The sequence below is a fragment of the Tursiops truncatus genome, chromosome 1 (genome assembly GCF_011762595.2).
Source record: "Tursiops truncatus isolate mTurTru1 chromosome 1, mTurTru1.mat.Y, whole genome shotgun sequence".
NCBI classification, from domain to species: domain Eukaryota; kingdom Metazoa; phylum Chordata; class Mammalia; order Artiodactyla; family Delphinidae; genus Tursiops; species Tursiops truncatus.
The window spans coordinates 988049-1542198 of NC_047034.1; the positions used below are offsets into that span (position 1 = coordinate 988049).

The 554150-nt window shown below is 57.5% G+C and overlaps 13 protein-coding genes, 5 long non-coding RNA genes and 1 other non-coding gene across 48 annotated transcripts; 10 read left to right on the plus strand and 9 right to left on the minus strand.

Moving 5' to 3' along the window:
* Window positions 1-4399: 4399 nt before the first annotated feature.
* ELF3 (E74 like ETS transcription factor 3) lies at window positions 4400-8963 on the minus strand. Its single transcript, XM_033844213.2, has 9 exons — window positions 8832-8963; window positions 8306-8476; window positions 7804-8025; window positions 7562-7657; window positions 7336-7455; window positions 7123-7212; window positions 6850-6966; window positions 5753-5948; window positions 4400-5164 (listed from the first exon to the last, which is right to left on the minus strand). The coding sequence occupies exons 2-9, from the start codon at window positions 8466-8468 to the stop codon at window positions 5050-5052; spliced, it is 1119 nt and encodes a 372-aa protein (XP_033700104.1). The 5' UTR covers window positions 8469-8476; window positions 8832-8963; the 3' UTR covers window positions 4400-5049.
* Window positions 8964-11446: 2483 nt separating this feature from the next.
* RNPEP (arginyl aminopeptidase) lies at window positions 11447-27505 on the minus strand. Of its 2 annotated transcripts, none has more exons than XM_033844064.2 (11): window positions 26850-27505; window positions 22923-23063; window positions 22462-22610; window positions 18444-18560; window positions 17691-17926; window positions 15737-15850; window positions 14933-15045; window positions 14738-14846; window positions 13765-13989; window positions 12918-13060; window positions 11447-11976 (listed from the first exon to the last, which is right to left on the minus strand). In XM_033844064.2, exons 1-11 carry the CDS (start codon window positions 27288-27290, stop codon window positions 11818-11820), a joined length of 1947 nt encoding a protein of 648 aa, XP_033699955.1. In that variant the 5' UTR covers window positions 27291-27505; the 3' UTR covers window positions 11447-11817. The 2 variants fall into 2 exon arrangements, with proteins under 2 accessions (XP_033699955.1, XP_019792891.1); XM_019937332.3 differs by lacking the exon at window positions 26850-27505 and adding an exon at window positions 24475-24757.
* A 3704-nt stretch (window positions 27506-31209) lies between these two features.
* TIMM17A (translocase of inner mitochondrial membrane 17A) lies at window positions 31210-45968 on the minus strand. Of its 4 annotated transcripts, none has more exons than XM_004311788.4 (6): window positions 45870-45968; window positions 42474-42573; window positions 42277-42340; window positions 38082-38210; window positions 37235-37345; window positions 31210-35128 (listed from the first exon to the last, which is right to left on the minus strand). In XM_004311788.4, the coding sequence occupies exons 1-6, from the start codon at window positions 45893-45895 to the stop codon at window positions 35043-35045; spliced, it is 516 nt and encodes a 171-aa protein (XP_004311836.1). In that variant the 5' UTR covers window positions 45896-45968; the 3' UTR covers window positions 31210-35042. The 4 variants fall into 4 exon arrangements, with proteins under 4 accessions (XP_004311836.1, XP_019792893.1, XP_033700278.1 ...); XM_019937334.3 differs by having other exon boundaries at window positions 37235-37372; XM_033844387.2 differs by having other exon boundaries at window positions 35085-36961.
* TRNAW-CCA (transfer RNA tryptophan (anticodon CCA)) lies at window positions 39249-39321 on the plus strand. The gene has a single exon. It is a non-coding gene; the product is annotated as a tRNA-Trp (tRNA).
* Window positions 45969-52643: 6675 nt separating the features above from the next.
* Window positions 52644-82363, plus strand: LMOD1 (leiomodin 1). The gene is made up of 3 exons (XM_033844570.2): window positions 52644-53101; window positions 79566-81029; window positions 81626-82363. Exons 1-3 carry the CDS (start codon window positions 52841-52843, stop codon window positions 81650-81652), a joined length of 1752 nt encoding a protein of 583 aa, XP_033700461.1. The 5' UTR covers window positions 52644-52840; the 3' UTR covers window positions 81653-82363.
* A 3714-nt stretch (window positions 82364-86077) lies between these two features.
* On the minus strand, window positions 86078-89042 carry SHISA4 (shisa family member 4). Of its 2 annotated transcripts, none has more exons than XM_033844669.2 (5): window positions 88883-89042; window positions 88446-88617; window positions 87589-87722; window positions 86732-86899; window positions 86078-86236 (listed from the first exon to the last, which is right to left on the minus strand). In XM_033844669.2, exons 1-5 carry the CDS (start codon window positions 88953-88955, stop codon window positions 86088-86090), a joined length of 696 nt encoding a protein of 231 aa, XP_033700560.1. In that variant the 5' UTR covers window positions 88956-89042; the 3' UTR covers window positions 86078-86087. The 2 variants fall into 2 exon arrangements, with proteins under 2 accessions (XP_033700560.1, XP_033700642.1); XM_033844751.2 differs by having other exon boundaries at window positions 86078-86558.
* A 10926-nt stretch (window positions 89043-99968) lies between these two features.
* IPO9 (importin 9) lies at window positions 99969-145938 on the minus strand. Of its 3 annotated transcripts, XM_033844962.2 has the most exons (25): window positions 145748-145888; window positions 142035-142143; window positions 129084-129145; window positions 128768-128864; window positions 127841-128042; window positions 124956-125044; window positions 124165-124251; window positions 123538-123657; window positions 123327-123427; window positions 123085-123143; window positions 122340-122491; window positions 121570-121668; window positions 120588-120694; window positions 120082-120221; window positions 117682-117841; window positions 107447-107673; window positions 105393-105541; window positions 104808-104936; window positions 103930-104205; window positions 103654-103820; window positions 102986-103119; window positions 101910-102032; window positions 101480-101584; window positions 101245-101321; window positions 99969-100913 (listed from the first exon to the last, which is right to left on the minus strand). In XM_033844962.2, exons 5-25 carry the CDS (start codon window positions 127899-127901, stop codon window positions 100803-100805), a joined length of 2673 nt encoding a protein of 890 aa, XP_033700853.1. In that variant the 5' UTR covers window positions 127902-128042; window positions 128768-128864; window positions 129084-129145; window positions 142035-142143; window positions 145748-145888; the 3' UTR covers window positions 99969-100802. The 3 variants fall into 3 exon arrangements, with proteins under 3 accessions (XP_033700853.1, XP_033700801.1, XP_073655669.1); XM_033844910.2 differs by lacking the exon at window positions 142035-142143 and having other exon boundaries at window positions 128778-128864; window positions 145748-145937; XM_073799568.1 differs by lacking the exons at window positions 101910-102032; window positions 142035-142143 and having other exon boundaries at window positions 128778-128864; window positions 145748-145938.
* Window positions 145939-146070: 132 nt separating this feature from the next.
* On the plus strand, window positions 146071-148477 carry LOC109550320 (uncharacterized). Its single transcript, XR_002176829.3, has 3 exons — window positions 146071-146212; window positions 146343-146488; window positions 148278-148477. It is a non-coding gene; the product is annotated as an uncharacterized lncRNA (long non-coding RNA).
* Window positions 148478-150924: 2447 nt separating this feature from the next.
* Window positions 150925-361737, minus strand: NAV1 (neuron navigator 1). 5 transcript variants are annotated; one of them, XM_033845116.2, is made up of 32 exons: window positions 361504-361727; window positions 299042-299779; window positions 294631-294734; window positions 277918-278703; window positions 234655-234757; window positions 229905-230270; window positions 184316-184454; window positions 183550-183847; window positions 182123-182816; window positions 181200-181643; window positions 180520-180561; window positions 179761-179909; window positions 178024-178194; window positions 176988-177040; window positions 176291-176314; window positions 176105-176182; window positions 173412-173495; window positions 173112-173223; window positions 165731-165852; window positions 162375-162571; window positions 162081-162273; window positions 161719-161887; window positions 161018-161115; window positions 160759-160854; window positions 160387-160546; window positions 159813-160048; window positions 159014-159168; window positions 158786-158857; window positions 158155-158351; window positions 157580-157698; window positions 155985-156182; window positions 150925-154131 (listed from the first exon to the last, which is right to left on the minus strand). In XM_033845116.2, exons 2-32 carry the CDS (start codon window positions 299746-299748, stop codon window positions 154036-154038), a joined length of 6462 nt encoding a protein of 2153 aa, XP_033701007.1. In that variant the 5' UTR covers window positions 299749-299779; window positions 361504-361727; the 3' UTR covers window positions 150925-154035. The 5 variants fall into 5 exon arrangements, with proteins under 5 accessions (XP_033701007.1, XP_073655513.1, XP_073655555.1 ...); XM_073799412.1 differs by lacking the exon at window positions 176291-176314; XM_073799454.1 differs by lacking the exon at window positions 277918-278703 and having other exon boundaries at window positions 361504-361721.
* Window positions 361738-362011: 274 nt separating this feature from the next.
* LOC117309491 (uncharacterized) lies at window positions 362012-367618 on the plus strand. Its single transcript, XR_004523839.2, has 3 exons — window positions 362012-362213; window positions 363168-363337; window positions 367367-367618. It is a non-coding gene; the product is annotated as an uncharacterized lncRNA (long non-coding RNA).
* A 6910-nt stretch (window positions 367619-374528) lies between these two features.
* LOC141277723 (uncharacterized) lies at window positions 374529-376481 on the plus strand. Its single transcript, XR_012329486.1, has 2 exons — window positions 374529-374813; window positions 376096-376481. It is a non-coding gene; the product is annotated as an uncharacterized lncRNA (long non-coding RNA).
* A 3290-nt stretch (window positions 376482-379771) lies between these two features.
* On the plus strand, window positions 379772-399724 carry CSRP1 (cysteine and glycine rich protein 1). Of its 2 annotated transcripts, none has more exons than XM_033845494.2 (6): window positions 379772-380026; window positions 389815-389927; window positions 395166-395334; window positions 396138-396267; window positions 398164-398257; window positions 398701-399724. In XM_033845494.2, exons 2-6 carry the CDS (start codon window positions 389816-389818, stop codon window positions 398775-398777), a joined length of 582 nt encoding a protein of 193 aa, XP_033701385.1. In that variant the 5' UTR covers window positions 379772-380026; window position 389815; the 3' UTR covers window positions 398778-399724. The 2 variants fall into 2 exon arrangements, with proteins under 2 accessions (XP_033701385.1, XP_073655888.1); XM_073799787.1 differs by lacking the exon at window positions 379772-380026 and adding an exon at window positions 381588-381611.
* Window positions 399725-412614: 12890 nt separating this feature from the next.
* PHLDA3 (pleckstrin homology like domain family A member 3) lies at window positions 412615-422121 on the plus strand. Of its 3 annotated transcripts, none has more exons than XM_033845669.2 (2): window positions 412615-413256; window positions 421999-422121. In XM_033845669.2, the coding sequence occupies exon 1, from the start codon at window positions 412825-412827 to the stop codon at window positions 413194-413196; it is 372 nt and encodes a 123-aa protein (XP_033701560.1). In that variant the 5' UTR covers window positions 412615-412824; the 3' UTR covers window positions 413197-413256; window positions 421999-422121. The 3 variants fall into 3 exon arrangements, with proteins under 3 accessions (XP_033701560.1, XP_073655995.1, XP_033701493.1); XM_073799894.1 differs by lacking the exon at window positions 421999-422121 and adding an exon at window positions 419695-419828; XM_033845602.2 differs by lacking the exon at window positions 421999-422121 and adding an exon at window positions 414586-415886 and having other exon boundaries at window positions 412620-413256.
* Window positions 422122-429503: 7382 nt separating this feature from the next.
* TNNI1 (troponin I1, slow skeletal type) lies at window positions 429504-453972 on the plus strand. 3 transcript variants are annotated; one of them, XM_073799860.1, is made up of 10 exons: window positions 429504-429590; window positions 441725-442067; window positions 442195-442245; window positions 445683-445712; window positions 448098-448139; window positions 449105-449236; window positions 450767-450856; window positions 452305-452481; window positions 452689-452798; window positions 453644-453972. In XM_073799860.1, exons 1-9 carry the CDS (start codon window positions 429562-429564, stop codon window positions 452794-452796), a joined length of 1002 nt encoding a protein of 333 aa, XP_073655961.1. In that variant the 5' UTR covers window positions 429504-429561; the 3' UTR covers window positions 452797-452798; window positions 453644-453972. The 3 variants fall into 3 exon arrangements, with proteins under 3 accessions (XP_073655961.1, XP_073655963.1, XP_073655966.1); XM_073799862.1 differs by lacking the exon at window positions 429504-429590 and adding an exon at window positions 438629-438875 and having other exon boundaries at window positions 441964-442067; XM_073799865.1 differs by lacking the exons at window positions 429504-429590; window positions 441725-442067; window positions 442195-442245; window positions 445683-445712 and adding an exon at window positions 447049-447069.
* Window positions 447575-462805, minus strand: LOC141277804 (uncharacterized). 9 transcript variants are annotated; one of them, XR_012329660.1, is made up of 6 exons: window positions 461670-462805; window positions 457108-459004; window positions 452977-453276; window positions 452335-452455; window positions 451519-451598; window positions 447575-449786 (listed from the first exon to the last, which is right to left on the minus strand). It is a non-coding gene; the product is annotated as an uncharacterized lncRNA (long non-coding RNA). The 9 variants fall into 9 exon arrangements; XR_012329659.1 differs by having other exon boundaries at window positions 461113-462805; XR_012329658.1 differs by having other exon boundaries at window positions 461103-462805.
* On the plus strand, window positions 462792-475975 carry LAD1 (ladinin 1). 4 transcript variants are annotated; one of them, XM_033845913.2, is made up of 10 exons: window positions 462792-462924; window positions 469730-469867; window positions 470978-471782; window positions 472246-472350; window positions 473125-473168; window positions 474248-474320; window positions 474408-474545; window positions 474801-474887; window positions 475125-475196; window positions 475484-475975. In XM_033845913.2, exons 1-10 carry the CDS (start codon window positions 462887-462889, stop codon window positions 475487-475489), a joined length of 1506 nt encoding a protein of 501 aa, XP_033701804.1. In that variant the 5' UTR covers window positions 462792-462886; the 3' UTR covers window positions 475490-475975. The 4 variants fall into 4 exon arrangements, with proteins under 4 accessions (XP_033701804.1, XP_033701854.1, XP_033701736.1 ...); XM_033845845.2 differs by lacking the exon at window positions 462792-462924 and adding an exon at window positions 464425-464827 and having other exon boundaries at window positions 475128-475196; XM_033845759.2 differs by lacking the exon at window positions 462792-462924 and adding an exon at window positions 464426-464827.
* A 130-nt stretch (window positions 475976-476105) lies between these two features.
* TNNT2 (troponin T2, cardiac type) lies at window positions 476106-492611 on the plus strand. 3 transcript variants are annotated; one of them, XM_033846215.2, is made up of 15 exons: window positions 476106-479083; window positions 482525-482570; window positions 483353-483363; window positions 486242-486307; window positions 486658-486690; window positions 487501-487534; window positions 488647-488707; window positions 488901-489017; window positions 489409-489486; window positions 489943-490053; window positions 490804-490809; window positions 491060-491169; window positions 491562-491652; window positions 492036-492076; window positions 492350-492611. In XM_033846215.2, the coding sequence occupies exons 1-15, from the start codon at window positions 478840-478842 to the stop codon at window positions 492393-492395; spliced, it is 1095 nt and encodes a 364-aa protein (XP_033702106.2). In that variant the 5' UTR covers window positions 476106-478839; the 3' UTR covers window positions 492396-492611. The 3 variants fall into 3 exon arrangements, with proteins under 3 accessions (XP_033702106.2, XP_033702033.2, XP_033701954.2); XM_033846142.2 differs by lacking the exons at window positions 476106-479083; window positions 482525-482570; window positions 483353-483363; window positions 490804-490809 and adding an exon at window positions 483368-483476 and having other exon boundaries at window positions 486661-486690; window positions 492350-492609; XM_033846063.2 differs by lacking the exons at window positions 476106-479083; window positions 482525-482570; window positions 483353-483363; window positions 490804-490809 and having other exon boundaries at window positions 486251-486307; window positions 492350-492609.
* LOC117309268 (uncharacterized) lies at window positions 486023-488907 on the minus strand. The gene is made up of 3 exons (XR_004523565.2): window positions 488339-488907; window positions 487242-487777; window positions 486023-487157 (listed from the first exon to the last, which is right to left on the minus strand). It is a non-coding gene; the product is annotated as an uncharacterized lncRNA (long non-coding RNA).
* Window positions 492612-506928: 14317 nt separating the features above from the next.
* Window positions 506929-550398, minus strand: PKP1 (plakophilin 1). Its single transcript, XM_033846374.2, has 14 exons — window positions 549994-550398; window positions 541078-541184; window positions 523773-524167; window positions 521096-521240; window positions 519706-519913; window positions 518791-518968; window positions 517649-517763; window positions 516473-516628; window positions 515583-515759; window positions 514344-514497; window positions 513894-514080; window positions 513313-513397; window positions 510685-510791; window positions 506929-509441 (listed from the first exon to the last, which is right to left on the minus strand). Exons 1-13 carry the CDS (start codon window positions 550193-550195, stop codon window positions 510717-510719), a joined length of 2184 nt encoding a protein of 727 aa, XP_033702265.1. The 5' UTR covers window positions 550196-550398; the 3' UTR covers window positions 506929-509441; window positions 510685-510716.
* Between the last annotated feature and the right edge of the window lie 3752 nt (window positions 550399-554150).

The following is a 554150-nucleotide window of genomic DNA, read 5'->3' on the forward strand; positions in this document are numbered from 1 at the left end:
GAGGGGAGAGGGGGAGGGGAGTAGGTGGGGGAGGGGGAAGAGAGGGGGAGGAGAAGGAGGAGGGGAGGAGGGGGAGGGGAGGAGGGAAGAGGAGTAGATGGGGGAGGGAGTAGGTGGGGGAGGGGGAAGAGAGGGGGAGGAGAAGGAGGAGGGGAGGAGGGGAGGCAGGAGGGAGGGGGAGGGGAGGAGGGAAGAGGAGGAGGGGGAGGGGAGGAGGGGGAGGGGAGGAGGGATGGGAGGGGGAGGGGGAGATGGGGAGGGGAAGGGGAGGGGAAGGCGGGGGGAGGAGGGGAGGCAAGCTGGGGGAAGGAGCGGAGGAGGGGGACGGGAGTCGGGACAAGAATGAGGAGGCTACTGTGAGTGTCTCAAAAACTGGCACCTCGTTCTCCATCCTCCCACAGGGTCACTGGGAAGCATCCTGAAACCTACTCTGATGGAGCCCCCACCCCGGGCGCTTCTCAAACTGTGCATCTGGCGGTGGGGTTTCAGGCGGAGTCCGGAGTCCGTGGTGGGGCTGAGGAAAGAGGCGCAGGAAGCCAGGCTCCAGATCCTGGTCTCAGGCCCTTATAGGCTGTTTCTTCACCCTGCACAGCCTCGGTTTCCCCGCCTAGGAGAGGGGGGTCCATCCTGCCTCACAGGTCTGCTGGGAGGCTGACGGGGGTTTGTTCTTTGAGATCTCATGGGCTCCGCAGTCCTGGGTGACCCTTCCCTCCCGGGCCCCCCGCACGCAGCCCGGTGGCAAGGCAGATGCTCAGTGAGAGGAGGGATGAGTGACCCCTCACCCAGTAGGTGCTGCTTAGGGGGCAGCTGTCGACACTGAGCTCACGTTCTCACCGCACGCTGTGTGCCTTTGAGCAAGTCGCCTGCCTCCTCTGAGCCTCAGTTTCCCCATCTATGAAATAGGGCTTGTTCACCTGGGTCTAGTGTCCTGTCCCTCAGTCATTGGGATTTGGTCACGATGCAGGACTCACCGGCTCACCTAGGGACAGTTTTTCCTGAAAAGAGGTCAGTTTCGGGAAGACTCTGTGAAGAGGTGTTGCACAGATGAATCCCTCCACAGGGAGAGGGGCCGGGCCGGGACAAGGCTGCCGGGCAAGGGCGGCTCTTCAGCACCCTGGGTTAATCAGCTATGCCCAGCACAGAGGGCACCCATATTCCAGGGTGTATGGGTGTCCTTGATATGTTGTACACCAACTGGGCTAAAAGAGGTCTTGAGGTGAGAAAATTTGATGCTTCCAAGTGCATATCAGGGGGCTCTGGTCCCAGGCCCTCATGGTGGAGGCGGCTGGCAGGAACCCACATCCAGGTATGACCCCCCCCATCACCTGTTTATTGATTGACAGCCTCAAGGAGCCATCGTTTTGCAGGTAGAGGGGCTGCAGGACAAGCTCCTAGTCTGGAAGCAGTAGGTGGGGTCAGGCACTTTCACCCCAGCTGAGGACTTCCAGCTTACGGGCCACAGGGCCCTGCGTGGCAGTGACGATGGTGGCTGCGGGGACCCACGGTCTGCCTCCACAGACTGTGGTCCAGTGGGGAGCTGGCTCAGCACAGCCAGATCTTTTGGTTAAAGAGAAGCCACCATCCCGTTATTGTGTGAAAATTGTTCTGATTTTAAATTTATTTACTTATTTTTGGCTGCATTACGTCTTCGTTGCTGCACAGGCTTTCTCTAGTTGCGGCGAGTGGGGGCCACTCTCCTTTGGGGTGCGTGGGCTTCTCGTTGCGGTGGCTTCTGTTGTTGTGGAGCATGGGCTGTAGGCGCGGGCTTCAGTAGTTGTGGCACATGGGCGTCAGTAGTTGTGGCACGCGGGCTCAGTAGTTGTGGCTCGCGGGCTCTAGAGCGCAGGCTCAGTAATTGTGGCACACGGGCTTCAGTAGTTGTGGCTCACGGGCTTAGTTGCTCCACGGCATGTGGGATCTTCCCGGACCAGGGCTCGAACCCATGTCCCCTGCGTTGGCAGGCGGATTCCCAACCACTGCACCACCAGGGAAGCCCAACCGTTCTGATTTTAAAGAGTTGGCCACGTATTCCTGGTTTTCTGCTGCTGCAGATGCACCTGTAGCAGGAGGCATGGTGGGCGGCTCAGCGGCTCTGACGGGCAGGGATGCTGCCCTCAGGGGTCGCTCAGGGCCCCATGAATGCCCAGCTCTGCTGTCGCCACTTGGGAGTGGTTCATAATTTTTAACAACGGGGCTGAGTTTTCATTTTGCATTGGGCCCGACTTGGGGGCAGGCTGGAGCCCACCTGGCGGGGAGAAGGGAAGCAGAACCGCTTCAGAGAGGCGGGGGGAGGTGAGCTGATAACTCAGGGGCTGGGGGTTTCGTCCACTGCAGGGGGCGCGCTGAGGCTGTGTGTGTGTGTGTGTGTGTGTGCGCGCGAGTGTGAGGCTGGGGGGCCTGAGTGCGTGTGTGCCCAGGGGGAGGGGGCGGCCGGGCAGGGAGAGGCAGGGAGAGGCACAGGGCAGCCAAGCAAATATTTATCGACCGCCTTCTCTGTGCCAGGCGCTGCGGAGGCACCGAGATGAGTAAGCCCGGCCTTGCCCGGAGGCCCCACAGCTCCTGAGGGTGAAAGGGTGTAAACAGAGCGAAAGGAATCGAAGACAGGGAAAGCTCGGCTCCCCCGCGTGCGGGAGGGGAGCTGAAGGGGCGGAGCCGCCCCTCCCCCGCAGGCACGCCCCGAGGGGCTCCCTCACCTGCCCAGCAGCCCCCCGACCCCACGGGGGCAGTAAGAGGTGGGCCACGCCCCTGAGTCCAGCCGGCGGAGAGATGGGGACGGGCAGGGCTGCCAGGGCTGCCGGGCCCTGCAGTGTCCTGGGGAGGGGGACGGGGGGCGGGGTTGCAGTGTTGGGACGGAGACACTGAGGACCACGCCCCCTAGGAGGGAGCGAGGCCCCGCCCCCTGTCGCCCCCAAGCGCCGGCAGGAGTCCAGGCTCCGCCGACCTTGGACCAGCCTCCTGCCCCAGCCGGGACACGGGGACGCCCAGTCCCCTCCGAGGGCTGTGGTGCGGAAGGAATGAGATAAAGGATGAGGAAAGCACCTCATAAACTGAAAACGGCAGGACAAAGGTCGGCGCGCCGTGCGGGCACTGCTGCCTCGGGCCCTTTGGCACGGGATGAAGGGCTGGGCCGCGGGCAGCTCTCCTCCCCAGCAGACCCTCCGGGCCGCGTCTCACCGCCAGTGCCTCCTTCGGGGCTGAAGAAGCTGATGGAGGCGGAGGGTCCTGGGCGGGCTTGGGGTCCCGGAGGTGTGCTGTGGTCCCGGGGCTCCTGCCCACTCTCAGAAGGGACTCAGGCAACGTGGGTGACCCTCTGGGAGCGCGAGGACCCCAGATAACACGGGCGGAGAGGTGAGCACAGCGCCCGCACTTGGTCATTTTCAAGAAATGAGGCGACTATTAGGCCAGGACCCCCGATAAAGCAGCCGCGGGGAAGTGAGGACTGCTCCTAGCCCCCAGGCCCTGTCCTCCTGAGTGAGCCCCACGCACACACGTGCACACGCACACACCAGCACACACCTGTTTTTCTCAGATCCCTTTCTTACCCGCATCCCTTTGGTGAATAATCTGATATTTCTAAGACAGCTAAACAGCCTTGCAAACACACAAAATGGCTTTTTAAAGTGCTCCCCGGAACTCGAGGCCTCAGACTGAAGGAACTCCGCTCTGGGAGATGTTCTGCACGAGGACCCCCCCACCCACAGCCCCACCTGAACCCAGATGTGTCATTCTGTGCAGACAGAGCAGCACCTTCTGGAGTCTGCCGAGGACACCGTCAGAGGACCCCCAACCCTGGAGAAGCCTCTGGGGAGACGGCAGGGAGCACGGCTGAGTCCCCGGGGAGCCGAGCCTCCCTCTGCGCCTGTGACCCGGGCTGTCGGTCTCCGTCGTGGGGAGGGGGCCGCACGGCGGCAGCGGTGCCCGCGGTGCCACACAGACCAGGCCAGGCGTTCCTCCTCCCCCGAGTCCTCAAGCACTCATCTCGCTTTGTTTGCTTTTCCCTCCGCAAGATCATAACTCCGATTCCACGTTCGACAACGAAAGCTTGGATTCATCTCACAGATACTCAGCTTGCAGCCAGCTTGGCTGGAATGCACATCTACTCCACAAGGCCAGACACGCAATTCCAGACTCCTTAGTGGATGCCAGGGCACGGCGGCCTGACAGCGGGGCAGCGGGCTGCAGAGGCCTGGCTCGGCCCAGGTCGCCCCGCTGGTGCCTCGTGGCGGCAGGACAGCCCAAGCTCCAGGGAAGGATCACCCGTCCCCTCACTCTCCCCCAACCTCAGCCTCCACCTTCACCTGCAGCCGGCAGATCCCTGCCCTGGTCCCCTTTCCCAGCCCCATTGCCCACATCCGGGCCAGAGCTCTAGACTTTAGTATACAGGTAGCTAAGACAAAGGTTAGAAAAAGCCCAGAAGGCACTTTATTGGAGGTCTCTGCCCCCATTCACAGGAGGAGGGAGCCAGGAGCCCCGTCCCAAGGGTCCCGGCACTGCCCTGCTCCTCACTGGTCCACAGAGGGCCTAGAACAGTCAGTGTGGCCACCAGCACCTGGTGAGGGAGGGGCGGGACGGGAATGTCTTAGAAAAAATAGATCTCTATGTACATATCTGTATTTATAGCACATAAATTACGGAGTGCTCTGACCCCCGCCCGCGGAGTCCAAGCACTGAGTGGGGAGTGGGAAGCCAGTCCAGAAAGAGGGGGCCCTTCTCCGGGCCCAGGGCCCCCAGCCTCCTCAGCCCGCTCCGGCCTCTGTAGGAGGGAGGTGTCCGCCACTGGGGTCTGATTTGGTCTGACGCAGCCCAGACAGAAGGAGCCGCGAGCGCAGCTACAGCCAGCACACAAGTGGCCTCAAACACCAGGCTTGTAATTCCAAGAGGAGAACAGAGGGCAGAGGCCACCTGCCCCAGATGCCAGGACGATGGCCGACAGGAGCCAGAGCCTCAGCTTCTCTCCACGGCGCAGGGCGCATGCCCAGGCGTCCTGGTGGTCCCCTCCGGGGGCTGCAGCCTCAGGTCCGAGCTTTGGTCGCAGGGCCGGTCCGACCCTCAGTTCCTATGCCCGGCCACCTCCTCCTCCTTCCAGCCGCTGGAGTTTTTGCCGAACTTGTAGACAAGCCGCCGGCCGTCCACCCGCTCCAGGATCTCCCGTTTGTAGTAGTACCTGAGGGGAGAAGGGTGGTCAGAGGTGCCCAGGCAGGGGCCCGCCTGCCAGGAATCCTCGGGTGACCTGCCCCGCTGGGCTGCAGCCCGGCCGACCTGGGCCCGAGCCACTTCCTGCACCGAGCAGCCTCTGCTCCTTCGCCCTGCTCTGTCCCGCGCACCGGGCCATGCCCTGGCTTCTGTGTGGCTTTCGCCTCTGTCCTGGGCCCATCACGAAGCCACGTGATTTTAGGGTTGAGGAAACCTTAGCGATGGTCTGCGAGGAAACCAAGGTCCAGAGACAGGCAACTTAATGGCTTCAATGGTGTGGGCCTCGGCTACTGCCCTTTTTACCACCAAGAGCCTTTCTTAGGACGGGCCTTGCAGGCGACACAAAGAAATGCGGTCAGACCGAATTCAGCGTGTGCTGCGGGCCAGCCAGGCTCCCACAGAGTCCACGAGGTGGCCAGACCCCGTGGTTCCTCGCTGCCCGGGACTCACAGCCGCCGGAAGGGGGAGGTTCTGATGGTGCCGGCGCCGCGCTGCACGGGACTCACAGCCGCCGGAAGGGGGAGGTTCCGACGGCGCCGGCGCCGCGCCGCCCGCTCACCTCATGGCCCGGCTCAGCTTCTCGTAGGTCATGCTGCTGTTCTTCTTCTTCTGGCCCCAGAGCTGGGCCACGGCCTCCGAGCGCAGGAACTTGAAGACGCCCTCTTGCCGGTTCTCCCACTTCATGAGGCCCTCGTTGAGCTCCGGGTGGATGAGGATGTCGCGGATGAACTCCCACAGGTGGGTGCCTCTGGGGGCTGCAAGGCCAGGCTCCATCAGTCAGCGGCCCAGGCGACCCCTGGCCCCCACGACTGCTGCCCATCCCGGCGCACAGCCTACTGGCGGCTGCCTCCCTCCTGGCCTCCCCCACGGGACAGCTGGGGAAGCTCCAGGAAGACCACGTCTCGCACGGCACAGAGGTTTAACTCGCTCAGGTACTCATCAAATGTCTGGCTGGGATACAAGAGCGGTTGAGACATGGGACCGCATTGAGGGGCTCACAGTTTCGAGGGGTCACGGTAAAAAAGCAGATACAGCAAAAGGTGGTGAGAGCTCAGCAGGGGCAGGACCACAGAGCTGGCCCCGGCCTGGGGGACAAGGGGACGGCTTCCCGGGAAGAATGACCCCAAGACGCAAACAGGCCCAGTGCGTGTGGGAGGGGCTGCACGTACAGATGAGAAGGAGCTGCGGGGGCCCACGCAAGGGCCAAGGCCAGGGGGCAGGGACTTGGTGGGTGGAAGGGCCACCCCTGCGTGGCCCTCGGTGGACGGGCCGTCCAGCGGCCGAGCCACTGTCCCTGCCTGCGCCTGCCCAGCACCCGCCAGCAAGTGTGTCCCTCAGGCAGGACGAGGGGTGGGCAGGAAGCCTGGACCCCAGCGCCACCCTTCCTGCAGCCCCCGTGGCTCCACCGCCACATGCACCATGAAGGACCAGCCAGGCCCTGCCACCGGGCAGGGGCCACGCGCACCCTGGCCCCGTGCACAGCAACATGCAGAGGGCCCAGCTCAGGAGAGAGGCCCCCCGGCCCCACCACGGCCCCCCGCCGTGCAGGGCCCCCCCCCCGCCGTGCAGGGTCCCCCTCGCCGTGCAGGGCCCCCCCGCCGTGCAGGGTCCCCCTCACAGTGCAGGGCCCCCCAGCCGTGCAGGGCCCCCTCTCACCCTGCTTGCTCTTCTTGCCCTCAAGACACTCCCGGGAGTCTTTACTCAGCTTTCGGGGCCGGCCCCGTTTCCGCTTCCCATGCTTAAGATCCCCCTTCTTGTAGTCGGGAAAGCCGTCTGTGGGGAGAGGTGGAAGGTCAGGAGAGGGAGGGATGGGGGCTGCTGGGGGACAACCCCCCTCCAGGAAAACCCTGAGGGGGTGGGGGCAGGGGGCCAGCCCCTGAGCACTGCCAGAGGAACACCCACGGGGACCAGGAGGTTCCCTCCGCTCACCCCCAGAGAAGAGCTTGCTGTCCAGGGCGTCCACGTCCACGTCGCTTCCACCGGAGTCTGAGGCCTGGGGGCTCTGAGACGCGCCAGTCCCTGGAGGGGCGGGCCAGAGTGAGCCCCTTCCGGTCCTCCCAGAAAGCCCGGGGTCTAGTGCGGGGCGCCAGTGCTCAGGGCATCTGGGGAGGGGAGGCTGTGGGCAGACGCCCGAGGGCTCACCTGCGGTGGAGACGTCAGAGCTGCCCGGGGAGGGGACCCCCGTGCCGAAGCTGCCCGGGTAGAAGGGGCTGGCCTGTCTGCAGTCCTCAAGCATCTCCGGGGCAAAGGGGCTTCCCTGGTCTGGGGGGAGGTGAGAGTTCAGAGGGGGCCCTGACTCTCCCAGCTGGGGGTGTGGGGCAGAGAGGGGACAGGACAGGCTGGGGGGGTTGAGAGAAGGGACTCTCACCCAAGGGGCCCTGGTCCCCCAGGGGTTCCAGAAGCGCCATGCTGTCCTTCTCCAGAAGCTCCATGATCCAGCTGAGCTCGTCGGGGAAGCTGGAAGCTGATGAGAAGGGGGTCAGAGCCCAGGGGTCTCCCCTCCCCTCCCTGGGGCTCTCTCCCTGGTGGTGCCCTCGGGCCAGTCCCCAGACCAGCCTCCCTAACTGAGGAGGGGGCGGGGCAGGAGGCGGGCTCCCCTCCAGGACTCACTGAGGTCCCACAGCTGGGAGTAGAGCTGGTCCCCCAGGGGCCCGAAGACCAGGCGCAGCTCCTCAGGGGCGCAGCGGCAGAGCGCAGCCCCGTCCATGTCACAGCGCGAGAGGTCAATGGTGCTGGCGTCATACTTGTGCTTCTCCACTTGGTAGCTGATCCAGTCCAGGACCTGGGCCTTGGACCAGAGCTGGGGCTGCTCTCCCAACCAGCTGGCCTTCTCTGCAAGGGGCCGGCACAGCGACGGGTCAGCCCCCTTCTGGGGCCAGCTGGGGATTCCGGGGGTCCCGCCTGGACTCTCAGAGCACCCAGCCAGGAGCAGGGCGGGCGGCGGTGCTCACAGCACCCCGGCCAGCACCCCCGCCAGCACAGCCCCCAAATCCTAACACCCCAGCTTCTTACAGCTCACCCCAGCCCTCCCCCTGCCCGATCCCCCACTTGTCCCAGGCTCTTAGGCGGACGTCTCCCCCTCCCCAAACGCCCAGCCCCTCCTGAGACCCACCTGTGCCCTCCAGGGGCACCTGCGGGCTGCTGAGCGCCAGCACCAGGTCATCGGCCCCGAAGGCGGCGGCAGGGGGAACACAGGCCAGATTGGGGTCATCCGAGCTGTACATCGTACTGAAGTAGGTGCTAAAAACGTTGCTAATCTCACAGGTTGCAGCCATGAGGCTCCCTGGGAAGGGAGGGCAAGGCCGGTGAGAGCCAGGGACCCAAGGGCGTGAAGGTCAACATCTCGTAGGACACCCTCTCCTCAAGACGGGCTCCAGGGTCTCAGAGCCCGGGGGACGGAGGGTGTGCTGGTGGGGGGCACAAGGCCTCCCGCTGGGCTCCCTCCTCTGCCCTCCTGGGCCCACGAGTGGGACCTGCAGTCGTGGCCACTCTGTCCTTTGCAGGGACAGGCTCTCGGGCCCTCAGGACACCGCCCAGCCCTGCAACTCCTGCTTGGGCAGGCTCAGAACCAAGCTCCACCGGCCCCTCCCCAATCCCCCCGGGGCCAGGCGGGGGAATGTGACAGGCAGGGGTCCTACCTTGGCGGCCGAGGGTGTGGCAGGCGGGTTTAGGGGCAGCAGGCGGAGGAAATCCAGGGAGAAAGCCCCGCCAGGTAGCGCTGACACGCAGGCCGCGCTCCCACCGCTGCGCTAAGTAGAAGCTGCGAGCTCCGCCCGCGCCCGGGCCTTTATAGGCACCCGCGGTAACCTGAGCTGGTGGCTCATTGGTCGAGGGGATTTCCTGGCCTTTAGACTGGGCTCCTGGCCCCAGGTGATTTGCATATTTTGTGCCACTTGGCCAGGATCCAGGCCGGCGGTGCTGGGAAATCAGGCCCGGCTGGTTTAATGATTGTCAGGGTCTGTCATCCCGCACCCTCTGGGGTTGGGCACAGGGCAGTGGCCTGGGCGGGTGGCAGGTGGACGCTGGGTGGGCATCTGCACTTTCGGCCACCCTTTGGCTCAGGAAATTCCTCTGGGGGGGGCCAAGCCAAGGATGGGCTGAAGCGGGGAGGGGCGGGGAATCTGGGTCAGAACTGGGTCAGGAAGGCTCCTGGGCCCCCAACGTCTGCGGGTCTGAGGACAAGGGGGCCTAGCAGGGAGGGAAGATATGGAGGTTTGGGGATCTTTCCCATGACGCCCGGGATTCGGGCTGGAAGGCTCTCCATACACCAGGCAACGTTCACGGCCTGCCAGCCTTGCCCAGGGCCCCAGCGTCCCCAGCAGCCACAGGGCCGCCACTGGCACCCACTTAGTTGGCAACGTCTCGGCATCCTTTGCCTGCCGGACGCCATCCAAGCATCAGGGTCGCTGCAGCCCCCTCTGGAGGACCTGGCTCTGCTCCAAAGAACTTACCCGGCCCCTGGCAGAGCCCACTGCTTGGGGCTGCCGAGGGAGGGGCCGGACCCACGTGGACGTGTTTACCCCTCTATCTGGCCTCCATCTAATCGCCACACACACGGCTCAGCGGCACCTACCTGCTGCCCTCTAGCGTCAGAGGCCCGGCTACCTGGGCTGGCTCAGCGCTCATCAGGGGCCAGGCCACGTTAGCAGGGCTCCGTCTAACCCTTGTGAGAATCCTCAGGATGTGTGGTGATCCCCATTTTAGACGAGCAGGTGGCAGCTCGAGGGTTGAAGACGTGCCCAGGCCACGCGGAGCTAGTTAAGTGGGGCTGAGGTTTAAATCCCCCAACTGGCGCTCCTTCCAGAGGCCCTCACCCTCCCTGTGGGCAAGGCAACCCCTCCTACCCGGGTCTCCTCCACGATCTCAGCCCTACCCACAAGGGCCGTGTCCCGCAGACCACAGAGGCCTGCGTAAGGACGGCACAGGCTGGCGAGGGGGCACAGACGGGTCCTGGGGCCTCTTCCGTTTCCCATCCATGAAGACAAGGCCCTTTGGACTTACTGATCCCTCAGATCTTTATGCATCAAAGATGCAGCATCTGAGCATCTCTTTCCCCTCCTCCTTGGTTAATGCCAAGGTCCTGGGAGGCCCGGCCTCAAGGGAAAGGCCACGCCCCAGCCCCCCTTCCTTTAACCCTCTGTAGGACTAAGAGGTTTGTCTCAGGAATCTGCCTCTCGTCCGGGGTCTGACACTGCTGGGTGCCCCGCAGAGCGGAGGGCGTTAAGGTCCAGGGTCCCTCCCACGGGCCACGGTGGGGAGCCGAGCTCTGGGGCAGCAGCTCCCAGCCCTTCAGGGGCCTCCCCCACAGCCCGAGGCACGCCCTCTACCCTGTCCCTCGCCCTGGAATGTGGGAGAACCAGCTCCAGCTCCAGACGGCTCACGTGCTCCCCGCCAGCCCTCCGAGAGCACCTGGCTGGGAGAGGGCTGTGGAGGGGGCAGGAGAGGCGCTGTCGCAGGCCCACCTGGCGGGACAGCGGGGGACACAGCTCAGGACGCCTGGCTGTGAAGCTGACTCAGGCTCCGGCTGCGGAAGAGGTCCCGCGGGGCCCCTCGGCGCCCCAGGGTCTGCACGGAACCAGGAAGGACACCGCTGGGCGCAGAGCTGAGCGGCTGGGCACCGAGCAGGGCGCGGGAGGCGTCTGGCCGGCCCCCGGTTGTCCCCGCCTGTAACAGCGGCCAGGAGCAGCCAGGAGCCAGTGCCCGCGTCCTCGCTCCCACGGTGCAGGGCGTGCTGGGAGGTCTGCGCCGCCCGCCCGCCCGGCAGCCAGCCACCAGGGAGACCCTGGATCTAGGAAAACAAAGATCCTGAAATACTTCTGTGCGACCTCCCCTCGCCCCACACCCCACCCCAAGTCGCTAACTGCCTAGATCCCCACGTGGAAATCAGAGCTTAGTGCCAGGTTCTGAACAGACTCTACTACAGACCACACGGAGCCCGTCACCCAGGACCGGGGAGGGCAAGGCCCCGCGAGGCCCACGGATGGCGAGAGGCTGCAGAAAGAGCACTCCAGTGCGCGCTTATTAGCAGCAATGGTAAAGAGGAAGGGGCGGGCAGGACGCTGCACGGAGGGATGCGGCTCAAAGAGGCGGCCTCCGTGCCCTCTGTTTTGCACATGCTCCTGTGGGAACCCCACCTCCTCCAGCCCAGGGGCCTTAAGAACAGGGAGCCAGCGTCCTGCTCTGGGTCTCCCCCTAACCTGCTCAGAACAGAGAGCGGGACCTGGGAGAAGGGATTTCACAGTCACCAAGATACTTTTCACTTTAAAATATTTATTAAAATAATGATTAAACCTGAAAAAGGAATCACCAGAAATTAGCCCTTTGCACAGTACTTCAAGAATCAGCAAAAGAAAAAAAAAAGAAAGAAAAGAAAGAGAGTAAAGAAAATCCTTCCTGCTTTTCCCAAGACCCAGGCGGGGAGGGCGAAGCCTGCCGCCCACCCAGCCCAGAGAGTATGGAGGTTCCTGGTCGCACAACGGGTCCAGAGCCGTCCAGTCAGAGCAGAAGCCCAGAGTCCCAAACACCAAGCCCAGAGAACAGGTTACCCCACGGGGACGTGAACTTGGGAAGCTGATGAGAACTGGAATTGGCAGTCTGCAGACACAGAGGCCACAGTGGGAGCCTCTAGCTGCCCAGGGGCGCCACGATCTGCTGGACGTAGTGGACCACGTTGCTGTGGAGGTGGGAGGCCGTGGCCGCGAAGGTCTCCTTGGCGAGGGTCTGGGCGGCCTCACTGCCCCCCATCATGGCGTGGTAGAGTGGGAGGGTGTACTTCTGCTTCCCCTGCAAGAGACGTGCGTGCTCGAGGCCCATCAGCCTGCACGGTGGTCTGCAGCCCCCAGCCCCTGCCCTGGGCCCATCTGACAGCCTCGTGATCAGGGCCAAAAGGGATACAGGTATCATTGCTGGAGTGAGAGGCTTCCCAGACACGAGGGCTTGTGTTCCAGAATCTTCTTGGCAGCCAAAGCTCCACGCGGCTAGGGGTCGGTATTCACCCTCCTGGAGATGTCTACACTCAACAAAACCGAGTAGGGGGTTGGCACATGGGAGACTCCAAACTTTCAGAGCTCTAAGTGGTCAGGCACCGAGGCAACAGCTCACGGCAAAGGCTGCAGAGCCCAAGCCTAAACCAGGGCCCCAGAAGGGCCGCCTGCAGCCGAGCAGAAGGAAACCCGCACCTTCACGTCAGCGCGAGACGGCCACACCTGACACCCAGAGGCTGGGAAGCCTTCAGGGGCTCGAGAACCTGCCAGCAGGTACCTGCCAACAGGTGAGGGAGTCTGCGCATGGCTTGTCCACAGCCCGGCTCTGGAATCTTGTGGAATGGTTCATCCTGAGGGCCGTGGGCCCCTCCCCGGCAGGGCAGCGCTCCCGGTGACCTGGGTCCAGCAGGCCTCTGGACCCTCGCAGGCTACCGGCTGCCCCCAGAGGAGGAGCCTACAATCTCACCTTCACTCACCTCTCCTGGTCTCCGGCCTCTCCCGGAGACCAGCCCCGCTGTCGCATGACCGTCCCTGCCTCAGGTCAGTGCCGTCTGGCTCTCGCCCCACAGGCCTCCCCGGCTGACCTGCAGGAGCTCCCGGGCCGGGGCTTCTCCCCCAGGGCGGCACCACAGCCTGCTCACAGGACCCCGCCAGGCCCTTCAGCCCTGCTCCCGAGAGGGCGGTCCGAGAGGCCCTGCCTGCCATGTGTGGAAGGGGCACAGGCAGGTGGCGGTCACCCACCTGGCTGTGCAGGAAGTCCCTCACTTTCCAGAAGTCCTCCTGGTGGTCGTTCTTGAGCACAATCTGGCCCCATCGCAGCCGTAGCTCCGCGTTCTGGGCATTCGAGATCTTCGGGTACGTCTCTCCAAGCTTTTTCACATTCCCTGGAGAAAAGAAACGGGTCATTAGTGACTTCGCCAGCACACCATGAGCTAAGGCGGCCATGTGTCCGAGGGCACCCGGAGGAACTTCAGGGAGGCTGCCGACCACCCTCTTCCTGCTTCTTCAGGCCCGAGGGGGTCACGCCTCGTCTTGACTTTGCTGTAATTCCCACGGCTCTTCCTCCAACCTTCCCTTAATACAGACTTCCTGTGGTCACCCCACTAAAGCCTGCACACCTGCCTCAAATATCCCACCGCCAACCTGCTACACGTCAGCTTGCTCTGTTTTTCTGAGTTAACACCCCTTGGTGAATACTACTTCTGGCTGAGAAGCAACAAAGCATGTGTGCCGAAGAGCTGCGGCCCAGCAGGCCCAGACCCCAGCCCCACGTCTACTGGCTGTGGGATCTGTTTGTGCCCCGGGTTCGCTCCCCAGTCCCTGGGGTCACAGAGCAGCGACGAGGATAAGATGGCGTCAGAGCCGGGGGAGCTTGGAAGAATGACCTGCACGAGGTGAGGACTCCACGAGCACCAGGCTTTACGATTTCCGCCCCCCGGCACTCGCGCGGGCACCTGCATCCCTCTGCCGACGCGCTCCTTGCCCCGGGCTTCCGTCCACCCGCCTTCCCATGCCCCGCAGCCACCTGGGAAGAGCGTCACAAGTCTGTCTCCCTCCAACCTTGAAGAAACAACCCACTTTTTCTCACCGGGAGGGAGAGGGGATTTCTGGAGGATCTTATCCAGGAAATAAACCAGCTGGTAGGTCTTCCAGGCAGAGGTGGACACGGCCTCAATGGCCCTCACGTCCAGCTCCTCGGCCGCCCACAGCTGAGCCAGCTCCTCAGCTGGCCTCATGAGGGAGTCCCCGGGGGAGAGGTCAGGGAGGTAGGGGGGCCAGCCCGGGGTGTTCAGCCAGCGATCAAATTCAAATCCTGTTTGGCAGAAGTAGAGAAGATTCCGTCAGAATTCCCCAGCAGCATCACGGTCCGCCTGCCCGGGCAGCGCCCGAGACCTCGAGCCTCCGTCCATCCCAAGCTCTCCCCCGACGACGGCACCACTGCCCCGCACGGTCATCCGCTCCACAGGGCCCCAGCCAGCGTGATGCCTAGACGCCGTCTCATGGACCTGGCCGCCCCTTTCCACGTGAGCGTGTTCTGTGCTGCAAATCAGCCGTAGAGCCACGTGCACAGACGCGGCCCAGCCCCCACGACCAGAACGGCCGTGCTGATGCCCCTGGGCTCCGGAGCCAGCTGCCCGGGGTCCTGCCCGGCCCCACCCCTCACTAGCTGGCAGGACGGCGCCCAGCATGGAGCAGGAAGTGGGGACACATCTAACGAGCTGCCTGGCCCGCGACGGGCCGTGCTCGCCCTCTTAGGAAGCAGGCCTCTCACGCGCTCCCCAGGCAGGAGCCCCTCGGGGCGGGTGCAGGCCTGGGCAGAGCTAAGGGTCTGACTACGTGTGTCCAGGGATGGGGAGACCAGAGGACAGAGAGGGGCAGAAGAGCAGAGTGGGGAAAGGGGGCCAGGGGGTGAGCGAGCTCCTCCTGTGGGACAGAGCCTGGGCCCCTGGGCCTGCCCCAAAACGCCGCCCCCAGGGGGCGTACCTCAGCCCCCCCAAGGCGTGGACCAGACCCCACCCTCCACGACCACCTGGAAGCGGTGGGCCGGCTCCTCTGCTCACCCGGGATGGAATCCACCCTCCTTCTCTTCAGCTCAGGGAAATAGTCCAAGAAGAATTCCAGAAAGTCATCAGCTAGGACACTTTGGAACTTAAACTCATCCACGTAGGCCTGTGAGGAGGGAGGCACGGTCGGTCACCCAGAGCCCCCGGCAGCGGGGCCCCCGCTCGTCTCCCCTCACCTCAGAGCTGATGTACCTTGAGGAAATCGTCAAACTGGTCCTGGTCACCCACCAGGTGGGCCAGGTAGGAGACAAAGCAGAAGCCTTTCTCGTAGGGGGTCTCGTTGTAAGTATCGTCTGGGTCGACACCTGCAGAGAAAGCTCTGGATTCAAAGAGTAGCCACGGAAGAGACCGGAATTCAGCTTCCCAGGAACAGCAAGGCCACGAACGTTCCGGGTCCATCCTGGCCTCTCTCGAGGGACTTGAAGATGGACCCAGTGGGAGAACAAAGAAAGCAGGCTCGGGGGATCGCGGCTGCCCCCTGCCCGGGGCGCTGTGCTTGGGGGGCCCTTCCACCCAACGCCTTCCCAGCCCCACGGGTCACCCACAGGCGCTGCGCCTGCCCAGACCGGGGCAGGGTGGGTTCTGTGCACGTTCTGGAGTAAACAGAACTGACTGCCCAACTACAGGAAGTTCATGGTCAGAGTCAGAGGCATCAGGGAACACGTGCTTCAACTGCACAGAAAGGTTTAAGTTAGTCACACGTGGAACTGAAGAAAAATCTTAGGAAACAAAAACCCATGACCTCAGAGCAGTCACGAGTTTTCTGGTGCTGGGTCACGCCCTCGGTGAGGGGAGGGCGACCTCGCTCTAGAAACGCTGCGGGGCTGAGCTGACCGTGGACCAGGGGCGGCAAAGGGATGAGTAAGTGACAGGGACCCAGACGCACAGAGCATCTCGGAGTCGCTCAGGAGCGGCCTGGGGGCTCCTCCCTCCCGAGGGGGGATCCAGGTGTGCCCAGCCCGACGGGGGCTGGGCGGCGGCCAGAGCAGCCCCCACCTGGCTCGATCTTCACGCGCAGCTTGTTCAGCGGGTGCTCCTCGCCCGTGACGTCCATGTGCTGCCGAAGCAGAGCCCGCCCGGTGGCGGCTTCCAAGCAGGTGTAGGCGGGTCCTGCGCGACAGGAAAGCGGCTGGCACCCCCCGCGGTGCCCACGAGGCCCCGAAAAGAGGACGGAGGCCCCAAGCCCGGGGGTGGCACTCCCCAGGCACGGCGGGCGGCGGGGGCTGTGGACGGCTGACTCCTCGGCCTGCCCCGCCCACACCACCCCTCTGACAGTGAGTGACCTTTCCCTTCAGCATGTTGTTATCTGTGGAGACGGTAATTTGATCTCCCACGAAAATAGAATCTCTTCAACTGACTGTTCTGTCAGACAAGAGAAACTGTCACCCAAGATTTTTCTAGCATCTGAGTCTCCTTCTGGCTCTAAAGACGACTGAGGGAGGGAATCCCCCGGCGGGTGGTGCAGTGGTTAGGACTGCGCGCTTTCACTGCGGAGGGCGCCCGGGTTCAATCCTGGGTCGGGGAACGAAGATCCCACATGCCGTGGGAAAGAAAGAACAACAACTGAGGGGACAGGGTTGGGGAGGGCCCGGGTGTGTACCAGCCACCGCCGCCACTCGCGAGATGCTCTGATCTGGGCCAGTGACCACCCCCCCCCCCGCCCCTGCCAGCCTCAGCGCCCTCAGGCGCACGCACGGTGCACACGAACAGCTGCGTGCGGGAGTCCGAGCGGCCGGTACACTACTGCTTTACGTACTCTGGATGAAAGTGTAAACTTGGGAAGCAGGAGACAATGTATGCCAAACAAAACAAAAAGCCTTGAAAATGTTCAGGTCCTGAAATGATGTTTCTAGAAATTTGTCTTTACTGAAATCATCTGAGACGCACGTGAACCTATGTAAAGATGTCTGTCAGAATATTATCTCGTTTGAAAATTGAAAACAACCTAACAACTGGAGGTTGACTGAATAAATTATGAAGCCTCCATACTCTGGAGCTGTAGAAAAAATTTAATGACTCGGGAAAATGTTTAACTTTATTATATTAAAAAAAAAGGCAGTTCTAAAACCATGTACAGTCTGATGACACGCACACACACACACGTAGAAAAATGTTTGAAAGGATAACCATCGATTACCTCTGAGCAGTGAGATTACAAATAAGTATTTTTGTGTGTGCTTTTCCACTGGTGCCAAAATAGATTTTGATCAGAGAAATAATAAACATAACAAAAGCACCTGATACACCATGGCTTTTCAACATCGAGATTGTGTTGATAATGTATTATATTTTATTTTTTGGCTGTGCTACGTGGCTTACGGGATCTTAGTTCCCTGACCAGGGATCGAACCCATGGCCTCGGCAGTGAAAGCGCGGAGTCCTAACCACTGGACCGCCAGGGAGTTCCCGAGAATGTATTTGAAAAGCACAGCTGGGCTCCATTTGAGGGTCTGCCCTCACCTGCTAAGTGGCTGAGGGACATTTCCTATCCTCTCTGAGTCGCAGTGAACTCACACGTAAAATGGGAATAACAGTATCTCCACGCAGCCGCCGGGAAGGTGGTACGTGACAGAGCTGGTACAAAATAGGTGTTCAATCCAAGGTGATGGGGACAGTGATCTGACGACTCGCTCATTAAGCGAACTGGTACCTGGGCGACCAGCCCGGGCCGCTCTCCCCCAGGCGAAGCACAGGGAAGCTTCAGCCCCAGCGGGAGGCGCGTCCACCGCTAGTTCATCCCGCCGTGTGTCGCTTTCGAGACTCCCTCTGCCCCCAGCCCCTGCTGATGTGTGACATGCAGTGAGGTGGACACAGTTACTTCCGTGTAACTCTGTCTCGAGTTGCCCTCCCTGGCTGTCACGGGCTCACTGCACTACCCCCTTCTCCCTTCACTCCCCAGAAGGAGCCTTGCAGGCCCAGGACCGGAGGCAGGTCCTCAGGGGCGGCTCACCAAACAGGACGGTGGAAATCCTCCTCTGGGCGTACATGGTGAAGCCTTCGTTCAGCCAGAACTCCCCCCAGTTGGCGTTGGTGACCAGGTTCCCAAACCAGCTGTGGGCGATCTCGTGGATGATGACGTCGGCCAAGGAGCGGTCCCCCGCCAGCAGGCAGGGGGTGACGAAGGTCAGGCAGGGGTTCTCCATCCCTCCAAATGGGAAGGACGGGGGCATGAAGAGCACGTCGTACCTGCCAGAGGCAGGCTGCCGTGAGGGGCCCAGCTGCATCCGGGCTACTGACGGGGGTGGCGGCACGGCACAGCGAGCCGGTCCTCAGCCCTGCCCCCGCCCCCGGCCCACTGGGCCTCCCTCCCAGGCCCCTCACAGTGGGCACGCGCTTGACTCCATCACACCCAGCTCCCCAGAGGCCCACGTGGGTCACACAGACCTAATGGAGCCTCTTATCTAGGGGACCTCAAGTCTGAAGATGACAAAGAGAAAACGGGTACGGAGCTGCTTCCAGCAACAGGAAAGACAAGTCAGCCACGTCCCCGACAGCGCATCCCCATCTCCACCCCGGCAACTGCTGGCACGGGCACGCCTCTGTCCCCGCAATGCCTGCCCTCCCAGGCCCCTCCTTGGCCACAGCGGATGAGGCCTGGCTTATCTCCTCCCCCCTCCCCTACGCCCCCCGGATCAGGGCCGGGGAGGGGGGAGGGCCGGCTCACTGTAACAACAGAGACATGAGAGTCCACGTGATACCACACCTTCCCCAAACGTAGGGTCCGAAAAGCTTCTCTCCCGTTGCCAAGAACTCTTCTATGACCCCGTCATACTCCTCCTTAGCAGCTGCGATGAGGCAGGGCTCGGCCCACACCCAGCTCCTGGAGACAAGGGCGCAGAGAAGGCAGCACTGTGCTCAGAGGCCACAGCGGGACCCGTCCTGAAAGCACGTGCACCAATTGGGGGGGGCTGGGGGCTCCTGCAGGCGACAGGCTCTCCCCCCACCGAGCCTCAGTCCCCATCTGCAAGGTGCGCGGTAAGGAGACAAGATGGGTGTGAAGACCCTTCATACGGTGGCTCAGGTAGGAAATGCTGGTGTACCTCCGGAGAGATTAGAAAGGATTCTCACAACCGAATCTTTAAAATTGAAAGACACTTTAGAAATAAACCAATTCACATTAACAGAAAAGTGGTAACTGTCTTCACTTTTCGGACAGGCAGGCGGACCTACTTGCTTTCAAATGGTCTAGTAAAAACCCCACAGATCCACACGGAAGCAAACCTAGTACAGCAACACGGATGGGCAGACAGCTGCTCAATGCATCATTCCTTCAATGTCCTGCAGGAATTTCCAATTATGAAATTTTCACAGTAAAAAGATGAGGAAACAGAGGTAAGGGGGGGAAAAATCAAGAAGATCCAGTGCGAAGGAAGCCAAGGCTGAAAGGGGATGGGAGAGACCGAGACCATTCTTGGGGTTCAAGGACGAGCTGACCCCAGGTTCAGGGGCCCTGCAGCCGAAGGCTGTGTCAAGGCCCCTCGATGCTCCACAGAGCGTTCCCTACACGGACATCCTCAGTCGGGGGACAGACGGCCAAGTGGGTGGGTGCGAGGCCAGGACGAAGAGAGCTTCCTTTCGGCAGAACTTCGGGGACTGTTCTAGCAGGAGGGGGAGCGGGGCGACCCGCGTCGGGGGTCCCAGCAGCAAAAGCAGGAGCCTCGTAGCGGGAAGGAAGCCGCACGTGCAGGCGAGGAACCACCGGGGTCTGGGGTGACCAGAGTCCAAGGTCTGATGGGGGTAGGTTGGGAGTGGGAGAGGCCCCAAGCTCGGGGCACAAAGGGCTTCAGATGCCACGTGACACAGCTGCCCCTGCAGAGCGCAGGGGGCGACACCATCAGACTGTGTCTAGGGAGCTGTGGACACAGGAAACATGCTCAATACGAGGGGGCGTGAGCTTTCCCAGGCACAGCCAGGGGCGAGGACCGAACCTGGGGCACCTGCGCCCAGGGCAGCCAGACCCCCGAGGAGCCCAGCGAGGACCGGCCAGGAGGGCCCGGGATCGGGAAGCGGAGGCCAAGGGCACATCCTCGAGTCCCTGCACCTTCCACGCTGAGCAACGGCCTCTTACCTCAGGAGCTTCAGTGAGTTTAGGGGACTGGACTCCAGGGGTGGAGAGGAAAGAGCCAGCCGGCCAGTTGTGGGTGGGGGCCGCAGGTCTGAAGACGGGACTAGACGACGAAGCAAAGCCCAGAGGACGGGGGTGGGGGTGAGTCAACGGGTCAGGTGAAGACTGGCTTTAACAAAGAAAGGACCTGTCGTCGGGGTCCAGACGGACGAATGGGGGGATGAAAGCAGACGGAGGGACCTTGGACGTGCAGGACACAATCGTACCCGACAGACCAAACATCTCCACAAAGCAGAGCCGAGACCCTGTGCTTGGAGGGAGGGGCCGGCGTCTGAAAGGAAAACTGGAAAGACGGTTTAAGGGGCGCGGGGCGCGAGACGCAAAGGTGAGTGAAAGACGGCTGAGCGCACGGAAACCTCTCAAACGCCTGCATCACCTTTTCTCTCGTTCCAGCTTCTCACCAAGAAACCAGAAATGTGAACGGGTACCACGCACAGCTTCATTATTTTCTCCATCTCTCAAAAGAGAGACGCTGAGAGGAGAAAGGTGCTGAGTGGAGAAAGGGGATGGCAGGAGCCCGGGGCAGATGGGCGGCAGCAGGACACGCCGGAGGGCCTGGGGTGTGGGCGAGAGATGACCAGTCACCACCCAGGCAGGAGAGAAGTCGCGGGAGAGGTTGCCACCCGCCTATGAGCAAGCACCGCCCTGAAGGGCGAGGCGCAGGCACAGCGGGACGTGGTAGGAGTGAGGCCCCCAGAGGGCGAAGGTCAGCAGGAGGGGCAGAGAATGAAGGCCTACATGCAGCTGGAGGTTTCTGATCCCGCCCGGTTCACAGCGATACCCAAGTCCAGGCCTGGGATGCAGGGTGCGGCCGTGAGTGGGAATGGGGGTCGGAGGCGGGGGTGGTGTGGGGAGAAGGCAGAGGAGGTAGAGAAGCCCTCAGGCCACCCTCAACCCAGGAGAAACCCACATGGAGAAAAAGGGCACTGGGCTGAGAATAAGACCCCAGCACAGAGTCCAAGTCCCCAGGCACTACTCTGAGCTGCTCCATCCCCAGCCAGGGCACCACAACTAACAAAGGCCTTCAGCCCTGTCCTCAGCGACAACGGGCTAGGCCGCAGACACCCACGACATTTCCGCCAGCACACAGATTTCTGTCAAAGAAACCAGGATGCTCTCAGTCAAGCTGGAATCTCATCACCAGGATTCTAGGGGCAAAAAGCACGGGATCTGCAACAGAAACCCTTGCCTCTGAATTCCAGTTCTACCAACCACGTGACTGCACAAGGCTCTTTACCAAAGCCACAGTTTCTCAACTGCAAACTGGAGACAGCAATACGTCCCTCAGTGTTGCCTGTAAGGGTTAGAAGGGACCGTACATAAAGGGGCCCCTGGGGATGTCCGCCAGTCTCTCCTGCCCAGGGTCTTCCCCCTGAGGTAACAGGGACTAGATGGAAGATCCTCCTACGCGGCAGACTCCCTCAAGACCCTCCGACGTGACCCAGGAGGCAAGGACTGTCCACCTGACGGGGGACTGGAGTAAGTCATCAGCACCAGTAAAACGGGTTCTGTCACCTGGATTAACGTACTGTGTCGTCACTTCAGTACAGAGGGTTGAGAAAACCTCCGTGATCCAGTGTATTTAGAATAGACTGTTCTCTCATTTCCCCTTAGTAGCTCCTACTCCTACTAACAGAACCTCAGCAAGAGTAAACACCCTAAAAGACGTTCCTCCCCTTGTCTGTTTTCCATGCTCGCAGGTCACCTACTGCCCTGTCCACCAGGAAGGGACCCCTCGTCTCTCAGGGCTGGTGGTCCCCTGAGCGCATGGCTGGAAGCAGATGCCAACGGGGCCCCACCTATCTCTCCCTCTGATCTCACGGCCCTGGCACCACTGCTGAGCCCAGTTGTGAAGCCCGAGGCGTGTAGCCAACCCAGCACCTCCAGGGGCTGAGGGCCCGGCAGAGAGAAGGACCGCAACGGGGCCAGGAAGAGCCGCGGCTTCACATCCAAACCGACCCTCTCACTTTTCAGGACTATGCTACGCTGGTGGGTAAGATGACAGCCAGGAAAAACCTGTGCTCCTGGTCAAATTTCTTTTTCAGGAAACCGTACAAAATCCTTATTTGTCTCCACTAAACCCATCTCACTTCACGGAGGCCCCTCTGCCAACACAGGTCCAGGCCTCTGTGTCTGGAGCAGACAGACAGGCGGCTTCCCCGGGCCTCTCCAGAGGGAGACAGAGAGATCAAGGCCGTACATTTCCAGGACTCAAGCGCCAGAGAAAATGGGGAGATTTGCTACAAAGATAAAAAAGCAACTATAGTAGCAAGAAGGTAATTTAGATCTTAAAGATGCTAATAAAGATCATCTAAAACTGCTGCTGGAGCTCCCACCTCCCTCTGAAGGTGGCCCAGGACCGCAGCCACTGCAGGACCGACGGTCTCAGCGCAGACACGGGAGGAAGGCAGGAGGGAGGGGGAGGAAAGGACACATCCTCTGGCCATTCAGGCCGCGCCCTGTCCCGCAGAAAGGTCCCGGGCTCGGGAGGCTCCGACGTGACCCCAAGGGCCACCACAGGAGGTCCGCTCGCTGGTCAGAGGCCTCCGTGCTCAGAGGTCGGTTCACTCTTGCCTGCGGGGTCTCGGTCTCCTACCTGGGTCCGACTTCAGCCGAAACCAGATCTCCGATGGCCAAAGCTATCAGATAGGACGGGATGGGCTGACACATCCGGAAGAAGAACTTATTTGGCCCTCTCTTCTCCCAGGTGTTGGCACTCATCACAGCTGTGAAGCCATCTGGGACCTGACAAGAGAGAAGGCTCAGGAGATTTCGCCTGGACAGAGTCTGCCCTTGATCAGCTAGAAGGGCGGCATGGCCAGCAACCCGCGTGGTGACGGCAGCGGCCTGGGGTCCACCTTGGGAAGCACAGAGGCTTCAACAAACTGAACTTGTGCCAAACGGATGGGATTTAGCACAGATCAAATTTCTGCAGGTGGAGGAGTTTTTCAGAGGTACCCCCCAATGGAGGTAATAATCTACCACCTGAAACATGACCTGATAGAAGTGAACTTTTCAGTCCCAAGGGCAGGTACATTTGCTCTCAGCCTGCTTCACCTCAATAAGAGCGGAGTACGTGCACTTCACCGCGGGAGTGTCGAAGCAGGGGAAGAAGGACCGGTTCAGGACAGCCTGGCCCTGCGTGTAGACGAACGGCTTCCTCTTTCCTGCTGTCTGCTCCGGAGCCAACCAGCAAACCTAAGAGGAGGCAAGACCCTTTGGGAACGGACATCCTGCACAAGCACAGCGCGGCCGGGCGGAGCTGGCCGGAGGGGAGGCTTGAGGTGACCCTCGGGATCCTCCGCCCGCCAGTCCAGCTCAGACTGCGACGCTCTGGAGTCCAGGCCGAGGTCTGACGTCCACTTCCCAGGGTGGACAGCACCAAAGGGCCACCCCTCAGTGTGTCCCATGGGCCGTCTCAAGCATTCCTGGGGTGGCCTCCGACCCCCTGGTCCTGCCTCCCTCCTCTGTCCCCCCCGCTGTAGTAACTTCTCACCAAAAAACAAATACTGAAGAAGCTGTTCTTGAACTTGTGATAAAGACACAGAAAAGCAGAAGCTAACAGCAAGGGGTCTGATTAATGCGCGTTCTCCGTCCCTCCAATCTGCCCTTTCAGAATAAACGTGTTTTACATTACAGACATTGGCTATGATTCTTGTCTTCTGTCAGCCCTTAATCAAGAGCACATTGGAACGATTTTTACAAACCCAAATCCTGCCCACAGCGAAGAGAAGTTCACCTGTAACACAGATGCCACCGCGGGGGGTGAGGAGGCTGTGTGTCAGCACCGCACACCACGGAGAGGTTAGAACAGGGTCAGGTGACTCCAGGAGGGTTTCATAGGGGAAGCAAAACTCCCTGGCTGGACCTTCGAAAGTGGGCAGGATTTAGACGGCAGGAGGGAAGGGAGGAGAGTCCCTCCAGGAGGTGGGCAGCAGCATGAGGACGGCGCGGGGGAGTGCAGCTTCCGGCAGAGGTGGGCACCCACCCGGCAGCTGTGATGAAGGGCTTTGAGCACAGAGGCACTTGAGACCAATTTTCTCCCCCCTGGGAACTACACTCAAGGACGAGAACATTCCCTGAGGTGTCTCTTGTTCTTTTTAAAATTAATTATGAATTAATTTGGCTGCGTGGGGTCTTAGTTGTGGCACGCGGGCTTCCCTCTAGTTGTGGTGCATGGGCTTAGTTGCCCCGCGGCATGTGGGATCTCAGTTCCCCGACCAGGGATGGAACCCACGTCCCCTGCACTGGAAGGCAGATTCGTAACTACCGGACCACCAGGGAAGTCCTGAGACCAATTTTTAAGAGGCACAAGGGAGACACAATGGGATGCTGGGGTTTTCTTTGCTTGAGAGAGAGAGAGAGAGAGAGAGAGAGAGAGAGAGAGAGAGAGAGAGAGTGTGTGTGTGTGTGTGTGTGTGTGTGTGTGTGTGATGAGTCTCGTTCCAGAGTCCAGTACAGACGGAAGCAGGGGAGAGAGAGGAACGTCCTGGTGCAGAAACCCAACAAGCTCTGCCTCAGCCCGGAGACCGGAGGTACATTTGCACAGCAAATAAATGTACCAGAGGTATATTTGCACAGCAGCCATAAATCCCGTCAATACTGTTACCCTCAATGCGACGTTACAAAAATGACACCTTATCTCTGTGAACTTCTGCTCAGTTTTGCTGCGAAACCGGAACTGTTCTAAAAAATAGTCTATGAAAAACAAACAAACCCCCATAACCCCAGTCTAATCATGAGAAAAACAACAGACAAATTCCAATAGAGGGGATCACACTCCTCCAAGCTATCACGGTCACCACAACAGGAACGTCTGAGAAACTGTCACAGCCAAGAGGAGCCAAAGGAGACGTGACAGCGGAACACACAGTGGATTTCTGGATGGGACCCTGGAGCAGAAAAAGACACATTAAAAACTAAGGTTGTGGACTTCCCTGGCGGTCCGGTTGTTATAACTCCGTGCGTCCACTGCAGGGGGCAAGGGTTCCATCCCTGGTTGGGGACCTATGCTCCCACATGGCAGGCCATGCGGCCAAAAAAATAAAATGAAATAAATTTAAAAAAAACAAAAAACTAAGGTTGCTGTACACCTGAAACTTACACAACATTGTAAATCAACTATACTCCAATATAAAATAAAAATTTAAAAAACACTAATAATACCTTGTACATGAAAGTCGCTCAACAAATATCTGTTATTATTTAAAAAAAAAACTAAGGAAATCTGGAAAAACTGTGGATCCCAGTTTATAATAAAGTACCAATACTGCCTCATTAACTGGAACAAATGTATCCCACTTGTAAAACACCAGTAAAGGGTAAACAGTGTGTGTGTGGAAGCGGCTTGTGGAGACTCTACTATCTGCTCAGTTTTCCTGGTAATCTAGACACCTATCTATCTATTTAGGCTGCGCCAGGTCTTAGTTGCGGCACGCAGGATCCTCATTGTGGCATGCGGGATCTTTAGTTGCGGCATGCAGGTGGGATCTAGTTCCCTGACCAGGGATCGAACCCGGGCCGCCTGCATTGGCAGCAAGGAGTCTTAGCCACTGGACCACCAGGGAAGTCCTCTACACAGCTTTTTAAAAAATAAATCCTATTAATGAAAACAACTGTAATGAGTTGGCAGTGAGAGGTACCAGGCACCGTACTAGAACTTTACATAAAGACAACTCATGTAGCTATTGTCAGGCTTAGCTCAATAAACACTGACTATCATCCCCTCAACCACAATTCCTTCTCGCCATCTTTGCTTGAGTTTTCTTTGGTTCTCGGTTTTGTTTTATTGACATGAAGAGAAGCAAATGAAGGAGGCTGGCAGGACACACACTGGTGTGTGTGTGAGTCCAAGTCAGGGAGATGCTGCGACCCACAGTGTCCAAGGTGAGAGCCCTCCCTGGGACGGTGGCAATGAGAGGAAGGAACAGGCACAGTGCCACCAGTGCAGCCTTCACAGGGCAAAGGACAGTTCTTCATCAAGCGTGTATCTCTGCCACCACGTCTTAAATGAAAGCTGTTTAGTTCCGATATTTAATTTGGGGTGCCACTTTTGTTAGGCACACCCAGGAGGGCCTAATTTTTCCACTCCTCCTATTTAATTTCTGCCCCAAACCAGGAACCAAAATATACTAGAGCAACCAAACACATTTCCAGATGGCACGTTATCCCTAGAGGTCCCTGGGTTTCTCCTCTGCCTTAGAGGTCAGTCTACATTGCTTTGGACTTTAATTTTTTAAACAAGTTCTATCATAAGGTTCATTTACTTCCCGAATGGTGAAAGATGGAAACAACTGCCCTTGGAGCGAGCTGCAACAGCAAAAGGGGAAGTGCAACCGAATAAGCAAGCTTCCATGGTAGGCAGGCAGCCAGCTGAGACCTGTAGCACACCCATCCAAGAAAGGACTGGCAGCCACGCCCGGACATTCACAGATGTGGACACATGACCTTCCCCCTTCTGATCGCCAACATTTGCCGCCCCCCGCCCCCCAGTTAAGATTTGAGTCAACCAACAGTGAGAAAGCCAAGTTATTACAAAGCCTGGTACACCCTAATTCTGGTTCTCACTTTTACTCAGATTTTTTTGTTCATCAAATCCAGGACTTCGCAGGAGGAAACACTACTAACTGCCCAGTTTCGAGCTGTTCCAGCCCGAGGCATTAGGAGGGCACCTGGAACAAAGGACTGAGTCAACAGCGGGTAACCAGCCAGCACTGTCAGGCCGCCCTAGAGGACAGAGGAGCAGCTCATCACCGGGGCCCAGCCTAGGCCGAGCGCAGCGACAACCCTAAGTTCTGTTCGTGAACCGTCTGCTGCCCAGCCTGGAGGAGGTGACCTCCTCGGTGCCGTGGGAGGCAAGGGTGGGGGGAGCATCTGGATGAGGATGGGGCGGAGGGATGGGAGGGGAGGTGGGAGGGGATGAGGGGGGCGCATCTGCACGAGGAGGGGCGGGAGGAGGGGCCGGCGCGGGGCTGGGGCACTCACCCCGGGTCCTTCGCCGACGCGGTAGGTGAGCTGCACTCGCAGGCGCTCGCCGGCGATGCAGGGCTGCGGGAAGCGCACGCACAGGGCCTGGCCGTAGTGCGAGAAGGGCCGCGTGCACACCGGCACCGGCTTCGGCTCCGGCTCCGGCTGCCCCGCGTCCGGCCGCTCCCGCCGCAGAGCCGCCGCCGTCACCTCCACGCACGGGTGCGAGTCCAGCCGCAGCTCCGCGGCGCCGCCGGGCTCCAGGCAGCGCAAGTCCAGCACCGCCGAGCCGCTCAGCCCGCGGCAGCCCGGGCCCGGCCCCGGAGGCCCGAACTCGGCCCGCAGGTCCAAGTGCAGGTGCAGCAGCTCGAAGGCGCGGAAGTTGGAGGCCGACGCCACGTCCTCGGCCTGCGCTGAGTGCAGCACCCGCCCGCCAGCCCCACGCCCGCTGCCCGCCATGGCCCCGCGCCGCCGCTGGACCGGGCCGCCGCAGGCCCCGCCCCGCCGCGCAGGCCCCGCCCCGCCGCTTGTCGTGGTCCCCGGAGCTTCTGCAGCGCACCCGAGTGGGCCCCAACAGGCAGTGCTGGGCTCGCCCGGGCACTCAGCATGGCCACGCCCCAAAGCTCAGACTACGCCCCGCCGTTCGCCACGGCCCCCGTGCACTGGTGCAGGCCCCGCTCCTCAGACCACGCCCGGAACCGGCATGACCAAGCCACAAAGCTCAGACCACGCCCCGCCGATTGCCAAGGCCCCGGGACAGCCGCACCCGGACCCTGCCGCCGGCCCCGCCCCACCGTGCAGACCCCGCCCCGGAACGCGGCCGGGCCACGCCCCTCTTCTTGACTTTCCCCCACTCCCAGCTCTGCACCGGCGTCTCAGGACTTCCGACAGGCGTGCGGGTGGGGGTGGGGGGGTACAATTTGATCCACCTTGGCCCGAATTCATCCCACTGGGATGTTCCCCAGTCCCTTCTCTACTGAGGTTTCCCGTGTCCTACTCCTCCAGGCAGGCCGCACTGAGCACGATTGCAAGGGTCCGGGTTGGAGGTCGCAAGCTCGACGCTCGCCCAATTATTAGGGCCGTGTCATCCTGGGCCGTGTCAAACCTCCCCCAAGAAAGGGGACTCTGTCCGAGTCTCCTTGTGTACCTGTAAAACAGAAGGAATTATAGCATCTCTCGAGCTAGCTGTGAGAGCTCAATCGGAAACAGCACGGGATACCACGCCGATGGGGGTCCTCCCGGGACTCCGGGCGCGCGAGTCCTCTGTCCATCCGCCAAGGGATGGGGAGAGGCACTGCACCTTTAAGGCTGGGCGTCTGCTGTGCCGCTTGCCCCCCCTCCTGAGTGGGACAGCTCTTTGAGCCAGGCACACCCTTCCTGCTGTCTCTCTCCTGTGCCAGCGGTCGCAGTGGCCCTTCTGTGACTAGGAGCCACTCGACGGCGAGATTTTTATGGATCAGCTAGGAAATGAAAGTTTAAGAGAATGTAGGGAGTTTTTCATAAAAGGAAATAGTATCCTAGTATGTTCTTCCTAGTTTTACACTGTTAAAATACATTTTATTTCATGAAATGCTTATAGTAGATATTTTTAAATTCCATATAAGGTCAATGTTAGTTTTTTTTTTTTTAACTTACTGGCTAGTGAAATCCAACAACTTTGGAAAACCACTTTTCCGTGGCACTGAGCACAGTACTTGGTACTTACTAGTCATTCAATATATCTACCCTCAAATTATTCATTCCCTTATGCAATGCGGTTTTGTTGAGCATCTGCATACACCAGCCACTGGGCTGGGTGCTGAGGATACAACTGAAGCAAGCCTGGCACCGCCCCTGTCCTGGTGGTGCTCACGGGCCAGCTCACAACTTAACCTAGAGACAAGGACAAAGGTCACGATAACTCCATGTGCTGTGCTGTGACCTGGGAAGAACAGGATGCTACGGGAAGCAAGGAGAGACACCGGGCCTGATGTTTCCAGGTAAGTGTTGCTGGAGGAGGAGGGCCTTTTATCCTTTTTTTTTTTTTCATAAATTTATTTATTTATTTTTGGCTGTGTGGGGTCTCCACTGCTGCATGCGGGCTTTCTCTAGTTGCGGCGAGCAGGGGCTACTCTTTGTTGCCATGCGTGGGCTTCTCATTGCGGTGGCTTCTCTTGTTGCGGAGCACGGGCTCTAGGCGCGGGCTTCAGTAGTTGTGGCACACGGAGCTTAGTTGCTCCACGGCATGTGGGATCTTCCCGGACCAGGGCTCGAACCCGTGTCTCCTGCATTGGCAGGCACATTCTCAACCACTGCACCACCAAGGAAGTCCTGAGGGCCTTTTATCCTTGGCTGTAGAGTCAAACATTTGTGGAACTATGCTGTTTCTCCTTTCAGCATTAACTTCTCCCTGGGGATAAGAGCAGTCTCATCCCATCCATTCTCCTTCCTTCCTTCCTTTTCTCCTTCCCTCACTTTTGAATGCTTAGAATGCAACGTATCTTGGACATTTTGAAATAATGGCTGAAAATCTTCTAGAATTGATTAAAGTGTGATTCTAAGGATTTAAAAGTTACAACAAATTGCAAGGAAAAATATAAAAATAAACCTACACCTAGACATGTTTTAGTTAAACTGAGGAAGACCAAGACATAAAGGTCTTAAGAAGACCCAAAGAAAAAAAGACAGGTTACTTATAAAAAAACGACAAATGGAAATTGGACCAAGGGCAGACCTCTCATTAGCAACGAGAGGCCAGAAGGCATTATCTTCAAAACACTGAGAAAAACCCTGTCAACTTAGAACTGTACCCGACTATCATCCAAGAAGGAAGGCAAGTAAATTTTCTGATGACAAAAATTCAGTGCTCACCATCAATAGAGTCCTGCTAAAGAACTTCTAAAGGAATTACTTCAAGAAGGAAAATGAGATGAAACAAGGAATGGTGAGCAAAACAAGTGGGAGAACTTAAACACTGTATAAAGCAACAATAAATATATATTAATCATGTTTGCATGAGGGAATCAGAATAAAATGAAAATATTAGACTAAATGTATATAAGAAGAGGGGGTGATTGAAGTTGAAGCATTCTAAACTCCCTGAATTATCAAGAGGAGAGGGAGAGGGATAAATGTGAGATTTTTTTCTTAGATATGTTGTTTTTTAAGATTTTAAAGAAAATCACTTAAGGACTATAAAATGAAGATAACTCACAAGCCAACAAATGGGAAAATATGTAGTATGATTTTTAAAAATCAAGGAAAAAAAGGAAATGAGCTGGACAGGATAGTACTTACCCCAGGCTGGAGGAAGCAGAGCTCATAAATACCCAGATGTAAACTACTCGTCAGTGTTCTAGCTCACATATTGGGGATGTACCTAACAATACAGCCTCAAACTACAGGAAGTAGAAGGTAACAGAATTACAAGGGAAATGGGCAAATCCGCCAACAGAGAGGTTTACGTACGTCTCCCAGTAATTAACAGATCACACAGACAAAAGTCATACAGACATAAAAGATCTGTACAAAAACGTCACAATCTTGACCTAATCAGCACACACCAAACTTTGCACCTAACAATCAGAGAAAACACACAAAACCATAGATAGGCCATGAAAAACTCCCAACAAATAAAAGAATCGATGGCACACAGAACAACATTCCTTTAACCACAATGCAATTAAGTTAAAGCCAACGTTGGGAGCCAATTCTCCACGGATCACGTGCACTTCTGCACATCTTGCAAAAATGAGCCGCTGAGTGTCCTTTGTTCTGGACCATCTGGTCGAGGATGCTTGTATAGAGAGCCACTCTGAAAGACAGATGGTGACTTCCTCTGGAGCAAAGGGTGAATCTGCTTATCATAATGGTTCTCAACCAGGGCCGGTTTTGCCCACTAGGAGCTATTTGACAACATCTAGAGACACACTTGGTGGTTACAACTGGGAGAGGAGGTGCTGCTGGCATCCAGTGGGCAGAGGCCAGAGATCCTACATCCTACATTGCACAGGACAGGTCCCCACAACTGATTATCCAGCCCTAAACGTCCACAGTGGTAAGGCTGGTAAACTGGCTTACACCCTTCCAAGACAGAGACAGGGTCTTGCTTTGGAGCAAAGGGAAGTCACGCTCACTATCTAGTATAATAAAGGTAATGTCTCCCTCAGAGGCAAAAGCAGGAATGCTACTGCCCACTATAAAAGCTCAGGGCGTAAAGAGCTTTTTATAAAAGCTCCTCTCCTGTAATGCCACCCACTACATCCCTAGGCATTCATCTGGATCCACCCATATAATCCTACCCTATAAGAAATGTTAGAGGACGCTCTAGAGACAGGACTGTGATACCAGAGAGGAACTTGGGTCCACACAAAGAAAAGAAGGAGTGCTAGAAATGGAATCAGTTTAGATAAAATAAATCTTTTTATTTTTAATTGCTCTAAAACAGAGGTCAGCAATTTTTTTTCTCTAAAGGGCAAACATCTCAGGAGTTGTGTGCCCCGAGGTCTCTGACGCGGCCGCTTAACTCTGCTGTGTCGTATGAGGGCAGTCGCTCATGAAACGTGAAGACCTGGTGTGGCTGTGCACCAACAGAACTGTATTTATGGACGCCGGAATCTTCATTTCGTGTCATTTCCATGTGCCATGAAACATTTTTCTTCTTTTGATTTTTTTTCAACCATTAGAAAAATTTTAAATCCATTCTTCAGTCACAGGCCTTACAAAAAGAGGCAGCCGGGTAAATGTGGCCCTTGAGCCTTAGGTGGTTGACTTTTGCTCTAAAAGATAGCGTACTGTACAAAGCAAAACCAGCAGCAAAAGTACTGTGTTCTGAAACTAATGCACCACCGGGTGGAGCTGTGACCACGCCGTCACAATCTGCAGACATTTCATATAAGAAAACAGACGGGCTTTCAACAGATGCAGCTGTAACCCACGCGTTCCAACCCTGACTCAGAAATTCACTATTTCAGGCCAATTTCACACAAAGTGTCAGATACTAAGGAAAAAAGGGAGAAGCAGATGGGATCTTTCTGATGAGCATTTCAACCTTGAAACTGAGGAAACCACTCCATTATTCCAGAAAAAGACCTAGGGAAAAATTCCTTCCTGTCTGCTTGTTTCTGCATTTATCTTGGTAATTAAAACAATTTTCGTGATTTCACCTTTTATTCTGGGTTCTTGTACACCAAAATTAGTTATAGAATATGTATTAAACATCTCAAAATAGGTATTTTAAGATATTTATTAGAATCTAAACTACCTGGTTTCTATTATTTGCTAAACTTAAAAAAAAAATCAATGTATAACTGATTCATTTTACTGCACACCTGAAACTAACACATTGTAAATCAACTTTACTCCAATAAAAAGTTTTTTTAATCACATCTTATAAAGCTTATCAATGGATTTCATAAATTTCAATTTTATTAGGAAACGGGTGATAGGTGAACAGGTACACAATGGTAAAGTAATGTAAAGTTAATCATAGAATCTAGGTGATGGGTATATGTATGTTCACTGTGAACCTCAACTTTACAGTTTTGATATTTTCATTGAAAAAATGTTGGGGGAAAAGGTGGGGGAGAGAAAACAAAACAAAACAAAACAAACCGCTCAGCACCTCCTCCTGCTGTGCAGTGACAACAGAACACGGAGAGGGGACGGGAGGCTGCAGGGGCACTCGAGCTGGTCCCCAGACCACCAGGAACCAGCCCGCTGGACAAACAGGGACAGGCAGAGGACACAGCACACGAGGACGTTCTTGGGCGGTTATGAAACATCTGTGACTGGAAACGCAGATGGCACGAGGCTTCCAGTAGAAAATCAGAGGCATGAAGTTTGCTTTCCCCTTTCCCTCTCCTCACCAGCCCCCCATCTCCACGCTAGACACATCACGGAGACGGAGCCACTCCGCTCAGGCCAAGCCCCAGCAGGTAGGTGGGCAGCCAGGGTTTCCCCGGGAGCAGCAGCTCTCCTAAGTGCGGGACGGAGGAAGGGGGCATCCACCAAGGAGGAGAGGGCCAAGAAGCAGGGAAACAACCGGAAAGGTTTTCGGGGTTTCTACCTGCCGTCCCACATATTGTGGAACTAAATGTCAAGTTCTTCAAAAAGAACTGGCTTTCCATCTTTTTCAAGCTTCTTCTCTTCCCCCCCCCCACCCCTCGTTCCAGAAAATTCATCTGTAACCAAGGATTGCTTCAGATATGCTGAGTTAACCAATAAAATGGCAAAAACACGCCAGCATCACATACACACACCCGCCACAGACTCCGAATTCCCAAGAAAGGAACTTACTTTCCAAACCAATAAGCCATTTAAGAGGAAGTTTAGGAGACCTTAAGAAATGTAAAGCATTTTATCTGCGATTCAACATGCCCTCAGCTTTGAACTGTTCTGATAACATCTCCTTACATTTACTCCTGGAAGGCAAAAGAGCTACAGACTGAAAGACAAATCCCAAATACTCACAAATGGCCAATAAGCGCAGTACTTCGGCACCAGGAGAACGCAAATCAGAACCACAGTGAGATAGTCACACATGCTAGAATGGCTATAATGTTTTTACTTAAAGGAAAATAGAAGTGTCGGCAAGGATGTGGAAAAATGGGAACCTTCGTGCACTGCTGGTGGAAACGTCAAATGGTGCAGCGCTGTGGAAAAGTTTGGTGCTTCTTCCAAAGGTTAAACATAGAACTACCACATGCCCCAGCAACGCCACTCCTAGGTCTACACCCAAAGGAACTGAAAGCAGCGACTCAAACAGGTATTTGTATGCCCATGTTATTCACAAGAGTCACACGGTGTGAACAGCCCAAGTGTCCATCAATGGAGGAATGGAGAAATAAAATGGGATCTCTGCATACCATGCAATATTACTCAGCCATCGCACGAAGCGTTGGTTTATGCTACACCACTGACGGACCTTGAAACACGATGCTCCACGAAATAAAAGCGACACAGAAGGACGAATATCGTACGGTTCCACTTATACGAGGTACCCAGAACAGGCAAACTCAGAGACAGCAAGTAGAACTGCGGTTACCAGGAGCTGGGGGAAGGTGGGATGGGGAGTTTCTGTTGGTGACGAGGAGGAAGTTTTGGGATACACGATGGTGACTGTTACACTGTATGTAAATTCCACTAACTGTACACTTACAGATGGTTAAAATGATAAATACGATTTCCCGTATATTTTACCACACGAAGGAAGATCAAACCAGCATTAGTAAATTAAATGCTTACTATGTACGTGGCATTGGGCCAAAACATGCATGTGCTCACCACACCCACACGGATTTGCTCTCCGTTTCACAGAGGCAGGTAAACGGGGCGTAACAGCCTGCCTCCCGTAAGGCCGCATGGCGTCTCAGCACAGCCAGTAAAATGGCCTATTCCGAAATGCTAACCCATTTTCCAGACCCGGCCATACCCCAAAACACACCCTCGACGAAGATCAGCTTCAGGGGACTTGCAACACAGGAACGGCAGCATGTACTGTACTTGCCAGCACACCATAAACGCCAGACTTTTCCAGGGCTATTACACCCTCCAGGAACCTTCTCATACGGAACTGGGTATACCGGAAGGAAGCTTTTCTGATGATGAAGAATCAAGACACAGTAGCCTCAGAGGTGAAGAGGGTTTTGTATCCGACACCCTCGAAACCAAGACGTGGAGTGTTTTTTACTCACAAGGAGAAGGCTAAGCACTTTCCTGCAGCCCTCCAGCCCAGAAGTGTTTGCTGTGGACCAACCCCTGGAGACTGTACCACGTGCAACTTTCAACTGACTCTGCATTATTTGAATTCAAGGATGAAAAGTAGAACTCTGCAACTTATCTTAATAGAAAGAGCAATCTCCTGGCGTTTTTTATTGTTTGACTAACAGAACAAAACCAGGCAGAGAGGTCCCCGAGGAAATGATGGTCATGCTTCACTGCCGTTTGCCACTGGTCCTTCAAGCACTTACTGCTTTTCCTTCTAAAGATTTCAGACATTTATTTTGATCACAAACGCAATCCAAGTGTGAATAAATAAATGTATTATCTTTTAAGACCCTCCCCCGCCCCCCCCCCGTTCCTTTAAATAGAAAAATGTGCTAAATGTCTCTTCACAGCCTATTTGGCCATAGTTGTCCCACCTACAGTTTTCAAAACAGACTGAATTTGATCTTCTGAAATCCTCCCTTGAACCGCAGCTCACTCTGTTACAGAAGTCCTGGGAGAGAGGCCCTACTGGTATTGCTGGTAGTCCCCGAAAGGTGAGGATGGTAGCTGGGCTGAAGGCAACTGGGAGGGGTCTTCAGCAAGCGGAGGACCTGCAATTAAGAGGGAATTTAAACACCACCTGAATATTATGTAATTTAAAGGGACAAGTCTCTGTAAAGAGCAAATCAGTCAACTCGGAAAACAAAGTGCTACATCAGAGCTGTAACCTGAATTTCTTTATCGAGCTGCCCGATTCTCACGAGAGCGCGTGCTAACGTCCGGCGGCCTGGCGGCCCTCCTCCAGAACGAGCAGCTCTCAAACGCTACGCCAGCGAAGTCACATGGAGTAGTTACAGCAAGAAACAACACGCCAGTTTTAATGCAACTGCTGAACAAGCTGCCGTATCAGGACTGGACGAATCTCTCACACCTCCTGATGTATTTGTCAGTAGCTATTTAAAATTATTTTCACAAAGTTTAAGTACCTTAGTCACGTTTCAAGAGAACTCAGTAATACAATTTATACAACTAGGTAAGGAATGGGTCTTGAAATGGGAAGACACCGCCATCCCCTAGCTTGCGCAGAACTAAGTGTTGTAGTATTTGCTTTCAAAGGATGGGACGGCCTGTGACCTAAGAAAAAATGTGACTCTTTAAAAAAAAGACTTTAATGGGAATAATCACTCCTCTTTTCTTCAGGGAAACTGAGGCAGACTAAAAAATATCTGGAAGGAAGAGAGAAAGAGGACAGTGGTAAAGAGGGCTTTCTTTCAGTACTTTACTCCAGTGATTTTTTTTTTATATTCTAAAAATATCTGTTCATTACAGAAAGCTGGAGAAGACACTGGGTGAAAAAGATAAACCAAAAATAACCACTGTTACCATTTCGATACAGTTTTATCTCATCTTTCTGTTTAAAGAACTCTTTCATGTAAGTTAACTGGAAAAATATGATTAGCTTTTCAAAGATTTTTGCCCCCACGTAGCCTTTCGGAAACACTCCTCCTGTCTAAAATAAAAAGCACTTCTTTTTAGAGAACTCCTTCCGAGGAAAGAAGCCGAAACCCCAGCAAACAAGGCTAAATCCTACAAGACAGTGTGACCGAGTTATTGTTCTATCCATTTCTGAATTTCTGCAAACATGGAACTTTTCTCACGTCTTATGTGAAGTCTTTCACACTAAAGTGCTAAACTAAAAAGCAAAATAAGAAAGTGGCCACCACAACAGAGCATTCAGTGAGAAATAATGAGTGAAAGCAGAGGCAAGGACCGAGGGCCCGGGAGCCACCCGGGTCACCCACTGGCCACAGGGAGCAGGCCTCAGAACCGCGCCTGGTGCCTCAGGGAATCAAATCGAACCAGGAGCTGTCACCTGACCTGTCCCTCACTCTATGTCGAATCCTTTCCAAGCTCCAAAACTAACTTCCAACCAGTCACACCGTTCTGCGTATTTCCTTCCCCAAACGCCGGGTCGGCTCTTCCCCATGACGACCCTCGGTGTCTTTCTGCTCCCTTCCAATGCCAAGGAACAGTCCCATTTAGACAGCTCAAGTTTTCTAAGTTACAAGCATCTGCACACGCTGGCCGCAGAGCAGACATTCCCTGGCCACGTCGTGACCACCTGTGGACCACTAACCGCCCAGCATCTCACCTTCCCTGCACCAGGCAGGAGCAACAGGAGCAACGCATTACATCACCAACGTCTCAGAAGAACCCTCCTTCCGGCCCTAAGTGAGCCCCAACCACGGGTCACCTTCTCCTGCTACTTCACTTTCTTCAAGGAAGCAGCGCAACCAGATGACCTCATTTATCTGTGAGCGTGTCAGCCTGACGCTCCCACTGCCCCCGGCAGCTACAGCAGTGCCCCACACACAGGCGGTGAAAAGCTGGCGACTGACGGCCATCGTTGTTCCACGTCTGCAGGGACCCTTCTTCCCGCACCGCTGAAATGATCGGCAATTTCTTAGAATGAGCAAGTGAGCACTGATAAAACCTAAGAACTCTAAGGAAAGATCGACAGCAAGTCATCAGCCAAAGCATTCTGTTACTGAGATGAAACACAACTAACTGCACCCACACCCGTGCGGAGCCAGAACCCTCACGAAGCACGGCGTATTCACGTGTGATGCAGAGATGTCAAACTGCCACATGTGAGCAGACATCGGGGAACCATTTCAAACGTCTGAGCTGTGGTGTCAGGCAGAAACACGACTCACCGTTGGGAAACTGGGCAGAGGCAAATCTTGTCAACAAGATACCAGCTCCTTCGATGAGAGCTAGCAGAATGCCACCCATCGCGGCTGACCCAACCATGGCCACTGGTCCGTCTGAGCACGTTGAGAACAGAGAGATTACTTTAACAGAAATCCAGGTTAATGTAAGACACCATAAAGCAAAGACCTGTCCATAGGGCTCCATGCTACTCCCCGTTCCCAAACCCCAAACCCCCTTTCTCGCTGACCAAGACCAGGGTCAGCAAACTATGGCCCGCAGGTCAAATCCAGCCCACGGCCTGCTGGTGGAAATACAGTTGTATTGGGACAGCATGCGCGTTCATTCACGTATTGTCTAGGCTGCGCTCATGACATCAGAGCTGAGTACATGTGATGGAAGCCCTCACAACCCACGAAGCCCACACATTTACTACCTGGCCCTTCACAGGAGAGGGTGCTGACTCCTGGGCTCACCCGCTACGCCCAAAGGAATCCTAGGTTGCTCTGTCCCAAAGACCCAGAAGATGGATCTAAGCTCTTCACTCATAACAATGCTGGGTGACAGGTACAATAATTAATTCCAGAGGCTGAGGAGAGAAACTGCCCAGTCACACAGCTAGTAAGTGGCAGGAGCAGAACCTGAACTGCTCTTAACCATGGTGATTACTGGTTAGAGCTCCAGGCTCTCTCGTCCTCAACATTCCAAGTTAAGAGATCCTTTTACTCTTCCCCCCAAATCACCATATACACTCACACTACACCAAGTTACACAGTGCTCCGTCTGTCTATTACAGATGTCCCTAAGTGCAGGCAGGGGCTGGCTTCAATGTGTGTGTCTAGGCCTGCTTACTTCTTGCTGCCAGGATGGCTCCTGTTAAGGCACCACTCGTGATGGAGTTCCAGGGGTCTTCTTTCCCTCTGACTTGAACCATACTGCAGTCAATCATGGAAAACAGGCCGCCCCAAACGGCAAAGCTGCCTGTTTTATTTAAAAACAAAACAAATAAATTTCATTTTTTATATTTTAGCCTTTAAATGTAGTAGTCAGAAACAAGCTTAAATAACAACACTCACTATATTCTTGAAACTCTCACACACACATGCAAGCAAGTTTGAATAAGCACCGAACAGGAGTCAGAATACTTATCTTTTTAATAAAGCTTGGTTTGTATTACATCAGCAGGGAAATCAGCAACGGCCCAAAGCCTAAAAGAAATAAGCCAGGCCTAAAAGAGTTGGGCTAAACCCATTCAAACCCCCTTTCAGAAGAGTGTGTATCTGTTTAAGAAGTGTCCTCCTTCCTTCTTTTCATCACCTTACCTCTATTTTTCTTTTCTTCAGTCAGTGCCACTGAGCACCTGCTCTACGAAAATCACCGATGTGAACACAAAAGAAACCGGGCTATTCTGGGATGTACTACAGGCATAAGCCAATACACATAAAGGGCAAAAGGGTGATACAAACAGTTTGAATTATGGAACCTCGAGGGAATGGGAATTACCTTTCCTCTCTCATTTCTATCCTTCAGTCCTCAAGCATGAAACTAAAAGCAACCGTAAATCAGATTACTTTGCACTTTAAACTCTTCCTAAACACAGTGACTATTCTGTGAAATAAAAAACAAACACCCACACGTACACGTGTATAAGTACACACAAAACACAGAAAGGCAACACCAAGATTTTAATTGTCGGCATCTCTGGGTGACAGATGATAACAAGACGATTTCACTGCTTTGTGCTTTTATTTTCCAAATCTTCTAAAATGAATACACATGACTTACACTCTATGAAGAGTTCTTTTATTAAGATTAAAGAAAGAAGAACTGCACTGAGGAGCCCTTGTCAGGTTATCCTTCACCCTCCGAAACCTCACAGAAGCAGGGGTGTGTCAATAAGGACAATAAACTGGGTTCCGCCAACTGCCTGAACCGGACCATCACCAGCACCCTTCCCCAGAGCTCACCCTGTGAGTTAAATCCAGCAGATACAACCAGTTAAAGTATGCACGAAGGACTTCCCTGGTGGTCCAGTGGTTAAGACTCCATGCTCCCAATGCAGGGGGCCCAGGTTCGATCCCTGGTCAGGGAACTAGATCCCACACACATGCCGCAACTCAAGATCCCACATAACGGCAACAAAGATCCCGTGTGCCGCAACAAAAAAAAAGATCCCACATGCCGCAACTAAAAAGATCCCGCGTGCCACAACTAAAGATCCCGCATGCCACAACTAAAGATCCCGCATGCCACAACTAAAGATCCCACATGTAGCAACTAAAAGAGCCCACATGACACAACTAAAGATCCAGCACGTGGCAACAAAGATCCCGCGTGCCGCAGCTAAGAAAAAGATCCCGCATGCCGCAACTAAAAAGATCCTGCATGCCATAACGAACATCCCACGTACCGCAACTGAGACTCGGAGGAGCCAAATAAGTATGTTTTAAAATAAATAATAAACTATGCATGCGCCTCCGCGTTTTTGGTCCAACACTAAATACCACATGCTACATACAGATGAAATAGTCTGTCCTAACTCAGTGGCTCTGTGCCCTGGGAGAGAGATATGTCCAGTATATTAGAATTATCTCACCAAATTCCTCAAACAAGGCTCTCCCACTCCCTCACAAGGATCTGATATCTGCCCACCCCACGAATGACTGCCAGAGTAAGCTATGGTGGCTGATGAGAGTGGAGACTGAGTCCACACAAAAGGCTGGCCCCGTGTGGGCAGCCACAGCCGGAGCAGGGCGAGGAGGCGTCCGCAGGAAGGACACTCCCAAGCATGGAGATCAGTGTGCCCATGTGGAAGGGTGGCCTGTTACGAGGTGCCCTAGCCCAAGTACTCATATGAAAAGAGAAAGAAGAATGAACCTGTGGGGCTGGACTGGACTGAGAGGTATCAGTGTAAACCCATGATTCCTAATACGTATAGATATATAGAAACACAGATATAAACTTGTGTATGTACGTGTATGTGGTGTGTGTTCATAGATATACAGTACATTCCTAAGAAGGCCTGGGAACAGCAATGCCCCACAGCAATGATACACTTAGTGCCCAGACTTTGGCTTCTAAGTACCATTCTCAACTAGAAGGAAGCAGGGCTCCTTGGGGACGGATGACTCTACACTCAGGCAGGGAAAGTACAAGATGAGCCTGGAACATCTTGTTCCAAAATGCAAGGAAGGGCTGGAAGCATAATGGGGACACGTCAAAAGCATGTCTTATTTCTGCTATGAAAATACAAGACCTTTCAGGACACAACTATGACTTTCCCACACTGCCTTTTCCCAGGAGCTTAACTGGAAGAGCTCAGTAAACGCCCACTCAATTAAACTGCAAGTGCCATCCCAGTGCTTTTTGTTTGTTTTTTGTGGTATGCGGGCCTCCCACTGCCATGGCCTCTCCCGTCGCGGAGCACAGGCTCCGGATGCGCAGGCCCAGCGGCCATGGCTCACGGGCCCAGCCGCTCCGCGGCATGTGGGATCTTCCCGGACCGGGGCACGAACCCGCGTCCCCCGCACCGGCAGGCGGACTCCCAACCACTGCGCCACCAGGGAAGCCCATCCCAGTACTTTTAAAATTCAAGACTCCATGAAGATTCCTCAGTAGTTTCCTTAAAAAGCCTGATTCCAGTTCACTCACACCACAACATACTCTTCCTCTATTTCACCCTGATTGTTTTTTAACCAAACCTTTATTCTCAGACTAGTTTCAGAGTCACAGCAAAGCTGTGAAGACGGTACAGTTCCCACATGCCCCACATCCAGTCTCCCCAGCATCTAACAGCAGCACCGTGCATTTGTCACAGAACCCAATATTGACACATTATTAACTGACGTCCACACTTAGTTCCGATTTCCTTAGTTTTTATGTCCTTGTTCTGTTCCAGGACACCTCATAACATTTAGTAGTCTTATCTCCTTAGGCTCTTCTTGACTGTGACAGTTACCTGATTGGTTTTTTTATTCACTGAAAATGCATGTGACAGAAGCAGCCTCTCAAGAAACCTGGTAAACCTGCATGACTTCTGCATTTATCGAAGGTTCAGGGTTTGGTGTGTACTTTTTTTTTTTTTTTTAACTACTTATCACTCTTAAACAACACGGTAACCATTAAAACAAAGGAAAATTAGTCACCGTTTACTTTCCAGGGTGTACAATTATTACAGGGAGAAAAACAGGAAACAGATACACCATCACTTCAACCCTCGGAGCCTCAATTTCCTCATCTGGAAAATGGAGATAATAGTACTCACCTCCTATGTTGCTGGGAGGACTAAATAAAATAATCCTGTGAAACACCTGGAGTGCCTGGCACATGGCAGGCACTGAATAAACAACAGACATTGGCTACTATCTTCTAAAGAAAACAAATACTATAAAAACAAAGAGAAGATTATTTCTTCTGATGCACAAAATCACTAAGAACGACTGAAAGTGCTAAGTCCATTTCACGTGTTGTATGTGGTCTCTTCAGCCTGACTGTATCTTTGCAAGCAAATATAAGCTCCCAGATTTCTTATTCTCTCTTCTCCCAGCTTCTGAATTAATTACCAAGCTTAAAGAGTGTGATGGACATAATCGTTCTCCACCTCTGCACTGACCTCGGCACAATGTCCAAAGCTAAACCTGGAGGGAGCCCCGTGAGTTCCATCAGTCCCTCTTGCACACCCTAACCCTTCTGTTCACATCCTCTTCAGTTTCATGCTAACCCAGAAGCTATCACTCCTGACCCTCACAAACCTGAGCTGTGGACACACTGTCTGGAGAACGGGAGAAAATCAAATGAAACCCAGCAGAAGCAAAACCACACTGAGCTTCTGAAGGACAGTTTCAGATGGATGCAACAATTCAAGTTAACTTTCCAAATAAATCATAAATCAAGAATTCGCATAGATACTAACTTGTGACAAGCTGTTATTCAGACCAAACTAAAATCACTGCTATAATCTAAAAAAGAAGAAAAAAAAACCAGAATTTCATCTTCAAAAAAATAGGAAAAAAATCATCTGAAGTACAAATGGAAACATTCTGCTTACCTCCCAACTGTGGAGCCCTGGTTCTAACAGCTGTCAGACTCCCTCGTAGTCTGTGGTTTACTCCCTATAAGGAAACAAAAGGAAGCAACCAAAAATACATTAGGAGTATAACACATTTCCAACCCACTGATGGGGCCCAAGTGACATTAGCAAACGGGTCTCAAGTAATGATGATATGAGACCATTCACCCACTTACCACCGGAGAATTGCGAAAACCTTTGATTGCTTGAAAGATCCCACCACCTATGGTTCCCATCGTAAAGGCCCCACCACAGTCGTCCACAATGCGCCAGGGGCTAAGAACAGGAAAGAGAGAAAAAAAGAAAAAAGATGAGCGTATTTCTCATTTATAAACCATAAAACCCTCTTTGTTAATAAGGGATATACAACAGATTCCAGGGCAGGGCTCACTGCAACCAGTAACATCTGGCCCATAAAATACAGACAAAGATTAAGGATTCTAAACAGATCCACATCTATTCAGCCCAAGTCTTCTAAGCTACAGGGAATGAACTCGTAGTTGAATGGCTTCAACTCCCTACTGTTCACAGCACTTTATTCATTTGCTCAACTACTAGTGCATCTATTCTAAGGCACCGTGAAAACAATGCGTGAAAAAACACGCATTAGGAAATTACACTATAGTCAACAGTGACCCAGTCGCCTGGGGGACCAAGGAAAGCTCTCCAGCTGCAGCAAAATTTAAAGCTGAGACCCAAAGAATAAAATTTCAACAGGCGCAGAAGAAGACACATTATTTAAATTTTAAAACTTCTTTTTGGGTTTACTGAGTCCAAATTAGCATTTGGAACTTAAGTTTGTATCAGATCCACTTAACACATTAGTAACCTCTAATATCTGATAATCAGAGGTTAAATGTGTAAACCCGGCTTCCAAATGCAGCACCCTAACTCACGCAGCACGACATGAGTAATCTGATCAGTAGAACAGAACCACTCTTCTAGGAATCTGGCTTCTTAAAAAGTCTGCGAATGGGAATTCCCTGGCAGTCCAGCGGTTAGGACTCAGCACTTTCACTTGTGGTGGCCCGGGTTCGATCCTTGGTTGGGATCCCGCAAGCCTCGCGGCATGGCCAAAAGAAGGAGAAAAAAAAACAAGTCTGTGAATAATTCAATTCATAAATGTCTTTTCCAGTCTCAAGGGTAAAATGCTGTAACGACCCTATGCGCAATCCAACTGCTCAAGTAACCGTGTGAGTTCAGCGCATCGTTGCTGCTGAAGAATCTGAATAATAAGTAATTTCTCATTTTGCCAGATAGAAATACGAAACACCTTGTCCTTTCCAAGTCTAACACAAATCAGGAGTTTGTACAGAATGAGGATCTCATGAGGCAGATGTTCCAACTGTCAGCCTGAGGCTTCGGGGCTGGGAACTCGTTACAAATGCAGGCTCTGGGGAGGCCCCACTCAGGACCTACTAAATCAGAGTCCACAGCTTAGCACAATCCACGGGTGACCTGATTTCACTTTAAAAGTTTGAGAAGCAGTGCTCTGAGAGACTAAAAAGGATTAGGAAAATTTCTTCAAAATGGTAGAAACATTAATAGAAGTAAAGAGACAGGGAATTCCCTGGTGGTCCAGTGGTTAAGACTCGGTGCTTTCACTGCCGGGGCCCAGGTTCAATCCATGGTTGGGGAACTAAGATCCCACAAGCTGCGTGCTGCGACCAAAAAAAAAAAGTAAAAAGGAAGGACAAAGGAGAGTCACTAACTCTAAACGATCGATCCTGAATGATCCTATAATCAGTTAGAATGAAAATGAGTATTTAAAAAATCAGTAAAGAACAGCAGGATTCAGATCAGAGAGCAGCCGCAGGATTGCAAGAGAGGACGTCCAAAACAACGGCAAGATGCAAACAGTCTCTGAACTAAGTCTGGCTAAATCAAGGTTCCTGCAGGGAAGTGACGGATACACAAAAGGAAGGTTGAAGCCAGACTCTAATGTAAATGCCAGACAGATACAGGGCAACAGGGAACCAATAACTAACCACAAGATTAAAGTTATCTTTTACTAAGTATCAACTATGTTTTAGGTGCCTTATAGTGCAAATAACCTGATTTTCAAGAAAGCTAGCTTATTTTCTTATAGACTCCCTAATCTTTTAACTTTGCAGAAGAGTATCCCTGTCTCCTCTCCATTTTATACCTGAACAGAAGCTCAGATTAAGTACCTTGCCCAAGGTCATATAGGTAATAACTGGTAGAACCAATTTAAATACAAAATCTAGTACGCCAAAGGCCCCAAATTCTTTCCACTATATCCTATAGACTAGGGCTTCTGAAAACAAAACATATGATTAAAAAGTATTTAGGACGATTAAGTACCTATGATGTACTAAAAAGGACTGAAGAGAAGGAAAGCAATTAGGAAACTACTGTAAAAGGCATTAAGGATGCCAGGTAAGATCCTGACAACAGGAAATGAAAGGTGGAAGGTTTGAAAGAATTCAGGCTGCCTATGGTGTTGGGGCAGGTGCAGAGGGAGGAGAAAGACGCTTATAGTTGGAGCTCGGATGACTTCACGAAAACAGGGTAGTCCAGAAAATCAAAGCAGTTTTGAGTATAAAACCAACCAGACAACTGACTGTACTGCTTCAGGACATATGTACTGAGAAAGCAAAGGGGCCACCTAATTTAGTAGTAGATGAAAATTTATGATTCCCATAACATCTTTAACCCAAGAAAGTCAAGTATTTTCCCCTCATGCCAACCTGTTTCACGATATCATACCCAAGAGCAGGTGACAACAGCAGTGTACAGCACGCTGAGTCCTGCACACCTGAGCACAACCCAGGAAGGGGGACCACTACCTTTGGAGAAGATAAATTTAAAGAGCTGGGAGGCGCTGAAACATACTCTATCTTATTTCAGGGAGGAAAAAATGCACAAAGCAGGCAACATGGCTAATGCTGGAAGGTCAGAATGTAAAGCCCTGGGCCCTTACACACAGCTGGAGAACACCTCGGTTCTTGCTCTTACAAAAAACACAGGTGGTTAACCCAAAAAACAAGATGTGATTTTTCACTCATGACCTCCGAAGCCTTCAACTGTGTGCGTGCCTGACTCCTCTATGCTTTCATTCCTGGGACCGACCGAGCGCGGGGCACAGACCACCCCCACCCCCGCTAAATGCCGAATGAACGGACCCCCGTCGCCGGCTTTTCACACACGCTACTCTCCCCGTTTTCCCGACCGCGCCGCTCCTCCCCCACGGGGAAACCCCAGCCCGGACCGCGGCCGCCGCGCCCACGCGGACCCTTCCCGGGCACCGCCCCCTCCCCACGCAGGCCGAGCCGCCCGAGCGCAAGGACGAGCCCAAGGTCGCCGGTGGGCAGAGGGGCTGCTCCCGACCCGCGGGCCGGGCAGGGGCCGGGGCCACACAGCCCAGCCGGGGCGCCCTCGAATTGCCGCAAGGTCACCCGGCGCGGCCCCGCGGCCCCCGCTGACTAGCCGGCTGCTCACGCCCGGGTGCCCACGGGCCCCGGCGCCGCCAATCCCGCGGCTGAGAGCGGCCTCGCTCCGGGGGCCGGGCAGTGGCAGAGGGGCAGGCGGCGGGCAGCGGGCTGGCTCACCAAGGTTCGCGCGCATACTCCTCCATCTTGATTCCGCCGCTCCGCGATGCCGGCCGAGCGGGGCGGGGCCTGGCCCGGCGGCGGAAGTGATCCCAGGCGGAGGGCGTTAAAGTGTGCGGGGATTGGCTCGCCGCCTCCTTCCGCAGCCAATGGGAGCAGGGAATAGGGCTGCGGGGCGGAAGGCGGGGCTCCGGGCGGAAGGCAAGGCTCCGGGCGGGGGCGGGGGCGGGGCGCCCGGGGCGGGGGCGGGGGCGGGGGCGGGGCGCCAGGGGCGCCCAGGTGCGGAGAGGTACCCGTCACGGAAGCCGCGGGGCGTGGCCGAAGACAAACCTGGTGTTGCTCCGCTAGGGTTCCCAGAACTCCCGAACACGTTTCTTTGTTCTAGTACCTGGCTGTCAAGTGTGGATTAAATGCTGCCTACTTCGTCAGAGTTGGTGAAGCCCCACCGACTACCCGGAGCTTCTTTAGGGCGGGCAGTGCCCGAGTCCTTTAGAGTCTCGGGGCCGGACTGTAGTGGATGTTCCATAAATGTTTGAACATCTGGAGCTTCGTGTCCCGTGGGGGTCCTCGACGTGAGGGACAGCGACAACGAAGCCTCTTTCAGACCGCACTCCAAATGATCACCGGGAGACGTGAGGGGTGTTTAGCTCAGAGAAGAGGTAGCAAAAGACTGGGGACCCCGGGCCCTTTGAGCTTGCAGCCGGCAAAACCTGTCATGTGCCAGATGCTACGGGACCTCTTCCCCACCCTGCACTTTTGAGGTTGACTTTAAAACTTGTATATATTTTTTTCCTGGGAAAGTGAGTGTAATAAATAATAGGAAACTGCAAGGAAGAGTGACGTTCCCTCCAAAATCTTGGAAATAAGGTGAGCAAATAAACTGAACCCTCCGTAGAACCAAATGAAGACTGTCAGTAAAATGTGTCTCATACTGAAAAGAACAGTTCAAACCAGTCCTGTGATTCGGATGCCTAAGTCCAAGAGGGCTTATTTGGAATGTGACTGTGATTAAGAACGCTTCAGTCTAATTAATTGACAGCCTGAAGAGAATGTGGGAGATGGGCAACCAGGGACCTGGAAAGAGTCACCAGGCAGCAAGGGTCCTAGCGGGCAGAAGTATTTCAGTAACTAGAGATTTGCGTTCTCATGAGGTTCTGGTCTCACCAGGACCCAGAGGAAATATCCCTTAGCTCCTGTTCCATATTCATTATGCAGTCTTCTGATTGTTATTTGGTTTCTGAATGGATTTTCCTTTAAGAGAGAATGCTCATAACTGTTCCTGTCCACTCGACGTTTATATTGGTTTATGCACTCACCTCTTGTGAGGTTGGTTCCCTTGAATCAAAGCAGTCACCAGGAACGGTGATCATACCAAGCTGCTGAGTTTGCAAAGCTGAGTCAGGGCCAGACTCTAGGCTCTGGTTACCCGGCTCACTTCATCCCAACAGTCCCTCTCCTGGAGCAGCCTTGCATTTTGGAGGGCACTGCTCACGTGGCCAGCAAGCATTCTTGGACTTCTCACCTTCTGTTTTCTGTAACTGCAGCAGATAACAGGGTGGAGCGGACAGTTGGGTCTGGGCAAGGCCTAGGACTTGGCTTGGCCTTTGGCTAGAGAAGGAAGCTGCCCCCGTGCCCCCCACACCCCCGGAAAATATCCCTATCCATCTTGGAAGAAAAGAGTGTAGTGAGTCTTCAAGACGTCTGCAGAGCTGAACGGTCAGTGACATGAAGGAATGACGTCAAGACCAGCAGAGGAAAGAAGTGGGGTCCTTGAGAGGGACCTGGCCTGAAGGGGAGGGGAGTCTGAGATGGTGACCCAACACCCCTGGGCACGTTTGGTGAAAGTCGGTGTGCTGGGCCCAGTGTGAGGCTATGCTGGAACCCTGCAACCCAGGTCCTCCGGGTGTTGCTTTGGGGAAAGCAGCTCCCTGTGTGAACTGAAAGAGCTGTGACCCGGGGCCCGTTTTGCTATGAGATTCCCCCAACCCAACAAAGTGAAGGAAGGAAGATCCTCCCTCAGAAACCACGTGGAGGGATGTGAGGTGGCGGGTCCAGCAGTGATTCTGATGCCTCTTGCCCACCCCGTCCGTCCCTCACCCCACAATGAGCTTTCCTTCGTCTTCTGCTCTTGTCTTTTTTCTTTGGGAAGGACCACTTTCAGAGGCTAGGGTTGGGGACAGGGCCATCTGATAGATATTAAGGGTACAAAGGTTGTGCTGAACCGAGAAAGTAACAGGGATTGGTAATCCCAAATCAACGGTAAGCCCCTTCCCCTGTGCTCAGAGTTGCCTTAGTGTAAGGACTGGGGTGCAGAGAATACTAAAAGTATCCATGTGGTTCCTCCCCTCGGGGTCTTCAAAAGTACTTGGAGAGAAAGAATAAGCCCTTGAGAAATAGCTGTCGGGTCAAAACTATAAGATGCCAGCATGTGACGGAGAATGTGCTACATGCTAGAGGCATCCGGACAGGAGAGAGCCCTGGCGGCTGGCGTGTGCTTGCAAAAGGGTCCTGGGGGAAGAGCAGTCAAGCCGGAGCCTGAAGACTGGGAGGACTCTGCTGGGTGAGGGGGGTCGGAGGGAGAGGGGATGCCAGCGACGAGGCGCAGGAGCACGAAGGACTCAGCGTTGTCACCAGGTGGGCTGCTGGTCCCACTGGGAGGGTAGGAAACTCGAGAAGCGGGAGAAGGAGGCTTTCTCAGAGGATCAAGTTCCCGGCCGTGGAGGTGGTGTGAGCCAGAGGGAGGGTCTGCTGTGTGTTGGGAGACAGTCCTCCACAGACCCCTCCCGTTTCTACACATCTGAGCATCAGAAGCTCCCCTCTGTCCGAGAGCGTTGCTGTAAGCAGGTCGCCTGGGACAGCTCCAGACATGACTTCCTCTGGAGCAGGTGTATTTATGCTAAAGGATAGCGAAGGGACAGCTCCCTCCCTCCCCTCCCTGGAGCAGACTGTCTACCTTCCAGGTAATAATGATGTATTAAAGTTTTCTCTTCAAGTAGCTGAGAGAGTTCCTTCCAGAAGGATGCTGTCTTTTCGGTAGACGGTGAGCTCACCGAGTGAAGAACAGGCTGGAAGCAGCTTGGGTGAGGGGCGCGAGGGAGGAACCCTTCTCTCCACCCAGACCGCACCCTCGGAGAGGGGTGGACGTTTTCAGAACGCGCCTGCCACTTAGGGGGTCCTGGCCCCCAGTGGGCTGGGCTCCATTGAGCCAGAGGTTTGGGGACCTCAAGAGCTCCACACAGCAGGAGGTCACAGGCCATGTACGTGGCCCCAGACCCCCAGCCCCGCCTGGCCCGTCAGATTGCCGTGGACAAGTGAGGCTGGTACCACAGCCAGCTCTGGGTCTGGGCTTCCAGTGTGTGACTGGGGCCTGTTTGGGGTTTTAGCCGGGCTGGGGCGCCGTGGGTGGAGAGAGGAGGCAGTCTCTTGTCTCTCTTCTGCCCTGTTTCCTCCCCCTGCCCTCCTTGCAGGAAGACGTGTCCGGCCTGTGGTCTGTCTCCGAGCTCTCCTCTGGCCACTTCTGCCCATCCCAGGCGCGGGGCCAGGCCGGCGGCTTGCTTCAGAGACAAAGTCTGCTACTCCAGAGAGACCTCCAGGCTCCCTGAAAAGGAGAAAGCCGGTGTGGTCGTATACTGAGCACGAACACTGAGTGCTTACAGCGTCTGACGCTGTGCCGCGCGCTCTGTGCATGTCACCTTGTATGATATATTTAATACCTTCATAACCCTGTGCAGCATGTTTTTGTCTCAAGGTACTTTTAAGATTCTCGTTTTCCATTTCCTGCAGCTCAGAGAGGTTAAATAGCTGACACAAAGTCACACATCTCAGATTTGAGCCCACGTCATTCGACTCCTGAGCCCGTGGCCTTATCTGCTACACCATGCTGCCACCCTGTATTCCTCAAAATGTGACTTTCCTGGGGCCACTCGGCCAGCCGAGAGCCACCCTAAGCATTAGTTAATTGCTTCTGGTCCCCGTCCCCCGACACGTACACAGGTTTTGGCCAGAGTTTGGGGTCCCTTTCCCTTCCGTCTGGCACAGCGATGCTGGGTTTTCTCTGGGGACGAGGCCATCCCATAATCCCGATACTCAAGATGAATTTGTTTTGGGTGGAAGTGGATTCTGAGCTGGGATGACCATTGCCCCTGGAGAGTGCGTGGGGCGGTGGTCCCTCGCCGCAGGGGCCCAAGTCCTCCGGCCCCACAGGTGATGCCTTTGGGCTTTCAGGGTCTGCGGGCCACGCCCGGAGCCTGGGTTCTAGGAGCAAAAGGCCTTGGACGAGTCACACCAGGAGAGCCAGCTGTTTGGCATCGTGGGACCTAAGCAGAGAACATGCTGGGCTTCTGGGCAGAAACCTTTGGTTGGGAGGCCGGGAGTCCTGCCTGGAAGTGTGGAAGCTCTGGCTTTGTTTTCTGAGTTTAGAACCAGGGGGAGGAGACTAGCTGCTGAAACCAGGTGGCCCGGGGCTGAGTGACTCGGCTTTGGGAGGAGAAGGGAGAGTCGCCGGGGGCTGGAAAGAGCTGCTTTCAGCTGGCGGGGTCAAGAGGTTGGCTGGGGTGGCCCCAGAGATCAGGCCTCTTCTGGGCGGAAGTGAGAGCAGAGGCCGACAGACGTGAGGGCCTGGGGGGAGACAGTTCTGTCCACGCGCCCTGGAGCCCCAGGCCAGCCCAAGGCCTCGGCGTGCCCACTGGGGGCCACCTGACCCTCCCCACGAGGTTAACGTGTCTCCCTCGGGCTCTAGGCCGTTGCTTCTTGCTCTCCTGGTTCACCTTGCCTTCTAGTACGTGAAGTTTTCTACCTCAATAGAGGACACATTTAAAAGAGAATGACCACGTTGTAATTATTCTTGCGTCTCTCCCCCTATAGCGCCTGGCCAGGTGAGATATAAACATAGCGCCCTTGAATGAATGAATGAGTGAATGATGAGAACGAGGTGAGGAGATGAGTGTGCATACACACGCGTGTGCTGTATGCGTGCATGTGTGTTGAAGGTGGTTTCTGCTGAAGGACGGAAAGACAAAGGTGAGCGAGGAGGTGGGGCGTGGAGAACAGAACCTGGGCCGGGAGAAGAAGTGAGTGATGATGACGCCTACAGACAGTGACTGTGTGCCCACTGCCCGTCAGGCGTGTCAACCGCGTGGCTCACGTGTAACGCTCACAACCATTCTCCGCGCCTGGCACCAGCGCTGTCCTTGTTTTATAGGTGATGAAGCTGGCTCTCAGAGAAGGAGGTGGCTGGGTCAGAACCCCACGTGGGCTGAGCAGGGAGCCCAGGACCCAAGCAGGTCGGCCGCCCGGGGAGCCCGCGCTTGAGCCGTGAAACCAGCCTCCCTGTCGTGCTCCCCGCGGCCCCTGCACTGCTCTTTTGAGGCATTTTGTAAACTCTTCTTTTTCTTTTCATAAACTGTTCGAAGTTACTTGTTTATTAACTGTCTTCACTGGGAGACTGTAAGCTCCAGGAAGGCGGGGACCACATGGATTTTCTATCCTTTAGCTTCATCCCTTGCTCTTGGACCGGTGCCTGCCACATGGTCCGCACTCATCAGTACATGCTCACGACTCGCCCACGGACGCCCCGCCTCTGAAAAGAAACAACCCCAGGAGCCCCCAAGCCCCTCCTCCCACTTCCCCTCGGCCCGCCTGCTCGCCTCTGCCCTCCAGTCCCACCAGCCAGCCCCAGCTCCTCCTGAAGCGGGACCAGCCGGCGGTCAACGCCAGGGCCAAGTTTTTCTCCCAGACCATCCCTGGCGTCAGCAGGGATGCCGATGGGTGACTGCCTCTCTCTGGCTTAGGGTGGACCGACGCCAGGAAAGATCGGAGGCGCTACGCAGTGGGTTACAGCAGGGCTTCTAGAGGGACTTTGTGGCAGGAGATTGAATGTCCCTGCGCCTTGTGCAGGGCAGCAGGAGGGATGAGCAGTGAAAGCCCTTTCACGAAACCTGCCAGACCCATTGCAATAGGGTCTCTCCCAACAGCCCAGTTATATTTCCCCGGATTTACACATGGTAGGGTCCTGCTGCCCCTCCTGCTGCCCCCACGGGAGGTGCCCCTGCAGAGGAAGGAGCCGACGGGACGGAGGGAGGTGGGAAGCCTCTTCCCAAGAGCTCGTGGAGGCTGACAGCCCTGTCAGAGTTCCCTGACCTACTGCACCTCACATTTTCTTGCCCAAACAGCCTGCCAGTTTTCAGTCTAGGAACACAGTGAGGATTTATTTATCTCTCTCTCTCTCTCACTTTCTCTCAAGAAGTGGCCACGGCAGGCGGGGGCCTCTGATGCTGGGCCCTCCTCGGCAGGAGAGAACGGCCGGGTGGCTCGGGGCTCCTGGAATCGAGCTCCTTCCTGGGGCTGTAGACACTGGGGAGTCCCCAGCACACTACCAAATACAGTAGAAAGGAGTCAGTGGAGCACGTGCTGACCACAGCGCCGTCCACCCCGGGTGGAGGCGTCACGTGTGCACTTGAACAGGGCAGGCCTGGGGCTGGCCGCTCGTGAAGCCCGCGTCCTGTCTGCTTGCATTTCTGGCTCTCCGTGGCTCTCGCCTGCTTCTGCCAGCCTCTGCATTTTTGTATTATATCTTTTTCTCATTGCGTGGCCCCCTTGTCTTTAAAAGGCTAAATGCTCTGTGCTAAATTTGGTCACACAGCGCTCCAAGATTCCCTGGAATGTCCTCAAGTTTCAAACAGCTCTGACAGCGAGGCAGGCCCGCCCCCGCCCGGGGATTGGCCTTTCCTTTCAGGGCCGGGCCGTCATGGGGCCTTATTGGCTGCTGGCTGGACCAGCCCGGGTCCACTAGCCCTGGGACTGGGGAGGCTGCTGCCCCCCGTTCACACTTGGGCACCTGCAGCAGGCAGGGCAGGGGAGCCGAGGTCCTCGACCAGCTGGGGGTCTGCTCTGTCCAGATCGGCTCGCACCCCGTCCCGGCCCACCAGGACCTCCCCGCAGCCCTCACGAGAGCAGCAGCCCACTTTGCCAAGATGTCCAAGGTAGCCAAGTATCGCCGGCAGGTGAGCGAGGACCCCGACATCGACAGCCTGCTGTCCACCCTGTCTCCTGAGGAGATGGCGGAGCTGGAGAAGGAGCTGGACGTGGTGGACCCAGACGGGAGCGTCCCCGTGGGGCTGCGCCAGAGGAACCAGACGGAGAAGTCGTCCACGGGCGTGTACAACCGGGAAGCCATGCTCAACTTCTGCGAGAAGGAGACCAAGAAGCTTATCCAGAGGGAGATGTCCATAGATGTGAGTGGGGCGGGGGGCGGGGGAGGGGGAAGGGAGAAGAGGGGGAGGGGAGGGAGGGGGAGGGGGGAGACCCCGACGCGCGATGAGGATGCTCTTTCCTTAGAAGAAGAGTTCTCGCTGGCAAAGGATTCAATGTTTCAGAACCGATTGTCATCCCCTGAACTGGCCGTGTGAGCCCCTTACCCCTATTTGCCGTCTCATGAAGCAGAGGTCGGATGTGTCGGGGGGACCTGCACCCACGTATCACGCGGGGCTGCTAGCAACTTGGGAGCTGGAGGGGACGCCCTTGGGGTGGTCACTGTCGGGTTGACTCCACCCGGACGCCCACACCTGGCTTTTTTCCTTCCCATTCATCCCACCCTCCTGGCAGGAAGGGAGACTGGGCTTGCAGTCCAGTCCTTGTGGAGAACAGCTCGCTTTCAGGGCCTCTGGGCATCTCGTGGCATGTGGACCGTGTGAGGCAGCTGGTCAGATGGGCTTCCCAGGGCAGTGGAGACAGACCAAGGTCTGCACCTTCACCCACAGCTCCCGTCCGTCTCATTCCCGGGGGAGGTGGGGTCTGCACCTTCACCCACAGCTCCCGTCCGTCTCATTCCCGGGGGAGGTGGGGTCTCCACTTTCTGGAGGAGCCTCTTGAGGGAGCAGGCCCCCTTTTGGGGGTAAGGCCCCTTGGCTGGGGGATGAAGCTCTTTCCCAGCCACCAGGTGTTTTGCCACCAGGAGGGGACAGAGGAGGGGCAGGGGTGACCGCTGGGGAAGCGTCTGCGCACATCTAGGATGGGCTTAAGCAAAGCGGCTTTCTGGGTTTTCCCGGGTTTCTGCCGTGCGCTCATATGTGGGTTTTCTTGGGGCAAAGGAGCCTGGCCTCGGCCGGAGGACGACTCCGCAGACACCCTTCCTCCAGGTCAGGAGTGTCTGCTGGGGAGACTGCTCTGCTGTGTGCCGCCTCCCCACCCCCCCGCCTGGACCTCGCCAGCCACCTCCCTGTGCGCCATCACCTGAAACTCCTGCGAGGCGTCCGGCGGGGACACTAACCGCAGCGCCCGCCGGTGGGCACGCGTGGCCCCTCGAGGTTGGGAAGCAACAGCAGAGGGGCAGAGGCTGGGGCAAGTGGGGGGCTGGCGCCCGGCCTGCCCCTGCCACCCCGGCCTGCGTTTAAAGCTTTGCCAAAACCCTGGTAGGGTAGGGGTCGTTTCGTAACACACAGAACTATCAAATCACTCTGCTGTGCACCGGGAACTAACATAGCGGTAGCATTTTTGGTCAGTTACCGTTTATTATCCTGTGGGCAAGGTCCAGGTGCAGCTCCGACGCGCTGGGTAGATACTACCGCCTCGGTGGGAAATGAGAGGATGCGGGGACTTGCTGCTGGGACGCACGGAAGGAAGCAAGGCGCTCCCGGGGGGGTGGCACCTCTGTCAACGCCCCACTGGACCCCTGGCACCCAGTCCCCAGGCTCTGAGCCCACAGCTGCGAAGGTCCCCGGAGGTGAAACACAAGCAGGAAACACTCCTGATCCCAAAGCAAGGCGTTCAGGCCGCAGAGCATGTGAGGGGCTCACCCTCACAGGCCTCGCTCCCGGCCGGCCGGTTAACACCAGGTGGACACTTGTCTCGCAGGCAGAGTCCGAGTCAGGGGACACATGACGCCTGTGGGGAAGGCACCCCTAGGCCTTTTCCCTTGGAGGGAGGCTGTCGGTCCTCCACACCCCACACCGCTTCCTCCCCCAGGCCGGGGGCCCATGCAGCTCGGTGGCTCCCGGGCCGTGGGCAGAGTCACCTGTGTCACCTGGGGAGGGGGCACAAACCCGGGGACGCAGCTTCGTCAGCACCCTTAGCAGAACTCGAGCCTGGTACAAGCTCTGCTTTGGAACACGTGGTCTGAGGACCAGAGTCCCGCACTGTGACCTGCCTTGGTTGCCTCATCCCCACAGAGAGGCTGGAACATCCACCTCATCGACTCCATCGACTCCATCGGGCTGGTTCGAAGGCAAAACTGCAGCTCCAGCGTGTCGGCTGTCTGGGTCAAGAAGCCCAGGAGCCAAGGGGCTGGGAGGGCGGTGCCGGAGCTGCCTCTAAGCAGAGAGTAAGGAGCCGGCGTCGCCTGACTTGATGACGGTGTTGTGGGCGCACTTTTGTCTTTTTTTGTATTTATTTAATTAATTAATTTATTTTGGCTGCGTTGGGTCTTCGTTGCTGCGCGCGGGCTTTCTCTAGTTGCGGCGAGTGGGGGCTACTGTTCGTTGCGATCCTTGGGCTTCTCATTGTTGTGGCTTCTCTTGTTGCGGAGCACAGGCTCTAGGCGTGCGGGCTTCAGTAGTTGCGGCACGTGGGCTCAGTAGTTGTGGCTCGAGGGCTCTAGAGCGCAGGCTCAGTTGTTGTGGCCCACGGGCTTAGTTGCTGCACAGCATGTGGGCTCTTCCCGGACCAGGGCTTGAACCCGTGTCCCCTGTATTGGCAAGCAGATTCTTAACCACTGCGCCACCAGGGAAGCTCGTGGGCATACTTGTTAAAGGATCCTTATCTTTTAGATGCGGACACTAAAACACTTATGGGAAAAACCCTGCTAGGATTAGGGAATTTGCTTTAAAGTACTGCGGCCGGGGGGAGTGGGCAGGGTATAGATGACATGAGACTGTCCGCTGGTAGACAGTTGCTGATGTGTTGAAGCTGGTGGTGAGTCCGCACTGTGCTATTATGCTCATCTCTCTACTTCTGTGTATATGTTTCAGATCTTCCATAGTAAAATGCTGTTTGTTTTTGTATTTAATACGTAGAGACAAGAGTGGAAGGCGGGCCCAGTGTGGGTGCTACACTCTGGCTCTTCCTGGGGCGGGGTCCCCAAGGTTCATATGCAGACTGGGTGGGTCTCGCTGTGGAAGGGACCTCGCTTTGCTTCTTCCCCACCCCCTGCTTCCTCCAGGTCAGCTCCTATCTGTCCTTGGGTCTCAGGTACCACTTCCTCCGGGGAGTCTTCCCTGCCTTTCCCTGCCCCTGGCAGTGTCAGGCACCTTGCCTGGTCTGAGGCCTCCAACACCACTTGTGCCAGCCCCACCCCGGCCCATCCTGTCCTCCCGTCACATTGTTGCCGAGTCTGCTTTCTTGTGCAGCTGGTGTGGTTCTGGGGATCACGTGCTAGCTCGGCCTGGTGAGCAGGGGGTCAGGGTGGGCTTGACAGAGCTGATCCCTGGCTCCCCTCCCTCCCTGTAAAGAGGCAGAGCCCTCGGCCAGTGTGTGTCATCCCGGTCCTCCCGCCCAGGTGGAAGACGGCCCTGGCAGGTGTGTGGCCAAGGGTTCAGTGAAACCGTCGTCGTGGCTCAGGTTTCAGGAACCGGATCCCAGCGGGTCAGCCGTGTGTTCTCTTTCCTTCCCAAGTGGGAAAGAAGGCCTCCCGCCTGCCTCTCCGTCCTCCTCCCTGGCCTGCCGGGGGCTGGGATTAGCACCTGCGCCCAGGCAGGAGCAAGGGCAGCTCAGCCAGGGTGGAGGACGCCCTTCTGGGTTCTCCCTCGGGGAAAACTCGAGAACCTCCATGAGCCAGTAGCTGCTGGGCCCAAAAAGCCTCTGAGCTCCCTGTGGCCCCTGCCCCCGCAGCCTCAGCTCCCAGCCCAGCATCTGTGGTCTCCCCGCAGCGACGGGAAAGCGGAAGAGCCCAGCAGCAGCAGGTCCCATTGCCCTTTGCCGTGTGCACTGGGCGGCATGGCTCCTTGCTTAAGGAGATTAACCGCAATGGGTACACAACCAGAATAGCCCCGGAGGCCGGGCGGAGGGGCAGGAGACGTGATGGGGAGGCACCAGCGGGCACCGGCGATGGCCCGGCCAGCTCAGAATCCCACCCTGGATCTGAAAGCTGCCTCTGTCCAACCGGAGTGTGAAAAAGCACACTTTTTTTTTTTTTTTTTTTGTGGTACGCGGGCCTGTCACTGTTGTGGCCTCTCCCGTTGCGGAGCACAGGCTCCAGACGCGCAGGCCCAGCGGCCATGGCTCACGGGCCCAGCCGCTCCGCGGCATGTGGGATCTTCCCGGACCGGGGCACGAGCCCGTGTCCCCTGCATCGGCAGGCGGACTCTCAACCACTGCGCCACCAGGGAAGCCCAAGCGCACTTCTTAAACTAGGTGGTGGGATCCACGTGTGTTTGTCTTAGTTGCTGCTCTTAATCACGTATTATATAGGTTCTTCTGTATGCATAGAATGTTCAGTTTGATGAATTTTCAGCAAGTGAAGCTCCTGCTGCCACCCTTGGGCTGCCCCTGGGCGCTTGCCTTCTCCTCAGCGAGGCAGCAGGGTGGATGGATGGGCCGGGCGGACAGGGAGGCAGGACCATGGAGACCCGAACACGCAGAAAGTGCAGCAGTGCTGGGGGATGCAGGTGGGCGGGGCTGGGATGAGCATCCCACTGACCAAGGGGAGGTTGCTACCAGATCGGGTAGGCTGGGGGCTCGGGGTCCCCAGGCTGAGGCAGGAAGGGGCCAGGGTGGGGCCAGAGCCCGCACCCACCATCTGCTCCCATCAGCCTCTCCCTCCACCCAAGAGACGAGCATCTGTGTCAGACATCTGGGGTGGGGGGGTAGTTGATATTCGATGCCTGCCAAGTCGGATAAACAGGAATAGCCTTTCCAGACCAGCCTGAGCTTGTTTACCAGGCCTCTCCTGGCATAACGGGAGAAGGAAGACGGGTCTGTCCCCCCACAGTTTGCTGGCCCAGGACACAGGGGTGGGGGGAGCCCCCGGTGTCTGGAGCCCGAGGTGTCCAGGTGTGACCCAGCTCCTGTCCCTTACGAGCTCGAGAACTCAGTGAGTCCCCTCAGGAAGGAAGCACACTCACGGTGCTGAGGACCATCTGGGCCAAAGGCCTCATTAACGTGGCTTCCTGAGTCGACCACGCTACCTGTCAGGTGACCTTGGAGGGTTACTGTGAGGTTGAATTGGACCAGGTGCTGAAAGTGGCACAGGGACCTTGCCCTCCTCTCCCTGAATCCTGCAGACTTCATGCCTGGGTATTCGCCAAATCTTCTTAATCTCTCATGAGGTTAAAAACTACTGCCGGTGGGAGTGAGGACTGGATGGACGCGCGGAGAGTGGCCGGGAGCTCAGTAAAGAGGGAGGCAGGGGGAGTTTAATTACTTCCTGCCCCACCCCCATCCCGTGGCCTGGTTTCTTCTAGCCTCTGCCTAATTATTTTACCCCCAGGCTCAAGGGCTGAGGCTCGGGGCTGGACGCTGCTGGGGGAAGGGAGATGGGGGAGGTTTCGGGCCTGTGAACCCTCCTGGTCTCTGGGGTCCCCGGCAGAGAAGACCAGCTGGTCGTCCGGAGGCCGTTTACAAACAGCTAGGAATAGAACGGCCTCCTGCCCCGCGCCCTCTCCCTCCCACCCGCCTCTTGCCTCCCCCAGGAGGGTCCACAGCCCCTTCAGGCTGTCGCATCAGTGCCAGCGGGACCCCGTCCTGACCTGAAAAGTAGAACATCCCTGGCGCAGAAGGTAGCGAGTCTGGAGGTCAGAACAGGGTCTCCAGAGGCAGCTGGACCTGGATTCAGACCCCGTCCCTTTGCCTTTCGGAGCCCGAGATGCCCATCCACAAGATGGAAGCAAAGCCCACCATAGGGCAGTTGTGAGGTTTAGGCAAGCGCACGGAAGGCCTGTGGCGGGGAGATTTCCCTGACCCTGAAGGTCCGGCAGTTAAGACTCCGAGCTTCCACTGCTCGGGGCACAGGTTCAATCCTTGGTCAGGGAACTAGGATCCTGCATGCCCTGCCCTGCGGCGAGGCCAAAAGAGAGAAGGCACTTGGCAGGCTGGGGGCTGGGGGCCTGGAGGTGGGGCCTTGAGCCCTGTCCCGCCTTCACTCTTTTTAGGCAGGGTTCACGGATCATGTTTGTGTTTCTAAGTAGGGAGGCGGATTCCACTAAATCATTGATTCTCCAGCTATTTTGTCAGTTCCCAACAGGCAATTTCTAAACGCTAGGAGACAGTAGTAAGACAGAGAGGCCCTTGGCCCTGAGCTCACATTCTAGTGGGTGAGACAGATAATACTCGTAGAGACCATATACACACATCACAGGTAACATCTGTTTGTTACAAAGAAGAATAACCTAGTTTCAGGAAAGAGTATATAACCAATAGTCTTGGTGGGGGGAGATTCCTACCAGGGGTCAGGGAAGACACTGCCCAGAGGCGACGTGGGAGCAGGTCTGGGATGGACTGAGGGATCGGCCACGGGACGCTCTAGAAGGAACAGCAAACACAAGGCCTGTGGTGCTAGCAGGTGTAGCCTGTCAGAGGGCGAGCCAGGCCCTGTAACTGGAGCAGTCGAGCGGGGATGAGGCCAGGAATAGGCTGGGTTCAGGTGAAGCAGGGTGGGTTCAGGTGAGGCGGGGCGGGTTCAGCTGATACGGAGCGGGGGTTCAGGTGATACGGGGGCGGGTTCAGGTGATACGGGGCGGGGTTCAGGTGATATGGGGCGGGTTCAGGTGATGCGGGGCGGGTTCAGGTGATATGGGGAGGGTTCAGGTGATGTGGGGCGGGGTTCAGGTGATGCAGGGCGGGTTCAGGTGATACGGGGCGGGTTCAAGTTATACGGGGCGGGGTTCAGGTGATGTGGGGCGGGGTTCAGGTGATACGGGGCGGGTTCAGGTGATGCGGGGTGGTTTTCAGGTTATACGGGGCGGGGTTCAGGTGATGCGGGGCGGGTTCAGTTTATATGGGGCGGGGTTCAGGTGATGCGAGGCGGGTTCAGGTGATATGGGGTGGTTTTCAGGTGATGCAGGGCAGGTTCAGGTGATGCAGGGTGGGTTCAGGTTATACGGGGCGGGTTCAGGTGAGGCGGGGCAGGTTCAGGTGAGGCGGGGCCTTACAGGGCAGCAGTGGGAGCTTGGAGTTTTATTCCAAGCAGGGTGGGATGGCATTGGAGGGTTTTGAGCAGGGGAGAGATGTGGTCTGACCTCCGTTTTCAAAAGGAAATGTACACACTGCTATATTTAAAATAAAATGCCTTTCCATGAAAAATAAAATAGAATGCGCGGACCCATTGCTCTGCCAGCGGTGGGACGCACAGAGGCAGGAGGGCAGGATCGAGAAGTGGTCAGATTCGGGAGATACTTCACAGCAGCACAGCCAGGCCTGGCTGACGTTTTGGGGGAAAGAGAGGAGTGAGGTGACCCGTCCTGCCTGAGCTGCGGGTATATCTGGCGCCGCTCGCTGACGTGAGCCGGGGATTTGAGCAGATGCAGAATGCTCGTGGAGCTTAGCAGCCCCACGGGGAGCGCTGGGTCGCAGGTGCGAGTCTGGAGCTCAGCGACGAGAGCCGTTTGGGAGCCCGAAGTGTGGAGGTGATGCTGAAAACCCTGGAAGAGGCACTTGGGGAGCGAGTGTGGGTGAAGAGCCAGGGCCGAGGACCAGTCTCCGTCCCTCCCACGCTTCAGGCGCTGGAGAAGGGGGAAGAGCCCTGAAGGAGGCTGGGGAGGAGGGCGGAGGCTCGGATCCGTTTCTTAGAAGTAGGTGAAAGGGGCTCATGGTGGGGGGGCCGCCACGTCTGTTCCTGCTGAGAGATTCTGGAAGGTTAAGACTCGAGGAGGATGGCGGGGCCGGCAGATGGAGCACACGGACACGGCTCTCTGTTTTTTCTGCATTTTGTTCTAGTGGGGAGCAGCCGGAGGTAAACACGGATCACGAGAGGAGTTTTAAAAGATGGGCTGTGACAGCGTGTTCGGTGCTGCTGGGGAGGGTCCGTAGAGAGGGAGACCTTGATGGCGGGACGCACTACGGTGGGGCCTCACCTCCCACACTGGGGGGGGGGCGCGGAGGGGGGCACGATGCGACAGGAAGGCGAGTCAGGGGAGGGGGAGGGGAGCTTGGCCTCTCACATGGGGCCAGGTACCCGGGCTGCTCTGGGAAGACACGCCCCGCCAAGCGGGGGTGGATTGAAGGGGAGAAGCTGGGAGGCTGGGGTCAGAGGTCAGAGGTTATGCCTCAGGTCCCGAGAGAAATGCTCAGTGCTTCCTGGTGAGGTAGGGACACACGAGACGCCCCAGACATGAAACCCGGCCTTGAACATCAGCTTCAACAGCTGCCAGAGCTGTTCCAAGACCCAGTAGACTGTCACTCCGGGGCACCGATCCTCTGTCCCCAAGGCCATCGTGCCCAGCGGGAGGTGGGGGGCTCCGGGCCTCTCGGCATGGCTGGCGGTGGGACGAGCCCTGGGCCGCAGGCCAAGCAGGGGCCCCGGGCTCCTTTCCCGGCCAGAGGGTTCAGCAGCCGCGCAGCCTCAGATGAGCTCCGAACGTTCTCCAGGTTTACCGTCTTTCATCTTATTCTTCAGTGTCTTACCTGTGCCTCATCGACAAGAGAGGATGCTTTCTCTAGCGCACGTCTTTATTGAAATATAAAACACATGCAGAAAAGTGTACAAAGCACAGATACAGACTTTCCCAAATTCCCACAAAGTGAACAAGAACCAGCGCGTTGACGGCATCGCCCCAGGCGTCCGTCCCCACGGGAGCCCCACCCTGGCGTCTAACCCCAGGCTTAGCTCGCCCGTTTGAAATCATGTATTTAGAGTCACACAGCGTGTGTCCTGTCCCGCGTCTTTATGTTTGTGAGATACATCCATGTCGTCCGTAGCTTTGTTTGTTGTTTACTCTCACCGCTACACGTAGTAACCCCTTGTATAAATATAATTTATTTATCGTTTCACTGTTTAGACATATGGGTTGTTTCCAGTTTGGGGGATATTACAACCCATGCTGTTAGGAACGCTTTTGTCCGTTTTTGGGTGCACTTACGATTTCATTTCTGTTGGGGATGTGCCTGTGAGCGGCATTGCTGCCACCCAGAAAACGCAGAATGGAGTTCCCATTTCTTTGCCTGTGAATAGAGGTGGTCCTATCTAATTTGGAGTGTCTGTGAGGGTGGGGCACACAAGTTTGCAGAATGTCTAACATAGCAATTTGCAAACAGTAGGCATTTAAGTAAGTGATAGCCACCGTGGTCATTTCTCCTGGGGCCCATCCTTGAGGGCAACCGCCTGCCTTCACGTCCTGGGACACATCCTGCCCTCCCACACGCCCACCAGTCACTCTGTTCAGACCTGGATGCCGCAGTGAGGCCCGGGTCGGGTCTCTCCACCCCCAGACTATAACTTTCCCAGAAACGGTGGCCCCTTCCATCCTTGGCCCCAGTGTGGACAGACTTCTCATCAGTGTTTGGAGGCTTTTCGACTTTGCTTATCTTCCCCTTTAGCTTCTATCTTACTCGGTCATTCTCAGCATTACCCTCGGTTCTCATGCTTCGGCCCCCACCTTCGTCACTGGGCTGGCAGGAGACTAACCCCCTGGCATATGTGCCCCGCCCCACAGCTGCTCCCCAGACCTGGAGAGAATGACGTGGTGGGTACGTCGTCGTTGCCGCGGCCAGGCCTCCGGCTGCCCAGAAAACCTCCGCACATCCCCCTCTTCTTCCAGAAGCCAGTCTTCCTCTAGGAACCCTCTTGTCCCAGCTCTCTTCTCACCCTCAGCGGATGACCTGGCGCCAGGTTTCACTGAGAACCTTGAAGGCTTCGGGTGGGAATACCTTCAAATTCCTCTTCTGCTACCTGAAAACGTGTAGGCGTCCATGTATGTAATCTTCCCCCTTCCCTCCCATCTCAGCACGGAAAAGACGGCCCTCCTCTGGACCAGGCACTGTTCGGATCCTGTTCTCTCCTGTGTCCTCTGCAACCTTTGCTCCCTTAAACACCGGTTTTCTCTCAGTCAGTCTCTCTCTGTCTCTGTCTCTCTCTGTCTCTCTGTGTCTCTGTCCCTCCCTCTGTTTCCCTCTGTCTCTGTCTCTCTGTCTCTGTCCCTCCCTCTGTGTCTCTCTCTCTCTGTCTCTGTCTGTCTCTGTCCCTCTCTCTGTGTCTGTCTGTCTGTGTCTGTGTCCTTTCCTCTGTGTCTCTCTGTCTCTGTCTCTGTCCCACCCTCTGTGTCTCTCTGTCTCTGTCCCTCCCTCTGTGTCTCTCTGTCTCTCTGTGTCTGTCTGTCTGTGTCTGTGTCCCTTCCTCTGTGTCTCTCTGTCTCTGTCCCTCCCGCTGTGTCTCTCTGTCTCTCTGTGTCTCTCTATGTCTGTCTGTCCGTGTCTGTCTCTGCCCGTCTCTCCTCAGCCTGCCTCCCTGCTCTCTCTCCGGCCCCCATCTCTCCTCCTTCACAACAAACCTGCAGGAAGCAGCCCCACAGTCACCATCTCACCGCAGCTCCCTGGCCCCTGCACCGACAGCCTTGGGGGCTGGCTTTTTAGTCCTCGTCCCGTGTGCCTCCTCTGCGCCCTCCGACGCCACCTCAGTCCCTGGCATCCTGACCAACGCGCTGGTTTCCTTCCCTCCGCAGCTGCTCCCTCCCCATCTTCCCCTGGTGTCCAGACACCGCTGTGGCCAGGGCTCTGGCCGCAGCCCCTGTGCCCGCCCACTCCCTCTGGCCTAGATCTCCATTCTGAGTCTAGAGCATTCACTTGCCTCTTGTGCTCCTCGAGTGTCTCAAGTTCAACTAGTCCAAAAATAAATGAACCATCGCCCCAGCCCGGGCCCGCCTCTCCTCCTCCTCTATAGTTTGGTGAGCAGGGGGGCCGCCTAGCCCCCTGCCCGTGTCCCGGCTTCTCTTGGCGACAGAACCCCGGTGCGCTGTCCTCCCCTCCGGTCCACCTCCCCAGTCGCTCAGATCGCGCGTCATGACCTCGCCGCCCACCCCCTCCTCTGCCCGTGGAATCCATCCTCCCCGAGCTGCCAGCGTCTTATCATTGAATGCAATCTCGACCCCAACACTGTCCTGCGTGAGACCCCCTTGCTCCGCACGGCTTCCACCACCAACCCACGCTCCTTGGCGGCCCAGGGCGCCCTGGGCAAGCCAGCACCTCCCTGACTCCCGGCTACTAATGCTCGTCCCCTTGACTTTCACCCTTTGCCACGTCTACGCCTGACGGTGGCCCACAAAGGGGCTTCCTCTCCTTCCTCTGTGCCTGTGCTGACCTGCCAGCCCGGATAATCCTCCTCCCTGGAGGCTCGGCTCCGGTGACAGCCGTGACACGGCTGTCCACACGCACACGTGGAACGCGGTGTTCCCGCATCGCCTGTGCCCGTGTTTCCCCGCACGTCTAGAGGGCGAGGCCTGACCCTCACCCAGCCCCGCTCCCCAGCAGTGAGTGCAGGGCCCGGCTCAGAACACATCTGAACGTTGAATGAACAGAGGATGAATAGTTTGCAAATGCCGTTCTCGTCCTGCTTGACTGGACCTGCAGAAGTTATTTATTCATCTGTGCTCTTCGGAGACTACTGGAAAATATGATTTTGTGTCCAGATCCCCAAATGGAGAGAGACTTGGCGGTGATTCTTTTTTTCCAGTTTCTGTAAACAGCCACTGAAATCGGTCCACAAGTTTGCACCCTACGGCCCCAGTGCTGGGAGAGGTCACTGCCGTATTTCCCCCTCAGTTTGTTCTGCACAGAACGAGACTCAAGGACTCATTTTTAACTTGTTCCATTTTTCTTCCTTCTCTGGATCCTCTCTTAAATGGCTCTCCAGGGACCTGAGATCACAGGCTGACATTTTTAGCCTGACCAGTCCAGTTCGCCTGTGTCTCGGGGGCCACTGATACACCCTAAAGAGCATATCAATGATTAGCTCCAGACCCAGCCAGCTGGGGCTGTCAGCGCCCACCATCTGGTTTCTCCCCTAAAATGTCTGGAGAAGTTTGCGGCTTTGCCTCTAGATCCAGAGAAGGTGACGTGGCTCCTGCAGAGAACTGGCTCCAGGCAGGTCTCCCCTTGGAGCGGGAGCAAAGCCCCGGTCACAGTGTCGCAGGCCCACCTGTGGGGCGGCTGGGGGTCTGAACGTGGGGGTGTGATAACTGGGAAGGTTGTGGATGGGCCAGTCCTGACCCAGGCAGATGCACACCGGCCCTCCTGAAGCCAGGATTGTGAGGCCGGAGCAGAGCCGGGAGCAGGTCCTTGTAGATAAACGGTCAGCTTTTCTCACCAGGGCTCTGCAGGGAACCAAGCCCTGCAGAAAACTGAGTGACTGTGTCCTCAGTTCTCCCAAAGATGCTAGGTAGCTGGTCCCATTCTAAATACAGAGGAGAAAGAAATTCAGTACATACAGTGGACGCCTTAGGGCAGCTCCTGGAACCTCCTTTGACAAGGGCTGACTTCAAGCCATTTTCCTCGTACCAAGTGTCCTCCGATGGGTCACCTCTCCTACTCCAACGGCAGAGTCTTCTGCGTGCCTATCCCTGTATATTATTTAGAAAGAATGTATTTCCAAATCACCAGGAAAGTGTCTACTGATGACCCAGATGCTGAAGACGCCAGTGTCCCAATGGTCAGGGTTCCTTCAGGTCGGGGGTCAGAGAGACTTTCTGTTTTGCTCTCCGTCCCCGTAATCCTTGCCTTAAAGGCAGGAGGAGACAGGGGTACACAGAGCACGGAGGTGCTGTTTCTTCAAACAACAATTTATAATTGTAATGTCATAAGGCTCATTATAGACAATATCAAAACAGGGGAAATAGAGAAAATAACCGATAATTCTTTGTCTTATTAACTAAAGGTGTCAGCCGTGGTCACATTTCCTGAGTGCAGGCGTGCGTACACACTTTTCCTTTTGTAGCTGAGACACCTTTATGCACAAACACACATATTCACATACATTCTGATTCCTGCTCGTTATTATTGTTTGCTTATCATATTACAGTAGTCATTTTCCCATGTCACTAAAAATTCTTCCTGAACATCGTTTTCAGAGGGTATTATGGCCCATCGTATGGCTGGGTTAAGCCATTTGCCTATATTTGGACACTTACATGGTTTCCAATAAATATACTTTCCAAGTCCCCAAGTGGATCCGCAGACGCAGGCTCCTTCCCCTGGCCTTTGGCGCCTGTCCCCAGAGAGATTAAGCCAAACCCCATGATAAACAGAGCCACTGACACACTTCCCAGCTGAGACTCTCGCCAGATGGGCGAGACCAACTAGGGAAGGGGAGAAAAGACTCCCCGATGGCTAATCCCGGGACAGGGACACGCGAGGCCACCCGTGCTCCTTCCTGAGGCTCAAATTCCTGATGTTGGTACGTCTGCCAAGCAGGGCAGCCCTCCGCCCCCCCAGGACCAGTCACCTGCGTGCACCGTGGCAGAACTGGCGTGCCCGGCCTTCCTCGGACTTGGGAGGAAAGAGTTGTTCCTACTGACAGAGAGAATCAAGTCTCCAGCCTGGGAAATTTCAGGTGTGGGCAGGATGTCAAGGAGGGGAGGGCACTGGTCCATCCTCCTGCTTCCGAGGCCCCGCCCCGTCTCAAGTGCAGGTCTCTGTCCTGAGCCGTCGGTCTTAACTAAAGCCAGGTCCTTGGGCATTTAACCGTCATCCCGGCCCAAACCGCCGTCACCCCACTTCCCACCCGCCTTCCCTCCACCCTCCTCGCCATGGTTTTAAAGCATCACCATCTCTCCTGTCAACCGAGCTGAAGTCCCGGGGGCTTTCCCCACTTAACCAAATCTTATGAACTGTCCCCCAGAAACGAGCATAGAATTCACCTCAAGGCGGGCGCTGTCAGCCTCGGTCTGGGGTCCCATCACGTCCTGCCAGAGCTGTCTCTCCAAATACAACCTGACCGTCCGTCACTTTCCTGCCTAAAAGTGTGTGTTTCCGTTGCCCATCATGTGAGGCCCATGCGTGAACTCTGGCGTCTGGAGTGATCTGGCCCCAGGGCAAGGTTCTGGTCTCAGCCCCTCCACCCCGTGCCCAACAAGTCCCGTGCTTTGCCCGTTTTGACCCTCACCCTGAGAGAGTCCTTGCGTGTCTCCTGTCCCAGTTGAGCCCTCTGAAGGAGGCCCCCTGGGATGACGCTTCAGTCCCATGTCCTCCTGGCCCGGCCTCCACTGCATAGACACAGGGTCCTGTACTGGGGGGGGGCGGCTTGGCCTCCCTGATGTAAGGGTTTGACATCCTCTTCGCTGCCTCCCCCCACTAGACTTTTTTCTTTTTAATATTTATTTATTTATTTGGTTGCACCGGGTCTTAGTTGCAGCAGGCGGGCTCCTTAGCTGCGGCCCGCCACCTCCTTAGTTGCAGCGCACGGGCACCTTAGTTGTGGCATGTGAACTCTTAGTTGCAGCATGTCGGATCTAGTTCCCTGACCGGGGATCGAACCTGGGCCCCCTGCACTGGGAGCGCGGAGTCTTACCCACTGCGCCACCAGGGAAGTCCCCCCGCCCCCGCAGCTAGATCTCGACTTCTCTCCCTGCAGTGGAAGGACTAGACCCACCTCCCAGCTGTCCTGGGGCTTAAAGGCTCAGCTCAGTGCTCAGGCTGGTCCCCGGCTCTGACCCTCCCCCACCAGTGTGTTTCAAACGGGAAGACCCAGCCTTTTCACTCTACTACAAGGGGGTCCCAGCTCCCTTGCAGCTCCCTGACCTCGACTGCGGGAAGGGAGCTGCCTCTGGGAGTTGTGACGACCCCGCAGCATGAAAGAGGGAACTTTCCAGAACAACCTGCAGGTGCCCAAGGCCTGGGGGATGGAGGCTCGGGTGTGGCATTTTCCTGGGGTACAATCTGCAGGAAGAGTCAGCAGCGGGGGAGGTGGCACTGGAGCCAGCAGTCCCTCATCCCCGTGGTCCCGTCCGTCCAGAGGCATCGGGAGACCCCTCACGGTGGCACAGGGGGCCTGGAACGTGGGGTGTCCCCGAGGCCAGCAGGGCTGTCGTCCGTTCTGCCCTGTCCTGCGGGCGTGGGGGTCTGGGAGGCACATCCACCAGACCTGTGGATTACCTGAGGCCCAGAGGGAGTGCGAACTTGGAAACAGCGGAACCAGGATCCACAAAGTTCTGGTCAGACTGGGATGACGGGCTCAGTGTGACAGGTGGAGGGGACCTTGTTCCGTGGGACCCTGGGGGTGGAGCCAGAGGACTTCCTGCCATAGAGTCAGCTTCAAAAAAAAAAAAAAAAAGGCTTGGCTTCCTCAGGAGGAACTGAGCTCTCAGTCCCTGGAACCTAAGTGGTAGGGACATCATAGGTAGGGTTGAAATATTTCATTCCATCCCAGCAAACATTTGTTACATGCAAAGCACTGGGCCAGGCCAGATGCCGGGGACAGAAATAAAGGGCCGGTCCTGCCCTTAAGCCGCTCACCATCTAGTCCCAGGACAGCGCAGAGAGGGCTACAGGGCAGCCACCCGGGAGGGGCTCCCGGCCCAGGGCCTGGGCTGCATGTTGATGGTCCATTCCGAGGAATTAACTATTATTAACCTTTTAGGTAAGAGAACAGTGTCGTAGCTCTCTTTCTCAAAAGTTGCCATCTTTTAGAGATACACACTGATTTGTTTGTGCATGAAGCGATATACCTGGGATTTGCCCTGAAATAATGTGAGGGTGAGAGAAACACAGGTGGGCAGACAGTGATGACTGAGCTGCCAGGAGGTCATTATGCTCTAGTTTTATGAACCGTTGAAGTTTCCCCAAATACAAAGTTAAAAAGAAGGAGGAGGGGACTTCCCTGGCGGTCCAGTGGTTAAGAATCCACCTTCCAATGCAGGGGACGCGGGTTCCATCCCTGGTCAGGGAACTGAGATCCCACGTGCCGCAACTACTGAGCCCGCGTGCCGCAACCAAAGAGGCCGTGTGCCGCAACAAAGATCCCGAGTGTCGCCACTGAGACCTGATGCAGCCAAGTAAATAAAAATAAATATTAAAAAAATTTTTTTAATTAAAAAAAAGAAGAATGAGGCAGAGGAGGAGAAGTTGGGGGGAGGAGGACAGTCAGGCAGGCGGGGGGGGGGACAGAACACTGGGCAGCATGAACAGCACCTCGAAGGCAGCCAGGCCGTGTGTCCTGCACGGTGACCGGAGTGCGGGCAGGAGGGGGCGGGGCACAGCCGCGGGCAGCGGCCACGTCACGAGGACCTGTGGGCCTGCTCAGGGGTCTGGGGCTCATCCCAAAAGCCCGGCCCCACTGACCAGGTGACATTTCTGAGAGATGGCCCCGGCTGCAGGTGCAGGTGGCTTGGAGAGGGCAGTGAGGCGGGCAGGGGACCAGCTTGGCCCCAGCACAGTGGTGCCGAGGGTGCTGAGGTGTCAGGAAGGCAGGTGAGGGAGCAGGGAGGTGGGGCTGCCATCCCAGGTCCGCTCCGGGGACATGGCGCCTGCTGCTGCCTCCTCCCTCCTCTTTCCCTATTCGGCCCCACACTGGCTCCAGATTCCTCAGGACCCAGAGCAGAACTGAAGTGTGAGGCCCCTCGTCCAGGAATTAAGCCTTTCAAGATGGTGACTCGAAGCCTGGAGCCGAGCTCGGGGCCTGGGGCAGAGCAGAATCCAGGCCTCCGTCCAGAACAGGCGGGAGGAGCTGTGGGAGAGCCAGGCCCCCTCTCACAGCTGGGCAAGAGGACGGCGTGTCCCTCCTGCCACCCCGGGACCTCAGTGGGACCCAGGGACGTTACAATTACCTTTCAAAATACTATGTAAAATTGAGTTGCCACAGAAAGGTGGAATATGAACCCTAGATAACTGGGACAAAGCAATGTCAAAATTGAAGGAAACGATCGCTTATAATAATTATAAGCACTACAATTGAGACAAGCTACTTAAAAATTATTAAACTGCTCAGCTCACTCCCTGGGTCCCACTGAGGTCCCAGGGGTGGCAGGAGGGACAGGAGGCAAACGCTCACATCTAAGCGGCCCTTTACAGCCTTCTCCAGACTCACTGGCTTGCGTCTGCCTGGGACGAATTGCAGGCGCTCAGGGCAGCCGAGCCCGGCGGACAGCAGAGGGCCAAAGCGACTTGTTTGTTTCTGCCGTGTGCTTTCCCAGTTTCTCCAAAAATGGGGTTTGCTACAAGCTTCCTACCCTGAGTCACCAGACCCAGCGGCCAGAGACAGGTCCCTGAGGCCCACAGAGACACTGCCGCTGAGCCTTCGGGGCAGAGGAGATCCACCAGACACCCTTCCTTCTGCCCTGGAGGTGTTTCCTTCCAGCCTCACACCGCCCGCGGGGGTCTGGCCAGGGCAGGCCCAGTGCAGCCGCGACCCACCCCTGACCTGGCGCCCCCTTCCCCGCAGGGAAATGCCGGTGACCGCAGACAGACCCCTCCCTTCTTTGGGTGGCTTTTGGAGCTCGTAGGAGGGGGCAAGGGCCCCAGAGTCTCCCCTGTCCCCGCCGGCAGGTGTCCTTCCCCTGGTCAGCACTTCACGTCTCTTTCACACGAAGTCTTTGCCCTCGAGGACCTCAGGCTGCCAAGGGGCAGAGTTTGGTGAGGTGTTCGGTGCAGGGGCTGGACCACCGAGTCTCCACATCACCTGCTTCCCAGAAGACGCTGGCCTCCTTCCCTCCACGCACAGGGCAAAGCGGACACAGAGGCGGCCTGGCCTCACGCTGGACGCCAGCAGAAAGTGCCCCGTGTCCCTGGTTCACAAAGCACCCCCATCCCAGGAGGTAAAGATGAACTGTTTACACTGGGTGGGAGGCAGCGCCTGAGCCCCCCTGCCCTCTGAGCAGCCCTCATATTTATCACTGCGCTGACCTCATAGTTGCTGGAACGAGGCCGGGCAAGGGTCAGGCTCCGTGGTGGGTCCTGGCACAGCGCCGCTGGGCTGCGTGATGGGGAATCAACGCCCATCTCTGTCCCTATCCGTCCCTCCTAGCTGCTGCTGACCTGAGGGGCTTTGGTTTTTTGTTTTGTTTTTCTTTTTCCTTTTTTTTGCTATGAAACTGAAATATCTAAAGACAATTTTCTTTCCTTTTCTTTTTCTGCAACAACTTTTTTTTTTCTTATCATAAAAGTAATCCAGACATTAGATAACTCAGACATTAGTTTGGGGGAAAAGTTAGATTGCTACCTCCTAACATACTCCAAAATAAATCCCAGCTGATTTAAAGATCTAAGCTAAGATCCCTCAAAGTTCAAAATTAGGGTAAGAATTTACCAGGAAAAAGGAGGAAAAGCTTTCCAAGCAGTGAGAACATCATCGCAAAAGCCCGCAGTCTGGGTCCCTCGAAGGCGAAGGCAAAGGTGGGGCTGGTGGGAAGGAATGCAAGTTGGGGTGAGGTCTTGGGAGTCAAGGCTTACCCTGGGGGACTGGGGAGCCACCAGAAGGTTTCAGGGAAGGGAGTGAGTTGGCAGATCTGTACTCCAGAAAGGTCCCGATGCTGCGGTGGGAAGTGTCCCGGCAGAGAGCAGGCCAGTGAGAAGGTCTGCAGTGACCCAGGTGAGAGGTGACAGGGCCTGGGCCAGAGGAGCACTGGTGAGGATGGAGAAGGTAGTGTGGAGGATGAATCTCTTGGGAAGGGGAGCAGGGATGAGTGAGGCAGAGGGGTCCACGCCGCCCCCCACATGCTACACCACCCCTTCTCATCAGGATGGATTTGGGGACCCACCCACCAAGATGGAGCAGGTGTGGTGGCGGGGAGAGAAGTGGAGTTTTGGGGGTGCATTGGGGCTCGTAAGCTGAGATGTTCATTAGACAGTTGGTTACTAGGGTCCGAACCTCCGTAGGGGGTTCTGGCCCGGAAGTACAGCTTCAAGAGACACCAGGACATAGAACCCAACTGATGCCATCAGAGTGGACGAGGTGACCCAGGGAGAGTCTAAAAGAGCAAATGAAGGAGGCTTCAAGGAAAACCTTGAAAAGACCCACGTTTAAGGGGCAGGCAGAGGAGGATGGCCTGGGGACTGAGAAGGAGCTGCCAGAGGGCCAGGAGGTGGCTCGAGGGGGGAGGGGAGGGCTGGTCCACAGTGTCACATGTTTTCCAAGCAACTAAGCAAGATAAGGAATAAAAGACCTAAATCCAATTTAGCAACAAGGTCAGTGATGATCTGGGTGAGACATTTCCATGGAATGTTGGGGGTTGAGGCGAAACTGTGTTGGATCCAGAGATGAACAGGGATTTAAAAAGAACTCTTTGGGGGAGCCTGGGGTAAAAAGGATAGAGACAGAGGGCACCTGGGCGGGGCGGTGGGCTTGAGGCAGGGTCTGGTCGTCCCGGTGCTGGGAGAGGTGTGAGCACTTTTACAAGGCGATGGGAGGGGGCCAGGGAAAGGGAAGAGGTTAGGGTTCTGGGAGGCGGAGGTGCAGGGCGTGGGGCTGGGAGCCAGAGCCCCAGGCAGGGGAGCCCTGGACAGGAGGAGGGAGGATTCCCGCAGTTGGTTTCTGTTTATTCCAGGGACGTTAGTGGAGGAGGCGGTCTGCTGAGACTGGGGGTGGGGCGGCCCAGGGGCAAGGAGAGCAGGAGGGGCTGTAGACTGGCACATGCGCTCAATGAGGACGCCTGAATTTGCCGGGAGCTCCTGTGCGCTGGGCACTGTTAGAGCTCCATGCAACTTTGTTGAAGCCACTGGACAGCCCGGGAAGGACTGTGGTCCCCAAGTTCACGGGAAAGCAAAGGCTGGACCCGGGCATTCTGCCGTCAGAGCTGGGGCTCAGGAGGCGGTGTGTCTAGCAGCCTTGGTGCGGAGCAGCACAGACACGCAGTGGGCGAGAGTCAGGCCGGGGCTTGCATGGTGGCTGTGACCACGGTTGAGGATTTTGTAAGGATGTGATTGACACACTCGGTACAAGGAGGGTTGGGTGGTGAAGCAGTCCAGGCAGCTGGTGTAGAGAAGCCAGAACCTGGGTTTCACTCCAGGGATGCTGTTTCTGGGTACAGACCCAAAAGGATTGAAAGCAAGGGGACTTCCCTGGCGGTCCAGTGCTTAAGGCTGTGCCTTCCCATGCAGGGGACGCAGGTTCGATCCCTGGTCGGGTAACTAAGATCCCAGATGCCGCGGGGCAGCTAAGCCCACACCCTGCAACTAATGAGCCCGCGCTCTAGAACCCGTAGGTCACAATTAGAAGTCTGTGCGCCACAACACGCGACGCAACCAAAAATCCCGCGTGCCGCAACTAAGACCCGACACAGCCAAATAAATAAATAAGTAAATGATTAATTTAAAAGAAAAAGAAAAAAAATGCACAACCTAAAAGTTGAGGACTATTTTTTAAAATAAATAAATAATGAAGTATGTGAAAAGGATTTTTTAAAAAAAGGATTGAAAGCGGGAACTCAAGACACACCCCTGCCCAGCCGTGCTTAGCAGCTGATTCACGCAGCCAAAAGGCGGAAGCAACCCAAGGGTCCATCCGAGGATGAGTGCACAGACGAGATGTGGTCTGCACATATAATGGGATGTTAGCCTTAAAAGGAAGAAATTCTGAATTCGAGCTTTTCGAGGGTCCCCGTCCGGCAGGTGACCGCTCCATTTAGCAGGACCTCGTCTCACTCTCACCCACGCACCTTCCCCAGCAACAAGAGGGTCCGCGGTGATCGGGGTGAGAACTGAGTAGTCAGTGGGGGGCTCCAGCCTTGTCCTGAAGGACCACGTTCCAGGTGGTGGCCCAGAGGGAAGCCACTGGAAAGCAGCCGGAAACTAGCCCATGGGTGCCAGTCTTGGGGGTCAGGTCTCGGCCTGAAGGTAACCGGTCTCTGGTTTGGAGAAGCAAACGCAGCCTCTGCCCAGCTGCTCCGTCCTTTGGGATAAAGCGGTAGAGGTGGAGGGTAAAGCCATAAAAGTGGAATCAAGTGGCTGTCAGGGGCCCCCGCCCCGAGCCTCCCACCTAGGTCCCCAGGGCCGCCTCCCTGTTTACCGCCTTCCTTCAAGGGCCATCCTGGGGGGCAGGCCCTGGTGCTGGCCGGCTGGTCTTGCTGCCTCTCAGCTCCCACCTCCCTCCCCAGCTCTGGGCATCCTCGAGGCTGGGAGCCTAAGCAGACTCCCCGAGGGCCTCTGGGCCCCGGCTGGGGCTTGGCCTCCTCAGGAGAGGCTGTGGGGAACGTAGAAGTGGCCCCCGCTGGCCCTGCTGGAAGGCAGAGCCTGCGCCGTCTTTCCAGGGGACGCGGGGTCACCTGCATCCTCCCCCAGCCCGGTGCAGAGCTGTCCCTCTGTGTGTGCCAGCGACCGGGCACCCAGGGGACGAACGTCAGGTGTGCCCCACGTGCCTTGCCAGGAGCTCCTGGCGGCGGTGGCACCCACTCCTCGGACGGCAGGAAGGGCAGTGAAGAGCCCAGGAGATCTGAGCTTGGCCTCCAGCCTCTCACTTCCCCCGATACGCCGTCCGCAGAGCCAGGAAAACGTTAGCACTGGCCGCCGGCCCACGTGCTCCCCTTCCACACACTGTCCAACGGCGGTGGGTTTTCCGTGTTTGTTTCCAAGATACTCTGACGATGTGATAAAGGCGTGTAGGGACAGCGAAAGGCAGCCCGTGAGACACCAGGGAAGGTCATCGCGGGTGAGGCCCTCACCCCCACGTCCCCAAGCTTCCTCCTGCTAAGCCCGGAGCTCAGCTCCCTCTGCCTGCTTGGATGGATGGATGGATGGACAGTCAGGAGTAACGGGAGGGCCGGCTCAAGGCAAGCCCTCAGCACAGCGTTTCAGTGAAACCCAGGACAGTGGGCTGTGGAGAAAACGGTTCAGACCCCAGAACTGGAGGCCCAGCCTCCTCGGGGGTAGCTGTGCGGCCTTGGGTTTCAGTTTCTTCCTGTGTGAAATGGGGACGATGACAGCCCTGCAGAGCATCGCACTGGGGCTGAGCGTTCCGGGAGGGGCGGGGGCCGCGGTGCCCACTCCAGACGCGGCCAAAGCTGGGAAATGACCGGTTTCCTCACTGGGCAGGACAGTGGGTGCCTCGCCGTCCCTGGTGTGCGGTCCCCAGGATGGCTGGAGCCTGGGTGTCAGGGGTGGCTCCTCGTAACCTCTTGACCTTGGCCCCTGGGCTCAGGGCCCACCAGGCACACACATCCCCGGGCGTCCTGAGCAGGCAGGAGGCTTTCTTTTGGGGGTCGAGGGGCACAGCCTCCAGCACAGCTTGTTGTGTTCGCGGGTGCAGACTGGCGCTAACCCTATCCACCCATGGGGCTCCAGACTGGGAGCACGGAGGGCCCTGAGCGTGTCCTCGCCTGGCATGGCCGTCGTCCCGACAGGCACTGCCCACTTGCAGGCCTTGTGTTGGGAGCTGCAGAGCTGGGAGCAGCGTCCTGGGCCTCAGAGAGTGCGAGAAGCCACGGTGCTGCCCTCACAGTGAGGGGCCCAGACCCCAGCCCAGCAATGGGAATTCCACTCCCAGCCCCCGTTCTCAGGGGACTAACCAGACACCAGTTATGGGCAGGAGCTTAGTGTCTGTATGAGCCCTGAACACCCCAAAAAGTATGTTTCCGGGAATGTTAACCAAGGGGTGTCAAAGTCCTATGCCCCCTCCTTCTGTGCCCCCTCCCCCTCCCCCAGCTCCAAGCCGCCCTCTGGGTCTCAGTTTCCTGCAAGCTGCCTGCAAAGCCAATGAACGCCCATGCAACTATAGGCAGAATTTTCCCGACAGCCCTGGAGGGAACCGGTAGCCTTCTAGGGGATGATCAGTTGTTACAGACCTGCAGCTCAGTCCAGTGAGCTGGCCTAAGCCTCAGTAGAGGCTCCTGCCCGCGAACCACCAAGGGAAACGGGCACCGCCGTCCCTCCCAGGACTGCCAGCCCCAGGAATACTGCTTCCCCCCAAAGGCAATGGACTCTGCTGAAACTTCTTGTTGGGAGAATCTAGACTCTTTCTTCTTGGTGGAAAACAGTGAGAGAGCTGGGCCTCCGTGCAGCAGGAGGCTGGAGGGAGTGAGCTCTCCGGGCCCCCGTGAACCCTGGCCCTGCCCCGGTGCTGCCCTCACGCCCGCCAGCCCTGTAAGGGAGCTGCCCTCCCAGGGGAACTTCGGGCGCCCCCAGCCCATGGCCGTCTCCTCCCTGCCCTCCCTTGTAGACAGACGGCCCTGACAGCTGCTGTGCCTGACATCAGAGGTCACCAGGTGCCTGGAGAGAGTGGGGGCCAGGGCCCCAGCCCTCGGCCAGCCGGCTTCAGGGGAGAAGCAGGGGGGTGCGAGCTGGGCTGTGAGACACGGAGGGGCTGGTGGGGAGTGCAGGTGCAGGACAGGAAGGAGAGGTGTTTGCGGGGGGCGCTCTGAGCACGGGAGCAGGACACGCCCCCTGATGCTTTCCCGGGAAATGGAACCTTGACCAGGGAGGAAAAAGAAGCAGCCCCAGCCAGGGGACATGCTGTCTTCTAAGGGGCTCCGCTCCACACCCTTGAGGCTGTCAGCGCCCCCAGAACTGCAGTGAAGTCTGGGGAGAGAGTTCTGGCAGCGCGTTCCTGCCCGCAGCCCGGATGCACCGGACACAGACCTTCAGGGGCTTCGCCACGCAGCCCTGGGGACACAGAACCATCTGGATGGGCATCACCCTGCTCTTGCCCTGGGGAAGGAGCAAATGCACCTAAACTCCAGGCGGTGGCCACACCCCTGCCCCTTGGCTCCGCCCCTAGGCTCCGCCCCCTCCCAGGCTAGCGGGTCTGCTCTGCACTCCCTCCCCTTCTGAGGCGTTTCCCAGGCTCCACCTGCCCTCTGGGGGCCTGCGACCCCTCCTTGCAGATGCCTTGGGCCAGGATTACTCTTCCTCAGATGATGGGTCACAGGAAGGACAGAGAGGACCTGGTGGCAGTCAGCGTGAGCTCGCAGGGCACCGCTGGGCCGGGGGCTCAGTGCAGCACACCAGGCGGGGAGGGGGTCCTCATTTTCAGGGACTTCCTGACAGGCACGCACTTCCTTTCCTCTCCTGCTTCGGCACTGGAAGTGGGAAATGCTCTCCCCTGTCCAATCAGACGAGACTTCCCCGGGAAGTGGTGCAAGGCCCAAGGTGGGGAAAGACACTGCATCCTGCCGTCCACACCCGCCAAAGACGCGTCACCTGGGTCCTGACCACGTGAAGGTACAGAGCAAAGTCATGAGGCCAAAAGGGCTGGAGGAGCTGGGGGCCAGGAGCTGCTTCCTCCCCTGACCCTGACCCTGACCCTGGACTCACGGCAGGTCCCTGCCACTGTCACAGGTCCTTAGAGATTTTCCGAGGTCACCCTTTCCACTCCCCTGCGTCCACGAGGAAGTCCCTAACCACGCCTGTGGCCGCCCCTGACCCGAAAGCTTTTCCCAAAGGAAGAGGGTAACTCTGCTTAGTGTCATCCAGAGGCCTCAGACCTTTGCTCCATGGAGGTCCCTAGTTCAACTCGACCTAAACCCTCTTCGTCGAGGGGCCTAGAGACAGGAACACAGAGTCACCCCCAGAGGTCACCAGGATGCAGCCCCAGTTCCAGCAGCAGAAGTCGGCCTGGCGGCCGCATCACGCAAACAAGGAGGCAGCGTGCTCTGTGCCGAGAAGCTCGGCTCCGCGGAAGCCCGGCCCTGGGACGACGCTGGGCTGCTTCTCCTTTTAAGGCAACGTCTGAGCTCTCGGCCCCAGCCCCACTCATTCCTGGCTATTTGGAGGCAACGATGATTACTCAGCGCCACCCCGCACCCCCCCACCCCCGGCCTGTTTTTCATTAGGTTCTTTTTAAAGGGATGGCGCCCCCCCTGTAGAGCAGACACGTGGCCCATCCCAGCCCGCTAGGAGCCGGTGCGGGGAGCGCGTGAGGTCGGGGGAGAATCCCGGTGAAGACAGCGCGGGGGCAGAGAGAGGGCTAGGATGTTGGAAAACAGTCCTGAGAGGCTGGGTGCGGGCCGTGCAGGTTCTGCGGGCAGCAGGGGGTGGTGCCTTTGCCCATCCCCCCCCCCCCCCCCGCCCCACGGGGGCGCCAGTGAGACAGGTCTGAAGTCGGGTTCTCGCGAACGCTGGCTGAAGCTGGCTAAGCTATCATCCCTCTGGAGCCCCAGTTTCCCTCCAAGCCAGGCCTGCGAGCGGCATGGGAGCTCTGCAGAGGGCAGCGGGACCGTGTGCCGTGGGCACGGCCGGGCGCCTGACCTCCGTCTGGGGGATGGGCCACGGCCCCAGCTCCCCCGCAGCTCCTCGAGGGGACGGCATCTGTGATGGAACCACTCTGAACCCGGGGGGAGGGGGGCTCCCTGGCCAGACGGTGGGTGGGTTCTTACAAACGTCCTAAAAGGGCTGAGCCACCGGGCCCCTCACTGGCCTCGTATCTGCAAGTTCCTCTCTCCCTTTCGAATCAAGGCACGGTCGCCACCCCTCCTGGCCCAGCCCTGGAAGGTGCTCTGAAGGGTCACCCCGGTTCTGGGAGCTGGAGTGACTGGGAGAGGGCTCTGTGCCCCACGAGCCCCGAGCTGGGCCTGCGAGGCAGGAGGGGGAAGTGGTGCCTTGCAAGGCCCTGGCTCAGCAGGCCCCGCGCCCCGCGGCTGCCTGATGGCATTCTGGCAGCGGAGCTAAATGAGCCCTGGGGCTGGTCCCCGAGGGCGTGTTTGTGGTCCAGGTGCACGCTGTTTCCATAGGGCCAACCGGCACCCCACTCCCTCCGGGACGCATGTGAGGAAGGGCCACGTGGGCCGAGTGGGCTTCTGTCCCCACAGCCACCTGGCTCCTGAGAGACAGAACACCTCCCACCGCTCGGGCCACAGCCTCCTCCTTTTAAGAGCCTTCAGAAGGACATCGGGGCGTCCCTGGGGGCCCGGCTGCCCTGGGGTCTGTCACAGTTGGACAGGGTTCAATCTAATATCTCATCTTAGGCGATTCAGCTGCTCCCGTGGCTCTCAGAATAAGGTGCGGGATTCACGCTCCAGCCTCTAGCTCCACGCAGCAGCCTCGCCACGGCCCCCGCCGCTGCAGCATCGGTCCCGCTCTCCCGAGGTCAGCTGACCTGGCGGGTCCCGGGCTCCTCACAGAGAGGGCTGGGCCTTAGCAAAGTGCTTACTAAAAAATAAGGGAAGTAATGTGGACTTTTCAAAAAGCCACATATATTTGATGCGAAGGTATGTCCTTTATTCTGTTCCGTCTACCTTCCTTCGTTATTGTTGACTCCTTCTTATTTCAACGAGATGAGGATGGTGGGCAGAATTTACAAATACTCCTAACTGATGACATAAAACATAAGCAGTCCTTTGTGGGTCCCTCCAACCTTTGTTTTCCTCTGAAAAGGTCTCGGCTGTAAAAACCCCAGGATCTGAGAATCACTGACCTACTGCTGGGAGCCAGGGCAAGGCCCTGAGGCTCCCGCCCGGAGCACAGGAGGCAAGGGGAGCCCAGCAGCCCGGAGATCAAGACAACTAATGTTGTAACGAATACTGTAAAAAATCAAATTTAACACGAAGAACGCAATACGGACAAAAATCTAAAATTTTAAACAAAGACACGACCAGTTCTAGGGAATGTTCCAGCGAGGCTCAGCAGGGTCCACCTTCCCAGTCACCCATGACAGAGGGGGGCGCTTCAGGGTCTGAGAGCCTCTGGGGAGGAAGGGCCACAGCCCTCCAGGAATTCCCTTTGGGGCCTCACGACCCTGACGTTCTGTGAGTCCGATGTCAGCTCGGTCTCTGCGCGTGACCCCAGGGCCCCGCACGGCGGCCTCAACGGAGGCTGTCCGGGGGCTCCAGGCGGCTCCATACGTGACCCCACGCTGTCCCCAGGCTCATTCCTCTGCCTCCGTAGCCAGCTCTTCATGTTTATTTTTCTTTCCTGAATTCTTAGGAGGACAAGCAAGTGGAGACAAAGAGAGATGCCAAGAAGGGAGAGGAAAGGGGCAGAGATGCCAGCAAAAAGCCCCTGGGCCCCAGACGGGACTCAGACCTGGGGAAGGAGCCAAAGAGGGGCGGTTTGAAGAAAAGCTTCTCAAGAGACAAGGACGAAGCTGAAAGCAAAGGCTCAGAGAGGCCCAAGGAGGAGAAGCTCATCAGGGGCCTCGAGAAGGGCCGGGTCAGGGCTGCGGTGGACAAGAAGGAGGCCGGGAAGGAGGGGCGGGCGCAGGAGGGGACGGCAGCCCCCAGGAAGGACGAGGAGAAGCAGGGCAGTGCGAGCGGAGACAAGGGGAAGAAGGGAGAGGGGAAGAAGGTAGAGGAGAAGAAGGAAGCAAGCCAGAGAGAGGGGGCCGAGAAGGTGAAGGGGCAGAGAAAGGACACGGACGCCCGGAAGGAGGGCCAGGAGGTGGAGAGAGGGAGCAGGGACAGGGGTGCCAGGCCGGAGGACGAGAAGGCCAGAAAAGAGGAGCCCCGCCGCGCAGAGGCCCCCCGCGAAGAGACCAAGAGCCCGGCGCCAGAGAGATCAGCCCCTGGAGACCCCACCGAGCCCGCCGAAGGGCCCGCCCAAGCTGAGGAGGAGGCGGCCCCCAGCGTCTTTGATGAGCCCCTGGAGCGGGTGAAGAGCAACGACCCGGAGGTCACCGAGCTCAACGTGAACAACTCGGACTGCATCACCACTGAGATCCTGGTGCGCTTCGCCGAGGCGCTGGAGTTCAACACGGCCGTCAAGGTCTTCGCCTTGGCCAACACGCGGGCGGACGACCACGTGGCGTTCGCCATCGCCATCATGCTGAAGGCCAACAAGACCATCACCAGCCTGAACCTGGACTCCAACCGCATCACCGGCAAGGGCATCCTGGCCATCTTCCGGGCCCTCCTGCAGAACAGCTCGCTGACCGAGCTCCGCTTCCACAATCAGCGCCACATCTGCGGCGGCAAGACCGAGATGGAGATGGCCAAGCTGCTCAAGGAGAACACCACGCTGCTCAAGCTGGGCTACCACTTCGAGCTGGCCGGGCCCCGCATGACCGTCACCAGCCTGCTCAGCCGCAACATGGACCGGCAGCGGCAGAAGCGGCTGCAGGAGCGCCGGCAGGAGCGGGAGGCCCGCGGGGCCGAGGCGCTGCTGGAGGTGCCCCGCGCCGGGGCCCCCGCCCGGGGCTCCCCCAGACCCTCCCCGCAGTCGTCCCCCAGGGCCGCTCCCAGGACCTCCCCGGGGAAAGGGGGCGCCCCGGCCGCGCCCCCGCCCCCGCCGCCGCCCCTGGCCCCGCCGCTCCTCATGGAGAACCTGAAGAACTCGCTCTCGCCGGCCACCCAGCGGAAGATGGGCGACAAGGTCCTCCCAGCCCAGGAGAAGAACTCCCGGGACCAGCTGCTGGCCGCCATCCGCTCTAGCAACCTGAAGCAGCTCAAGAAGGTGAGTGGGTGCGCTCAGCCGCAGCGCCGCGCAGCGCGGGGCCGGGAGGGGGCTGGCTCATCCCACCGCCCTCTGCCCCAGGCTGGCCGCCTCGCCTTGCCCGCGAGGGAGTCTGGCCTTCCTCTCGGGGGGGCCCCCTTTAGCCCCTCACCCAGCAGTGAAACCCGTTTCTCCCAGAAATGGAGAAGCTTCAGACCCTTCCTCCCTCCCCCCATTCCCCAAACCCAAATGGTCTTTGTTTTCCTAATTCCCTCTCAGGACCAGCCAAGTCCTACAGGTCAGTTTATCCCAAAGGTCTTTGGGAAGCACTCCGTCCCTGGAGACCCTGCTTCTCAAGGCTCGGCCTTCCTGGGTGGTAGCGTCTCGGTCCTCTGCCCGGCTGACCCCACCCCTACACGGTCACTCCTGAGACACTGCACAACCTCGACTGTAACTCCAGGGTCATTCGATGACATCCGGTTTTCACAGAAAAGGGGAAGGGCTCCCTCTGTCCACACTTTATCTCTTTGTGAGCCCAGCAGGAAAGGAAGTGAGAGGGATTCCAGAGGCCCCCGCTGGGTTCCCTCCTCTAAACCGAGTCTGCTCTGCCCGGACAGGTGGAGGTGCCCAAGCTGCTGCAGTAGGACCGGGCTGCAGGCGCCATCCGCGACGCCACGCCTGCCCAGGCCCCGCTTCCCAGGGCCACACAGACCCCGCCCGCCACGCCGGCTGACCTGCCCTGGACGTCCCTGCCCTGCCGTGGGAGAGCTGGAGGCCTGGGCCAGCTCCGGGAAGGATGCCTTCTCTCCTTGCTTTCCTTTTCTTGTCTCTGAGGCTCTCCACAAATGTCTCATACCTGGAGCTGAGGTTTCTGGACAAGAAGAGTCCTTTCAGCACGTGACCGAGAAGACAGCACGCCTGGGGCCCATGCGGCTGGCAAGCTGCCAAAGTCCTAGGATCCAGGAATGATGTCTCCCAGGGACCACGTGACCCGCCCGGCCCCACTGCCCCGCTAGGGCCAGGATTCAGGCCTCTGAGGAGCCCTTGGGGCAAGGCCTCTGGGCTGCTGGCTCTCTGTGTGGGGCAAGCCTGGAAGACTGGAGGGCCAAGGGCCCAGAGAAGAGGGAGGAGGGGCTGAGGACACCCCCAAGCCCCTCCCAGTAATCAGAGGACATGGCAGGGGCCGCGAGCCTGGGGGGAGTGGGCTCCAGACATGAGGAGAGGACAGACAGCAGCTGGACCTGAAGGTTTGATGCCAAAGCAGACATTTCCTCACTCCCACCTGCTGCTGTATAAATAGCTGTGTATCTGTTTTTCCATAAGATTTTGATAATATATACGAGCCTTTAGCTGTGCTTGGCTGTGCTCACCTCTGTGCTGTCCCGAGGGTCCCGATACTCACCTGGGCTCCCTGGAGGGCTCCAGAAACTCAGGTTCCCTGCCATGCCTCCCCAGGTTGCCACACACAAGCTCCCATCCGCAGAAAGCAGAGCATGAGGGAAAGACTCAGACGGGGGGGGGGGGGGGGCTCCCGCTGACCCGCTGTCCAGGCCCTGGGGTCACTGGGCAGAGCCGCCGTCGGGGTGGCAGGCAGAGGGCAGCGCAGGGCGCTGGGATGACTATGTTAGGCGCGTTCTGGATGCTCCTTCGCGACTCTTCCTAACCGCGGGCTCCAGCCATCTCCTCCCAGCAGCCCCAGGCTACTGGGGAGCAGTGCCCGCACCGTGGGTGCCCCCACGCCCTCCATCCCCGATATAGCAAAGGCATCTCTCTGGTTTGATCGGCTAAAGGAGCTGCACCCCTGTCGCTGTGGAACTGCCACCTGGGTGTGGGTCAGATGTAGGCTTTCTTGCAGCTTGCCGTCTGCAGGGCGGAGGTGGGGCGTCCCTGCGCCGAAGCGGGACCCCTGAGCTAGGTCTGGCCAGAAACAGAGCGCAGCCTGGTCCCGGAAGCAGAGAGCTCAGATCCCAGGGCGCACCCTGCCCCCTCCCCCCACCCACGCGCCTGTCCCCCAGAAACCCAACCAAGGCCGGGCCGGAGGGGGACACACTGCCGCCCCCAAGCTAAGCGCAGCAAGTCTGCGGGCCGAGGCTGCGGCTCTGTGAGCCGGACCAACGTCACCTCCGCGTCGCAGACAAAGCCTGGCCCAGAGAGTGTGACACGGGCCGCGACCACTCAGCTCATCAGGATCCCGAGCTCCGCCCCGAGCTGCTCCTGGTGACGCCCCCTCCCGGCACCGACAAGGGCAGGTGAAGGGGCTCAGGTGGCCTAAGCGACCCCGCCCGCCAGGGTCCAGATCTTAGAGCTCCAGCTGGACCCGTCGCTTTAGGGCGTGACACACTTAACTCAAGATTAGCCGACAGAAAATCAGCTTCTGCTGTTCCTGGGCCGCCAGGGGCACCGCCCTCCCCCTCCCCCCTCTCCGCTCCGCTGTGGCCTCCGCAGGCCGATGACGTCATCCCCTCCGAGCCTGGGGTGGGGGCGCAGCGCCACCTGGCGGACAGCGCAGCCCCGGGCCTTCTGCCGCGCAGCGTTCCGAGCCCGGAGGGTGGACAGCTGGACCTGGCGAGGCCCAACTGCTGGGAGGCCTGGGGTCGGGGTGGGGGGGGGCGATCGGGAGAGTCCTCGGGGTGCGGGTGCTCTGGGATCAGCTGAATTGAGGGGAGGGGTTGCAAGGCGGGGCAAACGACCTGACAGCTGATGGATCCGGATTCAAACCCAGGTTTCCTGCCAACTTGAGCCAGGAGGCTCCCCCAGGGCCCTCCGGCCGCCGCACTCTCTCCCCCACCCCGTCCAGGGGTCCATCTGAGACTCTGGCCCCAGGCCCTGCCCGCAGGAAAAGTGCCCCCCGCCCCTATCCCCTCCCCGTCCCCTCGCCGGGCCTGGGGGCTGTGTGTACAAGCTGGGGCCCAGGCCCTGGAGGCACCGGGCCTGCAGGGCTATTCGGCCCACTTCCTGTCGTAGGAGGCCCAGGCCGGGCGTCAAGACCAAGGCCACTCAGGTGGCTTCTGTAAGGAGCATAAGATCCGAACGCGGGTCACCCACCAAGATCACCCAGCCTGGCTAGGCGTGTGCCAGCTGCCTGCTGGGGAGGGTGGGGGAGGGGGACAGGCTGCTGGCCTGGGGAGGGTCCCCCTCAGCAGCCTTGCCCGTGCTCTACCTGCCCTACCTGGCCACGCACCTTCCCCCCACCCCTCGGCCCCCTTCTGCAGCCCTCACCCCCTCCTTTATCCCACCCGCCCTCCAGCTTTCCCCTTGCCCCACCAGCGCTCCCCTTTCCTGCTGACCTCTGGCTCCTGGCCTGACTGTATTCCAAGTACCTGGGCCCTAGCCCTCTCCCTGTCTGCCTGCGCTGGGCTTTGCCCAGCATCACAGCATTCCCCACTGCGCCCACAGCGCAGGCTGGCGGGCTTCGTGTAAGATGCCACCCTTCCCCATCTCGGCTTCCCAGACCTCCCCTCAGGGTCCCCGCCGGTCCCTCCCAGGCTAGCAGGACCGCACTTTCGCTCGATCCCTGAGGATCACGGCTCCTCCCACCCCCACCCCCCACGTTGTAGGGTGTCTGCCGGTTTTCCGGGGTGCTGCTGCAGGGGCAGCCGTGCCCCGTCCCCGGGTGAGGAGCTGGGCCACAGAGGACGTGGCACTTTTGGAGACAGTGTGCTGTCTTGTTTTAAAAACTAGAGAACGTGAGGGGGCCCTCCTCTCTGCTCCCCACTTGTGGAAGCTGCACTCTGGTCACGGTCGCCCCTTCTCTGAGAATTCTCTGTAGAGTTAATTGACTGGAAGTGTTGGGGGCAGCGTCCCAGGAGGCAGCTCTGACTGGGATAAACTTGACTCCCCTCCCAGACTACAGAGCAATTTTTAATTGGCCCCAGGCTGTTGACATAAGGATAATTAGTTCTGACCAGCAAGGCCTTGCTTCATTTGCACTTCATTTCTTAGGGAAACTCAGAAATCTTATCCTGCAAACCTCCTCCACCTCCCAGCTTCAGGAGAGGAGGACGGTCCAAACCTTGGAGTGACCTGGTGACTGCCTCTCCCAGCGTATGATGGCAGAACCTGCGACCGGAAGCCAGGACACTCGCGGCCCCTCCCGCCTCTCTGCCCCATCCTCAAGGAAAAGGTGGACTTGCAGTTGTGGTCCCAGCTCTGGCCCCAGCAGCCCTAGCTTCCCCTCCATCTGGGTCAGGTCCAGGGACAGAGGTCTGACCCTGGCCCCAAAGCGGCTGGCCCAGGAGCTCCCCGCCTGGGCTGTGTGATGAGAGCCTCCAGTGGGCCCCGGGCATGGTTAGCACAATGGCCATCCAGACGAGGCTGCCGGGGCCCAGAGGCCTGAGGAAACCGAAGGGCAAGCAGGTTGCAGTGGGGCTGGAGGACCGCGGAGGGAGGGGAGGGGGCTGAGCCGAGGGGCTTGGTAAGGGGGAGATGGCGGATTGGGTGGCTTCCCAAGCTGAGTTGGCACTTTTCCCACTTGAATTGAAAACTGGCCTACGTCTTCAAGAGGGGAGGTCAGGGGAGGCAGGGGAGGGGACCTGCCTGGCCCAGTAGAGACACAGAATTGGGCCTGGGGGCCTTGTGCCTTGGGCTCCCCTGGTGCTCCAAGGCAGCTGACGGCACCTGCCCGGCCTGCCTCCTCTGATGGAGAAGGGCAGACCTGACCAAGCTTCCTGTACGTGGTTCACCCTCAGGACAGCCCCGAGGCAGCATCTGCATTCTACAGATAAGGAAGCTGAGACCTGGCAACCTCGGGAGACACAGACACACCCAGGTTTGACGGGGGCAGGGCCCGAGTGTGAGTCCAAGTGTACCGAATGGGGGCAGGGGCCCTTGTGCGGCGGTGGTGCCTCACTCGCCGGCCCCTCGTGGGGAATCTGTAACCAACCAACGAGCACCCTCTTCCCCGCAGTGGCAAGATTCGCCTCCCCGGCTCTGGGAACCAGCCCGAGGAGCCCTCAGCCTGGGGGCTTCTGCCTGTGCTCCAGCCCTGGCACCCGCCCTCCCCTGCTTCGGGGCTGTGGGGCTGCCGGCAGAGCCAGGAAGTTGTGCGTGGCCCAATGACACAACCCACATGACATGTCATTACAGCTTTAATCCAGCAGCCGGGGCACGGCCCGTGGGGGCGCCAGCAGGAGGGCTTCTGCCCACGGCCGGTGGAGCCCCCCTCAGCCCACGGCGGGCAAACAGGAGCGGCCCAGCCTTCCCGGCTGGCGTCCTGGGAGGAGAAGGGACTAAAAGAAAGCAGGGGCTGTGACCCAGGCTTTCCTGTCCTTCCCCCGCCCCGGATAAAAATAGTCCACGCATCCCAGGCCCTCCCCACCCACCCCTCATTCACGGCCAAGTTCCAGCTCAGCTCCTGTTGCTCTCCCTGGGGCTCTGCTCCCAGAAGGTCTCAGGGCGTGGCTTGGTCTGGGGCCTGGCAAGCAGAGGACCCTGCCCACCCCCGGGCCGCATGAAGGTTCAGGAGGGGGCATCCCTGAGGGACGGCAGAGACGCAGCTGGTTGCTCAGGCTCCCGGGTAGGAGGGCTGGGGTGGCATATATGGGGGAGGAGCTGCAAGCCAAGGAGACAGGGTGAGGGTCACGGCGGCACGGGAGGGCGCAAGGGAGCCCCTGACCGCAGGGCCACACAGGACCCACGGGGCCGAGGCAGCCTGCAGGTCTGGGAGAAGGACTTGGGTTGTGAGGGGGCGGGGGCGGGCAGGTGGGAGCAAAGGGCTCACTTACCTGCAGGGTTGTAGACAGGGGGCCCCGCCGGGTAGAGTGGATACTGGGGTGCAGGACCACTAGGTGGGTACATGAAGCCAGGCTGTGGGGCTGCAGGGCCAGCTTTGGGGTCCTGGGGGTACGGGTACACCGGCTGCACTGGGATGCCTGTCATTGGGATCTCCTGGCCTAGTTGGGGGCCAAGGACCAGTATTCAGAGCCCTGCCTCCATGGGAAGCCACCTCCTCCGGCCCGGGAGGCCCTGCCGCCTCTGCTCCCAGACCCTGCTCGGCCGAGTCCAGCAGGGAGCCTGCGGGTGGTCCCCGCTGGTCAGTCTGGGTTCAGCAGTTTGCTCCCTCAGGGGGTTTCAGAGACCTCCTGGGCCAGAGAGCACGGCCTGGGGAACGTCTTACCTGGGCAAGGAGATGGCCGCTGTGGGGCTGGACTCTTGCAGCCTAACAGAGCTGCCCCCAACGGGGGTCCCCCCACACTGATTCCCCCCCCCCCCGGGCGGGAGTCACCGTTCCCACGCCCACCAGTCACACGCCAAGTCAGGCACACGTCCTCGAGCACGCACGGAGCGCACCGATGATGTTCACGCTCCAGGCCCCACCCCAAGTGCTTCCTATGAGCCAAGAGCACGCACAAACCCAGGGCACACACGCGCATGCCGGCAAGCGGTGCAGGCGCATTCGTGCATACCAGTCCAGCGTTCACACAGGCCCCTGAACGCTCCTGTTTCCGGGGTTACATGCTGGCAAGTGTGTGTCTGGAAGCACACGCTGCTGCACAACCTCACCCCCTTGACCTCTGGTGCCCACCGTGGGTCTCAGCCTGGCCCGGCTCAGGCTCCCCTGGCCCGTCCCACATGGACGCACCTTCAAATGGGCTCTGCAGCTGCTGGCGCCGGCGGTACAGGTAGCAGCAGGAACAGAGGAAGCAGCAGATGGTGGTGGCAACCACGGCCACGAAGAGGATCACGGCGGAGGCGATGCCCGCTATGGTCTTGGGACTTAGACAAAGAACAGGTCCCCTCACCTTCCAACCTCAAGGGCGGGATCCTCACCACGCCGACAGTAACACTGGGCTCGGACTCCTGGCCAGCAGGGGGCCACCACAAACCGAGATGTGGGTCTCCTGGTGGGGCTGTGCCCGACTGGTGTGGGTAGATCTTAGGGGACCACACTTCCCGGAAGGCCAGGCAGCCTGCCGGTCAGAAAGTGGCCGGCGGAGTTGTGGAGTGTGTGCCCCGTCCATGACTTAACTGGTTAGACTCCAGCACGGGAGCCCTGAAAGTCCCCTGGGAAGTGATCCAGAGCTGTGTTCTCAGATCCCTCTTTAATCACAGTCCCCCTACACCTGTTCTATATGTCAGCGTCCCCTCCAATAAGAAGTTTGAAAACCACTCATTGTGTCCCCCCCGCCTTTTCATGGAGAGTAAACAGTGACCCACCCGGGACGTCCTCCCCAAGATCATGCAGCTGGTGAGCAGAAGACCTGGGAATCAGACCCCGTCTCCCACCTCCCGGCCAGAGCTCCACTGCGCCCGGGTGCGCAGGCCCGGAGCGAGGGGAGGGCTCGGCCCAGCCGGCGGTGACCACATGACGGTAACTAGCCGGCCCCTCCTGGAACTCCCCAGCCCCGGCGCTACAGCCCCGCTTCGTGCCCAAGCCAGAGCCCTGGGTGTGGGCGAAGAATGTGGAGGCGGACAAGGAGGGAAGGGGCCGGAGCCCACCTGAAGGCCAGGCAGTGCTTCTGCTGCCTCTCGGTGATAAGCAAGGTCAGGTCCCGGCAGCAGTACCGATGGTAGCAGGTCCCGCAGCAGAAGGTGAAGAACTCGCAGTTGAAGCCCGGATGCCAGGAGCCATTCCGGTCCAGGTACCACAGGCAGTCCTCGCCGGCCAGCGCTGCGGGCACGGACGGGGGTACCCAGTGGCCGCCCAGCCCCACTCCCACTCCCCGGAGCTCCACCCTGGTCCCTGCGCCCAGAGGCCTCTGCCCGGAGCGGCCCCTGGGGTCGGCCCCACGCCCGGCACCCGCCGCCCTCCCCTCCCGCGGACCCCGCAACGCCGGGGCGCGGACTCCCCCAGGGTCTCCGGGGCGCGGGCTCTCCCAGGGTCTCCGGGACCGCGCGCAGAGACCTCTCCCGCGCCCCCGGCCCCCGGCCCTTACCCAGGGGCGCCCCCAGCACCAGGAGCGCGATCGCGGCGAGCGGCGCGGCCCCGCGGAGCCCGGCGGGCGGCATGGCGGGGCGCGGGGAGCGGCGCGGGGCGCGCAGGACGACGCCGGCCGCCCAGCTCCGCGGGGCCTGCGCGCCCGCCGGCTCCTCTCCGCCTACTCTGGGCGGGGCTCGGCCGGTCTGCGCTGACCCTGCCCCCGCGCCCCGCCCGTCCGGGCTCCGCCCAGGACACGCCCAGGACACGCCCCGAGCGGGCTCCTCCTTCCAAGTCCCCCCCGGGACCAGTGGCTGCTGGGCGCTGCGGCCGGCCGGGCCCGCCCCCTGCCTCGGCCCAATCGGCATCCCGGCCCCCAGAAGCCCGGATCCTGGTGCCACCTCCGAGTGCTCAGGCGCAGCGGCCAACCCTGACCTTCCCCGTGCGGGACCTCCTCTGCCCCAGTCCAGCCCGGGACATCCTGCGGCGGCGAGAGGAGAGCGAGGAGGCGGGGGTCACCCCGCCCCCACCAGAACACAGGCGCCCATTGAGAGGCAGCTCAGAGCAGCTTTGTCCCCGCCGGGCCCACAGGCCTGGACCCTGCCAGCTGCGCTGGCTCCCTGAGTGGCCCCTTCCCCCTCCGAGTGGACAGCCCTGGCATGCGCCAGCCTATGGCCTCACCAGTCCGGATGGCAGGCAGCTGGGGCCACCTGGGGACCATGCAGTCCGACACCCTTGACAGTGAAAACCCCTTTCGTCACAAAGCAGCCCCGCAGAGATACTGCAGTAGCCAGAGAGCATAGGGAGGCCCTGCCCCCCACTCCCATAGGGAGTCGTCAGTCTCCTTGCAAATTTGTACTGAGTATTGCTAGCTGTGCCCCTGCTCCAGGGGCTCCCTGACCAGGAACATGCAGGGGACCAAGCTGTGGAAAAAATTCAAAGCTTCTCTTAGCTCCTCTGTGTGCATCCTTCAGGGTACTCAGACAGGCCCCTCATTTGGGGCTCCCCGGAATCCCACGAGCGAAACTAAGCTCACTGGTGGTATCAGTTCGTTTTACAGACAGAGATTTCTAGGATTCAAGGGTGTTAAAGGGTTTGTTCAAGGTAATAGAGCCAGTAAGTGGCAGAGGCATTCTAAATCCAGCTTGCTTTGCCTACTGAGTGGGAGAAGGTATTTGCAAATGATATATCTGATAAGGGTCAAAATACAAAATATACAAACAGCTCATACAACTCAACATAAAAAAAATAGATTAAAAAAATGGGCAGAGGACCTGAATAGACATTTTTCCAAAGAAGACATACAGATGGCCAATAGGTACATGAAAAGATGCTCAACATCATTAATCATCAGAGAAATACAATTCAAAACCACAGTGAGATGTCACCTCATACCTGTCAGAATGACTGTCATCAAAAATACAACAAATAACAAATTTGTTGGTGAGGGTGTGGAGAAAAGGGAACACTTGTACACTGTTGGTAGGAATGAAAATTGGTGCGGCCACTGTCGAAAACAGTATGGAGATTCCAAAAAGTAAAAAATAGAACTACCATACGATTCAGCAATTCCATTCCTGGGTATTTACCTGAAGAAAGTGAAAACACTAATTTGAAAAGATTTCTGCATCCTTATGTTCATTGCAGCATTATTCACAACAGCCAAGATATGGAAGCAACCTAAGTGTCCATCGACAGATGAACGGATATAGAAGATGTGGTGTACTCCTACAATGGACTACTACTCAGCCATAAAAAAGAATGGAATTTTGCCATTTACAACAACATGGCTGGACCTGGAGGGTATTATCCTAAGTTAAATAAGTCAGAGAAAGACAAATACTGTATGATATCCCATATGTGGAATCTAAAAAAACAAAACAAATGAACAAACATAAAACAAAAACAGAGTTATAGATGCAGAGGACAAACAGGTGGTTGCCAGAGGGGAGGGGGCTTGGGGAGAGGAAAGAAATAGGTGAGGGAGATTAGGAGGCACAAACTTCAAGTTACAAAGTAGAGTCACAGGGATGAGGAATATGGTGTGAGAAATAGAGTCAATAGCTCTGTAATATCTTTGTATGGTAACAGATGTAACTAGACTTATCATGGTGATCATCTTGGAACGTATAGAGATATTGAATCAGGACTTCCCTGGTGGCGCAGTGGTTAAGAATCCACCTGCCAATGTAGGGGACGCGGGTTCGAGCCCTGGTCCGGGAAGATCCCACATGCCGTGGAGCAACTAAGCCCATGAGCCACAACTACTGAAGCCTGCGTGCTGCAGCTACTGAAGCCCACGCGCCTAGAGCCCGTGTTCTGCAACGAGAGGCCACCTCAATGAGAAGTCCGCACACGGCAACGAAGAGTAGCCCCCGCTCACCACAACAAGAGAAAGCCCGTGCCCAGCAACGAAGACCCAACGCAGCCAAAAATAAATTAAGTTAAAAAAATATATAATAAAATAATGCTTTAAAAAAAAGAAATATTCAATCACTATGTTGTGAACAGGAACTAACAGTGTTGTAGGTCAATTACAGACAACCAAACAAACTCATAGAAAAAAGAGATCAGATTTGTGGCCACCAGAGGAGGGGGGAGTTGGATGAAAAGAGTCAAAGGGTACAAACTCCCAGTTGTAAGATACTAAGCACTAGGGCTGCAATGTACAGCATGATCAATATAACGAATACGGCTGTAAGTTATACGAGAAAGCTGTCGAGAGGCTAAAGTCTGAGTTCTCATCACAAGGGTCCATCAGTCCAGCAATCCAGGTGGCTCCCATGCCCAACAGCAGACAGCCAGTCTCTCCAGTGTCCTGGGCGTGGAAGACCCAACAGAATCTAAACAGGTTAGGGAAGGGCAGCCAAAGAAGGTGCTGCCCCGTCCTGGGCCCCTGTGGGCGCTGGCACCCCACCAGGAGAGTGGAAGTGAGGAGAGGGTCGGCTCCTGCCCCGGGAAGCGGCTGGTAGTCTGATGGGGGCGGGGCGGGGGGCAGCGTACATCTGTCCTGACGCAGAAGCCGTGAAAAATGCCACAGAGGGCTTCCCTGGTGGCGCAGTGGTTGAGAATCCACCTGCCGATGCAGGGGACACGGGTTCGTGTCCCGGTCCGGGAAGATCCCACATGCCGCGGAGCGGCTGGGCCCGTGAGCCATGGCCGCTGAGCCTGCGCATCCGGAGCCTGTGCTCCGCAACGGGAGAGGCCACAACAGTGAGAGGCCCGCGTAACGCAAAAAAAAAAAAAAAAAAAAAAAGCCACAGAGACGGATGTATGGAGAGAGTTCCCAGGTCCTCACGCCTGACGGTGTGTCCATTCCCAGACCACAGGCTCTGTGAGTGTGGGGACCATAGGGCCCTGTGCTCCCTGTGACCCCCCTAGCCCTCACTGCGGGGGCTGCCCCGTGGTTGCTGAGTGACTCTCAGATGAAGGGCTGTCTCTTTCCTGCCCCAGCTGCGCGCCGACGTGCTCTCAGAGCCCATTTGTTGGAGCTCCTCTTCAGCATCCCTTCTTTCCGTGTCTTTATTTCTTCCTTCTTTAGGAAGCAAGATCTTAAATCTCTCCTATTAAAACGAAATAAAGCAAAGCAAAACAAAACCTCATGTTTCCCAAAACTCATCCCTTTCTAGCTATTTTCCTGCTTTTCTCCAAGCAGTTCTCCTCAAAGTTTACACCCCTGGTTCCTGCTCATCAGGACACCCAGCTCTCAGCTACGTCAGTGATTTTTGTTTTTTTTCAATTTTTACTTTTTGGCTGCGTTGGGTGTTCGTTGCTGCGCGCGGGCTTCTCACTGCGGTGGCTTCTCTTGTTGTGGAGCGTGGGCTCTAGGTGCGCAGGCTCAGTAACTGTGGCGCACGGATTTAGTTGCTCCGCGGCACACAGGATCTTCCCGGACCAGGGCTCAAACCCGTGTCCCCTGCATTGGCAGGCGGATTCTTAACCACTGTGCCACCAGGGAAGTCCGACATCAGTGATTGTCTAATTGCAAAATTCTAGGAAAACTTTTCAGTGCAGGGGATGGGAGGTGACTGGACAAGGGCAGAGGGTGAGGAAGGGGCCGCGGGCAGGCCAGAGGCGAGAACAGCTAGCCATGGGAGGGCTGGCGCTTCTCAGCAGGGGATGCTGGAGCCTGAAGGCGGGGAGCTAAGGCCCCAGAGCTAAGGCCAGCCCTGTGGCCGTGACCGACCTGGACCTACGTGCTGAGCCAGGCCTCCGGGCTGGGAGGGAGTGAGGAAGAGGCTTGGGTGGGAAAGCTGGGGGCCCTGGAAGGTGGTTGTACAGATAGATATTTAGGCCTGGAAGGGCTTCCCCAGACCTTCTGCAGGCAAGAGCACGTGGGAGCATGGTCCCCTCAACAAGCTGGCCTCCCGGCCCCCAGTGAGCGGGACAGACACTTTCCTGGACCTGAGGAGGCAGAGTGCGTTGAGTGTGATGATAATGGCAATGCTAACAGCTAACTCTGCAAGTGAGTTTGAAACCATGCACCTCAGATTGGGACTTGAACCCACATGCTGGGACTCAAACCCGGCCAAAACCCACAGTCTTCCAACTGAGATCACACACCTGGTTTTAGAACTTAATGAAGCTCAGGTTCTTGATGTCTCGTTGCAGAAAGAATTCAGTGAGAAAGTGATAGGTAAGAAGTGGATTTATTTAGAGAGAAGCACACTCCACAGAAAGAGTGGGCCATCTCAGAAGGCGAGAGCGGCCTCAGGAGAAACACACTCCACAGACAGAGCAGGCCATCTCAGAAGGCGAGAAAGGCACCAGGGCCTAGGGCTGTCAGCTTTAATAGGGGTGGGTAATTTCATAGGCTAATGAGGGGGAGGAGCATTCCAGCTATTTCAGGAAGGGGCGGGGATTTCCAGGAATTGGGCCACCGCCCACTTTTTGATCCTTCCGGTCGGCCTTGGAACTGTCATGGCACCTGTGGGCGTGTCATTCAGCTTGCTGATGTGTTACAGTGAGCGTATCCTGAGGCTCACGGTCTAGTGGAAGTCCACTCGTCCGCCATCTTGGACCCACTTGGCTCTAATCAGTTTATGTCATGTCGTCGGACTACGTCAACCATTCTTTCAAAGGTTGTGCCCTGCCCCCTTCCCTCCTGTTTCAAGTTTGTCCCATTGTACAGATGAGGAAACGTGGGTTGGAAGTTAATTTTCCCAGCTCACGGTGGGGCTGGGATTTAGAATTGACTTTTGTGACGTCAAAGCCCAGGCCTTTCCATTTCACCTCCTGCCTCTCCTTGAACATGTGTAAAATGCTCCGTGCCGGGCCAGAGCAGTATTTGAGGAGACCTTGGTGCGGTGCGCAGCCCTTATCCCCAGCAGTACTCTGTGTGGGAAGCAGGGGCAGCGGGGAGGGGGAGGGGGAGGGCAGGGCAAGCCCGTGACCCAGTTTGGGCTTGGCCCGGGGCTGTGGCAGTACTCTGCTGAGTCATCCCACCGTGGGGCAATGACCAGGGCCTCCTCCCCACTGCTTGACGCTCCTCTTCAAATCAGAGCAGACTGACCTGGGCAACCCCGAGGCCCCCCTTACCTCCCCAGGCCCAGGGCCCTGGGGCCTCCACTCCAGAGGTTCCTGCCCCTCCCGACCGCCTGGCCCATGGTCCAAGCTGAGCCATCTTGAGACCAGAGTGACTCCCTTCCCTCCTTCCCTCGCCTCTGGGCAGTCAGGCTCTTCTTCAGGAGAGCCCTGCGGGCACTCTGCCCTCCTCCACCCCGCGGGCCTCTGTCCACCCAGCTCCTCCAGAGAGGTCATTACACCCTTTTGTCTGCCTGATGTAATCTCATTGCACTGAAGGAACAGGGTCTCCTGGCTCCTCTGCCCCAGGATAAACACACATTTCTCCTTCATCAGGTTTTTCCTGGTGTCTAGCTTGACTTATTTTTTTAATTAATTTATTTTTGGGTGCGCTGGGTCTTCGTTGCAGTGCGCGGGCTTTTCATTGCGGTGGCTTCTCTTGTTGCGGAGCACAGGCTCTAGGTGAGCGGGCTTCAGTAGTTGTGGCTCGCGGGCTCTAGAGCGCAGGCTCAGTAGTTGTGGCGTGCAGGCTCGCAGGCTCTCGAGCACAGGCTCAGTAGTTGCGGCTCACGGGCTTAGTTGCTCCGCGGCATGTGGGATCTTCCAGGACCAGGGCTCGAACCCGTGTCCCCTGCATTGGCAGGCGGATTCTTAACCACTGCGCCACCAGGGAAGCCCCAAGCTTGACTCTTTCTTGCTGTAAACGGAATGCTGCCTCCTGTAGTTGTCCTCTTGGTGGGGGAGGGATGTGTGTGTGTGTGCAGGGGGCGGGGGGTAATGGGGACGGGCCTCACCGCTGCTCCAGCTCCAGGTAGGAAGGAGCGCTCTTCTCTAGAGGGATTTTTGTCACTGCCTTTGGAGGGTTTCCGCTCCCAGAATGCCGGGCTTCTGCTTCTTTGCAGAGTCCCAGGACAGTCTAGGCAGAACTTGGGCAGCCAGGGTCTCAGGAAAGCAGGCAGGGGTAGCCAGCCTGCCCTGGGTGGTTGTAGGAGCAGCAGAGGTCCAGGTCCGGCCAGCGGGGCAGACGGGGAGAGCCAGGTTGTCTTTAAATGGCACCTTACTCAGCCTGCAGCCCTGCCAGCTGGGCAGGGTGGGACAGACAAGTGCTATTTTGGGACTGAGGGTAAGAGAGGAAGAAGGCTCCGCTGACAGCTCTCCTCTGTCCCCACTCCCTCTCCGGGGAAGGGCTCACTGACCCTTCCCACCTGGGGTCTGTTTTCAGCCTGACCCCGCGTGAACCATCTGCGCAGATGCGAACGGCCGGTCTTCCTCGGCAAGACCGGCTGTGCGAGGGCAGCTCCAGGTGCTGAGAACGACACTGGCCTCAGTATTAGACTAATCATGGCCCCACGGTACCGGCGGTGAGGCAGCCCCGCAGTCAGAATCGCTGCAGGAGGCGTTCCTCGGACCGGGAGGTGGCGGCTGGGGATTCAGCAGCTCGTCCAAAGCGGCCCCAGGGGATGAACAGCCAGAGTTGGGATGCAGGATGCAGAGTCCCCGCTCTGAACCACCGGCCAGGGCAGGGGCCCTGCTCTGCCACTTCCTGGCTCTGCGAACTGGAGAAACTGCCCATCCCCTCTGGCCTCGGCTTCCGCGCTGTAAACGGACTAGGGTTCAGTCAGACCCACCAGAACCGCAGGTCAGCCGGCAGTGGCACTCTGGTCCTTCTCTCTATTCAACGGAAAAAGGATTTGCTGGAGGTCACTGGCAGGTCACAGGCGGGGCCTGGGCGGAACTGGCCCTCCTACCGCAGCCAGTGAGCACGCGGTCAGGCAGGGGAGCCAGACTGGGAACCAGGGGTGCAAGAAGGCCATGCTTCTTTCTTTCAGTCGAATGAGATCAGACTGAGTCTCTACCCTGCCAGCTAGTGGGGAGTTCAGTCTGTTGTCCCTATGGTTTGCTCCCCTGCCAGGATCCCAAAAAGGTCCCAGGACCTCACACAGTGCAAACACGGGGGCGGGCTCTGCAGATGTGAGTTCGGGAGACCTGCGAGTCCAGCGGCCTCGACTTAACGCGGCCCAGGCACGGGGACCTTCCGGGGAGCCCCGGTGCCCCGTGTTCAGCCCTCACAACTCCAGGTGCTCTGCCAGGATCAGGGCAGGGTCCTCACAACTCACGGGCCTGCGGACTTCTAGAAGTTCCCTTCCTGTCTTCTGGGACCCCTCCCCCTCTCTTCCTCCAAGACCCTGGGCCTAATCTCAGTTGATGCAACCTTTCCATCAAGGATCCAGAAGCAGCTTATCCTCAAACAGTTCTGCCTTCCCCGTGCAAAAGCTGCTGAGGCAAGGAAGTGCAAAAACTCGGCTATGTTCCTGGAATAAGTGGAGAGAAAAAAACCTAGTGAAAGTAGATTAATACATCGATATTTTATAATGTCACGCAGACCAACATGGAAAAGCTCTGCTTAGCAGGTGGTAGGCAGGAGCCGCCGCCGCCGCCGCCTCCGTTTCTGTCCCCCGCACCCACAGCAGGACCCTCACAGAGCTGTCTTCCCAAAGGCTCACCAAGGCCCTAATTTAGCAGCAGCATCTGTGAAACTGAGTCACTCTAACCCAGTGAGTCAGAGAGACCGCCAAACACAGCTCCCTGCGACTGCGACTGCAGGGTGGGGAGGCAAGGGGCAGACGCCCCCCGCCCAAGCCCGAGGGTCTTCAAGCCGGTCCTCTTTATGTGTAACCACAGCCCTGAGGCAGGTGTCAGTTCCCCGTTTCACAGAGAAGGAAACCGAGGACCGGAGGTTGTCGCTTGTCTCAGCCTCGTAATCGTGCATCTCTGGGCCTGTTTCATCCACCTGTAAACAGGGTGGACACAGCACCTACTCTGTAAGGTTAGAGCTGACCCTTGAACATGGGTCTGCATCGTGTGGGTCCGCTAAGACGTGGGTTTTTCCAACAGTAACTACTACAGGATCACCCTGTCCCTGGTTGGTTGAATCGCAAATACGGAGAACCGAGGGCCTCCTGTAAGTCCTAAGTGGGCTTCCGACTGCCCCTAACACCCTCCTCCCCGAGCCACGGTCAAGGATCCACGGCAGAAGGTCTAAACGAGACCAGCAGGTGACAACGTAGAGCAGCCCTGCATTTTGTGCTTCTGAAACAGCAGCAGCTGTCAGCCGCCCTGCAAGGGCAGCCTACCCCATCGCCATCAGCCATTCCCTTCGGGCAGTGGGCACTCAACCCAGAACCAGTTTCTCTCGTAACATCCCCAGAGCCACCGCACTGTTTCCTGTCCCCTACTAGACTGGCTCCTTGGGGAAGGGGCCAAGCCCCTTGCACCCGGCGATGGCCTTGCATGTGAGAGAGGCTTGACGTTTGCTGAAACACAATGGAAACAGAGGAGCCAGGAATCGGCTGTTACCATCTCCTTAGTGGCCACGGGTCCGCCGGGTTAGTGTCTTCCACGGGACAGGCCTTTAACCTTCCAGAGCGATGTCCTGTCTGCCCAAGTCCCCCAGCCCTTCCAGCTTCTTTCCTCCACACGATCCAGGTCGTCCACCTGGCCTTCCCCTTGCAGATGGGCCTCCTCTGTCAAGAGTCCTCATTGGGCACCAGACGCGACAGAGCACTCCAGGCGCACTGCCAGGCACAGGAAGGTCGAGGTTGCTGTACGTGACGCTCTGGACGCTGTGCTGCGACCCCAGCCTTCGTGTATACTGGGGTTTTGCAGAGACGCGTGAATAGCTCCTGGCATCACAGACACTCAGTACTGGCACAGGACTGCGCAACAGCGGTGCTTTGGAATCCTTGGCTCTTTTCATGGATGCTCTTGTCAATCCACATCTCTGAAAACCTTACATAGAGAGTCTGCCCACTTTTTGCAGCTTGTAGAGACGTTTGGACCCTATCTGAGAATAGGATCAGTACCTCCCCCTCTGCCCTTGTCTAGGACCTATTTCTTCTGTAAATCGCCTCAAACCCTCTTCTGGAAGATAAGGCATAAAAAACCCTCATCAGCCACTTACATCGAAGGAGGGCTGAGGACAGAGTACCCTGGGGCACACCATAAACCACCCGATGGGTTAATCTGCACAGAGCTGGTGGACAGTTACCCACTTTTGCTTTCCTAATGCTTTTGCTTTTACCGTGTCCAGATTTCACCTGGTATGTTTTTAAAACTAGACACTGAGGCCAGTTTGACATCACTCGCTCTTTTACACTTTATCGTGCTTGCCTGAGTCACCGGCTGGTCCGCGCTCCCCAAGCAGCGGCGCTCGAAGGTCAGGGGCGTGTGCTCCTCGGCTTCCTTTCCCGCCTGTGTGCTTCTCTCCACTGAGAGCTCTGTGAAGCCCTGGGCGAGGCCCTGGTGTCCTAGCCGCTGTTCTTCAGGGTCAGGGGACCTGAAGGATGTCAGAACAGCCAAGGGCTCTTATTCTCCAATGGTCTGACCTTGAACTCCAACTCCTTGCAAACAGGTAGCCCCACCCTTTCCATACTGGAGCTAGCTCTTTGGCCAAAAAGACAGACACAAAGGAGGAGCTAGAGAGAAACTTTTTGTCGGTTCCCTGGGCCTCCAGCAGGTCTTTTTCACCTCCTGCCCTGACAACGGATGTAGTCTCTGAACTCTCTTCCTCAAGGATAGAATGGAAACGTCTAGTGGGAACCAGCTGTCGAGGTAAACGGGATACGTGTGTGACAATGCTCTGGAAGCACGAGGAAGCGCCTGCGCGCCGAGGGCTGCCTCTGCTCTCGCCCACAGCGCTAAGTCTGTGGGGCGGGGGTAGCCCCCTAAATGCTGCCGCGACCCTTTCCTTCAGGACTCAAGTGCTGAGGCAGGAGGCCCGGTCCTCCCCAAAACCAGCGAGAGGAGAGCAGGAGGAAAGGACCTCGCTGGAGGATCACTCTGGCACTGGATGCAGACAGGCTTCCTAGGGAGCAGGCCCGGCCACTGTGCTGCTGGCAAGAGACCACTCCTTTGTGCCTATCCAGGACATCCTGGCCTGGTGGACCTTCAGCACCGAGCCCTGTCTTCAGACCTACAACCGTGGGGCGAGTCTCTGAGCACCAGTGGCCAGACGTGCCGTCATCTCCCCAGAATCATGGGGGGAGGAGCAGTGGTCAGAGGCGGCATGAGCCCAGGGCCTGGCTGGCAGCCCCGGGAACACACACACACCACCCGCCTCCCAGGCTTTCCACTGCAGGTGGGGGGCAGTGACCAGCAGGGACACCTAGAGGCAACAAGTCCCGAGGCTCCCAAGGCAGCCCCACAGAATCAATGCCCATGGGGGGGGCGGTCTTTCCTTGAGAGAGTTAAATTCAGTTTATATTCTATTTTCCCGCTGAGACCACCACCCTAAAGGAATACTCTGCAGCTATTAAAAATGGGGCGCTGGGTGTGGGCAGTACCAAAAAAGGGGCTGCCGGGCTAATCCACCTTCCTCCTCCTGATTTCTTATCCTCATTCACTTTTGAGCCCACCACAGACAATTCCCAACTGGGAGAATCAATCATTTCCTCTAGGTCAGCTAAAACACACGAGGGTATCTACTACATGGCTCTACCTAAGCCTTTCCCCTCATTTTAATTTTCCTTCTAAAAGGAATAGAAGGCAGAGGTGCTGAGACACCTTATACCATGCAGACTAAATTCATTTGTAAAGATTACTTTACTCTCCTAGAAAAATACACATTGCAAATTTGAGGGCTACAACTTACCCATCTTAGAGAATTCCTGAGGGAGAGGGGGAGCCTCTGAATATCAGACTGTGTGGGGATGTGTGTGAGAGGCATGTTAAATATGGTTGGGTCAGGTGGACTTTTTAAAAAAATCTGTTTTTCCCCCATTTTTTTTTTTTTCTAAAAAAGGAAAAACAAATTGCCACGTGTCTGGCTCATCCCGTGCGCGCACGTATACAGAGGAACAGCGTCGGGGAGGGGCTGTCATGCAACGAGGCAAAACCAACATGACCTCCTTCGACGGGAGTCTCAGTGTCGCAGGAGGAACGGGGGTCCCTGGCGCTGCTTCCCCTCGCTCCTACAAGACCCAGCACGTCTGCGGTGGGGGGCAGAAAACACCACTGTCTCCCGAGGGTATTCCTATCTGAACACGTCAGATGTCCTGCGGAAGGAAACAGGTCCACTTTAGAATATGAACGGTCGTGACCTCCGGTGCTCGTCAGGCGAGGCCAAATAGTCCACGAACACGTAAAACCCTTCTGGGCACTGTTTCTGGCCCGGCCAGCAGAGGGCTCTAGGAGCAAAGGTGGGCACAGCTGGGGACAAAAAGGTTCCAGAGACGGGCTTCTTCAGGGTACTTTGGGAAACGTCCTTTGTTCCAGCATTCCTAGGTGATGGCACTGGTGAGCCTGGTCTGTACTGTCAGTGTCACTCTGCAAAGGCCGCTCCCGGCTGAGAAGAAAGTGCATCTCAAGGCCAGTGAGGGCCGCAAAACGGTGTGCGTCGGGGTGGGAGGAGGACCGTTTCAGATGCCAATGGTCTGCAGAACCCGCCTCTCGTGGTCGTTGAGGTGGCCTGAGAACACCACGTAGCAGGGCTGCTGAGCAAACTGGCAGAGGAAGTCCGTGAGGTACGCCTGGAGGAACGAGGAGGGAGGCGTCCCTGAGGGCGGGAACCACTGGCCTTCACACTGGTGCCAGTGCCCCAGGGATGCTTGCCCATTCTTGGCTCTAGGGAAGGTTCAACCCAGAGACTGAATTCCACAGGGATTTCCCAAGACCACACCTTGCAATCCACCGCTAGGACACAGCCCCAGGAAGCTGGATTCCAGCACGGGGCAAGGGCAGGAAGCCCCTGGGTGCAGAGTCCCCGCCCTCCCCCAGCCCTGCCCACCGGGCGAGACGAGGCGAGCCGCAATGGTGCTGAGCCACGGCTGCTGGCGAGACACCATCTCTGGACACCCTCACCTGCAGATCGACCTGATAGAGAGGGTCCTTCAGGGCATCAGGGTCATCTTCCTCATCATCCTCGTAGTAATCCTCCTCTGGAGAGACACCAAGCCAGGGAGGGTCAGGGCGCACAGGCCCCGGGGGGCAGGCAGCACCCACACGGCTGAGGTCAAGGGGTACACAAGCCCATGGGACGTTCCCTGGGCGCCCCGCTCTTGGTGTCGGCGTGCACGGGGCTGGCCTCGACGCTCACCGTATTTACTCGTGGCAAGAATATCGGACAAGAGCTGGCCCGCCAGGCCGTCCTCCTCGTCGTCGTCGTCCTCCTCCTGGTCGTCCCACATGTCGCTGGAGTCATCTGCACGGGGCCGAGAAGCAGCTGCAGCACGCGCACGCGTCTCCCTCCCACACCCAGACCGGCCAGGACACAGAAGCCCCGCGGGCCCCAGTGGTAGAGGACCTGGCCAGATCCCCCCACCAAGTCCGACTGGGGGGAGAGAACAGGCCGAGAGGCTCTGCGGAACAATTGGAGCCGGAAGCGCTGGCCTCCTGGCCACCCCCGAGGTGCTGCAGGCAGACCCTGGAGATCAGCCTGGGCCGTCGGGGACTCTGCCAGCCAGCCAGCCAGCGATCTGCAAGCCCGGGGCCTGGCTGCCAACCCAGCCTCCAGGGAGGGCGGGCACCTTGGCTCCACTCTGCGGGGGCAGCCTGGCGCGCGGCGTTGGCCTCCGTGACGCTGGACAGCTCGCTGATGATCAGCTTCAGGATCTTGACCAGCAGGGGGACGCTGGTCCAGCGCTCAGGGTCTGGAAGGAGGAGGAGGCTCCACGTCCCACTGTCCCTGGGCCACTACCCCGCGAGGCAGTGTGCCACACCTCCCCCGGCTCTCCACTGCCCAGCCCACGCCCAGCCCTGAGGCACGACGGAAAATTAAATAGCTTCGTTCTGCACCACGCTACAGGAGTTTAGAAGTCAGGAGAGATGAGAGATTTCGGGGACCAAAGGAGACAGGCTTTGCCAGTAAAAAAGCCTGCAAACCAGCGACCTGCACAGGGTGGAGCACTCCGGGCCCTGGGACTTGCAGTTTGAGAAACAGCACAGGTGAGCGCAAACCTGCAGTTAAAGAAGGCAGCTCCAGGGCTTCCCTGGTGGCGCAGCGGTTGAGAGTCTGCCTGCCGATGCAGGGGACACGGGTGCAAGCCCCGGTCCGGAAGGATCCCGCATGCCACGGAGCGACTAAGCCTATGAGGCACGACTACTAAGCCTGCACTCTAGAGCCCGCGAGCCACAACTACTGAGCCTGCGCTCCGCAACAAGAGAAGCCACTGCAGTGAGAAGCCCGTGCACCCCGCAACCAGAGAAAGCCTGCGTGCAGCAACGAAGACCCAATGCAGAAAAAATAAATTTAATTTAAGATGGTAAATTAAAAAAAAAAAAGAAGGCAGCTCTGCGCTCTGCCCACACATCACGAGTCACAAGCCAAAGGTAATCAGACACAGAGACACGAGAAGTGGGCATCCAAGGCCCAGAATGAAGCTGGATGCCGGGGGTCCCTGTACCTGGGACTCTTGTCCACTTGCAGCAGCAGAAGGACCCACGCTCTGCTCCACTGTTCACCTGGGGTTCTCTGCCGCTTCTTATCAAACCCATCACTAACAACCATGTCTTAACCGCCTCCCAGCCCAGGTGTCCTGAGCCCCGGGGGCGGGGTGGGGTGGGGGTGGCAGTGCGTGTGTGTGAGGGGAGCAGCGTCACCCACTCTTGGCCGCCTTGGAGCGCGTGCGGGTGCCCTCGTCCAGGCTGTGGATCTCCTCCCCCTTCACGCGGATGTCCTGCAGCCGCTTGTCATCCGCGTTGATGCCGTGCTGAAGCAGCTTACACAGCGCCACAGAGCTGGCGAGGAAGAGCCAGAGAGGGCCGATCAGCTGCCCCCTCGGAGTGCACCCCAAGGAGACAGGCAGTTACATCCCGACACTTGGAGCGTGCAAGTGCTTTCACAACTAATTAGGGCACAGAAGAGAGTCTGGCTGCAAAGGGGATCTCGTGTTCCTACGGACGGTCGGATGAGAGCTGTCCTTGAACAAAGCCGGAGCGGGTGAGCAGCACGACGACGTCCGCACCAGAGGGAGTGTGGGGTGATGAGACGCCGTGGACAAAAAGTCAGAAAGCTGGGTTTGTGAAGAAGAGAAAGCCGCCAGCAGCACTTGGCTGGGTGAAGGTGCGGGCAGGGGAGGGTCTCTAGCCAGCAGAGATCAAAAACACACGCTCTACCTGTGATGACTATCTTCTGGGAATTTCAAGAGGGCAGCTACTTGAATATACAGTTTAGCCAGAAAGAAACAGAGGGAAAAGGAACGCAACGGGCAGCTGGGTAGCTCAAGTCAGGGGAAGAGGCGGAAGGCACAGAGGAGGAGGACGCGGCCCCACCTGACTTTGCCCTCGTACTGCCCGTAGAAGAGGTGCTGGCGGCTGGTCCACTCGGCCATCACGAACTCCAGGGCAGGCTTGCCGGTGGGCCCCGGGAGGCTGCACAGGAACTCCAGGAGGGGCTCCAGCTGGGTGTGCACCAGGTGGGCGAACACCATGATCAGGGACTGGGGGGACAGGAGGACACCTGCTTCAGGGACTCAGGCAGCCAGGCAGGAAACAGAGGGCAGCGTGGCCGTTCCCTCGCCAGCGTCTCAGGGGCTGGGGCCGTCCTACCTGCATGACGCTGAGCGTCTCCGCCTGCTGCATCTTGCTGAGAATGGCACGGAGAATCTGGTCCAGGTTCTCCCCCAGCTCCCGCCCCGCCTTGGAGATGAGGGTGGACACGAGGCGGCCCACGAAGGCGGCAGTGAACTCGGAGGTGCGGGGGTCCAGGAGCTGGCTCACCACCTGCATCACGTACCACAGCCCATTGTGGCCCTGCTCGTCATGCCACTGGGCCACCTGCTCCAGCGTCACCGACACGTAGGCCCGCAGGCACTCACCACCATTCTAGGAGACAAGGGAGGGGACTAGGTCAGCCGCGGGCACACAAGCCCTCCGTCTGCAGGGTCTGGGGGGCTCATCCCGCCGGAGTTGGGGCCTCGCCGTTGCAGACACAGGCGCGCACCACCCTGTCTCTGCTGTGCCGCATCGGTTAGCTCAGAAACGCGCGCTTCTCATCAAAGGGAGAATGGACACGCAAACGGGGTTTCAACCGTAAAGCTCTACCTCTGGTACTGAGAAAACAGCTAAGACACAGCAGTGACTGGGGGGACTGCAGGTCTCTGTGAGCATAAAGCAGCCTCCCACCAACCACGCTGCCTACAGGTCTCCAGAGGCCGGTCCCTTTGCTGACTTCGTTAGTCTGTACGTCTATGAGCTCTTCCGCCGCAGCAACACCCAGACACAGAGAGCAGGATGGCTGGCACTCACACCTCGGAGACGCACAGAACGTCTTGGTTTTAGCAGTCGGAACCCTGCCTGGGTCCTCTGGGTAAATATGGATTTGAGGGGTTTCTATCTCAAAGGCAGGAAATGGTGTCCAACTGCTCAGCCTGCTGCACATGCACCGCGGCTCAGACACCTGCGTGGTGATACCTGCGCGGAGATACCTGCATGGTGGCGTTGTCATCCGTGTGGAGGGTGCACTGGGCCACAGCAGGGAAAGCCTGGCAGATAAGCAGCTGGGAGAGGGGGGGCTTCGTGTTCCGCACGACCGTGGTCAGGATGTCAATGGCCGTCTGCAGGAGAGAAGTCAGGCTTGCCTCTGGGGTGGGCGGAGGGGGGCCCAACAACAAGATCCTTACTGTGCGGAGCCCACCCACCAACCCAGAGACACTCATAATGAAAGGCGCGTTTCTGGAAGAGGAAGACAGCAGAGGGTACTCTCAGTCTCCTGGCGGCAGCTCATCACATGAGAAGCCATGGGGGTGGGCGGGGGCGGAGGTTGACTGGACAGCCAGGGACAGTGTCATCACGGGACTGTCCAATCACCGAGGGCACCTTGGGAACAAGAGCTCCCTTCTGAAAGCCTCGAGAACCACCCACTGTCCTCGTGGGTGAAGCAGCCCAGGAACATCACCCCGTGAACATATCACACTGCTGGTCGGCGTCAGCGGGGTGGGATCTCGGGGGGCTCGTGCAGGGCTCGCGCGTGCTCTCTCATCCCCACCCCGGCCCCGTAACGACTGCCGTACCGCACAGAGCCCTGCAGGGATCTTGTCTGCTGGTGCCTGCATGATGCTGACCAGGGTGGGAATCAGCCTCATCTGCATGGGGCCCTGGCAGGCTTCAATCTGGGACAGCTCCTTGAAGATGTCCTGAGCCAGCGAGGCGACCACAGGATCTGAAGTGGAGAAGGCAACATGAGTCCCCCCGCCTGGTGGTCTGTGTGTGCTTCTGCCTTAATGCTGCCTGTTGTTTGGCCCTAACCGAAGTGAACAACTTCTGCTTTGTTGTTGTTTTTTTTTTAGAAATTTCATGTAATGTCTGAAACATTTATACTAACATATTTCCATACAAATAACCCAAAGAAAGTTTAGTATTAGTTGTTTTTTGTGTTTGTTTTTTTATACTGCAGGTTCTTATTAGTCATCAATTTTATACACATCAGTGTACACATGTCAATCCCAATCGCCAATTCAGCACACCACCATCCCCACCTCACCGCGCTTTTCCCCGCTTGGTGTCCTTATGTTTACAACTTCTGCTTTGATTACACATCACTGACCCGGGACCTGCTGGGGCCACCGGAGTAACCTGAAAAGCAGGGAGAGCTGCTAGCTGTCTGGGAGACAGCATGTGTGTGATCTCACGAAGTCAGGGACGAGTCAGCAACAGCTATTCCTAAAACAAAACCTGCCTCTTTTTCTGGGACAAATCTTTAATGTCTGTATTCTTGTGAAACTCGGACTGATTATGAAAACAAATGCTTAAGGGGAAAAAACGCCCCCACTGATACTTTGTTAAGAAGACATCAGTCTCAGAAACTGCCCAAGTACTGACTCTTCCCAGGTTCCCACGTGTCGACGAGGACCACGTACTTCTCCCGGGGGTGGTCACCGCGCACAAGAACTCCCGAAGCCATCGGAGGGCAAAAAAGGTAAAGCCTTCCAAAAGCAGAGGCTCGTGAAGAAATGCAACTTCAGCTCGACCTGCTTTGTGTAAGAAAAATATAAAGCCCTCCTCTACCTAGCATGAGACAACGTATGCAGTGTGCAGGGCACTAAGACACACGTTAGAAGTTCACCGCAGTGTTGTCCGTAATAGACAAAAACTGTGAACAAGCCAGAGGTCCATGAACAGAATGGGTAAATAAATGACGATATTTATGGAATAAATACTATGTGACGGGCGGAGAGAACAAGGACTGTCTAAGAGTGCAGTGTGGAACCCTCCTTAGGACACATTTTTAAGTGAAAAAACGAATTGAATAAAATGTTTACTGTGGCATCACGTTACATAACCAACCCCCTTCCAAGCTTCAATACTCGCTCTTCAGATACAAATGTCCTCAATATTTCTAATACACACTGACTGCAGAAAAACTTAAAATGCAGAAAAGTATTAAAGGAAAAAATACACCTGTAATTCCACCACCTGGAGATAACTGCCCTTAACATTTTGATGCATTTTCTTCTGGTAATTTCTCTCTATACAAATCCACACGTACATCCTCTTCTAAAGCAAAACCAAAACTTGCAGTTATACTCCACGCATTTTGGAAAACAATCTATTCACTTACTACAAGGTGAGCGCTTCCTCATGGCTTTAACAATTCCTCTGAGGTTTGATTATTAACGGCTGCACAGCATTCCATTTTATAGATATAATTAATTAACCTCTTACTGTTTCCAAATTTTTGCTACTATAAAAAACACGCAACGAACACCTTATTCATAAATCTTTCCATGTATCTCCTTCTTCACTTTTCCTTTTCTAGTTATAGTTCTAGGCCTCTTCTTTTAGGAAGCTTTTGATTTAGTTGCTCAATTCCCTTACTTTACTGTCAAAGTCCCAGATTATACGTCTTGCCGGTTAGCTTTCTTCGTTATCTTTCTTCCCAGTTCTTACTAGACGGCAAGAGTTACAGGCATACGTTCTCCGCTGTTTAGTGCTGCTTGATCTATAGCACGACCCTACTCTCGCTAATTCCAAGTCACATTCTTTGCTTCTAATGCTAAGACCATTAGACCCAGGGAAGCGCTCACGCGATCCCCGCCCACTCGCCCCCCACCCGCCTCGCGCATACCGTTACTGTACTTTAGGAAGATGGCGATGGTGAAGGGGCAGATTTTGCTCTCCATGCTCGCTGTGAACTCTGGGTCTACCGTACAAACGATGCACAGGGTCTCCATCACCAGGTTGAGGACCTCTGAGCTGAACTGAGCCGCCAGGTGAATTAAGCCATCCAGGATGCTGGGGAGGAAGGGCTGAAGCACGTGGGTGCTCTCTGAGACTTTCAGCTGGTCACAATAACTGGAGAGCAAGAAATAAGCAAGAACTACTCACCACCGGGTCCCTCAATTCCTGGTTTTTCCAAGCAGCATTATGTGTTACAGCATTTTCATGTGAAGCTTTATGAAGCTACTTCTAGAGCTCATTAAGTTTTTATATCTTTCTGTGGCTTTTTTTTTAGAACTAGTACCACCATCATTTCTACGTTTTCTAATTTATTTCTGCTTTGGTCTTTGTTATTTCCTTTAAAATTTCTTTCATCCTTCTATTTCGTTTTGAAGCAAATCCCAGTCATGGTTACATCCAAATTATTAAGATATTAAGTCAAATGACTTATGATTCCTCAGACCATTGTTTTAGTCACATTCCTAAGATATATATATAATTTTCCAAATAGTGTTTTTAAATCTTTTCCAATACAACTGTTATTTAGTAGGAGACTATTTTTTAACTTCCATGTTACAAAGACTTTATACTTTTTGGAGGTTTTTTTTTTGCATCCTAAGATGAGATCAATGTATATAAACATTTTACACATACTCAAAAAACTGGTGTACTATTTGCAGGGCTTAAAAGTTTGTTTTCAAAACAGAAACAGACTCACTGACTTAAGAGTACGAACTTATGGTTACGGGGGTGGGTGGGAGGGATAGACTGGGAGTTTGGGATTGACATGTACACGTGGCTATATTTAAAATAGATAACCAACAACGACCTACTGTATAGCACAGGGAACTCTACTCAATACTCTTTTAATAACCAAGATGGGAAAAGAATTTGAGAAAGAATAGATACATGTATATGTATAACTGAATCCCTTTGCTGTACACCTGAAACCAACACAACATTGTTAATCAACTAAACTCCAATATAAAATTAAAATTTAAAGGTTTAAAAAAAGGAAGTTATATTTCTTAAAAAAAGTTTGTTTTCTATACACAGTTCTACCTTATTCGCCTCTTATTCAATCAATAAATATTTACTGGGTGCTGCTTACCATGTCCAATGGGATACAATTATTAAAAATATATCATCTAAGTCTTTACTTTTGTTATTTTCAGAACGGTAATAAAAGTCAATAAAGGGCTTCCCTGGTGGCGCAGTGGTTGGGAGTCCGCCTGCCAATGCAGGGGACACGGGTTTGTGCCCCGGTCCGGGAAGATCCCACATGCCGCAGAGCGGCTGGGCCCGTGGGCCATGGGCGCTGGGCCTGTGCGTCCGGAGCCTGTGTTCCGCAACGGGAGGGGCCCCAGCAGTGAGATGCCCACGTACCGCAAAAAAAAAAAAAAAAAAAAAAAGTCAACAAAAACATTGTTTCTCTATGTTAAAAGAACCTACTGCAGAAACAAGGCCCCCAGACCCCAGGTTCTCAATAAATGGTTTTTCTTAACTTAATTTTTAAGTGTCTTACAATCATATTATTTGTATCAGCTGCTGGGTTCAAAGGTCCACAGTGACTAGTAAACCTGCGGGCTTAGATCTCACATTTGTTCAGATTCTTTGTTTTTTGGTCCATAACATCCTTTTTTTTTAAGCCACACCTCACGGCTTGCGGGATCTTAGCTCCCCAACCAGGGATCGAACCCAGGCCCTTGGCAGTGAAAGCGCCAAGTCCTAACCGCTGGATCGTCAGGGAGCTCCTCATCTATAACATCTCTATGTTCAATGCCACCGTGCTCTAATCTAACTCCTCCTTAAGAGCTGGCTCAGCATCTGGCCGTGGGCAGCTCTTGGCTCGTCAGACTAGGTTCTGCATCCATCTCCACTGGGACTGAGTTGTGCCCTACCTCTTCCCGCTGCTTCTCATTCTAAGGGTTTACAGAGCCTGGGAGACCACAGAGTGCATCATCTGGCCACATCATATGGGATCTTCTATGCCATGCTAAGGAGGTTATTAGACTTTATCCTGGAAGCCAGTGTATATCAAAGTTTTTTTTTAACAAATTACTCCTAACACCTAATCTCTTCCTTGCCCTACCCCACAGTCTTCAGGGAAAACCGACATCCCAGGAAAATGCTCTATATTTATCCTGTGGCGTCACGGACCGTCCAGTATACTCTGACTTTCTTCTGGGTACCTGTATCCCAGAGTTCGAAGAGCACAACCAGAGCCATGAGTTTTAATTTTCAGGCACAAGAAGCTGAGCACACGAGCCAGGGCAGCCACAGTGGAGAGGGAGGAAGGGAGGAGAGGCGAAGGCACCAACCCTGGCAGAGAGCTGGCATCTCTGGGAGTACAGACCTCTATCTTTAGGTATAAGATCTAAAGGTACATGATCTGTACTTTTACTATAACAGGGACTACAGGTAGGGTAGGCCTGGAGGTGGTAAACAGTAAGCTCAGTAGTGGATGTGTTAGTTTTCAGGTGCTTGTAAGATACCCATCCTGGCACAGCCAGTAAGCACATACATTAATTTGGAGCTCTGGAGAAAGGCTGGCATAAATATGACTAGAGAAATGAGACACAAGTGGAAGTATCTGTCAATCAATATCTTGTTTCAGAAATGGTTTAAGGCAGTTTGCAATAATACATACACTACGATACGAATGAATATATTAAAACTGGGGTAAAAGAAAGAAAAGCGAAGGTGGTACGATGACCAGGAAAGGGCTGCTGGTGACATGAGAATGAGCACTTCAATGACATGATGAGAATATAAGCCAGACTGAAACTGGCTGGAAAACAAGAGGGAAAGGGCCAAACGGAGAATCCTGGCTGTGAAAGAAAGCACAGCTAGCAGCCCTTCACAGGAAGCTCTTAACCTGGGGTCCACTCTTCCACACATGATGTAAAATTTTATAATCAGGTATGAGTGTCCATTTCTTTGCTGTGCACGTTCATGGCTTTTGTCACTTTTCCAGAGACAGCTGTTACACCTTTCCAGAAAACCAATGCCCATGTAGTCAGAGAATTGAAAACTACTAAAAAAAAGAGAGTTCTCTTCACATATTTTTTCTGATTATAAGAGTAACATAAAATTTAAACAATCTTGAAATTTCTTTAAATTTAAATTCTTCTCAGCTTTACTGCGGCGTGACCGACCTATAAAATGGTTAGCTATGTCCACTGCGGTGACTGGACGTACATGCACAGCGTGAAAGATTTCCTACGTCCAGGTCATTGACACGGTCCATCATCTCAGATTTACCTTCTCCTGGGTGAGAACACTAATTTCTACGTCCTGTTACACGATGCAGTCACCATATGTCACGTTAGATCCTCAGCCCTTGGTCATCGGACCGACGACAGCGTGTACCCTTTCATCAATCTCTCCATGTTCCCCACCCTCAGCAACCACCTTCCTGCTCTCCTTTACAATGAGCTGGGCTTCTTAAAAGATTCCACATATAAGTGATACCATGCAGTATCTGTCTTCCTCTGTGAGGCTTATTTCACTCAGCACCGTGCCCTCAAGGTCCATCCACGCTGCTGCAAATGGCAGGCGTTCCCTCCTTCTCGCAGCTGAGTTATATTATGGTCCACCTAATACTCACACATCTCCTCCATCCACTCAACCACCGATGCACACTCAGGTTGTTTCCATGTCTCGGCCACTGTGAATAATATTACAATAAACACAGGAGTGCAGACACCTCTTCGAGATTCTGTTTCCATTTCCTTTGGATATATACCCAGAAATGGGACTGCTGGATCAAATGGCAGTTCTATTTTTAAATTTTTTTAGGACCCTCCATACTGTTTTCCACAGTGGCTGCACCAATTTACATTCCCACCAGCAGTGCACAAGGGCTCCCTTTTCTCCACACCCTCAGCAACCTTGTTATTTCTTGTCTTTTTGATGATAGCCATTCTAACAAGTTTGAGGTGGTGGCTCGTTGTGTTGTGTTTTTTTTTTTTTGCGGTACGCGGGCCTCTCACTGTTGTGGCCTCTCCCGTTGCGGAGCACAGGCTCTGGACGCGCAGGCTCAGCGGCCATGGCTCACGGGCCCAGCCGCTCCGCGGTGTGTGGGATCCTCCCGGACCGGGGCACGAACCTGTGTCCCCTGCATCGGCAGGCGGACTCTCAACCACTTCGCCACCAGGGAAGCCCTCATTGTGGTTTTGATGCGCATTTTCCTGATAACTAGTGATGTTGAGCGCTCTTTCATGTACCTGTTGGCTATCTGTATGTCTTCTTTAGAAAAAGTGTCTATTCAAGTCCTCTGCCATTTTTAAAAATCAGATTATCTGCTATTGAGTTGTATGAGTTTTTCATATATTTTGCATATTAACTGCTTATCAGATAAATGGTTTGCAAATATTTTCTCCCATTCAGTAGGTTGCCTTTTCATTTGGCTGATGGTTTCCTTTGCTGTGCTTTTTTAGTTTGACGTAGTCCCACTTGTTTACTTTGGCTTTTGTTGCCAAATACAAAAAAATCATTGCCAAGACAAATGTCAAGAAGTTTAACTTTTATGTTTTCCTCCAGGAGTCTTATGGTTTCAGGTCTTAGGTTCAAGTCTTTAATTGATTTTGAGTTGACCTAAGTATATGGTGTAAGATAAGGGTCCAGTTTTCCGAACATCATTTATTGAAGAGACTGTCCTTCCCCCACTGTATGTTCTTGGCTCCTCTGTCATAAAATAATTGACCGTATAAGTGTGGGTTTATAGCTGGGCTCTCTGTTCTGCTCCACCGATCTCTGTGTCTGTTTTTATGCCAATACCACACTGTTTTTTGATTACTGTAGCTTTGTAATATAGTTTAAAATCAGGACGTGTGATGCCTCCAGCTTTGTTTTTCTTTCTCAAGATTGTTTTGGCTATTCAGGGTCTCTTGTGATTCCGCACAAATGTTAGAATTGTTTGTTCTTCTATGAAAAATGCCACTGGAATTTTGATGGGGTTGCACTGAATCTGTACATTGCTTTGGGTAGTTTGGACATTTGAAAAATATTCATTATTCCAATCCATGAATATGAAACATCTTTCTATTTGTGTCTTCTTCAATCTTTCATCAATGTCTTACAGTTTTCTGTGTATAGATCTTTCACCATCTTGGTTAAACTTATGCTTACGCATTTTATTGTTTTTGATGCAATTTTACAGGAGATTGTTTTTTAAATTTCTCTTTGTGATAGTTCACTATTTCTTCTTTTCTTTTCTAATTGCTCTGGCTGGGACTTCCAGTACTGTGTTGAATAGGAGTGGTGAGAGTGGGTACCCTTACCTTGTTCTTCATCTTAGAGAAAAAGCTTTCAGCCTTTCACTGTTGAATATGATGTTAGCTGGGGGGGTTGTCATATATGGCCTTTATTGTGTTGGGATGTGTTCCTTCTATACACTTTTTTGAAAGTTTTTGTCATGAATGAGTACTGAATTTTGTCAAATGCTTTTTCTACATCTATTAAGATATTCATGTGATTTTTAATTTTTCATTCTATTAATTGGTGTATGACATTTGTCGATTTATGGTATGTTGAACCATCCTTGCACCCCAGGGATAGATCCCACTTGATCATGGTTTGTGATCCTTTTACTGCGTTGAATTCAGTTTGCTAGTACTGTGTTGAGAATCTCTGCGTCTATATTCATCAGGCATACTGGCCTGTAGTTTTCTTTTCCTGTAGTGTCCTTGTATGGCTTTGTTATCAGGAAATGCTGGCCTAGTAAAATGAGTTTGGAAATGTTCCCTCCTCTTCAATTTTTTGGAAAGAGTTTGAGAAGGAATGATATTAATTCTTCTTTAAATGTCTGTAGAACTTACCAGTGAAACCATCTGGTCCTGGGCTTTTGTCTTATGGGAGGTTTTTGATTACTGACTCACTCTCCTTGTTAGTTATTGGTCTGTTCAGATTTTCAATTTCTTTATGATTCAGTTTTGTTAGGCTGTATGTTTCTAGGAATTTATGCATTTCTTTTAGGTTATCCAATTTGTTGGCACACACCTGTTCACAGTCGTCTCTTATGAACCTTTGTCTTTCTGTGTTATCAGTTGTAAAGTTTCCCCTTTCATTTCTGATTCTGTACTTGAGTCTTCTCTCTCTTCTTTTTAGTCTAGCTAAAGTCTGTCAATTTTGTTTATCTTTTCAAAAAACCAGCTCTTAGTCTCACTAAATTTTTCTAATATTTTTCTGCTCTTTATTTTATTTACTGCTGCTCTCATCTTCCTACTGCTACCTTTGGGCTTAGTTTGTTCTCTAATTCCTGAGGTATAAAGTTAGGTTGTTTGAGATCTTTCTTTTTTCTTAATGTAGGTGTTTTTAATCTATAAACTTCCTTCTTAAAACTCCTTTTGCTGCATCCCATAAGTTTTGGTATTTGTATTTTCCATTTTCGTGTGTTTTAAAATATCTTTATTATTTTTTAAAATTAATTTATTATTTATTTATTTATTTTTGGCTGTGTTGGGTCTTCATTGCTGTGCATGGTCTTTCTCTAGTTGCGGTGAGTGGGGGCTACTCTTCACTGCAGTGTGTGGGCTTCTCATTGTGGTGGCTTCTCTTGTTGTGGAGCACGGGCTCTAGGCGCACAGGCTTCAGTAGTTGTGGCACGCGGGCTCTAGAGCACAGGTTCAGTAGTTGTGGCTCACAGGCTTAGGTGCTCTGCAGCTTGTGGGATCTTCCCAGACCAGGGCTCGAACCCGTGTCCCCTGCATTGGCAGGCAGATTCTTAACTGCTGCGCCCCCAGGGAAGTCCCTCAGAATATTCTTAGATCTCTCTTTGAGTTCTTTGATCCACAGGTTGTTTAGAAGTGTGTTGTTTAATTTCCATATATTTGTGATTTTTCCAGTTTTCCTACTGTAATTGATTTCCAGTTTCATCTCAACGTGATCAGAAAAGATACTTGGTATTATTTTAATCTTAAATTCATTAAAACCTGCTTCATGACTTATCCTGGAGAATGCTCCATGCATGCTTGGGAAGGACGTATGTTCTGTTGCTGTTGGATGGAATGTTCTGTATGCTGTTGGGTCCATTTGGTTGAAAGTATAGTTTAAGTCCAACGTTTCCCTATTGATTTTCTGTTTGGATGAGCATATTCATTGTTGAGGGTGGGGTATAAATCTCCTGCTATTATTGTACTGTTGTCTATTTCTCCTCTCAGATATTGATATTTGCTTAATATATTTACGTGCTCTGATGGCAGGTGCACATATATTTATAATTGTTGTATCTTCCTGATGAATTAACCCCCTTATCATATAATGACCTTTGTTTCTTGTTACAGCTTTTGAATTAAAGTCTACTTTGATAAAAGTATAGATACCCTCACTCTCTTTTGGTCTCTACTTACACGGAATATCTTTTTCCATCCCTTTACTTTGAGCCTATGTGTGTACTAAAACCTGTAGTCTCTTTTAGGCAACATATAGTTGGGTCTTCTTTTTCAATCCACTCAGCTACTTTGACTTTTAATTGGAGAATTTAATCCATTTAAAGTAAGTTTTGATAAGTAAGCCCACTTTATTAACTGTTTTCTGGCTCTTCTGTAGTCCCCTGTTCCCCGACCTTTCTCTCTGGATGTCTTCCTTTGTGAATGGTGATCTTCCGTGGTGGAATGCTTTGCCTCCTTTCTCTTTCTCTTTTGTGCGTCTATCATAGATTTTTGCTTTGTGGTTACCATAAGACATTTTATAGATATGATAGTCTATTTCACACTGACAACTTAACTTTGACTGCATACAAAAATTCTACCCCTTTATTCCCTCCCTTTAATGTTTCTGATGTCACGATTTAACTCCTTTTATACTGTGTATTCGTAATGATAATCATAAAGTATTTAGCTAGTTATTTTTAACACTTTCATCCTTTAACCTTTATACTAGAGTTAGGTGGTTAACACACCACCATATTACAGTATCAGAGTATTCCGAATCGATTATATACTTACCTGTACCAGTGTGTTATATATTTTCACATTATTAATTAGCATCCTCTCATTTCAGCTTGAAGAACTCCTCTTGGCATTTCTTGTAAGGCAGGTCTAGTGGTGAAGAACCCCTTCAGCTTTGTTGTCTGGGAAAGTCTTCACCTTGTCTTCAGTTCTGAAGGACAACTTTCCTAGCTAAAGCACTCTTGGTTGGCAGTTTTTTCTTTTAGCACCTAGAATATATCATCCCACTGTCTCCTGGCCTGCAAAGTTTCTGCTGAGAAATCTGTTGCTAGCCTTATGGGAGTTCCCTTGTATGAGAGAAGAGTTTTTTCCTCTTGCTGCTTTGAAAATTCCCTCTGTCTTTGATTTTAGATAGTTTTTGCTACATTTTGTCTTGGAGAAGATCACCCTGGATTGAAATTTTGGGGTGATAGATTAGCTTTGTAAGTAGGAGGTACAAATCTCTCCTCAGATTTGGAAAGTTCTCAGACATTATTTCTTTAAAAAGCTTTTTGCCCCTTCTCCCTCTCTTCTCCTGGGACTCTAATAATTTGTAGACTGCTTCTCCTAAAGATATCCCATAGTTCACATTTTCTTCCTTCTTTTTCATTCTTTATTCTCTATCCTCCTCTGACTGGATAATTTTGAAGGTTCCGCCTTCTATTTCCAGGCTTTTCCTTCTGCCTGATCCATTCCGCTACTGATGCTCTCTACTGCATTTTCCATTTCATTCTCTGTATCCTTCAGCTCCAGAATTTGTTTGGTTCTTTTTTATGATCTCTCTCTTTGTTGAACTTCTCGTTTTGTCTGTGAGTTGTTTTTCTGATTTCATGGAATTGTCTTTCTGTGTTTTCTTGTAGCTCACTGAGCTCCTTAAAATGGCTGTTTTGAAATTCTTTATCAGATAAATCACAGATCTCCACGCCTTTGGGGTTGGTTACTGGAACATTATTGTGTTTCTTTTGTGATATCATGCTTCCTCGGTTTTTCATGTTCCTTTATGTCTTGCACTGCTGCCTGCACATCTGAAGTAGCAGTCACCTCCTCCAGGCTTTACTGACTGACCTCTTCCAGGTGTCCCATCCTGGATTGTTTTTTGCTCCAGTGGTGTGCCAGAACTTCTCCACTGGGCTTGGACTTCGACAAAGGCTCTCTCATCTGTGGGTAACTGTCTCAGTCAGTGTTCTCCAGGAGGCCCTGGACCACGTCAAGATCCACAGCTGGGACCGAGGTCTGTGTTTCTATTATCTGACATACAGGTGGGTGAGATTCCCCCTGGGTCCCTTGGTGTACAGTGCCGATGACAGAACCAAAGCCAAATGGGGCTGTACCCGGGACTATGGTCGGCAAGTCAGTGGCTGGGATGTGCGCTTCTCTTCTCAAAACAGCTCTCCTTGTCCTTAGATGGCACTGAGTTTGACAATCTCCTCGCTTGGACAGATGCCAAATTGTTGTTGTGGAAGGGATAAGAGCGAGGGACATCTTATTCAGACATCTTGCCGGCACGCCCCCCCGCTCCCCCCAGCAATGCTTTCTAAAGACATATAGTAATGCCAGCACCTCAATCTCTGCTTCAAAAGGTAAGGAGGTAGCACAGGCAGGTGGAAGGTGAACTCTGCGTTTTTAGGGTTTCAAGCAATTCTTAGGATTCAACTGAGACTCTGTAAGTTTGGACTTGAAAATACTCCTGAAAACATCAATACTCCCTGTGGTCTGAGAAGGAATATAAATAAAGGACTAATAGAGCCACTGGTACACTAGCTGTGAGAAAGAGAGGTAAAATTGGGAAAAGATAAGCAGTGTTTCCAGGCTACATTATCCCAAATTTGGTTTCCAATACAGAGGCAATCAATCAACCAAATGACGCTAAGCCTGCTTCTATGGCCCGCTGCTGTGCGACCGTAGGCAAGTTAGTTATCTCTCGGCGCCTCAGGTTCTGCTTCTCTGTAAGACAGGGAGTTGCTCTAGATGATTCCAGAGCTGGAGTGAATTGAAAAGGAACAAGGAGTAAAAGGGAACAGGATGTATCCGGGACTCACAGAAGCCATGTTTCTGGTATGGTTTCTTTCCCTGTCCTTCCAACATCCATTCTGCAGGAGATCTTCAGAAATTTCCAAGCAACATAATCCACTGGACAACTGCTGTTTGGGACTTCTACCCTGAGCAACTTTCTCTTAAAACAGTTTCCGTTGTCCTAAGGTGGCGTACTCACCCCCAGATGGCTCTCACTGCAGAAATTCGAACTGATGGGGGTTGTGTCTCATGAAGACCACTAACTGTTGCCTGAAGAAACTGCTGGATCAATTCAGGGGACATAGCAACAGTGAACCGACTGGCAGCCCAAAGGGCCCGGCCCAAGAGGAAAGGAGACACTGGGAGGAAGAGAGAGCAGTTAGAGGCTGAACAATACAAGTTTCTGCTACTGCCCACCCTCCTCCCCACCACTATTCCTCAGTTTGTTGCAGTAACTGGATACCACCTAACATACATAACGTAATGGAGAGAAAAAGCATGATCTTGAAAGATAAAAGCAAATGTATGACCTATGGCACAGAATCATTTCCCTAGTTTCACTTTTCACTATTTGCAAAGTACATTTTGAATATTCCTAGACTACAAAGCCCCCCACCCTTGTTCCCACCACAGCTCTCACCACCCCTTACCACACTACTAGTCAGTCCTCTAGATGTCTTCTCCACTGCCAGTTTTTTCCTACTCTTGGACCACTATTGGAATACTGTAAATTATAGCTCTGTCATGCTTTTATTTAAAATGTCAGCAAATTCCATAGTCTACCAAATAAAGCCCATCTAAATTCGCATGGCATTCAAGGTCCCCTCAGATCAGTGACTCTAGCATTACCGCTCATTTCCCTTTGTGCCTTCCAAACTCAGGCACACACCCCTCCCTAGGAAGTCAACATCCTCCTTTGCCATTTCTGTGCTTTGTTTATAAGCCAACACACTCACCTCTCCTTGCATTATCTAACCGATCTCTTGGGCTGAAGTAATCCTAACTATCTCTGCCACTTTAAGTCCATGTCTTTAGCTTTCTAACATGACACAAATATATGTTTTGATATTCTAGGCACTGGTGTAAGGATTACTACCCCTTGCCTATTATAAGATGCTTGAGGACAGAGACTATACTTATTCAGCTGTTATAGGGCTTAACTTAGTTACCTGTACAATAAGCATTTAGTTGATGGAACCTATTCAACAGAACCTAGCAAACGGTGCCAAATAATTACATACTAATTCATGTAATGGAGAGCACCATCCAAGAACACCTGCAAGTCCCCAAAGTTAAAACTGTTTTCATAGCAATACCAAGACATTGTCTTTTTTCATTCTCATTCCTTCTCGAGTATACGGTGGAATTTTCCAGAGGTTACTGATGTGTGACACCATGGCTCTGACAGCTAATGGAACGTATGTTTGCATTTCTTATATTTTGAAAGCTTCTCAGTTTTAATTTCTAATATGTTAAATACTGCTACATGTGACTCACAAAAAAATCTCCTTGGGATCACTGATAATTTTTTAAAGTGTAAGGGGTCCTGAGACCAAAAAGTTTGAGAATGGCTTGTACAGAAAAGCTTTGCTAGGACAAGTTCTACAAAAAATGTGCTGGTGAGTTTGAGAAATTCCAACACTGTCATTCAACACGTGATTACACTATGTCCATTAGGTGCCAGGCACTGTGGGGCAAAAGGATATATTAGACATGGCTTGTACTCAAATATCTTACTTTCTCGTAGGAGAAAGAAAACATATTTGTCAACCACAACATAACGCAGCACGTGGTCAATGCACAATCAATAGGAACATGCCCAGTGGGTCCGGAGCTCTGGATGCTCAACCATCTTAATTCTGTGACTCAGGCCTGAGATGCCCCATGACAGCTGGCCTAAGGAGAGGTGGAGAACATTTTCCAATGGCTTAAGCTACCCAGAGGGCATCCTACAGAGAGGAAGCAGTGAGTGCACTGACACGGCCTCGACGACGCAGGGGTCCCACGACTTAAGTACTCAAGGAGGAAGCAGAGACAGCACTGGGGGCTCTGAGGGTGAGAACAAGGCACGGAGATCATCACACAGAGACAACGCCACCTCTCAGCCGCTGCCCTGTGCTGCTGAGAAGTCAGGCTCACGCAGTCGAGGCTACTTTTTAAGGCTAGTAGTGAACGTGGACATGGGAACGGACATTTAATCATGTAGACAGAAGAGGTTGAGAAAACTGACAAGAGGCACACAGGAAGGATGAACCACACACAGGCTGCCTGAGGGCGTGGGGACTTTGCAATGACAGAGCTTGCAGCAGAGTTCTCAAGGCAGAGCAGCCAAATCTGCACTCTATTCAGACGCCAGAAAACACCCGGGACTTGAGCGCTGACTGGGAGAACAGTGTGAGAGAACAGCATGAAGAGCTATGAACGAGGCAATCCTAGTCTCTCAGTGGGTGAAGCTTGAGTCAAGGTCTCTGGGCAGTTCAGAGGTTCAGACGAGCTCAAGCTTTAGGGTGGAAGAAGAATGGTCACCCCGAGGTTTACCTGCCCAAGTGAACAGCAGAACTGAGCTGATGGTGGGCCTGAGGACGGTGCTGAAACCTACCTGAGAGGTTGAGGTCCGCGAGGACGACGTTGGTCAGGAAGCCATGCATGTCGAAGGGGATCCTGCCACTCTTCACGCTGTCGGTGACGATGGACTTCACCGAGCCAAGGGCCAACATGCACGCCTCATGGATCTTCCACCTGCCAAAGGGACACCACAGCCTGGTCACACACACCCACGGTCAAAGCGACAGACGCTTGAGGGAAGCCAATTCAGGAAAGGGCGTTTCAGCACAGCCTGACCCCAAAGTGCATTGAGCTGCTCTTCCGATCTAAACCTATAACTGAAAACGGTGTAATTTAATAATAACACGTTTTTCTAATTAAAAACAAAGCAAAAGTCCTTCCTTTCAAACCTTCTTAAAATGGGGTAAAAGCATCTTAGCCAACTGTTTTAAGGATGGGAAGAACTGCTTTAAAACAGATAACGCAAAGCAAGGACACGCCTGCCTCCGACCTGATGCCCAGAGCACGTCCCTCAGTGGGACACCCGCCGCCCACTCTCACCAATGTCCGGTGCCGCCATTCTTGGTGTGCTCAGCTTCCTGTAAATGCCGAGTCGCTGCGGCGGCCAGGGCTGCTGCGCTCTCATTCTGGAAATCAGTGGCCACAGCCTGGTGGGAGGAGAGGCGCTAACAAATGTTTCTGTGCAAATTAAACTGCAAGCTTCATTGCACACTGAATGGTTCCAACTCCTTCCCATACACACGGCTGAGCCCAATTAGGTACACTCAAAATACAGCCCCTAATTGTGTTAAGGTCTCTACGGTAAAGCAGTACCCATATTTCCGCAGTGCCCAAGTGCTGTGAAGCTCACAAAATGGACAGCTCCCTCTGGCTACATTCAGCAGAGCCTAAGTGGTCAATGAGAGACTGAGCTTTGGATGGCAGGGGACCAGATATTTATTCTCTGGGAGCCTGACTGTGGAAATACAAGGCTAATCTACTAGCTGAAACTTGGCGTGGTCTTTCCTAGGTGCCTTAGAAACACCGCAGGATAACAAGGAGTGCTCACCAACAATGAAACAACGAGAACAGGCCTCGCACCTGACAGGCGGCAGGTGGCAGCTTCTTCACAGACCCTCAGCCTAGAGACAGTCCTGGGCTCCAGTCAGAGCCAAAGAAACATGAGCAGCCACCTGGGTGTCCAAGCTCTCGGCAAGTTTTTTTAATTTGCCAACGTCTAGTTTGTGCTACAGCTTCTTGCTGAAGAGTGAATGAAACCGAGAAGCTCCTGATTCAAGCATCCTTACTCATTAGAACACTATCCTCTGCACAATTCTTACACCTAATATCCACACGTAAATCAGAACCGGGAGCAGTGACTTTGGAACTCCGGACTCTCAGACGTCACTCGAGATGCTCTTCTTATCCCCCAAAAGTCTACGACAAAGTCACCCAACAACACTGCTCAGCTTGGGTTAGAGATCTGGAAAGAAGAGGAACGGCTCAGGATCATCGGGCTGAAGTGTCAAGGTGGCCCTCTTACCAGCAACAAGTCCTGGGCTGCGATCCTGACAGTGTAGGAGAAGGTGTCATCATCTTCATCTTCCACAAACTGCTGGGGGTTGGCTGTCCACACTTTGATCTGAAAGGACGAGGACGTCAGGCTTCCCTGAGGCTCCCGTCTGCTCCCCTTTCCATCCACACACTGGAATGGCTCAGCCTCTTGTTCTCAGCTTGAACAGAATGCTATTCTCTTTGATGCAGAGAAGCGAGCCCTTTAACAAGCTGAGCAGCAAAGGCCGCTGCAGAAGGTGGCTGACTGCTGGCCGCTCCTACTGTAGGTGGCTGTTACCCCCAGATACGTCAATTTGCTGAGTCTAGTAGGTCTGATGGGCATTTAATGGAAAATCATGTCCACCCTTGTGTTGTTCACACGAGACAGGCATTATCATATTTTTTAATGCTCTTTTCTGGTCTAATGGTTCACCAACCAGGCTAATGATCTGAACTCTATTACATCTCACTATTTATAGAGAAAGGTAGGCTTTTCTGGCTATCTGGGCCTTTGGTTGGCGGTCCTATAGATGTAAAAGTATTAGTACTCTGAAAGCCCAATTACCTAGTGCAGGAGTTGATAAAACCCCAACACCCAGGGATTCGGCAACATGATGATATCAGAGCTTTCTAGACCCTCCCATGAAGTTACTCTTCAGGTGTCTATTCTTCAGAATCACTTGGTTGCCTGACTTAGACCCCACATGCAGGCTGCACTCTCTGAATGCAAGCCGGTCACTGTCTCCCATACGTTGTTACCTGCTCCTCGGTGATCTGCATGTATAGGATGAGATAGTAAATCAACTCAGGCAAGGCCTTCTTGACAGTGCTTTTGAATTTGCTATTTTCTAGGAGAGCATGGACAAATTCAAAAATGCTAAAGACGAGATTTTCAAAGCCCAGGACTTCACCTACAGGAAACACACGAGAGAAGCTTTTAATGACAAGAAAGCAAAAGGAAAGCACAGACGCTGGAAAGGAACTACATCATCTCTGTAAGTTAATGAATAGTTAAAGCACTTGCTAATTATTATTCTCCAGGGAATGGAAGAAGGGGTTGAGGAGTCAAAGAAAGGAACTTGAGGCTATTAAGTACTCTTTGGCTTTTCAAGTAAAAGAATCAGGGAATTCCCTAGTGGTCCAGTGGTTAGGACTCAGCGCTTTCACTGCTGAGGGTGTGGGTTCAATCCCTGGTTGGGGAACTAAGATCCCAAAAGCCGTGCAGCGAGGCACCACCCCCCACCCAAAAAAAAAGAATCAGAAACACTGAACATATCTTCCACTCAGAAATTCTACAATTTCACGAGACTTACGCAAATGCCCATGAGGAACAGATCAATGATTTTCAATTCTCATTTCCCCACATCCAATACACTTAGAGGAAACTCGGTGAGAACACTCTCTTAAGAGCATGAAGCCTCTAAGTTCCTGCCTCTGTTCTGTCTTTTCCTGGCTCCCTTTCCCACTAAGTGGTGCACCTGTTGAGATGAGACACGCCACATACCATCAGAATCCACAGGATCTTCCACTTCCTCTGTGTAGTTTACTTCTGTCCTCACATAAGTACAATGAAGAGTAAAGAAACAGAATCAGCAGTCTGCTTTGGACACACTCTACAAGGGAGTGCTGTACACTCCAGCACTAGGAGCAGACTCTTTAAGCAAGCGGAACCACATGGACGTTAGGACCCAAGGCTAGATTCCCAACCATGGGCTGGCAGGCCCGTCAGCCTTCTGGAAAGGATATAAAGCTGCGCTCTCAGTTAGGGTGTTCCAAACAATAGGCAGAATCTGCTGCATGGAGGACACCATGTGCTTTGGGAAGTTTTTCACCAGGGCTGTCACTGCCTGGGAAGTTAAAGAGAAAAACCCCAAGAGTTACAAGTGCTATGGGGGAAAAATCACTGCTTTCAGAGCACCCTTCAAACCCCAGCACCTCCATCGCAGTAAATGTTTACCTTCAGGACTTCCATCTTAAACCCGCTGTCAGACGTGGGGCCGTCTGGTATCTGGAGGGCCTGGACGAAGGCCTCTGTGAACTGCTGCACCACAGGGAAGATCAGGACTTTGGCCGCGCCCTGGCGGCAGAAACCAAAGTCAGTACTGGACGCAGCCCGAATCAGTGGCTCAGTGCATGCACCAAACACCGAGACCCGCGCTGTCTCCAGACCCCTTCAGGCTCGGGCCTCAATCAGAAGGGCGTGGCTACAAGGTCACTGGAGGTGTCCCCAAGGTCTGCTGTGTCCTTATCCAACACTGGCAGCTCCTCACCAGGAGCTTCTTCAAAGCTATTACATAAGGCCAGCTTCTCAATCCCAGGGACTGGTATTTTTCAGCTAGGCTGGTTCCACATGGGAGAGAGATAAAAGAGCAGTGAAGTTCTGGGTGATGACTAGCGTGAAAAAGATGCAGGAGGAGGTGTTAGAAAAAATAAGGCTCAGACGAAAGGAAACTAAGCTACACGCAGATGAGGAACTTAACCAGAACATTCACTGCATCCACAACACGGCGAGTGTCCGTCCTGGCACTGCTGTGCTGAAGACCTCTAGGCAGGCCGTCTGTTACCAACCTAAAGGCTCACTCACCTTCTCCAGCTCCTCCATGTTACAGATCATATGGGCACAAGTGGTAAAAATCTCCACGGCTCGGGAACGGGTTCGAATACCATACACCTGGAAACAAGTTACAGTGTAGCCATGAGACTGGTGGGTGTGCGTTCGTGCGTGCGTGCATGCGCGTGTGTGAGACTAAACTGTGACTACTAAATCCTGACATGGGACTGGAGGTACAGAGACAGGAAATGTCAATCACTCATGTCCAGGAGACAGACTCTTCTGTAATCCAGAGAATGGAAGGCAGCACGATGTCAGAACTTATTAGAATCAGCCTTACATACAGGCTTCTGTGGGTTAATCTGACAAAAATATGAAGCTGGATACGGCCTGAAATCCCAACACGGTTAACGTATTTCTGTCAAAACACAGCCCTTGGCTGGGGCCGGAGAGGAGGAGGGAGGTTAACCAAACGCATACAGAGTAAAGGAAGGGCTTATCGGGCGCAGTGCAGGGGTAGAATCATTTCCAAGTACTCGGCCGAGGCGAACAAGCTTGGGTGGGCTGCCCCGTGAGAGGCAAGGCAGCACCAAGGCAGCAGGGGTGAGATGTGAGGGGAGGCTGCAGCTACTGCACGCTCTCATCACAGGCTTGTCCTCGCAGTTACAAGCGAAGGCCTAAGTATCATCCCAGCTCAGTCTTTGTCAGTTCTTGTCTTCAGGTCTGGGGACCGGCAGCCAACACAGCGGGCGCCCCCTGAGCGGGGGCGGCTGGCCAGAGCCCGAGCAGCTCTGCCTGCTGGATGGCGCAGCTGAGACTCGTACCTCGGCCATGGTGAAGATCTTGTACATCTCTGGGAGAATGACAGGAGCAACCAGCGGCATCTGGGTGTCTGTGACTTCTCGAGTGAATTCTACAGAGAAGAAAGCCCCGCTTTACAAAGACATTCCGCGTGAAAACTGTTGAACTGCTTCTAGGCGGCACACAGGGAAAGACACTGGTTGGGAGACTTACCCTGGCGTACGGAAGTAGTGTCAATTATTGGTTAGAAGGGAAAGAGAACGCAGAGATAAAGGAGAATACACGAGATTAAGAAAGAAAACCTGTAACGGAACTGTGTAAGAATCCTTGTGAGGTTGCCTTAGGAAAATTCGGAATTAATCTAGTTTGTGCCCACTGTCACCATCCAGGTGCACTTGGAGGCGTCTCACCTTTGTTCCACTTTCAATACCCTGCCCAAGAAGCTGTTCTGATGCACACAGTCAAGTCTGTGCAGACTTACCTGGCTTGAGCTCCACCCTGAAGATGGGGACGATGTCTACTGACCTAGAGGTCAGGCCACTGCTCAGAGGAAGAGAAGGGGGTTTACACCCCGTGACGGTGGCGAAGAGCACCCCGGCCGCGGAATGAGACTTGAGGAAGGCGAGGCAAGCGTGGGTCCCAGCCTTCCCTTCACTTCCAAAACCTCACAAGGCACCGAGACAGCAAGCAGGGCTCTGGATTGTGTCGCTGAGCGTGGAATACAAGCCCTCGAGTCCCAGTGGCCTCTGTTGCTTAACCAACCACATTCATTACTCTCATGATCACTCCTGATAGCCTCAATTTATCAACACTTTACAAGCTGAAGTCCAAAGTAAGTTTTCTGAAGTCACTCATCAGGTCAGAAAAAGCATGGGATGCCAGCGACATCAGTCTCCAAAGCTCTTTGAGAGCGAAGAGAAAGCTGAGGCTCATGGATCACTCATTTCAAGCCCTGGCGGCTGTGTCTGCATTTCCTTCACACCATCAGCCTTAGCTGTCATTGATAAACAGCTAAGTGTAATGGGAATAAGCCTTATTACATTCGAGAGACTGGGACAGCACCTTCAACAGCCCTGACGAGAGTCAGACCCGCTCTCCTGCCGGGCTCCTGCCCCCACACCAGTGCCCTGCTCCCCGCACGCACACCTGAGCTGCAGCTGCCGGAGCGCGGCCCAGCCTCACGTGAAGGTGTGTGGCTGACAGAAAGGTCATCTCACTGAACAGTGATTTCCTTAGTTAAGCACAACAAGGGCTCTTGAGCAAGCCAACTGTATATACAAACGTACAACTATTCTTTTCTCCAGGTTTTTAAAAAAGAAGCTGAACTTTGTGTTGCAAGACTGGAAGGGAATAGGCTTCCTTTCCTTAGTAGAAAATAGGTCTGTTAATTGATATTTTGGCATCATGAGCTTGTAAGTAAAGAATCCTAGGGCTTCCCTGGTGGCGCCGTGGTTGAGAGTCCGCCTGCCGATGCAGGGGACGTGGGTTCGTGCCCCGGTCCGGGAAGATCCCACATGCCGCGGAGCGGCTGCGCCCGTGAGCCATGGCCGCTGAGCCTGCGCGTCCGGAGCCTGTGCTCCGCAACGGGAGAGGTCACAACAGTGAGAGGCCCACGTACCGTAAAAAAAAGAATCCTAGAAAGCTCATTCCACGGAGAGGGGTAGGAGAAATCACCTGAATAATACGCCGTACAAGAGAAACAAGGGCAATAAGCCGGGCAGGGAGCATCTGAGCAAGGAGCATTTGACCTTTTCAATAAGGTCAGCTCTATGCCCTGAGCACCCGTCACATGTAATCAATAAAAATACACTGGGTGGTGCAAAAAGGCAGCTGGGGCACGGGAAGAGGGGGTTTGAAACAAAAGGAGAGGGGCGATTTGCTTTTGGACATAGAACTGGTATTATCTACTATCAATATTAGATGGACTAGTAAAATTGGGCCCAAATGCCAAGTTTAGTAAACTGATTGACACTCAGAAAAGGTTGTAACAGCGTTCCTAACTAGGTAAGAATACCTTTCAGGTAAGCTAGCAGATCACGGAGGAGGTGGTAAGACAGGGGTGAGACTTTCGCAAACTTATATAAACAGAAAGCAATGTGGTTTCTAACAGATCAGTACCCAGTGGCTAAGGTCCACATAAGGATTCCCTGAAAGCAAAGGAGAGCAGTGACCCCACATGGGGGACAGGAAGCAGGGCAGAATTTGCAAGAGACTGGGAGACTCAGGCCATACCTGGGGGTATTTAAGGATAGGTCCTATGAGGGACTGATAGGTTAGCTAAGCTTAGAAGAGCTGTTCACTAAGTCTCCTTGGACTCAAAGTTCAAGTATTTCTCTCAACTTCTCAGAACAGAAAGAAAGAAAATACACCAAAGACTACATATTTTTCTAAGCTGGTCAAACGAAGATCAGGATTGCAGAGTGGGACTGTTTTTATCTTCTTTCTTATATCTCCATAAAAATTCAACTTGACTATTCTTAACTTTGCTTTGGTTGAACCAAGTAGAAAAATAATATATAATAATGATCTAATCATGATGGCTAAAATCCACAGTGTGCTACCACAGGTCACTTTACACAGATTAGCTCACTTATACCGCCTAATGCTCCTTTGAGGTGGACACCATCATTACCTGAATTTTACACACAAGGAAACTCAAGCTCAAGAGACGAAGTAGGTTGGGTCAAGGTTAAGCCAGACTGTGAACTGAAGTCTGCGTGCGTAACCGCCACACTTGACTCTTTCCTGAGCGGGAAGGGCTCGCAGTGGCGGAAGCACAACACCGACTTCGTCCCCTGGGAAGTGTCACCGGTTCGGGAGGACAGCCATGGACGTGACAGCTGGAGGAGCAGCAGGGAGGGTGATGCGTGGGATCCAGGGGGCAAAACCAGGGGATGGTCTCCAATACCTGTAAGCACTCGCATGGCGCCGTGGACTGCGTTTAAGTCTCCGCTCACCAGCATCCCCATGAGCAGGTTGAAGAGCTGGGGCCAGGCTTCGGGCCAGTCCCAGTGAGCGATGGCTGACACCGCATAGGCCACGCTGGAGCGCACCTTGCTTATCGACTCTCTTAAGCCATTGGGCAATAGCTCCCGGATGACAATTTTTGCCTGGAGAGGAGAAAAGCCCACCTGCCATTAGACCAGGTTATAAGTGAGTGGCAGAGTCCTATCCAGTTCATATGCTGGAAAAGCAATGTGTACAAGACACTGCATATCTATGGAAAACTCCAATACGCCAACTGGACAAGTAATTCATCCAGAGAGTCTAACTATGGTCTCTAAACTTATGCTGTCCATTATGGTAGCCACCAGCTACATGCAGCCATTTCAATGTAAATTAATTAAAATTAAATGAAGTTAACAATTCAGCACATCAGCTGCCCTAGCCACCTTTTAGGAGCTCAGCACCCACAGGTGACCAGCAGCTGTACTGGACAGCACAGACACAGAATGTTTCCATGACGCAGGAAGCTCCAATGGACAGCGCTGCTCCAGACCTTCTACCTCACAATTTCTTGGGGGCCCAGCACGGTTGCACAGCACTGGACTAACTAGAAACATTATTTCATGTAACCCTCAAACAACTCTTTAAAGTTGGAATTTTAGATATTTAGGAAATTGAAGCTTAGAAGTTAAAATACTTTTTGAGTATTTCATAGCTAGTAAAAGGCAAACTGGCATCTGCACCCAGGTCCGCCTGGCACTCGAGCTCTCTCATCTGTAGCATGGCTCCTGCAATGCCAGCTACCAGTCACTCCATGGCCTTCTGATAGCTCCTTGTGGTCAGAGAACGGCCCTCACCATCTATCTCCACAGGCAGACAAGTCGAGTACCTCTCCTCACCCTTTCTGTGGTCTCAGGAGGCCTGAACCTCTCCGACTGGGCACACCAGTGAGTCTCCACGTACTGCTTCAAGATGACTGATGCCAGCTGTGAAAAGAGTAAGCCAAGTAGCACAGCAAGAAAAAGACTCTCTTCACACATACAAATCGTACACACGGCCCGATATATTCATCTGAAGTCTATCTAAATCTGGTATAAAATTCTAAGTTATTTATAAAGTGGCCTTATTCTTTCACTTTCCCATAAGAAAGTTTCACCAAGTAAAGGGAAATTACTTATAAACTGGGCCAATCAGTCTCGACTTACCTGACGGATCGCCAATGCCCCCTGAGGATCTACGGTCAGCTCTGCCAGGTGAACACCAAATTCTGGAAGGGAAAAGTCTATTGTGAGTCCAAGAGCGCCCAGGAACGCCATAGTGGTTTACTGAGCTCTAACCCTGATGCCAACAGGAAAGATTTCAGAGGATTCAGTGGCTCCAAGAGTGCTGATGACTGCTCAGATTGGCTCCTCTAAGCAAGAGAAGCAGGGCAGGGCTGCTCGCGATGAACAGTCCAGCACCTCTCATTTCCTCCAACCGCTGCACAGCCGTCTCCGCCTTCCAAGGTAGCGATGCACGTAGTATCTAACCAAAAACCGCTGCTATCTAACCCCAAAGGAAAATTAAAAGGTGAGACTTCAGGAGTTGTCCAGATGTACACCACCAAAGAAGAGATGATTAGGTCTAAGAAAATCTGGCCTTCACAGGCTTAGTCCTAAAATTACAACTGTTGTAAGTGAGCAGTTTCTAACAAGCAACGTAAGTAGTAATCTCGAAATGCATATTGGGAGGCTACAAACAACTCTGACTCCCAAATTAAAATTTAGATCCTTCAATGTAATCCCTATCAAAATCCCAATGATTGGATTTTTGCAGAAACAGAAAAACCCATGCTGAAATTCATATGGAATCTCAAGGGACCCCAAATAGCCAAAACAGTCTTGAAAAAGACCAGAACTGGAGGACTCACACAAATCTATAGCCATCAATACAGTGCGGTACTGACATAAAGACGGTCGTACAGATCGATGGAATAGATCACTCAGTGCGGAAAGAACAGTCTTTTCAACAGACGGTGCTGGGACAACTGGATGTCCATGTGCGAAAGGAGTAAGCTGGACCCTTACCTCACACCATAACAAAAATTAACTCAAAATGGGTCAAGGACCTAATAAGGCCTAAAACAATGAAACTCTTAGAAGAAAACATAGGACAAAAGCTTCGTGACATCATGACATTAGATTTGGCAATCATTTCTTGGATGTGACGCCAAAGGCACGGGTAACAAAAGAAAAACTAGGCTTCATGAAAATTAAAAAATGTTGTGCATCATAGGACACTATAACAGCATAAAAGCAGCTACCCACAGAACGGGAAAACTTGCAAATAGGTATGTAATAAGCCACTAACATCCAGTTATATAAAGAAATTCTACCACTCAACAACAACAAAATGCCCCAATTAAATGATGAGCATAAGACTTGAACAGACATTTCTCCAAAGATTTATGAAGGCCAATAAGCACATGAAAAGATGCTCAACATCACTAATCATTAGGGAAATGAAAAGCAAAACTGAGGTACCACCTCACATACATTAGGATGGCTACCATCAAAAAAACAGAAAACTGCCATTGGAGAGGATGTGGAGAAACTGGAACCCTTGTGCACTGTTAGTGAGAATGCAAAAGGGTACACCCACTGTGGAGAACAGTACAGTGGTGGCTCCTTAAAAATTTTTAAATAGAATTACCATATGATCCAGCAAATTCCACTTATGGGTATATACCCGAAAGAAATGCAAGCACTGTCTTGAAGAGATATTTATTTGTGTGCCATGTTCACAGCAGCATATTTCATAATAGCTAAAATGTGGAAGCAACCCAAGCGACCATCAACAGATGAATGGATAAGCAAAATGTGGTCTATATGTACAATGGAATATTACTCAGCCTTTAAAAGGAAGGAAATTCTGCAATAGGCTAAAACAACTGCTATAATGGATGAACCCTGAGGACAGTACACGAAGGGGAACAAGCCAGTCACAAAAAGACAAGTACGTACGTACCCACTTACATGAGGTACTTACAGTAGTGAAAATCATAAAGGCAGAGAGTAGAATGGTGACTGCCAGAGGCTGGGGGACGGGGAATTGGAAAGTTACTGCTTAACGAGTATAGAGTTTCAGTTTTACAGGAAGAAATGGGGATGGTTGGCAGTGAGGGCTGTACAACAACGTGAATGTATTTAATACCACTGAACTGTGCACTTCAAGAAGGTTAAGATGATAAACTTTATATTAAGTGTATTTTACCACAAGAAAAAAAGTTTGAATTTAGATCTAATTTATACTTGCAAAGGAGTAAATTATCAAATATATATTTGTGAAAAGAGGAAGCAGAATGTAAGGCCAAGAGCGCACCCTAACTTTTCGCATCTTGCCTTCCAGGGCTGCGTGATCCAATATGGCAGCCATCAGCTACAAGTGGCTACTAAGGACCCGAAATGCGGCCTCCGAGAACTGACACGTGCTGGAAATGTAAGACATGCACCAGACTGCAAACGCAGTATGAAACAAAATACTGTGGAATATTTTAGTAAAGTTTATATCGATTACATATTGAAATAATACACCGCATACATTTGGTTAAATGATTACAGTATTAAAAATGAATTTTACCTGTTTCTTTTTTACCCTTTAGCTACTAGATGATTAAAACGTTCATGTGACTCACATTCTTCCTACCGGACAGCACTTTTTTGAGAATGGACAGCAGCTTTCAGAACTGCTTGGTCGTGGCAGGTGCACAGGTTACAACAGGCTCACCATCCGACTTGAGAGCTATGATCAGTGGGGTTAAAGCCTGGGCCCTGAGCTGCCGTGGCAATCCCTATCCAAATTCCAATGGCGCTTTCCACAGAAACAGAACAAACAATTCTAAAATCAGCATGGAACCACAAATGACCCAAACAGCCAAAGCAATCCTGAGAAAGAATAAAGTTAGAGGCATCACGCTCCCCGATTTTAAATTGTATTACAAAACGGTAGTAATCAAAACAGTGTGGTATTGGCATAGAAACAGACATACAGATCAATGGAAGAGAACAGAGAGCGTAAAAATAAACCCACACATACATGGTCAATTAATTTATGACAAAGGAGCCAAAAATATACAATGGGGAAGGGAGAGACCCTTCAACAAATGGTGCTGGGAAAACTGAACAGCCACATGCAAAAGAATGAAACCGGACCACTATCTCACAACATACACAAAAATCAATTCAAAATGGATTAAAGATTGGAATGTAAAAGACCTGAAATCATAAAACTGCTTGAAGGAACCATAGGCAGTAAGTTCCTTGACATTGGTTTTGGTGATTTTTTTTTCATTTGACACCAAGATTAAAGGCAACAAAAACAAAAACAAGTGGGGCTACATCAAACTAAAAAGCTCTGCACAACAAAGGAAACCATCAACCAAATACAAAAGCAACCTACCGAATGGGAGAACATATTTGTAAATCATGTATCTATTAAGGGTTTAATATACAGAATATATGAAGAACTCATACAATTCAATAGCAAGTAAAACAACTGGATTTTAAAATGGGCAGAGGACCTGAATATACACTGTTCTAAAGACCTAGAGATGGCCAACAGACACATGAAAAAGATGCTGAACAACACTAATTATCAGGGAAATGCAAATCAAAGTCACAATGAGATAAACTCACACCTGTCACAATGGCTATTATCAAAAAGATAAGCAATAACGGGACTTCCCTGCAGGGGATAAGACAGGGGGTGCAGGTTCGATCCCTGGTCAGGGAACTAGATCCCACATGCATGCCATAACTAAGAGTTCGCATGCCACAACTAAGTAGCCCTGGAGCCACAATTAAGGAGCCTGCCTGCCACAACTAACACCCAGCACAACCAAATAAGTAAATAAATTTTTTTTTTAAAAAGGATAAGCGATAACAAGTGTTGACAAGAATGTGGAGAAAAGGGAACCTTTGTGCATTGTTGGTGGAAATGCAAAATGGTGCAGCCACTATGGAAAACAGTATGGAGGTTCCCCTAAAAATTAAAAATAGAGCTACCATTTAAGGCAGCAATTCCACTTCTGGGTGTTTATCCAAAGAAAATGAAAACACTAACTCAAAAAGATATATGCACCTCATGTTCATCGCAGTACTATTTACAATAGCCAAGATGTGGAAACAACCCAAGTGTCCACCGATAGGTGAACGGATAAAGAATATGTACGTGCTATGTATGTATGTGAGTACAGATACACACACACACACACAAAATAGGATATTAGTCAACCATAAAGAAGAATGAAGTCTTGCCACTTACAACACTACGGATGGACCTTGAGGGCATTATGCTAAGTAAAGTCTGTCAGTCAGAGAAAGACAAATACCATATGGTCTTACTTACATGTGGAATTTAAAACAAACAAACAAAACAAAACAAAACAAACAAGCTCACAGACGCAGAGAACACACTGGTGGTTGCCAGAAGCTGGAGATGGGGGGGTGGGCAAAATGGGTGAAGAGAGTCAAAAGGTATAAATTTCCAGTTATAAAATAAATAAGTCATGGGGAAGTAACATGTAGCATGTCAACTACAGTTAATAATACCGTGTTGCATATCTGAAAAGTTGCTGAGACTAGATCTTAAAAGTTTTCATCACAAGAAAAAAAAAAACCAGTTGTTGTCCTATTATTTTTATTGCCCATCATGAGTACACTGTTTGGCTTTCTTATCGATGTAACTAAAGTTACTTTCCATGGTAAGTGCTAACTATCATAACTAGATTCCACTGAAATAGCCATCCAAAGGGTATTTATGCAATACAAAAGCTTAATATCAGGAAAAAGTTGTTCCAGGCAATGTTCCATGTTCAAGGCTTATCCAGGTAAGCAGGTGAAAAACTACTGAAAATAATCTATGCCTATTTCTTTTTAAATGTTTTCCTTCATATTGTTCTCTTTTGTATTTGGGTTGCTCTATTTTTTTAATGTTATTTATTTATTTATTTTTGGCTGCGTTGGGTCTTTGTTGCTGCGCGTGTGCTTTCTCTAGTTGCGGCGAGCGGGGGCTACTCTTTGTTGTGGTGCGAGGGCTTCTCATTGCAGTGGCTTCTCTTGTTGCGGAGCATGGGCTCTAGGCGCGCAGGCTTCAGTAGTTGTGGCGTGTGGACTCAGTAGTTGTGGCTCACGGGCTCCAGAGTGCAGGCTCAGTAGTTGTGGCGCACAGGCTTAGGAGCTCCGCAGCATGTGGGATCTTCCCGGACCAGGGCTCGAACCCGTGTCCCCTGCATTGGCAGGTGGATTCTTAACCACTGCGCCACCAGGGAAGCCCCTATGCCTATTTTTTAAAATTAATTAATTATTGGCTGCGTTGGGTCTTCATTGCTGCGCGCGGGCTTTCTCTAGTTGCGGTGAGGGGGCTACTCTTCACTGCAGTGCTGAGACTTCTCATTGTGGTGGCTTCTCTTGTCGTGGAGCACGGGCTCTAAGCAGGCGGGCTTCAGTAGTTGTGGCAGGTGGGCTCAGTAGTTATGGCTCATGGGCTCTAGAGCGCAGGCTCAGTAGTTGTGGTGCACGGGCTTAGTTGCTCCATGGCACGTGGGATCTTCCCGGAACAGGGCTCAAACCCGTGTACCCTGCATTGGCAGGCAGATTCTTAACCACTGCGCCACCAGGGAAATCCCTATGCCTATTTTTTTTAATGTTTAACTTTGAAATAATTTTTAGACTTAAAGCAGTTTCCTCCAATGCGTGACAGTCCTATTCTTTCCTTGTCTTTTATGACCCGACCACTTTTGATAAGTAACGGTCAGTATTTCGTAGAACACATCTTGATGTTCATTCGACTGACGTCTCCTCATGATCAGATTGAGGTTATTCATTTTTGGCAAGAATATCAGGGAAGTGATGCTGTGTCCTTAGCGTATTATAATGTTGATAAATTTTCTTATTGGTAATGTTAACCATGACCACTTGGTAATGTGCGGTCTGCTGGATTTTCCACTGTAAAGGTACTGTCTTTCCCTTTACAAATGACAAAAATCTTCAGAGAGATACTTAGAGATTATGTTCATATCCTGTTTCTCTTCAAACACTCACTGATTGATTTTAGCACCCATCTGTGGATCCTGCCTGCAACAATTATTACTGTGTTGTTTGTCCTGTGGTGCTTTTGTATTTCTTATTCTCTTTACACTTACTAATTACTTGCAATTCTTTTGTAAGGAAGCACTGTCCTGTCTCCTTTATTTATTTCGACCCGTGTGGACTCATGCTTATTCATTTCACTTCATGAGTTTTAACCCAACATTCTCATTATTTGTTCTGTTGCTCAGCTGTTCCACTGTGGTCGCCAGCACACCTTCTTGCAGGCCTTTCCACATGCTCCCATCGTTTTTCAAGCCCTTCCTTATATTCTGTTATCACAGGATATATTCTAGGCTCACCTTGTATTTTCTCTGCCTAAACCCTGGAATCAACTTTTCCTCCAAGGAGCCCTGGTGCTTTTTAGTGGAGAATGCTATTTAGAAATCAAGATCTGGGCGCTAGGTGTGCTCACTGTTTCTGGGATGTCACTGCTCCTAGGCCCTCTCAGAGAACAGCACTACGACACACATGTATGCATACTAACCCATGCTTACACATACATCTGTCTGTCCATCCGCCTGCCAATCCATCCATCTATCTACTGATAACTCAAATGCCAATCCAATATCTCAAGGTTCACTCTGCTTGTCCTCCTTATTTGTAATGCTTTCTCTGATAGTGATAAATCTGGCTCTCATTATCTACAATAAAATTACTTATTTGTTCAATCTTAGTATACACAGAAACTAATTACAGAACTATTAACACTTGTGGAAAACAGATATATTAACTGGAGTATAATTTTTGTGTACAGTCCTTTTTGACTTGAGTCTTACAATATACAGTCAAAATACTATTTTCCAGGGACTTCCCTGGTGGTGCAGTGGTTAAGAATCCTCCTGCCAATGCAGGGTACACGGGTTCGAGCCCTGGTCCAGGAAGATCCCACATGCCGCGGAGCAACTAAGCCCATGCATCATAACTACTGAGCCTGCACGTCGCAACTACTGAAGCCCGTGCACCTAGAGCCCATGCTCTGCAACAAGAGAAGCCACCGCAATGAGAAGCCCAGGCACCGCAATGAAGAGTAGCCCCTGTTCACAACTAGAGAAAGCCCGTGAGCAGTAACGAAGACCCAACGCAGCCAAAGATAAACAAAATTTAAAAAACAAAAAACCAAAATACTGTTTTCCAAAGTTACTTAGGTTAGTTCTTTCCTCCCACAACACCTAGTAGTAGTTACACTGTTCATCTGTAATACAGTTAGGTTCATGTGTTACTAATTGTACCCTTCCATTGTTTGATTTTAATTATTTACTTATTTTGGGGGGTATGTAAAACTATATTATGATTCTCAGAGTTAAAGCTACACAAGAAGGCATATGCTCCCTCCTCATCCCTAACAACTTCCTTCCATCCTCTCCCCAGCCGCTCCACATAGATAACCAATCAGTTTCTGGTTTGTCTTTTCGGTATTTCTTTTGCATAAACAAGCAGATACATGTGTATTTTCTTGTATCCTCTTGTTTACATGAAAAGTAGTGTATTATACTCTTTTGCACTTTGCTTTTTTTCAGTTAACATTATAATCTGGAAACCATTCCAAAACAGTTCCTCAAGATTCCTTATTCTTTTTTTACGGCTGCATAATATACCACTGTATGGATACACATACTTTTTTCAGCCATTTTCCTACATATGGGCAGCTAGACTGCTTTCAATTATTTTGCTTTTATAAACAATGTTGCAGTAAATAATAGTGTGCAGCATGTATTTTTATATTGTTAAATGTGTATCTTCAGGGTAGATTCCCAGAACTGGGACTGCTGGGTCAAAAGTGTGTTTGTAGTGTTGTCAGGTGTGGCCAAATTTCCCTCCAGAAGGACTGCACCAATGTGCATTCCCACTAGCACTGTTAAGGAGTGTTTCTCCAGGACTTCCCTGGTGGCACAGTGGTTAAGAATCTGCCTGCCAATGCAGGGGACAGGGGTTCGAGCCCTGGTCCGGGAAGATCCCACATGCCGCAGAGCAACTAAGCCTGTGCACCACAACTACTGAGCCTGTGCTCTAGAGCCTGCAAGCCACAGCTACTGAGCCCACATGCCACAACTACTGAAGCCTGCACGCCTAGAGCCGATACTCTGCGACAAAGAGAAGCCACCACAATGAGAAGCCCACGCACCGCAATGAAGGGTAGCCCCGGCTCACTGCAACTAAAGAAAGCCCGCGCGCAGCAACGAAGACCCAACGCAGCCAAAAATAAATAAATAAATAAATAAGTTAAAAAAAAGAAGTGTTTCTCTACAACCTCACCAACAGAATGTGCTTTAAAATGTTTGCTAGTCTGATAGAGGAGGAATGATATCTTAATGTTGTTTAATTTGTATTTCTCTAAATCATGAGGGACTTTAAACTATTTGTGTGTGTTTGAGTGCCTTTTTAATGACACTTAGGAGGAGGGGTGAGTTCTCTGTCCATGCCCCACCCCCTCATTTTTCTATTGAGGTTTTGGTCCTTTGTTTCTCAATTTTTAAGAGTTCTTTATATATTAAGGATATTATCCTTTTGTCTGTGGTATATGCTGTGAAAATTTCTCTCACTTTGTCAGCTGTCTTCTGACTTAAATTTTCATCTCTATTTATTTCTTCTGAGCTTGTTTTGAGATCTAAGTTTCTACTGTATAATTTCCCTTCTCCCTCAGGAACTCCTGTTCACATGTCTTGCAGGGCAGGTCTGCTAGTAATGAAGTCCCTCAATTTTTGTTTGTCTGAGAAAGTCTTAATGCTTCAGTTTTGAAGGCTGATTTCAGTGGATACAGAATTCTAGGTGGTAATATTTTTCTATCCTCACTTGAGATATCTCACTCCACTCTTCTCTCGCTTATATGGCTTCTGAAGAGCGGTCCAATGTAATTGTTAATTCTTTTTTAATTTAATTTTATTTTTTTGCGGTACGCAGGCCTCTCACTGTTGTGGCCTCTCCCGTTGTGGAGCACAGGCTCCGGACGCGCAGGCTCAGCGGCCACGGCTCACGGGCGCAGCCGCTCCGCGGCATGTGGGATCTTCCCGGACCGAGTCACGAACCTGCGTCCCCTGCATCGGCAGGCGGACTCTCAACCACTGCGCCACCAGGGAAGCCCAATTGTTAATTCTTGTTCCTCTATGGGTAAGGCACTATTTTCACTCCTTTTAAGATATTCTCTTTGTCTTTGGTCTTCTGCAGTTTGAATATGATAGGCCTAGGTATAATTTTGTTTTGTTGGTACTGACTTTTTATATGGTGTTTTTTGTCATGAAAATTAAAATTTTAATGTAGTCAAATTTATCAACCTTTTACTGCCTCCGGATTTTGAGTCATAGTTAGAAAGCCTTTCTTTATGCCAAGGATAAAGAAAAATTCACCCATACTTTCTTCTAAAACTTTTATGGTTTCATGTTTTCAATATTTAGATTCCTAATCATTTGAAGCTAATTTTTTGTCTGGTGTGAGAGACTGATCTAATTCCAAATGGCCACCCAATTGTCCCAGCACCTTTATTAAAAGGTCCATCTTTACCCCAATGATCTGAGATGCCACCTTTATCAATACTACATTTCCATAGTTACTCGTGTCTACTTCTGGACTTTCTTTTTTATTCCACAGTTCTATTTGCCTATTTGCGTGCCAGTGCCACACTGCTTATTTTAATTATAGAGGCTTTACATAATGTTTTAATGTCTTGTAGAACTAGTCCCTCCTCACAGTTTTCCTTTTTTGGTGTTTTTGGAGCTATTTCTTCCAAGCTTATGTTTCTATGAACTTCAGAATCAACCCTTCTCACTCATCTAGAATGCTGAGCTGTGCTATCCAAGGACAGCGCACACCTTTCCATTTCATGTCTGCTTTTAAGGCTCTCAGGAATGTTTAAAAAGTTTCCCCTAATAGGTTTTTGCACGTTTCCTGTTAATTTTATTCCTAAGTATTTAATCTTTTTGTTGCTATTGTAAAGGGTTTTTAAAAAAACACCATTATATTCTCTAACCTTTTACTGTTTGTGTATATGAAGGCTATTGGTTTTTATATTTTAATTTTTTGTATTTTTAATTTACGCTACCTTACTGAATTCTTAGATTCTTAACTCTTTCTTATTACACCCTTATTTTAAGCTTCAGTTACTGATACAACCTTACGGCACCTATCATTTCACTCAGGAAAGGAGAATTTTCGCAAGACCACCGAAAAAGCCGCCACATTCTTTCTAAAGCATTTATTAAGTGATTAAATCACAAGCAAACACTTCACACCTGCAGAATTACCGCTAAAGATGCTGAAATCCATTCTAATTCTTAGGGTTAATCTGGCGACTTCAGCCTCTGGTAAGTCTAAAAACCCCATTTTTAACAGAATAAACAGTAGGTGCCTACAACCCAAAGATATGGGAATCAACTTTCCAAATGGACTAAAACACAGATGAGCCAGACATAACTTAGGAACACCTCTTGGATACCAACCAATGTTCAAGTTTAATGGAAAAAAGCACTCTAAAATGCATGTGTGGGGTCTTCCCTGGCGGTCCAGTGGTTAAGACTCCGAGCTTCCACTGCAGGGGGCATGGGTTCGATCCCTGGTCAGGGAACTAAGATCCCAGCATGTCGTGGCCAAAAAAAAAGAAAAAAGAGAGAGAGAGAAAGAGCACTTGTAACGCTCTGTAAGGCTCCCAGACTTCCTCTGACTTCAGATACTTGGTGTGACAATGGATGCTAACTTTATGGCCCTAAGTCTGCTAAGAACGTCACTGTCTACCCCAGGCTTAGCTCCCTGGATACTGTCAACCAATTCTGACGAGCCTATATGAGGTCCTTCAGAATGACTATAAACATATTCACAAATTATCCAGGCCACGCAGTATTTTCTTTTACAGCACTGTTTCAATAATTTTTGCATGGACCACTCTGATATGCATTTTTAATGTTCCTGCCAAGAGTACAATTTCTGGATCATCACTACAGGGACAAAGTAATGAGATCAAGATAAACAAAATCTTTAATCATAAGGTGTGAAAAAGACACTGAGGTGTAAATGAGGACTTTTTTTGAGGAGGGCTTGAAACACGAGTGGAGACTATAAAGCTTAAACTAATCTGAGTAATTTCCTCCCAGTAAGCACAGATGCTGCCGTCGGGTTTGCGCCGAGGCTCACAGAAGGGGAAGGGAGAAGGAAGCAGGCCTTCTCCGTCAGTCCACACTCCCACCGACCAGAAGAGCCATTACAGCAGGAAGACCAGGCAAACTCTACACAGGGGTCCTTTCTCATCCACCTGAGAACCTCAAGTTCACTCTTTTTGAAGAAAAGCTTAGTGTGAATACACGCTTTCCGTCTGAGCGCCGGGAGTGCTCGCACTCTGCTGAGGGTCGCGACAACTGGGAGCCCTTCATTCTATAACATAATCTTTAAATTCCTCTTGTCCAGGGACCTATCAGAGATCACACCCTGATTTCCACCAAGCACCGTGCGTCACACATCACTGAGACTGTAAAAGGTGGTGAGAGTGAGGGATCATCAGAAGATTAAGATCCATGTGGGAGCCCAGGAACCTAAGTCAGCCAGGGGACTCATACCCACAACAAGCATTATAGAATGGATTTTCTCTGAAAGTTTATTTCCTCCATGTTCGAAAGTAGAAGCTCGAAAGTTCGAAAACATGATTCTCTGTTCAAAAGCTTTAATGGGAAAGAAAATCTTCAAAGAGGATCATCTAAACACAAATTTTTCAAACAGAATGGATAAACTGAATAGATTTTCTTTCCTCCAGGCTCCCAGAGTTTCAAAAACAGTGACACGATCAACTCTGGTTTGGAAACCCCCCAAATTCAAAGACAAAGAGCTCATGTGCATTAGGTTACAGGGAGATATGAGGGAAAATATCAATTATTATTTTATTTAACCTAATTTAGTCTGTCTAGACCATATACCCATTAGAAATACAGGATATCAGTCGCCATAAAAGTTTCCTATCATAAAATCTAATTTTATTTTTAGTTAGTTTAGTTTACTTAAAAGCTGTATGAAGCATCACTGACAAGACGTGACAGTGGTGGTGTGCGGGCGATGAACTCTGTGCTCTGCAAAACTCACAGGATGAAAAGCCAGAAAAAACCCTCAATTGCTCTGACTTACTTTAACTCTGATCAACACCACTGCCTTATCCACTGACGACTTCTGTGAAGTAGGAACAATCCTACTTACAGATATTCACTTAACAGAGATCATACGATATTCTTTGATGAAGTATAACTAAGTATATCCATAAAGAAAAAAGTCCTTATATGTTAGTGTGTGTTGGGGGATTTCCAGTTTTTCTGAAATTAACATAATTTCTTTAGAAAGCATTAGAAAGAACAGCTGAATAACTTACTTTGGAATGATTAAGGCAGGGAAAATACAAGAGACACAGACAGAGCTGTTTTATTCTGTCTTGCTTGAAAAGGACCAATTACAGATTAAACTAAGATTCAATCTGTGAAGTTAGGCCAAAGGGGGACATTCTCAAGTGGGCTGTATGAAGTTAGCTTTCTAAAGCCATTTTCGTTAAGAAATTTAATTTCTCTAGTTCCCTTTCCCAAGGTGAATAAGGACAGACCTGTTGGGTTAACCTGGGTTTGTACCCTGACTCTAAGTGGTTCTGGATTAACCTTTAATCCAACCCAAAATGGTAGCCTCTGACTTCCTAAGGAATCTTTTGCTCTCTCCCCTTAATCATTCTCTAGCCTTTTAGTCTCTGCCGCCCTCTCTGGTTTTCCTCACTCCTCTTTCTCTCATTTCACCCCACTTGGCAAAAACACGATCCTTCTATAACTTGGCTGAGAAGGGAAGATCCAAAGGAGAGCATGGAGGAGAAAGGATAAACTGAGAAACACATGCTCCTGGTCTTAAGGGTCGACTGGAGACATGAGGCTTGGACAGTCAGGAAGGCTCCTACTAGGAAGAACTGGGGACAGGGACTGTCCGGGAAGGAGGGAGTTCTGAGGAGAGCTCTGGAGAAGTCCCCCTTTCTCACAGGGTTTTTCACAAAACCACAGCTGAAAGGAAAAAGAAAACTGCACCACTGGCCTTTTTCCGAGCGTGGCCGCCTTCCGCTCGGCTCAGTGCCCGCCACACGCCCAGGAGTGCGTCTGGATCCTGGAGGGCTCCCTTCGCAGGTGACAGTGCTTACGCTACACTGGAAGAGAGCCAGAAAAGCGCCCATGAGAACCAGAAAGCAAACTTCCACCAGCAGGATCATCTCTCTAGGCACCTAAGATGGGGAATCAACACAGATATCTCGGCAGCGTTGGATGTCAGGAAAAGCGAGGGAGAGATAATGCCCCCTCCCCAGCTCAATATAATGGTGGTGGGAGGAAAGAAAAAATGTATCTTCTGTGACACATCTGCTGGGAGCAAGACAGAAGAGACTAAGTCAAGGCCAAATGTCTTCATTTCTAACAGACACAAGAAGTGACTAAAAGAAGAAAGTGACCTGGGGCCTAAATCTAGTCATATAAGAAAGGCTCTGCTACACTGGCTGGCCTGGAGAATTAAAGCTTCAGAATGGAAGCAACACCTTCCACCGCTCAGGTGAGGCTGCTCTTAGAGGACGGTAAACAGAGAGGAAAGAAAAGCAAATAACTTCGCTCTAAGATGTAAAAAAAGTCAAGCATAAGTACACCAAAAAAAGAGAGCTGACATTGTCAAAAGTCACGATCTCATAATAAGTCACACGAAAAAGAGCTCATAAAGCTGAGGAGAGAACATTAGACTTTGACGTAAGAGACCTTTGGCAGTTCACAAACTTTCCTTCTCTTTAAATACTGTGTTCATAAGATGCTTGATATGATCCCACCTAGTAAACAAAATGGAATTAGAAGAATGCTCTAACAGATCAAACAGACTAATTCTTACTTTACTGAGGTAGAGCTAAATTCCTACAAACCCTGTTGATAAAACTCAAACTCTCAGTCTTCCTAAGGAAACAAAAGGGTACCAATGCTCTGTTGGAATACTGTATAGCAGAGGAACCTCCAACTTTCAAGTAATAAGTTTCTCAGTTCAGGATGTGAGTGCTGTCTGAAGAAGGTGGCTAGTGGCACCATCTTCTCTGCCACTGAGCCCTGTGAAATAGGCTTTCACTAGTCAGAAAGGTTTGCTGGGTTTCCCTCAGATTCCAAGTGACTAGGGAAAACAGCAAGCACAGGGACTGAAGAAGACCATCCCAGGAGAGCAGGCTGGTGGGCGCAGCCTATCTTCATCCTTTCAAAATTAGCCCACTGTACAAGTCAGGTGGGTCTCTGACATACATACCGTTTCTTGGCTTAAGAGGACAGGTTCCCATTCTGGGAAACATGGTAACTGATAATAGGCAAGTTTTTCCCGGAAAATACCAGCTGGCAGACTGAATGACCTGGACGTACTTTGGGCTCCGGCACCTCAATTTTCTAAGATAACTGCTTCTTAAAATCCCCTCTACTCCAGAATTTGGTCAGAGCATGGCCACCTCTCTTATCTGTCCACTTAACAGAGAGTTGACAGCTGACCTGTGTCTTTCCCCCCAAATTAAATTAGAAATTGTTCCCTTTGTCAAAGGGAATAGATGGGTTAATCTTCAGGATCAGTTGGGACCAGCCTCCCACATGAGGCAATAATAAGGCTCCTAAAGACAGTGTGGCTATTTGAGGGGACAGAGGGACTAGACACAACCAGATCTGGTTGTCATCCAATCTTGGGCCTCTTGGAACCAAAAAAGGATTGAAAGAACACACATAATAATAGACACCAACTCCCAGATCCCCCATCAACTCCAAGTTTTAAGGAAATGTGTTTCCTAGGACCAGAAAGCAAGGTTTCTTCTACTAGGATAAAACTAAAACATGAAGCAGCTCCAAAGGCGTGGAAAAGATTCATTCACTTGCAGGAACGGCTGCTCGCCTAGGCCTGCAGGGTGTTCTAACAGTGGGAGCAATGCCCTGCGTGCGTCCTCAGGACAGACTGCTGGCTAAAGCCGGGCTGGGAAGGCATGTACTCTGCTTTCATTAAAGGAAAAGAAACTGGTCGCGCAAAGGAAATGTGTGACATTCAGACTGAAGAGAAGACAGGAGGTACTCGGGACCCCACAGCTAAAAACAACTTGTGAAAGGCCACAAGAAGAGGAAAGGAGAGAAGCAAGGTACTGTATCTGAGGAACGGATCACCATCCGCCATCTCAAAAAGAGGTTACTGAAAGGGGTGGATTTCTATAGTTTTCAATAAACAAAAGAAATTAGACTATTTAAAAACACAAACAACCCCCAAAGGGTCCAAAGTACCACATTCAACTCCACAGACTTGATTCAACCTTGCACATCACATCCCAAACCTGTGAGTCACATGCCTTCCTACTGGGTCACCAACAGCAGGCTTCCGTGTCAAAGCCTCTCCACGGCTCGCAGCACACTGGTAACAGGTTGCCGGTAACTTATGGGGCGTGTGTGTGAGAGGGAGAGAGAGAATCTATTCCCATCAGTGGCCTAGATCAAATGCAAAATTCTGCACTTCTGTTTAATTTCTTATTTTGAGACCCAAAAAGACGAAGTAGGACAGTAGAACTTCAAGATCTCAAGAAGATGATAACTGACTTTGCCTAGATGAGACCATGGTGTTGGCTAGAGTCGAAGGGATCAGAGCCCAATCGGAGCTGCTGCTGGACAGTTCAAACACGAGCGAAGGTTCACCTTTTGTAGGAAAGCACCAGACCTATGCCTGGGGCACCTCCAACTTTATTCAAGTAGCAACTTGAATGTGATGAGGTTCCTTTGCTCTGTCACCCTTTCTCCTTCACACGCAGGGGAGGCAGACACGTTAGCGTGAATAAAGGAATTTCACCTAGTAGGCTGTAATAACTCCTACAGGTCAATCTGTGCACAGCTCCTCTTATAGGATCTGACATTTCACAAGACAATGACAATTACAACTGGACCTTCAAAATGGTCCTTAACCTGCTAGATCCCAAATCGCAACGTATTTCCAATAGAGATAATTTAGTTCTTCAAGAGCTCTCTCATGCTGCGAGAGAATATAAAATTAAATTTAAGTGAGCTTTGTCTTAAGTTCTTTTCAATAAAAACCCTCAGTCCATAGGCGGGCCAACTCCTACGGACACTCTGAGAGGTGGTGGGACCGTCCTGCGGAGCTGGAGGAGTCCGCAGGTTTGGAGTTCTGCCACTGAAGCCCCGACAGGCCAGACGTATTCCTGACATAAACCCCGAGCGGATTTCCCTCCTCCTGTTTCAGGATCTAATGCTCTTCGGAGCGTGGCTGCCCCGGGCCTGGAGAAAGGCCCGCTCGGCAGGAACTGAAGGACAACCTCAAGCCAACGGCTTGTTTTCTCCTCCATCACTTTCAAGCTTCCAATAGGAGGAGGGGGACAAAGACACAAAGACAAAGGACGATCGGCTCCTCCGAACAGTGCCGGCCGCTCCGAAAACCGGCGGGGACGCGGCGGGGAGGGGAGGCGGCCGCACAGGCATGACTGATTCCCGGGGAAACATGTGGAGGCCCCGCCAGGCCCCCAGCTGACAGCCGCGCCCAGGCCCACCGTCCGGCGGAGAACGCGCCCCCGCCCCAGCCCCCGCCCCCACTCCGGCCTCGCGCTCCGGCCCGGTGCCCCCGGCCCCGCGCTCCGCCCGGCCGGGCCCCAGCGGCCCCAGGCCTCCCCGGCCCCCGACCTCCCCGGGCCCAGCCTCCGGCCGAAGCGCGGCCAGTGGTCAGCGCGGCCCAGACCCGCCGCCCTCGCGACGGCCCGCCTCACTCACCCTCCGTCACCTCCAGCACCTTAATCTGCTCCTCGGCGGCCGCCCGCACCTCCTGCACCGGGGACAGGATCCCAGTGAGCGTGTCCACCAACGCCTCCTTCAGCCCCTGGGCCACCGGCCCCGGCAGCCCGGAGGCCGCACCAGCTGCCGCCGCCGCCGCCATCTTGCTCCGCGCCGCGCGCCAGCCCCGCGGCCCAACCCGCCGCCGCCGGACGGCTCCTGCGCGCGGCCAATCCGCGACGCCGCGCCTGCGCACTGGCCGGGCAAGCGCGCGGGGGCGGGGCCGAGGCCCGAGCCTCCGGAGACAGCGCCACCTGCCGCGGGAACGAGAACTGCACCGTCTCCGCAGGAACCTGGCCGGGGGGCCAGGAAGTGCGGTTTCTCCTGCCGCTTAACGGCGGCTGAGCAGCCTTGCCGGGAGCGCAGCTCGTGACCCCTGACTCCACATGCACCGGTTCTGCACGCGTAAGATACTAAGTCAGGAGAGGGTGGGATGGGGATGGGTGGACGAGGCTTTAAGGAGAGGGTCGGAATTAGCTTCTCTTTCAAACCAACCGCTTTTGCCCCGAAACAAGTGAGAGTCTTCATCTCTTAGCCTCAGGAATCCAAAGGTCGGGGGAAGGAATCTGCGTCGACTGGGCAGTGGGGAGTCCATTGGTTTTTCAGGTGGATGAACCAACCTCAAGGTTGGACCGTGGCTGGCCAGGAAAGAGCGGCGTGGGAAAGGGAATTCCGTCCAGGGTAAGTGCTTACAAGTCCTGTTGAGAATAAGTCCTACTAGCTGAGAAAGTATAAAGTTTTTTTCCAGGGAAACTATGGCTGGACCTTACAGGGTGGAGGGCTAAGTAGTTAGTATGGCCATCCCGGGCTGCTCGGGGACATGGCTCAAGATGCAGAGACACTCCTAAAGCCTGGAGCAAGCGGAGAGGATTGTTGAGAGAGGGGTTAGCAGTGCAGGCAGGGCAGGGGCAAGCACGCGGCGGCACAGGGATGGGGCTGTCGTTGGAGTGCCAGGGTCAGAGCAAATGGGAACAGGCATTTCTTAGTAAGCTGTTCAGGTTAAGTGTCTTGAAAACGTTTCTAGGAACCACGACTCCTTCTCAAGTGGCAAAGAAAACCAGTTAGCGATTCCTAGCCCAGTTCTAAGACTTCAGAGGCTAAGCTGATCACAGGAATTAAGTCACCTCGGCTGAGTATTCTTCCGAAAGAATGATTCCTCGATTATTTATTTTGAGGAGAGCTCTAAACCCACTTGCCACCTCCTACTAGAGGGCAGAGGTGGCTTGTGTCACCACAATTTCGTGGGGGAAAGATGCCCTTTTGGACACCACAGTTCCACAGTAGGGCAGAGTAGGACTTCCTATTTTCCTTCTTTCAGTGGCCAGAAGCAGAACTCTATTAGAACAGCTTCTTTTCTCAGAGGTTTAGTCACATTTACCCCAAGAAGAAAACTTAGGCAAGTCCAGAGGGTGGTATGTTTTCAAACATCGAGGCAGTGGAGGGAGGATTCAAAGAGCCCCGAGGTCTGGGCTGGACGTTTCGAGTTCTGGTGAAGGAGGCTGCGTCCAGTCTGCAAGCAGGACCCCACCCCACCCTCAACCAAAGGGGCCGAGAGGGTCCTGCTTAGGGCTGAGGATCAGATATCCAGGCAGCTGGCTCTTACCTCTGGGTTTGGCAAATGACCTTCCCGATCAAAGGCACAGGCCAGAAGATAAATGGAAACAGAAACCAGACAGAGGGAGCTGGAGAGAGCAATAGGGCAACACAGAAGATAGCTTTATTGAAATGCAAATGGCGTCAAACAGGTGACTCTTGGTGGGAGGAGACATGCCTGATGGACAGAGGGCCCAGGTGAGGGGCCTCCGGCAGCGATGGAGGAAGGCCTCTTCTGTGGCCTGGCATGGACTTAACTTTCAACCACTTTGTTATTTAAGATGAATCACCGAGGGCACGGCCCAGCTCTCTTTATGATTGTTACCGCAACTATGTACAACGGCTCACTTTCTCTACATCAGATATAAAGGGGGGTAGGTTGAAAGAGGGAGGGCCAGTGATAAAAACCATAAACACAGACACACACACATATCCAGGTTTGGGGGTTTGTGCACAATAAATTAAAAAAAAAAAGTGTTACAAAGATTCCTGCCCACTTTCCACCTGAGGATCGCCATGCGTTTGAGAAACAAGATTCCATCACACAAACAGCGCTGCCTAAAACGGGGACGGGTGCGTTAGGGACAAGGAAAGGAACCCAGCAGGGGCTGTAATTCATTTGAGAAAAAGATTGTTCTGTTAAAAAAAAAACAAAAACACCAAAACCCAAAAAACAGCAAGTGGGAGGCCCTCGCACAGCAGTGGCCCAGAGACGGGCTGGGATGGGACTGGGATGGGAACCCCTGCCTTCCCATCCACATCTTCTGTCTGGAGACACAAGACATGGCCTGGATGCGGGGAGAGCCCGCAGGAGCTGGACGAAGGGCCCGGGGTGACTTTAGTGCAGCGCTTCACTCGCCTTCTCGTGCTCTTCCAGCTGCTTGGTCCCCGAGCCCAGGAGGCCCAATGCCAGATGGTTCTTCGTCCTCCACCCACAAGTGCTCTCATGAGGAAAACGGACAAACTTGAAACAAAACCAGTTGTACGCACCTCATCTCCCACAAGGCCCCACCAGTGGGGGTCTGTGAGTTTGGAAAGATATGAAGCTCCTTTTAGATTAAAAAAAATTTTTTTTTATTCTGTCGCCATGAGTAGTTGTGTGTCCCGGTGCGGGGAGAGGATGGATGACCCCGACGACTTGGTACTCCGCTGCCTCAACCTTTCTCCTGCGGACTGAGCAGGGCCGGGGTGTGTGTGTGGTGGGGGGGGGGCAGGCAGGAGGTTCTCGCAGGTTCTCAGACCTGGCAGTGCCCTTTAGAACTGGGGCAAGGGCGAGGGATGCTGCTAAGAGAACAAGTTTTCATGGAAATGCAAGTCACATTTTTAAGCCATTCTCATCCTATTATATCACCAGAAAAAGGCTGAGTAGACACGTCACCCAGCCGAAGAGCTACCTGGAAGAGCTCTCCCACTACCTCCCCCTGGGAAGCCCCTAGGAATCTCAGAGCCATGACATTTTTCTCTGAAGGTTGTGTTTGACTAGGAGATGCAAGCATTCCCCCCTAACTTCTGCCCAAAGGCACACATACCCGTCCTTTCTGTTAAATGAAAGGAAGAACAGAATCATGAGGAAGCACGAGAACACTCTGAAACTAATGTTAAAGTCTGAATTATAACCGAGGACCTTATTTTTGGTCCTAAAGCCCCAGTGTGGGGACTCTGACCCTTGGCTTTCCCTAACACAGTGAGCTGCAAACTGTAGTGTACAGCAGAATTACCAAGAGGTTCGTTAAAACACGAATCACTGGGGCTTCTCCCCAGTTTCTGATTCAACAGGTCCGGGATGGGTTCTGAGAACTTCATTTCTAACAAGTCCTCAGATGCTGCCAACGCTACTGGTCTGGAAACATATGTAAGAACATATTAAGAAATGAAAGAGGTGGGCGTCAGCACCCAGTTCCGACACAGAAAATATAGCAGCACACAATATGTTGTTTTGGCAGAAAGCTATGAATTTGAGTAGGGAATGTCTGTCACGGGGGCCTATCCAATTAACTCACTTGTCTAGAAATCAGAATAAATAGTTGAGAGGAGGCAAAAAAAGAAAGAAAAAAGAAATGAAAGAGGTGAGAATTCCCTGGCGGTCCAGTGGTTAGGACTCAGCACTTTCACTGCTGTGGCCTGGGTTCAATCCCTGGTCAGGGAACTAAGATCCTGCAAGCCGAGGGGCACAGCCAAAAAAAGAAAAAAAAAAAGAGATGAATCAAGGGGCCAAGTGTTCACTTACTTCCACGACCATGCCTATCACACAAAACTCTCCGTGGCATAACCACTAAGAACCAAAACACCAAACTGGGAGGATCCAGTACACACAGGCTAATTTTCCACTGTGCTGGTATTTCTGCAGCTTCCAAATGTCTCTTGGTGTCCTCACATTCAGACTATGCCGTCTCTCGCAGGGTCTGTGGCTGGAGCTGACACGCACACAGGGACCCTCAGCAGTGAGCAAGCCGAGGTGGCGGCCCCCTATACCCCTGATCAGGTTGACTGAGGGCTCATGAATATATAAAATGGATTCAATCATAAAGGGCATTCTCCTCAGGCTTTGGCCTTCTGGGAACACAGTGTCCCTAAGACCATTTTCTTACGGCCTCTTTGGTGGGGGCCATGGACAGAACTCACTAGTAGTTATCAGTCATCCTAAGAGAGTACTGGGGTTCCACTAGTGAACCCTCTGGAAGCGCACATTTCATCCCATCCGTTGAGGGGGGTTGCTTACTAGTGGACTAGAGTCTACTTACTAGCTTCAGCTTAGGTAAGGCTTCCCTTAGGTAAGGGAAAAAAGTATGATGAGAAGTTACATTTGGTGACCCAGATGACTTTAGCCCTAGGAAGAATGCCTCGTCAATGTGTGATTAGGACAGGTGCACTTCCTCTCCCAAACGCCTTGCAATAAAGGGTCCCTAACGCAGCATGGAGGCTCGCCCTGATCCCAGCTTACGGGGCCAAGCCCCACTCATGCAGGCAACTTTCACCCCTGTGCAGGTTGGTGTGTGTGAGGTGCTGGTGGGAAGGCGCAGGTCACCGCCGCTTTCTTCCCCCTCTTGGAAAAGTACAGGAAATAAAGTGACCTCAGAGACTGAAGAGTGCCCCTCTTGTCTCAGGGAGCTAGGAGCGAAGAAATGGTGAGATTAGGCCCAAACCAGGAAAACCAGAAAGCAAGAAATAAAAAATTTTTTAAAAATCACTATTTTGTCTTGGGTCCTTAAGGAGTATGGATAGATGAGTGAGAAGGTTGGTAATTCAGAACCAAAGCTTAGCATGTGACCAAAGCTTAGCATGTCAATCACTAAGGACTCTGCAGTAGGGGCTCCCCAGGGCCTCAGGAAACCCAACTTCCCTGCAGCTTCCCGAGGCTTCGACCACGTGACAAAGATGCTGGGCTGACACTCACGCACACACAGAGATAAGCACCGCAGAGCTGCCTCAAAGCAGAGGTTTTAAAAAATACTCGGTGAAGCTCAGAAAATAGGGAGTGGCAGCAGTCAGCTGCTCTTGTGAGAGAGACACACACAGACATCGGGTCCTCTGCTGGCCTCCATCACCTAGTACTTTATTTTTCGTGCCTAGGCAGGGGCTGAGGACAAATACACTGGACAAAACGCGTTGGTCTCCTTCATCCAGGAACGAGGGGCCGCGGCCGCACCTCTGCCCTGAAGCGGGGCTGGGCGTTGAGCCACGTGGTCTGCTCGCCGGCTTTGGTGAGGAAAGGAGTTGGGGGCTGGAGGGGGGGGAGGGCACACACTCCAGTCCTGGAGAGGCCGGCTTCTTCTCAAGGTGCTGGGCGTTGCGAGTTTAGCCCTGGGACCCAGCTTTTCTTTTTTGAGGGATCCCAGTGGTCTCGACCAAGAAGCAAGGGCGTAGGTGGGAAAGAATGCTGTGGGTCTGCACTGGCCACTCATTCCAGGGTGGAGGCAGTGGGGCTCGGGCTTCAGCTCCAGAGGACTCGGGATGAGCGCCCCGAGGGTCCTAGCACCGTGAGGAGTTTCGGCCTGCCCCGGTCGCCATGTCACCGTGATTCCTGGGGGATGATGCACGCCCACAGCCAGGGGCCCAGGCTCCAGAGGGAAGGCGGAGGGGCAGTGCCACTTCGCCAGATGGGATCCCGCTTCCTGGAGGCAGGCGGCTGGAGACCCGGGCTAAACGCGGCAGTCAGCCGAGAGCAGAGCGGTGGATCCCCCGGGAACGGAGATGAAACGCCGGAACCTGAGGCCTCCAGAGCCAGCCCGCTGAGGATCCACGTAAACTTCGCGGTGGTATCCACGGTGACCAGGGAAGCGGGAATCGCTGTGGGGGGTCTGAGGCAGTTGGAATGGAGGAAGAGGGTCACCCCTTTCCTTTTTCTCAAGTAGCCAGTTAACGCCCATGACCGAAGGCACTGGCTGGGCAGCACCGAGAACAGAGAGAAAGGCTCAGCCCCCGGGTGGAGACGGCGCTGGGAGCCTGAGCCCGGCCACGGGACTGCAGCCGGGGAGGGGCCACGAGAGGCCAGAGCCCAGAGAAGGCCCGCTCGGGTGTCTCCCCGTCCTTCCAAGCTAGAACGCCCAGCTGTGGGGCTTTCCTTCTTCTGCACGGCAGAGACCTTAAGGCAGTGATGTCAGCACCATCCTTGGACAAGCAGCCTCTTCCCGCTCAGAATTGCATATTTTCCGGCTGAGCTGGGGGTCTCCACGGCTCTAGCAGCATCAGCAGACATCGTCTCGAGCAGAGACGAGCCCGTCACCCATGGCAGCCACCAGGTGAATGCAGAAGCTTTTGGAGGGAGCAATCTGGACCACCTTTTGGACCTAAATGAAAGTCTTCCGATATGAAGATTCAGAGGCAGCTACTCCTTGGTTTGGCGGGACAGAGCGATCCTGGTTAGTGATTAGTGTGCCTGTAGGTTCTGATAAGGTCTTGTGCTACTTGGGGATCTGAAGAGCAAACACTCGGGCCCAGGCTCATCACACATCCCTGGTCTGCAGAGCCCCAAACCGCAGCCTCACCAGGCAACCCAGCGCGCTGGACAGCTAATCACGGGCTTCTTGCTGGCTGGCTCCTGGGGTTTTGGCTCCGTTTCTCAGGTTATCCTGACGGTCCAGAAAACAAGGAGATGTGTGCATTTAATGGAAGTTAACATTTCCTGCTAGACTGTGAACGTAAGGGCCCACGTCTTTTTTTTTTTTAACCTAGTGACTTGTACACGGTAAGCGCCCTGTAAGTGCTTGTCCGATGAAGGAATTAGGACGGCCGAAACTTCAGGGCAACTTCTGCAAAAAGTGGATCCCTTTGGAAGGCAGATCTCTGCCACCAAATCAAACTCCTTATATTCTGATTGGGAGCATCTCACATGGATGTCCACTCCTAAGGGACTAGTCACTTGTTTGAAACCAACAGTAAAGGCCGGCTGGGGACTGTGGATTCAGTTGGGCAAAGCGGTCGCCATCAGGATAGCGCAGCGAGGGGCTCCACAGGCCCCAGGACAGAGAGACTTCCAGTTTACGGTTTTCCTCCAGTCCACGGGGAAGCTCAGATTAGATCTTGTATCAGGGTGAGGCGATGCGCTCTCCTCCAGAGGCTGGCCGCCGGGCTCCAGGCAGAGCGTGTGTTTTCTCAAAAGGGACCTCGAGGTCCCTCGTGTCCCGCTGCTGAGCCAATGCTACATGTCCCACGTGAGCCCCAAGGGTGGCAGACACAGTGGCATGGCAGGTGTCTAGCTGGTACCAATCAGGTGGCATCGGGCTCTCCAAAGAGCGGCTTGGAAAAGCAACGTGAGCATCTCGTGGACGTGGGAGGAAATGGGAAAAAAAACAAACCAAAAAAAGAGGAGAATAAATAGGCAAATGGGAGGGGAAAATGGAAACAAAACAAAAAACAAAAATAAAAAGTAAAAAAAGTAGGGTTTATTGACTCATGCGTGTTAAATTAGAGGCTGAGATGGAGCCGGCGGTGCTTCTCTGAAGGCTGTGGTGGCACCTCTGGGGTCGGGCAGCTTCTCAGCTCACAGCCGTCTCGTCGGTGCCCCCATGTGGTCCAGACGGCAGGGCGGGCGGCACGCTCTCTGCCCAGGCAAATGGATTTCCTCCCTCCAGCTTCAGCTTTTGCTTTTTTTTTTTTTTTAAACCCTTTACAGATTGATTTAAACGTTTTTAAATCACATGCTTCTTTTTCTGGGCTGCAGCCAAATCTTGGGGTGCGGGGAGAGCTGTTGGCAGTGGCGATGGAACTGGGCAGGGTCTGCGGGAAGGTCTGGGGAGCCACCGCCTCCCCCAGCAGATTCCCCCACGGGGCCGTGTCTCTGAGTTGTCTGTGAGCATCAGTTAGGAACTACTGCAGGCTTGTTTGATGTCTTCTGAACCCCTCCCCAGAAAGCTCAGGAGTTTGTAATTGAGACAAGAAATCAAGGAAAAAGACCCAGGATCATCTTTTCCCCAAAGTCACAAGAGGAGGCCAGGAAATGTACCTGGGGACACAGGTCCACCCACCAGTCCCACCGGGCGTTCTTTAAGGTGCAGCACCAGGAAGCCGCCCCCTCCTTCCACCTCCCCCCTCCTGTCCTCGTGGCCAGAGAGCCAGCGCCCAGGAGGAAGCGGGGAAGAGGAGGCTGCACGCAGCAGTGGCCGCGTCCTGCTGTCCTGCGACTGGCTGCCGGGCCCTCAGAGCGTGGCCTGGAGGTTGGGGTCCAGGATGCTTTCTCGGTCTGGAGACTCGATGTAATTGGCAGCCTCCTGAAGTTTCAGCAGCATGGCCATCTAAAGAGGGGCGGAGAGACAGTTACGGAGAGTTGGGACTTTGGGAAACACAGAAAACCAGACTGTGGGTCTGGTCCTGCGTCTGCAAGGGGCTGAGAGCCCAGAGAGTTTGCGGCTGGTTCAGGAAGAGGCCAAGATGACTGCTTCCACCCTGGGTGTAAGCTCGAATGCGGGGACCAGCCCTCGGGAGTGACGGGCAGGTAGGGTGCTGCTCTGGCCGTGACGTGCAGGGAAGGCCAGAGGGCAGAGCCACCTCCTCCCTGCAAGGTGCCAGCGCTCCCCGGCCAGTCCCAGGAGGAGGTGGGAAGGGCCCAAAAACCGTCTAACAGCTCTCCTTGTAACAGACCACGGCCCAGCGGCTGCATCCAGTGCCCTTAGGACCTGCTTCTCCCTAGTTCCCACCTCATCGCTTCAGCGGGGCCTGAGCTGTGCCATGCGGCACGTGGGATCTTAGTTCCCCGACCAGGGATTGAACCCGCACTCCTTGCATTGGAAGTGTGGAGTCTTAACCACTGGACCGCCGGGAAGTCCCACCTCCCGCCCTTCTTCCCTCAGTTTCCCTCAACACTTCACGACTCGGACTCTCCATTCAGCTAAGGAAGCCTCATTGCCTCTCTAGGGCTCTGCCTTCCAGCCTCCGTTTCCAGGATATTAGCACCTTCCCGATTTAAAAGCCTTTTGACACAGAGGACATCTGTTTTCTACAAGGTCAAAATTTAAATAAAATGTCTTAGGACTAAAGCAGAGGAATCTCCTACTCGAAAAGGTAAAATTGCAAGGTCCTGGAGTTTGTGCACGTTAAGTTTTTCAGACCATCTACCAAATCATCCTCCAAAACAGTGACTGACAAATGCCCCCCGCAGCAGAACAAAGGTCCGAACTTCCCCACACACATGATTCTGCAAAGGTGAAACAGTTATCTCCTTGTCGTAATACGTGTCTCCTCAGTGATTAGAGAGGGGAAGGGTCTTTTTCTGTTTGTATTGGCCCTTTTTATAAATAGTATTTTTTAAATTAATTAATCTATTTATTTATTTATTTATTTTTGGCTGTGTTGGGTCTTCGTTGCTGCGCGCGGGCTTTCTCTAGTTGCGGAGAGCGGGGGCTACTCTTTGTTGCGGTGTGCGGGCTTCTCATTGCAGTGGCTTCTCTTGTTGCGGAGCACGGGCTCTAGGCACGCGGGCTTCAGGAGTTGTGGCACACAGGCTCAGGAGTTGTGGCTCGCAGGCTCTAGAGCGCAGGTTCAGCAATTGTGGCTCACGGGCTTAGTTGCTCCGCGGCATGTGGGATCTTCCCGGACCAGGGCTCGAACCCGCGTGCCCTGCATTGGCAGGCAGATTCTTAACCACTGCGCCACCAGGGAAGTCCCTTTATTGGCCCTTTGCATTTCCTCTAGTCAACGCCTGACCCTTGCCTCCTTTGCCCATTGTTGTTCTGCGTGGCAGTTTTAGGGAGAAGGGTCACGTGTTCTGGGTGTCAGTCCTCTCTTGGCTACAAGCACTGCAGACATGTCCCCTAGTTTGTCACTTGTCTCAGCTTACTTTCCAAGGGCTCCTGAAGCCCCTGGACCGTGGCAGCCCGCAGGACGGCACCAGGGCAAGCACCCGTGGGTCCCACTGCTCTCCTGCTCTGGCCGCCGTTCCCACCTGGGCTCCGCGCGGACCCGGGTCTTTGCTAGAGGACACACACCTTGCTGGCGGGTGACACTGTGTAGCTTAGCCCGGGGTTCTGACGGTCAGGGTTTCCCACCCCCTGGCCTCATGCTTGTCCCGGCCTCCGGGCCCCAGCGGGCTGTGGACGAGGGTTCAGTTCTGTGACACTCTGACTTTTGCCTTAGAGCGGCCTCTACTCACCAGCGGGTCGGAGTCCAGGGAGCTGGGGGTGCTGTCCTTGACCGTCCTGTCTTCAGGGGGCGAAGCAATGCTGTGAGGGCCCACGGTGGGTGGGGGCAGGTGGTACAGCTTTGACTGGTCTTGTTGGGCTGATGGCCAGGGAAGAGTGTCCCGGACCCACTCGACGGGGTCCTCCCAGGCGGCTTTCTGCCCGTGAACCTGGAGAAGGAGAAATGTGATCACTGGGCGAGGACCCGCAGATGAGAGGCTTGTTCGTGGAGTCTCCTGAGGGCGTGTGTACTTCCTCAAACCTAAAGTTCGAGGCTCTGATCCCTGTGGGATTTCCTTTGAGTTTCCCAACGAGGGAAGTACAATAAGTTGGCATAAATTGGTAGAAACCATTCTGGAGGATAATTTGGCAGACTGCATTAAAACTTAGCATGGACAAATCTTACAATCCCACGATTTTATTTTCCAAGTAAGAAATTCTTTCAGTTTAGTAATACCTCTTGAAAGAAATTTCACCTTTGTTGAAATGAGATATTATCTGTGTAAAAATGATGTAAGTCGGGGGACTTCCCTGGTGGCGCAGTGGTTAAGAATCCGCCTGCCAAGGCAGGGGACATGGGTTCAAGCCCTGGTCCAGGAAGATCCCACGTGCTGCGGAGCAACTAAGCCCGCGAGCCACAACTACTGAAGCCCGTGAGCCACAACTACTGAAGCCCGCGTGCCTAGAGCCCGTGCTCCTCAACAAGAGAAGCCACCGCAATGAGAAGCCTGTGCACCGCAACGAAGAGTATCCCCCGCTCTCTGCAACTAGAGAAAGCCTGCGCGCGGCAACAAAGACCCAACTCAGCCAAAAATAAATAAATAGATTAATTTTTTAAAAACACAAAAGAGCTTTAAAAAAAATGACGTAAGTTGGAAAACTATTAATAATAATGCAAATTAAATGAAATAATGATACATTGCATCTCTAGAAATCTACCATATCATCAGGCAGTAACACATTACTGCTATGGATAATACGTGACCAGTAGGGTCTAGTCACCACATCACAGGTCATTGGATCATGCCCTAATTAACAGGTGAGAAAACTAAGGAGGTTTTTTAAAAAAATGACATTTTCCTTTCACACCAAGTTCTTATTCTAACTTTTACTTTTACAAGTGTTTTCACGTATTTCATTTGCCTTCGCAACACTGCCAGTGATTTAGGCAGAACAGAATTTATACCACCTCCTTTTTCACACATGAGGATATTAAACAGTTTAAATAACTTGGCCAGAGTAACATTTTATTAGTAGTTAGTAATGAGCTAAGGCTGTAATAGGGTTTTACTTAATTCTTTGCTCAATTATTTCTCTAACTGCCCTGATCCCTAGAGCAGAGCCAGAAGGCCTAGGGCTGGACACACGGCCCCAGGGTCAGCGGTCATTTAGCGATTCGCTGAACGCTGGCCGAAGGCAGGAAAGCAGTGTGGTCTGTCCAGTGCCTCACCCGACCTGTCAGGAGGAGACCCTGAAGATCTCCGTGGCCCCGTGTCTAACCCTGTTTCTGCTCTGTGAGGTGGGCCAGCCTGGTGTCTGGGCTGAGCGGAGTCGAGGGCGGGCTCACCTTGATGCCGTCCTTGGCCCCTTCCTGCAGGTAGGGAATGATGGAGTTGTTCCATAGGTCAATGAACCAGGTCCGGAAGTCCTCAATGCCGATGGGGCAGGACAGAAAGAAGCAGGGGCCTGGGAAGAGGATGGGGCCGTGAAGACGGCCGAGACCCTTGCTGTCCCTGGTCATCTGCCCCCTTGACTCCTTTACACCAGGCAGAGGGTCTCATAACCACAGGGTTGAAAGAAGCGCTGGGCTGGGCTAAACTGAGACTGACATCAGGACGGGCGGGAGCTGAGAGCCTGGCTGTAGCCTCGTGAACGATGCCTCCCTGGGTGGACGGGAGGTGGGGGAGCGAGGGGAAGCTTTAAACTCCCCCGAAATCCCTTCCCAGTAATCGTGGGGAAACGAGGGCGAGGGGTCAGCTCTCTGACGGCTGACTCAGGGTGCGGACTGCGCTGGGGACGCTTGCGCAGTGACTCGGGCACAGGGTCGGTGACGCTATGCGCTGAAGACATGAGAAGGAAAGGGAGTGCCCCGACCCCGGCCCCCAGGTGTGGCGCAGGAGGCCATGGCAGGGCGGGCTATACCGATGAGGAAGTCCGAGGTGCTGTGCTTCTCCAGGAAGGTGTGCAGGTGGTACCACAGCTTGGGCACCCAGTCCAGCACCCGCAGCAGCTCCTCCCTGTTGGCGTTGACGTCGCAGTCCGACTCCACCAGCTTCCTCCTCAGGTAGCGAACCAGGAAGCCGTTGGCGGGCTCCACGTTGTTGGAGAAGGTCAGCATCCTGCGGCCAGGGACGCGAAGGGTGGGGCGGAGTGCGCGGGGGCGTGTCCGGCTCATCCCCCGCGGGCCCATCCCCCCCTCCTCCCACCAACGCCCGTGGGGTCCGCTGGACTCAGGGCCGCGGCAGAGCTGACTCTCGGATCGGTGACCCCCCTCAGGTAACCATCTGACCTCACTGGCCTGGACAGGGGGCGTGCGGGCACAGAACCCGAACCTCAGCCATGAAGCCGCACCTCTCAGCTTTACAGTCCTTTCCTGTCTCAGTGGCTCGTCTCCCCCTGCACTGCCACAGCACACACACACCTGCTCTCTCCCCAGCCCACAGGGCTGCGCTACTTCTCTTTCCTCCTGCTGCTCCTCTGGCCACATCCTGGATTGAACTGGTTTACAGACTCGGGTAGGGCTGGAAGGCTCATCCAGGGCCCCAGTCCTTACCTGAAACTCAGATGCAAGCCGTGATTGGGGGTCATTTTCACCGGCTGATTAGTGGTGCCTATAATATAGGGACTGTGGGAAGAGAGAGAAAAGATTTGCGTAGACTTGTCTGAACGCTCGCTTTCTGCCGCGTACCCTCCCCCGACGCCCGTGGAGAGTTCACAGCTTGGGCTGGCCCGGGCTCCCCTGCTGCCCGCCGTGATGCAGCTGGTCCCGACCCCAGCTTACCATTTGTGATACTTGCAGGTCAGGGCCCCGTTGACCAGCTCGCTGATGGAGCCCGCCTCACTCAGGTCATCCAGCAGGATCACCAGGGGGACATCCCCAATTCCCGTTTCCCGGTCTATCTGGTTAGCCAGGTTGGAGAGATACAGCTGCAGATCCTGAAATGAGAAGAGGCAGTGGGTCAACATCGGGAGCGGTGAGCCCCTGGATGAGCCTTGAAGAGGAGGGTTTCAGAGAAGCTGAGCGGGCTCCGGATGCCCTGGGGCCTCGGTTCCTGTCTGACGCGCTTGGACCTGGAGCTACGGAAGACACCACCCCAGGCCGATCAGCAGTGGCCCCTAGAGCCCACAGGGCTGGGGAACACACGCTCTTCTTCCATGGATTTACGCCAGGGACCACTCCTAATGGACGCGCCTCCCCGTGGGGCGGGGGCGGGGGCCAAGGTCTGAAGCCACGGCACAGCATCGGGGGGAACTGGGGAGGCAGCGGGACCTGGCAGGGGACAGCACAGTAGTGACAGTTCTGAGTGCTTCCCTGACGGAAGCCCACAGTCAGGGACAAATCCTGGAAAGAAAGGAAATGAAAGAGAAGGGGGGCACTGACGAGGCGGGCAGAGGGCCACTGGGACATGAGGGGACAGAGTGTGGACCGCGGTCCCTGCTGGGGTGGGAGCTCCCGGAGGCCCGGGGAGAGAGGAGACTGGAGCAGGGCTGAGATGGGAAAGGGGGTCACCGAGGGGCAGGGAGGTCAAGGCAGCGGCGAGGAAGGGGAGGGAGGACGGGGCAGGCGGGGTGGCGGCCACCTTGCAGGACTGCTGGTGCATGTTGAAGGTGCTGACGATGCCCTCGGTGACCTCGCGGCCGGAGCGCTCTACCAGGTACTCGGCCAGGCGGTTGGTCAGGTAGGTCTTGCCGGTGCCACTGGGGCCGGAGAGGACAAGGCGCCGGTGCTTGAGCAGAAGGCCAATGTAGTGCTGCATCATGGGCTTGGGGATGAGCGTCTCAAACACCAGGCTGTCCACACACTTCTCCTTGAGACCTGGACCCCAGCCCCCGACGGTGTGAGCCTGGGCGGCGCCCTGAGGCTCACCTTCCTCACCCGTGGACCCCGCGGGAACCCCCAGGCCTGGCTCTGGACACGTGGGGCAGGCCGTGCACTGCGGGGGTGGGCGGAGGGGAAGCCCAGGCCGGGCAGAAATGTCCTGCAAACGACAACCTCCCTGGGACAGGTCGGGCCCGGGCTTGTTCATCTTGCCCCTCACGGTGACCTTCACCCTGTAGCCCCGCAACCAGTTCTTGCTCAAGGAACGCGTGACGGACCACCCGACGGTCTCCACCCCGCATTCCTCAGCCCCACACCCAGAAGCGGGGACTGACCTTTGAGGGAGACTGCTATGTTGTTGACCCCTCGGCGGCAGGGGGGCAGCTCCGGGGGCTCCGCATCCAGGAGCCGTTTCACGTGGCTGACGCTGTAGCCGTGGATGGACTCGGTGCTTAGTCCCAGCGTCGAGGCTGGGTCCATCTTAGAAATGTAGTCCTGACGGGACAGAAGGGAGAGAAAGGAGATGCGCAGGACACACACACAGACATGAAGGCCACGAGGAAGGTAGTGCTACAGGCACAGAAGTCGATGTGAAAGGGGAGGCGCGATGTCTGTCCCACTGAGCACTCCTGCACAAACCTCAGAGGCGCCCAGACCCCAGTGTCATCAGAGGACCAGCAGCCCCTCAGAGTTCTCGCATCCCTTACCTTGAACACTTGGAAAACAGCGTCATCCAGCAGCTTCCAGTCAACTTTCCCGCTGACCTTGCTGCACCCCAGGAAGAACTCCTGCTGCTTCAAGTCCTGTGAGGCCAGGGCAGATGCACGTGAGCCCAGGGCAGACGGCTCCAAGAAGGGGAGAACGTAAAAGGCCTTGGGAGCTGAGCGCTGTGGGTTCGGGGGTCCTTAGAGCCCAGATGTCCTTGGGTAGAAATGACAGTGTCACCCCCCCCCCGAAGTTCCTTACCCCTTTGATGATGTGCTGTGGGGGCATCCTCACCACCACCCGAAGAGTCACTTCCTCCTTTGGACCAGAGGTGCTGATACCATCCATGGGAGACAGGTCTGGAAGTGAGAAAAGACTGTTGGTTTGGAGGTATCCACAGGCTTTCCTACATCTTCCTGCCACTAGCCTTTCCAGATAAGTTTCTTTCTTTTTTTTTTTTTTTAATTTTGGCTGCGTTGGGTCTTCATTGCTGCATGCGGGCTTTCTCCAGTTGCTGCGAGCCAGGGCTACTCTTCGTGGTGGTGCGCGGGCTTCTCATTGCAGTGGCTTCTCTTGTTGCGGAGCACAGGTTCTAGGTGCACGGGCTTCAGTAGCTGTGGCTCGCGGGCTCTAGAGCGCAGCCTCAGTAGTGGCGCACGGGCTTAGTTGCTCCGCGGCATGTGGGATCTTCCCGGACCAGGGTTCGAACCCGTGTCCCCTGCATTGGCAGGCGGACTCCCAACCACTGCGCCACCAGGGAAGTCTCTCCAGATGTTTTTATCTAACCCAAAATTGAAACTAGAGACCAAACCTGAACAGTGATTAAGGTCTTAGGACCACAACAACCCTCGGTGTCTCAGGACGCCAGCAGCGGCTTGGCGGCAGCACTGCTACGTCCCTGACCCAAGGAAGCCGCACCACATCGAGCGGGGGCGAACCCTGTCCTTCTCCCCAACAGGTACCTGTATCTGCGAGGCTCGGGCTGAAGGGATGGCTGAGCGCCAGGCCCAGGGAGCGGCGAGGGGATGGCAGAGCCGAAGATCCCGGGGCCTGCCCTGCAGCGGAGCTCGCCGAGGGCCCCGGGGCCACCTTCAGCCGGTCGTTCTCAGCTTTCAGCAGGTCCACCTCCAACTGCGGCAAAAACGGGGTGTGTGTGTGTGTGTGGGGGGGCGTCTGGAGCCTCGGCCGCCGGGCCCCGCCCCCTCCCCGCAGCCCCGCCCCGTCCAGGGGCCCCTCCCCGCCCCCCGCCCCGCGGCCCCGCCCCGTCCAGGAGTCCCTCCCTGCCCCCCCGCCCCGCGGCCCCCCGGCCCCGCCCGGGACTGACCTGCATGTTGTGCATGGTCTCCCGCAGCTGGTCCAGCTGGTGGGCCGAGTTGAGGGCTTCCAGGCGGATGTCCGTGAGCTTCATCTCCTTCTCCCACAGCTCGGAGCGCAGCTCGGACACCTCCTTCTTCTCCGGCTCCTCCTCCTCGCTGCCCTGGAACAGCCGGGCGTGGGGGGCCGGGGGAGCGGGGCCCCTGGAAGGAGGCAGGGAGCGGCGGGCATTAGCCGCTGAGCCCGCGGGTGGCGGTAACCGGCCCCACTGCCCGGGGAGGGGGCTGCAGTGGGGGGCACTCACTCGGGGGCATCGGTGCCCGCGGAGGACGAGGCGGAGGACTTGATGGAGGGCGAGGCAGTCTCCGTAGCCTGGTGCTGCAGTTTGGGGGACGAGGGGGCCGAGGAGTCGGGCGTGGCGATCTCCTCGATGTCAGAGTAGGAGGAAGCGGACTTGGGCCCCTTCTTTATGCTGAAGGCTTTGTTGAAGGAACTTCGGAGCTACAACAAAGCAGATCCGGGGAGAGAGCGGTCAGGGCTCCGCGCTGGAGACGGTGAGGGCGGAGGGGCTTCTGAGACAGAGGCCAGAGGCAGGGATGTGTCGGTAAGCAGGCCTCCCCCAAAGGCTTCACTGGCTTCGTGGAATACAGACGGGAGACTCGCCTAGGAGTTCGGGCTGTGAGAGAGTGGGCCTTGCTGCTGTGCTATGGGAACTTTCTGGGCCTTCCCTGCCCCCGTGGGGGAGCCGCACCCGTGAAGGGACGGAGGGGAGGCCCCGGGACACAAGGTGTGTCTCTCGGCGACCCCATCCCACCTCCCGCAGACCAGCAACTGCTCCGTCTGCAGCCTGGCTCACCTGGGCCTCAGGACCCACCTCTCAGCAGGGCTCATCGGATCAGAATCTACCCACCAGAAACTTACACTACGATTCTGTCCAATCGACAGAAGGGAGTGGAACCAAGCTTCTTTTAGTGCCTCCTGTGCTCCGCACATTACAGGACAGTGAAAACAACCAAATACAGGTGCTTTTGACTACTTCCACTCAAATGTCCCAGAATTAGGGACACCCCCCCCAGCATTTCCTCCAAGTACGCAGGGGATTATAATCTGACCGTAACTGGCTTGGCCTTGGGTGTTGATGAGCTGGGTGTTAGGGATGAGGGAGGGGAACCAGGGTTCTGTCCCACACCCATCACATGCATCCATTTAGCATGCGCACACACACAGGGAGACAGAGCGGCAGCCGGACACCGAGAGTAAAGGAGGGGTCGAAGCAAACCAGATCGCTGGGAAAGCAAGAGAAGAGAGTGCAAATCTGAGGGCACTCTTTCCATGTGTGTCTCCTGGAGCCTGGGAAAGCTGCAGGTGGTGGCTGGCGCTGCGGGCGGGGCGTGTCAGGGTCTCTACCAGGCGGGACATAGGAAGACCCATCTGGTGATGGGGATGTGGGGGAGGGAGTGTGTGTGCAGGGGACATGCCATCACGTGGCTCAGAGTGTCAGGAAGCACCGTTCTCTGCAGAGGTGGAGACCTGGGACTAGGACTCGGGCTTCTTGATTTTCTACTCGATGAAGACTTCTCTAGCCCCTGCCTCCCGGGGAAGCCGTGTGTGCGTGTGTGTGTGTGTGTATGAGTGTATATGTGTGTACCAGTGTGTACGAATGTTTGTGTATGAATGAGTTAGTGTGTATGTGTGTGAGTTGTATGTGTGTGCATGCACGTGTGTGTGCACATGCAGGAACAGGTCCTGTGACACCCGTCTGCCGGGAGCACCCGCCCTCTAAGATCACAGAGATCCTAAGTGGGAACAGTGCTGTGTGGTTCCGTGTCCCCAAAGCAGAACTGCTGGGCAGTGCATTGCGTGGTGTGATGTGGTGAGGGATTCCGTGGTCAAATGAGTTCCGGAAACAGTGGATCCAGCAAAATGAACCGGGACTCTGTCCTGAGACACGTGCGTGTAGAAGGCAGCGTTCCTCAGATCCGAGCATCTTGAAGGGCTGCTGTGGAATTCACCTGGGGCGATGCTGCGCTAAGACTCAAGGCTCAGTAACCCCTGCATTCAGGTCCTTCCTCCCTGTGCCCCTCGGTCAGGCTCTGGGGGAGGGAACTGCTCCCTGCCTGCCGCCTCTTCTGACCGGGGTCTGCAGGAAGCTCTGCGTACCCCTCTTTGCCCGTCACGATCCCACCTCCGTTGCTTTAGTCCCCCGGGGCCTGCCTTCCGGAACGGGTCTCTCGTCTGTGAGTTCCCTGGGCCTCACTCCCTGAATTAAGCCTTTGACGCTGCTGGCTTGTTACGTTTTATATGGGCAGTATTTTTGTCTCCCTGGCAATTCTCCAGACTCCTCGAGCCCACAGACTCCGTGTTTCCTGTCCTCACAACACCCAGTGCAATGTTGGGACAGGGTTTGAGTGGACCTTAGCGTGTCTGGTTTGTCATGGAAATTCTGGGTTCGCTTTCTGTTTGTCTTAGACTTGTATACCCTAATCCCCGAAAGGTCTTTGGAAACCCCATGGCTGCAGAGGGCTTCAGGCTTTAGAGTAACCTGAGGTCCAGCGCTCACTTCTCTCTGGTTCATCTCACTCCAGAGCTAAATCTTGAGGCTACCCCCGAACTGAACTGGCCTCTGGCAATCTCTTCCATTAGGATCAAAAGATCAGGGCGCTAGCTTTCCGGACGGCGGAGCGCGGTCTGACTGCTTTTATAACAGGTGGACTTTGGAATGGGGTCGGGGCGCGGCAGGAGGCAGAGCCCTCCCGCTTGGTGCCCGGCCAGACCTCTCCTCTGTCCTCGTGGGGCGGCCGTGGATGGACATGCGGGGGGGGGGGGGGCGTTAGGGGCTTGGCGGAGGTGGTCACAGTTAGTCTCGTGAGTGGCCGTCTCTGTTTAGGGGGAGGGGCTCGCTCTGGAGATGGGGAGGGTACGGCAAAGGCAAAGAGAAAATGGAGAGGAGTGAGTGTCTTACCTCGTAGACCTGGAAAAAAATAGGGATTTGAAGTCAGCATTTTGAAGGGAAAAAAAAAAAAAAAAGAAGCAACACTTAATCACTCATTTCACACGGTGGCCCCTGTCTGGACTACACGAAGGTCTGTGGGGGGCTCATCACACGGGGACAGCGGGTGGCACATGCCCTCGTGGGGGCCCCCTCCTCCACATGGGCAGCAGAGGGGCTGGAGGTGTTTTCCATCTGCCTCGATAGTGTCAGAAAGGGCATCCCAAGTCGCTTTAGGGTTATCTGGGAAACAACCAACCAACCGAAACAACACTCTCTGGACCGGTCAGGTGATACAAAGGTTCCTTTTGAGGTAATCTGGAAAGTTCCACAAATGCCTCTCCAAAAAGCTGAAGAAGTGACCTCCAGGAGCATCTAGAATGAGTGGCTTTGTTCATAAAATCTTCTGTCCACAGTATGGGAGTGGGTGGAGACAGATGGGGCGTTCCCTTCTGAATGCCTCCTGTTGCCCATCAGATGTGTGCAGGGCTGGAGGGGATGGCTGGCGGGGGGAGGGGGCAGGTAGCTGCGGCAGACCTCACTCTGGGCAGACGCCACCGGGGGCTCCTATCAGATGGGGCTCATCGTGGTGAGTTCTGGAAGGCTGGCTCCCGTGCTGAGGTGGTGTGGTCCCCCAGCGTCCCACGCGGCTCCCCCAAACCTTCACCTACCCAGCTCTTCTTCTTCTTCTTTTTGGCATCGGCCTCCTTGCTGCTGCCGATACTGGAGTGACTGGTGATGCTGTTGAGGCTCGAGATGCTGTCCGACGAGTTCTGCCTCTTGATCCGGAGTTCTAGGGGCCAAGCACAGGGGGCAAACACAGACACGGTGGGTTTAAAGGAGACGGCGTGAGGCTTAGGGCAAGTCTCGCCGCAGGAGAGAGAGGAGGAACCACCACCTCCTGGTCCACATTCTTCAGTTTTTAGGATCATCCCCTCAACGAGCCTTTACTGAGTGCCCATCACGTTTCAACATCAACAAAGGTTAAGGGATAAAAAAAAACAAGTAGGAAATGACCCCCATCCTCAGGAGGCTCCCAGTCTAGTAGGAGAAAAAGCAGCACAGAATCCAGTGCCCTCGGCTTGAGCAGGTGTGACAAGGGGCAGCCCCGGCCAGGCGTCCACAGTCCTATGGAGACAGCGACCTGACGCCCTCAGGACTTTCTCCAGGAATATTGGCTGGGGGGGTCCAAGGCCGAGTGCCCCACATTTAACCCCCAAAAGCTTTAGTTTCCTCATCTGATGGGCAGAAAATCTTTTCAGCTCTCTGAGAAGGTCTGCAGTGGCACCAAAATGACGCCCTTTTCTACTACAGAGAAGGAAAGGGTTAATAAAGGAGAAGGCCTTTGAGTGTTGAAAGAACCAAAGCTCTTCAGGTGGGAACATTGGAAAATGATTTTAGGGCTGAAAAACAGTCCCTGCAAAGGCTGTGCAGGGAGCTGGTTGTGCGTTGGGGCTCCTCAGGCTGGGTAGCGGGGCCGGGGACAAGGGGAACAGCGAGGGGGACGCTGGAGGACAAGCCCGGCGGGGCGAGCCCTGGGGGCCCCTCGAAGGAAGTCTGCCTTGTGCCGAGAGGACTGGATTTTTAAAACCTTATTATGAAATCATTAGAGGTTCACAGGAAATTGGAGAGAAATGGGCGGGGAGGTCCCCCGCGTGCACCTCTGACCCAGCCTCCTCCAGGGTTAGCATCTTGGGTGACTATGCGCAACGTCTCACAGAAACGAGGAGAAAGGCAAAGTGGCAGGAACTAGCCCAGAAGCAGGGGGCTAGCGGTGCCTGTCTGCGGCTGTTCCCCTGTTCAGCGCAGGAGACGTGGCTGGTTCTTTCCTCGCCTCTCCTTGACCAGCAATGGATCTTTCAACTCTAGTTTTCCCTTCATACCACAGGGAAAACAAGACCCTAGGATCCGACGAAGGAATCACCACGCTCCCAAAGCACATGGAAAACCCTTCGCTCCATGACTATCAAACCAAGTTTTGCTGTAACCCAGCGTGCCTCCAGTTATTTTAAAAGGTATGCAAACTTCTCAAGGGGATATGCTTAACCGAAGTAAAGAATTTTTCGTTTGTATAAAAATGGAGCTGTGGGTCCATACATATTTGTTTGTATCTGCATAGAAAATTATTTCTCGAAGGTTTACAAGAAACTGTTAGCAGTAATTACCCCTGGGGAGTGGGATTTGGAGGGGGGTTCGGGGAGAGGGATTTTATCTTTTACCGCACACCCTTTTGTATACTTTTCATCAGGGGCTGGCGAGCTTTAGCTGTAAAGGCCAGACAGTAGATATCTTAGGCTTTGTGGCCATTTGATCTCTCTTACAACTACTCGGCAAGGCTGGGTGGCACTGAAGCAGCCGCAGACAGTATGTACGTTAAAGAGCATGGCTGTGTGCCAGTGAAACTTTATTTAAAAACAGGTGGTGAGCCAGACTCGGCCAGTGGGCCAGGGTTTGCCAACCCCTAGTTCACATTTTCCTCCAGAACGCGTATTGCTTTTGTGATAAATTTAATTTACAATTAGTTACTTAACAACAAAATGAAAGGCAGCAAAACAAGTATCTATCATCCGTTACTTGGGGGTCCAATGAGCTGCGAGCCTGTCAATTAGATTTTTCAAATATGCTGTATGGTACTTTTAAGAGCAAAGGACGTGCTTTAACTCGAACAATCTTCAAAAAGTTAAGAAACCTTTTGTGCATTTAAAATTTTGTGCCGTGTACATTACCTATTTACAAGCAAAGTAAAGTAGGCATCATTGCTTTAAGCATTAGTTCTTTGATGGCCAAGCTGAACCTGGGTCAAGAAGAATGAGGGAAACATGAAAGCAAAGGACAGGATTCACTTATCCATTCAACACAAATATAGCTGAAGAATCAGGTGCACTCGGGAAACTAGAAATAGCTCAATGTCCCAGACCCATCGCTCAGGAGCTGTGTTTGAGCCAGTTACTTGTCTTCTCTGATCTTATTCTCAACTGTAAAATATATTTTATAGGGTTGTTACCTGCAATAAACGAGTTAACATAAGTACAATGCTCAGAACAGTGCCTGGCACACTGGAGGTGCTCAACAAAGGCTGGCTGTTCCTGTGGTGGAAGCTGGGGCAGAGCCCGCAGGAGAAGTGATGGGAGATGTGGAGGCGGCCAGAGAGAAAGCGCATCCTAGACCAGGAGGGGGGCGGTGCTCCTGCTGCAGGGTTTGCATGTGTTCTCTTTCCCTTTAACTTGCTTTTCTGAAACGTTTCAAACTCACAGGAACACTTAAAGCACAGCACAAGGGAGGACACCCACAGGCCCTCCCCACCATATAACAACTGTGATGTTTTGTTATATTTGCACCAGTGCACACTCTCTCCGCAAACAGACAGACACACCCACCCACACACACAACATTTTCCTGAACAATTTGAAAGCAAGTTGCAGACGTGACACTGTACCACTAAACACTTCTAAGAATAAGGGCATCATCTCACAGCATCAGTATTACACCTAAGCAAATTCAAATTGCAATGATTTCTGATGTTAACTGATGTGGCTGGATCACTCCGGGGTCAGAGTGACAGGAGGACTGTAGCAACACAAGACTAGTTAGGAAATTGCTATGATAACCCAGAAGAAGAGTGACGCCTAAGCCAGGGGAGTGACAAGACAGCGGAGGACAGACATACAGATCTATGTGTGAGTTATGTGAAGAAGCTAACTGACCACACATGGTGAGCAGGGAGACGTAAAGGATGACGCTCCTATCGGTGGGTTCAGTGACCAGGCAGGTGTTTATACCTGAAGTGGGCAAAAGTGCAGAAGGGAGAGCATTAAGCAGTTGGAAATAGAGGTATGGGATTCAGGAGCGTGACACAGATTAAGAAAAGGGACATACAGACGAAGAAGTTGTAAAACCCATTGAGTTAAAAAGGAACTCAGCAAGTTTGCAGGATTCAAGATGAACATACGAGAAAATCAGCTGTATTTCTCGATACTAGTGATGACGAATCTGAAAATGAAATTAAGAAAACAATTCTATTTACCATAGGATCAATAATTAAATTCAGCAAAAGAAATGCAAGACGTATACTGAAGGCTGCAAAACACTACTGAAAGAAATTAAAGTATATCTAAATAAATGGAAAGGCATGCCATGGTCATGGAAGACAGCATTGTGAAGACGACAATACTTTCCAAATTCACGTACTGAGCCCATACAACCTCTACACCAAAATCCCAGCCGGATAATTTGCAGAGATTGACAGAGTGACCCTAAGATTCACATGGGGAAACAAAGGGCACAGAGTAGCCAAAACCATCTTGAACAAGGTCAAATTTGGAGGACCCACACTTCTGATTTCAAAACCTACTACAAAGCTATAGTAATCAAGGCAGGGTGGTACCTGCTAAGGATAGACATATGAGTGAATTAATGGCATAAAACTGAGAATCCAGAAATAAACCCATGTATTTCTGGTTGACTGATTGCCTGCAAGACTGCCAAGATAAGTGAATGGGGAAAATAGTCTTCTCAACAAATGGTGCTGGGACAACAGGACAGCCACTTATAAAAGAATGAAGTCGGACCCCTACCTCACACCATATAGGAAAAGTAACTCGAAATGGACCAAAGATCTAAATGAAACAGCTAAAACCACATAAAACTTTTAGAAGCTAACGTGGGAATAAATCTTCATGACCTTGGATCAGGCAACAGTTTTTTAGATACAACACCTAAAGCACACAAACACATACACAAATCGAAGAAAAAAACAGATCAGGGCTTCCCTGGTGGTGCAGTGGTTGAGAGTCCGCCTGCCGATGCAGGGGACACGGGTTCGTGGCCCGGTCCGGGAGGATCCCACGTGCCGCGAAGCGGCTGGGCCCGTGAGCCATGGCCGCTGAGCCTGCGCGTCCGGAGGCTGTACTCCGCAACGGGAGAGGCCACAGCAGTGAGAGGCCCGCGTACCGCAAAAAAAACCCAAAACAAACAAAAAACAGATCAATTACACTTCATCAAAATGGAAAGCTTTGGTTCTTCAAGGTGAAACGGAGCAGGGCCCCGTGGTCCTTGCCACTCCCATGTCCTCAGCCTGCCTTTTGTCTGTGGAAAAACTTTAGCCAAAGAATAAGTTTAATCAGAGAAGTGAGAAAATACAGAAACAAAGGAAAACAGTCAAAGGAGACCAAATAATAATAATAGGTTAGTCATTAAGCATGGTCAAGGACCTTTAGTTCCTCCTTAAGGGCTACAGATAATATTCTGAGCCGTACCCTGTGAGCTGGCTTATAGACACTGAAACCCCGACCAGCTGGAAGAAGTTAACTACACGATGACCAGGCTGTAGCCATGACCTAAGCTGCCACAATTCCGAGAACTGGCATCAAGGAAATGGGAACAAACAGACCCTGGAACTGAAGCCTAACTGTACCTAAAAGAATCAAGATGACGCTGGTCAGACCACCGATGACCAATTTTAAGACGACTGTCAGAGCTGACTCTGCTGTTTCTACATGTTGCCCCCTCCCTCTGTCTACAAAAGCTCTCGCCCACTGACTGTCAGTGGGGGGAGTCGGCCTTTGGACAGGTGTCCGTCCTCCCCACCGGACTGCCGGCATCCAAAGTAAAGTAAACTTTCCTCTCCACCAACCTGGCCTCTTTATTGGCTTTTGAGCGGCGAGTAGCCGGACCCCACTTTCGGTTACAAAGGGACAGTGTCAGAAAGTAAAGACAACTCAGAATTGGAGAAAACATTTGCAAATCATGTATCTGCTGAGGGGCTAGCATTCAGAATATACTAAAAACTCTTAAAACTCGACAGTAAAAAGAAAACCTGATTGAAGAATAGGCCAAGGATTTAAACAGACATTTCTCCATAAAGGGATACAAATGGCCAATAAGCACGTGAAAAGAAGGCCCATCATATCCTTAGCCACTGAGGAAATTACAACCCAGATCATAACGAGATACCACTTCACCTCCACTAGGACGGCTATCACAAAAAAAGACAACAGCAGATGTTGGCAAGGATGGGGAGAAACTGAAACCCTCAAGGTGCTGGGAAGAAGGACAAGGGTGCCGCTGTTTTGACAAAGTTTGACAGCTACTCAAAAAGTCAACAGAGCTACCACATGACCCAGCAGTTCCACTGCTGGTTATACACTAAGAGAACCGAAAACATCTGTTCACACAAAAACTTGTGCATGAATGTTCATAGCCGTGTTATTCGTAACAGGCAAAAAGTGAAAACAACCAAGTGTCCACCAACCGATGATGGATAAACAACGTGTGGTCCACCTATACAATGGAGTATTATCCAGCCAATGGAGCATTATTCAGCCATAAAAAGGAAGTCCTGACACATGGTACAACATGGATGGAGCTCCAGCCCCCAAACACCACATACTGCATGATTCTATCTACATGAAATGTCCAGAACAGGCAAATGCACGGAGACAGAAAACGGATTAGTGGATGCCGGGGCTGAGAGGACGGAGGAAGAGGGAGTGACGGCTAAGGGGTTCAGGGTTTCTTTGTGGGGTGATCAAAATGTTCTGGATTTAGATGGTGGTGATGGTTGTAAATACAACCTTATTGAATATGCTAAAACCCACTGAATTGCACGTGTTAAAAAGGTGTGAATTATATCTCAATTTAAAAGAAAAAGAGATTACAGAAGCTACCGGATAGACGTGAACACTAGGGAGAGTGTGCACGGTCAGAAGAAAAAGCTGAGGCTGGAGCCCTGGACAAGGTGTTTTCCTTGTGATGAGAAAACTCTTAGGATTTACTCTCAACCGCTTTCGTGCAGCTGTCTGTGTTAATTGTATTATCACGTGGCACCTGGCGTTCTTAGTACTTATTTATCTCCTACCGGAAGGCTGCACCTCGTGACCACCTTCATCCACCCCCAGCCCCCCGCCCAGATCACCCCTCATTCTGACTTTCTCTAGCAAAGCTTGACTCGCGGTTAAATCCCAGGCTCACCTGTCACTTGAGCCCCACGGAACCCATGTGATCTCGGTCTCATCTGAAGAGTCGGTTCATTCCCCTCGGAGAACCGAAGTGAGGATCAAGTGGGGTTACACACACGTTTGCGCACGCACACGTCTATGTCAAAGTGGAAAGTGCTAGTGTTTTAGACTACTTTCCAGGGCACTTTTAGGTTCATGGCAAATTTGAGCGGAAGGTACAGAGATGCCCCACTACTCCCTGCCCCTCTACGTGCACGGCCCCCCCGCTATCAACCATCCCCACCAGAAGCTACATTTGCTACAATCGATGGACCTGCACTGACACGTCACCGTCCCCCGGAGCCCAGAGTTTACACTGGGCTTCGCTCTTGGTGGTACATACTGTGGGTCTGGACAAACGGAGAAGGACACATATCCCCCATCACCGTGTGCTACAGAGTGCTGTCACCGCCCTGCAAATCCTCTGCCTTGCCCACCGCCGTTCCTCGCCCCCAGCCCCGAAAGCCACAACCCTGTCACCGTCCCCAGAGTCTCGCCTCTCCCGGAATGTCATACAGCCGGAACCGCACAACACGCAGCCTTTCCCGACTGGCTCTTTCACTCAGCGGTGCGCCCTTAACACGGTCAGCGTCTTCTCGCCGTCTGATTAACTCATTTCTTTATAATGCTGAGTGACACTGCGTGGTCTGGCTATGGTACAGTTTACTCATCCTTCCGCCTACCGCAGGACATCGGGGTTGCTTCCAAGTTTTGCTGACTGTGAATAAAGCTGCTGTAAACACCCATGTTTAGGTTTCTGTGGGGACATAACGTTTCAGCTCCTTTGGGCAGATACCAAGGAGCGTGACCGCTGGGCTATACAGCGGGAGTACCTCGCGTTCGTAAGAGGAAAGTGCTATGTTAGCGACTGTCTTCGACAGTCATTTGAGGTCGGAGGTGAGGACCCTCTCCTCTCCCTCACCCTCTGGGGTGGTGGGGTCATGCCCCGCTGCTCCTCGCTGACCGTCCGAGGGCCCCCACCTTCTAGAAACCTGACGTGGAGAGAAATCCTGCAGTAAGCCTCTTTCCAGCCCAGCCCTGTGGCCGGAAGGCCTACCTTTGGGTGTGGCTTCTGAGGCATTGAGGGCCCCCTGAATGACGGCCTGGGCCTCAGAGTTCTTCTTCTTCAGAAAGTCTATGGTTTCCCGTAAGTCCAGCAGCTCAGTGTCCTGAGAGAGAAACGAAATGGTGTCACGGGTGTGGCTGGGGGACACCTGCTCTGTGCCCGGCCGGGGGCTGGGCTCGGGACTCTCCAGACCCGATGTGGAGGGCAGGGAATTGGGGCAGGTGGAGGAGCCAGGGCGGCAGGAGGGGGGGCGCCAGCCTGGCCTGTCCGTCCCCCGACCCGCGCTCTCACCTTCTCCTCGGCTGTCTCCGCCAGGTGCCGCAGACGGCATGTCATGCTCACCAGGCTCTGCTCAAAGGCCGCCACCAGGTTGGCCTGAAACAAACACGTATGGGGGTTCCCCAGGTGCCTGGGTTTGGGGAAGGGAGGAGACGTCTGTGGGAGGTGGCTAAGCTGACTGCAGGTCTCAGAGCGGACCAACCGCATGGGGCTCTTACACCTTGCTCCCATTTCTGGCCCGAAGAACATTCCTGGGGGGCCCAGCGCCTTGAATGATAAAGCGGCACAGACAGCATCAGGGTGGGGCAGGTCTTTGGAGGCGTCTAGGGATGCGACACCTACTGTTTGCGGAGGTGGGGCTGTCCCCTGCCTCCAGGGGGCGTCCCCTCGGGGGCCGTCGCTTTATCCTGGTGGAACTCCTCCCCCAGGGCCCCATCACTCCCAGAGAACGGGTTTGGGACAGCTTCCCAGCCCCGCGCCCAGGGGGCCTCCATTCTTCGGTTCTGGCCGCCCTTTCCCTGATCCTGGGGCTGGAGCGGTAGCTTGGGCCACCTCGCGGCAATTCCACAGTCTGGCCACTAGGTGTCGGGCCGGCTCCGCGAGGGGCCCCCAAGGACTTGGGGGGGCAGCAGGGGGAGGGGCAGGAACTCCAGCTCTGCCAGCAGGAAGGCCTGCAGGGAAGGGGGGCGTGCTGAGGCTGGGACCAGAGAGGGGGACGCTCGCCCTGGGAGAGGAACAGCCGCGGTTCGCGGGGAGTAAACTGTGGCCCTTCGAGGGAGGGGCGCACTCCACACAGAGCTCTGGGGGCCGGTAACCCCTGCTTCCTGTCGGCCAGTGGTTCTGCCTCCCTGGGGGTCGACCCTAGTGTTCGCCCCCTGTCCTTGACACAGGCTGGGGGCCTCTCTGGTCCAGGCCGGGCTCCTTGGCACGTCTGTGCCTCGATGGGGTTACCTCCACCTCTGGACTGGGAGCTCCTGCCTTCCTGGCCTTGGGTCACCTCTTGTTTGGTCCCTACATCCCTGCCCATCTGTGAGCACGTGCCTCCTCGTGAGGGGCCCCGAGACCCCGGCTCCTCGGGGCTTTTCCGTGCCGGCCTCTTCCCGTCTGGGGCTCCCTCTCCTCTGGGGGGGCTGCCGCCCCGCATCCTGTCCCTCCTCTGAGCCTCCCTCACCCCCAGCCCCACGAGGGAGCCTGTATGCCCTCGGGGCTCAACCGGGGGTCTGGAGAAAGGCTGGCATGTGGGAGGGGGAAGGCGTCCAGGCTGTGCCCAGCGTGGGCAGCTGGGGAGTCCCGGTGAACAGGACACAAGGTCTGGAATCAGGGGACCCTGAGAACAGCAGAGAGCCTTCCAGAATCCAGGACTCTGACCCCCAGCGAAAGCCTGTCTCCAAAATTCAGGACCGTCGTGTCTGAGCATTCAGATTCTCCTCTCAGCCAAAGGGAACTTCCTGTTCTAAGAGAGTCACCTTCTAAATTCATTCTCTTGGCTCTGGTCCAGACTGGACAGCACGACACTGACAGGGTGTAAATGAGTCAGACGAGCTCCTGCTCTCTGACACCCCTCCCCCGCTGCCGTTTCCCAGACATGAATTTCCCGGGCTCTGCCAGACGGGATGGCCTTGGGTGAGGCGCCAGGGACAGAAGAGATGGGTCTCGTTTCTATTACGATGCTTATGGGTCCCCAGTTGTGGGGAAAAGGCTTGGTACGAGCTTCGTGCAAGCCAGTAAGAATACAACGGACCGACCCAGAGTTTGGGAAAGAGAATAAAAAGAACAAAGAGAACAGCCAGTGTGGTGAGGACACCGCTCGCTGCCCGAATGTACTGGAAACACGCAAAACCGCGGTGCCGGGTCTTCTACCTGATTCCAGTGAGACCCAGGCCTGACAGCTGGGCTCCCCAGAGAGGAAGGGAAGAGAAAAAAACCAGCAAGGACTGCGGAAATTGCAGACATGGTTACTTTGTGCAAACACTTGGAAAGCTCCGCAGATCCGGCTCAGCTGTTGTTTACAGCTTTGGGGGAAAATGGCTCTTATGTTCTCTGTCTGCAGCTCGGTCGCAGGGGAGAGGCTTCTGCGGCCTAGTCTGGGGGGCAGCTTCGTTTCTCCCCATCTCCCAGGGTGGAAAAACCGAGGCCACAAGAAACGCATTCTAAGCGGATGTACTCTGGGCAGGCTGAGGGCGGCGACAAGAATGCGGGCTCCCCAGCTAAGCTCAGGGGCCCCAGAAGACAAGGCAGCTGTGGCCGAGGAGCCGGAGCCCGGGCTGGCCTCCTAAGAGCGTTGCCGTTCCCAGGTGGGGTCCCACTACCCAGCTGTGTGCCTGCCCAGCGACGGGGTGAACAACGACACGGGCAGAGGCAGAGGGTTCCCAGGGATCTGTAATTCTGATCCGTGACTATTCGTGTCCACGGCCAGTGGCAAGGCTGTTCCCACCTCCACACAGAACCACTGATATAAACCCTTTTCTCTTTCTCTAGGGGCTTCACGGGCCGTCGGACGGGCGCTCGTCCGTACCTATGAATTAGGGTGGGGGTGCAAATGGCTCCTTAGAGAGACCCCGACTCGGAGGAGGAGGCCGCTCTCCAGATCCTCCGCTGCCTGGAATCAAAGCCCACGGGACACCTTATGAGACAGTTCTCCTGGGGCTGAACTCATCTAGTTTGGGCCCAGACAGCTGCCCGGCTGTCCCCTCCCCGGCACTCACGTTGGCGGAGAGCTGCGACGTCAAGGTGGCTACTTTCTCCTGGGATGACTCCAGGGCCCTGCGAAGCTTCCGGATTTGCTGTGAAGGAGACGGAGATGCACTTACGGTGGCAGAAGAGGTGTAAGGCTCGCAAGGAAGTGGGGTGCGGGGGTGTTAGGAGGCCGGGGCGAAGGCTGGGGACCCTACCTCAGACTGCATCCTCTCCTCAGCCTGGTGAAGGAGCACAGAAGCGGGGTGGGGAGAGAGAGAAAGAGAGAGAGAGAAAGGGAGAGAGAAGGCCGTTACTACGGAGGCAAAGGCAGCGCGCAGAACTCGAGGAAGCGAGATGCAGAAGCGCCCAGAGGCTGACGCCCTGTGGCCGGGCCTGGCTCTGCACGGGGTGGGCTCAGACCCCAGACCACGGATCAGTAAGGCACACCTCTGGGGCAGAGGTCACAGCCACCTCTGCCATTGCCAGGAAGGCTAGGAAATGCAACTGCTGATCTGAGGGCTAACCCTGTCGCCACCAACTTGAAGGAGTAAAGCATTAGGGGCAGAACGAACCTGAGGACCCGCTTACGCCTCACGAGCAGACGCGGGCCCAGGGCCCACGAGGAACCTGGGGCAGATTCTGCACACAGCGGGGGTCCTGGGGTCCCTGAGCGCGGCCCACCCTCCCGGGCACAGAACGCCTCCACGACCAGGGGATTCTCCGTTTTTCAAAGGAGGCACAAAAGGCGCCAGGGTCGCTCAGGGATTGGCGGTGAGGCCGGAAGGACCACCGAGGTCTAGAAGCGCCCATTTCGTGCCCTAAGCTCCAGGGGCCCCCACCTCGCCCCGCCCCGCCCCCAGGAGGGTCCAGGGCACAATTTGGTGCGGGGGGGTGGAGAAGCGAGGCTCTTACTGAGGAGTAGGTGGAAGAGGCACTGGAGGCCAAGGACAGCACTGAGCCGTGAACTGCAAGAGAAGCAGAACGCAAAGGGTTAGCAGAGCGCTCGGCCGGGGAACCCGGGGAGGGTTCCCGGGAGGAGTGCTAAGGCAGGGGCTCGGGTTCTGATCCTGGAGCAGAGAGGGAGAACAGAACAGAGGACGCGGCTGTCTGCCCCACCGAGGACTCGAGTTCCGGGCAGAGCTGGCCTGCCCGCTCCGGCCCGTGCTCTCGGACAGCCGGGCCGAGGGCCCTGTGCTTGGCCTGCCCCTCCGAGGGCGCAGGGCTCCGGGAGAGAAGACGCTCCCGGGCACGGGTCACCGCCTCCCCCGTCAGGAAAGCACTGTCGCTGCTGAGGAAGAGGCAGTTCTCATCAGAGCTGCTCAGAACGAATCGCGACTCTGCCTGTGCCTCCTCTTCGCAGTGGGGACCGTTCAGATGAAAAAAGTCTCCAAGTGTAAGACACTCGTTCTGATTCTTCATGAACGACAGCCCTACTGAGAGAACCGGAGCAGGTCGGCAAGGAAAGCCCCCGGGATGAGCGTCCTGACGTCACCAAGTCTCACCCCCAGAAAGCCGGGCTCCAGCTCTGACCACCACGCCCAGAGGGCGGCCCTTGAAGCTGGTCTTCGGAACGTTCTCGAAAGAGGAATGAGATGCCTAATTCTCGTAAGGCTTTAAGAGCTACCTCTGCGTCCCCGTAAGCGGTCCTGTCCTCTGACGACTGGGGGGATGGGAGGACGGTGGCGGCGTGCTCCGAGGGTACCCTCTCAATAAGCCTTCCACGCTGCCTCCCCTCCCCCCACCAGGAGGGGCTCCCAAAGCCCCGGGGCTAGACGGTGCCACCCGAGGTTTCTGGGCCCCCAGACCCTTCAAAGGGACGGGAAGAGAGAGCTGAAATGGCCCAATCGGATGTTCTGTGAGGCAGACATGTGCGCGGTGGCGGCAGCGGTGCGCGAGGGGACCCAGCAGAGCTGGGATGAGCGTGAACCGCGCTGGCATGAAGTCTCACCGTCGTCCGCGGGGTCTCGGAAGGATCCTGACCGGATCATCCCCTTGGGTCTCTCGGCCAGGGACAGGGTGCTCCCCATTTGGGAGCCGCTGTACAGCGCGAAGGCCGCCTCGTGGGTGGGGATGCTGTTGGAGCGGGTGATTCTTGGCGTGGTGGCCGCAGTGGGACTCACTGGAAGGACAGAGGGGGGGACAGGAGAGGGAGGGGAGGGCGGGAGAAGAGGCAGGGGCATCAGCTTTGGGTCCCGGGGGCGGGGCGCCAGGAGCAGAGGCGGATGGAGGGGCAGAGAGGAGGCCGGCGGGCGGCGGGTGTGCAGGCGGCCGTGCCTGGGAGAGCAAAGCCCTACGAGGAGGACCCTGCGTCTGAGCCGGGGCGAAGAGCGAAGCCTGTTTGAACGCCCTTCCCTCGGGCCTGTCTGCCCAGAGAGGTCGCTTTCGAAGGTCATGCTGGGGGCCCGGCAGCTTTTCTGAAACCTTCGCGTCACTTGGATGTGCCGATGAAAACGGGGTGTCGTGTTTCTCTAACACACAACGGGCTGCCAGGGAGGCCTGAGAGTTCGGAGCAAGGCTCAGATCCGAGTGATGAAGAGGACCAGCGAGGGGCAGGGCTCAGGCTGTGGGGCGCACGGCCGGGCACCACGGAGGGGAGCGGCACTCCCCAGAAACACGGCCGGTGCCCAGCATGACCCTGGCTGGAAGGCCAGAGCCGGTGAGTGGGTCCGGGAGGCTGTGCAGCCCTGCTGGCCCGCAGCCCAGCCCCCTCGGCCCCTGCCTCTCCGCGTGCATGCTTGGGGCGGGGGGGTGGGGCTCCTTGGACACTCCGTGGACATCCAGTCTCCGGGAAGACCCGAGAAGAAGACAACCCCACCTCTCCCGGGGCCCTTCGGCGTGTGTGAGGTGATGATCGTGGCTTGGCCCGGCCCCTCATCCCCCTGTGTGGTCTCCATGGAGACGGACAGCAAGCTGGCCCCGCCCTCGTTTTAATGGCTCTCAGGGACCAGATGACCTTCCCTTTAGCATCGCGCCCTTCTCTAGCAAGATGACCCCGACTCCTAGTTTCCTCAGAGTCCCCAGTCGTCCCACAGGCGTGTCACAGGTCTGCAGGTTTTGCTTACTGCCTTCCTTCGCCCCGCTGAAAGAGGCAGTGGATTTGGAGACGCAGGAAGGAAGCAACAGGCCGGCCCGGGCACTGTCCTCAAGGGCCCCCGGCACTCGGCGCCCCAGGAAGCAGGGCCGTGAGCCCCGGCCTTCGCCCCTCCCGTCTCTGAAGCAGAGTTGCCTCCTCCTCACAAGCTTCCCCTTCTCCTCAGACACCAGGAAAGGAGAGGCCAGCACGGGTCTCCCTAAGCCCTGCCTCTAGGATTGGACGGTCCCGGCTCCGGGGCAGACCCACGGCTGCACTCGACCGCTCACCCCCTGCCTCCCCAGCTGCCCAACGCTGTGTCGCGGCGCTGGGTGCGGCGGCTCCCTTCTGGCTGCACCGGGTTTTGCTCTGGGCCTCCCTTACGGCTCTTCCACGCCAACAGGCAGACTCTCTGATGCTGCAAGGACCCCACAGCCCGGGCCCAGGGGCCACGGCTCAGGTCCGGGTCTGGCGCACTCAGCCGTGCGTCTCACGATGGATGCATGAACTGAGACCCGTGAGCCGGCCGTCACGGCGCGAACCAAGTATGGGGTGAAACCCAAGGCCCCGCTGCCCTGCCGGCCCCCCTGCACGGCGGTGACTGCGGACACTGACCTATGGTGGTGAGCTGGCCCTTGGCGCTCAGGGACATGGACAGCGCAGGGGGCGACGGCAGCTCTGGCTGGTCGTCGGACTCGGGCGGCCCCCCGATGCTGTGGGAGTGTCGCCACTCCTTGGCCTCCTCCTGGGGCTGCAGCTGGTACCTGCGGGCGGCAGCCAACAGCTCGGTCTAGGCTTCTACCACCTGAGCTCAGAGGTGAGCTCCAAAAGCAGGACGAGGAGGTGGGAGCCGTCAGGGCTGACTACGGGGGGTGCGGAGGGAAGCAGCATCCTCCCGGACCTCAGGAGGGGCGGAAGGGCTGGGGACGCCCCTGCGGGGCTGCCCGAGCTAGGCCGAGATGACGGAGGCCCGGGACAGAGCTCGGCATTCGAACCTCCCAGCAGCAGGAATCACCGGACCGCAGGACCTACTGCCCACCTGAGTGGCCAGAGGTGGCCCGCTCTCCCTGAGGTTTGGGGGGGCGTGTTCTGGCAGGACTGGGGCAGACAACACAGGCTGGTGCAGGGAAGTGCGTGAGTCCCATGTGCAAGCCTGTCTCTCCTCTGTCACCTGAGCCCCGGCTACAAGGTGACGCACACACAACAGTGAGCCTGGGTGGGCGCCTGGGAGGATGTACGGGAACCAGGTACACGTGACCGGCCGAAAGGGGCACCGCATGCATGACTGGAGCCTGGGACAGGGCGAGTTACGTTTTTTCATACAGACCAGGAGCCCCAGGTATAGGAGAGAAAAACACATGTAAGGGTTATTACCTGAGCCCCTTCTTGGGAAGAGTATTCCGATCCCGCTGATTACTGTGGAGGAAAGAAAGAGAAGCATGTGGGTCCATCTCAGGAACTAGAGTTTGGGAGCAGAGGTTTGACGGACGCAACACCGGGACCCAGGGCATCCGGCCGTGAGGCCCCCGTCGCCATAAACAAAGGGGAGGTCAGCCACAGCCGCCTCTGGGCTCACAAGTTGAGAAATTGTTTGATGTTTTTCTCTGATTAGCTTCCCACTCCCCCGCCTCCCCTCCCCGGCAACCAGGGATTGAACCTGGGCCCTGGGCAGTGAAAGCGTGGAGTCCTAACCACTGGACCGCCAGGGAATTCCCTCTGATTTGCTTTTTAAAGATCATGCTGTGGTAGATGAAAACCAGGATGTGACATAATAGGGGTGATCTGGGGCCAGTGATTAGAAAGCAGAAGCTTCGGATGGCAGGTTAAACCAGGCATGAGGGCTCGGGGAAGTCACTGAACGTCTGTGTACTGGTTCCTCGTGTAGCAGGTGAGAATCAGAATTTAAACACAGGAACGAAATCCTGTTCCTTAAGAGTTGCTGAGAAGCAGAGGGGGTTACGTAATGTGCACACAAGTGTCGCTGGTCACAGAGCAGCAGTCAAACAGGCCCGGAGGCAGGAGCGGGCTCCCTGGGCTCGGCCCTGCCCACCCACCTGTCCAGCTGCCCAGTCCTGGGGCTTCCGCTCCAGGTCAGCTCTTCGGCGTCCTCCTCTGCGGGGGCGGCGGGGGGCGCGGGGGCTGCGGGCACAGGGGCGCTGCTGGGAAAGGCGCCGGGCAGGCTCATGGGCATCTGGAGGGACTCCATGCTCCTGTGTAGGCCCGAGAGCTTGGAGTACATGCGGGTCTCTTTGGGGACGCCGAAACTGCTCATGAGCTCCAGGCCCTGGGAGAAGCTGGCGGAGTTGATGTTGAGGATGGGGGCTGGGCTGGGGCTGAAGCAAGAAGGGAGGGGACCCCCGGCGGCCGGGCCCGGAGTGTGCAGATCTGGGACCTTCGGAGCATGGGCATCAGTGGACGCAGGGAGATCCAGGCTGTTGGAGTTGACCTTGTCCAGATTGGCTAGGGAGGGTGGCTTGACAAAGCTCTTAGCCGTGGCCCTGAGAGAAGTGACGATAAAACAGGACATTCAGGATCACGGAGTTAGAGAAACAACAGGCAGGTGGGATCGCAGCCAAATCCTGGTCCTGTTTCCTCACTTTTGGGCTCTTTGCAAAGCACGGGGGGCTTCTCTCAATGCCACTGGGAAATACGGGGGAGGAAATCTGACCTGGGCACCATCAAGTCTTAACGAGGGGGCAGCACATGCACAAGGGAGACAAGGGTGGGTTTACGCACAGATGGACGTGTGTGTGTGAGAAAATAAAACAGCAAAACCACCCAGGCAAGAGCTCGGAGAGGCTCAGAGCACATCGGGGGGCACCGAGAACAGCTCCGAAACACGGAAGAGGCGCCCGGCACCCGGGGAACAGGGGGGAGGCCCAGGGCCAGCAGGGAACAGGCCGCCCCATCTGAGGCGCGCCGGGACCCTGGGAGGATGCTGGGAGGGCAGACAGGAGGAAGCGCCCAGCCTGGGTACCTGAGGGGGGTTGGCGGCAGCTCTGCCAACTTGGGGGCCGGGGGGTGGCTCGCTTGGCCCTTGGGCGTGCTCTCCGGGGAGCCCATGCTCTTCAGGGCCACGCTGTCTGGGTCCAGGGCCACGGCCTTGGCCTTGGCCTTCTCCTTCTCCCGGTCCGTCTGGTTGACGGGGGCTGGGGTGGCCCGCCCGCCGGCCGCCTTGGAGGGCTCCTTCAGCCTGGAGGGCGTCAGGCTGCCCTGCCTGGTGCTGAGAAGGCTGGGGTCGATGCTGCTGCTCACGGGCCGGGGGCCGGCCCGCCCGCCGGTCACGCTCATGGAGCTGGACTTGGCCGGTCGGGGCAGGCTGCGGTACTGGATGTTGGAACGGGCGCCCGGAGCCAGGAAGCCGGGCTCCGCGCCGTTGGGCACGTCCAGGCTGGTCTTGCGTCCGTTCGCCGGCTTGACGGGGATGCCCGAGGTCTTCTGCGCCTTGCCGAGCGTGGCCGAGCCCCCGGCCTGCACGACGGTGGCCGTGCCTGTGGCGGGAGGGGGCTTCTTGTAGCCGAAGGACCCCGATGTGGATGGGCGCGCGATGCCTGAGGGAGGCTTCTTGGCGTCACCCAGGCGGTCGCGGCCGGCGTCCGAGGAGGAGCGCTGCAGGCCGGCGCTCTTCACCGCCAGCTTGCCCTTGTCGGTGGCCTTGCCCTCGGGTTTGCCTGCGGAGAGCAGACAGGAGTGAGCGCTGAGACCGCCGTCTCTGGCCCCGGGAGGAGGGGCGCCGTGGGCGGGCGAGCGGGAGCCCCGCAGGCTGAGGACCCTTCTCGCCAGAGGGGAGGGGACTCTGGGCGGGACTGGCCCCCGATTGATTGTTGTTTTCTGCCCCCAGGGTAGGGGGTCCCATTTTGGTTGAACCAGCAGAGGCGATCACAAAGATGATCAAGAAGGAATGACATCTAACCCCGGTCCAGGGAGGGAAGGTGGGGGAAGCAAAGGGACGGGACTCAGCTGTGTCTGCCGGTGGTTAGGGACTAGAGGGGGCCTGACGGAGGCCGTGGGTCACCACGGAGCCACTCTGGGAGCGGCACGATTCTGACAGTGTGCCAGGACCTCCCTGGGACGGCAACCAAGCCCTCAGGAAGACAAGTGCATCACCCGCGTGTCCCAGGAGAGGAGACGGAACCACTGGACGGTGTGAGGCAGGTCAGGCCAGGCTCCCCCCTCCTCTACACCTGGGCCTAGGCGTTAAGCACGTGGCATTTGTATGCCCACATCTGCACGACGGACATCGTACTGCCCGTCGTCCCTGACTCGGGATGGCCTGGAGGCTAGGGTGGGCAGTACGTGGAAGCAGCGTGCGGGCTGGCCGTCTCCCAAGGGTTAACGGCTGTGAGGAAGCCAGGGAAGCAGGACTTGGCCCTGGGCCCCCCGGTCCCTCGTTACTCGGCTCACCTGCGACCTTGAGGGCGCTCTGGGCCGTGTGAGTGATGGGGGAGGTGACGGCCACCGGCGGGGTCTTGCCCTTCTTCAGGGACCCGGGGTGCCCCAGGGTGACGGGCTTCTTCAGTTCCCCAACCTTGGATGGGTCGTCGCAGCTCTCGGGCCGCTCTCGCCGCCACTTGGCCGCCCCGGGCTCCATCTTCAGGCTGCCGCTGTCGTACTCCAGCTTCCTGGGGGCCTTCTCCTCCGACTCACTGAACCAGTTCAGCGCGCTCTCTGCCAGCGAGCGCTTCTCGGAGTCCGTGCGCAGCTGGAGACGAAAGAAGGCAGAGTGGACGCTCAGGTGGGGAAGGGGGGGGACTGGGTGGAGAGAGGGGCTTTGGCTGCCGGGTGGCCCGACCCTTCCAGAGCAGACAGTGAACCAGCCTTCCGCCCGCAGAAGGACAGCACAGAGATCTGTGCTGTCCAGAGGACAGCACACAGATCCCGGGCTTCTCTTCCTCTCCAGGTGGGACAGCACTTACGGGCATCCCTCCGAACTGGCGTGGGCGCTCGATAGAGGCCCGCCCGCCCGCCGGGACAGCAGCTCACGCCTTAGGTGACTGCCCGGCAGCTAGGGATTTCTTTCCACCAGCTCAAGAAGGACTTGGCCAAGGGCACGTGGGAACCAATCCCACGGAGCAGGTGAGCGGACGTGCCACCCTGCGCACAGGCACGGCCCGGTCTGCCCCGCGGTTCTCTTGCAGAAGGCGGCTTAGGCATCCGCACTCGCACGTACCACTATAGTCGAGTTCCTGCGAGATGCCGTCGGCGTGGTGGGCAGGGAGTTGAGTGAGGAGCTGGCGTTGAACTCTTCCGAGCTGAGGTTGTCAGAGGCATCACTGAGCCCGCTGCTGATGGAGCTGCTCTCATCCCAGCTGCGGGACAGGAGAGAAGGGTTAGCAATCAACACAGAAGCCACGGCGAGAAATAAAGGTCCCATAATGAGGGCAGGATGGCTGTACTCCAGCATATAGACCGGCCAGAAGGGGAAAAGCGTGGGGGTTAGTCCTGGGTTTGCCAGCAACGCAAAGAGTGATTTAAACTTCCTTGTAATTTGGTGATGTCCTTTCATAAAAGGAAGGGACTACACAGGGAGCTCTACTCAACACTCTGTAATAACTATGTGGGGAAAAGAATAGGAAAAAGAAAAGATATACGTGTTAGACATACACTGAATCAAGGTGCCTTACAGCTAAAACAAGAACAATGTTGTAAATCCACTATACTCCAATATATAATAATTACTACATTTAAATTAAAAGAAAAAGAAGGGACTAGCTTTATCTGGTCAAGGAAGATGTTATATCTCCTTAACAGAAAGGCGTATTATAGAGACAAGGTAATTCTTGGATGGATCTAATCACACAAACCCATTTCCCGTCCCTATATATAGCCTCCATTCTTAGAATTACTGTATCTTTATTTCTAGATGTGTTCTCTAGGTATTTTCCCTCCTTTTCCTGAATTTTTCCACACCTGATAACCAGGGCCGGAAAAAGACTGATCTTTTCTAGAGCCGCTTAGACCTGTCACTTCTCACTGCCCCCCTCTGTATCGGGTTCACCCCATCCTGGGACCGGGTCCCGCTGCTTAAGAGCGTGTACCACTCTTCTGGTAAGTGAACCCACTTTAGGTGCCGTGGCCAAGCAGAGGGGCCAAATGTGTGCTGAATGGTTTCATTTCTCTGCCAGTTGCTCGGAATATCAGACTTGTGGTGCCTGGGAGAGACTGTCGTTAAACATCTGTCCGTATGTCTTTATATCGAGAACCCTGGTCCGTATATTCAGAGAGCCTGACACAGCCTCGGTCACTCTCCCACAGTCGCTTGGCTATTGGTTTTTCTGTTTGACAAGTTTCACAGTCAGAACGTTTATTCTGAACATCTGAACGAGATGCCTCCTCCTGCACCGTTCACCTCCTCTTGGACCATCCGTGCTTGCTCTCGCAAGTTTCTTTTTGTTCACACGTTATTTTCAAAGCTCAACTTCCATCCCCTACAACCGTTTTTCAAAGGTCCCATTGCCCAAGCCCTTCCCCATTTCTATCTCTTCCTTCTGGACACTACAAAGCGCTTCAGAAATTCCGTGTTCAGTTTTAGAGCCTCAGACTGAACACGGGACTTGAGTTAAGACTTTAGTAATTCCGTGGGAATTCTCTCTACAGCCTCCCATCCGCGTCCACAGTGAGTTTGCTCGTCAGCTTCACGTGTGTGCTGAAGCGGCTTAAGATGTTTTCCGTGAATTAGCCGGTATCTGGGAAACGTCTCCCTTTAGATTTATTTTTGAGTTTCGTATCATGGAACAAAAATCAGACACACAAGTCATCTAAGTGCTTGGCCCGGATTTCGGCTGGCCTCCGGCTGATTTATGTGCTGGGAATAGGAAAGTGGGTGGTTTGGACGTTTGGCTTGTTGCTCTGCAGGGATTAAGCCAAATACATTGAGAAAGGGCAAAGAAAGCACGGGGATTAGACCACACTACAGACTGAGCTAGACGTTATTACTGTGAAATATGGCCATTGTTAAATGACAATCCACTCTTCTCCCCCACTTGTGACATATATGAAATCTCACATTTGTCCTGGGCTAAAATAACACCTCCCCCCAACCCCACATTGTAGAGAACACAGACTGAGCAGGAAAGATCAATTCTGGTTTTACGATCCTATCATCCTATCAGCTCTCCTGGGTCAAGACAAGATCTCTGACAAACAGTTTCCAGCGGGTCAAATACACAAGAAGCCTGTCCTTGCGCAGAGATTAATTACGGGTAATCGAGGCCTTGGGGCAGAGAAAACGCCTATGGACAAGAGGACTTTGCAGTCCACCAACCCTGAAGAAACCCTTCCTTTGCTCTGCATTGACGGAAAGCCCAACGCTGAGATGGGGGAGGGGTGTTTATCTTCTCAGAGACTCAGTTCCTCCTGGCCCCAAAGACCTCCCCTCCCAAATCACAGACTTTCTCCTGTAGTAAGAAATTTCCAGCCTAATTACTGGGCAAGGTTGCCTACAGGATTTGAAGGTTTCCTTCAATTCTTCCACGGACCAGGGGCAGGGCGGGGGCATGGCTCAGGAAGTAATGCGAGCCATGGGGAGTCATGGGGAGCGGCAGGTGAAGCTTTGCTCGCTCAGTACCGCCCTCGGCCCCAGGGGTTGGGGACCCCTGACCTAGAGAAATTCCTTTGCAGGTCCTGAACAGAAGGAAAACTCTGTCGTCATGACTGAAGGGTTAAGCATGTCCATTGGAGGAAGCATATTTTCTTTCTTAAAAGAAAAATTACACAAGTGATATAGGCTCTAGTCAAGACTCAAACATTATGTAAAAATATAAAGGGAAAAAGGAAAACGCCCCTTTTCTGCCCTCCCACTTTGACTTCTAGGGTAACCACGGGTAACGGTTTCTGTGCTTCCTTCAGAGCACCCCCATGCGGCCCCCTGTCCGCAGCTGTCTGCCCTCTACATCGGGGACCACACCCCACCCTCTGGAGGCTCTTAAGTTGGAACCTCAGGCCTCCTCTGTGTTGGTTTACATTCTTGTTTTAGTGAAGTACCTCCTCCAGTAGGCTCCTGGAGAAGTGTGCTTGGGAAGCAAACTTTATAAGAGCTGACACCTTATAAAATGTCATTATGCTATTTTACGTGGGAGATGTTGGCCAGGCATGGAATCCATAGCTGAAAACAATATCCTTGCGGAATGCAAAAGCACTGCCCCACTGCCTAGCCTCTACTGTTGCCATTCTGATTCCTTGTCCCTAGAATGTGACCTGTTTCTTTGTTTCCTTTCTGGAAACGTTTAGCATCTTCCCGGGTGTTATGAAGTATCATTAATGACTCTATTTTTGGGGCAGTGGCCTCAATTTTATCTTCCGTTGCCTCCATTTCTGCTACCGTTTTTCATTTCCAAGGGAGAAAACACCATATCGGTCTTTCTCTCAAGGACACAACCTCTTCTTTTAACTCTCAGAGACATGCATTCACTCATTCATTCGGAGGGGCAGGTTTACAATCTCTTTGCCTAGTTTCCAGCTGCAAGTTGCTCTTTTCTGTTTGTATCGGGAGACTTCTGTGTTACACGCCTTCTCGCATCTCTGACGACCCTTGGCTGTTTGCTCATCTGTAAGACTGGGACCCTCATCATAAGTTCATTGGAAGCTCTGTGTACACAGGTAGGACTTGTCAGCGATGGCGTCAGTATAGGGAGATGCAATGGGACTGATTCATGTCAGTTTCTTCTCTGGGGCTGCTCAGATTTCCTAGAGATGAATCTCCCACCCTCCTCCCTGGAGGGAATGAGACCTGTGTTCTGAGAGCTGAGCTGGGGAAGGTCCTGGGGGTCTCAACATTCCATATGCGAAGTTTCACTCAATACTGGCTCAGAATCTAAGCCTTCACTGTGCCAGGAGCCCACGAGTGCAGAGACCCCTGTTCTATTCTCTCCAGAGTTTCCAGTCTTCTGTCGACTAGGGGAACGGCCGTAGCCTTCCTAGGACGAGGGGATCTGAGTCTGAGGGTTTCTTATATAAATTTCCAACCAGTCCTCCTGTTTTTAGTTTCACCTCTTCCCCGTCTAAAGGTACCTGATGTCACCAAGTCAGCAAGCTTTTTAAGGGTCCTGGGATACAAACAGAGGGCCTGCACAGTTGTCCCCACTGTGGGCTTAGGACTCGCCTTCGAGCTGATGAAGCAGTTCACACCTGCCATTCTGATCCCAGCTTCCCGGATGTGGCTCCTGTCTCTCCCTCTAGTCTTTGTCCTTGTGGTTTTATGATTAAAACAAAATCCCAGGGCTTCCCTGGTGGCGCAGTGGTTGAGAGTCCGCCTGCCGATGCAGCGGACGCGGGTTCGTGCCCCGGTCCGGGAAGATCCCACATGCCACGGAGCGGCTGGGCCCGTGAGCCATGGCCGCTGAGCCTGCGCGTCCGGAGCCTGTGCTCCGCAACGGGAGAGGCCACGACAGTGAGAGGCCCGCGTACCGCAAAAAAACAAACAAAACAAAACAAAACAAAAGTTCGTTCAGGATTTTCCATAACATCTTATGGAAAAACCTGGATGAACTTCTTGGACAGCCTAATACTACCGGCCTGTCCATCTTTTCTTCCTTTACGTTTCTCCTGCTTTTGCTCCGGTTCAGAGCCTAACGACCTCTTGGCTGAAGCCCTGTGAAAGGCTTCCATCCCCCCCACTGTCAACAGAGTTTCCCCTCCTTCCAGTACACACTGAGTATCATCAGAAGCCCGACCCAGCACCTCCCCAAACCTTCATTAGCTCCTCGCTGCTGAGACAGTCGAATCAAAACTCTACATCCCGCTGTTGCAGACCGTCCGTGAGCCATCGTGAGCGTACAGCGTACGACAGCACGGATAAATGTCGTAGCCAGGCCCTCCGAATTCAAGTCCTGTAAACTCTGCTCAGGGTTAAGCTCGCTGTCAACGTGGCAAACATCCACTGAGCTGACATTTACAGGGTGGCGTCAGCTGTATGGACACTTGACAATGACTGCCCAGAGCAAAGAGGGGGAAAGATGTAAATGAAACATGAACTCGGAAGCACAGACCAGAGACACGAGAGGACTCAGCGTAAGGGGTGACTAAGTTCTCGGACCAAATCCGGAAACACGGCCCCGCCGTGTAGGCCGCGGGTCAGCACGGTGCTCAGCCCCAGCCCCTGCTCCTAATTCCCAGCCTCCTCGGATTCCACCTCGGTGGCCGCCGGCGGGCTCACCTCACGTCTTTTCAGAAGCACAGGGCTGCAGCGGGGAGCCGCTCTCCTCACCACTGTGCGAGGATCTGTGTCTGCGGAAGATTCTGGAGCCCTGGCGTCATCACGGCACTTGACAGGGATGCGCGTGGACCCGACCTGCCTCCATGGGCTTCCCCCCAGCTCTGCACTTTGAAGTCAAGGCCCACACCAAACAGCCGGTTTTCTGCGAGGCTTTCCGTGATCCTCCTTGTCAGGAGAAATCGCATCCTCTTGTACGTCCTCTTAAACTCATCTCTGGCTCCATCAGAGCATTCTGCCTTTAAGTAGTTACGTCCGTGCATCCCTTTGCTGGACCACCTCTCCCTGAGGGGTAGGACTGTGCCCCTCATACAGTGTCTGTACACGGTGGGCAGACTTGAACTCCTGGCTTGGGAAAGCAGGGATGCGCAAACTCAGAGAAGGGGTTACGATCTGGAAATGCTACACAGCTGTTCTCTAAGAATGACTGGTAGTTTATTTCCAAAGAATCCTCACTTCAGTGGGAATTGGTAAACTTTCTCTTTGTAGAACTTTTAGATCTCTGCTTAAATTCTCCATCTATTCAAGAATGTAATCCACCTTTTCTACCAGATCCTTAAAAATACCTATTAGAAATATTTGACAGGGACTTCCCTGGTGGTCCAGTGGTAAAGAATCCGCCTTACAATGCAGGGGACGCAGGTTCGATCCCTAGTCAGGGAACTAAGATCCCACGTGCCGCGGGCAACTAAGCCCGTACGCCACACCACAGCCACTGAGCTCGTGCCCCACAACTAGAGCCCACGTGCTGCAAACTACAGAGCCCATGCACCCTGGAGCCTGTGCACCACAACTAGAGAAGAGAAAAAAAAAAAAAAAACCCTGCATGCCACAACTAGAGAGAAGCCCACAACCAAGACCCGATGCAGCCAAAAATAAATAAATAAATCTTACAAATATATATATTTGACAATCCTTGTCTGCTAATCCCAACAACAGAGTCATCTGTGGGTCTGCTTCTATTGACTATTTTTCTGCCAGTGATATTTTCCCATTTCTTCACAGGTCTCATAACTGCTTATTATATGCCGTGTGTTAAGTGGATGGCAACATGCACACCTAGAAAATGACGTGCCCCTTCCTCTGTCAGGCTGCTAGGCCTGAGGGATGAGTCGGTCTCATCTGCGGTACAGCTAGGTCTAGGTTTTGTTGTCACGTTGGTTCCAAACGTCTTGGGGGCGGGATCAAGGCTGTCCTTCCTATGGGGCTTGGGACGTGGCCACGGTAAGACCCCGAGATCTCTCCACGCTCTACAGCCCAGCTGCCAGCTTGCAGGGCCACCGAGTTCTTTTAGCTGGTGGTGGCCACCGCCGTGCACTCAGAGAAGGGCCCTGTGCCTTGCAGGGGGTCTCCTCCACGCTCCTGCCCCGCTCTTGGCTTCCTCTGTGCTGTGCTGCTTCCGGCTACTCCGTTAATGCCCCGTGCACCCCAGCTGGGGAAGGGGCGTCTGTCCCATCTTTCTGCCCTGCCCTCGGTCACTGGCTCACGTCCACTGTGTGCTCTCAGGGAAGGCCCTGGGGGAAAGAATTAAGGGTGGGTGGGGACGTACTTGCTCTGTGACTAAGTCTCCTTGTAGCCAGTGAGCATGTAGCTGTTGAAAGTTTGTACAAAGTCCAGCTGTTTTCTCCTTAGCCTCATGTCTGGCGGGTTAACCCTCTGCCTCCCGCCGGGCCCCTCAGATGAAAGCAGCCGAGCGTTCTTTCTCTCCCAGGAAGGGTTCGTCCTCTCTGGAACTGAGTTCAGTTAGAATACTTTGCATCTTTAGACACTTATTTTTTTTCTTTCCTAAGTTATGTTTGTCACTTCTCCAGCTCTTTCTTGTTGGGTGGGAGTGGCAGTGTGTGGTGACCTTGTACCATTCCTTCAATAAATTTCTGAGCCCTCCATCTAGGGCTGTAAGCGAGCCAGCTGATCCCTCTGTTGTTCCCTTGCCCACTTCCTAGCACCGGGGTACAGGGGTGCACCCATCTCCTCTGCGGGACGAGAAGAAGGACCGTGGTGGGGGAGGGTAGGCAGCTCAACCGGACGCTCCCTGTGTGTGTGTGCAGGCCCAGGGCAGTGCACAGGGTGGGGCGCACTCTCCCCCTGGGAACAGCGCCAGCAGTCGTGTAGCTCTTGGCCGCCCCTCCCACACGTCTCCCCGCAGAACTCAAGTGGCCAAGGGAGTCAGAGGGCCAAGGGTGTGGGCTAGCGGATGGCAAGGGCGGGCCGGCTCGTGGTGCACAGGAAAATTCCTTAGTTCTCCCCAGCCCAGCACGGTCCTAGGAAGGCAGACCGGAACGCTGAACCGGCATTCCTCGGGTCCAGAACATGCGTGCCTGGAGAAGCAGCAAACACATCTCTCTGGTTATTTACCACTTTATGGCTTCTTAAATGCTTTAAGGTTTCAGAGCTCTGAAACCTTATTTTCTCCTCTGAGGAACGTCCGCCATACAATAGGCTGGTTATAAGAGTCGGGCTGTTTTTTTTTTTCTTTTAGAATCATTTTTTACTCCCAGGTAAAGTTTACAGAATTGGGAGCCTGCTGTTACAGCCCCGGCAGACGCCGAGGCCTTCCTGCTCTCTATCTTGGCATCACTGCCGTCCGAACGGAAACACGCCCCAGGACAGCAGGAGGCTCTCTGACCACACGGCGGACCCGATTTCCAGAAACTGAATTCCCAGCTGCTCGTAAAAAGAAGCCGGAGTCGGACCTGGGAGGCTTTCAGTGAGCATCGCTGAACCAACGAGGGCGACTCTGTCCCATGAAACCTACAAACATCGGGTGGGCCAAGAGTCACCAACGCACGACCCTTGACACGTCCCCCTGGCTGGGGCTGGTAGGCGGCAGGCAGCAGTGAGTGGTGGTGAGTCAGCATAAATCAGGCCCAGGGTGGAGGCCACACGACAGCCAGGGCGTGCGAGCGCGATGCGCCGGCTCCAGGGTCCTGGGGCCGGCATGGCTGCGGCTCAAGACAAAAGGAACATCTTACTAACGCAAGTGCCTTAGGTGAGGCCCCCTGGACGGCTCTGCAGCCCCACAACTCCAACTGCTCTACTTCAGGGGACCGGAAAGGAGGACACGGAGTTTGGTCCAGGACCAGCCCGTCGGAACTAAATACGTAAAGAGACTCCAAGTTACTCTGTGCTCTTGGGGTGGCTGCCCGGAGGGCTGGAAGTGGATATCCTGATCCTTGCTCTAGTTTTGAAAACATGCAGAGCTTCCCTGAGAGGACAGCACTTAGAGTTAGGATACAGCTCTCCCTGCTCACCATCTAGGATGGAAGGTAACGGGCTAAACCACATGACACTGCCAAGTTTGTAGGTAGAAGGTGGTTGACCGGGGGCACTGCCATCTGGTTCAACATCACATGTGTTTCCTATTGAATCTGGCCTGGGCTTCAGCACTTGTTTGCTACAGAAGTGCGGTGGTGGGTTCTGAACTCTTAACAACAGGAAGATGCTGAGTTCTGGGATCAAACGACAGAGGTGACAACCTGTCCTGGCTGAGGCCTAGTTCGGTGCCTCTGAAGACAAGGGAACACATCTTGGACTCCCCTCAATCCAAAGTTCCAAAGAGGTCCCACTCTTCACTGTCTTTGATCCTTTCTCCTCCAGGCATTTTCCTGGAGGCGAGCCGCTCGGGTGGCAGCCAGCCCAGGGCCCCCCCAGAGCTCACTCGCAGCCACGGCGATGGCTCCTAACAGGGCATCTGGTTGGTGACATGCTCCCTCTCTGGCCCCTTGAGCAAGTGACCCTCCTGCCCCTTTGGTTACCAGGTGGTCACCTCCTAGGTCTGTGCAATATGGCGGCCACTGGCCACGCGCAGATACACACGGAGCACCTGAAACGTAGCCGGTCCGATGACGTGAGACGTGCGGTACAATTTCAGAGACTTCGTACCAGATTCCAAAGGCTTAGTGTGACAAAGGAATGCAGTATATCTTATTAATAATTTTATATTACATACTTAAATGATGTCTTAGAGATATCGGATTAAATAAATCATGTTATTGTAATTAATTCCACCTGTTTCACTTTTTTTAAATGTGTCTACTAGGAAATTTAAAATTATGGATGTGACTTGCACCATGTTTCTACTGGAAAGCGCTGTCCTGGAGGAAACTTTTGGTCAATGGAAAGTCAGCCCCGAAGAGCTGGGGTTCATTAGCTGCTACAGTGGTTACAGTTGGTGCATGACCTGAAAAAGCTGCGGTTTGCAGTTAAACGTCAACGGTGCTTCTCTCAGTGGCACCAGATGTGGCAGAATTGCTGGGCACATAGACTGAATTATTGGCCACAGTCCTGAGCGTTCAAGAGGTTAAAGAGGATATAAGTGATTTAAAACGGAAGAAAAAGAAGAGAAGCTCATGGAGGAGTCAGAGTGAAACTGAGCAACTGTGTGATGTTCAGTTTTGAAAATGAATCAAGGCCACGTAGAGAGACCGATGTTCTGCTCAGGCACCGGCAAAGCTCTCACCCGCCCACGTGGCCTCAGCTCTCCGGGGCGAGCGCAGCACAGCGCCTGCTTCATTACATGTCTGTGGTTTGGCCGAGGCCACGGCAAGCCAGCCTGGTCTGGCCAACAAGGATGAACTGCACACAGAGAGATTTAGAAGCAGGGGGCGGGGGGCAGAGAAGAAGCCAATGTAAACGTCTTGAGCTAACGGCCTGCCGAGTCTTAAGGGTAACGATCACCAAGCACAAGGAACTCTCAGCACCAGGTAACCAGGGTCTGACAGGAAACTGGAGGACGTGCACGATCAGGGAGACTTATCTGGCCCCCTTGACATTCTGACAGTTCAGCTCATTCCTCTACCCCAGTCCCTGTGAACACTGACGGTTTCAGCAACCTGTGAATGACACTTCCTAAACTCCACTTTGAATCGCAGATCTGAGGAATTCTGTTCAACTCTCGAACGCTGAGGCTACCTTTGTGCACGATGATGGCTGGGGACCCTAAAATTCAGATTTAATCTCTACAGACAGGTTACCCGGCACCACCGGCACAGACGAAAAATGAGAGAAAACAGGCACCGCCGTTTAGGAGCCCATCACTCTAGGAGATCTGGTGCAACGCCTCCGTGATGAATTCTTACTCGGACCCAGCAGGGAAGATTACAAAGAGAAGCACCACAAATTCAGAAAATATTTCCTGGAGATCAAACGCAGCTCAGGTGAAAGCCGAGAAAACTAGACCCTTGATCCTCCTACCACATCATGAAACCACCCATTTCCACTGTTGCCCTTGTCGGTTAAGTCACTCCGTGAGGGCCAGAGTTCCCCACGCCATCTAGACAGGGTCTGGTGTAAACACACACAGGCTGCTATGCCACCGAGAGTGTGGAACGGCTCCTCCTGTGCTTTACTGGGAGGGGACTCCTACCCACTGAGTCCCAGTTGTAGCTCCCCTCACCCCTTCCTTGCCAAGTCAACCACCGTCAACACGGACAGTGTAGCACACTCTCCTCTCCTAGAAGGTCAGCGTGTTTTCAGTGGGGGCAGTGGGATCACGGGCCCGTCCTCAGCAGAACCCCGTTCAGTCAAGCTAAAGCCTGTGTCTGAATCTGAAGAGATGCCATCTCAGCAGCGGCAAAAGAGTGACTTAGAATCAGCCTGCTAGCTTGGAGTACTTAATTGTTCTGGACAACTGGGTGCTCCTGTAGGTGCTCTACAACATTCTAGGCGTATGTGCAATGTTCTGTTGTCTGCTCATACCTTTGGATTCTCAAATGTCTATGACCCGGAAAAAATTTTTAAAAATTATCATCTTGGCTTCTAACACCAAGCTTCAAGCATTGCCTTCTTGGTTCTGGAATTTAATCTCTGCCCTAAAGTTAAGACAGTTTCTCACACTTAGACCATCGTTACAGACTGAAATGTTTCCCCCCAAATCCTTATGTCGAAGCCATAACCCCCAGTGATTATATTTGGAGAAAGGACCTTTAGGGAGGTAAGTAAGGTTAACTGAGGTCATAGGGGTGGGGCCCTAATCCAATAGGACTGGTGTCCTGAGAAGAGGAGGAGACACCCGAGCTCTTTCTCTCCACGGGAGGACAGGGAGAGAAGCCATAAGACAGGTCTCACCAGGAACCAACTCTGACGGCCCCTGGATCTTGGAATTTTAGCCTCCAGGACTGTGAGAGAATTCATTTCTATTGTTTAAGCCACCCAGCCTTCGGTATTTGGGTATAAATTAGCTTATTTTTTATTTATACATTAAAACACGGGACCCTGACCACCGCCACGATTCAGGCAGTTTTCCATTCAGGGATTTACTGACACGAGGTTTTTGATCGTGATACCGTAGGTCATTACAGCTGAAAAAAAATACCCAAATCCATCAGCCGGGCTCAGGAGAAGCTATGGACTGAGAAAAGCAAGGAGGCGAGCAGAGTGGAAGGAATGATCGTTGCTGCTTTGACTTGGCAGGGGTACGATCCTGGAGAAATGTCATCGTTTTACGATGAAACCAGGCTCTACATGTGCTCCCCTAATGACACGCTACGCAACTATTCAGTCCTGCAAACAGCCCGGCTAGCACTTTGTGGGACAAAATGGATGCAACCGGATTAGAGGAATCAATATATTTTATTGGGATCTTAATGTGGGAAAGGTAATTGCAGGGTGGTGGGCGAGACAGAGAAGTGAGAAGACGGGGAGTAATGAGAGACCGTTTCCGAGGTGTGGGTTTAAGCTTTGCCGTGTCAGCTGGCAGGGCTCCGCGCAGGAAAGCAGAGCAGAAAGTCGAGCTGTTTAACGGGAGTCTCCCTAATGAGGACCAACTGCGGGTGAGAATGCTGACTCGGCTGGCCGAGGCTTGTTTGAGTTCTCTCCTGTTTCAGAGATCTCCCTTTGCGCCTGCCCCAAGCCTTCCCCCTCCTCTCCTACTTTCATAGGGGCAGGAATGAAAAAAAAAAAGGCACCTTTCTCTTTTGCAGACGTTTCCAAGTGAGGAAATGTCAATCCTTCACAGAGTCAAAAATAACTGGGAATCTGAAGAAAAGGGAAAATCCTACCGGATGCCATTCAACTCACCTCGGGAGGATGAGGGGCAGCCCTTGGGGGCAGACTCTGGAATGCTAACCATGCCATGCACTGTCCCCACTGCACTTAACTCCCAGAGTTGAATTCCCTTACTTTTCTTGGCCTCAATTTCCCCAGGTGTACATAGGTCATTCCACACCTACGAAGTGAAATGTTTGGGAAGTCGAACATCTGGGAAGATAATTTTGATTCTTAACTTGGGCAAAGCAAATCCTGACAAGAACTAAAAAGTCACAAAATTAAGGTGTCAACTGGTGAAAAGTCATCCTGATTTGAGTTTCCATCAGAAAGAGGCTCTAAGAACAGTCAATAGGGTGCTGTTTGGAACCAACATTCCCTTCTCTTCCTAAACCAACACAGACGTCCCAGTCCCGTAGATTTCTGGAAAGGGGCGAAAATGCTGTTTGGTTTAACATTTCGGAAGATACTTCCTGCTTCCTCCCCACTTCCCACCTACTCTTCCTCAGGGAAGAGTCCCCAATTCCCAAATCCCCGGCTGATGGAAAGGACACGACACAGCAGTGTTTGCACCTCTGCATTTTCTTTAAGCCAATCAGGAATTAAAAGACGACTGACGATACTCTGAAAAGTAGGACAGGTTCAGGTTAAGCGCCTAGAGCAGAGCTTGGCAAATTTTCCCTGTAAAGAACCAGACAGTCGTTACTATGTTAGCCTTTGATGGCCACACGTTCTGCTGCAACCACTTCCCTCTGCCCTTGTAGCAGGAAGGCAGCCACAGACAACACGTAAATGAATGGATGTGGCTTTATTTAAATGGACGATGAAATCTGAGTTTCATATAATTTTCATGTGTCACAAAATATTCTTCTTCTTTTAATTCTTCCCCCACTCACTAAAAAATGTGAAAACCATTCTTTGCTTTGTGGGCCAGACGAAAACAGGCGGTGGACCAGGTACGGCCCACAGGGCCAAAGTTTGCTGACCGCTGGGCTAGACCAAACTAAAGAGAAAAGGAAAACAATTGTTCCTTGACTGACAAGTCTCGGAGCAGAAAGCAACTCTGGACTAAGAGAGACCTCTGCTTTTCTTCCCTTTTCGTGCCTTTCTGATCTAAGCTGCTCGGTTTACAAGTCAAAACACGATTTTTCTCCCAGCAATATTACTGGCTCCTCTTGACTCAGGAAAATAAAAGGTTGGGGGCTGGGGAGGGAGGGGAAAAGAGAAGGAAAAAAGGAAGCGCTGGGATTGCTTGCCCCTCACTGCCAATCCCCCACTGGACTCGGGCAATGCCTTAAAGTAGGATGGGAAGCAAACGTATTAGCAGCTTTCAGAATGATTTATGCGCAGTTGACAGAAGCGAAAGCCTTTTTCAGTGAGAAGCACAGAGCCTGCCCCAGGGACAGGATGGAAGGAGTCAGGCAGAGTGCACACGCCCTGGCGTTTCTGTCACGGTCACGGCAACAAAGAAGGTCCTGATGTCCATCTTCAGATCGCAAACCACCCTGGGAGCGCGCAGCGGGCGTCCGAAGAGGTGAAAAGGGCTGGGAAGCAGGCCCCAGTCCACACTCCGGGCTGAGGATCCGCGCACTCAACAGTTTCTGGCAGCTCCGGAGGGTCTGGGCCAGACTGCTGGTGTGAGATGCTGAGCTGGCAGTAAACACCCCCAGCCTGTAAGCTACTCTCTTGGCGGGACGAGGCTTCCGCCACAAACCCCACCGCTGCCAGGCCTTCCCTTTGAACACACCACTCCCCTCTGCTGAATTCTTCAATCTTCTCACCCCAAGAGTCCCTGGCATTCCATTATCACCTTTTTTCTCTTCTACTCTGTTAAAACTAGAAGTCCACTTTCCAGCTTCTTCCTAGTGTTTCTACAGAAACCGAGGCAATCGTCTTTTTTCTATTCGCTGAGACTCCTCGTCCAGTCAAAACTCCTGACTCAAAACAGAGGGCAACGCGCCACCCAAGTTTCCTGTCTGAAATTATCCTAATGCTGTCCACGTGTAATCTACCAAAGAAAAACAAAACAAGGACCGTTCAAAGGGAAAGCCAGCAAAACAGAGACAAACACACATTCCAAATCCTAAGGCCTAAAGAGAACCGTCCCCGCGTCAGCCTGCCTGCCGGCACCCTGGCCCCCTCACCCCACCCCCATCCCGGCAACACGCAGTCAGAGACCCAAGTGCCCTTTCCGTCCACCAAGAGGAGCAGCTCAGGATAAAGGCAAAGTTCGTGACAGCATGACACCTGTAGTGCACACACAGGAACGTCATCCGAACCCTTCATTTGTTTTCCTTTCCACGAATAACCCTGACAAAGCAACCCACGGCAGAACGCAAGCACCTCCTGCAGGAGCTCACACCCTCTTGAGGCCCCTGGGGAGAAGTTTAGCCAACAACCTTGGACGAGGACGGTTACTCTAACGCAAGTCAGATGCAGGGTCGCACCAAAACCATCGTACCTTCACTGAATATAAAGAAAGAGAAACATCCCGGGCTGGGTGGAGAGTCATAAATAAGATACAAGATGAAGCTGGTTTCCAGGTTCCAGAAAATTCTGATACGGCCTACGTAGGTCCCTTTGCAGTTTTGACTTTAGTGATTCGGCTGGATTTCTTCATTCCCATAACAGCTGCAATGCCTCTTTATGTCGTATCCTCATTTAAATTCCAATCTAAAAATGTCGATCATATAGAATGGCAGTGGCCATAGTTGTAGGAGTCCAGGGTGATAACAGTTTTCTCTCTGCAAAGAATCAGAAGCTGAGGCCTCAAACGAGCGTCAGTGTATTGCCAGGGAGGCTTCTCAATTTCTTACCGGGGAAGCTTATCTGATGCCGCCGTTGGCACCCTGATATCATTCTTTCAAAAGAGATGGTCATGAGAAGGTAGGAGGATTTAAGGGTACACTTCATAACTGAACATTCGTTAAGCTGTGTGGTTCTAAGAGTAAAGATTTCTGTTGCAGCAAAGCCATCCGAGTGTAAGCCGGCTGAGGCTGCTCTGTGCAAAGTTGCTGTTCACTTAACCAGCAGGCAGCTGGGGTCTGACCCAGCAGGAGCCATGATTTGCACCCACCTGGTCAGACATGACCAACAGGACTCTACACTGCTGGACACACACGTGGCAACATCCTGCACTTGACGAAAACAAGGTCTGCAGCTCTACTGAAGACTCAAGGCTTTCCGGAAAACATCCTTAAATGATGCTAATGAAAGCCATACCACCGCCAACATCGGAAACGCTGGAGCCGAGGTGATGGTCCCCTTCAGTCCGTGGAGTCAGAGGAATTAGCAAGCTCACTCATTTGGTTGTGTGTCTGTAAGCTTGCTCAAATCACAGCAGTCTCTCCACTCTTCTACCGCCTAATGCAGTGTGTAAATCCAAACAGCGATTCTGAAATGCTCACTACTAAAAGGCATCTCTAATATGCTGCCTTTTAAACTGATCTATAGCACTGCTTTTGTCAGAAGGGCACGCCTTTCACATTATCTTCTAGTGGAGATGCCAGATTGGTGCTCATCCAAGCATATATTCTTCTTTTTCTTTGTGAACGTCACCAGATTACGAAAACAATAGTTACCACGTGTCCAGTATTTAAATACGTGTTTAAGCACTGTGCTGGGCACTTACATAGAGGTACAACCTCGTTTAACCTTCATATCAGCCTGGAGTTAGATATTACTTCCACTTCACGCGTAAGAGAGGAGAAACTTAAGACAAGTCGAGTTGCATGCCTGCCCATGGATGGTCCCACAGCTTCCGTTTAATGTCAAGATCTGTCCGACTGTTAAGACCTGCCTTAACCACCGTATAGACTATAAATACTCCCAGCTCTAGTTGGGGGTGGTCACAGACTAGCAGAACTAAATCGGGCATCTGCTCGGATCTCTAGGGAGCCGCCTGGCGTCACTCTGCAGTGTGTTATTTAGCAGCATTCCAAATGGTGCTCCACTGGAGGGCGAGATCACTTACACGCCTCCAGGGGCCCTTTGCACAAAGAGCTGGTCTCCGGGTCAGTCATAATCTGTGTCTGCTCCACCGCTTTTAACACCGCACCTCAAGTTACTGAGGTTTGGGATCGAGAATCGTGAAGAAGAAATGGGGTTAGTCCTAGACCTCAAAAGGCCTGAAAACCCAAACACGGCGTTCCTGAGAGGGGTCTGCTTCTCGGTAACTGGATGAGGGCTTGAGCGCAAGAGGCAGGGCGGCCAACCCGACAGGCCCTCCCACGTGCTTACACCGGCTCCCGCCCTTTGCAAAGGCCAGCGGACAACGTGCCCCTACGGGCCCGCCGCAGAGGGGTGGGAGGGTGCCGGGCAGCTGGAGACGACTCAGGTGCCTTGGCCTGGGTGGGGGGGCTCTGTGGACCCCTGTCCACCACCTTCCCCTCGTGGGGATTCATCGGGACCCACGCAGCTCGAGTGTGAAGTCCAACCTCCTGGACGGCGCTTTGCAAAGGGCTCTTCGGGACGATGGGTAAAACTCAAACGCCCCTGACAGCGAGGGCCAGGACGCTGCGGCGACACCTGCCTCCGCCTGGGCCTTCATGGCCCTGGGGCAGGGGTGACGGGCCCCTAACCGAGGGTCAGCAAGGCTTTCCCATGGCCACATGTCCCCGGGACACGACTAGGCCGGCCCGAGGGTCCACTAGCGCCCTGCCCACCGCGGAAGCCCCACCCACCCCGTCCTGCCCTGTCCGTCAGCAGCGCGGGGGCTGCCAATTGGTCCACTCGCGGAAGGTCTGTGCCCGCCCTTCCTGCACCCTTCCTTCCGGCTGCCTCGCTCCTGTCTGTCTGCTTTCCTGCTCCCTTCCGGCTGTGTCCCTTCCGGCTGTGTCCCTTCCGGCTGTGTCCCTCCCGGCTGTGTCCCTTCCGGCTGTGTCCCTTGGGTGCTCACTTACCTGGGTTCCTGCAGCTGGGAGGGTTGTTGGTTTCACAACAACAATCCCCTACATTAACCCACCAGAGGCCAACACTTATGCTGCCCCTCATGTTTCCGAAAAGCCGTCCTACGTGGAGCCTGACCAGAACAGCTTAAAAATGAAAGCCAGGGTCAGAATTTGCAGGGACGTTGAGTGCTGAGCTCTTTGAGGTCTCCTGAGAGCTCCTGAGGTGGGAGCCCCGCCATGGCTGCGGGAGACCCTTTCCTGCCAAGAACACACAGCATCTGAGCTGACGCCACGGTGTGCAGGGGCTCGTGGAGGAAGCTTCTCTCCAAACCCAGCCGGTGGTCAAGTGTAAGGCCAAGTCGTCCTGTCAGACACCACGTGCTGGAACTTAATTAAACAGGGGCCTTCTCCAACCAGCCAGTTATGGGCTGAAAGGTAACATGGTGCGACTGCTTCTTTCTCCATTTATGAAACACGCCGTGTAGTTCCTCATTAACGCTGTCCTGGAGGGTGGACTGCGGTACTTACACCGCGGTGGCTCCCAATGAGACAATTTTACAAGTGTTTACATGATCATCTTCTGCCTCGAAACAGCCGCCTCTTAGATCCGTGAGGGCCCTTCATTTGAGAAGACAGTCATGGGCAGACAACCAGAGAGAGCTTTCTTTGCTTGGGGGGATATGGGTTTCCAATCTGTTCTCAGACCCCAGACCTGAGATGCTAGGTAAGGTAACTTGTCATTCGAGCCTCCCTTCCCCTCAAAACAACCCGTACATTCTTTCCTGATATAAAGATTTCCAATAACAGCATAAAATGAGCAGTTAATAATAGGTCCCAACATGTGAATTACAGCGGTTTCCAAAAATAAAGCTTCATGGAGGAAAAATCTGCAAGCTACTGCTGTGAGGTAGACGCAGCGAAAGAACAGTTTCCTCACGCCACGGAAATCTGGATGTCCGCACACAACTGGCAGACACGGGTTCTGAACACAGCCCTGGGAAATGACTTTTGGTGTAAACCGAACCCTGACTTTTCCCTACCTCGCCGCTCTGTCTCCCTCTCCTCAACCAACATTGCAATTAAACACCCAAGGCCCGTTCCTCAGTCTTTCCTTACATTTCCAGAGAGCAAGACGGGGAAAAAAAAAAGGCAATGCTATCATCTGTCACCTTCTCTGCGCTCTGTCTAAGGCGGTGCCTGGGACCCCGTGCTGTTCACGAAGTCTTCTTTCTTGCCAACCCGCCTATCAACGCTGACGTCCTTGAAAACCAGAGAATAGGAACAGTTGTTCAGGATTTCAAAAGAAGGGCTCCCGAGAGGCCCTCTGGATTCGTGCGTTCTGAATAGCTCCCCCCACTAAGATGCTCCACTCTTATCAATTCTACCAAGGGACACTGGGCAGGTTTATCCAAAGAAATCCCAGCACTAAGAAACCCCATTGACGAAAAACTTTACTTGCCTCTTTAATCTAGGTCTTAAGGAAGGCTGAGCTGTCACTCCCACCATGGGGGCGCTCAGTGATCTGGCCTCGGTGGGCCCTGTAATTGTTATAGACCTCTTGCTTTCATCTTTATCGCCAAATTAACCGCCTTCTTATCGGGGGCCATTTAGTTCACGGACTGCTTACTCTCGGTGAAATATCTTTGTTGAGGGCTCTGAAGATTTTCCCTTCAGAGAGCAGGACGGCTGAATACCACATTGTGCGTGGGGGTCAAAGGTCAGCATCCGAGGAAAACCCAGCTAGTGCATGTAAAAGACCTGCGTTTTTATGGGCGGGTTTTCTGTGCATGTGAAAGTAAGCCCATCTCTCACCTACTACAAAGCCTTGAACAAAAAGAATGGAAAGAAAAGGAATCTTAATTCTCAACCGATAAGGAGATGAAGTAAAGATCTCAGACCAGACAAACAAACTACACACAGGTGTTCGGGCACGGTAAAGAGACACTCATTCCCTGCCCCAGGCATGACATTCTGCCCGCTTAAGGATGAAGGATGAATGGAGGAAAAAATAACAAGGAACGGAAAAGATTTAAACTTCTCAAACCCTCACCTGCAAATGCCAGAGATAGCAAACAGTTTTGAGAGGCAGATGTCCTATGCAGGCTTTACAGATCAGGTACTGAAGTATCTGTACTGCTCTGCAAACAGCCGTACCCAGCCACTTTGGGCACTGGTGATCGCTTTCAACACCCCTTGAGAGTGGACTGCCATCATTCTGTAGCAAATCCTGAACCCATCACTCTCCACCCAGACATTCCCTTCTCTCCGAACCATCTCACGTGTGCCTCTCCACCGCGGTGGCCCTAGTTTTCCTTCCAAGAAGGGGAAACTAAGGCTGGGAGCCTCGCCCTGGGTCCCGGAACAAATCAGCGGCAAAGTCAATATTAGATTTCCGGTGCTTCCTCTCTTCAATTCAGCATCGAAAACGTACTCCAAGACTGGCTGCATACAGATCGTACACTTAGCCTTTTCCCCGGCCCCTCCGCTAATGCTTCCCTCATGGTGTCTCCTGTCACATCACCTCCCCAAGGTCGAGAGGGAGAACAGTTTTTGTTACCTACAGATACCTATCTTAGGAAAAAATAACAATCTTGAGAACACAGGAAATGACCAGCTAGGAAATTACTTGGGGTATTAACATGCTTTTCTTGGGCAACTGTAAGTTGGAATCTCTGTTCTGAGGCTTTCTGATCAGTCTGGGGCTTCTGACATAATCCTTAAAGAAGTCCAAAGAAGGAAGACTGAAATTAAAAGAGGAGAAAGTTAATCAAAATCCAACTGGTTTCACTTCTGGGGAAGGAGCCTTCAGGCAACAGATGGGAATGAAAACATCCTGTTATTTCTTCCATTCTTATCCGACGCAGGACAGATCCAGAGCCACTGCAACTCCGCTGCTGTCCCGAGGGGGCTGTGCCCAAAGTCCCGCCTGCCTTTCAGAGACCTGGAAGAACAAAGCCCTAATGGGGTCCCCCTTGGAGGTGACAACCGTTAGGTCTGAGTAAGTATAAAGTGCATCAGTCACCACCGGAAGGAGCTGAAAATGAACGGACAGACGAGGTGACTTGGGCACCAAAGATACGCGCCCCGAGCCTCACGTGGGGGCGAGCTCAGCTCTGTCTCACATGGATCTGAAGGAAGAGAGACAGAAAAGAACGAAGCTGGCAGTCTGCAAGCCCCCTTTTAAGGAGAGGAAAGCTTTCTGCTAACATCTTTAGCAGAAGCCCCCATGTATAAGGCAGGGAACCAGAGGGCTGCTCTGGCGGCCCCCCTGCCAACACGCGGGTCCCCCGGGCCCCTGACGGGGTGGGCGTTCTTCTGCACTGCAGGACGTCCAGGGAAGGCCCCTCCCCACCTTCCTGAGGGCTCGCTCCGGTAAAATCCTCGCAGACTCAGCCTTGTTACAGAAAACTCCCCAGAAGGGCACCAGCGAAGCTCAGTGCTGGTCAAGGGCCCAGAACTGGCAGGGCTTTCCCGACACACGTGTGTTTTCCACCCCCGCTGTTCACGGCCGGACCCACACGCAGGAGGCCGTCCCGCATCAGTCTTTGAAGTGGGGCGAGATTCTCACGGCACAGAGCAATCTTCTCCCCATAACCTTTCAAATCCTACACCCAGTTCCACCGTTTTCCTAACAATTTGCCTTTTCAAGCCCCCTAAAGTCTTCAGTGATGTAGTTTTTTTTATTTTTAATATTTATTTATTTATTTGGCTGCGTCGGGTCTTAGTTTCGGCATGCGGGCTTCTCTCTAGTTGTGGCACGCAGGCTCAGTAGTCGCGGCACGTGGGATCCAAGCTCCCGGACGAAGGATCGAACCCACACCCTCTGCATTGGCAGGTGGATTCTTAACCACTGGGCCACCAGGGAAGTTCCAGTGATGTAGTTTTTATAGAAACAACTTTCTTTTTACACTCACACCTCAACAATTTATGTAATAATTAGATGACACGATTTCAACGGGCACAAACAGGTTTGGGAACAAACAACTCTCGCAGGCCTTGGACATGCCAGGTGGGGCGGGGGCGCAGGAGCGAGTCAGGGGCAGGGCCCTGCCACGTCTGGTGCCGGAACCACTGCGGGAAGGTTCTGACCTTCCCTGCTTCCCAAATATTCCTCCTCGTTTCACCTCTGGATTTCTTTCCTAAACGTGAAGACCAGAGGTGGGGATGACAGAAATCAAAATTCAGGTTATTTCTGCATCTCTGGGCTCACAGCACACGACAGCATTATTTTACTGGTAGAATCGTGGTGGTGGGTTAGGGAGTCCTGCTTCGACTTTGTAAGAGACGTGGAGTGGCCGGGGGCTTGCCAGAGCAGACCGTCACCGAGCCCGGTGGCCCTTGCAGGAGCGGCAAGGCTTCTCCCAAGGGGCTTCGGACTCTCTGGGGATCAAAGCCGCTCCCACCATGAACTGCTCTGTGCAAATTCCCAGACGTGGTTTCTCGACAGCAGGAAGACTCCTGAGCAAGCGCTGCTTTCCTCCCCACCCCCACCCCCCGGCAAGGGTTTCTGGGAGCGAGGAGGGCCTGGTCCTCCGCCCGCTGGTTCTGAGGCCTGGGAGGGCAGATCGGCGGAGGCTCTGAGGGTCCCTGCTGAGGGAACCGAAGTCTAGGGGCCTAGATTCGTCTCCCTTTCTATACACCCCGCATCCTCTGGGACCACAGCTTTGCCTGGGCTTTCCATACAGCCTCTAGGACAAAAGCACCTGAAAGATAATGCGGATACAAGGGGCATCTACGGAGGATGAAAGCAATTTCTATAACGCACAGGAGAAGACGGGTCTTATTAGATATATCCCCTCATTCACAGTTCATTTATAAGAGCTGGCCCCGTTAACAGTGGGCCGAGGAAAATGGAGGAAAACGAATCAATTAACATACAGCTCATTGTACTTCGAAGGTCATTCTAAAATGTACTATAGCACTGAGAATAGTGGCCTTTATGGGTTTTCCTTGTTCAGAGGAGCCACCTTTGCAGGAAAAGGTGATTCAGAAGTCTTCCCCAAGGGCAGCTCAATACAAGCCCGAAAGGCAAAGTTGTTAAGCACGAAGCCCATGTATGAGGGGCCCACGCCCGAGGGGCTGCTGTGGGAGCTGAGTTCTGGGAAAGCAACGCCCCAAACAGAAGCTCTCAGAAGCAGCAGGTATGGAAATCTGGGCTGGGAACCCAGGGCCTGGAAATTACAAGGATATTTACCTAGAATTTATGAGCGAGAAGCTTAAGTGGGAGAACCAGTACAAATTATGGGAATGGAACACATAATTCACAGAGTAAATAGGAAGAAATGGCACTGATATCCAAAACGTGGAAAGACACCTCCACGTTAACAAGGGTTTCCGTCGGGAGCTCTTCCCAGACAGAGGCCTCAGTTCCCAGATCTGATGAACCAGCCATGCTTTTCAGCCTCCCTTCAGAGAGAATTAAGGAACCGGTTCCAGGATGTACGCCTCAGTCCCTGCGTACAGGGGCTCCAACTCCAGAAACCCGGGACACCCAAGAATAAATCCCAAGGATTTGTTTTCCTTTGGGGCCTCTGAGCCATAATTCTACCCACTGGCAGAAATACTCCTCCTGTTTTAAGGCTGTTAAAAACCTAGTCTTAAAATCACACAGTTGGCAGGTCACCAGGATCAAAACCTGGTCGTCTGGTATAGCCTTATAGAAAAATTTCAAATAAGCCGTGGGAGAATCCTCCAAGCTGAAAAACAACATTTTCATGCACACACGCATGTGTGTGCGCGCGTGCACACACACACACACGAGCACACACACCCCTGCAGGAGCATGCGTGCACCGGACACCTGCCCACACAGCCACAAGAACGGGCCTGGCCGGACATCAGAGATGGCGGGGGATGCGCCCTCGTTCCAGTCTCTTCCCATGTCACCCACTGATCCCGCTGCCCCGTGAAGTCTTTCCAAGGTGCCTCTTGGGCCCAGGGCCCCCTCCCTCTTCCTTCATAACTGAAATCCTTCCCCCAAATGTCCTTGCAGTCTGCATTTGGACTTTCCGTAACTCCGCCACACTCACTGCCCTCCTAACTGCCGCTCCCTGACCTGGGCGTAAATCTCTTCTGTTTCTGACTTGCTTGCTTCCTACTTCCAGCTACTGTTATTCCTAGTGTCAGAAGCCAACATCTCACTCTGTTACAAGTTAATCGTACCACCACGTGGATCGGAATAAGTTGTCTGTTGTTCCCCCTGCAGCGATCACAACAATTCTTGGCACACAGTAGGCAATTAATCAGTACGTGCTGGTGGAGAACTGATTTGCTTTTATTTCACGTAGCCGTTGGACCCTAAAGAGCTAGCGTGACAGGGCACAGGATAAATATGGTATATCCGCTAATCCCAAACTCCCAATCCATCCCTCCCCTACCCACCCTTTGGAACTATATTCAATATCCTGTGATAAACCATAATGGAAAAGAATATGAAAAAGAATGTATATATGTATAACTGAATCACTTTGTTGTACAGCAGAAATTAACACAACATTGTAAATCAACTCTACTTCAATAAAATAAAATTTTAAAACACACGGTGTATCCACATCTGACCTGTTATGTAAGCCGTCTTGATAGGACCCTGGTGGCTCTGTGTTATCATCATCAAAAGACCATTATTATTATTATTATTATTATTTTTTTTTTTTGGCGGTACGCAGGCCTCTCACTGTTGTGGCCTCTCCCGTTGCGGAGCACAGGCTCCGGACGCGCAGGCTCAGCGGCCATGGCTCACGGGCCCAGCCGCTCCGCGGCATGTGGGATCTTCCCGGACCGGGGCACGACCCTGTGTCCCCTGCATCGGCAGGCGGACTCTCAACCACTGCGCCACCGGGGAAGCCCCAAAAGACCATTATTAATTCCATATATGCATCACTTGAATAAGAGTCCCTGCCCCCAGGAATCTGTGATTGGGCAAAACCACCATCATGTAATGAACGACTATGGGGGAAAAGCATAAATAGGTAAGTTGGAAAGCAGCTTCCCTGGAGGTTGGAGAAGCTGATTTATCAGCAGCTCTTGTTTCCAGAAAGCGACCATACCTGAGGGAGCCCCAGTGTTCTCCAGCTTACAGAAAGCACCAAGCCCCTTAGCCCGACATCCAGCCCAGAGTGGGGTGGGCAGAGGAGCTAGCCAGGCTGTGTATGAATTTCTGCTTCACTACTTACCGCCTGTGACTTGGGACAGGCACTGCCCTCCCCGAAACACACCCGCAGCCCCCAAATGGTCATGTCACCACCAGCCTTTCAAGATCATCGTACGGAATAAACAAGGTAAAAATACAACACCCAGCTTGACACTCAGCAGGGAAGGCAGGTACACGGCTTCCCTCCGATCTCCTCTTTTGAATAACCTTCCTGCTACTCAAATGGCCCCGGTAGCATCACATTGAGGAAAACTAGCTTATGAGGGAACTCACATCTGCTCCACCCTCTGTCGGCACACAGGTCGCACTGAGCATCTCCCGACTGTGCTAACAGGACCAGCGGCCGGGCTGCCATGCGTGTGCACACGTGCACGGCGGGGGTGGGGTGGTAGGGGGGTGAAGGGGTCATGATGTTCTTTCCTTCTCACCATGTTCCCCCCGACAATGTATCAGTCTTCAATAGTGGCTTCACATGGCCAGGAATGTCCAGGAATTTACTATTTCTAGAAATTTCTGAGGCATCCCAAGACAGGCCGAGGACGAATTCTCACAAGCTATGTATTCTTCATGGGGGTAGCATTATTTCACTCTGCTTTAAGGGCAAGGGCGAGGGCAGTCTGTTACCCTGGCCATGAACTTAATGTGAGATGACACTGGATCCAGGTCCAGAGGAAACGAGCCAGCTGTGCTATCGGATCAAAGGTTTTCAGGCAGGATTCCTGGTGGGGCTGAGCAGGTGAGAATGTATACAGTTGTCTGTCTCAGAGGATTCCATCTCAGACCAGGAGTCTGTGTGATGGGAGGTACCCCGGTGATGGTGGGTCTGGGCAGAGAAGCTGGAAGATGACACAGAACCGCTCTACCGAGGAACGCTCCTCCCTCGCTTCTCGAAGGAGCTCATGTTCCTCTGGAAAACTCTTACTTTACCTTCAAGGCTCAAGGAAAATGCCACCTTCTCCATGAAGCCCTCCTGCCTTGCCTGCTTCCAGCTACCGCACGTATGAGCAGGTATCACAGTGACGCGCCTCCCCGGCTCCTCCACAGACTGCTTCCTCCTGCATGATCGCTTCTCACGTGTCTCACGATTCCAAATACCGTATGTATGTGTCTGCTGCTTCTGTTAGTCTGTTTTCACTCTAAGACTCCAAGCTCCCTGATGGCAGGGGCTGTGCACCACTGTGTCCCCTGTTCCCAGCACTGTGCCTGCATCTGGGGGGCACTCACGACACTTTGTTGAAGAAATGAACAGATGTGAGCTCCTCAGGGATCTGCTGTTCCTCCAGCACCCAGCACGGTGGCAGGCCCAAAGTTATCACACAGTAAAAGGCTGAACAAATAACGGCTGGGTTTTTTTAATGATTAAGTTTTTTTCAAGTTTGCTATCAAGAATAGGATGTATATATATGGGCTTCCCTGGTGGCGCAGTGGTTGAGAGTCCGCCTGCCGATGCAGGGGACACGGGTTCGTGCCCCGGTCCGGGAAGATCCCACATGCCGCGGAGGGGCTGGGCCCGTGAGCCATGGCCGCTGAGCCTGCGCGGCCGGAGCCTGTGCTCCGCAACGGGAGAGGCCACAGCAGAGAGAGGCCCGCGTAACGCAAAAAAAAAAAAAAAAAAAAAAAAAAAAAAAGAATAGGATGTATAAATATGCTATCCTAGTTAGCACAGAACTCGGACTGAATAGAAATCTGAAGATGAACAATTAAGAATTTACGTAAAAATCCAAGATATATTCTAAACCGAGACCTGTTTAGTCTATTACACTGATGGGCACCTTTGTTAGGGTCCCAGCAAGGTGGCAGGGAAAGATGCTGAGGGAAAGAGCGGCCTGGAGAACCGAGGAGGGAGCCCTGCTGCCTGGGAGGGGCCTTGGCTGTGCGATATCATCCGGGAAGGCTCAGGTGTTGAATGCACTCTGCTTGTCACATCATCTCACTGTCATTCCCACGCCCCACGAGGTGGACGGGTCAGGAGCTCCAGAAGGAAACTGAGACAAGAAGCCAAGCAACTAAGGTCACAAAGTGAATCAGCAGTGGAGCCAGAGTCCGGATCGGGCTGGTGGACTCCGAGTCCAGGGCTCTTCCCACGACACCCACCAGCGGTCAGGCCAGCTCTCACTCGACCTCTGTGAGGCTGCTACTACCTGCAGCTTCTGCGGTTTCAGCGTGGAGCATCCCCTGGGCCCAGATTAGTGTCAGTGAGAACAGGTTCCTTGGGGCAGGGTTTAAAGGTTGACTATAGAGTCAGGCAGACCCCACCACTGGGATCTCAGGTAGGTTCACTGAACCACCCTGTGGCTCAGTTTCTTCATCCGTGAAATGGGATGACAGTAAAATGCACCTCCTGTGCTTGCTGTGGGATTAAACAAGCAAGCGTTTTCAAAGCCCTCGGCACAGGCGTTGTCCGGAGCGTCTTGTTATAGTGGTTAGAAGTGACTGGCTCAGATGTGGGCGCAGGCTGCCGCCACACCCAGCCTTCCTCTGCCCTCTCTCCTCCTGCCTCCCAATCAGAGGGCAGGGCTCTGCAAGGAGAGGTCCAGCCAGCAAATGCAGCCTGCCCTTGGCATGCAAGCCTAGCCCCGTAAAACCCTCTAACCAGAAGCAGCCACTGGCTCTGCTGTCCCGAGGCCTTCTGTCCCCTCACAGGGGCTGGTTCTGTGCCAGGTCCACACCCTCTGCCCCAGGGTCTCTGTGAGCAGGTCCCATTCCCAAGGGTCCCCAGGCTCTAGCTCAGGGCCCTTCCCAGGAGGGAGTCCAGGAGGGCTGAATGGGACAGATGCCTGCACTCCAGGTTTCCTGCTTGGGAGACACCGAGGATGGGGTTTGCTGGGGCAGGAGAAGACAGGAGTCTCCAGGAGAGACCCTAACACTTGAGATGTGCGAGAATGGCACCAATGGAAACCGCCTCCCCCGTAGATGCAATAATTCCAGGCATCTGGGGAGGAAAGGCCCAGGACTGATCACAGCTCAGCTCATCAAAAGCTGGTCCTGGAGATCCTGGAGGGCCAATAAGCCATTCACCCTGAGACCTCGCTCACATCCTCCCCAGCTGTCTCCTGCAGAGTGTGTGTGGTGGTGGGGGGGGGTACCTGAGCCTGCAGGGAAGCGTCTCTTTGATCCCTGTTGGCCCCAATCAAACATCATTTACAAGTTAGGTTCTGAGCTGTCCCCAGAGCGAAGGCTTGGGCTAAGCCCTCCCTCGGTGGATGAGAGCCAGGGCAGTTAAAGTTTACATTTGAACTCTGTCAATTCTCGGCCTGACCTCCAGTTTATGACATCCTCTCTCTCCTTGCCTACTAACTACAATCCCCCTGAAAGTTTTGGGCTTGCGTGAAAAGGAAACCACAGGTCCAGCCCGGCCCAGCCCGGCCCAGCCCAGCCGGCAGCTGGCAGGCTGGGTAGGTGTAACTCGACCTGCTCTGTCCTCAGGCTAAGGCACACCTGGCACACCTGCCCAGAAGTCGGATTCTGGTAAGAAGATAGGTGAGTACCCAACAGCTGTGGATTCAGGACCGGATGCTGAGCTCACTGTACAGAGCCTGGGTCTCCTGGGGTGGGGTGGGGTGGAGCAGAGGAAGGGAGCAGGGAGGATTCCATGTCAAGGCATGATGGGGTCACCTAGCAAAGGCTGGTGGAGGAAGAAAGGCGTGGTGCGTTCAGGTAAGGGTGCTGGGACCAACTAAGAGATTTTCACCTCTTCTGCCATGGGGTTGGGGGGCGCTGGGGGGAGAACTTAACAGTAGAACCAGTGCAACTATAACGGTCCTCAGACACACCCCGTGTGGACCTGGAGTGGGTTCTGAGCTGGGGTGGCAGTGGTGGCAGTGGGGTTAGGGGAGGTCAGGAAGGCACCCTCCCCTCTGCCTTTGCCAGGGCCAGGGACTCAGGACTCGGCCCGGGATCCCAGCACAAACAGGAATTCCCACAGGTCCCTGAATAGACCTCTGTTCTCTAGAATATTCTCTGTTCATGAATTGGTTCCTCTTACAACACCCCCAGGCCCACCAGTCAGCTTAGCAAAGTGACTCCAAGGGTCCCAAGCTGGAGGGCGGCAGGACAGGCTTCCGAGGGGCTCCGGGTGCTGGAGGTGCCCCCCCTTCACCAGGCCTTACCCACTGCTCTGCTCTGACCCTGAGCCTGCGTGGGCAGAACTGCATTGGGTTCCCTCCTCGGAACCTCGGGGGAGGAGCACAGGGTGCAAGTCAGGGGTCTAGGGGCTGGGGGTGTGGAGTGGTCACAGCAAGGGGCATCGGCCTCCCGTTCAACTCCCAAGTCCCCAACTTCCTTCAGCCCCACAGGTCCGAAGGGAGGCTGAGGGGAGGGAAGGTGCACACCGGGGTGGGAAGCTCCCAGGAACACCAGACAGCAGCAGCCCTCTTCCCCGGGTGGCTGGAATTCCCTAATCCTCTCCTGGAAGCGCGGTTTCTAAGTCGGCTGGCGAGGTCCCAGGGCTGGCCACGGTCAGTCACTGCCTCTTAGTGGGGAGCCTGAGTGCCCGACCCTCACCTTACAGGGCCGGTGTCTGTTCCCCAATCAGCCGGCTCTCATCCCCTCCCAGAGTAGGGTCCCGGGCTTCACTTCTCCCTGAGGGATCCAGTCGGCTGTGGCGTCATAAATTCAGCCCGGCGCCCACTCAGGTCTCAGCCTACACCTCCACCACCTCCCTTTACCCCAGAAAACCCCCAGAGCTTCTGGGGCCGGGGGAACCCGGCTAGGGGCGAAGCCCCCTCGCTTTCCACTCCCCAGGTCCCCAAGACCCCCGGCCCCACCACACTGCAGGGAACCAGGGAAGTTCTGTCCAGTCGTGCTATTGTCCCAGGTCCGTCCTGGTCCGCGGGGTCGCACGCCCCCTGTTTTCCTCCCCCTACCGAGATCCCTCCGCACCCCGACCTCCAACCCCAAGGCCAACAGGCCAAACGCTCGGGAGCCAGAGGTTCAGGTGGCGCTGCCGTCCCCTAGGTCCGCGACGCTAGGGCGGTCAAGACCCTCCAGCGTGCGGACCCCCCCCCCCACCCCGCAAGGCTGCGGCAGCGAAGGGCCGGCGCGCGGCGGGGCGCTTACCTGCGGGAGAAATTCGTCCTTCCCGCCCTGGGCAGGGGCAGATGCAGCATCCTCCCGGCGCAGCGGCCCTCGGCCGCCGGCAACCCCGCGCCGACGCCGCGCCCGCCCGGCCGACCAGCGGAGGTCTGAGCGCGGCCACGCGGACGGCCGGAGACCCGGGACCAGCCCCCGCCCCTCGCTCCCTCCTCCCCCCGCCCGCCCGACTCACCGCTCCAGCTGCACTTAAAGCGACAGAGCCCCACTTCCCGTCGCCGCCTCGGGTCCCGAGCCCCGACTGCGAGCGGGCCCTTTAACGCCCGGAGCAGGTAGACAAAGAGCCGCCGCGGCGCGGCAGTTCCGGGGCTCGGGGGCCGGGAGGTGCCGGCGGCTGGGGCCTCGGTCTCCGCCGGGCGGCTGCGGGTCACATCCCCCTCCTCCCCCCCCGACGCCGGCTGCGGGCCACCACCACCCCCGCGCCGCGGGTCGACCCGGGCTCTTCCTCGGGCTACGCGGGCAGACGCGTGTGGGCATCCCAGGTCTCTGGGGACAGGGGGCCCGCGTGCGCTGGTGGGCACGGGTCGGGGAAGCTGGACCCTCCCCGGAGGGCTTCCTCCCAGCTCCCTCCTGGCCCCTTTCCAGGCTTTTAAATCAGACCAAGTAAGAGCCCGGGATCAGTACAGCGCCTGCAGCAAGGTCGGCGGGGGTGCCGAGGGGGTGAAGGACAGACGGGGTGCAAGAGCCAGAGGCTGCTCAGGAGCTGTCCTCCTTACAGGGTGGGCGACCTGAAAAGTGCTGACCACTGACGGGGGGCGGGGCTCACCTTCCTCCCGCGGGGGGCGGGGGGGGGGGGGGGACAGGGCGGCGTGCACGTTGGGGCTGATTGTGGGGAGAAAGCACACCACGCAAGGGTCTGTGCCTGCATCCAGGAGGCATTTCCAGTTCACTGATCAGGAAGAAAGATGTAAAGATTTTAGTGCAGAGTAAGAAAAAAAGTGGGATCAGTGGGAGGGCTCTCCCACAGAGCGTCTCTCCCCTCAGGGAATTCCTGGTAACTTAACCCCCCCCCCGCCCCCCGTTGCGGAGGGAGGGGCTGCACGGGGGCTGCACTGCTGCGCCCACCTTCTTCCAGCCCATCCCTGCTCCTGGGAGGGTCTGAGTGTGTAAGGTCGCTCCCAACCCCAAAGTGACCCGGGCAAAGGGGAAAGACTGTATCTTAGATATGGACAGATTACATCCGCAATTTCTTAAAGCAACAGAAACAACGCCAGCAATGGAATTTTTTTAAAGGCCCGAAGGCCTGAGCTTGAACCACGGAGCAGCAGTATCTCTGGGTTTGGGCAGCGTGTGTGACAGCCCCACGCAGAGACCCAGGCCAGCGTGTTCCCCTAGGCCTCTCATCTCCCAACTTCGGCGGCCCCGGCTGTTAAGGCAGAGGAGAGTCACACTCCTCCAGAGCCCCTCCGCACTCCCCACCTTCAGGGAGGTGTGGACGGTGCTCTGAGACCCGAGCATGGCCCTTCTCCCTAAAAGCCCGCCTGGCTCTAGTCCTCTGAGTGCCCAGCGCCACTGACCTGGGGCTGCAGCTCTAAGGGGTGAACCGCAGCTCTGGAGGGCGGGAAACCTCTCAGAGGGAGCTCTGTCCTGGATCCCTGAACAGACTGAGTTGCGGAGGGGTCTGTTTCTGAGGGTCCATGTGCTGCGGCCAAGTTTTCCAAATATGCTTTGAGCCCAAAGGGGAGTAAAGAGCTGCAGTGATCCCAGCACCGAGCTGTCAGGCGACCCCCTAGCATGGCAGGGAATCGATTTCCATTCCCTTTACTGTCTCTGAGTGGTTTGGGTGGTGAGATTCAGGAAAGGTGCACCAGGGTCCAGGCTGAGCAGCTGTGGGGGGGAATCCGAGGAATGCAGGCTCTGCAGCAGCGTCTCCCACCTCGTGGCCCGGGCCAGGCCCCACCCGGGCTCTTCTGTAACTTCCCTGCACCCCATCCTCGCCACCAGCCTACATGGAGGGTGAGCGGGATGGATCCTCTGCGCTGGGGCCCGCCTGGGTCATCTGGGGAACAGCTTACGCGGGACGTGCACCGTGAGGGATTCTCTTTAGCCCCAGCCAGCATGGAATCCCGGGTAAAATGACTTTGTCTCAGCCAGAGGAATGTCACCAGCAGGGGATGTTTTCCTCTAGATCTAGCTGTGCGTTTTCCATCAGGTTTCCTCCTTTGTGGCTTTCTGGGCAGAGCCTGGAGGGAGGGAGGGAGGGAGGGGAGGCCTGAAGAGGGTAAGGCACAGGGGTTTACTTGGAGGACTAGATTTTTGTGCAGGGAACTGAGCCATCCGCTCCCCCCTCCCCTGCTGCCCGCCACACACACACCATGACGGCCTTCACAGCCCTGCTGAGCTGTGGGCCTCTCCCCCTGCGTCACACCCAGCCGCCGCCCACCCTCCCTGCAGCCCTCCCCTCCCTGCATTTCACCCCCAACAGCGATGGGGGAACTGGCCAGAAAGAGAGCAAGCCAGCCAGCAGCTCAGCCCAGGGAAGGGGTCCCAGATTTCTGAGTCCCCTGCTAAGAGGATTCTGGGCTGGAGGATCTGTAAACCCCCTCCTCCTTGGAACTGGTTCCTGTCAGAACCCAAAAGGATCTGAGGTTTCCCTGCATAAGTTCCTCTTTCCTCCTCAAGGAGGAAGGTGGGCTGCACGGAGACCCTACCTTCCTCCAGCTTGGGACCCACCCTCCTGCTTGGTAGAGGCTTCCACAGGGTAAGGACAGGGTCCCTGGAGACTCTGCTCCTTAAATCAATAGCATGCAAATTAGCACCTGCTATTCCCAGCCACCAGGTCAAGGCGCGTTGGGTAACTGGACAGCAGTGCTGTGTGGGGGCTTCTGTGAAGACAGGAAACCGCGGCCTCTCGGGTCAGCAGCCCCGACCTCGCCCCTCACGGGGGTGTGGCCAAGTATGGGGGGCGTGGCCCAGCTGCTCTGACCACAGTGAAGGGCCCACAGGGGTGACTTAGCTCTTCCTTCTGGGTCCCAGGCTGCAGAGTTGTAGCCTGCGGCGGGGTGAAGGGGGAGACACCTGCTGAGAGGGAGCTGAGAGTTAGGCTCTTTTCCAGAAAGAAAACCCCGCCAGAGAGGAAAAAGGCCTGCATCTCAGACAGCCTCCTCTTCACAGCCCTCGGGAGCCCAGATCACGTGTGTCCCCTGTGCCAGGCCCAGCAGAGAGGCTCTTTACAAGGGGGAAACTGAGGCACAGGGAGGCCAGGAAACGTGCAAAGCACAGGACGGCACAGAGACTAACACGCATGCATCTTTCAGCCTGATTCCCTTCCCTACCCCTCGCCACACACACCTGGGATCTCAGTCCCCAGGGCTCTGGACCAATGTTCCGTTTCCAACAGAGACATCCGAGGAGACTGTGGGAGGCCCTGGTCCTCTCCCTAACGACAGTCTCAAGGCAGACGGGGCTGATTAGAGGCAAGAGAAGAAGAGAAGGACTTGCCAGGAAGGGCCATGTGGTCTGAGGTCCCGTCTCACCTGTCTGGGCCCTGGTCGCACCCCTGATTCCTGGTGAGCCAGGGAAGTGAGACCCCTCAGAAGACTAGGTACCAGGGCAGTCTCTGTCTCTGGACCGATGCCTACTCCCCTCTTTCCCCTCAGTTACGAGGCTGTTCCCTCCTTTAGGTAGGAAAGTCTCTGCCCCTGCACAGGTCTCGGCCAGCAGACGAGACCCTCGGCTCTCGGGGGAAGCTGGGCCCGGAGACCCCTGCATGTCCTGGCTGCGCGCACCGAGCTGGTAGCATCTGGGCAGACAGAACAAAGAGCGTTTCACCACACAGACAGGGGCGATGAGAGAGAGTCAGCCCAGAATGCGGGGGGGCGGGGGGCGGTGAGTTAGCCGGTGTCCACACCGGTGGGGCCTCACGCTGTCCGTGGGGAATGACCTCACTACATCTCTAATCTCTGCTTTTACAAACCTACCCCCGGGTCCCCCAATGACCCCACTGAATTCTGGGGGATCATCTGTTGTGACCTTGATAGAAGAAATCTATAAAAATCATTCCCGGCCTCTGGGTAGCACATTCCCATCATAACATAGGATTTCATTCTCAAACAACCTAGCGATCTAGGGTGAGGCAGGTGTTAGTCTCCACCTGCTTTAGGACATTCACGCTCAGGAAGGTTGAGAGCGTGGCCTCAGGTATTCTGGCCCCAGGCATGGGAGCCGTGATGACGTGGGTCCCAGGCCAGGGGCTGTCGGATCCCCGGTGGACTTCTTGGCCTCTCAGGGAGGCCCGGGCCTTCAAGGGCTCCCTGTGCATGACCCTGGCGAGCTCTCTCGGCTCTGGACCCCTTAGGGCTGTGCCTGAGCCCCGCACAGACACACTTCTCATGGCTGGAGATGTGGAATGTCAGAGCCGAAGCAGCCTTAGAGCTCCTCTGGCTCGGCGCCCAGGTGTTCCCGGGGAGGGAAGGTGGGCTGAGGAAGGGCAGCCCTTCTGCAGGCCCAGGCCGCCTGGCTCTGGGGCGGTGCTACCACTTCTTTCCAACTCCCTCCCCAGGGCAGCCTGGGCTCCAAGGGAGAGGTGGAGAGTGGGTGGGAGAGTGTGGGTCGGGCCTGGAGGGCAGATGCATGCGTGGTGGGGTGTCCCAAAGCTCAGCCCCAGGTCCGGCTGAGATGTTCTTGGGGCAGCAAACGAGCCAGCTGGAGGAGGGGGTCGCATTCCCAGCTGTATGCCTGCTTCCCAAATATTTACACAACCTCTGAGGAGGCCTGCCTTCCCTGCCACCCTGCAGCTGGGAGAGGCGGCGTCCCGCCAGATCGCACACAGTGGGCAACTGTTTCACATCGTCCCAAACCTCAGCGTCTCTGTGTGGTTCTGAGAGCGCAGGACAGATGGGGCGGTGGGAACGGAGACAGCAGGAGGCTGCCCGCCCTCCACAGGGCCTGCCGGACCCTCAGCTGCCCCCGGGCAGACGCGAGTGTGTGTGTGAGTGTGTGTATGAGTGTGAGACCTCCGAGGACAGCGCAGTGATTTCAGGTTGGCCGAAGCACCCGCTGACCCAGGTTCCCCCGTTCCTGAGCTGGAGCTCCAATCTCTGCCTCCCGCCCCACCCCGCCCCGCCCAGATGATCGCAGCAGCTTCCTTTCGCTGCCCCCTCACAGGAGCCAGGCAGACGCTTTGCAACACGCGTCCGATCTCATTGCTTCTCTGCCTGGAAGCTGCCTGTGGCTGCCCCTCACCTGTACTACCTGGCCCCTGGCTACACCCTGACCTCATTTCTGATCACCGTCTGTCTTGTTTACTCTGCTTCAGCCACACGGACCTCCCTGCATTTCCCTGAACACATGCCCATTCTTGCCCCAGGGTCTTTGCACATGCTCTTCTGGGCATCAATTACTGGAGAGTTTTCCCTGACCACGCTCCCCAACAGCCCCCACCCACCCCTCTGTCCCTCACCCTGCTTCATCTTCCTTTATGACGCACAGCACCGCCCGATCTACCACGTATTTACCTGCTGGCCGGTTTGCCTTCTCTCTTTTGTATATGAGTTTAAGAACGATGCCTTTTTCTCCTGCTGTACGCCCAAGTGTCTGCACAGCAGGTCTCTAGAAGTACTTACTGACCATGTGAATAAGCAGCATGAGGTGGGCACTGTCATCCCCTTTCCCTTCAGACGCTGAGGCTAAGTCACTTATCCAGGGTCACGCAGGCCACAGCGGCAAACCGAGGATAAATCCGGGGCAACTGGCCTCTGGAGCGCCCCACCGACGGCGCCGGCCTATCTCTCAAGAACAGGAAACTAACCACAGGGACTGGGGGAGCCACAAGGGACAGGACGGCTGCTGCCACCCAGACCGCAGGGGCGACCGCTCGGAGCCGGGAAGAAAGGACCTCACACGGGGGCCATCGAGGAAAGAGCACGGGCACAGGGCGGCTGCAGCGGCTTGCCGCTCAGAGGGGACGGTGACCGGCAGGTGATAGCTGTGCCTCCTCTTCTCATCATACTCGGCGGGAAGCTGCGTCCTGGGAGCCTCTGCTGCCGGAAGTGCCACCGCCGGGCTCTGTCCATGGGGACAGCATTGCTCCCGAACTGCCCCTTTGTCATCGGACCCACAGGGGCCGAGACAGAAGCCAGACAAGGAAGAGGAGGCTGAGAGATTGAGAGGGTGGCCAGTGAGGAGAGGAGACAGGGAAGGGGCTGGACGGGGCTGAGCGGTCAGGAGCAGAGGGCAGCCGCGACGGTGGAGACGTTGTCCGGGTCTGGCTGGAGACGGCCCACAAGAAGGAAGAGACAGGGCACAGGGCAGACCCCTTTTAATAGTTACTTATTTGGCTGCGCTGGGTCTTAGTTGTGGCATGCTGACTGTTAGCTGCGGAATGCATGGGGGGGGGTCTAGTTCCCCGACCAGGGATCGAACCCATGCCTCCTGCACTGGGAGCGCAGAATCTTCCCCGCTGGACCCCTCTTAATACAAGCCGGCCAAGGCGGGCAGAGCAGGCGGGCTGCTGAGACATTGGTCCCTCCACCTCTCGGACGCTCTGCGGCCTGTGTGGCTGGCGCACGCCCTGCCCTCTGCCAGGGAAGCCTCTTTGTATCCAGCCCCTCACACGTGTGTCTGGGTGGCTCTCCCCTCGCCCCCGCTTGGCTGCACGTCCCGCGCACTGGCTCTGTTTACCGCCTGCGCCAGCCCCAGCATCATCTTGTCCACCCGTCTCTCCGTGACCCTGGCCCGTGGATTGGTGAGCACTTGTCTGTCTCTACCATAGCTGCCTGCCTGCGGTCTCTCAAGGCCTGACTCGTTCTGCCTGTTTTCCAAATCCAGACCTTAATGCATCTGCCTGTGCTGGCTCCATCATGGCCCCAACGTACGGGCAACAGCAACTCAGTCCTGCAGCCTCTCTGGGGCAGCCCGTGCACAGCTCATGGGTGGGTGCCCAGCCTGGCCTGCTGGCCTTTCTTCAGCCACAGTGAATGGTCCTTTGCTGCCTGGCCAGAGACATCTGATACCCCAGAGGCCAGAGCTGGCCCCTCGCGAGCATCCTGGGACAGCTCAGCCTTTGAGCCACGGTCGACAGAGCCTGTATTCATGAGGCGCGCGTCGCTCCTTCTGCCCTTGCCCTGAGCTCCCGGCTGTGGCCGCTCTGTGGTTTGCAAAGCACGACCCTATCCTTGAAGACGGAGCAGTCACTTAGGGGCCTTCCGGGAGGGGGCCTCCAACAGCACGGCCTGCTGGGTGTTGAGGGGAGCTCCTTCTGCAGTGGCAGTAAGGCCTGTGACCCCCGCCCCCAAGCTTAGGGACACACATACTACACACAAATGGAGGCAGCGGGCGAGCTGGAGGGAGCACGGGACGGGGAGGGCAGGTGTCGGAGGCGCCCGGCTCTGCTCCCGTGCTGCCACTTTTAAGTTATGAGCTCCTGGCCAGCCAGTGAAGCCGAGTTCCACTTTCCTCGCTTGTAAAATGGGGAAAAGAATACCTGATTCACAGAGCTGTTACGATTAAATGGAGAGTGCCACAGAAGTGTTTTGTAAACCACATGTGCCGCGCAATTGTTAGAGAATTATAAAAGCACAAGTTACTACAGCACAAATTATACACACAAGTTCCAGGACGACCCCGAGTCGGGTAGCAGTCCCACTGCAATGGGCTGAATTTGGGGAGGCTTCCAGCAGGGGTGGCGGGAGGAACCGGGCACAGACAAGTGAGCGACTAGGTATCACCCCCAACCCCCCAGCTGGGCAAGTCCCCCTCTGCAGGCGGCCTTCAGACCTTCAGAGCGTTGGTTTTCTAGGTGCCGACCGAGAGAGGGGAGGTAGGTAACATTTGCCGAGCACCTGCTGTATACCTAGCACTTTATTACGATGTACTCCATGACAGTCTCACGATGACCCTATTCCCATTGGACCAGCCCCACCAGAATGGACGCACAGCCTCCCCAAAGCCTCAGAGCTGGGATCTGAGCCCACTCCAGACTTGGGCTCTTCCTGTAATATCAGATTGCATGGAATTTCCAGCACTCCACGAGCCCAGCTGGCTCATCCCAGAACATAAGGTGTGTGGGTGGGGAAAGGAGGAGGCCGACGATGAAGGAGAAGAGACAAGTGGACAGGCAGGCAGGCGGGCAGGACTGGTGGGGAGGTGCCAGACCCGTCTCCACGGCTTCCGCAACCCTTATCCGTCTTGACTGTCAACCAGCTTGTATATCATCAAACTCGGGGAAAACCCGGCAGCTCAACTGTAGGTTACTAGGACACACCAGAGGGGCCCCTCCTCTGCCTGCATCCGTCGCCTTGGCAACCAGCACACATCCAGCTGCCCCTCTGGAATACCTGGCTCACTGCAACCTCCCAGCGACCCTGTTGGGTCTGAACAGACCCTGTGATTCCACCCCGCACACTCTCAGCAATGCTTTCACTATTCTGTTTTAGGAATGAAGGGTGTTTCGACAGCCACTGGCTCTCTGAAGCCATCCCCTCGCTCCCAACAGACCAGGAATCTGACTCCACAGCTCCTCCCTTCCCATCTTCCCTCTTTATAACTGATGTCCCTTGCATCCCACCTATGTCCCCTCTGCAGTTACTGTTCCCATAAACACAGACACAGCCGCTCTGCAGGCACCTGTGACTCTCAGTCTGCGTGAAGCAGCAGAAAACACCAGGATGCAATGCCCCTGGGAGCCGCCCTCAGCCAGGAACGACTGGGCGTCGAAAGATAAATATCCAGGCTTCCTGGCCCTCTGGGTGGGCATGTAATCCCCCAGAACCCCCAAGCCCAGCTGACCTCAACAGTGACCCGCACAGAACGCATCCTGCACTGGCTTCCTCCTCTCCCCGACCCACCTCCCCACCCCCATCAGTGCTTTCTGGAATCACCTCCCAAATAAACCACCTGCACGCAAATCTTTGTCTCGAGGTCTGCTTCTGGGGACTCCATCCCAGGACACACTTCATGTACAGCACACATGTTTGAGTGAGGTACAGACAGCCCCGTTAGCCAGGTCACGGCGGGAGAGGACCCATGGTCACTCGCGCAGTCCTGTGTGCAATGAGTTTGCTACACTGCACAGCCACACGCCGGACCCGTGGCCGGTGGTCTCCAAGCCGCACAGGGGCACCCTTTGCCACACGATAGCACTGCATGAGCAGGCAGAAGTGGGTCAGGACGCCGCCATCCTGCTTGGTGAACCGCTTAGTGTGTCCTCCTCCCAGGGAGGCTCAGAACAAGCACGAAGGTTAACACACACTTTTCCAAATACTGTCGCGTCTTTCAGAAGGTGCGTATGACACCTTAGGGCCCCCAGCTTGCTACCATCGGGCACCAATGGCTAACATCTAACACTTACTATATACAGAGTAAACGTGTTCACTAATTCGGTGCTCGCACCAGCCTCACAGACTAGGGTGCCACCGCTCTCTGCTTTTTCTAGACAAGGGAACTCGGGCAGAGGGAGAGCAGGCACCCGCAGTGACACACAGAGCTCACGAGAAGAGCCAGGGCTCTGTCTAGCCGCGAGCCGTACTCCACACCACTCTGCAGCCCCGCCGGTCCTGGCGTGCCGTGTCGGCAAGGCTGTGCTCCGATGCCGGTTCATTTAACTCTGCACCACAGGACGGAAAGTACATCAAGACGGTGTAAAAATGCAAAACGAGATCACCCCCCTCAACAGAGTCAAAGCCCAAACTCTGTGAACTCATCCGTCAAGCTGAAGAAATCTTACGTGGATACTCTAACAGCCCCTAATTAAGCCAGAGGCCACCAGTTAAATGAACAGAACCGTACGTTGAAACCAGAATAAATATTTCAGACCGACCGTTCTTCATACTTTTTAGAGCACTCTTACTCTTTTCCACTTGATCCTCCCCAGGCACAAATGATGACCTTTTTACAAATGAGCAAACGGAGACTCAGAGGGGTTGGGAACTTGCTTAGTGCCATGCCGCGAGCTGGAGGGGGCTCAGGAGGGAGCCCCGGGTGCTCAGATGCTCCTTCCCCTGCGCCCAGAGAAGGTCGGCCGAGGCCACGTGCATGAAGCTGCAGGTCACCGTTAGATGTTACCCCCGAAGAGGCAACGGCCACTGTCTGCATCAACTACACCTCACTTCTGCTGCTGCCGTGGATACCGCAGGCATCTTTTAGATGTGAAGCCCTTCAAGGGCAGGAGCTGATTCCTTCCTGAACTTGAACGCCGGGTCCTCCCCAGGATGGCCCCCTACCCCTCTGCCCCAATCCTTGTGTTCCACAGGCAGAAGCCCGGCCTGGTCCAGCCGCCCACGGGGTGGAATGCCTGCCACGTAACAGAGGAGACAGGGGCAGGGGAGGAAGACTCTCCTCCCTGCCCACTCACATTCCAGAGTTCTCCTCTCTCTGTACAAACCCTACAAACCCAGTGCCCCTTGTAGGAGGACTCTGTCCCCAAAGGGGGTGCGGTTTGGCATCTTGGGATCAGCCACCTGGAGCCCAGGGAGTGACATTCCTCCTCGGGAGGGGGCTGCCCAGGCCCAGGCCAGTCAGCAAGGCGGGAGGCTTTCGTTAAGGCTTGGGCTCCTGCCTCTGGGAGCAGAAAGCTAGCCTGGGAGGAGACCGGGGCCTACAGTTTATTTTATTTGACATTTTTCAACGTCAGGACACTTCAGCACCAAGGAGGAAACGAATCCCATCTGTTCCCGAGCTCCCGAGCACGGTTTAAGAGGACAGGCTGGGGAAGGAGGGGACGAATAGGGACAGGACAGGAGCAGCCAGCCGCCACGCAGGGCAGGGACCACCCGACGGTGGAGCCCCGCTGCCCCCCGGCACACCCGCAGGGCTCTGCCTAAAGCTCTGCGGTCCTTGGTCGAGGTCGCCAGACAGCGGTCCTGCCAGGGCTACAGAGACTACTCTGCCCCAGGTGAACGGCGCCCCCGGGAGGGTGTGACAGCAGCACTGCTGGTGACGCAGCTGGGGTTCCTGCCCACCCAGACCACCATTTACACAGACGGAAGTGGAGACGGTGAGAGGCGCGTACAAGTCAAAGGAGGGAGGGGCTGGAGGGCACGCACAGCCCCATCCGCACGCCCTCAACCCCCGCCGGAGCCCACACTCACCTCTGTAGGTGCAGCACCCCCACCTCCCACCCCAACACTGGGGGTTAGGCGTGTGCAGATGACTGTGGAACTCATCTCCTTATTTAGATTAAATTCCAGACCTCCCTATTTTTAGAAAAACAAATTCCTCTTCTCTTCTCAGGAGGTAAAAATGTCCTGAGCTGCCACCTAGGGCAGCCGGCAGCCAAGCCGATGCTGTCCCCGGCGTCAGGCTCTGGATGTCACCCTGCCAGGACCGGGCAGATCAGTCCAGGTGCCATATTTCTAAGAGGATCATTGACAACCTGAGAGCTTCCAAAGGAGGGTAACGAGGACAGGTGGGATCTGGAAAACTGGGTCATTTCAGGAAGTACTGAAATGAGTTGGGGACTCTTTCTTTTGTAGAGAAGAGACTATCTGAACCATCATTAAGAACGTGTTGAAATGTGTGGATAAAGACTTCCACTTAGTCTGTTTTTCTCAGATGACAACATTCGAATCCACAGGCAGAAGTGAAGCAGATTTCAGGTGAATACTTAAACGCTTTCTTGTCATCTTATGCGATTTGGAGTGGAATAAGCCCCCCCGGCACTGTGCCCACCCAAAGCAAGGCTGAAAGATGCTGTCGGGGTTACTATGAAGAAGATTTGTTAACTTTATGGGAAGACAGACTAGCCCCCAAATCACTGAGAAGCGTCAGAAAAAATACGGCTTCCTGAGGTAGGAGAGGTAGGCCGGGCATGAGACTTGGAATTTGTATTTTTAAAAAGCCCCAGCAGCGGGCTCCCCTGGTAGTGCAGTGGTTAAGAATCCGCCTGCCAATGCAGGGGACATGGGTTCGAGCCCTGGTCCGGGAAGATCCCACGTGCCGCGGAGCAACTAAGCCCGTGAGCCACAACTGCTGAGCCTGCGCTCTAGAGCCCGCGAGCCACAGCTACTGAAGCCCGTGTGCCACAACTACTGAAGCCCGCGCGCCACAACTACTGAAGCCCACGCGCCTAGAGCCCATGCTCTGCAATAAGAGAAGTCACCGCAATAAGAAGCCCACACACCGCCTTAAGAGTAGCCCCCGCTCGCCGCAACTAGAGAAAGCCTGCGCGCAGCAACAAAGACCCAATGCAGCCAAAAATAAATAAATAAATTAATTAAATTTTTTTTAAAAACTAAAAAAAGCCTCAGCAGCTATAAAACTCTTGGAGAAAAACATTGGGGAAAAGGTTCATGACATTGGATTTGGCAATCATTTCTTGACTATGACACCTACAGTGTAGGCAACAAAAGAAACAAGAGATAAACTAGACTTGATTGAAATGAAAAACTTTTGCGCATTAAAGGGCACCATCAACAGAATGAAAAGGCAACCCACAGAATGGGAGAAGATATGTGCAAATCATATGTCTGATAGGGGATTAATACCCAGAATATATAAAGAACTCCTACAACTTAACCACAACAACCAAACAACCTAATTAAAAAATGGACAAAAGGCTTGAATAGATATTTCTGCAAAGAAGACATACGAACGGCTAATAAACACATGAAAAGATGTTCAGCATCTCTAGTCATTAGGGAAATGCAGATTAAAACCACCTCATACCCATCACGATGGCCGTTATTAAAAAAACAAACACATGGAAAATAACAAGTGTTGGCGAGAATGTGGAGAAAAGGCAGCCCTCATGCACTGCGGGTGGGGATGGAAAATGGTGCGGCCACTCTGGAAAACTGTATGTGGTTCCTCGAAAAAATTAAAAATAGAGCTACATATGATCTAGCAATTCCACTGCTGAGAATACACCCGAAAGAATTGAAAGCAGATGCTTGAGGAAATATTTGTACACTCATGTTCACAACAAGCAACCCAAATGTACATCAGTGCGTAAATGGATAGACAAACTGTGGTCTGTATATACAATGGAATATTATTTGGCCCTAAAAGGGAAGGAAATTCCGACTGCTATCACATGGATGAATCTTGAGGACATGATGCTGAGTGAAATAAGCCAGTCTGAAAAAGACAAATACCGTGTGATTTCCAGTTCTGTGAGGTCCTTAGAATAGTCAAGCTCATAGAGACAGAAAGAGGAAGGGTGGGGTGGGGGGCTGGAGAGAGGGCTGGGGAGTCAGTGTTTAACGGGTGCAGAGTTTCAGCTTGGGAATATGAAAAAGTCCTGGAGATGACGTCAGTGATGGTGACACGGCAATGTGAACGTAATTACCACCACTGAACTCTTAAACTTAAAAGCAGTTAAGGGCTTCCCTGGTGGCGCAGTGGTTGAGAGTCCGCCTGCCGATGCAGGGGACGCAGGTTCGTGCCCCGGTCCGGGAGGATCCCACATGCCACGGAGCGGCTGGGCCCGTGAGCCATGGCCGCCGAGCCTGCGCGTCCGGAGCCTGTGCTCCGCAACGGGAGAGGCCACAGCGGAGAGAGGCCCGCGTACCGTACCGCAAAAAAAAAAAAAAAAAAAGCACTTAAGATATTAGCCACATATAAAACCAGATTTTACTATAATTGTTTAAATATATAACTTTAAGTATATGATGGTGTTAGCAGCTGCATTCCCTTCCGCATCCTGGTTTGTTGAGCTTCAGTTTGAAGAACCTGCCTTCCCTGAGCTCACCCAGATGGGCAACCCGGAATCGGCCAGGCATTGGGATGGAGCGGGGAGGGCTGATTCCGGACTGAACAAGGGCTTGGGAAGAGCCCCATGTGGGCGATCCCCCATCAGGGGATGGACGGAGGGCACCGAGAAAGCCTCGGGGTCACTGCCATCCTCCACGTCTCACCGGGATGGCCTGTGACTGTGTCAGCTGGGGTCGGGGGGATGGGGGGAGCAAAAGCCCGGCGGCGAGCCTCACCTGTCCTGCTCGCCCAGCACTGAGACTTCTGAGAGTCGGGAAGTGAATGGTCATGGGCAGTGGCCAACGGGGAAGGGATGGGGTGTCACTGGTAGGTGAGAAGGGAATAGCCCTGCCTGTCTTATGAGTAGGAAAAGCAATTTTCTTAGGAGCAGGACGTTTTCGAAGTTACAAAACCTGGATGGAAACCACAGTGGGAGAGGGAGGACCAGAAAGGGGCTGGGCAAGTGCGGCTCAGGTTCCCTGGAACCCAGGATGCCCTGCTTCTAGTGAAAAAACACAGCACTTAACTGTGAAAACACATAGCTGAGGAGTGATTGGTTATATTCAAATTACTGGCGGTTATAAATGGATTCCCCTCAACTCTGACTGCTTAAGGGCATTAAAGGATGGGTGTGTTGACAGTGCTGGCGGGGATGTTAACGCCACAGCCCCCTTAGAACTGGCTCGTTGAGAGCTGCTGCTAATTGCAGACTGACCGTAAAAACTCATGTGAAATTATCTTGGCGCCAGCACTGCAGTTCGCAGTGAGGACCACTTTGTGGGTATCGCCACTCTGTTCTGTGTTCCCTGCGAACCCCATGCTTCCCCAGGGCTGACGGGCATGAGTGCACAGGGAGGGAAGGTCCCATCCATGCCAGTCTAGTGAACTCTGCTTTTGCACTGATTCAGGAGCACACACACGTCCAGAGGAAAGAGGACAAAGACAAGGTGCTAGAGGCCGACTAAAGGGCGTCTCTCCTGGCTCCCCCGCCCAGCACTTCGTACCCACACACCCCTGAATCTGTGTCCCCAGGATTGGCCAGCTGCTGCTACATCTGTCCTTGCTGCCGATCCTGATGGGGCTGTGCTGCACTGCTCAGTCCCTGAGGGCAAGCCTGGGACCCTCAGGGGGCAGGAGTCCCTCCCCGCCTTTAGAGGGTGATTTTAACGATAACAGTAACAACAATAATAGCAATAAAAATAAACTAACACGGATTGAGCATTTACAAAGAGCCAGGAATTATCCCAAGCACTTTATGTAATTAGTGCATTTAACCCTTATCATCACCCTGAGATAAGTTCTATTATTATCGACAGACAAACCAAGCCTAGAGCGCTTAAGTGACTCGCCCAAGCTCACAGCTGGTTAGGTGCCAGAGGTCCCACCACCTGCTTCAGACTGGGGTCTCTCCAAAGGCAGAGTCCTGGACGTGGGAGCTCTCTGCCCTGTCCAGCTGGGCGATGTCAGAGGGCAGGGACCCAACACTTCCTCAGAAGAGAAGGGCTTCCTGGGGCAGAGGCTGTGCAGAGCAGCATCAGATGCCAGGCTCTCCTCCACCTAGCACAGCCTCTGCACCCACGAGGAGCTGGACAACTGTCTCCGGCCCCAGCCCCACGCTGGCGGAGCTGACAAGAGGAGGGCCGGCCCCTGGGGCTTACAAGAAGTAAACAACCCCATTCATGAGTCAGTTGTTTTGCTCCAAAGCAGCCTGTCATCGGGACAGGCCCTGCCAGGTCCGGTCCTCCCAGTACATCCCTGGGGTGGGGAGCAGTGGACAGCCTGGAGCTCAGCTACCTTCCACTCCCTTCCAGTTCGAGCTGTTTACTGGGGAGAAGTAGTTCCAAGGGGGGTGGGGAGGGAAACTGCGGCTACCCGTGTGGTCCCTGGGGGGGTCCAGCAAACCAAGAAGGGCGAGTGGAGGTAGAGCCAGCCGGAGATGCCTGAGAGCTTCCAGAAGCTGTGCAGTGCTCTGGTCTCAGCTCTTGGACCCTGAAGTCCCTAGCAATTCTTTCTTCCTGTCCTCTCCCCTCATGTCCCAGACTGCGCCCCACCCCCCCACCCCACCCCCCCGCAAGCGGCTCCACAAACCCAACCCTGTCTATGGGGCAGAAAAAGATGAGAAGAGGAAGACGGGAAAGAAGGGTTTGACGGAGGGTGCCGCGTCTGGGTCAGACTCGGAAGTTGAAGCGCTGGCAGAGGTTTGCACAGGAAGAAACCAGAGGAGGAGAAAGGGGGCCAGGGTGGGGTGGGGACAGGGGTTGGGGCCCAGCGGTGGAAGCAGAGCTAGTACTGCGCTCCGCTCTCCAGCGCTCCCAACACACGCCCTTGGCCTCTCTTCTCAGTAGTCCCTCGAGGGAAAGGGACCCTGTCACCCTGACTCTCAAATAGGGAGGTCAGGCTGTCCCACGTGCACGCGTACAGCACAAGAATCCTCCAGGGCCCAGACCACCAGCGGGTCGGGGTCGGAGACCAGGCAGAGGGCGGGGCTGCCACAGAATGACAGCTGCAGGGGCCAATGAGGGGGCACCTTCGCTGACCAATCAGCTCCTCAGACATCGCCCCCCCCCACACACACACCCCGACCAACCTCAGCAGCCTCGCGCGACAGCGCACACGACGCCCCCCCCCCCCCCCACTGGCTCCTTGTCACAGAACAGCTTCCTTCCCCGGAGCGAAGTCCATCCACCCTTATGGGATTCACGCGCTGCGCTGTCCGTGGTCCCCTCGCCCTCCCTGGGGTCCATCCACCCTTCTGGCGTCCGCGCACTGGACTGTCCTCCCCCCAGCTGCCCACGGGCCGCTCCTACCCGGTGGTGATGTCGTCGTCCTCCGTCATCGTCTTGCCCATGAGGTCGCTGTCGCTCATGTAGCCGGACTTGAGGTCCACGTCGTCCGAGTCCAGGGACTCGACCAGCTCCAGGCGCGAGATGTGGCCAAGCTTGCTGGGGGAGCGCATGGGCATGGTGTGCGCGTAGTGCGCGCGCTCCCCGTGCATGTACCAGGAGGGCGGCCCCTCCGAGCGGCAGCTGCCGCCCACCGACGGCGCGTCCCCGGCCTGCAGCCGCGGGCTGGACTGGCCGTAGCGCCAGGAGAGGGGCGACGAGCGGTTGGACAGGCTGGACACACTGCGGGGGTTGGCGTCGTCGCTGTCGTAGCAGGTCATCTCGAGGGAGCTGGGCGGGTGGAAGGGCACTGGTTACTCTCCAGTCCAGCGCTCTGAGCCCGGTCCTCGGGCGGCTGTAATGCCTCCCTCCACTCTCCCGCCCTCCCGCCTCTGCCCCTCTGCCCCCCTGCCCGAGCTCCTGGGCCTCCTGGAGGCCTCTTACGGTGTATGTTGCCCTGAGGTGTGTCAGCTCAGGTTGTCAAAGGAAGAGGCCGGTGAGCGCTAGGGAAGGAATCCCGTACCCGGTAAGGGCACAGATTTTATGATATGACCTGGGTTTGAATCCTTTTCTACTATTTATGAGTCAGGAGGCCGAGGCAAGTCATCCATCCCCTCATCTGTCAAATGGGGATAAAACTATAATAGCTACTTTATCATATATAGAGTTGTAAAGACCTGACACAGTGCCTGGTAGACAGAAGCTGTGCAATGAACGGGAAGGGCCCCACGAGACCTGGGAGGGTCACCTGAGAGTGGAAGGCCTCGATCATTCACTTTGTTCAGGGAGTCTAGCACCTCTTTTCTGTTAGTGAACTCAGGGCTAGTTGCTTCCCCAAACCAGAGACAGCAAAGTCAGGAGTGGGGTGTGGAGCACGTAGGTCCCCGAAAGACTAGCCCCGGCCAAGGCATGGGCATCGGGAGAAGCAGTGGAACCTCAGCAGAGGACAGAGCGGCCTTAGCCGGACAGAGGGGAGAACGTGGGGAAAATGGACGGAGCGGGTGAAGCCTCAGGCCCCGATCGGCCAGGCCAGGGAAGCAGGTCAGTGCTAGATGGCCTGAGCCCAGGGGGTCTGGAGCTGGGGAAGGAGATGCCTCTCTCCCTCAGGGGCCAAGGTGGCTGCTTGGACAGGCAGAGACCCACAATCCCCCCCCAGCCTAGCAGAGCAACCGCAGGTGGGGTCTCAGTGGCTTGGCCTAAGTAGCCAGACAGGGTTGAATAAATGAGATGGGATCTGGGGGCCAGGAAAGCTGGGCGGCAAAGGGAAGCTGGGTTACAGAGCTCAGGAATCTTTATCTGCAAACACATCCACTTCTTAGTCACTCTAGGGGGTCAAATGGAGGGAGACACTGATTTTTCTATTCTTGTTTTTGTAAAGTTCCTTGAAAATAACAAAATCCTCCAAATTGTCTCTGTCAATCCTGAGAAAACGGGGTTTTACTTTTTGATCAAAAACTGGAGGGAGCTGTATGGGCCTTGACTGTGACGGTGGTCCCTGCAGAAGTCCTGTGGGTGAGCAGGGGGCCGGGATGGGCAGGGCAATCAGTGAACAGACTTCCTGGCCTGGTCCACACCCAGCTTCTCCCCTTGGGACTTCCTGTCTATCCTGTGTGTGGTACGCTGGGTACTTTCCCTTTCTAGTGACTCGGACCTCAGGGGGAATGGCAGTTCCCTGGGTGCTTGTGGTCCTGGGGGGTGGCGGGGGCGGCCTGCCTCGCTCACCGTGGCGGGTTGCCCTCTGCACACCCTGGCGGGTGCTTGGCACTCAAGACCGCATGGGCGGGGGTGAGCCCAGGACGGACGATCAGGCGAGTTCTCGAAGTGAGACTCAGTACCGGGCCTTGTGCAGCAAGTAGGGGCTTAGTAAAAAAAAGCTGACCGGGGCTTCCCTGGTGGCGCAGTGGTTGAGAGTCCGCCTGCCGATGCAGGGGACGCGGGTTCGTGCCCCGGTCCGGGAAGATCCCACATGCCGCGGAGCGGCTGGGCCCATGAGCCATGGCCGCTGAGCCTGCGCGCCCGGAGCCTGTGCTCCGCAACGGGAGAGGCCACAACAGTGAGAGGCCCGCGTACCGCACAAAAAACAAACAAAAAAAAGCTGACGGTGACAAGGGGGCGAGGAGCAAAAGGAAGAAGCCAGTGACGGCCCTGGTGACAGGACGATGGAGAGCTTCAGGGGAGCCCGTTTTGTAGCAAAACTAGCGTCGCGTGTGGGTGTGCCAAGTGCCAGGTCCCTCGGTCCTGTTCCCGGCTCGCGGCCTCGACTTCACTGCTCCCCTCTGTCCCCAAACACACCTCCAGACACCTCTGAGTCGGTGGTGGAAATTCTAGCTCAAACTTGGGTCCTTGATTTCCAGTCCTAGATTCCGCCCTTCAGTCTTGCTTCTCTCTGGGGAGGACGTTTTATGGGGTGGAGGGCATGGTGGGCCTGGAGCGGGTTGAGGGCGGAGTTCCACTTCCTCTCCGGCTGCAGCTCTCTGACCCACACTCTCTCCTTGCGGGGGAACAAGCCAGGGAAATAGGGGAAGTCGGATAGGAGGAAAGGTTTCTGAAAAGGAACTGAATCTAGAGGCAGCCTGTCAGCTCCAGGGTGAAAATAACCTTGCTGGACACACTCACTGGACTGTAAGCTCCTCCAGGACGGAGCCTGTGTTTGTCTTGCACTCAGCCGGCCGGGCTCTCAGCTCGCTGGACGCAGAAGCCACCCTGATCCACTCGTGAGACTCTGGCCTGTGACCCCTTCTCCGGAGCCCCCCGCTGCACCTTCTCTAACTCAGGGCGTGTGTACACATCCTGTCCGCTCCCAGGGCCGAGGGAAGGGCTGATTGATGGAAAGCACTTTAATAAGTAAAAGGGCCGTAAAAATTCAGGGAATCATTGTTTTGGCTATCAAAGTGTGAACCAGGAATAATATAAACCAAAGCCTAAGACAGGAAGTGGCTCTGGGTCCACAGTAAACAGAAAAACCAGCTTCAGGGCTCTTGGTTCTTTTTCCCATAAAGGGAGAGAGAAGCCAGAGGCCCGAGGCGCTGCCCACGCACCAGTCAACTTTATGCAAAAGGCTTCTGGCCTTCCTCTTCCCACTCTGCCCCCAAGCAGAAAGCAGCAGAGCCTGCCTGGGGTCAAGGTGCCTTAACTTGGAGGTCTGGGGGCTCAGAGGTCGGGGCACCAGGAGGCTGAGGGGCTGGGGGCTCAGAGGCAGGGGAACAGGAGGCTGGGGGCTCAGAGGCAGGGGAACGGGAGGCCGGGGCTGCTGCGGCTGCCCTTTCCCTGTGGCTGAGTCATCTGGGGTGTGACCCTCTCAGGAACGGAGCTCTCGCTGCCTTCTTTGGCATGGGGCTGGCGGGTGATTTGGCGCTGAGCACCGTTCCAACAACTTCCCTGGCTGGGGGAAGGAGGACGTTCAAAATTTCATCCACTGGGTCCTTAAAATGGTCAGCCGAGCCAAGCCAGACCCCTGTCCCACCTGGGCTCTGCTCAGGGCTGGGGGGGCTGGAGGTAGACGTAGAGGGACCTGAGTCCCAGGGCCTCCCGGAGCCCCACCATCCACTTCTTTTCTCAGCCCTCCCTGATCACATCCCTTTCATCACTAGTCGGGGTCCTGCTGGCCTGAGCAGAGGTAACCCCAGAGAGAAGAGGCTTTGCTTCATCATGTAAAATGTTTTAGATGTCTGGGAGCAAAGGGCTGCGTGTCCAGATGGGATGGGGCCGGGGAAAGAGTGTGGGAAGGAAGGAGGAGGGATTCTCAGCAGGGGAACCGGAGCCGATGGGTGGGAGCCACTGAGGCCAGACTTCAGCTCCACTTCATAGTCACAGCAACCCCACGAGGAAGGGATGGCTGAGAGGTAGTGAGTTCTCTGTCACTGGAGGTATGTAAAGTTGGTCTGCATATAACTTGGCCACACACTTGGGCCAAGAAAAGCCTTTTTCACACTGCCCCTAGATCCCAACTTTGCTCTCATTTTCCAACCCCAGGAGATGGGGAGGAACTGGCTTCCAGGCCCTTTCTCCACCTTCCTGCTCCACAGCCCCCAGGATTTCTCAATCCTGGCTGTTTGCTCTCTACCCCCCAGGGTGTAGCCCGGCCCTCTGTCCCCCTTGGAGCTGACGGCATGAGCTCATCAGGCAGCCCAAGGAGCCAGTGCGGGAAATTCTGAGTCACGGCAGAGCCTGAGGCCAGGACACCGGGCAGGGAGATGATGCGGGAGGGGTCCTGGTGGGGGCTGCGAGGCTCTCGGGGGGCAGGTGGAGGGGGTCTGCGTGGCATGGAACCTGGGCCACCGTGCTGGCCAGCGGCTGAAGGGCAAGAAGGATGCTGGGTGTCGGGAAGGGCATGTGGAAACTTCAGAACAGAACAGGAGGGTAGTTAATAACCCCTGTGACCACGAGGAGACGGGCACCCAGCAGGGACACGGATGTGGGAGACCACAGCCTGAGCCCCGTGGTGGCTCCTGCTTCCCACCTCCCTTCCAGTGATGCTCCAGCTTAATGAAACGAAACCTAAGTCTCCAGCAGCAGCAGACACCAAGCAAGGCCACACTCCTCCTGTGGACGCATGGACGTGGTCCCGGGGGCCGAGCGCGCACTGCTCAGACGCCCACCGACCTCGCACGCTCAGGCCGAGGTCACGGGCCCTGCCCCCCAACAATGGGAGGAAGAGGGGGCAGCTGGCTCTCACCTGTGTGTCACCTGGGACCCTCGCAGGCTGGACATGGTCTCCTCCAGGTTCTGTCGTAGATCCAGGACATTCTGCACCGTCCTCTTTCTCTGGGACTCCGGATCTAGAGTGCGGAGAGGAGAAGCTGGATGAGTGGAGAGGAGTCACTGCTGGGCCGGGAGGTGGCAGGTGACCATATCCCCAGGGGAGCGGTCCCGGGGGCACGAGGGTCTGCCTCTCAGGCCCTCCTAAGGGCCCTGGACATGCCCTGGAGTCCTGACGTCCCAGCCCTGGACGGGGGCTGCAGGCAACGGCCTTCAGCGTCCTCCCAGAGCCCCGCAAGACCACCCCAGCCTGGCGTCACTTTGGGGGGCCCCGCTTCTCCCGGCAGAGGCCCCGGCCCAGGCCCCGGAAGGTCTGCCCGAAACCCCGTCTCTGGAGATGTGTTGGTAAATGTTTAACAACCGGCTCTCGTAGGTGGGGATGCCCAAGTGGATAGTGCTGGCCAGTTTCTGGGGTATCAGCACCTGCTGTGAGGCTGCCAACGTGATGTCGCCGACCCCAGGGTCAGGGGGAGGGGCTGGTGTGAACCAGCCCCAGGCTGGGAGCGTCTGCTGCTGGGGTCCAGGGGAGAGTTTGCCCAGAGCCCCCGAAACGCTGGCGGGCAGGGGGCAGTGAGCAACCGTCTTCCGGGGCACGGGCTGAGCACAGGGCATCCAGACCCCAGGCCGGCGGTGTGAGCCCAGGTGAGGCTGTGCGGGTGCAGCCCCACTGCAGACCCTGCACGATCTGGGTCATAGAACCCAGCCTTGGTCTCCAGGCAGGACTTTAGCCTGGACAGAGGAGACTCCACCACAGCACACAGAAACGTGCCCCCTCGCCTTCCCAGGGTGGAAACATCCAAGAGCCTGAGGGTACCGAGCATGGAGAGACTCAGGGACTTTGCCCTTCCCTCCGCCAATCCATCCAGGGAGCCTCCACGAAGCAGACACCACGGTCCGCCCTGCTCCACGGCTTAGCGGGGACCTGGGACACACAGTCACCGAGTGCAGGCAGATCCCCCATTGCGTCCCTCAAAGGCACAACCCGTGGGAGAGTCACAGACCCACGGAGACGACAGCAAAGCAACGGGGAAAAGCCCAGAGCTCTGACCCCGCAGGCTACCGGGCCCCGATCCGGACCCTCGGGGGCCCTCCCCCACCCAGACCCAGCAGGAGCGTGCAGCTGTGTTAGCTGCCGAAGGGGACGTTTCTGAGTCCCTTCAGGAGGCACTTTTCCCCAAGACTAGGTCCGGCCGGCTGGCAGGCGGCTGCCCTGCCTGTCTGGTCAGCGAGGTGAGGGCTGCAGGAAGCCTTCCTAGAGCCTCGGAGGCACCTTTCCATAGAACCGGCTCCACGGGGAGCCCAGACACCTCCCTCCCCTGGGGGCCTGGGGGCAGCCGGCAGGGAGGAGGGCAGGTCTCCTCGCGCAGCACGCCTGGGGGTGCCAGTGCCTGTTTATCCTGGCAAGGGTCACGTGTGAGCTGCTCCGTGGCTGTAATGATGGCTTGGTGTGGAGAACAGACAGGGACCCTGTCTGTGTACGTATATTTTTAAAGCTTGCTCCTAAAAGGCCTATATGGGGACCAAGATGGGGGGGGCTCCTGGGCCAGGGCGATGCTTTCCATGGGTTTGGCAGAGGTGAGGGAAGAGGTGCACACGACTCCGAGGGGTGAGTGTCCCCGAGAGGAAGGGACCAAGGGTGACTCGGAGACCGTGTGCGCCAACCCCAGGCAGGCATCAGCGAGGTGGGGCCTCACAGCACGTGGGGGAGCTCTGTGCTGCTGCCCCATTTCACGGAGGAGAAACTGAGCCTCAGAGACAGGGTCCCACGGCTCACATGGAGCACAGGGCACAGTCAAGTCCAGGAAGGAGCTCACACTTCTTCGCATCGATCACAGGGCATCTCGGCATCGCCGGCACCAAGCCAGTGGTGGCACAGAGTAGGTGCTCAGTGACCGTCTCTAGAATGGATGGATGAGACCATAAAAACACATAAAAAAAGAATGGATGGAGACGTGTCCCATCAGGAAAACGTCTTTCTTCCACAAGAGTCCCTGGAAGTGACTCAGTCCAACACGGTCACAGGAGGAACGGGAGGCTGAGGTCAGGGACGGGAGGCGGGGGGATGATTGGCTGGAGGTGCAGAAAGGTATCAATGAGCAACACGTGGCATCAGGCTGCTGCCCCAGGTGTAAGTGGGCATGCAGGGGGGGAGGCGGGGACAGAGCTGGGGACAAAGCTGGGGACAGAGTTGGGGACAGAGCTGGGACAGAGCTAGGGTGCCTGGCTCTGCTCTCTGCCCCAAGGCCTGGAGAGTCTGCAGAGGTGCCACCCCTCAGCTCCCTCCGAGCCCCAGCAGCGTCCCCTGGTGGCCATCTCGGGCATGCCACCCTGCTCGTCAAAGACTCAGCTCAGGTGCAGCTGGTGGTGAGAGTCCGGCTGTGTCCACATTCTCAGGTGACAGGCCCATCTCTGGGGGTGCAGCGGGAGTCCCAGGACAAGAGGCGGCATGGAAGGGAAGGCCTCTGTGGCTCAAGGAGCTGCAGACCCTGTGCCTAGGCTGGGCGTGGGGGGGAGGGGGTAGGAGGGCAATTCGATATTCACATCCCTGACCCCAGAAGCAAGTCTTTAAATGTTTAGCTTTAAAATATGAATAAGCTGCATTTGCAAAGGCATTCACCCCCCCACCCTACCCACCTCTGACCCCCAACCCATAACAAGCTTCACCCCTTTCCCACCATCTCCGCAGGGATCAGAGATGGGGTGGGGAGGTAATCTGGGGCACACGTGACTTTGTGACAATGTTTTGTTGGCTGAGTCATGATGCCTCCATGCGTCTGTCAAATGTCAGGTCTGGGTATGGGGGAGAGGCTGGAGGAAATAGAGCGGCGGTGGGGGGAGCCCGGGAGCTCCTCTCCGGCCCCCGTGTGGGACAGGGACGCACTCAGGACACTCCCAGTCTATGCGGTACCTTCGTTCAAATGAGGAAAAGGGCCCCTCCAGTGTGACTCAGCTCCCGCCAGGGTCCTCGCTGTGGCCACAGAGCACCTCTCCCCTGGGCTGGAGGCCCTGATCAGGACACACCTCACAGCCTCCCTCTGGAGGCCTGGCTTCTCAGCTCCTGCAGGACAGGGTCCACCAGCAAGAGGAGGGCGTGCTGCATGCCTGAGTGTGCGTGTGTGCCTGTGTGTGTGCGCATGCATGTACGTGTGTGTGAGAAGCAGGGCTGGGGGGAGGCAGGGTGGGGATCCCAGCAGTCATGGGGTGACAAGGAGGTGGGGCGGGGAGCAAGAGTTGTCCTGACTGCTGCTCCAGGCCACACCCTGCAAATGGAGCGGCCGGGAGGACGTGTGTGCTCCCTGAGCTCAGAAGACGCAACAGTCCTGCAACCCAGCCGTCGCCATGGTAACGCACAGTCGCCACAAACAGCATCCTCCCAGCACACGCGGGGGCGGCGTTCCTTATAGGAGACCACAGAGAGCCTGCTGTCTCCATCAGGAGTCCTTGGAGTAAGGACCGGCCCCCAAGGAAACCTGACACCAGGTGCGCACGTGTGCACACACACACTCGTGCAAATGCACACAACACCCACTCACTGAGTGTGCACCACGTGGTGGGCTCAAGACTAGGCCCTTCCCACATCTGTGTGACTCCAAAGCTCTGTTCTTTCCACAACAACACAGGGCCTTAAACAGGCACACACGCCTCCAGACACACACCTCCCCAGGGTCCAGCTGGCAGTCTGTGGAAACCCTCACATCAGAATCACGCACACTCTGCTCTGCCGTCCCAAAGACGTGTGCACGGAGACAGTTGTGTGGCCGTGTCCCCTGCCGCAGGTGTGGAAGGAAAAGACCAGGGCACAGGGGTCACTGGAGCTGGAGACGGGGCGGCACCCTGGGAGGCTGATGGCAAACAGGGTCCCTTCTGCTCTGGAGTCAGAACCAGGGAAACAGGCTTCTGGAGGGCGAGACCATGAACGGCCAAGACCCGGAGAGGGGGAGTGCCGTCGGGTGGTGCGGTAGAGGGAACGCAGAGCTTGAGGCAGCAAGGCCAAGGGCAGGTGCTGGCCATGCCCTCCCAGCATGTCTGACCTGGAGCGAGGCATCTCACCACTCCTCTGAGTTGTCCGCTCTATTAAAGGGAGAGAATAGCGTACCCGCCCGCTGGCACAGTCGGGAGAATTAAAGAGCTGAGAATTAAAGAGCTTGGTGCCCAGGAGGTTCTCTGCACGAGGCAGCTCTAACGTGTCCAAAGGTACAGCGGGGGCGGGGCGGGCAGTGGGCACACCCAGACACCTGCAGGTGGCAGTGCCGTTCCTGCAGGTGCAGCTCAGGTGGACCCCACCTTCTCCGCTGGGATTCGCTCCCACGTGGAGGGGTCACCAGGCCCACCTCCCCCTGCACTGCAGCGATGGTACATCTTCATCCCCAGTCCCTGCGAGCCCGCCTCAGTCGTGGGAAGTGCTGGGACTCAGGGCCCTTCTTCGGCCTATGATCTGAAACCTGACATAATGGGCACGAGGATAAGGACCCCAAGAGATTTAGGGGCCTGCAGGAAGGAGGAGGGACTCAGCAGTCAAATTTCCCCAAGTTCTGTACAGCTTTAATTACTGGCTGACAGTTAGGTGAACCGCTGTTAACTGCCTGGTGACTCTTAATTACTTGCACTGCGTCTCGGAGCGCATGTTCAGTTTAGCCCGGGGCAGGGCCTCCAGAGGACTGAATCTGTGTCCAGCCTCGAGACTGGCTCCTGTTCTGAGTGTCTGCACCAGGTGGGAACCGACAGGAATGGAAGTGGCTCAAGAGAAAGATTTTCAAGTCGCGGCATTTCAGAGCTCGAAAGAAGCATCTCGTGAACGGGAGAAAAAGCACATCGCTCCAGCCCAGAGAAGAAAGGCTTGGGAGCGTCACCAGGTGGGCATAAACTAACTGAGACAGTACAGAATAGATCCACCTAGAAATCCAGGCTAAAGGACCTGGGACAGGTAGGACTAAGCTTCTCACACACACATACACACCCTCTCTCTCAACAACTCCCAAAACGAAAAAAAAAATCTCTCCTGACCCTATTAGATCCCAAGGGTAGCGTCCAAGTCTTCTCTAAATTCTAAAATTCATCACAGCTTGGGCTCCCAGCACACGCAGGTCAAATACCATGATAAGAGCCAGTTACAAACACAAACTTCTCTCTGACAAAGTGATCTCCGGCTCTAGCCAGGGGTCCCCTTCCCGAGCAACATTTAGCAGGAGATCCTTGGGAGTCTGCGTCACCACACGACCACCAGTGTCTGTGGACGGTCGTTCTGCGTGGACACGCAGCCCCACGTCTCTGGGAGTCTGCCTCATGTCTACCCCTCTCCTCTGCTCAAGGACGTGACCTTCAAGGTCCAGCCCGGGAGGGCACCGTGGGCCCACCCCCGGTCCCCACATACGCCAGGTCTCCGCTCACGGCTCACAGGTCATACCAGGCGGGTTCTGCGGACTCTGAAAGCCAGTAACCCTGCCCTAGATGGACTGCCAGGGGCATTGGCCTCCGCGTGAGGCTGGCACGGGGCTGAAAGCGCAGATGACAGGACGCTGCACACAAACCTCCCTGCCCCCTGGCAGAGCCCAGCAGCCCTCCTTCACCTGCAGCCGCTCCCCCACTCCTTTCCTCACCACCTTTCTGAGCCCAGAGGCCCCAGAGAGCCCGGAGTGGCCCTCCATGCAAGAGGCTCCCACCTTCACCACCGTGTGGGCGGGGGTAGTTTATTCTTTTACTAATTCCATCGTTTCACTCGCCCCCCACGTAAGTCACAACACCGTGGGAGGCGGGCGCCACAGAGCCCTGCAGCGCGACCAATCCAGTGCTTCCTGCTGCCGAGGGCTCCCGGGTCTCCATCCTTGCTCTGGAGAAGCCTGAACCCTCTCGACCAACGAGTGCCCGCCCGGAGCCCAGCAGTCAGTGGCCCCAGAGCACCCAGGAAGGGCCAGGACGACAAAGCAAGGTACCGGCCATGTGCTTGTGTGAGGCGAGGAAAGGAAACCAGGAGGAGCCAGAGAGGAGGGGCCCGAGAGGAGGGGCCCGAGAGGAGGGGCCAGAGAGGGGGCACGAAGGGGCTCCCCTGGCCCAGAATCACCAGGCAGGGGTCTCTGCAGATCCCCGACAGTTTTGATTTTGCTTGAGTGAGAAGACTTGGCTCAGAGACCCTCAGCGACTTGTCTCCAGTGGACACTGGGCCAAGAGGAAGTGTGAGGCGGGGTGGAAGATGAGGGCGGTGGCTCGGGGCCAGTGGAGAGTTCCCCTCTTGGTTTCCCCCGGGCACAGCTAGTCGGCTGTGGGGCCTTGGGTAAGCTACCTCCCCTTTCTGGGCTTCAGTTTCTCTGTGGATTAAATACGCGAGTTGGGGCTGGGTACACCCAAGGCCCGAACCAACTCTGACAGCCTGTGCGGCTCTGTTGTTGGCTAAAGCCTGTAAAATCTTTCCTCCTCCCCGACTGTGCTGAAGAGGCAGGTGCCAGGGTATCACCCACAGAGGCTACGACTCAGCAGCTTGGAGACGGGGCCCAGGAATCTGCATCGCCCAAGCCCCCCCTGTGGGTGACGCGGTGCGGAAGGCAGCGCCTGGGAGATCCAGACGCCTTGCTGCAGGCCGCCAGAACAGGCTGCCCATCGAAACCAGGGCTTCCATTTCCCGATGCCAGGCCGCCGGGCGGTGCGTCCTGGCCCTCCAGCTCAAGTCTGCTCCCTTGGCACAAACGCACTGTCCCTTCCCTGCGGAAGTCCACTCCCGCATCCCCAGGCCTCACCTGAGGGGCCCCCTCTGTCCCGCTCCTCTCCTCTGGGGATGCCCTCCCCAGGCCACCCGGCCGCGGCCTCACTGCGGAGACGGGCCGCCAGGGGGCGCTGCCGGACGCTGCCGCAGTGCTGCCGGGCAGGCAGCGTCGGCTCCAGGATCTGGGCGGGCAGCGCCCAGACGCTCTCCTTCCCTCTGCGTCCTGCTTATCACAACCCCCTTCGCCTGGCTCTGCGCTCCGGGGCTGACATCCTCCCTGACCCCATCCTCCTTGGAGAACGGCCAAGGCTTTGCAGCACCTACTCTGGGGAGCCTGCCCGCTGGGATAGAGGCTGCAGGGCCTGGCTTCTGGGCACCCGTCGGCTCCACTCGGCAAGCCTGGACGTGGGGCTAGAGCTTCGAGAGACCCGGCTGGCCTTTCTGCTGCAGGCGCTGCAGACAGAGTGCCTCTGGGGAGTGGAGCAGGCTTCCCATCCCTGCTCTGGCCTCACTTGTGCTCGGCAGTGTTCTCAGGCAAAAGCTGGCCTGATGAGGGAGGAGTCATCCCCGACACCCCGCATCGTGCCCAGCCCCGCCCTTTCTCGGGGGAGTGGCCGCCTCTCTGCAGCGGGCGAAGGGCGGCCCCCACGGCCGGCCGGTCAGCCCGGCTCAGCCTGCACTTGGAAGAGGGCTTGGACAGCGATCCTGCCACAGCTGCTTCTTCACGCCCAGCACCGTGTGCCTCAGAGAAAGACTTGCTGGTCCAGGGCGGCCAGCGCCGAGGGCTAGGGGACCCGGCGAGGGTGCCCGCCTCCAGCTCTGTCTGGAGGGGTGCCGGCCTGCTCCTTTCTCTTCTGCCTCATTTCCCTCTGATCGTTAGGTTACAGGGTCAGAGAGTGGATTCTTGACGTACTGAGCCCGCCCTCATTTAAAGACCTGAACTCCAGCCTGGGCGCAGAGGGCCAGCCTCCTGCCGACGACGGCCTGCTGGCCTGCCTCGCCGGGGGACGCGGCCCCCTTCCCTGACAGGCCCGGCTCTCCGGCCCTGTAACCCTCACGGTTTACTGGCAATGTTCTCACAGTGATGCGGCCCAGAACCTTCACGTGACACCCGGCTCCAATGAAGTCGCTGCTGCTGGGAGCGGAGTGGTTGTTATGGCAACAGTTCTCACATTAGCAAAGACCATCTGCAGGCAGAGGGGGGAGGGGAAGGAGGAGGCTGCGGGAGGGCGAGGGCTGGGCCCAGGTGTGGGCGACAATTGGAAGGGGCCCTGGGAGACTTCTGGTTGTGAAACTAGTCATATTAGTATCGGCTAACTGGGCTAAGTCCTCCGGCACCTGCCAGACACGCTGCTACGGGCTTCTGCTCTGTCGCCCATGTAACTGTCACAACAGCCCTTTGAGATGGTCCAGTTATCACCCCCATTTTACAGCTGAGAAAACTGAAGCCCAGAGAGGTTAAGTAAGCTGCCACAGGCAGTACAGCCAGGATCCCAACCAGATGGTCTGATTCTAGAGCTGTTATTACCTGCTGTGACTGCGGCCATGATCCGCAAACGGACATAGGTATACAGTGTGTTTACAGAGCGCTAACTCACAGAGCGTAACAGTCACCCTTTGAAAGGGCTCCATTCAGTGGGTTTTAGTACCTCTGTAAAGTTGTGCAGCCATCGCCACTATCTGATTCCAGAACATTTGTATCACCCCCAAAAGGAACCCCAGACCCATTGGCAATCTCCCCTTGCCCCAGCCCCTGGCAGCCCCTGACCTACCTCCTATCTCTGTGGATTTGCCTATCCTAGGCACCCCACAGAAATGGAATCGTAAACACGTCGACTTCTGTGATTGGCTTCCTTTACTTTCAAGGCTCATTCCCGTACCATGTGTCAGTACTTCATGCCTTTCCGTGGCCGAGTCATTTTCCATTGTATGCGTACACCCTATTTTATTTACCTCTTCATAATTTGATGGGCATTCGGGTCATTCTTGCCTGTTTTACGAATAAAACTGCTATGACCGCTCATATCCAAACTGCTACATGGACATCGGTTTTCATTTCTCTTGGATAAATGCCTAGGAGCGCGACACGGGGTCATACAGTAACTCTGTATCATCTGAGGACCCGCCAGGCTGCCTTCCGAAGCGGCTGCACCATCGTTCCCACCAGCAGCACGCCAGGCCTCCGACCTCGCCACGTCCTTTCCAACACTGGTTACTGTCTGTCTTTTTATTCTAGCCATGCTAGTGGGTGTGAAGTGGTGTCTCACTGGACACTTAATTTGCATTTCCCCAATGACTCACGCAGTTGAGCATCTTTTATATTGAAATTAACTAAAATTAAATACAAATTAAGACTTCAGTTGCACCAGCCACATTTGAACTGCTCAGGAGCGCCACCCTCATGCTGGCTGGTGACCAGCACAGCAGAGAGGGGGCAACTCCATCACCCAGGAAGTCCTCCCGGGCAGCGCCGCCAAGCCTGCAGGCCTGGTCTGTACTGGAATCACGGCTTTTCCATAAGGTGTTCGCCTTCGCTGCACTTCGAGTTCAGCAAATCTACTTGACAAATGGGGCCCACCTTGAGGTTTGCCAGGCCCAGAGTGAGTCGGACAGAAAGCTAACGGAGCACAGCATCTGAGTCAGTGGCAGCCGGGGTGAGGGCGGGCTCCCCCTGCACTGCGCGCTCTCGCTCCCCCTCCCACCCGAGTCCCCAACATCACTGCCTTTCCCAGGACCTACCAGTGGCCAAGTGACAAGAGGCACTGCCTCTGAAGGTGCCAGCCTTGTTGGGGGCGGGCGCCTCACACGTCAGTGCTACTGGCTGTAGGCCCCCCGGAGATCTCCAACCCGGACCTTCCAGTCTCCTCTGTAGATTCTGCCCCTCCTGGCTCCCAGGGAGGGGCCCCACCACAGCGAGGGGACGGTCAGGTGGACAGGCTACCACTGGCTTTGAAGCCCCAATCGCTCCCCGAGAAGCTGCTGGCGTCCCCACACAGGGCCTGCAGCCGACAGCCCGCACAGAACTTCATCTCCAGCCTCACTCTGCTCACCTGTAAAATGGGACGATGGCCCTGGGACGATGGCGACTGGGCTGCGGGTACAGGGCTGGCCAGCCTGCGTGCCAGCGTGGAGGAGGGTGGATGGTAACACTCGTCACGCATCAGAGCTGGCGGGAGCCTCAGAGGCCATTTGACAGAAGGAAGAACTGAGGCCCAACGGAGTGGCAGTGACCTGTCAGGATGTCAGAGCCATGCCAGGGGACAGGGGAGGTGGCCAGGCCTCAGGGAGGATTCCAGTGGGGACAGCTGGGGGCAGGGCACGGCCATGCAGGGCTGCCCGAAGCGGGAGGCCCTCTTCTAGCAGGCTCTCCACTTCCCCCAGGCCGGTGAGAACATCTGCTTCCCATCAGACCTGTGCTCCGCCTGGTCCGGCCGCCTCCCCAGAGGTTTCCCATTTCTGAAAAAGCCTTCTATGTCACCGATCCCCTCGACCCTCTGCTGCCCCCCCCACCCCCAGGGGGACCCTCAGGCTCAGCCCATCTGCCACCACCGCCTCCAGGGTAGCCCCACCATCCACCAAAAGGACCAGGCTTAACAAAGGCCAAGGCGCCCCCCCGCCCCCGAGGTTGGGCACAAGAGCAGTGAGGCAGGGAGGCTCATTTTAAAGACGGCTTCTGATTGGGGGTGCAGAGAAATCGGCATAAACCTGAAGAGGTCCGCTGGAGCCACTGAGGCGCAGGCACTATCCTCTGAGGCGGGAAGGGAAGGGAACGGGTATCTACTCAGTGCCTCATGCGCTAAGCACGGCACCAAAGCCCGAATGTAGTTACCCCACTTTACAGATGCCGGGCTCAGAGAGGCCGCTTAACTTCCTAAGATCACACAGCTTGTGCAAGCGGTGTAGTAGGAATCTGAATCCAAGTCTGACTCTGAAGTCCATGCTTTTCCCAAAATAAATTATAACTGACAATGAGGACAACGGAGCAGGATATGCCCAGAGGCCCTTCCCGACCGACACGCTGGGATGGGGCGCCTTACAGGTCACAGGAAGAGGCCCCTCCTGCTCTGCTCTGGGAACGCACGAGGGCAGGGCTGCCAGGAGGCTGGGGGAGTAGGCCTCGGGCCAGGCCAGCGTCTCTCTACCTCCAGGACTTGGGGCCGCGGCCAGTCCCCTTGCTGGCAGGCACGGTCCTGCCCAACACTTCCTCGAGGGACCCCTCTCTCCTGCTGGGCTTTGTCCCAGTTCTGGAACCTGCAGGTCATCTGGCCTGGGAAGAACCTTCCTAGAACGTCTGGCAGGCAGGCTGTGTGGCCCGCTTGCCAAGACCGTGGCTGTGCTCTGGGCCATGAGACCCTCCGAGCTCCCCGTCCCCAGCCGGGAGCCTGGGAACCTGCTGCGGCCAAAGCACAGCTCCAACACCCTCTCCCTCCCCCGCGGCCCCCCCCTCCGCCCCCGCCCCGCCCCCAGCAGCCGGCCTGTCCCTGGAGGAGCCGGCTAGTTCCTATACACTGCAAGGGTGGGCTTCAGAGCTCCTGCACAGCTGCTTCTGGGCCTTTCTGGGCCTTGGATTCTTCTTCGAGAGCGATCAGTCGGTCCCCACAGCCTGATGCAGGGGGAGGGGAAGCGAGGGATGAGCAGGGAGGGGCTCATGCGCGGTGCGCCGCAGCCCCTCCTCCGGGAGGACCAGCCTCAGCTCCCTTCTGGTCCCGTGCGGGGCCGGGGCGAGGCAGGGGCACTCTGGAGAGCCTTGGACCCACTCAATGTAAGGCCAGGGAGGGTCAGGGAGAGGCAGTGGGGACACCGGGCCTTCTTTCAGCCTTCACCCAATCCCCCCAGGGCCGGGCTGCAGCCGCTGAGCTGCTTAGGACTGGTCACCACTTGAATGGAACCAAATTCCCAGGGAAAATCCCCCTGGAGAGCGTCCCAAGTCTGTGCGCTATGAGGACACACCCTCCCGGTGGGGAGCCCCGGCTCTTCCCCACACCCCACGTCCCCACTGTGTGAGGGTTCTTGGAAGAACCCAGCAGGCTTCCTTCTGCTGGAGCCTTCTAGAAGGGCAGAGATGGGCGAGCGTTGAGCTGAGTGAGGTCCAGCTTGGGCCAGGAACCACACTCAGGGCTCAGAGGGCGGCCGGGGGAGGCCAGCCTGTCTGCAGGAGCCCTCGCAGCTGGAGGCCGGGGCTAGGCAGAGAGTGGGTGCGGGCAGCGGTGCAGAGAGGCCCCCTCAGGGGGGCCAGTGTCCTTTGCTTTCATCCTCCCCCCGGTGCAAGGGAACGTCCTGAACCCACCAGGCCAGAGCAGGAGGCCTCAGTGCAGAGAGGCTGGGGCAGGGCTGGGCCTGGAGGGAGGGTCTCCGGAGGAGAGGGGGGACCAGGAAAGTAAGCCCCGAGGGCCTGGCCGGGCTCGCCTCCTGGAAACACGCAGGCCCTCTGGCAGAAATGAGCTCGCCTGTCCCTCTAGCGTGGAAGCAATACACTTAACGTGTATTAAGTGCCGACTGCGTGCCAGGCCCCTGCACGGTTCTGATGCCATTTAAGCCCTGTGCCGACCCTGTGAGGTGGACGCCAGGAGAGCGGGTTCTGCAGCTCGGGGTGAGCCCAGCACCGCTCTGGGGACGGCATCCCGCCCATCACAGGTCTTCAGTGATAAAGCACCCCACAGAACACAGGGCCCGGGGAACACGGACCCCCTCCCGGTGGCTTCTAGTGTCTGCCAGCGGATGGACCTGTTCTCAGGGACGTGATTCTGACGGCCAATAAAGACCACCATCCCAGGGCTCGTCCATGGCCTGGCTCAGCCTGCTGGCGGGCCAGGCCACCATCTCCTTGCAGATGACCCCCAGCCCAGGGAGGGCAGGAGGCCCCAGCAGCTGGTGAGCCCTGCCCCCTCTCGGGAGTCATCCGTTATTAATGAGACCGAGGGTGCAGAGGGCTCGCCCCGGGCTCAGAAGGAGGGATGGGAGGAGAGATGGGGGTCAGCCGTGCCCAGGTCCAGCACCAGTCAGCACGTCACTGCTGTCTCCTTCAAAGGACAAAGGGAGCCCCTGGCCCTCCGCTTTCCTGCCCGGTGCCCTCACTCCCCATTACAGCAAGCAGCTCCCCTCTGCCCCCACTTCTCAACGGGGGTAGCCCAGTGAAGACTTGGGGCTCTCCGTGCTCCCATGGCTGGTGGTTGCCATGGGAACAGCGGGCCAGGGCTCCTGGGGACCAGGGTGAACAGACTTGACTGAACTGATGTCTGTGCGTCTCCCCTCCCCCATGGGGGAAAGAATGCAGCACAGGAGTGCCAAGCCCAGGCCGGAGGCTGGGGAGGGGCTCAGGTGGCTTCAGACAGACCCTGCCCCCACCCCACAGACCAAGGAGTCACAGGCCACGCCATCCACGCCACGTGAGACCTCCGTGCCTCTCAGATGCCATTCGAGTCCTCGGCCTGGCGTTCAAGGCCCTCTAGGGGCGGTAGCCCGATTTTCCACCGTTACTTCCTAGCCTGGGTAGAAGTCACTCGTCCTGCCCTCGGGTCCCTGCTGGGGCCCGGGCAGACTTGTCCACGGCCTCTGCACCCCACTTCTGTCCACACCTCTTCACTGTCTGTCCGCCTCCAGGGCAGAGACCATAGCTCTCCATCCCAAACGCCTAGCACCTGCCAGGTGTGGCAGGTCCTCCGTAAAGCCTGCCGCACATACGTCCTCTGCCATGCCTGCCCTGCCTCAAGGGACTCTCGGGTTCACAGAGGGGCAGGGAGGCAGCCTCCTGTCCCCAGGTGCCCCCAACAGCCGGCCCCTCCCGCACTGCCGCCCCATCTTCCTGCCTCGGGTCCTCCAGGAGGCTTCCACGCCGGCCCCGCTCCACTCCCCACACACCTTCTGGATTCCTGCATCCGCCTCAGCAGCTCCCCCTCTACCCTGCTCCCACCCACGGGCGGGCTTCGAGGACACCCCACTGTCCCATCACACTCGGGGCGCTTGTCTTCATCTCCCTGCTCAGACACAAATCAGAGGGAAACGGCTCCCCTAACACCATAAACGCTTTCCGTGGAGCTCAGGAATTCACTCTAAAGATTGTCCTGTGTTTTCCGGGCCACTATAAACTCCCGTTACCCGGGAGCCGCCGTGATCCTCCCTGGGAAGGCAGACATATATTTTACTGGACGTACAGCTCTTTAACACGCACTGAAGAAAAGCTCCAATAAGACTCTCCATCCCAGACTCGTGAAGCTGGGGCTCCAGGGACCCCTTCCCTGCAAGGGTCCCGACAGCCTCCCAGGGCCGGCTCTTAGGCGAGGCTCCTTGGACTCCCAGGGTGCAGTCTCCCTGACATAGCCCTCAACTTGCCGTCACCCGGCTGCTTGGGGACACCCTTCAGCTGTTGCCGTGTCCCCTCTGCACCTCAAGGGTCCAGAACACGGGCTCATCAAGCAAGCGAGTAGGCCATGAGCCAGCAGGGAGGAGAGAGGAGGACCCGGCCCCTCACGGCTCCACGCCCAAGAGGAAGATGCAGTGCAGGGGACATGCAACACGCACGTGTGAGCCGGGACCAAGAACGGCCGGCGCGCTCCGTTCCAGGGTCTTCGGGCGGGTACACTGCTCCCCGATTCTGCAGTTAGAGCCCGGAACGTAGCCAGGGAGGGCAAAGCAGGAGACGTCTGAGGCTCCAACTCCAAACAAGGGAGTGATTTCTGGAGGGCTGTGTTCAGATGTACTCCAGGGCCCAAAACACCCTCCCAGTCTACCAAGAAGGGGTGCTGTGGTCAGTCAGTGGGGGCTTTAGGAGACAGGCAGCTGGCCCTCTTCTTAAGGGTCTTCAGAACAAGGCCTCCTTCTACAGCTTCCTGAGCCAGAGCTGCAAAGCTGCGGTCTTTCTACTCACCCCCGGGACAGGGAGCGGGCGGCCTGCACCCCTGCAGCCCTCGTGCCCTCGCTCGGGGCTGGTCTCTCACCTGGGACACCTGCACCCCGTGAGCACACGCTGAGCACCTCTGGGTCAAACACCGGGCTAGACTCCAGCCATAAAAGGCTAAAAAAAACCAACCAAACAAACAAACAAAAGGCTGTTTTCTTGGTTTGGTCCCCACAGCTCCTCTTCCAGGGAGCCTTCCCTGATGACGCCCCCACCCAGACGTCATCGCACTTGCCACGGGGGCTGAGCACACCCCTTGCACCTCTATCACTAGGTTCTCAACTGCGGGTGGTGGTGGAAATGTCTGGAGACGTTTCTGATTGTTACAGCCTGGGATGGGACGCTCCCAGCGTCCAGTGGGGAGAAGCCAGGGAGGCTGGTAAACACCGTACAACGCACAGGACAGCCCACCTCCAACCAAGAGCTATCTGGCCCTAAAGGTTAACAGTGCTGAGGGGGCCTGTCACCGCACTGTTAACACTGAGGCCCCCTATCTCCACTGCCTAGATCTTAAGTCCCTTGGGGGCACGATCCACGGACTGTAACATCTGGAGTTGCTCACGCCAGATAACAGAGGGTCCTGAACCCCCCTGAATGTATACGCAAGATCTCGTACCCAAGTGCGATGGTCATTTTCCTGGGGAGAGGAATCTGAGACCAGAAGGGTTTAGAGGCGCTGACCTGGGGCCCCGCCCGGCGGCTCGGACAGGCCACTGTGCAGACGGTGGACAGTCCCCGGGGGAGCAGACTCCCCTCGCCCCCAGGTGCTCTGGGGCCCCAGACACAGCTTCCATTACCACTCAGACCTCTCCCCGAACTAGGGTTGTGATTCTGATCAGAAAGGGTAGCTCAGCCAGCAGAGCTCCCCTCCCTGGGTTCCACCATCTGCCTCCACTCAGAGTGCAAGACTATGAAATTATGCAAAGTAAGTTCTCACAAAAAGGAGGGCCTTGGCCTTAAAACTCCTGGAGAATCCCCCGTTCAGCGGGTGTGCTGGGATTAACTGCTTCTCGGAGGCCCAGGAAGACCCCCCCGTTAATCTGCTGGTTGGTCACGTAGCTCACACCCAGTGCCCCTCACGTTCCCATGGGATAAACCCAGGCCTTAACCTCAAGGTCGGGGGAGCAGGCAGCACGTCTAGGGGCCCAGGCCCCAGCCTTTGCTGCTCCCCAACCAGCTTCCTCGTTAATGGCGACAGACTATCAAAACAAGAAGATTCCATTCCATTCCATCAAGACAGGGACGGGAGAGGGAGAGAAAAGGACATTTGACCCCCCGCTGTCAGCCTGAGACCCTAACGAACGCTTTGCTTCCGAAGACGATTATCGAACAGAATAATTCATCGCTAGAGATTAATTGGACTAATCACGTTGCCTTTCAGCATCCCCTGAATAATTATTTTCTACAGGACGGTGTCAGTGATAATTGTGTGATATTGGAGCCTCTTCCCCTAGTGAAAGGCCGCAGAAAGGGGTCCCTGGCTCTGAACGGTGGGATGGCTCCGTCTCAGCTCTGATCTGGTTAGAAGGTGCCCGTATTTCACGTGGAAGCCCTTTGTTTCAGGGAAATATCACCACGTCTGATAATCTTCCTCCACCCTCACTCAGCATGTTCTCAGAACACCCTGCTCTCCCCAGGATGTTCCCCTTGATGTCATGGGGTCAGGGAGCCCATGAGCTGTGGGACATGCACTTGCCCCACAAGCCTGCCAGCGCCCCTTCTCCCCCAGCACCGCTCCCCCCACAGCCCCCCTCAGCCCACCCGCGACCCAGGGCCCCCAGACCCCTACACATCAGGACAACCTGCTCTACTCCGACGCTCCTGCCTTCTCTCCCTCTTTAAGAGTCGACAACCTTGTTATGTGAATAACTACAGAGGCTGAGTGCACAGCAAAAGAATCTAGTGTTTAAGTAACACAACGAGGTCAATGTGACACAGGTAATAACCCGCACCGTCACATTCCTGTTCTGGGGCGATCAGATATGCAATGGCGGGGCCGTCATTCTCCTAACTGCGTAGCAGAACGAGGGATGCTTAGCGCAGCACCATCAGAGGTGGCTATGGGACACTACGACCCCTGGTTCCCACCTCCTCCCATCCGAAGAAGCGCTTTGGAGAAACCGGCTTTTCCCTCATCCTCCCCGTCAGCCTCTGGTCTGCAAATTAAGTCGGTTTTAGGAGGGGTGGGGACCACGTTAGTTTTACGGCTCCAGGCTACTCTGAACCCATATCCAGGGTGGGTAGGCGGCAGCTTTAGAATCAGACAGATCTGAGTTTGAATCCCGACTCAACTAAGAGTAAACCAAGAACGTAAGCCAAGAATCTTCGTGTTCAGGAGTCTCGTGTTTTAATTTCACCTGCAAAACGGAAGTAATTAAATACCTACTTCTTAGGGTTACTGGGATGATTAAATCAGATAACACCTGTTAAGTCTTAGCACAGAGTAGGTGCTCAAAGAGTAGCAGTTATTATTACTATTATTATTATTCCTGGAAGTCGGAAAGCCTACCCACCCATCTTCGGTTATAAACCTAGGGGTCTGCACAGGGTTCTCAGCTTGAAGCTCTTACCAGCCCTCCACCTTAATGGAGGAAAGTACCAGAGGACATAACACTCATTTCCACTCCCTTTGCTTGGAGATGGATAGATGTGTCTACCGGGCTGCGTGGTGATATGATTTCAGGGAAGACAAATCCCGCCCCAGGATATGTTTTTTTTAAAGCGGTCTATAAAACTGTCCTGTAGTAGCTGCCCAGACTCAATCAGTGAAATATATCTGGTTATATATTGATGTTAAAACTCTTAGAGCGAGGGTCATTGGTCAATCCGTGGAGTAATTTATATAATACTGTGTATATTGGCAAAGGAGACCTTCCTAAAAACTGTGCGGTGGGGCTTCCCTGGTGGCGCAGTGGTTGAGAATCTGCCTGCCAGTGCAGGGAACACGGGTTCGAGCCCTGGTCTGGGAAGATCCCACATGCCGCGGAGCCACTGGGCCCGTGAGCCACAACTACTGAGCCTGCGCGTCTGGAGCCTGTGCTCCGCAACAAGGGAGGCCGCGACAGTGAGAGGCCCGCGCACCGCGATGAAGAGTGGCCCCCGCTCGCCGCAACTAGAGAAAGCCCGCGCGCAGCAACGAAGACCCAACACAGCCATAAATTAATTAATTAAATTTTTTTTAAAAAAACTGTGTGGTTATGAAGACTTCCCAAGGGAGAAAAGGAAGGGCATTTAGGAAGAACCATGCAAGGAGCTGAAAGGTTTCTGTTAACGGGTAACTATGCATAATCGCAGAATACCTTCCAAACCGGAAGGGGCTTCTCAGTTGAGTGACAGATCAGCTACCGTTGGAGCCTTCTGCAGGGCAGCAAACGTAAGCCCCCTCCTGCCCTGGCTTTTCCTGCGGAGGGTAGCGGGAAGGTATGAGCTGGTGGGGAGGCAGGCTGCAGGGGTTGAGCCATTCTCCAAAAAGAAAAGGATAGACTGCGGCCAGGAAGCAATCTCAGGGCTCCTTAGGAGGCAAAGATGGCAGGATGAGTAGCCAGAGAAAAGTCTACTTACAAAAGCTCCTGAAATAAGCAGGTGGATTGGGGGGTGGGGTGGCGGTGGGCAAATGCAAATGGTTGCAACCTTGCAATAAAAGCACAAGGTTGTCAGTTCAGCATAAAGAAACATGGTTAGAAATGCCCGAGACGCACTAAAGACTAAGTGCAGGTAACAAAGGGGCATCCGCTCCTAGAGTCAAGGCCTGCACCCCAAATAGTCAAGATGCATTAACAGATCTCTGGAATTCAAAAGCATCGCGTCCCGTACTTTAATCAGACTGCTTTCCAAACATCTTGACTAAAGAAATAAGTGTTTTGATAGGGACTCTGGGGAAGGGCTGATCTGGACAAGCCATGCTGGATGGCGGGGGGCAGACAAGACGGCCCCCAGGGAAAAGTGAGTATGGGGGACAGGGCTGAGAAGAGGGGCAGAGACAGGGATGGAGTAGGTGCCAAAGGCAGCCCTGATCGTGCTTAGGACGGGCACGACTCCCTCCCCTCCAGGAGGACAGGACAGCCGTCACCTGATTCTTCTTAGGTCTGTGCCTTTCCACACCCTCTTTCCCAGCTCTGGGGCCTCAGGAGCGCGTGAAATCCAACTCAGTGAGCTGAGGACATCCTGTCCTGCTGACCTGCAGAAAAGTCTCAGGCACTCCTCACGGGGACATCCTGCAGAAAGGGAGCCACGGATGTGCTGGGGTGTTTAGTTTAGGTGTGCCGTTAGACCTGCGGCTTCCCTAAGAATCCATCAGGCATCGCCACGGTTCCAGTGTAGGACATTCAGACGGATGGGCCCGGGACAGAGTGGATTTGAAGAGCGAAGCGGCTTGGGCTCTACTTCTTGCTCTGCCACTAGCTATGTTTCCTGGACCTGTTTCTCATTTGGAAAATGATCCGGAAGTCATTTCAAGCTTTGTGGACTCTGTTTAGGGACACACATGCCTTGATCGTCACCGCAGGGGAAGGAAGTACTGGATGCTGAGTCAAGGGGGACAGGCAGGGCTGTCGCTGAAGGTTCTGCTGCAGGCAGTAATGGATCCCAGACAATTTGGCCTCACACCAGGAAGTATCAGGTGTGCCGGGAACCAGATACAGGAGGAAATGTGCAGAAACACCCAAACATGGGGTAATGGACACATTAGCGAGGATTACAGGCTGCTTCCCACAGAGCATCACCTGGGGGAAGGTGGAAGCTAATGTGCTCACAGCGCCAGGGGTAAGAGATGCTGCACGTCTGTGATGTGGCAGGTGTAGCTTCTTAGATGTGCAGCACCTCGAAACTCAGTTAAACTTAAGACACATCTGCATGCTTGCTACAGTGCCTTTAAAGTGCAGTCTTTGCCTTGAAGATTGTGATTGAGAAGAAAGAGGGCTTTAAAAAGCCATAAAAGAAAGAAGGTTAGAATGAACCATGTGGTCCTAGACTGGAGTTGGACACATTGGTATTAACTAATGTCTATTATTTCAATTATATTAAATGCAACTATAGGTACGTGTGTTACTTATACTCAGGTTAGCATACACACATATATGTCCTAGCTCCGTCCACTGAGAGGATCTAGAAGCAGTGACGCCCTAGGACCAGCGAGATCACCAGCACCTAGATCTTGGTTTCTAACACCATCCTCCAATGAAAGGAACAAGGCTCCTTGGAGAAATGGCTGATTCTTGGAATGGGGCGGGGAATATACAAGATGAGTCTGGAGCGTCTTGTAGGGCCCCAAAGCATGGAAATTAAAAAAAAAAAAAAAATCAGGGTATGTCAAAGGGACGTAGGTACCAACTGAAAGCGGTCTCGCAACAGCCAATGCTGAAACAGTTTGAGCAAAACAAACAATGCAGTATCAGAGTCTGACTCCAAGAATGAAATGAACATCCGGGAGTGCAGGCTCACCTAACTAAACAAATGGAGAACAGAGAAATCTCCTCCACAGAAGAATTTACGCAGATACGCTCCATGGCAGGGGGCGGAGCCTAACTGCCCCCACTCCCTGACCGTGGCTATGCCGGGTGACCGCCTTCTACAGAGTGCACCATGGAAAGAGAGGGGAGGGTGACTCTGCAGTGGGGACACACAATACTACATCAGCCGGACGGTCAAGGTGAACAGCCACGACACATCACGTTAGGAGGAAATAGCCTTCATCCGATGCCGTGAGAATGACACTTTACCTCCGTGGTCATCAAGCCTCTGTCTAACCATCAGACCCATGTTGCAGGACGTTCTACCAGACACCTGACTGTCCTCTTCAGAACTGTCAAGGTCATCAACACAAGGAAAGACTTGGGAATTCCCTGCCGTCCAGTGGTTAGGACTCTGCTCTTTCACTGCTGTGGGCCCAGGTTCAATCCTTGGTCGGGGAAGTAAGACCCCATAAGCCACACCTCTCAGCCAAAAAACAAAAAAAACAACAAAAAAAAAGCAAGGAAAGGGGCTTCCCTGGTGGCGCAGTGGTTGAGAATCCGCCTGCCGATGCGGGGGACACGGATTCGAGCCCTGGTGCGGGAAGATCCCACATGCCGCGGAGCAACTGTGCCCGTGAGCCACAACTACCGAGCCTGCGCGTCTGGAGCCTGTGCTCCGCAACAAGAGAGGCCGCGACAGTGAGAGGCCCGCACACTGCGACGAAGAGTGGCCCCCGCTGGCTGCAACTAGAGAAAGCCCTCGCGCAGAAACGAAGACCCAACACAGCCAAAAATAAATAAAATTTTTTAAAAAAAAGCAAGGAAAGACTGAGAAACTGCAACTGCTATGGCCCAAAGGAGCCTAAATGGAATGGAATTAAATGGAATGTGGTCCCTGGATGGGACCCTGGAACAGAAGAAGGACATCAGGTAAAAACAAGGGAAATCCATACAAAGCATGGACCTTAGTCAGCAACAATGTCATCAGGACTGGCTCATGAACTGTGACAAATGAACCACAGTAACTAAGACGTTACCAACGGGCGAAACTGGGCGTGGGCTACGGGATACCTCTCTGTGACGTCCTTGCAACTTTCTGGTAAATCTGAAACTATTCTAAAATTTTAAAGTTTATTAAAAGATAAAAAGCTGCATGGGGACCTCCCTGGCAGTCCCGTGGTTAGGACTCCGTGCTCTCACTGCCCTGGGCCCCGGGTTCGATCCCTGGTTAGGGAACTAAGATCTTGCAAGCCGCGTGGCGCAGCTAAAAAAAAAAAAGCCGCACAGACAGTTCTGAGGCACAGCCGGACAGCCGGGGGATGTATCTTGTGAAGATACTGAAGAGAATAAAGTAATGAGGACACGGCCCTACCAGCGAGGGGCTTAGAGTCTGACCAAGGGCAGAATGGGGGTCACCGCCGGACAAGAGGACAGAAAGTGAAAACAAACAGTTTCAACTGGTGGGCGCTGTCAGAAGACTGCCACGCGGGCTCCAAAGACTCCAGGAGAGGCTCACGGTTGGGGTGGGGGGAGTCAAGAAAAGTATCGTTAAAGGACAGGTAAGGTTTTTGTAGGGGAAGGTGGAGGCAGTGGGGGGCTTCAGGCTGGGGATGTGGCTAAATCCAAGATACAGAGACCAGAACATTGCGGCAGGCTCTGGGAACCGCAGAGCCCGACCTGACCAAAGACGGGCAGCGTCCCCACGGGGTCCACGGACCACCGCCCTGCTTAAATTAAGCCCCGTGAAAACAGGATCCCGGGGACACACGCTGGGAACTCTGCATCCCACTAACTGATCCTAGGCAGTCACGAAGCCGGTGAGTACAGGCTCTGAGAAGTCCGGCAAGAAAGAAACCTGTTTAACTCCGTTCAATCCAGGGTCTTGCATCTTTCAGCAGAGCAATTAACAAGTCTCACTGAACTTCCTCAGGGAAATGCGGGCAGATGGCTTGGGCAGGGAAGAGGAAGGGGGGTGGAGGGACCAGGGGGGCAGGAAGGTGTGACCGTGGAGGCCCAGAACGTTAGGATGAGAAATCAGAACGCTCTCTTCTGGGAGCCACTGGAGGACCCCCGTGTGGGGAGCAACGGCGTCTCAGCTGTACCTGAGGAAGGCGCCCCCAGAGCGGCATCTGGGGGTGAACGGGAGAGAGGGGAGCCGGGATGCTTCCATGATGGGGTGATGGCGTGAATTAAGACAATGGGTGGGGGAGGTATTTCAAGAGGTGGAAGCAGCCAGACTTGGTGAGTGATGGAGTCAAGGGCAAGGTCAGGGCCAGGGAGGGAGGAGAGAAGAGGCGTGGGAGCCGCCCCCGCCCCGGCTGGGACAGGCCATCTGCAGCACAGTCCACCCTCCTCCATTCTCTGTCTCCAGAGACCCAGATCAGAGTGCCACCTCCAAACCCCACTGGGCAAAGAGCACAACAAATTTAACTCGAGCAACAGGATAAACCCGTAGCGCTGGATCACAAGTCAGAGTACAGATAACCACGAGTGTGTGTGATACAGATCAGCGATGGAAAAACAAATGCATCGGGGAGAGAAGCCAGGTCTCCATACAGAAGAATTCCAAATCATGCAGGTAGGTTACGGTCCACACAACAGCACGACCCCGCGGCTCCAGACACCGGTTCAAAACCCTTTTCCACCACTTCCCAGCTGGGCGGCTCCAGGCAAGCTACCCAACCTCTCTGTCTCAGTTTCCTCATAGGCAGAAGGAGAACAAAACAACGCCAACTTGTAGGCTTATTATGAGGAGTTAACCTATGCAAAGTGCTTAGAAGGGTATCTGGTACACGGTCTGTGCCTGGCTAGCATCAGTGGCTCTTCTGATTGGACGGGCTGAAGGAAGGAAGGAGGGCACACGCCAGCTGCTCCCAGGCAGGGGGGGAGGAGGGGTGCTCCGAGGGTCAGGACTGGTCTTCCTTTCCCTTCGTGGGGCGTGGAGGCTGCCTCGCGCTCCTGACGCACCAGTCATCAGAGGCCTGGGTCTCTCACTCGCCCAGCACCTCCAGGCCCTGGGGGAGAGCTGTGAATGGCCCCCCCATCCCCGTCCCAGGCCTTGTGAAGAAGGTGCTAAGAAGGCCAGCTGGCCGCCTGCAGGCTCTGCTGGGGGGGCATCCCAGACCCCCAGCGATCTGCCCACCGCCTCCCGTCTAGGGCCCACTGACCACTGCCTTCCCAGCAGCCTCCCTCTCTCCAGCATCTCATGAAGGCCGGAAGCAGATGGAGGGGAGGGGCTGCCAAACCTCTCCCACCCCAGCTCCCCCGAGGCTCTGGGCAGGGCCCTTCCTCCCCCAAGCTTTTTTGTCCACGAAGCCGCTGGGTTTGGGTTGGAAGGAGTGTGTCCTTGAGTCTGAGAGGCGTGTGGTGAGTGGGGGGGAGAGCAGTGAACCCACAGGATGAATGGAGCCTGGGGCTCTGGAAAGCAGCCTCTTTTGTTGGAGGCTGGATGCAGTCAGAAAGCTCAACTAAACTGCTGATAAAGCCATTCCTGTCTCCCTGGCTTCTTCCTTTTTAGGGTTGCTGAAGTCCCTAGGAAAGCCACCACAGGAGAGGAGTAGAGAGCTCGGCTTCCAGTGCTGGCCGCACCGCTGACCTGTAGCTGAGCGCCCACCCTCTCTGGGCCTCAAGCTCCTCGTCTGTGAAATGGGGGCAATTCACCTCAAAGGCCGACGGGGAAGGTGGAACGAACTCTTCCACGCACAGGGTCCTGAGCACGGGAGGCCCGGGCACGGAGGCCTTCACGGAGCTCGGGGAGGCCGGTCTGGGCAGGAGACCCCGGAGGCCTGGATTCGTGTCCTGCGTTGCCGCAAACTCACGGCCACGTCCATTCGTGCCGTGGCTCCCCGTCCGTCTCACAGGGATATTCATGCTCGTCCCACCCGCCTCCCAAGGCTGGGATGAGAAGCATGGGCCCTCACACTCCCGACACGTCTAATCTGCTGTGTCTCTGTTTCTGCTCCACCTCGAGGGGCCACCAGGCTACAGAGCTCCCAGCTTCAAGCACACGGGACGGGGCAGGAAGCAGAGCCAGTCCGAGGGCTCGCTGAAGCGTCCTTAAAGAGGAGGTGATTTTCAAGGAAGGGGAGAGACCGCCTTTGAGAGGCAGAGGGGGCGCTCTCCAGAACGAGGGACGAAGGGGTGCAGAGAGGAAGGGGGACGGGCACAGGCGCCCCCCGGCCTGGCCAAGAGGCCCACGTCCCCCGGAGGGAGGCCCGGGGTGCCGCTGAGCGCAGGGTGCAGAGGACCCTGCGGGACCAGGGGGAGCATCCCTGCCGGCTTCCCGCCCCCACCCCCCACCCCGAGCCTCCCTCCGTGTCAGGTGCACACCTGGGGCTGGGCAAAGGACCCCAGCCATTGTGACATGTGACATCCCCTCCCCTCCAGTGGCTGGGGCTCAGAACCAGGATTAAGTTGATTTAAAGGCAAGCAAGAATGGGACCTTTCCCGGATGCCTGAGTTGTGGGCTCACATTCGTTCCACACAGATTCCAACGTTTAAAAAGTGTGGCATGCCAGAAACACAGCCCACGAGATTATTAACCACCTAATGATTCTGGTATAAAAACGCTTGGCGGGAGGGGAAGAGGAAAGGTTCACAGGCCGGGAAGGGTTTGGGCCGGAGGCACTGAGGCTGTGCTCCCCTTTCAGGGGCTTGCCTGGACCCTGGCCTTGACCGCTACGGTGAGACCCTCTTTCACTGCAGCCCCCAGTCTGCTTGACTTCCTGGGCTCCCTGACCCCTCTCTGCCCTCGAGGTCCCAGCGCGAGGACCAGGCACGGGGGGGCTGCTCCCAGGGAGCCCCTCTGCAGGGTGGGCAGCTGGGCTCAGCCTTACTCAAGGAGGTGCAGCTTCTGGGGGGAACGGCCACGGGGAGACCACGGTCTGCAGCGCCTGGCCTCCGACCTCCGGCCTCCCTGCTCTGACCTCAGCCCGGCTCAGACAGCGGGGCTGCCATCAGCTCCTTTTGGTGCAGGGGGCCTGAAGCCTGAGCCGGTGATTTGGGAATGAATTCTTCCAGTCATGAAGGACTACTTATGGGCTGGGCCAGAAAGCCATTCTTTTTTTTCTCCTCTCCTGAGGACCCCCTCCTGCCGTCCAGCTTCAGAAAATGGTTCCAGGCGGCGAAGCCCCGTGACCCCCAGTGGAACTCGAGCCCCAGAGGCCGGCGGGGGCTGAAGGTGAGTTATGTGATGTGTGTGGGCATCCGCCGGGTGCCTGGAAGCACCTCAAATTCCACTGCTTTGTTGTAAACCTCTTCCCACTTTGTGATGAAGGGCAAAGAGACGACAGGGCACGTGCTGGTCATCGGGTAACTGGAAGCGCCCGCCAAGGGCCGCACCGGGCTCCGTGCTGGGTCACTGTGAACAGCAGGCTCTGCTCGGTGTCTGAGCAGGCCTCGTGGTTCCCCAGCTGCCCAAGACACAGGACGCTCATCCCTCCACTCGGCACTGAGGAAGCCTCGGCTGGCCACCCTGCCTTGTGACTGGCCAGAAGGGCCTGTCGGCCGGGAGGCTGCAGGTGAGGGGCCGCGGACGGGCTGCAGAGGGACGCGGACCTTGCTGCTTCCAGAAGCAGAGTTGACCCTGGAGGCGGCTGTGAAACCTTCCCCAGAGACGGAGGAACATCTACCAGCGGAGCCCTGGGTGCCTCCTTGGTACCACCCTCCACCACCCCCAGAGCCCTGGTCTGGGCCCGAGAGAAGCCCTGGCTGAAGGAGGACCCAGACCAGGAGGAAACTACTGCCCAGGGGCCCAGCTACCCCTCCTCCTGCTGAGACCCCTCCCCCATAATACTTTTTGGGTTTAGACAAGTTTCCATAGCAACCCAAGTCCCTATCAGCCAGAGGGTTACCATGGCGACTGAACTTGGCTCTGCGTCCACAGCTGAGAAGGGCCCTGGGCCCTGGGCTTATCTGTCAAGCAAGGCTCACAGGAAACCATGTGAAGGGAGGTTGGAGGGCCGAGGGCAGGGCCGGCCTCCGGGGGTGGCGGCAGCAGCAGCGGCGGTTTCCGCCCCCCCCACTCTTGTCCTCCCATTGAGGGGCCTTCAGACCATCAGTGCGCTTCCCCCAGGCCCTGCTCCTCCCCTTCTAAGAATCCTCCCTAAGCCCTTCCGGGCAGCTCCTGGGCAGCAGTTCCGGTCCAGCCAGGGCTGGTCCTCAGCCGCAGGGAGCCTCCCTGAGCGCCGGCCAGCCCCGGCGTGTCACTCCCACTGTCCACGCCCAGCCGCCCCTGTTAACGGGTCTTTTCTCTGGGACCTTCTCCCCACGAGAGTGGAGGCCTGTTTCCTGGCTTTGAAGTGGCGGGCTCAATGCTCCCAGCTGTAAACAGCAGGAGGGGCCATGGGGCACTCACACCTTCTGGGGGGCTGAGGTCCAGTCTGGAGAACCTGTTTCTCAGCCTCCCTCCCGTCCTCGCAGCAGAACCCAGATCTGATAAGCCTGTGCTTCCCCTGACCACCCCTCCCAACGCCCTCTCACTGGGCTCCGCTGTGCACCGAGGCCTGTCTGCGGACCCCTGGCCCACACACCAGCAGCGCCGGGCTCAGATCTTAAAAGCAACCCACCAGATGCGGGGACACACTCACTGTGCTCTGAAACACATTCTCAAGACTTTAGTTGCTCTCACAGAGCCTACGACAATAAACTCATTAAAAAAACAGTGAAAGTGTTTGCTTAAGCTCACTTTTTTTTTTTTAGCCTGCAAAGAGTGTTATGTTTAAAATTAACAGCAGTATTATTTTTAAAGGCTAGAGTTAGGCTTTTCTTTCCACTCAGAAAGGTCCTGCTTGCCCATCAGCCATGGGCAGAGCTCTGTGTTGGGCCTAACGAGCACCCCAAAGGGCTTCCGGCTCCCCAGGCACCCGCATCGCTCCACGTGCATCCACAGGGTGGTCCAGCCTAGGCGTCTGCTGGGCTGCGGATTCCCAGGGCCCCTCTGCTTTGCAGGCTGTCTACGGCCCACACCCAGGCCGGCCCTCCAAAAGCACCCGAGCATGGGCGTGGGGTCCCCTGGTGGGACCACCTTGTTTTTGAGGCACCTTGGCAGCCAGCACAGCCCAGCTGTTGAGCTTGTGTTGCCTACTAGCAGTGTCACCTTCAACAAGTAACTTTCCTGGCCCCTAACAAGGGCACGAGCAACACCGGCCTCAGTGAGTGGGCGCGAGGATTAGCTGGTCTATTATAATAAAGTGCCCGGAGAACTGCCTGACGACCGCCTGGCGTAAGGGAAATGCTGTTCCCCCAAGGCGGGGTTAAGCCGCCCCCGCCCTCGTTCCCAGGCCCTTCTGTGCTTGGAAAGATGGTCCTCGCAGGGCGGGGCTTTTCAAATTGCAGGTTACAACTCATCTGTGGGTCATGAAATCAGTTCAGTGCATTGTAACCGGCAATTAGAGAAAAACAGACACACACATTCAACAAAACAGAACATCAAGTACATTGGACACAGTATTGTTTCAAAACTCTTCTGCCTCAATATGTACACGCTAGATTTGCTAGAAGATGTATTTCCTATTGGAGGTCAAGGCAGGAAAAAAACCCTCTAAAATCCACAGCTTGAGGGTGTTGTCAGTTAGTGACAACCTCCGTGTGAATGAGTCCTCGGTTCAATCCTGAGAGAAAGTGGGGAAGGGTGGAGGACAGGAAGGGCAGGCTCAAGCCAGCACGCATCTCACGCTTTCCGCCCTCCTGGAGGACTGGAAAAGCTTCCTTTTAAAACCTTCTTCCTCAAGATAGCCTGAGGTTATTGCTGGAGATAAAGGCCGGGGTCCACTCAGTGACGGCTGCCTGGTTCCCAGGGAACTGGCAGACAAAGGCCCCTTTGGGGGCAGGTCTGCTGATCCGACGGCAGGCGGTGGAGGGGGGGAGGCCTGACCAGAGACACGCTGCCCACACAGGGCCAAGGGCACGTGCCTCCCACGATGTGGTCTCATACGGTTCTCCCAATAGCGCTCTGAGCTAAAAAGGGTGGGGAAAACATTACACTCTATTGACAAGAGATGAGAAAACTCGCGACCCAGGAGGGCGTATGATTCGCTCAAGGTCACAGAGTAACAACTGGCCCCAGAGTCCACACTCCGGTTTTAGCCCAGCCTAAGCCAGACCAGGTCTGCACAGAGACAGGTGTGGACGGGGTCAGGGAGGAGGCAAGGGGGTGTCAGCTTTGAAGAGGGTGCAGCTTGGCATATCTGATGCACCCCGTTCAGTGCGCGAGAAGAGGGTGCGGAGAGCGGGAACGATGGGCAGAGTGAGATGGGACACGGAGAGACGGTCACGTCTTGGGAAGATGACAAAATCCCTGAGGGCAGGGACCATCTCCACATCCTGCTGTAACCTCACAGCACCTAGCATGGCCCTGGGCTCAGTAATACTTGTTGCCTAAGGAAGTGGAAAGTGGGCTCTCTGGAGGTCACCTTTAGCTCGAGTGACCGGGCACATCTGGGGCAGAAACCATTAGCATCACCGGGGCCCCGGTTTACTGCAGACGGAGTGACTGCTATGGCCATCACCCTGGGCGCCATCATCCCCTAAACCACCAACCACCAAAAGCATAATGACCACCCCTGTCGTCTCTGCCACCATCACCAAGCCCATCACCACCACCGTCAGGGTCACGACCACATCTGCCAGCTCGGGGCACCGACTGCCCCCTCCCTTTCCTGAGCTCAGTTTGTATGAATCTCGTTCAGCTGAGACGAGCTTACATTTTTAAAAAAAAGGTATCATTGTTCAAAAAACCCCGAGATGTTGTTCTTGGATGTCTGTGCTTTGCACCGAAGAAACTTTAGTATCTAGGCAAAATGAGGTCCCCACCCCTTCCCCAGAGTGCCCCCCCCCCGCCCCGCCCGGGGCTTGCAGGGTCCCATTCACTGCCAAGCAACTCCTGCCGCCTGCTGCGTGTCCCCCGGGGAGCGCCAGCTGGGACCTTCCCCTCGGGACCCCTTCATTCTTGCCTTCTCCGACTCGTCCCCCACCGTATCCGGAGTCACTTTTGAACGACACGAACCTGATGTCACTCTCCCCACTTACACCTTCCCTGTCTTCCTGCTGACACAGGGATAAAACCGAGCATCCCGACCCTAACCACGCCCCCGCCCCTCCCCCCGCCTCCCGCCCAGCTTGGCCCAAACCCCGCCCAAGCCCAGCTTCCCAGACTCGTGCGGGACCCCTCCCTTCTCCGCGACCTTCTTCCTCTTTCCTCCACACCCAAGCTCCTCTGCTTCAGGCCCGCTGCACGCCCTGCCCTCTGCCCGGCTGCTCCCCTGGCCCCGGGGAAGCACTGCCCGGCCGGCTGGCCCCTCCAATCTAACCATCGCTCCCTTTGCTTCCCCCACAGGGCACTTACCGGGCCGACTTAAGGATTCCCTTCTGTGACTATGTGCTTAAGGTCGCCTCCCCCCCAGACTCAAGTCCATGAAGACAAAGCACGGGTCTGCTTCGTTCACTGCAGCGGCACCAAAGACCACGCCGCCGCCCGGTCAGGAGCAGACACCCAGGGCCTGGCGAGGGTCCCCGTAACCCCAGAGAGCACGAGGCTCTTTCTCCTCCAGGTTATGGGCTGAGCTGTCGGGGGCCCCGGGACGGGCCTGGATGGGACGCCACCCCTTCTTCAGCCCGTCATCCTGGGCTCCTGCATCCTGGGGGTGGCCCGTCGAGCCTAACCTCAGGAGACAGAGGACAGTTGCTTGTGCCGCCCCCAGCCCATCTGCTCCCCTTCCAGACTCCAGTTTCCTACGCTCAGAGCTGCTTCAGATAATCTGGAATTTTTTTTTGCTGAGGAGGGAAGCAAGATGAGAGTGGGTGTGGGGACAGATCCCCTTCCAGTTCTGTCTGGTTCAGGCTGAGGCGAGTGTCAGTTTGTGTTCCCTGAACAGCCAAGAACAAGGGGGAGGAGCAGGATAAAGGAGGAGGGGGGCTGGGCTGGGATGGGTCGGAAAGGTGGTCCGAGTAACAAGACGGTGGGCTCTGGAGCCCCTTCCCTCGGCTCTGGCCTCGGACCCCCATCCAAACAGGACTTCACCTTTGACAGGTGGCCTTCACCTGCCCATTCACTGCTTTACACGTGAGCTCAGGGCAGCAACGTAGACCAGCTGCGAAGTGACGGGACGCCAGACAAGTAACACGGCTCTCCCCAAACCTCGGGGAGAGGACCAGGCTGCGGCAACGCTTTCCTCAACGTTTACCCTGGCACAGGTCACTGAGGGATGAGGGCATCTGCAACGTGATGGCAGGAACCCCAAGCCTCCGCCGTCAGGCTGGAAGCAGGAGGCAGGGCCAGCTCTGGCCCCTTCATCATGCTTCTCCACCAGTGAGAAGAGCCAGCCCGGAGGGTCTCACCCAAGCCTCCTGGCCTGGGAGGGAGCCACGGTGACCCCCGCCCACTGCGGCTCTGACGGCCGGCCAGCGGCTCCAGGACTGAGGGTGCTGGGGGCACAGTGGGCACGGGCTGTTCCCCGGCAGTGCCCAGGGGCCCGGGGCGGGGTGTGGGGGGGCGACCAGAGGACGCCCTGAGCTCAGCAAGGCAGGAGGAGTGGGAGAATGGCGGTGGGGAGAGAAAGGAACAAATGTGGGTGGGAAGACGCTGCTGTCTTTTAATCAAATGCAAATGTAAGGCTGATAGCACGCAACCGGACTTGCCTAATTTCTGGGTCTGTAGTTTGGGCGGTGCTTGGAGAGGAACGAGCACCCTGAGGAGAAGCTTCCTGAGCACAGGCTCCGTGCTGCTCGCAGAGAGGACCCGGGGACACGTCACCTGGGGGCTGCGCCCGGGGAAGAGACAGCACGAGCACGACGGAGGCGGGGCCCAAGGACACCCCAAAGAGAGAGGGGGCGTTCTGGAGACGGAGGGGCCTGGCTGCAGGGGGTGTGGGCTGAGGGCTCGCGAAGGCTCAGGAGGGAGGGCCCAGAACGCAGGGATCGGAGGACAGAGGATGCTGGGCCGTGTCTCCCTCATCTGCCTGATGCTCCCTGAGGACAGGCCCTCCTCCCGCTACGGCCCACACAGTGAGCGTGGACGGGTTGGCAGCAGCAGGTTAAGAACTAGCTCTTTTAAGCCTGGCGGCCGTCCAGCAAGGTAGCTACAATCTGATCTGTTGAACAGGTGAGGAAACCAAACCTGGCCCAGGGCCTCGAGACCAGTCAACACAGAGGCAGGATTTGAACGCAGGTCTGTCTGCCCCGTACCCTGTGCGTCTGCCCACTGCGCTCTGTGTCTTTCCTTCCAGGACCCCCGTCACAGTACACAGAGCCGCTACAAACAACTTGCAGTGAGAAACTGGGAACTTTGTGACTGTGATTCAGAGATAGGATTTCAGCAGGAAACCCAATCTCTGTGCCGTGTGGGAAAGTGGCAGGAATCCAGCCCCTGCCCAGCCCCAGGCCAGGCTGGGCTCCTCTGGGGCAAGTCCCTTCCCATCCCCCACCGGAATCCCACCCCTAACTCCAGGCCAGTGGGCCCCCAACCCCGGCCCCAACACCCAGGCCCCAGCCTCACGCCTGTGCAAAGGGACAGGTCAGCGTCACCCCATCACCTGTGCTCCCCTGAGATAAGGAAGGAGCCAGGATGTCTTGGCCTCGTCCCTCCCCAGATGTCCTCCCAGCTGTGTGATAACAGCCAGCAGGGTGGATTCCATGTCTCAGCCCTGGAGGACGTTTCAAGGACCACCAGAGGGGCTGTTGGCGGAAGGAGGTCCTGGAAACGGGGCAGGACGATTCCAGAGGACCTGGGCTGGGGAGGGGACAGATAAGGCCACCACAGAGCTCTGGGTCAGGCCTGAGTCCCCATCCCTCCCAGAAATGAGGGCACTGCCAGCTTGTCTCTGATCTGGACAGAACCCAGGCCTGAGCTGAAGTCCAGGAACGGGTAATGAACTTGAACACGAGGTGCTCCTTCTGCCACCTTCACACACCCACCTTCAAGCCCTCTTTTCCTACTGTCTCTGCTATTTTCTTTCTTATCACAGTCTGAACAGCCACTCAGCTGTGCAATGACCTTAACCACTTTTGATACAGCTGACTCCCGGAGAATGTGTTTTCCCTCTCTCCCGCGATGGCTCTCAGGCCCCCCACCCCCCAGGGGAGACAGGCAGGTCTCTGGCACAGAGGAGCCCGGGGCCGTGGGCACCACGTTCTGCCTCGTGGACCAGCAGCAGGAGTGCGGGTCTGTGGTTCAGAAGGCAGCAACCAGGCGTGCGGGGCAGTAACGTGGAGCAGAAGATGCTCAGTAGGGCCGGCCCCCTCCCCCTGCAAACCCGGCTGCCCCTGCCTCCCCCACAGCCCTGCAAGACTCTCCCTGTCCTGTAACAAACTCCCCCTCCCCCCAAGCTGGCTCCAGACACAACCAAGAGACTGAACTGAACTAAACTACCAGGACTGAACCGGAGCCAATCCGTGAGGGACGCCATTGGGCTCACTGGTCGCCACCGGGTCTGCAGAGCCTCGGGATCAGCGTGAAGAAGCCAGGGGTTTGGGGCCTGCGGGGAAGGCGGCAACAGAACGAACTGTATGGTCACAGGCGGTGCCAGGCACCGTGACTCCCTCTTCTGTTTAATCCCCACCATTACCCCGCGCAGGGCGCGTAAGCTCCATCCTATAGATGAGGGACAGGTTCAAGGAGGGCGAAGGGCAGCCAGCAGGTGAGCCTCAGGGTGGATGTGGACCCCCGTCTGCACGGCTCAGAGCTGGTGCTTTTCTCTTAGGCCAGGCAGCCAGGGCCCCAGAGACGCCGGGTTCCGGCCGGGGGCGGACACGCCGTCCCCTGCAGCTCTCGGGCCGGCCATGGTCCTGCCAGGACAAGTGTGCAGGGGGGCGACGTGAACACAGCTGTGCTGCAGGTGCCCTAACCACAGACCCCACACACTGTCCACAGCCTGGCAGCGGGGACCAAGGGGGTCCGGGGGACGTGCTCGGCTGCCTGGGCCACCAAGCTCCTGCAGGAGACCTCAGAATAGGGCCGCGCTATTTAGAATAAAGGACAGGGCGGCTGCCCAGAGGACCTGCCGTGTCTGTGGAACTCTGCAAGGCCAGAGCTCTCCACCGGCGAGGGGCCCTGTAGCACGGTGGTTAAGGAGGCTGGCGCTCGAGCCGGCTCCAAGCTCCTCACTTCCTGGTTGTGTGACTCTGGGGAAGTTACTTAACCTCTCAGTTTTCTCATCGGTAAAATGAGAATGAAAACAGCACCTAACTCACTAAGTTATTCTTGATGGTTAAATGAATTACTACACGTACAGTGGTCAGCGCAGTGCCTGGTACGTGTCACATAATGACTGACAGATATTATGATGAGACCCTGGATCTTCCCTGAAGCTAACACCACCGCCCCCGCCCTCCACTTCCTGCAGATGCGGCATTCAGCAGAATCTAATCTAGAAATCAGGAGCCACTGGCCACGGGGGAGCAAGGAGGTGGGGGGAAAGGAGAAATCAGGCCCTGAGATGAAGATGGCTGAATCTGTGGCCTTAGCCCCGGGCCAGCCCTTCCCTCCCCGAGCTGCCAGCTGGCAAGTCTGACCCCTCTTTGACCACCAGGGAGGCTGAGGCATCACGGGGCTTATTCAAGCTCCACGGTTACGAGGGACGGGTCCAGGGTTCATAGGCAGAGGGGCCAGGGGAACAGCTTATCCCAGGCGGACGCAGAGAGCCACGTCTCCTCCCGGCCAGTCTGGTCATCCTCATTGTGGCCACGACCTTCCTGTCCCCGGGGGAAGCCCTCTCCCCACAGCCTGCCTGCAGCTCCGGGTGCTGCTGCCCCGTGACCGTCCGTCTGTGGTCTGCTTCCCAGATTGGACACGCCGGGACGCAGGGTCTCGGGACCCGAGGAACGTTTGCCGAGGGCCGGAGAGAACTGATTCTTACAGACCGGGGCTCTCGGGACCGTATCAGCCTGAAGGCTCTAGACTGTCTACAGGGCAAGGGGGCAGATGTGCCTACTTGTGCCAGAGAAGAAAAGAGTCTGGATGAGCCCGAACCAAGCCTCGGCTGAATCTCAGCTCTCCGTGAACTTGCCGAGTGGCCCCGGGCTGCTCTCAGCTTCTTCACGTCTAAGTCCGCGTCAGTGTCGGGTTTCCAGTCGACAGCGACGCACCAGGAGGGTCACGCTGGCTGCTGAAGATGAACAGCTCCCACACCTGCGGCAAATCGGCACTCTTCCTCCACCCCCGCCCTGCCCCTGGGACCCCACTACTCGGCACCTGGGGGGTTGACTTCCGGCATAACAGGGAGCCCCAGGCACCCCCGGTTCTGCAGCCTGGCCCGCGAGGATTGTGAAACAGTCTGCGTGTGACCCTTGAATAGCGTCTCATTGTGAGGCTGACCTGGGTTCCCACAGAGCGCTCAGCACAGCTGGCAAACAGTGGGAGCCCACTAAGTGCTAGTCGTCGCTGTTGTCAATCCCCAGGGATTCCTGCCTCTGAGTGTCCCGGGGACCACCACGGGGCCTCGCGAGGGAGGCTGCTGACCCAGCTGCAGAGTACAAGGCCGATCGGCGTCTTGGGCGCTGCTGTTTCTTCCTGGGAGCTCAAACCCTGCGGCCAGGCCCCCGGTGGCCCCCAAGCCACGCGCTGGGCGGAGGTGCCCAGCAGGGAGGCGCTGCTGAGCGTCCAGGAGAAGCAGGGGCAGCCTCTCTGGGCTGCCCGCTGAGCCTCAAGCCAACCCCACCGGGCGGGCAGGGCGTTGGGCGGCCCAGGGCTGAGCCCTGACCCTGGGGCTGGGGAGCGGCCCTCGAGGTCCCTGCTGTCCACAGGACAGCAGTAGCACCGCCTGCCCGCCCAGGGGCCACCGCAGCCTTCGCTGCTGTAACGCCCTCCCCGCGGGGCCGGAGGAAGGTAGGCCAGGCGGTGAACGCCCCAGCACCCCGGACGCCTCGTCACCATCCGTGGAAACCCTGAGACGTTGCGACACACCTGCGTCCTCCAGCAACCCTGAACTCTTGGACTCCTGGGGGTACCCGACTCCAGGACAAAGCCAAACAACCCAGCTCCTGGGACAGTGGGACCCCATGGCAATGCCCAGGGCACGGAAACTGGTCCAAAGGACAAAGCAGGAGGAGGATTTGCACTGGGTACAAGGCTCCCCGTCCTGCCCTGGGGCACCCTCGCCACCTCGAGCCCTGCTACCCGGGACGGCCCTCGAGCACCGTCTGCTCCCAGGGCTCCCAGCCAGCGAGCTCCAGTCCGGTCCTCCCACGCCCTCCAAGGAAACAACTGGGTGGCTGGAATGCCTCAGCCCCTTATGCCGAGCGTTTCTGACCCCTTGAAACAGCTCCCGACTCCTAGCTCCTTCAGGAAGGCTTCCCGGATGCAGCAAGTGCCCTGGAGCCGAAACGTGCCGCCCGCCCTACGCACGGCTCTCCTTCCACGCCAACCAAGTCGCACGGCACGGGGACACTGTCAGCCCTCACGCTGCTTTACGTGCTGCCGCTGCCGCTGCCACGTACGGGCTGGTGCAGCTCTGCGGTGAGCTATGGGTCTAGGCTCTCCCGGGGGCTGGGGCCGGAAAGCACTGACCCCTCGGGCCTCATCAGAGCTGCTGCTCATCAAAGACAAGCTTCTGGGCGCACAGGCGTCCTCCCCCTTGTCCCTCCCACGTGGACGCTGCAGGGGCAGCAAGGGCCACATTCGCTCCAGCGAACAGATGTGGAACTTGTGAGGCCCTGGGCCGGCTGGTGTGCTCACTCAGAAACACTCTCCCAGGACCGATTCCAGAGCCGGGACTCTCTCGGGGGCCTTTGGGGGCAAGCTCTGACAGCTCCCCACCAAAGGTCTGCCCAGCGCCTACTGCAACCCCTGGGGCCGGTCATGGTCACGTCAGGGCCGCCCCCAAGCTGCTTGTCCATCTCCTTCCCCACCTCTCCCGCAGCTGGATGGTACCCACGATGAAGCCCTCCGTTTACCTCCTTCTTCCGTTTCCAGTCCCTCCCATCTCTGCTGCCGGGATCCCAACCTGCATTTCGAAGCGCAGGTCACTCGTCCACAGCGTCCCCTCCTGCCCACGGCACCGCACTCACCCCACACGCCGACCGGCTCCAGGCCGCCCTGCTCTCCCCCGCACCCCTTCCCAACTTTTCCGTAGCATCTGCCCCGCACGGGATGAGCAGGAACCCTTATCTCCTTACCCAGCAGGCCAGCAGCTGGCGAGCGGGGCCCAAAGCCACAACCCCAGGAGCTCATGCTTCGTCCACAGCGACTGCTTGACAGCAATCCTGAATTAAATGGAATTGAACTCAACACTGTGGGGGGAGGGGTCTTGAGGCTCCTGGAAGCTGACATCACAGGGCTCAAGGTCAAGTCCTGGCCCTGTGGCCCACCTGCTCTTCTGGCTCGAGCGGCCAACCCACCGACCAGTGTCTCTGTCTGCTCGGTTGTAAGCGCGGGCTCACAGGGTCACTGTGGGCAGTAAGTGACTCATTAAACCTAAGGGACAAGAATCTCATGCCCCACGTGGTGTCTGGGTGCTGGTTATGGGCAGGTCATCACTTTCTCTGGGCCTGTTTTCCTCCCGTGGAGCATCAGGTCCCAGAGCCCTGGGGAGGCAACTCCGCAGCCTGGGGGTGCTGGAGCCCGCGGCCAGTGGCAGCTGAGGGCTCTGCACAGAGAAGCCAGGCCTCCGGGTGGCTTCCTGCGCCCCCAAAAGGGAAGGCCTGCTCAGCGGTCACCAAGGGCAGAGGGAGCCTGTGTCCTCCTCAAGGTTCTTTTCTGGCACAGGAGCCAGGCAGGGAGCCCCAACCCCTGCGGTCTCTGGCTGGGGGTCTCTTTGGGGGAAGTTGTTCCAGCCCGGTCGTGGTTCAGACCCTTTCAGGCCCGGGCAGTTGTGTGCGTGCACACACGCATACACACGGACACACACGCGCACACACGGACACACACACCCCTTTGGTCTGTGCGTAGCTGCTAGGGGCCGAGTGTGCAAGTGTTTCTGTGCACCGCTCCACGTGACACACCCAGCCCCTGTGCACCCTTGTGCACACCCTGACTCCCAGCCCCATCTACATCCTGGGGGTTTACGTCCGGACGTGAAGGTTTACGTGCAGGTCTCCCCACCACACTTGCCTGTCTTGCGCTCTCAACCTTCACTACCTCCCTACGCAGCCCAAGGTCACGGCTGACGGCCTGGCTCTCCAAGAAAACTCCAGCGCTTTTCACCAGATCACTCCCAATGGCAGCGCCCCAACTGGACACCCTTGCAGACGAGCCAGCTTCCCCGGGGACCAGCCTGGGCACAAAGGGCCCACACCCTGGCTTTGCATGCCCGAGGCACGTGAGCAAGTGCCCTGGGAAGTCGGTCCAGAGCCAGCGCTGCTGCTTGGAAATTAGAAGACGGTGCAGGAACCGCCCGCTGCAGAGGCCCTGAAACATATCATCGGGATGTCGAAAATAGACCTGATGAGGGCTCAGGCCAAAGCCCGCCCTGGCCACTGGCCAAGCTCTGGCCAGAGCTGAGCTGGAGAAGAGCCGCGTGGTAAACAGGCAGTGCTGGCGGTGACAGCCTGGACGCTGCCGGAGCCCGAGCCCTCGGGGTGAACCTGTAACGTGCCCAAGGTGGTGCCCGTGCTCTCCCGCCTCAGTGCCGGCGGGGACCCCGCACCTGCTCGCTCCCCACACCGGCCACACCCCTGCAATCTGCCCCTTCTTCTGCCAGAGGCACAGGTGCCGATCAGAGACGAAGAGCTGGGATCCGCCCTTCCCGGCACGCGGCTGCGACCGCGCCGGACACGCCCCGGGCACAGCTCCGGGAGACAGACACCACTCCCGGGGCATCTTCCCGGTCTGAGCCCTGATGTCTGCTGGTCAGAAGGAAGCCTTGGACCCAGAGGGCTCTGGTTTTCTCTCCCTGCAGGGGCCGGGTCCCCAGGAGCCACAGTAGGGGAAGTTGCAGGGGGCGGTGCCCACTCTGAGGGCTGACGCAGCCTTCCAAGGCTTCCACGCAGGAGCGCAGCCTGCCCACACAGGGCCAGTGAGCTGCGCCCGGCCCCCCGGCCTTCCTGGGCAAGAGAGGGAGGCTGCAGGCCCCGGGGACATCAGACGCAGCTGGGTAATGCAAACAGGCTGTGGGAGGAGGTCAGCCAACGCAAATGAGAAGCACGTGGCATCCACTTCCCCTTGGCTGGCAGGCTGGCACAGGCCTCCAGGCCGAGGGAGACGCTGCGGGAGGGAGCCCAGGTCAGCCAGGTGCTGGGGGGCAGACCTTATGGGGGATGGGGGGTCCAGCTGGGGGCTGGACTCTACGGGGCCCAGGAATCAGGGGAACAGCTCGGCCCCTCCTCCTACCAAGTCTTACTGCAAAAGAAAAGAGACGGGAGAAAGAGGAACGGGGGGGCGAAGGGAGGAAAGATGCGAGGGGACGCAGTCGGGCACCTGAGAGGCAGGCCAGCCTAACCCGAGAGGATCCGGAGAGCAGGTCTGCACCCACAGGCAGAAACTCTCAGGAAACAGAAACTCTGCTCAGCGGGCTTTCTAATAACGAGGGCTTTCCAGGAAAATGAGGTAGTGAGCTCTCTGTCACCGGAAGTGTGTAAACAGAACACCCACTTGCCTACGACGCTACGAGGGAGTAATTTCTGCTTTAGGTGGGTGGCTCAACCAGACAATTTCCATTGTGTCTTCTGTGAATCCCAGGGGGGGAGGCGGGGGCTCTGCACGGAGAGGGTTCTTCTCTCCGGCTGTACAAGAAGGCGCCGCAGAGCAACGGGGATGGGCCTGGGGGCTCTGCTCAGCCGGGTCAGCGCAGGACCCGCTCTCCCTGGAGCCCCGTGGAGCTGCCTGCACCCCCAGCCCTCGAGGTCAGAGGCTGTGGGCTGTGGGCACGGGTGTGGAGGGGCGGCCCAGAGCAGGGCGAGGCTGGAGGTCTGCAGAAGACAAAGCCTCTGGTGTTGGCAGCTGGGTGGGGACGGGCCACGGGGGTGGGCGGTTGTGCCCGCAGGAGATGTTAGCGGGTGGGACGAGAGCTAACGGTCAGCAAGCAGCCCAGGATTCCAGGCGACTTGGTGCTCTTCTGCCTTCAATCCCCATCCACGAGGGCCTGGGGCCTGAGGGTGGAGCCGCTGCTGACCACCAAGGGCATCTCCCTTGAGAGAAGCCCTGGGCACCTCCCCTCCACGTGTCCTTGTCCCCAGAACACAGGAGCTACCCCAAGGCCTTCCCGGGGAGGGGGAGGAAGACGGCTTTGGCTGCAGCGGCCTGAGCAGGGCGAGGCCCAGAGGCTAAGAGCAGGACCCCACGGGCCCCGGTGGAACCCGAAGCCTAGCCCTGGACACGGGGAGCAAGAAACGTCCTCCCCAGCGCTACCCTTGAGAAGACAGAGGCCTCGCAGCGGGAAGGGTCTGTGCCAGCTGCCCCTCCGCTACGCACGCGCTCACCTGCAGGCCTTGCCTTCCCTCACCTGCGGCTCTACAAGCCCGGGAAGGCTGCAAGTCAGCGCCCTCAGCTCCTGCCGGGCCTCTGGGGAACCCCTGGGAAGGCACCAGGCACGGCCCTGCGTGTGGGGCCTTGGCGAGCTTGCACACGCGGCCTGGCTGCTCGGGCACTGGATCCTGGAGGACCCCCCAGCGCACTGAATAACAAGGAAGAAAACCATCTGAGAAGCCATGTCTTCCCTCCTCCTATTCACAGCATCCCAGAATGCAACCTCTAGAGTAAATTCCCACCCCCCACAAAAAGCCCACAACAACCCACTGGCTTAGAAACGGATAATTTCCGGACTTCCTTCCCCTGCTCTGTTTGGCCTGCGCCTCTGAGGGCCCAACCGTTGTCACGGCAACCCCTCACGTGGGTCCAGACACTTTCTGAGAAAGTGGAACCAGGCGCTCCAGCCGCCTGGGTTCCTCTGCACCTGACCTGGTCCCCTTGCCTGGAGGGCTCAAAAGGGGGTGCAGTGTGCGTGGGGTCACCAGACCGCTTGGAGGTTCTCGGACTCAGGGCTGAGGAGATGGAGAAGTGTGGTCGGGTCGGGATTGTGTATGTAACTGCTCTGAGTTAAGACAGGCTCTCTTAGGCACCTGGGGCCCTGTCAAGGTCCGATCACCTCTCTCTGCACCCCTCCCTAATGCCGACAGGTAGGAGAGAGCCGTGGAGCAGCTCTGCCACTCACAAATGGGGAACGTGAGTCCCAGAGGAGGTCACAGAGCTTAGGACTTCTGCACAGGGAACTCAGGACTGCGGCCTCCTGCCTGCCCCAGACCCAGGCCAGGGGCCAGTGACCTTCCCTCCGGAGCCGAACTGCCTGACATGGACTGTCCACCAGGGTCCGAGGGCATATGATCCCTGAGACAGGCCCCCTTCCCCTGGACACTCACCCCTCAGTCTTCCAAGTTTCTAGGGTTTCCCAGTGGGACCCTAGTTCTTTGGCAGCTTCCAAAGCAAGGGAAGGGCAGGGCGCCTGCCTGGACCATCTGGGCCCCAGCTGATTCCTGGCAAGCCGTGATCAGCTTTCATTCCCTTTCATTCCAGAAAGGCTCTTATTCAGGGCTGCCTCACTCCTTCTCCCTCCAGCAACCGGGGCTGGGCAGCTTCCGGGGTCTGAGATGGTCCCAGGGAGTAAGCGTGTCCTGACTTGGAGCCTCACGGGTGTAGAACCTGCGTCCTTCACCACCATCCGGAGGCAGAGGCGTCCACTCGTCTCCCCAGGGGCCACCCTGCTCTCCAGGGAGGGTCCTGACAACCGGACACCTTCATGGGTTCTCCTGTTCCCCCATTCCACACAGGAGAGGGGCTCTACCTGGCCGTCACCTTCTGCCGTCACCTTCTCCCTTCTCCTCCCCTGCCCTCCCTGCTGCACCCTTCAAGGTCACAGCACTGCCCTCCTGGGGCCAGCCCCGCCCAGGGTCAGTCCAGCACGTTCACCAGACTTTCCACTCCTCTCCCCGCACCAGCCCCGCCGTGGGGTCATCAGGGCCGGTCTGGTGGCCCATGCCCAGCACACACCAGCTTGGTAGGGTCCCTCTTTGCCTGCTGACTCCCCTCCCTCAATCAGGTCCCCTACACAGAGCTGTGACTTAATAATCAGGACAGACTCAGGACAGACGTCCAGAATCTGCCTTCCCATCACTGGCTCAGGGAAGACTCCAAGCCCCTCGAGGCTCTGACCCTGCGATTCCGGACCGCCTGGGAAATGGGGTGTGTTCTCCCCTCACTCCCAGGGGCACTCTGAGACATGACAAGTGTCAAGTGGGCTGAGGGGTTACCACAAAGCCTCTCCTCCCGCCCTCCTCTCCCCTCGCCCACCAGCTCTACGACTATCTGCCTGGGTTTCTGTGGTCACTGCCTCTTGAGATGCAACTAAGAGGGCTTCGGCCAAGCCGCTAGGTCCTGGGGCAGTGTAGGGACTGCAGGACTGGGGAAGCCTTGACCTTGAAATGGGGCTGTGCCCTCCGCTCTTCTGTGTCGCTGACACTCCCTCCGCTCCCCCCAGAGACAGCCCCCGCCTTCCTCTCCCCCATCCCACCCCACCCCCACCCCCCACCCCCGTCTCAGCCCTGCAGGGAGTATTCTCCCCGCCTGCCCCTGCACCTCCCCTGGCCTCAGTCACAGCTCAGTACCACCTCCTCAGAGGCGCCTAAGCAGGCCCTCCTTGGTGTCTGCAGTTACTTTCTTTTCTCCTTTACTGTGTTTCCCCCCATTAGACTGTAAGCTCCTTGAGGGCAGCACTCCGCACAGGGGGGGAGGGGGGAGGCCGCCCCTCGGCTTCTGCCCCCACCCTCACCCCCACGGGTCCCTGCCTGCGGAGGCCGGGCCCTCAGGCCGCTGCGCCCCTCTCTTTGCCCTTGTCCAGCCCGCCCACTGCCCCTGCAGAGCCCATATGCGGCCTCCTCTGTGAGCCTCTGAATCCGAAGCTCCAGATCCCTGCCCCTGCTCGGGGTCCCTCGTCCTGGCCCACACGGGGCCTGTGGGTCCCGCGAAGGTCGCGGTAGGTCGAGCCCGTCCTTCCCAGCGCTGCCTTCTCCAGGCCGCCAGGCGAGCACCTCACCCCCCATTCCCACGCGCCCCACCTCGTCCTGCCCATCACTCGGACCGCAGCCCGCGTCGGTCCCGCCCCTCACACGCGCACGGACACGCCCCTCCCCAGCCCCCAGCGGGGCTGGCAGCCCGGGAAGCTCGGGTCCCTCGGCGCCGGAGGACCCACATCCCCGCCACCGCAACAAGTCCGCGGAGCCACGGCGGCCGCCCGGCTCCGGGCCTCGCCGCTGTCCTCTCGTGGCCCCGGCACGGCCCGCGCCGGCTCCCGAGGCGCAGCGGCCTTGCGTCCCGCGCATCCCGGGTCCCTCCCTCTCAGGGCACAGGGTCCCCGGGGAAAGCAAGCGCAGTTCCGGGCCCGCTCCGGGTTTTTTGCTTAGGCTCTTCAGGCTCGGAGAACAATGGGGCAGCTCTCTGCGCTTCCTCCGCCCGAGCGAGCTTTGTTCCTCCCTTCCCGCCCGCTCGGCTTCCATTAGCCAAAAGGCGAAGGCTTCCCAGTCAACCAGGAGTCTCCGCGCGAAAGCCCAGACCTTTCCACACGCCCTAAAAACCTGCGGAGTGGGGTGGGGTAGGGGTTTGGCCCAGGCCTGGGGCCGGGGCCGAGGTACAGGACACGCGTCCAGATGCGGGCAGCTGGCTGCCCGCCTGCCCCCAGGCCCCTGTCGTGCCTCCTTGCCAGAGCCCATACCCGGGAAATCCGACTCGTGCTCCCACCGGGGATCCACAGAGGAAGCGGAGCCTCAGCTCTGCTCCGCGGCCAAACAGCCCTCACATCTGCTTTCCCCACATCTGTGCTCTAGATCGGCTCCCACCGGCGCTCCCCGGCAATGCTGAACGTGATCTTGCCCAGCACAGACCACACACGGCAGACGTCACCCCCAGCCCCCCAGGTTTTGCCGTATTAAGATTCTAGGCTTTAAGATGCCAGGAAGCTGATGGGCTCTATTTCTGAGAAGCTGAGCCCCCCACCCCATTGTCCAGCCTCACCTCCGGCAGGCCAGAGCAGAGCCCCAGCTTGGGGACATCTCTACCAAGGCGCACTTGAGCCATATGCACCTGGGGATGGGCCAGCCCTGTACATCTGGGCGCAGTGTCCCCGCATAGCCCGAGCCGGGGCCTAGAGAGCCCCGCCGCTCTCCCCACAGCTTCCCCGGCAGCGGGCGAGGGGAAAGGCAGGGGTGGGGCGGGGAGGCAGGACTCACCCAGCACCTGGCTGAAGAGCAGCTGCTCCAGGTCTCCCAGCACGGTCACCACGAGCTCGGGGTCCACCTTGAGGAAGGCGCGCTCCTCCTGGCCCTTGGCGGGGGGCACGGGCCCGGAGCCCTTCTGCGCCTTGGCTTTGCTGGAGAGCAGCTCGTCGTCCGACTTGCCGTCGTCGCTCACGGCCGCCTCAGGAGCCTTGCTGAGCGGCTTGACCTCGGCGTAGGGGCCGCGCGGGATCCGGCTCGGCTTCCCCAGGCTGGGGGCGAGCGGGGCCAGGGGGGTCTTGGCGCCGCCCGCCGGGCCGCCCTTGGCCTGGAAGAGCGAGTGCTCCGACTTGGACAGCGTCTTGGACATCAGCGGAGCCTCGCGGCCTTTGGGGCCCGCCTTGCCTAAGCCCTTGGGCGCCTTGGCCATGTCGTCGCTCCACTCGGGCTCGTATAGCTGCATCTTCTTCTCAGAGTCCGTGAGGAACGAGAGGTTGGTGAGCGACTTCTGCTTCCGCAGGTTGGAGGCGGGCGGCCCGCCGGGGACTCGGCCGTCCACGCTGCCGGACTTGAAGACCTTGAGCTCCGCCGCGCTGGCCTTGGCCATGCCGCCGCCGCCCGGCGCCTTGGCGCGCTTGGGCAGCATGCCTCTGCCGTCCGCCGCCGCCTTCCTGCCCGCGCCCCGAGGCTCGTCCGCGCCCTCGTCGCCGCCGCCGCCGCTCTGCTCCACCTCGGGCTGCACGCTCTTGACGCTGCCGCCCAGCATTCTGCCCGCGAGGAGCGCATGGACGATCCGCGCGTCTGCAGGCACCGGGGGCGGGGGGGGGGGGAGCGCGCAGGGAGGAGGCGGCGGGGGAGGGGAGGGGAGGGGGGGGGGAGAGAACGGACGGAAGAAACCGAGGAGGAAGGGGAGAGGAAAGAGGAGGGAGCGAGGGAGCGGGGAGGAGGCGAGCCGAGGCGCAGGGGAAAGAAACGCGAAGAAGGAAGCCGGGGAAAGGGAAGGAGCGCGGAAGCCGTGGAGCGATGGGGCGGGGTCGGAGGAAAAGGGGCGGGGCGGGGAAAATACAAATCAAAATCTTAAAATCAATCAAAGAAGAACGCAAGCCCCGCAGCTGGCCGGCGCTCGGAGCTGCCCGGCGCCGGGACCCGGTCCCCCGCCCGCCCCTCCGCCCGCCGGCCGGTGGGTCCCGTGGGTCGCGCGCCGCCCGCCAGCGGGAGCGGAGGCTGCGGGCTGCGGCTCGGAGCGCAGGAAGGAGGAGGGAGGCGGAGGAGCCGGCGGAGAAGGGGAGGGGTGTGCGCGAGCGCCGGGAGATGGGGGGGAGGGGTGTGCGCGAGCGCCGGGAGGTGGGGGGAGAGGGGTGTGCGCGAGCGCCGGGACGTGGGGGGGAGGGGTGTGCGCGAGCGCCGGGAGGCGGGGGGGGAGGGGTGTGCGCGAGCGCCGGGAGGCGGGGGGAAGGGGTGTGCGCGAGCGCCGGGAGGTGGGGAGGGAGGGGTGTGCGCGAGCGCCGGGAGGTGGGGGGGAGGGGTGTGCGCGAGCGCCGGGAGGGGGGGGGGAGGGGTGTGCGTGAGCGCCGGGAGGTGGGGGAGAAGAGTCTATTTCTGGCTGGAGAGGGGGTGGTATCTGCCGCCGAGAGCCAGGGGCGGATGAGTAGTGGGTAGGGGGAAATGAAGGATTCGACCCGGTCTTCTCATCGCTTTCCCCGCCGAGGCGGGCAGGTTCCGGGGCACGGGTTGCCCCCTGCCAAGCCCGGAGGTGGGGGGGGGGCGGTGGAAAGGTTCCGTTGAGCTGGTGTGGGCGTGCGGGTAAAAGGGGCTGAGACGGGGCGGCTCGGGACGCGGAGGGAGAGTGGGCTCGTGAGGCCTGGGGGGAGATGCGGCGAGCGTGGAGAAAATATCCAGGTCGCCTGGGAAACTCCCGGCCCCCCTCTTGCCTTCCGTCTCTGAGGCTCCAGGCTGCTCTCCTTAAGTGCGGGGTGCCTCCGGAGGACGGGGGCAGGGGGTGGACGAGGGTGGCTTGGGAAGACCCAGGGTTGACTGGGCAGGGGCCTCAGGGCGCTGCAGGCAAGGCCTGACTCTCGGGATCCGGAGACTGGGTTACCAATGACTGTATGACCTTGTCAAAGTCACTGCACCCCCTCCCCCGTCTTCTCTCACGGTGGTTACAGTACCAGCTTAAGAGCTAAAGGGACTTTGGACCTGCAAAGCGCTTTGTCAAACCCAGGGCATCAGGAGAAGCTGAGCCCTGGTCCCTTGCCTGCCACACCTCCAGTGGAGCCTGCAGAGCGCTTAAAAAAGACATTTTCCTATAGCCCTTCTCCCTTCCCTGACCCCCGGGCCCTGGGAAGAGAGATGGGGTCGAGGGGGGACTGGAGGCTAGAGGCTGACTGAGCAGGCAGCCGTTTGCATGGGGCTGTCCCTCAGCAGAGGGCGACACTGCCCATTCTCCACGGCCTCCCAGGTCAGGGCCAAGTTGCCTAAGCAAAACGGTCCTCCGGCAAGAAAGTGAGGGACAGGAGAAAGGGAGGAGTGGGCCCCGGCGGAGCCACACACTGGGGAAGGCACAGCCCTGAGAACCCTTTGCCAGAAAGCACTGGCCATCGGATACCTGCCCACTTCATCCCCAACCTCCATCTCTCTAGCCCCAGGCCCCCCTTCACCCTAGAATCGGAGTCTCCTGCTTCACGCACTCCGCTAGCGCTCATCACAGCCTGCCTGGTGTGAGGGGCATTTGTGTACGCGTCCGTCTCCCCCACCGGCACCCACGCTCTCAGGGACGGAGCCGTGTCTCTCGGCACCTTGGTGGAGCAGATGCTGCCGCTGTGTTGGTAACGTGGATTTGGAGGCCTGAGGGCTGTGCTCCGGGCCTGCTCCCCGCACGGCTCCTGGGTCCTGTCCCCAGGACTCTGTCTTCCATCATCCCAGGCCTGGACTGAGGCACTATAAAGTCTGCAAGTCCAGGTGTCATGGCAGAGAGGATGCACTGACCGCGGTACTGAGCACTGACGTCTCAGGCAGAGGGGTGTTTGGTAAGAAACGTGGACCCTTGGCTGGGCGCTGGAGAAACAGAAAGATGGCGATTCTGCCCTCAGGGAACTCAGTGTCTGGGAGGACATGCAAGATAGCACTACAAGACCTGGGAGAATAATACTCCTTTTCATGGGAAACAGCAATGTCAAGCACATCACCACATTCACTGCAGGCAGACAGACGGAGGTGGGTGTATACTGATTACAGGAATGACAAGGGGGAGACTCCCAACCCCGGAGAACAGAGCTCCTGGCTGTCTCACTGATGCTGTAACCCCAGGGTCTGGCACTTACGTAGGAGGCTCCCAGTACGTATGAGCATAGGAGTAAGAGGTCGTGCTGGCAGGTGGGAGAATAGGTGGAGGAAATCTCAGAGGCTTCCTGGAGTAGGATGCAGTGTAAATAGGGAAGGGTTCAAATGGGGGGCGGGTGCAGGGTCAGGGGCAGCGAGTGCACGTTCACTAGAAGGTCCCCCGGCACAATGCAGACTGGCCTCTGGGCCTGGGTCCAGCACTTAGGAGACTCAGGTAGGCTGGGATGGTGATTTCAGATAGGGAGTGAGAAGCAAATGGATGGGTAAAGGGACTTCAGTGGTTTCATGCCAGAACTTGGTCCGGGCACAGAGAGTGCCCAAAGGAGGAGGCCAGTCAGGAAATCTTCCCTCTGGTCACACGCGAGACACTCATGCTTAAGCCCAGACACAAGATCCCAGCTCAAGGAGGGGATCCAGTCCCATCGTCGGTGCCAAAGGTCTGGGTGATCATGCGCTCCCTCCCCCGACACAGGCCACTTTTCATGAAATCACAATCGCTTCTGAAGTCCTCATCCTTACTCAGGGGTCTCCTCCAGTTTGCACAAGACACAGCTAATTCAGTCACGGGGGAATCTCACCATCCCTAAAAAGGGCAGCTTGACAGTCTGGGGACACTTGTTCCCTAAGGTGCCAGGCTGCAGTAGTTTGCTTGTTTGTGTACATTCTCCTCCTGCACATAAATTCACTCTCCTTAGCAGACAAGGAGAAATGAACTGGCTGCCGCCTGGCCGAAGGGCATGATTTGCGCTGTGGTCCAGCCGGTGCGCGCTGCTGTACACAAGGTCCGGCGCCTCCTCCGGCCCCTCGTCTCTGGTACCCATGTCTGTAGGTTCCCTCCTCCCACGTCAGTGCCTGGAGTTGCTCTGACACTACTCCACCTGTTGCGCTGTCCACTTGCGCTTCCTGGTCCCTGGATTCCCACTGCCCCGGACCTGATCCTCCTTCCTTCCTCATCGGCTCCCGTGTTTCAGCCTGGTCCCTGCCCCCTCTCTTTATTCCCCTGTGTCTCCTCCCGAGGGATATCACATGCCCCAAACCCCGTGCCCATCCCCTTGCTTCAATAAACAGCTCCTGAAAATTTGCCTCCTTCCAGAAAAGAAGGTTTTCCACAAGAGAGGCACCAGACCCCCTCCATCCTCCCTCTGCATGAAACACCACCTGCCGATTTATGAGGCAGAAAACACCTTCCGTGCTCACCTTCCCACCGTCCCTCTCTAAAGGGTGTTGCTGTGATCACGGGGTGGTCCCTTTAAAGCGTCATCTTGGCATCCTGGAACTTAGAGACGCTCCCCAGTGAGGCCTCTCCCTCTGTCTGGCGGCTCTCTTTATTCCCTTCACATCCCCTGAGTTTCCCACCATCCTCTACTGCAGTGGGAGCCCTCAGCTGCCGTGGCAACAGCCATTCCAGCATCAGTCGATAAAGCCAATATATGCTTCCTCAAGTGATTCCTAAAAAGAGAGGATCCTGCCCTGTCACGGCACCCCCAATCCCAGACTGGAGCCCCTCCCACCCTACCCCGTCCCCTCGCCCCACTCTGCAGGACCCCCTGGCCGGGAGGGTCCAATGAAGAGAGAAGGCGAGGATCTGTGTGCGGAGGCAGAGGCCCGGCTGGGCAGGGAGTGGGTGCCGGGGACTGGACCCTGCCTGGGCTCCAGAGGGGACTCGGGAAGGAGGCTGGTTTGGAATCATGAAAGTCCCCAATCTCCAGCCCCCCGAAACCGCTCATCACCCCACTCCTCTGTCTCCAAAGGCATTGGCAGTCTCTGCAGTGGGTGTGGGATGAGCGATCTGACCACATCTGTTGACCGATAACTTAAAGCAACTCGAGGAATGAAGATACGGGCACACGGCCAAGGACAGGCATGCAGTGTGATGTTACATCCCTCTCCCGTGACTGCAAACGGATGCAGGCCTGCTTGTGGGAGGGCGTTCTGGGATCTGCCCCTGGGTTTGAGAGAGCATTTTGGGGGGTGGGGAGTGAGGAAGAGAGGAGAAGTTGGGAAGGAGGGCTAGGCTGCCCCCACCTGGTTGACCTTGAAAGGTGACCTTGGGAGAAGGTGGGATCTGAGGCAGGGGGAGTGGACAGGCGAGCCCACACTTGGTTCCCTCGAGGGCTAAGAGCAGAGCAGAGAAGAGGGGAGGGTTCTCTTGATTTCTATGCCCACAGTCAGGATCTGGAGAGCAGGGGCTGGGCACCAGCCCACCCACCCTGGGCCAGGGGCTGAGCGACAAGCACCTTCTTTAAGGTGTCCCCACCTGACCCCTGTGATGAGGTCCTCCATCACCTCCCGACACCTCCACCTTTGTGGAAAGCCCTCCAGCCACTGATGCCCACTTCCTTCTGCCCTTTTCTCTTCCATGTCACCGACCCCCCATGTCCTTCCACCTCTCAGCAGGGACTTCTTGACGAGGCCAGGCTGGAGGCCGCGGAGGTGGCTGATGCCCGAGTGGTGTCTCGTCTGCAGCTGGACGGCCAGCCTCCCAGTGCTTACATCTGCTCAGCGCCTCCACACGCCAGCTCTGACAGGTGCTGCGGGTGCAGCAGAGGACAGGACAGACAAAAACTCTTGTCCTCATGGGACATCCACTCCACTGGGAGGGACAGGCAGTAGACAGAAATGTCAGCTGCTGAGAAGTGCTGAGGAGAAGGAACAAAGCAGGAAGGGGATGTGAAACCGCTGTGGGCAGGGGGTGACTATCCGATTCGGTGGCCAAGGAAGGCTTTACTGAGAAGGTTCATTTGAGTAAAGATCTGAAGAAGAGAGGGGACAATCTCTACGGATATCTGGGGAAGAGGTTTCCAGGCAGAGGGAACAGCCCAGGCAAAGCCCTGAGGCAGGGTGTGCCTGGTGTGTTCTGAGAATCGCAAGATCAGAGGCACATCTGCTAGAGAGAAAAGACGGGGCCGGCGGCAGGCAGTGAGGTCAGGATGTGATGGAGGCCAGTGTGCGGAGGACTCAGAGGTCATCCCTTGGCCTTTCGCTCAGTGAGATGGGAGCCCCCCGGCAGGCTTGGAGCAGAGGACTGGCACAGCCTGGCTCCCCCTCGGAAGGGTCCCTTGGCTGCTGGACGGGGCTCCTGGGCAGACTGCAAAAATCAAGGTGAGGGAGGATGGTGGCTTGGAACTGGTGGTGACTTTGGCGGTGGTGAGGAATGGTCAACGCTGGGCATCTTTTGAAGCCGTTAGGGTTTGCTGATGGACCAGAGGTGGGTCTTTAGGAAAGAGAGGGGTCAAGGATTGGGTTGAGACCCCAAGGATTGGGGCCTGGACAGTTCTAGGCCTGGGGTTGCTGTCAGTCAAGGTCGCAAAGACTTCAGGAGGAGCTGGCGTGGAAAGACGATTAGAGCCTCTGCTTCTCCTCCTGGCCCTTCGCAACACCAAAGGGCCCTCCTGTGCGATTCCGCTCCAGACTCACCCACGCGCTTACTGCAGCCAATGCAATCATTTCCCGGCATCCAGCCAGCATCCTTTATCCACTCATCTGTGATTCCCAGGGATCCACCCTCGGTTGGCTTTACTGACCATGAACTTTTCCCAGAACCCATCACGGCTCTTTGCACACAGTGGGCTCTCAGAAATATTTGATGAATGACGATTGATGGAATGAATGAATGCGTGACTCAGAGCAGATGTGTGGGGAGTGTAAACAGCAGTGACCTCTCGGTACCCGTGGTGAGAGACAGCGCAGCTGGTGCTGAACGGCAGCCAGGCCCGGGGACAGCGTCCCAGCCACATCTTCCCTCCCTTCCCTACAGCCCCGGGCTGCGGGGAGGCCGGCAGACCCTCCCTCTGCCCCTTGGAGGAAGCTCCAGTTCTTGTGACCTCGGGACGGGGCACAGCTGAGACCCTCTCCTCCCCCATCTCTGCCCTGCACACCTCTGGGGGACAGGGCGGGAGTGGGCAAGAAGTCCTCACGTTCCCTCGCGCACCTAGCAGTCCCACCAGGAACGTGACCCCCACCCTCCCGGGCCACCTGGAGGAGAAGAAGAGCCGGTGGACACAGTGGTCCAGCATGGATGTACCAGCTGGCTCGCACCTCATCCAGGAAGCCCTCCCAGACTGATCCTCTTGCTTCCTCCCAGCCTTTGCTTTCCAGGGCCTTGGTAGCTGAGACGTTTCTGTGGACTCTGCAGGGCCCTGGCTCCGCCTCTCTGGTCCCAGGAGACTCCCTAAGCTTCAGGGTTGGGGGGTTTTCCCATGGGCTCCAAGGTCAGGAGTGTGGGCCCAGCAGAGATCTGCTGTCTGCCTGTGCTGGGGAAAATGAGGCCCAGCCAACCCAAGGCTGGGAGTGGAGCCAGGGACCGTGGGCCCCAGTCTGCCTCTGGCCCAGCGTCTCAGGGAGCACTTCCGGGAGGCTGAGGGTGCTGCGGAAGTCTAACTCCAGCCCACGTTCCTGGGAGCTCACAGCAGCCTGGACGCATCTGCCCTGAGCCTCCGTGCCAACAGGACGGGGGTGAGCCTGCTCATCCTGTGAAGTAGGGGGGCCGACACGAGCCCAGGGGGGACACAGGGCCTGAGCCTGAGCCCAGTGTCCCCAGCTGGAGGGCAGGGCTCTCCTGGGCTGGGAGGGTATAGGTCCTCTGCCCAGAGGCTGGGTGCTCCGGGTGTGCAGCCCCACAGGGAGTGGGGACTGTGGCCGAGGGCCTGAGACCCGGGAGGTGAGGTCCGATTTAGGGCTGGGCTGTGGCCCCCTAACGCCCCCAAGCACCCTGACCCCCAGGCTAGATCACGGGACCTCCGTTCCTCGGCAGGGGAGCCGGGCATGCACAGCAAGACACTGGGTTCCTGCTCTTCGAAGCACCCCGCCCAGGCCCCCTGAGCGCTGACGCCCTCCTTCTCCATTTCAAGCCGGAACTCCGTGATGGCGGGCGGAGGTGAGCTGGGTGGCTCCCCAGGGAAGGACTGCCCCCCACCCTCTGGTATCAGCCGCCACAGAGGCCAGTGCGGACCCACACACAGCACTCGGCCTCCCTCTCCCGCCCCCGGGAGCCTTGCTCTCTGATGCTCTGCTACCCACCCTCCGGTCCAGGCCAAGCCCCACGCCTGCGCCTTGGCTGTGTCTGCTCTTCTCCCCGATGCCTTCTCTTATGTGAATTCAAGTCCAGTTCACCCTTCAAGGCCCAGCCTTGGAGCCGCCTTCTCTAGGAAGCCTTCTCTGACTACATCCCACGCTTATCTTGAACTTTCCTCTCTACCGATTATAGTCAGGGTGCCACGTAGTCAAATTCTGCCCAGTTGTATCCTAGGGAGAGATCCTCCCCCTCTAGCTAAATTGTAAGCCCCCCATTATAGACTGCATGTTGGTATCCCCCCAAATTCATAAACTGAAACTCTAATCCCCAGTGTGGTGGTATTTGGAGATAGGGCATTTGGGAGGTGATTAGGTCACAAGGGCGGAGAACTGGCAATGGGATTAGTGCCCTTATAAGAAGGGGCACCAGGGCGCCTGCTTCCTCTGAGCCAGGTGAGGACACAGCGAGAAGACGGTTGTCTGCAAGACAAGAAGAGAGCTGTCCCCAGGAACTGAAAGGGCTGGCACCTTGACCTTGGAGTTCCCAGCCTCCAAAACCGTGAGGAATACATTTCTGTTGTTTAAGCCGCCTGGTCTACGGTACTTTCGTTAAAGCAGCCTGGGCTGACGACAACGTCTCCCTACATGGAGCTGTTAAGAAGGGCTCACTGGGCTTCCCTGGTGGCGCAGTGGTTGAGGGTCCGCCTGCCGATGCAGGGGACGTGGGTTCGTGTCCCGGTCCGGGAAGATCCCACATGCCGCAGAGCGGCTGCGCCTGTGAGCCATGGCCGCTGAGCCTGCGCGTCCGGAGCCTGTGCTCCGCAACGGGAGAGGCCACAACAGTGAGAGGCCCGCGTACCGTAAAAAAAAAAAAAAAAGGGCTCACTGATGCTTGTGGAGCCGCGGGGAAGGGGGTCTTTACCGCCACTAAGCAGACCCTCTTAGACCTGTCACTTGCACTGTTCCGTCAAACCCCCTGAAGCGGGGACTCTCATTATCTTCATTATACAGAGAAGTATGCTTGCCCAAGGTCACCCAGCAGGCTGCTGGTGGGATCAGAACTTGAACACACATCTGCGGGTCTCACAACTTCCCACAAGTTCCTGCTGTTTCTCGGGACTTGCTCAATAATTGCACGTGATCCCAAAAGGAGGCCTGGGTCCTGGAGGGGGTGTGGGGATTGGGAAGGACGACCTATCCAGCCAGGAGCTTCCTGGAGCCCGGATGCCCACCGCACCTGGGGTCTGCCTGGGTCCAGGACTGCAGTCACACTCGGACTGGCCCGCAGAATACTGGGGCTGGGGGACAGGGTGGAGGATTCCTCTTACGGCCCCTTGTCCACAGCACCATGGGCCCTTCGTGGCTCAGCCTCGGGACCTCTGTCCTGAGATCCTTGTCACTTGCAGGGGACCTGGCAGCCCTAACACATCCAGGACCCCTTGGGGACTTCCTTATTCCCGAGTCTTGGGGGTCTCGGGTTCTCTTCAGGACTCGCTATGTGGCCTTAAGAGAATGCCCACATTCTCTGCCCTTCAGCTGGTCAGGAAGTCAGGCCGGGGTGGAGGTGGGCTTCCAGCAGGGAGAGGCAGGAGGAAGCACCTGACCCGGAGGACTCGGTCTGAGTCCTCCTGAGACCTGCTCCCGGCTAATGCAGAGACCAGGGTAAGAAGTCTGGAGGTTTCCCGCACGGGCTTGGCTTCTATGTTGCCATGGCAACCGTGCCCACACACCTGCTGGGCCTCAGAGGAGCTCTGCAAGGCCCAGGTACACCATCCTGAGACCAGGAGCAACCATCGGTCGTCGTGGCAACCGCAGGCCTGAGAGGTGGGGGGTGGCGGGCAGGAACTCTTGCCAGGGCAGGGGGAGGGTGGCGTGCGCTGGCTGTGCCCTGTGTCATGTGGGACGGAGGCCCATGAACTACCTGTATGTATGTGTCCTCTGATGCAGGCGAACCTACAGTCCGCTTTGACCCGTCCGTGCAGGATTGGCTGTTCTAAGGTCAGAAGAACCTCAAAGATAATCTTACTCAGTTTTCTGCTTTAGGGCAGACTGGTCCGTTTGTAATCAATCCTATTACCTTGCTGTGGGCCAAGAAACCCAAAAGCCAGATGAGGAAAAACACAAGGCCCAAACCCAGGTTGTCTGGCCAGCGCTGTGATGATATCACTGCCGCAGAGCAGAATTTCTTAGTCTGGGTTCACAGACCAGACACAGAAGGCCCATAAAAGCTACCATCAAATGCAAGTTTTGTGCTGTGAATACGTCCATTTGTCTGGGAGGTGGATTGAGTGTCCAGCGGCTTCTGAACGAGGTCCTTGATGCCAAAAAAATTAAGGACAGCTCTAAGAGAAAGGAGAAAGCTCTGCCCACCTGGGCCGGGGAGGGCCGGGCCGGCTGAGTTAACGAACCTGGCCTCTTCCCACCTGGAGATACACTCCCATCCGGTGGCCGCTCAGATGGCAACTCTATTAGAGTTTTGTTAGGTTTTTAAACAAGGCATTAAACGTAACAGAAGAATGCCATGGCTCCCGTCTTAATGAATGGTAATGGACTATTCACTGGTGACCGCTTGGCACTTACAAACTGCCCTGCAGATGCCCAGAATACCCACTGGTGCGGGCTGAGGACTCCACCTCCCTATAGCCTGACCTCCTCCCCAGACGCTCCCCTCCTCTGCTCCCCGCTGCACACGCCCGCCTCCCAGGCGGGAAGGATGCAGGAGCTCACGGGGTCCAGCTCCTGCCCTGGACTGTCAACCTGGGCTGCCGGGCTCCACTGGCCCTGGGCCTGAGCCTCCCTCCTGCCGCAAGTCCCTTCCCTCTCTGACCTCAGCCCTTCTCCCCCCAGAACCTGCTGGCTTCCCTCCCGCCCTTTGAGAGAAGGGACAGCTAGGTGCTTCCCTGCCCTCCCCGCCCCCAGGGCTTGGGCGACCCCATGCCCACCCGCCCTCCCTCTGCCCGGACCCTTTAACTATCTTCAGCTGCCTCTGAAGCCCCCGACCCCTAACCCAGGAATAATGCACAGGAAGGCAGGGCTTTGATCCGGGCTGCCTCTTAGAGGACTCGTGTGGACGAATGTTATGACCAGGGGTGATTCTCAGCTTAATCGTCCTGGTCACTGCGTCCGTGTCCCCTCACTCTCCACTGTGTCTCCCAGAGCTCCTTCTGGGCAGGCTGCTGGGCATATTCTTGTGTGGGGGGGTGTCTCTCAGCGGGGACCCTAACCCTGTAATCACGGGGGTGGGGGAGCTGTGGGCAGGGATGCTGTGCGCCCATTTCTGCCCATTCAGTGGTGCCCAGGGCGGGACTGAAGCCTTGCATGTCACTGGCTTGGAGGGTGCTCTCCACCTGCCTGGGCCTCCCCAGAAGTTAGGAAAGGGCGAACCCACCTTTGCCCGCGGCGAGGGGGCAAAGCCTTGTGAAACCAAGTCTTAAGGGAACCCTGGAGGCGAGGTCTTTCCACCGGTCACAGAGGGACAGTGGTGGGAGCCTAGCAAACAGCTCCTCCCACGGCTGAGATTTCTAGCTGCCCCGCGACCCCAGCTCCCCGAATAACTGCCCTGAAGTTGTATGGGGTGGTCTGATTTGGAGAGATTCCCAGTGACCAGGCCCACCTCCTCCCAGTAAGCGTCCTTATCCTCAGGACCCGCCCACGGCCCACAGGCGCACGGAGGAATGAACAGGGTAGGATCTCCTAGGAAGAATGCAAGCAGTTCATCTGAGGCTGGAGAGTCGAATCTCAAAGCCCTGCAGGGAGGAGCTGAGTCCAGGACAGACAGGCATGGAACACAGGGGTGAAGCTCCAGGAAAACCACAGGGGATGTTTATCACCTTCCCTCCCACCATCCTTCCCAGCATCAAAGACCCCGGCTTTCCCAGTACTGAAGGTGGCCGCTGCTCACATTCTCAGGGGGAGTCCCGAAGCCAGAGCTCTGTCCTCGCTCACTGGGATGCACGCACACTCCAGAGCTGGGGCTTCTCCACCACGGGGCTTCTGTGCAGCTCATGTACAGTTGCACAGGCTGAACACTGCACAGCTCGACAGCCACAGAAGCTCCACTGGGCAAAGTCTGTGCCTGCTTTGTCCCTGGATGTACCCAAGTGTCTAGAGGAGTGCCTGACCTGTAGTCGGTGCTGGATAAAAATTTGGTGAATGGGTATAATTCTGTGGAGTTGGGCGACACAGGGGCCCTGTGTTCTTGGGCAGAACAGGAAGCAGGGAAGCTAGGCCCTGCCGGCCCTGTGCCTTGCTTTTCGAGTGCTCGTGGGTGGTAGTCCCGGGGGGCCTGGGCTGCTGGAGGTGAGCCCCATTCCCAGCCAAACGCTGATGTGAGAAGTCCCCCAGGCTCCCCCCTCCCCCTCCCCTCCGCCAAAGAAACAGAATCCAGATGCCTCCAGTTTTTAGGTACCACACCCCGCTCAGCAGGCTACCCTGGATGACCTCACTACCTGGCCTCTCCCTCTGCGGCCCTCCCCGAGCCAGGCCCGTCTCATTGGTCATCTCACAGCCTTCCCGGCCTCCCTCGGTGCCCAGGGACGTGTCCCCTGCCCCCAGGGAGGTCATGGCAGGGCTGGCCCAGAGCGTGACCTCTGAAGGCTGGGCTCCAATCCTGGCTGGACCACCTTGGGATGTCCCCTACCCTTCCGTCACCTGTAAGGTGGGCACATTAGGAATGGCCCTCTCCCCACCCCAGGGCAGCAGCAGGTCGTGCCCAGCATGCGCTGAGCGGCTCCCGTGTGCCAGGCAGAGCTTCGCGGCACTTGGCTCGCACGGGTGCGTGTTATCCCCTCAAAACCCTTGGAAGAAGGTGTGGGTGTCGTGACACAGGCACAGAGAGACTAGGAACAGGCCAAGCCCGCACAGCCAGCAAGCAGCAAGGCCGCGATGACAGCAGAGGTGTGGGTCCCCACCCCGCCCAGGCGTTGGGAGGACCAGAGGCGCGTAGGGCAGTGCCTGGCTCAGAGGAAGCCCAGTGGAGTCGGCACTGCCATTCAGTGTTACGACGACCTCCTGTCCCAGGTCCTGGAAGGCTGCTCCATCGCAGACGCCTACTCTGTTTATCCCCGAGCTCTGTGCCCCTCCAGCCCTACAGCGGCCCTGACCCGCCTGAGCCCCGAGAACACAGCTCATAGCGCCTGCCCCGAGCTTGCGCTGTGTTTTCTAGTCGATTGTCTGTGCGTCCTCTCTCCACGGATGGCTGGGACACAGGCCCGGCTCAGCCCGAAACTCCCCAGAGGGTGGAAACGTGAAGTGGGGTCCGGAGGCGGGGGTGGTGGTGGTGTGAACGCAGCATGAAGGACACAGGCTTGGGAGGCAGAGGCAGCGGCATCCCGGGCTTGGCTCAGGTCGGGGGAGGTGGTGGTGGGGACTGGCTCGCGGGAACTGGCTCACCGGCCCGTCCCCTTCCCGCCGCCTGGCAGAAGTGAGGGAGACCCAGCTGAGCTTGAACCATGCAACTGGCAGCAGACGGGAAGGCAGGGGTGACCCCGGAAGAGGGTGACCTGGATTCCAATCCTAGCGCTGTGCATCCTCAGACAAGTTGTTTGCGTAACCTCTCTGAGCCGAGCTCACTCATCTACAGCAGAGCAGTGGCTCCGCCTCAGAGCGTGTGTAACGTGCTTACAAGGACTTTGAGCCTGGCACCGGGCCTTGCACACAGTAAGTGCTCAATAATAGCTCATCAGCATTTGGTCCTCCCTGCATCTGGGGAGTCCGAGGCAGTGGTCCCAGTTTCAGCTCAGCTGTCACGAACCACGCACGCTGCCCTGAGCAGGCCTTCCTCCCTCCCCGGGCCTCTCTCTCCCCAGTGAAACTGAGGCCGGGCTTGGGGGAAGCTATAGTCCGTTACAGCTTTGACCCCCAGGGCCTTCGAGCCCAAGTCCTCTGCAGTCCCGGGAGAGCCTGGTGGGCATGCGGCCACCTGGGGGCCCAGAGCAAACCCTCCCCGAGGGAGGTTCCAGCCTCGCTCCTGCCTGGGAAGACACACCAGATCTGGAGTCTTCTCTCCCAAACCCACACGACGTGGAAAACTTGACTGTGGCTTAAAGATGGAGTCGACTCAACAACAGAGAGGGATAAGGAGAAATGCGAACAGGCCCAGCGCGAGGCCGGCTCCCGGGCTCCTCGGCCTCGTGTGGGAAGCCAGGCGGGGGCTGGGCGAGGGGGGCTCGTGCCCCAGTGATACGCGGTGTGAGGACGAGAGAAGGCCCCTTCGTTCCCTGCCCACTCAGCACTCACCTACGCCACTAAGTGGAAGTGATTAAGGCGCCTGTGTCGACCTTGGGGCGACCCTTCCGGTCCCTCGCACACGGCCTCACACGGGGGCGCCGGCGACATCGGCCCTGGCTTCCCGACTCTCCAAATTAAGACCCAACGGCGGCCCAGGCACTGTTTGTGCTGACGGCAACCAAGGGGCGCATCAGCAGGGGACCAGTGCCAGGCTCTCCCTGGCATAGCTGGGTGGGCATGGGGAGGGTCAGGGCACCAGCACAGTTGCCCCTACACTGCCCGGGGCAGAGGAGGACAGGGCAGCTGCCAGTAGATGGTGGACGGACACTGGGACAAACGAAGGCCACGCCCAGCACCCTGCTTGTGGCAAGTCATCATGGGAAATTCTCTTCCTGCTACACAGAGCTGGCTCCCTGGTGGCTTCTTGATTGAATGAGAGAAGTAACAAGTGAGTGAGGCCCTCCTTTCCGACCCCCTTCCTCTCATCTCCGTTTCCTCGGGCTCAGAGAACAGAGCCCCTCCCCCACGAAGCACAGGCAGACCCCAAATCTCTCCCCGTTCCACCTGTCAAAGAGCTCGGGGTATCCTTGGCCAAGACGGACACCGTGACCACAGCCACAGCCAGAGCACAGGTGGCGCGGGGGCCTTGCCCACATCCCGGGAGGCTTGGGGGAGGCAGGGGGCTCTCTCCTCGCCGTGAAGCCCACCTCCCAAGGCTGCCCTGCACCCCCCCCAACAGAGAACCCCCCCCCGCCATCCACCAGACACTTCCTATCTAGCTGGCGAGGGGGGTCCTGCCAGCCGAGCAGCCCGGTGCTCCCAGGGCCAGCGTGCGCGGATGTCAGTGTGAAATTCCTCTCTGCGCGCATGGCATGGCAACGGTGAGCGGGCACCTGGGTAGCCGGAGGCCATCAGGCCCTAATGATGTGGCCCACACATAAGGAAGCCATTACACTCGCAACACTGCAGATGCAAAAATAGAGCTTGCAGAGTTTCCTGGTTACCGCATCCCAATACTCATGGGCTTTTGGTACCAGGGAACCGAGGTCTCCTTCTGTCCCTGCAGTGCCCTGCTTCCCCTGTGCCTGTGCCGCTGTGGAAGCGCACGGCTGACTTTCTAGACGCCCGTCTCTGCCCCACGAAGCCCCTCGGCAGGGCTTGCCGTGGAAGAGGGGCTGCTGCCACTCCCAGCACTGCCGGGGACCAGGCCGGCAGAGGGCTCAACATGGACCCCGGCCACCTGCCCTGCAGGGAAGGCAGGAGCGGCCACCTCCGGCGTCTGGCGACTTGAGGGTCAGGCTGTGCTCTAAGCCCCAGCTTTGCCCACTGTGAGCAGGGCCCTGAGATGAAGCTGTAAGACAAATCCTGTGGACCACCTCAGCTCTGCCAAAAGCAAGTTCATTCCTGTCCTGGGGCAAGCGACCCTGCTGGGAACGAAAGGATGGAGCTGGTTCCCGGAGTCTCACGTACCTCTGGGGTGACCACAGCCATCCTCCGGGGATTTTTTTTAATGTTGCAAGAAAATCAACACACACGCCCAAGCCCCGCTAAGAGTTTAGACTCGGACCCCTTTAGAACCCAACCCCCAGCCCACGAGGCACTCACTCACCCCTCACCGTCCCTCCATCCAGAGACCCCCCACTGAGCACCTGCCATGGCCAGAGGCGGGACAGGCCCTGAGAACAGCCGTGGCCCTGCGCTCGGGGGAGGCCGCCGTGCCGAGTTCTGGGGGCCCTCTTGGCAAGGCCCACATTCTGCTTCCCAAGGCGCGTTAAAAGTGGTCCTGGGGGAGGGGGCGGGTGTCAGGCCGTGGGGCCCAGCCAGGTGCCCAGCACCTCCTCTGTTCTGGGCTGGGCTCGGACCTGGCTCTCGGTTGTCAGTCTTCCAGCTCGTCACTTTCCTTCAGGGCCTCAGCGACACCCACCCTGGGCGTTGGGTAAGCAGGGAGCCGGCTGGCTCCTGTGCTGCCCCGAGCTCGCAGGGCTGCTGGGTTTGGTGGAGCGACCCTGTGTTGAACCAAGCACAGCACGAGCTCCGAGTGCAACTGACACGCCGGTGCCTGGCTGTCAAGCGGGGCCGCTTCTCCCCTGGGGGCGGTGGGGAAAGTTCTGGCGCACCAGGAGGAGGTCGCGCCCCCAGAGCACTTACCCACGCACGAGAGGCTCTCCTCAGTCCTGCTGGGGGGGCCGGAGTAGCCATCAGCAGCCCAGCTGCCCTGGCGGAGGGGGCCAGGCTCCGGATCGGTCTGCGCCCTGCGGGACAGAGAATGGTGGTCACTCACAGCGGAGGCCGCCCTGGCCTCGAGGCTCTCCCCTTGGAGGTCAGTTCTTCCCCTGTGGTGCTCTGCCCCCCGCGCTGGGCCGGCCCCCCCAATGGGCATATGTGTGCCCCTTCCCCTGGCAGGCAGCGGGCCTTCTAGGCAAAGTTAGGCCAGGGGCAGGGGCGGGGGCACCCGAGGGCAGGGGGCCACCTGTTGCCCCCGGGAGTCACCCTTCAGGGTCCCTGAGTCCCGTGAACGCAGGGCGTCCGCAGGGCGGAAGGACCCCTGGTAACTCGAGCTCGCAGCCTGTGTCCTGCCCTCAGGCTGCGCCGTGCACCCACGCGAGGGGCTCCGTCTGCAGCTGAGGTCACTGGCCCCTCGGGAGAGCCCAGGGGGCCCGGACCCCAGAGTCCAGGCAGCAAGGAGGTCGGAGGAGGAAGAGGGGCGGGCTAGGCCGGGGTCACCTCGACGCCCGGGGGGCCGAGTCCTCGCCCGGCCTTCTGTGGCAGCAGGAAGGAAGGCGGAGGTCTCCGGGCCCCATCTCCCAAGTGCACACAGGCCTCCGAGCACAAGCCCAACTGTGCAATCGCTCCCAGCAACAAAGGCTCTAGGAGCTTTTATTATAGGCAATTACCCAGGCTCTCCAAGCCGGCCGCCTGCCCCGCCCACGTCTACAGCTAAATGGACCCTTTGGCAGCTTGGTGCGGCGGGGTTGGGGGGGACGCAGGAGGAGAAATCGATGCCTGGCCTGGGCCAGGTGGGGGGGGTCGGGGGGTCAACCTGCCTCCCTCTCTCTCCAGTCTTGACCGTTTCCAGCACCGAGATGGCCGGGACTCTGGCTGTGTAACGCAGAGCAGGTCTCTCCACTCTGGGCCTCACTGGGTCACGGGGCGGAAGAGATGCCCTCGAGGCCCGGATCAGCCTGAGAGTTCAGGGCTGTGGGAGGTGTTTGCCGGCTCTCAAAGCCACGCAGGCAGCCGGGAGCCCTCGATGGTCTGCAGGCCCCTGCGCCGGGGACGGCGACAAGCAGGGTGGGGGAACCCAGAGGAAGCAGGAGACCCTGCTGCCCTGGGAAGGATGGGGTCACTCGCCATGGGCTACTGTCAGTTAAATGTCCAGGGGCCAAAGAAAAACTGGAATTGCTAGGTTTCTTCAAAGAAATGAGCATAAACCTGGGTTGTTAAAATAAGGGATGCTAGGGGCTTCCCTGGTGGCGCAGTGGTTGAGAGTCCGCCTGCGGATGCAGGGGACGCGGGTTCGAGCCCCGGTCCGGGAAGATCCCACATGCCGCAGAGCAACTAAGCCTGTGAGCCACAACTACTGAGCCTGCGCTCTAGAGCCCGTGAGCCACAGCTACTGAGCCCGCGTGCCACAACTACTGAAGCCTGCGCGCCTAGAGCCTGTGCTCCGCAACAAAGAGAAGCCACCGCAATGAGAAGCCCGTGCACAGCAAAGGAAAGTAGCCCGCATGCAGCAACGAAGACCCAACGCAGCCGAAAATTAAATAAATAAATAACGCAGTGTATGGGGGGAGAAAGGGGATTCTAGGCCGTGCAGAAACATTTCACCAAATAACGTCACACACATAAAGAGCTAAGCACCGTCTGACCCCGAGCAGGCAGGCAGGAACCACGGCTACGAACAGGAAGACCTTGTGTAGTGCTGACCGGCACCGCCATCGTGAGCCAGGGTGAGTGAGGGGCACACGGGCCGGAGCGCCATCCCGGGTCAGTGAGGAAGCAGCCTCAGCTGCTCCGACCTCACGAGCTGCACACTTTTACGTCCTCTTCCTGCATCTCCCCCGCACGGCCAGGCCCCCGTGTCCCCTCCCGTCCCAGCGGGAAAGGACAGCACCATCTATGCCAGATGTTGTTTGGAGGTTGAACCAGACGCCGACACTCCTGACCCCGTTAACCGCACCCTCCTAACTGGGGTCTGAGTGGAGGCCACCCGGGAGGGAAGGGGAAACCCCTTGGGGAAAGAAACCCCTGCTGGGGCTCTTCTCCCGGGGGGCAGAGGGCAGAGGGCAGTGAGGGCGGAGATCTGAGGGAAGCAGACGGTCCCGAGCAGACCCAGACCGAAGGGCGTTTTGCACCTTCTCTGTCCCGGGAGCCGGGCTGCCCAAAGGGAGACTGTGGCTGGTCGTGGGGAAGGGCCGCACCCAGACCCTTGAGAGGCACCGGCTGAGGAGACAGGGAAGACACCTGCTGGATTCGTTCCCCGAGAAGCAGGTCAGGCAGGAGGGGCCTGGGGATGGGGATTGGAGCCCGACAACCCCAGCTGCTGCAATGGGCTGGAGCATTGCAGGGCGCAGGGCTAAGTTTCCGTGAAAACAGGGTGTCTGTGACCCTACAGGGCCGATGGCGCGTCCTTGCCGGGGTGGCCCAGCCCGGCACTCAGCAGAGGTGCCCACGGCTCTCACCTGTTGCCTCTGGGGTGTCCTTGGCCCCAGTCTTCCCCTGCCCAAACCACAACCCTCCTGCAACCCTCACCCGGGGCCTAAAAGGGGCAGGTCTAGGAGGCGGGGTGGTGAAGACCCCTGCTGCGGTGGTGCAACACTTTTCTGTTTATGACCCAAAGAGGCAACAGATGTTTGCTGAGCGGAGGAAACCTGTCTGTTCAGGTCACATTGAGACATTCAGAGGAAAAAGTCCCGACCTTACTGGAGGACGTCAGATTCTACATCTGCCAGGGGGCTCGCAGGGTAGATGACGTAAAATCTTGAACAGCTGAACGCCTAGACACTTTCCCCCAAAGATGGATTCAACAGGAAGAAACTCAGGGAGGAGAAGCAAGTCCCAGAGTCCGCAGGGAAGCAGGTCAGGGATGGGAAAGGACCAGTCCCAGGAAGGTGTCAGATCAGCTACGAATGGGAGTCCAGGAGGTCACGGGGAAGAAGTGTCAGGTGTGCCAGGCGGAAGGGATGCTCTGAGGGGCAGGGGTCCCCGGGGCAGGCCTGCTCCCGTCGTGGGGTAGCCGGGATCCCTGCAGTGCCTGGAAGCTCACTGCCGGGGGGTAATTTGTGAGCCTCTCTAGTTGCTGGAAAGTTCTTCCTCCTGAGCTTCAAGAGTCTCTCTACCTTCTAAGCACCATGACGTGGATTCAGGGCGTTGGAGCCGCACCAAGTGAATCTAAGTCAGCTTACAACACGACAACCCTTCACGTCTTTCAAAACAGCTCTCAGACCCTCTCTCAGCCTTCCCCTTCCAAAGCAAACTGCTTCGGCTCCGTTAATCGTTCCTGTAACACCTTTTCGGATCCCTCACCAACCCGTCCGTCTTCCTCTCCATGTATTTTCGTGCACCAATGTCCTTTTACACTGTGGAGTTCGTAACTGAATGAATGCAGTGCGCTGGAGGAGGTGGAACGTGCAGACGAGGTGTTGGGGCCCAGCTGTCTGTTACATGGTGAAAGGGAGCCCAAGACCTTTCAGGGGTCAAATCACACTCTTGGCTTTGAGGGAAGGGTGCAGCTCCCCTCACCAACCCCAGCCACTCCAGCCCGGGAGACCCAGTGTCCGGGGAGCGTCTCCACCCAAACCGTGGGAGAGCTTGTCCTCGAATCAGCACAGAGAGGAAACCCAGGACGTTCGGTTAGCCGGGAAGCCGCTTCCTTTGCATTTGAGTATCTCTAACCCGTGTCATACTTAGGAATTAGAATGCCGCTTACTTAAGGTGGCCATTTCGGTAAAGAGTTATATTTTTATGAAAGAACCACAGTTGATGGAAGCGTTTTTCTGTGCTCTCCACTTGTGGTGTCTGAAGAAAGCAGGACAGGCTAGCTTGTTAACCATGCTGGTATGAACGGTGGCCTGGCCACTGCAGACGGTGGTGACGTGGCCCAACGTGACCACGTCAGAAAGAAGCACGTCCGAGCGCCCTGGGGACAGATACGCACAGGCAGCGTGGAAAGTGGAGAGAGAGGGCAGCAGACGGGCAGGTGCAGGGCATCAGTGGGGGCGGCCAGGGGGGCCGTGGGGGTTTCAGCGACCGCGGGCTGGGGGCACAGCCCGTCACGTGCTCTCAGTCTAACTCAGTGGTGGCAGCTGTCCCACTGGTGAGTCGGGCGAGACCCACCTGCCTACCCGCCTACCCAGGTAACTGGCTCTTCGGCAGCCACGGCACCCTGACGCACGGCCGCGTTGGGGGCACCCTCCTGCTGAACCTCTTTGTGGCGGCGTCCCCAGAGTCGGGTCCGGGTCCCCCTGTTAAGGTCCTAACCCCGCCCCAGCTCTCCAGGCCCCGCCCACCTTCTATTCTCTCCACCAGCCCCGCTCCCTCCGCGGGCTCCGCAGCTCACCTGTAGCGGAAGGGGGCCACGGTAGCGGTGACAGGCTGACTCTGCTGATGGACCGAGGAGAAGCTGATGACCCCCGGGGCGGGCGGCGGGCGTGCGCTCCGCACGGGGCTGCAGACCGGGGAGCGAGGCCCTGAAGCTTCCCGGGCATCAAGCTCCGAAGACCTGGGGCCCCCAGAACTTTTGTAGGGTACATCTCTTTGATCTTTTCCTGGGTGGTTAGATGGCTTTCGACCTTCGGGAGCTTCTGCATGAGAACTGGTGCGGGCGGGGCTCCTGCCCCGGGTCTGGCGGGTCAGAATCCCTTCCTGGGCCACCCTCTTCTTTCCCTGGGCGCCCTGCGTCTCCCCGGCGCTTCTGCACCCAGCCCGGCTGGAGAGCGCTGCTTTGGGGGTCGCCCTGGGACTGCTCCAGGGGGAGCAGGCGAGGCCTTCAGCCCCCTCAGCTGACTCTCTCGCTGCCCCAGAGGCCCTGGGGGAGGCTCTCCCCCGGGAGGCCTTGGGAGACGAGCCTCTGGAAGGGCCCCCCGGCTTGCCCAGTCTTGGCGAGGCTGCCCGCTGCGGGCTCAGGGCCAGGCCGGCCTGGTGCGGCCGCAGCTGGGGAGAGGCGGTCGGTGTATGAATCCTGGTCTGGGAAGCAGCTCGAGGCACAGGGATGGAGGAGGCGTAGTGAGGGCGGCCGGCAGAGTTCACACTGGCCGTCCCGTCCATGGTCAGCAAGGCTGGCGGCAGGGCTACTGTGCTGCGGAGAGAATGCGGACAGTTAGGCGGTGCCCTAGGGAAGTCACATCCTGATTCGGTCTCGGGCCCAGCTCTAGGCGAACCCCTCTACCTCTTGCAAACACACACGTGAAAGTGCTCGGGGATTGTAATGCCCTGTACAAACGGGGTGATCTGACCTTGACTCCGTTCCTGTCCACCAATCGGGGCCAGACTCCCCTCCCACAGCCCCTTCCTTCTTGGATCTCTCATTGTACCTGAGTCTAGAATGTTCTGCCCACGGTGAACCGACTCCCTGTGCCCCCAGCCTGCTCCTGCCACCTGCCCCTTTACCTGATGCCCGGCTCTCCCCCAGGACACCTCTCCAGTGGACTGTAATCTCCCAGATCCCACTGGGCGCGAAGGCGGGGCAGCCCATCACAGTTACAGATCCTAAACTTGTACCCCCGCCCTGGTCAGGGCCCTGCCACCTGGCTCACACCAGCCTCTGTCACTGACGCCACCCCTCCTGGTCCCTCCCCACCGTCCCCACCCACCCACTCTGTCCCTGGAGATGTGGGCACCCAGCTCACAGCCTTTCTTCCTAGCCCCTTCCCCACCCACCTCCTGACCTGGCCAAACTGACCTCCGCCCCCTCCTCTGGTCTCAGAAATGAGTGTCCCACCCTGAGATAAAGGCAGATCCCTCTGGGCACCCCCTGCCACCTGATCCTTCTCTTTTGGACCCCGATCTACGAATTACCCCATCTTTCTCACGTATCCTTGACCAGCTTCCCCTCCCCGCCGTTAATGAATGAATTAATTGACCTATTAATGGCTTTCATTTCAAAGGGAATTCGAAGCCGGCTACAAAGACACGGAAAATCAACTCCAGATGAAAGAGTTCCACGTCGAAAATGAAATCATGAAAGAATGTGCAGAACGTATGCATGGACGGTCTCCTAATTTTGTTGTGGGAAAGGTCTTTATAGCATCACATCAAAGGTAGGAATCACAAAGGGAAACACTGATAGATTTCAGTTCATAAAAATTAAAATCCCTGAATGGACAGAAGAGCCCTTTCCAAAGGTTCATACCGTGAATAAACTGTAAATATACTCGCAACATATATAAGAGACAAGGAGTTAATAATACCTTTACATACAGGGAGCTCTACCAAATCAACCAAAAGCAAACACCCTGTAGAGGAAGGGGTCAAAGGGTTGAACAAGAAGTTCATAAGATAATAAATACATCTGGCCACAACATAACAAAAACAAAGGGCTTCATTAAAATTGAAGAGATGAAAATTAAATGTTATCGTTGGTTGCTGTCAAATTTACTATCTCTTAGAAAATTATAATTTCCAGTCGTGGTATGAGCGCAGCACCACAGGGCCCTGACACTCGGCCATGGGAACAGCCCCAGATCCAGAAAATTATCCTTGGGGAATGATGACAGATGTGAGCAAATGTCTGTACCGGGAGGATGCTCGCGGTGACTTGGGTGAGATGGAGACAGGGGACACTGGCACAGAGGAAAGGCCACCAGAGCATGGCAGGTCCACCTGAGGCCACGGGGATGTGCCCTTCCCTGCTGTGCAGAGAGCTGCCGGCCACAGCACGGACCACAAGCTAAACTGTAGGAAGCCAACGGAGACCCTCAAGCGTTGATGGATTTATAGGACTAAGCTTGAAATGACCGTGGGAGTCTGTCTGCTCTGCTGACAGATGGAGTAATTTCCAAGAGACCCAGAAATGCCGTGACCCCTCGCCCTCTCCTCTACTTTGCATGTCCATGACTTGGTACCAGTACTGGATGAGGTGAAGCCCCCCCACCTCCTCTGGCACAGAAGGAAGGCAAAGCCCGGTGTGACCAGGGGGCCACAGCCGGCTGCCCCACCCCCAGTGTCTGCCCATCACCTGGACCCACAGGGCATCATGTCCACGGCTCGCCTGACCCCACTTCTGCCTCGTGTACCCCCTGACCACCCACCAGCCACAGCCTGGAAGGTCACTCTGAGTGGCCCCCCACCTGCCCACACTCTCCTGCAGGGCCTGCCGTGTCCCCAGCCCCAGCAGGCCCAGGACAGCCCTACAGGAGGGCCTGGGAAGTGCTTTCGTAAAGGCACTCAGAGGACGTCAGGCAGGAGCTGCCTGCAGCTGTAAGAATTCCAGTCAATGTCTTAGCCCCTCCACGCCCAGTCTGCAAAACGAGGGTGGGATAAAACCTGAAACCACAGTCGGGTGGGGAAAGAGGGAGTCTTTAAGTCAAGAAGAGGACACCGTGCCTCAGCCTGGCCTCAGGACCTGCAGAACCTTCCCCGTGGAGGTGAGAGCAGGTTTGCGCTGTCACCCCTCCTAGCCACCGCCCCAGCGATCAGCTCCACGCATCTCTGGCGATGCCTCGTAGGACCAGAGGCCCAAGCGCGGACCTGCTCACAGGCTCACGTGGACCTGAGCTGCTGCCTTTGGCCTTGGACACAGGGCTGAGCCACACGCTGACCGGCAGGGCCAACCAGCTGACCACCTATGAGCAGGGCCCCAGACCACAGCTCTGCATTTCAGCATCCCCAGGTTTAGTCCTGCACAGGTGGGCACAGTGCCACATGACCCGCTGCCGCTTCTCCCCTCAGCCCCAGTGGGGGCACAAAGCCACGTGGTGCCCCAGACCACCCCTTCTGGGAGCTGTAACTGCGAGGGGACCCGGAACTGCATCCTGGCTCTGCCCGCGTCTCTCCTGGGAGCCCCGTCCCGTCCGGGTGGTGCTGCCCACGAGCCCCGCTCACCTGCATGGTCCTCGGCGCACCCCCAGCTCCCCTCGATCAGACCCTCCCCTCCCCGCACCCAGGGGCCCCTGCCTCTGGGCCTGGCCGGGTTTCCAGCCAGAGAGCCCTGAGGCCGCGCAGGCTGCCTCTTCCTCACTTGCTGATGGAGCAGATGCAGTTGCTTTTACTCCATCACCATTTTTTCCAAAGCCGGATGGGAAGAGGATTTATACTGGTCCAGTGGCAGGTCACAGCTGGGCAAGGGCGGGGACCGAGGAGGAAGACCCCGGGGTTACGGGTCTCCAGCAGAGGGCGGGGGGGTTGCTGGGGAAGAAAGGGGAGAGATGTTCTTGGGGGTGGGCTCCTGAACCCCGAGGACAAAGGTGCCTCCGTGGCACCCAAGCTGCGTTCTAAATGGACCAAATGATCTGGGGGACTCCCGTGCCCGCCCCGGGCTCAGGCTCTCCTCCGGGAAATGATGGGACTCCCCTCTGCCTCCCTGCTGCCCCGCTTCCTGTCCAGAGCAGGCTGGATAAGGTACGGGGGCGAAGAGGTGCGCCGTACCGGCCCCTGTCCAGGTTCTCAGCGCCAGACAGAGACGTCCCGCAGAAGCAGGACGGTCTGTCTCTTCGGGGCAGGGCTCTGTTCAAGCCACGGTGCTTGGCGTGACCGCCGCTCATCCCTTGGGATGCCTCCCACATGTCTGGGGAGCCTCAAGGGCAGGAGGCTGGTGGGGCTGACCGTGGAAGCAAGGAGCCCGCTTCTTGCCGTGTGCGTGTGCGTGTGTGGTGTCGGGGCTCCTACCAGGTCCCCTGCCCCTAAACACGCCCTTTCTGCTCTTCCACACTCCAAGTGCCCTATCTGAAGTTTCACGCCACCTCGGCGAGCGGACTGAAGCCTCGGGGGTCCCTTAGCGCTCTCGTTCTGGGGTCCTCATCACAAAGCTCATTGCAGCCACACAAGGACCCACAGCAGGACCCCTGTTTTCGCTGACCGTGGTGCCGGGGACCCCCGAGGGCTGAGCTCCGGGTTCTGCTCTCAAGGAGTTAAGTCTGCCCGGGAGGAAACACGGCCACCCTCATCACGGCACGGGCGTCGTGTGGACGGACGCGAAACCAAGTGCCGTGGGGAGCGTGTGTCACAGGCTGCAGATGAGGCGGGACCTGGGAGGCTTCGGGAAGAGGCAGCAGCGGGGTCGGGGCTGCTCGGGGGTGGTTTCGGGTCTGGGGAGCAGAGGGTGTGATGGCTGGTCCCGAAGCCCACGGGCTGCCGGCGCCCCTACAGCCCCTGCTCTTCAAAGTGACTCTGGTGGGTGGTGAGTAAAGTGCTGGGTGCAAAGGTTGTTTGCTGATGGTGCAACCTCAGGCAACTTCCAGAACCTCTGCTTCCTCATCTGTGACGTGAGGCTGAAACTAGACCTGCCTCTCAGGGTTGCTTTGGAGACTAAGTTAGTTATAAGCGTAAAGTGCTTAGAACAGTGCCTGACAACTAGTAAGGGCTACAGTCACAGGCGCCCAGCGATGGAGACGGGGCCGCCTGGTCTCCCAGAGCCCCTGCCAGGCCCTGCTCAGAAGCCTGCGGCATCAACAGGAAACACGCCGTCCATGTGGATAGGACGGCACCCAGTGTCCATCCACCAGCAGAAGGGACAGGAACACGGGCGAGGAGGGAGTCCAGCTCTAGAGTCAGGAAGAGCTGAGTTCAAATCCTAGCTCTGCCTCGTCTTGCTATGTGGCTGTAGAGAAGTTATGTAATTTTTCTGAGCCCAAAGACCTCATCTGCAAGAAGCAGTCTTAGAATGTTGTAAAGATTAAATGAGAGAATAAAGGTGACGGAGCCAGCAGGTGCTCAAGAGATGGCAGAAATGGTGTTAAGAACAGCTGTCCTCCTCCCGGAAGGGAAGGAGACAAATTCACGTGCCGAGCGGGACAGTGTCGTGGGTTCCAGGGGAGTTGAGAGGCTGGGGCCTTCCTGGGTGGGGCGGCCTGGTCCCAGCACCCCACCCCCAGCAGGCACGTTCACCTTCCCCCACCGCCAAGGGCTTCGTGTGTATCAATTCGCAGTTGCCCCACTCCACAGGCAGGGACACCAAAGCACAGAGACGTACGGAAGGCTCTGGTAGACACACAGCCAGTAAAGGGCGGCATCACGTAGGGCCGAGACGGTCGAGCTCTGGCCAGGGCTCTGCCTGCCCCGGCTCTGTCGCCCGCCCCCAGGCCTCCCCGCCGACTCCCTCCCGCCCCCAGCCGCCCACCTTTCAGCCGGAACCATTCTGGCCCCCGGCCCCAAGGGGACAAACGGAGCTACTGGCTCAAGGCTCCAAAGACCCCAGAACCAGGACCCGCTCTGGTCTACGCATGCTTCGCTCAAGCTCAGAAGGAGGTGAAAGCGGGGGCGGGAGGGAGGCGAGGAGGGCGGTCCCCCCAGGTCTGTGGTCTCCGGGCAACGTCTAGAGGCCCTGGTGCTGACCGGACAGCTCCTCCCGCGGGGGCGTGGAGGAGTCGCGTCTGCGCGCTGTGAACGCAGCCGGGGTGCCCCTTTCAAAAGGGTCAGAACATTTAACCACAGCACTCAGAGGTGGGATGTGCCGAGAGACAGAGAAAAAGACAAAAATAAATACACAGAAAAAGATATTTAAAAAAGGAAAAGCCTGGGAGGTGGGACTCCCGGGTGCTGGTCCCATGAGTCCCCCCGGGGCTGCGTGAATTGGGGCAAATCATTTCTGTTCCCCGGTGCGTGGAGAGGCAGGAAAAGCTGCCTCTCAGGAAGAGGGGGGAAGGCAGCGGACTGGCGCGTGGAAAAGGGCTCGCTGAGGCCAGCTCTGCACCGCGGAAGGTCCTGGAGGCAGAGTCCCCACCCCCTCACCCCACCCCCTGTGCAGGTCCGGCTTGTGGTCCTAAGCGAGTCACTTGTCGTGCTCCCTCATCCGTACAGCTGGGTTCTTCATCGTCATCCCCATCTTATACAAATCAAGTGAGTAATTACAAGAAAATCACTTAAGACAGTGCCTGGCCAGAAAAATCACTGAAGAAATGCTAGTTAAAGTCAAACAAGTCATCAGCACAGGGTTTATCCCTGTTCTACCCAGATTTCCCGCCGGAACCTCCGTCACCCATTCCAGTCCCAATAACATAAACGTTTCCGTCTAAACTAAATTTCTACGCCCTTATTGAGTATCTGTGGGACAGCCAGTTTATACGGGATGGGGGTAGGAGGGCAAACAAAGCCAGACACGGTTCAAAGTAAACCTTGGGAGGTGTCCTTTCTCTGAGGCCCCTCGAAGCTGAGGTCCTCCTGCAGGACGAGGAGGGACGGCCCAGGGGCGACATTTCCACAGGCGGGAAGGTGGGCGGAATGACCTTCGGGGGCCGGAAGCACAGACAGATCCCTGGGCTGCAGCCCCGGACCAAGGGCAGGTTTCCTACCCCAACTGACACGTCGGTTCTTCCACCCTGGAGCCCTGACCTCCCGTGGCCAAACCCAGCTCGGGTCTCACTTCCGGTCCAGAGGCCCCGTCTGGTCCCCAGAGGCAGAACCACCCCAGGGGACAAACAGGCGACTGAGCCGCCACAGCCCTCGGACAAACCCCACAGGTACAGTGAACCCGCTCACTCGCACCCACCACGTCGGTGCAGGGACACACGCAGCTGTATGCACACGTGCTCGCTCACACACACCCCCACACACGCCTACACACTTAGATGCACACACGCCCTGGCTCCGGCTTTCTGCCCTCTCTCCGTGTCCCTTGCACGGCTCCCATCCGGCCGGGAGGTGGGGACACCCTCTGTGTCCTCCCGTCCTGGTCCATCTCCAGTGCTCACAGGCTCTCCCTGGAAAAGTGGGCCCGACCCCCGACTGTGTGCGCACAACTTTCATCCCGTGTGTGTGCGCCCCAGACCGTGTCCAGCTGACACGCGGGCTACGGACGAGGAGGGAGCCAGGGGAGCATCCCTGTGCGGAGAGGAGGAAACGCAGGGCCTGGGCGCCTCCCGGCCCTCCTACCCCCGCCCACACCCACGCTCTGGCTCCACGAAGGACCCAAGACCAGGCGTCATGGGGGGGTTCCCAGGGCTGAGGACAGGCCTGCAACACCGTTTACTAAACGTTCTCTCTTGTTCAGCCTCTAGCCTCTGCCCACCTCTCAGGACCGAGATGATGGAAGACCTGAGCTGTGGGTGGGCACTGGGGCCGCAGTAGAAGGATCTCAGGCCCCCCCCCCGCCCCTCCTCTTGGCCTCTAGACCCGGCTTTGGACTCCAGCAAACTGGGGCGGGGCGCCATTCAGCCGGGTCTTGCCCTTGGCAGAGAAGGCGATCACCCCGGTCAGCGTGGAGAGGACAGGATGGACAGCCAGCGGTGTCGTCATTTCCAGGGGGCATGGGCAGACTGGGCACCGCGCTGGCAGGGAGAGAGGAGAAGGGTCCGCTGGCTGGGACTTGGCAGAAGGTGGGGGGCGGCTCAGTACGGCAGCGCCCGCCTGGCTGGCTCCTGGCTCAGAGTCGGGGCCCGACTGTCCCCGAGCGGTGGGACTCAGCAATCCCCTCCCCATCTCCACCCCCAGAGCCGGGGCTGTGCGCACACCCTCGGGGATTCCTTTAGCCTAGAAACTGCAGACAGCTCTTCTTTCTGGCCAGACGGCAACAAGTTCTCACAGAGGAAAAAATGGGACCGGCTGTGATCATCTCGGGCGACGTGAAATAGGTCAGTTTGCTGGCATTTACAGTGAGTGGTCAAGCTCGTGCCGAGACCCACCCAGCTCTGTCCCCGGGTCGGCTTCCCAGGACCGAGCAGCTGCCTGGATCTGCTTCCCAGAGAGGGTTCTCCAGCCCTTGGGATCCTGGCTGAGTCCAGGCTGGGTCCAGGCCGACAGGCGGGAAGAAGGGAGACCCCAGAAAACCCGACGGAAGAGGGGCTCACCCACCCCCTCAGAATCTCTCACCCAGCTCTCTGGGCTGCAAGTCCTTCCCAGGGGTCTAACCTCCACTCTTCCTGCCCAGGGTCCAGTTGCCTTCCTGGTCCCCATTTGGGGGGCTGTTTCTCTGGCCTCTGAGAGAGAAGCCCACCCGAGCTCCGGGGAGGCCCCGAGCCGCAGCTGAAGGCTCACGTGTGTCAGCTGGGTGGCGTTTTTTACTGATCTGATCCATGTAAACGGCTCCACTGTCAGGATCCTTGGTTCCTTTAGCCAAGAGAAATGACTTAGTACCAGTGAACATCAATGATTTAAAACTGCCCCACAGGGACTTCCCTGGTGGTGCAGTGGTTAAGAATCCGCCTGCCAATCCAGGGGACACGGGTTCGAGTCCTGGTCCTGGAAGATCCCACATGCCGCGGAGCAACTAAGCCTGCGTGCCACAACTACTGAGCCTGAGCTCCAGAGCCCACGAGCCACAACTACTGAAGCCCGCGCACCTATAGCCCCGTGCTCCGCAATAAGAGAAGCCACCGCAATGAGAAGCCCGCGCACCGCGAAGAAGAGTACCTCCCGATCTCTGCAACTAGAGAAAGCCCGTGCACAGCAACAAAGACCCAACACAGCCCCCAAAATTAATTAATTAATTTTAAAAGAAACCAAAACTGCCCCACTAAAACAAGAGTGGATACATGTAAATGTATATCCCAATCACTTTACCGTACAGCAGAAACTAACACAACATTGTAAATCAACTCTACTCCAACAAAATTTCATTAAAAAAACCAAACTGCCCCACAGATCACAGGGGCTGGAGGTCTCCGCCAGGGAGCTGAGCTGGCCTGGGGAGCACGTGCAGCCCAGAGCCAAAACCCCTCCGGGGGCTCCCAGGGCCCCTGTGACGCAGACAGAGCTTGGGGTCTGCGTCGCGAGGGTGCAAATGCCCAGACCCTGGGAGGTGCCCCACGACCGTCCTGCCACACCCCGTCCTTCTCTCTCTCCCTCCCTCGCTCGTGACGCCCTGCAGGCCAGTCACTAGAGGCCTGGCTTCCCAAGCGACTGCTCAGCCTTCAGATGGGCCCCGGAGCAGAAGCTGGTGGAGCCTGGGGCGGGGAGCTCAAGGCTGACAGAGAAACTGGAGCCCACGTGGCCCCCGGCAGCACCATGTCTGTCACACTCGCTTCCTTCTGCTCCCTCAGCTCCAGTGCCGGCCCAGGGATGGCTGGTCTAGCCAGGCGCACGGAGGGGAATCACCCAACAGGCACCACATACGTCCAGGCCCCAAAGCCCAGGGCCACGGGGCTGGGCAGGAGGGGTCTCGGGGATTCTGAACTGCTCTCAAATTAAGCTCTCCACCCGGAGATGCTGCCCCTTGGGGAGTGTGGGCTGCTACCCGATGTGGAACACCAACCCCATGGTGGCCTTTGGAGGGGCTGGACTGCAAACCTACGTGAGGCACAAGTCAGGCCTCCCGCCTCGGGCCGGTTACACGAGCAAAGACCCTGGAGGGCGAGGGTGAGTGGGCACGCGGGGAGCTGGTGGCAGCCTGGGGGTCAGACCCCCGGCCTGGACTCCAGTGCTAAGCATCTCCCGGAGTTGTTCACGTCTAGGCCTCAGGTTTGCCATCTGCAAAGTGGGGCAGGCAACTCCAGCGTGAAAGAGGGGTCAGGTCCTTCCAGAGCAGCAGCGAGAACACCCCCGCTCCTGGCACATGAGTCTCCACGCCGGGCCCATCCCCCTTTCAGCAGCAGCACATCTGCGTGGGAGTCACGCACGGAGGAGCGGCCAGGCCTGGCTGTCGCCCAAGGCCCGGGTGCTAGGCTGCAGGAGACCCCAATCTCAGAGAGCGGCTGTGAGGCTCCCAGAGCTCAGCTCCCCAAGGCCCAGGGTCCGCCAGGTGTCAGCAGGCTGGCCGGCGAGCTCGCGGGAGACCCGCCTCAGCTGAAGCTGGGGGAGCCCCCTCTTCTCTCTCACTACTTGGGGGCGGACGCAGAAGCCCACACCCGAGGCCCCACTCGTGACCGTCTGTACCTCCCAGCACAGGGGCTCCGGGCAGGCTCCCCCCCGCCGGAAGCCTTGCTCAGGAGCTGGACCCAGGCCAGGCGAGGGGGGACGCGTAGGCGTTTGCACTCTTAGAGCAGAAGCCCACAGCTACACAGATCCACCGCTTACCCTGAACGACAGCTATGACTTCTGGGAACTTTTCTGGGGCGCTGCTCAGGGCCTGGTTCTGCTATTTATAAACGTGTGGCTTTGCAGAAGTTACTTAAATCCTTCAAACTTTGGTTGCTTCATTTGAAAAACAAGGGTAGGGGGCTTCCCTGGTGGCGCAGTCGTTGAGTCCGCCTGCCGATGCAGGGGACGCGGGTTTGTGCCCCGGTCCGGGAGGATCCCACATGCCACGGAGCGGCTGAGCCCGTGAGCCATGGCCGCTGAGCCTGTGCGTCCGGAGCCTGTGCTCCGCAGCGGGAGAGGCCACAGCAGTGAGAGGCCCGCGTACCGCAAAAAAAAAAAAAAAAAAAAAAAAAAAGAAAAGAAAAACAAGGGTAGTGACACCACGGAGTTGATGTAAAAATAATGTGTCTTAGTCCGTTCGGGCTGGCTTAACAGAATATCATAGACCGGGGAGCTTACAAACAATAGAACTTTATTCCTCACGGTTCTGGAGGCTGGAAGTTCAAGGTCAAGTTGCCGGCAGATTCAGAGTCTGGTGAGAACCCCCTTCCTGGTGCACAGATGGCATCTTCTCACTGTGTCCTCACGTGGAGGATCTCTTTATGGGGGTCTCATTATGGGGGGGGTCTCTTTATGGGGGGCACTGATCCCATTCATGACCTAATCACATGCCAAAGACCCCACCTCCTCATACCGTCACCTTGAGGGTTAGGATTTCAACATAAGAATTTTAGGGGACACAAAAATTCAATCTAAAGCAGTGTGAAAAAGGCTTAGCGTGGTAGCCCAGGAGAAGTGCTTAAAAAGGGCAGTTCTTATAATAAAAATAACATGCTCATTAGGAAAAACTTGGAAAAATCTACAAAAATATAAAGAAAAATTCTATCCCCTACTAGCCGATACTTAGCCTCTTTTAAGTGTTTCGATTTCTTCCAGGCTTTTTACAACTCACACTCATACATATATTCACCATAAAATTGTGATGATACTATGTACGTATACTTTACACCTTTTCGCTTACTATGTAGTAAGCATTTTTACTTTTCATTTAAAAATCTTCAGACATTTTTTCAGAAACATCCTTGTTAATTGCTGATGAACTCTTCTGTGACTGCAGTAACCGAACGCTGCTGAATTATCGCACTGTCACTAGCCATTTAGGTCGTTTCCAGTTTTCTACTATTTCCTGTAACACTGCGATGAACAACCGGACCAGCTCTGCCTGAGCCTCAGATGACTTCCTCAGGCTACATTCCTGGAAAGGGGATTATGGGGTCCAAGGTGGGAATCTCATAAAAGGTCTCAGATACGAATTGCAGATCACCGGTCAGAAAGGTTCACCCCGCTTGTCTTCCCCCAACAGTGTCTGACCCGCTGCATCCTTCTCCGAGTTGCCTGGTACAGCAGTGGGGGCGGGGGGTGCAGCCTCTGTGGGGAGCCTGGCCCTCCTTGCGGCCACACATGCCAAGAGCTTTCACAACGTTCTCGAATAGTCAGGCCAGGCAGGGGAGCAGAACTGGAGGCCAAAATGTGGGCCGCTGCCCTGCCAGCAGAGCTGCTCTGCCTCTGCTCACTGGACCCAGAGAAGAAAACAAACTGCTCGACTTTGGGGCGTCAAGTCAGAGGCTAGGAGGAACTTTCCATCCGTGAGGAGCACCAAGTACTGGGACTGGGGCCTGTCTAGTCCTGCTGGGAGGTTTGGAAGGCAGAGAATGCTCACGGCCAGGTCCACGGGCAGCATGGCGGAGGACCCGGGCCTCAGAACAGCCGTGGAGCACGCGGCGGCACCACTGAGGCGGAGCCAGCGGAGAGGGGAGATTGGTGGGTTTGCCGAGGCCCCGCAAGTGCCCTCCGGGCCCTGGGCTGGAGGGGTCTTCCGTGCACCATCCGCCTTGAACAGTAAATACTGCCCGAGCAGGCCCTGCTGTGGCCGCAGGACGGGAGGTTCTGTAGTCAAACATCTTTGCCCTTCTGAGGGTCCTGGGAGGCCCCCGCCATGCATCCAGGTCGCCAGTTCCTCTGTGCCCTAACTGACCCAGGCCCCCTCCCCTTTCTTTTCAGTCCTTCCCTTTTCTGAGACCATCCCCCGACTTGCTTTGCAGGTGGGCTGCGAGCCACATGGTGGCCACCTGTCAGCCCCTTGGAGACGGCGGCCAGAAGACCCAGAGTGAGCCCCAGCCTGGGCCCCTGGGGAGCTAAGGCTTCCTCACTTCCCCCCACACCTCCTCCATCCCTCCTTTCCCTACGAGCTTCCTCCAGGCCTTTAGGGCAGGAAGGCCAGGCGGAGGTGACGCAGCGGCTGCGGAGATCGGCCTATCGGGAAAATCCACAGGGTTCACCTACCCACGGCCCCTGGGCAGGTGCCTGTGTGTCCAAAGCCCTGCTTGTGGTACCCCCGCCTCCCACTCCTGCCCTGGGTCTTAGCCTGTCCCTAAGGGCTGCTTGCTCCAGGCGTGGCCCTGTTCAGACACACACCTCCCCATGTGCTCCTGAAACCCCCTCAGTCAAGCAGGGATCGGAAACTCCTCCCTCTTCCGCTGCCTTCCTGTACTGACCCACAGAAAGGTGATCACGGGCCCCGCCCCACTCTGTCTCAATAAAAAATGTCTGTGGCTCTCATCCTGGGCCCTCGAGAGAATCTCCAGCCCCACGTGCAGACGGTCAGCCTGGTGACTTGTCATCTCCTCGGTTTGGGTCCAGGCTGCTTGTGACCCCACCCTGGGGACCCTGAGAGCAAGCAAGTTACTACTGGCAAAACTGCACCAATGTCCTGGAACACAGGGTCTCACCACCTCCCGCTACCACCACCTAACTTCTTTCTCTCTCTTTTGGCAATACTTGTTGTCATGGAGATTCTAACACAATGGGGCAGGTAGGAAGCCTGTTGCTTGGCAACGAGATGCTGGAGGCACCGGATTGGCTGCTGAGATCTGAGGGAGCAGCAAGGATGCTGAGGGAAGGTGGGAGAGTGGAGGAACACCCTGGGGGACCACCAAGTTCGGGGCGGGGGGAGGGAAGCAGACGAGAGGACCGGGTGAAGAAGAAAAAAGGGAACACGGAACGTCCCCGGGGGCTGGGTCACCCTGTGTATTTGCTCTGGTGCCCTCAGTAAAAACAAAGCAAAATAAACGCACAGTACTGTATTTTCATAGCTCTGTTTACACTGCATCAGGATGGACGGAGATTTCAACAAAAAGAAGGTCCTACATATCAGAGTGGGAAATGCTACAGGAAGACCCTCCGGCACAGCAGAAAGAGCAGGACTTGAGGTCGAAAATTTGGATTTGAAGCTCAGCCCCACCCATTCCTCGATGTGTGACACCATCAGACGACAGCATCTTAGCTTCAGTTTTCTCATCTGTCAAATGGGAACAGCAGCGTGCACCTCCCAGGGCTGGTGTGATGAGCGCCAACCAGCACGTAGCGGGAGCTCAGGAAGTGGTCGCTAGGGTCACTAGGAGGGCCTTTTGTGACCCACCATTCCTTGTTCTCTTAGTCACCGTCATCACGACCAGAAGGGAAAGGTTACGTGGAATGGAGAGAGCCTGGCTCCCAATGCCCAGCTGGCTTCCACCCAGACTCACGCACCTACTGTCTGAGACCCAGTCAGGCCCCCAGTCTCTCTAGGGGCCAGCTGTCCATCCGTGAAATGGGGTAATAGTCTGTCCCTTGGGACGCCCTCAGGAGGACCAGATTCAAGTGGGCTCATGACAAGCCTGTGCCCGTCCGGAGCACCCAGTGGGTGCCCTAAATGCCCTAAAAGCCAAGGCACCATTCCTGAGTCCACGCCCAGGTCTGTGCTCCGAGGCATAGAGCATGGCCCCGGAATTTCCGTCTTCCTTCAAGGAAGGGATGGCTCAGCAGTGCCGGATGCCCTTCCCAGCACCCAGGTGACACGTGACCCCGGAGAGAGGCGAGAGAGCGCGTGCGGGCGCACAGAGATGAAGCAAAGGCACATCCTCCAGGCTCGTCGCCGAGCGCACGAACGTGGACAGGACAATGGCTTCTGTGGGCAGACACAGAGGCAGCGGCCACGGGCGAGGACGGACCACAGCCACCCCTGCGCGCGTCACAGCGAGGCGGCGGGTCCAGGCTGGGACTCTCTCAGGACCGCCACGCGGGCGTCCCCAAGTCACAGAAGAGGAGGAGCTCGAGGGGGCGGGGCTGACCTGGGTTACCTGGGCAGGTGGAGCCTCGGCAAACTACTGGCCGCCTCGCAGGAAGGCGACTCCGCAAACTGCTTCGGGCCCATAAAGTTCTGCAATGATTCCTGATGTCTAGCCTGAAGCCCGCCTGCTGTAATCTTCTGGTCCTGTCCTCAGAGAGCAATGCAACTGGCTGAGCAGGGAAACCAGCTTCAAGGGTCACGCCAGGACCAGGGAGGTGGGTAGACAGGTGGTCACGCAGCCGCCTTGCTGTCTGCAGCTCGCCCCAGCCCAAGCCCCCAACGCTGAATCCCTCTGTGGTTTCCAAGATGACTTTTCCAAAAATGCCACAGACAACAGAGGGACGCTGGTACCACTTCCGCTGGGCCTGAGGCAGGCTTGCCAGGCTGGGGCGGCCGTGAGTGTGGGCCAGGGGGCCTGAGGAGAGCCCGCCCTCCTGGGGTAGCCCGGCTTAGAGCAGCCTCCGCGTGGACCCCTTTTCTCGGGAGGCCTCGGAAGGCCTGGCCCTGGGGCCCAAGCCTGAAGGACTCTAAGTGATTTCACGGTTTAGAAAAGGATCATTTAGAAAAGGATTAATTCAAGAACACAGAGTTACTCTGGGTCTGACAGCGTTCAGGTCTTTTTCTCCTGCGCTGGGAGGAAACACGGAGAAAAAAGCCGTGATTGCAGCAACAAAAGAGATTCAGGGGAGCAGCTCTCTGACCCTCGTGGTGGGCGTGATCCTTCTGGACCCTTGAAGGGTGGATGTTTGCAAAACCCTTCCCTCTGGTGGGGAGGGGAGGGGCAGGTGTGATCCGCAGACTGGGGGCAGGGGCGGGGGGCGATGGGTGCCCAAGCCAGGCAGGGCTTGGTGGTTCAAAGGGCTTGTGGGGACCCCGCTGCAGCTCCCATGAGTGGGTGGAAAGGGGTGCGGGGGGCCTCCCCCACTTTAGCTTCAAGTGGATCGGTTTTAAACCTTGGCTCTCCACGTGAGATTCCGTTTAGACGATGTGTTTGAAGACTCCTCCAGTTGAGTCACTCCCTGGAGCTGGATGGGGACCGGTGACCAGGAGAGCTTTAATCAGTCTGTCTTGGACCGGAAGCTGGGAGGGGAGACCCCCCTGGGGGTCAGAGAGCTCAGAAAGAAGGAAAGGGGAAAAGCAGGTTTACTGACTCAACCTTTGCAGAGGCCCTGGGAGGGGGCCACCCTTCAGACTTCAGGTAGGGGACCACTGGAGCCGGAGGGTGGCTATCTCCGGATAAACCGGATGTAGGAGCTGTGCCCCCCGACGGCACTCTGCTTTCCCACGAGTATGGAGGGATCAGACACCGAAACATGCTAAGCCTCACTAGTCTTGAATTTCCTGACTCATCTTTGTTCTTTCTTTGTCCCTCCCTTTTAAAAAATAAAGTTTATATTTTGAAGCAATTTCAGACTTACAGAAAAGCTGCAAAGATACTACAGAGTCCCCGTGTGCCCCCCATCCAGCTGCCCTCATGCTTCAGCTTCACATATCCAGGTACATTTGTGAAAACAAAGAACTTAACATCAGCTCCTTACTGTTGAGTAAACTACAGACTCTATTCAGAGTTCAGCAGTTTTTCCACCAATGTCTGTCTTCTGTTCAGGAGACCCCCCACTGCAGTTAGCTTCCCCTACGTTTTAAAATTTAAATTTTCTTCTGCAAAGTCCGGCCTGTCTGCACCGTGCTCCAGGGGACGAGGAGAAGGCATCTGGGCTGCAGTCACTCGGGAGTGATTCTGGGCAGGTCACCAGGTCACGGGCAGCAAGGAGAACGAGAGACGGGTCTCTCTCCTGGAGCTCTCCTCTGTGCGAATGGAGGTCATTCAATGGTACTAAGGCTTTTAAGCGTGACTGTGGGGGTCTCTGTCCCCAAGAGCTATGGGAATGAAGGGACCACAGTCACTTCTGCTCCAGACCCTTCCCCTCCAGGGCACACAGCCTGGCCGGAGCTGCCCCCTTGGTTCGGAGCCCAGGATTTGGCCTGTTTCACAACTCAGCCTGTTTCTGAGCACAGAAGACTTGGTAATGACAGCAGGAAAAGGGAAGCTGAGAGGGGCCTGCATCTCGGCAGAATTGTTTCCAAATAAAGTTATTTTTCCCCTCTCGAGCTCTCCCTGGAGATGACTGTGGAGCTTAAAACCCACTAAATCTCTCTCCTTGTTTATGATACAGACACCCCCTCCCTCCCTCAGTACCTTAGCATGGTCTCTTTCAGAGCAATTATGCTAGGGGTGCTAAGAGTCAGAGCCAGTGCTAGGAAGCCTGCCTGAAGGTCCCCTGCCCCTAAAAGGGGCTCACGGGAAGGGCTTTGATTCCCTAGAGAAACAGATTCGTGGAGAGGAGCTCCCAAGACTGGAGCATCAGAGCAGGCCCTGAGTCCTGCATTTGGGGGGCTGGTGCCCTGATGCAGAACTGCCAGGAAGTCCAACCCCCTGTGGCAACCGTGGGCCAGGGCCTCTCGAAGCCCCCAACCCACTTGTTCTGTGCCCTGTGGCCTATGATGGGGTACAGGGCGAGGGCCAGCCAGCGACAGACTAATGGACTCAGGTGCTTGTCCCAGAGTGCAGGTCACGGGGAGGCTGGCTAGCGGGCTTCGCAGATAATAAATCCTTTGTTCCTATTGCCACTGAAAAGAGGGCTCTGGAAGAAAAGGAGTCCCCTTCCAGCCAGAAAGATTGGGTTGGACACAAGACAGTGACAAGGCGAGGACCCAGGAAACACTGCAACAAGGGACCCAAGAGCAGTGTGACCTTATCGTCCCAGAAGTCCCACCCCGACCCGCTGTGGGATCCTGCTTCCCGAGGGACCACCCTGGGCTGGTGAAGTCCATGCAGGAGGCGGCCGGCCGGCTGGCAGAGGTCTGCCTCGCTCTCCTCGTGGCCACATGGGGCTAACAGAAGCCCCGACCCCGGGAGACGGTCCAGAAGTGCTTCCTGAAGGGCAGAGCCCCACCTGACGATGGTCACCTGTCCAAGGAAGGCAATGGGATACGATGCCCCCTGGAGGGCTCTGCCGGCCCCAGAGAGAGAGCACACCTCTCTCCCATCTACCCATCACCAAGCTGGAGCAGCAGAGCGGGGCTGGCGTCCTAACAGGGCCTCTACCAGCCAGCAATCCACAGTCAGCAGGACGCCTGCCCTCACCCGCCGCCTTTGCTTCCATCACCCTGGCTCCATCCATAAGCTGGGGATGCATTCGACGCACGATGAACTTGAGGTTCGGAGAGTGTGCGAGATGGTCCAAGGTCACAGAGCTACGGCCAGGTTCCCAATTCCAGGCCAAGGATGTCTGGTCAGACCTGCGGTCCTGCCGGCTTTTCGTGACCCCTGCACCCTCGTGCCACGGCCCTAAGTCAGGTCCCTTTATTTCTCACCAGGACAGACGCCTTGTTCTCCTGCCCCGCGGCTGGTCCACTCACACCATTTCCTCGTTGTGGCCACAGGACCCGGCCAAACTGTGGGGCTGACCACGACTCCCCCGTGTAATCAAACCAAGCTCCTTGGGGGCCCCGGGACCCCCCTCGACTTGCCTCCTCCCATTTCCCAGCCTCACCTCCCAGCCTCTCCCTCTCGGACTTTACCCTCCAGTCTTATCCCCCGCCTGCCCCTACCACGTGGCTTCAAGTCTTCCTCCAGCTAACTTCTCTTCACCCTTGCTGCTCAGCTCCGACATCGTCCCCTCCAGGAGGACCCCGGGCCCCCGGCACCGTCTGCACAGCTGGTTCTCTGTCTCCGTGGGTCTCGGGCTCAGCTCCAGAGCTCAAGGGATGGAGGCGCCTGAGGCTCCGGCATCAGGTGCCCTGAGCCCCGCTGCTCATCCAATCCAGGCGTGGGCGGGGGGGGGTGGGTTCCCGGGGCCCAGGAAGCCAGGCCAGGGCCGGGACACCTCACCTCTGCATGCTGAGCGGGCCACGGGAGGGAGGGAGGAAATGAGAGGCAGCTGGGGAGGAAGCAGGCCGGGAACGTGTCCCCACCGAACAGGAAGCAGGTGGGACGCTGTGCACAGCTTCCTGAGGCCTGGGGGGAGGGGAGGAAGCCTCGCCCCTTTGCTGGGCCGGCTGCTGGGTGCCCCCAGCTCGGCCCCCAGCCCGGTGGGCAGAGCGGGAAGGGGTCTTCTCGAATCCTCCCCTCGGGCTGTAACCAGAGGCCCCCGGGGCGTGTCGGCGGTTACGTGAGGCTGTGGTCTGCACAGGAGGCCCCGGGTAAGCAGCTGCCTTCAGGCTGGGGCGGGAGGTGGCGGAAGGTGTGGGGGGCAGCGGGGCCGAGGCTGGCCTGTGTGTGGCCTGGGAAACGCCGGACGGTAGGGGACGGGCGGCAGGAGGGCTGCAGGAGGCCTGGACCCCTCCCTCTACTCACCCCGTTCACCCACCCCTTCTCATCCTTCCTCTCATCAAAGGCTCCTCCTCAGGGGTCATTTCCTTTCATCCCACCCCAGACCCACTGCTTCTCTCTGGCTAAATCCCATCCCACCTGGCTGGGAGCTCTCCTGGGCGGGACAGTATCTGTGCATCGTTGCACCTCCTGCACCCATATACACAGTAGATGCTCAATAAATGAGGTCCAGTAGATGGCTACCTGGACCAGCCTGGGAATGATGGGAAAGGACCCTCACAAGCAACCTGGTGGGAGAGGTGGGCCTGCAGCTGGACCAGGCCCACCGCTCGGAGGAGGAATAACAAGGCCGACATTCACGGCCACTCCCCACCCAGCACGGCACCTGCCTCAGCCCAGCTCATCTTCACAAAACCCAGGAGGCAGATAACCTCACCCTCTCATTTTACAGTGGAGGAAACCTGGGTCCCCAGCTGCATGGCGGGTCCAGTGGCCACTGCAGCAGGCCACGCCCCTCCCGGTGATACAGTCAGTCAGACTAGAGGCATGAGCGATCCTCCGACGCGTTCGTGTCCCTCCCTCGGGGCCACAGGAGGTGGAGAGCAGAGCAAAGACCTCGCCCTTGCTGATGTTCAGAACTGAACACGTGCTGCTTCTCTCCCCTACCCGTCCCCGTCCCCGTCCCCGTGGAGAAGGGGCAGAGATCCTCTGCTGGGTGTTCCCCTTCTCTGTCTGACCCCCGACGCTGGTCTCTCAATCCCTGGGGCAGAGAGTGGGCAGTGGGCCACAGAGGGCCCTGGGAGAGCCTCCTGCGGGCCAGGCCCCTGCTGGTTTCAGCAGGCTCCGTGCTGGACAGCTCCCAGGGCCCCGGCGGCGGGCGGGCGAGGCTGGAGCTGCCTCAGGCCTGCTGCTCTGCCTGGGTCTCTGCTCGGGTCTCTGCTGGGCCAGGCCAGCTACGGCGAGGGCCAGCTCCCTCCCTGCTGCCGCCCCCCCCCCCCCCCCGCTCACCCCACCTCTCCCGACCCGCCGCGTGTCACAGGGAGTTAGGCCCACCTCCCACCTGCCTTGCCCCCCCCCGCCACCGTGGGAACCCAGCGGCTCAGCCGTCCTCCTGGTGAAGGTGGGCTCCACGGAGGGCTCTGCTAGAGCCTGGTCTGACCCGGTTCCTCCTCGGGCTACTGGTCCCGAGCTGTCCTCAGTTAGTCTGACCACAGACCCCTACGCAACCGGCTCTGAAGGCTTCTTCCCGCGGCCTCCCCAGACCCCGTGCAGCCTGGGCGTGGCCTCGTCTTCCCATTCTGGCGGCCTCCTCCCTTCCTTTCTCCTGGGTCGTCCTAAGAGCCCCACCTTCCCAGCTCGGGGGCCTTGGGGCGCACAGCACGGCAGAGAGGAGCCCCGCCGGCACAGTGCTGGGGTGACCGCCCGGGAGGGCCTGTTGAGCCGCCTGTGGGGCCGGGGTGTGTGGTCCCATCCCCGCAGACAGACCAGACCCCCCGGCTCCCAGCTCCCGGCCTCTCAGGATGCTCGGCACTTGGTCTCTTCTCCCACCTGCTCTCGGGGCGGTCCCACTACAACAACCCGCGGGGCTCTCGCAAGTCATCTCCATCCCGGGGGCCTCCGCTGACCCCAGGCTCCTGCCTCTCCCGCAGCCCGGCTGGAGCAGAGGCGGGAAGGGCAGGGCCGGAGGGGCCAGCTCGGAGCTGGGGAGGAGCCCGCCCCGGGGTCCCCAACCTGACGGTGAGCGGAGACGGCACCCAGGCTCAGGCCACACTGCTTGCCCACCCCCGCCGGAGTACCAGCAGAGGCCCCGTCACAGAGACGCACTAAAGACAGCAAGCACGGTGCCCGCCCGGCCCGCAGAAGCCAGAAGAACTGCTGAGACAAGGAGGAATCAGAAGAGAACGGGGCCAGCAGGTCCCCAGCACTTGGATAGGCTCTCGGTTCCGGATTTGGTCCTGCAAACCTCTGGCTCATCTGTGTCTAGGCAGTGCCCCGGGGCCTGACGACCTGGGGGAAAGCTGACTAGGGCCAAAGACGACAGTGGTCCAGGTTGTGGAGCCTGGGGTCCTCGGGCTGGGAGAGAGCAGAGGTCTTAATTTAGGGGCGCAGCTGCCCCACGCCCGCCCCCTCCAAGGGGGCTGGGGGAAGTTGTCTCCGGCCTGGAGCGGATTGAAGCCTGGGAACCAGCGTCGCCCCGACCTGCTGACAGGCATGGTGGGACTGACGGATGAGCCAGGCCTGGGCTGGAGACTGACCGCGGCTGGGAAAGGCGTCGGGCACCGAAGGCCCGCGGGAGCCAGGCGCGGCGCGGGTGACTGGCCACCTCTTTCCCTGGCCCACGCTGAGCCGCTGAGCGCTCGGTCGCAGCCCCTACTCAGCCCCAGAGACCCAAATTTCCGCCTTCCGAGGGACCCGCCGCTTGTGGCTTGGAGACGTCTTTGTTGTGTTTGTCCACAGAGGCCCCTGGTGATGGGGAGGAGGGTGCGGAGACATGGCCCCTCGCTGAGAACAGCAGCCTCTGAGAGTGACGGGGCCACCCACGGAACCCAGTCGCCACTGGGCTCGCGCCTGGTCTGCAGGTGCTGTTCCGATGCGAGATAATGGCCCCGGGCCACCTGCCCCTCCAACAGCGAGCCTCCGTTTGGCCATCTGGGCCACAAGACCTGACTCAAACCAACCTCACATCCTGTGGACACAACCATTCGCCTCGTCCTGCCACTCTTCACGACTCAGCCTTTAGAGCACGATCCTAACACCGCCTCTTCCAGGAAGGCCCCCATCCTTCAATTCCTGATCCCCACTCACTGTCGACCCCTCACAGCCACTGAAGGGACAAGCGAGCACGGCGTGGCCTGCAGAGCTCCGGCCTGGCGGTCAGGGGACCCTGCCGTGTGCTCTAGGGAAGCCCTCGCCCACTCTGTTTCCTCTGCTTCCTCAGCAGCAAAGCGAGGAGCTGAGCCAGGCGCCCTCCAGACCCCACTCTAGGCCTGGCGGTGCTTTGTGCCTCCGTCCCCGTGTCCCCACCTTTGCAAAGTGACCGTAGGCTTTCTCAGGGCAAGGCCTGTGTGTCTTCCTCCAACCCTGATCCAGGCTTGTGTCGCCACTGCTGGTTGCACCACGATTTGCTGACGGCAGATGTCGGGGGGGGGTGCACGGAGCAGAGGGGGCTGAATGCAGAGGAGGGGCGAGGCAACGTTTGGAACAGTAAAGGCCCAAACCTAGAAAGATGGCTTCCCACACCTCAGGGCCCTCCCCCTCCCCCAGGGGGAGAGGAGGGGGGGCAGAGGGGGGAAAGGAGCTCAGCCTGCATCTAAGGTGTCGCCAAGCCCTGCCTCATCTCGCCCCAGACCATGAGCGGCGTGTCCGTGAGGGAGGTGGACGTCTGGGGCTCTGGGCCTGAGTAGCGGCTGCAGCCCGGAGCTCGGGGATGGCGCTGTCGCTCCAGTCTCCCCACCTCCTGACTCAGCTTTCTCACTCTCTGGGACCCTGCATGGGGGTGGGGGATTCTCGGCCACAGGGAACGGCGCACCTGGGCTGGGCCCCGGGGTGAGGCTGTGGCTCTCCTACCCGGAGACCAGCACTGAGGGCAGCAGCAGAGATTTGCACACATCTGCGTACATTTGTTTGTGCTTCTTTCCCCGGTGCCAACCCGCTCCCCACGCCGCCCCCCACCTTGGTGCCAGGCCTGCCCAGCCCCTCCCCAGGCGGGAGCAGCGGGGGCCCACCCAGCCATGACGGAGCCCTGGCTGGGCCCTGACACTGAGAGGCTATGCGAACGGCCCTTTCCCTCCCTACCACCTGACAAAGAGGCCCTCGGGCACACTTCTCCTTGTGGGACCAACCCGTTGTCACTTGCTGCTAAGGGGTGACAACTACGCAGCCTCTTTGCTCCCAGGCGACCCCCTGGTGCCTTGAGTGGAGGAGAAAAACCGTGAGTGTAGAGCCAGAGAGAAGTCTTAGGGATCTGGGAATCCAACAGCCCGGCTTACGAGGAGGCAAAGGAGCGGGCTGGGTCCTCATTCTCAGGGCCGGGAACTCAGCACCATCGTCCTCCTCAGAGCCAAGTGCATTCTAGTAAGAAGAGAGGCGATGAAGAAAAAGACAGGTGGCGGGCTGGATGGCTGAGGGTGCAGGAAAAGGAAGCGGCACAAGGGCGCCAGGAGCGCCAGGTGGGGGTATCGTGGGTGAGCCAGTCACAGAGTCAGAGGCAGTCAGGCCGCGGACTCTCAGCTCTGCCCAGCACCGCGGGGCCGTCCAGCCTCACCCCTTCCTTCCCGGTGCCCGGCCATGTGCTCAGCTGAAAAGGTGGAGGGAGGCCTGGCTCACAAAGATGATGGGCCTGAGGCCCGGCCCAGCCCCGGCTTTGACCAGACGCTCTGTCCTGGCCCCCGGCTGCCCCCCAACCAAGCAGCAGTCCCCGCCCCCCTGCACACCCTCCCCACTGGTCTCGGGCACCCACCACCTGAGTCCAGAAAGGCAAGGCCGGGGTTGCCGGGGCCAGGAAGCAAGGGATCAACAGAAACTTTCTGAAGAGCTGGAAACGTTCTAAGTCATGCTTGTGACGGCAGTTAAAGGACTGTATCTGTCTGTAAAAGCCCGTTGGGCTTCATTTCCTGTAAACTGTACCTCAACACACCTGCACACATGCTACGTCAGGCAGGGCCTCACTCCTGGGGACATTTTAGGCTGGAACTAGAGGCAGCAGGTGCCTGGAGTTGGAGGGCCGGTTACACTCCCCACCCGTCCTTTACTGGTGACGTGGCCTTGGGCGCTGACTCACCCGGCCTCGACTCTCACTTTCTGATCTGTGAAGCGGAGACGCTGATGTCCTCCTCATAGGGTGGCTTTAAGGAAGAAGCTATACAACTTGGTGATGATCCCATAGCATGTGCTCAGGCAATAGCAACAACAAGTGTTTCCTTCCTTGTTTTACATATATTAACTCATTTAACGTCACAGCAACCCTACAAGGTACTAAATATTATTATATCCTCATTTTCCAGATGTCTATTTCTCCTCTGCTTCTCTGGAAAGTGGGGATTCTCAACCTGTGCCCATCCAGTTCTCTTGGGTACGCACCAAGTAGAACTGCTGGGCCAACTGGCCTCTCCATGTTTAACTTTTTGAGAAAATGCCAAACCGTTCTCCAGAGCGACTGCACCGTTTTACGTTCCCGCCAGCAATGTACGAGGGTGCCCGTTTCCCCACACTCTTGTCAACCCTCGTTATTTTCTGTCTTTTTGATAACAGCCATCCTAGTGGCTATGAGGTGACATCTCACTGTGGTTTTGATTCGCATTTCCCTGATGACTAATGATGTTGAGCATCTTTTCAAGTGCTTGTTGGCCATTTGTATGTCTTCTTTGTTTTTTTTTTGGTTTTTTTTGGTACGCGGGCCTCTCACTGCTGTGGCCTCTCCCGTTGCGGAGCACAGGCTCCGGACGCGCTGCCTCAGCGGCCATGGCTCACGGGCCCAGCCGCTCCGCGGCATGTGGGATCTTCCCAGACCGGGGCACGAACCCGCGTCCCCTGCATCGGCAGGCGGACTCTCAACCACTGCGCCACCAGGGAAGCCCTGTATGTCTTCTTTGGAGAAGTGTCTATTTAAGTCTTTTGCCCATTTAAAAATTGTTATTTGTCTTTTTTATTGTTGAGTGCAAGAGTTCTTTATATATTCTGAATACTGAACTCACGTCAGACATATGATTCGCAAATCTTTTCCCCACTCTGTGGGCTATCTTTTCACTTTCTGGATAGTGTCCTTTGAAACACCAAAGTTTCACATTTTTTTTTAAAACTCTTTATTGAATTTGTTACAATATTGCTTCTGTTTTTTTATGTTTTTGGTTTTTTGGCCATGACACATGTGGGATCTTAGCTCCCTGACCAGAGATCGAACCCGCACCCCCTGTATTGGAAGGTGAAGCCTTAACCACTGGACCTCCAGGGAAGTCCCCAAAGTTTTAAATTTTGATCAAATTCAATTTATGGATTTTTCCTTTGGTGCCTGTGAATAAAGAATTCTGTGGGGCTTCCCTGGTGGCGCAGTGGTTGAGAGTCCGCCTGCCGATGCAGGGCACACGGGTTTGTGCCCCAGCCTGGGAAGATCCCACATGTCGCAGAGCGGCTAGGCCCGTGAGCCATGGCCGCTGAGCCTGCACATCCGGAGCCTGTGCTCTGCAGCGGGAGAGGCCACAACAGCGAGAGGCCCACGTACCGCGAAAAAAAAAAAAAAAAAGAATTCTGTGGGCTTCCCTGGTGGCGCACTGGTTGAGAATCTGCCTGCCAATGCAGGGGGCACGGGTTCGAGCCCTGGTCTGGGAAGATCCCACATGCCGCGGAGCAACTAGGCCCGTGAGCCACAACTACTGAGCCTGCGCGTCTGGAGCCTGTGCTCCACAACAAGAGAGGCCGCGATAGTGAGAGGCCCGCGCACCGCGAGGAAGAGTGGCCCCCACTTGCCACAACTAGAGAAAGCCCGCGCGCAGCAACGAAGACCCAATACAGCAAAAATAAATAAATAAACTCCTACCCCCAACATCTTCTAAAAAAAAAAAAAAAGAATTCTGTGGAGCCTTTTCTATGTTAATGCGGATAGATATTCCAAGAGGCAGATGGACTGGACTGCTTTTCCAAACTGTAGCTGACCACAGGGACCCACCTGTGTGCCCCGCTCACAGGACATCCTGCAGCAATGCAAGCCACAGGACACACTCTGAGATGCGCGGCTCCCGGGCTCTCAGTGCTCCACAGAAAGGCCCTCAGCAAAAGATGAGGCACCACAAATCCAGAATCCTCAGACCTGGGGCATCCAACCCAGGGCCCGACCTCAAGGAGCTGCTCAGAGCTTGAGAGATGGGGTGGGAGGTAAGCGCGGGGCCCCCTACGACGACGGTCTGTGGGGAACCTGGTCAGGGAGCATCGTCTTATCTGCCGGGCTTGGCGGGGAAGGGCTGAGGAGGCGGGTGGGAGGAACTCAGTCAGCTGCTTCCAGAGTGAGGACTCTAGGCCTGCCTCTCTCTCACTCTTCTGAGCTCCTCAGTTTGCAGACGCAGGGGCTCTTCCCCCCACTCCCTCCCTCCTGGGGCTCCAGGGTCTGGGCTCCCTGCCAGCCAGCCAAGAGCTTCCTGGACCCCCTCCAGCCCTGTCTGCTCCAGACTCTCCCCAGACCCCCTCTTTGGATGACTCAGGAGCAGACTAGCCATCTGTGCAGAAGGCCCAGGATCAGGACCTTGGTGAAGCACCCGAGCTGTCCCAGCCTGTCAGCGACCGATGCGTAAGCCAGGCCAGCTTCTGTGGACTCAGGAGATGCTAGAAACGGGCCCAGGAGGGGCCTCAGCGGGCGGCACGGGGCTCTGCTGCGCACAAGCTCATCCCAGCCCAGAGCGGCTGCTGATTTAACAGCTGTGCTCCATCTCTGGGCTCAGTTTACCCAGATGGCAACAAGAGCCCAATGCCTGAACATTACATAAACTCTTTTATTTTTCTTTCAGGGTCTGCACACACATCTCAGGCAATCTCTCAGTCACGCTGGAGACCAGAGGGAATGTGGTTCTTTGTCATTCATTCTTTCCTGGACAGAGAAGTTAAGGGGTCATAATTCAGACCCCTTTGTCTTAAGTTAGGTCACTTCTCCCTCTGCATTCAGCCCCATCTTGTAAGGAGTCATTTAGTGGGCAGCCCTCTTAATACACGGGGTCATGGAAAGAGCAATGGCTTTGCAGCCTCATCAACGTGGATTGCAACCCAGAGTCCTCTGTGTATTGGACGTTTGGCCTTGGACAACTTATTCAATCTCTTTGGACAACTTATTCAATCTCTCTGAACCTTGTTTCCCCACATTTAAAAGGGGAAAAGTGATACACGTGCAAGTCCTGGCACATGCTAGGGGTTCAGTAAATGCTAATTCCCTTCCTTCTCAAATTGTGTTGGATAGAAGAAATCATCGTGGGTAATGGGATTTCTCAGTTGGAAAGGATCTCGGAGGTTATCCAGTTGGATTCCCTAATTTTTCAGAGGAAGAAACTAGAGCACAGAGAGATTAAGCGACTTGCTGAAGGACACACTGCGACGTGGGGCTGCAAATCCTATTAAATTCAAGTCCCTTTGGGCAGTTCAAGGTCCCAGCCAGCAGATCCCCCGGCACGAGCACCTCTGGTCATCAGGCCACGTACACGCTTCATCTATAGAAGCACAGGGTCTCGACTGCGGGAAGAACTGTTCATACACGACTGGGTGAGACCCAGGACGTTCACAGTTACTCAAGGGAGCCGACAGCTCGAGCAGCTTCCCGGGCAGAAGGGCGGGGAGGAAAGGGTTCCCAGGGCTCAGAGAAGGTCACCTGTCTGCCCAAGGTCACCCAGCGAGGCTGTGACAGAGCCCTTCCCATCAGCCCCAGCTGCCCGCGGAGCTGGCTCTCCTAGGACCAGAGGGTCCGGACGACAGCGGGGAAGGGGTTAATGCCAGCCTCCACCGGCCTCTGCAGACGCTGCTCCTGAGAGGAAGCCCTCAGCAGAGTACAGATGATACAGCAGGAGATAGCGAGCTTTCTGTCTTAATTGCAGCTGAGGAACAGGCTGCGCTTGTTGGTGGCCTGGACAATTAACACAGCTGGGCGCCGGGAGGCTGGGTCCCGGCAGGGGCCTTGCCCCACCAGGCCCTCTCCAAGCCCGGGGATCAAGGCCATTGTCCCCACACGGGCGAGCCGGGTGCAGCGGGGGCCAGGCCAGGCAGCGAGGAGCCCCGGGACGCCCACACGGGCTGGCCCCGCCCAGGCCTCGGCGCGGGAGATGCTGGGGTAGGCGGCACACACGCTCCAAAGGCTGGGGAGACGGGGAGCAACCAGCACCGGAACTTGACATCAGGAGTGGGTGTGAGCTCGGACTTCACGAGGGGAGCGGCCGTGTCTGCGGTCGGGTCCAGCTTGTTGAAGGTGTCGAGGGCTAGGCCCCGGGTCACCAGGCCGGGCGGACGTGGGCCTCGACTCCTTCCCCGAGGTCCCCGATGCTCTGCTTGGCCCCTTCCACAGCACACTTCCGCTCGGGTCATCAAGCCCTCAGGGGTCCCAGGCACCGCGCAGGGCTCCCTTCCTGAGCCCCTTGGGCCCGGGCCCTGCTCTCCGCCCCTTTGCACGCTCTTCCCCGTGTGTGGCGGGGGACAGCCGAGCCCTGCAGGGGCTTGGCCCGGGGTCCTAAGCTCCGGCTCCTGGCTGAGTCCTGCCAGCGCGGCCCCGGCACCGGGGGCCTCCCGCCCTCCCCCCTCCCTCAGGAGGCAGCAGAAGCCACTTCCTCCTCTGTGTATCCCTCACGGAGTGGGCCCCCCGCGTGATGCTTTCCTCCTGGGAATGTGGAAGGTGGTCCTGGTGAGACTGATGCAGCCTCGCCAGGGGCCTGCTCTGACCTTCCCCGCCCTCCTCTCCACGAGGCGGCAACGTTCGATCTCAAGTCTCAAAGCCTCTCCGAGAGTCCCACTCCCTCCTCCCCGTGAGGTTCCCAAGCCCATTCCTCTCTCCGGCTTTAACGTCCTGCTGAGACATGGCTGCCGTCCTCACTGGGCTCTTCAGACTCTCCAAAGCCAGCGCGTCCACAGCCGGACGGCCGGGGCACCCTCCTCCCGCCTCCACTCCACCTTGCAAATCCTGTCTCCTAAATGTCCCTTGAGGTCACCCCTGCCGTCCACCTCCACCACCGCTGTCCACGTCCAACCCTCGCTTGAACCCTGACAGAAGCCCGCTCGCTGGCCTCTGCACTTCCTGTGTCATCCCTTCCAGGATGACTGGCCCGGAATACAAATCCAACTGTATCATTTCATGCTTAAACCTTCAGGTTAGCACAGCACACAGTGCGCTCTGTGGTCCCGTCCCCACTCCCTCCCTCCGCCAGCTTCCTGGGTTTCCTCACAGCCCTCCCTTCCAGCCATGCCCCAGCCTCCTCAAACAGCCTGCAGCGAGCTCTCTGAACCCTGGTGCTTTCTGATGCCTCTAAGCCTTTGTACCTGCTGTGTTCCCCGCTGGAATGCCCTGTCCTACCGTGTCCAGCCAGAAGTCTGCTTATCTTTCACAGTTTAGCTCAAGTATGACGACCTCTAAGAAGCCAGCCCTGCCCCCACCCCACCGCCTTCCAGCCCCCCAGCACACGGCATCTAGTCTCCCACCAAAATACTTAGACTGCACTCTTTGATCTATTCGTTGGCACATCTGTCTCCTCTCCTTTGAGCTCTTTGAAAGCAGAAAATTAATTTCATTTGTCTCTGCATCCCCAAAGGTTGGCGTAGCCAGGTGTTCAGAAATAATTCTGGGAAGATGTGGAGTACTTCTCCCTGTTAACCAATGAAGTACAGCTAAAAACCCTGGACATCATACATAAAACGAACACAAGAGGACCCTAAAAGGTGGAGAGAAGAAGGCAGATTGGAAGGGAACCCCCCGAGGTTCTCATGGTGGTGAGGTCCCTGGGTTTTCTTTCTGCCTCATGTATCCCAGACTTGGAGTTGAAGAAGCCAGCAACTCAGTGATGCCAACGGACACAAACAAACAAAGCCCCAACAAAAGCCTGCTCTCTCCAGCCAAGGGGCCAGGAAAGAGGGAGCCTAGCAAGATAGAAAACTTGTGGGCAGTAACTGCTCCACTCCAGCCAGTAGCACAGTTCAGCCACCTCCACCCACGCCAGCAAATGCTGAGTGGGGAGCAGAGGCCACCCTCCCCCCCCAGGCTGAAGCTGCGATGAGACCCCTGACAGGGTGGTGTCAGAATGGGCCAAGTTGGAGCAGGACCACCCCCCCCACCAGCTGGTAGTGAGGCCACGACCCCCAGTTCATTGTCACTGGAGACCCCGTGTGGAGCTTGGATGCCCACCCCCGGCCAGTGGCAATGAGGAGCAGAGAACAGAAGATATAAAGAAGAGCCTAACGGGAAATTTCCAACTGAAAAATAGAAGAGTTGAAATATAAATCTCAGTGGATGGAATCAACAGCAGAACGGAAGAGAAAGAACAAAGGATCCGTGAACCGGAAGAGAGAACCACAGAAACCACCCAGGATGAACAGCGGAAAGAACGGCTCAAGTATGATGAAAACAATAAGCACATCCTTAGGGACCCAAAGACCTAATCCATGTCCTCAAGGTCCTAGTAAGGGAGGGGAAGGGGAATGGAGCCGACAAAGTACTCTGAGACAGGGGTCCCCAACCCCCAGTACCCGTCCGTGCCTGTTAGGAACCAGGCCGCACAGCAGGAGGTGAGCAGCAGGTGAGCGAAGCTTCATCGTGTCCCCCATCGCTTGCGTCACCACCTGAACCAACCCCCCAACACTGGTCTGTAGAAAAATTGTCTTCCACGAAACCGGTCCCTGGTGCCAAAAAGGCTGGGGACCACTGCTCTAAGAAATAACGGCTGAAAATGTCCCAAAGTTGGTAAGAGACATAAACCTACTGGATCCAAAAAGCTTAGCAAAAGACAAACAGGAAAAACCTAAAGGAATTCACAAGACACATCACAATTACACTTCTGCAAACTAAAGACAGAAAAAAAAAAAAAATCTTGAAAGCAGCCAACAAAACAGGAAACCTTGTCTACAGGGAAAAAACAATTGAAATGACAATGGATTTCTCATCAGAAACCATGGAGGCCAGAAGGAAGTGGCACAGTATTTTTCAAGTACTAACAGAAAAGAGCTATCAACCCAGAACCCAGCAAAAATATCCTTCAGGAATGAAGGGAAAATCAAGAACATTCTCAGATGAAGGGAAACCGGGAGCATTTGTTGCCAGAAGGAAAGAATGGCTAAAAGCAGTTCTCTAAACAGAAAGGATACGAAAGGGAAGAAATCTTGGAATATCAGGAAGGAAGAAAAAGCCCATTGAACAAAAATATGGGTAAATGCAATAAGGCTTCCTTCTCTTGAGTTTTCTAAATTATGTTTGGTGTGTGAAGCAAAAATTATAACACAGTCTGATGTCCTAAATGTATATACAGGAACTACGACAATTATGTTATAAACAGGGGAAGGTAAAGGGATATAAAAAGAAGTAAAGCTTCTATACTTCCCTCAAATTGGTAATAAGAAAACACCAGGAGGCAGTGATAAAGTATGTATATGTAATTTAATACCTGTAGCAACCACTAAAAAAGCTACGCAAAGATAAGCATAAGACTTATTGTGGGGACTTCCCTGGTGGTGCAGTGGATAAGACTCAGCACTCCCAATGCAGCGGGCCCGGGTTTGATCCCTGGTCAGGGAACTAGATCCCACATGCATGCCACAACTAAGAGTTCACATGCCACAACTAAGGAGCCCATGTGCTGCAACCAAGGAGCCCACGGGCCGCAACTAAGGAGCTGGTGAGCCGCAACAAAGGAGCCCACACAACCAAATAAATAAATAAATAGATAGATAGATAGATATTGAAAGAAAAAACTGAATGTGAAAGACTGAAAGTTTAAAAAAAAGTAAAGTCATTGTGGTGGTCATTTTGCAATATACACAAATAGTGAATCATTATGTTGTGCACCTGAAACTAATATTATATGTCAATTATATCTCAATTAAAAAACTACAGGGGCTTCACTGATGGCACACGGGTTGAGAATCTGCCTGCCAATGCAGGGGACACGGGTTCGAGCCCTGGTCTGGGAAGATCCCACATGCCACGGAGCAACTGGGCCCGTGAGCCACAACTACTGAGCCTGCGCATCTGGAGCCTGTGCTCCACGACAAGAGAGGCCGCGATAGTGAGAGACCCACGCACCGCGATGAAGAGTGGCCCCAGCTCGAGGCAACTAGAGAAAGCCCTCACACAGAAACGAAGACCCAACACAGCCAAAAATAAATAAATTTATATTAAAAAAAAACCCTACAGATAAATTAAAATGGAATTCTAAAAAATGTTCAAGTAACCCACAGGAAGGCAGGAAAAACAAAACAGAGGCATAAAAAACAGAGAGAACAAGCCAAAAACAAAAAACAAAATGGCAGACTTAGTCTCTAACACATCAATAATTACATAATTGTAAACAGTCTGAATATATTAATTAAAAGACACAGACTGGTTGAATGGATTAAAAAAATGTAACAGTATGGTGTCTATAAGAAACTTACTTCAAATATAACAATATAGGCAGGGTGAAAGTAAAAGAATTATGTAAAATTAATCAAAGAAAAGCAGGAATGAGTATATTGATATCAAATAAAGTAGACTTCAAAGCAAAGAAGATTACTAGAGACTGAAAGGGATATTATAATATAATGATAAAAGGATCAATTTGCCAAGAAGACAGCAATCCAAACTGTGTATGTACCAAACAGCAGAACTGCAAAATATGTAAGGCAAAAACTGATAGAACTGGAAGAAGAAACAGACAAATCCACAATTACAGCTTGATTTTCAACACTCCTCTCTCAACAACTGGTAGAACAACTAGACAGAAAACCAACAAGGATAGAACTCAACAACATCATTCACTAATAGGATCTAGTCAGCATTTATAGACACTTCATCTAATAACAGCAGAATACACATTATTTTCAAGTGCTTTTGGAACACGTACTGTAGACCATATTCTGAATCATAAAACAAACATCAACAAATTTCAAAGAGTAGAATCTATGTAGGGTGTGTTCTCTGGTCACAGTGAAATCAAACTAGAAATCAGTAATAGAAAGATAACAGAAAACTCCACAAAAACCAGAGAAAACAACACACTTCTAAATAATCTAAGAGTCAAGAAGGAACTCAAGGAAAATGAAAAAACAATTGAACTAAATAAAAAATGAAAATACAACATATCAAAATTGTGGAACACAGCTAAAGCAGTGCTGAGAGGAAAATTTATAGCATTATGCGTACATTAGAAAAGAGAAAAAGCCTCAAGTCAATCATCTAAGTTCTCATCTCAAGATCCTGTAAAAAGGAGAGAAAAGTGAACCCAAAGCAAGCAGAAGGGAGGAAATAGTGAAGATAAGAACAGAAATCAATGAAACTAAAAACAGAAAAACAATAAAGACAATCAATGAAACAAAGAACTAATTCTTTGAGAAGATCAATAAAATTGACAAACCTCTAACAACGTTGACAGAGAAAAATAGAGAGACTACATAAGTTATGAATATCAGTAATGAAACAGAGGATATCACTACAGACTCTGCAAACATCAGAAGGATAATAAGGGAATAATAAGAACAAGCCTACACAATTTGACAACTCAAGTCACAAATAAATTTGGCAACTTAGACAAAATGGATGAATTACTCGAAAAACACAAACTACCATAACTCTTTCAATATGAAATAGATAATTTGAATAACATTTATTTAGGAAGCTGAATTCAAAATTTAAAAACTCCCCCAAAAGAAATCTCCAGATGGTTCCACTGGAGAATTCTGCAAATATTTAAAGAAGAAGTAACACCAATTTTACATAATTTCTTCCAGAAAATAGAAGAAGAAACACCTCCCTCTTTTTGAAACTTTTATGAAATGAATTACTCCAGTACCAAAACCAAAGAGAGTACCAAAAAAAACCCATTGTGGACCAATATCCCTCATGAATATAAACATGAAAATCCTTACTAAAATATTAGCAAATAGAATTCGCAATATATAGAAAGAATTATACACTGTGATCAGATGAGGTTCATTGCAGGGATGCAAGGCTTGTTCAGGATTCAAAAATCAATCAATGTCATCCAGTATTTTAACAAGATAACAAAGAAAAATCATGTGGTCCTATCAATCAACAGAGAAAGAACATCTGACAACAATCAATGCCAATTATGATTTTTTTTAAACTCTCAGAAAAATAGGAATAGAGGAGAACTTCCTCAACTTGATAATCTACATGAGTCCTACAGCTAACATACTCAATGCTTTACCCCTAAGACTGGAAATAAGGCAAAGATGTCCACTCCCAACACTCTTATTTAACACAGTGCTGGGAATTCTAGCCAATGCAATAAGGCAAGATAAAGTAATAAGAGCCATCAGATTAGAAAGGAAGAAACAAAATTATTCCAATTTTCAGATGACATGATTGTGAAGAAAATCCCAAGGAAACTACAAGAAAAACTCCTAGAACTAATAAGTGAGTTCGGCAGGGTCACCAGATACAAGATAAACATGGAAAAATCAATTGCATTTTTATAGACTAACAATAAACACATGGAAACCAATATTTATAATACTATTTGCATTGCTAAAAAAAGATATGACACCACAAGCACAGGCAACAAAAGTAAAAACAGACAAACTGGACTACTTCAAAATTTAAAACTTCTGTGCATCAAAGGACACAACCAACAGAGTGGAAAGGCAACCTATGGGATGGGAGAAAATATTTGAAAATTATATATCTGACAAGGAGTACCTAGAATATATATAGAACTCCTAAGATTCAACAACAACAACAAAAGCAATTTTAAAATGGGCAAAGAACTTGAATAGACATTTCTCCAAAGAAGATATAAAAATGGTCAAGAAGCATACGAAAAGATATTCAAAATCACTAATCATTAGGGAAATGCACAATGAGATACAACCTTACATCCACTAGGACAGCTACTATAAAAAAAGAAAACAGAAAATAACTAGTGTTGGTGAGGATGTGGAGAAATTGGAACAGAACCCTTGTGCACTGTTGGTGGGAATGTAAAATGGTGCAGCCACGATGGAAAACAGCATAGCAGGTCCTCTAAACATAGAATTACCATATGATCCAGCAATTCCACTTCTGGATATATAACCGAAAGAATTGAAAACAGTCTTGTAGAGATATTTCTACACCATGTTCATAGCAGCATTGTTCACAATAGCTGGGATGTGGCAGCAACCCAAGTGTCCATCAATGGCTGAATCAATAAACAAAGTGTGGTATATATATATACAACGGAATATTATTTGGCCTTAAAAAGGAAGGAAATTCGAACACATGCTACCACATGGATGAACCATGAAGACATGATGCTAAGTGAAATAAGCAAGTCACAAAAAGACAAATACTGTGTGATTCCACTTCTGTGAGGTCCCTACGGTCAAATTCATAGAGACAGAAAGAGGAAGGGTGGCTGGCAGGGCCTGCGGGGAGCAGGAAATGGAGAGCTGTTGCTTAATGGAGTTTCACTTTTATAAGATGAAAGAGCTCTGGAGATTCCCCGCACAGCAGTGTAACTGCACTTAGCCCAGCTGAACCGTACACATAAAAATGGTCAAGGTAGTCAATTTTGTTATGTGTATTTTACCACTAGTTTTAAAAAAAGAAATACTTAGGTGCAAATCTGATAACACATGTACAGGTTTTGTAGGCTGACAACTACACAATGCTGATAAAGAAATCAAAGATGATCTAAATAAATGGAAAGACATATCGTGTTCAGAAATTTCAAGATTCAACACAGGAAAGATGTCAGTTACTCCCCAACTGATATACAGGTTTTGACACAATTGCTAACAAAATCCCAGCAGGAATTTTTGTAGATATAAATGTTATAAAATTTATATGGAAACACAAGGGAACTAGAATAGCAAAAACAATTTTGAGAAAGAAGAATAAAGTAGGAAGAATAAGTCTACCCAATTTTGATAATTACTCTACAGCAACAGTAATCAAGGCTGTGTGTTATTGGCAGAGGGATAGACACAGAGATCAACGATGAACCGAAGAAGGAAGTCACAAATAGACACGCGCAAATATGACCAGCTGATTTTTTTTTTTTCGCGGTACGCGGCCCTCTCACTGTTGTGGCCTCTCCTGTTGCGGAGCACAGGCTCCGGACGCGCAGACTCAGCGGCCATGGCTCACGGGCCCAGCCGCTCCGCGGCATGTGGGATCTTCCCGGACCGGGGCACGAACCCGTGTCCCCTGCATCGGCAGGTGGACTCTCAACCACTGCGCCACCAGGGAAGCCCTGACCAGCTGATTTTTGAGGAAGGTGCAAAGCAATTCAATGGGAGAAAGAAAACTTTTTCAACAAATGATGCTGGAGCAACTGGACATCCACAGGCAAAGAAATGAACCTCAAAAAGAAGAAAAAAACAAAAAAAAAGAAGAAAAAAGAGAAATGAACCTCAACCTGTGTTTTACACCTTACACACCTTACACAAAAGTCAATTTCAAATGGATCATGGGCTTAAACGTTTAACACAGAACTCCAAAACTTCTAGGAAACAGGGAAACATCTTTGGGATCTAGGTCCAGGCAGAGAGTTCTTAGACTTGATAACAAAAGCACAATCCCTAAAGGGAAAAGCAGAAAAAATGGACTTCGTCAAAAATTGAAAACTTTTGCTTGGCAAAAGACGCCGTTAAGAGGATGAAAAGACAAGCTCTGGAGTAGGACGGAATACTTTCCAGTTACACATCCAGCCAAGGGCCAGTAGTACGTTGAACGCATAAAGAACTCTCAAAACTCGACAGTCAAAAAACAAACAATTCAATTAGGAAATGGGCAGAAGATGTGAAGAGACCTTTCACCAAAGAAGATACACAGACTGTTAAGTAAATACATGAAAAGAAACTCAGTATCCTTAGTCATCAGGGAGATACAAATTAAAGCCACAGTGAGGTATCACCACACAGACATTGGACGGCTAAAATGTAAAAACCGTGACACCACCAAGTGCTGAGGGGGACGCAGAGAAACGGGATCATTCGTATGCTGCTGGTGGGAATGTAAAATGGTGCAGACATTTTGGAAAACAGCTGGACGGTTTTCTTAAAAAACTAAACATGTGACCCCCACAGCTTTCCTCAGGTCCCTGGCACGATGCGACATACTTTTCATATAAGAGCTCATCTAACTACCTCAAGAACCTGGGAGATGCCACTCTTGTCCTCATTTTACAGATGAAGAAACAAAGTCCCAGAGAGGTTAAACGGCTTGCCCAAGGTTACACAGCTCGAAAGAAGAGACACCAGAACTTGAACCCAGAAATCTGGCCCTAGAGTCCACTCTCAGAGCAGCTGTGCTGTCGGGGCCTCTCTTAGAATTTCCTGGACAGAGCTGCTGTGGCTTGGGCTGGACCAGGCCGTCTAGAGACCGGGTGGCCCCGAGGGCTGGCTCGGGGCGGCTGGGGGGCTATGGCCGGGTCTTCCCTCGCCCCACCGGGCAGAGTGGGCAGGGCCGACCCCACCACGCACAGCTGCCTTCTGGGAAGGGTGGGCTTTTGAAGTCAGTGGAGGCCATGCAAAGCCACAGAACGGCCTGGGCCAGCGGCTGGCGGCCCCACTGCTGAGCTGGTCTAGGCTTCCTCGTGGCCACACCCAGGGCAACCACGTCTGGGGCCGACCGCAGGCCGGCCTGGAGCAGAAGACAGCGTGGGCATTCCTCTCTCATGATGGAGGGTCCTGACAGCAAGGGGGGTTGTGTGTGTGAGATGGGGGGGGCGGCGGTAACAAAAGCTCTGTGTGAGGGACGGTGCCAGGAAAAGCCGGTCCAGAGGAGGGCGGGCAGGGGCTGCACACGGCTGTACCCGGGGTCACGGGGCCCCTCTTCCAAGATTTGCTTTTGTTCCCTCCCTCCCTCTTTCCTTCCTTCTCCTCGAGAGAGTTTAAATATGGCATGGGTGCATGCACATGTGTACGCGCGCGCGCGCACACACACACACACACACACACACACACACACACACCCTCATCAGGAAACAAACAAAAAGTTCTCTGGGGTCAGCAGCCGTATTCTGGGCCAGCTCCCTGCGGCCTGCCTTGGCTGGATGTCCCGCTGCCTGTACGTCCTCTGAATCAGTCAGGGTGTCTGGCCAAGTTGGTAAATTCCTCAGGGACAGGCCCTGTGCACATGTAATTCAATCTGCGCTTGACCAACACAAATAAACACTACATCAGGGTTTTAAACAAAGTTTGATTATTTACTTTTGAGGGGAGGGCCCATCTGTGGAGGCTCCCATGATGACGGCGGTTTCAGGTGGCCTGGCCTGGGTGCTGCGCTCACAGAGCCTGGCCCGGGTCCGATGGGAAAAGCCCGGATGGGATGGCGAGTGTCAAGAGCTGGACAGCTGCGAGGGGACACCCAGAAGGACACAGCTGGACACCATGCCTGAGGGCATCTACTGGGACAAAGAGCATCTCGTCCTGGAAACACTAACCCTGCATGTTCTCCTGCACAGTTAGAGAGGGCCCTGCAAGGCCTCCTTTGCACCCAGTGAGGACTTGTTGGAAGTAGGTCAGACAGGCATTAAAGGCCCCATTTCACTGACGGCAGCAGAGGCCTCAGGATGGAAGAGGAATTCGCACCTGGGTCTCTGGACGCCAGTCCCGAGCTTGTCCCGGCCCACGATGCTCTCATGAGCTAAGAATACAGCTTGGGACCTGCAGTTCTGCAGGCTGGAGAGAGTGTCGTCACCACAGAACCGCCACGCAGCACCTTGCACGCCTCAGCCTGGAGGTGTTCCGATATCCCTGCTCCCCCAGCGTCCTCACCGTCCCATCAGAATCCCCGACTTTTCTACTGCATCTCTGATCACACTCTCATCCACACACACGTGAATAAAAACACTGTGTCGTAAAGGCCTTTGCTCCGAAGGTGCTCCGTGAACGTGAGCCGCGTGGGCAATCAGAGGAAGGTGGAAGGATGACAGGAGGAATGAACGAACGCGCCCCAGGACGCACGCGGCACAGCAGATGGTCCCCTCCTGCCGATGGCTGGACCGGGATGGCGTCGGCACCCCGGGTGCTGGGCCCGCTCAGACTGTTTGCAGCCTTTCCACTGTGATCAACGATCCTGCAGAGAACATTCTTGCTGCTAGATCTTTGTACACATTGATGATCATTTACATAGGATAAATTCCTACGTAATCCGCCTTTAATAGTGGGATAAACAAAACCATATTAGGAAGGGAAATTTACTGCAGAAGAAAAAGAAAACTATAATAAGCGATTCTCGGCAAAGCAGAAGGCTGGCCAGGCCCCCTGTTCTTGACTGTGGATAATCTAGGGGCCCCTGTAGTTGCAGCGTTGGGCTCCCATAGCCAGAGGCCCAGGGTCCTCACCCTGGGGCCCCCTTCGCCCGGGCCTGGCCCCTCGGCTGTGCTGCAAAGGCGGGCAAGTCAGCCCCCCACCCCCACCCTCGCAGAAGCCCAGAAGTTGCTCGGTAGGTGCAGACAGTCTGCAGGCAGGTGAGCCAGGAGGGCGCAGGGAAGGGAGGGAGATGCCACTTATTGGTCGGCACCTACAACGTGCCAGGCTCTGTGCTCGGAGCCCTGCCTGCACGACCTCGTCCCCACCTCATGTCGTTCTCACAGCAGCCCCACCACCGCCTCGGCGGCGTCACTGGTGAGGACCAAGCTCCGGGAGGTGGCCCGACGCCCCCCCATCACACTGCGGGCGCGGGAGGTTCCGGCCTGGCCAAGCCCGGAGCCCAGAGCCGCAAGCCCGCGTGGCTCGGAGTGTGCTGACAGCACGCACACCGTCACCAGGCCACGGTCACCAGGCCTGGCAGGGACGGAGCAGCCCCAGGCACCTCCACCCTGGCGGCGGCGGGGTGCACGTAGACACAGCGGAAATGGGCGCTGAGATGCCGTGAAGCTCAGGAAACTCGAGGCTCGGTTGCCTTAGCAACGGGCAACCAGGGTCAGCGGCAGAGCAGAGGCAGCTGCAGGGCTGGTGCTAGAAAATAGGCCACGCTGTCCGGCCCGGGTTCCAGGGGCCGGAACTCCCGGAGGCCACGCGCTCCCACACCTGCGCTCCCGGGAGCAGGCCCGCGCTCAGGGGCGGGAAAGGGCTACCGCCACCCAGGTCTCAGCACTCAGCCAGGCTGGGGACACCCTCCAGCAGAAGCCAGGCGGTGAACAGGGCGGAAGAGCCCTGTGTCCCGCCCCCTGGGCACCAGGTAAACGTCCCACAGCCGCTCTGAAGACTCGCCTCCTGTGTCCTCTAAGGACAGACTCCGGAGGGCGTGCGCCCGGCTGCGGGGCCCCTGCCCACCAGCCGACCTGTGCCTCCTGGGACTGCAGGCCAGGTAAGGACGGGGTGCGTGGCCAGACGCCCCCGGAACTGGAGGGGACTGGATTCAGGGCTGTCTTGCCCAGCCCTCCTGACCCTGGCCGCTGCCTGCTCTGTGGACTGGCTGCCCTGCAAGGGAGGGAGGGGTGGCCCTGGGCACGGCCTGCACGTGAGCCACCGGCTCCTACCAGGGAGGGAACCTGCTCTAATTTTTTGTTTGGTGTTTTCCAGGTCAGCTTAATCAGGACACAAGAGAGGCCAGGGGCTTCCACCAGGATGGCTGCGGTGCCACTGTCATAATAAACACATCCTAGTAAACGATATAAATCGTAATGAATAGAACAGATACCGTATTTTAGGGTTAGAACATCTTCACGTGTATTACCTCACTGGGTTCTCACAATAATCCCGTGGGCCAGGCGGGCAGGTGATAGGTTTCCCTTTATTTCGCAGGTAAACTGCAGAGGAGAAGGAAACCGACTTGTGGGCCACCGTGGTCGGAAGCCTCCAGGGCCTGCTTCTTTGCCCTCCGCCAGCACTCGGGGGGTGTCCAGATGAGCTAAGGGAGCACTGACGGGGAGGCTGGAAGGACTTCCTAATGCACCCTGAGGGGGCCCCCCCACCCCTGGGAACAGCACCCTTTTCTTTGTGCTGCCCCACAAGCTCCCAGCATCACTGCGCTTTCCCTAGATGATTTTTTCCACCAGAATCGTTCCATCAGCCGTTTCTCGAGCTTAAGGACACAGTCCCCTTCCTGCGACTACTCCCTGCCCCACTTGCCCCAATTTAGGTATGAACTCCGGGTCTGTGGGAAGAATCCAGCTGACCTCGGTTTGTGGCAGATCTGTGATGTTTATATTCCACAATGCCTTGTGTCAATCACTTAGATTGTGTGAATTCAAGCTAGGCCTAAAATAGCAAAAGAACGGACATACACCTGAAGGACCAGAGACGTCCCAACATGTAAAAAAGCTCAGGCTGGGTCCATGGAAAGCTGTGGTTTTTATTTTGTTTCTTTACCTTTTCTGTTTATTTTTGATTAACTTTTTTGGAAATCACCTTAAAATTAGAGAAACGTTCCAAGTTTTAGTACAAAGAACGTTCCCCCCTCCCCGAACCATTTGAGAGTAAATGGCTGACTTTAGGTCATCACCCAGATTACGGTAGCGTTTACGTCCTAGAGTCCGTACCTTCTATGTAACCACCACCCAACCTCCACGGTCAGAAAATTAACACTAATGTATTGTCGCTGAATCCTTGTGTTCTTTTCAAGCTCTGCCACTGTCTACAGGGTCCTTTGTGGTAAAGAGACCCCGTTCAGGCCCACGGACTGTATTTGGCCCTCCTGCCTCTTCCTAGGTAATTGTTTAAACGCAGACACACCCTTGGCAATCTAGAACGCCTCACACGGTGTCAGATCACAGAGGGCTGCTTCAACAACCCTGGAAATGAAGAGAAGGTCAGGGGCCCATGACACCCTCTGAGTGTCCCTGGGGCTTAGTCAAGTGCTTCGAGATCCCTGGAGTCATTTGCTTCAAGAACAGAAGGTGATGTCAGTTCTGGACATCAGAATCCTTCACAAAGCCAAGCCCCTTTGGGGCCGACCCCAGCATCAGCGGGCTTCTCACTGTGGCTGTGACGCCCCGCGCCGTTGCCCTGGGTACCAGGAGGTGGCAGGCAGACTCCCCCTGGAACGAAGCCCACGGTGGCCCACCCAACGTCAGCCCCAAGTCTGGATCATTTGAGCATCTCTGGCCAGGGCTGGCTGCCCACCTCGGACAAGCCTCCAGCCAGCTCAGAGGTCCTGGGGTTGAGGGAATGGCCGGGGTTTGCCCAATGCAGGGAGGAAACATGCTTCTCCCGGGTGTCCTGCTAACAGGAAGCGGCTGGGAGGAGGAGAGCGGAGGGGGACCCACCCTACACAGCCCTCCGGCCCCAGGGCCCTGCCTCCCCAGGGCCTAGAAGGCCCCCCAGAAAATTCTGTGTGCGCACAAGGCACGTCTGGACTTTCAGACCAGATAGATGCTGAGGAAGGGGGGTCAGTTAGCAGCCTGAGGCTCAGAGCCCCTGCAGTGGAGCCCCTCTCTGAGCACACACCCTGGGACAGGCTCCGTGCACACGGGTGTCGCTCACATTCTCTTGCTGAATCCAGATAACTTCATGGAGTGACTGTCATTAACATTCCCACTTTACAGGTGAGGAAACTGAGGCCCGAGGAGGCAAAACCACACGCCTAACGGCCGCAGTGATTGTCAAACCCACGTCTGCCCAGCCCACCACGCAGGCAGCATGTCTGGGTCCACGTGTGCAGGCAGCATGGAGGTCCTCACAGGAACTGCACGGGGCCCAGATGGGGCCAGACATGCCACCGCCCAAAACTCAGAAGGGGTAGATACAGCATCGATCAGACGGGGATCAGGGCCGCAGCCTCAGGGGGCGGCGGAGGCGGGAGTGGGTGTCGACGCTGTGTTAACAAGTAGGCTTTGGAGCGTTCCGGGAAGTACAGATTCAGGCGCCAGGACTCGGGATGGGCAGCCCAGATCTTCCCAGGGGACCTGCCAGCTGGGGACAAGAGCTGTCCCCGGAACACAGCCACCGCACGAGGGGTGCGCTCTGGGCTGGGGCCAGCCCCTCCCCACGCCGGAGGAGCAGGGGGAGCCTGTGGCTTCTGTGCCCCCCACCCCCCCTGCACTCCAGCCTGCACCGTCTCCCTGCTCTCCGGGGGCCCGCCACGCCTCCTCTGATGGCCGGGGCAGCCTCCGGCCCAGGACTCCGGGGGTCTGATGGAGGACGACGGTGGGACACAGCTGACCGCACAGCCAGGGAGAGCGCTCAGGGCGGCTCCATCTCCGGGTCTGACCCCCGTGTGGGTCTGCTCCGTGTAGAGAAGGGCACTCCTGAGGTGCGGCCGGGGACCGTGTGCACGCCCGGGTGCAGACGTGGCTGGGGACGTAGGTGTGTGTGGAGCCACGGCCCTTATGGGAGGCACTGGCCGCGCTGGCGTTGAAGGGAGGTCCCGGGGAGCTGTAGGTCCCACTCCCTGGGCCTCAGACGGCCCAGGGCACATATACACACAGCTGTCTATACACACAGTGATCCCGATCGCTGGTTTTATCAGACCAGATGGAGCCCAAGACACCTCGCTGAGCCGCGTGGCAGCAGAGCCGGGGTGGGGGGCAGAGCCCAGCGTCTGCCCAGCCCTGCACCACCTGGTAGCCCCTCTCCCCCGAGCGGGCTGAGAGCCCCTTTCATCAGCGCACCTCTGACCACAAACACGCCTGGAGTCTGGGGACGGCCTCATCAGAGAACCCAGCAGAGACAACCACCTGCACCCACAGAAGCTGTCTCCCCACGAGCAGGGTGGGGTGTTTGTCAGCCCCCTGCAGCCAACTGCTCTCCCCTGTGTCCGGCAGGAAGGGCAGGGTGTGGGGAGGGCGCGACACTGATTTCCAAACTCCACCTGGTTCAAGATCGTAATCAGAGTCCCGTGAAGAGCAGCTGGTCATCTCTTTTGTCTCCCAGAGGCTGGGGGTAGGGGTGGTCTCTTCCAAAACACCGACTCACGCAGCCAGCACCCTACGGTTTGGGGTCACAGACCGCCGAGCAAATTATGGAACACCCATAGGAAAGAACGTTCAGAAGGATGTGTACGGAGCTTTGCTTGATATAGAAAATGCCTGAGAAAATATTAAGCAAAAACCACAAAACTGTAGGCAGGGAGTGACACTAACTGTGAGAGAGGAGCCTGCCTGAAAAGAGAGACCAGCAGGGAGTTAACCTGTCACTTCTGGAGGGGGTGACGGCTATTCTATTGCCCCATCGTGAGCTCCATCAATCAGCAAAAAAAAAAAAATTGTTAAAACTTAGGGGGGGGGAAAAAAAACAACTTAGGGGGGAAAGGAACCCTGGCAGGGAGTCTGTGGTGCAACACTGATTCCCAAGGGAAGAGGGGGTTTGTGTGTGCCCGTGGTGGGCTGGGGAGAAAGCCCCGTGAGGGCTAGTACAGACACTGGACAGCGGGGCAGGCTGCCCGGTAGCACAGCTTAACTATGGGGCGGGGGAGGGAGTGAGCCCTGGGCAGTGTGCCCGGGCCCTGAGGGGCCAGGGGAACGAGAGTGGGGCGCTGGGGAGTGCGGTGGGCTTCCTGGAGGCGCGGGCCTCCGACTGAACTGGGGTGAGGATGGAGCTGCCGGGTGTTCGGGGGGGGGGGGGCGGCAAGAGGTGGGGAGAGGTCCGGATGTGATGGGAGGGCACAGGGCATCTGAGAGAAGGACCAGACAGGAGGCGGCGGCATTTCAAGTTGGTCTTTTAGAGAAAAGCCGGAGAGGGGCCGCAGGGCGTGTGGGCGTTGATTTGGGGTTCGGTTCAGTGAACGGGGGGGTGTTGGGGGAAACGTCTGGCTGGTCGAAGCCTCTCCGTCGTGTGGCCGGGGGTCTGGCCTCTGCTCATGGGGGCCTCAGTGTTCCCCGGAGAGGCGGGGGTGGGTGACAGCCCCCCACTGTCCTCGGATCCCTGGGGCTCCGCTAATAAAAATGATTGTAAAACGCTTTGCAAACAGCAAGGCTGCTCACAACGGAAGGTTTCTTCCCCACAGAGGGGCTTCAGTTCCCTCGGGGGTCCGCCTGGAGCCTTGCTGGCCTCTGAAGAAGGGGCCCTTCTGTTCCCCCGCGATCTGGGTGGATGCCGCATCCTCAGGAGAGCCTGGGCCGGGCCCCGTGCCCGCTGCTGGCAGCCGCCCTCGGGCAGCACAAGGGGACTTTGTGTGTCTCCTCGGCCTGGAGCTGGAGCTGCCCAGACCCTCTGATGGTGAGGACACAGGGGCACAGGGAGAGTGACACTGGAGCTGCAGCTTCTCCCTCAGGACAGCAGCTGAGAAGTAGCGGTGACGCTGAGACCACAGCCAGACACTCACTGAGCCCTTCTCCGGGGCGGCCAGTTGACTCGTGTTAACTCCTCTCAACAACCCTCTCTGTGATAGGGACGCCCTCCCCGCCACGGTCCGGGACCGCAGAGACGCCCTGATGCTCAGAACCTGCGAACATGTTCAAAAGGGTCTTTGCAGACGTGGTCAGGGGTAAGGGCCGGTGATGAGAAGATTACCCTGGCTGAGCCGGGTGGGCCTGATCTAATCACACGGACCCTTCAGAGCGGAGCTGCCTTCCCGCCCCGCTGCAGAGACAGAGAGAGGGCGGCACGCGGAGGGCCTCGCTGACGCTCCTTAGAGATGGAGGCAGGGCCTCCAGCCGGAGGGAGAGCAGTCTCTAGAAGCCGCTAAGCGAGGCCACAGGCTCTCCGGGAGCCCCCACGGGAACACAGCCCGGCCACGCCGCATCTTAGCCTGGCGGTTCCCTGTCGGACCTTTGACCTACAGAGCCCTGGGGTCACAGGTATGCGCTGGGCAAAGCCACCACGTTGGTGCAAATCTGTTACAGCCGCAGTGGGAGCACACAGCTCCGCCCTGCAGGTGAGGGACTGCAAGTGAAGGGTGAAGCACTGCTGGCACCAGCGGAGGACTAGCTCCGGCCACTGGTCCTTCCCCCGAGGGGAGCTGCCCCCTCCCCGACGTGCCAGACCCCGTGCGAGGCCAGCGAGAACTGGGGCCCCGCCAGGCGGGTTGGCCGGCAAAGCCCCGCTTGTCGGCTCCACGACTCTTCCCCGGCTCCTCGTTTTAGCCTCACAACACCTGTTCCAACAGGAGTCAGTGCCCTTACGTTGCAGATGAGACATGGAGGCTCAGAGAAGTGGAACGGACGGACGGACGGACGGACGGACGGACGGGCGGGCGGGCGGGCGGGGGGGGCGGGGGGGGCGTGTCAGTCCAGAGTCAAGTGGCCCCGTCGGGCCTGGAGCACACACTCTGGGCGTCCGATTCTGCCTGGACTCAGGGTTAGGGCGCTCTGGGGTTCACCCCGCTATGTCCCTGCACCTACAGCAGGGAGCTGGGTCCTACCGCCCCCAGGCAGCATCCTGGGGCCAGCGCTCTCGTGCGCTCACCCCTGGCCCAGGCCCTCCCACTCCTCCCAGCCTGGGCTGCCCCAGAGTGATTTCCTGGGGCAGTGACCCCCAGTGTGGGCCCCTGTGTCCGGAGAGGCTCCTCCCAGGACACATGTCTCCTGCTCCCGCAGACGCTGAGGAGTGAGCCCAGGGCAGCACCCCCCTACTGCCTGCTGAGCACGTCTGCACCCTCTGCCTATCCTGTCACCTCTTAATGGGTCTGTCACCTCCTCACACATACGCCCCCCACCCCCAGGGCTTCCCCATAGGACAGGGCAGCCGAGTCGGGGCCCAGGCCATCCCTCCCGGCAACAACTGCTCATGAAGCCCTGTGTTACCTCATCGACTGCCCACCACCTGGGCTGCTTTCACCCCCACTTTCTGGAGATGCTCAGACAGATCCCATGACGTGTCCCCGATCGTCCAGGCACAAAGGGCCCGGCATCCGGACTCAGGTGTGCGGTTTCAGAGCCCACCTTCCTTCCCGGCGACCCGCTGGTTCCCTTACAGACAAAATACCAGAGACAGGACCAGCCCGCCCTGCCCTGTCTGCACCCGCGACGGCCAGCTCACCTCCAGCCCCCCCAGCCTGGAGTCCCGCCCCTACCCCTCAGCTCAAGCAGACGAGGTCCCAGGGCCTGCTCTGCACACGCCCAGGGTGGCCTGCTTCCTATGAGGCTTTTAAGCCCCACCCGGCGGGAAGACTGGGGCTGGTAGCCAGTCCTGCCAGGATCCCTTCATCTTTTCCTGCTGAGATGCAGCTGTACCCGAGGGGAGAACACCACTGCCCTCCCCCACCCCAGGCCAGGCCCACCAACCCCGTCCCTCTGCGGCCAGCTGCGGAAGGGCTGCTGTGATGGGGGGCGGGGTGTGTGTGAGTCCCAGAGCCTGGAATCCAAAGCCTCCCAGGCCTCCATCCAGCCCGGCCAACTCCGCATATGCACCCCAGATGCCTCCACTGCAGAAACACCTTCTGCCAACAGGGACCCGACGCCGGGGTCCGGGACGGACACGGCCTTAGAAAAATGCCCTCAGAGCCCACCAAGTGCGTGGTGCTAGCTACCTGCCCCTCGACGACTGTCAGACTGACCTGCCCTTAATCCTCAGGTGCCTTTGCTCCAACCTTGAAAATCGCTCCCAGTCCGATGGCACAGGAGGAAACACAGCCCCTGCCGTCAGAGACAGCGCCCAGTCTGATGCGCAAGGCCTAGCTGCCACGTTTACAGAGGCCGAGGACGCGTGGGGAGACAGGCCTTGCCTCCAGTAAACCCCACACTGACGCCGGAGAAAGAGCCCGGCCCCAAGGGAGCCTGCAGTCTGGGGAAACAGCTTCAGTCCCTGGGACAGAACGTCTGGGGCAAAAAGACTCAGAAGGAAAACCTAGACACACAGATGATGGAAAATGAAGCTGACGTCCCTCGAGGGCCTGCCGTGTGCCAGCTACCCTGCAGGTTTAATCTTTAAGTCTCATAATTTACAGCCTAGGACACTGAAGCGCCGTAGTCAGCTACCCAGCCAGCAAGTAGCGGAACCAGGATTGAAACCCAGGCCTGTGCCTGCCCACGTCCGCTTTAGTACAGAGCGCGCGCGCAGGGCAGGGTGAGTCCCCTCATCCCCCACGACGCCATCCTTCAGGTTGGGAGCTCTTTCCCATCCACAGATCACCGCTCTCACGTGATTAAAAAATCACGACGTTTAGGACAATCCATTGACTGTCAACATCCCACTGTCCCAGCAGTAAGGGGACTGCCGACACTCTCCCTTTAAAGCAAAGAGGAGGACTCGGGGCAGGACAGGACCTCCCGAGGCTCCCGGGGTCAAGGACTCTGGGGTCTCAGCAAGAGAGGGTTCAGAGCGCCAAGTCCCCACCCCAGCTCCACCCCAAGCCAGTCCATGGACGGACGCCCCACTCAGGACCTCTGGAGGGAACGAAGACTGGCAGCAGATGGGAAGGCCCTTGTGGGGGGTGGGAAGCAGCAGGATGCTGACCCCTCCCCAGGCCCACTGTCTGCTGCGTGCCCCCAGGGCTGGCCTGGAACCGCGGCCTGGCCTCAGGGCTCATGACACAGACCCTGGAGCTCTGCACAGCCCCCCTGTCCCAGGAAAGGGGCCCTGCAGGGAGCAGAGGCAGCAATGCAAAAGATCTGGATTGTAGAGACCCTGGTTCCCGCCATGGGACAGTGACTTGGGCCCTAAAGGACCAGGAGGAGGGTTTCAGGGAGTCCCTGTGTCTCAGGGCCTGCCATGGGGCAAGGAACCCAGGGCCCAGCGCCAATCCAGCCCCCTCTGCCCCACTCTGGGGTGTGCCGTCCCCTGGGCACCCCAAACCAGCACCGATGCAGGGTCACTGGGCTCCTGCCTGCTGACTGCTGGCCCAAGACGGCCAGAGCTGGGCCGGCATTGGGATGAGGAAGGGACAGCCCCCAAGGTGCAGAGCTGCCCGCTGCTGCCCGCTGCCCACTGCTGCCCGCTGCCCACTGCCCACACAGGAGAGGGCGTGGGGACTGGGCTTCTGCTGGGCAACTGCGCCCTCTGGTGGCAGAGGTGGGAAGATGCAGGACCTGCAGACAAAGGGCGAACCCCATCCCTTCTCCAGCTCCCAGAATCCTCTGCACTGCCCTCACTTACTGGAGGGTGGCACTGGGCCCTTCCCGGGGCGGGGGGGGGGCGGGGAGGAGAGTGGGCAGGCACCACCCTGTTCCCGAGGGCTCCCAAACGGACTTCCCCAGGAGGGAGGTGACCTTCCACAGCTCCAGGCGATCGGGTTCCCCTCCCTCACACTCCAGCCCCAGCAAACTTGCCCCCTCTGCCCATCGCTGACCCCAAAGCCCTGCTCCCAGCTCCTCGACCGAGAAGCCAGTTCTGCTCCAGAGCCTTGGCCTCCCCACCCAACACAGGGGTCCAGGCAGTACCCCCACCCCCCACTCCCCGTGTCGGACCCTCCGAGGGCACGGGGCCAGTCCCTCCAGCTGGACCGGAGGTGGTGGGTCAGGGGCGAAGTTGACCAGAACAGGTTCACACCAGCAACTTATCCTCCCAGCTCGCGGAAGCCTCCCACGGGCCTGAGCGGGGAGGCCCCAGAGCAACCCAGTTATGGAGGGAACTCCCCTCCACAGGCCAGGCCTGACGGAGAGCTGCCCTTCCCCAGGCCAGACGCCGTGCCTTATGTGGGTGATGTCATCCCACCCTCGACCAGTCCAACGAGCTGGGTTAAGGTGGTCCCCACTGTGCAGGTGAAGGCGTTTTGCGGACACATCCCCGGCACAGACAACTGGAAAGTGGCGGAAGGGTAGGAGCCCTGCTGCCCCACCGCCTTCTTACCCTCAGCCCCCTCCCCGGCCCCCCAGGAGCCCTTTCATCCTCTTCCTGGTGCAGACACAGCCACCCTGTGCCCCTTCATCCCTCCTACCGGAACAGACCACGTCTGACAGTTCTCAGCGTGACTACGGTGAAGGTCCTGCCGTCTACTCCTGGGCCTTACTCATTTTTTCCAGTCTAAGTGGCATGGGCCAGGTGGTCCTCACTTTACCCACCTGAGAAGTGGGAAGATCAAGAGGTATCTCTAACATTTGACCCCAGCAGAGGAGGCTACGGGTGAGATCCTGACCTGGTTCTCCCTCCGGCTGACCCCGGGGACCCCTGGGGAAGGTGCGGCTTGGCAGGTGACTGCCCCAAGGAGAGTTAATGTCCGGATCGAGGCCTGACGGGGCCCCGAGGTTGTAGCGGACTGGGCTGAGGGACTCAGGCAAGCATGCAGCCCAGCCTTGGGTCTCTTCCCAAACCACCGAGCACTGCCTCACAGGAAGGGGGCCGCGGAGGCTGAGCTTTGCCCAGCCAGATTCCTCCGAAGGCGCGGACCACCAGCCACCCTGGCTGAATGACCACAGCTGGCACGTGGCATTTCAACAGCACTGCTGGTGGCCTGGGGACGCAAAGGTGTCTCAGCCTGACACTCCCCGAGCTTCTGAACAGAAATGACAGCCTACAGTCCCCTCCCTCAATTAAGGGGGCCGGTGCTCGGGCAGGGCCAGGAGTCAGGGCTCCCGGGCTCGGGCTGACTTGCGATCGTCCCCTGCCCCAGGGATGAGCCAGTGTCCGCGCTTTGGCCGGTGACGTTCGCCACCGCAGAGACCTCAGCAGAGTCAAGCCTCTGTTTTTCCAGGGGGAGTGATGACTTTGTAAGGCTCTTTAAGGACGCGGCAGTGGAGACCCTCACATGTCTTCAGCACAGGACACGGGAGACGGTGCTCTCAGCCGTCCAGCTGCGGGGCGATGCTCCGCAAGGGCCCAGAGTCTCTGTGGAGGCGACAAGGGCTGCTCTGAGACCACCAGCACCCCGGAGGCCCTTCCTGGACAAGTTCTGGGCCAGAAGAACAGAGGTGAAGAGTCTGCCTGGAACGCCCCCGACCCCCTTCACAACCACTCTCTGCCTGACTCGGTCCTGGGAGCCAGCAGCACTCACTGCCCAGGAGGTCCCCACCCCCGCCAGCGCCTACGATTCCTTCCTCTGTCTCGCTGCCGCCCCCCCGCCAGCCCTGAGCTGCCTCTGGGGCGCTTGTGATAACCAGGCTGTATCGCTGGCTTGCTTTCTGGACGTCTTTTGTAACTGAGCCTAGACCACCCGTCCCGGCGCCCAGCACAGTCCCGGCACGTGTTCGGTGGATGAATGAGCGATGCCGGGTCAGTGAACGTGGCACCTTCAATCCTCGCTCCACCTGAAATCCCGCCTCCCAGCCCAAACCCCTCCTAGCCCTTTTCCACGGGCTGTTCTCGTGAACACAGACCCCAGGCAGAGCCAGAAGCCAGTCCCCCGAGCAGCCCTAAGCCACCCACTGACCCATCGCCCAGCTGCCTCCGCAGAGCCTTTCCTCCCCTGAACCCCCTCTAGCCTCTCCCTTTTCTGGCCTCTCCTTCGGAAACACCTTTTTCCTACCCTCAGGCTGCTGTGTTTCCTGCCCAGGAAGAGGGCCTCTGGATCGGAGAGCGCTATTAATAGCAGGCCTCCCTCCTTCCAGGCCTCGCTAGGTGAGGGTCAATGGCCCAGGGCTACGCACAGAAGATGCCCAGGGCTTGCCAGGGTCCAACCACCATAGGAAGGAAGGGGCAGGTCCAAGAGGGAGCCTCCTCTGATGTTCAGACCGGCCCCCTGCCCAACCTCCCCGTACCTGCCAGGGACCCCACTGCTCTCCCAGGTTCCCAGACTTGAAAACTCAGAACCGCAGAGGCAAAGACTTACAGGATTTAGATCTGGAGAAGAAGCTAGAGACTAAACTTGATGAGGAAATGGAGACTCAGAGAGGGGAGGGAATTTGAACAAGGGCCCAGGACGTTAAAGCAGGTCCTCCAGCCCAAATCACCCCTGGCACTGGCCGTACATGACACAGCTACAAAGGCACTGGTACACATCGCCTCATTCCACGTCAGGAGGCAGGTGGTATGTGAGGGGCTGGACTGCGTCATCAGGAGAAGATCGTTGAAGCGGGGTGGTGGTGGGATGAACCGGGAGGCTGGGATTGACATGGACACACTAATATGTATAAAACAGATAACGAATAAGGACCTGCTGTATAAAAAAATAAATAAAATAAAATTCAAAAAAAAAAAAAGAAAAGATTGTTGAAATACTAACCCGCAGTGTCTCAGAACGTGCCCTTATTTGGAAATAGGGTCTCTGCAGATGTAATTCATTAAGACGAGGTCACACTCCAGTAGAGTTGCCCTTATAAGCAGGGCGCCCTCGTACGTAAGTAGAGGGAAATCTGGACACAGATGCACGTGAGGACCCCACAGGGAGGAGGGGGCCACGTGGTGGCAGAGGCAAAGGCCGACGTGATGCGTCGACCAGCTGAGGGACACCAAGGACGGCTGGCAACTCGGGAGGCCGGGAGAAGCAAGGAAGGACCCCCCAGCACAGGTCTGCGGGGAGCACAGCCCTGCCGACACCTGGAGTCCAGACTCGCAGCTCCAGGAACCGAGACGATAAACTTCCGTAGTTTTAGGCCACCCCATTAGTGGCACTTTGCGATGACAGGTCCAGCAAGCTGACACAAGGGGCTGGTCCTCTGTGGCAGACGAGGACTCTGAGGCTGGGGCAAGTCAAGTGCATGCCCCAGGTCCAGGCTCAGGGCAGCAGGCTCGCTGCCTCTGCATCCTGGTCCTTCCCGTGTGCAACTCACTGCGGCCTGCTGCTTCCCACCAGCTCTCGCCGCCTTCCTGCAGGGCTGCCCTCGCCGACTGTGACAGCAGATCTGCCGGCTGGCTCTCCCTCCCTACCCATCCGTCCACTCAGAACCTCTCCTGGGAGCCCACCGTGCGCCAGGTTCGGAGCACGTGCTGGGGTCCCTCCAGAGACCAGAGCTGAGCTGGAGCTCCGGACACCGGGTCAGACGCCCTCTCGGACCTCGGGTGTCTCCCCACCGGCTTGGTGCCACCAGTGGGGCCGGATGTCCCAGCTGGTCCATGATCTGAACCTTCCAGGAGGGAAGGTGGCTCCCAGCCCACGAAGGAAAGAAGCGGCACCAGGGCTACGCACAGGGAGGCACGAAACGGGATGTGGTCTCGGCACAAGGAAGATGACACCGCCAACCTCAAAGGCCTCCAGCACATCTTCACTCTCAACACCCCAGCAGAGATCCTGGTGATGCGGGAAGATGTGGCTCCTGGAACGGGAAAAGCGTTGGAAGCTTCCGCCAGAAACAAACTGGTTCGTCGCCACGGCAGGAATTAAAAGGAACAAAGTGGAAGCTTCCCCGTAGTGTGTTGAGCGAAGGGAGTCAGACACACAACAGAACCCACTACGTGACCCACGTACGTGAAGTTCAAGAACGGGCACCACGAATCTGTGGCGATAAAAATCTGAACACTGAAACAATGGTGGGAGAGGTGTCCTGACCAGGAGGGACAGGAGGAAACTGGGCTGATGGAAATGTTCTATATCTGGACTGGGGTGTGGTTACCAAGGTACGTTCTTTTGTTAAAAACACATGAGACGGGACGCTTACAGTTTGTGTTATTTCACTGTTCGTAAATCATACCCCAATTAAAATACAACAGAATAGGGGGAAAAGAAGGAGAAAAGGGTTCCTTCCCTCTGGGTTGGAGGGAAAGGCCAGCCCAGGGCCCAGAGCATGGGGGGCGCCATGGACGGTGAGGGGAAGAGTTTTCTTCGACTGCTTTCCAGGCTGGAGTCTCGCTCGGGCTCTGCTCAGCCCGCGGCCAGCCTGAGGCGCCAGCCACCTTCACTACACAGAGGCGGGTGGACGCGGACAGAGTAGAAGCCACCCCTCCCCACCCCCCCCACCCCCACCCCCAGTCCACGGGCTGCTGAGCACGGCTCTCCCCCCCTCATAAATCAGGCCCTCCTTCCGCCTGAGGCATCCGGGCTGAGCCCTCCCTGGTGTCCTGCTGCCATGGCGACCGCCCCAGCCTGGATCTGGGCTCCGGGGGCTCGAGCTCATCCTTTCAAATCTCCCACCTTCCCATATACTCTGCCTCGTCCACACCTGCGACCTCTCCTCCCGACGCCGCGGCTGTGTGCGATGCCCTGGAAACACAGCCTGGGCCAGCGATGGGCAGGCTCTGCTGAAAGAGCCCCAGGTCCCTCCACACCCCCTGCCCCCCCCAGAGGCCTGCAGCCTGGAGCCCACCGGGGCCCAGAGAGATCACACATCTTAGAGCCGCACGTCTCCCCCCTCCCCGTCTGGCCCTGGCAGGGAAGCTTCTCCCCGTCTGGCATACAAACACCCCTTTGGGGATCAATCCACCCAGAAGTGCGGTCTGCGGGACTGGGGCACTGAGTGCTTGCGGCCTCCTCGCTTTGTCCTGTCACTGGCCCAGCCAGCGTTCACCCTCCGAGGCCCACATGCAGCGGCCACAGGGGCAGCGTGGGGCGTCGGACAACAGTGACCAGTGCCCGCTCCAGCCAGGCAGCTCCTGACACACTAACCCTAGGACGACTCTCGCCATTCCGTGCGGTAGCAGTGACGGTCCCCATCTTACAGTCGCCGGAGCCCGGCTCAGACGGACCCCCATCTCCCACCGCAGAGGCCCCAGGAGCAGCTGAGGACCCAGGAGGTGGCCTCTCACCCGCCAGGGAGAGTCAGGACCGGGGCTCCCCTTGGCAGGAGAGAGGGACGGACACCCACGGCCACCTGGCCCTCAGCTACGAACAACCCACCCCCTCCCCTCGAGGCATCAGTGAGCAAGGATTTCCTGAGCCTGACTCCCCGCCGGGACCCAGCCAGGCCACCTCCAGCTCGAAGGCCAGCCTAGCGTGGCCCAGCGGGCTTTCCCCTGCCCTGGGCAGCCTCTCGCAGACACATCGGCCCGCCAGCCCCCGCCCGGATCCCAGACACAGGGCTTTGTCTGCGCTGGACATGGTGCCAGAGTGTCCCGGGCCCTCTGGCCAGCTCAGCAGGGCCTTCCCGCCCTCTTCCCACAACTACTCCAACCCTGCGGCCACGTTCTGGGCTCCCCTAGTGGCCAAGGCCAGCAAGAGGAAGCGGTGGGATGACTCAGGGGTGACGTGGCCTCCAGAGACGTGCCCCTGTGATGACATCTGGTAGGGAGATGGGTAACGGCGGGGAGGTCTGGATTCACGGGAGATGCGGACCTCGGGAGGGGCCGGTGTGTCAGCTCCAGACCAGCTAACAAGCCAAAGAGTCTCAGTGTATTGCCAGAAGAACACAGGCTAAATTCGTGCAAAAGGGTTATTTTCAACTCTGAGGAGAAAATGAGAAACAGAACTGAAAATATAACACTTTGACAGTGTTCCTTGGACTAACTGGGTAGAATTTGTAGGAGTGATGAAATCGGCACCCCGGGAGCCTCTGCTACTAGTGCTTTGGGGGGTTACCCACACAGCCGGGGATGATACACTGATAACTCGACTCCCTGCTTTGCCACCTTTAGACAATATCTACCGTTACCCGACAAAATAGTAGAAAATAAGAATCTTTCTCTTTCTCCTTCTCTTCCTCCCAATATTTTATTTTCGTTCCTTTTATCGGTTATTTCCCACCTATAACCTTGAGTTTTGTTTTCTTGTTTTAGGACGCTTGGACGACTCTCTTGAACCCCCAGCCGGATAAGACGAGAGCACTGGAGAACCTCCTGGCCGCTCCCCTTCTCCTGCCCCTTGGTCACATCCGCTTGATTCCCCTTTGCCCAGCAACCAGCAGTCACACTGAACTTGCTTCAAAAGGAACGCAGGTCACTTATGGTGTTTGGACTGCTGGAGTGTGGTTTATACCAGGCTTGGAGGCTCCCAATCTCACTTTCCTTGTCTGTAAAATGGGGACAGCATAGCAGGTCCTAAGGCCTCACAAGACAAGATGGCTTTCTGTAAGTAAGATCACACGACATGCAGCCTGGGATGGTCATGACGGCTCACGTTGCTGGGGCCGCTGGGATAACTCTCTGAACCTCAGTTTCTTCACCAGTGAAATGGGGAGAAGATGAGTGCCCGTCTCGCTAAGAGGTTGTAAAGACCAAATGAAATCATAAGAATCAAAGTGCTTTGCAAAACTCAGGGCATCCCCGTCCCAATTGAAGGGGTCATGACACCAGTTCCCTCTTTTGGGAGATAAAACTGCAGCTCAGGCCCCAGCACATCAGGAGGGGAAATGCACAGCTCCCTAGAGGGCATCTGGGGAACAACTGGGAAATCTGAATGTGGCCCATTTGTTACATATAATAACGCTATTAAATTCACTATCATCGGGTGTGATTGTGGGGCTAGAAGTCCTCGGTCTCAGGAAATGCACGGGCAATCGTTAAGGGTTAAATACCACCATCTCAGCAAGTTATTTTCAAACGGCTCGGGAAAGTGTTATTATATATACACTGATGCGGATAAATGGGGAGAGAGAGACACAGCATCGGAGCAAAACGTTACCAATCAGAGAACCCAGTCACTGTCCTATCACTCGCCTTCTCTACTGATATGACATTTTTTCAAAATAAAACATCACAGGGAAAAAACTTTCCACGTCGGAAGCACCCTAACTGTCGTGGCGCCTTTCCTGTCCCCAGGGAAGCAGGGGCGGGCCCTGACCCCACAGCTGCCACCACCACCCCCCCCCCCGAGTGCGTGCGTGGCACGGGGGTGCTGGGGAGGGCCCAGGGACTCGCAGAACCACCCCAGACGAGGGCCGGGCGGGCAGCTGCTGGTCCCGGCCCGGGGCGTCAGCTGTCTCCTTTGTTAAAGGAGAGCAGACAGACAGTTGGCATCTTAGCAGTACCTGGAGCCCAGCCTCCTGCCCGGTCAACTCAACCATCTGCACCAATGAGCTTGGCAAATTCTACACGCTGCTCCAAGTCTGCAGAAAGCTAGGGAACACCAAAAGAACACGAGGCAACACAGACAGCAAAGGGCAAAAGACGCCACCAGACTCTCCCTGCTTTACGCCTTATCCCGTGTCCCCAGCTGGACAGCCAGCTCGCAGGCTCTGGGGGGCGATCCACACGTCAGAAAGAGAGCTGCCTTCCCAGCTGATGGCAGGCATCTGCCGCCGTGCAGGGAGCTCGGGACTGGAGAGCCGTCCTCTGTTCGGATGGAGATGGACCCCGGCTTGTCCTAAGGGTGATTAGTGCAACGAGGAGGGTGAGGGGAATCTCACCCTGACCGTCCCTGGACCAGGGCAGGCTCCATGGGCTCACGTGACCCAATCGCTCTCCGAGTGGATTTCCCAACCTGGCCAGATCACGGGAATCGCTGTGATGGGAGGGGGAGTGGTGGAAGGGTGGTGATCAGGCGGCTGGGGAACAGTGTCTTAGGAGTGAGGCATTTTCATTCAGCTCTCCCTGGGGAAGAAGTGGTGTCTCCACCAGGTACTCTAGCGGCCCAGGTCCCACAGACAGCACAGAGGCCAGTGGGGAGAATACGATTCCAATCGCTAATATGTGTGGAATATTCATCACGGGCTGAGGACTTTGCATGCAAAGTCAAGACCTGAACCTTGACTCCCAGTCCACCTCGATTCATGGTCCAGATTCTTACTATGACAGCATCCGTCTTCCCAGAGGACACTTGAGACCATACCCAGTGAGGACGATCTGAAGGAAACAGGGCAGAGGAGGAGCCCGGGCAGCGCGTGGCACCTGCTTCCAGACCCTGAAAGGCTGTCACCATGTGAAGCAATAGCACTTGCTCTGCGTGGGTTATTGCTAGCCCCCCACTTTATTTGGGGGTGCATTTGGTGAAGCCCATTCACCTTTGGTATCTTCACCAGAGGCAATCACACCCACGAAAGATAAACCCAGGAGGAACCCTGAAGGACAGAGCATTCACATACAGAACCAGATGGTTTCAGCACACAGCCGTGGGGGGTCCCCAGCCAGAGGACCCTGGAGGGGACGGTTTAGAGGCGCCTGTGGTACCTGGAAAGCAAACATGGGGCTTCGTGGCATGGTTCTTTCCAACTTTGAAAGTTCAGTTCTACAGAAGTTGGCATGTATTCTATTTACAAATGGATTTTAAAGTCGGGGAGGGATGTAAGGTGGGTCAGTTTTACTGTCCAGATGGGGAGGGAGTTGCGTCACGGAACGTGGTGACCAGCCAAGGGTTCCAGGGAGGAAATCAGCTCAGCCACCGAGCGGCCGTAACCCTCACCGTGCCTCAGAGTCACGGAGGCAGCTGTGTCCAACCAAGGGAAGCCGACACTCTGGGGCTGGGCCCAGGGACCCGTCCGTCCCTGTCAAAGCTCCCCAGTGAGGCCAACGGGCCGTCAAGATGGAACCACTGAGCTGGAAAAGGCAGCTCACGCTGGGGTGGCCTTGGTGCCCTCCGACCCCATGAAGACCCGGAGTCAGTTCACGTCTGCACCTGGGTCAGCTCACGTCTACACCTGGGTCAGTTCATGACTACACCTGGGTCACTTCATGTCTATATCTGGGTCAGCTCACGTCAACACCTGGGTAAGCCCATGTCTACACCTAGTGAGCTCATGTCTACACCTAGTGAGCTCACGTCTACACCTGGGTCACTTCATGTCTATATCTGGGTCAGCTCACGTCCACACCTGGGTAAGCCCATGTCTACACCTAGTGAGCTCATGTCTACACCCGGGTCACTTCACGTCTATATCTGGGTCAGCTCATGTCCACACCTGGGTCAGTTCATGACTACACCTGGATCAGCTCACGTCTACACCTGGGTCAGTTCATGACTACACCTGGATCAGTTCACGTCTACACTTGGGTCAGCTCATGTCTACACCTGGGCTTGTCAAATGTCTCTGACACAGGGGCAGTGGTTGAGCGAGTGTTTAAGTCAAAAAGATCTGAATCAAAATCCCTCTAAGATGTTCCCTTTGGACATGGGGTGAGGTCCTTTAATCCTTCAATGCCTCAAAGTCCTGACTTTTCTAGTTATTACAAAGTTTTCACAAATTCATGGACATAGAAAGCAGGATGGTGGTTGCCAGGGGTTGGGGAGTGGGCAGAAGACGAAGAGTTACTGCCTACTGGGGACAGAGTTCTAGTCTGGAAAGTTGAAAAAGTTCTAGAGACGGATGGTGACAACAGTTAACAACAATGTACTTAATGCCACTGAACCGTACACTTAAAAGTGATTAAAATGGTCAATTTTATGCTATATGTATTTAACCACAATAAAAATTTTTAAATGTTTAAAGTACAATAACTATAGAGAAAACTATAATAAACATGTACCCACCCACCCAACTACAGAATGTTAGCACTTTGTCAAATTTTCTTCAGTTTTTTAAATAAAAAAATGAAATTTTGCATTTTTTTTTAAAAAAAAGCTTTCAGAGGGATTTTTCTCAGGAATTCAAGGGTACTTCGACATAAGAAAATCCATGTAATTATCAAAACACATGATGAACTCAACTGACACAGAAAAAAAGCATTTGACAAAATCCAACACACTTGCATGATAAAATACACTTAGAAAAGTTGGATTAGAAGGGAATTCTTCAACATGATGAAGAGCATTTATGAAAAACCCACAGCAGACATTCTACTCAGCGCTGAAGACTGAAAGCTTTCCCTCTAAGATCAGGGGCCAGACAGGGCTGCCTGCTCTCACCAGCCGCTCAACGCTGGATGGGAGGTTCCAGCCAGAGCAGTTAGGGAAGAAAGAGCAGTTAAAAGCCATCTGCACTGGAAAAGAAGGAGTAAAATTATCTCTGTTCACAGTTGACATGACCCTGCATATGGAAAATCCCAAAGAATCCACCCATACAAAAGCCAAAAGAGCTAATAAACAAATGTTTCAGGCGACAAGACCAGCACACAAAAATCAATTGTGTTTCTACACACCAGCAGTGGACAATCCAAAAAAGAAACGGAGAAAACGATCCCACTCAGGAAAGCTTTCAGAGCGTCGGAGGACTGGGCATCGGAAGGGTCTCAGGGCCCCTTGAAGCGGGGACATCTCGTTACTAATGGGCCTTGGTGGCGGAGCGTGCATCAGCGAGCACCTTGAGTTTTTCGTGTGTGTTAGCGTGTCTCTTACTAGAATCAAGGCGAGCAAACAGGTCTGACGGGGATGATGGTCTGTGCAAGAGAAACGGAACCACAGCCGCAAGCAGGCCAGAGTGACCTGGGGCTCAGCCTTCTTGCCTCCCTTCACATCGCAAGAGCCACAGGAAGCTGGCGAGCAAAATCCCAGGCCCCCTGGAGGAAGTCAGGCCTGAGTCAGCCTTCCCAGGAGGGGGAGGGAGCAGACGAGGCCCAGGAAACTGTTTACGTAGGGGGGGGTGTTTTCCACTTGAAAAGTTGGTGGGTTTTTTTTTTTAAGTTGAAGAAGGAACTAGAAGTGGTTTTCTTTGTTTGTTTGTTTGTTTTTGAGGTACGCATGCCTCTCACCGCTGTGGCCTCTCCCACTGCGGAGCACAGGCTCCGGATGCGCAGGCTCAGCGGCCATGGCTCACGGGCCCAGCCGCTCCGCGTCATGTGGGATCTTCCCGGACCGGGGCACGAACCCGTGTCCTCTGCATGGGCAGGCGGACTCTCAACCACTGCGCCACCGGGAAGCCCCAGGAGTGCTTTTAATGATTGTTTTGTGACTCGGGGCCAGAATGATGGAGTGTTTGCCAAGGATAGACACATTTCTCAGTTCTCCGTGGTCCCTAGACTCTAAGAGCTGGTGGTTGGTTCCATGACACAGACGCTCTCCGTCCCCCTTGTTTCTGTTCCTCTCTCTTGCCAACAGCTATGGAACATCTTCTGAGATCTACGGATGGCAATACTAGGAAGAGAAGCATTCTGATGCACGGAAGTGATTGGCTGAAAGGGAAGGAGCCCTAGGCCGGGAGCCAGAGCCCTGCGTTCCAGGCTGGCTTCCGCAGCCCCAGCTGTGCAGCTCCGAGCCCCTCCACTCCCTCCTGTAGGCCTTGATTCCCCGCTGTAAAGGGGAGGGCAGGGCAGGGGCTGGGCGAGACCTCTTTAGACTAGTGCTTCTAAAGGCCAAACCCCTTAAGAATTCAAAAGAATTTTAAAAGAAAAGGGAAGTGACATTGATGGGAAATGGAAAGATGAAAAGAGAGACAAGTTTTAAAAGATGGACAAGAGCTGTTTCTTCTCTAGGCCATTCTTTCCTACTGGGCCAAAGCTGGGCTAATACCAGAGGCTCCCAAGGACTCAGGAGGGGGCCAGGTTTGGGAAGGGAAGGAAAAACAGCATTGCTGTTCTCAGTTTGCTCAGGCCAGGACTTCCCAAGGAGATCCCAGAAAAGGCCTGCATGCTTAAAGCTTGCCCACCTGTGAACAAATCCACCTCGTTATGGACCAGGTTTGCAGGGGAAAAGCGGGGTGGGGGGATGGTGGTGGAGGCAAATCACACGACTCCCAAAGAAACACATAAATAAGAATAAATGGGCACCGGAGTTGGATGGGAGACCTCTGGGTGGGACCCAAATTTTTTTTTTCCCAATTGTATTAATTTGGCAAACATTTGAAAGATGCCTGCTGAGCACTGGGCGTGGTCAGACAGGACAGCGGGCAGGAAGGCCTTCACAGGGAGATAAAAACACAAAGCAGAATGGAAACCTGCCCCGGGGGAGCTCAGAGTAGGGGCTCTTCCCTCTAAACCTGGGGAGCTCGGGGAAACAGACCCTAGAGGCTGCAGCACAGATCAGAAAAGCCTTGGTCATTCTCTCCTGCTCCATGGTACACAAGTAAGGAACGACCTGCTCTCGGGTCATCCAGGAAGTGAGCAACACAGGCTGATACGGAGCTACAAACTGATCAGCAACTTTCCCCTAGAAACCACTGGTAAAAGCACGGACCGCTGTAAAGCTCATCTCGGGCGAGGAAACGCACAATCACTGCGATTCCCTGTCTCATTTTCCCAGTTTAATCCCAAAGACACACAAACCCAAATTCAAAGCAGGATACAAAAAATTCGTAAGCAGGCTGGAGTCCTCTGTGTCTTTGGCCTGAAGGGAGCCCAGGTCTACCTAGTGGCAGCTCCGCCTACTAGGGGGAGGGTTCTTTGTGTGAAGTCCTGCAGCCCCGTTATAAGAGTCGCAGGGGACGCCGCGTAGGGGAACAAAACGCAGGCAGGATGCAAACCCAGGCAGACCCTCTACTTCTGCAGCGCGAACAAGGCCGCAGGCTTCTCAGCTTGAATTTGAACGAGCCAATGGTGTGCCAACCACTGAAACGGGAAGCCAGATAAACAGCACATTATCGAGGGGGATCCGGCGCGTCCCAGAAGCCGGCGCCAGCTGCGCCCTGGGCTGTCTTAACAAAGTCCCATTGACTCACCAGCTGATGTTCCCATGTTGGGCTCGGGGACAAGGAACCCTCTCTGCAACGTGGACGTCAGAGCTGCACACCATCCCCACCGCCCCCACTCACGCCTCCCCGATCCTGCCTCCCCTCTCTGCCCCCTGCAGACCTGGCCAGTTCTTTATCTTCCGACCAGTTTCTGTCGGCTGTGAGAATAGAAGGGACCCCAGGGCCCAAGCACCGGGGACTCTTAGGTGAGCTCCCAGAGCGGCCACCCTCTCTTTTTCCCTCCCTCCCCGCTGCTCCGGGAAGCTTTCTCAGGCGTGCCAGGAGGACAGCCTCCGGGCCCGTGCGATGCTTCTCGGTGCATCCGGGGGCCAGAGAACGTTTTCTGGAACAGTGCGCCAAGGTCACCTGCCCAGCTGTTCAGCCCGCTCCGCTGGGGTGGGAGGAGAAGATGTGGGCAGGGTGTGTGTGTGTGTGTGTGTGTGTGTGTAATGTAGCCCTCGGTGTCTCTAATCAGAGGATCTCAACACACTTCCAACAGCAAGGCAAGGGAAACCGAGGCTCCGAAAGGTTGAACTTCGGTGGCCCATGGTGAGTCAACTCCTGGACCAGACGCGCAGCCCCGCGTGGACGCTCACCCTCCCGCGGGCGCAAGCTCACCCCCCGGCGCTCGGGCCCTCCTGCCCTGCAGAACCCGCCAGCCCCGTCCCTCAAAGCGGGGAGCATCAGACTCGAACCCACCCCGCGACCGCCAGGTCCCTGAGCGGGCTACTTACCCGCGCGCCTGCGCCCCGGGGCCCCGGGTCCACGCATCCCGACGGAGCCGGCCAGGCCCACGGTGCGAGGAGAAAGTTCTCTGGCTCCCGCTCTGGTCGGCTTCCCCCGGAGTCTCGGCGTCCGCGCACCGGTCGCGGGTGGCACTAGGGCCGCCGCCGGCCCGGGCCCCACGACGCGGAGTGAGGCGGCATCCCGAACAAAGTGCGTCCCCTGCCGGGCGCGGGGCGGAGCCTGGTGACCCGCTGCCCCGGGCACACGCCGGCCGCCTCCCCGGGCCGGGGGCGGAGGCTGCGCCGCCGAGCGCCCCGCTCCCCCCGCGCTGTGCCAGTTGAACCCGCAGAGGGGCGGAGGCGCCGGGCCCTTCCAGACTTTGTCATTGGAAAGCTATTCCCGTAACCCTTTCCTGCCTTCGCCTTCCGTCCCGCCTCCGCGGCCGCAGAAAGGCGGAGCTGGGTGGCGGGGCAGGAAGCCTCCGCACAATCAAGCCTTTCCTCGGCCGGGACCCGCCGCTTCCAGGCCCGGCCCCACCCCCACGCGCCCTCGGGCTGCCGCCGGCCGGCACTTCGTAGCAGCGCGGACAGAGGGGTCGGCCGGGCCTTCCCACCCGCTTCCGCCCGCGCCCCCTTCCTTCCTCTCTGTTCTGTTCCGCTTTCTGGGCTGGGACGCGGATGCAGAGGGGAGGGGAGACCCCAGAAGGGCCGGGCATATAGTAGGTGCTCAGTAAAATGCGTGGGGCTTTGCCCGACCTCGCGACCCTGCCACGGGCCCTTTGTCCTTCTACGGCCTGGGAGGGGGAGGAGGGAGGGGGAGAAGAAACGACCAGACCCAGAGAGAGGGGCTAGAAGTGGGGCCTCGGCCAGAACCTAGTGCAGCCTGGGCAGTGCGGCCTCCACTGACCCTGCCTCCCGGGACAGGGCAGAGGAGGTCAGGTGCCTGGGCTTCTGGAGCAGGCTTCGAGCTCCGGGAGAAAGGCGGCAGTGCGACCAAGGACCCACCAGATTGGGACCAGAGGCGTCGCCAGTTCCAGTCAGCAAACATGATTGATTATTTCCGGGGCCAACTCCCTGGGAGGTTTCCCAAAGTTTCACCAGCAACGGGTCAACCAGAGGGAAGCAGGGTCAGCAGAGTCCTGCCCACCCCCGTCCAGTCAGTCAGTCGGGTCACAGTGGCTGGGGACCTAAGGGAGTGATAAAGGGACACTAGACAGTGGACAAGCAGTGGCGTTGAGGAAGTTCCCGACTAACCAGGGAGAAGGGTTTCTATATGGGAATAACCTGCCTTTTCTTTGCGGGGGAGGGGCTATCTCAGAGGGACACAGGGGGCGAGTCCTTGCCCTGTGGGTACAGTGGCTGGAAGTGTGGGCTCGAAGGCAGATTGCCTGGGTTCATATCCTGGATCTGCTTCTCATCAGCCATGGGAACCAGCACGGATTCTTTAACCTCTGACCATTTCGGTTTCTTCATCTGTAACCTGGGGTGATGACAGTTGCCATCTCCCACGATTGTTGGTGAGAGTACGTGTGCTAATCTAGACGGCACACTCAGAATAGTGCCTGCGCTACTCAGTAAACATCAATTATTATTGTGATCCCTGAGTCCTGCAACCCTGCATCCAGTGTGTCATTCACCCATGTGCTAACTGGAACCTCTCTCGCTCTTCACAGGCTCCTCGGCCTGCTAAGGGGAGCCTGGTCCTCTCGGAAGAAGCACTGTCCTTTCTCGAGGGCCCATAGGGTGGGCCGGCTGAGTTCCTCACCTCCTCGGTCTAGGGACCAAGGATTACACAGCAGGCTTGCAAAGCAGTTTCAGAGACTGAACTGCCCTCTGGGCCACGGTGAGGCTGCACACGGGGCCCCACCCATACTGGTAATGGCAGGAAGGTGCTGTTCCTTGGGTGCTGAATGGGGAAGAAGGCTAAAGCCATGGCTTTCTTTTTCTAATTTATTTATTTATTTATTGGCTGCGTTGGGTCTTTGTTGCTGCACGAGGGCTTTCTCTAGTTGCGGCGAGCGGGGGCCACTCTTCGTTGCAGTGCACGGGCTTCTCAATGCGGTGGCTTCTCTTGTTGCGGAGCACGGGCTCTAGGCCCGTGGTCTTCAGAAGTTGTGGTGCGCGGGCTCAGTAGTTGTGGCTCGCGGGCTCTAGAGCGCAGTCTCAGTAGTTGTGGCGCATAGGCTTAGTTGCTCCGCGGCATGTGGGATCTTCCCAGACCAGGGCTCGAACCCGTGTCCCCTGCATTGGCAGGCGGATTCTTAACCACTGCGCCATCACGGAAGTCCCAAGCCATGGTTTTGTAAGGGTTAAATCTCTTCCTCCGTGAGATCAGTATTTCTCTCCCATTCATGAATGGCTGATCACACCAGTCCCCCGACCCTGCTCCAAATGTCCCAGTCACAGACCTGCAGCAGTGAAGTGTGTCTGGATAAACACGCTGGCATATGGACAGGTAGGGGGGTGGGCAGGGGATGAACAGACCAGCTCTAGTTGTGCTGAAGGGCAGAGGCAGGGACAGCTCCTGAGAGACAAGGTGGTGGGACAGGGCGGCAGAGAGAAGCCACAGTGACCGTGGACGCAGGGCCGCCTGGGTGGGAAGTAGGGTCCCCCCCCCAGCCCAGGAGAGGCCTCTGCCAAGTGCCTGCCTGTGAGCAGTTTTCCTCCGAACACAGCGATGACTCTGTTGCTCTAAATCAAGCAAATGGCTTTTCCTTAAATATGAAAATCAATAAGAAGTAAAGGCAAGGGCCTGGCCACCGGGAGAGGAGATTGGAGGCGCTGGCCACAAGGGAAACGGTGAGATGCAGGCTCATCCCCCCACCCCACCGCGAGGCGGCCTCCAGGCCCTGCTGCCCCCCCTGTGACTCCTTAAGCCCAACAGCTGCCCCTGGTCCCCTCCTCCATCCACGGCTTAGAGCCCATCCTGAATCAGGGCAGGAGATTGCTAACGAGAGGATTAATGTCAACGTGACAAATAGGTTTTAAAAAATCAGCCCAGGAGCCTGTTGTCACCCCGTGGTCTCAGATCTGGCTTGAGTTGAGTTGCTCCGGGAGCCCCAGCTCAGCAGGTAGCATTTCCAGGCCTGGCCTGATTTCCTGGGGCCCCTGCCCATTTCCTGCCCCCTTGAGCTCTGAGGACTGAGACTAATCTGTTTTACGTTTGGGATCCGGGAGTTTGCACTGTCAGAGCTCCCCCATCCCATGTGGCCCGCCAGGGTCTGTCTGCACCTTCCCGCTCCCGTTAGGCGCGCAGAGCCGTCTGTAAGGCAGGGATGGGAGCAAGTACATCACTTTATTTCTTGAGCCTTTAATAAACGTCGTTAGAGGGAGCCTCTGGCTTCCTCCTCGGAAGAACAGTGGAAAAACACTGGGTGTCAGAGGACCCGAGTCCACGCTCTGGCGGGGCCCTTGCCGAAGCACATGCTCATCCGTAAGCGGGGTGACACCCAGGGGACACCACCGCCTACCGAGGCCTGGGTGAGCGTTCAGTGAGAGAGCCGAAGAGAAGGTGTGGTAGGTAGTGCTGAGCATTTGCCACAGCTCAAACCCCGGCCCCACCCCATCCCACCTGCATCCCACATCCCCTCGGGCATACTCTCCATGTTCGAAAACACACTTTTTTTTTTTTTAACGTCTTTATTGGAGTATAATTGCTTCACAGTGGTGTGTTAGTTTCTGCTGTATAACAAAGTGAATCAGGTATACATATACATATATCCCCATATCTCTTCCCTCTTGTGTCTCCCTCCCACCCTCCCTATCCCACCCCTCTAGGCGGTCACAAAGCACCCAGCTGCTTTCCCTGTGCTATGCAGCTGCTTCCCACTAGCTATCTATTTTACGTTTGGCAGTGTATATATGTCCATGCCACTCTCTCACTTCGTCCCAGCTTCCCCTTCCCCCTCCCCGTGTCCTCAAGTCCATTCTCTACATCTGCGTCTTTATTCCCGTCCTGCCCCTAGGTTCTTCAGAACCTTTTTTTTTTAGATTCCATATTATGTGTTAGCATAATGGCCACCATTATGCTATGTTAGAGAAATGTTTTTCTCTTTCTGACTTACTTCACTCTCTATGACAGACTCTAGGTCCATCCACCTCTCTACAAATAACTCAATTTCGTTTCTTTTTATGGCTGAGTAATATTCCATTGTACATATGTGCCACATCTTCTTTGTCCATTCATCTGTCAATGGACGCTTAGGTTGCTTCCATGTCCTGGCTATTGTAAATAGAGCTGCAATGAACATTGTGGTACATGACTCTTTTTGAATTATGGTTTTCTCAGGGAATATGCCCAGTAGTGGGATTGCTGGGTCATATGGTAGCTCTATTTTTAGTTTTTTAAGGAACCTCCATACTGTTCTCCATAGTGGATGTATCCATTTACATTACCACCAAAAGTGCAAGAGGGTTCCCTTTTCTCCACACCCTCTCCAGCATTTATTGTAGATGTTTTGATGATGGCCATTCTGACCGGTGTGAGATGATATCTCATTGTAGTTTTGATTTGCATTTCTCTAATGATTAGTGATGTTGAGCATTCTTTCATGTGTTTGTTGGCAGTCTGTATATCTTCTTTGGAGAAATGTCTGTTTAGGTCTTCTGCCCATTTTTGTATTGTGTTGTTTGTTTTTTTGGTATTGAGCTGCATGAGCTGCTTGTAAATTTTGGAGATTAATCCTTTGTCAGTTGCTTCATTTGCAAATATTTTCTCCCATTCTGAGAGTTGTCTTTTTATCTTGTTTATGGTTTCCTTTGCTGTGCAAAAGCTTTTAAGTTTCATTAGGTCCCATTTGTTTGTTTTTATTTCCATTTCTCTAGGAGGTGGGTCAAAAAGGATCTTGCTGTGATTTATGTCATAGAGTGTTCTGCCTATGTTTTCCTCTAAGAGTTTTATAGTGTCTGGCCTTACATTTAGGTTTTTAATCCATTTTGAGTTTATTTTTGTGCATGGTGTTAGGGAGTGTTCTAATTTCATTCTTTTCCATGTAGCTGTCCAGTTTTCCCAGCACCACTTACTGAAGAGGCTGTCTTTTCTCCATTGTATATTCTTGCCTTCTTTATCAAAAATAAGGTGACCATATGTGCATGGGTTTATGTCTGGGCTTTCTATCCTGTTCCATTGATCTGTATTTCTGTTTTTTGTGCCATTACCATACTGTCTTGATTACTGTAGCTTTGTAGTATAATTTGAAGTCAGGGAGCCTGATTCCTCCAGCTCCGTTTTTCTTTCTCAAGATTGCTTTGGCTATTCAGGGTCTTTTGTGTTTCCATACAAATTGTGAAATTTTTTGTTCTAGTTCTGTGAAAAATGCCATCAGTGGTTTGAGAAAACTTGCTTTTGAGCGATAGAAATCTGACTGTCTACTAATAACCCTCATCCTCTCTGGCTTGATCCGTTAACCAGCAAGGAGCTTCACGGGAGTGGGATGGGGGGGCGTGGGTGTGGCAGTTGTCCCCATGTGGCTACCCTGGCCTCAGGGCGCCGGGCCCCTGTGTTGATGGTCTAAACGAGGACCCGGGAGGAACGGTCTGTGAGGAAGAGCTGGCACTGGGCTGCGTGTTTCAGGATAGTGAGGCTTGCCTTATGGGGAAGATGGCTTTTCTCCCTTTCTATCACCAGGAAGTGAGCCGTGCTGATAGTCAGTCATGGTGTTTTTCCAATGATGGCTTTTCCAGAGGGGTGCTTCTGGAAGGGGCCAGCAGGGTAGGAATGGGGTGGGCAGGGAGACATGCTTCCCTTTCGGGAGGCTGGCTCTGGCTGGAGCTGCCCCGAGAAGATAACAGTCCGACTTACAGAGCTCTTGCTGGGTACTGACCGCTAGTCTAAGCCCTTAACATCCGTCTCATTTTTGTCTCTATTTCGTAGGTGAAGAAATTGAGGTTGAGATCTTGCCTGGGTCCCCAGCTGGTCAGTGCTGGAGCCGGGACTTGCATCCCGGCATCCTGGCACCCAAGGCCACGTGCCCTGGTACCATGCAGATCCGCAGAGGAAAGGGGGGCTTGGAGACCATGTGGGGCCCGGGGAGGGGCTCTGTCACTCAGCAGCTGCTGCACGTTTCTTTCTTTCTCCCTTCTTAATGGCTTTTTTGGAGTATAACTGACATACTATAAAATTCACCCCTTGTAAGTATGCGAGCCCATGATTTGTACTAAAGCTACCGAGTTGTGCAGCCGTGACCACAACCAGGTTCTAGAACACGTGCTTCACCCCAGACGCTTCCTTGCTCGGTTGCTTTAATGAGTCTCGACTCCCTTGTCTGTAAAGTGGGAATGACACCGCCTGCCTTGTAGGCCTGTCCCAAGCATCAGATGAGCGTGTAAGTGGCGTATGGTAAATGAGTGAGTTATTCCCATTCTGGTCTCTTAGAGTCACTTACATACAGACTTTCAGAGCTGGGTGTGGTCTGGAAGGCTGTCGAATCCCACCCTCTCCTTCAACACATGCGAAACCAAGGTGCCAAGAAGGTCAGCAACTCACCGCTAAGGACACGCGGCTCAGGACATGCAGCTTGGTAGTTCGGTGCTCTCTTATCTCCCGCGAGACTTTCCCCTGAGGCACAGGGGAGGTGTCATTGCCACCACCCCCGCTCTTCTGGGGGGCGCCCAGGGCAATGCTGACTGGCAGGCATGGACTGCCGGAGTTTGCTTGTGCTGGTGGAAGACTGCCCAGGACTCTGGCCTTGGAGAGAGAGCGCAGTGGGGAAGGCTGGGTGCAGAATCCAGGGACACGGCCCAAGGTGGGGGCCGAGGCAGGAATGTCCACTGTCGGGACAGAGGACGCATTGATTCAAACCACCCACAGGCCGGCCAGCTTCGTGGGCACGTGCGCCGTCACACGGGACCCCGTGTTCGGTTTAATGCTTTGCTGTTGCCCCCTTCAAATTCTTACCAAGTTTTTAAACAAGGGACCCCACAGTTGTATTTCGCACAGGCCCCCATAAATTGTGTAGCCAGTTTTGCCCACAGGACAGAAAGCAGAGCCCAAGCTTGACTCTCAAGGTCCCCGTAAGGAAGAGCATTTCTCCGCCCAGAACTTACTTACATGTGAGCTATTTATGTACATGACACGATCGTGGAGTCTTAAAACTGAGCATTAAGAGAAATCAAAGTTGCAAAACAAACAGCACTCTCTGATCCGAGTTATGTCAAAAGATGCCCCACAAAACTCTATATTTCTATGTGCATTATACCTGTATGAAAATACGTTTTTAGAGAACTCTGGAAAGTCTCCAAACTGATAGCAGTGGTTATCTCTGGGGAAGAGTCACCCAGGGCGTTGTTAATTCTTTCCGTATGTTTGAGTTGCTGGGGTTTTTTCACGAGGAGAATGTATTCAGGAATTACATAATGACAGGTAAAATGGTAAGATACTCCTAGTATATTCTGTGAACATTTTCTTATATCAGTAAATATTCCTTTTTTTTTTTTTGCGGTACGCGGGCCTCTCACTGCTGTGGCCTCTCCCGTTGCGGAGCACAGGCTCCGGACGCGCAGGCTTAGCGGCCATGGCTCACGGGCCCAGCCGCTCCGCGGCATGTGGGATCCTCCCGGACCGGGGCACGAACTCGCGTCCCCTGCATCGGCAGGCGGACTCTCAACCACTGCGCCACCAGGGAAGCCCAGTAAATATTCTTAACTCCTTAAGAAGTGTCTTGTGGGACTTCCCTGGTGGTCCAGTGGTTCGGACTTGGCACTTTTCACTGCCGAGGGCCAGGGTTCAATCCCTGATCGGGGTTCTAAGATCCCGCAAGCCACACAGTGTGGCCAAAAAAAGAAAAATTTCTGGAGAAGGAAAAGGAGGGACACGGGGTGGGTGTGGAAACCATCGCCCAGATGGCCCGTGGGTGCTCGGCGTGGCCACCAAGGATCTGGAGGCTGCGGGGTCCACTTTCGTGGTGGGCGGGTGACAGGAGGTATCAGGGGCGTGGGTTGCCAAGTGAACCGGGTGACGAGGTTGTAGAAGTGACTTTGGCTGTGGTGAACAGAGGTGACGGAGGCAGGGGTGCAGGGAATCCCCTCTGCGGGTGGAAGGGATGGGGCCCCGGTGTGGGATGTACCAGGAAATGGGGGGTTTCAGGCAGGGCGCCTAGTGGACAGAGGGCAGCTTTGGGGTCAGGGCTGTAGTCAAGCCTCAGATCCACTGCCTCCTCGCCGTGTGCCCAGAACCTGGGTCTGTCCCCTGGGAGACAGAGGATGCTGACCATGCACTCCTGGTGGGGATGTTGGGAGGATGTGATGAGACGACGTCGGCGAATCATTGGACCCAGTGCCCGCCTCAGCCTGGGAGCCCCAAATGTCCCCCCTTCCCTTTAATTGACTGCAGTTTGAGGCACTAAAATGGCCAGAAGTATCTGCATGTATGAAGAGCCTTCTTTCCAGTGCCTCCCTCCCCAGTTTCTAGGCGAGCTGCCCAGAGCCTCCTGGGTGCAGCCTGCAGAGCCTGAGCGGAGCCCGCCGGGAGGGGAGAGCAGCTGGCTACAGCCAGAGGGTAGACAAGAGGGCCAGTGAGGCTGCTTTGGGCAGCTCGGCCAGGGGTCCCACACTGGGATCCTGGGAGGGGGATGCTCTATGAGCGCTGATACCAGTCCCCCCACATTTCTCTCCCCCTGGCCCTTTGGGCTCCCCCGCCTCCGGTGTGTCCCCGCGGCTGCTGCAGCCTTCTCCGCGGGTGCAGATGTGCCCTGCGGCAGCTGGAACGCCCGGCACCTGTTGCCCGGATAAGCGACCGTAACTCTACTCCAGGGAAGGCAGGCCAGGTGCCGGGCTTTGCCGGGTCCTCCTTCCTGCAGGCGGAAAGGCGGGGCATCTGCGCGTCCTGGCTGCACGTGGAGGCCGCCTGGAAAGTGCTGGGCCTAGAGTCTCAGCACAGACTGGACCCTCTTCCAGCCCGGAGCTGCTTCCAGCCATGCAGCTGTCCCCTCGGCCCAGCTGGTTCGCTGGGGGCTCCCACACCGGGGCGGGGAGGCTGGGGAGTGGTGCCGGGGGCAGGGCGCGGGGAAGCGGGGCGGCAGCGTGGACCCGAGGGGTCAGAGGCGCCCAGAGCTGGGAGGAGGCGGGCAGTGAGGCCAAGGTGAGCTAAACTCGCTCCGTGTGGCCTCGGCTGCAGAGATGTCGTTCTGGAGATGCTGGGATGCAGAATCTCCTTCCCAGCTGAGTGTGCGGGGGTGAGGGGGGGTGGCGTGGACCAGGCAGGCCTCGTGGGAGCCCGCACAGCCACGCGGACTGCCAGCCTTCACGGAGAGCGCGAGCACCCGGCCAGGAACCCCGGGTCTCTGAGAAAAGCTCATGGGGCAAATCCAACACACACATCTCTGACATCCAACCCACACACGGCATTGCACATGTCAATACACGTGAAAACCTCCCAGGAGAAGACCGGGCAGTGAGTCAGCATCGCTGATGTCTGGGTCACACATCCACTCCCCTGTCCGTTGGTCCTTGAATGAACGTCCCCCTGCCCCCCACTCAGGGAGGGGAGGCTTGAGCCGGCGATGCTCAGAGATGCCGAGGTCCCTACAGGAAGCTGACCTCCAGCTCCCGTCTGCCTGGGCCAGCCAGGACCCATAGCCCAGGTGGCGGGTGGGTGGCCCCAGCCACACGTGGGACACTGCTGACCCCTACTGGCACTTTTCTGCCCATAGCCAGCAGGCAGAACCCTAGGGGGAGTGGAGTGTCGGGAAAACCTCGCCGTCCGTCTGGGAGGGGGTGGGAAGAAATAGCCCAGCTCAGAATCTCCCCCCGCGCGGGCTCCTTTGATGAGACCAAGAAGAAATTAGAATACAACCCAGACCGTGTTTCTGGGAAGAGCGAGGTAGACTGGCAGCACGTCCTCCCAGCCTCTGTGGCTTGGTCAGCTCCTTGCTACCCATTCCCTAGAACCTAAACCGAGAAACCATTAGCAACACTCCACCAGCCAGATTCAACTACTCAACCGGATAAAAAAGGAAAAAAGTGAACTTTCCGCTTAATTTCCTGTGGGTCTGATGCACCCTTTGGACCTGGGACTAACGGGATAATTGTGGCTTTACCGTCTCCTTTTCCACGAGAGGGGTTGGCGTTACACTCTTTGGGAAACTGCTACCAGGAAAGCTGGCATCTGGAGGATTTGCCTCTGTGGCTAGATATTTTAAAGATCATTTGTACAGCCCAGGGGTGTAATTTAAGTCTTCCAGAATCTTTACTGGAATCGTCCCCGGGACCAGAGGAACACCAGACGCCAACAATTCCGACAGAATTAGTGTGGAGGCCCCCGGGAGGAGGGAAGCCACTCCTTTTTAACCCCCTCCTTCTCCTCTGCCCCCCATCCTAGCGGCAGACCAGAGCTCTCCTTCGCTTCGTGGCTAACCTCCTTCGACGGTGCGTGCGCTCCCTACCACCAACCGCCCATCACCGTCAGGCCTCCGCTCTGGACACGGCGCTGAGCCGCTCCAGCAAAGGCAATCGTTGGCCTCTTGAAAGCTAACTCTCAAGCGCGTTTTCCATCTCTCATTTTACTTGATCTCTATAGCATCTGACATCTTAACAGTCGTTCATCATTTATTAATTTAAAATTTTATTGTGAACTATTGTAGACATGCCGAAGGTATGGAAAACAATCTAACAAACATACCTGTTGCATCCGTCAAGGTTCTGCAGAGAAACAGAACTAACGGGATATTCATTCATTCATTTATTCACTGACTTATTGTAAGGAGCTGGCTCAGGCAGTTACGACAGCTAGTCCCGAGTTCTGCCGAGGGAGCTGGCAGCCCGCAGACCCAGGAAAGCCAACGGTTTAGTTCCAGTCTGAGTCTGAAGGCCTGAGAACCGGGTGAGCTGATGGGATAATTCTGGTCTGAAGGCCGGCAGGCTTGAGACCCAGGCAGAAGCCGATGTCCCAGTTTGAAGGCGGCCAGGCAGGAGGGATGCTCTCTTATTCGGGGGAGGTGGGGGTCACAGCCCCTTTGCTCTATCCAGGTCTTCAGCTGATTGGACAAGGCCCACCCACATTAGGGAGGGCAATTTGGTTTACTCAGTCGACTAAGTTAAATGTTAATCTCATCCAGAAAACACCCAGAATAATTTTGGCCAAATATCTGGGCACCCCGTGGCCCAGTCAAGTGGACACATAAATTTAACCATCACACCTGTGAACACCACACGGTGTAAGGAATAAAGCCGCGCGAGAACATAGTTTAAGCTCCTCCCCTTTTGAATTTCTCTCTCCCCACAGAGGGGATACTATTCTGCGCTTGGCATTAACCATTCCCACACATCTCTTTATGCTTTTACTATGTTACACACTCTACCTGCACAGACTATTTTAACTAGACATCTGAAGTCATACTGTGTGTGTTCCGCAGCTTTCTTTTTGGAATCAGCACATGCTGTCTGGGTCTTGGATGTTTCCAGAACTCCTCTGGCTCTCCTGAACTGACCAGATCAGGTGTGATTAGGACACCAGGCACAGTTTTTTATTTTATTTTATTTTTTTTAAATCTGACTCTGTTCTTCTTCCTTCCTTCCTTTTCTTTTTTCCTTTTTACACTATGACCAGATACTATCTCAGGCACTGGACACGCAGAAGTTGACCAAGACACAGTTCTGTCCCCAACTTCATGCTTCTCTGTAGCGCTTTGTAGCAAAGGAAGTTTTGTCTGGGACCACGTCTGTGCAGCCCAGACTACGAAGAATCAACCTAATCCTCCTAAAGGAGCATAAAGCTGCCCGCAGGGGCTCAGGTGATGCCCGCAGGGGGCTCAGGGGATGCCCGCCGGTGCTCTAAAGCGGAAAACACAGGCGATGGGCTTTAGCATTCCGCGTCCTGGAGAGAGAGCTGGACCAGTCTTCTGCAGGCTGGGCCCCAGGCTCCGTAGAGAGAGGAGCCGCGGTCCCCTTCCCTTGGGTCTCGGGGCCCAAACGCGGTGCCTCGGGAAGCTTGTTTCCGAGACATTCGGCTACTGCCGAGGGCCAGCCCCACCCCCATCCCCCTTCCCGGACAGCCACGCTCGACCTCGCCATCCCAGCTCGTCCAGCCTTTGAAGCAGGCTCAGCCGTCCTTCCCTGAAGGCTGGTGGGTGACACGGAGGGTCCTGGGCATCCGGGCCTGCCCCCCACCAGCCCGTGGGCGCTCGCGCTCCGCTGTGGTCCTCGATCTCTCGCTCCCTGCGCACTGCAGTGCCATCCTGCCTTCTCACGGCGGGCTGCGTCTGCTCTCCGAGCAGGGTCTCACTCTGCACGAGGACCGCTCCCGGCGCCTGTGTGACACCCACACAGGGAGCTTCCACGTGACCACGGCCATACCTCATCTCGCTGTGCTGCGGCCTCCCCTTACTGGTCGCTTCCCGCTTTGCGCTCTGCCCGTGCCTGCTTGAGAAGACTCAGCGGGGCAGCGTCGCTGGCTCTACCTGGCCACTGGCTGTGGTGACACCAACTGGATTCTTCTGCCTCTGGGAGTCCGTCTCGGCAGAACCTCGCTGCACGGGCCCCCTCCCCCAGAGGCCACTACTCCCTTGCCTTGGTCGATGCTGGCCGCCAGCCAGAGTCCCCGACAGCCCCTCGGGAGAGCAGCCTGCATCCACCTCTTTCTCTGAGGCTCCTTTTCAGAGAAAGGTTTTTGCAAGCCTTAGTGAGGACGGCTCAGCGGATACTTGTAAACCCTCATGTTTTTTCTTGGCAACACCCCATCTGTAGAAACTTTCTTCCTTAGGAAATGCATCTCTGAATGCAGCGTAGCTGAAGGGATCCACCTGGAGTGACCCACCCACCTCTGGAAACTGTCTTTTCCCAAAAGGGCTGTGTTTCCATCCCACATGCTCTTCTAGAACCTTGCCACGGTGCACATCAGGAGGCGGGGTCTGTGTCCCCTTTCCTTGAAACTGGGTGGGGCTTTGAGACTGTCAGCAGAGCACGAGGGGTGGGGTGGGGGTGGAGTTCTGTTCTGCACCTTCTGAGGCTGGTTGGCAAAAGGCCAGACAGCTTCCTCCTGGCTTCCTCTCTCCCAGGACGCTTGCCCTCGTGGCCCCGCCTGGCCGCCTGGCGAGCTTACACGTGGGGGTCCCCGCTAACAGTCCAGCCGCCAGCCAGCACCAGCTGCCGGCCACGTGAGCAGGAAAGTCACGATGACCCCAGCTAGCCATCACCTGACTGCATCACATGTGCGGTCTGAGGAAGAGCTGTGCAGCTGAGCTCATAAACCCCAGAACCGCGAGACAGAAAAGGGAGTGACGGCTGCAGTTCAAGCTACTGAGCTTGGGGCGACTCGTTACGCAGCAGCAGGTACCAGTCTGTCCACTTCCGTGCGGTCCCGCTCGTCAGCGTGCGCAGTAGCTCAGGTAAATCTGTCCCGGATTCCTGCAGGGGAGCCTCCCTCCTGAGCCCCCAGTGCTCTTTGCTGTGCCGGCCTCCTGCACCCCGTCCAGCGCCCGCATGTCCCCTGGCCCTGGGAGGCCCCGAGTCTACAGCCCAGTGCTTGGCACAGAGGGGGTGCTTCTCGGAGGAGGGGGAAGACGATCCCGGGGAGACAGGAGGGCCCTGAGCCAAACAAGCTTCCACTACCTTCAAAGGCCTTTTTCTCTGACCAGCGTCCCAGGACTTTTGGCTTCTCTGCTAGGAGCCTAGGATGTCTCAAGTGAGAGTCAAAAAAAATTTAAGTAGCAAATGACCCCAGTGGACAAAGGATGAAGGGCTGCTTAAGCTAGGAGGTCCCTGAGCATGTGATTCACAAATTGGCCGGCAGGTGGCAGTCTCGCTCCTGGTTCTTACCCTGCAAACTGGAATGAACGCTTTGGTGCTGGAATTCGTAAAACATAAAAAAACAAAGTAAAGCCAAGCACCTCTCCAGGCTAGGCGCGTGTGAGCTACGAAGGAGACGGAGCCACAGCCCTGCCCTCTGCGGCCGTCCTATAAAGAGTAAACTCTGTCTCTTGAGCTCATCTTTGGATTGCCGTCCAGCCCTTGCTTCTGTCTCGGGGTCCCATTTCATACGATTGACCCTGATGGACCAGAGGCGTCAAAGCTCTTGCCTAAAGTTTGGTTATTTTCAAGCTACTCACTGCTTACACCTCTGCTGTCTGGCCGGATGACCACAGGGAAGTTGGAGGGTCCTCGACAGGAGGACAGGGAACGGATCAGAAGCAGAGGAGGCAGGTCTGCCGGAGAGACTGCCCGGCCACACTTCTCCCCGGAGCTGCCAGGCCCCGGGCCCTCCTTTGCCGTCTCCCGGTGCCTCCTGTCTCCCTGCCCACACCGGCCTGGTGTGGACGCAGGCTGCTGAGAGGGAAGCAGCCTCACAAGGCCATCGGGCCAGGGGGCGGGGTAGGGGAAGTGGTGGATTTAACTGAAAGTTATACAGCCTGTTTCACAACACCCTGAGGACCCAGCCGCGGGCCTCCCCCTGAGGAATTTCTGAATCACCTTCCAAGCTCCCTGGAACATTCCTTGTGGTTCACAGTGTAAAGGGCAGCTTGAAGATGGGAACACGTTTCCCTGTTGGAGCCCCCATAGTACCCTCGTTCCTCTCCAGGTGGATTTCCCCCTTTCTTTCTTCCAAGCATTTTATCCTCCTGACGCTTACACATGGACTTTCCTGCCCTTTCTTTTATCTTTGGCCATCAGGCTTATTTCTCCTGCAGACCCCGAGAGGCTCTGGGACTCCTCCTCGGGAAACATGAAGACAGGGACTGAGGGTCCCGGTCAGGAATGCGGGGCCATCCCTCAGCCCCCTGTCACAGCCTCAGCACTGCACAGCCAGATCTGATCCAGGGAGATCCAGTGAGATCCAGGCAGATCCAGGGAGATCCCGGGAGACCCCCCGGGAGATCCAGGCAGATCAATCCTGGGAAGAGCCTTAGAGCCACCCCAGGCCCCTTGCTGGGCTTGTCAGTCCAGGGTCCACAGAGGCTGGCAGGACACCCTTTCCAAGAACCTCTGTTTCTCTTACTGTAAATAATTTTCAACATTATCTTCTTATTAAAACAAACACAGGCATCTGTGAAGGAGAACGTGAAATTTAAACAAACTTTATAATAAAACCAAAGACTTCAGGGCCCTGGGAGCGACGGATCCCGCCAGCCCTCGAGCTCCCGGGAGCAGCGCGTCCCCTCTCTGCTGGCAGGGGCACCTCCGCGGGAAGCTTTGCGAGTGCGGAGCTGGTCCCAGCCCTCATTGCACACACGAAGAAAACCGGGGTCTGGATCGCGGTCACACGGTCACCGAGCTGGTTACCGCCCAGTGGTCACCTACGTGCAAAAGAGGTGAAAACAGCCCTACAGCCTTCAGCCACTGGGGAGAGTAAGGGGGGCCGCTGGAAAGACCCCCATGGGCAGCTGGTGCTCGGCACTTGTTTGTTAGTATTGATATCATTTATTCTCAGTCTTGTCGGGGCGTAATAGACATAGGGCACTGTAGAAGTTGAAGGTGTGCAGCATAATGACTTGCCTCACACACATCATTATCAGGATAAATTCAGTGACCATCCGTCACCTCGTATAGCTAGAATAGTAAAGAAATAGAAAACTTTTCTCCTTGTGATGAGAACTCTTAGGATTTACTCCCTTGACAGGTTTCCTGTAACGGACAGCAGCGTTCACTGTCACGTTGTACGTTACGTCCCTAATACTTATCATCTTCTACTGTAAGTTGGTACCCTTTGGCTGCCTTTATCCAATTCCCCTCCCACCACCCCCTGCCTCTGGTACCCACAAATCTGATCTCTTTATCAGTTTTTTGGGTTGTTTTTCGAATCACGATGGACCGACAGCCCTGTTAGCTCCTGGTGCACGACACAGCGATTTGATATTTCTCTGCATCTCAAAATCCTCCCCGTGATCTGTCTGGTTGTCATGAATATTATTTATTTATTTGGCCATGCTGGGCGGCATGCGGGATCTTAGTTCCCCGACCAGGGATTGAACCGGGCCCTCGGCGGTGACGGTGTGGAGCCCTAAGCACTGGACGGCCAGGGAATTCCCCATATTATTATTTTAAACGCTTGGTGACGAGCTGAGACTCACAATACAAATTCAGCCCTGCTTCCTTCAGAGTGTCTTGGCCCTGATGATCCAAGGGCTTTGCTCTTCCTTGGGTGTCCGTCTCAGGCTGTGAAACGGCCGTGACCACCCCCAGGCATGTGGACAACGTGTTCACCTGCGTCTTTCCTCCTCGACCCACACGTTTCCTGTGCGCCCGGGCAGCTCCCGGCAGAAGCTCAGCCCTGCAAGCGCTCACTTTCTCCGGGAAAACTTCCTGACCCTGTGCTCCCCCCCCGGAGAAGAATAAAGCATGCAGGGCGATCACATGGCCTGGCTTGCCTGGGACAGTCCTGCTGCCCCAGTGTCGTGTGGACACACCCCTGTGCTCTCCACTCAGCAGCCGCCCAGGAGTCAGGGCTCAGGACACAGCCACCAGTTTATGAGGTGCTCCAAGAGCCTCCGGGAGAATCCAGGCGTGACTGCCTTTTCCTGGACCTTCCCTAAGGATGTTTCACAGCACAGGTTGGCTGTCCTCCCTGGGGAAATCCATCAGCAGCCCCATCGCCCAGACAGGACAAACCCAGACCAAAGAAGGACAGGCACGAGTCTGCCTTTTTGTAAAATCTTGGGCAAGACTCCAAGGCTCCTCTCTCCGGGGTCCAGGGAACTGAAGGGAGACGGGATACCCGCGAGCCCACTACCTCTGCACAGCGAGCCCGTGGCCTCTGACGCCAATGTCGTTCGGCAACGTCACGGGCCTGTTGATTTATCGCGCGCGTGGCGCGGGGGTGACCGGGAATCCTTCTGGGTTCTGCTCTTACATCTTGGCTGGGTCAGATGAGAACGGCCACCCAGTCTGCGAGAAATCCCGGTCGGTGCTCCCAATCTTGGGGGACCCTGTTTGTCTGGACAGCCCGGCCCAAGGAAACATGTTTCTTAGGGTAGAAAGTAAGAAAAGCCTAGATAACTATAATACTCCATTTTCTGGTTTATGAGATGCTCGACTTTACTCCTGGAAGAGTTGGTTCAGCCACCTGGGGCTTTAAATGAAGCCTGTGAGGGTCTGAGGCCTTGATACCTGTCCAGCCTGGAAGACGTGGCAGCTGCATCTGTGGGTGACCTGGGGGAGGGGCGACCGGCTGCCCAGCAGACCTGCCCCCAGTTCACTGCCTTGGGCAGAAGGACGCTTCCTTCTCACAGAGACGCTGGAGCCCAAGAGAGCAGCAGAGGATGACACACAGACAGGCGCACAGCGGACACAATCACAGCGAAAAGGACACCCAGGATCTGGGCAGGCCCTGCTCCGTCTGCATCTGCATTCAGTGCAAATGGGGTAATTCAACCTGGAGAACGAAAGGGAGTTTCCTTTTGACTTAGAAATGCAGTGAACAAGCTACAAAAACTGCAAAGTAGAAGGAAGTGCTTTGTCTCCCGAGGCTCTCCCAGTCCTGGGAGCACCAGTGTCTCAGATTTTCATGATCCTCCGGGTCCAGACCCACAAGGCCCAGAGGGCAGTGCGCCTTGACTGGGGCGGGCAGGACCGCAGGGGGAGAGGATGGTACCTTCCTTTAAAGCCTGGCGCTCTCTGCTCCCCACCGGGCCCTCCTGGCCAGGCGCCCCCGGGAGCTCCTTCTCTCTCCAGAGCACTGGGTTTCTGAGCTGTACCTGCGTCCAGGAAGGAGGTGTGAGCCTCTCCGCCCTCTGAGATGCCGGCAGCGGGCTTGCAGGAAGGGCTGGGAGGTGGCGAGGGCAGCCCACCCACCCGCAGCTGCCCCTGGGCAGCGTGGCGAGGCCCAGAAAAAAGCCCAGCTGAAGCGCCCACTCCTCAGAGCTGCTGTTTGGGGGTCGGAGGGGGGCGCCTTCTTTGGATAGCAGGGGAGATTGGGGCAAGCTGAGGGGACAGAGCTGTTTGGGGGGGTTACACTCATGGAAGGGCACTGCTGAAGGCTTACTAGGCCTATACAATCTGTTCCCCCCCGCCTCCCCCCCACCAAAAAAACCCCACTTCCGTCTGGATTATACCCCCTTCACAGATGCGGAACCTGAGGCCTGGGGGCGGGGACCAGCTAGTACACGGAAGGGGCGGGCTCAGAGCTTGGCCTGTCTTACCCGGCGCCCCCGTGACACCTGCCACCAGGACACCAAACGCGAGACCACCTCCCGTCCCCCCACACTTCCTCTTGTGTCAGAAGTTTATCAGGAGTCCTATCTCTTGGATCACGTGTGTCTCCACCCTCGTATTAGGCTGCCGGGAAGCCCTGAGAAGTTCCGGGCACGTGTGAGCCGCTGCTTCCCCCGCGGCGGGGCGCACCGGGGGTCCCCAGGGCGCAGCCGGGACGCCTCGGCCTGGGGGCCGCGCTGCGGGACTGCGCCGTGACATCAGCGCCGGTGCGGTGACATCGGCGCCGGTGTGGTGCAGTGTGCAAAGCCCACTGGTTGGCGTGGCCCGGACACGCCCTCCCCGAGCGGAACAAAACGCCGCGCGGGCCGGGCGCGCCCAGCCCCGCTTCCAGAGCGCTGCCGTGCCGGTCGCCCGCCCGCCGTCCGCCAACCGCCGCGCGCCCAGCCGCCGCCAGGTGAGTGCGCCCCGGCCCCGCCGCGCGCAGGGCGCCCCCGGCCTTCCGGCCCCGCCGCCTCCCGGGAAGCTGCGAGGAGGGTCGCAAGGAAAAGGGGCGGCCGGGGCCGGCGCGGGCCGCGGAGCGGGGAGAAGTGGCGGCGGTTGGTTCTCTTTCCAGGAGGCGCGGGACTCCTCCCCACCCCGGGCTCCCGGGACACAAAGGGTCCCCACGTGCCCCTGACCCGGGACGGCCAGTTTCCCCACCACCTGCAGGTCCCGCGGCGGGACAATCGGCGATTCTGCGCGCGCACTGAGCTCATTGTACAGCTGGGGATGAGGGCGGCCGTGCCACCCCCCGCCTGCCCCCTGGACAGCGTGCCGAGGGCAGGGTGGGGGAACATCTAGGTTCAGGGCCCGCCTGGGGCAGCTGTGCCCCGAGCCCAGGTGTGAGTTTCACCCTTAGGAAAGGACCAGATGGCAGCCGTCCCGGTCACCCCCCGCCACGTTCACACCCCCCCCTCGCCCCTTGTCTTGGCGCTGCGTGGGCACCATCACCCCAGCCTGAAGGAAGCCACAGTGTTCGGTGGCCTCGGTCCCTGAGGGCCGGGGAGCAGGAAGGGGCTGCTCCCAGCACACTTGAAGCGCGCTGCAATATGTTACCCAGCAAGCCCCCTCGAGGCAGGCGTCGGATCTGCTCTCACAGGCCGCAGAATGCCATGCGAACGCCTGTCCCATTTGCTGTGCTCTAATCGAGACCTGGGTGTAGGCGGGAGGGTGCGTGGGCTCAGCCCTTCCCCGGAGGCCTGGGCTCCGGCCACCACCCCTGCTCCTGGGCGCGGATGGATGGGCAGACCCCTCCCAGCTGCGAGGGCTTCACCTGGGGATCCCGTCCCAGCGGCTCCGGGAGGTCCAGCGGGCTCTCTGACTGACCCTGAATGCCCAGCCGACCGGGGACAGGGGGCTTCGCCTCTCACGCTCAGCTTCTTTAGGGGGCGGTACGGAGAGGGCACGACACAGGCCCGGAGCCCAGAGGGGCCAACTACTGCCTTGTCCCTGGGCCTCGCCCCAGCCTTTCCCCTGCCCACCCCCCCACCCCAGAAGCTGAGGCGGCTGGAGGAGCTGGCCGCCCCTCTGTCAGCTCAGCGTGCAGGCTGGGGTGTCCCGGTGGGATCTGGGCACTGGGTGTTGTGCCCCTGCTGCTTCTCACTTGCAGCCTCCTGCTGCTCATGGGGGGCTCGGGCTCTCTCCAGAGAGACTGTCCTTGTGGCTGGATCCAGCCCTGTACTGCCCACAGCCTCCCAGGGAATGGCCCCGTCCCGCGGGGAGGAAATCCGGGCGGGGGACAGGCAGGCGGGGAAGGAAGTTTATCTGCAGAGGGTGTGCTGTGGGCCAGGGAGGGGGAGGGGCCGCACTGCCTCTGTGGAGGATCTGAGGGGTGAGGGACGCAGAGGCGAGACTGAAGAGCGGCGCCTGTGCTGCGGCACTGCTAACAGAACGTGAAGCGCCGCAGGGCCGCGGCCTTTGCCTCTGGGCCGTCCTGCACTGGCCTTCCCAGCCCACGTGTTTTCTTTTCTCAAGTCAAACGCTTGCCTGCTGGTGAGCTGGTGAGCCCTCCCTGTCTGGGAATGTAGTGTCGGCACTTGGGGGGCGAGCGGTAAATATTTGGTGAATGAAGCGGGTAGGAGTGGGCGGCTCGCGGAGCTGCGCTACCGGACACGTGTGAACCTTGCAAACGGGCGCTCCGGTGCTCGCCGGTGCCCCTGTGCGTGGGCTTGAGGCCCAGGTCAGGGAGGAGAGGGACGGTCTCTATTTACTCTGGGTCTCCTGGTGGGAAGGCAAACTGGGAAGGCTTTTCTGCGAGGCTGCTGGAATTTAGATATTTCTGTAAGCTGGCTTATTGTGAAAAGTCGGCTTGAAGAGGACAGAGGAATCCTGCATTGAACATTTTGAGGTGCTGGTGAGAATAAAGGTCACCGGTTGCCACCACGCGGGCGTTCTGGCAAGTAAGAACTGGACAAGCGTCAGAGCTGGCCCTTCCCAGAGAGCACAGTAGGCAGATGTCTGTGCTTGTTGGGCCCCAGGGACTGGCCTGTATCCGCCATGTGTGTGTTATCTGGGACAGTCTGTGAGGTGGGGCGGACGCTCCCCATTTTACAGACGAAGAAACTGAGGCTCAGAGGTGATGAGTAACTTGCTTGGGGTTGCAGCTGCCATTCAGACACAGGCAGACTCCTTGCAAACCCACGCCCAGTCATTTGCGTTACCAAGAGCTTTATGGTGGCTCATAAACTACTTAAGGAAGATGTGGCTTCGCAGAGTGAACGCGGATGGAGTCCCGTTAGAACGCACGACCTCTAGGTCTTCCCTTTGCCGCATGGATGGAGAGGAGGAGGGGGCCCTTCTGGAAGTCGGGGCCTGGGTCCCAGGTGATACGTTTTCACCAGGTCTGATGCGTGTTTGAATTTTGGTGCCGGGTGTGCAGGAAAGAAAGGAAGCCTGGGAAAGAGCCTGCTTGAGGAAAAGACACACACACACACACACACACACACACACACACACACACACGCACAGTGGAGCTGGGGGTGAGTCGGGGAGGTGCTGCGTACCTGCTGGAGCAGCTGTGCTGCGGTTTCCTGTGGGCAGGAATTTCTGTGGTGGTGATGGGGCCGCACTACGCAGCTACCCAGGAATTTGTCTGACGTCAACACTGAGTGATTCCCATGTATGGTAAGGAGTGTAAACACCGAGGCAGCTAGCATTTCCACCTCTTCCCAGGGGCCGGGAGGCACTGTCTGATTCCTGCAGCGACAGTGGATCACAGGCTCAGCCCCCACCCCACCCACCAACCCGGCAAGCACACCCTCCTCTGCAGTGCCCCCCCCCGGCTGTCTATACAGGAGCCTCGGGGGCAGGGGCTTCCCGAGACGTCAGTTGCAAACAGCCTGTTTTATGAGGTCTAAGGGCTCGTGGGTTTTGGTTTTGCTTTTTAAAGATGAATCCAGGAAGATCGTTCAGACCTTTCCAGCATGGGTAACCAGTTGTTACTAAGGTGACATCGTTCCAGATAAAAGCAAAGACACTTACCTGTTGGTCAGCCTGTGAGACCTTGTTATGATATAGGACTTCCTGTGATAGTCTGGAAATACTTAAAATGAATTCTAGACCCCCATTTCTACCTTGGTTGACCTTTGGACTTCTGAACCCGGGGGGTGGAACGCTCTGTTATACGAGGCGCTGGGGGGCACGCACCAGCCCAGCCCACTGCCCCACGAGGGCCTCGGGGCCTGGACTTGAAAAGACAGAACTCGGAGAGGGAGGGAGAGAGGGAGCCAGGTGACTGTCGAGTTTTGGGAACCGTGGGGTCTGGAGGGATCACAGCGCAGCGGTGCCGGCCGGCTTCTCCCAGAGGCTGAGTCACGTGCAGGGTCCCCAAGAAGTCCCGTGGAGCTCAGGCCGGGCTTGTATCGCATGTTGGCCCTTCGTCACCTCAGCAGTGACCGTTCCTTTCAAGGCAGGACTGTTTGCCAGGCTCTCAGATGGTACCTCTAAGACCTGGGCTCTGAACCCTGAGCGGCGGGGTGCCCCCGCCCCCTGCCTTGGCTCCCTCCTGACGTCGGTGCGGGGAGGAAGGGGCTGAACAGCGAGGTGGAAAGGGTGACAGCTCCCCTGTGTACCTGGCTGGGTACCACACAGCCAGGTGATTCTAAGTAGGCAGGCACCTGACTGCGTGGGTGGGGACCTCAACTCTGTGCCCAGAGGTCACCCTTTGGCCCTGGGGGGCAAGCGGATTTGGAACGGGAGAGGTGGGGATTTTCCACCGGGGAAATGAAGCCATGGCATGGATTGTCGAGTCAAACCGCTGATCTGAGGAGAGGAGGCCTTCCCTCAGATGCTGGGAGCCAGCGGTTGGGGGTGCAGCGTCTCTGAGATGGCTTCTGAAACCTGAAACCTGACCACACCAGGCCGTCGCCTCAGGCCGACTTTCACAAGATGTGGGGTGAACGTGGGAGTCTTGCCCTGTGTCCGCTTCTCCCTCTGCTGCCCTGCGAGCCCCGTCTTGGGTCTCTGCTCTTGAGACAGAGGATCTGATGAGACGGCTGCCCAGGAAGGAGGGGGCAGCCCGCCGAGCCTGTCACTCGTCGGAAGAGTTCAGTCCTGGGCTTCTCGCTTCCGACTGGCCCTGGATCCTGACATTTCCGGCAAATAGCTTCCCGGGTACTTCCAGCCATTCAGCAGAAAATTGAAGGCTGGTTGTCTATCGAGATTGTCGACATGTGAAGTGGGAGGAACCAGAGCTCTCTGGAGGAACCCACTGCAAACCCAGAGGGGCTGATGTGATCACAGGGACAGCAAAGCTTCTTGGTCCCCCAGAGCAGAAGACAAAAGAGTTAAGACAAGTCTCTGCTTGCATCTGGGGTGCGGGGGTGACTACACCCCAAGGAAGGGCAGGGCACTCGTCCCTAAGTCAGGGATTCCGGGTCCCTGTTTGGCGTTGCTACTTCTCAGGCCTTGCGGCTCCCAGATGCGGCCTGGCTGGGGAGGGGAGCGGACATCCCGCCCTGCGGGTGGTCGCCAGGAGGGCGCCCTAACAGCACACCAGGCCCTGGGCCATCGCTTGATAATTTCTTTCCTGATCCTCAGAACAACTTAAGGGGTCGGTGGATGGTCCGATTTAGAGACACAACCACATCAAAGCTCAGACAGGGAAGTCGCTTGATCGTTCAGCTGGGAAGGGATGAATCCAGGTCCCTTTCTCCTGACCTCTGAACTGAGCCGCCTGAACTCTGACCCAGAGAACATCTCCTCCCCGTCGGCTGCAGGGCCTCTGTCCTCAGAACTGAGCAGGCAGCTGAGAAGGAGCTGGGCATCCCTATAGGAGCTCCAGAAGGTCTGAGAAACAGTTTCCTTTTAAGGCAGTTGGGCCTCCTGTCCGCGGAGTCCGGCTGATGAGAAGACGGGGCTGGTGGGAAGGAGGCGGCCGGGGCTCCCCCAGCTGAGACTCCCCCCGCCCACCCGCAGATCCCTCGGAGGGGTCCTCACGTGGGCGGGGGGAGGGGAACCTGTCCAAGGCGCCGGGCCCTGTGCCTTCTCTGGGCTCCCGAAGGGGACCCCCACCAAGTGGCCTGGCTGAGGAGTGGCCCAGCCGGGAGGCGCCCCAGGCAGATTTCGCCCATCCTGCCCTGCCCCTGGTTCCCTGGGCCCTGCTGGCTGTGGGCCCCTGACCCGGAGCCAGGGAGAACAAGGGCAGCCTGTTGGATATGTGGGTCTCCACGAGGGAGAAGGGCTTTTGTGTCGGGAACAAAACACTGCTGGGAACAGCTCCCCACCACGTGGTCGGGGAAGCCTCCTCCCTTAGGGAGGAGCCTCCCTAGGGGCTGGAGGACGTCCCCTGTGGGTTCAGGGGGTGGAAAGCAAGGTGAGGATGGAGCCCGGGCGTCCTGGACGCCCCCCGAGTGCAGCCCCCTGAATACGATGGTACCAGCACAGTGACTGGGTGGCTGGACCCGGCTGGGTCCCAGTTCTGCTTCCTACAGCCTGGTGACCGCAGGGGGCTGGCCTGGCCTCCCCAGCCCTGTGTCTTCATGTGTGTCACGGGCGTGTCTCCAGCCCCAGGTCACCAGGAGAAGTGGATGGTGTTTGCACACTGCCCGGCACACAGTAGGTCACCAGACTCAGGGCAGGCTCTCTGCCGGGTGCTGCGGGCAGGGGTTTGGGGGTTGCGTCTGGTCACCTCGTCGGAGAAGCCGCATGGCTCCGTGTGAACCAGAACCTCTCCCAGGGCTCCCTGCCCAGTGGCCGTCCCGGCGCCGCCCCGCAGGGACTGGAGTCGCCAGGTGGCTCAGGGGTCTGGGCTCTGCCCTGAGCACCTCCCTGGGGTCGCTCGGTGCAGCGGTGCCTGCCTGATTAGAACGGGGCTCTGCAGCGAGGGCGAGGGCGGCGTGGGGGACGGTTAGGCGGGCAGTACCGACCTTTCTTCTCCCACCCGACTGTCCTTCCTGGTTTGCAGCGCCCAGCTCTGGCTCAGCAGGGCAGAGGGGCCAGAGGAATGGCGGGGCCTCAGAGGCTGGGGATGGGGCTGGCCCTGGGGCTCCAGGAGCTCGAGCGATCCTGTCCTCTGGGGGTGTGGGATGTGCGGAAGCCTGATGACCTGTGGACGGTGCAGAGCCCGGAGGGGAAGGCTGGCCCTGTGCAGGTCAACGGCCAGTCCAGACCCATGTGGGTGAGGACGATGGGCCTCCGCCCTGCCCAGAGGGCTTCCACATGCCTTGCCCCAGGCTGGGGCAATTAAATCACCAACCCTGAGGATGTGTGAGGGGCGGGCGGTATAGCACGAGACAGAGCTGGGAAGGTACTCGGGGAGGCTCTCTGGGTGAGGAGTGAGCGTCCCCTTCTGTGCCAAGAAGGTGTGGGGTGGGGGGCGGGGGGTGGCTAGGAAGGGGATTCCAGAAGCAGGGTGGCAGGAATTGTCCTCTCTGGGGATGCATTCAGGTGTAGGGTAACTGGCTTAAACAGCAGGGGAGCTTCTTAGTTTGTTTAACTGGAGAATCCGGAGACTAGTCAGCGAGGTGTCTGGCCTTGTTCTGTGGCTCAGTGATGTCAGGGCGGCTCCCTTCCCTGCTGTCAGCTTCCTCCTGGGACGGCTGGTCCCCCTTGGAACCACAGCCCCGGAGCCCATTGCTCCCCCTTCTCACTCAGGGGAAGGGGGCTTGCTTCCAGGACGTTCTCTCTGAAGATCAAGATGTTTTCTTCTCCGGAGTCCCCAGAACTCCCTTCTGTCTCCTTGGCCTGAAATGCGTAGCTGGCCCATCCCCAACCGGTAACCCGGGCTGGTCAGCTTGGGTCCAGGCCATGCGCGCTGGCTGAAAAGCAGGGCGGTTCCCGAGCAGAAGGGGACTGGAGCGTGGTGCTCCCTCCCAGGGGGCCGTGGGCCAGCTGAGTGAAGGTGAGTGGGGAGAGGCCCGGAGAGGCAGGGCTGTCAGGGTTTGGGGTGAGCAGGTGAAGGGGGCACAGAGCAGGTGCGGCCGGGAGAGGAGAACTGCTCCCCGTTCTAGGGTTTGGGATAAGATTCCTCAGTGCTGGAGAGAATGGCTGGGGTTCCAGCAGCAAAAAATGGACAAGTCGGGAAAAAGAACAAGTTAGAGAGGAAGGGTAATGAGTTCAGGTGGCTCGTGTTGAAATCGAGGTGCTCATGGACCATCCAGGTGGAGGTTATCCCGTGGAACCGGGTGTACGAGCCTGGGCTCGGGGCAGAGGTCAAGGTCAGCGATGAATGGAAGTCCTTGGCAGGGGTGACCTCGGGTGCAGTGGGACCAAAGGAGACGTGGGGGGAGAGAGGGACCAGGGTGGGGCCAGAGGAACCCCAGCTTTCAGGAAATGGGAGGACAGAGCAGAGGCAGTGAAGTGGACTGACTGGTCCACTCCGGCAAAGCCTTGCTGGAGATTCCTACGGTTCCGAAAATATTCCAGCCTCGGAAGCTGGCGTCACCAACACCCCTTCCCCACGTGGAGCCTGCTCTCGTCCCTCACGTACCCACGGAGCATTGTGAGGGCCTCGGGCTCTGCAGAGCTGGATGGAGGGCATGGACCAGCTGTGGCTCTCAGTATTAGGGGAGCCGATTTATTGAACACCTGTATGAACACCTGTGTGTCAGGTGCACACACCTGTACAAACACGTGTGTGCAGGGGACTTGGTAGTGAACCTCGACTGGACCTTCTTCTTGAGCGGAGGCCTGTGTCCACTGTCCGGTGGGGCGGGGGGGGGGGGGAGAAATTTTCCTCCACCCTTCGAGCTTCTTCTGACTGGAAAAAAATTAAATTGACACGAGACAGATGAACAGGAGAAAATCAAAGTTCAAGAACATGTCTACATGGGAGAGACCCAGGAAACCTGAGTAACTCCCCAAAGTGGCTGAAACCCTCCCCTTAAATATCATCTTCCGCTAAAGACAAAAGAGGAAGTTGGGGGTCGTGGAAGGCGATTTACCTGGAGATGGAAAAGCAAATGCTCGGTGAGCGAGTGTTTGCTGAGCCAGCAGACATGATGGGACAGAGCGGACTCTGGTCTCCAGGCCCTGCCGACCCTCCCAGCACACCCGGCCCGTGTTCTTTGCAGAGATCTCTGGCGATAGCTCTGTTTGGGGAACAGGCCCTCTATCGAAATTCTTTTAGGCAGTTGGAGGAAGGTCAGTTTCTTCCTGAGTCTGTTGGGCCTTGATTTTTTTCGGCTTGAAATAATCTGCAGGACAGAGAGACGTTTCGGGATGGCAAGTTTTGTCCCCATCACCCATCTTGTACCCGCAGTCGCCAGCGCCCCCCATAGAGCCCCCCCCCACCCCAGCCCCGTGCGCTTCTGTCCAAAGAACTGGAAGGGTCGCCGTCCCCCGGCAGCCAGGCATCTGTTGAGAGTGGTTGAGATGGGCCTTCCCTGATCTCGGGCTCTGCGGGCATCTGTGTCTGTGCCGCTTGGGCTCTGACCTGCAGGGTCGCCTCCCCTGTGCCTTGGATTCCTGCACTAATAATCGTCACCGCACACTCAGCACGTGCCAGGCACGGACGCGCCGTGTCTCACTGCATCCCCGGAAATAATCCGTGAGGTAGCTTTTGCTTTTATCCCCGTTTTACAGATGTGGAAATCAAGGTTTAGAAAGACCAGCTACCTTGTTCAAGGTACACACAGCCAGTGAGTGGCAGGGTCAGGACTGGACCAAACCCGTCTGGCATCAGGACCCCAGCTCAGAACCAATACCTAGAGCATCGCAATGTTGTCCCAGGCCGCCTCCTTCGGACTCACCTGGGTGCTTGTTAAAAATTCACGTTCTTGGGGCTTCCCTGGTGGCACAGTGGTTGAGAGTCCGCCTGCCGATGCAGGGGACACGGGTTCGCGCCCCGGTCCGGGAAGATCCCACATGCTGTGGAGCGGCTGGGCCCGTGAGCCATGGCCGCTGGGCCTGCGCGTCCGGAGCCTGTGCTCCGCAGCGGGAGAGGCCACAACAGTGAGAGGCCCGCGTACCGCAAAAAAAAAAAAAATAAAAATTCACGTTTTTGTACCTCATCCTCAGAGGTCATGATTCATCGGGTCAGAGTTGGCGCTGGAAAATCTGATTTTGCAAAAGGCCCCCACCTCCCCCATTCTAATGGACTCGTAACTGGGCCCTATGTGCCTACCTCCTGGTTTAAAAAAGAATGGTTTTATTTGTGAGTTGTATCTTATATACAAAAGAGTGCATAAAACCTGCATATGTGTGGTTCAAAGAATAATTACAAAGGGAGCCTCTGTGTGATAACCACACGTGGCTGGTGCCTTAGCAGACCCCTTGGTGGCCCCCGTTTTCTCTCTTTGAGGTAACGAATCTAAGACAGTAGTTTGTGATACTCATTGCCTTGCTTTTCTTTATAACTTTCCCACCCATGGGTCCCTCCCTTGACGATAGAATTTTGCCTGCTTGCAGGCCTGACACAGATAATTTGTGTTTTATGAGTTCTAGCTTATCTGCTTCTTTTGCTCCAAATTCATCTTTGTGAGATTCATCCCTGCGGACGCACGTAGCAGATGGTTCGTTGTTACTGCCGTTATGGCCTGTATCTTGTGCTTGTTGTGTATCCTTTAGAATGCCGGGCACGGGGCTGAAAACACACCGGTTGCTCAGCGATTACCTGTGGGCTCTGGGGTGGGAAGCCCCCAGGTTGCCGTTCTGCCCCCCCCCCCCGCTTCCCCCTTGACCTCTGTCCCTGGCCTTTCTGTTGTGGGCCATCTGTGTCTCCATCTCCCCGGGGGAATTAATTCCCGTTTCCGCGTCCACTTTCAGAATGCCGAACTGGGGAGGAGGTAAGAAGTGTGGGGTGTGCCAGAAGACGGTGTACTTCGCTGAAGAGGTTCAGTGCGAAGGCAGCAGCTTCCACAAATCCTGCTTCCTGTGCAGTGAGTACGCACCCCTCCCAGGCCCTGCTGTTGCCATGGGGACCGGATGGGGCAGTCAACACCCCGGGAACTGGCCCCACGGGAGGTAAACAGCTCGACATTTGGCTGGCACGAAGCTGGGCGGGGAAGCACTTCAGGGCCTCTTTGTTCCTCAGAAGCTGTTTTCTAAGGGGAGGGCGTGAGCTGGCCTGAGCCGGAGGGGTGGCGGAGGCGCAGAGGCTGAGGGTGGTGGAGGCACAGGGGCTGAGTGCCGAGCAGGGAAGACTCGGCGGGGGAAACTTCCCGCTCAGTCTGTCTTCTTTCTCTCCCTGCCACAATCCTGGCATTTAAGAGGAAGACACTTTTAGCCCAAAGTTTCATCAGGCTTTGGACCCAGATTACCCCTTGTTAAATGGCAACAGGAATCACAGATGCAGAGGACAAACTAGTGGGGAGGGGGAGGGCAAGAGAGGGGAAGGGGATTACGAGGTCCAAACTACGATGTATAAAAAAAATAAGCCACAAGGATGTATTATACAGCACAGGGAATAGAGCCAGTATTTTATAACAGCTATAAGCGAATAACTTTAAAAGTGGTGAATCACTATGGTGTACGCTTGAAACTTATATAATCCTGTACAGCAACTATATTTCAATTAAAAAAACATTTTGTTGAGGCAGCAGAGGCAGCAGCCTCAGGGGAAGCTGCGTCTAGGGAGGAGCTGGGCTCCCCCCACCCCCCGCCACCCCCCGCCCCTGCAGCCCGAGGCCTTTCCCCGCACTTCCCATCCCCGCCTGGAGCTGGGCTCTCACCCTGCACCCCCACCCCTGCAGCCCCGAGGCCTTTCCCTGCACCTCCCATCCCCACCTGACAGTCTGGGGTAAGAGGAAGGTGAGCTGGAGGAATTTGGTCCTGACGGCCGGACCCAGACCGGCTGCTGCAATCACAACCTGGATGAGCAGGAAGCCAGGCAGTGGCCGCCATCCATGCGGGAGCTGTCGGGTGGTCCGGGGGACGCAGGGCATGCAGAGGCCGTGGTGCTGCACTGGCCATGGCCTGGGCCGGGCAGCCTTTCAGAGCTCCCGGCCCAGGAAGTGGCGGATGGAGGGAGCCTCCCCATTTTCCTGAGTGACGGGGTTCATAGCGACAGAGCCGAGGTTCTGGGTTAGAAGAGGTGACCTGCGTTCTCCTTGAGCCCAGGCAGAGGGGGAGGCAGGGAATTGGGGGGTTAAGCTCTAGGGTTCAGAACCAGTTGGTCAGGGTTTGGATGTGCATTCTGTTTTTGTTCTCTGCGTGGTGATGGGCAGGTTACAGGGGGGATAACAACACCTACCTCATGGCGGCGGGGGGATGGGGGTATGAGAATGAACAGGGAAGGGGTTCGGAAAACAAACAAAGCAGTTGGAGCAGTTGTGAGTGTTCAGTAAATGATAGCAGCTCCCCCACACACACACACACACACACACACACACACACACACACACACACACACACACACACACACACACACACACACACACACACACGGCCCTGGTGTGGCTCAAGGACCCCTCAACAGCGGCTGACATCCCAGCCTGTCTGGGAGGTCTGGGAATCGGGCCCGCGCCCCCGCCTTCACACGAGCAGAGTCGGGAGAACTTGGCCGCCTTGCTTCCAGGAGCTTGTGGTCCAGAGCAGGGTCCAGACAGGCCGAGGGAGCTGGGTGAGCATCAGATCCCACCTGCTGTGGGCGGAGCAGCCAGAAGCCCCGCCCAACACAGCCACACCCTCCGGCCGCAGAGGCTGATCGAGGGCCGCCGGTGGCCAACAAGCTTGGGTGGGGCCTTTGGCGTCCAGCCCGGAGGAGGCCGCCACCGGTGGCGTCCTGTAATCAGCGATTCCCTGCGCTCAGGACTTTGCGAGCTGCTTAGTTTTTTCAGAGGGAATAAGAGGCTTTGGCCCTGGCCTGGGAGAGGGTCCAGACTGCCGGCCCCAAGGACCCCTCTCTGCCCTCAAATGTTGCTTTAATCATGGACTGAAACGGGCCAGCCGGGCGGGGAGGCCTGCAGGCCTGCCTGTGGAGGAGTGGCCGCTGGCCGGGCGGTCCAGGGAAGCCAGGAATGCGGGGCGCGGGGGGTGGTACAGGAAGGAACGGGCAGGCCTGGGGCAGGGGTGGGGTGCAGAGGACCAGAGACAGTTGTGGGAGGTCAGGCTGGGGAGCGGGGCGGGGAGGTCTGCTGCAGGACTACTGTAGCAGCTACAGGGCAGCCTCCCGTGTCTCTGGGGTCTCCGGCTGCGGCCGAGTTCCTGGGCACTGGAGCTAGAGGACGTCCCCAGTCTGAGCATCTTCACAACCTGCTGATTCTCGGGGCCTAGAGCAGCATCGGGCGTGCAGGTGTGTTTACGAGTGGGACGAGGGTCACTTCTTTTTCAGTGCCGTGGGCCTAAGTGTCCAGCTGGAATCAAGAATGCAGAATCACCCTCAGAATCAGGGGACCTTCACTCCAGAGGCAGAGAAAGGCCAGCAGGGTGTGGGCCTGGGTGGCATCAGGGACCTCAGCCCCTTGCTGGCCAGGCCTGGGTGAGTCCCCGAGAGAAGGTCCTCTGACCGTCCTGGTGCTTGCCTCTGGTTCCTACTCAGGTTGGCATCCACGATCCCTTTCCTGGGGCCTGGGCTACGCAGGACGCTGCCCTAGACGGCTGGGGAGAGCAGCCTCCTCCCTGGGCTCGGCGCACAGGGTACAGCCTGGTGGTCTGAGGAGGGGCCGCCAGTCCCCATCCGCAGGCATCCGCAGGCAAGAGGGCTCGGCTCTGCGGGGACCTGCCCCGAGGCTGCTGCTTCTCCGAGCTGTAACGGCTCCCACCTGGGGCACGTCAGCCCTGTGGGAAAGCAGAGCAGGTCTGGCCTCTCCCCGAGGTGGCAGCTGCTGGAACTGGGCTGCTCCCCAGAACCCGGAGCACCGGGGCACTCTCAGAGCCCTGCACGCCCCCAGCACCAGCATCGCTCACCCGCAGGCTGTGGTCCCTCGCCCGGCCCACCCGAAAGGGCTTCTGGGCTGGCAGGGAAGAATCAGGCCTGAAGGTCAGGCTGGGCTCCGGCCGGGCCCTGCTTCGGCTGGTTCTATGAGCTGGAACTTTTCTGTGGGCCTTGGTTTTCCTTCCAGAAACAGAGAATTACTGTCTTGGGGTGGGGTGAGGGGGCCCTGGCCTCTCACCTGGGGCTGCCTCTACCCTGTGGCGTCTGGAGTACATTTTCCCAGCAAATGCACACAACCAACCCGTACTTAAGTTTTTCTGTTTGGTTTTTGCTTAACATGGTTTGGTAGAAATTGATTCAGGCCTTCCTTCAGAATTCCCCTTAGTGCAGTTTCTGGAGGAGTCTGCAGGTGCCCAGACTGGACCGGGGTGGAGGCCAGAGGCCAGGGCCTCTGGGACAACGAGGCAGAGCGGAAGCGGCAGCGAGGTCGGGGTGTCCCCCTATAGAGGCTGGGGCTCAGGTAGGGGGCCGTCTGGAGTGCTCAGTCGTAGACCCTGGAGTCTCCTCTGGGCTGAGCCCCTGGGTCTCCTGCTGGCAAGGTCGCTCTGAGGAGACCTCCGTTCCTCTCGCCCTTCTGTCTCACTTGCTGCCTCCCCTCTGGTCTTGGAATTTCCAGGTCCGCTCGGTCTTACGGGAAGCAATTCCAGGCCAACTTCCCACCCTAGAAGGAATGTTGGAGCCCCACCCCCTGCTGTTCCCGGGAGCCAAGCCCTAGGGAGGCGGTGGGAAGATCCATATTTGGGTCGCCCGAGTGCCGGGAAGATCCATATTTGGGTCGCCCGAGTGCCGTAAGGACGTGGGGATCTCGGGCAGGACCAGAGGGTCCTTATTTAGTCTGAAATCTCAAACCTGAGCCCTGGGGGCAGAGAGCCGGCCTTTAAAGGCAAGGGGACGGCTGGGAATTCCCCGGTGGTCCAGTGGTTAGGACTTGGTGCCTTTACTGCCAAGGGCTCAGGTTCAGTGCCTGGTCAGGGAAGTAAGATCCCATAAACCACACAGCGGCGCGGGGGGGGAATCTGAAGGCGAGGGGATGGCAAGCTGGCCAGAGCTGAGCGGAGCGCCTCTGCAGGGAGGAGATGCCGGCTCCTCCAGGGCTTCCCGGGAATCCATCTTCAGAAGCACGTGTTTGAGGATGTGGTCCAGGTGGACAGACTGAATCCCAAGTCTGAGGACCTTCGTGGGACCCAATTAGAATCATAGGCCAAGGCCTAAGGAAGCAGGGGAAGTCGGATCTCTTGAGAGAAGGACTTGGGGGTTGGAAGCCGATGATATTTGGAGGCCTGGCCCCCCGCCTTGTGTTCCCACGGCACTAACTCTGTATCACACTATAGGAGCAGCGGACGTTTATGATGCCCTACTGTGCACAGGGTACTGTGCTAAGTACTCCCCGGGTGAGGGCTCATTTAATTCTCACAGCCACCTTTTGGGGGAAGGCTGTCATCCGCATCTACCAGGGGACACGAGGGCTGGGAAGGGGCAGGGAGAGAGATTGGGCTCTAGGCAGCTGACTCTACATGACCCTGGGCTCCGGACTGTTTTACTCTGGGTCGCTGGACACTGCCCTGCTCTGAGAGCCACAGGAAGATACAGGCGGCCCGCAGGCTTTCCAGTTTATCCCATTCCAGTCTCTTAACCTTGGAGTCAGGAAGTTCTTCCCAGCATCTGACCTCAGTCCCTCCCGTGGCAAAGTGATCCGGAGATTAGAAATTGCAGATCTTGCTGTCGCATTGAGCACATCCTGCATCTCATTTCAAAGCCCGCCATGCAGGGGGCTTAATAAATACGGCCCTTCCCCTCTGGGAGCATCACTTCCCCGCAGCCCTGCCCCCAAGACTGTAGGGGTGTCCCTTCTGGATCCCGTCGCTGGAGGCAGGAAAGCCCCGCCTTTCTTCCTTCCTTTCTTTTTTTCCTCTTCTGTCAGGACACGTGATCGCTCTGTCAAGAGCAGAGTGAAGGTCCAGCAGGCTTCCTGGGGCTTGGGGTCAGTCTAGGCTCTCGGCTACTGAACCCGGGGACTTCTGAGGGTGCAGAGGACCAAGGAAGGCCCATGCGGTTCCTGGTGGGGGGCGGCTCGGCCAGCATCCTTAGACCCCCTCCTCTCTCCTCCCAGCTCCCTGGCCATCCTGACCCCTGTCACCAGGCTTCTGAAAGATCGGGATATTACGTGTGCGGAGTCCCAGAGAGCGTCGGCTCTCGGGGTGCTTGCAGCGAACCGACTCCCCGTACCCTCTTTCCTCTGCAGTGGTCTGCAAGAAGAATCTGGACAGCACCACTGTGGCCGTGCACGGCGAGGAGATTTACTGCAAATCCTGCTATGGCAAGAAGTACGGGCCCAAGGGCTACGGCTACGGGCAGGGCGCGGGCACGCTGAGCACGGACAGGGGGGAGTCGCTCGGCATCAAGCATGAGGAGTGAGTACGCCCCGCCCAGGTGGAGAAGCACCTACTGTGTGTCAGGCCAGTCAGAGGAGCGGGGGTCCAGCAGGGAATGAAACAGGCCATGCTCTTCCCTATACGGCGGAGCCGCAGCCCATATTTTCATGGGCGTCAGAGCTGGGAGGGGCCCTAGGAATTCCTGGGTCCCGTCTCTTCTTTCCACAGATGAGAAAACCCAGCCATTCTCGGTGACTTGCTGGGGGCCCTACAGGCAGTGAGTGTCCGAGCCAGACCAGCTTGCACCCCTGCTCACGGGGGCGTCAGTTCCCTTCACTGGAATCACGGGGTGTCACTAGGTCCCCAGCACCCACTGACCACTGACCTGCTGTGAGTGGAGGTGCTGGCGGTCAGCCTGCCAGCTCCTTGGCCTTGGGGGTGGGGGGGATGCACGGAAGTGATGGATGAGTTCCCACATTTCGGCCAAGGTCACTGCCCCAGTGGGGGTGACTGGTCCACAGATTTCTCCTGGAAAGACTCTTACAATCGGCAGGCCGAAGGAGTCGGGGACAGAGGAGGGCAATTCCTAGCAAACGAGGTGTTCTGGGACTCCAGTGTTTCAGCTGGGGGGCTGAGCAAAATCTGACGTGCCGGCGAGAGTAACACTGTGCCCGGCCTTGGTGTGTCCATCTGTAAAGTGGGAGGTGACCCCACAGGACCTGGCAGCCGCGGCCTTGTAACAGGCTGGGCCAGGTGGAGGCGGGGTGGTACCCACACGGTGCCAGACCCCCGCCTGTACTGCTGCCTGTATGTCATGTCACCGCACGTCCTTCCCCACGCAGGGGCCCCAGCCACAGGCCCACCACCAACCCCAATGCGGCCAAGTTCGCCCAGAAGATTGGTGGCTCTGAGCGCTGCCCGCGGTGCAGCCAGGCTGTCTACGCCGCCGAGAAGGTGATTGGTGCTGGGAAGGTAAGGAGGCTGCTGGGCCAGGGTGGGTGTGGGGATGCGGGCCGGCCAAGCCCCTTCCTGAAGCACGGCTTCCGGAGCTCTGCGAGTGCGACCCTAGCTTTGCTCAGCCAGCCCGAGCCGTGGGCTGCAACTCCCTCCCTTCGTTTCAAAGCCCACCGTGAAGGGGAAACCTTTGTCCCCGTGTTGCTTGTCCCCTGTGGCTTCTGGTCTCCAGGGCGCTGAATCCCTCCCCGCTCGAGTGTAACAGGCTCACCCCTGGTGGAAATGATTTTTAAGCGCCTACGGGCACTTCCTAGGGAGCTGCCAATCTATGGGTCTCTCTAGAATCAGGGGCCGCAGACCTCTCAGGGTGCGTGGACACAAGCCCTGAAAAGAACATGCAAACGTTTGTGGGATCCTGTCTCTCCCTGGGAAGGCGATCCACAGCGTGCGTCAGATTTTCAAGATTTGTGATCCAGAAATGTTAAGAACCACTTGAAAATCCACGTACATCCTGTGTCAGAGGATGTGGACTCAGAAACCCACCCATGTCCCCGCAGGGCGGAGCTTCCCAAGGTTCAGGCCTGTCACGGCCTCCCGGGAGGCGATCTTTTCTAACTGCCTCGCCTGCCCTTCCCCCTCAGTATTCCGATAGTAGCCGCCCAGGTTACCAAAGCACAGTGGGGTCCCCTCCCTCAGAGAGGCTGTGGGCAGGGGTCGGGATCTGCAGCCTGGGACCAGCAGTCGGGGACCACTGAAGGGACATATTCAGGATGGGTGCCCGGAGCGGGTTTCTGGACCTTCACACGAGACTTGGCCAGGCTCACACGGTCAGCTGTGCGGCCACGGGGCCTGGAGCCTGTCTGCAGCTTCTCTGGACCTACGTCTTGGCCTCCGAGGCTTTTCAACCTTGAGGAAGGGCGGGGGGCAGGGGCGGGTGGACGGGGAACTCACACGTAGGACAAGTCTAGGCCCAGCACTGGTGCCTGCTGGGGGGCTGGGGGCGCCAGGGTCTGGAGGCAGGAGGCGACATGCGCGGGTCTGGCTGTCAGGAAGCCCGAGGGCAGGCAGTTTCCTTTCTCATCTCCACCCCAGGCACGGGCAGCCGTTTGAGGGAGTCTCTTTGCCCTTAAAAGGCCTTGTTTTGTCCCGTCTGCTGCTGCTGGCCTCTGGCTTTCCCGGTTCTGCAGAGCTGTCAGCCCGCTTGGCTGTGCTGCCGGAGCTGACAGCTGATCCGGGCTTGGCAGGCCCCCGCCAGGGGTGCAGCCCCAGGCCACCTTCCCTGGGGAGGCTGCTGGCTGTGCTGCCTCTGAGCTCCTCGTAGCAGCACGAGGGGCTTCTGTGGCCCCCCAGGGAACGAGGCTCCTTGGCCTTTCCCTGCGGGTTCAGCGTAGCTCGTGGACCCTTTCTCCTTCCAGTGGTGCCGGGCGCCTCCTCTGTGCCAGGCCCCTGCCCCGCTGCACCACCCCTCCTGCCGCGGTGACGGCCTTTGGCCAAACCAGGCACCTGTTCTAGGATCCAGAGGCCTGGCGGATCATGAAAGCCCGCCCTGTGGCCAGGCTGCATCTGTCTGGTCCTCACATCCGGCTGCGAGGGTGGCAGCGGTCTCCCCGTGAGGGGTGAGGAGGCCGTGCACCTGGAGGTGATGCCAGGGCGGGTCCGGAGCCCTCGCCCGCTCCAGTGGTCCCGGGCAGGATGGTCCGGATGAGGCTGGGCCGGCCCTGACGGTGGGAGCTGGGGAGCGGCTGCCTTGGTGGTGGTCCCACCCCTGGCCTGCTGCCCCTGCCCACCCAGCACTTTCTCCAGGAGGTGGGGTTAGGGTCCCTCCAGCAGTGGACTGGTCGGCCTTCACGAGTGCTTTCATCACGTCTAGGGGAATGGCTGGGATCAGTACTAACTGCTTCCTTCCCTCCCCAGTCCTGGCATAAGTCCTGCTTCCGGTGCGCTAAGTGTGGCAAAGGCCTCGAGTCCACCACCCTGGCCGACAAGGATGGCGAGATTTACTGCAAAGGTGGGTGGCCCCTCCCCCACGTCTTCCCTTCCTGGGGGTCTGAGGGGCAGAGGGCCGAAGGCCTTGCTAGATGTCGGCCCCTTCCGGGCCTCGGAGTCCATTCCAGAGCGTCTAGTGCGACACTTTCCCGTTAGCACTGAGGGGGAGCCTGGGGGAGGAAGTGACTTGGCCAGAGTCACGGGCAGATCGGGGCAGGCTGGGGCAGAGCCTGGGCTCCAGGCTCCCGGCCCAGAGCTCTGACAGCAGATGACGCTTCTCCCGGGATTTCAGACACAGGGGAATGGCCACACCGTGGAGCCGGGGACCTCCTCGCTGTTGGAGTTGACGGGGAGGGCGCAGCGCTGGTGGGCTTCGCTGCTCCAGGGGCCCGGCCAGGCGCTGCGGTTGTGGGAGGGCCGGGAGGTGTGGCCGGGGGCGTTCTCACCCCTCTGCTCTCTCTGCAGGATGCTATGCCAAAAACTTCGGGCCCAAGGGCTTCGGCTTTGGGCAGGGAGCCGGGGCTCTGGTCCACTCTGAATGAGCCTGCCCGTCGCGTGCCCACGCCTGTGCTTCTCATCACCACCCCTTCCTGGCAGCCTCACGACCTCCACGATTCGTCCTCCCTTCAGTCCTGCACGCGTCACTAAGGACTTGAACTGGGGTGTCTGGCTCCCTTTGCTTCGGGCGTCTGCCGGAGGCCGCACCCCTCCAAGGTGCTCCCTCCGCCTGGGACCTGCCGCCCATCACTAGCAGGAGGCCTTGGGGTTCTGGGTCTCTCCCGGCCCTGCCCCACCCCGCAGACCCCTGTCCTCAGCCTCGTAGCTACATGTCCGTCATCAGCGGAGCCCAGCGGGCGGGGAGCGGGACTGGGTGGGGTGGGAAAGGCTGTGCTTCTTGTCGGGGAGAGGGGCTCCCTGGAGTCCCTCAGAGCCGGCCTGGGGAGTCCCAGCTTGGGAGTTCCTGGGGGACACACAGGCAGGCACACACCACAGGGGCCGCCTGCCCTGCTCGGCCTGGTGCCTTTGAGACTGGGGGCAGGTGTCTCCCCACTCGGGCGGAGAGCAAGCCAGGCCTAAGGGCCCCAGAGTCAGGATGTGGTCTGGCCTCCCCAGGCTCGTGCTCCCTGTGGGACGGGGACCCTAATGAAACACTCCAGCATCGCTGCACTGTCAGAGGCCCAAACCCCAGCCCTGGGTCCTGAGGCTGCGGCTCTGTCCTTAGCACGCCTGCCTGACCCTCAGACGTGGAGGGAGGTACACGCGGCCTGTCTTCACCTGGACACCCTTCTCCTGCCCCCAGCCTTCTCCAGCGACCCCTCTCTGGGCACGCCACCCACCCCTTCCGAGCCCCCAGGTCCAAAGCAGCAGGAGGGCGGGGAGGGGCCAGGCCCTCCTGGGGCGGAGCGGGGCTGCCCTCTGGACCGCGGGCTGCAGCGCGGGCTCCACTCAAGCTCATTCCGCACCAGTCAATAAAGCTGTCAGAACAGAACTCTGGCGCCCTGTCCTGCTCTGGACCCCCGTGGGGCTGGGCTGGGACTTGATGGGAGCCACCGCAAGTTAGCAGGAGGTCTGGTGGGAAGAAAGTGGCCGCTTCCTGCTGTGCTGGGGCTGCTTCCTCCCTGGCGTCCGATGTAACTGAACCCGCTGTCCCGGAGTGACCCGACCAGCCCAATCCTGCTGCCACATCTGGGGGTGGGAACCGTGTGGGCTTGGAATTTGAGGGGCTCAGCAAGGCCCCCAAACTGTGCTGAGAACTTTTCCCAGCTTGGAAAGTCACAGAGTGAGAGGGAAACTCAGCCAGAGGAATGTGCATGTCAAACCCAGAAAGCTGACTTCTGCCCAGGAGGCAGGCAGTGAGGTGAGGGCTGGGAGTCCAAGATCAGGTCCAAGCTCGCTGTCGTCGGGCAGGGCCCGCTGCCTGGCTCACAGACGGCCGCCTTCTCACTGTGTCCCCCTCCCCCCGACCCCGTGGCGGGAGGAGCTGGAGAGAGTTTCCAGGAGTCGCTAATCCCACTCATGGGGGCTCTACCCTCCTGACCTGATCACCTCCCAGAGGACCCAGCTCCAAATACCATTACCTGGGGATCAGGTTTTAACACATGAATATGAGGGGTGGGGAGGACAGCTTTCAGTCAATAGTGCAAAATTCACTCACTCCGACCCAATAGCCCCAAAGTCTTAACTCTCCTTCCAGAGACTTCAAGTCTCACGCGGTGTTGCGTACACTGGACGTGGGAGAAACCCCAGGTCTGAGGCGTCCTGAGGCAAATTCCTCTTCAGCTGTGAATCTGTGAATGATGTGTGTTCTGTGCTTCCAAGGTACAAAGGTGGGACACACAGAGGATAGACATGCCCGTTCCAATAGGGAGAAATAGGAAAGAAGAAAGGAGTGCCAGAACCAAGTAATTCCCAAACCGAATGGGGCAAGTTCCACTAGACCACAAACCTCGAGACCAGTCCTCGGCCCTCTGGCCCCACCGTCGGGGGGCGGCTCCTGGTGGCCCCCTCACCGGAACCCTGGGGTGGGGGTGGGCCTCGCACTTGTTTTTAAAAATGGAAGTCTTTTTTTTTAAAACGTTATTAGTTCTTTCATTTATTTATTTTTAATTTATTTACTTATTTATTTTTGGCTGCGTTGGGTCTTCGTTGCTGCGCGTGGGCTTTCTCTAGTTGCGGCGAGCGGGGGCTGCTCTTAGTTGCGGGGCGCGGGCTTCTCATTGCGGTGGCTTCTCTTGTTGTGGAGCACGGGCTCTAGGCACGCGGGCTTCAGTAGTTGTGGCACGTGGGCTCAGTAGCTGTGGCTCGCGGGCTCTAGAACGCAGGCTCAGTAGCTGTGGTGCACGGGCTAAGTTGCTCCGCGGCATGTGGGATCTTCCCGGACCAGGGCTCGAACTGGTGTGCCCTGCATTGGCAGGCGGATTCTTAACCACTGCACCACCAGGGAAGCCCCTTGCCCTCACACTCTTGTGATGGGAGTGGCGGCCCTGGTCTCTGAGTCCCTTCCTGGGCCATCCCCCCATTGTCCTGGGGAACAGCATTCGGCTTCCTGGAGGGTCTGACTTGTCCTAACCTTATCGTAGGTCACTCAGCCGCACCCTGAGTGCTCTGTTTCTGCAGTAGGGTAGGCTGGGAATGTCCAGATCTTTAAGGTCTGCTTCCTGTGTGCTCCGTGCAAGGCCAGCCTCCAGGCTCTTCTCTCCTCTTGCGTTTCCATTTCCTGGGAGGAGCCAGGCTGGTCCTTCCACACTTTGCTCAGAGCTCTCCTTGGCTAAATACCGTTGCTCTCAAGTTCTACCTTCCACAAAACACCAGAGTCTGAACACGCTCGAGCCACATTCTTTGCTACTTTATAACAAGGGTCCCCCTTGTCTCCTTTCCAATAACACACCCCTCATTTCTGTCATCAGAATGGCCTTTGTCATCCATATTTCTACAACATTCTGCTCAGAATTACTTCCTCCTTATTCCCTGAGACAACTCAGTCTTTCTCTCCAACTCTCTCTTCTTTCTGACCTCTCACCAGAATCCCCTTTAAGGGTCCGTTCACAACAATGTGGGTTTTTTCTAGCAGACATTTCCAAACGCCTCCAGCCTCTACCCATCACCCAGCTCCAAAGCCATTTCCACGTTTGTAGGTGTCTGTTACAGCAGCAGCCTACTTCCTGCGCCCATTTCTGCCTTGGTCAGTTCAGGCTAACAAAATACCATAAGCTAAGTGGTTTATAAACAGCAGAAGTTTATTTCTCACTGTTCTGGAGGCTGGGAGTCCAAGATCAAGGTGCTGGCAGATTCAGTGTCTGGGGAGAACCCCCCTCCTGGTTCCCAGACGGCCGTCTTTCTGCTGCGTCCTCACACGTGTACCTCACGAGGGGGTGAGGGGGCCCGCTGGCTTTTATGAGGGCACTAATCCCACTCACGAGGGCTCCTCCCTCAAGCCCTAATCACTTCCCAAAGGCTCCATCTCCTAATACCATCACCTTGGGGGCTAGGATTTCAACGTATGAATTCTGCGGGGACACAAACCTTTAGTCTCCGGTGGGTCACCTGAGCCAAGTCCACGGAAGAGCAAACATTTTCGAAATGAGCTCATCTGAGAGCTCGCAGGGGCCTTCATCTGAGGGATGTGCCTGTCGCGTGTTTGGGGCTGGGCTTCCCCGCCCACAATGTGAATTCACAAGACAACAATAAGAGCTGCTTTAACAACAGCAAGTCTGTGCGTCGTGTCCGTACGACCAGATCCAACAGTGGCCTTGCTGGACTCCTTCCCTGACTCTGGGAATGGGCCCTGAACATACAAGATTGGTATAGACCAGGCAGTGCTATAGAGCTGTAGGTAAGTGCAAGGTGAGTCCATCATCTTGACAACATCTCTATGTCCAGCCCAGGATGTGGCCAACTGGACGTTCTCCCAGAGGGTTTGTGCATCAGGGAGGATGGATGGTTCCACAAACGGATCATCCGACCACCGGCTGCTCTGGGAGGGCCCACAGGAGTGGCCGGGATGGGACGTCTGGGCCCCAAAGCTGGGAACAGGCTGCCCTCTGCTGGCGGCTCGGGGGCCCCTGGTGCCCCAGCACAAGGCCATCCGCCAGGCTCCTACGCTGGCCGCCAAGCTCAGGAACACGGGTCATCCAGAGTAGCCGTGGTGCGGAGGGGGCGGGTGCACCTCCTGGGAGCGAAACTGGGTAAAGGCAGAAGGCTGTACCCAGAGGCCGGTGGCTGGCCAGGAAGCCCCTAAGGGCAGCGTGGGGCGGGCAGCAGGGGAGGAGGGGGGGTGGAGGCCCGCCTGCAGTGAGTGAAACCCAGTTCCCCTAAAACCGAGGCCCCCTGCCGAGTTCATGATTAATCTCGCTACCCAAAACTTTATTCCCTTTCTTATCCCACCCCTCAGGATTGACGAGTGTCAAAGTAAAGGGGGGGATGGAAACCAAGCAGGACCCTGCGGGACCTTCCCGGGTACAAAAGCCCCTCCGTGTCTCCTGTTTCTTGTTTGCAGCAAAAGGGTTTGGTCTCCGGGGCCTTCTCTGAGTTCCAAAGAGCAGGCTCGACGGTTAATGATCAGGACAAGATCACAGGCCTTCTAGTTCCTCTTGAAGGGATGTAGGTAAGAATCTTTGAGTCGTTCTGCAGAATCTAAGACCCCCACCTCCTGGAGGACGGTGGCTACATGCTGACCACAAGCATGTAGACCCCAGACAGATTGGAACCAGAAGGTTGATGGTTGAGATTCCTGAAATATCACCCGGTCATCTCACCACCAACCAACCAGAGGAAGGTCCAGGAGCAGATCAGACATCCCATAACCCTCTCCCCTTGCCTGAAAGCCTTCATCTCTGGAGCACGCGCTACCCGTTCTCCTTGCTTGGCGCCCTGCTAGGGAAGCCTTACTTTGCAGCAAACACCAGGTGTCAGAATTTGGTTTTCTGTGCTGTAGGCATACAAGCCCTTGCTTGGTAACATGGGGGCCCCAGAGGAGGAGGGGGCTGTGGGAAGGGGCCGTACCTTGCAGGTGGCGCCTTGCGGTAGGCCGAGAAGTGGGCGCCCCCCAACCCCGTTCCCCAGGGTCCCTACCACCCTACTTCCTGCACGTAGGTGTGCTCACCTCTGGACGCAGGTGAGCTTCTCCCTCGCAGGATTTGCGTGCTCGTAGGGCCCTGTGGTCTGCCAAACCCAAATGACCCAAAGGAAGAGGGGCCGAGGGTCTTTGCCCGTCCCGGGATTTCTTCTCATTTCTGTGGTGGCTGAGCGAGGTGTCCAGGGCCCTTCAGGAGATGCATCTGTGGGAGCAACGCCTGGTTTCGGGAGGGGCCACGCTGCGGGCTCTTGGGGTAGGACGGGAACGCGTGGTCCATCCTGGGGGGAGGCAGCTGAGGATGGCCGGAGGGGTGAGGATAGGGAGAGGGAGAATGGGGGCTGAGAGCTGCTCTCAGATGGGGGAGGAAACCCCCGGCAACTGAGCAGGGTCTCGTTCCCAGACCTAGAGGTGCTGACCTGTGGAGCAGGGGAAGAGCCATCAGGGATCAGCGACTGGACGATTCCGGCCCCTGCCCCTCCCCTTCCCTGGCCCCCTTCTCCCTTCCCTCCCCCCTGCCTCCCTCCTCCCCCTCCCCTGCCCCCTCCCCTGCCCTTCCCCCCTGGCTGTGCCTCTAACCCCCTGCCCCCCACCATGAGAAACACGGGGGAGGCTTTAAATTGGATTCTCAGCCCCACCCCTAAGAGTCTGATTCATCCACCTGGGGGCCTGGGAGTCTGTATTTGCAAAGCCCCTCGGGTGATTCTGATGCCTGGGGTCAGCTAGGCTGGAGGATCTCAGGAGGAGTCGGGCCTCTAGGCCAGCGCCTGCCTCCACCCCCAGCCTGAGCTCTGCACCCCACCCGGCAGCTGGTGGCGCCTCTGAACAGGCCTAATGATTGGAGAGGACCTCCTGGAACTCGCTGTTTCTATCCTGGAGTCACCCAGGACAGGCCCACCCTCCCGGCTGACAGTCCTTCAGAGACGCTGAGTCTGCTCCTGGGCCGGGGTGGGTGGGCAGGGGGCAGACAGACATCCCTGCCTCCCCGGAGTTCCCGACTGAGGCACGAGGGGCCCTGTTGGCCATTTCATCGTCTGAGAAGGAGGAACATGGCCTGGGTGGGGCTGTCCCAGGGCTGGAGAAGCAGACTGGGGGCTTGCACCGGGTCAAGGGGCAAAGCAGAAGCCACCCCCTCGGAGAAGACCCCGCCCCGCCGCGGCCGGCTCCCTCCTGACTCCTGCTTTTGGACATTTTGGAGGTTTCATTCCTTGTCTTGTGCACTGAGTGCCGTGGCCTCTGTGAAGTCCTTAAATGCATCACTCATGTGATCCCCACAAGAGCCCTCTGAGGCCGGCGCTGTCATTACTGCCGCTTACCAAGGACCAAACCGACCGCAGCCTAGGATGGGGCTCAGGGTCAAATGGCAGAGCAGGATAGAAACGCAGATTGCTGGGTCCAGGCCTGGGTCCTGCACCACGTACCTGACACTCTGCTTGCGAAGAAACTGCCTCAGGCCGGGAAGTGTGGGGTGCGGTGCTGGGACTGTAGCAATAGCCAACACTCACTGAGCACATCCTGTGAACTCAGGCACCCGTCTGGGTGTTGTCTGACATGACCCCTCCACCAGCACTGAGAAGTGGTCATCTTATCCCTTTATTCTAGAAGAGTAAACCGAGACGCAGTGAATTTTATGCGGCTTATTCAAAGTCACTCCCAGGGGTGGGGCTGAGATTGGAACTAGCTGTGTGACCCTGGGCCCACCTCCTCCCTCTGGGCGTCAACCTCTCATGTGTGAATGGAGACGTTGGCCTCAATTAATTCCAGAGAAGTGCTGCTCGGGCTTGAGAAGCTCCTGGGGATCTTGCGCAGGTGCAGATTCCAGTTCCGCTGTTGGGTGGGGCCTGAGACCCGGCACCTCTCTCGGGCTCCCAGGGGAGGGAGGCACTGATGCTGCTGGTCTCCGGGACCACGCTCAGCAGCTGGGCTCCCGGGACCCACCCAGCTCTGATGTTCCGTTTATGGGCCTGGGGAGACTTGCCCCAAGGCCGTGAAAATTCCGGAAGCAGGTTATGGTGAATAAAGCGCTTAGTGGGCATTTCCCGCTCCTGGCCAAGCCCCTGGCCCTGGGCCCTCGACACTACTACTCTGCGACCTCAGCCTGACCCCTCGGGAGGGTTCAAGGGCTCCCTCCTGGGCCACGCAGGGTTGCCTCTCCCTACAGAAGGAGTGAGGGAGGTCCCTGCTCACCCTGCCTCGTCCCAGAACACAATTCACACCCAGTATGACTCACTCTGACATTCCTTCCCACCAATCGGCCGGAAGATCATATTCAAGAATATGCGAGGGGCTTCCCTCCCTCTCCTCAGGCCCTCCGCCTTGAGCCATCTCTAAGGTTCTCCTTGACCCCAGTCCCAGGCTGGACAGCTCACGGCCTTCTCTGCCTGGCCTTGACAATGGCACTTAGAGGAAGGTCTCAGTTATCAGAGGGATACAAGTGAGAATTCATAATCCTCGCTATGAAACCCAAAAGCAAGCAGGGAAACCCCAGCACCACGGTCCCCTCAGGTAGAAGGAAGTCCTGGGGACATGTGACCTTTCTCTCCATCCTTTTTCCTCCATCACGCCGCTATCCCATGTGATTTTATTTTATTATATATATATTTTTTGCGGTACGCAGGCCTCTCACTGCCATGGCCTCTCCCGTTGCGGAGCACAGGCTCCGGACGCGCAGGCTCAGCGGCCATGGCTCACGGGCCCAGCCACTCCGCGGCATGTGGGATCTTCCCGGACCGGGGCTCGAACCCGTGTCCCCTGCATCGGCAGGCGGACTCTCAACCACTGCGCCACCAGGGAAGCCCCCCACCATGTGATTTTAATGAGGTCCTGTGAATGGTTGCCCTTTAGGAGGAGAGGGAAGAGCCACCCACCAGTGCAGGGAATGTCAGAGCTGGAAGGGGACTTATGAATGCTGGGACAAGCCTGGCACACGACCAAGGAGAAGCCTGCTGGATACCATTCTAGGTGCAAAGGTGTGGAAGCGAAGACGCCAAGCTAAGTGACTCTTGTCTCTGAGGTTGCGGGACTGAAGGGGTGGAAAAAGATACTTTCTTGTCTTGAATTTTTTACAGCAAAAGTGCATTCAAGTATTACTTGCACTTCAAACACTGTTATTGTTAAAAGACAAAGAAAGCCATGAACTGGAAAGCATTCTGTGTGCCCGAGTTTGCCCAGCTGGTGCCCGCGGGTTGACTGAGGCCCCTAGTTCCCTGGGCAGCAGTCAGGCTTCTTCTGATGGTCCTGCCCCTTGACCCAGTGTCCCCGAGGATGAGGGTCATTCCAGGGAAGCACCTTTGCTCCTAGAGCAGGGGCATCCAGATGCTTGGATGACGTGGGGAAAGGGAAAATTCTGCAGGCCCCGACCTGAACCCACAGTCCAATCTTGGAGCAAATGCCTTCAAGCCCAGACTCAGCCCCGTCGGAGAGGAGGCAGTGGGCGCTCTCGAGACGAAAGGGAGCCCTGGTGAATCAGGGAAGTTATTGGGCTGGAAAGTGATTAAAGGCTGAGCGTGGGAGGGGATTTCCACCAAGAGATCCCAGCCCAGGAGCAAGCCTGGGCAGTGCCCTGTTGCCATCTGTTGCAATGGTGCCCGTAAAACCCAACTCGCTGGAGACTTGAAACCTTGATCCATTTTTTCTCTGTTGCCCTTTAGAAAAACAGAGATCCGAGGAAACCCCACAGCCCTAGAACTAAGCGCGCTACACCAAAGGGGTGTGGGCAGGTCAGGAGAAGGCTCAGGGAGAGGAGGGCGGGGAGGAACTGTGGACTGAGGTTGCGTGTGTGTGCGTGTGTGTGTGTGCGCGTGTGTGGTGTGCGTGTGCATGTGCGTGCGTGTGTGTGTGTGCATGTGCGTGTGTGGTGTGTGTGTGTGTGGTGCGGGGGGAAGCAGACTGCGAGCAGACCCACTTTCCCGTCCCATCAAGGTGAGGGGAGCTACCAGACCTCAGGGACCTGGGACTGCAAAGCAGACAGGGGAGGAGAAGAGATGCTCCTCTCGTCTCACCAAAACAACCGATCCCCCCAGAAACCAGCCAGACTTTCTTACAAATCTAACACGGGCTGGGCAGCCTTCGTTTTATGGGACCAGGAAACTGAGGTCAGAGAGGGGACAGACTTGTCCCAGGTGTCACGGAGCTGGGGCCCCGTCTCCCGGCTCAGTGCTCCGTCCTCCACCCCGGTGGTTTGGCCGCATCAAAACCACCTGGAGGCTGGTTACGACACAGGCCCCAAACCCAGAGCTTCTGACTTGGCAGGTCCGGGGTGGAGCCTGGAACCTGCATTTCTAACAAGTTCCCAGGTGCTGCTGCTGACACACTTGAGAACCGCTGCTCTAGACCCTTGCTGTCCAAGCATGTTCCGTGGAAGCTTCTAGAAAAGCAGAATCGCAGGTCTCACCGCAAACCTACTGAATCAGAATCCGCATTCACAAGATTCCCCAGGTGAACTGTTTGTACCTTGCAGTCTGGAAGCACTGTCTGCACCGCAGGGCCTCTTCCTTCCTGGGAGCCCAACCCAGGCAGCCTGGAGGAGCCGTCCAATCCCAGTTGTCAGGGGTCTAGGGGGAACCTGGGGATTCCCGTGTTTCCCGGGGCGGGGGATGGGCGAGCGAGCCACAGGGGTAGGAGGGGCTGCACACCCAGCCCAGGGGCTACTCTGCTGTGGTGCCCACCCCCAACTCCAGGAGGCCCTGCAGTGCCCACCTGGGGAATTGCCAGGCCAGCTTTCTACCTAGCCCCAGGGATTTTATTTTATTTTAAAAATATACGTAATACACATGTACTTAATGTCATGTACCCACCATTACAATATCATACAGAATAGTCTCACTGCCTTAAAAATCCCGTGTGACCCTCTGGTGGTTATTATTATCATTCTAAATAATATACCTAGACCTCTCCTTATTAGTTCATTCACTCTAGGTAGCGTTTATTGACTCCTGACAATGAAAGAATGGGAAACTCCGTCGTTATCCCTTTTCCTCCTCCCAGTTTTTTTCAGTTCCGTTTCCGTTTCATCCACTCACTCATTTATGTGCTGAGGCCCCCGTGGGTGCCAGACAACAGTCTAGGTGCTGGATCCACAGGTAAAGGAAGCAGATAAGACTCCCTGCTGGCACACAGCCTACGTTCTAGCAGAGGAGACATACAGGAACTAAGGAAATATCAAGACTTGTAGATGGTGACACGCGGTATAGAGAAAAGTCAAGCAGGGAAGCGGATGCAGTATGTGTGCCTGTGACTATGTGTGTGTGTGTGTCTGTGTGTGAGTGTGACTGTGGGGGGCGGATTTAAACAGGGTGGTGGGGACGACCTCACTGAGAAGGTGATGTCTGAGTACAGAGCTGTGTGCGGTAAGGAAAGGAACCTAGAGATGCTGGGGGAGGAGCGGTCCAGGCAGGGAGGAGCCCGTGGCCTTGTGGGCAGGCTGGTGAGGAGACTGGCTGGAGGTGGGGGAGGCGTGGGGTACAGGTCAGGAAGAAAGGGGCAGGCCCCCCAGGGCTGCATCACCGAGGGGCCTCAGGCTCTGGAGGATTGCAAGCAAAGGGGTGATTCTCCCTTCTGTTTAAATTTGTACCGTGTTAATATACATTCTCTTTGTAAATACAATGATCTTCAATGCTTGTTCTATGGACTGAGCGTCGCAATGAATGAGCACTAAAGCGAATTTATAATCAGATTAAGTGCACATTGTAGAAAACAGCAGAGATTTGACTCCCTGAGCCTCTCTGGGCCCCGTCCTTCCTTCCATCCCATGCTGTTCCCATCTTCCTTCCTACCCCGTCCCAGGCAGCCACCTGGAGTGGACCGGGCGCCCTACTCCCCACTAGGGAGGCTCAGAGCACCTCCAGCCCGCTGCTCCCTGGGGCCATTTTGCAGTCCAGCCCATTCCAGCTGGATGCAGACGGGCTGACGGTGCAGACCAACTTCCCTGGGCGGGGGAGGTGCACGGGGCAGAGGGAAGAACCAGCCCCGGTTCTGCCCAGCAGAGTCCCCTGTGGAGTCCACAAGTCCACTAGAATTGACTGAGTGTCTCTGGGACTCAGCACTGCCCCAGCCAAGCCCCAGAGGCTGAGTGAGAGCTCCATTCCCAGGGGCAGTTTACCCAGGGACTTGGTACCCAGGGGCGGTGTTCCCCGGGGGGGTGGGGTACAGATGCCCTGGCACTAGCCCCCTGCACCCCGCCCCTCTAGATCCTTCTGAGGCTCAAGTAATCCAGCTGGAGTCTGAGCCTCTCCCAGATGGGGCCACCAGGCAGACACCAGTCTGGGCGAAAGGTTTAGAATGAGCCATCTCCCCTCGTCCCCAGGGGGTGGGGTGGGGGCAGGACTCCCACGTTCCAAGTACCTACACAGGACGCCGGGGGGATGTGAGGCTGGGAACCGGACGTTTAACTGGTAACGACCTTTCCAGCAATAGAGTACGCCCTGCTGAATTTCCTCCCATGGCCTCCCCGTTACCCAGTGCTTCTGTCTTTTTCCGGCCCATTCTCCTGTGTCCAAAAGCCTGGCACCCCTCCAGCCAGGAAGCTGAAGAGAACAGTGTGGGTGGCTGGTTCACGTTTAAAAGGAATGCTGTGTACCCTGATGCTTACAGAGAGGTGCTGTGGTGTCAGCAAAAGATCGTGGGTCCTCTCAGCCACCACGCAATCTCATCCCAGCTTTGCCATTTAAAGAGCTGTGTGACCTCATCTAGGTTGCTCGGCCTCTCTGATCTCATCTGCCATGAGACTCAAAAACACGTGAGAGCTCTCTGTAAACTTTCCAAGCCCATACGTTTGTGAATTCACCTGGGTCTGGAGAGAGCACCAATGTGTCCCAGGCCCGGAGGAGGAGGAAACGACAGCGATAAAACAGTCAGGAACAGAGCTGGTCTGGAGCCCTGTTTCCTCAGTAGGATTCTGGATCATGCAGGACTGTGCTGGGTTGGTGCACTCAGGAGATGCCTATGGAGGGATGGAGTGGGGGGCGTGGGTGTTGGAGGCTGGAGGGAGGGCCACAGGAGGGCATGGTTGGTGGGCAGGCTGAGACCTTGGGGTCCCTAAGGCAGGGCTGCGGGCCCCTCGAGCCCCCTCCACTGCCACCCTCTGGAGCGGTCTATCTTGGTTGCCTCTCTTCTCTCCTGGCCTGACCACTCCCTCCGGTGGAGGGGCCTTCTGGGAGTCAGGGGGTTAGCTGGCCCACGTGCACGTGCACGCGTGTGTACGCGTGTGTCTCCTGCAGCTCACGGGCTGCAGAGCTGTGGGTGGGAAGATGAGAGCTCCTGACTTGGGTGCCGCCGGGCAGGGCGCCCTCCCCCTCCACACTGGACCCTCTCTGTGCCCGTTAGGCTCCACAGCACTGGGCAGGAGGGTGGAAACACAGGGTGTGAGTACAAAGAGGTCTTATGACTGTCATTATTACAAATCATTATTCCCATAATAAGCTATTATTAACATGTATATGAATAGGTCCCTAAGAAATGGGAAGTCCTGGAGGAGCTGACCAAGATGGGGCGGCACTAGGACCCAGGGAGCTGTCTCCCAGTGCCGGGGCCGGGGTCCTCCTCGTCAACTAAAGTCAGTAAAACTGGGGGAAGGGGTGGAAGAATTCTTTTTTTCAATTATTCATTTATTTATTTATTTATCTGGCTGTGCCTCACGGCTTGCGGAATCTTAGTTCCCGGACTGGAGCCCTCAGCAGTGAAAGCTCGGAGTCCTAACCACTGGACCACCAGGGGATTCCCTGGAATAACATTTCTTGAGACTCTGAGAGTTACCAGGCTCTGTCCTGGGCTTTTCACAAATGTCATCTAACTTATTCACTAGAGCTCGTGAGATAAGAATCAATGAATCCTCTCATTTGACAGATGAGGAAACTGAAGGATGATGAAGTTGCCCGAGGTGGGCGAGACACAGCCACCGAGGCGGAGGAGTTGAGGTTGGAGCCCAGCTCTACAGAGCTGGTATCTTTACACCACACGCTCCAGGCAGAAGAGGGAGGGGAGCCTTCTTCCCGTCCCCTCCCTCCGTCTTCAGCTCAGCATCCGGGGAAAAGTCCCTTCTTGGGGGGTGCGGTGCAGGATGGAGGGAGGTTGATTGAATCTGCGGAGGGGAAGCAACAGGTCGCGCTTGGCCTGGGGCTGACTCCACCAGGCACGGTCTAGGTGGGCTGAACTGCAGGCCCCTCCAGTGTGTGCCCAGGACACAGGCAGTGCCATTGCCAGGTGATCCGTGGGGGGCGGGGAGGGGAGGCCAAGGGACCTCAAGGTTCTGCTCTCCTCAGCCGCACTGGATGGGGGCAGGCACAAGACAGTGGGTCGTCCAAGCAGAGACAGCTGTGGGCAGCCTGTCTGGGGCCCAAACCGAAAAATCTGCAGATGGGGGAGGAACCCAACTTAGGCTTGATCCCCCCTTTCCCCCGCCCCAACCCCAGGATCGGCCTCATTTTTCTGATTGCGCAACGCCAAGGGGGAGCTGGTCAAGCTAGGAGAGGAGGCAGAGGCTGGGGGCCAGGACTGCCGCGGCCTGGGAAGCTCCAACAGCTGTCTGGCAACCCCCATCCCGTGCGAGTCCCAACCGGTGCCAGTGCGCGACCACGGAGCAACCCGCCCTCCTCCACAAGCAGCGACCCCCTCACGTCTGGAAGACGCCCCTCCTCCTCCCCCTCACTATCCCCCCCTGAGTCCAAGGCCTGGAGGAGCTGTGGTCCCCAGAAACGGCAGACAGGAGGCCTGAAGGCGCCCCGCCCCCGGGAGCGCAGGGGAGAGGAGCGAAGGGGAGGGGAGGAGAGGGGAGGGCCGGCCGGGCAGGAATGCTCGGCGCAGGAGGCGGGAGGCGGGCGCGGGACATGTGAGGGCACATCCCGCGAGCTGCCGCCCGACGCGCAGACGGCCCGGGGAGCGAGCGGGCGAACGGGCGAGAGCGGGCGGGAGGGCGCGCAGCAGCGGCGGGGGCCGAAGCCCGGCGCGGGAGGCACCGGGCGCCGGCCGGGCCGCAGGGAGAACCGGCGGGGCGCGCCGCGGCCCCGGCCCCGCGCGCGCCCATGACGGCGGCCGTGCTCCGGGAGGGCGTGTTGGAGAAGCGGAGCGGCGGGCTGCTGCAGCAGTGGAAGCGCAAGCGCTGCGTGCTCACCGAGCGCGGGCTGCAGCTCTTCGAGGCCAAGGGCGCGGGCGGCCGGCCCAAGGAGCTCAGCTTCGCCCGCATCAAAGCCGTGGAGTGCGTGGAGAGCACCGGGCGCCACATCTACTTCACGCTGGTGACCGAGGGCGGCGGCGAGATCGACTTCCGCTGCCCGCCCGAGGACCCCGGCTGGAACGCGCAGATCACCCTGGGCCTGGTCAAGTTCAAGAACCAGCAGGCCATCCAGACCGTGCGCGCCCGGCAGAGCCTCGGGACCGGGACCCTCGTGTCCTAGGCCGCAGGCTAACGTCTTCGCTTCCCGCGGCCATGGACGCGGTGTCGTGGGTCGTGCCAGGTGAGTTCTTGGGGTCTGAGCCTTTCTTTCCTCTTGCCCTCCCGTCTCCTCTCTCCTCTTTCCCCTACAGAGGAAATGCCCGCCCGGCCCCCGCCCCGCACCGTCCCCCCCCCACCCCAGCATGCCCTCTCAAAGCTGGCCGTCGTAGGGCCAATGGGGAGGGAAAGCCCAGGAGTCGACCCTGGGTGCCTGGGCCTGGGGCCAAGAGCCGGCCCTCCCCCTGGGACGCCGGGCAGGGGTCCTGAATGTGCCTGCAGTGCCTGAGAGGAGGGTGGGCAGGATGTGCACCGCCCCCCCCAGGTCGGTTCTGCCCTGACTCAGGTGGAAGAGGCTAGCAGAACAGACCTCCAGGCGGCTGGGCCTCCACCCCCACCAAGGCAGGGCTCCTGGGCTGTGGCTTTCAGGGAGCTGCGGAGGGCGGAGGGGGGGTGAGCTTGCCCCCCCACCCCTTTCTGCTGCGACGACGCTCGTCCTGGAGCTTGACGGTGGGATTGAGGCAGGAAGACGGCCTCCCTCAGTGGCAGGGTTCTCAGGGTTGGGGCCAGAACCAAGGAGTCGTAGCTCCCAAGGTGGGACCTTGGTGGGAGCTGGGCTGGGCCTGGGAGCTCCACTACCTGTTCTCAGTGGTGGGTTTTGGGTCCTAGGGCTGAGCTGTTGGGAAACCAGGAGATTTGTGGGGTGTGCAGGCCAGGCCACTGATGCCGAGGAGGGTGGGCCTGTCCACCTGCCCCAGAGTGCCCGCCATGCTGGCTGGGCCGAGAAGGGAAGCTGGAGGAGGGGGTGGGGCCGGATTTGTGGTCAGCAAGGCTCAGGGGAGGGACCAGGAATAGAACCTAGAAACTGTGGCTCCTGGCCCTGTGCCGTCTTCCCCAGATGCCGCCCCCTCCCGGGGGAACTGGGCGCAGGTTGAGGAAGGATCTAGGTGTCGTTTCTCCCCTGGAAACCTGTATCCCCCTCGCCCCACTACCACCACCCTGCTGACTCTCCCTGTCCTGCAGCTTCTCACCTCGCCAGGTCGGGTCCGTTGAGCCTGGGGGTCGGTGCTGCACACCCCCGGCCCTCCTGTTAAGTGCCTCTCGTGGGGCAGTGCGGGGTCACTGAGAGGCCAGGCAGGAGGCAGACCTTCTGTCCTTAGAGCTGATCCCCTTTGATCCCCCAGGCCTCAGAGGCCGGGAGGGACAGCTTCCTGCAGTGATGACAGGGTGTTGGACAAATGCTGTTCTCTCCTGAAACGTTGGAGCAGGTTGGGAAGCTCTGGTACAAACAGCTCCTGTGGCTACTCGCCGCCCCCGTGTGTGCCCTGCCCTGACTGCTGTTCTTTCTTGCCAGCTTCCATGCCCCCTTTGGCTCGCGGGGTGTGACTGTGCTCCGTTTGGTGAGGCAGAGGCCATGGACGCGTGGAGGAGGCGTTGGAGCGTGTTAGGGGCGGCCGGGGCCGGGTAGCAGGTCAAAGGCCCCGAGGGGCTGAGGATGAAGATGCAGCCCCCGGGTACTCAGACTCCCGCTCAGGACCTTCCGGCCACCGGCCTGGCCTCCGAGATCGTGATGGAGAGCTGCCCTCCAAGCCCCCTCCCGCCACGGCCCTGCGTCTCTGCTGCAGACTGCTAACCGGCCCCCCGGCTTGGTGCCGTGCCCGGAGAAAGGCAGACCCCCGGGGGGCGCCGAGCCAGCGCCCCAGGACTCGGGAGGCCGGGCTGGCGCTCAGAAGAGGAACCACCTGGGCTCGCCTCCGGATTTACTTTGGCGGGGGTAGCTGATGGGTCTGAGGCCCACACCTGGGGGTCATCTGCTGCTTGGGTCCTTCTGGGACCCCCACCCATCCAGGCCTCTCTTTGCACAGTTCTTTCCCCCTCCTTCCCCTCTTCCCCCACTGCGGTACTAGGCCTGGAGGTGGTGGGGGGGTGGGGGGGTCAGCCATTACCATTTCACACCCGTCCACAAATGCAGATGCCCTGCAGAGGGCAGTGACCACACCGTTCGCTCGCTGAGTGGAATTCTTCGCCCGCCGCTAAGACCTGGTGCTTGGAGTATCTGTCCGCACCCCGCTTTCCCAGTCCACACCCCATCCTGCAGTCTCCAGCCTGGGGAGGGAGAGACCCTGCAACCCAGGGAACATGGACTCGGAGGTCCTAGGGGAGGGGCCGTGAGGCCTGCACGGGCCCACTCGGTCTCGAGAGACGCCCCTCTGCCTGCTCTCCTGGGGGGGCGGCTCTGCATTCTGGGTAGGGCCTGTCTCTGTCATTTACACACTTGGGCCTTGTACGTTAACACCGTTAAGTCTTCTCTGCGGGATGGTTGAAAACGAATAATTTCAGTAGCGGGGAAACCGAGGTACAGAGTCACAGCTGTCTTGAGTGACACAGAAACTGCCGATCGGGTAACCCACGTCCGGCCTCCCCTGTTGCCAAGCAGCGGCTGCCCGGCAGGGGCGGGGAGGCTGAATGTCCCCTGCAACGAGGCGGGGTCCCTCAGTGCTTCCAACCTGTTCGTTCCGCATCAGATTCCTCCTCCTGTCCGATCACGATCTCTGTCCTTTGTCCCCGTCCCTCAGAGTCCTCTGAAGCTTCTTGCTTATCTGATATGTGAACTACATCTTACAATCAAATAAGAACTTACCAGTTACCAAGGAATTTTTACAGATCTCTCATTTATGATCTCCTTAGGCTGCATACCCAGCCCATGATGGCAAATAAGCATCACCGTCCGTGCCAGCTAGTGTGCTGTGATCAATTGGTGATGTCTGCCGTGAGCTTTGGGAGGAAGGTGGGGAGGTTGGCAGCTCTTGTATATATGTGTGGGGAGAGCATGGTGTCTGCCACTGTTTCCTTGATTCAAGCTACATGAGAGGCTTAGCTTCTCCATCCTGCTCTAAAACGGCAGCCTCTAAACTAGAATCCTCAATAAATAAATAAATAAAAATAAAATAGAATCCTTGCTCTTTCCATCGAGCCCAAAGGTGACTTTGGTGATGGTGATGGTGAGGATTCAGGGAGACGTCCAGACACTCAGACACGGGGGCGTGTTTGTGCACAGGTGGAATCGGGGTGCAGGACACACTCATCCAGCAGACATGCCAATGCCTCTTGCAGCCAGGTGCTGCGCTGGGCGCTGGGGCGCGGAGATGAAGAAACACCCGATCTGAGCCAGAGCCCAGGGCGAGGAGGTACCTGCTGTGCCGGTAGAGGGGTGTCAGTGGCACAGGCGGTGTCCTGCCTGGCACTGTCCTGTCCGCAGCGGAGCCTGCAGGGGTGGTTCTGGAGCTTGGCAGCTCAGGACAGCAGGGGGCACAGCCAGTGTGGGGTGTCTGCGGGGGCACACACAGTGCAAGGGGAGAGTGGGCTCCCAGCTCCCGGCCCTCCCTGCTTTTTGGGAACAGCCAGCCCGTTGGTTCCAAGGATGCTTTGGTTCCTATCCAAACCCAGCTTCAGCTGCTCCCCTTGCCAGGAGGTCCCAGCCCCCGTGAAGGGGGTGCTGCCGTAGGACCCCCAGCACCAGCACAGACCCTCGAACAGACTCTCAGCAGACACTAGTGCCGGTGGCGGGTGTTGGGAGGGGGATAATCGCTCGAGCCCCGTAGCTGCTTGGAGGCGCCAAGAACTCGCAGCACGGGGATCGGGGCTTGCGCAGTGAGTCTCGTTTTTTAAAAGATACGTGGCCTCTCTGGGGTGTCTCTCTGCTTCCTGGGATCAGGGGTGTTCTCGCCACTCTGGCAGCTGAGTTTGGGACAAGGAGCACGGGCCCTCACCCCAAGAGTGCTCGGCTGGACCACAGAGCAAGGTCAAGGTCTCCTGGGGGCACAGAGGCCCCGACAGTGCCAGCGGACATGCACGAGATGGAAAAACTTCGCTCAGTTGGGACCCTGCCGTGAGGCCAGGGCGGGGCAGTCGCCACCATCTTTCCATTTGCCTCGGCGGCCACGGCTCACCCCTGCCCGATCTCTGAGTCATCAATGGGAAAATGAGACGGGCAAGTCCCAGCCTGGCGGCAGCTGGGAATCCACTGAGGCCGGGTGGGGAGGCGGGGGAGAAGGGCCCGGCTGGCTCTAGTCAGGTGAGCTGGGCTGGGAGCTGAGGCTTTGGCAAGAGCCAGCCTGTTGCAGGGAATGGGGACGAGTGCAAAGAGCTGCCGGAAGCAGAGGGTCTACCGCAGGAGGGAGCGGGCATCGCGCCCGTGACCCTGGAGTCTGGCCTTTCCCGGAAGCTGGGGAGTAGAGGCACCTTGGCGGCCAGGCGCAGGGACCCCAGCAAGACATTGTGATTCGCTGTGCGCAGGGCTGCCAGGAGGCTGTACTGGGAGCCCGGGCTGACCTCCTCCCAGCCACCTGAGTGTCCCGCCCAGGACGCAGTTCATCCTTCCGATTAAAACCTCCCGAGGTGAGGTCAGGGCTCTTTCCAGTGTCCGTCCCCACAGTCCCCAGCCGGCGCCCCTGCATGGGAAGCGCCAGGTCCCAGGACTAGCTGGGGGCCTTTGCTCAGCCCACAACCCCGCCATGGGGAGCCTCCCTGCTCGGTCCAGGCCAAGGAACTGCTCTCTGCTCTCCCGTCACCACGCTGCCTGGCGACAGTCGGTCACTCCCGTCACTATGTTCCTGCTGCCTCTGAGTTCCTGGGACAAGGCAGGCGATTCATCATCACGGTTGCAAACGGTAACCAAGCTTGCTCCGTGGGCACTGACCCACGATCAGCACAAGGGGGTCGTGGAACGTCCAGCCGCTGAGGTTGTGGCTTAGTTTTACATTCAGAAAGTGAGGCCCAGAGAGGTCATGTGACTTGTTAGGAGTCACACAGCGGCTGACTGGCGGAGGAGCCAGGATTCGACTGGGCAGTGAGCCTCTAGATGTGTTCTCTGAATCCACACCAGACGAGTACTTCTCCCAGGATGAGCGGGCGAGTGACAGAGTGAGTTTGCCCGCGATTTCCTGGGGAGAAGGGAGCTCACAGGCGGGCACTGAGAGTACGCACTGAGGCCTGGGGGCCGCGTGAGGGCCGGAAGGGACCCTCCACAGACTCAGGTGGAGGAGGCTGCAGGGGTGGAGGGGTGACTGCAGCCAGGCCTTGAAACAGGAGGAGACACAGGGAGGTGTCCCCGGGTTGGGAGGATCTGTGGGTGCCCGCAGGGTCAAGGTTGGGGCAGGATCCCCTGCAACAACGGAGGGACCCCGGGTCGGGGGAGGGGCACGAGAACGCTGGGGACAGTGCCGGTCCTGTGTTGGCCCAAATGCTGTTTGTCTCATCACCTGGGTACAGGGACCCCATCCTGCAGGGACAAGGGCTCTGGGCTCAGCGGACGTGACCCCGTGTGGCAGCACCCTGGTCCCAGAGCCCCACAGGTAGGGCTCACCCCCCGCTGGGGCGACCGACCATCCCAGCTTGCCTGGGACTCTCCTGGTTTTAGCACTGAAAGCTCTGTGTCCCCAGAAGCCCCTCACTCCTGGGCACTCTGGGACCATTGGTCACCCCCCTCCCAGCCCTGCCCAGGGTCAGAAAGCCTGGCCTCTCCCACCCTCCCCATCTCAGCAGTCAGCTCCGCCCACAGCCCTCGGCCCTGAGAAGGGACCACGCAGAGTCCCGGGCTGTGAGCTACTGTGTGATGGCCCATGCGCTCCTCCGGCCCCTACGCTGGCGCCAGCAGACTTTCCTGCCGTCCTCAGAGGACGGCCAGGTCCCGGCTGCAGGGAGGAAGGAGAACCAAGAGTCCTCCGGGCTCTCCAATCAGCTCCACACCTGCTGCACCAGTGCTGAGCCTGCGCCACCTGCCAGGTACTGGAGCCAGAGCAGGCGGACTGAACGGGGAGGAGGGCTGTGCGGTCGGGGCAGAGCTCTGGGGGTGGGGCGGGATGCAGGGAACGTTTCCGGTGGTCTTTCCAAGGGGGTTAGGGGTCTGACTCTCAGTGGGCGGGGAACGCACAGGGGAAGACCTGCCCTGGGCAGAGTTGCCAGGGCTAGAAAAGGTAAGGTGGCACAGAGCCTGGGAGCACAACAGGTGAGCACAGAGGAGGTAGCTGACTTGGAGCCCCCGACCGTGATCTCCGCTTCTCTCTCCATGCAGTGGGGAGCCCATCTCCAAGCCGCTGTTCTTACACACACACCCCTTTATTTTATTACATTGGAGAAAAATGTGAAAGGACAGAAAATTATAAAGAGGGAAACAAATATCTCTGTGTTCCCATCTTTGAGAAAATCTTTGCTAGCATTTTGGTATATTTCCTTCTACATTTACTCCTATGCAAATATATACGTAATATATAATTATATATGATCTGTAATATGTAATTATTTTCACACATGGGTCATTATGTGTATTATATCTTGATTTTTTTATGTATTAATATATTGTGTTATGAGGCCATGACATTAAATTTTTTTTTCTTTTCTTTCTGTTTTGTTTTGCGGTACGTGGGCCTCTCACTGTTGCGGCCTCTCCCGTTGCGGAGCACAGGCTCCGGACGCGCAGGCTCAGCAGCCATGGCTCACGGGCCCAGCCACTCCGCGGCACGTGGGATCCTCCCGGACCAGGGCACGAACCCGTGTCCCCTGCATGGGCAGGTGGACTCTCAACCACTGCACCACCAGGGAAGCCTGACATTAAATATTTTAATGCCTGTATATTATTCTATTACGTTTATATTATTTATTTGACATTCAATCCCTCATTCGTTGGATCCCCATGTTTTTTTTGATTTTTCCTTTGTTATATATAAGGCTGCAACGAACGTTTGCCTATTTAAATCTCTGCGTCTGGGGCTTCCCTGGTGGCGCAGTGGTTAAGAATCCGCCTGCCAATGCAGGGGACATTCGAGCCCTGATCCGGGAAGATCCCACGTGCCATGGAGCACATAAGCCCGTGCGCCACAATTACTGAGCCTGCGCTCTAGAGCCCGCGAGCCACAACTACTGAAGCCCGTGCACCTAGAGCCCGTGCTCCGCATTAAGAGAAGCCACCGCAGTGAGAAGCCCGTGCACTGCAACGAAGAGTGGCCCCTGCTCGCTGCAACTAGAGAAAGCCCGTGCGCAGCAACGAAGACCCAACACAGCCAAAAATAATAAGTAAATAAAAATAAATTTATATATAAAAAAAGAAATATTTAAATCTCTGTGTCTCTGGATTTTTTAAAAAATAATTCTTTTTTTAATGTAAGTTTTATTTTTTTAAAAATCAAAGTATAGCTGATGTGCAATATTATATAAGTTACAGATGTACAATATAGGATTCACAGTATCTATTTAAAGTTATTATAAGATATTGGCTCTATTCCCCGTGTTGTGCACTGTGTCCGTGCAGCTGATCTATTTTGTACATAGTAGTTTGTACCTCTTACTCCTCTCCCCCTATTTTGCCCTTACCTTCCCTCTCCCCCGTGGTAACCACTAGTTTGTTCTCTGTATCTGTGAGTCTGCTGCTAGTGTTATATTCTCTAGTTTGTTGTACTTTTTAGAGTCCTCATATAAATGCCATCATGCAGGTCCTTTAGGAGACTTCTTAGAGCGGCACGGCTGGGCCCGCTGGAGAACAGGGTGGGTGCCGGTGAGCTGCTTCAGAAGGGCCGGTGGTCGCAGAGGAGGGAGACCTGGGGGCAGGGAGATGGGTGTGGGGAGCCGTGGGGGGACTGGGAGGGGTCGGGGAGACGGTGTTGAGACAGCAGCCGTTTAGGAAATGCCCGTGTGGGCAGTGACTCAGGTCACCCACGAGCAGGTGTGCAGGTGGCCGCTGACCACCAAAGCGCTAATCATAGCCGCGAGGCCGTGTCTTTTTGGCCACGCTACTTGGCTCCCATTAAAACGGAGACGACATGGTCTACTTCCTGGATCACTGTGAGACGTGGTGGAGAGAGTGCCCGTAAAGGACACAGCACACAGATGGTGCACACGGCCGTCTGTGAGCACAGCCGCGTAGAAATCCTCCCCGCGACCTTGCCCACCTGATCCACATTTGGGGGGAAGCCGCGTGTAACTAACGTACTCAGGACCAACATCGAGCCCTCGGGGTGCAGCCTAAATTACACACAGGCTCTGCCAGACTTACCTCCCGTCCAGACGAAGAACTGCCACCAGGAAGAGTGGAAGCAGGGGCCCAGGGTGGGGGGCCCAGGCCCTTCCCACTGCCCCCGGGGCCCCCTGGTTAGAAGGAGGCTGGAGAGAGACAGCAGGTCAGTATCTGTCAAGATTCCTCGTCATTAGACTGAGCTGCGCCGCCGTGATCTCCACCGGCACCGCTACCGGGCTGCGCTCCAGTGGCCCAGAGCCCTGCACACACACGCACACACGCATGCACACGCACATGCTCGTCTGTCCCCCTGCCCGGGAAGGGAGGGCAGGTTACCCACCACGCCTGAGTTCCCAGAGCCTGTCGCCCACCAAGCCCAGAGGAGAGGGCAGAATGGGACCCAGGCCAGCCCTGGGAGCCTTGGCTGACGCCCTGTGGCGAGGGAGGTGGGCCTCCGCGCTAATCAAGACGGATAAAAGGACTAACGGAGCTCAGAAAGCGGTTCGAACACCAGCGATTAGTTATACTCGACTGGGGTGGTCGGGGCAGCCGTTTAGAGCTTTCAACTATTTGTGCAAAGGGAGACGTCAGACCCCATGCTTTCCCCACTTCCAAACCACGAGTGACAACATGCATTCCCTGCTCCCGTGGGTCCAGCCGCAATGGTCTGTTTCTCCAGCAAGCCCCCTCCCAGCAAGGTCTCTGGAAGACCCCTCCCCCGTCCTCTAATCTTTGTCATCACCCTGTGTTTCCACCCAGGCCTCTGAGTCTCCAGGAACCTTCAGATGTGATCTTGCTGTGTTATCACAACAGCCTGTGATATTGGACTATTTCCTGATAGATGCCGTGGTGAATCTTGGGCTGGGGGAGAAGCGCTTGGGGTGCAGGTAACTCAGGGCTGCTGTGCGGGCCTCGGGGCTTGGGGTCCAGGCGCCTGGTGGAGATTTAGTGAGTGGAGTCTGCTGAGTGCTGTCTCACACACACACACACACACACACACACACACACACACACACACACACACACACACACTGCGAGCTCCCATGCGTTCACTTAGCCTCAGAGGCCGGGGTCCTGGCTGCAAGGGCGACCTCATTCCTCCACTTCCTGTGTCTTCCTCAGACTGGTGCTCGCCTGTGCTTTTCTTTGCCAGATTCCATCTTTATCAAATACGTCCTGCAGAAGGGGGTCCACATGGGCAGTTGGCCTTGGCCACACTCTTATTGCCTGGGGTCGGTTTTCACAGATGGAGACAGAGCAGGTTTTCACAGATGGAGACACAGCAATAATCCTCTCTTTCTCCAGGAACACTGCAAATAAATAGGGTCAGGACACACAAGTGGGCACATAGTAAAACGTCAACTCCTGGGCCGCACTCTGGCGGGCGCGGGTTCCCTGAGCTCTGCTCTCTGCCTGGAAGCCCTCCTGCTCTGGTTTCTCAGTCGACCACCACGTTCTTCCTGAGCCCCGCGCTCCCACTGATCTCGCCGGTCCCCGCTGTTCCTCTGAGACCCAGTTTGGGAGTCCCGGTGGCAGTCAGACCCTAAGCAGCGCCCATTGTCTCCGCCCCCTGCAGGGCTTGTGTGGACCCCGCCCCTCGAGAGCGACGGGCCTGGTGAGCGGACGGGTTGTCACGTCTGCAATTAGGGCCACGTGAGATCCCGGCACCCATCTCACGCGGTACTCTCCCTGCCTCCTTTCGACGAAGGAAACGTCCGTGTTGGATGGGCCCACGTGGCAGGACTGAGAGTGGCCTTTGACCAACGGCCCGCAGGGACCTGGGTCCCACCGGCGACCATGTGAGTTTGGAAGCAGGTCCCTCCCGGTCAGACTTTGAGACGACAACCCCTCCTGGCCGACAACTTGACTGCTGTCTGTGAGACCCCAGAGCAGAAGGGCCGGGGGCACGCCCGGATCCCTGGCCCTGAGAAGCTGTGAGATGATGCACTGTGTTGTCTACACCACAAGTCTGTGACGATTTGTCACTCGGCAACAGATAACGAAGCAGATGCTGTCGTCAGGACCCTCTTCTCGCCCGGCTCTTCACACACTCACTGCTGTAGCCTCGGTCTGCTTGTCTGCCTCCCCCGCTCCCGCCCCGGGGTAGGGACCACGTTCTCGGTGCCTTTCTTCTCTGGGCTGGCCCTGTGCTTGGCTCACAGGGAGAGTTCAGCGTTTGCCTAGTGCCTGAGAGTCTAGAATCTCCTGAGCGGATGCCCTGGGCTCGGTCCAGTGGTCCTGGGGGCCGCGTGAGGAGGCTGGGGCCTGGGGGTGAGGAGGGGCAGGTCTGTTGTCTCCCACGTGGGCAGCGCACCTTCTCTCGCCAGCCTGTTTAGCCCAGGACATCCTGGAATGTTTCCAGGCCGGAACGAGGTCCTTGGCCATTTAAAAGCATTATCCGTATGGCGGAGAAGACAAACTCCTTGAAAAAGATGTTCTCCAGCACAGCAGAGAAGACGAGCTACTTTGCTGGGAGCCAGACCAGGCACCGGACTCCTCGTGCCACCAGGCAAGGAGGACACAACCAGCAGCCTCCTGTGGCTGGTGTGACAAGTGACCACACACGTGGTGGCTTGAGACGACAGAGGTCCCTTCTTTCACGGCTCTGGAGACCAGACATTCGAAATCAGCACGGGGCTGATGCTGGGCTGGAGTCAGGGTGTCGGCAGGGCCGTACCTCGGACAAGCCTACGGACAAGAATCAGCCCCTGCCTCTTCCAGCTTCTGGGGTTCCAAGGGTCCTTTGGCTGTGGCCCCATCACTGCAGCCTCTGCCTCTGTGGTCACGTTGCCCCCTCCTCCTCTGTCTGTAATCCTCTGTGTACCTCTTCTTACAGACACATGGCAACTGTTACAGCCCACCCGGATAATCCAGGGTCATCTCCGCATCTCAAGTTCCCTAACGTGGTCATGTTTGCAAGGTCTTTGCCACGTAAGGTAATATTCACAGGTTCCAGGGCTTAGAATGTGGACATTCTGGGGGGCTATCATTAAGCCTGCCTGGAGGGTGTGCCCAGGAGGGAAGAAACTGAGGCACAGACCATATTCTCATATTCTTAGCATCCTATTCTCACCCAGCAAGTGAGGCCCGGAGTCTGAACTCCCAGACCGACTTCCCTGCTGCCAACGGCTATCCTCACATGAAGGGAGGTCGGGACAGACAGGGCCAGCCCTGCCTTCCCGTCCTGGCATCTCCCTGCTGTCTGCCCCCCACCTCCCCTGGCACCTGCGTGGGAGGCCCGGCCGCAGAGCCGGGCTCTTCTTTTCCTTTCCCCGAGAGCAGCATCTCTCCCCAGGGCAGGTGAGGTAGCCCGGCAGAGGCGGAGGCTGTTAAGTCCCCCCCCCAGACCGCCCACGCCCACGGGAACACCTGGGTCCTGGGCACATGCTGTGGACGTAACCCTCCCCAGGCCGGCTGACGGCTCCCTGGGCCTGGGCCTCTGCTCACGCATGCGATGCTGGCAGACGGCCCCAGCGCTGTTTCCTGAGGGACTTAGAGCTGCCCACCCTTCCAGAAGCCAGGAAGGGCGCGGGCGCGGCTGGCGGGGACCCTGGCAGGAAGGGTGTGCCCGGGGCACGTGCGCCTCCTCTTCGGTCACCACCAGCACCCAGAAGGCCTTTGTTCAGGACTGAACTCTGTCGGGCTCTGGGAGGAACTGTGGACCGGCTGGAGGGACCCATCCTGGCCCCTCCTGGCCCCAGAGTGGGGCTGCTGAGATCTGTTTGCTCAGCCCTCCCTCGCCAGTGTGTCTAGGGAGCTGGAATGGGCATCTTCGGCAGACGGTAAATCCTGTGGAGATGACCCAGGGGACGCTGAAGGTTTCCAGCTGTCCCAGATCACTTTCCCTCCCCACCTCTCTGTCGCTGGATCCGCTGGGAGAGTTATAATGGTCTGAAGGGTGTGAAAATGCTTGGTGAAGTTGGGACACTACCCGCCACGGGGGCCATTATTATTAGTCTCCAGGAGCTGGACCAGGACAGCCTCATCTCCAGGTGGCTGGGGAGGCTGCCTGCTAGCACGTGGACCATCGTGACGGTTTCTCCGCTGTGTGGCTGGTGAGCAGGTGTCACGGGGCTTTCATAACTACCATCGTGTTTGATCTTCCCACCGCCTGGAGCAGAGATGAGCCCTTCTCACTTTGCAGATAAAGAAACACACTCCGGAAACTCTGGGTCATTTGCTCAAAATCACGTAGCGCTTGCCCGACATTGGGTCGGAACTGGGGTCTGTGGGCCGAGAACGGGCTGGGGCAGAGCAGCAAGGGGACGCCGGGGGTGCCAGGGAGCAGGGCCGCCAGGAGGAACAGTGACAAACACTGAAAGCGGGACCAGAGTAAAGGATGGGAGTTTGCGTCCCTGCCTGGGTGACTTAGGTGGGCGGCTGGGCTATAATTACATCTTACTGAAGGCTAATGAGGGCTGGGACTCTGCTGGGTGCCCAGCAAGAACTGTAAATAATTCAGTTAGCAAAGCAGCAAAGGAACACGGGTGGAACAGAGGCTGTGAAGACAGGGTGGGAGCTGAGGTTTTCGGGAGGGAAGGGGCCGGGGGCGGAGCCACCACGAGGAACAGAAGTGCTGGCTGGGCCCCGTGCTGGGGTGGCCCCGGCGCTCCGGGGGCAGGCGTGCGGTGTGAGCAGGCCACGGCCGCTCGGCCTGGCCCCATGGCCCTGATCTGCCCTTCCCGGAGTCACACGAGAAAGACAATAGTCCCAGAGAGACTCCTTCTGGGGACAGGACAGGCGGTGCCAGGCTGCCCGGCAGGACAAGGAACCCTTGTGCACCCTCAGCCCAGATCCTTCTCCCCCCTCCCTGGCCTTGGGCGGTGGTCGGAAGTTCAGATCCTGGGCTGGTGGAGGCTGGGAGCTCACGCCAGGGGCCGGTGCTGGGCTGGGTCCCCTGGAGGTCTGGGCAGCGAGCCGGAGGGGCAGGGGCTGGGTCCTGGTGCGGCTCGAGGGGGCCTGCCTTGACCAGAGAGCGGCCTGATGCTGAGCTGTGCAGCCCTTCCTCCTTGGCCCTCACAATGGCCCTGGACACAAAGGGGAGGGAGGCTTAGTCCCACCTTACAGATGAGAAAACAGAGTTCAGAGAGGTGGAAGGCTCTACCCGAGGCCACCCTGGGGTTCACGCCAGCGCTGCTGCGGGGACAGGACCTGGGTGCCTGTCTGAGTGTATCCAGAGGCGGAGGCCATCTGAAGGGTGGGGAGGAAGCCTTCCTCCCACCCATGACTCCACCTTCCCTCTGCTTCCCCTGCTGCCTCCACCTGGCCAGGCTCGGCCTCTGGGGCCCAGGCTGAGCCTGCAACACCCTGGAGAGGGGGCCAGGGTCCCAGCCAGACAGCTCTCATTTACTCAGCTTTTCCTTGAAATTCCACACACTCTGGGCGTTTGGCGGGAGCCTGGAATGCTCTTCATCTGAACAATCTGTCTTTCAGGGCGCCTGCATCAATCACCCCATTGTTCCTCCCGTTTCCTGGACCACTCAGGCTGGGGGGCACCCGGCGCTGGTGAGGGGGGCGCCCCCTGGTGTCCCCATCTGCAGGCACTCATTGCAGTGCCGGAGCTGAGCTGGTGACAGCGGCCTGAGGGCATCTTCCGACCTCTGGGAGGGGAGAACCCACGACGCAGGCGGTCAGGCGCTTCATGAAGAAGGGGTGCAGCTGTGAGAAAGGACACTCCCGGGGTCCAGGGCCAGGGTTCAGCCTGAACTGCCCCCAACATCTGTGCGGCCTTAGGTGACTCAGCAACCTCTCTGGGCCTCGGGGGCCTTAGCCGTAAATGAGAAGCTATCCTGGGGCTGGCGCACACGGTGCTGCAGTCATGGGCGGGGCCTGGAGACAGTGCACATGGGGCTGCAGTGGTGGGCGGGGCATGGTGCACACGGTGCTGCAGGCGTGGGTGGGGCCTGGAGACAGTGCACAGGGGGCTGCAGTGGTGGGCGGGGCCTGGGGCTGGTGCACACGGTGCCGCAGTCGTGGCTGGTCTGAATCCCGGCTCTGCCACTTGTTGGTCAGGTGTAGCCGTTTGCCTGGACGAGCCTCAGTTTGTTGCTCTGTAAAATGAGCTTAATAACAGCCACTGCTCATTATTTGTGGAAGCCGTATTTGCAGATCAGCCCACTTGCTAAAATTTATTTGTAACCCCTGATCACTACCCACGGGGCCTTTATGGTCACTCACGTGCAGGGGGGTGAAAAGTGTCACCTGCGGCACACGTGCCCAGCTGGCGTTAAGCAAGACGACGTCTGCCTCCAGGTTTCCGTCTCATACTGTAAACAAGTATCTGGTGCCGCGGTTTTTGCATATTTGTGATTTTGTCGGTGATCTCGGTGTTTAAAATGGCCCCCAAGCTGATGCTGCAGGTGTCCTGAGCTCAAGGAAGCTGGGACGTGATTTTTGGAGAAAACACGTTAGACGGGCTTCGTTCGGGTGTAAGATCTAGGGCTGTTGGCCACGAGTTCAATGTTAATGAGTCTTCGGTACATATTAGATAAAGTGTCTTTAAACAGAAATATACATAAAACAAGGTCATGTGTTGACAGGTTGGTGAAAACGCTGTGACCAGAGGCCCCCAGGAGCCCAGCCCTGTGTGTCCCAGGCGCCATGGCTCAGGGTTTGTCAGGTGAGAGTTCGGTGATGCTGGAACGACAGGGATCAGTGGCAGGTCCCGCAGGTCCCTGAAGCCCTGAGGCTTGGCTGTGTCCGGTTGGCCAGTAGCTTGGCAGTCATTACTGGTCCATGACGCCGGAGTCCACAGGTCCTTCTCCTGACCTCTGAGCCTCCTGTGGGGTCAGCTGCCTAGACGTGGGACCACCCGCCCCCCACTGCCAAGGGCACACATGGGACCCCACCGCCGGCTTCGCTCTGGCCTGGAGCTTCCAGGCAATGCTTACTCCACCTGGTTTCAGCACGAGGCCCTCAGAACTCTCGATGCCCACAGAGGCTCTCCTCGGACGTTATCTAATTTCATTCTCGCGACAACCCGTGATGGCAGCCTTTTTAAAAAAAATTATTTATTTTTATTTTTGGCCGCGTCGGGTCTTCATTGCTGTGCGCGGGCTTTCTCTAGTTGCGGCGAGCGGGGGCTACTCTTCGTTGCGGTGCACGGGCTTCTTGTTGCGGTGGCTTCTCTTATGGTGGAGCACGGGCTCTAGGCACGTGGGCTCAGTAGTTGTGGCACGTGGGCTCAGTAGTTGTGGCTCGCAGGCTCTAGAGCGCAGGCTCAGTAGCTGTGGCACACGGGCTTAGTTGCTGTGCGGCATGTGGGATCTTCCCGGACCGGGGCTCGAACCCGTGTCCCCTGGATCGGCAGGTGGATTCTTAACCACTGCGCCACCAGGGAAGTCCCCATGATGGCAGCTTTGCAGTCCCGCTTTACAGACGAGCCTGAATTTCAGGGAGCCTAAGTGGCCCGTCCAGGGTCACCTGGTCGGTGGGTCAGTTCTGCAGAGTCAGGAAGTTCCCTCCTCCAGGCTCCCCTGTTAAGACTTCAATGCTCTGGGCATGGTCAGGGCCACACCTGCTCACGGACACTTTAGTGACAATGAAGGCATTGAGGTCCCCAGGAAACTGGCAGAGAGCCACGAGATCAACGTCTAAGCACCCCTCCCTATGCCTCTGCCTCCGCCCCGGGCAGGGGGCTTACAGCCTACCCAGGTCACCCCACGACTCTGCCTACCCTTTGCCTGCAGTCCTGGTGGGCTGAGTCTGCAGCCCCACGGTCACCACGGCTACCTTCCTACACGTGATGTGTAACCCCCATCCCCCCTCCCCCCACCCCTCCCCCCCACGCCTTCTCAGTGAGTTTAGTTTTTATCTGGTTAAATTAAAAGTCTTTACATAATGTGACCATGTAAATACTTTTCACAGCAGAGCCAGCATAGTGTATTATGATTAATATCCCCTTTTTCCAGCACCACGATTTTCTCTGAAGCTGAGTTCTGCCTTGTTTGCATTTGCTGGGTCGTCTGTGTGTTCACGACTAACGAGCTTCCGTTTTTCTGGTGGTAGAGAGAACTCAGTTCATCGGAACCCACAGGGGATCTGGGAACATTTCCTGCTCCCCTCCCCCTCTTTCCTTTTCTTCCATGACTCCCCCGCCCCGCCCCTGCTCTAACCTGTGCTGGTCATGCTGGTCCTTGGCCACAGCTGCTGGTCACTGGGTACTTCCTCCCCACCGACCTGGGACTTCCCTTTGCCTCTGCCCTAGTGACTCCCTGTTCCCGGCACCAAGCCCTCCCCTTCGGTGGGTTGTCCCTTCATTTTGGTGAAACCCAGCCTCCAGCAGCTTCTTGAGAAAACAGACAGAACTCTGAAGCTTCGCATATGTACAAACATCCTTCCTCGCCCTCCAGGTCAGTTGATGGTTTGGCTGGGCACCTGAGGCATTCTAGTTGGAAATCTCCCGTAGGATTTTGGAGGCATTTCCTATTGCATCCTGGTTTCTGGTACTGCTACTGAGAGGCCTGTAGCTGCCCGAGTTTTCAGGCTTCTGTGTGTGACCCCTTTTCTCTCCGGAAGCTGGTCTGGTCCTCGGGCGTTTGGCCCTCATGGAGCTGGGCTCATCGCTTCAGTTCTGAGAGGTGCGGGCTCAGCGTCTCTGGTGACTGACTCCTAGGCAGTCTGACCCTCCATAGCTCCAAGTAGTAAAATACTGGGCCCCCTGGATGGGCCTTTAATTTTCTTATCCTTCCTGATCAATTTCTTTTTGTACTTTCCGGAAGATTTCTTCCACTTCCCCATCCAGCCCGTCTACTGAATGCTTTATGGTTGCTATCGTGTTGCTAACTTCCGAGGGTTCTTTTTACTTTCCGAGTGTTCCTTTCCTTTTTTCTAAAGCATTCTCTCCCATTTCATGGGCACGGTTATCTCCTCCATCTGGTTTTGAAGTTTTGTTCCGTTCCTTGCATTTTGTGCTTTCCCCGGATTAGTTTTGAATGTTTTAGCTCCCTTCAAGTCAGCCGTTTTCCTCAAATATCTGGCGGTCCCTCAATGTTCATGTATACAAAGGAATCGGAAGCACTGAAAGGCCGTTGGAAGCTCTGTGTGCGGGTGCGGCTGGGGTCCTGCGGTCTAACTCCAGGGGTCCCGCGGCCTCACTGCAGGCCTGTCAGACGTCAGTGCTTTCCTCGGGATGGTTGCTTTTCCTGGATCCGAATCTCCACCCTCTTGCCAGGGCGTCTGAGGCTGGCTGCCAGCGTTTCCGGAGCAGAAGTGGGAGGGGTGGCTATTAGCCCTCCGTCTGTGAACTTTGCTCCGTCCTCTTGTTTTCAGTGTGATGCCCGTATCCTGAGCTATGCCTGCGCCTGTGTCATTGACTGTGCCGACACCCGCTGTCTTCCCTGCCTTCTAGGGTATCCTGCTGATCTCGTTCTACCCACATCTCTTTATCTCCTCCTCTGAATTCCTTCCCCTGCCTGCCTTTGCACGTCCGCCCCCTCGGGGTGTCATCCTCCCCCTGTCTCCCCCCTCCCCCTCTTCTCCTATCCCCACACCCTGCCCGTATTCTCCAGGCCTTCGCTGGATGCACTGGTGATTCCCAGTCTGCCTGTCCAGGTACCATGTCCCCCTGGATCTCTGCACCGGGATATCCACCCCCCCACAGCTACCAGCCAGGCTGCTGGTCCATCCCCTGAGCATCTTGGGTGCCGTCTGTCCAGTGTGGACTCGTCAGCTTCCTCCCAAACCAGCTCTTCCTCTGTGATGTACTTCTGCTTCCAGTTTAAGGCACCATCCTGTCGACTGAGCCGATTGGCCTAGATTCTTTCCTTCACCCCCCACGGCCTCTGCCCCTCACCTCCCAGCACACAGCCTCGACAGCTAGAGCTGAAGACCATCCTCCTGACGGCCTCTTGGATCTGTTTTGCTCATAAAGAAATGTTGTCTGCCATTCCGGTAACAGCAGCCTCTGCAGCCGGGCCCCCATGCTGCGCCCTGAGGGGACTCAGGATGGAGCAAAACAGGATACTGGCCCTAGCGAGCTGAGATGCCTATCTCAGGAATAATTTCAGGGAGCCCAGACTCTGGCATCTTCCCATTCATAGAAAGGTCCCCAAATATAACGTAACTCATAACTTTTAGGTCGTGTGGCTTTCCTCCGTCGAAGTCTCGTCTGTGTCACGGCACTGCTGCTGCCTTAATTCAGGTCCTCCTCGGCAGCCACCCTTATTATTATTATTGTACTGTTGTATTTTATATGACTTATAGTTAAATTTTTCTATATTTGTTTATTATCATTATTATTGTAATGGCCTCTGAACTGGTCGCTTGGTCTCCGATTCTTCCACCCTCGGATCCAGCTTTTATGCTGCAGTCTGCATGAACTTTCTAAAATTCACATCTTCCTGTGTCACCTGGAAGTTCTACAGTGCTTTAACAGACCTCTAGTGAATGCACGGAGTCCAGGCTCCTTGGCACCTGGGGCGCAGACCAGGTTTGGGGACTTGTCATCGCCCCACAGCCACTCCCACATCACCTCCTGCTTGTCCCAGCTTAGTCCTTTACACTCTAGTGAGAGCAAGCTGCCTATATCCCCCCCTCCCATGCATTTTCCTGCCACCGTGTCTGCTCAGACCACCCTGGGTCTGTAATGCCCTTTCTCCTTGGTTGCCTGAAAAACTCCGATGTTTCCTAAAAACCCTGGTCTCCTCTCAGAGAATTCATCACACCTCATCAGTACTACAGTGAAGCACATATGGTACGGAGGGTTATTACAATTGTTTGGGGAGCTTTTTATATATTTGCGTGGACAACAAAGCAGGAGGTGAAGGCTCCCGTCTATCTAGATTTTAGTCTGAATCATGAAGAATTCACATTTATGGAGGTTGGGGAGAGGATAATAGGTGAGGTGTAGCAAGTGTGCGCTTCACCCCGGGCGGGACCCCCTGAATTGTTGTGAGGCGATTGTCCACGGGGGAAGGTGTTGGTGACAATGAATATCATTTTGTCACAGGCTCTGAAATACCGTGGTTCCCTGGCCTCCATGCTGCTCTGGAACCTTAATATCCTTAGTGTAAAAGCGGCAGGAAGTTTCTTCATACCTTTGCGTCTTAGGCATCAGAAAACGCCCACTCCCTGCAGACCCCGCTCAGCAGCGCCCTCTAGTGCCGGCCCTTCCCCTGCAACCCTTTCTCAGCATCACCCGGTCACCCCAGAGAGGAGCCGGGCGCAGGAGTCCCCTCTCTGGAAGGATTGTGAGTCCTTGGGGACAGCTGTGTACACACGACTGGATCGGACCCCACCCCCCGTGTGTCCTAGACTGGGTTTCGGGGGGTCTTGGAGCCCCCAGCCTTGGTGTGCCTGTGAACGTGGATGACTTCCGAATGACGTGTGTGAATGTTACGGATTGCAAAACTTTCCAAAGGAAGTTCTAAGTCCCCCCAAAATAAAGAACCCCTTAACCACTTAGATCCTCAGGGGGACTAAGACGCAGGTACCCTCACGTTAAGGAAGGTAAACCACTGTCAAAGCAGCTACATGGGGGTCACAGTAACTGCACTGCAAACGTGTCTACCATAAGCTGTGTTTGTTGGTCTCCGGGTTTAGCGCTGGGCTCAGCCCAGCTCACCTGTGTGGACACGTGTGGACAGCAGGGAAGGCTGAGCGGGTGATGGATTCGGACCCGACTGGGGACGCCTGACTGTGTATCAGCGGGGTGGGTGGGTGGGTGGGGAGGGATGAAGTGTAGAGAAGGAACACAAACGACCGTGTGTACGTGGTCGCTGGGTCACGAGTAAGTCACACACACACACACACACACACACACACACACACACACACACACACACACACACACACACACACACACACACACACACACACACACGCGCGTCCCGTTGCGCCCTCTGGTGGCGATGATGAGAACTAGAATTTAGGCAGTTTTCTCGCCCAGAAGGACTGAAGTGAAAATCCCAGTTTCATGCTGTTCCTTATCAAAGTCTCCCTAACTTTAAGGCACATTTTGTGAAACCACAAAGCCACAAAATCCCCAGGTTAGCCATGGTCAATCCACACACAATAACTGGGATGTTAAGAATTTCTTAATTATTCCTGTTTTTGGCTGCCACTAGACAGGAGCAAAAATCATACTTCACTTTTTATTGATCATTTTTCTATTTTTAAGCTTTATTTGATAGATAAAATAAATTAATCAGGATAATAACAATAATAATCTGCTAAAAACAGAACAGTGGTTCTCACACTTTTGGAGCTCAAGACCCCTTTACTTTACTGAGGGCTCTAAAAATCTTTTGTTTGTCGGTCATGATTACCAATATTTACCATATTAGAAATGGAAATGGAAAAATATTTCAATATTGATTGTTATTTAATAATTATAATAATAAGCCCATCTTACATCTTATTATGTAAGCCCAAATAGGTTTACATAATAAGCCTGTGTAACATAAAATATTTTTAATAATGTTATAAATAACAAATGTATAAATACAAATAAAATATATTATCATTAGTTACTATAAATAATAATTTTAATAATAAAATTACAAAGCAAAAATATCTAATAAGGGACTTCCCTGGTGGTCCAGTAGTAAATAATCTACCTTACGAAGGCAGGGGACAAGGGAACTAAGATCCCACATGCCACGGGGCAACTAAGCCCGCGTGCCGCAACTACCGAGCTCGCGCCTCAACTAGAGCCCGCGTGCCGCCAACTACAGAGCCCACACGCTCTGGAGCCCGCACGCCACAACTAAAGAGAAGCCCGCACGGTGCAATGAAAGATCCCGCATGCTGCAACTAAGACCCTACGCAGCCAAAAATAAATAAAATAAAGAAATAATAAATAAATCTTAAAAAAAAATCTAATAAAAAGAGTGGCACTGTTTTACACTTTTACAAATCCCTTTAATGTCTGCCTCAATAGAAGACAGCTAGGTTCTCATATCTGCTTCTGAAGCCAATCTGTTGCAATATGTTTTGTTTGAAGTTCACAAGAAGTATTCAGACTTCCACAGATACGTAGTTGGAAAAGAGAGAAGTAGAATATTTTAATCACCTTTTCAGAGAATTGTGAATACTCTACTTGGGTTACTGCATCAAAACTCAACAGGCGGGAGTTTCTTGAAGGTTAGTTCCAATGTGGAATCTGAAACCATATCAATGAAGTCTTCATTCTTCAACGAAGTTGCACGAAAACCCACGTTTATCCTGCACTTTGAACGGATCTCTGACCGGGGTGATGCTGTAACACTACTCATGGGTCATTTGGGAGACACGCAGATCTTCCCAATGTGAACACAGTTCACACAGTACACAGTGAGTTTGTAAAACCCGCATTCTTTGACATCACTGCCAATCTTATCAGAGAAGTCTACGTGTTTGGGAAACTGTCGCGCTCACAACGGCAGATACAGATTTTCCCAGATTTGCATTTGCTCCTGAAAGCTTGAATTTGTTAATGGGCAGCTGTCTCCCTCGAGGTGACAGGCCCACTGTGTTCCCTTTTGAGAGACAGTCTACCAACATTGAAGTCCGACTAACTATAGTTTTCAATCAAGTGAAAATGACACGCGAAAGTGGCGCTTCCACGTCCTCACACCTGCAGGCAGGCAGAGGACCAGCTCCCCGTGTACCAGCTGGATGCAACAGAGCTCCCTTAGCACTTTCTTCTGCCTCATCAAGGGCACTCTCACGTGAAACTGGCTTTTCCCCAGTGAGCGCGTCGTGGGCAAACAGTCTGCTGCCGCGACCTGGATTCCTGCTGTGGCATCAGCAGGTTTACCTGTGCCTGCCTTTGCTCCACCTGTTCGAAAGTCCACGATGGGGAAGAGATGGGTCTGCCGGCAGGATCAGGTTCCCCTCTGCCCTGCTGGTTTCCTCAGCCTCCATCGGGGTGCAGGTCTGTGTCTGCAGCATCGTGTGCCCTGCTGGACCGGCCAGGAGCAAGGCGAGGGCAGGACTCTGGGCTGTGGACCCTCCTACACACAACCCCTCTGACAAGGAGAGGAAACGTGGGTGGGGGCCGTGAGCGGACCTTTGGCTGGGTGTCTGCACTGGTGGGGGGAGGGACACACAGAAGGGGCCTCCGCTTTCCCGAGGCCGCTCCCACCCCTCTGCCCCAGTGTGGAAAGTGCGGGGCCCCCGAAGCCGGCCCCAGAAGGAGGTGCGGGGCTCTGGAGAGGTCATCTCGCTCTGGCTGGGTTTTGAGGGAACTTCCTTTAGAACCTCTGACCTTGAGAAGGCCCCTCTCTAGCCAGCTCCGCCCCAAGGTGCCTGCAAAGTCCTCCTGGGGTGAGAGTGGTGGACAGAGAGAGTGCACGGCCCTCTGCTGCGTTGGCACCCGTGTCCCCGCGGCACTCCTGGCCCCGGCCTGGACGCGAGGTGGAGGGGGGTGGGCATAGCCCACGGTGACCTCTGAGGGCTCAGTTTCACATCCACAAAGGCCCAGCTGCCCAGCTGCTGTCTCTATGTCTGTCTGAGCTCATTGTTGGAGCGGAAAACGGTTCATCACCTCCTCCTCCCTGGGGGAGGGGGCAGCTGGGGCCTGGACACTCCAAGTGCCAAGAGCTTGAACGAGAAGCTTCCCAGCCGACCCTTCCCCCGGGCCCCTGGCCATGGGCACTCCGACCATATTCCAGGACCGCAGGAAAAAGCAGGATCCCTCCTGAGCCCTGAGGGGCGAGTTCCTGCACTGTCTTCGGTCAGAAGGCTCCTCTCCGTGTTCCCGTCGGTCCTTTCCTTTGCTCCACGAGCACTGATTAAGCACCTACTGTGTGTCAGGCACTGTGCCGGGCGCTGAGCATACAAACAGGAGTACGACGTGGGGCTGACACTCAGGTTTCTCCAGATGATGAAACAGATGACGTCAACGGGCTAAGTGCAGGGAAAGACGGATGCACCGGGGCCTGGAGGAGGGCTCCTAGTCCAGTCAGGGTGGTCAGGGCAGGCTTCCTGGAAGAGGCAATGCTCCACTGATACTTAGAGGCAGGTGGGGTGAGAGAAGGGCCTTCTGAGAAGCATCTGTGGCTCCAGGAGCTGCGAGAAGAGGGTGTGTGGAGGCGGGGAGGCTGAGAGGAGGCCACAAAGGGCGGGCGAGCCCCCTGCGGGGTTTCCGTTTCATCCTGAGGCCACGGCTGGAGGAACTGGGGACGGGACCGTGTCCTCATTTTAGGAGGGTGGTTCAGGTGGCCGCAGGATCCCGGAGAGGCTGCAACGAAGTTGGCAAAGTGGGGTGGCTGAGCAGAGACGGCAGAGGGCAGATGGGGGACTCCAGGCAGGGAGCAGGGCAGAGCTCGGAGCTCCGCTGACCGTGGGGCGGGGGCGGGGATGGCCCTCAGGTTTCTGGTCTGGCGCCTGGGCATGGCTATGCCATTTTCTGTGCCGTGGTGACCAGAGGAGGGGCAGGGGCCGAGGGGACGTGTGGAATGGCCGCTGGGCACAGGGGCCTCACCTCGGGGCCCCCGGGCAGGAGACACAGGTTTAGTGCCAGGGAGGCTGGAACTCTGTCCCCACTGACTCACCCTCCCCTCTTAGCCCTGGGACTAAGTTCGTCCCTCTGACGAAGACGAAAATCATTTCTGGGAAGAAGGACCAGAGTGAAAGCGGTGAGGGGGGTGTCAGGGCACCCAACAGCACCCTCTAGGCCCGGCGTCAGTGGGGCAGGGCCCCAGGCTTGCTACGGAACCCCAGGCCTGGGTCAGTGCCTGGGGTGCAGGGGGCCTCCCGCAGGTATGATGAAGGAATCAACGAGCGAATGATGGTGGGGAGTGTGGGCGCCCCCAGAGCTCAGGCTTTGGAGAGTCGGGGGCAAAGGCAGGCGATGGGTCAGGGCAGTTCTCGGTTGGGCTGTCTGTGCCCGGCTCATGGGCTCTGTGGCGGGCGGCAGGCGGGCAGCACAGGCTGAAGTCCAGACCTCCAGCCCCGGGGTTGAGTCTGCCGGGGGGTGAGGTTGGGGTTGCCGACCTGGTTTACCTACAGGGGTTCTTCAGGTGTGGCCCCCAGACCTGCAGCTCTAGTAGTATCACCGAGACCTTGTTAGAAATGCAAACTTCCAGGCTCCACCCCGGATCTGATGAATCAGGAGCTCTGGGCCACGGACCCCACATCTGCATTGACCGAGCCCTGCAGGAGTTCTGATGCCCTCAGTCCACGGGGCCAGCGGAGGCGTGGGCTGCTGCACACCACGCTGTGTCCTGAGGGGACAGATATAGGTTAGAAGCCCCATCCCTGGGGAGGGGGCGGGATGGAGGGAGTTGGGTATGGGGAGGTGACATGGAGGGTGCGGGCTCTGGAGGAGAGAGTGAGGAATGCTGACGTCCAGCTGAGCAGGGACTCACCCCCCATCTCCCGGCCCGTCACCGGCCCCCCAGGCCTCCCGGGAGGGGAGGGAAGGGCCCCTTCTCAGGCGTCTCAGCACTGAAAACTGTCTAAAACAAACTTCCTACGATTTGGTGGGAAGAGAACCAGTGGGTAATTCGGAACATCACTTGTGGTTTTCGTGCGGGAATGAATTATACGGGGCTTGGGAGCCCAGGGCTGGTCCGCTGCGGCTAGCACGCTGGCTGGGGACAACACGTTAAGGCAGTGACGGTGACTCCTGTCTATCGCCAGACATCGCAGGGCGGGGCTGGCGAGGGAGCACAGAGGCCTGGGCGCTGGTCTCAGCTCTGCTTCCGCTTCGCTCTGGGGCCTTAAGGGAGCTGCTCAACCCTCCTGGGCCCCGTCTCGTCATCAATAAGATGACCCCCCCGTTCCTGGGGGGCTGCCACGAGAACATCCCGGCTGACGTTTGTTAAGCGTTTGCGAGGCCCTCTGTACAGACGGCCTCATTAAGCCTTGCAGGGACCCCCGAGGTGGGCGCTCTACCCCCGTTTCCCAGGTGAGGAAACGAGGTGCAGACACTACCCTGATGGGCGTCCACGTGACTGGCAGAGCCGTCTGCCTCTGCGCGACGCGTCCACTCACTGCGTCTCCAGTGCCTTGGGGGGAGCCTGGTCTGCGGCAGAAAACTGAGGGGCGACTCCTTTTCGGTTCTCCGTTCCTTCTGCCTCACCTCCTCTGAGCTGGCCCTGGGCCGGCGGGTGGGCTCAAGACAGGGGTGGGGGTGGGTGGAGGAGCCAGGAGGGGCTTGCGGGCTGTCCCTGAGGGGCCCCTGGCAGCAGGGAGGCAGGTGGGCCGGGCCTCGGCCCCTGCTAAGCTGGGCTCCTCCGCCTTGCAGACCACAGCCAAGCTGACGGGTGTCGGCCATTGAGGGGGGGGCCATGGCCCCCACCCACGGCCCCACCAAGCTTTGCTCCCCTGGTCAGACACTTCCTTCCTCACCTTGTGGCCTCCCACCCTGGGGGACAAGAGCGACACTGGAAGCCCGCGGACCGAGGCTGCACCCCCTGTGGGTCACCTCCCTCCCCCCGCCCTCCCGAGTGGCCCCTCCCCCTGGTCCTCAGCCCTTTGGTCTGACAGTTGGGCCGCCAAGTCACAGATCTGAGAGGACCCCGGTCACACAGGCCCGGCTTCTGGTCGTGGCTGCCGCCGACTCCCCCTGGACTTTAAAAAGAGGCCCAGGGGAGGCTGCCAACCTCACCCCGAGGATGCCAGGCCCGGCCCGGTCACCGTACATGGTGAACCCAGTTTATGGATGAGGAAGCAGGGGTTCGGAGGACCCCGTGCAGCTGGGTTTTAAGGTGCGGTGCGGACGGCCTGCAGCTGCGGGTGGGGTGAATGTTGGGGGGGGGAGCTGAGGCCCGCCGCCTACCCCGGGCCCAAGCAGGGGTTGATGAGGCTGGAGTAGGCACAGGATAAGCTCTGTTTCAGCATCTCACACAAAACAGCACAAAATGGATTTCTAGAGGGCAAGGGGCCGCCTCGGGGGACCAACAGAGGAACAAGGTTCTAGGGGTCAGGACTGGGGCTGCGGTGTAGACGCGTGGATTTCTCACCTTACGGAACAACCGGGCAGGCCTGAGAGGGGCCGAAACGCTGGGTACTGGGCGCAGGGTGGGGGGTGGGGGGGCGGGTGGGGTGCTCCATCCACAGGGAGGGGTCTGTGGGCCGTGGAGTCGGTCAGGTCACAGTGTCAGGGTTAGAGGAGGCGGTGCTTGGGTCAGAATTGGGCTAGAGTTCAGGTCCGGAAGTGACCGGCTTGGGGGCAGTGTGACAGGAGCCTGGGGCTGGGGGTTGGAAGGCCTGGCCCCCGCCATGCAGCCTCTTTTCTCTGGGCTGCTGTCCGTCTTGGGCACAGTGACCGGGCTAGACGGTCTTCCATCCTACGATCCTCTCGGAGGTACCAGAGCTGGCCAGGGGAGGCCAGGCCCTGCGGGGGAGCTGGATTCTGGCTGGGAACGTGGGAAGTCACTGGGCCTGGGTAGGCTCTGCTGTCCGAGCTCCCCGAGCCCGCCTGAACCGTGACCACGGGCCCTGCCCAGCATCCCAGAGGGTATTCATTTCCTATTTCCAAAGCCGCACAAATTTAGTGTCTCACATTTCTGGAGGCCAGCAGCCCGAAGTCATTCTCACTGGGTGAAAGATAAGGCGTCGCCGGGCTGCTCCCTCTGGAGGCTCCGAGTGAGAATCTGTTTCCTGCCCGCCTGGGCTGCGGCCCCTTCCCGCTCACACCAGCATCCTCCCTTCTCTGGCCTCGGCCTCTTCTGTCGTCCCCTACCGCTGACCCTGACACTCATGCTTCGTCTCCTAAGGACCCGTGTGGCTAAGTGGGGCCCCCGTGGACGATCCAGGAGAATCTCCCCGACTCAAGCTCCTTATTTAAGCAGATTTGCCAAGTCCCTCTTGCCTAGAAGGTGACACAGTCCCATTTTCATTAGGACATGACATTATGGTTTTTTGGGGGGCGGGTGGCGCATTGTCCAGCCGGCCACGGGGAATGCTGCCTGCGCCTCTCCAGGCCACGGACCCTGATTCTGGCTCTGTGTCTGGGGAGGCGCGTCTGTACCAGACTCGGCCTCCTAGCCCCGGGGACGGCTCCTGTCCGCAGGCAGGATGGGAGGGATTGACCTGGCCCCTGGGCAGATGAGCTCTGAGGTGGGGGGACCTTTTGAGGACAATTTTAAGCAAGCGCAGGGGACAGGCTGCAGAGGCACTGGGACAGACAGCGGGGTCTTGGGGCTGCTACTTCCAGCGGGGGGCCTCACAGCTGGGTGTGGGCAGCCTGCAGCCGGAGATCGCGGGCCTGTGGGTGGGCTCCGGGGCCTCTGCGCCCACCCCACACAGAGGAGCAGGTGCCAGGGCAACAGGGCCTAACAGCCCCATGTTTGAAGGCCAACTCTGGGCAGAGAGCAGGAGAGGCCCAGGAGAGGTGGGTGGGCGTGAGGGCACGGGCTTCCTTCCCTCCGTGGCTGAGCGGGGCTGCAGGCCCGTGTGGGTCTGAGGGTGGAGGCAGGTGGGGTGAGGGAGGCGTGGGCGGAGTCAGGACACGGGGGCCTGGGACAGGGGTCCCCATGCAGCCTGAGGATGAATCGAGTCCCGCCGAGGCCGCGGTTCCTGGTGGTCCCTGCGGAGGGGAGTGTCCGCTGGGGGGGTCCCAGTCACCATGTCTTTCTGAGATCATCTGCTCGCCTACTTTTTAGGTCCTTTTGCCCCTATTTCACTCTTCTATTTGTCAATCTGTTCTCTTTGTTTTTCCTTTTCAAAAAGCGGGATACTCCACGCAGACGATTCATTTTGGTTTTGCACATATTAAGGTTTTGTAGGAAAGTTATTGCAAACGTTATAAACCTAATAAACCAATGCAATTAACTCCCACAGACTCATCCCCAGCCCCTGATTCCTTCTCCGATCCCCAGCTGCTCCTCCGGTTTCCATCCCAGCCCCTCCGCCTGGGATCCTGTACCGCCCCCCAGCACCCCCCGCCCCCCATAGAACCTCCCAGACCCCGTTCCCCCTCCCTGGCAGCCTTCTTGCATGGAGGCTTCCCAAAGGTGACCTGACCAACGCCAAATCACAGCAACTTCTGCTGGCCCAGAGGCAGGCGCCTCTACCCCTCCCTGGCACTTGGGTATGTCCCCTGAGGACAGCCCTGTCCACGAGCTCTGTTCCCACCAGACTGACACTTGGCTAGAGCTCCCCAGCCTCTTGCTGCTGACAAGGCCTTTCCTGGCCTCCGAGAGGGGTCAGCGTCCTGCCTGTCCTGTCCCAGCCTGGGCTCCCGGCCCATGAGATGACCAACAATAATAGCGGCTGGATTAACATAGCAGGCATTGTCTTCCTCTGACCATAGGGTGGGTATTAGGTGTTCATCCCTCATCCTAAAAATAGCCAGTGAACAGGTGCGGCCCCTGCACACCAGCCCCCCGGATGCTGTTGGCATGTGGCCGGTGACAGAGGGTGGGTCAGGGGACAGAGGGAGTTAGTTTCACCAAGTTCCAGGCATGGGGTGCGGGGCGCCGTTTGGAACCGGGGAAATCCACCAGGAGAGGGTGCAGAGCATCTGCGGACCCTCAGACGCCACAAGCTTGAAGGTCAGCTCAGCCCCAGGACCCTCACTGGACCCCCTCAGCACTGTTTACGTCACCCCCAGGTCCAGGCGTCTCCCTGGCGCACGTGTACCAGAGCCTCAGAAGATGCCCGAATGTCAAGCCTTTTGCCCTCTTGGAGCCTGGGCTGTGGGGCCTGGTTCCCGCATTCCCTTGCGAGAGATGCAGGGCCAGCGAGCCGGCCCCCCTTCCCCCGGGCCTCCCGGTGCCCTGGCGCCATCCCTGCTGGGAGCCCCATCCAGTCTGCTATCCAGTCCCCCTTTCCGGGGCTGCCATCTCCTAGGTGGTGGCCGCTGTGTGCAGAGGCGCCGTGCCCTCCTGAGCCGGGCACACGTGTGTCTTCAAGCCCGCCGGCTGCTGTGCATGCTGCCATGTCCCCTTCGTGAGGTGTGTGTGTGGTGGGCGGGGGGGGGGGGGAGCGGGGAGGCGGGAGGGGCTGCGTCTGTTCTATTTTTACCCGCCAGTTGCTGTGGGCCGTAGTTTTCATAGCTTCCCCTCCACTTGCCCCCTACAGTCTGCAGTCAACCGCAAGGCGAGACCATCTCACCCCCGGAGACCCAGGAAGGTGAGTGTCCACCGCCCGGGCAGTGGAGCTGGGGCTCCGGACTCAGGAGCAAGTGAGGGCTCGGATGGCGAAGAAGATGGTCTTGCCTGTGCCACTGGGTTTGTTGGTGGACGGTCCTAAGACAGTCCCACAGCATTCAGTCCCGTAGGGCGGCCTCTGCCCTGCAAGACTGTGGCTGGAGGTGAGGCCCTTGCCCGTTCGGAGCCGTGAACAGGATTTTGCAGGCTGCCCAGGGAGCCCCGGCAGAGCCTCGAGGATCGTTTTCACACCGCAGCCCAGCCGTCCCAGGAGGGAGAGGGGCGCGTTGGGGACCAGAGGGGGCAGAGGGGCTGCATTTGGAAGTTGAGGGGGAGCTTGGTGAGCAGTGCAGGGGGCGACGCCCGGGTCAGAGGAGAAGGAGGGAGCAGGGGCAGGACTCGGGGGCTGGAAGGCTGCACATACGCCCGCGCCACCGACCAAGGAAGCCGTCCTGCCTCTTTGTTCTTTGTCTTTGACAACTCACTTGGCGCCCTTTGCTGTCTGCACAGTGGACAGAGCAGGTGCGGGCAGAGCGCCAGCCAGCCTCCTGGCTCTGGCGCAGAAGGGGGGCTCTTGGGGGAAGGCAGTGGGGACCGCACTGAGATGGGAGCTCGAGAGCCTGTGAGCACATCAGTGAGGACCCGAGGTGGGGGTGGGGCGGTGGAGGGGGAGGGTGTCGGGCGGGGTGGGCTCTCTAACGGGGGGCGGGGCCGGGAGACTGTCCCCAGCAGCTGTGGGCGGGCTTTCCTGTTCAGAGCTCAGGGCGCTGGGGGGTCCACAACTGCAGCCTTGGGAGCACAAGCCTTGTCAGCAGTCAGTCAGGGAGGACCGGGATGCCCTTGAACTGAGGTCCAAGATGGGGGTGCGGGCGAGCAGGCGGAGGAACACAAGCCTGAGTAGCAATTTGTGGTCCCTTCCCTGCTCACACGCAGTCACGTACACACTCACGCTTACATCCCTGCTCACACGCAGTCACGTACACACTCACGCTTACATCCCTGCTCACACGGAGTCACGTACACACTCACATCCCTGCTCACACGCAGTCACGTACACACTCACATCCCTGCTCACACGCAGTCACGTACACACGCTTACATCCCTGCTCACACGCAGTCACGTACACACGCTTACATCCCTGCTCACACGCAGTCACGTACACACTCACATCCCTGCTCACACGCAGTCACGTACACACTCACATCCCTGCTCACACGCAGTCACGTACACACGCTTACATCCCTGCTCACACACAGTCACGTACACACTCACGCTTACACACACAGGCCCACACACAGCCTCAGTCTCGGTCTCACGGCCTGGCTGGCCTGTCCCACCCATGGGGCCTGGGGGAGGGCAGCCCAGGGACCCCCACCTCCCACTGTGGGTCCCGTTATCTCCCTCTTGCTGTTGGGGGCCGGGAGCGCGGCTCTCCCACCCTCTGAGCTGCCCACTCCATCCTGAGTTCTTATCTTGTCTCTGCTTGTCTTCCAGGGGACCTGTCGAGGGGTCCCGTCTGGTGGGTGTCAGCGCAAGGCTGGGACCCCTTGGCCTGGTGATTGTCAGCGGGCGGGCCGGGGGCGGGCCCGGAGCTCGGCAGGACGCCTGGCCTGGCCGGACAGGTAGCGGCTGTCTAGGGGGTGTGGACATGGCCGGAGGCCCCACCCCCAGCCCCGCCCCCGACCGAGGACGAGCACGTCCCTCCTCAGTGAGATCTGTGCCCCCGGGGACCGTGCTGCGGGGGCTGGGGGTGGGGAGGGCTCTTCCCCAGCTGCCCTTCCTTTCTGGACCTCCTCGGTGTCTTCAGAGGAGTGCGGCCCTAGAATAAACAGCTGGCGATAAAATCTAATTGCAGCCAAGCATCTCGGGAATGTGTGGACTGTTTCTACTCCCCTCTGTGCCCCAGGGTGACAGCTGAAGCTCTGGGTCACACTCCCTCCACCGGGCCTCGCCCTCCCCCCACCCCCGAGGCGGCGGCAGATGGGGCGTGGTTAAGGCTTTCGGATGGGAGATTCAGGCGGGGTGGCTGAGCCCCACCCAGGCTTCCCAGCAGGCGGGGAAAGGGTGGCGTCGAGGCGGAGGCGGAGGCGGCTCTGGAGGAGGTGACGGTGGCCACTTTGCACGTGTCCTTCAGGGTCAGCCTGCCCCTACCCACACCAGGCTCTGGACCAGATCCAAACCCCTGGCCCTGTGCTCAGCTCTCCCCTGGCTCCACCCCCTCCCTGATCCTTCACTTCATAACCCAGCTCGGGCTCCCAACCCCCGCCCGCACACCGGCTCCCACCCCAGCCGTGCCCCTCCCTCCCCGTGTCGTTGGCACAGTGCCCACCTCCTGCACTGGAATGCTGTCCAGCCCGGGCCAGAGGGTGGTCAGGCCTGGCTGTGGAGCATCCCCCTCTACGGCTCGAGGACCTCCTCCTCCGTCTGAGCCCCAGACTCTCGGACTAAAAGGGGTCCCAGGGTCACACAGGTCAGGGGGCTTCATACTGTGCTCCACGGGCGCAGGACCTCACGGAGGGGCATGGGGGTCCTGGGCTAACGCCCCTTCCACCAGGGCCAGCCGCTCTATTGATTGGACTTGCTTTGAACAAAGGGTTCAGGACCAAATATTAAATGGAAAACAAGTTCTCTAACCCCTGATTTTGCAGAGGGAAAAGCTGGCCCGGGGAGGGTTAGGGTGAAGACCAGAGTGGGACACGGGGTTTTGCCCTGACTCCTGGCCTGACCCCCCTCAGGGCCCCTCACGGACCTGTCCCAGCCCATCACCATCCCCGTGAATGGCGCCCCCTGGCGGTGTGCCCTGTGGTGGCTTCCTGTGGCCTGCACTCACTGTTCCAGACCCTGCCCTCTCAGACCTTCATGACCACCCACTGCCCACAGGACAGCCTGCCTCACCCTGTCATTCGAGGCCCCGTGAGCGAGCACCCACCCCCCCAACTCCAAACGCGTTTTCTGTGTATCCCATTCTGTTCCCCACAGGTGTCGGCAAATGTTTTCTGGAAAGGGCCAGCTAGGAAATAGTTTAGGCTTTGCAGGTTACATAAGGTTCTGTCCATAGTCTTCTTTGCTTTACCGTCTTTTAAGCTAACAGTCCAGTCCTGGCCTGTGAGCTGTAGTCTGCAGATCCTGGTCCTACACACCTGCCCAGCAGAACCACTTTTGATCCTCATCTTGTTTCTTTGCCTTTGTAAGGTTTCTCTCCCCTGTGAATGAGTGAGTAAATGAATGGAGAGAAAAGAGTAAACGGACAAGTATTTACCCCATCCTGACCCACTGGAAGGCGATACGTCTGATTTCTCCTTTCTGCTATCGGACCTTCTTTCCCAGGCTGGGCGGCTGACACAGCCCCACGGCCCAGCCAGGTCGGGGTGAGGGCAGGAACTGTAACTCTCCCTCATCCATGGTTCCTTCTGCCCCAGGTGCCGCCCCACCGCCGCCATGCCGGAAGTGTAAGTAGTATTGCCTCCCCCCCTCCCCGCCCCCCCAGCCCCGCCCCGGGGCCCACCTCCCCGCCCCGGGGCCCAGGAAGGCATGCGCCATTGCTGCAGATTTCAGACCATCTGTTCGGTCCCTGAAGCAGTTCCCCGGGAGACCAGATCCTAAAACAGGCACAGTCCTGAGAGCCGGGGTCCCCAGGGTCCACGTGTCCTCCCAGGCTTTGGGCAGAACTGGCTCTCAGTTTGTTGCTGGAAGACCCTCTTGGCCTGTGTCTCAGAGTTTGTTTGCACTGATCAAATGGATGGATCACAAGCCCCAGGCCATGATTTAACGTTACCCAGTAGATGAACAAGCTTTGGGGAGGTACCTACTCGCCCGGGAAGGAAGTTTTCACAGCCTGGGACCCCACCTTGAGGGTTCCATGCTCCCCAGTGTACAGTGGCTCGTGTCTCCCAAAAGGGCCCCCAGTAGCTCACAGGGCCTGAGGGTTTCTGTTCTATTCTGCGTGTGCTCGAACTGGCCCCCCTGCACGACGTCTGTCTGCTTTCTTTCTGGTGTGCTGTCACCGCGCCCCTCCCCCAGCCTGTCCACACGGTCTGCTGTCGCACGGATGCTGTGCACTGTTCACACTCACTCTGTCTTCTGCTCTCCCCCCCCCGCCCCCCGCCCACCCTGGCCTTCCTGTTATGGATGCCTGCAGCGAGGTGAGTAAGACTGGGGGTGTCTCTGTCCTGGCGGACGTTAGACAGGTGGCGGTAGGGTGGGCATTTGAGGAGAGAGAGCTTGGGTCAAGGTCTGGGGAGGGATGCTCAGCGGCTGCGCAAATTCCCTGGAGAATATAAACCTTGGGGGAAGATTCTGGACTTGGGGCTCCTCAAGGTCCAGGGAGGGGGCGCCCCAGTGCATCACGTCCCTGGAAGGTGGTCCTGGGGCTGGGACCAGACAGAGGCGGTGCGACTCTGCACCCATGCTGACCACCGAGCAGTTCTCCCTCACCGGGTCTGAGAGCGCGTCCAGCTCTGGGGGGCCGTCCTGTCCTTGCAGATCGACATTGGAAAGGTGGGAGGGAATCATCCGTGGGTTATTCCAGCCCCGCCCACCACCGGACACGGAGGGAGGAGCAACAGGATTCTTGCCCTCCCCTCGGGTCTTAGCCCTGCCCCCGATGCAGCCCAGGTCTGTTTAGACTGCTGAGGACACACACAGCCTGCGTCCCGCCTCGCCCGGGGTGGGGACTGCAGCTGGGCAGCTGTGGACTCAGGACTGGCAGGCTGGGAGTCAGCAGCACGGATGGAGGGGACACTCGGCAGAGATTCTGTTTTTCCATAGTCGTGTGAAACTCTAAGTTTCACTGAGGCTCATATGAAAGTGAGTCCCTGGTGACTGATGGGCAACGAGGTGGCCAAAATCTCCCCCGGTTGGTGGGGAGATGGTGAGACATCTCCGTGGGTGCATGACAGTGTAAACCGCGGCTGGTGAGGCACATAGCAACAGGCCATTCGCTCGCAACCACGCGGACCGGACACACAGCAAAACCCTTGGCTTTCGGAGAGGAAAAGACAGAGCACCCTGAATAGCTGGATTAGAAGCAGGTTCCAGGCACGAGAGCCCCTTCGTTTTCTCCCACAGGGACGGCTCAAAGCCGATTGCTTCTTCTTTACGCACAAGAATAGCAAACCCAAGCTGTGGCCGGGGCTCCGCAGAGTAGCTGCAGGTGGGGGATGGGGGGCGTTCACCAGTAGCTCGAGAACTGACCGCCTGTGTCCAGGAGGAGACAGGAGCCCTCGGAGTTAGGGATAGAGCAGACCCCTCTCGCTTCCCTGGGGGACGCTGCCACGGGGCCAAGACCTATTAGGACGTATCTAGTCAGCAAGAGATGTCAAGCATGTTTAATAAGAAGAGAAAATATTGTCTGCATAACTGAGAGCAATTTACATGGATTGTGTTGATATCAAGAAGAGTTTTGACGTCTAAAGAGATGGAGCGTCTTTACTGAGGGAACTCAGGGCTTACTCCTCTGGTGACACAACGTTGCCCCAGCGCGCCAGGCCGCGTGCCTCCGGCACGCTGTTCGAAGCCGGTGCTCACCCACCATCTCATTCTGTCTGTAGTCCCTCTGTGGACCGGGTAAGGTGGGTCTCAGCATCCTGACTCACAGATGAGGAAGGGGGTGCCCAGACCCTGTGACCCACGCAGTGTCTTGCAGGATTCAGCCCCTCGGTCAGGGAGCTGAGTCTCTGAATCTGAGGGGTGCAATCACAAGATGAGCTTTTAAGGGACCCTGAGGTGAGGATTCTGGGTTAGGATGGTGACAGGCTGGCGCTCATCCCGGCCTGGTCCAGATTTCTGGTTCTATAGCCGCCACCTCACCCATCTCTCCTCCTCTTTCTCCTCAGAGAAAACCCAAGATTACTGCCTCCCGCAAACTCCTGCTGAAGGTGAGCGGGGTCCTGGCTCTGGGGAGGTGTCCGGAGAGGTAGAGGGGTGCAGTGCACCTCTCCGGGGGAGGGTCATGAGAGGTCAAAGAGGAGGGAGACCAGAGTGGGGAGGAGGTGGGGGATGAGGAGAAGGGATGGAGGATGAGAGGGGATGGAGGAGGAGGGGATGGAGGACGAGAGGGGATGGAGGAGGAGGGGATGGAGGAGGAGGGGATGGAGGATGAAAGGGGATGGAGGAGGAGGGGATGGAGGAGGAGGGGATGGAGGAGGAGGGGGGAAGGAGGACGAGGGGATGGAGGACGAGAGGGGATGGGGGAGGGGATGGAGGAAGAGAGGGGATGGAGGAGGAGGGGATGGAGGACGAGAGGGGATGGAGGAGGAGGGGATGGAGGAGGAGGGGAAGGAGGAGGAGGGGACGGAGGAGGAGGGGATGGAGGACGAGAGGGGATGGAGGAGGAGGGGATGCAGGAGGAGGGGACGGAGGAGGAGGGGACGGAGGAGGAGGGGACGGAGGATGAGAGGGGATGGAGGAGGACGCGGCAGAGGGAGTCTGGCCAGATCCTGGAGCCTGTGGTCAGAGGGCGGGAACCCGGAATTCTGGTCCCGGCACCTTCCCAGGGCTTGGCAGGAGGCGGGGCCATGTTCAGGGTGGGACCCCTGGTGGGGGCAGAGGGCTTGCTTTATTTTGGTAAGAGATTCTTTCTTAGGAGCTCTGGGGCCCAAAAAGATGAGAAATGGTAAGAGGAAGATTGAAGGACAGTAAGGTCCGGGGTCCAAGAGCGCGGGTGCTGGTGTGTGGTCCCCCGGGCTTTGGCGTCACGGGGCCGCGCACACACTCCCACTCTTGGCGGCTGCCTGGGCGGGGCCTCGTCCGGGGCCGGGCTGGCGGTCGGGGGCCCGCCTCCCCTTCGGGCCCCGCTGCCGTGGGGGGCCGGGGCCGCGCTCACCGGGTGTGTCCTGCGCAGAGCCTGATGCTGGCCAAGGCCAAGGAGTGCTGGGAGCAAGAGCACGAGGCGCGGGAGGCCGAGAAGAGTCGCTACCTGGCCGAGCGCATCCCCGCGCTGCAGACCCGAGGCCTGTCGCTCAGCGCCCTGCAGGTGGGCATGGGAGAGGGGCTCCCGAAGCGGCGCGCAGCCCCGCGGCAGGGGCTCAGACTGGCTCGGCCCCAAGCTCTCTCATTAGTCTTCACAACCCCGTGGGGCGGGGGCGGGCTGGGGTGGGGCGTTGGGTCCCATTTTACGAGCGGGAAGGGAGCCTCAGCAGGGAGTAGGGTCTTGCTTGCGGGGGGCGGGGTGGGGGGGTGCTGAGCAGGGGCCAGGTCGCGTATCGGAGCAGCGTGACGGTGCAGAGCGGGGAGCTGGCCAACGCTTGGGAGGGCCCACTTCTCCAGACCTGCCCGTAACATTGATAAGAGTTTAAACACCAGTGACTGCAGAGTGAAGGGCCCGGAAGGAGATACAGATCTCCTTTGACTTACCATGAGGTTAAGTCCCAAGAAACCCATCGTCAGGTGAAACTGTCGTAGGTCCAAAGTGCACTGTCTACGCCTCACCCAGCGCACATCACAGCTCACCTGGCCCAGCTTAACCGTGTGAGGACCCCACTCACGGTAGCTGAAAGTTGGGCGAGATCAGCTAACAGAAAAGCCTATTTTACAATAAAGAGTTGAATATCTCATGTAATTTACTGACGATGAAAAAGCAGATGGTTGTCTGGTACATAAGGGTTTTACGTGTGTGGGTGGCCACCCTCACGAGCGTGGGGCTGCCTGGGAGCTGGGGCTGCACTGCCCAGCACCGAACATCACTAGCCTGGGCAGGATTAAAATTCAAAATTCCAAGGATGGTTTCTACTGAATTTGTATTGCTTTCTCATCATCATAAAGGCAAAAAAGATCATAAGCTGAGCCATCGTAAGTCAGGGACCATTTTTTTAAAAAGACATTTATTTAATTATTTTGTCTGTGCCAGGTCTTAGTTGTGGCATGCGGACTTCTTAGTTGTGGCATGCATGTGGGATCTAGCTCCCCGACCAGGGATGGAACCCAGGCCCCCTGCATTGGGAGCTCGGAGTCTTACCCACTGGACCACCAGGGAAGTCCCACCATTTGTAGACCAACATGTCACCGACGGTTACCTCCAGGCGGTAACCTATGTTATTACTGCCTGGTGGTAATAATTCCTATTTTATTATTAATTAAATAATAATAATTATTATCACTAATTATTCCTATTTTATTATTATTAGTATTTTTTTGTTTGTTTAGGCTGCACCGTGCAGCATGCGGGGTCTTAGTTCCATCGAACCCGTGTCCCCTGTATTGGGAGCACAGAGTCTTAATCACTGGACCGCTAGGGAAGTCCCCTTATTTTATTATTTTTGCTTAATATATAATTTTCAAAATTTCTACAATTAACTTACATTCTTTTTATCATAAGAAAACTTTTTAGTGATAAGTACATTCGGAAAGGACTTCCATTCAGAGCGAAGGGGTCTATCAGCCCCTTCCACAGCTCAGGTCTTGCCGTGGTGGAGGAGGGGCCGGGCACCCGGCTGGGAGGTGGAAAAGGGGGGCTGGGGGCTGAGCGGCTCCCTCATCTCCCTTCCTGACTCCCCTGCTTCCCCAGGACCTGTGCCGGGACCTGCACGCCAAGGTGGAGGTGGTGGATGAGGAGAGATATGACATCGAGGCCAAATGCCTGCACAACACCAGGGAGGTGAGCCGGGGCTGGGGGGTGGCAACACCAGGGAGGTGAGCCGGGGCTGGGGGGCGGCAACACCAGGGAGGTGAGCCGGGGCTGTGGGGTGGCAACACCAGGGACGTGAGCCGGGGCTGGGGGGTGGCAACACCAGGGAGGTGAGCCGGGGCTGGGGGGCGGCAACACCAGGGAGGTGAGCCGGGGCTGGGGGGCGGCAACACCAGGGAGGTGAGCCGGGGCTGGGGGGCGGCAACACCAGGGAGGTGAGCCGGGGCTGGGGGGTGGCAACACCAGGGAGGTGAGCCGGGGCTGGGGGGTGGTAGGGGCACAGCTGGAGCAGGCTGGCTGGCTGGGACAGGGTGGTGTGTGAGAAGGTGGGCGCAGCCAGTGCAGGTCAGGTGGGTGACGGGTGACGTCTGGGGGTGTCGGGTGGGCACTGACGTGGCAGTTGTGGACCAGGTCCCCCTCCCACTGCCGGGTCTGGGGAGTGGCACTTAGGAAGCTCTGGTCCCTGCACTCCATCCCCCAGGGCTGGAGTTGGGCAGAGAGAAGGTGATGCTTTTCACACAGATGAAAAGCACAGACTTCATCCAACCTATAAGGTGGGCTCTTCAATGGAAGAGAAGCCACCCCTTTTATTCACCCACACAAATAATCGTAGCCTGTTAATAACACCTTACCTTGCAAACGGCTTTCATGTGCCTTGTCCCTTTGATCCTCCCTGCACGCCTGTGGACGAAGTGGGTGCTTTTGTCTGCACCTGACAGATGAGCACACAGGTTCAGAGAGGCTGAGAAACTCGGCCCAGGTCACACAGCAAGTGGACCTGGGATGGGCCTGGCCTCGGACCCTCACTCCAGTCACTCAGCACTCCCCCGGCATGGGGCGCGGGGCGTCAGCTCCACCCAGACCCAGCTCTGGTGCGGTGGGCAGAATGCGGAGGGCAGGGCTCCTGCTGCTGGAGTGGGCGCCTGTTCCAGCAGAGGGGTGGGGAGGGACTAGAGCCACTTCCCTCCTTCCCACTCCTCCCCAGCAGGAATGACGGTCTGTGGGTTCAGGGATCCCCCCAGAATTTCCTCCTGAGGTTGCACCCTGGAAATCCCCCAGGGGGCTCGGACATGGGGTTTATCCATCCTGCTGGACCAGGGCTGTGCCCTCAATGACCTGCTCTGAAGGCTCACTGGGAAGGGACTGGTTAGAAGCGGGAATAAGAGGAAGTGGCCCGTCCCACTGCAAACAGGGCTTCCGAATGACACTTCTGTCTCTTCCCTGCATGGCCGCCACGGCTAACCGAGTTCCCTCTCGGAGTCCCACTCACCCCTGTACCAATTGAATAGGATAGAACGAAGGTGGCTGTTTGCAAGGTGACAGATAGTGGGTCTGGGCGTCCCCGAGGGCCTGGCCTGGAGCCTGGAGAAGTGGGGCCTGGCTGGGGCCCGGAGCCCTGAGTTGCCCCCTCCCCGCAGATCAAGGACCTGAAGCTCAAGGTGCTGGACCTGCGCGGGAAGTTCAAGCGCCCCCCCCTGCGGCGCGTCCGCGTCTCGGCCGACGCCATGCTGCGCGCCCTGCTGGGCTCCAAGCACAAGGTGTCCATGGACCTGCGCGCCAACCTCAAGTCTGTGAAAAAGGAGGACACGGAGAAGGTGAGCCCCCGACCTCACCCGACGCGGCCTCGGCCAGCCCTGCACCCCCCACATGAGCCCCGCCAGCTGGCAGCACGTTCCAGGACCCCTGTTCTGGGAGGAGGGCTGGGATGTCCCCCCTCTTAGGGGAGGCTGACTTCCCATCACCCAGCCGCTCCCGCGCGGGGAGGGCCTGGTGCTAGGTGTCCCCTGTGTGGCCGCCCACAGGAGCGGCCCGTGGAGGTGGGCGACTGGAGGAAGAACGTGGAGGCCATGTCCGGGATGGAGGGCCGCAAGAAGATGTTCGACGCTGCTAAGTCCCCGACCTCCCAGTAGAGGTAGGCGGAGCCAGCTCCCCGCTCCCAGGCCCCAGCTGACAGGGCCGCAGGGACACCAGGACGGCGGCTGGCGGGCTGGGCAGGGTGGGCGGGGAAGAGGAGCCATGAGGTGGCTCAGTCCTGGTCCCCCGAGACCGTAGGCACATCCTTCCTGCTTCGGGGCCCTTCACTCCCTCACCTGCAGCATGGGGTTGCGTCAGCTCCCTGATCCCCCAGGTGTATCGCCTGGGGCGCAGATGATCTGGCCCCTCCCAGGCCTGCTGGATCCGAGCCTCTGGGGTGGGATCAGCCCCTGGGTGACTCTGATGCCAGAGCTTAGAACCCCTGGATTCCATGACCCCCGGGGCCTTCCAGCTCTGACTTTCCAAAAGTCTAAAGCACTTTTAACTGCCTCCTGGGGAATCCTGCAAAGTGCCCAGCACTGGTCGGGGGGCTTCCATTCAGAGGAGACAAGGCCACCCACTCTCCGAGGAAGCTGCTGGAGAAAGCAGAACGTTAGGACACGTGAAGCCCTCTGTGGGCGTGCGGAGGGCACACGCAACAGGGCAGGGTCTGTCCGACAGCCCTGTCCGTCTGAGAAGCCTCCTGGAGGGGCAGGCTCTCCGAGGATGTGATGGGGTTGCGGGTGCAGGAGGGCGTGTCAGGGGCTGATGGTGCAACCAGAGCTCAGAGGTGGGGATTAGCCACGCGTGGGAGGATGCCCAGGCGGACAGGTGCGAGGAGCCCCGTGGGGAGGAGGGTGGGGAGAGCTGAGGCTCGTAGGAGCTCCTGTGGACAGCAGTCCAGCCTGGGTGCCGGGGTGAGAAGGGCTGGGAACTGAGGGCTGCTGCCTCTCTGTCCCGCAGGCAGCTGGCCAAACTGTGCTCCGGGTGCCCTGCCTGCTCCTTCCTGCAGCCCCGCCCGCCGGCCTCTCAGCATACCCCCCTGCACTGCAGAGCGCGTCCCCTGCTCCCACGTCTCCCCTCCAGCCTGAGCGCCTTCCGGCGGGACTGGGATTAACAGACACAGAGGGGAGGAATGGCAGCGTCTGAAGACGTCGCCTGGCTGGCGGGTGGGCTCCCTGGGGCTCCAGCCGCTGTGGGGCAACCAGGCCTCGAGGAGGCATGCACCCTCCACTCTGTATGTCAAGCGCCCACGGGCGTCACAGCCTCTCCATTAAAACCAGTGTCCTGCTCACTTCTGCAGCTCTGGCTGTAAACACCTGGGGGAGGGGGAAGGCAGGGAGCCTGTGAGGGAGGCTGTGCTGGGCTTCAGGCAGCAGCTCGGGGCAGCATGGAGGGCCACCTGCTCAGGTCCTCCTGGTCCCCCTGCCATCTGGTCCGGTGACACCACACAGCACAGCCTGACCGCCAGGGTGCTCAGCTCAGCCCAGCCTGACCTGCGGCTGTCAGGGGGCCCCTCCATTCCCAGCCCCTGGCCCTGCTGCTCTCACGGGGCCGTTCCCCCGGCTCCCCTCTCCCGGGTGCCCTGGTGTGCCTGACCCTCGGGGTGAGCAGTCAGGTCAGTGTCCTGGCCCAGCCAGGGGGATGCCCTGCAGTTCCACCCCGGCCACCAGGCAGCTCCTTGTTCACGCCTGCCCTGGGCTCTCCCATCGGGTCCTGGGCCAGCCCTGTCCACCTGCATCCACCCTCCCTGACTGTCTTTCCTTCACACTCCTGACGGACCATGTCCCCCAGGACTGATTCTGTCCCAAGGTGTGGCAGTCAGTTGTCTGTCCTCCAGGTCAGGTCCTTTCTCCATCCCGCTGACATCTGGGCCAAAGCCCGGTGAGGGGTGCAAGTCTGCTGGGGTGGAATGGGGGGCCTGGGGGCACCCCTCCACACACACGGAGGGCAGCGGCTCCTGTGGAGCAGAGACCAACGTCTGGGCCAGAGAGGCTTTTCCGGGCAGTGTCGTGTGACTCCTGAGATATGCCTACGAGGAAGCAGCTGGTCCCCGGCCCAGCCCTTGGCTTTTTGGCCGCCCGGCACTGGCCCCAGGAGAGGCTGGGCTGTGTGAAGAGCCCTCCAGCTGCCTGTGAGTCCCTGTTCTGCCCTCTGCTCCTAGTGCATTATCCACCATAAATGCCAGAAGCTGGGAGCAAAGTGCAGCACCAGGGGCCCCTGGGCCGGGGTCTGGCTCCCGGCCACGCAGCCGCCAGCCCCTGAAGGACCAGTAACCCGAGATGTGCTGGGGGAAGAGCAGTCTGCCTGGGTCCTTGCTGCAAACAGCTCAGTGGGCGGAGAGGTAGATGTGCTCAAAGAAAACAGCTCCTAGAAACACGGAAACTCTCAGGCGCAGACACACCCAGACACACACCCAGACACAAACACACACACACACACACACACGCAGCTGGAGAGCCCGGCGGGGCTGGGCCAGGCACAGAGCCTGGCTTGGGTCTCACGCCTGGCAGCCACACACACGCCCCCTTCCCTGACGCACAGGTCACTGCGGCCGGCCTGAGTCTGTAGCGTGGCCTCCCCCCTCTGCTTCCTCTCAGCCCTGGGAGATCCTGGCCCCGAGTTGCAAAGGCAGTGCTCGGTTCCGCCCCCCAACTATTGACCTGGGGCCCAGCACGCTGGGGCCCCCACCCTGCCCTGCAAAGCCAGGCCTGACTCAGAGCAAACGCCTGGCGCAGAGCGCCCGTGGGAGGAGGGCCCTCTGGGAAAGGGCCCCTGCCCCACCCAAAGCCCTCCGGGAGGATGTCCAGTCCGTTCTGCTTCCTGGCAGGGCCAGACCTAGCCTACCCCCGTGCAACGGAGCCCTGAGTGCTGACGGCCAGGGGGCTCTGTCACAGGGCTCCTTGGGGTGGCAGTGGGCGGGGCTGGCTTAGTTGTGGCCACAGCAGGGCCTGGGCGGGAGGCATGGTCTCTGGAGAGAGAGAACCACGATTCCACCCGGTCCCCACTCACCACGCAGGGACCCAGCCTGGACACGAGCAGGGCAGAGCCTGGAGCTGGGCCCCACTGAAGACCAGCGGCCGCAGCACTCACTCCACTCTAGGCACTGCTCTCTGCACCTGAATTAGCTCATCTAACCTTCACGACACCCCATGAGAGAGGGACCACAACCACTCCCATTTCACAGATGGGAACAGTGAGGCACAGAGAGGTTAACACCTTTCCATGGTCACACGGTTAGTGAAAGAGGGGCCAGGACTGAACTCAGCTGGTCTGTTAGAGCCCGGACTCTTAGTCACGACTTAATAACATGCCTTACCAGAATCACATCATTACGTTCTCACCAAAACCTAAGGGGTACCTGTTATCTCAGATTCATTGACACATGAGGAGACGGAGGTTGGGAGAGTTGAAGTCACTCACCACGAGTCAAGGGCTGTGACAGCTGCAGGATGGGGACAGGGACCTGGGTCAACCTGCCTTGGCGGTCACCCTTTTCTGGGATCAGACTTGCCTCAACAGAGCCCGACCTGTAACTTTCCAGAAGGGATGTGGCCGGGGACCAAGGGCAATGCATAAGCACCTTGGAGTTCGCCTGTCCCCAGAGAGGAGAAAAACGTTCAAATGAGATGCAAATGCACCCAAATGGACAAAGGGGCCGACTTCCTCCAACAGCAGGGACGCGGACCTATAGCAGCCGCTGGAGGGGGAGCTCCTGCCTCCTGGAAGGAACGACCAGGGCAGAACGCCACCTGCTACACCCCTGCCTGCCCCAGAGCCTGAGGACGCCGGCCGCCCCCCAGGTCTCTATATCCACGGGGCAGGAGGCCGAGCCCACTGTCTGTCTGGGGCCCACCTCGCAGCAGGATGGTCAGGGCAGGCCCAGGCTCAGGGCTGCAGGGACTGGAGTGTCCCGCCAAGGAGGGAGCCCGTTAAACATTAGCCCCAATGGCCCCCCACGAAGTGAGTCAGGCTCCCCGCAGGGCTCCCGGCTGGCCAGGTTTGTTCCAGGTGGGTGACCAAGCTGCCGAAGCCTGGGACAGGCCGCTGGGGCCAGTGCGGACGGCAGCCGCCTTCCTGACCCCAGCAGGGCTCCCTCCTCAGCAGCCCGAAAGCCGGCCAGCGGGCCCTCCGCGGGAGGTGGGTGACGGGCACTCTATCCCGAGACACACTCCTAAGCGGGTCCCTGAGGCTACCGCTGAGCAGCGCAGCCCCCATCTGCCCATGGGCCTGGTGCACGGGGCTGTAGCCGGCTTCTGGAGGCCCAGAGAGGGAGACTGAATTGCTCAAGGTCACAGCCCTAACCAGGGGTACAGAACAGGGCCCTGGACTCCCTGCAGGTGGACAGAGCTCTGGTCTCCCGGCCAGAGGCAGTGGGCCGGGGGCCTGAGCGGGTGGCCCACCTCTGGCCCCGGGTCAGCACCCACCTGGCTCCACCGGTTGACACGGGCTGGGTGAGCCCCACCCTCGGCTCTGGGCTCAGGAGAGAAGTATGGCCACACCTAAATGCCAGGGCAGGTTTTCCAACCCGGGAGCCCCGGGGAGGAGCGTGTGTGTGTGTGTGTGTGCGTGCGCGTATGCACTTGTGGCCGTCCCTCGGAAGGGGTGAGTCTGGTGTGTGTGCCCGTGAGGGTGGTGGCTTGCTTGCCCTTAAGTGCCATGGATGCCCACATGGCCCTCGGTTTAGAATTTTCCAGATGCAATTCCCCTGATCGGATCTCTGTGACCCAACTTTCTACTCCACTGCCCGCTGAGGAAACCGGGCTACTGCAGTGAAGTTTCCATAAAGCTACGTGCATTCAGTGAAAAGGGTTCTCCTTTTCTCAAGTATGCATGCCTTAATTCTATTATTTTAGTATCAAGATACCCTGTACTTATGGGGTGGGAGCACAGGAAGTGGTAACTGTCTTCTAATTTCTTCAAAAAACAAAATGGTGGGGCTTCCCTGGTGGCGCAGTGGTTGAGAGTCCGCCTGCCGATGCAGGGGACACGGGTTCGTGCCCCGGTCCGGGAAGATCCCACATGCCACGGAGCGGCTGGGCCCGTGAGCCATGGCCGCTGAGCCTGTGCATCCGGAGCCTGTGCTCCGCCACGGGAGAGGCCACAGCGGTGAGAGGCCCGCGTACCGCAAACAAACAAACAAAAACCCCACAAAATGGTGGCAACTCGATTTGTGTATTTATATTTTAAAAAGTATTATTAGTTGGTGAAACCCAAAGCCAGGGAACCACTGCCCTGGATTCTTTAGGGTGTGGGTCTTACCTCCCAGTCACAGTCAGGCTGTGACTTCCAACCCCGCTGGCCTGGGGCCGGGGATCCCCTGGTCTCCACTCTGGCCTCTTTGGGGGAAAGGAAGCTGCCTTATGTCCTGTGTAGACAGGGGTTGGGGGCCGGGGAGTCCAGAGCCCAATGTCTTCCTTGGGAGGGGAAGAGAGAGGGGGCTTCCTCCTCCCACTGGCTGGGGAGTCAAAAACTCCCCTCCTGGACCAGGGGATTCCCAGGGTGATAAGCCCTGCCTTCCTGGATTCTCCCCAGGGGAAGTGGCCAGCACAGGCTCACAGTTACTAACATATGCACACAATTATACGGTGAACACCTCTGTGTGAACCACTCATTTTAAGAACTAGGGAACTGCGATTCAGTATCTTGTAATTATCTATAACAGAAAATAATCTGAAAATAAGGAAGTAAATAATTATATAAATATATATGTATAGCTGAATCACTTTGCTGTACACCTGAAACTAACACGATATTGTAAATTAACTATACTTCGATTAAAACAAAAGAACTAGGTTATTGCAAATGCTTTTGAAGCCCCTGCACACCCCTCTCCAACCATGACACTTCCCCTCCAGAGCGCTGAGCCTGCGCTTTAGAGCCCGCAAGCCACAACTACTGAGCCCACGTGCCACAACTACTGAAGCCCGTGTGCCTAGAGCCCGTGCTCTGCAACAAGAGAAGCCACCGCAATGAGAAGCCCGCGCACTGCAACGAAGAGTAGCCCCCGCTCGCCGCAACTAGAGAAAGCCTGCGTGCAGCAACGAAGACCCAACACAGCCATAAATAAATTAATTAAAAAAAATTGCTTAGCACTCCTCCACTTGCGAATAGACGTGAGACAGTAGGTGTGGTTGCAGTTGGAGAGGATCCTGGGGCGGCGCTCGCTGGGGCTGGCTTTCTCGTAGGCCACCTCCATGCAGATCCCACACACCATGTCCTTGCTGCGCTGCACGGCAGACGAGAGCTCCATGTCCTCATGGGCCTCGAAATGCATGCTTCTGCTTTGGAGTTCATTAGAGGTGAAGGTTGCAAAATTCACCCCTGTGAAAGAACGAAGCGATGAAATACCACCATTTACTCACCTTTTCCCTGTGAATAGGCCTCTGGGTGGTTTCCGGAGTTTTGCTTCTATAACCAGTGCTACCGGGGATGTTCTGAGCTCCTGCTTGGTGCCCGTGGTCAAGGGGCCGGGCCGTCAGCACTTGCTGGTTTCCAAGTACACTCCCGCAGCAATCTACCATCAGGGTGACCCAGATCCTGGAGAAGAAGGGTCCTAGACGCTGAGAGGCTCCGACCCAGCCTCCCAGGTAACACAGAGGGGATCCCGGGCTGTCTGGGGTTTCCTGTTCTCCTTCCCAAAGCAAGTTAGTGCAATTCTGTAAACCTACCATGCCAAGCGCTAGTGTAGACACGGGGGCGAATGAAACACTCCTGCTCTCCCCAAGACGCTCGGGGCGTTGAAACACGGGCACGGGCACCCTGAGCACCACCCCTGCCCTTGTGATTGTCCCCTTCTCCCGCCCGCCCTGCACAAGCCCTCGGGTGCTGTGGAAAACGCAGGCCAGGCTGTCCTGAGCCCCGCCCCAACGTCCAGCCATGTGCTGGACAGCTCCCCGGGCTGCCCTTGGGGCCCTCACATTCCCATGGCTCAGGCCAGGGCTGCTGCTGACCACCTCACAGGGTGCAGACAGCCCCACGCCAAGAGCTCTCAGGCCCCAGGGGTCAGTACTGAGGCTGAGGCCCCTCGGGCTGAGGTCACCGGCCCCTCAAGGTAGCAAGTGGGCGTCACCTGGCCTTCTCCCCTCCACCCAGCAGCCAGCCCCATGACCACTCGGCCTTCCAGACCTCCGGCCAACCCCTCCTCCCCCTCCTCTGTGCTCCCGTCGCGGAGCACAGGCTCCGGACGCGCAGGCTCAGCGGCCATGGCTCACGGGCCCAGCCGCTCCGCGGCATGTGGGATCTTCCCGGACCGGGGCACGAACCCGCGTCCCCTGCCTCGGCAGGCGGACTCTCAGCCACTGCGCCACCAGGGAAGCCCAAGTCCTTCTTTTTTTTATGGACGTAAAAGTGGTCCCCTCGGTGGTGGTCTCCCCCTGAAGCCTGGTCAGTGTTGCTTTCAAAGTCTCGGGGGCCTTCCCACTCAGAGGCCATTTGCCTTGTCATTTTCAGCTATTGGGCAGGGTCATGGCCAAGTCCTAAGCTCAGGGCAGCATGAGGACCCCTTTCCTGGTGCCGTGACGGGCACACGGTGCTTCGGGCGCATGAGCCCTCTCCTTGAGGAACCACCTTCCACTCGAGACCCCACATCTCCGTTCACGCCCCATCCTGTAGCGGGTCCCTCGCCCCATTCTCTGATGAGTGAATTCCACTCAACGTTCAAGCCCAACCCGGATGTTCCCTCCCCTTGCAGGCACCCCCAGTCCCTCCACTAGAATTAATCTCTCCTGATGACAAGTTTCAATTTTCATCACAGCCTGTCTTGAACACGGCTTGTATGTAAGGACGCTTAGGAGTACCTGTGTGTACCTATGCTTATGCACACGTGTGTGTACCTATGCTTATGCACACGTGTGTGTATGCTTATGCACACGTGTGTGTACGCACGATTAGGAGCACATGTGGCTGTGCACCAGCACGTGTGTGCCTCCACTGCCAAACTGGGACTGTCTTGGGGTCAGGATCTGAGTCCCCACCATCTTGGTGTCATTGAAAGCCAGCGCTGTTTGCTGATTGTAGCAGGTGGAATTATGTTCCCGCCCCAAAAGAAAGGTCAGTCCCTAAGCCCTGGTAGCTGTGAATGTGACCTCACTGGGAAATCGGGTCTTTGCAGATGTGATCAAATTTAAATGTGGTCGTATTGGATCAGGGTGGGGCCGTAACGCAAGGACTGATGTCTTGATAAGAAGAGGGAACTTTGGACGCGGGCACAGAGACACCGGGACAGTTCCCTGGGACTCTGAAGGCAGACATGGAGTCACGTGGCGGCAGGCCCAGGGTTGCCACCAGCAGCAGCAGGACGACAGATGCAAAGAAAGGTCCTGCCCTAGAGCCTCTGGAGGGAGCACGGCTCTGCTGACGGACTTCTACACAATGCCTGCCCTCAAGGAACTTTTGGGGCACTAACACGCACATAATTCACCTTTCCTTACTTCTGGAGTTGTCTACGCACCAATCTTCCGTGTCTTTGGGTTTTGTGTCCATAGACAGGGTGCTGGAGTTTGGGCTTTTAGAGACACCGCTGACTCTCTGCTGGTTTCATGAAGTGTCCCTGGAAAGGCCAGGCTTCAAATGACTGGGGTCGTTTGTCCTTCTCTGTTGAGATGTCACCACTGACAAACCATGGGAAGGACATTCTCTAGGTCCCCAGGGGTCAGCAGGCTCCCCAGGAAGTGCTGGGCCCCAAATCCCAGCATCCAGGGACCTGGGTTCTCACTAGCCCCTCTTCCTCTTTCCCTGGAAGAGCCAGTGGCCCAGGGCCTGCCTTGGCCTCTGCAGGGGTCTTGTCAGCTCTCCCGCTGCTCACCCCAGGATCACCAGCACGCAACCACGGACTCGTGTGATCCCCACAACCTGGGCAAAGTATCATTCTACGCACATGAGGAAACAGGAGATTTGCCCCACGTCACATGTTTCATACATGTCAGAGCCCAAAGCCCCATCTCCAGGCTCCCAGTCCAGCTCTCATTCCTTGAACCTCACTCCTCACCTCCTTTGGCCAAGAAGGAAGGCTCCCTGGAGGAGGGGGCATTTGGGGACGGAGATGCCTTAGCAGGCTAGCTGTGTGTGTGTGTCCCAGCTTCTGCTTAGCGGCTGGCTTGCCCTTTACTGGGAGATATCAGAGCTGGAGGGTATTGTAGAGACCACCAGCTCTGGATCAGTGCCACGGGGAGGCCAGGCTGGTCAGCGAGACCCAGCAGGGCAGACGCTGTCAGTTCCGCCTCCCTCTTCTCCTGCTGGTGCCTGGGGCTGCAACAGTTCTGATGCGTCGGGAAGATAAGACTCCACGACTTGGGGACTGACCATCCCTGGTCTCCCTGAGGCCGGCTCCCGGGCGGGCAGCGCGAGTGGCACCGGCAGCCGGATGCGCACTTAAAGGGAGCCAGGTGGTGCCTCACTTGCTCCAAAACTCCATTGCTAGTTCCCTGTCCACTGCTCCCTTCCGGGGAAAGCCGAGCTTCCCCCGCCTGGTTCCACACCCAGCCCCCTCCAGCCCAAAGTCCAGACCAGCCTGCGAGGAGACGCCTCCGACGTCTTGGCTTTTTCAGAGCCGGAGGCACTCCAGGGTGTGCAGAATGGAACCCAGGCTCTCCTTTCGGGAGGGGTGGGCTTTGCCCCGGGCGTGCCTGCAGTTTTGCGCGCGGCGCAGAGGAAGCGCGCCCCGCGCTCTCCCGGGGTCTCGGAGCGGCGGGTCGGAGCTCAGAGTCGGGAGGGCTCTCCAGACTTCAGACGCGCGCCGGCTCCCACCTACCCGCCCGCCTCCCGTCTGGGATTCTCGGGGCCGAGCCGGTTGGCGGGCGGAGAGCGGGTCCGTCCCCGGGCCCCGGCCCCGGGCCGCGGCACTTGTGGGCGGGAGCGGCCGGGCGGGCTGGTCGGACAGGTCCCGAGCAGGAAGTCCCCACCCCCGCCCCGCACCGCCCCGCGCGGCCCGGGCTCTCGTCCACCCGTCCGTCCGTCGGAGCATAGGTGCGGCGGCCCGTCCTGGGCGCGCGGCCGGGTGGCCGGGGCGGGGACCGGGGCGGCTCCTTCTGCGACGCGCCTACCCACAGGCCAATCCGGGGCAGCAGGCGGCGCGCGGCTGCGCGGGACGCAGGCCGGGGGGATAAGAGGCCAGGTGAGCCTACCTGCGCCGGCGGCGGGCGGGTTGCGCGCGGGGCGGCGCCGAGCGGACACGAAGCACGCGGCGGGCGCCCGGGCTCCGGCGACATGTCAGTCAGCAGGAAGAACTGGGCCAAGCTGTCCAGGTGAGCCCGGGGGCCTGGCCGCCCCTGGGGGCCACAGAGTCGGGGCCACACCTGGCAGCTCGCAGGTGTTCCGCCTGCCCCACCGCCTCTTTCCTCCCCTTGGGAGCTGAGACACAAGCAGGGTGCCTGGGGTGGGCTGTCGGCCCCTAGAGGCCGGTTCGGGGCACTGGGGAGGCGTTCTGGAGTTATGGCCCAGCCTCATTTCCCGAGAAGCCCCCCTGACGGCCCGCGTTTCTCTGTAGAGAGTTTGAGGGGCCCCGCCCGGGGAGGAGGAGGGGGAGCCGTGCCAGGAGCGGGGCAGCACCACCGGGGAGCGTTGGTGAACAGCACCGGGGCGGGGGGGGGGGGAGACAGATGCCCTCCCACTGATGAGGCTCGCGTTCCGAGTGTGGCATTTCGGGGTGGGGTCTGGGCTGGGTGACCTCACCACAGCTTCTGCCCCCCTCTGGCCTTCAGCCTTTATTTGTGAGCTTATCCTCCCCAGGGCCTGGGCACTGGGTGTCGTATCCCTGCCTGCGGGACATCTGTCAGGGTCAGAGAAGCCTGGGGGCGTGTCCAGAAGGCAGCCCCCCTCATGTGGTTGGTGACCCCTGAACCCCTTGGGGCCACCCTGCACCTCCCCCCAGAGGTGCTTCCATGAGCATCTTCACCTGCGACCCCCCCCCCCCGCACTGCCCCCTCAGGAGACAGGCCCACGTAGTAGATGGGAGCCCGGAAGGTTCTAGCGGGTAGAAGCCGACCGCTCTCAGGTGGGCATGTGGGTGGAGGCCCAGGCTGCCTTTACAGGCACGGAGCTGCCCCCCCAGGCCTTCCCCAGCAAGGCCTCTGGCCTCCCCACCCCCTTCCCAAGGGCTCCAGAGCTTCTCCAGGGCCGCGGGCCTCCCAGACCCTCAGACCTCACTGCTCTGAAGCACAGTTGCCCGGTCACCCCGCTGCAGAGGGGCCCGCGGGGTCTAGAGAGGGGAAGGATACGCCCCAAGCAAGGAGGAGCTCGGTGCCCTAGACAGGGGCCCGGCCGCCTCAGAGGCTGGACACACCCAGGGAGGGTCTGTACTGTGGGTGGAGCTGGGGGTCAAGGTCTCGGACTCTGCGTGTGGGTCACGGTGCCGGCGTTGACGTGGGAGCGTCTCTGCTTCCAGGCGGGGCCTGTCTGTTGGGGTGTGTAGTGTGGACACGTCTGGGTGGATGGTAAGTTCTGACGTTGCCTAGTTTGGGCCTTGGGAGTCCGAGTCCATTTGGATGTCCATTGAAGACCACAGCGCAGGGCATTGGGCTAAAAACACAAAGCACGGCTTCCCTGGTGGCGCAGTGGTTGAGAGTCCACCTGCCGATGCAGGGGACACGGGTTTGTGCCCCGGTCCGGGAGGATCCCACATGCCGCAGAGCGGCTGGGTCCGTGAGCCATGGCCACTGAGCCTGCGCATCCGGAGCCTGTGCTCCGCAACGGGAGAGGCCACAACGGTGAGAGGCCCGTGTACCGCAAAAAAAAAAAAAAAAAAAAAACCAAACACAAAGCAGACATGGCTGAGTCAGGAGCCCCCGGTCTGCTGGGATGTGTGTGACTTTGTGTCTGAGACATGCCCGGATGTGTGTCAGGGTGTGCGCCAGGTGGCAGTGGGGCGCTGGAACTTTTAAAGTGCGAGCAGGGTCTGGTCTTAGCTGGTCCCCTGCTCAGATGGCCCCAGTCTCCCGTGGCTGCAGGGGGTGCCGGGGCGGGGTTGAGGCGATCGCCAGGCAGCGGGAAGCCCCGGGGACCAGCCCTGGCCCCGCCCCCTGGCCCTCCCCAGCCCTGTGGGCAGACACAGCTGTGGCCAACGCTCGCCCCTGAGGCAGCTGGAGCCGAGGACCCTCCCGCCCTACTGCTCCCTGGCGAACAAGCCTCAGCTGGCAGGAGGGAAGGGCCGTGAGTCACTGTCAACGGAGGCTCCCGGGCCGTCCCGGGGTCGGGTTTGGGGGGGCGCTGAGGAGGGTGCGAGGAGCGTGGCCCCAGACGGGGCCCAGGTGGGCAGCTGAGGGCCAGCCTGCCACCTGTCCTTGGCGAGTAGAAATTCAGACGCTCTAGCCCTGGGGCGGGGCCGTGGTGAGCTGCCTGGCCGGGTGCCCTGGTCAGCAGCCTTGCCCTCTCCTCCCTGGGCTGGCCTGGTGAGGGTGAGGCTGGGCGGGCTCGTCGGCGGGGGCCCAGGGGTGGGTCTGGAGCAGCGGGGGGAGGGGGGCGGGATTAATCATCTCCCTGCCTGCGTCTTGAGCAGCCCTGCCACCTCCCGAGCTGCTCAGTTCTCCCTGACACCTCTCCCTAGACCAGCAGGGCTAGAAGTGACCTCATGGACCACCCGGCGTGGCCCCTCGTCACGTGGAAGGCCTGTCCCCCCTCAGAGGCTGCAGACTGGCCCAAGGTCATGCAGCTAATCACAACTGCGTCTCTCAGCCCGGTGCCAGGCCTGAGCTCCCTTTTCTCCTTCCAAGTTCCGCAAATCCTTGCTCTTTGAGCCCCAGGCTTCCACAGAATGCTCTGGGGCAGCCTTCACACCCTTCCCCTGCTTTAACCAGGGCAGCTGAGCCTCGGTCTGTCGTATAATGGGTTCCTATGTGCGATTCAATTGGGGAAAGAGGGTTCTCCTGGTAAAGCTGCCAGCACTTACACCCCTGCACTCAGCTGCTGCTGACCGCGAGGATGGAGCTCAGGAAGCGTGGCCCTTGGGAGGGAGCAGAGCCAGCTCTGGCCTGAGCAGCAGGGCAGAAGGTCTTCCAGAACTAGTTAAGGGAGAAGGAGGTCCCTTGCCCTAAGAATGGAGCCGGTGAGGTCCGGAGTAGGGCGGCTAGCAGACCTACCTGGAGGCAAAGAGAGGGATGTGTGTCCCCAGAGGAGGGCCAGGAGGTGGAGGAAAGGGCTGTTGAGAGGGAGCTGGTGGCGGGACGGCCGCCCAGGGCTGCGGCATCAGCTGGTGACAGTGGCTGGGACTCCCCGGGGTGCGGGACCTACACGGTCCACCCTGGCCTGGCCCTGGCGCCCGAGAGGGCGACGTGTTGGCGGCTGGGTTTCCCCAGCCCTGCTTCCCCAGGCTGCGCCACGAGCTCGGGCCTGTGCTGGGCTGGAGGGTCCCACACTTTCCGAGGCCGTCCCGGACCCCTTGCTCCCCCTGCCTCTTCAGCGGCTGGGCTCCCGAGAAGGTGGCAGGACATCCTTCCTGGCCTTTAGCCGTGTGCCTAAGAGGCTGGCCTATGTTGGAAGCTTCGTTCCTTCTTTTACTGGCTGGCCCGTCCTGGGAACGTTATTGACCCCCATGGCCTCAGAGTCCTCACCTGCAGAATGGGGGTGACCCGCCCGTCCCTCAGGGCTGCCGGGGGCCTCTTATCAGAGGTATCTGGGAGCCGCTGGGAGCAGCGCCCAGCGTTGTGTGAGCACATGTCAGAGCCCGCGCTCCTGCCCTTATTTATTGATCGGTTAGTCACCGTAGTCAACAGGTACTTGTGTGCTCCTGAGTGAAGCCCTTCGTTGCTGCTTGTTTGTTCCTGGGGCTCCCGTGGAGCCGCCCAGAAGCCTGGCCTTCACCCCTCCTGCCCTCTCCTCCCCATTTTCTCCTCTTTAGAGGAGGAGCTCTTTGCTTGGTGGAGACAGCGTTTCTCCTGGGGTGGGGGTGAGGGGTGACCACGTCCCCTGGGTGAGCGGCGGGGTCTTGGGGCAAAGCTGGGGGTCCCTCAAGGACGGGCCCCGAGACCCTCAGGGCGAGGACCCGCCTGGGCTGAGTCACTTCCCGAGACCAGGCTCTGACGGATCACACACCGCCTTGTCCCAGGTCCCACAAACAGGTGGCTCCCCTGAGGGCTGAGCGGCCTGTGCTCAGGCCCAAGGCATCCTGGGGGCTCCAGCCCAGGTGCGCCTGGCGGGGGAGGTGCCCCTGCTCGGTGGGCCGGCCTCCCTCGGGGCGGTGGGGTCCCTCAGCTTTGCAGGGCACGGCTGACCCCACACTGTGCACTCAGTTCAGTGGGTCCAGAGGAAAGCGAGCTGAAGTGGACCTTTCTCATCTGGACCCGGGCAGCGAGGAAGGGGTGGGGCATTGGGGCCTGGCCAGAAGGAACCATGGGTTCCCGTGGAGTGAGTGAGTGAGTGAGGGAGTGAGTGAATGAATGAATGATCACGGAGGCCCTGGGGAATCTGGTTTAAACCCCGTGGTCAAGGCCGTGGGTCCTAGATTGGAGCCCTGCCCCATCCCCACGCAGGTGGAGTACAGACCTGAGGAGCAGGAGGAGCTGAGGTTTTCACCAAGAGCTACCCTGACACCAGACTTGGGCGGTTCTGGAAGGTTGCCTGGGGCGATGGGCGGATTGCCGTTCGGGGGTGCCTAGGCTTTGCTCCCCCTTTGCGCTCTTGCTTATCGAGGCGGAGATCTGGCGGACCCCGCCCACCCAGGGAGGGGGAACGCCCTGGCCTCCGAGGTTGACACTTGCACTCGGTTCCACATTTGGTGGCGCCTGTGCGGTCCACGTGCCGTGGTGGATGCGCCCCGTCCGGTGGTCTTTTCTCTCCCTGCAGGGCAACTTCTTCACACTTTCTTTTCAAACCTTTCGTACCCTCTCCACTCTGCCTCACTTGCCCATCTTGAAAAAGAAAACATGACTTAAGATCTGTGTGTTTACTGTATGTAAATGACACCTCAATTAAGACAGCAATCTTGGCGTCCACGTCCTCCTCCAGGTACCGTCTCATCTTGGTGTCTTTTCTTCTCCTTAAACCTTCTCAGCAGAGTTGCCGGCCGTCACCAGCTCCTCTTTCTCGGGTCCCCTTCTCCCCTTACTTGTCCAGTCGGGTTCTTTCTAAGGGTCCGGAAGCTTCTGTGCTCAATACTGCCTCCTGGTGGTCTTGCCCTTCCAGCGGTGTGGACAGGGCTGGCTCCTCTCCAGCTCAGCTCCTCCCAGGTTTCCTCCCGCGGACATCTCGCCAAACCCCTTCCTCCCTAATGGTCCCCAGCCTTCTAAGAGCAGGTACCAGGAACTGCTCAGGCCAGAAAATCTAGTTTTCCTTGATTTTTCTCATTTCCTCGCCCCTCATCCCCATCCAGCCCATCAGCAAACCCAGTTGGCTCTGTCTTCAAAATGTGCCCCGAATCCATCACTTTTCCCATCTCACGGTCACCACCCCAGGTAACATCACCGTAGCTTGCGCCCTGGCAAGGCCCCCAACCCCCACCCCCAGCCCAGTCCCTTTCCTTTGCCTTCTGCAGTCCTGTCACCATACAGCAGCTGGAGAGGTTTAAAATAGTGGCCATAATAAGTCTTACCATGTCCCCCTTGGTGTGAAACTATCCAGTGTCTCCCCACACCCTGGAATAAACCCATGCTCTCCCCCGTCCCTTCTGCCCTGGCTCCCGGCCCCTGAGCACAGCCATCCGGCCGAGGCCTGTGCTGTGCTACCCCCTCACCCCGGAACGCTGCCACCAGACCCAGCCCCTCTGGTCCTTGGGGCCCTCTCCGCTCCAGGCGCCTTCTCTCGTCCTCCGTCTCTTCCTGACGTTTTGTTCACGGGCGGGCTCCTTGCTCCCTGTCTGACTCCCCCACCTGGCACGCGCCCCAAAGGGCAGAACCCCGTCGGGCTCCTTCCCGGTCCCCGGAACCTGCCTGCCTGTAGACAGTGCTCAAAACGTGTGAGTTCAGTGACGATCAGATCAGCAGATGTGATGCTGGACTTGGAATAAAAGATCAGGGCCGTCGTGTGGGTGCTCCTCTTGGGGAGGAAAACGGAGGCAAGGAAGGGACCTGCCTGCGGGCAGGAGGGCCAAGCAGAGGCCCTTCTGACCGGTGCCCCAGACATCACTGGGGGCCATCCCAGCCCTCACGGCCTAAGCTTCTCCTGCGGCTCTGGGTGAAGCACGGCCTCCCTGCCCTGCAAGCCCCCACCTCTGACCACCAGGCTTGCTCGTCCCTCCCCTCTGCCTGGGCCTCGGGTTTCTCCCGGCCCTGGCCTGTCCCCCTTCCTGAGATCCAGCCCACGTTCAGGCTCTGCTGGGGCCTCTGCTGACGCTGCGGCCCCAGTAACCCTTCCCTCCCTGCGCAGAGCTGGGGGGCTACTGGTGGACACACTTGTCTTTCTCAGTATTCGGCAGGTGTCTCCGAGGCAGGGGCCCTGCCCTGGTCTGTGAAGCCGCAGTTTCCGACGGGGCGCTGGCCCAGCACAATTCCTTTGGGATATTTGCTCTTTGGTTGGGATGGAGGGTGGGGATGGGTTGGGGGGAGGTAGGTGGATAAGGATGACGGGTGGGCAGGGCGGTGGAGGTGATGGGGGAGGGCTGTTTGCAGGGACAGGAGGTTGGGTGGCTGTGTGATTGACGGCGGGGGTGGCTGGCTGGTAAGCCCTGTGATGCAGGAACCAAAAGCAGGGTGTGGCCTCTGCCCCTGGCACCCGAGAGCTGGTTCTCGGGAGCCAAAGAGGCTGCCGGGGCTCCTGGGAGGTGAAGGGAGTGCTGCCGGGCCCTCCCCGGCTGTAACCGGTCTCAGTGGGGAGACTCCCCCTCTGGAGAGCCGAGAAGTCCCACGGGGAGCTGTGTAGCTGAGGTCGTTTCTCTGTGATTGTCCACTGAGGGATGTCATCTAAGTCCCCGGACCAGAGAGAGAGGGCAGCTTGTCAGGTTCACCCACCTCCTTCAGGCAGAGCTGCACCTGCCCTCCCACATCCCTGGGCGCCCCAGAGCAGGGGCCCCCATCCACCTCGGGGGTCCAGGGTGGAGTCCAGCCCAGCGCCCCCCTGGGGGTGTCGCTGCGCAGGCTGGGGTGGCGGGCCATGTGGGCTGCACTGACCCCTGTCCCCCACTAGCCTGGCCAGGCAGTGGACCCTGGAGGATGAAGAGGAACAGGAGAGGGAACGGCGGCGGCGACACCGGAGCCTGAGCTCCACCGCGGACGACCAGGTGGCCCAGCCGGCCCAGGACGGAGACGTGGCGGCCCCAGAGAGGTGCGGGGGTGGGGAGGCGGTGTCCCGGTCCCGGATGACGGGCGGGAACCAGGCTGGACTTCCGTGGGTCCTACCCTCACCAGGACAGCCAGTGAGACCAGTGTTCATGAGACGCGCAGCCTTTGCTGGACGTTTTGTGAGCGTAGCTCAGTCCTTCCAGGCTCCCGAGAGGGAGGGTCCTGACCCGTCTCACAGGTGGAGAAGCTGGTCAGAGAGCACACGGGTTGTCCACCTGGAGAGCGAGGGCCACGGGTGTCGTCCACATCTGTCGGGCCCTGGGGCCAACTCTCTGCGTTCAAGCCGGCTGCCTCCCTCTAACCCGGACCCTCCGTGGTCCGCCTCTGACCGCAGGAGCGCGGGGGCCGGTCTGGCCACCAGATCTGAGGGTCGAGAGGGGAAGGCAGAGAAGGGCCTTGTTCACCGGATGCTCCTGTCTGTCAGGATGGCGCCCGCTCCTGCCATGAGTCTCCTCTCGCCTCCGAACAAGCCCAGTCTGCAGGCTGGGAAACAGCCTCAGACAGTGAACTAACCTGCTAACCTGCTCCAAGTCGCACGGCGAGCAGATGGTGGGGACGGAAGAGGCTCCTTTGCTGGAGGCTGAGGGCCCTTGTTCCCCTGGGTCCCCCAGAGGAGGGACCACAAGGTGTGCATCCTGAGCTGCACGCAGTGGCTGACAGGGGCCGGGAGGCACGTCAGAGGCCTGGGTTCTACTCCCAGCTCCACCGCCCATTAGCTGTGTGACCTGTGCCAGCTCCCTGGCTGTCTCTGGTCCTGATCTAAGCCGCAAGGGGCGGGGCCTGGCACAGATGAGGTGTTTGTTGAGTGGGGCTGAGCATGGAATGGTCGCACCTTTCAGGGGTTTATGCATTTCTTTGAAAAGCATCATGTGCTTTGTTCAAAGGATACCTCAGAAGCCCGATGCGTAAAGCAGATAAAAGGGTTCCTGATTTAAGCGATGGTGGTTCCGGCGGGGCCCTCGGCCTTCCTTCCTCGCACCTCCCACGTGGCCCCAGAGGCATCTTCACTGGGTCGGAGGGCACCCCAGTGTCTCTCCCACCTCTGCCGGCCTCTGACTCTGTCTCCCGCCCCATCTCCCATCTTTCAACTCAGACTGCCGAGCGTGGAGGAAACGGAGGTCTCCCCCCAACCACCCCTAGACTCCAGCGGTGAGGACGTGTGGGCCGTCCTCAGGGCACGGCAGGAGCGGAGGCAGAGGCAGCGGGAGGCGGACGTCGCACAGGCCCCCGTCCGGGAGCAGCTGGACACAGAGGAGGAGGATGGCGCGGGCACTGGGCAGGCGGGGCAGCTGCCCCCAGCGCCCGAGAAGGAGATGGGGCTGCTGCTTCGCCGGAGACTGAGCCGGGAGCGGCAGAGCTCCTGGGTCCGGGAGGAGGAGAGCTTGGTGGGCAGGGAGCCGGGATGCAGCAGGAAGGGGGGCTCAGAGAAGCCCTCTGCCCCAGAGAAGACATTAGCGCCCGAAAAGAGCCTGGACTCCAAGGAAGTCTCCACCTCCGGGAAGACTGCCAGCCCTGAGAAAGTGTCTGTGTCCCAGAAGATTGCAGTGTTGGAGAAAAGAACCATCTCGGGAAAGACGTTGGTTCTGGAAGAAACAAGTGTCTTGGAGAAGCTGCCCTCCCCAGGGAAGACGTCGGACTCAGAAAAGAGACTGACGTCTGAGAAAGCAGCAGTCTTTGAGAAGACCCCGGCCCCTGAGATGCGGCGGGCCCCAGCGAGGGCGGCGGCCCCAGGGCAGCCCCGGGCCCAGGAGCGGCCAGCCTCTGCGCAGAGCCCGTCCACCCCCAAGGGGCAGGGGAGGGCCGGCCCCAAGCAGGAGCCCCCGCCGTCGGCGGGGCTGCGGGGGCAGGGGGCAGAGCGTCCGGCTGGGACTTGCCACCTCCCACCCATCACTCTCCAGGTTGGCGGTGCCCCTGCCCTCCCGCCCCCCGCCCTCCGCCCTCCGCCCTCCGCCCTCCCTTCTAGTCCTGTCCTCCCGCCTCTAGGCCAGCCTCGGCAGTTCCCTCTCCCTACCTGCTCCACCACGGTCAGGATAGCGGACCCGGGGGCAGGGGCATCAGCTGTGCACCGGGGAGCACCTGGTACCCCGTGCCGCATCCTCAGCCAGGGCCCAGACTGCAGGGCCTCGTGGACCCGTGGGAAGCCTCAGATCCTTCTAGAAGTCCCCCTGAAAGCCCTGCCTCGTGGCCTGGCCCCGGGACTGGGTCCGCCCTCCCCACAGCAGAGGGGCAGGAGGCACGGGACTGTCTTGCTACCTGCTTCCCCCTGCAGCTCCTAGGATGGGCCAGGCCAGTGGTGCCCCGTGGCAGCTCGGGATTGGGGTGCCCTGGCCTTCCGTGTGATACTCCCTCTTCTCCATCCAGTTGAAAATCCCCAGCAAGGAGGACGAGGCGGACACACCCTCGCCCACCCAGGCCACCTACAGCAGCTCCCTGAAGCGCTTCAGCCCCAGGACCATCTCCTTTCGGGTGAGGCCCGGGTCCCTTTGTCTCCCGTCCGCTGGAGGGCATGCCGAGGAAAGCAGCCCCCGTTACGGCCCAGGGCCCCGGGTTAGACACCAGGGACGTTGTAGCAGACACAGGGCTTTTGGGTGCCCGACGGTGGCCGAGAGCAGATGCGGTTGGATCAAGTGAAGCACCGGTTAATGGCTGGAGGCGGGTGTGGACGAGACCCAGCAGCCCCAGGTGGTGGGTACAGCTAGCCTGCAGGAGGGCGGCGCAGGCAGACTGCGGGGAGAGCCCCTCCTCCGGGAGGGCAGGTGGGGGGAGCCATGGGCTGTCCCGGTGCCTGCCGCCCTGCCTTGCCCCAGGAGTACAGATCACGTGGACCGGAGCTGGTCCTGTCGTTTTACGGCAGAATTTACTCCTGGTTTCTCTGTTGACTGAGTCACTCACTCACTTTTTGACGGTCCGCGCGCTGTGCCAGGCCCTGGGGAGAGGCGGGAGACCTGCTGCCTGCCGGTGCCTGTCCCTGCCCTGCCCTACGGGGCTCGGGGTGGTGGGGATGCAGGCAGGAAGCAGGTGGTTGCAGCTGCCCCAAGAAGACCTGGGGGCGTCAAGGAGGGGCTGCTGACCTGGCCTGGTGGGTGGGGCCGTGTCCCAGACCCTTTAATGGGGGTTGGACTGGGGGTTGAACGGAGGTGGGGGGGAGGCCCCAGGAGGGGGATGTGTTCTGACAGCTGAGCCCTCCCTTGAGGAGGCTGAGGCTGACCCCACTCGTGGGCACCTTCCTTCTCGTTTCAGATGAGCCCCCGGAGAGACCACTCAGAGGCAGCCTTAACCCGCAGGTCAGGGGCCCGGAAGCTCTGTCCTCTCCCATCTGCTCCGTCCTGCTTGTGCTGCAGGGTTAGCAGGAGGGACTGAGGCCCGAGATGTGGCGCAAGGGAAGGGATGGGGGGAGCTGCTTGGAGGAGGCGGGGCTTGGGCGGGGCTGTCCTGAGGCACAGGGGTGTGGAGGGAGACTGACCAGTGCAGGAACGGGATGAAGCCGCTTCAGCAGGCGGGGCGCCCGGGACTCTGCAAGCTTGACGAGCGCTTCCACCTCCCCCCTACCCCTGCCTCCGCCCACAGCGTCCATGCAAGCAGCTGGAGGACTGTGTGTTTTTCTAAACAACAACAACAACCACAAATGGGGTCTGAAGAGTAGCTGTGCTCATGCGTTGGGAGTTTCATGCTCATGCATTGCATCCGTCTGCCCCCAGACTATCTCTAGGGCAGCAGTGCTGGGCGAGGACTGGGAGTGGGGATGGGTGCTGGGGTACAAGGTGGATGAGACATGCTGCTGCCCTCGAGCAGCTCACATCAGACATGAAATGTGCAAGAGCCCCACAGCACGGAGGTGCCGGGACGGGCATGGGAACGGACGGCTGGAGCCCCTCATGGCTGCGGGAGCTCGGCCCTCAGAGAGCTGGGGACTCTGTCCCAGAGCGATTGGCATCTGAAAGGACTTGAACTAGAGGGAGATTTCCCAGCAGGAGGAAGCTTTGAATCGAGGGGACAGCATGAGGAAAGGCATGGAGTATGACCCACACGGTGTCCGGTTGGCCGGCTCCTCGGCGTGGTGTCAGGAGGGCAGGCGCCGCCGGGTCATGAGTCTTGTACGCTCGTCCGGTGGCCTGAGGACGGGTTGGGGTTGGTCGGGGGTGGGGCAACCTGGTGGCCGGTGTCCTGCTGAATGGACTGTCTCTAGGGAGGACAGGGGAGTCCCCGGAGTCTGTAGATCGTCACTTTGGCCGAGTCATCATGGTCTCGCTCGGCGACTGAGGCCACATGCCGAAGCGCTGGGGGTGTGGGCGCAGGCCTGGTCTCCCTTGGGGCGGGGGGGGGTCTCACCTGGCTCGTCTTGTCCTACCTTTCCGTCCCACAGCAGCAGCATGAAGATCCCAGCCAGCTCCTTCACACTGGGCCAGAAGCTGGAGAGATACCACACGGCTGTACAGGTGGGTGGGGCCGGGCGCCTGCCCTGCGTGGTGGGCGTGGTCAGCGCCCATCCTCAAGGGTCAACGGCTTGTGCTCTCTGCTTTCAGAGCTCGGAGTCAGTCAGGTCTCCGGGCCCCTCCCACGCCGAGTTCTTGGTGGCTCCCGTGGACGTCGCCAGCAAGCGCCGCCTCTTTGAGAAGGAGCTGGTGGGTCAGGGCCGGGGAGGAGCAGCCTCCAGCCGGAAGGTGAGTGGCTCAGGTGTCTGCAAATCCCGGCCCCTGGTCTGGGCAGTGCCACAGCTCTGCGTCTTCATGCGTCAGTTTGGGAGAACCTGCCGCTGACTTGAGTTCCCTGCCACTCGTGAGCCCCCGTCCCCCTGGCTGTGCGCACAGCCCCAGTGAGGGGGGGGCGGGCCCGGCGCCCTGGGCTGGATGGGTGTGGGCAAGGTACAGGCCCCTGGAGATTCCCACCCGACCCCGACACGGAAGCTGTCTTTTCAGGAGAACTTGCGGCTCTCGGGGGTTGTGACATCGAGGCTCAACCTGTGGATCAGCAAGACTCAGGAGTCAGGAGATGGGGACCCGCAGGTACCTCCTGAGGCCTCACCACGGGCCCTTTCATGGCAGAATGACCTGCCAGAGGGGGGGCAGCCCCAAAAGTAGTGGACGTATTCTGGGCGTGGGAACGGGGTTGGATAAGCCTACGGGCTGGAAGGCAGAGAGGAGGAGGAGGGTCTGGGGTCCTCCCTCGGGAGGGGGAGGGGTCTGGGGACCCCTGTGCCGTAAGCCTGAGCCTCTGGTCTCCACCCTGATGCCTGCAACGAGGAGGAGCAGAAAGAGTCGGCAGCTGCCAGGAGGATCCAGTGGAGGAAGAAAGTGGACTCCCTGGATGCCAAGGTGAGGGCAGGGGTGGCCGCCCTGCGGAGACGCCACATGCCCAGCGCCACTCACACCGACTGGCCTGTGTTTGCACAGCCCCGTTCTCAGGCTGGGTTGTCCCAACCTGGGGAACGCTGGCTGCACCCTCCGCTGGCTTCGCTTCCCCACAGCTGTGCAAGCCCCTACCCCCCTCAACCAGCAGATCTGGGGCCTCTGGCCCAGTGTGGGCGCGGGGCTTGGGGAAAGGGGTCCTTCCTGTCCAGCCCTAGGAACCCGTCTTGTGCTAATAGCCCTTTGCCCTGTAGGTGTGAGAAGCCTTGTCTCATCACCCCGCTCCCTTTCTGCCTTGGACCTGGGACCAGGAACGTCGGGGGCACTCCGCCAGCTCCTTCTCTGCCCAGCCTCTGGGGCAGGTGTGCCTGGCCCCTTGTCCTGCTGTGGGCACAGCGGATCCTGGGCCCCAGCGCCGGCCTAGGCACAGCACGACTCTCGTCCGCACCTCAGGCCTCGGCGTCCTGTCCAGAGATGGCTTTTCCTGCTGGCCCTTTCCGGGGACAGGGGCACCGTCCTGCAAGAAGTCCCGGGTCCCTGCCTGGTCCGAGCCCAGCAGGTGTCTCCGTGTACCTCTCAGAGGCTGGTCCATCCACTTCGGCCAGGCTGGAAGCATCGCACTGTCTTCCTGGGCCCCGTCCCCTGCTTTGTTCTCCCTCACATCCCCACCTGGTGCTCTGGCCAAGCCATCGTGTGCTCCCCTCCCGCTGTTCTCAGGAAAGAGGTGATAAACTCATTCACTCTCAGGTGTGAGTGACTGATAATACTTTAAAAACGCTTCCTTCCCGGAGGCTTTGCTGTTAATGGGGACCGTCCGCAGTGTGCGGGGAGGGCTGTTTTGGCGTGCAGGGGGGAGGCGTTGCCCTCATCACTTGTCCTCACGTCTAAGGGGGTTGCTACCCAGTTGTCTAGCATGGTGACTTGAGGGGGGCAGAGCTGCCACAAACAGTGCCAGGCCTGCAGTCACATCCCAACACACACGATCCCCAAATCTGGTCCTCTGTTCCTCTAACGTAATGGCTCCTGTGGACTTGGCAGACACCGGGCCAGCTGAGAATCTAGGACAAAGCAAACTCAGAAAGCCTGGTGCCTGTCAAAGCCTTTTGTGCTGTAGTGATAAAGGTAGACGTGTGCGGACAAGCATACGTGTGTGTGTGTGTGTGTGTGTGTGTGTGTGTATTTTCTTTTAATCGTTAGAACTAAATTAGAACGCTGTTCCCAAGTGCCCCGGAGCCAGCTGCGGGAACACGGGTGCAGAGCCCACGCCCCCTCTACCCCCGGCCTAGGCCCACCAGGGAAACCCCAGGGCTCCTCAGAGCACAGCTGGAAGGGTCACCAGGCCCCCCAGCCTGTGGGGCAGACACGGCCAGCCTTGTCCAGCCTCTGTGATTCTGAGTGAGGCTCCTGTCTTGCATCCTGGGATCCAGGGCACAGGAGGCCCCGTCCGTGACCCCAAGCTGGCCCGCCTCCCGCTGGTGGGCTTCCTGTGGCCGGCCCTGTGCTGCCCGGAGCCGGGGGGCAGCAGGACCTGGAGGGCCTGCCTGGGACGCCCGCACCCACTACCGACTCGAGTTCCAGGACGAAGCTGGGGGCGGGGCAAACACTGCCCAGAGACGCGGGCCCTGCCAGGAGCTCGGGGTTCAGACAGGCGACCTGCAGGTTTTTGAATGCTCTCGTTCTAGACTTGGGAAAGTCCCAGCAGGTGAATTTGTCCAGCACAACTGTCCTCTAAACCCTCCCTCCAGCGTGGAGACCCGAGAGCGGGCCGAGGGGCTCCGCTTGGCCCTGGGGATCTGGGTGTCCAGTAGCTGTTGCCCTCGGGGGTGGAGCCCTTGGTGCCCGCACCCGCGCACTGGGGTGCCCATCAAGGGCCGACTGCCGGGCAGTGTGTGGGGGACAGCACCCCACGACTCCTGCCCCCTTGCACGCGTGCATCCCGCCCACGAGGACCCTGCACGCACCCTTATCGGGGGGTGGATGCATGCCCAGGATGACTTCAGCTGGCGACAGTGTGAGGACAGAGTGTGCAGCCTGGGGGTGCCTGGGTGACAAGGTGGGGGGAGGCCCCTCGAGGAGGTGACAGCCCACTCCCTCCCACCCACACTCCGGGCCCCGCCTGCCTGCCTTCCTGCCCGGAGACCCGGGACCTCACCAGCAGCCTCTCCTGTGGGTCCTCACATGTGCAAGCACCGTAACCAGCATCTGCTTCTGCCAGTAAAATTCTGGCCGAGCACCATCTGTTTTCTCTTCGTTCCCCTCTACCGTCAGCACGAGGAGGTGACGTTACATCTGTTTGCAGGGACGGGGCGTCCACGGCAGGTCGGATGTGGTGGCTGGAGGGTGGTTAGACTCACCGGCTGAGCGACTGCCACCCACGGTCCGAGTCAAATTCCCACCTTAGGACACTTACTGAGAGCCTCACACAGTCAGTCCACGGATGCCAAGAACCTACCAGGTTTTCCCTGTGGGGATTCAGGTGGCCAGATCTCTGTCCCGGGCATCCGTGCAAGCGAATTACGTCCCACTTGAAGGATTGCTGAGCTCACAAGGAACGCACTGAAGTAGCTCGAGTTAAGGGAGGGCTTAGGAAAAGCGATTCCTAAATTCCAGGAGATTCCAGGCCGGGACACAAGACGAGGCTAAGGTCCTGGTGGGCTGCACCAGGCGAGCGGGGGGTGGGGCATCCCCCCTCTCTCCCGACAGCTTGGCTGCACCCACTGTTCCTCCCTGATCCCCGGGAAGCCGGCAGCAGGCTTGTGGCTTCAGCCTGCCCCGCCCCGGATCTGCTGGCAGCGTAAAGGGCCCCATGGCAGGGATTGAGCCTGGAGGTGGGGAATCAGACCACTGGGCTCAGAGGCCACCGGGGACCATGGAAGGACAGTTTCAGCTGAGTCTGATAGCACAGTGGGGGCGGGGCACGTGGAGGACCCTTTCAAGGGCGTCGGCGGTGGACGCGGCATGTGGCTCCCAAGGCAGCCACGTATGTGCAGGCAAACTCCAAAGCCCTGGACGCTGGCCTCGCGGACCTTGTGATCTAGTGGGTTTAGCAGATGATAGTCCCGTGTGGCCTAACTTTAAAGCCATAGTGGCGTGAACTTCAACCGTCTTCCCTGCCCCTCCACTCAACCAGCTGCCTCTTTGAGGAGAACCCTCATTCTTGGCTGGATGTCCGACCTTGAACCTGACCTCCTGTATCGGGTTTAACCCCTGCCCAGTAAGGAGGGCTTGCCACGTGGCTTGGGGGTCAAGGAGAAGACCCACTCTGCAGATGTGCTCACTGAGGCCAGCAGAGCCTGCCTCCCCCACAAGGCTGCTCGTCCTGCTAGAAGCGGCCAGTAGCCTGGAAGGCGCCTTCATCCACAGCATCACTTCAGTCGAGCTGCAGACGAGCCCCGCCTCTGCTCCCGAGACCCCCGCCCAGAGACTGACCAAGCGCCTTGTGCCCCCGGCCCTGCCCCCAGCCTGCCACCCCGCCGCTGGCATCCACTGTATTGGGATTCTCAGGAGGGACAGCTGGTTTGTGTTACATGCCTGCTGCCTCCTGTCCCCTGCCTATCTGTCCTGGTTTTAAATAGCTTATCTGAGCAGCTGGACGACCACATGGGCTTATATGGCCTGGGGTGCCTGTTCCCTCAGCCCTGTCCCCGGCACCTGCCAAAGTAACAGCCAGCAGCCCCGCTCCCCCTGCCCCCGCCGCCCCCCCAGGGTGTCTCCTGCCGCACATTCCTCCACCACGGGGCTTGGCTCCCGGCCGACCGCGTGTCTGCTTAAAGCCCTCTCCATCCCCTGCCCTCGTCCAGACCCTGCGAGGCTGCGGACACCGCAGGACCGGTCTTCGGCAGCTCCTGCTCTGGGTAAGGCTCGGGCAGACGCTGGAGAGCGGACGGGTGTCCTGTGGCCTGGCCCTTCTGTCCTGAGTCCCCGAGTCCTCTCTGAGAGGGTGTCAGAGCTGGGGGAGGCCCCGTTCCCCTGGGTGCTTCCGAGGAGGTGTTGCAGGGACAGGACTCTGAGACTAGTTTAAAGGGCCCTCAGGGAGAGGTTGGAGGCTTGGCTTTGAGTCTGGGATCTGTCAGCGAAGGTGGTTTTGCTGGAAAGTCTTGGGTGAGCGGCTTTCCTTCCCCGGGCCTCAGCTTCCTCATTGGCAGGAGGGATAGATAATTGCCAGGCCTCTGAATACCTGATGCTCCAACCCATGGGGACGCCCCCTCCAGGCAGAGGGCCCCTGAGGCTTCCCGGGGAAGGGGTCCCTCTCGACCTCCAGAGAGCAGAGCGAGGCTTTGTTCTCATCAGTCAGAACAGTCCTTGTGGCCGAATTCTCTTTTCCCGGAATTCAGACACCGTCCTGAGGCAGCAGGGGCCCCTGGAGGCCCCTCCAGGCAGACACGGGCGGGGTTCATCCGCCCTCCCAGACCCAGGACTGCACCCCTCCCCAGGCAGGGCACGGGCTGAGCAATGGGGAGAGACCCCCTTGGGAGACCCCTTCATGCGGGGTGAACCCAGCTCACTGGGTTAGAGGGTTAACCCTGAGTCCAGCTGCCCCCCACCCCAGGGTCCCTGCGAGTGTGACCCTTGCCCCATCCACCTCCATACACCCCGGGAGAGCGCTTGCTCTAAGCTCCTCCGGAGGGAGAGCCATTCCCTCTTCTCCTGGGCAGGCTGAAGACAGACTGGGAAAGGGGCTGCCTGGAGCGCGGGGAATCTCAAAGCACATTCCTGTCCTAGTGCAGCTGGGAAGCACCTGACCTCCTGAATTCCTCCTCTGACCCGGGTCTTGGGTCTTATAGGGCAAGGCCTCGTTCTCTCCTGGCAGAAGAGGAATCTGAGAGGATCAAGTTGCCCACTGCCCCTGGCCTAGCTCTGCTGGTGGGCTAACAGTTGCAGGCTTAGGAAGGTGCCAGTTGAATGCTGGGGACAAGGGCTGAGGGATGGGACCCCCATTCCTCTGTTTTATAGACAGGTTAACTGAGGTCCAGAGAGGTTAAGTGACTTAACTAAGGTCACACAGCAAAAACTGGGTTTTAAACCCAGCTCTTTTGACCGCATGGCCAGCATCCTCTCTGCCTTCTATCATTTTTGCTTTACTCCCCAAGAAATGTGCCCCCACTCTCTTGGCCGTGAGGGAGACCGGCTAGAAATCAGCCTGCGGTGGCAGGTGGGGGCCCGGGCGTGGGCATCCTGGTACCTCGCCTGCCGGGTTCTCCACGGCCTCCAAGCTGGAGCCCCGCCCGGGCCCGTCGCCTTCCTGTCCCCAGTCCCCTGAACAATTGTCTTGGCTGCCTCCTCTGCTGAAAGCCCCCCTCCCACACCCCGTGGCCGGCAGGCTATTTTTAGGAGCTGGACAGTGCTCAGAGGAGCAGGGGGCGGTCTCCGGGGCTGTGCCCGATGGCTCTGAGCCGGTGGGCGGGCGGGCAGGAGAGGAGAGAGAGACCCCAAGCCCCAGTCTGGCCACGCACCTTCCCTGGGAAACCTCCCTGCGCCAAGGTGACAGACTCCACCCGGGGTTCAGGGAGGGGCTCCCCAGTTCTCGGGCCACTGATTCTGGCTACTTCCCTGGGGCTCCAGGCAGTGCTTCATCTGCCAGACCCCCACCCCCTCTGGGCTGGGGGCTCTTCCCCTGCCACTCTCCCCGCAAGGCCCCATCTGAAGACCCTCTGGGGTATGTCTTCTCAGGACACCCTACACATCTGACATCTCCTCTTCTCACCCACTGCCACCCTCACCCGGGGGAGCCAGCTTCTGTGCAAAGCTCCCTGTGCCTGGCCCCGCCCTCACTGCCCCACCGACTCCAGCGAGGGGGGCTGGCCCGCTGCAGCGCTCGCCCTGACCCAGCAGGACTGGACGAGCTGAGCCAGGTTCAAAAGAGCAGCCGGTCGGAGGCTGCGGCGGTCTTCCGCCAGAGGGGCCACGGGGCAGAGGCTCCTTCAGAACTTCTCGGCCTCGGAGGGGCTGCCTTGCAGTGGACATCACGCCACCCGCCAGAGTCGTGGCTCACTGCGTGTCCGCAGATGGGTGCCTGGGGCGGGTCTCGGCCGGGACAGTGGGGTGTGCAGGGACAGGTGGTGTGGGTGTGAGCACCGCTCTCCGTGCCGCTGTCACCGCAGGCTGAGTCGGAAGCTGGTGGCTGCAGCGCCGGGTGCCAGGAGCAGCCTGGCATCACCCCTTCGGGGAAGAGGGGACTGAGGTGTAGGGAGGTCAACGACCTTTCCAAGGTCACAGGCAAATGTGAGGCGGAGCCAGCGTTCAAAGCCAGGTCAGCCTCCCAGTCCCGTGAGGGCAGTCTCCACCGCTCCCTTGGCTTCTCCCCGGCATTGCGGGGAAGTGACGGTAAAACGCTTTCCTCGGTGTCAGCGTGGTCCTCACAGACCTCTGGGCTGGGCAGCCAGGATGCGGCCACTCTGCGCTTTGGGAAGACTTGCCCCAATGCTCAGCTGACAGGAGAGTCTTGATTTTCTGTTCCTAGTGTAGTAGGGGGAGAATCTCGAAACGAGAGCTTCCCCAGAGAAACTCCATCGAGTTGGACTTTTTACTGAGCCGGGGTAGATAAACACGCTGCCGTGAGACCCACACCCACTTCCCAGTGCCCCCCGCGGTAGCGCTTGCACAGCCAGGACCACATCACAGCGGGACGTGGAAGCACCATCCGTGATCTACACGGATTCCCCGCTCTCCTTCGACTTTGTGTGTGAGCGCGAGGGTGGAATTCCCTTCCGCTTTAGCCCGTGCAGGCCCGAGGATCCACCACCACAGATACCGAGCAGTCCTAGAGCCACAGACGTCCCTCGTGTGCCTTTTCCTTCTACGCCCACCTCCCTCCCAGCCCCCCACGGCCACCAATCTGTTCTCCATTTCTACAGCTTTGCTGCTTCGAGAATGTTCCATCTCTGGGTGGAACCACGTGCCTCGGCTTTTCCTCCCCCCAGGGAGAGTAATTCCCGGGAGTTTCGGCTGGTGTGTCGGCTGCACCCCCGGTTTGCTCCTTTCTGTTGCCTAGTTACCGTCCATGCCACGCTGGGCCACTCCCAGGGGAGACTGCGTGGATGGGGCAGAGCTTCTCCCCTGGTTGCTGGGCAAGGCTGGCAAGGCTGGGGAGGCTTAGAGCTGGGGTTCAGACGGTCACCACGTGGTGCAGGGGTTGCTGTGCTCCCCGACAGAGGAGGCAGCGGGCTCTGCTGCCGTCACAGGCGGATAAGGGGCGGGTGGTCAGCATCTCGGGTGGACTGCGGGCCCAGCGTTCCTCGCAGAGCCGGGAGGCCAGCCCTCCGCCCGTGCTGACTGTTCTTCTCTCCGGAGGGAAGCGGAGACCATGTCGGACGCGGAGGAGGCGGTGGACAAGTCCGAGGGGTGAGTACCGGGGTCATGCTGGGGGGCCGTCCCCTCCGTGCACCTGGCCTGGGAGATGCCCGGTTGTGGGCTGGGGCCGCGCCCCTCTGGGGGCCCCGGGAGAGCTGCACCCCTTTGTTTCCAGCCCTGTGCCTCTGCGCTGCCCCGCGGGGTTGGCAGTAAAGAGCCCATTCCCGGGGCAGTGGGCTGCTGCTGGGAGCTGGGCCTCCCGAGAACGGACCAGAGAGGTTCCATGAGGACCCCGAGGCCACAGAGCGACCGTGCCCCAGGAATCCACCTCAGAGCCCCTGTGATCACTGCCCCGGGCAGCCGCTGTTCCTGCGCTGCACTGTCCCCTGCACTGTCCCAAGCGCCGGGGAGGGGGCACACACTGGTGGCCAAACAGTCACCTGCTGTGGGGAGTGGGTGCACAGGAAGGACACGAACGCCGGCATGGCTTGGACCCCGTGGACCTCCCTCCTGGGCACGGAGCGTGGAGGGCCTGGGGGGGCTGCGCCTCCTGCGTGGACTTGGACCCCGGGTGGAGTGGGTGGACAGAGCGCAGGGGGCCAGCAGCTGAGCCAGGTTTCCTGGGGGTGGTCAGAGGTGGCGGGACCGGAGGCTGGGCCAGACCAGGCTGTGCGGGTGGGCAGAGCGGGCGGATGCCAGCACCCAGTGCGGAGGGCAAAAACTGGGGTCATCTTCAGGAAAAGGCCAGGGTGTGGTGTGTGGGTGTCAGGGGGTGTGTACACGTGTGTGCAGTGTGCCCTGTGCTCCTGACAGCATCTCCCCTCGCACCGCAGGGAGCAGGAAGGTAAGCGCGTGCCCCACGCTCACTGCGCAGGACAGCCTGCTTTGAAACTGATGGTCTCTTCTCTCCTCTCTTGTGGCCGCGTCTCATCCCCGGAGCAGAAGGAACTGTGGAAGGTATGGGGGACGGATGGGCGGGGGAGGAGGGGTGGCGTGGAGGGAGCGCATGGTCCCCGCCTCCCACTCTCAGCTGAGCAAAGACCCTCCACCAATCCCAGCTCCTAGCTGGGATCAGCCCGAACCCTGGTGCTCAGGTCTTGGGGCAAAAGGTTTAAACCTGTCTCTATCGCCCACCAGGTGGTTCACACGGAATCACTGCTTTTTTTCCAATTAATTAATTTTGCTTTTTTTCTCTAATTTTTTTTACCACGTAAAGTTTTAAATGCACATAAAAGTGGCAAAAATAGAAAAATGCACCCCCATGCACCCATCACTCAGCTCCACAACCATCAACTTACAGCCCATCTTCTCTCACTCACTCTGTCTCTGCCCAGTATTTTAGAGCAGACGAATCCTCGCCAGACATCTTGACATCACCCCATGCTTACGTAGCTCAGTATGAATCTCTAAAAGATAAGCACTATTTAGAAAACGTAGCCTTAATAGCATGACCACACCTAAAGGCGTTCCGTTTAATGCTTTTTCAAATGAGATTATGAAGGTGTCCAGGTATCTGAGACACGTCACGTAGACACGAAGACCTTGTCACCTGGCGAGGGTCCACTCTGACCCTCGGATCTTTGCCTTTTTCCTACTTGTTGATCATTTTCATTATCATGGTCTCCTCAGCGTGGTGCCCCTTCTCCCTGCAAGCACCTAACCTTCCCTTCTTCCTGAGCACTTGACACATGCCAGTGGTCACGAGGCCTCTCTCTGTCCCTACAGTGCCCCCAGTTGGCCCAGCATGGCCCTGGGGCCCCTCAGGCTTCTGCCCCCGGGGAAGGGTGGATCCTGCCCCTTAGAGGCTCAGCAGATCCTCAAAAGCATCACGTCAGCACTTCGTGCATGGACATTAGGGGGAGGGTCTCTGGGAGGGGATGTCGGCCTGCAAGTGTGCATAGCTGCAGGTGAACGGGGTGGGGTGGGCGGGCACAGACTCGGACTGAATTTTAGCGGGAACTTTCTGGTAGTGACGTCTGAGGATGTGGGGGCAGCTGGGGCGTTCCCCTTGGGGGTGTTGGGCGCCCACTGGGCGAGGTGGGAACTGAAACATCAGACGGGGTGGGAGAGGTGTTAACAAGATGGCCTGAAGGTGGACCCCACACCTGGCCATGTCCTTGCTAGCCAGCCCTCCCCTCTCACCCCTTCTGGAAGGATCTTCTTTGAGGTAAGGGTCCTGCAGGGATCAAAGAAGAGGACTCGGGCTTCCTTGGTGGCGCAGTGGTTGAGAGTCCACCTGCCGATGCAGGGGACATGGGTTTGTGCCCCGGTCCGGGAGGATCCCACATGCCGCGGAGCGGCTGGGTCCGTGAGCCATGGCCGCTGAGCCTGCGTGTCCACAACGGGAGAGGACCGTGTACCGCAAAAAAAAAAAAAAAAAAAAAAGAAGAGGACTCTTCAGGCCTCAGAGAGGACTCAGACCTAGAACAAGAGTGGAAGCAGGGGGTGTGGAGGCCAGGTGTGGAGGCGGGGGTGGAGGCTGGTGGTGGAGGCCAGGGGTGGAGGCCAGGGGTGGAGGCAGGGAGTGGAGGCCAGGGGTGGAGGCGAGTGTGGAGGCAGGGGGTGGAGGCTGGGGGTGGAGGCGGGGGTGGAGGCTGGGGGTGGAGGTGAGTGTGGAGGCAGGGGGTGGAGGCCAGGGGTGGAGGCGAGTGTGGAGGCTGGATGTGGAGGCTGGGGGTGGAGGCGGGGGTGGAGGCTGGGGGTGGAGGTGAGTGTGGAGGCAGGGGGTGGAGGCCAGGGGTGGAGGCGAGTGTGGAGGCTGGATGTGGAGGCTGGGGGTGGAGGCGGGGGTGGAGGCTGGGGGTGGAGGTGAGTGTGGAGGCAGGGGGTGGAGGCCAGGGGTGGAGGCGAGTGTGGAGGCTGGATGTGGAGGCTGGGGGTGGAGGCACGGGGTGTGGACATTTCCGTGCTGGCCTCGCCTCCCCCCCAGCTCCAGGCTTTCCAGCCCCCCGCCAGGAGTCCACCACATGTAGAGCCTCAGTCAAGGTCTTCATCAGCACCCCCTGCAGGCGGATCCCCGTGCCTAGCGCCACGCTGTCGAATGTGTCTATCCACTCGGAGTGCCTGACTGGGGCGGGGTCTACAGCCTGCCAAGCAAGTGGATGAAAACAGAAACCCCCTGACTCCTTGGACCGTACATACGTCCACATGCGGGGCAGCTCCTTCCCCCACACGCAGTCCTGCTTTGGTCTCTTTCAGATACAGATGAAGGGTCTCCAGGGTCTGAGCCCGGGACAGGCGCTCCCCTGACCCCTGTGGTGCCGCACCGGGGGACGGGATGGGGAAGGGGGGCTGAGTCGACAGAAAGAGCCCGGTAGACAGCCCCCACCCCTTCCCTGGTGCTGCCCAGCACCCCCCTGGCCTTCCCAGAGGCCTCCAGGTGCAGAGCTGGTCTCCAGGCCCCTGAGAAGGAGCTGATAGTAAATGTTTTAGGCTTTGTGGCCACCTGGTCCCTGTGGAAGCCGCTGAACTCTGTTGTTGCGTGAAAGCAGCTTGGGCCGTGCTCCAATAAAACTTTATTTAGAAACAGTCTGGGGGCCAGATTGGGCCATAGTTTGCGGACTTCTGGTTTAAACCAAGAACAGAGTAGCCCCAGTCTTGTCACATCAGTCACCCCCAAATTCACGTGGAACCTGGATGTCGCTGGCCCCCTCCCCACACCTCCGCCCCGTGCTCTACCTGCCAGCATGAGTGTGTTCACTGTGTCTGGTTCACTTCTCCAGAACAGGAGGAGGAAGTGGAAGAAGAGGCTGGAGGCGGGACTGACGTGGAGGAGACCAACACAGAAGGTGAGGCTCCGCCCAGGCTGAGGGTGCGAGGGGCTCTGTCCTGGAGCCCGGGGTGGCGAGAGCCCCAGAGCCACTCCTACAGCAGCAAGAAATCCGCCTGGGCCGCACTTTGCAGCCTGGGCGGCCACTCGTCCTGTCGGGGCTCAGCTCTCAGCCGCCCTGTCAGTAAACGCTGGCCACGTGGCCCTCTGGTGCCCGGTGGTCTGGGGCCCAGGGCAGGTGCAGACAGACAGCTCCGGACCCCAGACCCCCACAGGGCACAACTGGCTGAGGACCTGTTGCGGGGAGGCTCCTGGCAGGGGTCTGAGCTCGCAACCAGGACCTTTACTGATTTCTCACGTTCTCTTTAGAAGGTGGAGAAGACGAAGATAAAGAGGCTGAAGGTGAGGCCTGCTGGGCGTTGGGAGGAGGCGCTGGGGGGCCGGGGAGCCCCTCCAGCAGCTTGGGGGAGACCCCAGGGAGGCGGGGGAGGGGCTGGGGAAGGCAGGACACAACTCGGTGACCATGCGTGTTTGGAGGTCGGGCTCCTCCTTGCAGAGAAGCTGCCCCGGTGGTGCCCAGGGTAGAGGGGCGATGTCCAAGGGCCCAGGCAGGGCAGGGCAGGGCAGTGGTCACAGCCACGTCCACACACGAGGCGCCTGGAGCCCAGCTGAACCACTCGAGGGTGGGGAGTCTGGGGGAGGAGATCCCAGGCATGGATGGTCGTGGGGTGGGTCACTGCTGCAGTCACTGTTGGCTGGCGGCCTTCCCCAGGGGCGCAGGTGGCCCCAGTCACGCCTCTGGAGGGGCGCAGCCGGTGGGTCTCAAGGTCACGCCCCATCAGCTTCCTGGTCCCGGGCCGCCAGGAGGTCTGGGGGCAACCGAGGAGGCAGAGGCTCGGGAGGGAACTCTGGGGCCAGGACCCCCAGGGACCGTGCCCTGGACCCCTCCTCACCGTGAGGCCAGCACTGCTGAACGAGAGGGCCGTGCGTGCGTGCGTCTCCCGAGGCTCCCCCGGGGAGCAGCCCCGAGAGGGAGTGTGGGGTTTGCAACCCTGCGGCTTATTTCTTTGGGTGTTCCTGCAACCCGGGGCCGGGAGGGACTCACAGGTGGATGGGGAAACGGAGGCCTACAGGTGCCCGGCTCATCAGGGGCAGAGTGGGACCAGATCCAGGCCTCCTGACCCCGTGGCCGTGTGCTTCCCTTCTCTCCAGATGGCCCAGTGGAGGAGTCCAAGCCCAAGCCCAGGTGAGTGGCGAGGCCCTGGGAGCAGAGGGCTCGTGCGGGAGGACAACTGGGACAGGACCGCAGTGCATGGTGGTACAGCGAGCAGAGACTGCCACGTATGGTTTTACAGGTTGTGCACTGCACAAGAGTCTCTGCCGTCTGCTGCCAGGGTGTGTGCGGTCGGGGGGGGGGGCGATGGGGGCTGAAATCCACCCACACTCCATCACCAGTTCCGGGCCCTGCCCCCGTCAGCACTGTGTCCATCTAGAGGAAAATGATGAACTAGCTGTGGCCCTGCGTGGACACCTTGTCCGACCCTACAGGAGAGCTAGGACTCCAATCCTCAGTGGCTGAGGTGGGGCCGGGGGTGGGGGGAAGAGGGAGGAAAATTCGGGGAAGCCAAGCAGTGAGTGTGCGTCAGCCTCGGCGTGGGGTTCAGAGCGTCACCAAGGGCCACACAGGGCAACTTGTTGCCACACACGCGACACTGCCTGGGAGCTCTGGGTGCTGGGTGGGATGGGGGTTTCGGGAACGCCAAGGCCGCCAGCTGACGGCGCCTCGGCACACGCAGGCATCTCCCTGCGGTGCCTTCCGGCTCGAGTGGATGGTCTGAAACTAGCCCGGCCCGGAAGTCCAGCCCCTTCCCCGTTCCCCCGCTGCTCTGAGCGCTGCAGTGTCTCGGTTCAGCCCCACACAGATGAGGCAGACGGGAAACCCAGGCCCAGCGCCCGGGGCCTGGAGTCCCACGCGAGTGTGGGAGGGGGTGGGGACCAGCGTGGCCTCCTGGGCTCCTGGGGAGGTCCCGTGGGTCAGCCAAGCTGTCACCTGTGCAGCTTCTCTACTTCCTGGCTGGTGGTTTTGAGCCAGGCGCTATGTCTCAGAGTCTCGGCTTCCTTGAGTGAGATGAGTGGTTCCTGCTCTGTGGGTAAACGTGAGGGCACGTGCAGGCGCCGTGGACCCTGGTGCTGAGCGGCCTGGGGGCTCCTGTACGCACGCCATGCTGGTGTCACCGTGCTGGTGGCTGCGCAGCGGCGGCCGCGTTTCTGCAGGGAGGAGAGGACCTTGCCCGCCCAAGCACTGCAGCCCCTTGGTCCAGGGAGGGCTTGGTGCTCACGTCTCCTTCTGCCCACCAGGCCGTTTATGCCCAACCTGGTGCCGCCCAAGATCCCCGACGGAGAGAGAGTGGACTTTGACGTGAGTGGGGGCTTGGGGAGGGCAGGCCCCCTGGGAGAGAGCTCAGGACCTCCTGGCGGAGGGGAGGTCATGGGCGGGGGGCACACAGTGCCCGACAGTGTCCTGGGTCCGGCCCCAGCTGCTCTCCTGGACCCAGGCCCCTCCCCCCTGGCATGGGTGCGGTGGGCAGCCTCTGAGCCCCGCCCCCCCGCAGGACATCCACCGGAAGCGCATGGAGAAGGACCTGAACGAGCTGCAGACGCTGATTGAGGCGCATTTCGAGAACCGCAAGAAAGAGGAACAGGAGCTGATCTCCCTCAAAGACAGGATCGTGGGTGTCGGGCGCCTCCCGGGGCCGGGGGTGGTCCAGCAAGAGCCCCTGGGGCCCCAGCACCCTACCCCCGAGGGCTGGAGCCGAGTCATCATCTCTGCCCCCCACCTCGCTCCCCCCGGGCCCCCCCCCCGCCCCGCCACTCACGGAGGGGAGATGCGGTGACCTCCGGGATCCCAAAACATTCTCCGGGGGACAAGAGGCTGTTCGCCTTCCTTTCTCCCCTCTACCTCCCGTGCTGCTTGGCCGACGGCAGGACGTGGCCTCTGCCTCCAGCACAGGGCAGCGGCCGGGGCGGGGCGGGGCGGGGGGACACTCAGGGGACACGGAGAAGCCCACCGACACTTTTCAGACGTTGACGTCAGTCCCACAGCGGGCGCTCCCTCCGCAGGAGGAACGGCGGGCAGAACGGGCGGAGCAGCAGCGGATCCGGGCGCAGCGAGAAAGAGAGCGGCAGAGCCGCCTGGCCGTGAGCGACCCCGCCCGGGCCCTCCGCGCGCGCGCAGACAGGGACTCGGCCCGGGGCGAGCACCCGCGCGACGCTGGGCGTTGCGTGCGCGACTAGACAGAAAGGCCCCGAGCGGTTAAGGCACCCCCCCTCCTCCCTGCACAGCGCGCTCCCTGGGAACTGAGGTGCCGCGGCCCCCGTCCTGTGCTGCTGCTGCCGGGGCCCCGCCCCAGTGATGCCGCCCACCCCTGGGGCTTCCTGTTCCTGGCCTGGGTGCGGGGACCCTCACTGTCAGGAGTTGGGACCCCGCTCGCTCAGTCCCGTGTCCCCGGCCGACAAACTGCACCACCAGGCCCCATGCCCGAGTGCCCTCAATCCCCAGGACAGTGTGCTTGGCCACAAGGACCGCCAGCGCCAGCCCGGAATCAGGGTGTCCGGCCCCCAGCCCTAATCCACTCCCTCCCTGCCGGAAACCAGGAGGAGAGGGCCCGCCGAGAGGAGGAGGAGAGCCGGAGGAAAGCTGAGGATGAGGCCCGGAAGAAGAAGGCTCTGTCTAACATGATGCATTTTGGAGGCTACATCCAGAAGGTGGGGGGCCTCCAGGCGTCCTGGGTCGTGAGGAGTGACTGTGCGCGGGATCCCGGGAAGAGATGTCCAGCCGCTGTTGCGAGACTGAGTTCTCACGCCAGACCCGAAGCTGGCCCTCGCAGCAGCTGGCTTTCCCTGGGAGGGACTGCTGGGATGAGCGCTGTGAGCAGAGCCCAGAACGCCACTGCCCCTCCCAGCCCTAGCCCCACGCGGGCTGGTGGAGCTGGCAGGCCCTGTGCCCCGTCTCACATCCACCGTGTGTGGCCTCATGCAATCCCGGAGCCTCAGTCTGCTCATCTGTAAAATGGGGTTAATGTCCACCCTGCCTGCTCTGAGAGGGTCAGACGAGCTACCCTGGAGTGCGGCTAAGTGCTGCCTGGACGCAGGCTGGTTTGCTCCTGGGAGCTCACCCCCACCAGATACCCCATTCCCAGGGGTGGAGAGATGGGAAGTTGAACTCTGCGCAGCGGACACATCAGAACATTTTCTTAGATGTCCAAGTCCCCAGCTCAGAACTGGGCCAGCCTCCTGGCCCCTGCGCCCCACGGCGACCCTACGAGCGGGGGCCCTGCTGTCAAACATCCCCACCCCACCCTGGACGCACGTCCAGTAACTAAGGTGGCCCGCAGCACGGCTGAACCCTCTCCTTCCTGTGTCTCTGCCTGTGTCCCCGTGCCCTCCTCTCTCCCTGTCTCTGTCACTGTTGCATCTTTCTCTCTGGGTCTTCCTCTTGCTGTCCTGGCTCTGCAGGCCCAGGTGGGTGCCAGTCCTCAAACTCTCCTCCTCCTTGTAGTCTGGGGAGCCCCAGGAGGGGAAGGCATTGGGCTGGGGGGAGATGTGGGGAGGTAGGGGTCCAGGGAGCCCCCACCTGTCTGTTTCCTGGGGAGCCCAGGCAGTTGCTGGCCTGGGGGTTGCAAGGCCGAGCCTCTGTCCTCGCTGGGTTTGGGGGTGTGGGGATAGGAGGGGGTGTTCACTAACCCATTCTCCTGCTTCTCACCCCCTCCAGACGGAGCGTAAAACTGGGAAGAGGCAGACGGAGCGGGAGAAGAAGAAGAAGATTCTGGCCGAGAGGAGGAAAGTGCTGGCCATCGATCACCTGAACGAAGACCAGCTGAGGTGGCTGCCCGCTCGCTGGGGCTGTTCCCGCGAGGGAGGGGCGTCGGGCCGAGGGCAGGGGCACCGGCTCGCCTGAGCCGCCAGGGGGCGCTGCCGCCCCACTTATTCCGTCGGCGGCTTTGGCGGGACCGCGACGGGCTGGCCGGGGCGGCAGAGCCCCGCTCCCCTTCCCCACCTGCGCAAGATGTTGGTGCGACCCCCACCCCTCCGCGCTTCGGGGCTGTGCCCTGGCGGCGCCGGTGCCCCGTCCTCAGTCCCGGGCACTGCAGTCAGCCGGGGTGGGGGGCCTTGGCAGGCCTGGAGTGGGGGGAGGGCCGGGAAGGGGAGCGGTCCGGAGCAGCAGGGAGGCAGGTGAGGCCCCTCCTTACTGCCCCCGCCCACGGCCTGTTTAGGGAGAAGGCCAAGGAGCTGCGGCAGACCATCTACGACCTGGAAGCGGAGAAGTTCGACCTGCAGGAGAAGTTCAAGCAGCAGAAATACGAGGTGAGCCGTCGTGTGACCCTGTGCCTCGCTCGTGTGGCCGCTGGTCTGGCTGGTGCTTCTGGAGTCTGAGGGTTCGCTGCGGCTGAGCAGACACTTCCCGGGGTTCCAGCCCTGGGGTCTCCCCACTTCTGGCCTCGAGGCAGCAGCTCAGCCCACTGAGCTCGCACGACGGGGGGACCAGGATGCACCGGCCCAGGCCTCCCGGCGGAGGTGGTGGCGGGGACGCAGCCGCTTACTTCTCACCGTGATGGCCCGGGGCCCTAGTGTGGGGTCCCGGGAGAAGTAGCGGGGTCCCGGTCCTGCCCGTCCCATCCCCAGGCCAGCCGGGCCCTGAGCCCAGTGGGTGCCGCGGGGTCACTCTCTCTGGCCTCCTTTTCTTACAGATCAACGTTCTCCGCAACAGGATCAATGACAACCAGAAAGTGTGAGCATCCCAGCTCCATCCCCCCCGCCCCCTTCCCCCTCCTGCCTGTTTCCCAGGCCTCCCGCCCCTTCCTCCTCTCCCTTAGGGTCCAAGAGCTCCCCACCCCCACCCCCACCCACCCCTGCCTGAGGATGCTGCCCTGTTGAGTCTCTGGAGGCAGCTCCAGGTGGCCCCCCGCCCCTCTCAGCCCTCAGCAGCCCCCCACGCCTCCCACCTACCCACCGTGGAGGGCTGCCCCGCGTCCTGTCTGACCGGGCCCTGCTTCTCCTGCAGCTCCAAGACCCGCGGGAAGGCCAAAGTCACCGGGCGCTGGAAGTAGAGCCGCAGCTGCCTTCTCCCGGGATCTGCGCCTCGCGGTGCCCCCGCCCTGCACACCCCCGGCTCCCGGGGTCCCCCAGCACTGGAGGCCCGCTCCCGCCCGCACACCAGGAGCTGGCCCAGCCGGAAGCCGCACTCGTGCCCCACCACGCCCCCACGCCCCCACGCCCCCCCTAGCCAGTAATAAAGGCCACCACGCACCCACGGCATCCTGTCACTTCTCTTTAGAGGGAGGGAAACTGAGGCCCACCCTGGCCTCGCAGGGACTCGGGGCGGACAGCAGCCCTCAGGGACACAGGCCCCTGGACCAGGGCTTTCGGCCGCTCCCGGTGGGGAGAGGGCGCGGCCCAGGGATGACCACGCTTTCCCCAGCCTGGGCCGCAGGGCGGAGAGGCTGTGATGGGAGCCCCTGGCGGCACCTCATGGCCCCCAGGCTTCACGAGTGAGTCACTCCCGGGAGCGATGAGGCCTCTGTGCACACCTGCTGTCTTCCTCTCTGGGCCAGGGTGCGAGAAGCAGGTGGAGGAAGGAGGCCAGTTTCATCAGGCGGCTTCTCGCGCCTCAGAGGCCTGGGCCCGTCTGCATGCCCCGGTTCCCCCCACCATGTGGAGGTCCTCTTGGGCTTGAACTGCGAGCCGGGGTCGCAGGGTCCCTGAGCTGAAGAGGACGGGGCCCTGGTCCAGTCGGCAGAGGACGCGGAAGCCGCGTGGGAGGGGGCGGGCCGCCCTGCTCTCTGGGGTCCCCTGCACGCAGCTGTCCCTCCGTCCGGGGTCCTCTGCTCAGTTCTCCCTCCACCTGAAGGGGCACTGCCTCCCACCCTCTTCCAGGCAGAGTGAGCTCGTTTCTCCCTGCTCTGCACACCCTGGCCAGTAACTGTCACGGTCTCGCCACCTCTTACGCACGGAGGGCAAGTTTCCTGTTCTCTGGGCGTCGCCCTTCCATGCTCGAGAGACGTGTGGGCCTCTTCGTCATGTGCTGTGTGCCGAGCCCCGTGGTAGACGCTGAGATGAAGAGGCTATGGTCCCAGGGCACCTGGGAGGGGTGGGGCCTGGGGTCTTGGCCTCATTCCTTGTTCATTCACTGAGTCATTCAGTAAATGTCTCCTGAGCCCCAAATGTATGGTAGCTGCTGTGCTGGGCAGGGGCGCTGTGATTAGACAGGGCGGCCCGACCCTCAGGAGCACGCAGCCCCGTCGGGGAGAGGCACAGCAGCAGAAGGGTCCAGCTCCGCGCGATGGCAGGGGCGCACGGGGGCTGAGGCAGCGCAGACCAGGGCCCCCCGGCCTCGCCCCGGCAGGTAGGAGGCCTTCCTGGAGGAAATGGTGTCCTCACCAGGCCCCAGAGAGTGAGGAGGAGAAAGTCGGGGTGGGGGCGGGAAGGGAGGGAAAAGGGGCAGCACAGACACAGGCCCTGGTAGCAGGGGCCAGCCTGACGCGTTCACGGAGCCCGAGGGCTTGTGGTGGGACCGGGAGGGCCCCCGGCACCGGCCTGAAAGGGCAGGGAGGCAGGTGGCAGGACCTCGGGCCCACGGGGGCTCTCACCACTGCCCCCAAGAGACCCACCAGAGCTCCTGGGCACGGCCCACCTCACGCTCCCCAGTCGACAGCTGCACCAGTGTCCCAGCCTCTCCTCCGTAATGGTCCCCTCTCCTGCCACCAGAGAGAGGGGCATCGAGCCCAGAAGTGGACACCAGAATTTTCCAACCACCACCAAGTCCCCACGGGCTCTGCTTCCTGTGTCCCAGCATCTCCCTGGGGCAGCAGGATGGGATGATGGTGAGGTCTCCGTGCCGAGCACTGCACCTCCCCTCCCGACAGGGTCCTCATGCCCGTCTCTCTGCTTCAGTGGGCATGGTCTTGCCTTTGAAAACCCCGTGCAGAGGCGGACGCGGAGGGCAGCTTCCCTGAGGCCAGGTCCCGCTTCTCTCTTCTCCTGAGGTCCCCCGGTGCCCAGGAGAGGCCCTCGGGTGCCCCAGCGCCATCCCCATGCAGAGCTGGCTGTGCTCTGACTGTGGCAGGTGGTCCAGTCCCCACCCTGGCATCGTGAAACGAGCCCTACCCTTGACCCGAGTGCCGCCTCTGGCTGGAGGCCAGCAGGCCCCTGTGTGCCCTTCCGTTAGCACCACCCATAAGCGAAGGGTCTGGGCAGGCGGGCTCACCAAGGAGAGAGTGAGTGAGGGCCAGGGCCCAGAGCCCAGGGCAGGGGGCCCTTCCAAGTCCAAGGCAAGGGTGTGCGCTCTCCCCATTCTCTCCTGGGAAGCGGGGGGACCACGACATGTGCACTGAAACCCTTCGATGGACTCAGGATGTGGAGGTGCCTGGGGTGGGGGCACGCCCGCCTCTCCCTCAGCTCTTCCTTCCATCATTCTCGTGCTGTCCACGCAGCAGGGCCAGAACCAGACACTAAAGGTGGGGGATGGCCAGAAGCCGGCCTGGGTGTCCTGACCAGCTGCCCATCAGACACCTGACCCCTGCTGTGCCCAGCGTCCCCTGTACCCCAGGCGCCCCAATCCTTCCGGGCCCCACCTTGCCCTGCTTTGGCCACACCCCTTGCCTCGGGGATCTGTCGGTCCCCTGTGTACCCACGTGCTCAGGGAAAATGACCTCCAGGCTCCGAGGCTCTGGGTCAGAGACGGAGACCCTTCCCGTCCCTCAGGCTCTCTCTCCACACTGGTGCGCGTCCCGGGCAGAGCTGGTTCATATTATGCCCACTTTCAAGGTGGAAAAGCTAAGAGACAACAACGGGTTCTCCTGGGGCCTGCTTGCCTTGAAACCCAGCGCTTCCGGCTGGAGAGCACATCAAAGTCCAGCCCTGCACTTCCCAGCTCTGTGGCTCTGAAGGCAAGTTACTTGCCTTCTCTGTGCTTGAGTTCCCTCATCTGAAACCTAGAGCCGCACCTGTGCGGTGACCAGTGCTCGCTGCCCATCAAGTGTGTGACGGATGTTGGCCGCTGTCTCTGCTGATTCGGCTGTAACCTGTCACCGGCCCCCTCCGGGGCTCAAGCCAGGTCAGCAGCGCTGGGCCCGGGCTGGCCCTCCTCGTGCAGGGTCTACGGAGCCCCCAGAAGCCTCTTTTCTCTCTGGGTTCCAGGTCAGGCCTTCTCCTTTAGAGACCCCGGGGCTGGGGGCAGCACCACCCTGCTGCTGCTGGCTGGCCCTGCCCGGAGCTGGCCTGGGTCGGTGCCACTGCCCACAGGAAGCGGCAGAACTGGCTCCCAGCTGGGGCTCCACCCCTGATACTGCAGGCTGGTTTCTTGAAAGGGTAGGGCAGGGCCCGCCCTGGGGCCGGGTGGGGGGGGGTGCTGGTGGCGCTCCTCCTGGCCAGACTGTCCCACAGGCCCAGGTGTCTGTGTCCCTGCGGACTCGCCGTGGCACTGGCCTCTCTGGGTTCACTTCCCCTGGGAAGTCCAGCCCCCCCACCAGGCCGACCTGGGCGGAGACAGTGTGAACTGGAGAAATGCTTGGGAGAGGGCAGGCTCACCCCTTTCCCCACACACAACACGCCCGCAGGTGTTCCTCACTCTGCCCCCGTGCACGCCTGTGTTGGCCGCTTTACATGTGTCCTCTCTGGCCAACCGCCCACGGTCCCCAGGCCACATCCCCTGTCGATAGGGAAACAGGTTCAGAGGTTTAGGCGCTGTCTGAGGGCCGTTCACTTAGTAAGTGCAAAGCCGGGGTTTGAACCGGATCTACGGCTCCAGAGCCAGGACTGCCTAGCTAGCTCGCGGGCCTTGCTGCTGGGAGCACCCTAAACCTCCCCAACTTCAGAGCCCCCCCGCCCCCTGGGAACCCTGGGAGCCCTCTGGGGTGGCCTGGGTCGATGCAGGGCAGGAGGGCAGAGCTGGGCTCTGCTCCCTCCCCACCAGCCCAGAAACAGCAGCCCCTCCTGGCAGCCTCTCTGCCCCCTTGGGAGCTGGGGGACCAGACAGGGGATGTGCCCTGTTCAGCACGGGAAGGCCAGCCTGAAGGGCAGGGACTCAGTCAGGGGCCTCCCCCTTCTCGGGGCAATGACAGCCCATCCTTGTGACCATGTGGTTGGGGGGAATCAGGAAGCACCTGTCACTGCTTTGCTGCTGGGTCACCCCGACTGCACAGAGAGGGACCCCAGGGTGGAGGGGCTGGGCCTGGCTGCCCTGTATTGCTGGGGTGACAGGGACGCCCCAGGGAACGCTTGCAGCCCCCCGCAGTCCAGCCAGATGGAGTAAGCTCTTCCGTTTGCCCAAACGTCCCACACTCTCCCCCCGCCGCCCTCTCCTCCCTGTCCCTGGACGGCCCTCCTTCCCGCTCTCCCATCCATCCCTCGGGGCCTCGCTCAAGTCACGGTTTCCCCAGCAGTCTTGCGGGGAAGACCAGCTCCTGTGGCCTCCCGGGCGATGCCTCCCTGAGAGCCCCACGCTGAAGGCCCTTCGCTCTGCGCCTGTGATTCAGACGCCAGGTCTGGGCGCCCCACGCCCTCCGCGGCACCCTCCCTGGAGCCTCAGCTCCACCCACCCGCTCATCCCTGGTTCTCAGCCTCCACCCCAATGGCTACAGGAATTTAAATGGCTCTCATTGGAAGACTCAGGAGAAAACTGTTTCCATGTGGCGCTAAGCGCCCAGGCCCCAGGGGCAGCCCCGCCCCGCGGCCCCGCCCGGCGGTCCCACTCCGCAGACCGGCTGCACTGCACAGCTTCAGGGAGCCCCAGTCCCAAAGCAGTTTCCGCATAAAGTGGGGCCCGGGCACTGGCACCCCGCAGGAGGCGGGCAGGGCTGCTCTTCAGGGAAGTGGAGGGCGGGCTGGAGGGGGTGTGAGGCCCTGGAGGCTCGGGGCTGAGAAGTGCCGAGATGGGGCTGAGATCACGTGCTGGGCTTGCGGGGGAGGGTCGGGAGACCCTGTTCAGCACCTGCTGCCGCACTCCTCCCCTCCCGCCCCCACCCCTCCCCTGCCAGTTCCCCAGAGGAGCAGCCCACGGGTGCAGGTTGCTGAGAATGAAGGGAGGGGTCGCTTCATTTCTGCTCGGTGCTAATGGCCAAGCAGTTTTTTTTTTCCTCTGGACTTGACGTAGTCACCCCTCTGGCTCCACATCTCCTACCTTCTGGGGTCCAGGGCAGGCGGTGAGTAGTGGGCATAACTTACAAGCCAGCTCCACGATGACACAGACAAATGATGTCAGATCAACATGAGGCCCTTGCTGTGCGCTGGGGCGCCATGCGTAATTCACGGGCGATAGCTCAGTCCCGCGCCGCGTCAGGGCCCACGTAAATAACACCCTCTACGTGAGGGACTGGGGCTCAGAGAAGCTGGGTGACTCATCCAACGCCATGCAGGGCAGGACGTTTGCTGTTTTGATTACGATTTTTAAATTGTTTGCCTGGTACGCTTTGTACCAAATTGGGTATCTGATAGAAACCAAGAAAGGCGTGTTTTTAAGCAATTGCTTCTGTATTTTAGCCAACAAAGGTTTGAATAATTTCTGATTATATGATGCAAAGTCTGCGTGCAGCAGTCCCGATGGTGGGAAATCGAGCGTAAAATAACACTCACATGTGTCTGCTGCTCCCCGGGCACCCTGCCGGCCGTCTGGCTGGTGAGCCGGAGGTCTTGCTGCTGTCCTCGCTCAGATTAACATCGGCCTCACCCCACTCAGCTGTGCTGGTTGGTTTTCTCATCTCTCTCCTTCTACCCTGGGAGCTTCCTGGGGCCCTGGCTCAGTCATCTGTGGAGCCCAGTGTCCAGCCCCATATGGTGAATGGATGGAGGAAGAGATCATTCTCATCCAGCCTGTCTGGTACAGGATTTAATCATCTGAACATCAAATATTGATGGGGAGGGGCTTCCCTGGTGGCGCAGTGGTTGAGAGTCCGCCTGCCGATGCAGGGGACATGGGTTTGTGCCCCGGTCCGGGAAGATCCCACATGCCACGGAGCGGCTGGGCCCGTGAGCCATGGCCGCTGAGCCTGCGCGTCCGGAGCCTGTGCTCCGCAACGGGAGAGGCCACAACAGTGAGAGGCCCGCGTACCGCAAAAAAAAAAAAAAAAAAAAAAAAAAATATTGACGGGGAGGGCAAATAAGGCAAAACTGTCCCATTATAGCTGTCCTAGCTTGTACAGTCAAAGCACTGAATTAACCCCAAACAACTGAAACTAGAAGAAGGACAACTTTGATCTTGAAAGGTCGCGATGTGCGCCTCACTCACGTGACATCAGCGTGAGCGCCGGGTCTGACTGATGACTGGCCTTTCTACCATGAGGCTCGTCCGTCCTTCCGTGAATCCAACACACGCGCAGCGAGCAGAGCCCAGCGCAGGTAGTGACTGTTGTCAGGGTCATAACTGGCCACAGCGCAGGAGCTCCAGGTCTTCATAGACCAGGGAGAGAGAAAGTAACACATTAAGCCCATGAATAGATAGATACTAATATGCAGATAGAGGTACGCACATGTACACGCTTAGACACACACATGTGGAATGTGGGAGCCATGGCTGGGTTGGCGCCCAGAGTGAGCAGGGGTCCCCAGAGGAGGAGAGCGGAGCTGTCGGGGGGCAGAGGGAATGCAGGGCAGGGAGGTTGGTGTGATCCGGGGCCTGAAAGAGTCAGGCAAGAGGAGGTGGGAGAGGAGTCAGGGAGGCCGGCAGGGTCCTGGGGGCCGGGGGAAGGGGGTCGATCTTCCTCGGTGTGATGGGAAGTCACCGAGGGTTTCAGGCAGGAGGACACATTTTGGTTTACGTTTCAAAAAAGATCACTTTGGCTGTGACGCTGCCAGAAGGCATGTGGGGAGACCAGGTGGGAGGCTGTTACCGTGGCGACGGTGGGGCAGCAGGTGGGGCAGCTGAGGTCCTGGCTGGGGGTGGAGGAGGTGAAGCGATGGGGTTCTGAGATCGTAGGTGTAGAATCTTGTGGCGCGAGTGCCCTGCAGGTTGCACAGGTTCTGATCCGCTCCCCAGGCCCGCCTCACCTGGTCCCTCCAGCATCACCCCAGACCCGGGAGGGCCTGGTGGGAAGAGCCATCTGCCGCCCGAGGGACGTGCCCCCAGACCCAGCTGCTTCAAACCAGAGCTGCTCAGAGACGCACCACAGCGAGATGGGCATTTGCCCCAGAAGTTGAGCCCGTGCGGGTTCCTTCACCAGGGACAGTCTTGCTACAGGAGAAACACACACGCAGTTGGGCTCAGCCGTGGGCTTTGGGATGCAGCCATGCTGCGTCCTGCCATGAGGGCTCCTGTGGTCCAGGACTGGAAAGAGTGCCCGCACTCCCACCACTGCTGCTCTAGCCATAGGCTTCCTGCCATGATCCAGGGCCCGTGAGGCCTCTACCCTGGGCGCGACCTCCGTGGGGCAGACCACACCACCTGTGTGCGCCCCGGACACCCCCAGACCCAGGAGGGGGCCCAGGGGTGACTGCGTGTGGCCGGTGGGGCTTGGGGGAGCTTGGACGGGGGGCTGTGATGGGGCTCAAGGCCCTCCCAGAGTCAGAAGAGACGGGGTGGAAGAAACAGGTTGGGCCGCTGGCCAGGGCCTCGGCTACCACGGCTGGGGAGGCCTGGCGTTTCCAGGGTTTCTCCCATCCACGGAGGCCGAGGTGCGTGTAGGGCACTGTGGGACCAGCTGCAGGGGACAGGATGGGGACGGGTCACCGTAAGCTCTAGAAAGGCTCAAAGTAGCTACCCCTCCCCCAGGGCAAGAGAAGGCGGTTTGGGGGGCTTGACTGTGGAAAGCTGGGGGGCTGGGAGCGTGGGGTCCCAGGGCGTGGTTTAGTGTCCCTGAAGAGAAGTGGGCGCATCACAGCGTGGCCCAGAGCTGCAGTCCGGTGAGTCTGCTGCTTGGACTGTCCCCTCCACGACCCACCTCTCGGGCGCCCTCCGTCCCCTCTGAGCCTGCGGACGATGAAGGAGAGGACCCGATGGAGCCTCTCCGTGGAGGGGAGGGGAATGGCCTGATACCCATGGGACCAGGTAAGAGCCGCTGTCTCCTTCCCCTGGCCTACCCCCACGAGTGGGGTCCGCGTGGAAAGAGGCATGGGGGATGGCGGAGCGCAGGCCCTGTCCCCCCAGGTCTATGCGTGCTGGCGGCGGGGAAGGCGGGGAGCTGTGAGTTGAATATGAAGCAGGCGTTTGAGGTGGGTTAGGGTGGAGTCTTCATGACTAAGATGTGACGGTTGAAAGAACTGAAACGGCTAAGTCCAACACCTTGATCCACCACCCTGCAGGGCAGGGGCTTCCCTGGGGCTCGGTTGTGGCCGTTACTGAGATAAAAATGAGACTTTCATAAGGAAACCTCGACTCTTGGAGTTGGGCATCCCTGGCACAAAGGCTAACCCTGCTGTGCCCTCCCCTCCCCGTGGCGCTTCCGGCCCCTTTCCTGTTTTATTATTCATTGTCTGCATACTGTGCGTTTTCACTGTTTATCTTGTTTTTCTTCTGTCTCTCTCCATTCACTGTAAGCTCTAAGAGACCCAGGATTTGTCTTTTTTGCCGAATTCCCATCTGAATCCCCAGCATCAAGACTGTGGCTGGCGCACAAAGTGTGCAGTAACTGTTTGTTGAGTGAATGAATGAACGACCATTTATCCCCAGGGAGTCGAGGCTTGGCACTGGACGGGTCGCCCATCCCCAGTGCTCTAAAAAGGTCAGAGAGAATCTTGCTGCTGGGAAAGGAACAGAGAGATTCGTGGGCCTGGGGCCGGGGCAGTTGGATATTTGACACTCAGAAGAATTTATCACTGGAAGGGAATTCACAGAGTTTTCAGCTGCTGGCAATGGAGAGGCCAGGGCTACAGGGCCCTGAGTGAATGGCTGGGGGGACCAGTAGGAAAGGCGTTTTTCCCAGGAAGGAGATTGGGCTGCCTTGCCGGCCGACAGTGGGACCGTTGTTTTGGCCATCAGACCCCATCCTGCACCTGCTGGGCCGGGGCTGGGCGGGGGTGGGGGGGCAGGTGGGGAGTGGGGAGCCCGTGGGTGCCCCGGAGCCCGTTGTTAAGCGCACAGCCTCTGAAGCCCCGCCCTGGGTTAGTCCCAGTTGTATCACAGACTTGCTCAGTGCCCTTCCTGTGCCTCCGTTTCTTCGTCTGTGAAACGGGGTGACGTGACCACTGGGTCATTGTGAGGAGGAAACGAGCGTATTTAGATCTGAGAGCTTGGAGCAGCAGCTGGGGGAGGCCTGGGAGTGTTTGCTGGCATCTCGGATACTGTGTGTGTCCCCCGTCCTTCTCCTTCCCGGGGGTGCCCAGCTCCCCTCTGCCTCCCCTCAGATTCCCGCAGCTTAGGCTCCCCTCACCCAGCCCAGGGCACAGGGCGGGCCTTGGCCGCCCCTCCTTCCTGCTCTCTCCCTCCTGAGGCAAGCCTGGGACCGCTGGTCATGGGAAGATGGGCCCACCGTGCCCTGCCCTGCAGCCCCCAGCCGCGGGGGGAGCTGACGGCACACCCCTCTTCCAAGGAATTAGGGCTTACCTGGGTGGGGTCTCCAGGCCTTGCAAGTGAATTACTGTCACCCTCCCCGTGGGGTCCGGGGCGGACTTGGCCAGCTGCTCGGCCTTGGCGTCCACCTTCTGGGCCTCCCACCCCGTGCCTGCTTCAAGTCCGGGCCCCCAAAGGTCTCGCTGTCAGGCTCTCCCCACTTTCCTATAATTCTGCAGCCCCAGCTCTGCTTCCTGGTATCTTTTCCCTCCGGTCTCCCTTCTCTAGTAGGTCTGCTCTTCCAGGGAGCCTTCCTGGACTGGCTAGGACCTCGCTGCTAAGTGTGGCCCACAGCCGCGCGGCAGGAGCACCCCTCGGGGGCTGGCGGAAACGAAGAAGCTCAGAGCCTGCGTTTGAACCCGATTCCAAGGGGCCACATGCACGTTACAGCTTGAGAATTACTGAGCGAGGTCCCTCTTGCTGTTCCAACCCCGACAAGATGGAGATTCTGGGAATCTGGGTCAGCGGGTCAGGCTGACTGGGGACAGAGGAGGAGGCGTCTCAAATTCTGTAAATAATGACACAGGTCTGCTCGGGCCCCATCCTGAATCCTCCTTCGACCACAGCCTGCCCACCAGCCTCTCCTGCTGGCTGAAACCTGGACACACCAACTCCCCTGGGAGGCTGTCCCCGTCATGGGACCCTCTCAGCTGAGGCAGAGGCCCCCTCAGGCCATGCCTGGCTGGTCTGCCACTAACGTGCTCCAGGGGGATGTCTGCCCGGGGCCTCAGAATCTCCCTTCACCTGGGCTGCGGCAGACGGGCCCAGACTGGCTCCCTGCAGGGAGACAAGGTTGGGGCGGGGGACTCACGTCACCTCCTCCCTCTTTCTCGCTCTCTCTGCTCCCACGCGTGTGAGCACTTAAAGCTTCTGGGGGTCCTGAGTGAAGGACGCTAAGTGCTTAACCTCATTTACAGTCTCCAGAGCTTAGACCTCCTTTGTCACTTAGCACCTAAGAACGTCCTGTGGGAATGACTTAGGGAAACGCTAATCTGATTCCTTTCTATACACACGCACACATGCACACGCAATGCACACATGCAACAATGCACACACGCACACACACGCACACATGCACATGCACACACATATAGGCACACACACACACACACGTATGCACATACACCAGTTACGAAGGCTTTCATGTGAGGCTCTGGTGGGTGGGAGGCTGACACTGGGGGAGCTTCTCCCCACCGCCCTCTGGACAGCGGCCGTGGGGTCGAGGCGACGTCGCCTTGCCCAGGCTCTGTGGGGCAGGTTGTCCTCACCAGCCTTTGTTTTGAGTCCCAAATGCGATGGTTCTCTCAAATCCACCAGCCTGGCCTGGAGCTGGCACCCCGGCTGGTTGTAAAAGGGCGGAGGGAAGCGCCCTGTCTTGCCCATCTGGAGGGCGGGTGGCAGCCTGGGCTTCTGCTGACGCTGTGGTTGGACGGAGGTGGAGCTGGCAGGGCCAGTCCTCACGGCCTGACTTGCTAGCTGCTTTGGCTGGGCCTCCCGCCTCAGGCAGACACTGAGGCTGGAGGCTGTGGGGTCCGGGCACCAACCCTGGGTACCCCCGCTCCTGCCCGGCTGGGAGCTGGGGCAGGCGGGCGCCGAGGTTCGGGCTCACACAGTCCCCGGAGGGCAGGTGGGAGTTGGCCTGACTGTGGGCAACTGCTGCCTACATGCAGCTAAAGGGGGGAAGAGTGGGAACCTGGGCATCAGACCATGTTCAAATCCCAAGTCTGTCACCTACTAGCTGGGTGACCTTGAACAAGTTACTCAGCCTCTCTGAACCGTAGTTTCTTTTTTTAAAAAATAAATGTATTTATTTTATTTAATTTTGGCTGTGTTGGATGTTCGTTGCTGCACGCGGGCTTTCTCTAGTTGCGGTGAGCGGGGGCTACTCTTTGTTGCGGTGCAGAGGCTTCTCATCACAGTGGCTTCTCGTTGCGGAGCACGGGCTCTAGGCACGCGGGCTTCAGTAGTTGTGGCACGCAAGCTCAGTAGTTGTGGCTCGCGGGCTCTAGAGCTCAGGCTCAGTAGTTGTGGCGCACGGGCTTAGTTGCTCCGCGGCATGTGGGATCTTCCCGGACCAGGGCTCGAACCCGTGTCCCCTGCATTGGCAGGCGGATTCTCAACCACTGCGCCACCAGGGAAGCCCTGAACCGTAGTTTCTTTATCTGTGAACCGGGAGTGGTCATGCCTACCTTGTGGCATCGATATAAAGATTTAGGTGATTAATGTGTGGTCATTGCTCTGTACGTCTACCTGTCCCCACGGCCCAGCTGTCCTCCAGGACAACTTCAGGCCCCAGAATGCAGGGAGGCGAGGCACTAGGCTCGACCAGAACGACACACTAGGCTCACTGGGGGTCCCCTTGGTCATGGAGACCCAGGTGAAGTTTTCTTTCTGACAGAGGTGCAGAGGGTGGGATTTTAATGGCCTTGTGTGGAAGGGGTGGCATTTGTGGCCCAGAGATTCAGAACCACTTGATAAATGCCAAAGTGTTTTTTTATTAATTCACCAGTCATGAAACTTCCAACTGGTTGGCTGAAGGGCGTGAAGTCCTTTCTTACATGGGTCCCTGCTGATCCGCCGTCAGGCAGCTCATTGGCATTGACGTGCGTCCCCGAGAGGGCTGACATGCTGGCCAGTGACATCAGTCCTCTGCTGAGCCAGAGGATGACCAGTCAGGCTGCGGGACGCTTGCTGGGGTCACTGAGGCATAGTTTGCCCCGTGGCCTCGCTCTCATTAGCCCCGTATTCTAACCAAGCCGGCCCCAGACGGGGTGACCCTCACAGCATTTCTGGGATCCGAGCTTCCATGGATCAGAACTTTCTCTTCATCAGCACGTTGGCCCAGCAGCCCTGGCACCAGACGTGAGATCCTAGGAGGAATCACTGAAGCTTGAATGACACAGCGGAGCCCCCGTGTCCGGCTGTTTACGGGGTCCTCAGCTCTGACACTGGGACGTCCCCGTGGGCTGGGCCCCAGGAGGCCGGGTCCCGCCCCGCTTGTGTCGCAGCCGTGCCGTGCGGCTCTGGGCCAGCCTCCCTGGGCCTGTTTCCTCTTCTATGAAGGGGACGTTAGTCCCCTGAGCTCTGCCTGCCTCACCAGGGGAAGCAAGCGAATACCCTAAGGCTTTGCAAGGTAACAGGGTTATTTTGTGGTCCCTCAAGTAAAAAGCCTGTTGTTAGGATGAGTAAGTTCCGTTCACTCTTTCTCTGGGTGCGCTGGGCGGCAGAACGCCCTGCGTGCTAAGAGGTGACGAGTGAGGCCTGCAGGGTCTCCAGGGCAGCCTGGACTCCAGGAAGAAACGGCAGCACAGCTCGGGGTGGACTGGCTGTGGGCACCCTGGACCTGGGGCCTGGGCGACTCAGGCTCAGGGCTCAGGAGACGCCTCTGCACAGTCCAGGCTTGCAGCGGCTCCTGGCGCCCCCGCTCTGCGCTCCCTCTGCCCTGGGACCCCCGAGGCCTCCCACTCCCATCTGCAAATCCTGAGGGGCCAGAAGGGCCTGTGCCCCCTTGACCAGGGACAGCGACATCACGTCCCTTCAGCACCCGTACACATTAAATGCACCACGACCACATAGATCGGAGTTCTTTACCGTCAGTTTTACTTTCTGTCATCACATCACCTGTGGGGACTCCTGGGCAGGGAGACAACGAATCCACACGTGGTTTCCACGTTTGTAAACGCTGGACATGAGGACGGTGGGGACGGAACATTGTATTTTGCATCGTAGGGTCGTCGTGAAAGAGCTGCTTCACAGCAGTGACCGTGACCCGGAGCAGCAGCGGACGATCCCCGTGAACATGAGCTGCGGGGAGGGCCGAAGGGCGTGCCGACTCCATTTATAAGAAGCACAGGTCGGTCAGGACAGGGGCTGCCCTGGGGAGCAGGACAGACACAAGCGAGGCCTGAGGGCCACCGGGAGCCGGTCACTTTCTGTTCTTGATCTGGGGGCTGGCGCTCTGCGCTCAGTTGGCAGAGATTCACAGAGCCGCCCGTACCGAAGCCGTGCGCTTTCCTGTGTGTACGCTTTGGTTAAGTGACAGCTCACCAGTTAAACGCTTATTCATCTTTTTTTCTAATTAAGCAGCCATTTTAAAAATAATTAATTTATTTATTTTTGGCTGCATTGGGTCTTCGCTGCTGCGCGCGGGCTTTCTCTAGTTGCGGAGAGCCGGGGCTACCCTTCGTTGCGGTGCGCAGGCTTCTCATCACGGTGGCTTCTCTTGTTGCGGAGCTTGGGCTCTAGGTGCGCAGGCTCAGTAGTTGTGGCACGTGGGCTCAGTAGTTGTGGCTCACGGGCTTAGCTGCTCTGCAGCATGTGGGATCTTCCCTGACCAGGGCTTGAACCCATGTCCCGTGCGTTGGCAGGCGGATTCTTAACCACTGCGCCACCAGGGAAGTCCAAATCCTTATTGGTTTTGAAGCTGTAGTTTGATCTCACGTTTTGGAGGCCCCAGACCTGGTGTATCAACAATCTGGGCCCCAGACAGGCCGTCTTTCTCCCGCTAGGCTGAGGTAGAGCCCTCCTCCCTGGCCTTGCTGACCGTCACCAACTGAGGGATGACCCAGAGGTCAGGTCCATGGGCTCTACACAGAGGTCACTGCCCTCCCAGGCTGAGAAGAGTCCTCTCCAGCCTCCTCCATCCGGGAGCCCACAGCCATACGTCTGACCACCACTTGGAGCTTATTCCCCGTGACTTAGAAAGTTCCGTGCGCCTGCCACGTCCCTTACGAGCCTCTTGAGGCAGGGGGCCCCAGCCCGTCCTGCAGGACCCAGGGAGAACGTGCTTTCAGTAAACGGGAGCTCCCTTTATAGCCCTGAAGCTCACGTCCCCCAGGGCCTGCCTGGACATGTTCCCCTGGGGGTGGCTTTCCCTTTACAGGCTGTGGGACACTGGGCTTGTCTATCCCCTCCCTAAGCCCCACGTGACTTATTTGTAAGATTAGCGCAGCCACACCAGTGTCCTGGAGACGAGGACGGAATATGGGACCCGGAGCGGGTGGTGCCCCCGCACGGTGACCCCAGTCCTTGCCTGGCGCAGGGTCAGTGAGAGGGGATCCCCTCGGCCCTCAGCAGCTCCCCCAATAATCCACTGCTCGGAAGTGTTCAAAGAAATGCCAGCAATTTATTGATTTCCTATATTTCCAAAAAAAGCAAACGCACAGTGTACCCCCCAGGGAAACGGGCCTGGCCAGCGCTAGGTTCCTCCGCAAACATGGAGCGGGGGCGGGGGCACGGGCTGCAGAGTGCCCCACCCTCCCTCCCTGCCCAGCCAGAGCCCCTTCCTCACTGTCCCAGCTGCCCCCGCCCCAGCCAGGCTCCAGGGTGGATGGGACCAGCTCTGCCTCTGCGTCCCGGGGGCGGCTGAGTCTGCGCTGCTAGGCCGGCCCCGCTGCACCGGCTGCCGGTGGCCAGTGACCAGGTCTGTCTTACGCGCAGGAGGCCCTGGGTCGGGGCAGCGACAGGGAGGACAGGGTCCTCCCCCACTCGGCGTTGGACCGTCCTGTTCCGGGTGTCGAGCCCGACAGCGCGCGGCTGACGTGTGCTTCACATCCTGAGCTGTGCCTCAGCGGACCCCGTGCTCCTTCTGTAGGAAATTTATCCACAGGCCCCTCCGAGGTCTGCCTCTTCCAAAGCGACAGGCCCGGGTGGCTGGCCTCAGAAGTCATGAGAGAGGTGACCAAAGCCAGGCCTGGCCTGACGGTCCGCCTGGCCCACGGGGGTCTGGAAAGCTGCCCATCCCCAAGGCAGAAGCTGGGCCCTGGTTCCCAACCCTGCGGGGGAAGGAAAGCCGAGGGAAGGGGCACCCCCACAGGGTCATCGGCTAGTTCCCTCTCGCCCTGACTGGACTGCATGGTCCTCTCACACTGGGGACCCCTAACGCCAGGGACCCCAGGGCCCCTCCTTCCTCCAGGAGAACGTGAGACGGGGGTGTGGCCTGTCCGTTCACTGACGTATCCAGAGTGCTTACAACACTGCCTGGCTCTGTACGTGTTTCTTTGAGAAACCAGTTCCTCTGGGCCCTGAGGGCTGGCAGAGGGGACAGTCTACTGGCACCAGCTCCCCACGGGCCCTGAGAGAGAGGCAAGCCACCACCACGAGGGGCGGGGAGGACGCGGCACAGACCCAGCACCAGAGCACGCCTGGCTGCGTGGCCCGTCATCTCGGGTCTGTTCCCCACCCCCTCCCTAGTCCCGTCCTGCTGCCACATCTCTCATCAGGAGGGTCCTCAGTGCAGAGGCTCTGACTGCTGGGGTGAGTGGTGGGGCTGGACGGGGCGTGGGGGGAACTCCAGGCCGGGAGGAGGGAGGAGGGAGGACGAGGCAGCCAGTTCCCCTCGATCACCACCAGTGCCGCTCGGCGGGGACGCTGTGTCCTGCCCTGTCCTACAGTGCAGACCAAGGACCATTTCCACAGCCCTTCTCCGGAGGCCCCTCCTCTACTTCTCATCTGAAATGCACAGGAGTCTGGGGTCTGGGGTGGCCAGTGTCCCTGGTGGGCCTCTTATCACGTCCCCTGCGGTTTGCGCAAAGTAGAGACAGAGGGCTGGGGTCGGGGAAGAAGCGAGCGGCCTCTGGCTGGGATGGGGGCGGCTCTCCTTCCTGTTCTATCCAAATTCCCTTCCTCCGAGTCTCCTGGGACCCAAAACACTCCCTCGCTTGGCTCTCGGCAGGCGCACAGGGCAGGACCCTCCTGGCTGACTCCCTGCCCGGCCCAGCCTGCCCCTCCGCTGGGAACACGAGGACCAAGCTGCCAGTCCCTGAACAGCTGCTGGGCCTTGAGCACCATCCTTCCTTCTTTCTCCTGCAACAAGTGGATTCCAAGCCCCCGGAAGGCAGGGGCTTCCCAGGCTGAGCCTGCTCTGACGGGTACACAGCCCGCGAGAATGGCCAGGCCCCCTCTCTGGCACCTACCCTCGGGACAGCCTTCACACAGCAAAGCCAGCGTGCCTGTCCTGGCCCATCTTGCAGACGGCCGCGTGGCACCGGGGGCTGGGCCGCACAAGCGCACAACTAGATCTTCCCAGGAGATACACCGAACCCCGCCGACCTCCCTTCCTGCAGAGCTGCCTCTTAGCGGGGGTTGAGCCCCCGGCCTCACATATTCCCCACCGCGCCCCGCCCCCTGCAGAGGTCCCTGTGGGCCTGGCGCTGGCGTGGCCCCTGCCCCGGCACACACAGCTCAGGACGACGGGGAAGCTACACCCAAAGCACACATTGTCCGCGCCCGTGAGGGCGAGTCCCTCCACCACCGTGAGCTGCAGTCCGGCAGCTCACACAGCTCTTTGCAGTTTCAGGTCCTGCTCTCAGCACATGCGCACACACACACACACACACACACACACACACTATACACATGTATATGTACCGTTTCTCGGCCAAAGAAGTATTGACATCAGATGTAAGCTCCCTTAACTGAAGAAAGCCCCCCAACCCTCCCCAACCCCCATTGCCTGTCAGTTCCCCCAAGAAAAAAAAAAAAGAATCTAAACGTATTCTTGTCATCCACAGCGTCCCGGTTTGCTCTCAGCTGTGGTTAAACATTTCCCAATACTGTGCAGCTGGACAGAATACCCCTCCAGCAAGGCCCGAGTCTTCTCAGCTGGATCGTATCGCGTCTGGAAAAGGACAAGGGCTCTCGTGAGTGCCCACAGGGGGGCAGCCGCGCCACCGGCCTCGCCAGGGCTGTCCCCCTCACCACGTCTGCACAGACGTGCCCAGGCCTGAGCCTGGGGTCAGGGTCGCCCTCGACACGTTCACAGGTTGCTCCTGTTGGGTCAGAGCTGCCCCCCACCCCACCCCGCCCCTGGTGGCCAGCGCAGCACCGAACGCCGCGACTGCGTGCCTCAGGCATCTGCTGGTTTGGGTCTCCTCTCCTTGCCTGTCCTCATGTTGTTGGAGCCCATTTGCCAGGAGTGGGTGTCTGAGGTCTAAGGGACGTGTCTGAGGTCTAAGCCTGCCTTCCGGGGGCTTGGAATCCACTTCATCTGGACTGAAGTTCTAGCCCCTACCCCGGCCAGGACCCTCCCCGGGTGCTGGGATTGGGGTCCTGGCGACAGCCGGGGCACGAGGAAGTCCCCTTCAGCTCAGGACACCCTGTCCCAGCCCTGGCTCTTTGCAGACGGCTCCACCCTAGGGCTGCCTGCCTCTGCTGACCCTCGAGGGTTGACGAGGTCTGGTTTGAGCATCTAAGCCTGGTCCTGGGCTTACCTGCACCAGAATCACTTTGGACGCTTGTTTAACAATGTATTTGCCTGGACCCCGCTCCGGAGCCACTGAATCAGAACTGCTGGGGCTGGGGCCAGGAGTGCGCAGCTTAGCAAGCGTCCCAGGTGAGTCTAACGGAGGCTAAGGCTTATTTATGAGCCTTTCTCACAGATACTGGATCTGAGGTTTTGGTCCCTAGAATCCTCAGCTGGAAACAAGCTTGTCCACACTAGGCATGTTGCAGAGACTGGAGGGTGGATTATAAAAAGGAGAGGGTGGTGAGCGGTAGAAGCCCAAACCCCAAACGACACATGGTGTCACTGCAGGGGCGCCATGCACACTGCAGTCCACGTGAATGGTACCACCTGGGTCGTGCAGCATGCAACGCACACGGCTGTGCCCAGCAGTTCTGCCCAGACCTCTGGCCTGTCGACGCTACCAGGACACTGCACACCCCTAACATCCTGTGTGGGATGGTCACTGGCCAGGCAGTCTACACGGCTGTCCTCACAGACAGCCTCACCGTGTGTCAGCTGGACTGAAGGATGCTTCTGCATCCCTGGGGAGCACCGCCTGGCTCCTTTCTCTGGGACTGGCTGACGCCGCGGTAGGGGTCCCGGGGGCGCCCCCTGCCCTGGATGGGCCGACTCTTACCTGCAAGCTGAACTTGCTTGGGCAGCCTCTTCTTAGAATCGGGAGGAGAAGTTCCTGAGGCTGCTGGCCCCAGCTAAGGTTCCCAGCATGCTCCTATCGAAACCTTGCTGCGGAGGAGAAACGGGAGCTCTATGAAACATCACAGGACGGACCAGTGCGGGCGTCCACGCGGCCAGAGGCTGCCCCCAAGCGTCCTTGAGCTTGCGCGAAGCTCTCTGGACACACTCTGCACGTGTGTCGGGGCTAAAACTGGCCTGATTAAACGTGTGACCAAGCGTGAGGTCCCTGACACTCACGAGTTAGTGAGATGGGTCTGGCCTTCCGCACAACGGAACACCCTACTCGCCATCACAGAAACCTGAATCCAGGCGTGAGGGTCTAGCGACTGCTTGTCACTCTAGAAACAGAGCAGCCACCGGAATCAGGTTAGAAAAATTGTTTGTTTCTTCCTCTGACTGGCCCCGCTTTTGAAAAAGATGAATCCCGACAAGAGCTCTTGGCAGGGAGGTCATGCCCGGCGGCGCGGAAGGGTCACGGGCTCTGTCTACCTGTGTGCTCTGCCACCTCCAGCCTTACCAGCCCCGAGAGCGTGCCGAGCAGAGGCTGAATCTCACTCCTGTGTGTCTCACAGCAGACGGCAGGTGCTCAATACATGCTCTGGAGTGACCGAGGGCGGCCCTTGAGAAGGGGCGCCTGGCTCCAGCCCTGGCCTCTGAGAGCCTCGTCAGCGCTCACTGACCGGTGGGGACACAGGGGACCAAGGCAGGCGGTTCAAAGCCCCGGTCCCACCTGGTCTGGGCATGGGAAACGTGATCACCCCCCCCACCCCCCGTCCCCCGCAGGTTTGCAGGCTCTCTCCTGCCAAGCTTGGCGGGATGTGGTGGAAGGTCCCGGGAGAGTCGAGTCCTGGGTCCCAGCCCCGCTGTCCTCCAACTGGCCGAGTCAAGGCCGACTCCGGGGCCCCGTCTCCCTGGTCTGCAGGAGGGACCAAGCCCATGGCGGCCTCACTGGGGATGCAACAGTCTCGTGAAGGTGGATGAGCACCGAAGCACCAGGCCAGTCCCTTTGGGGCTGTGGCCAAAGCTGGCTCCAACTGCGTGGCCCAGGAGAGCCTGACCGGGGGACTCTCTGTGTGTCCCGGGCGGGTGCCGCCTCCGTATCTGGGGGAGCCCAACCCTCGGGCCACCTCGGAGCAGCTGGAGGAAGCGCTCCCTGGTCCTCTCACCCGCCTCCCCTCCACGAGGCCTTCCTGGCAGCTATCACGTGGCCAAGCCCACCTGCCCAAGAGCAGGACAAGGGCCACCACCAGCAGTGGCTTCACACGGCCCCGGCCACCTGTCTCCCCACCGTGCTGGAGGAAGAGCCGTCCTTCTCCTGCCCAGGGGGCTGTCCTCCCATCCCCTCCCCTGCCCGGTCAGGCAGTTCCTGAGCCTCCAAGACCCTGTCCCCAACCCCCGCCCCCGCCTTCCTTCTCCTCCTTCACTTTCCCTGCAGAAATGTCATTAAACAGGTGGCTTTTTATGCATTCTTTTGTCTCCCTGCCCTCTGGCCAAACTGAGGTGATCAGGTCCCCTCCCAGCCCCCGCCCTCCCCCTTGCAGTGGGCCCCATGGGGCTCCCCCTCCCCCCCCCTTTGACAGCTGTGCCCTAGAGTCACCGGAGACTTCTGGACGCCCAGATCCAGGCCCTTCCTGTTCCCATCTCCCCTCGGCCCCCAGGGAGGGTCTTCTCCCTGCTTCCGCCTTTGTTCCCCAAGACTTTTCTGCAGACGTGCTGCCCGTGCCCGTGGCTTGTCCCGTGTGGACATGCAGCCGTCTGCACACTGCCTGGCCTCTCTCCCCAGGCCCCGCACGCGGACCCCAGACTCCACCTCTCCATCAGGGCTCCCCTCCCTCCTCCCTCAGAAGCCCCTGACCCTCCCCCGCTTCCCTGGCTGATCTGTTTCTAAACGTAACCACAGGGTCTCCAGCCAGAAGCCCAACCCGCCTGTTTCTTCTGCCCCTGCCCTTCATGGCCACCCTCACCGCTGCTGACACCTCGGTCTAAAGAGCGGCTGCCCCTGAGATGGGAAAGGAGGTCAGTCAGCATGAAGGGCTCCTACAGAACTGGACCCGACCGTGCGGCTGGGGTCAGAGGGGCAAGGTTGCCACCGGACAAATCCAGCAGCCTGGTCTCGTGTCCACTCCACCCTGCAGTGCATGCAAGGAGACTTCCTAGGGCTGGTTTCAGCATGTCACTCTCTCCTCCAAACCCTCAATGGCTCCCCAGCGCCAAAAGCAAACCCTTTAGCCTAAACTTGACGGGGTCTCGCCATGCGGCCCAAACCCGCCTTCCCAGCCAGACTGCACACGTGCCCCCAAGCGCGTGATGCGCCTTTGGTCCGCCTGCTTCCCAGTTCGTTCCCAGAAGACCCCCCACCCCCAGGCCTCCGCGGCACTTCCTGGATCTCCTCTGTCCTCCACCCGCTCAGCGCCTCCGCAGGCCCTGGGCTGAGAGGTGTCAGCGCCTGGATCCCAGTCACCGAGGGGCTGGCCTCTCCCTTCCTGCGCCGCGCGGACCCGGACCCGAGTCAGGGGTGGGAAGGAGCGGGAAAGCCTCGCCGGCAGGGGTGGAAGGTGTGGGCCCTTACCTGTCTGAGGACCCCCTGCAGCTCCCTGCTGGACCACATGTCAGCCAGGAGGAGTCGGGCGGCCTCTGCAGCCCTGGGGGAGGTGCTGCACGGGTAGAAGTTCATCAAGGGTGAGACTCCAGCAACTTGAGGATGAACGAACGCCCTCTTCCGTCCCCCCTCACCTCCTCGTGGGGCGGCCCCTGGGTGCCCGAGAGCGCAGCCCCACGGGGGGTCCCTCTACACAGTGGGCACAACCCCAGGCCCCTGCCCAGCTAGAGGTACCCGGGACTCTCTCTGGGGCCCCGGTCCCACCCCCTGGCCTTATCCTCGGAGGAGAGGAGCCCGTGGAGCAGACGCAGCTCCCGCACGGCTGGGTCTGCCGCTCGGTGCCTCCCGCTGGCCCACGAGGACTCAGCGTCGCTTGGTCCCCTGGCCGGGCAGTGTGCCGCCCGAGGCCTGGATGCAGGAGCTCGGCTTCTGGACTTCCCTCCCGGTCAGCCTCCCCGCCGCTCCCTCCTGCACCGCACGGCCTGCTCAGGCCGCGGCACTGCTCCTCCGCGGGGCCGGGGAGGGCGCGGAGGGGCCCCCGTGCCGCCCACCTGCTGCGACACAGGTTGATGACGTTGCAGATCATGTCGCTGGAGAAGTGCTGCTTGGCCATCGCAGGCTGCGACGCCATCAGGTTCCTCACGGTGTAGCAGGTCGAGGACAGGATGTCCTCCGAGTTGCTGGTGTGGCCGGTATGGCTGCTAAGGAGTCTGGTCACCTCCGGGAACACCTGGTTCCCTGGGAGAGGAAGGAGGGCGCGGCACGGGGTCAGGAGACCGAGGGCTCCCACGGGGCCCCGGGCCTGGCGGCTCCAACTCGGGGCTTGGGACCGTGTGGGACCTCGCACGCCTGCACCCCATCCTCAGGTGACCTGCGCCTTCCCATGCCCGAGCCTCTCTTGGGCCAGCTCCCCCCCCACCCCAGGGAGCGGTCAGAGGGTAACCTTTCGGGAGGCTCTGGAAAGTGGGGGTGGGGGCTGGCCCGAGCCACACGGCGCTCACCCATCACCCGGTGCAGCGCGGGGTGGCGGGACATGTTGCTCAGGAGGGACGCTCCGGACCGCACCACGTCCGAGTTGCCCGACTGCAGGAGCTTGGCGATGTGAGGCAGGCCCTTCTCCTTCAGCCCGATCAGCTGGCTCATGCCGCTGGACATCTGAGAGAAGGGACGGACGCGTGAGGCCTTGGCTGGCCCGAGAGGCTCCCCAGGCCAGTTACCCCAAACCGAGAGACCCCAGAACTTTCTCTCTTCCGTGCTGGAAGCAGAGACAGACACACGTTTGCTCCCACCTGGGTGACTGCAGAACAAAGCCCCGGGCAGACATGCACCTGCACCTCACCCGGGGCAGCCTGGAGCCCAGGGAACGAGGGGAGCCTCCGGCCCCTCACTCACGGCGGGAGGGGCCCTAGAATCAACTTCCGGATTGAGCCGGTACCAGCGGCTGCCGCTCTGCCTGCCTCACCCTCCCCGGCACCGGCTGCTCACGTGAAGCCTCGGGTCGAGGGCACCTGGCACCTGAGGAAGTGCCCACCGTCCTGTGCCAACTTCCCTGCCTTCTGTGGAGTCAGTACATACTCGAGTCAAGGAGGGCTAAGAGCGGGCCTGTGCCTCGTGGAGATGCCATCCAGGTCAGCCCATCCGGGCCGGTGTGGGCTTCTCGAAGACCCTCGGCCTATCCCCTCTCAGTGCGGGGTCCTCCTTTACCCTCAACTCACCCCTGTCCTCCTTCCGCCCGCCCCCCTTCCGTCCTGAGCAAGGAGGAGGGCGGGGTAGCCGCAGACGTGCCTCCCACGGCACACGTCTCAAGTCCATCAAGTCCTCCCCCTGCCCGTGGCCTCAAAAATCTGTCCCGATCCCGCCACATCTTCCTCTGGACCTGCCCGCACCCCAAACCCTCTATTTCCACCCGTCAGTTCAGCAAAGAGGAGACCCCTCTCCTACCACGAACACACCCTTCTTCCTGTCCCCCATCCCAGGCAGAGCCCGAGGCCAGCCCAGGGCCGGACGCCAGGAGGCAGATTCTGTGGCACAGACAGAATCCAGGAGGGCTGGTTCCACAGCCCCTGTCCTCCACCTGGGCGTCCCAGGGGCTGAGGATGCTCCCTCCACACGTCCCCAGTGCCTGGCCCAGAGCCTACGCATGCCGGACCCTTGACTCAGGCAGGCCCCGGTACATGGGGACGCAGGGAGCTGAGCCCGGACCGTGGGTGGAGAGACGGGTGCGGGGCGGGGGCGCTCACCAGCCCCTTGCTGGCGGTCAGGTTTTGCAGGGCGCCGGCGCAGGCCTCCAGGGTGGCGTCCTTCTTGCTCTTGCCCATGAGGTTCAGGTAGGTGCGGATGGCGTTCGAGTGGTACAGCCAGCTGCTGCCCTTGGGGTTGGGCTCTTCCTCAGGAAGGGGGCAGTCGTAGTTGTCGTTCTGGGGACAAGAAGCAAGTCGAGAGGGGCCGAACCCACGCATTCTGCTCCCCCAGCCTCAGGGTCATGGTTCCCAGATGAGGAAGCGCCCGCTGCCCCCTCCTCCGTGCACTGCAGCTGCTCCCCAGCGGGTGAGGGGCAACTGTGCCCTCTGCCGTTTCCACGGGGCACAGAGCATCATCGGTGCCCCAGGCCAGCTCTGCCCCCACCCAGCTACGAGGCTGCTGTGGGTCTCACACCCTGACGCCTCCACCCCTCCCAGAGTCACAGCCTGAACTTGACCCTCCCGGGGCCAACAAGGGTGGTCCAGGGCCTGGCTCCCGCTGCCGGCACAGTGATGGCAGCCACCCTCCCTCCGCAGCATCCCTCTGCTTCTGGGGAGACCTGGGGGGCTCAGGAGGCGGTGGGAACCGGGATGCCCCCCAGTCTTCAGGGGTGAGATGAAGAGGGGGAGACTTTACTGGTCACACAGCAAGAGACACAAGCCTGCAGACAGGGGCCTGGAGCTTTTGATCTCCGGGGGTCTGAGCAGCTCCTACATCCCGAGCACACACCCCCCCAGTGTCGTAAGATGCCAAGGTCGGGCAGGGGTCCATCCCCCGGGACTGGCCTTAGGCTCCAGCAGGGCAGAGGGGCGGGGTGCACGAGGCAGTGGGATCCGGGGGACTCAGCGGGAGCAGACGGACAGACGCACGGACAGACGCACACGCTCACCATCATCCTGCCGTTCTTGCTGCTGAAGCAGCCGGTGGAGGACTTCTCGGTGTAGGCATTGCGGGCGTTGTGCTCCAGCTGGCGGTAGCGGGTGGGCACCTCGGTGTCCAGGCGGTAGCAGAGGTTGTGCAGGGTGCACATGCAGTTCTCCACAGACTAGGGGCCGAGCAGAGACGGCGCTGAGCCTCTGCTTAGCCCCCGAACGCCTGGCTCAGTCCCTGCTGCCACAACCCCTCCAACGAGAGGGCGGGCCCCTCGGGCTGCCCTGGGCAGGCACAGTCGCCGCCACGGTCCAAGATCTTTGCCGCTTTCCTTCCGTAAACCCTCCCGGCTCGGGGGTGAGGCAGCAGATCTGCCCTCTTAATGTCTGGCCCTGCTGGGGTTTGGGAGCCCCTGACTTCCGGGGCCCGGGGTCACCCAGGTGGAGGCGGTGTTCCATCCACAGCGGAAGATCACGGTGCTGCTGGGGCCACCCTGAGCAGTCAAGCGACAGGCTGTCTCCTGAAGCCGGCCGTCCCTTCCAGGGGAGGGAGTAGGAGGCCAAATCCCTCCCCAGGGAAACCGTGTGCAGGACCCAGGGGCCGTGATGCCCGGCCAGCCCCCTGGGGACTGCTCGCCAGTCTCCGTCCTGCTGTGCGGAAGGACCTCAGCCTCCAGTATACCTTCCTGCCCCGATTTCCCCTTTCTGTCTGTCTGGGCAGGTGTCCAGAGCCCTGGGGGGTGGGAGGGTGGCTCTACCAGGGCCTTTGGGGGCAGCAGCGGACGCTCACAGAGAGCTCGCCCTGAGCCGGGAGCTCCCTGCGTGTTTTGCTTATTAACTGAGTCTCTAAAACAACCCCCGAGGTAGATACGACGTGGACTGAGGAACAGAGATGAGGGAAGTGTCACAGCCGCAGAGCCTCTAAGTGCGGGAGAGGACCTGCCCCTGCAGCCACTGCTTGGGCGCCACCCGCCAAGGAAGGGTCGGGCCGCTCGCCATCTGCGCGTTCCCTCTGCTGGCCGGGCTCTGCGTCCCTCCCGGCCACCAGGCCACGCCTTAAAGGCTCCCAGGAGCACAGACCTGCCCTGTGGAATCTGGGAGAGAAAAGTACCAGGACCTGGAGTCCCAGGCCACCCTCACTGATTGGAGACAGAGAGGAGTCTAGGTTCAGGGGTGCCCCCTGGGGCGACGCTCACCTTGTCGTCACAGCGGCCGGCTGCCACACATTTCTGGATGTAGGCCATGAGGGAGTCAATGAGACCCGTGTAGTTGCGCATGGCCTGGCGCCCCGTGTCTGCGGAGCTCAGGTTCCTGGCGGAGGACATGGGGCGGGTGGGGAGAGGGGGGCACAGGTGGGAGGGGAGGAGGGGAGAAGAGGAAAGGAACGGGTGGGAGACAGAAATGAGGGCCAAGGAAGGAAAGAGAAATCGTTCAGCGAATCCTGCTCAGTCCTGGCTGGGGCTGGGAAGGGGTCTCGCTGGAACCCGGCTCTTTTCGCCCTTCCTGCCCACCTGGTCCCCAGGCCCGTAACTTTGATGTGCCCAGGGCTCCGTGCCGCTGGCAGCCCAGGCACGCACCCTGCCCTCGCGGCGCTTGCCGGCCAGGGGACTGGACGCCCCTCCCCGCGGAAGCTGTGCTCTGCCTCCAGCAGCGGGCTCACTCCCACCCGGGCCGTCTGGGCCCTTCCGCCTGGTGCAGGTGGGGTGTGACTGCTACCACCCCACAAAGTCCTCGATTACCCTGGCTCCGCCTCTGCCTAGCCTGTCTGCTCCCCAGAGGCTGCCGCCAGAGGCGGGGAGGGAGGAGCCCAAGCCAACTGTACCCCTGTTCTGGGGCTCCCAGGAGTTGGGGAAGACGTGTGACCCTTAGGGGGGATCTGCTCCACAGTTCCACCTCCATGCCGCCCACCCCCCCGGAAGCAGCCTCCAGGGCCTTTGCCACACCCTGGGGCAGAACTCAGGGAACCCTGGGGCAGAACTCAGGGAACTCTGGGCAGAGCAGCGCCGTCTTCACGCCGAGGAATGTGGCAGATGCTGCTCGCACCCCAGCCGGGAGCCCACCCGCAGACCTGTGTCGAAAAAAGCTCTTCAAGACAGCACAAGGAAGGCATATTTTGTGGTGTGGAAGAAGGGGAAACAGCTGTGCCAGTTTAGCTATTCGGATCCAAGCATTTCCACTCAGATCCCTCAGGAAGACCCCCTCAGCAGAGGTGGTGGGGTCCTGAGCCTCCACCAGGCCCAGGGAAGCTGGGATGCAGCCACGTCTGGGAGGCCAGGCTGGTGCCAGTCCCCTGCCCCGCTGAGCCTGGGCTGAGCCGGGCTGAGCTCCCCGCCCTCACCTCAGGCAGCCGGTGGCATTGAAGAAGACCTCAGGGTCCACGGCTTTCTGGGGCACGTTGCTGTTGCCATCGCACCAGCCGGAGAACGGGATGATGACCCGGTCAGCCAGGACGGGCAGGGCTTCCGAGATCAGCTCCTTCTTTAGCTCGTCGGTGGAGGACAGGTTCCAGAGCAGTCCTGGGGGTGGGGACCACCAGGGTCAGGAAGACCAGGGACCCAGTGCCACCCCCGGCTGGACACCACCTCCCGGACGGGCCTCTGTCATGCGAGCATCCCGTGAGCCCCCCTGCCCACGTCTCAACTAGATGGCAGGCTCTCGAGGGCAGAGCGTCTGGAGTTCTCCGTGCAGGTCAAAGTTACACACAGGGAAGCTGATCAAAACACGTGCGACTCAGCAGTGTTTTCTGATACCAATGCTAGCACTCAGCATCTTCTCACGGTCTCTGCTTTCCACCCAAAGGTCAGCCCAGAGACTCTCACTTGCTGCGTATGTGGCGCCGTCTTCCCCATCCCACTCCAGGTCTCCTCAGTCACTTCTGTGCCCTGTGTGCCCACCCTGAGTGCTTGCTGGTACAAGCCCTGGATACAGGCGCTGACGACCTGTTGACCCGCTCGCTCCCCTTCACCTGCAAATCCCAGGGTCTGCTGAGTACGGGTCCTGCCTGGACACCAACCCTCCACTCCTTCCCTCTATCCCTCACACATAGATGGTGGATGGACGGACGGATGGACATGGACAGATGGATGGAGGGACACAATACCCAGGGTCACCAGCTGGACACGACCAACTGGCCAGCACCGGTCCCATGGGACTCCTGGGGTGTCAGCCTGAGGCCGCCCACGCCCCACCCTGTCCTGGGCTGTGGCCACCCCAGCGCCTCCCAGCCGCCCCGCTCTGTGGCCGGGCTCCCCACCGGTCAGCTGCTTCTGGATCTCCGTGCAGCTGGTACTCCTCAGGAGGGTGACGGCCTCGTGGATGCCGCTCTGCCTCTGAGTCTCCAGCTTGTTCGTGGTGCTGCGGAACACCAGGTTGCGCAGGGCCCCAGCCGCGGCCTGCTGCACGTTCTGGTTGGAGCTGCGGAGAAGGTCCACCAGCTTGCAGATGCCGCCCAGCTGGTACACCTGCGGGACAGGGCGCCCAGCGCCGGGCAGGGTGGTGAGGCTGGGCTGACGATCCTCCACCTGCAGCAGCTTCAGCCCGACCGAAACACCCAGGGCGGCCGAAATAAACAGGCAGCGCAGAGTGACAGTGACCGGCCAGACGCGGAGCCAAGGCAGGACTTCGCCGCCAGCTCTCTCGCACCCCAGCCAGAACTCCCTGAGCCCCTCCTCGGGAGCCTGGTGTGAGGACCAGACGGGAACACGCATAGAAACACACTTCAGAACCCTAAGGCGGGGAGACCACCCTGCAAACGCCTCCTCAATACAGCAGGAACTGGATGCAGACGGACCCTGCCCACTCTAGGAAATGCATTCACGGGACTGCACCCTTGGGCTGACAGCGGAGGACTTGAAGAGTCCTCCCTGCCAGCCACGCTTAGAGGCACAGACAGCCCTGTTCTCCACCACAGAAGCCTGGTGAGAGACAATGGTACCACGGAGGGACAGAGACAGAGACAGAGAGAGACAGAGACAGAGAAACAGAAACAGAGAAAAAGAGAGAGAAAGAAACAGAGAGAGACAGAGACAGAGAGACCGAAACAGAGAGACAGAAACAGAGAAACAGAGACAGACAGAGACAGAGAGACAGAAGCAGAGAAAGAGAGAGAGAAAGAAACAGAGAGAGACAGAGACAGAGAGACAGAAACAGAGAGAGACAGAGACAGAGAGAAACAGAGACAGACAGAGACAGGGACAGAGAGAGACACAAAGAGACAGAAACAGACATAGAGAGACACAGGCAGAGAGAAACATAGAGACAGAGACAGAGAAAGAGAGACAGAAACAGAGAGAGACAGAGACAGAGAGACAGAAACAGAGAGAGGGGGTAGGGGGAGGAAGCTGAAGTGGAGGGAGATGTCCCTCCTTAGTGGAATCTGAGGAGGGGTCTCTTTGGAACCCGTGGCCGTCACCAAGGGTCTCTTCCACAGCCAACAGAGGAAACACGGCCGAGTGGTGTCCCGTCCACCAGGGGCTCTGCTCCCGCAGAGGGTTACGATGCCCGTTCTGATCTCGGGCAGTGCCAGGCCCACTCCCGGGCCGCGGGCAGCTGGGCTGGGGTAGAAGGAGCCATCGGGCAAACGCCCCCACCAGCTCCCATGCAGGGTCAGGCTGCCCCGCCCAGGCCCCGCCCAGGCCACTCGCCTGCTGCTTGGCAGACTCATCCTGGAAGCAGGTATGCTGGATGTAATAGGCCCCGATGGCCTGGCACTTCTTGTCCGGGGAGGTCAGGCACCGCACGGCCTTGGGGATGGTCAGCCCGCTGCACTCAACGTCCTCGCTGCAGATCCTGTGGGGACGCGCGGCGTGGGGTGCACGAGGGTTACAGGGGCTTGGAATCCCCCTTGTGTGTCGAGAGCCAGAATGAGGCAGCCCCGGGCCCCGCTGTGGACAGCTCCTCCAGAGGAGGGGGAAGGCTCACCCCGCCGTGAACACTTGCTGGGACGAGGCCCTGTCATATGTTCGTGTCCAAGCGGCAAGTTACCTCTGCCCTGAGAAAAGACTCTGCTCTATTCCTGAGGGGAAGCTCTCCACCCACTCTGCCATCTCTCATGTCTGTGCCTGGTACTGGGAAAATGGAAGAGAATGGCTGGGGGCCTGTCCGTCTATCCATGCCCTGCCATCATCCCTCCCTCCCTCCCTCCCTCCCTCCATCCATCATCCACCCATCTTCCCTCCATCCACACATCCATTTATCCATCCATCTATCCATTGATCCATCTTCTCTCCATCCATCCATTACCCATTTATCTATGCATCTACCCATCCCTCCATCCCTCCATCATCCACCCATCTTCTCTTCATCCATTCATCCATCCATCCATTCACCCAGCCACCCACCCACCCATGCATCCATCTCTCTCTCCTCCCTTCATTTCTAAGTCTAGCTAATTCTCCTAACACAAAAATTCTCACACCTACTCCTTCTTCCATCCTCACGGCCACTGCCTTCCCTCTGACCATGGTCACCCTCACTGGGACTACAGGGAGGGCCCCGCAGCTGGTGTCTTCTCCAAGCATGCCCAGCTGAAATGTTACACCCTTTCCCCAGACGAGCAGTCTTAACACTGTTCACTGTGTTGTCCCCGTCAGCAGCTTCTCAGACTGCATGTTCAAGTTCAAACTGCTTAAACTGACATCCAAGGGCATGTGTTAGGTCGAACCACACCAAATGGCTGAAAATCAGCTTTTCTGAGCCACAGAACGAGAACAATCATGTTCTAACCCAACAGTCTGGCTCTGCTGTGTCCTGTACACTCTCTAGCCCTAATGTGGGTCTGCTCCAGCAAGACTGCTCTCTGCACTGCGCCCTGATCAGGGCTCAGGGGTGCCTCTGTCCCTTCCCCTCACCACCCCCGTGACCCACTGAAGACCCACTGCCTTCCCAGGGAAAGGAAACCTCTCTTCCAGGACCCACACCAGCTCCCGGGGTGCCGACTACAGGCTGCCTCCCCGGCTGCCCGTGTCCTGGGTCCCACAAGACAGCGGGGACAGCTCCTTCTTGGCACCCAGCCCTTCCCCCCTGGAAATCTTCCCAGCGTTTCTAGAGGGAGAAACACTCCTCATGTGTACCAGCCTCGTGCCTTTCCAGAGTAGGTGCCCGACTCCACTTCTGGAAACATCACCCACGGGGCGGAGCTCCCCAGTCTCCCCCAGCCTCACTGAGAGACTGTCGCCCAGAATCTGCCAGTCGAACGTCACCTCCAAGTGGCCTGTCACTCACGCCCTCCATGGCTCACCTGGCCCTGTCCTCTTGGGGCCTCCGGTTTGGGGTGATGAGCCAGGGCCAGGCGCTGCCCTGGTCAGTCTCCATGGGACAGAGGCTTCTGAGTCCTCCTGCGAGCATCCTCAATACCCCTTACGGCCTCTGAGTAGCCAGGAGAGGGCCGGCTTTATAACGGCTCTGCTTATGGGCGGGACAGCACGGTGAGTAGGGGAGGGCACAGGGAGTGGCCTCGGCTGTGTGGTCTTGGGCGAGCTCCCTAATGTCTCCGTGCCTGTTTCTCCTCAGGTTCTAGCCTGGAAGGGCTCTGAGGGTTAGAGATGAAGATTGCAAGGCTCGTGGGCTCCACGGCAGGGGGTTACTCCTGCAGCCGCAGGACGGCCCTGGGCTGCCGTTCTCTTCATGGCTGTCTCCCCGCTCTGACCACAGACCGCACATGCTCAGTGAATGTCAAATACATGAATAAAGGACCACTCAGTGGTGACAGAGGACAGCTCCAATGTTCATGGGGCTCTGAGCCCTGGAGGGCAGGTCTCAAGACCCTCGAGACACCGTGGCCGTCCCCAAGCCACCCTGTGCCCAGGGCTCTCTAAAGGACTCCCGCTTCATCTCCTGCATTCCCACCCCTGGCACTAGATCTTACCAGTTTTTATGACTTTTGCCCTGTAAGACGGACCCGGCTCTTTCCCATTGCTGACCCCAGGGCACACTCCTTTGCTCTTTCAGAACGTGGGGAGAGGTTTACACGCCCGAGCCCAGGGATTCTCAAACCCTGGCAGGGTCTCGTCTCCCGCAGGCTGGTAACGCACACACCGCGGGCCCCTCCCAGGGTTTCTGAGCTGGAGGTCTGGGAGGGCTTGACAGGAGTGTTTCTCACAAGTTCCCCGGTGACGCTGAGGCTACTGGCCAGAGAAGCACACTCTGAGAACTGCTGGCCCAGCTAGCTTCTGATTCTCCTCCCCTTGTTCAGTACCTGTGACCCTTGAAAACTCACACACTCGACAGGTTTGCTCAGTGTCTCCACGCTGAGAACTTCCCGGGCTAACGGTCTGTCTCCCGTGCCCCGCATGCCCCCCCGCCCCGCCGAGTGACACTCACTTGGAGCTGGCCCTTGAGTGGCTGAAGGACTGGTCCTTGGTGCAGGTGATGGGCTGGACGTACACGGGGTCCTGCTTGGAGGTGCAGGAGGGCGGGCGCACCGGGTACTTCTTGGCCCCCTTCTGGCCGCTGCAGGTGCTATAGATGCTGTAGCGGTTCTGGGCAGTCTTGAAGCCCTTGCTGCCCAGCGTGCCCTTGCGCAGGGTGCCGCGGGGGTCGCAGTAGAGGTCGGGCTCGCTGCGGCTGGCCTTCATCTTCTGCATGAAGCAGATGTCGCTGCCGGCGCAGGGGGGAACGCAGCTGCTGCGGGGGTACTGCCGGCCCCAGGTCTCCATCTGGCTGTAGGAGCTGAAGCGCCTGTTGTCTGCCTCCCGCTTAAGGGTCCCATTGTAGATCTGGCCAGAGAAGGGGAGAGGGGCTCAGCCGAGGGTCCCGACCCGGGATCCAGCCCCCCGCTGCCCCCGCGATGAGGCTCAGAGAAGCCCGGGGTGTTTGGTGTGGAGGGAACCGTGGCCAGCATCTCAGACTACTTTTCAAACTGCAGGCTGTGACGCGTTATGGATTATGAAATCAATTTAGCAGACTGTGACCATCATTCTTTTTAAATGGGATTGAATAATATATACCGGAATTAAAAATATCAGAGTGCATGCAGTGCAGGTAGAAAGGGCTGGGCTGTCATGTAAAATGTACTTCATACTGTGCATTGTAGCCAGAAAAGTTTGACAGACACTGATCCGGTCCCAGTGGGCCCGGTCCAGGAGGGGAGTCAAAGGCCCAGGGAGGAGAGGGGCCTTCCTGTAGAGGGAAGGGCAACAGTGGCACTTGAACGCAAGCCCCCAGGCCCTCGCCCCGCCGCCCCGAGCACTTCCCAGACACCAGCAGCTCCTGACCGCCTTGGCCGCCTGTACTCCGCGCAGGGAAATTTCTCCTGCTCTGGCCAGGACTTCTTTCCACTGTTATTTCTCTGCCAAACTCCCCATCTTTGCCTCCTGTCTGCCAAGCCAAGAAGCAAACGGCAAGAGGCATTCTAGGGGGACCCCTCGAAGGCCAGAGGGGGAAAATATCCTGCTCCCTGGGCCTCCTGCACCCGTGGAGGCCGGCGCGGGGCTGCAGCAGGGGTGCAGGGCGGCCTCCTAGGCTGTGCCCTCGGGCTGGCAGCAGGGGAGAGGCGGGCAGACAACAGTAAACTTATAATAATGAGGCGCCCCCAGGGCTCTGTGTGAGCCCAGCTGGGGAGTCAGGCGCCCTGGGAAGAGCCTGCAAAGCCGGAGACCTGGTGGGAGCGAAGCCGTCACAGGGCCGTCCGAGGAGCTTTCCCAGGAGCTCACGGGCGGTGGGTCTGCCTGCTCTGACTTGTCCCGAGGCTAGAGGATCAACATGCAGCCTGAGAAAATGCCTCCGCACAGGTGCCGACCTGAGACTCAGCTTTGCCAGGGTGAGCTGGGGCCAGTCCAGCAGCCCGGAGCCTGCCCGCCCCACCCCGTGAGTGAGCGTGTGTGTAGGTATGTGTGCGCGCGCGTGCGCACGTGTGTGCGTGTGCGTGCATGTGTGTGTGAGTGCCCACACACAGGGGAGTCGCCGGGCATCTGGGAACTCCCCTCCACTCCAGACCTAGCCACCGGCCCTTGGCTGGGCCCCGTCCCTCTCTGCAGGGAAAGCCTTTGGAACAGGAGACCGCCTGTGGGTCACCTTCCGTCAGCAGTGACACCCAGCGCTCAGAAGACACCCACTGTCAACCTTGGCCAAGGCGCTCTGGTCAGCTCCGCCCACGCGGGCAGCTATGCACTCAGGCGGGCAAGGCGTTCACCCCCAAACTGGGTCAAGCCAGCCAACTCCAAAGGGAACTGGTGTGTGGGGCAGGGTAGGCACAAAGGGACAAGAAGAGGCAGAGGTCAGAGGAGCGGGCCGCCGTCTGACCATCCTCAGTGGGCAACTTGCACGGCACACAAGAAACACGCAACTAGGCCTCCAGGCCTCAGGCTGGCGGCCACACCCCACCCTCCTCTGGGGGAGGAAGATGACATGGTGCCGTGGAGGGAAGGCTGGACCCCCCGGGCCCCCCTGGTCCTCAGTGATGACACTCCTGGTCGTCACCCCAGACTGTGACGCCGGAGAGGCCACACGCTTCCCCGGCCCAAACCCAGCGCACGTGCCGTCCTGCTGGCGAAGCTCAGGGCTTGCTCTCCTGCCCTGGCCAGGGGTCGGGGGGTGCTGCCCACAGGGGCCGGGGTGCCGGCTGTGCTGCGGGAGGGCAGGTACGGGGGAGGCAGCGGCCCCGCGGGGCAGCATTTCTCAGCCACAGCTGCGTCGTGCACCCCACCTGGTTCCTGTGGCAAGGGCTGCTGGCGGGCTGGCGGTGGCCAAGCCAGCCGTGGGTGAGTCTCCCGCCCTTAGGACCTCTGCTGTCACTTTGACAAGCGTGAGCAAGGGCTCCTCTCGGCCGGGCACCATCCCCTCCTAGTGCACAGGGGGCCTGGGCTCCCCTCCAAGGTGCAGACGAGCCCTCCCAGAGCAGGCGGCCCGTGGCCTAGCTGACGCCTGTGCCCTCTGCCCCTTTTCTTCTATCTGCCTGAAACGACAGGGGATTGTGGGCTCGGTGGGCTGGGACTTCTGCAGCAGAGGGAGACTCGAGGGCCAAGAACAGACCTCAGGAGCCAGACGGCCTGGGTTGAGCTCTGCCCATGTCAACTGCCCGATGGGTGGCCTTGGGCTTGTGCGTCTTGGTTTCTTCACTGGTAAAGTGGCATCATTGTGCCCAGTGTGCGGGGCCGTTGGGAGAATTCGGCGCACGGATCTTTGAGAAGTGCTTACCACAGAGCATGACATCAATGTCCCTCTGACACTCAGACTGGGGACAGGCTGGCTGCCTCTGGGTCTTGCCAAAGGAGCTGCCGGGTGGGCACAGGAAGGGGGAGGAACCCAGGCAGCCAGGAGGGCCTGGGGAAGGGGTGCACGCTGGCTTCCAGGGCCCGGGCTGCTCTCACCCCATGGCCACAGAACAGCCTCCATGGGTTTCAGAAAAACAGAGGAGACTGGTCCGCCCAGATGGACGGCGTTATGATGAAACAGCCTGGTGTTTCTTTGCGTGGGCGACGTCGGCCTTCAGGCCAGACAATTCTTCACTGTAGAGGATGCTGCAAGCATCGTGGGATGTCTGGTGCCCTGGCCCCCAGGCCCTAAGTACCAGTAACACCTCACAGCCACGCTGACCCGTGAGAACACCCCACGCGCTTCCAAACGCTGCCTGTGGATTCTGAGTAACCGCCGGACCAGACCAGGAAGCGAGGCAGCACGGGATGGCGCTGGCCAGGCCGGGGCCCGCTCCCACGCTCAGACAGTGATCTGCTGGCAGCGTCCTCTGCTGTGGCTACAAAGGTCACACACACACGCGCGCACCCCGCGGTCTGGTCATCTCATGCTTCCTTGGGAAACTCTGGCCTCGGGGGGGATGGCCCATGGGACCACAACATGCCAGAGGCGAGATACTTGATTTCCCGAGAGCACAGCCGACCCCTCGGCCAGAGAGCAGGCTGGGCCGGGCAGCCTCAGGGGCGCCTGGGCAGTGTGTCCGGAGAGACACATTTCAGCACCTGGAACCATCCAGGGAGCCTCCCGGAGCCCCGCCCTGCTCTGCTAGTGACTTTGGTCTTGTAACCCATTTTCTCTCCCTCTCCCCTTCCCTCGTGGGAAAGGGGAATTTTGCCCCCCACTGAGTGCCCTCACCCCCGCCCTGGGCCCTCAGCGTAACCTCTCTTTCCATCCCTCCTGAAGCCGGTCCGACAGGGCCACCGGGGCAAAGTAAAGCAACAGAAGCCCGGGACCCGGGGCCTCAAAGCACTGCGTGCGGGCGGCCCCCCGCGACCGCCCCTCGGTCTGCAGCAGCCAGGGGCGCGCCAGGTGGGCCCGGATGAAAAGAGCCCTTTCTGAAACCAAGCTTCGCCAGGCAGGCAGGGCTGGACAAACCTGCTCTGGGCGGACACGCCCGGACCCTCCTGCCCAGGCGCGCTCAGAGCAGAGTCACGTCCGATGCCCTCCTGTGAGAGCCAGCGCGTGTGCCACTTCACAGGGTCCTTGCCCTCATGGCCCAGGGAGGGGGCTCCTGAGAAAGGATCCGGACTACAGACGCCTCAGGGACAGACCCCATCGGCCATTTCCCTGCACATGCCACCCCACTCAGCACCCAGCCGGGCCCCCGGGGCAGCAGGCAGACAGCAAGGCTCCTTCCCCCTGGGAGTGCGGTCGGGGTGGCACCGCAGCAGGTCACAGGCAGCAGGGCGTCTTCCCACGCTGCGTGGTGGCCCGGGGGCCTGGAGGGCACGGGTCCCCTCCCAGCAAGGGCTCCCGGGGGGACACTTAGGGCCCAGGGTGTGCGGGGCTCCCCCGGGCCTGGGGCGGCTGCTCGCTTGGCAGTTTGCATCAGCGTGGAAACCACCGGCCTGAGTCACCAAAGGTGGGACCTCGGCTGGGGGGAGTGCCGGTCCTCGCCCCCCACCCCACCCCACCGCCGGGCACCGCTCCCTCCCTGGCTAGGAGCAGGGGTTCCGCCCTGGGCCGGCCCGCCCCTCCTTCCCTGGCACGCGGCTTCGTGGGGAGCGTGGAGGACAGACGGAGCGGCCCCTCGGCTTGGAGGCCCTGCCGTGTGGGCCCGGAGGAGGCTGTGTGGGTACCCTGGCCAGGCAGTCCCTCAGGGCGGGAGGAGCTGCCCCCGAGAGTCCGTCACCCGCACCCAGTGACCAGCAGTTCCCACCCGGGGGGACCCCGGCTTGCGAACTGGACAACACTGATGGAGGCCCGGCTCCCAGGCTCAGGGGAGGCACCGCAGAAATCTGAAACTGAAATTCAGTGCCGGAGGCTGGGCATCTTGTATCACCTGAATGTTTTTAATATGAAAAAGAAGAAAGTTTTGATGTTCCTTCTGCGAGTAGATCTCACCAGAGAGCTGGTTAATAATGGCACGTCCCTTATCACCTTGTGGGGTCAGGACTGAACTCCCAGTGACCAGGGCAGGAGTAAGAACTGTTGTGGGTAATTCAGAAAAGTTTTCTGAAGTATCTGGACCATGAAGCCCAAGTAGAGAAGAGCCTATGGCGCTCGGACTGCAGCCTGTGGGTCTTTCACGGAGGTGCTGCTCTCTCCAGGGACAGAGGCCACAACTCTGGGGAAAGAAGCCACCTGACCTCCTGGGCTCCAGGCTCCAAGTCTGCCTCTCAGGCCGGGGGCAAGGGTCAGGCCCACCGTGGCTCCTGCTGCTACTGGCGACGGGGCGGGAACGGGGGGCACAAAGTGCGTTTGTGTGCCCCAGCACTTGGCCGAGAGCTGGCCTCCGTGACATGTGATGTCTGAAAATACAGCGGTGCCAGCTCCAGCACCCAGCACCCAGCGCCAGCACCCAGCTCCAGCTCCCAGCTGCTCCAGCATCCATTATCCAGCACGCAGCTCCCAGCTCCCAGCTCCAGCTCCCAGCTCCAGCACCCAGCTCCCAGCTCCAGCACCCAGCTCCAGCACCCAGCTCCCAGCACCAGCACCCAGCTCCCAGCATCCAGCTCCCAGCTCCAGCACCCAGCATCCAGCTCCCAGCTCCCAGCACCCAGCATCCAGCTCCCAGCACCCAGCATCCAGCACCCAGCTGCTCCAGCACCCAGCACCTACCTCCAGCAACCAGCACCCAGCTCCAGGACCGAGCTCCCAGCTCCAGCACCCAGCTCCCAGCTCCAGCTCCCAGCTCCCAGCCCCAGCACCCAGCTCCAGCACCCAGCTGCTCCAGCATCCAGCACTCAGCTGATCCAGCCTCCAGCACCCAGCTCCCAGCTCCAGCTCCCAGCTCCAGCACCCAGCACAGCTCTAGCATCCAGCTCCCAGCTCCACCATCCAGCTCTAGGACCCCACTCCCAGCTCCAGCACCCAGCTCCAGCACCCAGCTGCTCCAGCATCCAGCACCCAGCTGATCCAGCCTCCAGCACCCAGCTCCCAGCTCCAGCTCCCAGCTCCCAGCTCCAGCACCCAGCACAGCTCTAGCATCCAGCTCCCAGCTCCACCATCCAGCTCTAGGACCCCACTCCCAGCTCCAGCACCCAGCTCCAGCACCCAGCTCCCAGCTCCAGCTCCCAGCTCCCAGCTCCAGCATCCATTATCCAGCACCCAGCTCCCAGCTCCAGCACCCAGCTCTAGGACCCCACTCCCAGCTCCAGCACCCAGCACAGCTCTAGCATCCAGCTCCCAGCTCCAGCTCTGCCTTCACATCCTGCTCCCTGTTTCATCACTAATCTGTGGGAGAAACTATTTCCTGAAACTCTGTTCTTGGACCTCTCCCCCTGCACACCTGAGACGTGGGCTTTTCTCAGCTCCTGATCCGCCAGGATGGGTTTGTGGGACAAGGACCTCAGGTTTTCTTCGTGGAAACCTTGGGCTTCACTTTGGGACGCACCCCCTGGCAGGTGTCTGCCTTTCAGAGGCAGCTGTCAACAGTCCCAAGAGGCAAAGGATCCCCGCACCTCGGCCACCCCTCTCATGGGCTCAGGAGTGTCCGAGGCACGGTCCTTCTGCCCCCCAGGAGCCCTGTGCTCTGTGGTCACTTTGGAACCCAGAGGCCGACCCCTTCTTCCCCGTGATGGTTCATCCTGGGGAGGGCAAAGTGAGGGCCCCTCCAAGGTTCCCACGTGAAAGAGCTCCTGGAACCTCGAGGGAGTGCCAGCTTCCTGAGCGTCAGGGAGATCCCACGGGGCCAGGCACCCCACCTTGTGCAGGGAGACCGGGGGTGCCCCTGAACTGCCGCCCGAGCCCTGAGCCAGGAGGCACGTGCCAGCCATAAGAAGAGGGCCAGACGCTGCAAGACGGCAACATCGTGAGGAGCAGATTCTTCCTTGGCCAACAAAGAGCTCCTTGGAGACTCCTTGGTGAAAAACCCACTCCCACTGAGGAGACAGCCAAACATTTCACAGGAAGGAAGGGACGACTGGCTGGACCCTCCAGGGCTTGGTGACACAGCCCCGACTGGAGGACGAGCCTGTGCGCCTGTGCACACACACACTCCACGTGCACACCCGCCTGTGTGGGACACACAGCACTTGGCTGGGGGTGGACTCAGGCGGGTAGGTCTTTGGAAGCGCCTTGAGCTTATCCTAAGGACGCCATAGCAGGCCTGGTACTTCACAGTTTGTAAACAGCCCTCCCATTCAACCTCTTGCTGGAACCTCACGGCCTCCGTCCCCCGCCTGGCCGAGGAGGCGCCGGGACAGGCAGCAGCATCTGTATTCTCTCTGAGAGCACCTCTTAAGCTCGGAGAACTTGAGGCTAAGACGGGGTAGACCCTGAACCAGGACCCAGGGCTCTGACCTTCCCGGTGTTCGTCCTCCAGCCACTTGGCCACCAGACTCTGGTGACATGAGTGAAGTCTAAATGGCCCAGAGCTCCTGCAGGACAGGCTCCACTACCACCTCGGGCTACTCGCTGGCCCCTCACCTAGAAACCCCTCCCCAGAGCCCCAGACATAAGAGATGCCGGCTCTTCCTCTTTGGCCGATGGTGGGAAACGTTTAAGAAGAGTGCAGCTGACCGGCCGTGTGACACGTGATAAGGCTCTACTGCCCACAGAGCCTGGCTGGAAGGCCCTCTGTCCCGAGAGACGCCTACAGGCAAGGCGGCCTGTGATCACAGCAGGGCTGGCCGGGGGGGTCTCGAGAGGGAAGGCATGGAGGAGCGAGCACGGGCCCCCATGCCCTGCACCCATGCTCGTTCCTGGTGCACACAAGCTGCCCTGAGAAATCAGGACATCACGTCAAGACTGCCGACTGAGGCCGAGCCCGGAGTCTCTGCACTGAGACGAGTCGTCCTGAGCTTCTTGGGCTCTAGAAGCTGAGCCACCTCCCTCCCAGCCTCGGGGGCAGTCAGAGGGAGAAGGGCCTGCCCCGAGCCCCCCAGCTCCCTCCAGGCCTCCTCCCACAGCACCTCGCCCTTCCCCCAGCTCTGTGGGCCTCCCAGAGCTGCTTAGGGCTGCGGGGAGATCGGGAGAGCCTGGGGTCTCCTACCAACCCTCCCCAGGAGCAACTGATCCTACAGGGCTTGGTGCCCGGCAGGCCCTGGGTTAGTACAGAGGGCCACAGACCTTGGCCGGAAACCTCATCTTTAAATGCTCCATTCAAGGGATTTCCCTGGTGGTCCAGTGAGTAAGACTGCGCTCCCAATGCAGGGGGCCCGGGTCCCATCCCTGGCTGGGAACTAGATCCCACATGCATGCCGCACCTAAGAGTTTGCATGCCACAACTAAGAAAAAAAACAAAAAACATGCCACAACGAAGAGCCCGCATGCCACCACTAAGACCTGGCGCAGCCTAAATAAATAAATATTAAAAAAAGAAAAAGAAAAGAAAAGATCTAAATGCTCCATTCAAAAAGGCCTTCAGCTGGGCACAGGGCAGTCACCGGTGAGGGGAGGGGGAGCCACCTGGATGTGTCTTTAACATTTGCCAACCTCCCTTCTGAGCAGAAAGATAAAAAGCCTTTTTACCCACTTGGAATTAAACAATGATTTGTTTTCATTCTATTTACTATTATTGATTCCAAATTATGGTAAGCCTTCTTTTATGGCAAAGGATACTTTTTTTCTCTCAAGTTACTGATATAAAGTTTCTTTTCAAAATGAATGCACTGAAATTTAAAAGGAAGTTTAGTAAAAATGAGTAAATAATAGTCGGTGTGATGATTTTGTAAAACCTCTGACAGCAGAGATCAGATGAAACTCTGTTGCCTGCAGTGGCCAAGGTCCCCTCCTGTGACAGTGTGACCAGGAGCACAGGGCAGGGGCCCCAGAGGTCGGGTTCTAGTCCTGGTTCTACCCTGAGTGGCTGTGCAGCCTTGGGCAGTCACCTCACCTCTCTGAGCCTCTCCGTTTCCCCAACTAGAGCCAGCGCTGTAAGGCTTCTGACTTTTAGTGTCGTTTCAGCCCCGCTGGAGTCACACTCGCCCTTCTCCCCAGCCTAGCTCAGAGCTTCGGAACAAACCCAGGAGGCTGTCTTCACCCCCACTCCGGGCCACGCCCTTGTGCAGGTGTGTGTGTGGGGTGCCCCCTGCTAGAGCCCCCAAAGCTGCACCCCTCCTCAGCTGCGTCTCCACCTCCTCCGCCCACCTCCGCCCCACTGGATTTTCCTTTTCAGCTAAGTTTGCTCTCCTGCGCTGGAAGACTTTGGTGGAGGCATGCCAGGGCGGGGCCCTGGGCGGGGGAGGCTGAGCCCCACCCTAGGGCGGGGTGAGGTCCTCAACCACCTACGGGAAAGGCTGCTGCCTTTGTCAGCGGAGTCTGGTGACAAAAGGCAGTTGCAACCAGAAGAGGCCCTGGACGACCTGCCCAGGGCTTTGTTTTGGCGGCCTCCTTCAGGGCCCCTCCTCCCTCCCGGCTCTGGAGCACTTGTCGCTCGCCCACCGGGCAGGAGACAAGGTCCTCACTCTTCCTCCTTCTCCTCGTGTCCCCCGACACCCCACGCAGAGCTGACTGGGCTCTGGACCCAGTTCTGCCCAGTCTACCTGTGAGGTACCTCCCAGGCAAGTCCCTGCACTTCTCCATAGCCTGACTCCCCTGCGAATAAAATCGGAACAACAGGAACCAGTTCACCCGTCCGGATCTCACAAAGGTGGAAGGATCAGGTTGGGAAGTGGAAACAGGATTACCTTGTATACGTTCAAACCGCTCCGTAATTCAAGGGGTTCTGAGGACTGGGCTTCCACTGACAGCCCACCGAACGTGAAGGTGGCGGTCCTGGCAAAGCCGGCACTTCCTGCTAACCCAGAACCCCAGGGCTCCGTCCCCAGACCTCCAGGACCCTGGGGACCAGGGCTGCTGCTAGGGAAGAAGGTTGGGTGGTCACCTGGTCCCACCCGCTGATGACAGACCAGGAGACTGAGGCCCGGAGAGGGTTAAGGAGCTCGTGCTGCAAACCCCAGCATTTCATCACACACACCCTCTCTCACGCTGGTGTCTCGTCTGTTAGTTGCTTTTGTTTTCTTTTAAATAAATTTATTTATTTATTTTTGGCTGCGTTGGGTCTTCGTTGCTGCACGCAGGCTTTCTCTAGTTGCAGCGTGCGGGCTTTCTCTAGTTGCGGCGCGCGGGCTTTCTCTAGTTGCGGCGAGCGGGGGCTACTCTTTGTTGCGGTGCGCGGGCTTCTCATTGTGGTGGCTTCTCTTGTTGTGGAGCACGGGCTCTAGGCATGTGGGCTTCAGTACTTGCGCCTCGTGGGCTCAGTAGTTGTGGCTCTTGGGCTCTAGAGCGCAGGCTCAGTAGTTGCGGCGCACGGGCTTAGTTGCTCCGTGGCATGTGGGATCTTCCCGCACCAGGGCTCGAACCCGTGTCCCCTGCATTGGCAGGCGGATTCTTAACTGTGCACCACCAGGGAAGTCCCCTGTTAGTTGTTTTTAACTAGAGTGTAATTAGGGCTTTCAAGTCTTGTTGGCTCAGTAGATTAGTTCTTGTCAGGAGTTAAAAAAAAAAAAAAAGGCAAAACTAAAACTCACTAATTTTCTTCTGGAGCGAAATAAAGAAGTTTGCAATTGTCCTTGATTCTTCAAATCTTCCCTCAAAGTTTCAGCGGCTCTACTGTGACACGTGTGTGAGAAGGAAGGTGGGAACAAAGCCAGATCACAGGGGAGCCTCCTTCTTGGGGAAAGACGCTCACCGGAAGTGACAGGTGGATTAAAGCCAAAGGAAGATGTAAAACCAGGCTCGGTCCTCTCTCAGAGGAGGGGGAACTCCTTCCCGAGCCCATCTGGGAGGGGCCCCTGCAGACTGTCCAGGGCTGGCAAAGCCCAATGCTCCCACCCACCAACCACACAGTGGCCACACTGAGTCCCCTGCACGGACGGACACGTCTCTCTGGACATTGCGACCAATTGCCTGCCTCCCTCCCCCACGAGGGTCCACCAACGGGGACAGTGACAGGTGACTGCCTTCCCCTGGGCCTGGCCTCTGGAGCTGCCCTTCTCGGAGCGATGCCGTGCCTGTGAGCACTCACAAAGGACGGCCCAGGGGCTACGGTCCCAGCTCCAAGCCTGGCAGCACCCCTCTGCCCGCTCCCCGCCTGGAGCCCGTCCTGGGACTCCGCTTGCATTGATCTGCGGGCCGGGTCCTCCCCCTTCACCGGCCCGCAGTGCCGACTCCTCTCCCCCCAGGGAGGACATACAACACAGGACGTCAGAGCCGAGGAGACAGTCTGATGGTGCCCCTGGGGTCCGGCAGGGATGGAGGGCCAGCAGCGGTCGCTGGGCAGTGCTGGGGAGCCCCACGCCCAGGCCAGTGGCCTTTCCTCCACCTCACCCCTGGTCTCTAAAGAGTCCCTGCCCCCCCCAAATCTGAGCCAGGAAGAGCAGCCTCTCCAAGAGGCTGGAGTCAGCCCTCGGTGAAAAGCGGCTCAGAAGGGCGCTCCGGCCCGGGGCCAGCAGGATCGTCCGGCACAGAAAGCAGGGCCACCCCATGCACATGGCCATTCCGAGGGACACCCCGACATGGGCGTATGAGTTTGAACAGAGGGGGTGTCTCCAGCCTCAGTGATGCCCAGCCGGGCGCTGCTCCTACAGGAGGGAGCCTGGGCGGGGGGCCGGCCCGCGGCCCCCACTCCCTCGCCTCCTGTCTCGGACAAATTCTGTCCCTCGACAGCAGCATCCTCGTTGGGCGAGAGCCCGGGGCCCGCGGGACCGGGTGGGGGTGAGTCACTGCTGGCAGGGGGACGCCGGCTGGCAAGCACGACGATCACCCCCTCTTCGTAGGGCAGGAGCATGCGTCCCCTCCATCCTTCTCTCCCCAGACTTTCCAAACAGAGGGCAGGCACCGCCAGAGAACCCAGCTGAGAGAGGGGAGCAGGGCCGGAGGCGGGGCGGGGTTTTTAAGCAGTGGGAGCTACCGGCCCGCCTCCCCTCTGTAGAGCTAAAGGAAATGAGGGCCTACCAGCTCTCCATCCTGCTGCAAGGGTTAATTGCCTGCTGTTTCCCCGGTGCCTGGAGGTGCCCAGATGAAAGCGGGGAGGTCATGCAGAAGCCCTCACCCACCTGCAGGCCCCAGAGACCACCGTGAGGCCCAGGCTGTGGGTCCCGCAGCTGTCCAGAGGAAGCTCTCGAGCCGCACAGAGCCCTGAAAAGTCGGGGCTGAAGGGGTCCTTGGCTAGGTCTAGTCCAACAGCCTTGCTCCATGGATGAGAAAAGGTCTCAGGAGGTGAAGACCCGCCGGGTCCTTCCCTCCGCTTGTAGCAGCCAAGCTGAGACCAGAATCCAGGCCTCCTACCCGATCGGGTGTGTCCTATCTACAGCCCCGACTGCCCTTCGAGATGGGAATTCTCACCTATTTCAGAGATGGGCAAGGAGCTGAGGTTAAGAATTTGCCGAGGGTCATCCAGCTAGCTGAGCGCCCAGGGCTGGTCCCTCCACACCACCTGCCATGGGAGGGGTCTGTGTTTATTGGGACCTTTCTCTGCTTCAAGGGCTAGAGTCCTGCCGTTTTCTCTCCGGCAGCCCCTCGGCCTTGGGCCCTGCCACCTGCAGACCCTGCACACACGTGGCTCACCAGAGCCTGGGTTCCCACGCCCCACGGAGCTGTGCACAGCCTCAGCCCTCTCATCTACAGAAGAGGGCCACCCAGGTGTCTCTGGGTCTGGGGTGGGCAGGACCAGTCCCCCTCAGGGATAGGGTCCCCAGCACGTGGTCCAGGAGACCCTGTCGTGATGGGATCACCAAATACTGACACATCAGTTAAGCAAGTACAGCTGAGAAGAGGCTGGGAGAAAGATCTGCTAGCGAATCCTGGATTTTTTTTTAATAATTTTTTTTTTTTGGCCTCCCCGTGCGGCATGCAGGATCTCAGTTCCCCGACGAGGGATTGAACCCGTGCCCCCTGCAGTGGCAGCTCGGAGTCCTAACCACTGGACCACAGGGGAATTCCCTGAACCCTGGATTAAGGCAGAGAAATGGGGTCAGTGGCCAGAATGAAGGCAGAATTTCCCCTGGCCGTTCTCCCGGGGAGTCTTGGCCTCTGCCCCCGCCCCGAGCACTGGGCTGGTGTAACAGAGCACGGTGGAGGGATTCAGCACGATGCCCCCACGGGATACCCTGGCCCAGCTGCTGCGCGCATGGGATCGGCTCCCGGCGGGATGCTCTAGGCCCGTCCACAACCAAAGCACATTTCAATCCACGTGACGCCCAGAGGGACGTAAGCGCTCTAGGTGTGCTTCTTGATTTGTAAATAGGAAAACCATTTGGGGCCGGAGGCGGGGGAAAGGGAGACCCTCCTCTTAATCCAGAACCTTCCCTGGACGCTAAACTGTCCACCTGCCGCAACGTCATCCAGGACAAACCCACGTGCTTTCCGTGATTTCTGCTCCCTCCTCCCTCACCCTGCTGTCAGCCGACCCAGGGGACGTGTTCAAAGTGCCCCGTACAAAGACCTCAGGGGGGCCGTCAGCCTCCCTTTGCTCCCCTAAAGTAATTCTGCCTCGGTCCCCAACCTAGGACAGGGGCACTTAGGGAGTCTTGTTTTTATTACAGGGAATGGGTGGAAATACACCCTGACCTGGGGAACGCCAGATACAGCAAATGAAAATGCAGGACCCCCAGTTACATTTGACTATCAGGTAAACAAGTAACACTGTAGGATCAGTATGTCGCAAATATTGCATTTCTTTATGTTTAATTGGTAGCCCACCCTGACCCCCACAGCTGAGTGGCTCCAGCTTGAGTCTGGGAAGGAAAAAGGGGCCACAGCCCTGCGTCTTTTGTGTGAGGCTGACTCACCAAGGAAAGAGTAGGCTTGGCTGGGGGACGGAAGGGGGGAAATGAAGGGATTTGAACTCATGCGTCTGTTCCAAGTCCCCAGAACATGCTATAGTTTTAAAATATTGAGACTGCAAAAAAAAAAAAAACACCAGAAAACATCCCATAAAATGCCCAACAAAAGAGCGCAAATGTCTGGGGCGATGAAAGGAAACTCCATCAGGTTAGGAGTTAGGAGGCCAGGGGTCTCGTCTGCTCTCCCATTAACCAGCCATGTGACCCTTGTCCTTACTGGGCCTGAGTGTCCTCAACTATGAAATGCCAACCTTGTCGGTCCCTACATAGTCCCCGAGTCTGGTTCTGAGAACTGGGACAGAAGAGTTGAGTCTGCTCATCTGAGAAACAGGGCTGGATGTGCCCCACCCTTTGCACCAGCTCACCTGCTCCTCCCTGGGCCTCTGGGCGTCACTGACCAGCAGATACGGTCTCCGAGGACCAGGAGAGGATAGAGAACGACTGGCCAACGACTTTCTCGGGACCGGTTCTTCTTTTCCTTAAGCCCCTTGATGCTTTTTGTGTGTCAGACTAACTCTGTTTCATTCTATGACAAGACCGTCTATATTCCATTTTCTTATCTTGTGATATAAGTGATCATAGATTATAAATGGTAGGATGAGATATATCTCATCTGTTTTTTTAAATTAAAAGACTATTGCTGAATTAGAATATAAGGTAACATCATAAGGTACCACCACTGCTTTTTAAACATTTTTAGAACAGATCCTTTGCATACTTAAATAACATACGTCGTCAGTGGTGACCAATCTTTGTTATTTGAAGTTGATCTGATATTTGAAACAAGACAAGTCTGAGGAGTGAGGCTCTCAGAGGGCTTAATATCATTTCCGCTCAAACACAGGTCCTGACAACACACAAATGGGGCTGGTTTTCTTAGATGGCCGCTAAAATGGCACTAACAACAATTATATTTTATAAAAAAAATTTTTTTAGAGGTTCCAGAAACACTTCCGACTCTTCCAGCTTAGCAACGATCTGTCTGCGGTCCTCCCAGGGCAGATGGAGGCTACTCTGAGGAGGGTCCGTGGGCCCTGTTCCCTCCCCCTGCCCTCTGCGCTCGTTTCTTGGGGGGGGGGCACGGAACTCCCCTGGCTCAGCTGTGCCAATCCCTGGGAAAATCCCATGGCTCCCCTATTGCCTTGCCCCCTGCCCCCCTTCCCCTAAGTCCTGACTAGCGGTTCCACCATCGTGGCTGACGTGCTCGGCTCCAGCAGCAATCCTTCCACCCATCCGCCTCCCTCCACCAAAGCCCCGTGTCCCACAGCCCCTCCTGAGCTAAGCGAGCCGGGACACGTGTCCAGGCAGCTCCTGACTGAGTCACTCTGAAATCCCGCCGGCAGAGAGAAGGAGCGACGAGGGCTGGGCCTTGGGGTTCGGGAAAGGAGGGAATTCTCACCGGGCGTCAGAAAACAGTCACAGGGAGGGTGTAGGGGCAGCTGGGAGCCGGTGAGGATCGAGTTAATGGACAAGAAGCAGCGCTGAACCCAGCCGCACACAGGCTCTCCCAAGAAGGCCCTCAGAACGAGTTCCCTGCAGGTCCTGGTTACAGATCCCCGCATGTAGCAACCCCTCATCTGATGACACGTCCCGGTTAATGTAACACGTCAACCCCTGAGTGGAGGTGAAGCACGCGCAGATGAGAACACTGATACCCAGAGAAATCAGAGCTCGATCTAAAGTCACGGAGTCAGAGAGCAGCCAGAGGCCCAGGGCGGGAACCCAAGCGCCAAGTTCTGATTGGGCAACGCAACATTGTAAAGACACAGAACATCTGCGCGGTCAGCACGATTACTCATCTGACTGCTGGTCCCGTCCAGGGACCTGCCCCTCCTTGGGTCTCTCTTAATCCTTTTCACGGGCATTACGAAGTCATCTTCTCAGATTCTGCCTGGTCATCAGTCTCTCCGTCAAAGCCCTTTACTCACATCTATGCTTGGTCTGCCCGCCTACTGGGCTCAGTCAACTGTATTTATCAGTTATCGGCGCTGAGGGTATCAACTGACATTAAGAATAGGGAAAAACGGAGGGAACTAAATTCACAGCAAACCTAGTTAAAGCTGCGACGAAAGACAAATCCTCCCAAATCAGCCCCAGTGAGACCTTATGTAGGAAGGAATCGAGTGGATGGCAAGGAACACCTAACTCATAAACCTCCCACCTCTCTCCTGCCCGGGACCCCGACATCTGTGAGCAATGTGGACTCACAGCGAAAGCTGCTGAAACCTGAGGCCCAAGCGGACGGAGCCCAGAGTCCCACGGAGAAGCGGCCTTTATCCCCAGCTGCACAGGCCTGAAGGGCCTCACAGAAGGATTTCCAGAACAATACAGGCTAATGTTGGAATTAGCAAAATGAAAGGGAAGTCACAGGATTTGCAGACTGGGAGGAAACTTGGGTGTCACCTAGCCCGACACCCCGATTGTGGAGCAGAAGAAAACTCCTGCGTGGGCTTGTGTGGTTGAAGCAGGGCATCTGCCCTGGTGCCTGATGGAGAGCTAGGGCTAAAGAAATATTTGTTCAGTAATGGGCGGACGGGCATAGCGGGATGAGATCACACAGAAAGACAGTGACAGGGCCAGGATTAAAGGATCTAGGATAATGTCTACTCATGCTAATTTAAAAAAAAAATTCTTAAGAATGATTATAATCAGGTTGGTTTTTTTTTTTTTTCTTTTGTTTTGCGGTACTCGGGCCTCTCACTGCTGTGGCCTCTCCCGTTGCGGAGCACAGGCTCCGGACGCGCAGGCTCAGCGGCCATGGCTCACAGGCCCAGCCGCTCCGCAGCATGTGGGATCTTCCCGGACCGGGGCACGACCTGTGTCCGCTGCATCGGCAGGCGGACTCTCAACCACCGCGCCACCAGGGAAGCCCAATCAGGTTTTTTTTTTAATGCACATTATTTCGTTTAGTCCTGACAACAATCCCCAGAGGTAGACTTTGTTATATCCATCTTACATGTGGGGGAACTGAGACCCAGAGGTAGAAGAATCTTGCCCAAGGTCACATGCTCAGCAGTAAGTAACACAGCTAGAATCTGAACGCGGGTTTGTCCAACTTACAAACTCAAGCCACATTCCCCCCTGGGCACACATCCTTGGTCATCAGCACACACTGAGGAGAGGGTTCCTTCGGGATTTTTCTAGAAACATATAACCTATACATGACTGGACCATGAGAATTCAAACGTCTTTCAAATCTATGATCAAATCAGATATATTGGGAAATGGACTTTTCTTTTTAATATGATGTTTTCTTTATGCTTTTTCTAAAATGTTCTCATCTGAGACATTCAGAAATATCCAGTCAGACAGGAGGCTGCAGTGAGAGCCGCGTGTGAAATGATGGCCAAGCAAACGGACCCCGTCAGAGCTGGGGGGCCTCCCCTCGGGGACCCTTCCCATCCCGCACCGCTGTCTCGGCGACCAGGACACGCCTTCTCCTCCACGAAGCCTGAGCCCACACCCTGCGGGAAGCCGCTCCTTACCGGATAGCCCCACGTGCCGTTCCCCGCCTGGAACTTCGAGTAGTAGCCGCTCCGGCCGGTGGTCCCGCAGCTGTTGTAATTGTCGGCCAGGCCGTCATACATGGAACCTTGAGGACAGGGGCAAGCGTTAGGCCATTCGCTCCCCACAGCCCTCCTGCCCACGGCGTCCCCTCTGTATCTGGTGCCCCGGGGCCCTCGGAGACCAGGGCTGAGGCCTTGGAGGAGGAGGACGGGGAAGCAGCCGTCTGCTCACCTTCTCCCTCTCTCCACCCGGCCCTCCACAGCCAGATGGCTGCAGGGTCAGCTCCGAGGGCCTCGGCCGACCCCTTCCTGGGGGTCTACCCCTGTGGCCAGGGGTGGGCAGACACCTACAGGTCAGGAGTTGGCCTGGAGGGCTTCAGGCCCCCGTCATCCCGGTCCAGGGAATCACAACTCCGAGTTCCACAAGGATGGCCTTCCCACTCATGGACGACAGCCCGGAGCTCCACATGGCAGCTCCAGAGCCTCAGGGCCGCGGGGCAGCTCCGCAGGGTCCAGGGCCGACGCCACGCGGGACTCTGGTCCCCGAGCCCAGCTTTCCGCCCCCTCCTGCATCTCCCAGGTGCCCCAGCTGCTGCAGGGGGAGCGGCCACCAACCTCAAAGGCCCGGTGAGGATTAATGAACTGTCTTCCGAGAGCTTGGGGGCCCACAGATGACAGGCTCCGGGGAGGACAGAGTGTCATTACTCTTATTAAGGGTAAAGTGGCTTTGGTTTTCAGAAGGCAGCCTGGACGCTAGGCTCCTTCACCGGATGGCTGGGGAACCCGAAAGGACAGACCAATTCTTCCCGCTGTCCTGCTGCCCTTGAAGCGAGGCTGACAGTGACCTGCCTGGGGCTTTGCTCACACCGTGTCCCGTGCCGAGTCTGCCTTCCTTCCTCGGCCACAGCCACTGAATCGCAACCGTCTGTAAACCCACGTTCAAAACCTGCAGCCGGGCCCCGCCCAAGAGGCTGTCCTGCCGTCCGTACCCCAGGTCACATCCTGCCTGGTGCCCCATTTCCTAGACTAGGAACCATGGCCCCATGGCCTGGGCGTCCGGAGCAAGGGTGGTCCTACACTCGTACTAAGCGATGGCCCCTGGGGAAAGTCGATCCAGGGAGAGGGGGTTGACCCAGCATCAGGGGAAGGGTCCGGCCGGGATCCCACCTGGCTCAATTCACCCCTCCCCATCGGCTGTGCTCCCTCAGACTCCCAAGCCTTTGGGGGTGAGCGCTGGAGCGTCTGAGCTGGGGGGAGAAGACAGAGCAGAGGGGCAGCTTTGGGTTGTGGCAGATGTCCCTGCCTGGCGCCACCTCCTCTGTCCAGAGCCAGGTGACCCCCAACAGCTCACAGGAGGGGCAGTGTCCCTGATTCTCCATGCTCCCCATCACGGAGGATCAACTGGCCACCGGGGCTGCCGGCTGTGGCGCAGACCCCCTGTCCTGGGCGCCTAGCGGTGCTGGAATTGGTCCTGGCTCCGGCATTTGGGCACAGCACTTGCCTTCTCTCGGCCTTGGCTTCCTCTTCTACAGAAAGAGGGGTTTGGCCTCTCTGGACCTCAAGGTCCCGTGGTTGTGTGATTACAGTGACTTGTGTCTGGGCATTCAGAGAAGCCTGACCTCTCTTCTCTAGAGACAGGGCTCAGCAAGGAAGAAGTTTGGGCATCAAAGGCTACATCACCACCTCCTTTGCTGCCTGCCTCAGGGTCCCCCAGAGGTGTCCCCACCCCAGAAAGCCCCAGGCCCAGGCCTGGCTCCAGAAGGGACGCCCCTGAGGCTCTGAATTGCTCCAAGCTCCCTGCTGAATGCAGGCAGCTCATGCCTCTTCCTTTCTCCAGAAGCTCTGGAAAAGCTGCCTTTGTCAGGAGGAGTCTGGAGGCAATCTCATGGGCGTGGACGCCCAGAACTCGCTCTCACCGAGAAAAGGGGCTGCAGCCAGGAACCCCGGTGGCCGACAGCCAGCGTCCCGTCTATCTCCCCTCCTGACACCCCTTCCAGGGCAGGCCAAGGCAGGGTTCACCTGGGCAGGGATTTCTCACCCAAGGGCAAGCGTGGGTCAGCCAGCTGCTTTGGATGAAAAATCGGGGGTGGTGACAGACACAGAGTTATGGGAGAGGCGTCTCCAGGAGGCTCCGTGGAGGGCAGGCTCCCACAGAGCCTCCACCCTGCTGGGGAGGGAGTCTGTCAGCAGTGATGTCACTCGCCCTCTTGGTCATCAGGTGAAGCATATCCTCCCCGACACCCTGCACCTGCCCGCCTCCCTCTCATTCTCCTCTGTGTGACAGGCGGGGAGTTCTCTGCCGTGGAGGCAGATGACCTCTGGAGTACCTTATCATTTCAAGGCCAGTCCCTGTGACCCAGGCGGGACTGTGGTGATGACAGGTGTGGGTTGTAACTCTCACTTCTGGTTGGGCCAAGGCCTCCAGGCCCTTCCAGGCAGCTCCTGAAGGCATCTCCCCAAGATCACCTGCAACTGGGGGTCAAAATGCCTGACTCCCATCGTGAGCTGCCTGGCTTGGCCTCCTTGTGAGAATGTGGCTGCCATCACACCAGCCAGCACTGCTGCTCCGGCGGGAGGCAGCTGCCCTTGCACCAAGGTTTCGAGGGTGGGGTGTCCAGACATCTCACACACTTGCAGTCACACCTTGCAGTGTACCAGATACCCGAAGGGGTGCAGGCGGGAGGCGAGCCATTTGTGAGACTGTTACTCCCACAGCAGAAGCGAGCGCTCCCTCTCCTGACCCTGGGGGGTCTGGTTGGGAAGTACCACCCTCTGAAAGTCAAGTTCAGCAGGAAGAACATGGAGCTTCTCACTGAGAGTGATGGGACAGCTCTGATGGCCTGCACTTCTCCACTGGCCCCTTGACCTCACTGGACGTCACTTCTAGGAAGTCTTTCCTGATGACCCCCACCTGGTCCCCGTGACCCAGGCTGCCTGTCCTCTCAGTGCAGGGTACGGTGAGGTACGGTCCCCCTGCCCAGCTCTGGTGCCTTGAGGCTCAGTGTTCCCATAACCGCAGCAGGGGACTGGGGTCCAGGCCCCCCTCCCACCCAAAGAGGTCCCTGGCGGGTCGGTGAACCGGGGAGAGGCTGGAGCCAGAACGCCCAAGGCTATATTCTCAGGGAGGTGGGAAGGGAGGGGGGTCCCAGCACCAGTTTGCCCCACAGTCACCCCACCTCCCGGGAAGCACTGCACCCGCTATTGTCGCTGGAAGGGCCCATGGGCCTTTCCGCGTGGCCCAACTGTGTGTCTGCCTCGAGGCATCCGCCCTCCCACAGGAGCCTGGGGTCAGAGAGCAGAGGTCTGCCTTACCTGTGGACCAGCATGGCCGGCCGCTCCCCACGCTGCAAGCCTCACTGTGGGTCACTGCTCCGGGTGACAAGCCATCTCAGAAAACCCACCCCGCACACGGCAGCACCCGGAGCCCCTTCCCTGTGGCCTTGCACGGGCGGCCTGACTCTCCCGGTGTCACTGGGCAGCCCTCTGTCAGGACCCCCGGGATTCCTTCCCCACTGGGACGGGTGAACCTTCGCAGGGATGACTCACCCTTCCACCCCCAAGCATTCCATGGGTCACGCCCGCCACGCCTGAAACATTCCTGCTCTCCTTCTCAGGCAGGCCTCTCCCTGGAGCCCAAACCCTGCACAAAACCAGCTCCTCCTGGAGAAGACCCACCCCCACCCCGGCGCCCCAACTCGCCCTGGGAGCCGTGTCAGCACCCGGGCTACCTGCTCGACGCACTCCGTGCTGTACATTCTGTGTGTGTCTGCTGGGGGCGCTCTCCACCCACCCCAACGCAGGACCAGACTCCACCTGGAGAAGGCCCTCGGGACACCGGCCAGCCTGGCCTCAGGGCTGCCCCAGGGGCAGAGGCTGCCAAAACGCCTCTCCTCCACCCCAGTCTCCCCACACCCCCGTCCCTGCTGCCACAGGCCCTCCCAGAGAGGGATGTCTGTGAACCTGCCCCTCACAAGGTTCCTGACTCTTCTAGCTGCTTCTGCACTTACACCTGCTCCTCAGCACAGAAAGCTTCAGAAAGGAAGCCCACTGCCTCGCGGCCTCAGAAACGCCTTTACTTCACCCCCGAAATCCGTCCCATCCAGGGTGCCCAGCAGGGTGAGGCCCACAGCAAGAGGAATTTCAGTTAGACAATAAGGAGAACTGTCGGAAGAGGGCACGGAGATGTCTGGGACCCCGGACTGTCCCGCAGCCCAGCTCCTGCCCCTCGAACATCGCAGGGGATGTTCTGCCCTCCACCCAGGCCAGTGGGGCGCTCGTGGACACGCCGCCCTGTCCTGGACGGGAGGAGTTCAGCTCAACCCCACCTGACACGCTGGCGCAGTCGCTGCCCTTTCCTGGGCACGTGTACAGAACGGAAACACCAAAGCACACCGGGGTGTGTTCAAACCCAGCTCTGCTGGAAACCTGCTTCTCCTCCTCACGACCTGCGTGTGGCCACCACTAAGCCTAAGTGCTGAACTGAGGGCAGAAGCGTGCTGGGGCCTGGGCTCAGCCCCCCGAGGGGGGTCCAGGGTAAAGCATCGTCACCAGCAACTGCCACACTAGATGCCCGTCCCTGTGTGTGTGTAGAGGTGTGTGCCTGTGACGGGGTGGTCCCCACAGGGGGTCTCTGTGTGAGGGCGGGTGAGGGTCAGAACTTTGCTGCATCTCAGAACCGCCTGGGAGCCTTTAACAGTCCACATGCCCGCGCTGTCCCCATACTAACTGAACCAGAACCTCTGGGGGCCGGAAATTCCCAGACTCTTCCGACGTGTAACCATGCTTAAGACAGTGCTTTGGGGGATAGTTTTGGGGGATCTGATGCTTCCTGGAAGGAAACCGTGAGGGCCGTGTCTTGAGGGGAGGAGCTTTTTTTGCAGCTGCAGATGGTCTGGGGAAACGGTCTGCAGAGGCCGTGGGTTATACATCTATTTCCAGCGAAATATCTGGAGATGATCTCACCCCACCTCTTACGATTGCACAGACCCAGAGAGGGGCAGCCACTTGCCCGAGATCACACAGCAGCTGGCAACAGATCAGAGAGAACTCAAGCCTCCTGACACCAGTGGGACTCCTGCTGCTGCACAAGCTGCCGCGAGGCGGGCCGCGTGTGAATGCGCGTGTGCGTGAGGACACGTGTGTGTGTGTGTGTACAGCGTGGGTATACGTGTGCATACACGCGTGCCTGTGTGGCGTGTGCCTACAAAGAGCCTCACATGAGGCTACCTTCCATGGAAAACAGTCCTCCATTTTGTTTTGTTCAAACATCACGTAACTTCTACGGGTCACACCCTATCGCAGAAGTAGCTCCCAGAGTTTCAAACCTAGAACAAGTGGCTTATTGATATTTACAATTCCGTGTGTGGGGAGAGGAATTTCTTTTGTTTTGTTTGTTTGTTTTCTAATCTCTGTCAATGAGCTTAGCAAAGGAGCGGGGTGGGGGGGGGGAGCACCCCGGAATACTCGGCATTTTTGCATGTGTTGTAACAGGCCGGTGGAAATCCTGGCTAAGCCCTCAGCTCCTAGAGGAGGCATTGTGAAGAAATGAGAACTGGTCTGCTTGAAGTTTAACTAAGATGTTTCCCTGCTGGGGCAGGCCTAAGCACAGACATCACGTACCTCCTCCCATCTCAGCTTTGGTCCCGAGGAAATAACCCCAGAAGAGACACCTGTGCCCAGCCTGTGGTCAGGGCAGGACACCTTCCAGGACAGTAGAGACAGCAGAACCTCCCCGGGTGGAGGGTCACGCCGAGACACAGCCCCCCATGAATCCAGGGAGCCGGCCAGCGGGGCCCTAAGACAGGGTCTTGGCTCCCCTGGGCACAAGCCTGCCCCCAGGAGGGCCCTGGGGAGCAGGACACCTGCCCAGCGCACCCCACCCCCACCTCTGACCATCACAGGTGGGAAATGGTGCTTCTGAGAAGAATGGAGACAGAACCTTCGGGCCCAAGGCTGACGATGGCTCCCGGGGCAGTGCGCAGGGCGCGTGGGTTAGGACTCCCTGGAATGCTGTGTGGAAGGCAGCTGGTTCCACCGAGCTGTGTGTGTGTGTGTGTGTGTGTGAGTGTATGTGTGCGTGTGTGTGCGCGCGCGCGTGTGTCTGTGTGAGTGTGTATGTGTGTGTGCATGTGTATGTATGTGTGAGTGTGAGTGTGTGTGCGCGCGTGTGAGTGTGTGTGCGTGTGTGTGTGTGGCAGCGGCGGCTTCGGACTTGGATCAGAGGAGATTTGGGTTCAGCTTTAGGAAGAGATTCCAAGTGGAGCATTAAGGGCATGAAAATGGCAGTGTCTCTGCTCGGGCCAGACGACAGCGCACCAGTCCCTCTCCCCACGGTCCACCCCGCAGCGGCTCCCCGCCCGCCGCAAGGAGGTCATGTTTCCCAGCCCTGATCTCCGGCTGGGCAGCCACGTCCCCGGGTTCCTCCCGCTGCCCACGGGGACCCTCGGGAAGCGTGGGCAGCAGTGCTCAGAGGCCCCATTCAGGAGAAGATGGGTGGGCGGGTCCCGAGCAGCCTCCTCCTGCAGGGCCTCCAGGCCCCAGAGAACCCCTCCCTAACCGGGGACTGCCCAACAGGGTGGGCCGTGCGTCTGGGCCCGTGTTTGGGGAGGGCACGGCAGAGACGGGCGTTCACGCCAGGCTTCTCCCACGCGGTCCCACACCCAGCCCTCGGCGGCTCAAGGCCCCTCCCTGACAGGATGGAAGGCAGCCCTACGGGCTGGCTCCGGACAAAAGACACTCCTACTGCCAGGATCATGGGTGGCTGACCCCTGACTGTCCTACAGGGCTACAGGGAGAGGCAGCTCCTCTGCGGTCAGTGGGGCGCACCTGGCCTTCTTCAGGGCGGGGGCCCGGGAGAATCAAAGACCCCAGAGAAACCTGCTCTTCTGTCTGGGGCAACTGAAAGAGAATTCGAGTCTGTGCAGGGGGCGAGGGGGATGGCCTGGGGCGTGGTCCTTTCACAGCCGCCAATCACCCCTCCGGGGACCAGAGCAGACACATGGAGTGAAACCAACAGGACAGAGAAGGACCAAAGCGGGGAGAGGCAGTCACAGAGCAAACGGGGGACGCCTGGGCGGTGCTGGCGAAGAGACAAAGCCGGATAAACCAGAAACGCCAGCTGCAGGTGGCCTGACGGCCTCTCCCAGCTACAGTGCCGCTGGGGAAACTGGTCAGAGCCAGGGGTAGAGGGGACATGCCTCCAGGGTCAGCCCTCAGAGAGGGACGCACTAGCCATCAGAGTCCGCCCCTGCCTGCTGACGCCCCCGGAGGACCTTGGGATGGAGAAGTGGAGAGAAGAGGGATGGATGTGTCACCCACAAAGAGAGAGGCCAGGGGCACAGTGCCCAGCCAGCGCCCCATGGGGGGATCAGAGGGGGTGTCTGGGGCACCAGGGCTGGTCTGAGACTTTTCTGGAGCTGCGAGCCTCCAGCTCAGGCCAGGGACGGAGTGGGAGCGGGACGGGGACAGGTGAGTCTGCAGCAAGGGAGAGAGGAGGTTGGCTTGAGCTGCGACTGGGCTGTGGCCAGGAAGGGCACTTTGTTTCCCAAACCTACTTCCAAATAAGGCTGGAAGCAGCTACCAAACAAAAGGGAAGGGGGCAGGCGCTCTGGAGGCTGTGACCTCGAGTGGGGGTCTGGGAGGAGAGGAGTAGGGGGCACAGCCGCACAGACCTTTGGGTTTGGGGTGCAGGGGAGTCCTCCGCCAGCCACTTTCTCCCCCTCAGCTCTACACGGGGACCACTTGGGCGGGGGCACAGAGGTTGAAATCGTGAGCTGGTGTGTGTGTGTGCACGCGCACGTACGCACGCGTGTGTGGGAGAATCGGTGAGGATTCATCTCCTTTGTCACCCCCTCTTTACTACCTTCTCCCCGCTCTCTCATGAACTCCTGACTTGATCAATGTATCTCTTTTTTCAATAAGTAAATCTTGGATGACCCGTACTGTTTGCAGTCGGCAGGTCTTTATTAGCATTTAAATAAGTAAACAGAAGGTACCCTGATCCGTGTGTAATTCTCACTGGGAATTGTTTGTATGAAAGCATTTGGTCTAAAAATCCTCCGCAAAGGGCCCTGTCAGGTATCATACCTTCCTCCTTGCGTTTCAGGGGTCCTACCCCTTTCTCCTGGCCGCCCCCAGGTGGGGGAGCTTACCGTGGAGGGGAGAGGGCTGGCCAGGCCGGCACCTAGATGGACAAGTGCCCACCACGAGGGCCCAGCAAGGCGGGGGGTCGAGGGCGGGGCATTCCCAACCTTGGCCACCGAATTCCCTAGTTGCCCCTAAGACACTTGTTTCTAGGCAAGCTGAGTGGGTCAGGGCGAATCCCGTAGGAAAGTGGGTTTCTCTCAGCCACGGGAAAGAGGGCATCCTGGTCCCCTTCCCGGCCTCAGTCCCCAGGGTCCGCACTGGCCCGGGGCGACCTTGGAACCACACACGCCTCTTCCAGGTGCGAGGCTCCCGCTACCACGCCGCGCAGTCACAAGGGCTTGTCTGCTCCCTGCGCCACCTCCCCGGCCGCCCGCCCCTCCTGGGCCTCCACTCGGGTCTCCGTGACTCCCTGCCCGTCGGGCAGCCACGCACCGCCCTCCCCCCAGACCCCCCCAGCCACTGAGATCCCGCAGCTAAGTCCGGGCAAGATGGGGCGGGGTGAGGGAGGCGCACGACCCCGGGCGACCGGGTAAGACAGGACGCGGAGACAGTTCCCCGGAGCAGGCCGGGGAAGAGAAAGCCCTGGGCCCCGAGAACGGCCCTGACTGCGTCTCCCACCGCGCCCCCACCCCCCAACACCGTGAGCGCGCCGCCGAGCGGCGGCTGCACAGTAGACCCGGCGGCGGAGGGGAGCGCTGCTGGGGTCTGCGCGCGCCCCGCCGCCCGGCCACGCGCGCATCCGGCCTTTACCTCGGATGGAGTGGCTCGGGGTGGACGACTGGGAAGTCTTGGACTTCTGCCGCTTGACGGTCATCATCACCTGCTCCTGCACGCGCTGCTGGCCCGACGTGCCGGTCTTTATCTTCAGGTCCGACGGCAGGGCCAGCGTCGAGTTGTCCTGGTCCTGGAAGCATTCGTAGGCCAGGGCGGTCTTGAGCGGCGAGTGGTTCATGGCGGCGCGGGGCGCGGGCCCGGAAAGCGAGCGGCAAGGTGCGAGGTGCGGGGCTCGCGACGTGCGGGTAGGCAGCGGGGTCTTCTCGTGCTCAGAGGCTCCCTGTGCCCATAGAGCGACGACCACGCGCGTGACAGGTCCCGGCTGCTGCTCCCGGCACTTCCACCCGGCGCGTCCTGGCCCAAGCACTGGCGGGCCCGCCCTTCGCCGCGCTGGATATACCGCCCCGCCCGGCGCCGCCCCCTCCCCGCCGCGGCCGCTCCAGCGGAGCCCCGGGCGCTGAGCTGCGGGCCGGGCGCTCTGGGGGCAGGGCTTCAAGTCCCGAGCCTGGACCGTGCTCTCTCTTCCTTTGTCCCCCTTCCCTCTCCCCGCGACCTGCCGAGGTGAGGCCTCCGCCGGGGAGCCGCCCTCTGTCCCGGCGGTCCTGCGCGCTCAGGGATAGAGTGCGTGCTCAGCTCGGGACTGAGGGAGACTTCTCTCTAGGAAAAAGGAGTCTTTCTCGACTGCGCCCCCTGCACAGCCAGATGCCCATCTGCCTCCGTGCAGAGGTCACTGCGGAGACCGGCCCTGTGGATGGGGGCTCCCAGGCTGACGGCAAGGAGCACAGCCCGGTCCAACCTGCAGGGAGGGGGTGAGGGCCTGAAGCCCACAGCAGGATGAGACTTGAGATGGAAAACCACAAAGTAGTGCCCACCCCCCAGGGCATGGGCATGCCAGGGGAAACACCAGGTGAACAGTGGGTGTCTCTGAAACTCCAGACTTAGCCCCTGAAATGGGTGCCTGGTACATCTTCGGGGCTCAATAAAAAATATGTTTTAACGGACGAGTAAATGAAGACTAGCTAATTTAAGGTAAATTAAGTCTGATTTGAATCCTACCCAGATCCTTACTGAAAAACCATAAGGTAGCCTACCCCTTAAAACTACCTGGCTGTGGACTTATTATCCTAGGACGTCGTGTGCATTCTCCCATACTCCCTGGGGCGTGTGTAGCGATGTTTCATTCTTGTAGCTTTGTCCGCAGGCCCCGAGGTAGCCGGCGCCAGGGAACCTGGTGTGTAACAGGAACTGAATATTTCAAACCTATGTTGATGGAAATCTTTCTAAGGGCAGCACACCCCTGCCTTTCCCCCTTTGGCAAAAGACCCTGAGCACATTTATGCACTTCTTGACAACTCAGGGTTCCCGTGCTGGACACCCAGTGCTGAACGGACAGTGCAGTCCGGTCAGCTTCTGTGTGTTCCGGGCTCCTCCAGCCATCACCTCTGCTGTCCCTTGTAGCTGGCACTCGCAGCTCACACCCTTCACTTTCAGCTTGCCCTTCTGCTCTGCAGAGGAAGGGACCCTCAGAATCTATGCTCGTGGGGAGTTCTGTGAGCTGGACTTGAGAAGCCCAGGGATGGTCTCAGGGACCACCTGATGGTCACTCGCTCGCTTCCTGAGACGTGGGTGTTCCATGCAGGAGCCCAGCTGTTCTCCGTAATGCATTCCTGGGAGCCACGTGCAGAGAAGAAAATCGTAAAGCACATCGTGGATTCAATAGAAACAGCTTTCTGATTGAGGGTTATGTCCCTAAGAACTTAGAGTCAAATAAACCGGAGATGTGACCAACAGTACGTCGTGGATACCAAAGCCCAACCCCTGTAGACCTTGACTATCACTTCAGATTCTGCGTTGAGCCATAGTCTGCCAGGGCTGGACCGAGCCTTGGACATCATCCAGCCCAGCCTCTGCAGTTTTCTGACTCGAAGAGGAGGTAGCTTGCCCGTGGTCGCCAGTTAATACGTGGCAAACCTACATTTCAGTCGGGCCTGGTGACTCCAGGGCCAGTGTGCTTCCCTCCACGCTATCTGGCCTCCGTTATAAAAGTCCTACAAAATGGGCCTTAAAGTACAGTGCACACCGATGACGGAAGGGGCCCAACATCCTATAAAGTGTACATGACAGCACAGAAAAACACAAGTCCATTGTGTCATGCATTTGGCCCATCTACAACCTAATATGCTAGCCATAATACATGTTCATTTCCTCTTTAAATAATGATAATTTTGCCACCTTTAGGATGTAGAAGGGCCCTGAGGGAGGTGACAGGAGTGGCCCATATTGCTATAATAGCCCATACTTAGCCCCTGGGGGTTGAAAGTGATTATCTTTAGAATGGTTTCCAGATATGAAGTGTTTCTAGATGCTTCTCTATTATTTTGATATTAACATTTTGATCTACTGATAGCCACAGCAAGTATTTGCTGTGCTCCTACAAATCAGGCACAGTCTGGGCCCTTCACATAGACCATCTCGTTTGAATGCAATCATCCTATGGGGTGGGTACCAGCATCCGCATCTTTCTTTTTCGGGTGAGGAAACAGGCTCACCAAGGTCACAAGGCTGGTAAGCGGCAGAGGCAGCCTGGATCCAGCACCTGGGCACTCGGTGACGGTGCCAGGCTACCTCCTTGAGATTGCCCCGTGACGAGCAGTGGCTAAAAGCCTTCCATGGACCAACCTTTTAACAGCATCTGTTTCCATCACAAGGCACGAAAGCCAGGCCACCTGGGATCCAGTCCCAGCGGTATCCCTAACTCGATTCATGATGCTGGACAGGTGGATGGAGGAGGATGCCCTCCTCCATCCTCCCCCCCAAATCTGTAAAGCAAGGAGGTAGATTTGATAGCTCCCCAAGTCCACCGTAGCCCAAACACTCTCTAATTCAGCTGTCAGTTATGGGGGTGTTTAGAGCAGGAGAATCTTGAATCAGGTCTTCTGGACTTTGCCTCTCCTACCCCAATAACAAGGTGAAGCAAAGTCTGGATGTGGACGTGGCTGGAGGGAGGGCCGGCACCACCAGTCGGTCCACTCTGCAGACACTATTTTATCTCCCAGTAAGCCCCCAGGAGGTATTGTTTTGCAGATGAGAAAACACACTCAGAAACAGGAAGTCAGTGGTGCAGCCGGGATCTGAACCAAGTCTGACCCCCGACCTGGGAGAAAGAAAGGAAGGTGACTCAAGCCACAGGTCTGGGGCCACAGGGAGGTTCGTTCTGGCTGGGAAGATGGGTCTGGGCCACAGCTTTTCCTGTCATGTCTCTCTCCTGCCTGCCCAAGCCCCGCCCCTTAGGGGCCCTGCCCCTGAAACAGGCCAGAGGAGAGGGTCACAGTCCGCAAGTGAGGAACAGAGGTCACAGAGGCCCCGGAGATGAGCGCGCTCTGAATGGCATGTCTTTAGATGGTGAAAACACCCGAGTGGGTGTGGGTGGATTTGAGTTGAGAGGGTGTGGGGTCGTCTAGGGAAAGCGTCTTGGAAGAAGTTAATTTTGACTTGATTCGGAAACAAGATGAGTCAATTTCACCTTCAAAGACACTGGGATGATGAGTGTGGATGGGGGTCTTATCCTCTGCTGCCTGCCCTGCAGACTGCCTGGGACCCAGATTCCACTCCCAACACTCAGGGCTCTCCGAGAGGGGGAATATGGATTCGTTCATTCAATGAGTACTTCGTGAGGACCTCCCACGAGGCAGGGCCCGTGCTAGGACATGAGGCCGAAAGAGACAAAGTTCCCGTCTTTATCCAGCTCACCTCCTAGAGGGGAGGGAGGCACCGCTGGGCCAGGTCGGAACGCTGGCTCAGGTGGAGGCTGAGACGATGCCTCTGGGGCTCCTGCTGCTTCTAAGGGTTGAAGCTACTCCTTGCTGTTTCCAGGCCCTCAGGTGAGGGGGCCACCTCCACCTGAACCCCAAACGGAGCTGGAAGCGGTAGCTTCCTGGGTGGACCCCTTGCGAAGCCCAGTCCTTCCTCACCTGCCCCCTCCCTGTCCCGGGTAGCTTTGGGCTTTCCGGCTGCCTGGTCTCTTCCAGCTGAGTCCCCGGTCAGCTAGTGGGATCCCCGGTGGCAGCCCAAGTCAGGAACTGTAGCGCCTTCCCTGGGGGACCCCGCTGCCCCTCCCCCACCTCTCACTAGCC

Bases quoted from the DNA above. Each gene is read 5' to 3' on its own strand.
- ELF3 (XM_033844213.2), bottom strand. From the start codon at position 8,468: ATGGCTGCAACCTGTGAGATTAGCAACGTTTTTAGCACCTACTTCAGT. The intron at 7,658-7,803 runs GTGAGTCCTGGA...CCTTCTCATCAG, and splicing joins CTCCCAGCTGTGGGACCTCA to CTTCCAGCTTCCCCGACGAG. The intron at 7,213-7,335 runs GTGAGCCCTCGG...CCGCCCCTCCAG, and splicing joins CTCTGACGTCTCCACCGCAG to GGACTGGCGCGTCTCAGAGC.
- RNPEP (XM_033844064.2), bottom strand. From the start codon at position 27,290: ATGGCGGGCAGCGGGCGTGGGGCTGGCGGGCGGGTGCTGCACTCAGCG. The intron at 14,847-14,932 runs GTACATCAGCTC...CCCTCCTCACAG, and splicing joins AGTTTGACGATTTCCTCAAG to GCCTACGTGGATGAGTTTAA. The intron at 13,061-13,764 runs GTGAGAAAAAGT...TCTTTTCTCCAG, and splicing joins GAAATCCCCTCTCCCTCCCG to GGAATGTGAAAAAGCTTGGA.
- TIMM17A (XM_019937333.2), bottom strand. From the start codon at position 45,895: ATGGAGGAGTATGCGCGCGAACCTTG. The intron at 42,574-45,869 runs GTGAGCCAGCCC...TCCTGTTCTTAG, and splicing joins GAGTATGCGCGCGAACCTTG to CCCCTGGCGCATTGTGGACG. The intron at 42,341-42,473 runs GTAAGTGGGTGA...GTTTCCTTATAG, and splicing joins GTTTTCGCAATTCTCCGGTG to GGAGTAAACCACAGACTACG.
- LMOD1 (XM_033844570.2), top strand. From the start codon at position 52,841: ATGTCCAAGGTAGCCAAGTATCGCCGGCAGGTGAGCGAGGACCCCGAC. The intron at 53,102-79,565 runs GTGAGTGGGGCG...CTGAATTCTTAG, and splicing joins AGAGGGAGATGTCCATAGAT to GAGGACAAGCAAGTGGAGAC. The intron at 81,030-81,625 runs GTGAGTGGGTGC...CTGCCCGGACAG, and splicing joins ACCTGAAGCAGCTCAAGAAG to GTGGAGGTGCCCAAGCTGCT.
- SHISA4 (XM_033844669.2), bottom strand. From the start codon at position 88,955: ATGCCGCCCGCCGGGCTCCGCGGGGCCGCGCCGCTCGCCGCGATCGCG. The intron at 87,723-88,445 runs GTGGGCTCCGGC...TCTTTGTCTAAG, and splicing joins AAGCACTGCCTGGCCTTCAG to TCCCAAGACCATAGCGGGCA. The intron at 86,237-86,731 runs GTAAGTGAGCCC...GCTTTCTTTTAG, and splicing joins CCCTGTCTACAACCCTGCAG to TCCCTTCTCCTCCCAGGACG.
- IPO9 (XM_033844910.2), bottom strand. From the start codon at position 145,910: ATGGCGGCGGCGGCGGCAGCTGGTGCGGCCTCCGGGCTGCCGGGGCCG. The intron at 124,252-124,955 runs GTACGAGTCTCA...ACTTGTTTCCAG, and splicing joins AGATCTTCACCATGGCCGAG to GTGTATGGTATTCGAACCCG. The intron at 123,144-123,326 runs ATATCCTTTCCA...TCTTCATTGTAC, and splicing joins CTAACTGAGAGCGCAGCTTT to TTATGTGAGGACAGAAGTAA.
- NAV1 (XM_033845116.2), bottom strand. From the start codon at position 299,748: ATGGACGGGACGGCCAGTGTGAACTCTGCCGGCCGCCCTCACTACGCC. The intron at 178,195-179,760 runs GTCAGTGTCCGC...CTGTCCTTCCAG, and splicing joins GGGCCAGCTCACCACCATAG to TGAGTCCCACTGCGGCCACC. The intron at 158,858-159,013 runs GTAAGCTGGGGT...CTCTTCCCACAG, and splicing joins ACCTGCAAGTATCACAAATG to TCCCTATATTATAGGCACCA.
- CSRP1 (XM_033845494.2), top strand. From the start codon at position 389,816: ATGCCGAACTGGGGAGGAGGTAAGAAGTGTGGGGTGTGCCAGAAGACG. The intron at 389,928-395,165 runs GTGAGTACGCAC...TTTCCTCTGCAG, and splicing joins CAAATCCTGCTTCCTGTGCA to TGGTCTGCAAGAAGAATCTG. The intron at 395,335-396,137 runs GTGAGTACGCCC...TTCCCCACGCAG, and splicing joins CTCGGCATCAAGCATGAGGA to GGGCCCCAGCCACAGGCCCA.
- PHLDA3 (XM_033845669.2), top strand. From the start codon at position 412,825: ATGACGGCGGCCGTGCTCCGGGAGGGCGTGTTGGAGAAGCGGAGCGGC.
- TNNI1 (XM_073799860.1), top strand. From the start codon at position 429,562: ATGTACAAACATCCTTCCTCGCCCTCCAG. The intron at 429,591-441,724 runs GTCAGTTGATGG...CGTCACCCCCAG, and splicing joins CATCCTTCCTCGCCCTCCAG to GTCCAGGCGTCTCCCTGGCG. The intron at 452,482-452,688 runs GTGAGCCCCCGA...GGCCGCCCACAG, and splicing joins AAAAGGAGGACACGGAGAAG to GAGCGGCCCGTGGAGGTGGG.
- LAD1 (XM_033845759.2), top strand. From the start codon at position 464,502: ATGCCCGGATGTGTGTCAGGGTGTGCGCCAGGTGGCAGTGGGGCGCTG. The intron at 469,868-470,977 runs GTGCGGGGGTGG...CTTTCAACTCAG, and splicing joins GACGTGGCGGCCCCAGAGAG to ACTGCCGAGCGTGGAGGAAA. The intron at 473,169-474,247 runs GTCAGGGGCCCG...TCCGTCCCACAG, and splicing joins GAGGCAGCCTTAACCCGCAG to CAGCAGCATGAAGATCCCAG.
- TNNT2 (XM_033846215.2), top strand. From the start codon at position 478,840: ATGGCCTGGGGTGCCTGTTCCCTCAGCCCTGTCCCCGGCACCTGCCAA. The intron at 487,535-488,646 runs GTGAGTGGCGAG...TCTGCCCACCAG, and splicing joins GAGTCCAAGCCCAAGCCCAG to GCCGTTTATGCCCAACCTGG. The intron at 492,077-492,349 runs GTGAGCATCCCA...CTTCTCCTGCAG, and splicing joins ATCAATGACAACCAGAAAGT to CTCCAAGACCCGCGGGAAGG.
- PKP1 (XM_033846374.2), bottom strand. From the start codon at position 550,195: ATGAACCACTCGCCGCTCAAGACCGCCCTGGCCTACGAATGCTTCCAG. The intron at 516,629-517,648 runs GTGAGCGTCGCC...CTCGGCCCCTAG, and splicing joins CCGGCCGCTGTGACGACAAG to TCTGTGGAGAACTGCATGTG. The intron at 515,760-516,472 runs GTGAGCGTGTGC...TCTTGTCCCCAG, and splicing joins GCAAGAACGGCAGGATGATG to AACGACAACTACGACTGCCC.